Source organism: Ursus americanus, chromosome 31 (assembly GCF_024610735.1).
Source record: "Ursus americanus isolate L20-20 chromosome 31, mUrsAme1.1.p, whole genome shotgun sequence".
Lineage (NCBI taxonomy): Eukaryota > Metazoa > Chordata > Mammalia > Carnivora > Ursidae > Ursus > Ursus americanus.
In genome coordinates, this window is record NC_142157.1 from 12,402,610 (window position 1) to 12,979,325 (window position 576,716).

At 37.9% G+C, this 576,716-nt stretch overlaps 1 protein-coding gene, 1 non-coding gene and 1 pseudogene across 2 annotated transcripts; 2 read left to right on the top strand and 1 right to left on the bottom strand.

The window, feature by feature from the left end:
• The first annotated feature begins 49,887 nt into the window (after positions 1 to 49,887).
• Positions 49,888 to 481,320, top strand: GPR158 (G protein-coupled receptor 158). The gene is made up of 11 exons (XM_087857604.1): positions 49,888 to 50,829; positions 88,356 to 88,461; positions 258,231 to 258,333; positions 287,280 to 287,476; positions 346,463 to 346,531; positions 419,178 to 419,287; positions 452,160 to 452,398; positions 466,225 to 466,363; positions 472,701 to 472,806; positions 475,945 to 476,091; positions 476,900 to 481,320. Exons 1-11 carry the CDS (start codon positions 49,928 to 49,930, stop codon positions 478,373 to 478,375), a joined length of 3,594 nt encoding a protein of 1,197 aa, XP_087713730.1. The 5' UTR covers positions 49,888 to 49,927; the 3' UTR covers positions 478,376 to 481,320.
• On the top strand, positions 427,206 to 427,312 carry LOC123778157 (U6 spliceosomal RNA). Its single transcript, XR_006775807.1, has one exon. It is a non-coding gene; the product is annotated as a U6 spliceosomal RNA (small nuclear RNA).
• A 30,162-nt stretch (positions 481,321 to 511,482) lies between the features above and the next one.
• LOC123778155 (non-histone chromosomal protein HMG-17 pseudogene) lies at positions 511,483 to 511,755 on the bottom strand (annotated as a pseudogene).
• Positions 511,756 to 576,716: the final 64,961 nt, after the last annotated feature.

Here is a 576,716-nt window from a genome sequence, read left to right on the forward strand (position 1 = left end):
AGGGGGAGCGGGGCGGCTGATCGGCATCCTCGGAGTCGGCATCCAAAGGCACGGGGGCCGCTGGCTGGGCATCTCTGCAGACGAGGGTTCTGAGCCCCGATGCTCTGAAAAGACTCATTTCCGCTCCTGGGGGAGACAACGAAGAGGAAAGTGTCTCATTAGTGCCGGGAGGAGGGGCAGAGAGATTGCGCGAATCTCGGGAGGAAGGGCAGGACCGCCTCTTCCTTCACAAACACCTCGGACCTGCCTCATACCGTGACTCTCTCCAGAGCCCGGTTTCCTGAGAGGGTCTTTGATGTGAAATGTGGCACGAATCTCCCTTACACGAATTTCCCATTAAGTAGCGCACTGCTTCCTCCGCACAGGCGCTGGCCAGAGAGTTCCCGGGAACCGAGGTAACTGAACTCCTGCCAAACTGTCCCTCTTGTGCCCGCTTTGCATAAGGTCCTTGGTCTGCCGTTGGGCTTGGGCAGAGCAACTGGTTCTGAAGCACCCCCTCGGCCTCCCCCTGCCGGGAGCTGATTTCTTAAGCTATGATATCTGACCGCAGCATTCTCTTTTTATCCGCGGTTTCGTGTTCTGGAGGTTCAGTTACCCTAGTCAACACAGGGGCTGGAAGCTGATGATCCCCCCTCTGACGAGTCAGCAGTTAGGTTGCCCGACCCCACGTCACGCACCTTACTTCCTCTTCTCCCGTAGGCCTTTTGTCATCTTGCATCATCAGAAGAAGGGTGAGCACAGGACAGTAAGGTATTTTGAGAGAGAGAGAGAGATACCATATTCACATAACTTTTATTACAGTATATCATTATAATTGTCATATTTTATTATTAGTTATTGATGTTAATCTCTTACTGTGCTTCATTTATAAATTAAATTTATCATAGGTACGGATGTACAGGAAAAAACACAGTATCCGTTAGGGTTCAGTACTACCCATGGTTTCACACATCCACTGGGGGTCTTGGAAGGAATCCCCTACAGATAAGGGGTAACTTATCAGACTTGCTTCCACTTCCTCCCCCTCATAAGGCAAAAGGGAGACACCTATTTGAGAAAGGCCACATGGGCCAGTGGGAGGGGATAATGCTACTCGCTAGCCAGATGATGTGGGGAGGGTGACATTTTCTGAGCCTTGGTTTCCTCTTGTCACAGGGATTGGTCTTTTTGATCCCTAAGGTCTCCCTTCCTGCGCTGAGAAGCTGGCCTTAAAGTTCACGTCCACCCTGGGGTAGAGGGCCGAAGGGGCTCGTGGGCAAGAGAGTGGGCCAGCTGAAGTCCAGAGATGTCACCATCTGTATGCGTCCTGACGAGCTGATGAGCACTGAGGGGACTCGGCTGTCATTTGTTTCTGAAGATCTTATTCTCACATTAAGGGGATCACGTGTTAAGGCTTTGGAAAGAGGAGCAATGCATAGTCCTTGCTCTGAAGCAGCGTCTGACTGTGAAAACAAGACATACATATATGATGAACAGAAAACCATTCAAGATGAAGCGGCAGCTCTGAGCCCTCATCAGGAAGCATCATATGAAGGAGTGTTAGCTGAGCTTCCAAAAGAACAGTCTCTTAGACTTCACCGAGGGACTGATGACACTGTGCTGACTCATTGCTCAGGAAGCTCCCACCAGGTAACATTTCCAGAGCCCTTTTTGGCAAAGTCGAAGTGACAGTAGTTGGAAGCTGGAATGAATGAGGCCAAGGTCATAGGAGCCATGTCTTAGAACAAGGATTAAAACACATGTTCCTTGGTCACACACTGTGCCCTCTGTTGGCAGTGGAGAGGGCTTCAGTCCCCAAGCAGGGGTGACAGAATGGCAGGAGAGCCATGTGGCAGACCCTCCAGGACTGTCTGTTTGATGAAGGGAATGGAATGGCACATGGTGGCCTGTCAGCAGCAGTCCTCCCAGCCCACACACCTGCTCACAGAACCAGCCTCCTCTCCGCACTCCCTGCAGTGCTGTCAGCAGCCTTGGCTCCCTCGGTCCAGCCCAAGTCCCAGGAGCCTGTGGTAGGAAGGACAGGGAGGTTCCGCTGGGGCCGAAGCAGGTGCTGGCGAGTCAGAATCTGAAGTTGCTTCCCCATCTCTGAGGGGACACTGAGGTAATCTCTGCTCTCCGCTTCCCTCTGGGTATCTGCTTCTTTCTGCTCGTTTTCCACAACCAGACATTCTCTGCCTGTGTCTCCGGGTGCATGAGGGAGGAAATGGCTGTCCCAGCCGCAGCTTTCTTGAATCACTCGGCTACAAGGCCTGGAAAATCCTTCTGGATTACAATTCTAATTCTCAAGGCAAAGAATCTCTTAGCTCATCTGGGGTCCCATCTCTAGTTCGGATCTCATCACTGTGGCCAGAGAGTGTCCTATCCCTTCACCAGGAACTGTGGGAATGGCTAGTTTTCAGAGAAGGAAGTGTGGACAGAGCCTTTTCTCCAAGATGCTTCTACCATGTTCCTGCACCTAAAAGAGCATGTCTCATCTTATTAATTACTCACGGGTAGAGTAATCTCTCCGCTGACTTGTGATCGATGAATTCCTGGGGCCAACCATGGGGTCTGAGCGTCATATCTGGATCTCCAGGGCCGAGGACCAGGCTTATAACACAAGACATGGAACATTTCAGATATTCAGTAAACTTTTTATAAATAGAGGCAGTGAATGAATGGTTTCTTTAGGCTCATTGGGTCAGTAAAGAGGGCAAGGAAGTCAGCGCAGAGACTGATGGGTGGGATCAGGTTTTATTCCTCAATGCTCCGTCTCCCACCCAGCCCTACAGAAGACCAAAGTCCGCTAGCTCTGAGCATAGTGGCATTTGCTGTGTGATCATTCATTTTCTTCACACACGTTCCCTATTAATTAACACAATTCTTCCTTCGCACATAAGTTGGCAGGGCCCTGCGGAATCAGAGCACTTTGAATAGCGGCCAAACTGTCCATCTTGTACCTACTTGGCATCGTGTTCCGCGTGCGAGCGCTGGCTACCCAGCCGTGCTGCCGAGGGAATGACGCTTGGCTTCTGCCTTGACAGCAATGTCTCCACCTTCGCTTTTCTCTCCACATCACGGAGTTTACTCTCGGCCTTTTCCAAAGCTCAGGACCAGATCGTACTCACGAACCAACTTGTCATATGAGGATTGGGGTCCGGTCACACTCAGCCCGTCACTAGGAGGGGAAGAGTGTTAACCACTATTTAACGGAACTCTCTTCCCCAAGCTCATTGGAGTCTCCACTTGCAGAAAGCTGGTTTGTCCCCATACTAGAGTAGACACTGACGCCTGACCTCAGGTGAGCCCGAGCCCCTTGATTCCTCTCTCCCATCTTTTCTGGAGAGGTGTTCTGAGTGAAAATTCATTGTCTTAAGCATAATCCTGTAGTTGCCATGATTAAAGTTTGGATCACACTTAAGGAGATTTTTTTCTTTAAAAATTTTCTTAAAAAATCAAGGAAGCCTACACTCAAAGACACTGTTCTCATTCCCATTCATTTTGAAATAAAGCATGTTGAGAAGTGTTTACGTGGGATACTCAGTTCATCCTTCTGGAGACCGTCCTCGTTCGGGGCATTCAAGAGAGATGAGGTCATGGTCAGGTGCGGTTCACATGGGGCTGCTAGGGGAGGCGTCCTGGGACTCTCCAGTATTTTTGGCTCAGACGGCAAATGCATTTTTCATGTGTATATGAAAGAATTTTTCATATTTATAATCAATCTCAGAATTATTAAATGAAACATAGTGCTTTTCGGATGTGTTGCGGGTGTTTTAAGTCAGTTTTCATAATTGTTGGCTGTAAAAATCTGCATGGACATGTGTTTTTTATTAAGACGTAAACTCACACATCATCCATTCATAACACAGTACTGACTCCGCTCCCTCTATCAGCAGCTGGAAAAAGGAATGGAAAGTTGAATTGAGAATGAATTTATGTGTTCATTTAGCTTGGTTAATTAGCTGCTGAAATAATGTCCCAATTTTTAATGCGTGCTCTACTTGACGGATAAGGCAGCTTCCCAAGATGAGGTGACAGCTCAAAAAGGCACCTGGTTTATGGTAATGTTTGTCAAAAACATGACAGGAAAAAGCAGGTTGGAACATTCTATCTGCCAACAAACTAGAGGCTGCCAAGCCTGGAGGCAGTTAACTGACAGCCTGCTTAAACTGAGCCTGCTTACATAATAATAGCACCATTTTGTATTCTAGATAATGCTAATGTATGCAAATTCACCAGTAATACATTTCTTAAAGTGCTGTGGACAGTAGGCTGATTGTGTCTACAAGGAAAACTGGAGAAGTGGGGGGATCATTGAATCTGTAGCTCTTTGAGGACCATCCATGAGGCTTCACAAGATTGTGCTTTATTGTACGTTCTCCACGCTGTGCTTTCAGGTCTAGTCATTGGCGTTACCGCTATCAACTTTCTGAGGCCACCTCTCCTTTGCGATGGCATTTTTTTTTTTAATCGAAGATGGCATTTAAATGGAACAGCATACATTTCTGGTCTTTAAAAATCTTCCTGCGGTGGATTCAGAGCGTCTCCATTTTCTTTTCCTCAGATATTCCAAAGTTCCCAGAGTTCTTTAGGTCACAATCATTTACCTTCTCAAGATGCTGGGAAGTACGTTGAAGCATTGCCATTTCCATTTTGTAAAGGGGAATTTGAGGTAAAGAGAAATCGAGACCTCCACCCACTTGGTATTGGAGCAACAGATAGAATTGGCTTCTCTGATTTCTAGTCAATGCACTTTTATATTCCCCTCCCTAGGATGCCTGATGAAGGGCCTCATGAGACCTGTTGAATGTGGGGCATAAAGATGGAGTCACTGGTTGAAGCTGGAGAGGGGATGTAGACATCTATTTCGGAAGTGGCCAGGGAAGGGCCAGGCTCTGCTGGGGTGCTGCACCCTGTGGAACTGTCTGCTACCCTTTCTTCTCGTTCCTTCTTTTTGTCAGGAATGGGACATTCACTAAGTTCCTGATGAGAGTTTTATCCTTTCCAGCCTGGTACTGCTCTTTGCATAAGACAGAAAGTTGGAGATAAATTTACCTCTGAAAACAACCAGCTCAAACTTTTCAATTGGTGGAAATTTTATGAGGAATTAGACCCAGAGGGTTGAAGCAATTTGCCCGGCAAGGCTACAAATCTCGTATCTAGTTAGCATCAGTGTTTGGAATGCTATCCATGTCTTGATTCTTTATCTTCGTTGTCTAGGTGTTACTGTTACAGCTAATTTTGCTTGAGTACTTGCTGTGTATGAAGTGCCACACATGTATTTAGTCCCCATCACAATCCTCAAAATGCGCCATGGTATCCTAATTTTGCAAATGAAGGAGCTACAACTCAATGAGGTTGAGTAACTTGTCTGGGCAATTGGTAAGTGAAAGACTAGGGACTTTAGTTTACAGAGCTGGCTCATGTCTGGGAGGAAAAATTTCCTGCTATCCCCCTACGTTCTTTGGCTGATCTCGTAATTCAATTGGCATAGACATCAATAGGAGAAAAACTAAGTTCATAAGTACAGGAGACCCATAAAAATGTGAGACCCAAGAGCAAGTTGAGCAGTTGAGGCTTATATGCTGCTTGAGCTAAGGGGTGGGATAGGACCTGGGGCTTCAAAGGTGAGGAGGGTGATTCACAGGATGAAAAGAAGAGCAGATAGCTAGATCTTTGCCCTGCCTTAGAGATAGGTCATTCAGATAAAAGTTATCTCTGGTAACAACTCTCTGTTTGGACCAGGCCCCCTCTCTAAATTCTTATAGGTAGTTAAAGGAGAGATAAACACTCTCCTTGAGTCTGCTGAGTCTTGGCAGCCTTCGACTCGAATAAACCAGGTGTCAAAGTGACATATTTTGGGTCACGTATTCTGCTCTAAGAACTTGGAAGTCCGTGGCTTTCCCAATTATTTTTCCCCATCACATTTCACTTCTGTTCTAGCAGGAATGATACTGTCACTCACTATCAGGATGGCCTAGAAATCTTACCACATATGCGATGTCAATTTATAGAGGGATCTTTTGTAACAAGGACTTCTAAAAATACTTCAGAGCCCTCCTGCAGAAATTTTGGTTTAAGTGGTCTGAAATGGTATACAGGGAAAGTTTTTTAAAGCTCTCCAGATAATTCTAAAGTTCAGTGAGTGTACTATAGTGTATTAAAGACAGGGGGAAACTCATTGCCAATGACCACCATGGAATTGCAGCTGATCATGGGCTCCCAGCTGTGATGTTCTGTATTACCATCCCTACTACGGCTGTCAATCATACTCGTAAAATGTATTTGAAACGGGTCAAGAAAAGGGTCAGCTTCTTTCTGGTGCTTCACGCTGCCACCATGATTCCTGTTGCCTTTATTCTTCTCTTACTGTGATCTTCACATGGTGGAGAAATGTAATGATGCCTGATCTGTCATCTTCCCTGGCCATTCGTAGGCTTTGGAAGAGGATGTGGGATGCGGGGCTCAGTCTGGAACACTATATGCCTCCATCACCTGTAACTCCAGTATTCTGCAGGCGACCACTGGGCTCAGCTGAGGAAAGTTCTCACTGGTGCTCAGATCTCTTGAAGGTAACTAAGGGGAAGGCTCTCTTCAATTACGGTGTTGGCGTGCTGAGCCTCAGAGGAGCAATAGACGTTCCAGTCTCTTCTATTTCCAATTTTGAACTTGACTGAGAAGGACAGATTCCTTGACCCTAGAAGTGTCCTCTCCAAGTACACCCGTGAATGGGTTAGGTAGCGATAGTGTTGAACAGAAAACATGACAGAAGCCGGGAGCCATTAGTAACTTAGAACCGTAGTAACCTTAAGGGGAAATTGTGCATCGTGTGGCTTTCATTCAGGCGGGTGGGGGGAGCATAAAAGAGGCTAGTAATTTCATTGTTCCTCTCTATTTTATTTCCATTTTCATCTCCAACCAGTCTAGAATTGGTAAGAACTAACTAGAAAAATGGTCTGTGGTGCAGAGATGCTGAACACCCGTATACTTCTAAATCTCAGGACCAGTTCAGTGCAAAAAGAAATCCAAACTACTTGTCCGTGTCAGGATTTTTGTAAGTTATTATGAAAGAGAGTAGACAGATGGATTTTCTGGTTCTCTCAGTCAGTCCCTTGTTTAAGATCCTCTGATGGTTCCCCATGGCCCACCGGTCCCATGGCCCATCACCATCAGTCCGAGAGCACAGCCTGGCACACAAGGCCCTCCACCATCTGACTCCTGCTTTCTTCTCCAAGCCCCATGTCAGCCTGCTCTCATCCCGACCACTAACCGTGGTTGCAGAACATGCTTTGCTGCCTCACACATCTCTGCTCTTTGATGAAGATGTTCCTTCTGCTTGCACTTCTCTTCCCCTTTCTGTCCATCTTTTGTGACCCAGCTCCAGCCTTTCCTCCTCAGTGAGGTATTTCCTGACACCTCTTCCCTGATTAACCTCCCTTTTTTATCCACCACACAATACCCTACTTAGATATCCACCACACAATACCCTATTTAGAAACTGATATCATTTTCTTTTTTTTTTTTAAACATTTACTTAATTATTTGAGAGAGAGAAAAAGACTGCACGGACGAGTGGGGGGAGGGGCAAGAGAGGACACGGGCAGCCCGAAGTGGGGCTTGAGATCAAGACATGAGCTGACACCAACAGTCGGACGCTTAACCAACGGAGCCACCCAGGAGCCCCACTCCTGGATATCACTTTCTTATACACTCTTTGTTTAGATAATTCATTTTGAATCTCCGAGCTTCTGTGATTACATATCCAAGGGCCCCACTGCTGGCCCCTTCTTTGGCACAGCCACTTACAGTGTAGCATTTTCCTGCCTCAGTTTTTTCGTCTGTGAAATGGAGATAATAATAGGATTGTGGAGGAGATGAAAGAAGGTGATATATGTAATAATGCATAGTAATAATAATAATAATTTATATGCCTAGCATATAACACAACAACAAGAACAGTAATAATAGCTAACACTGACAGCACTTATAATGTGCCAGGTGCTATTCTAAGGGCTTTACATATGTTAACTCATTTAATTCTCTGTAAACCCATTAGGTAGTTCCTGTTATTAATCTGTTTACAGATTAGAAAATGGAAGCACAGAGAAGCTAAGTGATTTTCCCCAAGGTCACAAAGCTGGTAACCAATAAAGATAGGATTTGATTCTGTGCATTCTGGGTCCAGAGTCCAAGTATTTAACCACATGCAAACGCCTTCAAGTGATCAATATATGTTAATTACTCCCATGCATAAATATAAGTGAAACCTATGACTCATTCTCAGCGTGGAAGCCAAGGGCCAAGGGTCAATCCATGGAGAAGCCTGCTTAGGGTCAGCCTTAAAGGTCCGAGCCAGCCCTGAGGCTTTCCCTCCAGTCCCTTTCCTAACAGATGGACCAGGAGAGAGGGGAAGGAAGAAGCCTCGTTCCATCTTCAGAGAGGTTCCAGGCCATTGCCAAAGAGGCAAGAAATCAAAATCTCTGCATCCGTCGAGGCTGTGCCCATTACCCTGACCCAGACTCTGCTTAAGGAGGCCTGACAAGGGGAAAGCAAGCAGAAAATTCAGCATGGTCTCTTTGCCTGGCAAGCACCTCGTCCTTCCTCCATATTGTCCGGCAGAGATGAGACAATGCGTCCTTTGGCGCAGCAGGCGTCGGGCATCCCGTTCTCATCGGGGAGAGGAGAAGGTACCCTTCTGAACGTTCTTCCCATGGTCTCTCAGGCTCTGGCGGGCCCGGGGGTGAGCACTGTCGGCAGTCATGGCACAAACCTTTACCACTGGGGGGGCCTAGGCCTTTCGGAGAGCTTCCAGGCAGGCGACCTTCTCAGGACAGAAGCAGTGTTCTCTGACAGAATGGATTCTTGGTTATAAGCTTGAAGTTATTGTTCCAGCTTTTCTAAGCATAAACATGCGGGGAAATGCTTCTTTAGGATTAAATAAGGTCAGCTTGAACCATTCCCAGAGACTCAGCACCCCGGGTAGCCAGCCGGGTTTTCCTCCCCCGGCTGCCAGCCTAGCAGTCCCTCGAACCCCAACACTTGGCTCGAGATACCGAACAGCTTCAGAGGGCTAAGCACCACACTGCGGGTTTCCAGGGGGCAAAAAGGGGTTGTGATTTGAGATCTTTAATTGGGAACCCCCAAATCCCAAGCTATATCCACTTGGCCGACTGGCCAGGGCCAAGAGCTACTGCCTTTGGCGTGCATTTGAACAGAGTGCTGTCCTTCTCCTGAATAAATGGTTTCACACCCTTCACATCTGTTTACTAAAGATCGGGTTTACTCCTATCTTATTCCGGTTCTGTTCTGGTTCCCACTAGACGGAGGTGGACTCCAGAAGGAAGGAGTCACATCCGATTTATCTTTGTGTTTCCACAGTCTCCAGCCTTTGCACTTAGGACGTGCTCCCGAAATGTTGGCCCATTTGGAATTGAGCTCCTTTACTCTGTATCCACCACCATGGATTATGGGCCATGACAAAGCTGCGGTTCGGGGCAAGTTACCCGGTTCTGCCCGCCATTGACTTTCCTTTCTTCTTTGCTCCTCCCCATCTACTCACAGAGGCAGCACTCCCTCCTTATTCAGATTTAACGTGTGGGGGCTGGTTCTCTCTGATAACTGTGACAGAGGACATATGCATTTCTTACTACATCTTTTGACTGTAGATGAGTAGAAAGGACTAGAAAATCTACCTTTCGTTTCTAATTGCTTGCCTTCACTTTTAAGAGTAAACAAAATACTATTATTCTATCGGTATCTTATCTATCATTTCAGATGCTTTTCTCTGCCCCGTGCTTCCCTTCCCCCCTCCTGTGTCCTTCTACGAATATTGCAGATCATTCTTTTTGTTCTTCAACCTCTGGTCCCTAGCTTTCTGACAAACCTAATTCTCATCCAAATATGAATGGAAAGATGGAGGCTCATTGACCAAATGCTCTAATCCCAGGAATCTCTAGGAAGCAGTTGTCTTTCCTGAACAATTGATCTGTGAGAAACCCTACATTCTGAAATAGGACCGACTGCTGCGGGAAGGAAATTTGGTTTCTACCCAGAACGATCTGGGATCCCTGATCTGACCCAGAGCATTCAAGGTTCTCAAGACCAAGGCTGACTCTAAACAGAACTGCTTCCTTCCAGATGTGGGGGTGAGGTGGACTTGTCTGCTGCTTGAGCATTCCAGCCCTTGCCTGCTACGGACCGCCACACTGTCTTCATCTCTCCCTGCCAGTAAGTTTGCAACACACTCAGAATAAAATTCCTAAAATCGCTTTCTCCGTATGGCCACAATGGATCAACCCCGAGGATCTCTGAGGCTTTCTTTATGCTGCATCCCATCATCATCTAAATCCCAAAATTTAATCATGGACTTTTCCAGACTTCTCCCAAAGAACTGGAATAAATTTGGAATCTTTTCTGGAGTAAATGGCTTGGTGAGGATCTCTCAGAGATGCAGTCGTTCAAGAGAGACAAGTCCTAGGTCAGGTTTCCTACAGCTGTAGACGTTCAATGACGTTTTGATCATCGCTTTCCTATCACCCTGATACCTGGGAATCTGTCGTTTAGTAAAAGCTCCCCAGTCTCTCTGTGTGATGTTTTTCTTTCCAAAGACACAGGCCTAGACTTGCTGGTGCCCTTCTGCATACAGTTGTGCTCGGGTCCGCTGTCTCGGTCAGCAGCCTGCCCAGAGTGAGAGTGTCCCCATAACGGACCCCAGAAATTCATCTACATCTTAAAAGGCTCCATCAGCATCCAGAAACACTCTCCCCCACAGCCTAAAGCACCAGCTCTGCTAGTCAGCGAAAGCATGTTCTCCAGGCCTACTTTGGGGGCACGGGTCCTAAAACGTGTTCCGTGTCATCCTTACGTAAACTCTCTTTGCACCTGCACTGCAGCCTACGCAGACTCGCTCTACCTGCGCTGGGGTTTGAGGACCCAGGAGTTAGACTCCATGTCCTTTTACAAGCTTTCCTCCGCAGGCCCGCGCTGGCAGAGCATACGAGGCTGCTGCTTTCACCCTACCCCCAGCGTGTGTCTTAGAGGCTTTGCTTGTGGTGTTCCGCAAATGCTTCCACGGGCTAAATCGAATCTGGCCAACATGAATACTAGAGGGATGATTAAACAAATGGAAACATTTAATAAATACTGCATTTGAAATGGCTAGTTTTTCTGATCTCCTCATGACAATGATTAACCTCTTTGAATGTTTTTTATGCCCGGGAATGCATTACTAAAATGGATTGAGCATATTTTTATCCAAGTTTTTATTAATATAAGCAATATAGTGTTTTTTTTTTTTAAGATTTTATTTGTTTATTTGACAGAGAAAGAGAAAGGCTCAAGCAGGGGGAGCAGCAGAGGGAGAGGGAGAAGCTGGCTGTCTGCTGAGCAGGGAGCCTGATTCGGGGCTGGATCCCAGGGCCCTGGGATCATGACCTGAGACGAAGGCAGACGCTTCACTGACTGAGCCACCCAGAGGCCCCTATATAGTTATTTTTGGTTTCTTATGGAAATAACCTCAATTGGGGAAGGTAGCTTAAAAAAAACACACAAACCAAAACGTAATCAATCAGAAAAGCATTTTGATTAATTCTTTTATTTTTCTGGTGAGAGGCATGAAAAATAATAGGAAAGGGAAAGGGGGGAGGACCACTCATCAAAAAATGTTTTAAGAAATTTGCCGGTTTCTATTTCAGGAAGGCTTATGTCGACCCTGCTAACATAGACAAATGAAGGAAAGGGAAATGTGGCGCATTAGTTGGTACTTTTCAGAAAGGCTGACTGAAAATATTTTCATGTATCTGAGATAATCAGGGACTGAAAGCACTGTCACAGGATGTGAGTTACTCCGCGTGCCAGCGGGGAATGCAGTTGATAGAAGGATGCCTGTTTTCTGTCTGTTGGGCAGTGTGTTCATGATGTCCCTCCCACACAGAGTCCCTGATCTTTCTTCCTCTGACCCTTTCACATGACTCTGACTCCTTATTCGTGGGGCCTTTTCCTAAGATTCCTTTGCGGAGGATCCAGTCACGCTGTAGTTGCACAAAGGAGACGGGCCAGAAACAGGTCCTTCAGGGCAGGACCCCGCCTTCCTCTTCCTTTGAAGGGGTAATGGCCTTATATAAACAAACGAACAAACAAACAAATAAATAAACACGCACACACACATCTCCTTCCCAGTTTCCTTTGAAAAAGGCCGTTACAATTTAAAATTCGCACCCACAGCATCTGAGAGATCCAGCCCCCCTGGAACTTCATTAGGACCGTGAGTGTGTGTTTGCGTGCGGATAAACATACCTCTGCAAATAGCTAAAATGAGACAGATAAGAAAATATGGTGTCTGACTTATAACAAATTAAAAATGTTTCCCCCAGGCTTAATGAGATATAACTGACATGTAACTGATGGTGTCTATGTTAACTTGCACATTTTATAACTAATGAGGTTGAGGACTTTTACATAGAGATTTGGATAGATCAATGATCAACTATTGACCTGAATAATATTCATTTTCCCAGGGAATTCGTATGGATGTTAAAACAAGATTTGTGTGTGTGTGTGTGTGTGTGTATACACACACACAAATATTTATGTTCCCTCTTATCATAGAGGCTGAGGTAAATCCAGCTTTCAGGTTCTGGTACCTTATACACGTTTGAGATGGAATGTAAATCACAGAATCTTTGTCAGATTTAAGAATGAGTCAGATCATACAAGGAAACACAGAGCAGCAGGAGAAGCATGAGAGGGACGGCCTAAAGCTGGTAAGGAGAGAATGATAGTGTTGCTAAATGACAAGTGAGAAGGAAATGAGTAATATTTCCCCCGATTGCATTTTTGTAATTCTATTCCAATGAATCTAGAGGCCATCCATGAGGTAGGCAGCCTCCGCATACGTAACCCCCCGGGAAGCTTGGAACACAGTAATGAGGAGCACTGTCTTTGCACCCAGGACTGGCTTGGGGCCAGGCATTTTCTGCTTATTCCCAAGTGACCTTGGGCAAAGCTTACCTAACCTGTCTTACCCTCCATTCCATCAGCTGCAGTCTGGGGATAATAATGCCCACCTCGCTGTGTCGTGAGGATGAAAAGGGAGAATTTATATAACCCCCAGCCCTGTATCTGATACATGATAGGAGCCTGACACAAGGTAGCTGTAACTGTGGTCATCCAGGGGCATGTCATCTGCCACCAGTATCTTGTGCTAAAGTCACTGTGCCGTGTCTCTGTGTCACTGTTGGGCAGTAAAATGATGGTGAAGTAAGTCTAATTCCTTCTTCTCATTAATGCAGATCTAGCCACTTGGCCTTGTAGCTGGTTAAATTCACCATCCACCCCCTCTGTGTTGCAAGTGGTGCTGTTTACACAACCAAATATCACCTCGTCCTTATTAAAATGGCTGAAATCTTAGAAGACAGACTATATCAAGTGTTGGTAAGGATATGGAGAAAATGGAATCATCATGTCTGCTCCTGATGAGAATGTGAAATGGTACAGTCACTCAAGAAAACAATTTAGCACTTTCTTAAAAAGTTAAACATACACTGATCCAGCCATTCCACTTCTAGATTTGTACCCGAGAAAAAAAATCAAATATATGTTCATGCGAAGACTTGTTCACAATTGTTCACGGCAGCTTTAGTGGTAAAAGCCCCAAACTAGACACAACCCAAATGTTTGTCAACAGTTAAGTGGATAAACAAATTATAGCACACTCATAATGGAATGCATTCAGCAATAAAAAGGAATGAAGTATTGGTACACAGAGCAACATGGATGAATGTCACGATTATTATACCGAATGAAAGAAACCACACACACACAAACAGTACATACTATCTAATTTCGTTGATATAAATCTTTCGAAAATGTGCATGAACCTGAGCTGACAGAAGGCAGGTCAGCGGATGCTGAGGTGTGGGAGTCAGGGAGCGATGGGAGGAAGAAATTCCAAAGGGGCATGAAGAAACTTGAGGGTGATGGAGATAGTCGCTTGATCTACTGATGGTTTCAAGGGGGCATACCTATATCCGAACTTATCAAATGATACACCTTAAATACATTGTATGCTGTCTATAACATCCGTGTGTATTTGTATGTTGTATATAACATCCACCGTGTATTGTATATAACATCCATATATTGTATGTTAATTATTCCTCACTAAGGCTGCCTAAAAAAAGACCAATCAATTATACGTCAGTGTGTTGTATTCATCCTTCATTCATATTAGTCTATGGATTTGACTGATATGATAATGAACAGAGATGCAGACCCAGAGGTCTCTGAGTCCAAAGGCTGTGCTTTTCATCAAAGTCACATAATTCTTTTTTTTTTATAATGATTTTTTATTATATTATGTTAGTCACCATACAGTACATCCCCGGTTTTCGATGTAAGGCTCGATGATTCATTAGTTGTGTATAAGACCCAGTGCACCATGCAATATGTGCCCTCCTTACTACCCATCACCGGCCTATCCCATTCCCCCACCCCCCTCCCCTCTGTAGCCCTCAGTTTGTTTCTCATAGTCCATAGTCTCTCATGTTTCATTCCCCCTTCTGATTACCCCCCCTTTCTTTATCCCTTTCTTCCCCTACTGATCATTCTAGTTCTTATGTTCCATAGATGAGAGAAATCATATGATAGTTGTCTTTCTCTGCTTGACTTATTTCACTTAGCATTATCTCCTCCAGTGCCGTCCATGTTGTAGCAAATGTTGAGAACTCGTTCTTTCTGATAGCTGAGTAATATTCCATTGTATATATGGACCACAACTTCTTAATCCAGCCATCTGTTGAAGGGCATCTCGGCTCCTTCCACGATTTAGCTATTGTGGACATTGCTGCTATGAACATTGGGGTGCATATAGCCCTTCTCTTCACTACGTCTGTATCTTTGGGGTAAACACCCAGTAGAAAGTCACATAATTCTTGTAATTGAAATGTTGGGACTCTTGAACTCATGTCTTTTGGCTCCTAAAACAGTTCTATTTCTATTCAATTTTTTTCTATTATTTCATGGTTCAGACTAACTTTTAATCATATAAATCACACACACATGTATAACCTGAATATAAAATTTTTCACCTGTTAGAACCTGTTTTCGCTTACAACCACCCCCAGTACTGCTTCCCACTCCTTTTTGCCCCCAGGAGGCAAGACCCACCTATTCAAATATTAGATACTTAATTATTAGTTAAGGGATTTACCCAAGGGAGCTCAACAGCAGAGACAAAAATAAGGGACTTTATGGATGACACATGCACCTCAAGGGCTTCCCAATGACAAGTCACTGTGGAGGTTGACAGCACCCATCCATTTGTTTTCTTTGGCCTTTCCTTTCTGTCCTTGTACTTCATTGGCAATGTCCTTTCATGGAAAAGAGCTGATAACCAGTCAGCCCTTCCAGATAACCACAGGAGAAATCTGGGCTCCCAAGGATGCCTCCAACCTACAAGGGCCCTCCCCCCACAGAACCCAAGTGGGATCCCGGAGCTGCCAGTGGCATGGGGAGGCTCCCCTGCAACCCTTCAGCTCAGGCTGATCTCCTTCCTTCATGGTTTGGTGGGCAAGAAATCCGGTTGCCGTGGCAACTTCCAGCAGCCATTTCAGGCTAGATAGAACATTCCTTAAGGCTCCTCTCCATCTGTGTGTCCTTGGCAATTTCCCTGCCTTGGTGAAGTAGGTGGGGAACCACTTCCTCTAGGGATCTCCCCCAGCTCACGGATAGTATAAATGGGCAGGGGAACTGCGTTGCCATGGTAGCAACTCCTCTAGTTCTTCCACTCGAAGAAAGTCTGGCTCGAGGGATCTTTCTGGTGCTCCCAATGGCAAAGTCAGCAAGGAATTGCATTATCTTAATAGTTTGCACAAGATCTTTCCAAGACAGGGGTTGGCTTTGTAGGGTGGCTGCTGGGGGATGGGCAAGGAGTTTGGCTGAAGAAGCCTGTTCCCAAGGATCTCACTGCCATAGTAACATCCCCAGTGGCAGACACAGGGCAGGTTTCTAACCAGCTAAGCCCTGATGACAACTTTCATGTCTGTTCTTGTTCCTCTCTGTTCTCTTTCTTCTTTTTCACAAACCCCAGGGATTCTGCTGGCTACACCCCTCCTAATTTTTGAGATCACCGTGATTATTATGCCTTTCCCTTGCTCAAGACTAGTTTCAGAATAGGATGCTGTCTTTGCCTATGTTCACCAATTTTGCTGTTCATAATTCCACACACAAAAAAATTCCCCTTCAAAAAAGGTAGGTTTTGTATGTAAGATAATGAGGATAGAAGAGAATAACAAAAACAGTCATCACGGGAAAGTCAAACCAATTCTGTAAGTTATAACTGTGTTCATCCACGTGAGGGCATCCTTTCCCTTCAGCCCTCAGAAGATCTTATTCCTGGACTTGGAGCTTTTGACGGGAACAATGGTGGCTTTGGGATTCAAACACCTGGGTTTGAATCTTGTGCAACCTGTTCCTATTAGCTGAGAAATCACAGGCAAATTACGTACCTTTTCTGGGTGTCTATTTTCTTAGAAAGCAAAAGTAAAATATTTCCACATATTGTGGTAAGAATCAAGAGATATAATATACATGCAAGTACTTTGCCAATATTTAGGCACTTTACAAATCTTGATAATTTTGGTAATTTTCATTCTCGTGGAGCATTCTTAATTGATTGGGTAATTCAATGATTCATTTGAGTGAATGAAGGAGCTCATTCTAATACTTCCTTTAAAGCAGGTTGCATAACCCCCAGGAGGGTCACTTTCCTCAGCTGTGTAGTGGGCTAACCACAATCTCAAAGTATGATTTTGAAGATTAATGAGGTACTGACTTATAAATGTAGATACCAGTGCCAGGCAGAATTCCTGCTCAATTAATGGTAATTATCGTTACTGATTATCTACTGCAAACTCTGTTAGGTTTCTCCTTGAAAGTCTTGAGTCATGGTGTTGTGACTCAGGTCTCCCTCATTATTCTCTTTAGCACTTTTAAAGGCTGAGAATTAGCAAAGAAGGGTGGGGCCAAGTAGTGACTGTGACCAGGATCGGGGGTTAGTTGAAATGACAGAGGGGGCCATAATACTTTTCAACCCCCTTTACACTCAATGTAGGGCCAGCAAATTTGGCCCTGAATCTTGGAGGAGGCACAGATTGTTTTGGGAAAACTTCTCCACAGTTACCTTTTGTTCCCTTCTTTGAATCTTTCTGTCCACATGGACCAAGGGTCAATACCCTCCTGCTGACACCCTTGGGACTCTCACCCAGGCCTGTCTTCCCTCAAGTGGTGCCGTCAACTCTCAGACCTTCTCTGGGTCCTCCCTTCCTCCAAGCTCACCTGACCCACTGTTGGCTATTCCTTTCAAGTACAACTCAGTGTTCAGCAGTCTAATCAATAATTTATAGATAAGACATTAAAAAGTAATGAACACTTAAAACACTGCCCCTCCCAGAAAATAATTTTGCAGTTCAAGTGGGGCTTTCAAAGGCTTCACTCCTAACCCCTTTGTAAAAGCTTTCATACCTACATCAGCCTGCAGTGACTGAGCCCCCCTCCCTGAACTACTACTAAGCTTGGAGCATTTTAGATTTAATTGTGCTTTAATTGTTTCATGTGCTTGTCTTTTCTTGCCAGTGAGATTGTAAGTTTCTCGAGGGTAGGAAAATTTTTTTTTTATTCTTCTTGATATATCCTACTCTGAACAGAAGCATTGGGCATAAAGTAGACTCTCAGCAAAAAATTTACAATTGATTTATAATGGCGAGAATTCATTCAGCCAGGAAAATGGCTTCGAACACATTGAGTTACATTTGGAAAAATTGAGTTCCCCTAAATTCCTGATTGATTCTAAAAACAACTATTTTGGGGGTTCTGTCTCTGTATGCTTCCTAAACAACCACACGAGGATGGTTTTATTTAAATGAGGATGCCATTTCAAGTCATGTAGCTTTAAGAGGTTTCTTGTGATGATTTTGTATAAATATGTATCCAAAGAAGCAATTGTGGACTTGCAATATACTTATTCCACCCTGTCTAATTATTTCTGATAAACTACTGGATATCTTCGTTCCAGGAAGTCCAAGTTTAAAATAGGTCCTCTTATGGGAAGTGATGCATAATGGAATTGCATCTTCCTTATTGATTAGATATTTTTAAGATGTGCCTTTTGCTCAAAACCAAAGGACAGAGATAGAAGAAAAGCATACTCTATAATAGTTAAATTAGAAGAAAAATAGCAGGTAAAGGAACAATAAATGTTAACATTAGCTAAGTTATCTCAGTTTGTAAAGAAAGTTTTTTCTCACTCTTAGCAATGGGAAAGAGAGTTTCTCAGATATAGGGCCCCTCCACAAAGACTGTTGGCCTCCAGTTCCCCCAGGTATAAATTAATGTTAATATCACACAAGATGTTATCACCTGTCATAAGGATATATAAGGGTAGAGCTGTTCCCAAAGTAACAATCAATACATCAAGTTCTTTTTTTCTGGGGAATAAATTAAAATGCCCTTTAAAAGGCAGTGCATTAGTTCACAAGGGTCAAAGTAACGTCCTCTGTAATGACAAAGAGCCTGGCTTTCTTCTGATGGCTGTTTGCATAATTGAGTTATGCTCAGTCACACCACCAGATGAAAGTGAGGTAAGGAGGACCCCAGGATTAGTTTTCCTTCAGGAAATGACTAGAGGAAAAGTTGGGTACCTTGGGTCATCATGTGGGGACAGAGACTAGGAAGGGAAGAGACATAGCCCCTGGTTGCCTTGGTCCCCATATTCAGAGGATATGGGAGTAAGATATGTCATGGATGCTGTGGTCCTTCATTAAGATCCTCAAATTACCCTTCAGGACTGAAGCATTCAGTCCTCTAATTTCCAAGAGTGTTGGCTGTTGGAAGTTCACTATTAAGTTCTTTCCAGGTAATTGTCAACATTTTAATAGAACTGCCTTGCCTGATGTCAGGCACTCTCTCTAGGGGAGCTGCATCCAATGCCCTGTTAATAAAAACCCAGCAGCCCCCTTGCCTCAATTTGGCCTCTGAAGTGTTATCAGCTCTACTGCTCCCTGTGTGATGCTGGTGAAGCCTGCATGGAGACTGCACTGCCATTCAAGCTGTCCCTCCCCCTGCCCTACTTCCTTCTCTCCCATGAGTGTTGACCCCAAGAGCACTCCCTACAAACTTCCTCACACAGCTCCATCTCAGAGTCTGTTTCCTGGGGGCACTTGAACTAAGAGAGAGCATCTTTTAAATTTTGAATGAGGATTGAGACTTTTCTACCAGGGAACTTTACCCTGGATCATAAAAACCTAAGATCTTAAAACTCGACAGGGCAGTATTAGCTAATTTTACAAAGGAAGAATTGAGACCCAGAGAGACTAAAGGAACCAAGTCACACACTAGATACCAAATGAAGGCCAGGGCTGGAACTCAGGGTTCTTATCCACATTGTGTGGCTGCCCTGACATAACCATGAGGGGAGGCAGCAGCTGATAAGCAGGTGGCAATGCCTTGCTCCCTTCGAAGAGTGATGAACCAATGAAGGGCCTACCCCATTGTTGTTTAGATTTGTGTTGAAAAGGGGCTGCGAGGAGGGGCACTGGTTCCATTGCTGATGACCTTCCTCCAGTTTTTTTCTTTGGATGTTGAGGGGCTATGTTATGAAATAGGTAATAAATGTCACAGAGATGAATGAGGAGCTAAAGAACCCTCCAGGCTTCTCTAGCTCAGCTGGTCCCACAATAGCAATCTTGGCAAGGAGGGCTGCTGCCAGAGTAACAGCAGTAAGACGATCCTGAGCCCAGGCGATCTGCAGAGTTAGTATGTGTACAAAGCATTCCGATGATTACACTCTTACTGTTCAGTGGATTATTCTTATAAAACATTTCACCGGCACTGATTCATTTCCCCAGATATCACTTACCATATTATTGCCTTCTTTTAGTGAATGAATCTGAATCTTTCCAGTTTTGGAGGGTCTACCTGTCATGTGCATGTTGCTTTCCTCTTTGTCACCACCTCTCCCCTCCCTCAGGGGCTTCCTAACACAATGTTCATGCGTGGGATTGACTCCTGAGCACCCCAACCCTCAGTCAAAGGTGGAGGAGGTCCTGACTGACCTAAACCAATCAGCAAAATCGTGTCCCTGTTGCCATGGTGACTGACTTAGAGATTACCTTCTTATTTCTAAGCCTAGAGCCCCTGACATTTCCCTAGTTTCAGTGATTAGTTCTGAGGGGTAGGAGAACTAAGTTGGGTTAATTAGCGTGGAAGACTTTTGGTGGTTGGAGAATTAAAAGTTCCATCTCCTCTAAGATGGGGTAATGTGGAAATTGGAGGCCTGGGACTGATGCATCCATCTCTCCATCTTGTCTTAGAGGAGTTAAGTCTGAAGATGAAGCTAACACACAGAGGAAGGTAGAGCAGAGAAAACAACCAAGACTGTGCTGGAGTCCTGAGCAAAGAGCATCTGAATCTGACTCTGTCTTTGGACTTCTCAGTGAGACATGCAATATATTTATTTCCTGTACAGTTTGCATTGGGTTTTCCGTTTCTTGCAACCAAACACATGCTGCTTGATTGCTTCCTGGTGAGGCTGCTTTCAATACACTGGCCTCTCTCCTATGCAGTCCTAATCTAGTCCTTCCTAGGGAAGAACAATTTTAAAAAGGAAAAAGACTCTTGCCAAGAGAAGTCAAAAGACTAATTCAAAGAGCATCTATCGAAGGATTTTATCCAATAGTTTTGTCTCAACCTGGTGCTAAAGGTCTCAAGTTGTAGGCCATGTATATTGGCCTATTTAAATGTTGGGCTTCCCTAAGTAGTTTGTAGTATCTGTGAGAAGCAGCATATCAAAAGACTTGAACATATTCCTACAGTGCTAAGTAAAATGGTTTTGCACCATGTAGGTCCTCAGAAAATGAGAGTTGAACTCAAGTAAATTTAACTCCTGTCACTACCAGTAGCACATCTTCTAGAATTTGGGGAAAAAGGACACTCCCCACAACACTGTCAAGTTTGGGATATAAAGGAAACTGCCTTGGCCAAACTCTTTCCCTGTTAAGTCACAAGCAACTGGCACAGGATCTGGTCCAGAGTAGGTAGTCATTTATTGAATAAATTCACTTTGAATTTGTAACCACAAAACTCAATTGGTCACTTAGCTATTTTGAACAATTCTACTTTTCCATTCTCCTTAACCTTCCTTTCCCATAATACACCTCTCCTCCAAACTGATTCTCAGTCAATAACCCCAGGTCAAAAGTGACCAAGAAAAGAGTGGACCTCCTTTGCATTTTCACCAGTAAATCCTTACATGCCCCTCCACCTGCACACATTTATTCATTCACGTAACAGATACTTGTTGAACATCCACTACAGCCGGGTCCTACAGATACAAAGACAAAAAGATCAAGTCTTTTCCTTGTGTATTAGAGGGGAGAGAGTGGTTACAAATAATCAAATAAGAAAGACAAACAGTATACTTTCAAATAGTGATTATGTACTAAGAGGAAAATATATTGGAATGAAGAGCCAGACAGGGACTTGGGGAAAATGGGGTGGGATGGAATTATCCTAGTGAGTCAAGAAAAGCCTCTTCGAAGAAATAATATTTAAGCAGGGATTTGAACGATAAGGGAAAGTCATATTAAGATTTATAAAAACAACCTGGCAGATGGAATAGCAAATATAAAGACTCTGAGATGGAACAAATGTGGTTTGGTTTAGGAAGAGGAAGGAGACTGGAGCATAGCGTGAGAGGAGCAGTAGAAGATGAGGTCCATGGATTGGAGAAGAGTGGGTCATACAGGGCTAAGGACCATTTCTGCTTTCCCTTCACAGGAAAATGGACAATTCCCTCCCACTTGAAGAATTTTCTTCTTTTGGGTTTGTGATACTGTCCACTTCCCCTCTTGCAAGCCCCCTGACCTCTCAATCTCAGTCTTCTTTGCCTCTTTCACTGAACTTATTTTTTAAAAATTTATTTATTTATTTGAGAGAGAGAGAGTGTGTGCATTTGTGTGCAAGAGTGGGGGGAGGAGCAGAGGGAGAGGGAGATAGAGAATCTTAAGCAGACTCCCTACTGAGCATGGAGCCTGACGTGGGGCTCGATCCCATGACCCTGAGATCCTGACTTGAGCCGAACTGACTGAGACACCCAGGCACCCCTCTTTCACTGAAACTTTGAATGTCCAAGCGGACCAGAACTTATTCCTTGGATCTGTTCTTTCTCTACTTTCTCTTTCTCTCATCTATCTTCTCTCCTGTTCCTTCTTCTCTTTCTCCATGTCTCTCTCAGTCTCTTTCTCTCTGGTTTTATCCAGTACTGTGACTTTAAATATCATCAACATGGTCACTGAGATGAGACAGCGTTGACTTCTCTTAGCCTCAGACTCATTTATTTAACTTTCTACTCAACAGCTCCATGTTGATGACAAAATAAGTGTCTTGAAATTAACATGTGAAGATAACACTCTTGACTTCACCTCATCCCAAACACGTACTTTCTGATGTTTCCAGTATATTATTAATGGTACCACTCAGTTGCTCAAGCCAAGAACCTAGGTGTCATTCTTTTTTTTTTTTTTTTTAATGTTCAGTTAGCCACTGTATAGTAGTACATCATTAGTTTTTGACCTAGGTATCATTCTTGATTTATCCTTTTCCTTACACCCCATATCTAGCTCATCATCTAACTTCATGGTTCTATCTTCAGAATCTAGAATTTGTTCATTTCATTACATTGCCACTGTTACTAACCCTTCATCTCCTGCATCTGTTTCTATCATGTTACTCCACCCTTCAAAATGATGTCATTCATAAAACAGAGAGAATGGTTTCTAAAAATATAGCCAGATCATGAGAATTACTGCTTAATACTCTTCAATACCTTCCAATAGGTTTTTTAAATTTTAGTAAAATATATGTATCAGAAAATTTACCATTTTAACCATTTTAAGTGTACAATCCAGTGTCATTAAGTGCATTCACATTATTGTGTAACCATCATCATATCCATCTCCAGAACTTTTTCATAATCCCAGACTGATTCTCTGTACATATTAAATAATAAATCCAAATTCTCCCTTCCACCCAACCCCTGGTAACCACTGTTCTACTTTCTGTGCCTGTGAATTTGATTATTCTAGGTACATCAAAAAATAAAATCATAGGGTATTTGTGTCTGGTTTATTATGATCAGTATAAGATTTCCAGGTTCATCCATGTTGTAGCATATATCAGAATTTCATTTTTTAAAGCTGAATATTACTCCTTGTATGTTTATAACACATTTTGTTCATCCATTTTTCTGTTGGACATTTGGACTGTTCCCACTGTTTGGCTATTGTGAATGATACTATTAGAATATTGGTGTAGAAATACCTATTCGTGTCCTTGCTTTCAATTCTTTTGGGTATATACCTAGAAGTGGGATGCTGGATCACATGGTAATTCCAGGTCTAATTTTTTTGAGGAACCACCATACAGTTTTCCTATGTGAGGAAAACTTCCTATGGCTGCACCATTTTACATTCTCACCAGCAATGTTCATGGGTTCCAATTTCTTCACATTCTTGCCAAGACCTGTTCTTGCCTTTCTTTTTTTTGGTAAAATAATGGCCATCCTAATAAATGTAAAGTGGTATCTCATTGTACTTTCATTTGAATTTTCATAAAGATTGATGATTTTGAGCATCTTTTCATGTGCTTATTGGCCATTTATATATCTTCATTTTGAGAAAAGTCTATTCAAGTGCTTTGGCCGTTTTTGAATTCGGTTGTCTGTTTTTTGTCATTGAGTTGTAGAAGTTCTTTACATATTCTAGATATTAATCTCTTATCAGGTATATGATTTGCAAATATTTTTTCCCGGTCTATAGAGTACCTTTTTACTCTCGTAATAGTGTCATTTAATGCACAAAATTTCTCAATTTTGCTGAAGTCTAATTTATCTATTCTCGTTGTTGTTGTTGCTTTTGCTTTTGGTGTCATATCCAAGAAATCATTGCCAAATACAATGTCATGGAGCTTTTTACCAATGTTTTTTTTCTAAGAGTTTTATAGTTTTAGTTCCTATGCATAGGTCTTTCATCCATTTTGAATTAGTTTTTGTATCTGGTGTTCCATTAGCTTTTAAAATAAAATCCAAACTGGATCTAGCATACCTTTCCAAATTTATCTCAGCACTACAACCCCCCCCACTCTACTCCACCCATTATGGCTTCCTTTCTCTATATTTTCCCCAGCTTTATTGAGACATAGTTGATAAATAACATGTAAACTTAAGATACAACATGTTGACTTGATACATTTATATATTGCTAAATAATTACCCCCATAGCATTAACTAACATTTCCATCCCTTTACACATTTTTAACACACTAAACTCTTGTCCATATCTGAGAGTTTACACGTGTTTCCTCTGTCTAGATGACTCTTTGCATGGCTGGTTCATGCTCACCTTTCAAGTTTCAGCTCAAACATCATGTTCCTTCAGAGGTTTTGTCGTCTCTGTCTTTTCTACTTCTCCTTTCCATTTGTCTTCCTGTCCTTCCCAGGTTATTATTTTTATTCCATCCCATTTATTTCCTTTATAACACTTAGAAAATCTGTAAATGTTCTGTTTATTTCTTTGTTTCTTGTCTATCTCCTTTTCCATATAGGGATGATGTATCTGCCTGGATTACAACTATATCCCCAGCATCTAAACACAACCTGGCATACAGTAGGTCCTTATATAGTTTTGATAAATGAACAACTGCATACATGAATAAATCATTGAATGAATGGGAATTAACTAGTCCTTAGCTAAGAATTCTCAATTTTTTAAAAATATGCCTTCTGTTTAGCTTTAGAACTATGGAAAAGTATTCCATCTTTTAATGTGGTTAATCAGTTTATTAGTTAGTAATGTTGATCTCAAAGATTGCTTATTTTCCTTTATTTGAGATACTATGGACTAGGTCTATTTAAAGTCTAATTGTGCTATGTTTGGATTTGACTAACTTTGATTTCTGTCCACCAGCTTTGCCATTTTACTTTGAAGACTGAGGCCCAGTGAATTTATGAAGAAGCTGACAAATAGGCCTGTCTAGAATGATAAGTAGGCCTTTCTAGTGTGAGGGGTGGGGTGAGGGGATGGTGGTAGTGGAGAGTATTCAGAGAAGGGTTTAGTGGGACTATCTGTTTTCAAGCAATATTTCATGGAAATGGCCTTTTGTTGATTGTTGATGATTGTTATACTGAAAGAGAAAATATATACAAGGACTTTTACTGGGTGTAGAAGGTGATAGTTCTCTAAGCAGTTCACATAACTCATTCATGATTAATATTGAGTTGGACAAGCTGTTTATTAGGTAATAATTATCTCCTCTTGTGTGACCTTATATTGGCAGAGAACTGCCATCACTAAGCAAGAGGAGGAGTGGTCACTCATTCCTATCAGGCTGAACAGTGAATAACAAGGGTTCAGGGAAGGCTCCTTGTTCAAGACATTTTGCAAAAACAGGAAGAGTATTTTCTGCAGAAGAGTGAACCTTGGTTGGCTAGCTGGAAATGTGTTCTGAATCTGATGTTTATGTTCGTTGGCCAGCTGGTCTTTGGGAGAACTCGCATGGAGATGTCTTTGTGTGAATCCCTTCAAAATGTGCACAAAACTGTGGTTGTCCTTTGCTGTGACTTCATCCCAAATGAGCTAGAGTCACTAACCAGGTTGATGGAGAGTTTGTCTAATTTGGTTAACAACATCTATTTGAGATCATTAAAATGTAAACAAGATAGAGCTTTCCGTTTAAACAGCATCAGAGTTTGTCTTTGATCTGATGTCCTGGATGCACTTTACTCCCTCCTCCAAATTCTCTTAGCACTCTTATTTCATCTGTGTCATTCTTCTGTTAATTCTTTATCTTGTCTCCTTAACTACAAGCTCTTGCAGGACATTACCTTGCCTGATTTATCACTGCATCCTCCATAACCTGTGGTACCAGGGCTTTCAGATATAAAAATTGGCAGTAATAATGAAAATAATTAACATTTATTGATCTTATATGCTGTGCCTATGTAGCAGACTCTGTGGTTTGTTTGTAGTAACTTAATTTTCCCAACAATCTCTTGAGATATGTACTATTAAAATTCCTGTTATCTTATAAATAAATTAAGGCATGGAATTGTTAATTAACTTCCCAATGGTCACATAAGCAAGTATTTGACCAAGCCGTTCACCCTAGGGACTGAGATCTCAACCTCTAAACTATAATAGGTGATGAATAAATGTGTTGAATATAAGGTATGTATGCTCTTGGGTGGTGAAGTTTATTTGACTCCAGACCATAACAGACCTGGAAGATCCATATTGGTTTTTACCAATTTTGAGCATTATTTAATCTGGAAGATTTCTAGAAGATCAGGTTAGGATGAATCTTGATGCTCATTTATTTATACACATTTATATTTATATTTAAATAAAATCATTCATTCAACAACTATTTATTAAATACAAAATATTTATCAGACCCTTACCTATTAGGAAGAAATGATAGAGAACAAAAAGAAATATGGTCTGAGTGCTGGTATAGCTTACCTTCAAGTGGAAATGATGGACATTGACAAATAGTTACACTTAAATGAACATGTGAATTACTACAAATTGGGGTGTTGCTCTGAAGGAAGAGGAAACTAGTCCCAGAGGGCACATAACAGAGGAACCTGACCGGGACCAGGTGTCAGGGAAGGCTTCTATGAAGAAGGCATTTTTTAGTTGGTTTGGCTGGAGTACTGCTGGCTCTTTGTAATAGTTTGTGTATTTTCTACTTCTGACAAGTTTCTGCTCATGTTCAGTTTCCAAATACATGCCCAGAGAGTTCCCAGCTGTAATTTCCCTGAGTTGTTCCTTTCCTTAATTTTCACATTTCTCTTGGTTTCCAGGATCATTCATTACTTATATCCACCCCCTCCCCCATCTCTTTCTCCCTCACTCTGTTGACCAGTGGTGTGAGCAATGGCCCACGTCATCCCTGGTCCCTCATGCCATCCCTGGCCTTTGATGCATCACTTTAATGACACTGCTGACACCTACACAGTTCTCCTAAAATTCCTCCATTAGTCATTCCCTTTGGTCAGAGCTCTTAAGGTCCTTTTAAAATTCATAAATTCTCTCTGGGAAGGTGGCACATCTAGCTACTTTTTAGCTGTTAGTTTTTCTCATCAACTAGGTTCGGAGAACAGGGCCATGAGGTGATTTTTAATAAAGCGTTTGAAGAAGTGTGAAGCAATGCCTTGGAAGAGATGCTTTCACAAAAACTAAGCAGCCCTGAAGGGGTTCTAAAAGGACGCGGGATATGCTGACAGAAGGGAAGAGTGACTCCAAAGTCAGCCACATAATAAGATGGGCAGGAAGAATGGGGGCTGGTCATTCTGTTCCAACCCTTCATCTCTTCAGACTGATTTCTTTTGGCAAGGTGAGTTCTAGGTGACCACATAACTTATTGCCCTAACAAGGGCACTTTTGAGAATGAAATGGGGGAACTTTCAAAAATTATATAGGATCAACAGCTGTAAACAAGGATTGTCCTGGGCAAACGAGGACACACGATCCCTCTAGTTAGAGGGGGTACTGGGGAGGAATCTCCCTGCAAGGTTTAATAAGGAATTTTGCATCTCCCCTCACCAGGAGTCAAATTAAAAAAAAAAACCCTTGTTCTTCCTCTTAGGTCCACACAGGGTCACAAGACAATTATTCATTTGAATTTTTAAAAAATGTTTTGACTCATATTTACATATTCTTGGTTTAGAGTAAAAGGTGAAATCCTTTTACTCCAAATGGAAAGGTAGGTTGGGGCAGGTTGTAAAGGAGCTTGAATGCCACACTGAGGAACTTCAACTTAATCCTATCTGCACAAAGAAACTGTCAGGGGAAGGATGCAAAATAACCCAAGGCTTACAAATACCACCCTGGAGACGGTGGAGAGAACAGGTGGGTGTAGCAAGTACATCGGAAGCGGAGATGCTTTGGACAGAAAGTGCAATATGACTGTGGTCCCAGTCAAGGTGCTGAGGATCTGAGTGAGAGCAGAGGTGGAGGTCACAGAGCAAGAGGGCTGTATCTGAAAGATATTGTGCAGCTAGACTCAATCGTACTTGATGAATCACCAGATGTAGGGAATGAAGAAGAAGAAGGAATAAAAGATGATTCGGGTTCCCAGAAAGACTGACTAAGATGAAGGGCAGTGCTGTTAGCCCAAATTGGGGACACAGGAAGAGGAACAAGACTGGAGACAAGAGAAGTTTTATTTTTTATAAAAATTTAAAGAACATGTATTATGTGCCAGGGTTTTGCTGGCACTTTCCGTACCATCTCAACTGATCCTCTCAGTAGACTTTGAATGGAGGACTTGTTATTACCCCTATTTTACAAAGTAGGAAACTGAAGCATGGAGGGGATGGAATGTGAAAGTAGCGACAGCTTCAGCTCTTATCATTGTGCCCACTTCTTGGAGGTAAAGATTGAATATATCGAGGTGATGTCAGTCCAGTCCAGGGCTCACTAATTGTTGGTGTGAATTTGGTGGATGAAAATCTAGTTCTTTTTCTGATTTGTTTTTATTTTCCTTCTATTTAGATGTGAGTATTTATCAAGGCGTGACATGGAGTCCCATTCTCTTCCCTGTCTTGATTGTATCCACTTTCATGGCTGCAACCATAACATCCATGGGACGTCTCCAAAGCATCGTTCTCAAGGCTTGACAAACAGTTGCAGATTTTCAGCTGCCTTTTAAACATTCCTAATTGCATGACTGCTGCCATGAAATTATTCAAGCCCTGAGGATCTACAGTGCAAGACTTGAAGGCCTAGGAGAGGCACACATATTGAATTATTGATAGGACTGTTTGCTCTGCCAAAGGTTCCTGTAGTTGTAATTGTGCTGTCCAATACAGTTCAAATTTAAATTTAATTAAAAGTATATATAACTAAAAATTCACTTCATCAGTCTCATTAGCCAAATGAAAATGCTCAGTGGCCATTTGTGACTAGTAGCTACCAGGATGGACGATTTAGATATGGGACATTTTCATCAGTACTGAGTGTTCTACTGGATAGTGCTGTAGAGTAACCAACCATCCGTGTCTAAATCCAAAATTATCTTCTCCTTGATTAGCTCAACTTCATACTTCATCATTGTTATGGACTGAATTGTGTCCCCCACCACCCAAATACATGTGTTCAAGCCCTAACCTCTCAGTGTGACTGTATTTGGAGATAGGGAGCTAATTGGGGTTAAATGATGTCATAAGGGTGGGATCCTAATCTGATAGGGCTGTTGTCCCTGTAAGAAGAGGAAGAGACACCAGACATCTCTTTTTTCTTGCACACGATAGGGGAAAGACTGTATGAGAACTCAGTGAGAAGGTAGCCACCACTCCCATCCATGCCTTCATACTCAAAACTAATACATCTTCTTTTCTTGAATTTGATCTTCTCTTTTGCATATATAGGTGTCAAGCAACACAAGTTTGAACTGCACAGGTCCACTTATACCAGGATTTTTTTCCGATAAATATAATACAGTACTGTATATGTATTTTTTCTTTCTTATGGTTTTCTTAATAATATTTTCTTTTCTCTAATTTACTTTAATGCAGGAATGCAGTATAAATACATATAACACACAAAATATTTGTTAATTCACTGTTTATGTTATTAGTGAGCCTTCCAGTCAACAGTACGGTATTAGTTAAGTTTTTGGGGAGTCAAGTTATATGTCGATTTTTGACTGTGTGCAGGGCCAGTACTCCTCACATTGTTCAAGGGTCAACTGTACCTTGAATGTTCTCTTTCCTTTCTATTTTCACTACTAACATAGCATCATCTCATATGTAAGATACTGAACTACCTGGGACACCTGGATATCTCAGTCAGTCAGGCTTGATTTTGGCTTAGGTCATAATCTCAGGGTCACCATCTCAGGCTCATGAGATCGAGACCTGTGTTGGGCTCTGTGCTCAATGAGGAGTCTGTTTGAGATTCTCTCTCTTCCTCTGCCCCTCCCCCTGCTCTCTCTCTTTCTAAAATAAATAAATCTTTAAAAAAAAGATACCAAACTACCTGACATAATTTTTCCTATAACCATTTTAGATTTATAAATTAATCTCACCAAAAGACTATTTTCATTTATGTCTTTTTTTTTTTTGGTCATAAATCCTCAGAAGTTCTAGATTAATTCCAGGGAAAAGCCCAAACTTCTTATTCCAAGATTCCAATTTGACCACTATCATGCCTCTCTCCCCAAGCTGCACATACTCTACACAAATGGATCTTCTGACTCACCCCCATACTTTAGCAACTATTGACCTTCTCCTTACTCAGGCATCTTACCCAGGATATGGGTGAATCCTGCTCTACATCCTGGCCATTCCAGCTCCTCATTGTCCACCATCCCCAATGCACCTTATATCTCCCTCCTGTCTCCTAAACTTCATCATCATCAGCAATAACAGCATCACAACAGGAATTACAATAAAAAATACCAATGTACTTAGTGGTTACTATAGGCCAGCAACTGTACTTAGAACTTTAATTATCTTACTAAATTTTCATATAAACCCTATGCAATCAATATCATTCTCACCATACAATACTAAGGATTGTATTGCTCAAGTTAGGGCAAGTTTTAGCTTATTCCTCTTTTTTACTTTCTATCCTCAACACCAATTTGGTGCTTCATACCAGAATATTTATTTTTTCAAGTGAGGATCCTGTTTCCCCTATTCACCTGGAAGCTTCCTGAAGGCAAGCCCTGTGTCTTGCACACTTCATTCAGACATTGAAGCAGATCTCAAACAATATTGGTTATTTCCACTTAACCTATTTCTCAACAACTTGTAAGTCTTTCCTTCCAAATCCCATCTCTTAAATGTTTGCATGCTTCAAATATCAGCCTTAGTCCTTCTGATCTTCTTACTCTATAAATTTTGCATGGTGATTTCATGAGCTTTTGGCTTCATTACCAGCTTTATGTGTGGTTAAGCATTGTATGTGCAGTTCAGGCCCACCTGACATGCAGGCCAAGGAGGCTTCTCTGGTAGAGAACATACTTATGCAGAGAAAGGCTGGAATCCATCAGGGGTACTGGAACTCTCTGTTGTGACCTTTGGCAGGGCTGAGACGAGGGGAGGCAAGTGAAGTTCCTAGAGTACAAAATTTGAGGTGGCACTCACTCAGGACTGTGAACTTGCTGACCCTGCATTTATATGACCCTGAGTGTGAGTCTTGGCCTTGACCTCTAGGATTAGCCTGGGGAATGTGCTTGGGGTACCAGTAATGTCCAGCCCTAAAAAAAAAAAAAGTTGTGATGTTGAATTGAATTCCCTCTATCCTTGGCCTTTCCCTATAGAGGAAGGCTGTACCGTACAGAGTTCCCATTCCCCTTCCCCACTCTGAGTGTTACCCTAGACCAGTAGAGATGATATTTATAAAAGATTTAGGAACTAAAGGAAATCAACAGGCACAGGAGGCAGCAATTTAGGAACCAGAGTTAGAGCAGTGGTTCCCAAAGTGTGGTGCCAGGTTCCACAGCATCAGCCTCCCCTGAGAACTTGTTAGGAATTCAGGTTCCCAGGCCCCACCCCAGACCTATTGAATCAAAAACTTTGGGAGTGGGAACCACAGACTATGTTTTTATAAGGCCTTGGGTGATCCTGAGCCAGAGAATGATCAGGTAGTGAGTCAACCCAATAACCAGAAAGGATTTCTTGGACCCAGCCAGAGAAAAGAAACTGTAACCTTACGATGTCAGTCTTGTTTACTAGCAGAGCTGAGTGAGACTGACCTTGGGAATGTGGTTTTATTCAACAATAACAACAACAAAATTGAAATCTATGATGCTTTAGATCTTAAAGAGAAGGGCTTAGTTTTTAGAGAGTTTCAGACTGTTGAATAAAAACCCAAGGACTGACAAGGATCCTGAAGGAACTGGAGTGTCAGGGGGCACTCAAGATGAGACAAGTCTGCTCAGAGGACAGCCGGATGTCAGAGCAGACAGAAAAGCACAGCAAGGCGCCAGAATTTGGCACAGATACAAAACTCTTGCAAAGACTGCAGAAAGTCTTCAATTTGGTCTCTGTAAACAGAAGAAATGGTGGAGCTGGAGAGATTGGAAGGAGAGGGTGTGTTCAAGACTGTGAGCTTCAGAAAGAACAGACGAACTTACACAGCAGGCAGGCATCCGTTAGGGCTGGGGATGCAGTGAAGCCAGTAATATTCATGCCAGGCTCACCCAGGTGAGGGAATTGATTTTTCCCAGTATTAGACCTTATATTGGGCTTTTTCAGAACAATAGAACCAAGAGCTAGTGTGTGTGTATACATCAGATATACATACGTTCTATATAAAAACTATATATATTTTATATGTAAATATATATAAAGTTTTATATACAAAGTTTTATGAGAAGAGAAACGGAGAGAGATTTGTTTTATTTCCTTTTTAAATTTTTATTTTTTTAAGGATTTTATTTATTTAATTGAGAGAGACAGGGAGAGAGAGGGAGAGAGAGCATGAGCAGGGGGAGAGCCAGAGGGAGAAGCAGACTCCCTGCTGAGCAGAGAGCCTGATATAGGGCTCAATCCCAGGACCACGGGATCATGACCTGAGGTGAAAGACTGAGCCACCCAGGAGCCTGTGAGATTTGTTATGAAGTATTGGCTCATATAATCATAGAGGTCTGATGAGTCCAAAATCTGATGGACTAGGCCAGTGGACTCAAGGAGGAGTTGTAGATTGACTCTCGTAGATTACGTCTGCTGACAGAATTCCTTCTTCTTTGGAAGAAGTCAATTGTTGTTCTGTTAAGACCTTCAAGTGTTTGGATGTAGCCTACCCATCTTATGAAGGGCAACCAGCTTTACTCAGAGTGGATCAATTTAAATATTAATTTCATCCAAAGAACACCCTCACAGAAATATCCCAAACAACATTTGGCCAAATATCTAGACATCATGGCCCAGCCACGTTGGCATATACGATTAACTGTCATAGGACTGCCCCCAGGAAAGCTGCTTGCTACCACTGCTGGTAGTAGTGCCGGCAGTGTATGGACTATGCTGCTACTACCACAGACAACTGAGAGGAGCAGAGATCTGAAAGGGAGCTTCTGCCCTGTTTGTGTTCTGCTCTTTTCTATTTATAAGCTCCGTGTGTGTGTGTGTGTGTGTGTGTGTGTGTGTGTGTGTAATACTCGAGTTAGAGGAAAGGAATTGTATGAATTTCTACAAATAAATCAAGTACTAATTATTCCTTAACTGTCTGAGACACTGTTTCTAAAATTTTAAATTTATTTCCTCCTACAATTCTTTTACTCAAGACTGTCCCAATTTCTAGATGCTTTGCATCAGCACAATCTCATTGCTTTTCAGCCATTTCCATATTACTCCTCATCTATTTCAACTGTATTTTCACTGCTTTCTTTTTTCTTTGTTGTCTATAAAAATTAACAGGCATTTGAACTATTCTAATTTTTTTGTTATTATAAATAATACTGCTATGGACATTTATGTGCAAGTGTTCAAGTCTTCTTCCCTTTTTCTATTGGGTTGTCTGCATGTTGGTTTTTTGGTCTTTTTTAATGTATTTCTTATACAAACTCTTTGTAGATTATAGGTATTGTGTATATCTTCTACTCTGTGGCTTGCCTTTTTACTCTTAATGGTAACCTTTGATAAACAGAAGGTCTTAATTTAAATGTAGTCCAATTTATCGGTCTTTTTATTTATAGTCAGTGCTTTTGTGGAGGCTTTGTTATGTTAGAAATTCTCTTAGAAATTTTACATTTTACTACTCACATTTAGTTATACTCTCACCTGGAACTGACTGCCTGTCAAGTATGAGGTAAGGTCAAGGTTAATTTTTTCTAGTGTGTTCCAGGTCAGGTTTCCTGGATATCGGATCTGGGGCATTGAGATTTGTGTGCAGGAGTTTTACTGGGATAAAACTCTCAGATATCACCTGAGAGGGAGGAGAGGAAGCAGGGTCGGGTGGAGGGAGATGTTAAGCTGTGGTGATACAGTTGTGTTAGAGACCTAAACTATCCCCAAGGGGAACTCTTGAATTGGAATGATCCTTCAGAGACCAATCTAGGAAAGGGCTGGGACTTTGGACCTTTGCATCCACCAGTCATTGGATGTGGGATACCCTCTGGGAGAGAATATAATGTTGGATAAAGCAGCTTTCTTTGACTAAGGGAAATTCCCAGAGAGACAGATGCAGCTGTGAGCCATCAGCAGCCAACTTTCCCAGCAACCAGGGGATGAGTGCCGCGGTCCTGAAGGTGGATCTGAGTAAACCAGTTGACACAGCACCATTTATTGAAAAGATTGTCTTATTCCCACGAAGGTTGCTGCAGCGCCACCTTTGTCATAGATCAAGTGACCATATGCGTGGGTCTCATTTTGAACCCTATTCTGTTCCAGTGATCTCTTTGTTACTCCATGAGCCAATACCACAGCATATTAATTACTGCAGCTTCATCTTGAGTGTTGATATCAGGGACATTCTGCTTTTCAAGATTATCTTGGCTAATTTAATAAATAGTATTTTACTGTTTTCTGTGTTGAGTCCTTGAAAACCTTTTTCCTCCTTTTTTCTGATGCTGCTGTAAATTAAAAAAAAATTCATTTTCAAACTACTTATATTGGTATAAAATACAATTGATTTTTGCATTTTGCCCTTGTATCTGCCAACCTTGTCAAACTTAGTTTATTAATTCAAATAATTAAACTATAGATTATTTTGAATTTTATCATACATACTTATGTTGTCATTGAAAAATTACAGTTTCATATCTTCTTTTCCATTCCTGATATCTTTTAACTTATTTTCCTTACTTTAGGAATGCTGATATAATGATGGATAAAATATCAGGTTTAATAGCCATTGTAGGTAATTATAGCACAATTTATTTAATCAATATTTGATTGAAGGACACTTAAACTGGTCCTCTTTTTTTCATAAGTAATGTTGCAATAAGCATCTTTTTACAAACATTTTTATGCAGTCATTTCATTCATTCATTCCTTAGTATGTATTCCAGGATTTCTTGAAACAATCCAATCAATAATTAAATGCATATAAAGCAAATTAAAAATATTTTAAAAACAAGTATATGTAGCTGTCAGGCAGCAATGCATTTTCTTAGTAACTTATCTTTTGAGTTACAGTGGGATCATACTTCTACTGAAAAAAGTCTATGGTTTTGTTTTTGTTTTTTTTTTATTTTTTTAAATTTATTTTTATGTAATTTATTTTTTTTAAAAGATCATTTATTTATTTATTTGACAGAGATAGAGATAGCCAGCAAGAGAGGGAACACAAGCAGGGGGAGTGGGAGAGGAAGAAGCAGGCTCATAGCGGAAGAGCCTGATGTGGGGATCGATCCCATAACGCTAGGATCACACCCTGAGCCGAAGGCAGACGCTTAACCGCTGTGCCACCCAGGCGCCCCTTGTTTCTTTTTTTTAAAGATTTTATTTATTTTTATTTTGACAGAGAGAGACAGTGAGAGAGGGAACACAAGCAAGGAGAGTGTGAGAGGAAGAAGCAGACTTCCTGCTGCCGAGCAGGAAGCCTGATGCGGGGCTTGATCCCAGCACCCTGGGTCATGACCTGAGCCGAAGGCAGACGCTTAATGGCTGAGCCACCCACGTGCCCCAAAAGTCTATAATTTTTTTTTTTAAGATTTTATTTATTTATTTGACAGAAAGAGAGACAGTCAGCGAGAGAGGAAACACAAGCACACAAACAGGGGGAGTGGGAGAGGAAGAAGCAGGCTCCCAGCAGAGGAGCCTGATGTGGGGCTCGATCCCAGAACGCCAGGATCATGCCCTGAGCCTAAGGCAGACGCTTAACAACTGCGCCACCCAGGCGCCCCCAAAAGTCTATGATTTTTAAATGTAAATTTAGAAAAAAAATTTTTGGGAGATGTGAGTCTACCTACGCCTTTGTATTTGTGCTTTAAGGTACTCGAACTTCCTGGGATTCTAACAGTCTTATTGTGTTTTAATAAATCTCTTTTACAGTGTAAGAATTGCCCAATCTCTTGACCTAAATAAATGCATTTTTTGACCAGTTTCTTTTGCAAAAAGAAAGCAGAGATAAAGGGAAGAGGGAGGTGTGGAGAGAGAAAAGCAAAGGAAAAAAGATGTGCGGATAAACAATTTGAGAACTTAATCCTCGCTCCCATTTTCATTTCAAGATAGTAGCCTGTAATTCATTGCCGCAGGGAGATATGTGACAGGTAGAAAGCAGAACCATCTGCAGAATGTTCTTGTCTTTGTTTCAGAAAATTTAATCCCAGTGAGAACAATAATTCCCCAGAAGAAAAAAATTCCCCTGATGTAGTATTAGAAGTTCATAATCCAGAGCCAACAGTGACCCAGGTCTTGTTTACTGGAGATGGCCTAAGGAGACAGTGAGTTCTCAGAGAGGAATAGTGGCGGGGGGCGGGGGGGAGATCATAGTAGGGTTGCCAGATAAAATATAGGCCATCCAGTTATATTTGAAATTCACATAGACAATGAATAATATTTTTGGTATAAGTATATCCTAAAATTGCACAGGGCATACATACACTAAAAAAAGTATATGTTGTTTATCTGAAATTCAAATTTAACTGGATGTCCTATTTTTTTGTCTGCATGTTTTTTATTTTGTTTTGTTTTGTTTTGCTAAATCTGGCATTCTAGATCACAGGCACTTCAGAGCTCAGCTCTGCAAGGTGCAGAGATTCCTGTGACCCTTGAATGTTCTAGCACGTGTCAGAGAGCCATTGGATCTGGGACAGTGGGTACCTTGATGGTTGGTGGAGTGAACAGATAACTGAAGACTAAGCCCCCACACCCTGTCACTGTGTAAAGCCTTGGAACCCAGGTCCAGTCTAGTGTGGGAGATCTTTTCAGAATGTCTGAGGCTGAATTTCTGACTTGTTCATTGAGATGAAATATTAGAGTAAAAATTAATTTATTTCCTAGAATATTGAAAAGCCACATTCCATTTACATCTGAGTTCATAAAGACTTTTTCCTGTGATGATACAAAAACAAAAACCAAAAAAGGTTTGGCGTTTCAAAATCTAGGTGATTAGCAGCTAGATGCTTGTTTCCCAATGGTCACATCTCAAGAAAGGTCTCTGTGTAGGACAGGAGCAGAACTAAGGATTCGGGATGGAGGCATGGTGACAGCTGCCTACTCCTGCGTCCTCATAGGGTTCCTGTTTCCCCTGAGGCGTTTCTGAATTGCAGGGGAGATCTGCTCAGCTCAGACCCACAGGGCACATGCCCGGCTTAGTCACAGATGGCCCTCTTGTCTGTCACCTCAGAGCTGTCTGATGGCGGTAGGAGATATTAGTCAGTCTAGGTTACAGAGGATGTGGCCGTGGCCAGGATCTATAAATTCAGCCCAACTGAATGAGGTTCCCCAGGGGACCATGTGTGTAGGAAGGAAAAACCCCCAAGTCATACATACTCTTTGTTACTCCAGAACTTTGACTCTCACACATATGGCTCTTCTGATCTCATGGAAAGGACTTCTTTCATTCTCACGACTTAGAACCTAACCTGAAGGCCGCCAGGTTGTTTTCGTGGCCATTTTCCTCTTGGCTTACACTCTAAGCTTTAATGTCTTACCATTCCTACACTCGGGGGAAAAAAACCCATAGGAGTCACACATAATCAGGAAAAGAGAGCTAATGAGAGATAACTTAGGGATCTTAGAAAGATCTAGAGTGACCAGGCTGATCCCCTAGTCAATGTTACTTCCCTTCCATCTCCCCTCTGAGTTCTTCTTGGCTTTTGAATGGAGACTGTTTTAATTGATTTGTTTTGGCGAGGATGTTGTGGGGCAGGAGGAGGTGCTTCTCTCACTGACGGAGATCCTGGGCTCATATTTTATTTTCAGCTGCTCAAATGACAAGTTTAAATACGGAAAAAGAATCCAAAAAAGAAATTTAGGTGGGTACATTATGCAGAGACAGGATTTTTTTTTAATCCTTTTCACTCTTCATGCTTAAAAAATCTACCCCTTCACACAGCAGCTCAGTTCTCTCCTGGTTCTTGTTCCAAATCTGCCCTCATCCTGAGAGGGAGTGGGTATGAGGATGGGGGAAACCCGGCTTCCGGAATAGATGCTGTAATAACAAAACCAGTAAACTGGAGGCACAAACAGCTTCATCGTAATTTGTAGAAAGCTCTGTCCTGGTTTTTAGGAATTCACCAATTCATAAGTCATTTGGCAATGTACAGCCCTATTCCTGGCCATCTTCCTCTGAGAACTGACCCTTTGCATGACTTCCAGGGCAATTTTAAAGACAAACGTGTGGATGATCAAGGAATTATTGTATGAAGTCTAAAATCCTCTGCCCATATTTAAGTGCTCTTTCTCACTTCTATTCCTAACTTACTTGGGAATGAGTTAAGTGGCAAAAAGCATAGTTTTAAGAAATTATTGGGACTCAATATTATCATTACATTGTACTGAAAATACAGCTATTTTTCTAGCTTGCTTATGGATCTAGCTGTCCTCACCATCTCTCACTCGAGGGCAGCTTGCTTCCCACAGTTTCTTATGTTTAAAAAAAAAGCAGGGGGAGCCTGCTCTTGCTCTCCCACTCCCCCTGCTTGTGTTCCCTCTCTCCCTGGCTGTCTCTATCTCTGTCAAATAAATAAATAAAATCTTAAAAAAAAAAAAAAGCAGGGCTTCTCTCCATTTGTTATCAGAGACAGATCTGACCTGATGCTTTGACTTGTAAATGAACACTGAAATCCAGCCTCTCTGGGGGTATCTAGCTATTTTCTTTTCCAAGAGGACTTAAAAGGTACTCAGAGCCCAGGTACTAGGGAAGGTACTTATTCCCTGGTTCCAAGTACTTATTCCTTGAGTTCACACCTTAAATCGTTTTTAGGGAAGGAGTACTAGAGCACTGCCCTGTGCCCTTCTGGCAGGAGAGGAGCTCATAAACTTTATTTTTTCTCTTTCCCATCTTTTGTCTGAGGGAATCCCAGAAAGAGCTATTATTGTCAAATATGTGAATGCCTTACTATTGCTACCTAGTCTTCAGGTACCATAATTACCACAGTACATACCATTAAATATGGCAGATTGAGTTTGTGGTAAATCTTACCGACTTTCAATATGACTGTTTATTTGTGTTTAAAAATCTGGGATAATTTCATCTGGAACCAGGTTGTTCTGTCATTGATCAAAACTGGCTTTCTGGAGAATTAGGTTGTGTGGCTGTGATCTTGCCGTAGACCCCATGCTGGAAGCTTCACTCCCCTCCCAGTGGGTACACAGCTTCTCATTTCCTCAGCCTTCTGTTCATGATTTATGGATCAGATAGAGGATGATGTTGGCTCCATCTGGAAAGTGGGTCAGACGGTCTTTGAGGAGACACGTTGGAAGCCTAGAAATAATGCTCTGGATACAGACTCCATAAGTTTAGAGACTGATAGGGAAAGTGAAATCAAACTTCAGCCTGAAGTGGACTGCCATCAAAGATGATGGCTCAGCACAGTGTGAATAGCAACCATTACTAATACGAAGGTCTAGTTGAAGGCAGGCACTGAAAAACCCTGCCTGATTTCAAATCAGGAAGCCTGTCTGAGCACTGAAACTTGCCACCAGTGGATTTTTGGCATTGGGAACAAAAGTGGACTGTGTGAGGAGGAGTGAAATATTGGCACCAACTGAAACATTCACACCATTGCTTTGCTGGATTTGTCAACCTGATGAATTGCAAAGGTGAGGAGGGTTATATAGCTCACGAGGGTCATTCATTTGGGGACCAGGGTATAGCAGTAAGGATAGTTAATAGTGATTTCTGTCCTTCCTTTCTGTTCCCTTCTCTTTCCTTTCTTTTGCTCCTTTAATTGACTTTAGGACCTTGGATTTGGCATAATCCTTTGTTCAATACCCTTTCACCATTGGTCAATACATGATCTGATTTTTAAATTTAATTATTTTAGATAAGCCTTTGATTTCTTGCACCTAGCACCCAATCCCCTTCTCATACCTCACCCCACCCAAAGAGCTCAGCCATCTCTCTGAATCCTGTGTTCATAATGTCCTTACTTTCATTTCATATGTGTGAGCATACCACAGTTAATTCACCTGTTCTGTTGATGAGCATTTAGACTTTTCAAGGTTTTTGTTATTTAAACAGTAATGTTATTAACATTCTTGTATGTATCACAGGGCATACATGTGCCAGAATTTCTTTTGTGTCTACATCAAGAGTGGAAGCGCTAGATCATAGTGTAGGTGAATGTTTGACATTACAAGGTGATGCTAAATTATTTTCCAAAAACAATCATATGAATTTACATTTCCAACAGCACAGCATAAGAGATCTTGTGAATTCACATCTCTTCCATCCTCTTCACATCCAGTGCCAATAACTTGGTTTTATTGGACCTTTTAATTTTTGCCAGTCATACAGATTTAACTTGTATCCCATTGTGTTTTGATTTGCATTTCCACATTCACTATGGGATTCATATGTTTATTGGCCATATATGTTTCTTTTGCTTTGAAATTTCTGATCATGTCTTCTGCTCATTTTTCAATTGGGATAAAACTACTTTCCAAGAATAAGTAGGAACAGTGATTTTTCTAAAAAAATTAAAAATACTTTTAAATCTAAATTTAGGGTTCTACTATCAAATGGAGTTGGCACAAATGGTTTTATATGTTAACATTCCTACATTAAGAAAATCTTATTTGAAAAAAAAATCTTATTTGCATCTAACACAGGGTATTAATGGGCAACATTCTGACCTTCAGAAAATTACAATCCTGAATTCAACAATTTTTAACCATTTTGACCATTATCATTCTGCTTTTAAACCAGCAAATGTAAATCATATAATAAATAATAGGTCCATACGAACTGAGATGATACTAGATAGACTCAAAGGATGATTCTAGAAAATCAAGTGAATTATGGAGAATACCTAGAGATGGTAGTTTTTTTTTTTTTAACAAACTTTACTGAAGTACATTTTACATATCACCCACTTAAGTGCACAATTCAATGATTTCAAATAATGTACAGTGTGGTACAGCTATTACCACCAGTTTTAGAGCATTTTCATCCCCCTGGTAAGATCCCTCCCTCATGCTGTTTTACAGTTGGTTCTTGCTCCCATTTCCAGGCCCAGGCAAACAACAATCTACCTTTCGTCTCTATTAATCTGTCTTTTCTGGACATTTCATATAAACACAATATCTGGTCTCTTGTGTCTAGCTGCTTTCTCTTAGTGTGATGTTTTGAGCTTTATGCATGACATAGCACGTGTCAGTGGCTTGCTCATTTTGATGGCTGAATAGTATTCTATCATATGGTTGTACCACACTGGGTCTATTCATTCACCAGTTGATGTACCTTTAGCTCACTCTAGATTTTGGCTATTATGAATAATGCTGCAGTGAACATTCACATGCATGTCTTTGTGTGGTCATAAGCTTTCATGTCTTTTGGGTAAACACCTATGAGTTAAATTTCTAGGTCATATGGTAGTTTATATTGAACTTTTTTGAGACACTGCTAATCTGTGGCTAATGTGACTATGACACTTTTCATTCCTACCAGCAATGTAGGAAGCCTCCTGTTTTTTCACATCCTCACCAACAGTTGTTATTGTGTGTCTTATTTATTATAGTCCTTTAGGGGTATGTAATTGTATCTAGTGGTTTAAATTTTCATCTCTCTAAAGACTAATGGTGTTGAGCATCTTTTCATGAACTCATTAGACCTTCATATATCTTCTAGAAGAAATGTCTCTTCAGAGATTAGTAGTGTTGAAAGATTTTAAAGGAAACACATATTTATAGAAGTTTTCTCAATAAACAGAGTTACTTTCACAAAGGCAGGCATAGAACTGGAGTGTGCAAGTTACTTATAAAGGAAGAGTGTAAACCGCATAGCTTTGTCAGAATGGAGGGACTCCAAAAGGTAGCGGAAGGCTGGTGGGTTGGGGGAGAAAATTTTTGTAAATGGTCTTGAATGTCAGGTTGAGTAATGCAGTACAAGAGGAATGGTAGCAAACAGGGACAGGATTTTGATGCCTAAGAGAAGTATTTGCGTTAAATATGTATGCACTAGTTTTCCCGTTTGTGGCAATCTAACAGTTTCAGTTATTGGAGTCTATCAGTGATCTCAGTCTATCAAAGAACTATAGGAAAGAAATAGATCCCAATGACCATTTGGTTTGTCTGTCTATTCAGGTGGAATATAAATATAACTAATTTTTGCTACATGGATATAGTTTCTACCAAAAATCACAAATTATTCTTCAAGGAAAGAGATTCTTTTCAGTTCTTGGTTAATCCATCTCAATTAAAAATAACCTCGACATTCAGAAAAGCTTTCTTGTTATATTCTTATTTCTTTCTTGAATTTTAATTAAATTATATGCCACAGGATTTAACTCCAGAATATCTGATTTGAGATATAAAAACAAACAGTTGAAACAGCTCCTTTTCATCACATTTGGTACTCATGATACAGCAGATTCTTGAAAATTGTTTCTCTTTTTAGCCTTCTGTTCTCTAGTCTGCTTTTTTCTATGCAATATATAAGAACTCATATCTGCAGAATTCTCATGAAGAACCCATTTCTCCCCAGACACTGTGATACGTGATGGCCATGTATACTTGAAGTCAGCCCCATTACTGAGGAACATTTATTGACACAGCGAACAAAAGAAGCCGAAAGCTTCTTGTGCCAAAATTTCTCTGAAATTCTTCCGTGTCTGAATAGGGTGCTGTTGGTAAAGACCAGGCAAAATTTTCCTTGAAGCTGTTTATTCCAAAGAATACATCAAAATGACAAATAGAAACAATTAATATATGCCACAGGATTCAGACTTCTGCATCACACCACCTACTACATCTGCAAAACTGTTTTGTACCTGGACTCAAGCTTAGGTTTGTCATTTTCTTAGCCTGAAGGTATTTCCACCAGAATATGTGTAGTGATTTTTTTCTTTCACTACATCTTGTTGGGATATCTTTTTATGTTATGTCTCCTTATTTTTTCCATATAATCCAGGTATCTGAAATTACAACAATAACATAACTGGATTAATTTCCCCCAACTTTTTTAAAATAGGAAAACTTAACAAGCGACTTAATATTATCATAAACTTGTTTTTTTCATTAAATTTTTTTATTTGAGTGTGGTTGATGCACAATGTTACATTAGTTTCAGGTGTACAACATAATGATTTGACTTCTTTCGACTTCTTTATACTTTATGCTATATGCTCGCCACAAGTGTAGCCATGCTATTATAATATCATTGACTACATTCCTCATGCTGTGCTTTTATTCCCATGACTTATTCATTCCATAACTGGGAGCCTCTATCTCCCACTCCTCTTCATTCATTTTGCCCACATTCCCAACCCCTTCCCTCTGGCAACCATCAGTTTGTTCTTTGTGTTTACAGGTATGATTCTGCTTTTTGATAAACTTGTTCTTTATAGGTTCATTTGGGTTTACAAGTTTCTGCTCTTCTTCAGTGAGGAATTGCCATTAGTTAGTGTCTCTTATGTGTACACAAGGTGAATTGCAGACATGGTCCTGGGCACTTGAAGTTTCCAACTTTCAAAACCTGTTGGGTTAAGATGGAGATCCAAGTCCGAAACTGGTCATGAAGTAAGCCTTCATTTTGCCCAAGGTAATGTCCTGATGAAGACAACATCATAAACTATAATAACACACACTTACATGTGGCATGAGGAGATTCCCTCCAAGAAGGGAAGCAGAGAAAATTGAGCAAAGACAAAGTAATCTATTTCCTATCTCTTTCTATCCATAAAGTTCTCTTCCCAGTAAATTTTGTTTCAAATTCTTGGGTTGTTCTTATTTCTAAATGAGAAAGGGAGCCAATCCTTGTATTAAATAGAGTTGGACTTTCAGTAGTTTGGTGTTTTTTGTTTTGTTTTGTTTTTTGCTTTTTGTTTTTGTTTTTGTAAATGCCATGTTAATCTTTTCCAGCACTGCTGGATGTTAGGTTGTTAGGTCAGGGACATGGAAAGCCATTTAAAGGAAATACTATGCCTTAGTGCACTTAGGATTTTCCTACATGAATGCCATTTCCTGGTATTCTCTTCCCTTGTGGTCAGAAAGTTCTTCAGGTGTCTTTAGGTTTACAGAACCATTTTGCAAGCGTGGTGGCTTGGAAGATTAGGGGAAACTAGCAGTTTGGGTCAAAGCCTGAGTGACTCTGTAGACGATACTGTTTAGCAGTACTTAAAAAAGATGCACTTTATTGGGAAGGAAAAAACAGCCCAAGTCATGACTTTATAGTGAAAAGCATAGGAGATGACTCTTGAAAGAACAGGAGTGTTTTTAGAAGTGATGCTGACAGGGAGTAAGAGTTTTAAGGGTAAACTGGAGGCAGATGAGAATAAACTGTGAAGTAAAAAACATAAACATCTTGGGTAAACTTTCTAAGCCGGAAATAGAAAACCAGAGAGTTGTTTTTCCCCCTGAGCAGATTTCAGGCATCTTTTCATCCACTGATGTTCACTTTCTTCTTTTTCCATGTGAAATACATGGAAGAGTGTAAGCATGTAGAGGTGATAGATTATACTGATGGAAAGTACAGCACAGAGCAGTGATTCTGAAAGAGTGGCTCCTGGACCAGCAGTATCAGCATCACCTGGGAACTTTTTAGGAATACAACTTCTCAGGCCCTACTCCAGACCCACTGAAGTAGCAATGCTGTGCGGTATGGCCACTGATCTGTGCTTTGACAGAAGCTCTCCAGGTGAATCTAATGCATATCAGTGTTTGAGAACCACTGGTATAATGATTAAAAGTATATGTGGAGCCACATGGCTGCATTTCTTAGGGCACTTCTTTTTGTTGTTGTTGTTTGTTTTTTGTTCTCTTTGTTTCCCATCTGTAAAATGGAAACAGTACCAAGCTCAGTGTGGTAATGCAGACTAAAAGAGCTAACCTGTGTCAAATCCTTAGGACAATGCCTGGCTGCTGTGAGTGCTATATAAATGTTTAGATGATAATGATGATGTTATTAATATTAATAAAAATAATATTCTTTATAGGTGTTATTTTCATTGTTATTCATAGGCTACATTTCACAATTTATAACAAGGCTTTGTGTTTACCAGCTCTTCTTTCCTAATATCTTAGAGTTATTTTCCACGGCTCCAGGCAGTATTTCTCAGCATGTGCTCTGTGGACCATTTGCAACAGAAATCACCTGTGGTGCTTATTAAAATGCAGATTCTCAAGTTCTACCCAGACCCACAGTGATATTCAGAATTCTCTAGTGATACTTCTACACCCAGAAATTTCAAAACTACTGCCCTTGGAGAACAAAGACTATGATTTTCATTTCGCAAACGGGGACATGAGGCACAGGGATTGCATATGCTTAGGGAAATCCGGAATCTCAGTGATTCTTAAGTGAATGTAATTTGTACATATAGATAAATACCCCTGTGTCACCTCAAAATTAAGAATGAAGTTGTCTAGGGGCGCCTGGGTGGCACAGCGGTTAAGCGTCTGCCTTCGGCTCAGGGCGTGATCCCGGTGTTATGGGATCGAGCCCCACAGCAGGCTCCTCTGCTATGAGTCTGCTTCTTCCTCTCCCACTCCCCCTGCTCGTGTTCCCTCTCTTGCTGGCTGTCTCTATCTCTGTCGAATAAATAAAATCTTAAAAAAAAAAAGAATGAGGTTGTCTAAATACATATTGATACCATGTAGGAGCTTGACCATAATAGAACAATGCATACAAGACTGGAATAAGAACTGGATTTCTGAATTTGTGTCATATTGACAGACTGTGCTGTCCCTTTGTAGTTTTATTTGCTTTATCAAGAATCTGGGGTTATGCCACTTTGTTTACTGAGATCCATTATTATTTAATCTAAAAATAACAGTTACCTTGTAAATCTAGAATGATTTAGAACGATGAGTTCTTGGAAGATATACCTGGGCCAATATCTGTTACTCAGCTTCAATTGTTCCAGTTGTGGATATATCTTACACATCACTCTTAGGGTACAGATGAAGCAAAAGGGCTCAGAGAGGTTGAGGAAATTGTCAAAAGTCATGTGACTGGATGATGGCAGAGCCAAGAGTAGATTTTGGTCTCCCAACTGCCAATTCAGTGTCCTTTCACCATATCCCACTGTCCTAATCCTTGCTGACTTAAATGATTTAAAGCAGCACTTAAATTTTTTAAAAAAGATTTTATTTATTTATTTGACACAGAGAGAGACAACCAGCGAGAGAGGGAACACAAGCAGGGGGAGTGGGAGAGGAAGAAGCAGGCTCCTAGCAGAGCAAGGAGCCCAATGCGGAGTAGGGAGCCCAATGCGGGGCTCGATCCCAGGACCCTGGGATCATGCCCTGAGCCAAAGGCAGATGCTTAACAACTGAGCCACCCAGGTGCCCCAGCAGCACTTAAATTTTTAAAATACTCTACCTAAACTGCTCACATAAAATCTGGCTCAGCAGTTTTTGACCTCCTTTAATTTCTTTTTCTTAAAGATATGCAAACATCACACACACTCACATACACACAAAAGATATTCAGACATCACATCTTTTTATAATATTGATAAATCAGTCATATGACAACTAATAACTCATGACTCCATTGCATATTGCTTTTTCATCAGTGCACATTTCACTATTCTCAGGCAATTACATTGACTTCGCAGGCTGTGATGAAAAAGCTTTGGGCCTTTTTGCAGAGGGCTGACGGGTCTTGTATGCATTGTTCTATTATGGTCAAGCTCCTACATGGTTTCAATATGACAACTTCATTCCTAATTTTGAGGTAACACAGGGGGTATTTATCTATATGTACAAATTACATTCACTTAATTGGTGGTGGGGGTGGGTGTTATTCATGCCAGAGTCACTTGATTATTTTATAAAATGATTTTTTTTCTCAATTGTTTGTACTTGTTATATATGAACTTCAGGTTCTTGAAGTTATTTTCTTCCAGCCCTCTTTCCTGTTAGGAATGGAATATTTGTAGTCTTAGTGTACCCATATACTACTCCATCTAACTGAGGTAAGTTTCTTTCCTTCTTACCTTTAGCTAGTTCATTACTATCTACCACCTAGTTAACTGCTCCTCATTCTTGAAGTCTCAGCTCAATTGTTACCTTTTCATAGAAGTTTTTTTTTTCTTAATCTCTTTATATAAGAAGGTCCCTACCCCCAAACCCTGCAGTTCTTATCACTTTATAGTGATTATTTCTTCATGGCAGTTACCACTATATTTAAGTTTTTAGTTTGTTTGCTTTTTTATCATCTCTCTCTCTACACACCTGATTGTAAGATCCATGTGTCTATTGCGCAGAAGATGTGTTTAGTTTGCACCAGTAGCAAGCTTAATGCCTGATACTTAGTAGAGGCTGAATCAACATCTGTTGAATGAATGATATGTCTTTGTGAGTTGGTGTGGAATTTTGTAATTTGTTTAGAGAGGTATGAGTATGTGTTAAATCTTAGTCTCTTATAAAAACCTCTTTTGGATTATTTCCTTTACTGATGGACACTGACATTGACAAAGGGTTGTCTACTACTCAGTTACCTTGACTCCAGACTTATTAAATGGACCAGGCCTCCTAGAGCTTTCGGACCATGGTATCTTATCCTGTGTGTACCTAGGCTTTCTAGAACATTCAAGACCACAATGTACTATCTTCTTGAGCTTGTATTCTATGGAAGCCTCTGGTCACAGGTGGTTATGGAGCACTGGAAATGTGGCCAGTGTGAAATGCCATGTGTTGTGGGTGTAAAATATACATTGATTTTGAATTTTTAGTATAAAAATGTAAAATATCTCACTAACAATTGTTATATTGTTTTTTTCTTTGTTTTTTAAAAGATTTTATTTATTTATTTGACAGAGAGAGACAGCCAGTGAGAGAGGGAACACAAGCCGGGGGAGTGGGAGAGGAAGAAGCAGGCTCATAGCGGAGGAGCCTGATGTGGGGCTCGATCCCACAACGCCAGGATCACGCCCTGAGCCAGAGGCAGATGCTTAATGACTGCGCCACCCAGGCGACCCATATATTGTTTACTTATTGAAATATTATTTTGGATATATTGGACTAAATAAAATATATTACTAAAATTAATTTTACTTTTTTCTTTTTACTTTTTAAATATGCTACTGGAACATTTAAGATTATATATATGAATCACATAAAAACGGAGGTGCCTATGGAAAACGGAGGTGCCATAAAACACTACATATCAAGTAGTAATTAGTATTTTCAGAATAACAGAAGACATCCTTAAAGTTTCAAATAAAACAATTAGACTCTGTTAAAGGATGTCCCAATAATTGGGGTGGGGACTTGGCATATTATGCAGCTTATAATTATTATTTTACATATTATTACTCTGTATATCTTCTTCCTTCTGCTGGGGTATCCCAACCTATAGTTAACTGGATGTCTTAGTTCTCATATCCATTAACTCCAGAAACTCCCAGTCAGAATGACTTCCCTCTTCACTCAACACAAACTCACTCATTCTCATTCTCTCACATCTGAATCCTGCCCCTTGCGCATGTCTCTCCCTTCACCTATTCACTTGCATACACTTTCACAGGTTCCCCTACATCCTGTCCCCCTTTCAGGCAGAGGTTCCTTAAATATAGCATTTTTTCCCCCTTGAAGCTCAGCCGGTAGATGTCTCCATTACTCCCTCATAGCTAAGACCTCGGCAAGTAGGTTTTAATCATTTCTTTAATCGACAATAAAGAGGAGGATTTGATAATTTGTCTAAAATGAGAAGATGCTCGGGAGGACACGTCTCTATCCTACGTCCCTCCCCTTCGATTTAAGTCAGAAATGAAAACTCCTTTCTCCCTCTTTTCCAGGCAAAAGAAAAGGCTGATTTAACTAAGCATGCAAGACGCCAACACCCTCCTCCTCAGTACGTCCAAGTTTCCTTCGCTCTGAGCCACAAACGCTCTGCTTCTCTCTTCACTCCCGCCCACCCCACCCTCACCCCCTCAGGTTTCCGAGTCATCAGGGAACGCGAGTGGGTGAAAGGACTCCGTGCTGCTGCTTCCCGAGCCACCGCCTCCTCCGCCTCCTCCGTGCCGCCCGGGGTTCAGCACTGGACAGCTCCCGCCCCAGCCCAACAAATGGCAGTCGGCTGATTGACAGAGGAGCCGACCAAACAGTGAACAAGACGGCTTGAAGCCGCCCCTCAAGGGTTTGGTTGCGGCCAAGCTGCCTCTTTAAACCGGCTTTCCTCCAGAGCAGGGGGAGAAAGGAGTGTGGTTTGTGGCTAAACCTGAGGGCGCCAATTAACCAGTTGTCTGGTCCTATAAACTCCAGAGAGACAAACGTCTTAAAAGAAATCTTCGCTCTTTGGGACTCAGTCCTGCGCTCGCGGTGCGGGTCTGTGTGCGCGCACTCCGCGCCTCCGGGCGAAGCGAACGAGGAGGAGCCAGAGCCGGGAGGCGGGAACGACCTGCCACGGGTGAGATGATGGAGCAGTGTCTTTGGCGGCCGCGGCGGCAGCAGCAGCAGCAGCTCTTGAACACACCTCAATGAGAGCGACGGTGGAAGCTGCTGAGCAGAAAGACGTAAGCAGGCTAGCTATAGCCGCCGGGAGCGAGAGGGGATGTAACCTGTTCGGCTCAAGGCTGTGAGGTGCGTAATCCCGAGTCGACCCATTATGGAGCGGGTGCAGCCAGCGTTGCCACAGGTGATTTGATTTCCTGTGACGGTAGCTTAACCAGCCGGCCGATTCCGAAACATTCTTATTTTAAAGTCCTTTTCGACTGGGTGCCATCTAGAGAAGGGGGCCGACTCCTAGTAAAAGTCTTACTGTTGATAAATTGACGACCAAATTTTAAAAAGTGTCTCCCATTACCTCCTTTCGTCTCTGCGAAGCAGATGGGAGCCATGGCTTATCCCCTACTCTTCTGCCTCCTGCTCGCTCTTCTGGGATTGGGAACTGTTAGCACCAGCCGCGACCCTCCGGGATGGCTGGATTCCCCTCGAGAGAGAACCCTGAGGCTGAAGCAGCACGCCCAGCAGCCGGCTCGAGCCTCTGCCTCGGACCCCTCGGCTCCCTGGAGCCGCTCCACCGACGGCACCATCTTGGCGCAGAAACTCGCCGAGGAGGTGCCCATGGACGTGGCCTCTTACCTCTACACCGGGGACTCCCACCAGCTGAAGCGAGCCAACTGCTCCGGCCGCTACGAGTTGGCGGGCCTGCCGGCGAAGTCGTCAGCCCTAGCCAGTTCCCATCCCTCCTTGCACGGGGCGCTGGACACGCTGACACACGCCACTAACTTCCTCAACGTGATGCTGCAGAGCAATAAGTCGCGGGAGCAGAACTTGCAGGACGACCTGGAGTGGTACCAGGCACTGGTGCGGAGTCTCCTGGAGGGCGAGCCCAGCATTTCCCGGGCAGCCATCACCTTCAGCACCGAGTCGCTGTCCGCGCCGGCCCCGCAGGTCTTCCTTCAGGCCACCCGTGAAGAGAGTCGCATCCTGCTCCAGGACCTGTCCTCCTCGGCACACCATCTGGCCAACGCCACGCTGGAGACTGAGTGGTTCCACGGCCTGCGGCGCAAGTGGAGAACCCACTTACACCGCCGCGGCTCTAATCAGGGGCCCCGGAGCCTGGGCCACAGCTGGCGGCGCAGGGACGGGCTTGGCGGGGACAAGAGCCACGTCAAGTGGTCTCCGCCTTATCTGGAGTGCGAGAACGGGAGTTATAAGCCTGGGTGGCTGGTCACTCTCTCCGCTGCTTTCTACGGGTTGCAGCCTAACCTGGTCCCGGAATTCAGGTAGGGAGTGGAAAAAAGGCAAAAGCAAAGCCTTCCTTCCGGTTTCGCGTTGGGGAAGGAACACTTGGCTGTGACACTTAACGCCTCCCACCCTCACAGCAGAGACCCAGGCTGAGGGACACCTTTCTCGGGCGCCGGCGCTTAGGGACAAGAAGCGCCCTACCTTTGTCAGCTCAGTGAAAGCTTCTCTCAGATCAGTTTCCCTGCAAGGGGCAGGGGGCTGGGGAGCATTTGGCAGAGTTGAGAGAAATCTCTGATGCCCTAAGCTTCTTTTCACCCCCCAGGAGAGCAGAGAGGGGAGTTCCCTGTCTGGGGGTGAATCGAGGGAAGCTGGAGAGCTTGGGGTGTGCCCGCCAGGCACACAGTGGCCAGCACTGGATGAAAGAAAAGGGAGCAAGAGGAAGACCGAGTTCCTCCTTTCTGCCACTTAGGAGTAGCCTCTGCCTGCTTCCTATGTGTGTAGTTCTGGACACCAGTCGGCTGTTAGTCAGTTACCAGAGGGGGTATGATTAAGACAGTGCATCTCCTCTGCAGTTCTATCCCCTGAGCAGTGAGTCAGTCTCAGCAGCAGAGCTGTTTTCAGGATCCAGACTTTGCAGTTTGGTCAATGTGTTCCTTTACCCATCTCCCTCTTCCCCCCAGTCTCTTCCTTCCCCTCTTCCTCCTTTTCTCTGTGTCAGGCATACCTGAGTGTTCTCCAGTCCTTCACCTACTCACACACTTTATAAATGAACCTGATGGAGTTATCTTAGAGAGGAAGGGATTAGTTCTGACTGAATTCAACTCAGGGAGCTTGTTGGAAATTTAATCACAGTTCTTCTGTATTTCCTATCTAAAGGTAGAGCATTTGTGGGGAGATGAAGAATTTGCAAATTAGCAAAGATAACTCCTGTCCTGGGAAATGCCTGACCTTTTGGAAGTAGATCTAAGAAATAGCACTTAAGACTGGATGTGAGGAAGGAACAGAAAGGGAAGAGTAGAAACTCCAAAGACAGCCTGGGAGAGGGCCACATATTGACTGGGATCCTCCTCAATTTCCATGATGGGAGGCGCTAGCAAAAAAGTCTCGGAGGTTGATTTTGCTTCTGTACTTTTTGGGAACTTAGGCAAAAGTGAGAAACCTGTGTGTGTGTGTGTGTGTGTGTGTGTGTGTGTGTGTGTGTGTGTACCTTAATGCTCTGTTTGCTACAAGATCAGGGTGCCGAGCTGGTGAAAGATACCAGGCTGAGTACTGGGGGGGGGGGCGGTAGAAGGGGAAATCAGAAAGCTTGTCTTGGCACTGTCATTTACAGCTGGATGACACCCAGTAAGTTGCTTAACCTCTCTGGGCCTCAGCTACTTATCTACCAAGTGAGGGAGCTGAACTAGGTGGTCTCCAGGGAGCCATCTAGTTATAAAATTCTGTAGCTTTTAATACCAGCAACACTTGAGAAGGCATATACAAAAAAATAACCCCTTTCTCTGATTCTGTATGACTATATTAAGTGTGTGTGTGTGTGTGTGTGTGTGTGTGTGTGTGTGTGTGTGTATGTGTTTCTATCTTTCAAAGACCTCGTCTTAAACTAGAATAACTCTTTCCTACTTTCCGGATAATCTCATTGCCTCCTGTGATTTCTGCAGGATCCTGTTAGTAAGAGCTGAGCCCAGCTTTGAGTCTTTGCCATATTGTTTGCTCAGAAGAGGAAAGATCAGCAGATGCCATTCACTGCCAGAAAATTGTTTGTAGCCTTCTGATAAGACTTTTTAGGGAGACCCGGTTGCCAGGAACTGTGTGTGTGTGTGTGTGTGTGTGTGTGTGTGTGTCTCTGTCTGTCTGTCTGTCTATCATCTATCTACATATCTATAACATTTACTTCCTGTCAGATTCTGTGGTAACTGCTTTGCATGCATTATCTTGCTTAATGTTCACAACCCTATGAGTTAGGTTTTATTAGTTTCCTATTTTACAGAAAAGGAACCTGAAGCAGGGAGAGGTTAAGCTTTTTTCCTGAGATCCTACAGCAGGTAAGTGGTAGAGCCAGGATTTGAGCCCACTTCCTACTTTTAACCACTATGCTGAACTCAGTTTTATGAAGGTGTTCTAAGAATGCTGCAGACAGTATAGCTGCTGCATAAAAATATATGTATTTTTAAGGGTCAGATGTGGGACCACGGAGGAGAACCATTCATTTTCAGAATAATTTCTCCTAAGTCTAAGAAAGCCTGAGTCACCTAAATAAACTCAGTGCCTTCTGCCAGCCAAGAAGAAAGGCCAAGGACACAAAGGGTCTGAGATTGTGAGGGCTTACACACCCCCTACCTATTTTTTGGACTACATTCAGAAAGTAGTTTGTTTCCTCTGGCTGAGTTTCTTTAAGTGCTTTCACAGTCGTCAATGGTGTTCTTTAGCCAAGGCACGAAGCCAGGCCATTTAGTATTTGGCTCTCTGCGAAGCTGGTTCGTCCTAGCAGTAGGTATGGAGAGAGAATAAGTGCACTCCTGTGAGTGCCTTTGTCCCATGTCCCATGCCCCTCAAATGTGGTACTGAGAATTTGCACAGATTAATTACAGGAACTAGAAGAAATCTTAGAGATTACATGGTTCCTCCTGTTGTTTCATAGGTCAAGAGACAGAACTGAAAAGGTGAAGTGACTTGTCCAAATCACAAATCAATTTCATAGTAATGACAAAAGCAGGATCCAGGCCTTCTATCTCTGGTTCACACTTTGCCTGATACGGATAGACCTAAATCATATTTCTGTGGCTCTCTTAACCTTTGCATACAGTGCACGTTGGGGAACAGAGTTTACTGTTCATCACATTTTAGGACAAAAAAATCAGCTCTTAGAACACAGCTGTTGAATTTTAAAAAACTATATTATTTCACACATTTGAGATAATATTTAAATGGATCTTTCCTGTCTCTTCATACTCATATAAGGCAAAAGTTTTGTTGTTGTTGTTGTTTTATGATCGAAGATATACATTCCAAAATTCTGTAATATAGTTGAATAATACTGTACAGGCATGGTACAGGGCAAACCTCAAATGAATTTTTGGGAAACCCAAAATTAAGAGCTCTAAAACCAAATTAAGAGCTCTACATATGATTTTAAATGTATTTTGAACCTCCACAATGTTATTTGCAAAAAGCCTTATCTGTAATGAAAAAATCCATTGATAATAATTTTCTTATGGAAGAGAAAAGGAGGAAAAACTGTAGTTAAAATTTTCATTTAAGATCAGTTAGTATTTTCTCAGGTCTTGCTTATAAGATTCAAGCATTTAAATTATATTTTATTTTTAGAGAAAGTAAATCCCAAACATGAAATCCCAAAGTAACGTGAGAACACAGTTAACCACCTTCTTATATTAATGTTATCATTGTAAAACACCTCTCAGAGTAAATTTTATTCCCCTTGGTTTCCAAATGACACAAATATCTTAAATTTCAAAGCCTTGTTTAAGACTCACATTGTGGGGTGGTTGGGTGGCTCAGTCCATTGAGCCTCCCCACTCTTGCTTTCACTCAGGTCATGATCTCAGGGTCATGGGTTTGAGCCTTGTGTTGGGTTCTGAGCTCAGAGGGCGTCTGCTTGACTCTCCCTCTGCTCCTTTCCCCCCAAATAATAAACAAGTCTTTTAAAAAAAGACTGGGAAGAGAAATTTATTACTCATCCCCCCCCCCAAAAGGGCATTAGTTGCTCTAACCAAAGGTCTCTTAGGTCTTTTGTTATATAGTATAAACATTTTAGCTCTCATCTTCTAACTCAGCAAAAGAGAGAGTAATAATTTAAGGTGTACCCTCAGTTTATATTTATTGCATTGGGTTTGCAATGTCCCTGTAGAGTTTTCCTTTAAGTTAAGTCCTTGGGTTTTGCATAGTTATTTTTCTTTGTGGAACTTAATGTGATATGGAGTTGGATCCCATTCTGCTGAAATCATACATATCTTCCTGGCTGGTACTGTTCAGTGCTTAGGATGGATATAAGGTACTTAAGTGCTGAATTTAAATTAAGGTAAAGGAACCTTTGGGAACTAATTATTTTTTGATGAGTTAAAAGGGATGTAGGAATTCATTTGGTTTCTTTCATCTTCTCAATTTGCAATGGAGGAAATAAGACCCAAAAGGCTAAAGGAACTTGCTAGAGTGGCACAGCTCTTTTGTGGTAGGTTAGAATTATGGAAACCCACATATATTGAGCACCTACTGTATGTCAGATGCTTTATATACACCACTGCATCTAATTCTTTGTACTCTCAGGTAGTGACACCTTCAGAAAAGTTAAGCAACCTGACCAACACAGCTAGTAACACAGCTAGTAAATCAGGGAGCCCAAATCAAATTTAGATCTATCCTGCTGTGAAGCTTCTATTGTCTTTCTACTACCCTATGCTGCTATCTCTTGATTGCCAACTTTGTTTTCACCTTGTTATTAAAAACATATAGTAATGACTTGAAATAATATATTTGGCCCAAATAAGTCATATACGCTTATTATTTTTAGGCCAATCATACAACCAAGTATGTTGTGTAGTAGGAAGAATATTAGACTTCACAGAACTTTGCCACAAGTCCCAGCTTTGTATCTGACTGGCTGTATTTCCTGTCTGGAAATCAGCTTCTGCATAACTAAAATGTGGGACTGGACTTGATGCTATCCAAATACTTTATAATCATTTGTTCTACACATTCTTAATTGGTCTATCCAAATTGTCAACAAGAAGGTTTTGGAAACAGGGCTGATACACATAAGTGCAGTACCTTGTGGAAATATTGCTGGGGAAGTCACATGCAGAGGAAGAGGAAACCATATGAATGTCAGTTAAAAAAAAAAAGCAATAGGGCAATGAAGGGAAGATCACAATAGTGTGGAAACCCCCTTTTAGAAACTAATGCAACAAACATCGATGTCACTGATTTGCTGACTCCTGAGGGGTCACTTCACTCTCTCTCCTTCACCTCCACCTCCACAGTGATTCTGGAGCAGATCTCTGCTTTGAACAGAAGAGGGCACTTCACAGTATAAGGGAAATAACCATCCTGCTCCAAGCTAAACATATCATATGTCTCTCTTATGGGTAATCATAGTGGTGAAGAGGTTACCTCTAGAAACAGCACAGAGAAGCTTACCCGGGTTATGGATCAAAGAGGTTTTAGATGAACTTCTGCTACTGAGATTTTTGAGTCTCAATTATTTCATCGGTAAGCTGTGAATAGTAAAGTACATCTCCTTTGAGATTCTGTAATGACTAAATGAAGAATTGTGATCACACGGAAAGTTTAGTAAGTATTTTGTACTGTAGTTTCTGGCTTCCCAAATACTTACCTGAGATATAAACTTCTTAGTTTAGCTGAATTAAAGTCATGTGATTAATAGTAGTTTATAATTTTTATGATGGTTTTGTTTCATCCCTAATTATGGTGAAGATTTGTAATGACAGTGGGTCAGGGTGGAAACATGGGTCTTGGAGACAGAAGATATTGGTACCAGCTGGACCGTATCTTTGACTCATGGTGTTACCATGGGCAGTGGTTGCCTTTCTAATCCTCGGTTTCTTTATCTGTAAATTGAGGGGGTTGGTCTAGGTGACCTGTAGGGCTCCTTATAATCCTAAAAGTCTATGATTGTGTACCTAATTAAACATCTTACTTTAACTTTTGAACTTTTATTTGATTATAATGCTGAAAACAGTTAATATATTTTTATTTAAATGCAGATCACTTTCATATATATTCAATGCATATTTTTATCATAGTCATTTATTCATAGAATATTTAGAGAAAACCCTCTTGATGTATACTCAGTTAAGTATATATGCTAGTGGAAATGAAACCGTTTCTTTTTTTCTCTCTTTTTGGTGGGGGGGGGGATGCCATTTCAAAATAAGAATAAGCATGATCTGATGTTCCAGATCTTGAAAGATTCCCTGATTGTACTTACAGGCAATGTGAAGCTATTTTGCAGATTTCTAAATCAGGGGCATCAGTAGACCTGTGTAACTTTCCTCAAGATAACCAATGTTTAAGCATTTTGAAGCTCCTTACCTACTCTTAGCAATAACCCATTTTCAATTTACTTCTGTAGTTGGCTAATTCTAAAATTTCAAAAAGGGCTATTTATTGTGGTGTAGCAGTGGCACAGCATTACTTGCCATCTTGTAGAATATGCATTTGGAAGCAGAAATGGGATTTCTGAGACTGCTAAATAAATAACAAGAGTATATGCCTGCCCTCTGGAGAGGGAACTGATGCCCTCACTAGACTGATTTTATAGCCTGAACTGCTAGATAAGTCAAATTTTACTTTCAATTTCAGAAAGGCAGCAGTTTGTTGTCCACTGTTCAGGGTTTTATGGCTACCCTTTTCCAACACGCACTGTGTTTTATGATTATATTGTAACATATTGTGATGCCAAGAAGTATGTTGTTGACGTTAGTTTGCACTTTGTTGGTACTGAAGCATTAGGGCCTTGTTTGTTTTCTCTCTTCAGTTCTGGATTGGTATTTGCAGGGTTATTTTAGCAGAATTACTAAAATAGTACACTGGGATTTTGATAACTCCAGCAGCTTGATGGCCACTATGCACAACCAGGCAGCACACTGGTACCGAGGCTATGCTTGGAGAGTTTGCAGCCAACAGTGTTATTAAGCTCTTGTCCACAGCTTTGGCATATGCACTGGGGTGGGTGGGGGGGTTGGGGAGCTTGTTCTGCTAGTCTTTTAGCCTTATTTGCTTTTCAGCTTTTAGAAAAAAAAAACACCCAAAACATTCCTATGTGTAATTTCTAGTTTCTCTGGGCATTTACTCATCCAACAAGTCTTTTTTCTTCAGGGAAAAAAACAAAAACAAAAACAAAAAACAACTCTATAAAAATATTTAGGTGGATAGGTTGTTCTATGAAATATTTCTCAGTTAAAGGTCTTTCTCAGGTTCCACGCCACCCTTTTCTACAATGCCAAGCTTAGTATAGGAGCCATGACAGCCCTTCTTTTTTATATCAAAGGATAGTATAGTGTCTCAAAGCAATTCCAGGATATATCTAGTTTCATCACCTTCATTGTAGGTAGAATTTATAGAAAACACAGAATTAGCTTAAGTGGTCTGACCCCAAGATCATTTTTTCCCAAACAAAAATCCTGTTACCTACCTTTCTGTCAAAGAAGGCAGTCTCCTTCTCTCTTTACATGGTTAATTATTACTTCTAATTAACTGAAATCCACTTAATTTTTATTCATTGTAATACCTGTTGCAACTTTTCCCCAGTTAAAAACTATAACTACAACAAGACAACATATAATTTTTAAAAAATTCTGTCTGGTTAGCAAAGTACCCAGTGCACCTATAATTTAAAAGGAAACTTAGAATTACATAAGATATTGGTTTATTTCTTTAACCTATTTTTCTCACCATTTATGTGTTTTGTCCCATGGGTGTGGCTTTTTACATTATTATGGAAGAACTTGCATAGTAAAAGGCTAAAGATTTATGTGATCTGAAAAGAAACCAGAGTATGGAAGAACTTTCATAGAATAATATGACACATGGCTTTTATCTGAGAAAGAGAAAAATGTAATATAGTATAGAATAATGTATATTATCGATTCTAAGATGCAGTTTTCCCCCATTTTGATGTCTCTTAACTTGAGATCTGTCTTATGATTGGAGAGCATGTCATTTTCAATTGGCATGCATTTCCTTTTAATGGTATACAGTATAATATTGTATCTTTTAATGACATCTTATATTTGATGAATTATGATATTAGGAAATGAGAAAATAAATTCTAACATCTCTCCAACTATAAAGTTCCATTATTATCTGTAAATTATCAAGATGCAGCAAAATATGCATATATGGAAACCCCCCTAGACATCACTGCTACATATGAATTAGATTGCTATTTGTGGTCATAATAATTTTGTTTAAAAAGACAAGCTATCCTAAAACATGGAATGACATTTCTTTTTTTTTTCCTTAAGATTTTATTTCTCAGTAATCTCTACACCTAATGTGGGGCTCGAACTCACAAACGTGAGATCAAGAGTCGCATGTTCTACCAGCTGAGCCAGCCAGGAGCCCCCACATTTCTTTTCAATGTATGTGAAATATACAAAATATTGGGCCAGAAGTTGCAGAAACTTTTATTTTCAGATTGGGTGGGGTAAGGATTATCAAAATCTTTCCCACACCATCAGGAAAAGCATTTCATTCACTCTGCAGGAAAATGCCTAGGACAGTGAGAATAAAAGACCACTTATAGACCAAAAATAGGAAGAAATAGATCTTTCTTTTCTAAAGGGCTTAGAGGTTTCAGGGTGGAAATAAAGACTTCGTGGTGTAGTCATGTAACCAGTTTTGGTTAAAGAGATTTAAATGGAATTGTGGAGGCGAGTGTTTTGCTTTTTTTCTAGTCAGCTGCCTGAGTGAAGAGTTTGTTTTTCCCTTATTTGATGCCTCAGACCACTGCGTAGAGCAGGGTTTCTCAACCTAGGCTTCATTGACATTTCAGGCCAGATGATCCTTTGTTGTGGGGGCCATCTTGTTTGTTGTAAGACGTCTAGCAGCACCTCTGGAGTCCTACTAGATGCCAGTAGCAACCTCCTTGCCCACTGTAATAATAAAAAATGTCTACAAACATTACCAAATATCACCTTGAGGGCAAAAATGCCTATGGTTGAAAGCTACTGGTGTAGAGAGAAGACATATAAATATGTTATTCTGGGGCTATTTATTTCAAGGGTTCTGTATGTATGTGTATATGTATGTGTATGTTTGTATGAGTCTGTCAGATCATGTTTCTATTAATTTATTCATTTGCTTGTTTGGAATATTAGATCATTTCATATATAGAACCTAATATGAATGAGAACTGGAAAATTTTGATGGCTCAATAGAATATTAATTTATATTTATATGTCATCAGGGCTCAAAAAAGAAAAACTTGGAAACCTATTTGTAGAATTTGTTACTAGCATGTTTTTACTATTTCTATGGTTAAATGTTTTATACTTAAGGTTTCTCAATAAAGGATGCATTTTGAAAAGAAAATATGTGTGTGTGGGGTGGTGGGGGCATTCTTTAAAGAAGCAAGTTTTAGTCAATGTCCTGGGAAAGCTCCTTTTTGAAGAATTAGAAATTTAGAAGTCAAAAAGATTTTAGAGATCATATAATCCAATTTATTGTTACTTTTACAGGTGAGGAAATTGAGACCCAGGGAAGTGACCATCACTTGCACATATAGCTATGGCTGCAGTGAACTTACAGTTTAATCATAGGCACAAATAAAAACACCCTGAATCATCAAATAAAGGTTAATTTATATTCATTATTCACTGATCTCGAACCTGGCTGAGCATCAGAATCACCTGAAAAGCCTGGTAATATGTTCCTAGGCCCTCCCCAGACCATGTGAATGAGATAATCTGAGGATAGGTTCAGAAGTCTATATTAAATACAAAGTCTTTATAATTCAGAAGCAATTGGTCTTTAAGCACAAACTTGGGAAAAAGCAAACAGTGTTTAATAAGGTTATAACACATATAATCCATTTCCTAAGATTGTAAGAATAAAAATTAAAAATTGTAAATGCTTAGCACCTTCAGTTTTAGACACCAAAAAAATATGGCAATCCAATATTGTGAATGATCCTATTGGTAGGGATAGAATGAATAACAAGTTTTTATAAAGGCAGAGAGATCACAGGTACTGAGCTTTGGAATGGTGGGTCACTGCGCATAATGCTGTAACTCCGTCTTTATTTCAGGTACTTTGTTTTTGCACCTTTAAGATAGGGGCTATCACGAGAGCAGCTGCTGCTTCTTATTATTATCTGTTTGTCTTTTTATGTAAAAGTCCTATTTCCCCAACTAGTTCTACATGACCTTCAAATGCAAGGACCACATTTTATGACTTCCCATATTTGATGCCTCTTGAAATTGTCTTGCATATTTCAGGGAGGCAGTACAGAATAGTGTCTAGGAGGAAGGGTTTTGGGATTAAAAACCTACGCTTGAATTCATGAACTTCCACTTTTGCTTCCTGTGTGACACTGGGAAAGTTACTTGACTCTTTCTATGTCTTTATCTTGAAAGGGTGTAGAGTACCTCTCATTGTTGTAAAGAGTAAACAATCATATAGATAAAGAGTTTAGGATAATGTATGGAATGTACTATTCTTTTAAGAAACATTATAGAGTATATAACATGTGTCTGGCTAGGGCTATAGATGCTGGGGATATAATAGTGAAAACGACAGATAAAAATCCCTATCCTCATGGACATGTTTTTGTGGGGGTGGGGAGAGACAGATGATCAGCAAGCAAAATAAATACAATAAATAATTCTTGATAGAAACAAGTGCTATAAGGATATGAATAGATAAACAAGATAAAGAACAGCTGAGAGGTAGGGTAGGTTGCATTAATTAGGGTGGCCAGGAAAGACCTTTGAGAGTTAAGAAATGAAGGATAAGAAAGAGACAGCCACGGAGCAAGTTGAGGTAATCATGTTCTAAATGGGAAAGAGTAAAAACAAAGGCCTTGAGGCGGGAATGAGCTTCAAGAATAGAGATAGAATAGCTTCAAGAATAGAAAGAAAGTGTTACTGGAATGTACTGAGAGGTGGTAATGACATAGAAGATGAATGTAAGATACACAGAAGGTGTTCAATAAGTGGTTAAAATATTGTAATATAGAAACATATTAAGTACTTTAAAAATTTCTACCCCATAGCAATCTGTAAATTGTGGATACATTTGCACTGTTTTCCCGTGGATGGTTTTACTGTAGTGTTCTTATTTTATTTTGGTGCCTGTTTCTCTTCCCCCTTTTAGTCTTGGCCTTCTTGTCACTATCTCCCTTAGCTCTAGGAGCTTGAGTTTTCCAGTCTCTCTGATAAGATTTCAGTCAAAGAATAAGCTATTTCTAGTTGCTCCATTCTCAAATGTGAATGAATAAATTGGAATTTGAGAGGCAAGGGAGGTAGAAATCAAAAATCCAAAATTTCTTGCAAAAATAAGTTGGGTGCTTTTCTTGCTCTCTGGCTCAAACCTACAGACAGCAGGAGAGTAAAGGGCAGAGGCACAGCAGGTTAACTCATGGGCAAAGCATTTTTTTCCCTCACCAGCATGCCTGGAATGACACCCTGTAGGTCCCTGACTTCTTTCAAGCTGGTAGCTGGCAGGTCTTGTCATCTGCCATTTCTTGACACTCTTTGTTGTCCTTTATGGTGAGGTCTTAGATGCAGAGGTCAGGGGATGCCTGAAAAACTGCCAGTGAGAGGCATAAGGCATAGACATGAGATTGGAAGAGCCAGAAGAGAGACCACAAACATTTGGACATGAATTTGAAAGTAGACTTTGCATGACAGGAAGTATAGGTAGGAATATACTTCTAATGAGGAACATAAAAATGGAAAATAGGGATTATGGGTTTTAGGAAATAAAATAATCATCATTAGCTTCTCTAATGTGACAAATGTGGGATTTAGCTTTTTTATATTTCATTTTTTTCTTTCCCTACTCTCTTCCTTGTTTCATTAATTATATTTTTAATTATTCTACTGGTTACCTTGATATTTGCATCCATAAATTTTAAATAGTGTCTTCTATTTTTTACTTTTCTTTCTTTGTCCTCCTACTTCTCTTGCTATTCCTGTATTTTTAGAAATTGAAGATGGTGGCATTTATAAACTGTCACTGCAGTAAAAAACCAAAAACCAAAAAAAAAAGTCTGTGCTTTGTCTACTCATTGCCTCTAAGAAATGAACTTTGAATAACTGAATCTGTGCATTTTCAGAATGTTCCAAATTTCAAGGACCAATGGATTATCTCTCTCTAGGTCAGTTGCTCAAAACCATGCTACCTTTAGTTTGCATATGTCTGCATGTAGACTTTTCACATATTGCTTCCCTGCCTTTGAAATTGACATCTGCTTTCCTTTTTCATGATAAAGAAATAAAAAGGAACCATATATATATATTTTTAAAGATTTTATTTATTCATTTGACAGAGAGAGAGACAGCCAATGAGAGAGGGAACACAAGCAGGGGGAGTGGGAGAGGAAGAAGCAGGCTCCCAGCAGAGGAGCCCGATGTGGGGCTTGATCCCAGAACGCCAGGATCACGCCCTGAGCCGAAGGCAGATGCTTAACGACTGCGCCACCCAGGTGCCCCAAGGAACTATATATTTTACTTATTTCTAAGATCATCTAACTTTTTAATCCATCATACTATTTGTTAAAGAAAATTTCACATTTTTGTTGAAGGCATTCTTGTTAGAGTCCCATAATTTGTACAAGTTGCTTTGGGTCTTCTGGAGACTAACCATCATGGAAATCTTTTCAAATTATTGGAATTTTGAATCTAATAGTGTGTTGGATATAGGTCCTCTTATTTCTAGAATTCTTATTTTTTCATCCCTGGAGTATAATTTCAAATACTTTCTAAGCATTTCAGGTACTTTCTAAGTAAAATTTCTAAGTCTTCCCATGTCTGAAAACATGTCTTTGTGCATGATTGATTGTCAGAATACAGAGTTATAGGTTCAAAGTAATTTCGCCCTCAGAATTTTAAAGACATTGTTTTCAGCATTCATTGATGCTGGCAAAAAAATTTTGACATTAGCCTGATTTATTACACTTTTGTTGGTACTTGTTTCTTTTCTCTTCATAGAAACTTCTAAGATCTTTTCTTTTTCCTTGGGGTTCTGAATATTCATGATGATGTGCTTAGATGTGATTCTTTTTATTCATCAACCTTACCACTTAGTTGGCCCTTTTAGATTTTCCCACTCAGAAATTTCTTTTATGATTGCTTAAAATTACTTTCTCCTATCCTTTTCTCTTTCTGGAGCTCCTAATAGTGAGATACTTGACTTTCCAGATTGATCTCCATATTACTTAACTTTTCTCTCATTTCTTCATCTTTTTCTCTTTACTTTCCCTTATAGGAAATTTTCTTATTTTTTCCTTTTTAGTAAATTAGTTTTCATCTGGCAATCTCTTTTAATTTCTATGAACTCTTTCTTGCTCCAATTGTTTTTCATAATTGTATGTTTATTTTCTTAAATCTCTTTAAGAAAATTAAAATACTTATTAAATTGTCTTCTGTTGCCTGAATTATTGCTGTTTGTTCCTGGTTTGGTTGTTTTGCTTTTTCCTACCAGTTCTTCTTCTTTATCCTACCAGTTTATCTCAAATGTGATCCTTAGTCATCAATTTTCTGACTGAAGGGCTAGGTTAATTTACATAGCTAGAGGACAGGGAACCTTGTGTCAGATGTGTAGGCCTAGTTCCTCAGTAGACCTCTTCCTTGATTGTTAGGCTTCAATCACTTTAGGATGCCTGAGAAGGAAGTTGGTAGTCTCTGGCCCACCTTAGACCTCTACTCTGGGAGAACTAATAGCCAATTTTAGAAGTTTTAGCTCTTCCCAGGTATTTCTTTTTATCTATTTACAGAATCGTTCTTGGTTTTCAGTTTGGGAAAAAATATCCTTACTGCCCACAAGGAGAGATGCGCCAACTTGTGTAACTGAAGGAAGTCCTTCAATTTATCACCTTGATTTCTGCCTTATTTTCTACTTCTACTCTTGATACCAATTGACTTTGAGCTTAAAATCTTTCTGAAAAGTCTGCTGGAAAAGCAGTTTTCACCACTCTTCTAGCCATTTCTTGCTCATGTCCTGGACTCAGCTATCACAACTCTGGCTTATCAACAGTATAGTCCCAGAGAATCATGTCAAATCTCCGGTCAGTCATTTTGCCTCATTCCCTTTTATACTTATTTACACCATTACAGGTGAATGTGGAGGGATGAGGTAGAGAAATATATGCTCAACTCACCAACTTGAACAAGAACTCAAACTTAGGTCTTTTGACAATCTTCTTACCAAGGATATGCACATCATATTCAGCTCTTTTCCTTATTAGGTGTGTGCCCTTAGGCAACCCATTTCACCTCTATTTTTCCCAAATTTCTTAACTATTATTTAGGGGAAATGATATTGAAAATACATAGTTATAATATAAACTGGGGAAATAATATCAATCATATACAGTTTCAGTGAGGATGTTTTAAGGGTATCTAGCATAATGTCTGACACATATGAGCACCCAATAAATAACTTAAAACACAGGGTTCAAAGCACACATGTAAAACCTATATTTAGTTCACATCTTGGGTACCTAATCAAGGCTACTTATTTTAATTTCAATGGGAACATTTTTTTATTCACTTTATGGCCTTGTTTACTGTTACTACTTCTGGATCAGTCGTGGCCATTGTCACAAGCTGTATCTTTTTCTGTGAAAAATTACTATTGACAAATGACTTGTTTTTATTGTATTAAGTATTAGGGTCTAGAAAAAAGTCATTTAGAGTGAAAAAAACCTGGGCAGATTATCAGGTGGGTAATTTGACTTGAAAATCTATATGAATAGGGGCGCCTGGGTGGCACAGCGGTTAAGCGTCTGCCTTCGGCTCAGGGCGTGATCCTGGCGTTATGGGATCGAGCCCCGCATCAGGCTCCTCCACTATGAGCCTGCTTCTTCCTCTCCCACTCCCCCTGCTTGTGTTCCCTCTCTCGCTGGCTGTCTCTATCTGTGTTAAATAAATAAATAAAATCTTTAAAAAAAAAAAAAAGAAAATCTATATGAATAAGAGCCAACAAGAAAAAAAGTGAGAAATTGAGTAATCTGAGAAATGATTAACAAAAAGATATTTTCATTTAGATATTATAGTCAAACACTAACATAAATGGCTTTTTAATTAAATCAACAGGAAACTGAAGGTATGAGATCATTATTTTATATTTTAAGACAGATTACAGTGTTCACATTAAACATTTATTTTCCTTGACAGATATACTTTGTCATTTTTTCCCTCCCTAGACATTAAAAAAGTATGACTTTGGACATATTATATAACTTATCTGAACCTTCTTTTCCTCAGCTATAAAATGAGAAAGTACTTCTTCTTTTATAGGATTATTATTTGAAAGAAATGAATCAATATAGGTGATCTCTTTGTCTTAGGTTCCCTGACAAGGAATTGTCCTACCCCATTCACAAAAGATACGGGTGGTACAAGGAACACTGTGGATGTGTTTGATAAAATAAATCGTCCTCTTGTTATTTAAAATTGAAATAAAATGAAGCTCAAAACTATCCCAGTGAAGGAAAACCACAAAATGAGACATTAGTCACCTACCTCTATAAAAGTAGCAGACTGAAAATACATTTTTCAGAGGAACAGTCATCTATTATCAAATTTTAAACCCTAGCAATTTTAAGAGATGTGCTGCACTTAATTTTGAAAGAAGTATCACCTTGAGAAGACCCACAATACAAAGATCGTATATGTGGATGGAGAATAGATGTTCCTCCTGATTGACCTTTCTTCCCTCCTGATTGACCTTACTTCATTTTATATTTATTGGTTCTTTCTCTTTTTTAAAAAATCAGACTTGAGTTATTTATTTTTTCCCACACAAAATGTACAGATCTTCCCAAGAAGGTGTGACCTGATTGCCAAAAAACCTTCCAAGAACAAGAAGCCAGACAGATGGAAGACGTTTGTCACTATGTGAAGTTTGGCAAGCTTTCTCTGGACATGTCTGCTGCAAAGTAGTGTGGGGGAGGAGAACATTTACTTGCTTTAAGACAGACTGTTGTCAAATTCTTCTAGATGTTCTAGAGGGCATCAGACTAGGTTTTTGGTTCTTTTTCATTTCTTGTAGTTATATGCTTGAGCTAAATGATACCAGGCTGGGTGCTTTTGCAGGGATGTCTTCTGAGGATGAGATGCCCCAAGTGAAGAAATTATACAAAGATTACTTAAGTCACTGAAACATGAATCTAGACTCTTTTATAGTTAGATGGGAACAGAAAGGAAACAGCTCTTCTTCCCCTTAAAAAAAAATCTTTCCACTTTTCCTCGATCCCATCCCGTTTGCAACTAACCTGTGAAGTGTGTGCTTCTGTTTGTATGCTATTTGTGTGCAAATATTTTAATTAAATACTTGCTATATAGCTGATTATTCTGCTTACTTTTTATTCACACCACTGTTTTAAAGATCACTTCATGTTGCTACATGCACAACCAGTCCATTTCTCTATTGCAATATAGTACTCTGCCACTGCATAGTGTGCAGAAACTGTCCAGTCCCAGGGATGGGCACCCAGAATGTCTTCAGTTCTTTGCCATTACAATAACACTGTGGTACATTTATATGCCCCTTTATAAACCTGAATGAGAATTTCTTTGAAAGAGCAGGATTTCTGGGTCATAGAGAGGGGCAAATGTATTTTATAAAATATTGCAAGATTCTCTCTTGATAGGTTGCGCCAGTCTACATACTTACCAGCAGAGCATAAAGGATCCTGGAGCTTTATATTACTGCCAACACTTGGCATTATATGGCTTTCTAATTTTTTGTCAGTTTAATGAATGGAAAGCAGTATCTCACTATTGTTTCAATTTGCTTAAGCATCTCTTCATGTGCTTGTAAACCTGTTGGGTTTACTTTTCTGTAAACTGCTTGTTTATATCCTTTGTCTTTTTCCTATTATGGTTCCTCTATTTTTATTGAATTGCAAGGAATCCTGGTATATTATAGATACTACTTCTGTATCAATTTTAGACATTGTACTATCACCCAATCTGTTACCTTTCAGTTAACTTTGTTCATAATCTTTTCCCTTGAACAGAATTTTCAAAAATTTCTGATGTTATTAAAAATTTGCCTTACAGTTTATGCTCTATGGTTTAAGAAATCTTTCAGTACCTTGTCAAAAAATATTCTCTTATGTTATCAACTTCCAACTTTAAAGTTTTTCCTTTCACAGTTCAGTTTTTAACATCTGGAGTTACCCTTGTACATGGTATTAGGTAGGGACTGAGGTATTATTTTTGTTCACTTAGTGAGCCAGATTCCCAACACTATCATCTTTAGCATAAGTGTAAGTGCCTTACATACTATATGCATATGTGTTTCAGAATTCTCTGTTTTGTTCCACTGCTTCCCATGTCTGTTTTTCTGTCAATACTATGTTTTATTGCCATAGTTGGGCAGTACGTCTTACTAATTGCTTGGGCAAGGCCTACGTCTTTTCTTTTCACAGCTTACTTTTATTATGCTGCTTAGAGCAAGCTATTGAGTTTCTCAAAAATCTATATGGAATTGTAGTTGGTTCTGCATTAAATTTATAGCTGCATTTAAAGATAATTCACATTTTTAATACAGTAAATTATTCCTTCTTAGAGCATGGAATATCTCTCCATATTATTCAGGTCATCTATTTTGTCCTTCATTAGAGTTTCAAAATTTCTCCGTAGAGGTTTTGTGTATTCTAGATTAACTTAATTACTACAGAATTTATGGGTTTTGATGGTATTTTAAATGGCATCTTTTTAGTTACAGTTTTTTGTTGGAGATTGTCGGCATAGATAAATGCTATTGACTTTTGTACATTGATTTGCTGTCCATCAACCTTGCCGAACTTTCCTATTATTCTCATATTTGTATGTTGATTTTATTGCCAGATAAATGATCATCTACAAATAATGATGGTTTAATCTCTTCTGAACTTTACATATCATTTTTTTCTTCATAGAATTAGTTGTGACTTTCAGTCCACATTAAACAGCATTAGAGATAGTAAGCACTCTTGACTTAAAGGGAACATCTTAAGAAGTTTCTCCTTTACATATATTGTTGATAGAAGGAAGCTTTATCAAGTTAAGAAAGTTTTCTTTATTTCTAGTTTATCGTTATAGCAGAACTTTGTAAAATGCTCTTTTATCTTGATTAATCAGATAATTTTTCTCATTCTATTACTGCTGTGAATTTCATTGATATATTTTCTTTTATTTTTTTATTTTTTTAAGTTTTTATTTTAATTCTAGTTAGTTAACATATAGTGTTCTATTAGTTTCAGGTACACAATATAGCGATTCAACAATTCCATACATCCCTAGTGCTCATGACAGGTGTACTTCTTAGTCCCCATCACCTATTCAACCCATCACCCATACCTCCTCCCCTCTGTTAACCATCAGTTTGTTCTCTATAGTTAAGAGTCTATTTCTAGATTTGTCTCTCTCTCACTCTTTTTTCCCCCTCTGTTCATTTGCTCTGTTTCTTAAATTTCACATATGAGTGAATCATATGGTCTTTGTCTTTCTCTGACTGGCTTATTATTATTTTCTCTCTAATTCCATCCATGTTGTTGCAAATGATAAGCTTTCATTTTTTATGGCTGAGTAATATTCCATTGTGTGATTTTTTTTTAAAAAAAATATATTTCTATAAAAAAAACACTTTTTCTTTATCCACTCATCAATTGATGGGCACTTGAACTTCTTCCATACCTTGTCTATTGTAAATAATACAGCTATAAACATAGGGGTGCATGTATTCTTTGGGTAAATACCCAGTAGTGTGATTCACTTTTTGAGGAACCTCCATACTGTTTTGCACAGTGGCTGCACCAGTTTGCATTCCCACCTACAGTGCACTTTAACCAACACCGGTTGTTTCTTGTGTTGTTGATTTTAGCCATTCTAACAGGTGGGAGGTGACATCTCATTGTAGATTTGATTTGTATTTCCCTGATACTAAGTGATGATGAACATCTTTTCATGCATCTGTTGGCTCTCTGTATGTCTTCTTTGGAGAAACGTGTGTTCATGTCTTCTGCCAATTTTTAATTGGATTATTTGGGGGTTTTTTGGTGTTGAGTTGTGAAAGTTATTATGTATTTTGGATACTAACCCTTTATCAAGTTATGTCATTTTGCAAATATCTTCTCCTATTCAGTAGGTTGCCTTTTAGTTTTGTTGATTTTTTCCTTCATTGTGCAAAAGCTTTCAATTTTGATGTAGTCCCTATAGTTTATTTTCACTTTTGTTTCCCTTGCCTCAGGAGACACATCTAGAAAAAAGTTGCTATGGCTGATGTTAAAGAGATTATTGCCTGTTTTCTCTTCTAGGATTTTCATGGTTTCAGGTCCCACATTTAGGTCTTTATCACATTTTGAAATTATTTTTGTGTATGATGTAAAAAAGTGCTCCAGTTTCATTCTTTTGAGTGTTGCTACCCAGTTTTCCCAAAACTACTTGAAGAGATGTTCCCCATTGGGTATTCTTTCCTGCTTTGTAAAGGTTAATTGACCATATAATTGTGGGGTTATTTCTGGATTTTCTATTCTGTTCTATTGATCTATGTGTCTATTTTTGTGCCAGTACCATACTGTCTTGATCACCACAGCTTTGTAACATAACTTGGAAGTCTGGAATTGTGATGCCTCCAGCTTTGGTTTTCTTTTTCAAGATTGCTTTGGCTATTCGGGGGTCTTTGTGGTTCCATATAAATTTTAGAGTTGTTTGTTCAAGCTCATGCAAAATGCTGTCATTATTTTGTTAGGGATTGAATTAAATGTGTAGATTGCTTTGAGTAGTATAGACATTTTAACAATATTTGTTCTTCTAATCCATAGGTATGGAATGTCTTTCCATATCTTTGTGTTGTCTTCAATTTCTTTCATCAGCGTTTTACAGTTTTTAGAGTATACATCTCTTATCTCTTTGGTTAGGTTTATTCTTAGGTATCTTACTTTTGGTGCAAATATAAGTGGGATTGTTTTATTAATTTTCTCTTTCTGCTGTATCATTATTGGTGTATAGAAGTGCAACAGATTTCTGTACATTGATTTTGTATCCTGAGACTTTATTGAATTATCAGTTCTAGCATGTTTTTAGTAGAGTCCTTTGGGTTTCTATATATAGTATCATGTCATCTGCAAATACTGTTAAGTTTTACTTCTTCTTTACCAATTTGAATGCCTTTTCTTTCTTTTTATTGTCTGATTGCTGAGGCTAGGACTTCTAGTACTATGTTGAATAAATTGATAAGAGTGAACATCTTTGTCTGGTTCCTGACTTTAGGGGAAGAACTTTCAGCTTTCTGTATTGAGGATAATGTTATTGGCTGTGGGTTTTTCATATATGGCCTTCATTATGTTGAGGTTTGTTCCCTCTAAACCTACTTTGTTTAGAGTTTTTATCATTAACGGATGTTGTACTTTGTGAAATGCTTTTCCTGTGTCTATTGAAATAATCATATGGTTCTTATCCTTTCTCCTATTGATATGATATTGATTTATTTGTGAATACTGAACCACCCTTGCTACCCAGGAATAATCCCACTTGAACATGGTGAATGATTTTTTTTTTAATGCATTGTTGAATTCAGTTTGCTAGCATTTGGTTGAGGATTTTTCCATCTATGTTCATTAGCCTATACTTCTCTTTTTTATCAATGTCATTATCTGGTTTTAGTATTAGGATATTGCTCTCCTCATAGAGTGAAACTGGAAGTTTTCCTTCCTTTTCTGTTTTTTGAAATAGTTTAAGAAGAATAGGTATTAACTCTTTTTTAAATGTTTGATAGAATCCACCTGTGAAGCTCTGCTCCTGGACTTCTGTCTGTTGGGAGTTTTTTGATTACTGATTCAATTTCTTTTTTGGTTATTGGTCTGTTCAAATTTTCTATTTCTTCCTGTTTCAGTTTTGGTAGTTTATATGGTCATAGGAATTTATCCATTTCTTCCAGGTTGTCCAATTTGTTGGCATATAGTTTTTCATAATATTCTCTTATAATTATATTTCTGTGATGTTGGTTATTTCTCCTCTCTCATTTGTGATTGTGACTGAGTCCTTTCTCTTTTTTTCTTGATAAGTCTGGCTCAATGAACCAATTTTATTGATTTTTTCAAAGAACCGGCTCCTGGTTTCACTGGTCTGTTCTACCATTTTTTTTTTTTTTTTAGTTTCTGTATCATTTATTTCTGCTCTAATCATTTCCTTCCTTCTGATGGTTTTAGGTTTCGTTTGTTCTTCTTTTTCTAGCTCCGTTAGGTGTAAGGTTAGATTGTTTATTTGAAATTTTTCTTGCTTCTTGAGGTAGACCTCTATTGCTATGAATTTTCCTCTTCGAATTGCTTTTGCTGTATCCCAAAGATTTTGAACCATTGTATTTTCATTTTCATTTTTTTCCAGGTACTTTTTAATTTCTTCTTTTATTTCCTGGTTGACCCATTCATTGTTTAGCAGTATATTATTTAACTTCCATATATTTGTGGTCTTCCCAATTTTTTTCTTGTGGTTGGCTTCTAGTTTCATATCATTGTGGTCAGTTAAGATGCATGGTATGACTTTGATCTTCTTGAATTTGTTGAGGCTTGTTCTGTGGACTAATATGTGGTCTATTCTGGAGAATGTTCCATGTGCATTTGAAAAGAATGTATATTCTGCTTAGGATGGAATGTTTTGGATATATATCTCTTAAATCCACTTGTTCCAGTGTGCCATTCAAAGCCATTGTTTCTTTGTTGATTTTCTGTTAAGATCTGTTCATTGATGTAAGTGGGGTGTTAAAGTTCCCTACTATCATTGTAATATTATTAATTCCTTTACATTTGTTATTAACTGTTTTAAGTATTTTGGTGCTCCTATGTTAGGTGCATAAAAATTTACAATTGTTATATCTTTGCTTGTTTGATTGTCCCCTTTATTACTATATAGTGTCCTCCTTTGTCTCTTATTACAGTCTTCGTTTTGAAGTCTATTTTGTCTGATTTAAGTACTGCTATTCCAGCTTTCTTTTCACATCTATTTGCATGACAGATGTTTCTCCATCCACTCACTCTCAACCTGCAGGTCGCTTTAGGTCTAAAATGAGTCTCATGTAGGCAGTATATAGATAGCTTTTGTTATTTTATCCATTTTCACATATCTTTTGCAGTGTTTAGTCCATTTATATTCAACTTATTACTGATAGATATGTATTTGTTATTTTATTATTTGTTTTGTGGTTGTTTCTGAAGATTTTCTCTGATCCTTTCTTGTCTTTCTCTGTTTCATGGTTTGCTGATTTTCATTAATGATATATTTGGATTTCTTCCACTTTATTTTTTGCATATTTATTAGTGGTATTTGATATATTGGTACCAACAGGTTTGTATATAACCTCTCCTGCATACAGAAATCTATATTAAGTTGATGTTCATTTAATTTTGAGCCCATTCTTTTTTCGTCTCCTCCCCATGATTTAGGTATTTATTTTTATATTTTACGTCCTTTTATCTTGTGAGTTCCTTGACTGATTTTTTACAGAAATATGCATTTTTACTTCTTTTGGGTTTCCTACCTTTATCCTTCAGTCCACTTGTCTGCAGAGGCTCTGTTTGCCTGTTGTGGGCAACATTTGGTCCCAGGCCTGAAGATGGCATGTTTTAACTAGGTATGCTCTGGTATGTTTGTGAAACGAGACCTGTTGCCACCACTGCAGGAACTGAGTCTCCACAAAACTCCTACATTGGGAGATGCGGTATTTGTGGGGGCTTGGTCTGGTCTTCTGGGGGAAAGGCTCGCCTACAATGAGACTGAGGCATGACTGGGAAGGGTAGTTTCACTGGAGCATGGTGCAGTGGGGTTTGGTGTAAGCAATTTAGGTAGTGAGTGTCAGAGCTGCACTAGTTCCCACAGGTGGCCCTGTGCTTATGCAGAGGAGCAGGGGAGAAAAATGGCACTAGCCAATTCCTTTGCTCCTGGAGGGGGTCTCTCCATGAACACTGTCTCTCTAGTACGTGCTCTCAGATGAGCAAATAACCTTCCCACTGTGTGCCCCAGATGCTCTTCAGATTGTTGTTTCTATGCTGTGTGTCCACGGGTTGTTTGCCTGCCTTCTTTCCAAGAGCAGTTCAGTGCCCTTGGGGCTCTATCACAGCCAAGCCCGATGACCTTTATAACTCCAGGCTTTATGCCATACTGGTCATCAGAAGACATGAAATTGGGGCCCTCTCACCTTCCAAGCCAATTGCTATGGGGTTTCACTTTCCCATTCACTCCCCTGTGTGCTAGTTTGTCTCTCATTCTTCTCTAATACCACTGCATCCCCACTACAGCAGCCATAACCTGTTTCTTTCCCAAACTCTGTATCTACACTTCTACCTTCTTCAATGGGACCTCTTCTCAAACTTTAATTGGGAGTTTGCTCTGCCAGTCTTCAGGTCAATCTCTGGGATATTTAGGATGATTTGATAGTTATCTAGTTATATTCATGGGATGAGGCAAGCCTGTGGTCCTCCTACTCTGCCACCACCTTCACTCACTGATATGTTTTCTGATATTAAAACATCCATTCATTCTTGAGATATACTCCAGTGGATCATGATGTATAGTTATTTAAAGACATTTTAACATTTTATTTAGCCAATATTTCCTGTAGGATTTTTGGATCTACATGTAGTTAAAAAGGGGGCTACATTTTTTTTAGGTATTGTTCTCATGTGGTTTCAAATCAAAATCACATAAAATGCATTGTTATTGTTAGATTTTTATTTTACAAACTTGTAAAAATATAAGAACTTTTCCTTAAAGGTTTGGTAGAATTCATAGACAAAACATGTAAGCCTGAAGCTTTTCTGGGAAGTGAATGATTAACTTTTTTTTTTTAATGATTTTTTATTATATTGTGTTAGTCACCATACAGTACATCCCCGGATTCCGATGTAAAGTTTGATGCTTCATTAGTTGCGTCTAACACCCAGTGCACCATGTAATACGTGCCCTCCTTACCAACCATCACCGGTCTATCCCAATTCCCCACCCCCTCCCCTCTGAGGCCCTCAGTCTGTTTCTCATAGTCCATAGACTCTCATGTTTCATTCCCCCTTCTGATTACCCCCCTTTCTTTATCCCTTTCTTCCCCTACCGATCATCCTAGTTCTTATGTTCCATAGATGAGAGAAATCATATGATAATTGTCTTTCTCTGCTTGACTTATTTCACTTAGCATTATCTCCTCCAGTGCCGTCCATGTTGCAGCAAATGTTGAAAATTCGTTCTTTCTGATAGCTGAGTAATATTCCATTGTATATATGGACCACAACTTCTTAATCCAGTCATCTGTTGAAGGGCATCTCGGTTCCTTCCACTATTTAGCTATTGTGGACAATGCTGCTATGAACATTGGGGTGCATATGGTCCTTCTCTTCACTACGTCTGTATCTTTGGGGTAAACACCCAGTAGTGCAATTGTTGGATCATAGAGTAGCTCAATTTTTAACTTTTTAAGGGACCTCCACACTGTCTTCCAGAGTGGCTGTACCAACTTGCATTCCCACCAACAATGTAGGAGGGATCCCCTTTCTCCACATCCTCTCCAGCAATTGTTGTTTCTTGCCTTGTCAATTTTGGCCATTCTAACTGGTGAAAGGTGGTATCTCAGTGTGGTTTTGATTTGAATTTCCCTGATGGCTAATGATTTTGAACATTTTTTCATGTGTCTGTTAGCCATTTGTATGTCTTCATTGGAAAAGTGTCTGTTCATATCTTCTGCCCATTTTTTGATTTGTTTATTTGTTTCTTGTGTATTGAGTTTGAGAAGTTCTTTGTAGATCTTGGATACCAGTCCTTTATCTGTAGTGTCCTTTGCAAATATATTCTCCCTATCCGTGGTCTGCCTCTTAGTTTTTTTGATTGTTTCCTTGGCTGTGCAGAAGCTTTTTATCTTGATGAAGTCCCATAAGTTCATTTTATCTTTTGTTTCTCTTGCCTTTGGAGATGTGTCATGAAAAAGGTTGCTGTGGCCGATGTCGTAGAGGTTGCTGCCTATGTTCTCCTCTAGAATTTTGATGGATTCCTGTCTCACATTGAGGTCTTTCATCCATTTGGAGTTTATTTTTGTGTATGGTGTGAGGGAGTGGTCAAGTTTCATTCTTTTGCATGTAGCTGTCCAAATTTCCCAGCACCATTTATTGAAGAGACTGTCTTTTTTCCACCGGATGTTTTTTCCTGCTTTATCAAAGATTAGTTGCCCAAAGAGCCAAGGGTCCATTTCTGGGTTCTCTATTCTGTTCCATTGGTCTATATGTCTGTTTTTGTGCCAGTATCATGCTGTCTTTGGGATCACAGCTTGTAGTACAGCTCAAAATCCGGCATTGTGATGCCCCCAGCTTTGTTTTTCTTTTTCAATAGTTCCTTGGAGATTCGGGGCCTTTTCTGTTTCCATACAAATTTAAGGACTATTTGTTCCGGCTCTTTGAAAAATGTCATTGGTATTTTGATCGGGATACCATTGAAAGTGTAGATTGCTCTGGGTAGCATGGACACTTTAACTATGTTAATTCTACCGATCCATGAGCATGGAATATTTTTCCATCTTTTTATGTCTTCCTCAATGTCTTTCAAGAGTGATTTGTAGTTTCTAGAATATAGGTCCTTTACACCTCTGGTTAAATTAATTCCAAGGTAACGTATGGTTTTTGGTGCTATTGTAAATGGGATGGATTCCCTAATTTCTCTTTCTTCGTTCTCGTTATTCGTGTACAGAAATGCAACTGATTTCTGAGCATTGATTTTTATCCTGCCACATTATTGAATTGCTCTATAACTTCTAATAGTTTGGGAGTGGATTCTTTTGGGTTTCCATATAGAGTATCATGTCATCTGCGAAGAGAGACATTTTGACTTCTTCTTTGCCAATTTGGATACCTTTGATCCCTTTTTGTCGTGTGATTGCTGTTGCAAGGACTTCTAGTACTATGTTGAATAATAGTGGCGAGAGTGGGCATCCTTGTCGTGTTCCTGATCTTAAGGGAAAGGCTTCCAGCTTTTCCTCATTGAGAATAATATTTGCAGTAGGCTTTTCATAGAAGGCTTTTATGAGATTGAGAAATGTATGCTCTATTCCTACATTCTGAAGGGTTTTAATCAGGAAAGGATGCTGTATTTTGTCAAATGCTTTTTCGGCATAGATTGAGAGGATCATATGGTTCCTGAGTCTTTTCTTGTTGATATGATGTATCACGCTGATTGATTTGTGAATATTGAAGCACGCTTGCATCCCAGGTATGAATCCCACTTGATCATGATGGATAATCCTTTTAATGTACTGTTGGATTCTATTAGCGAGTATCTTGTTGAGGATTTTGGCGTCCATATTCATTAGGGAAATCAGTCTGTAATTCTCCTTTTTGAGGGGGTCTTTGCCTGGTTTGGTGATCAAGGTAATATTGGCATCATAGAATGAGTTTCGTAGCTTTCCTTCTGTTTCTATTTTCTGTTTCTATTTTTTGAAATAGCTTTAGGAGAATAGGTATTATTTCTTCTTTGAATGTTTGGTAGAATTCCCCAGGAAAACCGTCCGGGCCTGGAGTTTTGTTATTTGGAAGGTTGTTTATCACTGACTCAATCTCTTCATAATTAATTGGCCTGTTTAAGGAATCAATTTCTTCCTGTTTCAATCTTGGTAGTTTATAGGTGTCCAGGAAGGATTCCATCTCTTCCAGATTGCTTAGTTTATTGGCATATAGCTGTTGATAAAAATTTCTAATAATCCTTCCAATTTCAATGGTGTTCGTCGTGACCTCTCCTTTTTCATTCATAATTTTAATAATCTGGGTCCTTTCTCTTTTCTTTTGGATAAGTGTTGCCAGTGGTCTGTCAATTTTATTGATTCTCTCAAAGAACCAGCTTCTAGTTCTGTTGATCTGCTCTACTGTACTTCTGGTTTCTGATTCATTGATTTCTGCTCTAATTTTGGTCAACTGCTTCCTCGTGAGTGGATTAGGCCTGTCCCCCTGTTGCTGTTCCAGCTTCTTGAGGTGAGAATATAAAAACTGCATTTTAGATTTTTCTATTCTTTTGAGTGAGGCTTGGATGGCTATGTATTTCCCCCTTAGGACTGCCTTTGCAGTATCCCATAGGTTTTGGACCATTGTGGTTTTATTCTCATTGGTCTCCATAAATTGTTTAAATTGATTTTTGATTTCCTGGTTTATCGAGTCATTCCTGAGCAGGACGGTTCTTAGTCTCCAAGTGTTTGAGTTTCTTCCAAATTTTTCCTTGTGGTTGAGTTCCAATTTCAGAGCGTTGTGGTCTGAGAATATGCAGGGGATAATTTCAATCTTTTGGTATCGGTTGAGACCTATTTTGTGACCCAGAACATGGTCTATTCTTGAGAATGTTCCATGGGCATTAGAGTAGAATGAGTATTCTTTGGTTCTGGGATGTAGTGTTCTATATATATTTATGGGGTCCAACTCGTCGAGTATGGCATTCAAAGCCCTTGTTTCTTTGTTTAGTTTTTGCCAGGGTGTTCTGTCTATTTCTGATAGTGAGGTGTTGAGGTCCCCTACTATCATTGTATTTTTATCTATATGTCTCTTTATTCTGGTTAAGAGTTGGCTTGTGTATCTTGCTGTTCTCCTGTCGGGGGCATATATATTTAGAATTGTCACATCCACTTTTTGGATACAGCCTTTAAGAATAATATAGTGCCCTTCTGCGTCTCTAACTATAGTCTGTAGTTTAAAATCCAATTTATCTGATATGAGAATTGCTACCCCAGCTTTCTTTTGAGGTCCATTTGCGTGAAAGATGGTATTCCATCTCTTTACCTTCAGTCTGAATGTATATTTGGGTTCGAAATGAGTCTCTTGTAGACAGCAAATGGATGGGTCAGGTCTTTTTATCCAATCTGCAACCCTGTGGCATATTATGGGAGCATTTAAGCCATTCACATTGAGACTGAATACTGAGATATATGATTTTAATGATGCCATGTTGCCAGTAAAGTCTTTGTTTGTATCGGTTGTGACTTTCTGTTCTGTATCACTCTTGTGGCCTTTTTACCTTTATAGAACCCCCCTTAATATCTCCTGTAGGGCTGGTTTCGTGGTTACGAAATTGATCAATGACTGGCGATTCTGGAAGGTTTTTATTTCTCCATCAATTCTGAATGACAGCCTTGCTGTATAACGGATCCTTGGCTGCATGTTTTTCTCTGAAAGAGCTTTAAAAATGCCCCCCCCCAACCTTTTCTCTCATTCCAGGTCTGTGTAGACAGGTCTGACGTAAATCTGATGACTTTGCCTTGGTACGTGAGAAATTTCTTTGCCCTGGCCGCTTTCAGTACTGTTTCCTTGGATCTAATATTTGTGAAATGCACTATGACGTGACGTGGCGTAGGTTTGTCATGGTTGAGCTTGGGAGGGGTCCTCTCTGCCTCTTGGACATGAATGCTTGTTTCCCTTGCTAGATTAGGGATGTTTTCAGCTACAATTTGTTCAAATATCTTTTCTAGACCTCTGTTTTTCTCCACCCCCTCGGGGATGCCAATGATTCTGACATTGGATCGTTTCATTGAGTCAGTAATCGCCCGTAACCTACATTCGTGGGCGTGGATTTTTTTAAAGTCCAGCTTCTATTTTCGCTTTTTCTTTTACTAACACATCCTCCAATTCGCTAATACATTCCTCTGCCTCATTCACCCTGGCCGTCATAGCCTCTAGTTTTGACTGCATTTGGCTCATAGAATTTTTAATTTCTGCCAGATTTGCTCTCATTTCTGCCCTTAGAGATTCTATATTCTCATTTACGTTTTTGTTAATACTTTTTTCAAGTCTAGACATCATCTTGACCATTGTTACTCTGAATTCCATTTCTGATAATTTGGTTATATCCATATCCATTAGTTCTGTGGCAGAGGCCCCAGACTCATTGTCTTTTCTTTGTTGGGGGGGGACTTCTCCTTTTCGTCATTCTGATGAGGAGAGGTTGCGGGGTTGTCCAGAGCCCAAATTATTGACCGGGACCCAGGCCGTGTACCCTTGTTTTATAGGGATCTTAGGGATGTGGGCTTCTTGATTTTTCAGCCTGCCTTCTGGGGGAGGGGCCTGCCGCGCCAATACTCAGGCAACCCTGTTTGGGTAGGGTCTCCGTGTCTCCTGAGAGGGGGGGATGGGGATGGGCACCCTGTGAGCCTGTGTTTCCAGGCTTTTGTTCTCTGGCGGCTTTCCCTGGTGGTTTGCTGTGCCTCTTCTGAGAGTCAGAGCAGCAGTGGCTGAATCTCAGCCCATGTCACAGAACAGAGGGGATCGCAGGCCGTTCTCTACTGATGATCTGGCCACTTTAACTCTGTTTCTGTTGGTGCTGCTCAACCCTGCAGCATCCCAGGATGTGCGCCCCACACCCGGTGTCCCAGCCCTCACTTCCAGGGCCGGCGCGTCTCTGTCCTTTGTGTTTCTAACACCGCCAGCTGCCAGCCGCCCCCACGCACTCCCGGAGCTCCCAGTCTCAGTCTGGATCCATGAGCTCACCGGAGCTCTGTGAGAAGTCTGGTGGCGTGCACTCCCTGCTCACAGTCCCAGTCTGTTTTCTTGTGGGTGCCGTCTGCGAGATCGCCCGCTCCCCGTGCAGGTGGCCACCACTTCCTGGCGCCCGAACACGGTGGCTCCCCCCCCTTCTATTTATCTTCCGATATCTGTGCATGGTTTCATGGCTCCCCGCTTCATACCTCAATACTCAGCGCTGGAGATGTTCATTTGTAGAGATTCAGATGTACCTTCCTGTGTCTCAGGCTGATTCCGTGGATGTTCAGGTTGGTCTGGTACCTATCCAACTCGACTCAGGGGACTGGCTGAAAAAGGGGTCCCCTACTCCTCCGCCATCTTAACCCCTCCCCAGTTAGCTATTTCTGCATAACAAATTTACTGTACAATCTAGGGGCATAATACAAACTTTTTATTTTTTTTTTTTACAATTCTGTGGGTCACAAATTTGGGGTGTACTTGGCTGGGTGGTTTGTTTCTGATGTATATGATATCAGTTGGGGTGGCTGTGGCTGGAAGATCCACTTCTAAGATGGCTTCTCACTCATTTATCTGGCAGGTGGGCTGGGATGTTTCAAGTAGCTGGGGCATGTGTGGGAACTTCTTGGTAAACTCTCTTTCCACATTCACTCTTCCTGGTATCTTGCATTTCCTCATAGCAGGATAATCTCAGGGTAGTTGGAATTCTTTTATGCAAAATGCACTTACCCCCTCTCACACTCCTCACCCCCAAAGTCTCCTTTCATTGTGGTATTGTCTTAAAGTCAGGGTTTAGCCATTTGAATGAAGTCTTGATGAGCGTGAGTGTTATGTACATGGCTCCTCTAGTATAAACCTCTCAATCTGAAGACCTGTCAAGAAATATTATCTGTCCCCTTCCTCTGTTATCCGTCCCCCATATATGATTGTGGTAAAGGGATAGCACAACTACGGTAACACTGCAGTTAAAAAAGCAGGGGAACGAGATACACATAGCAGCTACTAGATCACGGCAATTTTGAAATCCACTTCAATGTATATCACCAATTCCTTGATAGTGATCCAATCCTGCTCCCTGGGAATAATTTTCTGAAGGTTCTGGATTTATCCTCTCAGCTCTTGATTCTGTCCTCTGAACCATCTTTCCTTTTCCCTAAGAAATTGAATTATGACTGCAGCTGAGTGGACTTCTTAGCTTGCTTTTTGCTGACAGAAGCGTGGGGAGGAGGAAGTATCTTTTTTCTTTTGTACTGTTTCTTTTCTTTTAATTTAAGATGACAGTGCTCCCACTTATGCTATTCATTCAAAAATGTTCTGGGTTTTCTATGAATCTTACTAGGTTTCATTCTACTAGACAGAAGTCTGATTTTTAAATCTCTTTAAGATAGATAATTTTCTAAATTGGGCCCTGTGGCTACTGTGCAATAAAGTCTTAAGAATCTTAGAATCCCTATTGTTTAACACAGAGGGTCTATGAGGCATACCCATAAGACCATTAGGATTCCTTTAGTCTAGCTAAGAGGGTCTAGAAACACTGTCTTACACCCTTCTGAGGTTTCAATAAATGATTTTGCAGACCCACTCTGAAGTGGTTCTTTGCCCTAAGCCCTTTCATATTCCAAGAATCTTTTGCTAGAAGAGATTGGATATGTGCAATAGTTTTGTTGTTGTTGTTGTTGTTATGTGCAATAGTTTTGTTGTTGTTGTTTGTTTGTTTTCCAAATTCTGGCTCCTTAATATTTTCTCTTAACTTTACTCAAAAACCAAACAGCTCCATAGTGGCATTATTCATAATAACCAAAAGGTGGAAACAATTCAGTGTCTCTCTTCAAAGGAATGATTAAACAAATGTGGTTTATAAATACATTATAATACTATTCCACTAAAAAGGAAGGAAATTCTGACACCTGCTACAACATGGATGAGCCCAGAGTACATTAAACTGAGTGAAATAAGCCAGCCACAAAAAGACACATAACTTTATGATTCTGCTTGTATGAGGTACCTGGTGTAGCCAAATTCTTAGAGATATAAATTAGAATAATGGTTCCACTCCAGGGGCTAGGAAGCATAGGAAAAGAAAATTATCATTTAAGGGGTAGAGATGAAAAGAGTTCTGGAGATTGGTTGCACAACAATATGAATGTACTTCACACTACTGAACTGCACACTTTTAAGATGTTAAGACAGCTAAAATGGTACATTTTGTGTTATGTATACTTTACCACAATTAAAAATTTTTTAAATTCAAAAACAAAACTAAGCAGGTCCTTCTTTAGTCCATGCTTTTCTTTTTTTATTCTTTCATAGCCAGGAAAGACCAGGTAGTACTTTCTGCATTTGGCCTAGAAACTTCCTTCAATAGATCCCCAAGTTCACTTGTTCACAGGTAAGTGTTGCCAAACTTCCCATATATTATGTACCGAAGGTTCCTTTTTTCTGTGCCTCCAATACTATTTTCCTCACTGTCCTTTAAAGCTCACCAACATATTCCCACTTTTATTAACCATCTCTTTGAGGCCTTTCCAGCTTCTGCCTCTGCCTGGTGCCCCATGTTTTAGGTTTTTGTTATGTCAGCAACCCATTTCTAGGCACCAGATTCTGTTCTGGTTAGCTGTTGTTAGGAGTAGGTGACTGGTGGCAGCTGATATACCAGCACCTGTTTTTATCAACTTTTTTGGCAGAACTTCTTCCCTTGTACCCCATCAAAATTGATTATATAATGTCAATTTTTTTTTGTAGTGACAGAGCAGGAAATTACTATGTAAGGTAAAAGAAGAAGAAGCAAAAGCTGAATTTAAAAACTTTCCTTTAGCCTATCCAGTCTTTCTGTCCATCTATTCACCCACAGTTCATTATAGGTTTCAGTTTGCTTGGGTATCTCTCTCTTTTTTTGGAGGGGAGAATGTCATTGTTACTTTAGCTGCTTCTTGCTTCTTTCTAGTATCTGCAGTTTCTTGAAAGTTAATTTTGGAGGTGGACTGATTTAGGAGATAGGGGAACTTTTTTTTTAAAGTTTTAATTTAAATTCCAGTTAGTGGGGTGCCTCAGTGACTCACTTGGTTAAACGTCTGACTCATGTCATGATCTCAGGGTTGTGAGATGGAGCCCCTCAGCAGGCTCTGCACTGAGCAGGAAGCCTGCTTAAGATTCTCTCTCTCACTCTCCCTCTGCTTCTCCCCCACCCTGCTCATGCTGGATCTCTCTTTAAAAAAATAAATTCCAGTTACTTAACATACAGTGTAATATTAGTTTCAGGTGTACAATTTAGTGATTCACTACTTATATACAACACCTGGTGCTCATCACAAGTGCCCTCCTAAATCCTCATCACCTATTTAACCCATCCCCCCCTTACCCTCTGGTAACCACCAGTTTGTTCTCTATAGTTAAAAGTCTGTTTCTTGGTTTTCCTCTCTTCCCCCACCATGTTCATTTACTTTGTTTTTTAAATTACACGTATGAGTGAAATCATATGGTATTAGTTTTTCTATGACCGAATTATTTCACTTAGCACAATACTCTCTAGCTTCATCCACATCATTGCAAATGGTAAGATTTCATTCTTATGTATTTACCCAAATAATACAAAAATACTAATTCAAAGGGATACATGGACCCTGATGTTATAGCAGCATTACCAACAGTAGCCAAATTATGGAAAGAGCTCAAATGTCCACTGACTAATGAGTTGGTAAAGAAGATACGGTGTGTCTATACATACACACACACACACACACACACACACAGGAGCTAGGAGAAATATTACAAAGACATGGGCTATGTAAATTTTAGTCTGGTGGGGAAAACAGATCATTAAAGTATGAGGAAGGTAAGTACAATGTATTATGGTGAGAATAGGGAAGTAGCTTCTAAATCAGAGTTTATGGAAGGCTTCATAAAGTCAGGTAGGAGCTATGACTGTTAAAGCACAGATTGGGCAAAGAGACTTCAGGTATAAAGGCACGTGTAAAAGAATGGTTTTCTGAGATAGTGTAAGTTTCTAAGGACACCACATGTAATTGTGAATTGTTTGGAACAAAGAATGTATGCAGAAGAGTGGTTGGAGATATTAGTAGTAGGAGGGGCCTGAATATAATGTTATACCTAAGAGCTTGAATTTTATTCTTTAGGACAGTGGGAAATACTGACTTTAAGCAGGGAATTGTTAGGATCAAATTGATATATTTCAAAGATTACATAGCAGAGTGTGATGCTTAAGCTCCAGTGCCCTTTGCTTTCATGGAAACCTTCTAGAGTCCTGGAATGAACACTAGCAAGGAGTTTTGTGGTCAATTGTTTTCTGTAAAATTTGAAAAAGGAGGATATTTTAACTGCAATGGTCTCTTTCTACTTTAACATGCTTCTAATACATTTCCCCAAGGCTGTGGGCATTTTGGAAACCAGCTAAGGGAAAGTTCAGGATATTTATTTATTTATTTATTTATTTGAGAGAGAGAGACAGACAGCATGAGTGGGAGGGGCAGAGGGAGAGGGAGAGAGAATCTCAAGCCAACTCCCCACTGAGCCTGGAGACTGAAGTGGGGCTGGATCCCAGGACCCTGAGACCACGACCTGGGCAGAAACCAAGAGTGGAATGCTTAACATACTGTGCCACCCAGGCGCCCCGAGTAATATATATTAGTTTGTAGTTAAATTTATATATAGCTAAGTTATTGCTACCCATCTTGGTATACAAATAGCTTCAGGTAATGATCTTACTACCCACACTGCAGTTAAAAGGCAAAGATATAGGGCCAAAGGTCATATTGTGATATGTATATTCATGATTTTGTGTCTGTTTCTTAAAGAAGGACCCTAAACCATATAAACTTCAGGACCAGGATCTTTACCTGGAGCAATATGAGATAAGCCTAAATCAGTAAGTTATTGTAAAAATTTTTTAGCTCGTGAGAGAGGAAGACCTGAACCAAGGCAGTGATAGTAGAAATGGAGGGGAAAGGTTAAGAAGCGAGAAGCATCCAGGGAGTACAATTTAGGGAACTTGGTAATTGTTTTGATATGGGGGTTGGTTTCACAACAGATTATCGACTTGGATGACTGGAAGGATCCCAGTCATGGACAAAGAGCATCAGTGTAACTGAAAGTTTGGGTGGAGGATGAATCCCATTTTGGGCTTATTGCGTTTCAGGTGTCAGACAAATAGACAAAAATGCACATCTGCAGCTCAGCTAAGCACCCAGGTGTTGGGGGATATAACTTGCTATTACTTGCTTCTCTGGAGGCCACTTACCAGGCTTTTTTGGCCCTCGCTTTCCAGTCAGCCCAGGAAACCGCAGCCACTTACACACCCTCAGAGCTTCCCGGTGGCGCCTGCTCACCGGATGTGCAAGCGGCACTTCCGCCCCCAGAGGCACGCGCTCAGGGGACGCTCTGCGCCAGCGCCGCCAGGCTCTTTGTTCGGCCCAACCTCTGCCGGTTCAGGGCGGCTCGTGAGTGGTTTCTCCTCTGCGTGATTTTCAGCGGGATACCTTTCTCCACGGAGAGACCGTTCTCTTCCCACTTAAACCCCCAAGCCTCCACTTCCCCCTCCGGAAGTCAGCGGCCCCTCCCCGAGGGCTTTGTAGGTCTCCAGGCACCGAGGCAGCGACGCCAATGAAGATGAGTCAGCGCTGATTTCCCAGCTGGTAAACTCACGACTCATTACCTTTGGTGGTTTTGCGCAAATCCCAGAAAGCTTCGTGAGCCGAGTTTAAGGTCTGCAGTGACTTTTGGTTCTTTTATATGAACCTAGAATTAAGAGGGAAAATTCTTAGTGATTAAGATACCGGTTTCTTAAGGTAGTGTCCCCAGGAAAGGGACCAGAGTAATTGCAGCCTCCTGGAATCCCAAAGTGGCTCCTGTACCTGAGCAAGCCGGAAGCTTTGCACTCTCTTGTGACTAAACTCTTTGAGCATAGTGGGATAGTTGAGGGAAACTTGACCTCGTTATTACTGACAGATGTGGAACAAATAAAATCGTATAGTTTTACTAGTTTATTACTTACAAACGCATTCTAAATAAGCCATTCACGGCAGAATACCAAAATGTAGTGGACAGCAGTAGTCCAGTGGGAAATTTTGTGTTAGTGAAGATGACTGATAATTTAGAATGTGATATGAATCTGCTGTAATTATACCTTGAGCCATTGGTTGAGTTAGAAATCAGTCCACTCTTGGGGGGGGGGGAAGCTTAACCATTCCCCTCACTTGCTTGAAGTTTTTTTTCTCCATTGCACTTTTTACTTTGTCATATATAGTATAATTTAATTAATTGTTACAGCCATCATCTATTGTTTGTCCCACACCAGAGTTAAGCTCCATGAAGGCAGGAACTTTTTTTTCTGCTTACTATTGTGTTTCAAAGGCCAAGAACAGTTTTGGCCCAAAGTAAGCACTCAACATACACTTATTGAATGAATGAAAAAAATGAGTATGTTATTTTTCAAAGAGCATGAAGTAGAGCCGAGAGTCGGCTTGCATGATTGGCAGGACCTATGTGGAACATAGTTTTGTCCAAAGCCCTGTTAGTAAAGGTAGTCAAAAAATGAACAAATGTTTATGGAATATCTACTGTACCCCAAATGATAACTTTCCAAATTTCCCAGAATTTACCATCTCTTCTCCATTAAACATTCTGACATTTTTATATTTGGGCCTGTGCGGTTCACCTCCATCGCATCTCTTATGATGGTATGATCATACCAGATAACGAATATTTGTTGAAAGAGCAAGGGAGTGAACTGGATTAAGGCATTAGATTACCTGGGAATTCATTTATTTATCACATGAACAGACACTTGTTTTATAGAATTATGGCCCACAATAGTAGCATTTTGCAAATTGAGGTCTATTTCTCTAAAGGATTTGTAAGTTCTCTATGATAATTTTTAGTTTTCATTTCAGTGGTCCTCTGAAACTTTAACCTACATATGTTCTGAGCTATCTGGATAACCAAATGCTATCAGGAGGTTTCGGTGTCTTTGTTTTGTATCTCTTTTGAGCATGTTAGCACTACTTAGTGTTTTTTGGCAGGTTAGTAAGAAAAAATCAGAGGCATCCTTTAAAAATGTAGAAGACTTATTCACCTTAAATGAAGCCCAAACGACAGTAAGCTACTCTGTCAGAAGATTTCACAGTAGTTAAAAGGAGAAAAGAGAGAAATGAGTCATAGCATGTAGTAAAATAGGCTTGCTAAAGTCTGTACCATATTCCTGTTCTGACAGGTGATTGAGTTTGGCAAAGCAGAATCATTGGTGTTTGTAAATTAATATTTTAAATTTAAATTTTGTTGACTTATAGTTTCGTTTGGACTTATTTTATAATTTTGTGGGTGTTTTTGTAGCTACAAAAACTATAATATGAAGAATTTGAACCCAACTTTATATTTGTACATATTTAATAATACGTAATGAATGTAGTTTAAAAGTCAAGCAGGGGACCTTAAAAACGTGTTTTTATTTTAGTGGATTTTAATGAGGTGTTTATACTTTACTCAAGTTTGTGAAAAATGACATTACAAAGCTTTGGGCTTTAGGGCCCAGGACACAGAGTTTACTTTAATCAAGTACAGGTGTGACAGTCCACTGTAGAAAAGATGTTTCTGCTGCTAGTAGTGCTCATGGTGCTGAAAAATAGAAGCGGCGGATCTTAGGAAAATGTAGGAAGATTGGTTGGAGAAGATGGAGAAATTTGAGATAAAATTGGAGCTTTCTTTGCAGTTTTGCTTTTGGCTCTGAATTTGTGAGTTCTCGTTCTTAGTGATTTTTCTCAAATGGCTAAGTGAAATGCAGTGTTTGTGTTTCCACATTTAAGAGAAGAAAAATGCTAATCAGCACTTCTGTAGATGGTGCAAATCTCTGGTGTGGAACACTGGGAGACCTAAAGCGCTGTTTAAAGTCATTGTGATAGAAGATCAGAGGAAAGAGATGCTATCCCCCCACCCCACTCCATCCCTGGTCCTGCATTGGGAAATAGGAATAGAAAGAAAGGAGGTGGAGGCTTTGCTTTGACTTACTTTAATAAAAGGGGCACTGGGAGCAGGTGTTATTTTAGGGTCAATTTTGCTGCCGTGTCCAGAGCAACACTATCTAGAGTTCAGTCAGTCCACAGACATTTCTTGAGCATCTCTATGTGCCAGGCATTGTGTAGGGAGCTGAAGACAGTGAACAATACAGGGTCCATGCCTTTGGGACTTAGGTAAAGCTAATCCTTGTTGATTCTGTTGTATCATGTCCCTGTATTCACTTGGTACAATTTAGTTGAATATGAGTGGGCAATGTGAACATTTTTAGTGCACTCTTTATGTTGCTTTGTGTAATTTCTGGGATGGAATACAGAATTAGAAACTGTAAAGGCTCAGATTAATTTGTTCTTATCTTTCTCTGTTTTTAAGGGGTGTTATGAAAGTTGACATAAATCTTCAGAAAGTGGACATTGACCAATGTTCAAGTGATGGCTGGTTTTCAGGAACTCACAAATGTCACCTTAACAATTCAGAGGTAAGAATGTGAAGATAAAATCCTCTGAAATCAGAAACGAACAAATGTGTAACTTTAGAATTATATTGTATTTATATGGGGAAGTGAACAAGACGAATCTTACTGGGAAAGAAAAGTGTCGTATACAGTTCTGAATTGTTGCCAAATGAACTGAAAGGGGTAGAAAATTTTGTGCTCATTTGGGGACAAAGAGAAAGCTGAAGCTAAAAATATGTCCGAAGTTTGACATTAGTCAAAGGCTGACCCTATTTAAAATGGGCTAGAAATTCAAATAGCAATGAAGTGAGACACCCAGGAGGGGTCAACCAGATTATGTACATTTTTATGCAGTATGATGCTTGTTGAAACACTGTGCTGTGCATTCAGACACGCTGCCATCTGCTAGAAAAGTGATCAAGTATGGCAGGGCAATTTTGAAAACAAAGAGAAAACCATTCAGGGACCTGGATAAGGAATATGTATATTTGTGTATGTTTTTCTGATTTTTAGCTCCTCTGTGCTTGATTTCATGGGACTTTGGTTGGTAAAAAACAGGCATAGAGATCATACTTCTGGAAATAAGACTGTTACTTGTCTTTCGTAGTTTCAAAGAGGAAATGGAATGACATCCTGATTTCATTTTCAGTAATCCATCTCTCAGGTCCCCAAATGCTGTGAAACAACTGTACAATGAAACTCCTGATCTTAAATAAATACTTGGGCTGTCCTAACTTTGAGTCCATGAATTTGTGGGGAAAGTCAACTTAATTTATTTAAAATACAGGGGAGATTGCCATAAATGTAGTAATTTAAATCTTCTATTTTAATTTTTGTTCTTGCAAAAGATGGTTTTATATAGTGCATCTTTTTTTCTGTCTGATACGATGCTCTTTTTTTAAATTTTAATTTATTTTAATTTCGGTAGAGTTAATATACAGTGTTCTATTAGTTTCAGGTGTACAGTACAATGATTCAATACGTAGTGCTCCACCACAATATTCTTCAACCCTCCTACCCCCTAAAACCCTCAGAACTCCCCACAACCCTCTAAATCCATCATACATCCCTACCATATCCCTGTGACTCCTGCTTCCTTAGTACCTCCTGTACATTCCCACACACCCCCATAACCCCTCCCACATTTCTGTACATATCCACATAGCCAACCCTCAACACAGCCCTCACTTCCTTCACTCCCCCACCCCCACATTGGGACTCAAATTATGTAAGTGAAATGTTTCGGTCTTGTCAATTCATAGAAGTTAAGGTCCCCTTTTTGCTTCCTTTCACTTTTTGTTCTTTTGATTTTGAACTTTTCTGAGTTTCTCCTTCCCTTTGGATGAATCTGGCATTTCTAAAGATAGGAATTTCAATCACTGATCTAGTGAACATCTTTAGTCTGATTATTATCTCTATGCCAATAGCATATAACTATTTAGGCTTGTCTTTTAGCCAGGGTGGAAGTTTTTTGCATGGATGTTGTAGTGTAGATATTGATCTGTATGTGCTCGTTTCTGTACAGCCTTGTGTCAGTGGTGCTCTTGGGTGGTTTGGAAAAGCAGTCTGTCTACAAACGAGGAGGCATTTACTTTTCAGTTTGTTACAGTTGCTGCTTGCCTCTTATAATCTTACTGTAGTTCCCCCCCCCCCCTTATAGCACATCTATTTGACTAGATGGTTATATTGCAAGAATCTCTTTCTCCTTCTGGAAGATTGATTTTTTTTCATTTTACCAGGATTATTAATTTTCTGGGTGGTGTGTCTTTTTAAAGCTTTCAAATATACTAAGTTATTTCAAGATAAAATATTATCCTCTGCTCTGGTTAAGAAGGATTACATTGAAATATGTAACATTTTGAATTGTATATGGGAGCATTATATTTATTAGATTCTTGTAGGAAAAACTGGGAAAACATATCCTACAAGACTACTGACAGTTCAATGAATCTCATTTGAAAATGTTGTCAAAAGAGGCTCAATGATCAAAAATAATATTCATAAACAGTGAATGTACAAAATGCATATTTTGACTTAGGCTCCATCTGTCTCCACCCTCTTCCCTTGCCAGGTGCTAGAATTGGAAGTGGGAGACCTTGGTGTCCTGGGCTGGGCCCTGGAGGCCATTGGTGGGTAGTCTGACTCACACAGGGCTGCCGTGGAGCTCCTCACACTGTTTTGTTGGGCTTCTCTAAGGTCCTGTAGTTGGCGCTGGTCACTCTAAGTATCTAAAACAATTCCATACCACATCTTCAGTCTAGGGACTAGCAGTGGTCTTTCAGTCCTTTCCTGTACTAATGTGAGTTGGAGATGAAGAACTGGCTTCTCTTGACCTTTTTATTGCTTGGGAAAACAAAGAAAAGTCACTTGTTTGGGGTATATTTCATCTACACTGGCTCACCTTTGTTCACCTGTTTTCTCTTACGGACCCCAAGGATCACTGTGTAAAGTGGCTTATTTTGGGAAGTAGTTAACGTGATATCTGTAGGGTGTAGGGGCCTATCTTCATGAATATCCATATCATTAGAAACAGAGATACTCATCATGTGTATTGTGGGTTTTATCTTGCCAGTGTTTACCATTCTTCTCATACAAATACTAGTGGAAGTCACACATTTTAGTTATATTGAGGCAAACTTTTCACTTTTAAAATGTTTCTGGTATGTTGAATTTTTAGCCGTCAGGGTATCTTAAGCCAGAACAGTGAGTCTGATGTTGGAAACAGGTACCTGGCATGTGACCAATGACAAAAGCCGCAGGAGCATTTTAGGAAGGCATGGAATAGTTTGTGAGGAAAATAATTTCTCCATGAGCTTGGGTCCTTCTAGGAACTAGGAGGCCACTAAGTATTTTTCGAAGGGCATAGTAAAACAGGATCTGAACCGACATCCTGAACTGGATTGCAGGATTATTCTGGCTGTTTTTATAAGTGATCCAGATCGTTGCAACAGGGACGTGATCATGTTGTCAGTATTCATTTAAATAATTCTGGGCTGATTTTCCTATCATTGTTTGCGCTGAGTACACAAAATCCTCTCACAGAACAGTTTATTAAAAACATTAAAATAAATCGATGTTCATTTTTGTTTTAAAGGTTTTCTTTTGCTTTGTTTCCATTATAAGGATTTTTAAAAATCACTATTTAGAGTAGGACAGTGGCCTTGAAAGTTTTTGATTGTATCCTATTAGTAAAAATGCTGAATATCCACCCATAGTATATGTGTATTTTTAATCTAGAAAGTATGAGTTTTTTCTTGTATTTATGTATTTTATACATTATAAATTAGAAAACTTAGGTTGAGACAAAGATAAAATAATATTTTAATGTAGCTTATGTATTATAAGTATTATATTTTTAATAAGAACAATAAATTAACTGATTTACAATTATGTTTCATCATTTTTTAAAATCTTAGTTTAATACTTAGTAATGCAATGATTCAGAGGTCTCTAAGTTCAGTTTATTTTTATACTTTGTTTTAATGTCTGTCGTGGTTGAAAATATGCCTCACAAGGATAGGTCATTCCAAATTGAAGAAGTAATTTGTTGACTGTGTTTGCTAAATGACAGTGTTCATTTTTCAGTTCCATGTACCAGTTTTGCACAGGTTTTTGCAAAATGAGCTGGCAGTCTTTCATCTAACCTGATGTCAGTTGGTCCTTACAAACTATTTAGAAAGCTGGGAATTTTAGTATTTTTAGCGAATAGGTTAAAAAGTCCACTTACACTTTTGTGAGAAGTATTTTCAAGCAGATTAGGAAATTTTATTCCAAACTTTAAGCTATATGGTTAATGAGTATTTATAGTTTGTGGCAATGAACACCACATAATACCGAAAACATTTTCAAATATGCGTTTTCAAAATGCTCACTTCAGAAGGCTTTCTCATGGATTATTAAACTGTTGCTTTTACTTTGAAGGAACAGCTTATATGTGTTTTTGAAAATACCTGCTTCACAGGCCGTATCGACAACCACTTGTCATCATAGAGCAGGTCAGCAAATTTGGAGCATTTTCTTTTTCTTTCTTTCTTTCTTTCTTTCTTTCTTTCTTTCTTTCTTTCTTTCTTTCTTTCTTTCTTTTTTTTAAAGACTCTATTTTATTTATTTGTCAGAGAGAGAGAGAGAGAGCGAGAGCGAGAGAACACTAGCAGGGGAGCGGCAGGCAGACAGAGAAGCAGGCTCCCCGCCCAGCAAGGAGCCCGACGAGGCCCTCCATCCCAGGATCCTGGGATCACGACCTGAGCCGAAAGCAGATGCTTAAACGACTGAGTCACCCAGGCGTCCCATCTTTTTTTTTTTTTTTTTTAAAGAGTAATGCATAACTAGTCTTTGAGTTTAGAAACAAGTAGTTCCCTTTGAGATAATCAGAAAATCTTTGTGTGGGGAAAAGGTTTTCCAGGTCACACACCATCTCCTTTTGAGGAATTGGAGGTATTTTACAATTTAAAATAATATACTTTGTAAATCCACTTAGATGGTCAGATGTAAATGGTAGTACATTGAAATTTGAAAGTAGGTGAAGGGACCAGTTAACCACCATCGATATTGGTGCCTGGGAACTCCTAGTTTTCCCTCAGGATGCCTCAAGTGACTTACCAGTATTGTGGTCATTTGACATGTGGACTGAGTAAGAGCATTAATGTCTATCCAAGTCTTAAGTTAGTAAAGCTTGATTTCTTATTTTTTTTAATAAAAAGGTTAAATATAAGTAGAAGTTCTATTTTCTTTTCACATGCCAATTCACCTCTTGTGTCCTCTGCTTTGGAGACTACTTCTTGAGGTTGTCAGATTTACTGTTCTACCTAGAATCACCTGAATGGTCGTGTTGTCAGCTCAGCCAATGGTTTCACATAGTTCTAAGGTAGTATTCTGATCTCTCTTTTTTCCTACTGTTAGATGGGAATCCACTTGTAACTTTTTACTACTCCATTAGATCTAAGTTAATAATCTCTAAAGATATAATTTTAGAAAGTTAAAAATGTAAGAAAAGGTGTCATTTAGTGTGCAAGAAAAGAAATTTAGTGCAAAAATCTAAGGAAAGCAGAAGGAGTTAATCATTATCTTTTGGAAGCTGTTTTATACGCAGAATATAGCTTACTCATTTGTCTGCAATAGGATTTAGAGTACTTTTCCCGAGATCTCTTACTGAATTCAGTGACGGAGTGAAATTGCATAGAAACAGCTGTATGTTAGTTCTCATCTTGTGGCTGTAATCTCACCAATCTCTTCTTTTCTCTTTAATCTCTTCTTTTCTCTAGAAAGGTTCTGCTTTACAAATATTATTGTTGGGGAGGATGTGGAGAAAGGGGAACCCTCTTACACTGTTGGTGGGAAGTAAGTTGGTACAAGCCACTTTGGAAAACAGTATGGAGGTTCCTCAAAAAGTTAAAAATAGATCTACCCTATGACCACTACTGGGTATTTACACCAGAGATACAGACGTAGTGAAGAGAAGGGCCATATGCACCCCAATGTTCATAGCAGCAATGTCCACAGCAGCCAAACTCTGGAAGGAGCTGAGATGCCCTTCAAAAGACTAATGGATAAAGAAGATGTGGTTCATATATACAATGGAATATTACTCAGCCATCAGAAAGGATGAATACCCACCATTTGCATTGACATGGATGGGACTGGAGGGGATTATGCTAAGTGAAATAAGGCAGAGAAAGACAAATATATGGTTTCACTTATATGTGGAACATAAGGAATAGCATGGAGGACATTAGGAGAAGGAAGAGAAAAATGAAGGGGGGGATCAAAGGGGGAGATGAACCATGAGAGACTATGGACTCTGGGAAACAAACTGAGGGTTTTAGAGGGGAGGGGGATGGGGGGATGGGTTAGCCTGGTGATGGGTCTTAAGGAGGGCACGTATTGCAATGGGCACTGGGTGTTGTACACAAACGATGAGTCGTGGAGCACTACATCGGGAACTAATGAAGTAGTGTATGGTGACTAACATAATAAAAAAATATTGTTCTCCTGTCTTTAGAACTCTGCTATTTTCTACGATGGTCACTAGCCACATGATGGCTATTGAAATGCAAAGCAGTTAAAATTAAACAAAATGAAGAATTCAGGTCCTTCCTAGCCTGATTTCAAATGTCTAGTAGCCACGTGTAACTAAGGCTACCATATTGAACAGTGTAGTGGATAGCTGTGCTCTAGAATACGGTCCAGCTTATAGTGTAGTCGAAACACATAGATTATTGAAACCTTTCAACTCTTTGAATTTCCTCTGATAGTAACACTGCCTTCAAATCCACTAAGGGACGTTTAAGGACAAACTTGAAATGAATTTTGGCTTATGCAGGTATTATGATCTACTGTATTATCTCAGTTGAAAATAAATATTGAGAAACTTGCAAACTGTTTTTAATGCCATTATTTTACACTGAAAACTGTAAAAATCTTTCAGTAAATGGAGAAAAGTATAAGCAATCTTTTAGACATTTAAATTTCTTCTGTATTTGTAGTAAAACTTCTCTTTCCCTTCATTACTAATACAAAATTGGTTAAGGTGAAGTCATACCCTCCTACTAGAATACAGGGCAATGATCAGGTGTTCACTGGCGCTTAGCAGTATCTGACACATTTGTTGCATTAATGGAGGCAGCCCACTCTGTTGCTAGATGGCCTTGCTATAACATACAGCCACTGCTTTTGATTTCTACCACTGGAATTGCCCAAAAATAGAGTTAAAATTTTTTTCTTCCTACTAGTCATTCATTCAGATATTTGAAGATAGCTGTCAGTCTGCTTCTAAGTCTTCTTTCTAGGCTAAATATTTCCTGGTTTAGTCAAGTATCCTTGTTACTAGACTTAACAAAAAAAGGCCATACCACTACTATATGGATCCCCATTTGTTTCTGAAGTTCATAGAGCCCTAACTTGTTTTGGTTTTGTTACATAGTCCTTCTTTCTTAAATTATTAGAAACTGATTATATTTGCCAGAGTTTTTCAGTATGCTTCTGAGAGTTATTTGGACTAGATATTCTGGAATTGTTCCCAAAGTAGGGTTACTATTCCCAAATAACAGTACCAGGGTACCTAAAAAGTCAGTTAAGGGAAAGCTGGTTTTCTCAGTTACAGAAAGATGTTTTCAGCAACTGAGCCAGGAGTTCCACAGTGGCTATCGCCATCTTGTGGTTGGGGGAAAGAGAGAGGCAGGGACAGGGACAAGGACAGGGACAGAGACAAGAGGGAGAAGGAGAGGAAGGGAATCACTGATAGAAAAATCTGAAGTCACCATTGGTATACTGTATGTTTTTCCTTATGCCTAGTTGAAAGCTGGTTTGTATGTTAGGTCCCGGTCAAGTCTTGGACAGCTGTTTCAAACATTGCCTCATGCTGTCCAGGTCTGACTCTGAATAGGTATCCTAGGCTTCTCTGTTTGAGGCCTGCTTTAAAAGTTTGCTGAACAATTATTCTTATTGATACTTATTATTGTAATTAACAAGACAGTTTTTTTTTTTAGCATGGGACACGTTTTCTAATACATTACCTCAAATTCATTGTTTTCATTCATTCAATGTGTATTTATTAGCACCTGCTATATACCAGGCACTGTTTCAGTGTCTTGAGATACACGATGGTGAACAAGACAGAGGAAATCCATAATTTAAAAGAAATCATTTCATTCTAGAGGGAAGCAGAGAACTTAAAAATATATCAATTGACTTTAACTTTTTAAAATACTAACTTTGCTAAGGGACTAAAATACTGTCCATTAATTTTTGAGACACAGGAATGAATCATCCCTATCATAAAAGACAAGTCTTTACACATCTTCCAGAAGTGCAAGACTTTACATATTGAATTAGCAAATAGTAAAAAAAATTATAATGCTCAGTGTTGGTGAAGTTTTTGCAAAATGGACATTCTCATGCATTATTGTGCAAATTTTTCTCAAACTTTCTGGAAATATGGTAAAAATGGGTCACCATTAAGAATGTCATTCTTCTTTGTCCCATCTGTCCTTTTTCTTTCACTTCTACTTTGAATAAGCTTTATAAGGAAATATTGAATAACTAGCATAAGTATGTACCTACCGGACTACTTATTACAGTATTATTTATTGTAATAAAAATTTGTAAACACCTTAAATGAGTAACAAGGAAGAATTGGTTAAATAAATTATGATGCAGGCAAAAAACACAATACTATATTGCTATTTAAAATGATATCATTTTTCATTTGTTGACATGGAATGATATCCATGGTATATAGTAAGGAAAAGAATCAGGTCCCCCAGCATGGTTTAAGGATTAATAAGAATTTTGGGATAGAGAGAAGTGAAATTAGGCACGAAAGTCTTTTTGGAATGTATTAGTAAATGAGTAGACAACTAGTAAGAAGCAGCCAATGTCCCCCCTCCCCCCAAAAACGAGCCCTTTTAACTTTAAGAAGGGGAATTTGTAACTATGGGAATTATGAGCAGAGTGATTTGTATAAGGTAGCTCATTATTTGTAGAAGGTGGGTAGACCGAAAGGGGGAAGTCACATATAGTCTCAAAGGAAAAATCTATATTTTCATCGTTCATGGTACCTCTATCTAGAACTTTATCAAGCTGGGAAGAAGAGGATAGAGAGAGTCAATCTGAAGAATCCCAAGAGTATCTATTAGAAGGTGGCAGATTCATTGTTATATTCAGAGTCTCCTTTTTCCTTTTTGTCTCACAGTGAGGATTGTCAATGCAAGCAAACAAACCCCCCAAATCAAAGTTGGAAATGGATAAATCCACAGTAAGGACTTCACTTCTCTGTTGTTTCAATTCAAGAGATTTCATCAAAATCTTAAAAATAAAGCTTCTTATTAATATTAATCCCAGTAATGGATGCAACTACTTAGTAGCTCTTGCTTTGGGTCAAGAATTGTTCTACATGCTTTGTTCCACATGTTTTACATGCATAATTTTATCTTTATAGTCCCCATTTTACTGATGAGACAGGTAGGCTTAGAGGTTAAATAACTTGCCCATAATCACACAGGTAGTAATTGGCAGAATTGGAATTAGAGGTCAGATTTGTTTGATTCCAGAACACGGTTTTTAAATATTCATTTCTTTTAGAGAGAGAGAGCACGTGAGAGTTAGCAGGGGGAGGGGCAGGGGGAGAGGGAGAGAGAGAATCTCAAGCAGACTCCTTGCTGAGCACAGAGGCCAAAGTGGGCTCAGTCCACAGCCCTAAGATCATGACCTGAGCCGAAGTCAGGAATCAGATGCCTAACAGACTGAGCCCCCCAGGCACCCCAGAGCACATTTTTTTTATATGACTATCTTATACTTCTTGTTATTTTCTAGGAAACATAATGGGATAAATCTACTTTGGATTAGGAGTGAGCATGTGTGGGGAGTTTTAGATTACAAAGTATATTTAACTTTGGAAATTGGGTAGCTGAGATTATGGGATATTGTCCTATGCCAGTGTCACTTTAGACATGGTACATAGGCATTGCATTAAGTAACAGCTTTGAAAATCCATTGTCTCTCTCGCTGAAGAGAGGAATTAAGCTTACACTTTGATTTATGTTTAAGTCTAAAGCTGTACTAGGAAGTGATTGAATGGACTGATGTTAACTTGCAGTGAAGGTTGTAGCAGTTTGTTGTAGAGTTTTGTTTGGGGCCTTGTGCTGGTCAGAAAGTTCATCAGTTCTTTGAAAAATGATATAGAGACAAGTAATTAAGAATAACAAATACATCAGAAGTTAAAAATCAGAGACTAAAAAGATTTTGCTGAGTTGGAGAAACGGACATCTCTGTCAATGAGAGTTAATAGGAACAAAGGTAAGATCCTGAATACAAGTAAAAATATCTATCTTTTCAAACATAGGGAGATAAAGTGGTTTATTCTTAAAGTTGTTTAGTTGTAGCTCATGTAAACAATAATATTTGGGAGAACATTTCAAAATTCAGCATGAGTGGATAGTAGGGTGGCTGCCAAACTTCAAGAGGAAAGCCAGCCTTAGTTTTAGGTTGTTCTTGAGATGTTGGGAGGTTGACATCTCCCTGTATTCTAAACTTAACGTAAAATACCTCAAAACAGTGTGGCAAGGAATATAGAAATTAAATATACAGTATTAGTAAGGGCTTTGAAACATTGTTTTTTGAAGACTCAAAGAAATTAAAGATGTTTTTCCAGGGAGGAAAAGACCCAGGGATGATCTGACAGCTGTTTTCAAACAGGAAAGTAGCTATTATGTGACTGTGTTTTTTTCTGAAAGGACCCAGGGGCTAGGCTGTGACTTATCAGGAAGCCAGTAGGAACAACAGAAGGCTCTGTTTAGCTCAGTGTAAGTGGAATGTTGTTAACAATCAGAATTGTTCAGAAATTGAGAATGTGTGTATATATTTAAACATGAAATTGTAAATGTGAATGTTGGAGTTTAATCGCACAGTGCCAGGATGACCACTTGAGGAGGATGCTGTGGTCTTTAGTATTTTCAACAGTGAAAGGTACCACTTGACAAAATTTTGCAGGGCTTATAAAAACTTCATGCAGCATGACTACATAGTTGGACTTGATGCCACTTAAGCTTTTCTGCAACTCTAAGGTTTTATACTCCTGATGTACTGTAAAGGAAAACACTGAAAGGTGCTTCCATCCAAAAACAGCACTCTGATTTTCCTTGCATTGATAATACCTTGAATGCTCACATTGCCTGTGGTTGTGTCTGAGATTTCTCAGACCTGAGATTTTCTGATTTTTCTCGGTGATAATAGTAAAGCAAACTATTATTCATCATTACCACCTTTACTTGAGCCTAGCTTATAGATTCGATTTCCAGTTACTCATTAAGCACTTTGGGCATGGTGATGCAGGACTAATAATTTTGATGGGAGTGAGAAGGAAAAGCCAAAAGATGTTTAGTTGATATTAGATTGTTGATCTGAGAAATCTGAGTCAGAAAGGAGGCAATATAGGGGAGTGTCATTAATTTTTCTTTAAGCTAATTTGGGTCCTTTGCTTATGAAGGAGTCAGATACTTTAGAGTAGAAGATAAAGCTATTTTTTCAGCTATGATAAGGTTGTGATATTTGGTATCTGCCCTGAGTAACACTCCTTTGAATCCACGCCATGTCATTGGATTGTATCACCAACCTTGAAGCTGTTGATCTAATGTTGGGGCCTTTGAAGTATGTGAATTATAATGTACAGAGGGGAGCACTACCTGTCTATTCAAGGTGAAAAGACTCTCTGGATAGATAGACCTATCTATATCTGTCCATCTGTCTGTATCATCTGTCTATTTATCTGAGATATAAAACCACTAAATCTTGATTTATAAGTTCTGTTTTATGAACTTTAGGGACTACATAAAATGTTTTTCAAAAAAATCCAAACTCTTACAAGATCTTATTCATGAGTGCTATAGGGTACAGTCACTTTTGATAATATTTGCTAGTAACTAAGTTTTCTTTAGCCCAAGTCTGAAGAATCTGTGAGATTCCCAAAAAGGAAGTGTCCTGTTGATACAAGTTTGTTTTTCAGTTTCTGTATAAGAAAATAATTGTTTAGTAATAGTAAGACATATATATTTAATAATTATGCTACAAACTAGGTATGCTTGTTCCTATTTTCTAAGTGAGGAAACTAAGACTTAAAATGGTTTTAAGTAATTTGACTAAGGTCATAAAACCAGGAAATGGTAGGTCAGGAATTTAAACTGTAGGAAGGTAATACAGTTGTCCCCCCCCGCCCCTTATCTGTGGTTTCACTTTTCCACAGTTTCAGTTTCCTGTATTCAGCTGTGGTCTAGAAGCAGATAGTCTTCCTTCTGACCTGTTGTCAGAAGGTGAGTGGCAGCCTGACAGTAACCCCCAATGCTTATGTTACTTACCTCACTTCATCCCATGACACAGACATTTTATCATCTCGTTTCATCATAAGAAGAAGGGCAAATGGAATACAATAACATATTTTGAGAGAGAGAGAGACATATTCATATAACTTTCATTATAGTATATTGTTATAATTGTTTTGTTTTATTATCAGTTATTGTTAGTATCTTACTGTGCCTAATTTATAAATTAAACTTAGTATAGGTATGTATGTATAGTAAAAAAACATGGTATATATAGGGCTTGGTACTATCTGCAGTTTCAAGCATCCACTGGGGTCTTGGGATGTATGCCCTACTGATAAGGAGGGACTACTGTATAGGTGATAATTGGTCGTTTGGAAAGAGAATTACTAACTGGTAGTGGCCCATGGGAGTTCAGTTACGAGGCATGCTGGAATCTTATGTGTAGAACTGATCTAATTCTCAGGTGGCCCAAACAAATTTCTGAAAGATGTGGCAAGCTCATATACAAATTTGGATTAGCACCAATATACAGAGGTTTCCATCTTGTAGGTGTGTGAGTGATGCATCAGAAGTTTCTTGCCAGTGGTGGTACTCTTGTTTCAATGTATGGCATGACTTGGGTTGGTAGAAATGTCCAGTTTGAAACAGGACTCAAGGGATATGGCCCATCTCCTTACACAGAAGTTGGTGAGGGGTGTACATATTGTTTAGGCATCAGCTATAAGAGGGCAGGTGTTAAGGGAAGGGACCCGCTTCCAGCAGGGAATTAGAATACACATCAGAACGGAGGAATAAAACAAAGGTGAAAATGGAGGATTGCAGCTCACTGAGTACAAAGATACTAAAGGGGTCCATTATGTTTATGATCATACATAAATACACTTTAGACTCTAAACTATTGCTGAAGACAAATGCCTTAAATGCTTCCAAACTTCTCTGTGATGTAGGGTTAGAGTGGGGCCCAGCTTAAAGGTGGGAAATTGACAACATATTCAGCCGACTAGAGTAGGCTGGGGCAAGAGAATTGACTTGCATATACCAGTGGATCTGAACTCAAAGCAACAGACTTTCTTGATCTTCTCTATTTGGTGAGAGAAGCTAGTGAACGTATTTGGAATATGTAGCTAAATTTATAATGGAGCCAATCAGGAGAAAAAAATCTACCTATTAAACCTTTGCTTTTGTCATATTCAGTAGCAGAAAAATTGCTACTTGTCCAATTCTAGATATGAGAAGCAATCAGAATATACAGTAAGTGCTTGAGGGTGACTTTTGGGGGGTTAAATATAGCTGCGCATCATTAGCTTATGTGGGAAAAAATCCCATTGTGACAGCAAATCAGATCTAATCTGGCACTCCCTCTGCTACAATTATATAAAATATGGTGGAAACTTGTCAAAGCTTTCAGTGAGAAATGAGGCTACTGATGCTTGGCAGCCCCCTTTTCGAGCACGGTGAAGAATCATGTTGCCTAGCTACAGCCTTTGGCTGATTTAGAAAGCTTTAACTGACTGTATTATACAAGAGTTAAACTCTATTCCTTGATATCTTTTTTTCTCTTAAACGAAAAAGCCTTATTTACCATCTTCTTATTTATTTATTTATTTATTTATTTATTTATTTATTTATTTATTGGTGTCTTTACCAAGTCATTTATGTGTATTCATCCAGGGCAAGTTTCAATTTATCATTATTTTTCCCTCCTCAGGGGTTATAGTTTGGGAGAGGACAAGTGGGTGGTTGATGATACAAGCAGAACATAAAGTACTGAAATAACTTAAGTGCCTTTGCCTTCAAGGTAATGTGCAAGTGTCTATTTCAGAACTTTGTCTTTTGAAGTCATGTTTTCCCTCTCTTTCAGCTTATTCATAGTTTGGGTTGCTATTGTCTTTATAATACACAAGAATGTGTGACATGTAATTATATTTTTGTATTTCAAAATGTAAACTCACATACAGGTATGTGGAGAGATGCAGGGAACACTGAATGTAACCTGATGAAACAGGAATCAGTGTAGTGGCTGGAAGTGGCACCCAAACACCGAAAACAGAAGGATTAAAAGGAAGAATGAGGAAAACTGTAAATGGATATTTACAGCAATTATTGTACATCAATTAGAAAAGTGTGTAATGGGGGAAATGTCAGATGTATCAGAGCCCATTTCAATGGGATAAAAATACTCAAGGACTCATAAGTCTCAGGGAGACTTTAAGAGGCTTTTGTTTTGTGTTCTGTCTCCAGGAAGTAGTATCTTTATACTGTTTTAAGTGTGTGGATATCCACGTTATAGCTCTTCAGAAAAGAGAACTGCCCCTAAGCCATGCTTTCTGTTATCTTACCATGATTATTGTATTGAAGTAAAGCCATGACTTAATCTTGATTATATAATTATTTTAGATTTTACTCTTGGCTTGTCAGTACACTCTGTTTTATGCAGGCAAAAGCAGTTTTTCCTGCTGGTGCTTACAATGCCATGATTACCTGGAGGAAATTCTATAGAGTTGATTCTGTATTTACATTTGGAGATAGGATAATGGATAATGGTCTCTAAGGCTTGGCTCCATTGAAATTCTAGTTCTATTGAAGCCCCAAATTCATAGGGGGCATGGGGTAAGATGAGCCACTGTGCTTATGGGCTTTGTTTCTACTCTGGTCTGCAAAACGCTTTTATTTGCCACCTTTTAAAATATGTTTGTCTAAAGCAGTCATTTTCAAAGTATGGTCCAAGGACCCCTGGAATCCTCAAGACCCTATCAAGGGAGTTTGTGATGTTAAAACTATTTTCATAATAATTCAAAGACATTATTTGCCTTTTGAACTATCCATTCTCTTGTGGGGTGTACAGAGTCTTCGTAAGATATGATATAGAAACAGATTGAACGCAGAAAGAAATACGAGAATCTAGTTGGCTTCTAATAAGCCAGACTTTAAAGAGATTTGCAGAAATGTAAAACGATTATTTTTTTGTTTGGGAAAATATAGTTATTTTTCATAAATACATTGTTTATGTTAGCATGTTATGGGCTTATTATTTTTAAATGATTTATTAAATATTTTCAAAATTTATCAGTTTTAATATCCAAGATGGTAAATATCAATGGCTATAAACAACATAAATAAAAGTTCTTCAGGATTCTCAATAATTTTCAAGAGTGTAGAGAGGTTCCAAGACCAAAAAGTTTGAGAGGTCTGATCTAGTGTATTTATAAGCTTATGTATAATTCTAGCATTGACTCTACTTCCTGGTTTCTCTTTCTTTCTCTTCTAACTTTGATGGTTCTGCTGACAGATTTCTAAACGGCATCTCTGCCCTCCATCTTCCCTCTTGATAATTTCAGCTTCAGACCCTACTGAACTTAGCTCAGTGTCCTCAGAATTGGCAGATGACAGAAGGAAAATAGTTAGTTAAAATAGCAATTTGTCTAAAATAAAATATCACATATTAAATTTCATGTGTATTTCTAACTATAGTGACTTCATTCCAGGTAAAAATCACCACATATTATTTCACTTCTTAGATAATTTGAATAAAAAAGAAACTTTTAGATTTTTCATTTTGATTTAATTTTTTAACAAATTTGACCAAAATGTCAAAGGATGGGATATATTATATTTTACCCTTCTAACTTTCATATTGGAATTTTTTTTTAAGATTTATTTATTTATTTGAGAGAGAGAGTATGAGTGTGGGAAGGACAGACGGAGAGCGGGAGACAGAATCTCAAGCAGAATCCCTGCTCAGCAGAGAGCTGGACTCAGGGCTCAACTTCACGACCCTGAGGTTGTGAGGTGAGCCTAAATCAAGACCCGGGTACTTAACTGACTGAGCCACCCAGGCACCCCTCATATTGGAATTTTAAATGTAAATTTAATCATTTACATTCTAAAGCTTGCAGAATTGTATAGAATTCTGTAGCCCTAAGGGCCAATAAAAGACCAATGTGTCTGTCTAGCTAATGCTATTAATTAAAAAATGGCATAATCAAGGAATGCCTGAAAATTTTCTTCTGAGGATTGGTCTGAAATTCTACTTCTGTCATTGGGGAAGCTATTTAACTTTGGTTTTTAATTAACAGATTGTGAATTCAGTAACCATTTTTATGTGTTCAATCAAGATATTCTTAGGACCAAATGAATACCGTGTATATGTGTACAATGAAAAGTCAATTTAGTATTTTATTTCTTTGTTGAAATAGAGCTTCCAGATCATTTTTTGTTTTTTAGTGAAAGATTCCGGTGATTTTTCTTTAAATAAGTTAAATATTTGATTGGTATACAGTGATATTTTGTTACCTCTGCAACAGTGATACATGTGTTGTAGCTAAGGGTGGGGAGGAGTGGGGAGGAGTGGAAATGAAATTCTGTGCCTTTTTTCCTGGGTCAGGTTGATTAAATCTTCAGTTGTAAAAATGCTCGGTAGCCAGGTCTCTCTGGTGGCAGTGTGTTGAGCTTTCCCTTTCCCTCACTCTCCCGTCTAGTCACTTGTGAAGTGTTATCAATTCTCCCTCAGTAGCTCGTCAGTTTGTTTTCTTCTCTCATTACAACTGACTTTGTTCTAGTACTAATCATTTCTCGCTTGGATGCTTCCAGTACTCTCCTGTGTTCAGTTTTATTCCTCTCCAATTCATCATCTGCACTGCTGCCAGTGTGATTAAAAAAAATGATATCATGATTATAACATCATATAAAATGTAGGTACAGTATTGCATAGTACTTTTTTTTGAGATAGTGTTGGATAGTAGTTAAAAGCGCTGGCTTTGGATTCAGACTGCCTGTGTTTCCTAACATATGCTCATGTTTCTTTAATTGGCAGTGATACTATGATATATGTAAAATGCATTGCACAGTACATTCTCTATAAATATTAGCTATTTCCCATAGCACTTTGTATGCTTGAAATTATTTGTTATTTATAATTATGTATTTATATCTGTCTTCTCTGGTAGACTGTAAGTACCGTGAAGGCAAGAAGCCACGTGGCAGAGCAAGTTCTCTCCTATGTGCCACCTTTAATGCTGTATTAAAATGAATTCATTACTATCAATTGGAATAACTACATTTATTGGATGTCCTTTCTCTGTGTCATATGTGTATGTGTGCACATACATATGTATGTACTTAAATATATGTATATAAAGGTATAGTTAATCCTCAAACAGTCCAAGAAGATACTTAATATCATTTCAGTTTTATAGATGAGGAAACTGAGGCTCAGATATTCTTAAAAAGCAATATAGATTACAATCTCTTGCTGATGCAAGAGTACTTTGCGGCAAAGGCTGTGACCTATTCATACATCTTATTGTTAAGGCTGTTCCTTGCAGTTTAAGTACATGTATAATACCATATTCTTGTGATAGACTATCTCTTATGGTCACTGGTGTCGTCACTATACCACACCCATAAGAAAGATTTAGATGAATTCTACTATAGTTCCCCAGGTGCTCCATCTTTCTTCAGGAATGGAAAATTCCAGGCAGAGAGTAGTTAGTTACTCATGATAGTCTTGCTTGTATCTGAAAACCTTCCTGGATACATAGATTATAGGTCTAACTTTAATTTGTTTTATATTTCACCACATTTAAAATTTACTTCATTGATTTAATTTACTCTTTGTAAGCAGTTCTAATTAAAAGTGAATAGAGGTTCAATTAAAATTGATGGTTTTAATTCTTATTAGGAAACTTCTATTATCACAAATACTATAATCAAGTATTATTTTTAGAATCAAATAAAAACTGCGCATGCCATAATGACTTAGTTATGTGCTTTAGTTTCTATTGTTTTCCGTTTGTAATAGATGCATTTTGTAAAATGGGTATAAAGAATTTGGAGTAGGTGGCTCTACAAATTGACTAGTGATTATTCTCAATTTGCCATTGTCAAGTGTTTTTGTCACTGATCTAGATTTGAAAGAATGAACAAACACATGATGCTTTTAAAAACTGCATTACTCTTTCTTTTGACATAAAAGTAGAGAGCTTTTCAAATACTTATCAGCTAAATTCTCCTCCACAACCAAACCACCACATTAAAAATTATTTTCTTGACAGCAAGTTTTGTAGTATATATAAATGTATAATTGGAGAAGCTTATCTTCATCAATTTTTAGCCTTCCCTTTTCCCATACTCTTTCCAGTACTGGACGTTAGTTATTTATTTTTTTTTGTCAATTTGATAAGTAAAAAATTTGTGCTTAATTTTTGCTTCAGTTTGTATTTCTTTGATAACTAATAAGGTTAAGTGTGTGTGCCCATGTGTATGTGTGTGCATATACATCCTTGTAAATAAGCAATTTTATAAATATAATGAGATATATATTATTTTATATTTGTAATATATCTGGGTAGTTCGGATTAAATAATATGTATTTTACTAAGATATCTCAATTATGCTGTCGATAAGCCCACAAATTAAGTCTAAAAACAGAGAGTTATGACATTTTACTAGTAAAATCTCAGGTGAGTTGAATTTCTATTCATTAGTTATATTTTCATTATCCTTTTATCTGAAGCTAAAAGAGAGTTCTCTTTTTTGTTAGTGAACCTTCAAATTGAATCTTCCCTGACAGAGGTGGAGATCTACAGATTTAAATGTTTTATATACTCTTTGTACCAGTTGTCAATTTATCTCTTTGCTCCGTATCCCTCCTTCTTTGCCCTGCTTTGTGATATTGGAGCTGGGTGCTGTGAGCATTTCTCTTTTGCCAGGTAGGACAATGTTAAGCTTTTCAGTAGATGGCATTGGAGAGACACTGAATGAAGAAGAGGCTTTTCTTCCTGCTTCCAGAATGCTTTTTTATTCCTGCTCGCAAGAGTGAACCACAGCCAGTGGCATGCAGGATACCCAGTGTCCCACACATACTCTCCTGAGTTTTGATGGCACTCACAGTCAACTGGGACTGCTAGTGGGACTCATCTTATAGTGTTCCAGAGAGTTGCATTAAGACCCTCTCAACACCCACCCACATGCCCTTTTCAGGAGGCATTCTTGTACTTTTTGCAGCATCTTCTAGTTTCTTGAACATATGAAGTTTTATTTGTAATAGCTGTTTAATCACATTTTCTATGAATTCTGTCAACTGTATAATTCCTTGAAATTCTAGCCACTTTGTCCTTCCTGGACTACCATCGCTGTCTTTTCAATTCGGGGACACTGCTTAGTTTATCTCTTTCTGTGCTGCAGCCTGAAAAGTCTCTACAGGCAGTAAAGTAGGGCAGTCATAAGGATTACCTCATTTTTCTTGTCCTCCAGGGAATATTCTGTTTTGCCTGTTGTGAAATGATGTTTTATTTATTTTTTCCAGTTTTTTATTTGGTTAAGATGGCAAGGTAAATCTGATCTTTGTTGCTCCATTATGTTTGGAGACAAAGTCCACTTCTGTATTTTTTTAATTCTACAAATTAAAAAGTTTTATGATAATTAATATTTTAAAAAGTGCTTCCATGCATTGAAAAATGCAGGTTTATAATTGTCTTTGCTGCACATCAGATTGTCCTTCCAGGATCCTTTTTATTCTTCCTGAAGTACAGTCTTTTGAGGTTCATTTACTGGGGTCTCTTGGTAGTGAACTCTGTTCTTATACTTAAATATTTTTATTTTATCATCATTCTTTTATCGTCATCATTATTTAGCAAAGGGCACTTTTTTTCATTTTTTAAAATAATTTTTATTTTGTTATATTAGTCACCATACAGTGCATCCCCAGTTTTTGATGCAGTGTTCCATGATTCATTATTTGCGTATAACACCCAGTGCACCATGCGATATATGCCCTCCTTAATACCCATCACTGGCCTATTCCAATCCCCCAACCCCCTCCCCTATGAGCCCTCAGTTCGTTTCCCAGAGTCCACAGTCTCTCATGGTTCATTCCCCCTTCTGTTTACCCCCCACTTCATTCTTCCCTTCCTTCTCCTACCGATCTTCCTGTTTCTTATGTTCCATAAATGAGTGAAACCATATGATAATTGTCTTTCTCTGCTTGACTTATTTCACTTAGCATAATCTCCTCCAGTCCTCTCCATGTTGCTGCAAATGTTGTGTATTCGTTCTTTCTGATGGCTGGGTAATATTCCATTGTATATATGGACCACATCTTCTTAATCCAGTCATCCGTTGAAGGGCATCTCGGCTCCTTCCACGATTTAGCTATTGTGGACAATGCTGCTATGAACATTGGGGTGCATATGGCCCTTCTCTTCACTACGTCTGTATCTTTGGGGTAAATACCCAGTAGTGCAATGGCTGGATCATAGGGTAGCTCAATTTTTAACTTTTTAAGGGACCTCCACACTGTGTTCCAGAGTGGCTGTACCAACTTGCATTCCCACCAACAGTGTAGGAGGGATCCCCTTTCTCCACATCCTCTCCAACATTTGTTGTTTCTTGCCTTGTCCATTTTTGCCATTCTAACTGGTGTGAGGTGGTAACTCAGGGTGGTTTTGATTTGAATTTCCCTGATGGCTAATGATTTTGAACATTTTTTTCATGTGTCTGTTAGCTATTTCTGTGTCTTCATTGGAAAAGTGTCTGTTCATATCTTCTGCCCATTGATTTGATTATTTGTTTCAGGTGTATTGAGTTTGAGAAGTTCTTTGTAGATGTTGGATACTAGTCTTTTATCTGTAGTGTCATTTGCAAATATCTTCTCCCATTTCGTGGGCTGCCTCTTAGTGTTTTTGACTGTTTCCTTGGCTGTGCAGAAGCTTTTTATCTTGATGAAGTCCCACAAGTTCATTTTTTCTTTTGTTTCTCTTGCCTTTGGAGATGCGTCATGAAAAAAGTTGCTGTGGCCAATGTCAAAGAGGTTACAGCCTATGTTCTCCTCTATGATTTTGATGGATTCCTGGCTCACATTGAGGTCTTTTCATCCATTTGGAGTTTATCTTTTTGTATGGTGTGAGAGAGTGGTCAAGTTTCATTCTTTTGCATGTAGCTGTCCAATTTTCCCAGCACCATTTATTGAAGACTGTCTTTTTTCCACTGGATGTTTTTTCCTGCTTTATCAAAGATTAGTTGCCCAAAGAGCCGAGGGTCCATTTCTGCGTTCTCTATTCTGTTGCATTGGTCTATGTGTCTGTTTTTGTGCCAGTAGCATGCTGTCTTTGTGATCACAGCTTTGTAGTATAGCTCGAAATCCGGCAAGGTGATGCCCCCAGCTTTGTTTTTCCTTTTCAGCAATTCCTTGGCGATTTGGGGCCTTTTCTGGTTCCATACAAATTTAAGGACTATTTGTTCCAGTTCTTTGAAAAATGTCATTGGTATTTTGATCAGGATGGCATTGAAGGTATAGATTGCCCTGGGTAGCATAGATGTTTTAACTATGTTTATTCTTCCGATCCATGAGCATGGAATATTTTTCCATCTTTTTGTGTCTTCTTCAATGTCTTTCAAGAGTGATCTGTAGTTTCTAGAATATAGATCCTTTATGTCTCTGGTTAAGTTAATTCCGAGATAAAGTATGATTTTTGGTGCTATTGTAAATGGAATGGATTCCCTAATTTCTCTTTCTTCAGTCTTATTGTTCGTGTATAGAAATGCAACTGATTTCTGAGCATTGATTTTGTATCCCGCCACATTACTGAATTGCTCTATAAGTTCTAGTAGTTTGGGGGTGGAATCTTTTGGGGTTTCTATATAGAGTATCATGTCATCTGTGAAGACAGAAAGTTTGACTTCTTCTTTGCCAATTTGGATACCTTTTATCCCTTTTTGTTGTCTAATTGCTGTTGCTGGGACTTCTAGTACTATGTTGAATAATAGTGGTGAGAGTGGGCATCCTTGTCGTGTTCCTGATCTTAAGGGAAAGGCTTTCAGCTTTTCCCCATTGAGAATGATATTTGCCGTAGTCTTTTCATAGATGGTTTTTATGAAATTGAGGAACGTACCCTTTATCCCTACACTCTGAATGGTTTTAATCAGGAAAGGATGCTGTATTTTGTCAAATGCTTTTTCTTTTCTTTTCTTTTTTTTTAAAAAGATTTTATTTATTTATTTGACAGAGATAGAGACAGCCAGCGAGAGAGGGAACACAAGCAGGGGGAGTGGGAGAGGAAGAAGCAGGCTCATAGCAGAAGAGCCTGATGTGGGGCTCGATCCCATCACGCCGGGATCACGCCCTGAGCCAAAGGCAGACGCTTAACCACTGTGCCACCCAGGCGCCCCTGTCAAATGCTTTTTCTGCATCAATTGAGAGGATCATATGGTTCTTGACTCTTTTCTTGTTGATATGATCTATCACACTGATCAATTTGCGAATGTTGAACCACCCTTGCATCCCAGGGATGAATCCCACTTGGTCTTGATGGAGAATCCTTTTAATATACTGTTGGATCCTATTAGCTAGGATCTTGTTGAGAATTTTGGCGTCCATACTCATCAGGGAAATCGGTCTGTAATTCTCCTTTTTGAGGGGGTCTTTGCCTGGTTTGGGGATCAAGGTAATACTGGCCTCATAGAATTAGTTTGGTAGTTTTCCTTCTGTTTCTCTTTTTTGAAACGGCTTCAGGAGGATGGGTATTATTTCTTCTTTGAATGTTTGGTAGAATTCCCCAGGGAATCCGTCAGGCCCTGGACTCTAGTTTTTGGGGAGGTTTTTGATCACTGCTTCAATCTCTTCATAATTAATTGGTCTAATGGTGAACTACCTGAAGAGAAATTAAGAAAGCAACTCATTAACAATAGCATCAAAAACAATAAAATTGTTTTTGGAATAAATTTAACTAAAGAGGTGAAAGACCTGTAAAGTGAAAACTGTAAGACAATGATTAATGAAATTGAAGAAGACACAAATAATTAGAAAAATATCCTTGTTCTTGGTTTGGAAGAATTAGTATTGTGAAAATGTCCACACTATCCTAAGTGATGTACATATTCAGTGCAATCTCTATTAAAATTCCAATAGCACATTTCACAGGAATGGGAAAATACATCTTAAAATTTGTATGGAACCACAGAAGACCCTGTATAGACAAAGCAATTTTGAGAAAGAAAACAAAGCTGGAGGCATCACACTTCCTTGATTTCAAAATGTATTACAATGTTATAGTCATCAAAACATTATGGTACTTGTATAAAAACGGGCATGTAGACCAGTGGAACAGAATAGAGAGCCCAGAAATAAACCCATTCATATATGGCCAAGTAACTTTGACAAAGGTGTCAAGAACACACATGGGGAAAGCTACTCTCTTCAGTAAAAGATATTGGGAAAACTGGATATCCACATGTGAAAGAATGAAACTGGACCCCTATCTTATACCATTTATAAAAATTAACTCAAAGTAGATTAAAGGCTTAGTTGTAAGACCTGAGATCCTAAAACTCCTAGAAGAAAACATAGGGAAAAATCTCCTTGACATTGGTCTTGGCAATGATTTCTTGGGTAAGACACCAAAAGTACAGGCAATGAAAGTTAAACAAGTGGGACTAAATTAAAGAGCTTCTGTGCAGCAAAGGAAACAATAAATTTAAAAGGTAACCTACAGAATGGAAGAAAATATTTGCAAATCCTATATCTGATAATGGGTTAATATCTAAACTATATAAAGAACTCATACAACTTAATAGCAAAAAACAAATCATCCTATTTAAAAATGGACGAAGGACATTAATAGATATTTTTCCGAAGAAGACATTCCAAATGGCCAATAGATTCATGAAAGGGTGCTCAGCATCTCAAATTATCAGGGAAATGAAAATCAAAACCACAATGAGATACTTCCCCACACGTGTAAGGATGGCTATTATAACAAAACAAAACACAAGCAATTACAAGTATTGGCAAGGATGTGTAGAAAAGGGAATTGTTATGCATTGTTGGTGGAAATGTAAATTGTACAGCCATTATGGAAAACAATATCGCAATTCTTCAAAAAAATAAAAATACAACTACCATATGATCCAGCAATCCCACTCTACGGTAAATAACCGTAGGAAATGAAGTCAGTATCTTGAAGTGATATCTGCACTGTTACCTTCATTGCAACATTATTCATAATAGCAAAGATATGGAAACAACCTAAATGTTCTTCAGTGGATGGTTGGATAAAATAAATGTGCTATATACTATGAAATATTATTTAGCCATAATAAAGAAGGAAACCCTCCCATTTGGGACAACATGGATGAATCTGGATGGCATTATGCTAAGTGAAATAATCCAGAGAGAGAAAGACAAATACTGTATGCTATCACTTGTATGTGGAATCTAAAAAACAAAACAAAACCAGTTTCATAGAAACAGACAATAGTGTGGTGGTTGCCAGGGTCTGAGAGGGAAGAAGTAATGGGAATGTGTGGAACAAAGGTTACAAACTTTTATAAGAAAAATAAGTTCTAATTAATACACAGCATGGTGACTATAGTTAATAATAGTCATTGTACACTGGAAGTTGCAGACGGTAGATTTTAAACGTTCTTACCAGGAAATAAGTAAATTAATAAATGATTGACACACAACTGATTTTTTACTAACATTCTCAATTTTTTAAAAAGATTTATTTATTTATTAGAGAGAGAGAACTAGGGGGAGGGGCAAAGGGAGAGGGAAGGAATCTCAAGCAGACTCCAAAACTGAGAACAGAGCCCCAGGGCTTGATCACAGGACCCTGAGATCATGACCTGAGCTAAAAGAAGAGTTGGAAGCTTATCTGCCTGCACCACCCAGGTACCCTCAATTTTTTTTTCCAACCTTTCAGTGGTTGTTAAGAGGTTAAGTAAACTTTTTCCTTTAAATGAATTCCTCAGATTTTCAATAAGGGTAGGAAAAGTGACCAAATTCTGAAAATAATATTTGGGTTTTAGCTACTTTTTGTACTAAGGAAATTTCTGGACTTCTTGTTTTCCCTGTATAACTTTTAACTCAGTTATTATCCAGTGCTGAATTTGCATTTTCGTAAGAATAAGATAACAACTCTTCCCCACTTCCTTATTTTGTTATATGGTTTGTTGCACTTCAGTAGACTTAGAACGTTCAACGAATTTTTGAATTTGGTGCAACTGAATTATTGTATCACTTGGATAGTTGTTGAACAGTTCAAACACATTTTTCTATACCTAGGCCCATTAGGTAAGACATTTCAGTGGAACCATTTTTAAGTGTTTTGGTAAATTGTTGAGAACCAATGTCTGGTATGTCTTTACCAAATATTGGCTAAATGACTAAGTTAATATCTTGAATGAATGGAATATTTATACAAACTAAACATGTCAATTTTCCAAGAAAATGACCAATTCAAAGGACCTTTCAGTTGTCATATAGATTTGTGGAATTTGCAGGGAAACCCGAAATAGGAGGAAGCAGCTGTTGATGGCATAATGCAACCCAGGCCACACCCTTAATATAGACAAATACTTAATATAGACAAATACTTAATATAGACAATAGACCTGGTGAATCTTTATTTCATTAAGCTGTCTTAGAAGCTTCATGGAATGCACTGGGTGTTGAAATAAAATAAAATTTCAAAATCTGTGTAGTAGAAAGGTGGCAGTATGAAGCCATGAATTAAAATCATATACTTTTTTAAAATCTAAAAATATAAACTAAGTTATACAAACAGATAACCTCAATATTGTCTGAGTGATTAAATTCCTTGGAAAAAGCTGAATTTAGATTAAGATTTCTCCATATAATTCTTAATTATATATATATTAATATTATATATATTAATTCTTAATCTTCTTTGTCTTTACTTACATTAAATGAATGAGGTATATGGGAAGAGATAATAGTAGGAAAAAAGCATAACTTATTAGAACTAAATGTTAACAAAGACTTTGAGGTTGACTTTTGGATTAGTTATCACCTGCTTTGTCTCTTCTGATAATCCTTTCCTTTATTTTATTTGAAATGTTTTAGATATAGGTTGGATTTTATTTTAATTAAGATTAATACTATATCAATTTGCAGAAGAAAAATTATTTAACTCAATAACTTTTGTATGTTCTCTCATTCTCTCTCTTTCCTGTACTTTTAATCAATGAAACCTGAATTAGCAGAGAGTTACTGTCACTGGGAATCAGAAATTATGCATCATAAAAGGAGTTTTAAGACTCATCCAAATAGGCTCCTGGTTGGCTCAGTCGGTTAAGCATCCAACTCTTGATTTTGGCTCAGGTCATAATCTCAGGGTCATGGGATTGAGCCCCGCATCTGGCTCTGTGCTGAGTGTGGAGCCTGCCTAAGATTCTCTCTCTCCCTCTCCCTTAGCCCCTCCCTGTGCTCACACACACTCTCTCTCAAATAAATTAATCTTTAAAAAAAAATAAAAGACTCATGGGGCACCTGGGTGGCTCAGTCATTAAGCGTCTGCCTTTGGCTCAGGTCATATATGATCCCAGAGTCCTGGGATCGAGTCCCATGTCAGGCTCCCTGCTCAGCAGGGTAGTCTGCTTTTCCCTCTGCCTCTTCTGCTCCCCCTGCTTGTGCTCTCTCTCTCTCTGTCAAATAAATAAATAAAATCTTTTTTTAAAAAAGGCTCATCCAAATAGAAATAAATGCAGTTGGTTTGCACGTTGTTCCTCATTGTAACTCCCAGAATTTAGCCTCGGTGCTTACCTTGATGCTCCGTGAGATGCCCAATTCCTGGCCATATCCATTCCCATACCAGATCTGGAATTCATAGCTTTTTTAATGTGACAGGTCTTAGACATAGTTCACAAAACTGAAGTTGAGACAGAAGACAGCAACAGACTATGAGTTCTTGCTGCTATTAGGTCGCATGTAATCATGTCATATTGGCCTTCAAAGCCATCTACATTTATTTTATTTGATTTAGCCAGCTAACCTCCCTTCCAGGAACTTCTCAAACCATACAGTCTTTCACGTGTCAGAAAAATTCCTTTTCTAGCTCTGTACTTACTGTGTTTACTGTGCCTTGAATGTTATTTTACCCTTATTAATAAGTTTGCTAATTCTTCAAAGCCCAGTTCAAGTCCTATTACTTCATTGATCATCAGTAGAGGCAAGCTATGTTTTGGTCTAAAATGGAAGGAGTTTTCTATATTATGCCACTCAATTTGGTCTTTAATCATGCATTCTGCTTGTAATTACTATGTATGTTTCAGAGCTCATCTTAAGTGGATCTGTTTTGTAAAGCTTTTCCCAAATTGCATACCCCTCATGTGATGTTCTTTAGCAAAATGAGTCCATTAAACCTAATTGAGTGCATATGATCCTGTGTCTCCTCTGCCTGACATCTACTCATTTTTTAAAACTAGGTTAAATATTGTGTGCTCTGGGAAGACATATTTTTATCCCAAAGGAAGATCTCCTTAGCATAAGTTCTCATAGCACTGCGTGTTTTTCATAGCACATGAACTTTTACTTAATTGTGTCTGTAGTCCCTCTTATATCATGGTCTTCTAACTGGATTACATTATTTATTCATTAATGTGTTTCCAGTGCCAGTCAGGGATATGTTGCGTGACACGAAATGGGTAATCAATAAATTGTTTATTTAATGGATCTTTGAAATTATGAATCCTCCATCTCTGGTAAGATTAAGTGACTTGAGGGTTTCCTTTATGGGTCCTTTATGTTTAGCATAAATATTTATATATAGAAGACAAAATAATCATTTATTCTCTGTTTCTACATGACTCTAGCAAGTGAAGTAAGAAGAAAAGAGACAGGAAATGCTAAATACCATTAGTAGAGAATTGATGGGTAGTAGACGTTTCTAGGCTTTTGGAGGCCTAATTTTTCAGTCCTGAGTCTGAACAATTTTAACCTTGCTCCATATACTTAGAACAGGAGTCATCCTTTCTATCCATATATTCATAGACATTTCATTTTTCAATTCTAGGTTTAAGAAAATAAATAACTACCCTTGCTTAGCTCATAATCAAAAGGCTGTGGTGGTGGATTACTCCACTCTGCTATTATCACTACTCTTTCAGCCTCCATGTATTTGGTAGTCACAGTATCTCTTCATATATTCTTCAGTCATTTCCTAGGACTCTGTGCCCCACTTCTCAAGCAAAACCAGAGATAACCTAGAGCAAAAGGTGATGCTTTTTCTTTGTATGATCTTTTTCTGCCCACCAGCTTTTAAGACAGGAGTATAGTATATATGCAAAAAGCTAAAACTCTATAAGTGATACCTAGGTGGATATAATTCATATCTTAGAATGCAGAAGATGATGTCTAGCAAGATCAGGGAGGGTATGTAGAAATCCAGAGGAATCTGAAAGTATCTGCTGCTGTTTGCTTCTGTGTATTCTGTCAGCTGCTCTGCACAGTGGGCAGATCTGAGTTCTCATTCCACACCTCAAGCTCAGCTGCAGGCATACTAGGGAGCCAAGTCCTCAGCCATTGTATAGTAAGAGGCTTGAAGAATAGGGATGCCCTTGACCCCAGTACTATTCTGGATAAATGTTGGAGAGTTTTGGACAACAGTTATTATGAAGAAGGTTCGATGCTCCTGACAGTGGAGATAGTCATCATCTTGGGAATCCTTACCTCTTTGTACCCTGGATGTTTTTGATTCTTGAAGCCAGTACTTCTGTATTTAACCTTCATTCTCTTGGGTTTTTAGTTTACTTATCCAGAGGTGCATGTTTATTTTGGCACTGCAGATGATTCCGGGCCTGCTGTGGTCACTTTGATTCATTAATTCTATAGTTCTCCACAAACTTTGAGATAACATTTCACATTTACTGGTTCTTGGGCATTACCTCTTAACTAATTGCTTTAGAATTTTTATTTCTAAACTAGACTTCCTCTGAACTAGTAGTTGTGCAATTGCTCTTGGAGAAGGACATAGAAATTTGTTTAAAAGCATCTTTGTTCATCAAGATATCCAAAAGGAATGCTAATTCAATGGAAGAGGAAGTAAAAGAGGAGCCCAAGAGGGTAATTGCTGCAGTTCACCAAACGACCTATTTCAGGGACACACTGAAGAGGCCCATCCTAGGTCAGGTCTTCAGGGGTGACCCCTGGCTCAGGGTGTGGCTCAGGCTATGTCTTCTGTCAGTGAGTCCTCTTGACTGAGTCATAGGACCGTGGTACCTATGATTAGAGTGTTCAGAGAAGAGGCAGAAAGGATTAAAAAAAGAAAACAAAAGAAAACCATTAATAGTAACCTAGAAACTGTTGATCTGTTTCTGGAATATGACTCATTCTTCAACTGAAATTGAATTCTGGTTTCATTGTGTATATGAATGTTTGTGTGGGTTGGATGGGCATAAGACTGTGATTCTCAGTCTTGGTTTGTGACAACATTGACAATTTCCAAGGTTGTGGCAAAATTCTTTAAAAAAAAAAAAACAACCTATATATTTAAAAAATTGCTTACTAAACTCCTGTCATGGAAATTTTTAAGGAGTAGACAAAAGTGCAGTTTAATTTGAAATTTTTTAAAAATATAAGGGTTTTTTTTTTCTTCTTCTTTTTTGCTTTAGTCTTGCCCATTAAAAGCAGGCAGGGCTACCCTTGGTACACAGCCATGTCACTCCTGATGAAAAATCTACTCTAAAGTGATCTATTTTTTGAGGGCCAATTCTTTAATAAAGATGGTGGAATGAGCCCCCTTAACCAAAGCCTTTGGCCTACTTTCCTTGGGAAAAGGTCACATAAAGTAATTTTTTAAATGTCTACAGGGACTTTTTCTAAAAATTTGACTCAAGTTTAATTTCAGAAATGATTTTTCTGAACTTCTGTTTGAGGCTTTCTCGATAAAAATTAAATATTTTTTAATATTAAAACCTTTAATGTTCATTGTTCAACTTAACAGTGAAAGACTGTGAATTGAGCATTATGGGGGCTAGAACAATAAAGACATAGCCCCTGCCTTTAAGGAGCTTGAGGTTTCTCTGTGAGTGGGGATAAGGTGCATATATGGAACAAAAAATGCATAAGTAATTAATGATCAATAAAGAAGCATTTGAGTACTAGGAGACCTGGCATTTAATTACTAGTGACTTCTTTAGAGATTTAAAAATTCTTTTTATAAGTTTAATAGTCACTGTTTTATACAACTGCTTTGTAAATGAGGATTTTTGGATGTGGCGTGTTAGCAAGCATAGGATACTTTCTGTAGTGTCTTCATTATGTGCTAACATGTTCAGAATAGGCATTCTGGTCAATTAATGAGGAAATTCATATGTCCATTAATAGGTATTGAAAAGCGGTCTCTAAATTAACTGATAATTTTGAAATCATTCCTTTGGAAGCCTGAGATGCTTCAGCGAGGGTCAGTGATGCCTTTTAGCCAACTTGGAAATTTTGGGGAATGTATAACAAAAATGGTACCACAAGATCTGATTTTGTTTTTCCACTGTTCTAGCACTGACTGGAGCCATTCTCTTCATCCTGGAAAGGTCATCTGTACTGTGACCTTCCACTGAGATGACAACCTATTATTTAGTGATTTTTTAAATTGTCATATCAACTATATTACCAATTACCTTAAATACCTTTGAACCCTGAACTTAGTCTTGTACAAAGTAATTTCTTCAACAATCTATAAGGACTTTAAAATTTAATTTATTCATTGGACTAATGGGAAAGGGGGGGTTCCTCTTTGAGCAGATTACTTATTGGAGCTAATTCTAAGAGATATTGCATGCATGCTTGAAAGAGGTATGAAAAATCATCCTCACATTCATTGAAAGCTTAATTAAAAGAAATCCTAAATATGCAGTTCTACTGTCAACTTTAAGGAGATCGGAAAGAAGCTAATTGCTTTGAGGAATGTCACTCAGAATCTTCTTTGATATAGGCAGATAGAATTATAGAAAGTAAGTTAATTTTCACAAGCCTACTGTGGAGAAGATATTGGTAAAATGTGATAAATTTTTCCATGATGGAACTCTCTAAGCATATGAGCCATGATGAAGCCATGATGAAACTATATATATATAGTTTCTGGGCTTTGCTGCAATTAATGATGTATAAAGTAGCTCTGATTTGTTGATGGGATAACTATCTGAGAAAGAGGAGTTTTCCTTTTGTTAGAGAATTATAAAATTTGCCTTGGGACAAAATAAGCAAACTGAATATTGCCCACTGCTTTTTTGCCAATTTAGTAATTATGTATAAAACTCACTGGGGAAGGGGTACCTGGGTGGCGCAGTCGTTAAGCGTCTGCCTTCGGCTCAGGGTGTGATCCCGGTGCTCTGGGATCGAGCCCCACATCAGGCTCCTCCACTAGAAGCCTGCTTCTTCCTCTCCCACTCCCCCTGCTTGTGTTCCCTCTCTCGCTGGCTGTCTCTGTCAAAATAAATAAATAAAATATTAAAAAAAAAAAAAAAGAAACTCACTGGGGAAGAACGAGGAAATCCTCTAGGAGGAGGAGCAGGAGAAAAAGCAGCTTTCTCACCTGGCCCACTTTGACCCCTGAAAGTACTGCCTGCAGGAGTGCATCTGTGAGGTGGACCCAGGTCTGGTGCCGGCTCCTGTGCTGTTACCCAAGGAGATCACAGGGAAGTACAAAGTCACACTGAAAGCTAGCACCCAGGACTAAGGCCTCAGGACACACCGAGGGAAGCCATAATCTCTTCTGTAAGAGGGTCCCCTTCACACACCTGCGTGAAAGGACGTGGGTAGGTTGGTGGAGTATCTGCAGTCGAGCTGCTAGATGAATATCCTCTCTCCGTCAGGTCAATAAAATGCTTCCTGATCTCAAAACAACAACAAAACCCCCAGTACATCAGAGTGGTAAAACTATAGAAACCATAAAGTTCTGTTATTGAGATTTCCAAATGATTGTCTCAAGTCTAATTAGCATTTAGGTTACTTTTTCCAACGGAAGGATAATATGTATATGGATCCAAGAGCTTTGACTATTGTATGCCATTCACTTTGGGTTATGAAAGAAACCTTCTGTGGCTAAGGACTAAGGGACATGGTATTTTTTAAAGATTTGTGCTGCCACCTGTACTTTGGGCTTTGGCTCTTTGTTGTATTTATAAAATACTATCTAAGAAAACCAAGGCTGCCTATGCAAGTTAGTTATTTTATTCTGTGGAGACAGCCACAAAGATGACTTGACAAAAGTGTTTTTCTTTTCTTTTTTTTTCTTTTAATTTTTTTATTATATTATGTTAGTCACCATACAGTACATCCCTGGTTTCTGTTGTAAAGTTAAATGATTCATTAGTTGCATATAACACCCAGCGCACCATGCAATATGTGCCCTCCTTACTACCCATCACCAGTCTATCCCATTCCGCCACCCACCCTCCCCTCTGAAGCCCTCAGTTTGTTTCTCAGAGTCCCTAGGCTCTCATGCTTCATTCCCCTTCTGATTACCCCCCCTTTCTTTATCCCTTTCTTCCCCTACCAATCTTCCTAGTTCTTCTGTTCCATACATGAAAGAAATCATATGATAATTGTCTTTCTCTGCTTGACTTATTTCACTTAGCATTATCTCCTCCAGTGCCGTCCATGTTGCAGCAAATGTTGAGAACTCGTTCTTTCTGAGAGCTGAGTAATATTCCATTGTATATATGGACCACAACTTCTTAATCCAGTCATCTGTTGAAGGGCATCTCGGTTCCTTCCACGATTTAGCTATTGTGGACAATGCTGCTATGAACATTGGGGTGCATATGGCCCTTCTCTTCACTACGTCTGTATCTTTGGGGAAAATACCTGGTAGTGCAATGGCTGGGTTATAGGGTAGCTCAATTTTTAATTTTTTAAGGGACCTCCACACTGTTTTCCAGAGTGGCTGTACCAACTTGCATTCCCACCAACAGTGTAGGAGGGATCCCCTTTCTCCACATCCTCTCCAGCAATTGTTGTTTCTTGCCTTGTCAATTTTTGCCATTGTAACTGGCGTAAGGTGGTATCTTAGTGTGGTTTTGATTTGAATTTCCCTGATGGCTAATGATTTTGAACATTTTTTCATGTGTCTGTTAGCCATTTGTATGTCATCATTGGAAAAGTGTCTGTTCATATCTTCTGCCCATTTTATGATTTATTTGTTTCTCGCGTATTGAGTTTGAGAAGTTCTTTGTAGATCTTGGATAGCAGTCTTTGTAGCATCACTTGCAAATATATTCTCCCATTCTGTGGGCTGCCTCTTAGTTTTTCTGACTGTTTCCTTGGCTGTGCAGAAGCCTTTTATCTTGATGAAGTCCCACATGTTCATTTTATCTTTTGTTTCTCTTGCCTTTGGAGCTGTGTCATGAAAAAGGTTGCTTTGGCCAATGTCGTATAGGTTGCTGCCTATGTTCTCCTCTAGGATTTTGATGGATTCCTGTCTCACATCAAGGTCTTTCATCCATTTGGAGTTTATCTTTGTGTATGGTGTGAGAGAGTGGTCAAGTTTCATTCTTTTGCATGTAGCTGTCCAATTTTCCCAGCACCATTTATTGAAGAGACTGTCTTTTTTCCACCGGATGTTTTTTCCTGCTTTATCAAAGATTAGTTGCCCAAAGAGCCGAGGGTCCATTTCTGGGTTCTCTATTCTGTTGCATTGGTCTATGTGTCTGTTTTTGTGCCAGTAGCATGCTGTCTTTGTGATCACAGCTTTGTAGTACAGCTCAAAATCCGGCATTGTGATGTCCCCGGCTTTGTTTTTCCTTTTCAACAGTTCCTTGGCAATTCGGGGCCTTTTCCGGTTCCATACAAATTTAAGGAGTATTTGTTCCAGCTCTTTGAAAAATGTCATCGGTATTTTGATCGGGATAGCATTGAAAGTGTAGATTGCTCTGGGTAGCATGGACATTTTAACTATGTTAATTCTGCTGATCCATGAGCATGGAATATTTTTCCATCTTTTTATGTCTTCCTCAATGTCTTTCAAGAGTGACTTATAGTTTCTAGAATATAGATCCTTTACGTCTCCGGTTAAGTTAATTCCAAGGTAACGTATGGTTTTTGGTGCTATTGTAAATGGAATGGATTCCCTATTTCTCTTTCTTCAGTCTCATTCATGTATAGAAATGCAACTGATTTCTGAGCATTGATTTTGTATCCCGCCACATTACTGAATTGCTCTATAACTTCTAATAGTTTGGGAGTGGATTCTTTTGGGTTTTCCATATAGAGTATCATGTCATCTGCGAAGAGAGACATTTTGACTTCTTCTTAAAAGTGTTTTTCTTTATGGTAAAATACAACAAATTGATTTACAAAACCATATGAGTCGATATTGACTCCAAAAATGGTTTTTTTTTTAAAGATTTTATTTATTTATTTGACAGAGAGAGACAGCCAGCGAGAGAAGGAACACAGGCAGGGGGAGTGGGAGAGGAAGAAGCAGGCTCCTAGCGTAGAAGCCTGATGTGGGGCTCGATCCCAGAACACCGGGATCACGCCCTGAGCCGAAGGCAGACGCTTAACGACTGCGCCACCCAGGTGCCCCCAAAAACGGGTTTTTAAAAATACTGTATAATGTAGCAAATCCTGAAGAGCAAAGCTTCTTATCTCTTGACAAAAACACAACTGTTTCAGTTTAAAATAGTATTGTTACTAAAGAGTTTTGGTTTACTCTTTTAATATAGTTGGTAAGTTTCTTTAGATATTTTGGCAGTCAGTAAATCAAAGTTCTGAAAGCCTCATAAAAGAATAAGTTCATAGGAGTTCAGTAAATTATAAAATAATGAATGAATCCTTTAGAAGTGAAAAAATAAATTCTACTTCTAATACTATTATTGCATTGATATTATTACATTATATACAATAAAACAAGGAATTTCAAGAAGGGCAGTGAGAAAGGCATAACATTTTAAAGATCTAGATTCAGAAATCCTTGCTGTTTTGTTAGAAAGCAGTTGAATATGTGATTGTCTAGAGATTAAAAATGCTTTTGTGTATTAGTGAGTGCTGGGACTAGAGACCTTACGGATCCATAACTACAATAACCCTGTGGCTGCCATCTGCATTTATTATCCAAAGCCCTTACTATACAGTTAGTGAGTGCTTTAGGCTTTTTAAAAAATGTATTTTTAGCAGCAAAATAAACATTAAATAGCTTCTTTAATTACTATTATGGGGGCACCCGGGTGGCACAGTTGGTTGAGTGTCCGACTTTTGGTTTTGGCTCAGGTTGTGATCTCAGGGTTGTGGGATTGAGCCCCACACCCGGCTCGGGGCTCAGTGAATTTTCTTGTTTCCCTCTCCCTCTGTCCCTCCCCCTGCTCTCTATCTCTCTAAAATAAATAAATAAATCTTTAAAAGAAAATTGCTGTTATGACCTGAAGATAATATGAAGATATTAAGAAAAAGATGTAAGTTTATTTAGAGATAATGTCCAAGAATCTGTTTGAATTTAGCATACTTATCATGTATTCTGTATGGAGAATCTGATCTTTAAAAGTAGAGTGCTTTAGTTGTCATCCTTGGTTGTCCTTTTCCATGCCCTAGTTAAACATATACATTTGCTCATCAAATCTACAGATGAAACAAAGCTAATAGCATTGGTAAATGTATTACAGTTACACAATTGAGATCCAAAAAAATATTGTAACAGAATAAAAGCAGTAGGCTAAAGTTAACAAGATAAAGTTTGATAGGTATAAATGCAAAGCTCTACATTGCTGCTTTTCCTCAATAAAAAAACATTGTCTCAGGTACAGATTGGTGAATAGATGGTTTAGCATATGTCTTAAGTATGAAAGAAGACTTAGAAATTGTGGTTAACAGTGAATTCCATGTGAGCCAATTGTAGTATATGGTTGCCAGAAAAAGCTGATGGGGCATTTAAAAGTATGGGAGGTAATAATTCTGCCCTATCTTTTAATCAACAGAGTGAGTTAACTGCGTCCACTCTCTTTTTTTCCTTTTCTGATGTATCCAAAATAATTTCTCAAGGTTTGAAAGCATCTTTTATACCTATTTCTGTATTAACATTTTTCTATTATGCTTATTAAATATAAATCTCTTTGTATTCATGTTATGTCATTAATTTGTATCAGTGTTTATTGTGAAGGCCCTAAATCTTTAGCTGCAGTTTTCAAGTGATGTAGGTCCATTTTCATATGGGTATATCTACTTACACAATTAGTCTTTTTTTTTTTTTTTTTTGCAAGTTTCTTGTCCTTCACCCAAGCCTTGTCTTCTGTCCAACAGGATTAGGGAAAATGAAGAGTATGAAAAATTCTCCCCTCTGTTGCTTATTCTTGCTGTCTTATATGCCTCCTGAATTTTTGGGGTTGTGTAAATGCCTTTTTTCTACAAAACGGGAATAAAATGTGGTATTACCAGTTGATTACAAGGCTATATTCTTAAGAAATAAAAATAAGCTAGTCTCTAGCAAGCTAATTCCATGAGATACTTTCAGCTACCACAGAATTTCCCTTGGTACCCAGAGCCAAATGGAGAGGTCTAAAACATTTAAGACAAAAAACTTTAAGCAGATTCTTTAAGCAGGTGTAAGAAACCACTCTTTCAGGGTACTGATCATCCATGCATAAAGCTTGCAGGCATGCATTGGCCCATTCATTTATTTCTGCATTCAAAGTATACTTAATATAAAACTTAGCTGCATTAGAAGCACTATAATAATTCCTATATCTTAATTTTCTAGCTTAAAAAACAAGAATGCTTCAGTACAAAATGTCTGTTGAACCAGAGGCCTCTTTTAGCCATTAAACACAGCTGCTAGACTGACTGACTTCCTCACCTTTTCCCTCCCTTCTCTCCCTTCCTTCCTTTCTTCTTTTTTTAATTATGAAACTGAGCATGAATATATATGAATGTATATAATGTATCTTAACAGAGTTAGTGATAATATCAACAACAATAATAATATGAAGATCCATGTAAATACCATTCAGCTTCTAAAGTAAATGTTTGAAACCTCCAATGGGTTTCTCCCAAAATGCATCTTCTTGCCACTACCTACTCTCTTTTCTAAGGGAGATTTTTTTTTAAAATATTTTTTTATTATATCATGTTAGTCACCATACAGTACATCCCTGGTTTTTGATGCAAAGTTCGATGATTCATTAGTTGTGTATAACACCCAGTGCACCATGCAATACGTGCCCTCCTTACTATCCATCACCAGCCTATCCCATTCCCCCACCTCCCTCCCCTCCGAAGCCCTCAGTTTGTTTCTCAGAGTCCATAGTCTCTCATGCTTCACTCCCCTCTAAGGGAGATTTTTAAGAAAACTTTCATATGTTTCTTTGCTGTTCTTCATAGGTTATTATATATGTATATGTCTAAACAAAAACATTTTTAGTTTTGATTTTTGCAATTTATACTAATATTTTTTGCAATTTATACTTTGTTTAATATAAAGTTTTTATATTTATCCTTATAGATCAGTCCCACACCCCACTTTTTTTTTTTTCTTTTTTTTTTGGTCTGTCAAGAGCAATGCTTCAGTAAGCATTCTTAGACCTGTATCCTGGTGCATGTGTGCAAGAATTCCTCTAAGTAAGGGAATGGCTGGGTCCTACACTAGACAGATTCTCTCTCCTCTGTCTGTAGTGCAGTGTTTCCTGAAGTGGCTTTACCAATTTGTATTCTCACCAGTGTTGAGGGAGTTCTAGTGCTCTGCCACATCCGCAGCCTTTGGTACTGTCTAATTCTTTAATTTAGATTTACATGGAGGATGTGAAATGGCATCTCATTGTGGTTTCAATTTTCATTTCCCTGCCTACTAATGAGATAAACATTTTATTTTTATGTTAATTGATCATTTATGTTTCTACTACATGTTAAAATGACTATTTTCTTTTTTCTATTTGCCTTTCATGTTGCTCATATTACTGATTTGTAGGATTTAAGTGTATATTGTGTATATAAATCCTCTGGTGGCTTAATGTGATTATCTTATGTCTGATTGTGGGCTGTATTTTAAAAATTCTCTTGATAGTGCCTTTGAGGAACCAAAGTTAATTTTATTAGCTATTTAAAAACTTTAAATTTTTATGATTTGTGCTTTTTGCATCTTTTAAAACAAATCCTTTCTTACCCCAAAATCATAGAAATATTTTTCTGTAATTTCTACTTTGAGTTTTAAAAATTTGCCTTTCCTATTGAAGCTCTTTGTCTACTTGGATATGATTTTTGTTATGGCAGAAGGTAGGAATTCATTCTAATTTTTTTTTTTTTTAATATCTGTCAGGTCAGCAGACTTTCTATAAAGGACAGAATAGTAAATATTTCAGGCTTTTCAGGTCATATGGTACCTGTTGTAATATATAACTCTGCCATTGTAGCTCAAGAGCAACCACAGACAAAACTTGAATGAATGAGCATGGCTGCGTTTTAATGAAAGTTTTTACTGGATTTGGCCTATGGACTGTAGTTTGTCAGCCCCCAATATGGATAACTAATTGTCGCAGATACATTTTTTTGTTTCTTTTCCCATTGATGTCCAGTGTTTGCTCTGTTGTATAATGTTTGCATCTATGTGTGAGTCTGTTTCTGGGCTCTGTATTTTTTTATTCTTTTAGTTGTTCATTCCTGTTCTGTCATCCCACTTCCTAATAATTATAGCTTTATTATAAGGTTTGATATCTGGCAGGGCAAAAACTCCCTCCTGACTCTTCTTTAGATGTGTCTTGGCCTTTTTTGACTATCCCTCTTCTACACGAATCTTAAAATATCAACGTGAGTGCTATAAAAACTCCATTTAGAGTTTGATTGAATCGTGTTACATCCATCTGGGGAGAACTAAGATTAGAATATTGTATTCCTATTCCTATTTATCTCTCCTTTTATTTGGGTCATCTTTAATATCTTACACTAAAGTTTATAATATTCTCTTAGGTCTTGCACATCACTTTTTAGATTTATTCCTAGTTAACCAACTTTGGTGTTACTACGGTTAAATGGCATCTTTCTAAAAATTGCATTCTCTAACAATTGTTGTGTAGAATTTCAACCAGAATTTACATGCTCATTTACCAACTTAACTGTTAATAATTCTAATGCTTTTATTTGGGATTTATCATCTTTGTACAATGACAGTTTTGTTTCTTTCCACTCCTCATATTTTTTTTAAAGATTTTATTTATTTATTAGACAGAGATAGACAGCCAGCGAGAGAGGGAACACAAGCAGGGGGAGTGGGAGAGGAAGAAGCAGGCTTCCCACGGAGGAGCCGGATGTGAGGTTTGATCCCAGAACGCTGGGATCAGCCCTGAGCCAAAGGCAGACACTTAACGACTGTGCCACCCAGGCGCCCCACACTCCTCATACTTTTTATTTGTCTTATTTTATTTCATTGACTGCAGCCTCTAGTACAATAATGAATAGAATTAACGAATCCTTGTATTTTCCTTGCTTTTTAAAGAATGATTCAACTTTTTCACTACTGTGTATGATATTTGTGGTAATTTTTTTGTTTGGAAGATGTACTTTATTAGGTCAAGGAATTTGCTTTATCTGATAATTAGAGTTTTAGGTTTGATTCTTTATCTTTTTTCTTTCTGACTCTCTTTCACAGAAGCTTATTTTTTCTTGTACTGTGGGGCCATATCTCTCAGAATATCATCTGTAGATATCTTTTAGGCCTGGATCAAAGTGTGTTCTTTCAAAAGAAGAATTGAGTTTGCTTTTTCTAATGTGGTCAACTGTCATCTCAGGACCCCTTCAAACTAATTTTTGGCCTGAGACTTCTTCAGCCACTCAGTTAATATGAATTCCTATGCAGGGTGGACTTTTTTCTTTTTTCCCAAAGAATCCAGAGTTAAGGCTAAGAATGACTGGTATTATTCTTTTGGTGGCATAGTTTTTGAGTTTCTCTTCTCCCCCCACGTTCATGTTCTGAGGATGTCATCCTTTGAATGCATCAGGTTTAAGGGAGCTTCTCTGGTTTGACCTTCCACTCTAAAAGGGCCTTTGGCTTTGTCTTCTGTTCTTTATTTGTAGCTGATTAAAACTCGGGGTCTAGGTTAGCAAGAATTGCCATATACATTAAAGCAACTGCCAGTCCCCATGCTACTTATTTCTGGATTTGTGCTTTCTTTTTATTCTGGCCTTTGAGGAGTTCTCTTAATTTCTTGTCAGATGGGCAGTGTATTAGAGAAAATATTTAAAAATGTTTTCTTTGGCATTTTTAGTTGTGCTATACCAGGAAGAGATTCTGTGAACACCAGTTCTGCTATATTACCAAAACCAGTATTTCCCTTCTGATTGATACTATGGTGACAGCCTCCTGTCCTGAGCTATATCCTACCTGACCATGGCTAACCTTTAAACCAGTAGTTCTCAAACTTTGCTGCACATTGAAACCACCCGGGAAGCTTTTAAAAATCCTGATGCTCAGGCCACACTCCAGATAAATTAGATTAGAATATCTGAGACATCAGTAATTTTTAAAGCTCTCTCAGGATTCCTTTGTAAAGTCAAGGTTAAGAACAACTCTTTAAAATCTGGCTGCCCATTTTGATTCATGTCTATTCCTACTCCAAGGCCTTTGGACTTTCCTCAGCCAGACATTTTACTTCTGAGGCCTGGTGACCGTATTCACAGAAAACAATTTGCCAGTGCCCTTGATCCTCTTCAAACCAACATGCTTTTGTGTAACTAAATCTACTCTACCTGTGATCAGCTGAATAAGAAAATGTTCAGCTGGTTTTATTTTTCTTTACAACATTCCATTTTTTTTCTTTTATGTCTTTTGCAGTATGCTGATGTGATTTTGTTTTCCTTTGCTGAGAAATTTTTGGTGCTAAGTCTCTTAATTTGCTAATTAATTCTGATAGACTAGTTTCACAGTCTCAGCAAATCAGTGTGTGATATGCTTAGATTATGAATAGTTTAGCACAGAAAATGATGTAATTTCAATGGAATAAATTAGAGTCAATTAACATGGCAGAGTCAGTTATCTTTTTGAATAATGCAGATTTGTTAAGAAAAGCACTGTTTTATTTGTAAAGTGATCCATGATTTTTAACCACTATGACTCCATCACCTTTTTCCCTTTGAAGGTAATAAAAAAGGAGAAAATAAATAACAAGAGCTACTAGGCCAGATATAGCAAAACAGAGAGGTAACGTTGTCACCAGATTTTGTTCTAGGTCAGAGTATGTTAATTAACCATAACATGTTATTAAAATGCTGTGTTTTATGGCTTTAATGTAATGCTTAGAGCATCTAAAAATGTGACACAATTATAGATTTATAATTATTTCTTCAGGGGAAGTAATCATGACGTTTCCTGCAAGTAAAACAAGTTGTTTCACTTTCTGGAGCTTTCTTATGTATCTTTTAGGGCTTGGAACCAAGTAGAGTAAACAGAGATCTAGCTACAGTATTAGCAAATGATTAGTTTAGCACATTAATTTTAGTGTCTACAAGATAGAAGATATCTCCCCAAGTGAACAGATGGCTTAACTAGGAATGGCAGATATCTCATGATTTAATGGTGAGAGTTGTGGTCTGGAAAGCTTTAGAGAAAAATCACATTCTTTGAGCAAGTTGGTCTTTAGAAGCCTGCCATTTCTTTCCATAATAATGGACAATTATCATTATTCTCCTCAGGGGAACATTGTGTGGAATAACTAATTAATGATTGCAGTGCACTTTGGAAGACATTCTGAGTCACTTTTCAGTATTTTATGTTTGAGTTTCAGGAGAAAAGGAGTATGGATAAAAGAAACCTAGGAGAAAGTTCTTATTTCCAGATCTTGTGAAATGATTTTTCTGACATGTTAATAGATTTAGTTCCTTGTCAAAGATGCTGTTATAATTTTGTTTCATGTTTAAAAATGCCTTTTACTATTTTTCGAAAGTTCTGCTGCTGTTTGATAATCCTGAGTGCCTAGAAATGGCTGTAATAAATGTGATACATTTTATATAAATTTTATCTGTTGGCTCTCTAAAATAAAATAAATAAAATCTTTAAAACAAGAAAGGGGTGCTGGGTGCCTCGGTCCATTAAGCCTCCAACTCCTGATTTCAGCTCAGGTCATGATCTTAGGGTTTTGAGATTGAGCCCCATGTCTGGCTCTGTGCTCAGCACCAAATCTGCTTGGGATTCTCTCTCTCTCTCTCTCCCCCTCTCTCTACCTCTCCCCCTGCACGCGCACACACACACACACCCACACTGTTTCTCTCTAATAAAATAAATAAAATCTTTAAATGTTGTCTGTTGGTTAATGCTGTCTTTTGGTATTTGGAGACCTGAATTTTCACCTTATTGAACCTATTTCTGGTTTATTTTCAGGAATCCCTAATTGTCACACCTCACGTGTTTTTGACTATGGCTCTTATTTCCCAAACCAATTATGTGGTAACTAGTTTCCAAAGGTCCCTCCCTCCCAATGAATCATACCCTGCAGTATTTATGCCCTTGTCTAGTCTTTTACACATTGAATCTGGGCTGGCTCTTTGTAATGTACATATTTTATTGATAATGTACATATTTTAAAGCCAGGTTGTAAGAAGCCCTACAGCTTCTACCCTGATTTCTTGGGATGCTTGCTCTGGGGAAACCAGCTGCCATGTTTAAAGTCCAGCTAATCTTGAGACTTGCATTCTGCAAGGCTGCTCGAGCGAGGCATTTGAAGGAGTCCCTTGAGAAGAAAATATGTATACGTACACGTACATATGTATTTGGCTGGTTCACAGCTGTTACAGCCATCCTCACTGAAGTACCAGACATGTGAGTATGGAAGCATCTTGGGTGTCCAGACCAGTCAAACCTTCACATGACTCCAGGCCTTACTGTTACCTGATTGCAACTGCATAAAAGAGACCTAAACAGGAGCTGCACAAGGGACCCTAAACCACACACAGAACTATGAGGGGGAACAAAATATTCTTGTTTGAAGCCCCTAAGCTTTGGGGTGGTTCCTTACACAGCAAAGGGAACCGGAACAAGGAACAATGAAGAGTTTGGCATGGTTGCTACACTGGTATCACAGTGGTTTTTTTGTTTGTTTGTTTTTTTGTTTTGATTACCTTTGCCAGTAGTATCAGGCAGATTCTTCATAAGCCAAGATAATGTTCTTGAAACTTGTCACAGTGATATCTAAAAGAGTACCTTTTTCTAGTCTCCAGTGCTATATATGGGGTTCATGCTTGCTTGAAACTAGAATCGACTCTGTGATTTATTTTTAATATTTCAAGAAGCCTAACCGAAATGGTACATTTACTCAAGATAAGCCTGCATACATGTGTTAAGACAGTACATTGCTTTGCTTTTGTCTGTATTTATCAATCCTTCAGTGTATCTCATTGAAATGAATTATACTTAAATGCAGTGTTTTTGTTGTTGTTTGTTCTTGTAGATAGAATGTCTTAAAATATGGGATTCTTTTGAGGAGAATAAAAAGGGTTTTCTTAGTATATATTAGGCTTTGTTAATGTTTCCCAATATCTAGTTCTTCTCCTCCTCTAAGGCCACAGAAGACTGTACCTTCCAACCCATTTACATTCAGGTTGAGCTGTGTATTGTTCTGGACAATGGAAAATGGGCTGTGAACAGAAATGATGTGTGTTATTTCTAAGCCCAAGCATTTATGGCTGGCATAAAATATATCACACCCTCTCTTGTCCTGCTAGAGTCAGCAAGAACATGTGTTCTAGATAGTGCAATTTCAAAGTGGAGAAATGTCTAATATCCTGGGTTCCTAAGTGGCCATGTAGAGCAGTCTTCAACAGACTTCAGTTGGGCATGTAATATGAATGAAAAAGAAACTTTTGGTGTGTAAATCCATTTGGATTTCAGGATTAATTTTTTAAACATAAACTAATTTTTTTAATGGGTTAGTATAAGCTAACCTATCTTAATACAATAAGTTAAGGTATTCTTCTCTCTTAAAATAATGACTACAGTGGGGCGCCTGGGTGGCACAGCGGTTGGGCATCTGCCTTCGGCTCAGGGCGTGATCCTGGCATTGTGGGATCGAGTCCCAAATCAGGCTCCTCTGCTGTGAGCCTGCTTCTTCCTCTTCCACTCCTCCTGCTTGTGTTCCCTCTCTTGCTGGCTGTCTCTATCTCTGTCAAATAAATAAATAAAATCTTTAAAAAAAATAATGACTACAGCAAGAAATGGGAGAGATGGCATGCTTCATGGATCTGTAAGCACTTAGCTCTGATTAGGTAATCGTAGGAAGCTCATAGCAAGGCAGTGAGAGAATGAAAGACCTTTCAACTGACTACAAAGGAGAAGAAAACAGGTAGGAAAACTGGGATTCTACAGACAGGCTGATCTTAGATAGAATTTTTTGGCAGAAGAACTAGGATAGTGAGAGCTCTGAAAACAAAATTTCCCTTTTTGGTTTTGTTCAGAACTGTTCCTGATATATTTTTTTTTCACCCAAAATCCAGTCTCTACTTTGATGCCAGAGTGATATTTTCAAAATGACAGTCTGCTTAAAACATTTCAGTGGTTTTATGTTATTATTTGAATAAAGATCAGTATTCTTAGATTGGTATGATTTACCACACTCTTCATTTTCTCTGTTGCAGCCATACTGGATTTTTGAGGGCACGTTCTTTCTTTATCTGAAATCTTTTCTTCACTCCCCATCCTTCCAACCTCCCGCTCTTTTCCTAGTTAATCCTACTCTGCCTTTAGATCTCAGCTCAGTCTTCACATTCAGGAACCTTGCTCTGACCCTTAAGGACTTTTGTTAAAGGCACTCATAAACAGTTTCTTTCTTTAAGGGCAATCACCTCCGTTTGTAATTTACATTTTTAAGTGTAATTATTTGACTAATAGTTGTCTTTCACTGCGTGATGGTGGGACCTTGTTTGTATTTCCTCAGCATTTTATGCCCAGTGTCCAGGAAATAGCCAATGTCTAGAAGATGGAATGAATGCCTTTGTACGCTTTTGCTGTGAAGGGCCAAAAAAGTCCAAATGGATCTGAAGAGCAGGAGAGAAGAATTGATTTGTAGTATATTGTTGGCCATACCATAATTGGATCAGTGGTATTTTTTTGTTAGTTTGTTTAAAGATTTTATTTATTTGAGAAAGCAGGCATGAATTGGGGGGGTTGGGGAGGGAGAGGGACAAGCAGACTCCCTGCTGAGCAGAGAGCCCAATGCAGGGCTCCTTCCAAGGAGCAGATGGGCAGATGCTTAACCAACTGAGCCACCCAGGCTTCCTTGGATCACTGGGTTTTAATGCAGTTAAACAAATTAGGATCCACTATTACACATGAATACAGTGTGGATTCAATTGTCTATTTATATTTTAAGCTTCCTGAGAAACTTGTTTCGTTTTCATGTTATAGAGATAAGAGACAAGCTTATTAGCACATAGGCTGGCAAATAAACTCTATAAATAATAGCTGCTTTCAATAAATATGTGTTGAATGACTGAATGATAATGTTTTATAAAATGCTATAAGCAGTTTATAACCTCATAAATATTTTTTGATGATGAGTGTGAGAATGATCCTGGAAAGAATCACATGGAGAATTCCTTTTTGTCCCTAAAAATGGGAGTAAAGATTTTAATCTGGCATCTACTTTAAAGTGTTTAATTTACATTCAGTAATAGCCTTATCTTAATTGTGACACTAAATTAATTAATTTATTTGGATTAAACTGTAATTGGCAGTACCTTTCATTTGGCCATTTATGAAAATGTACTTAAGAGAGATGGTGTTACTTCGCTTCTGTTTCATCTTTTTACCCTCTAGTTCTCTTTAAATTTCAATCAAATGTGGCTTAAACCTCATTTCTCTAGCTGATTATATGCATTATAGCATGAAAGCAAAAATGATTAAAATGAAATATCAATGAGGGCTTAAAAAGCATCATATATAAAAGAATCTGCAACATTTATGAAGGTTAAATGTTATCATTGTCATGGAATTATTTTGGAGCGGTATGTAAGAAAGAAGTTCATAACCTCACCATAATTTCACTGCTACAAATGTGTCTTTTAATTTGACAAGTTTTTCTTGATAAAACCTATCCTTTGTTTTGGATTTGTGGTTTAAGTCAGTGTTGTTCTAAATAAGAGCAATGTTATTTTTACATATTTAATGATAGATCCCAAATTTGTGGATACAATTTTTTAAAATGGTGAATAGGAAATTATTCCTTTTGTGTGTGTCCTCCCCTAAATCTAACGTACTTTGCACATTGGAAGTGCTAAGTAAATGTTACTTGAGTTAACTGAATTTCAGTATTACCCAAAGAGGTGGATATTTTTAAAAAATTAGATTTTCTTAACTTATTCTCAATTTTATTTATTTACACATGTCTTCCTCTACAAATATTTACTAGAATAATTTAAAATTGGTACACACTAGAATTGTGGGGAGTACTGACAAGTCCTTATGCTACCGAAGCCCTAAATGTGTTTCTTTTTTAAAGCTTTTTTAAAATTATATTATGTTAGTCACCATACAGTACATCCCTGGTTTCTGATGTAAAGTTCGATGATTCATTAGTTGCGTATAACACCCAGTGCACCATGCAATACGTGCCCTCCTTACTATCCATCACCAGCCTATCCCATTCCCCCACCCCCCCTCCCCTCTGAAGCCCTCAGTTTGTTTCTCAGAGTCCCTAGTCTCTCATGCTTCGTTCCCCCTTCTGATTACCCCGCTTTCTTTATCCCTTTCTTCCCCTACCGATCTTCCTAGTTCTTATGTTCCATAGATGAGAGAAATCATATGATAATTGTCTTTCTCTGCTTGACTTATTTCACTTAGCATTATCTCCTCCAGTGCCGTCCATGTTGCAGCAAATGTTGAAAATTCGTTCTTTCTGAGAGCTGAGTAATATTCCATTGTATATATGGACCACAACTTCTTAATCCAGTCATCTGTTGAAGGGCATCTCGGTTCCTTCCACGATTTAGCTATTGTGGACAATGCTGCTATGAACATTGGGGTGCATATGGCCCTTCTCTTCACTACGTCTGTATCTTTGAGGAAAATACCCAGTAGTGCAATGGCTGGGTCATAGGGTAGCTCAATTTTTAATTTTTTAAGGGACCTCCCCACACTGTTTTCCACAGTGGCTGTACCAACTTGCATTCCCACCAACAGTGTAGGAGGGATCCCCTTTCTCCACATCCTCTCCAGCAATTGTTGTTTCTTGCCTTGTCAATTTTTGCCATTGTAACTGGCGTAAGGTGGTATCTTAGTGTGGTTTTGATTTGAATTTCCCTGATGGCTAATGATTTTGAACATTTTTTCATGTGTCTGTTAGCCATTTGTATGTCATCATTGGAAAAGTGTCTGTTCATATCTTCTGCTTCATATTTGTTTCATATTCATTTTTCACATTTGTTCATATTCATATCTGTCATCATTGGAAAAGTATCTGTTCATATCTTCTGCTTCATATTTCATATTCATTTCATATTTGTTCATATTCATATCTGTTCATATTTGTTTATTTGTTTCTCGCGTATTGAGTTTGAGAAGTTCTTTGTAGATCTTGGATAGCAGTCTTTTAAATGTAGCAACACTTGCAAATATATTCTCCCATTCTGTGGGCTGCCTCTTAGTTTTTCTGACTGTTTCCTTGGCTGTGCAGAAGCTTTTTATCTTCATGAAGTCCCACAAGTTCATTTTACCTTTTGTTTCTCTTGCTGTTGGAGATGTGTCATGAAAAAGGTTGCTTTGGCCAATGTCGTAGAGGTTGCTGCCTATGTTCTCCTCTAGAATTTTGATGGATTCCCACATCGAGGTCTTTCGTCCATTTGGAGTTTATCTTTGTGTATGGTGTGAGATAGTTGTCAAGTTTCATTCTTTTGCATGTAGCTGTCCAATTTTCCCAGCACCATTTATTGAAGGGACTATCTTTTTTCCACCGGATGTTTTTTCCTGCCTTATCAAAGATTAGTTGCCCAAAGAGTCGAGGGTCCATTTCTGGGTTCTCTATTCTGTTGCATTGGTCTATGTGTCTGTTTTTGTGCCAGTAGTATGCTGTCTTTGTGATACCAGCTTTGTAGTACAGCTCGAAATCCGGCATTGTGATGTCCCCAGCTTTGTTTTTCCTTTTCAACAGTTCCTTGGATATTCGGGGCCTTTTCTGGTTCCATACAAATTTAAGGAGTATTTGTTCCAGCTCTTTGAAAAATGTCATCGGTATTTTGATCGGGATAGCATTGAAAGTGTAGATTGCTCTGGGTAGCATGGACATTTTAACTATGTTAATTCTGCTGATCCATGAGCATGGAATATTTTTCCATCTTTTTATGTCTTCCTCAATGTCTTTCAAGAGTGATGTATAGTTTCTAGAATATAGATCCTTTATGTCTCTGGTTATGTTAATTCCAAGGTAACGTATGGTTTTTGGTGCTATTGTAAATGGGATGGATTCCCTAATTTCTCTTTCTTCAGTCTCATTATTCATGTATAGAAATGCAACTGATTTCTGAGCATTGATTTTATATCCCGCCACATTACTGAATTGCTGTATAACTTCTAATAGTTTGGAAGTGGATTCTTTCGGGTTTTCCATAGAGAGTATCATGTCATCTGCGAAGAGAGACATTTTGACTTCTTCTTTGCCTATTTGGATACCTTTTATCCCTTTTTGTTGTCTCATTGCTGTTGCAAGGACTTCTAGTACTATGTTGAATAATAGTGGCAAGAGTGGGCATCCTTGTCGTGTTCCTGATCTTAAGGGAAAGGCTTTCAGCTTTTCCCCATTGAGAATGATATTTGCAGTAGGCTTTTCATAGATGGTTTTTATGAGATTGAGGAATGTACCCTCTATCCCTACACTCTGAAGGGTTTTAATCAGGAAAGGATGCTGTATTTTGTCAAATGCTTTTTCTGCATCTATTGAGAGAATCATATGATTTTTGAATTTTTCTTTCTGAATAAAATCTAAGACACCGATCAATTTGTGAATGTTGAACCACCCTTGCATCCCAGGGATGAATCCCACTTGGTCATGATGGATAATCCTTTTAATGTATAGTTGGATTCTATTAGCCAGGATCTTGTTGAGGATTCTGGCATCCATGTTCATTAGAGAAATCGGTCTATAATTCTCCTTTTTGATGGGGTCTTTGCCTGGTTTGGGGATCAAGGTTATATTGTCCTCATAGAATGAGTTTGGTAGCTTTCCTTCTGTTTCTATTTTTTGAAATAGCTTTAGGAGAATAGGTATTATTTCTTCTTTGAATGTTTGTTAGAATTCCCCAGGAAAACCGTCCGGGCCTGGAGTTTTGTTTTTTGGAAGATTGTTTATCACTGACTCAATCTCTTCATAATTAATTGGCCTGTTAAAAAAATCAGTTTCTTCCTGTTTCAATCTTGGTAGTTTATAGGTTTCCAGGAAGGCCTCCGTCTCTTCCAGATTGCTTAATTTATTGGCATAAAGCTGTTGATAAAAGTTTCTAATAATCCTTCCAATATCATTGGTGTTGGTTGTGACCTCTCCTTTTTCATTCATGATTTTATTAGTTTGGGTCCTTTCTCTATTCTTTTGGATAAGTCTTGCCAGTGGTCTGTCAATTTTATTGATTCTCTCAAAGAATCAGCTTCTAGTTCTGTTGATCTGCTCTACTGTACTCCTGGTTTCTAATTCATTGATTTCTGCTCTAATCGTGGTCAACTGCTTCCTCGTGAGTGGATTAGGCCTGTCCCTCTGTTGCTGTTCCAGCTTCTTGAGGTGAGAATATAAAAACTGCATTTTAGATTTTTCTATTCTTTTGCGTGAGGCTTGGATGGCTATGTATTTTCCCCTTAGGACTGCCTTTGCAGTATCCCATAGGTTTTGGACCATTGTGTTTTCATTCTTGTTGTTCTCCATAGATTGTTTAAATTGATTTTTGATTTCCTGGTTTATTGAGTCATTCCTGAGCAGGACGGTTCTTAGTCTCCAAGTGTTTGAGTTTCTTCCAAATTTTTCCTTGTGGTTGAATTCCAATTTCAGAGCTTTGTGGTCTGAGAATATTCAGGGGATAATTTCAGTCTTTTGGTATCAGTTGAGACCTGTTTTGTGACCCAGAACATGGTCTATTCTTGAGAATGTTCCATGGGCATTAGAATAGAATGAGTATTCTTTGGTTCTGGAGTGTAGTGTTCTATATATATCTATGAGGTCCAACTCGTTGAGTATGGCATTCAAAGCTCTTGTTTCTTTGCTGATTTCTTGCTTAGGTGATCTGTCTATTGCTGATAGTGGAATGTTGAGGTCCCCTACTATTAGTGTATTTTTATCTATATGTCTCTTTATTGTGGTTAAGAGTTGGCTTGTGTATCTTGCTGCTCCCCTGTCGCGGGCATATATATTTATAATGGTCATATCCACTTGTTGGATACATCCATTAAGAATAATATAGTGCCCTTCTGTGTCTCTAACTATAGTCTTTAGTTTAAAATCCAATCTGTCTGATATGAGAATTGCTACCCCAGCTTTCTTTTGAGGTCCATTGGCGTGAAAGATGGTATTCCATCCCTTTACTTTCAGTCTGAATGTATCTTTAGGTTCAAAATGAGTCTCTTGTAGACAGCAAAATGTTGGGTCATGTCTTTTTATCTAATCTGCAACCCTGTGGCATATTATGGGAGCATTTAGGCCATTTACATTGAGACTGGATATTGAGAGATATGATTTTAATGAGGTCATGTTTCCTGTGAAGTCTTTGTTTCTGTAGATTGTGACTTTCTGTTCTGTATCACTCTTGGGGCCTTTTTACCTTTATAGAACCCCCCTTAATATCTCCCATAGGGCTGGTTTCGTGGTTACAAAATTGGTCAATGACTGGCGATTCTGGAAGGTCTTTATTTCTCCATCGTTTCTGAATGACAGCCTAGCTGGATAAAGGATCCTTGGCTGCATGTTTTTCTCTGAAAGAGCTTTAAAAATGCCCCCCCCCCCCAACCCTTTTTCTCATTCCAGGTCTGTGTAGACAGGTCTGACTTCATTCTGATGCCTTTGCCTTGGTACGTGAGAAATTTCTTTGCCCTGGCCGCTTTCAGTACTGTATCCTTGGATCTAATATTTGCGAAATGCACTATGACGTGACGTGGCGTAGGTTTGTCATGGTTGAGCTTGGGAGGGGTCCTCTCTGCCTCTTGGACACAGATGTTTGTTTCCCTTGCTAGATTAGGGAAGTTTTCAGCTACAATTTGTTCAAATATCTCTTCTAGACCTCTCTTTTTCTCCACCCCCTCGGGGATACCAATGATTCTGACATTGGAATGTTTCATTGAGTCAGTAATCTCCTGTAACCTACATTCATGAGTGTGGATCTTTTTAAGTCCAGATTCTATTTTAGTTTTCTCTTCTACTAACCCATCCTCCAATTTGCTGATATGTTCCTCTGCCTCATTCACCCTGGCCGTCAGAGCCTCTAGTTTTGACTGCATTTGGCTCATAGAAATTTTAATTTCTGCCAGATTCGCTCTCATTTTTGCCCTTAGAGATTCTATGTTCTCATTAACATTTTCGTTAATACTTACTTCAAGTCTAGACATCATCTTGACCATTGTTACTCTGAATTACATTTCTGATAATTTGGTTATATCCATATCCATTAGTTCTGTGGCAGAGGCCACAGACTCATTGTCTTTTCTTTGTTGAGGGGGATTTCTCCTTCTCGTCATTCTGGTGAGGAGAGGTGGCAGGGTTGTTCAGAGCCCAAATTATTGACTGGGACTCAGGCCGTGCGCCCTTGCTTTATAGGGATCTTAGGGATGTGGGCTTCTTGATTTTTCAGCCTGTCTTCTGGGGGAGGGGCCTGCCGCGCCAATACTCAGGCAACCCTGTGTGGGTAGAGTCTCCGTGTCCCCTGTGGGGGGGGGGATGGGGATGGGCACTCTCTGAGCCGGTATTTCCAGGCTTTTGTTCTCTGGCGGCTTTCCCTGGCAGTTTGCTGTGCCTCTTCTGAGAGTCAGAGAAGCAGCGGCTGAATTTCAGCCTCTGTCACAGAACAGAGGGATTGCGGCCCGTTCTCTACTAATGTTCTGGCCACTTTAACTCTGTTACTGTTGGTGCTGCTCAACCCTGCAGCGTCCCGGGATGTGCGCCCCACACCCGGCGTCCCAGCCCTCACTTCCAGGGCCGGCGCGTCTCTGTCCTTTGTGTTTCTAATGCCGCCAGCCGCCAGCCACCCCGCTCGCACTCCGGAAGCTCCCAGTCTCAGTCTGATTCCAGTGAGCACACTGGAGCTCCCTTTCAGTCTGGTCGCGTGTGTTCCAGGCTCATGGGTGCTCATCCGGGAGTCCGCCTGCTCCCCCATGTAGGTGGCTATCGCTTCCCAGGCCCGAACACGGCGGCTCCCTCCCCTTCCGTTTATCTTCTGATATGTGTGCGCAGTTTCCCGGCTCCCCGCTTTGTACCTCAATACTCAGCACTGGAAATGTTCATTTGTAGAGATCCAGATGTATCTTCCTGCGTCTCATGCTGATTCCGTGGATGTTCAGGCTGGTCTGGTACCTATCCAGCTCGACTCAGTGGACCGGTTGAAAAAGGGGTCCCCTACTCCTCCGCCATCTTTACTCCCCTCTAAATGTGTTTTTGTAAGCAGGATTTTCAAGTGGACCATATGCAAAAATTGTCTTTTATATGTAACCTGAATATATATTTCAGTATTGCACAACAGAACTTTCTGAATATTTTATATAAGAGATCAAGTGAATACTTATTCAAGTGAGATAAAAAAATACTCTTTTTCTAATGAATAAGATAAGAGCACACTGTTCAACCTGACAATAATGTTCACTTGAATGTAATTCTCATAGAGGAATACTTAACCTGGGACCAATTGTTCTTAACCCAGGATCTGTCTGTGAGGGTGCATGGATAAACTTTAGAATATCTGTGAAATCTTTGCACTTTTATATAACATATTGGGTATGTGTGCCTTTTTTAAGGGAGAATCTTCACAGATTAAATCAGATTCATAAATGAGATCTGTGATCCTAAAGCTTACAAATTTATATTTGTTAAGACTCATTGAATTATATACTTAAAGTTGGTGAATTTTTTGTATGTAAATTATACCTTAGTTAAGCTGACCCTCCTCCCAAAAGCTATGAATCAGTATTCCCAATGAATGACATTAAAAATATACTAGTAGCAGACAGCATGACACCTGGCAATATCTTCTAGGTGGAACCTTTTCTTTCAGTTCTTCTAGAAGGCCACCAACAGAGTTTCTGCTTTTGTGTCAGACTTCTATAGTTCACATGGATATGGAGGCAGAAACTAGGGTAGGATGTGGAAGAATGGGTTAGTCACAAGGTAACCATGTTGCCAATCTTTGCCTTGACAATGAGGATCAAATAAGGTCAATAAAATGTCATTGGTACTCAATAAATTGTTTTCAAGTAAACTGAAACTTTAGAAAAATCTGTGAGCTGTGGTAGGAAATTTCTGAGTAATTTAAGGAGATGCATATGTCCTTTTGTAACTTATTTTTTGATAATCTGTAAGGTGGGAACCAAGAAACCTGGGCTTTAGCCTTTTTCCAATAACTTGCTTAGAAAATTACTTGTGACTTTAAGCAAATTAAAATTTTTTCTTGTCTCATTTTCTTCACATATAAAGTGGAGGTTATGTAACTTTCTCTGTATACCTTAACATCTCAAAACTCTGACATGGGACCTGGCACATGGTTGACATTTCATTTTTTTAAACAAATCAATGAATGTTTTGTAATATTTAATATTAGTTAATTACTTGAAAGATTCACTTTATTTTGAATAGAACAGATGGTTCATGTAGGGAAATAGGGGAACTTGAAGTGGATTCTGGACAATTTAGATTTTAAACATATGTTCATCAAGGTATAAAATAAAATAGTTTAGGTCTACTCCATTGTAGCTTCAGAAAGATTAATTTTAACATTGTTACACACATAGGGTAAAAAGGCAAAATTGCTATTTAAAGCCATATGAACAAAGTGAAAAGACAACCTATGGAATGGGAAAAAATATTTGCAAACCATGTATCTGATAAGGGGTTAATATCCAAAATATATAAAGAACTCATACAACTCAATAACAAAAAATAATCCAAACTGAAAATGAGCAAAGGTCTTAAATAGGAATTTTTCTAAAGAAGGCGTATGAATGGCCAACAGGTATATGAGAAGATGCTTAATATTACTAATCATCAGGGAAATGCAATTGAAACCACAATGAGATATCACTTCATACCTACTAGGATGGCCATCATCAAAAGAAAAGAGATAACAAGTGTTAGAAAGGATGTGAAGAAAAAGGGAATCATTGTGCCCTGTTAGTAGGATTGTAAATTGGTACAGTCACTATGAAAAACAGTATGGAGGGTCCTTGGAAAATTAAAATATAAATACCGTATGATCCAGCAGTTCCACTTCTGGTAATATATCTGAGGGAAATGAAACATTATCAAAGAGATATCTGTACCCCCAAGTTCAGAGCAAGATTATTGATAATAGCCAGGAAATGGAAACAACCTAACTCTCCATCAACAGATGAATGGATAAAGAAAATACAGTATAGATACACAATGGAATATTATTCAGTCATAAAAAACGAGGAAATTCTTTACAACGTGTTTGGACCTACAGGACATTGTGCCAAGTGAAATAAGTTAGAGAAAGAGAATTCCATATGATTTTATTTGTATGTGTAATTTAAGCAAACAAAAACCCCCAAAACTCATAGAAAAAGAAATCAGATTTGTGTTACCAGAGAGGGGGAGGAAGTGGGAATTGTAGGCAGATGGTCAAAAGATACTAATTTCCAGTTATAAGATAAATAAGTACTAAGCACGTAATGTACAACGTAATGACTGTAAATAACACAGCTGTGTAATATATAGGGAAGCTGTTAAGAGAATAGACCACAAGAAGATCACAAGGAGATTCTCATCACAAGGAGAAATTATTTTTTCTTTTTGTGTGTGTGTGTGTCTATATGAGATAATAGATGTTAACTAAACTTATTGCAGTCATCATTTCCTGATATATGTAAGTCAGATCATTATGCTGTACACCTGAAATAGGGACGTATGTTAATGATATCTTAATAAAACCGGAAAAAACCCTCAAAACTATATGAGCCTTCCAAAGAAGGTGGTTCTGCTGGAAGAGCTCTATAAGTTTTTTGTGTTTCTGAAGAATAAATGGTCTTCTGTTTTGCCTACACACCTTGATTTTTTTTTTTTCCTATTTGCAGGAGAAGGCTTGGGGCTATGTTTGGAAGTAGAATTGGTACAGTTGAATTTTTCTGTAAAATAGAGAAGCATTTGGAATTCCTGGAAAGCATGCTTAATGTACACGGGGGGAAGAGATGAAAAGGGCTAGGCAACAAGGCCACAAGTTTGTGCAGACAAACCATTTACTTTTGGATGTACCACAGGCACTTCAGACCCAACACACCCCGAACTGATCTCAGAAATGCCCCCTTGTTCTAATCTAGTCCTCTTCCATGCTTTCTGTGCAAGCGAGTGATTCCACCATCTCTCAACTTGGATAAGCCGGAAAGGGAAAGCTACAAATCTTCCTTTATCTCTCCCTCTTCCTCATCACCTTATCCATGTCCTATTTATTTTTATCACATAAATATTTTTGTATACTTTTCTCACTATTCACCCAGTAGCACTTCTGTTGAAATTGCCCCAAACTTAAATTTTTTAATGGATTTCTTTATATGCATTGCTGTCCCATATGCTCTGTTCTTTTCCCTGCAGTTAAGAGAGTGAGGAGGCTGATATGCCATTCCTCTGTTTAGTTTTTGATGCCATCACTGCTTTTAGGATGAAGTTAAAAATCCTCATTATGACTTTTAAAGTTCCTGCATGCTTTGGCCCTGCCCACTGCTTTATGTTAATCTCACTGCTCTTATTCTTGCCCCACTGACAATGACTGGGCTTTCTCTTAGCTCCTCCAGTGTTCCATGCTCTTTCACACCCCAGAACACTTATATGCCCAGTGAAATCTTCTTGGATGTCTCTCTCCTGTTGTTATCTAGTTAGTTCACTTTCTCCTTCAGTTATCTGTTCAAGCCAGCATTTCCTCACGGAAGCTTCTGACTTCAGACTAGGTTTGGTTTTCCTGTTATTTGCTCTCATGGCAAGTGTTTCTTCATTGTGTTATGATAATTTTAAATTATGTATTTATATGATGATTTTACTTGTGTCTTTTTTTTCCATTAAATGCTCAGCCATATGTGTCTGTTTAACCCCTAATTTTATCTTCAGTTCTTAGCACAATGCTTAGCATCATAGTCACTCAAATATTGAATGAAAGAAATACCATAGGAAGATATCTTATTTACATACTGTGCAGTTTTCGGAGAATTGTTTGTTTTAGATGGTGTTCCTTGGAGTGGTGATGAACATACTCTGTTCCATTTACCCTCTTCACGCATTTGTCATATGGCAGGTGAAGTTAAGGGTTTATTATGTGGCTGTAGATACCAAGGCCTTTTGAATGCTGCCTATACAAAGTTCTATTCCAGAATATTTAAGTTAGAGTCAGGATATCACATTATCATGATACATTCTTTTGGGCAAAAATACCCAGTAGTGCCCTCAGTTTGTTCTTTGGTGATAAGAAATGCCTCCTGGATCACCTTAAGCAAACCAGCTTGCATACTTCTTGTCATAAGAAAGCTCGTAGGGTAGCTGTCTGAACCAACAGTGGTAAGTGAGGACACCTAATGATCAGAGGGCAAAGAATGGTTTCAGAACTACAGGATAATATAGCTACTTAGTTCAGTGGTATTTATGTAATTTAGTAATGTTGCCAAACAGTTAAAATCACTTAAGGCTGAGTTTTCTAAATTCTTCTTAAACTTCTGAAGTGTTATGTTTAGTAATATATTGTTTGCTTATTTGCTGTTTTGATTCTCCCGTCACATTTTCTTACCTAGGGAAATTTTTGATTTAGTGCATATTTGGATAATAGAGATGGCATAGTGTCTCACTGCTTTGGCAGATGATTTATTTTGTATTTCCTATATTTTTCATTTCCTCTCCTTTGTTTTTCTCTCCTTCCTTGCCCATTTCTCTCAAGCCTTTTTTCTTCATCTTGTCTCAAGACCCCATCTCCTATTTATATGCTTTATGGTTAAGTCAATCTATAAATATAGACGGAAAGATGTACAAATGTCAGCTTTCTAGTTTGAGTGGAAATTACCTTCCCAGAATGTTTATAAAAATGGATTACTTCTCTCAGGAGATTCATTCATCAAGACAGAAGTTGGCCCTCCTGTACAAAATGGAATGGAAATAGAAACAGTCAAAATATAGTAGGATAAACACAGCAATCAGAGATTGGATGGGGAGGGGAAGCCTAATTTGGAGGAAAAATGTTGGCTGCTTTGTGAGGCAAAGAAATAGAACAGCAAATGTTCTTTCAAATTGCAACATGAGAGGAGGGTTATCCATGGATGTACTAGACTTTTAAAATTTTATCCAGAACTGCTATGAATCAAGGCTGAGCTCCTAGAATTATAGATAAGATCCATGCATATGTCAACATCATAATTTCCTAGGATTGAAGAACATAAGAGCTAGAGGACTCCTTAAGACAAGAAAGGCTATATATTACCTAGGGTCATACAACATATTATAACTGGGAATAGAATTCAGATACCCTGATTCCCAAGTCAGCCTTTTTAATGTCACTGCTTATAGGCACTGTAATTTTCTGGTTTCCTTGGAGATGCACCTCCTATGTCCAAACTAGAAAGCACAGTTCTTACCTGTGCTTTCTAGTTTGCACATGGGATGTGTCATCAGACCATTTTAGTCACACCTCCAACACTGGCAACCTCATTGTCAGTGACAATGTTTCTTAAAGGAGAATGAAAGTAGACCACTCAGTCTAACTACAGTAGCCTCACTCTTACCGAGGGAGAAGTAGTTTACTTGACAAATGGGCTACAGGTGAAAATCTATCCTAAGAACATTCAAGGACTTAAGGGAATTGATATCTTAGCTTTTTTTGCGCATCTAGTGTGAAGTAAAGATTTTTGGCTTTTTTCCCATTACGTGTAGAAAATAACATTTTCCTTACTTTAAACATAATTTGGGGATTAAAAAAATGAAATAATTCATACCTAACTACAACTAAAGTACTTCAAGAATTTTGGGTAGACAGGTCTGCTATGGACTTTAACTTATTAGGGAGAAAGCATTTATTTGTTTCCCAGTTCACTGTACCTCTTCTGTACCTTCTTTGTGCGTTGAAGAAAATGGTTTGTGCTCAGTGTGATTTTTCTCTGTTTTATGTGGTTTAGAAAGAGAGTCAAGTTGGTAGTGCACCATTTCCTTCGTGATTGTTCATTTAAACTTCATTTTTCTCTCCACCTAGACCATTTATCTGCTTTTGAAGTCAACATTTGTATTAAAGTTACTTACACAACACCTAAGATCATTTTGATTTCATCGTTCAACTCTTTCTAAACCTTTTTTTCTTTAGGAGATGCTCATTTCCTCCACATATCTAGAAAACATACACACATTCTACCTTGATGAGCCAAGTCCTTTGTAACATGTGAATAATAAAATAGGCTTGCTTCTAAAATAAATTATTCATTGTGTTTCCAAATAGTAATTATATAGGGGGCATAAAATAACTTTATTGAAAAGATAATTTTATGTAAAGATTAACTTCTGTGCATCCTCCAATCAGTATGCATTAGTTAGCAAATATGTGACTGTGTCTGACTTCTAAAACAACTTGCTTCTCAGTGTTCACTATGTAAAGAATATCATGAGGAAATTGGTGACAGCTGAAAGCAAATGATCAAATATCACAGTAGGTGAATATATGTTTCTGAGGTCAGAATATGACCCACCTTTTTGATACTTCTAAAAACCCATTAATGCACATATTTTAAAAATTAATTTCCTTTGATGTTAGCAAGCCAGAAAAGCCATGTAACTATTTAGATAGGCACTGAAGAGATAGGAAGTATTTCAATTCTACCAGGTGTTACAGGAATGAACTAAACTACCTTTATTGTGTTCTCTGATGTATTATAATCAACTAAGTAAGTCCCCAATTGCAAATATAGATTCTTCACCTTCTGTATCCTAAACCTTGACTTTTGTGTGTGCTGAGAAGTAAAGCTTTATGAAATCTGAGTTCTGGTGACAAAGAAAAAGGAACTTTGTTGTCTGGAAAATAATACTACAAGAATTATAGAAAGTTATCCTTGTTTGAGAAAGTGCTTAGGGCCCTTTGTTTAAGAAAAATTATACTAAATTTAATTTAATAACATTTTTAGTTCTAGGATCTTGCTTATAGCTTCTTGATAATAAAGGGTTGTGTGCTGGGATTTTGTTTAAGTCATCTTAAAAATTTTTCATAACGTCTAATTTTATAGGCACTGTTCCACAGTTTCGCAACAAACTTAATTATTTGAGCTTTGTTGAGCTTTAATAATTTTGAGCTTTATGTTTCTAAAATAAAGTTCTAGACTGCCTTCATCTGAATTATTTGGGGTGCCTATCAAAAACAGATTTCGAGTCCCCTCCCAAACCTACTGAATTCCTCACTTAATAAGAATCCCAGGTAATTGTAATACACAGTAAACATTGAGAACCATTACTTTATTAAATAGTGATCCGTTTCCTTTTATATAACTTCTCCTGCTGAACTCTTGAAACATCTGTCCTCCACTTTAGCCTCTCATTAACAAGTACAACAATAGCAGAGGAGATAAAAGACTTTCATACCAGTAACAGTTTTTTCAATACCCTTCTTTCACACACTCCCAGGTAAAGAGAAATTGGAGAGGTTTTCAGAGGGAGAATTGAGAAGTAGATGCTTGATACTTAAGTGCTGTCAGGCTTTTTTATCCATCTTTCATTGCCCCAGCTCACACATGGCCTCAAAGAATGGCCATGATTAGAGGGCTAATGGTCATATAGCCCTCTGCCATTAAAAAAGCACTTAAACATTTTTTTTTAATTCGTATAACTTGCAGCTAGAAGGAAAACTAGATCATTTTGCTCAGTTCTGTCATTTTATGGGTGAAGAAAAGGATGCCTAGAGAAACTATGTGATTTGTTCAAGATCACATGCCTAATTGTTGGCAGAACTGGAAGAGGGACCCAGATATCCTGACTTCTAGACTATTGATCTATTTCGAACATTTTATTATGAAAATGTATATTGTAGTGATTTGTTTGAAAAGCAAATTGTTTTGTAGCTGGGACATTTGTTGTTCTAAATAGTTGCTCCGCTTTTCCAGGTTGATTTCAATTTATTTTATGTTTTTTGGAAAACAGCTAAAGAAATGCATTTGCTATTGAGTAAGCTTTTGTGTAAATTGTAGCTTTCAGAGGAATTGGATATCTGTTGCTTGAGGTTGAATTTGGTAACACTTTATTTTAGGTGTCAAGGCATGATACATTAAATAGCGTTCACTATAATAACACTGATCAGTGTGAATTCTGTTGATTAAAATGTGGATAGTGGTATTACTGTACTTTGAGCAGAATCTACCCATATGCTATTAATATTCACTGGATTCTTCTCTGTCTTGCTCAGTTTTGGTTTAGCAAAAACATACACACACACATAAAAACAAAACAAAAAAGGTAAAACTGTTCTGTTTCTTCCTTTAGAATGTTTGTTTGATAGTTGTTGAATATATTCAAAGTATCTAGTGAAATGGGTACAGTAATGAGGTCTTTTACCCTTCCTATGTGACAATTCAGTTGAGTAGTTATTTAAATTTGGATGCAGGCTGTTTTGTATAACATACAAAGGTAATAAAATCATACTACTCTAAAAACCTAGACAGAGACTAAGAAACGTAGAGCACTAGTCTAAACAGATCATTAGAAATCCTTGTAATTGGACCTTGTCTGTAAAGAGATAAGGGAGGAGGAATACTTTAACTTGAGTGAGACACGTGTCACATTCTGTGCCTGTAAAATGATAGTCCCAGAGAACAGAATCTGCCAAGCACAGAGACTATTTTGAATCAAGAGAGATGCTTTCTCTATTACAAACCTAAATAAGAAACTCTCCTGAATAAATTCCAGATTTTGAATCAAGAAAAGTGAAGGTAAGTAGAATGATTTCTGAACAGAGTTGTCACAGAATCACTAACAGTGAAGCACATATTCTAGAGAGTTTTTCCCCCCACACCAGAGTATTAACACCATCCACCTATTAATTTATTTTTAATTGAAGCATTTCTAAAAAAAACACAAAAATTAACAGGGAGTTTTTGAGCAGAGTTGTAATGAGTAGGATAGTACTATTAGCTCCTACAGGAAATAATTCAGTAAAAAACTTTTGCCTTTGGAAGAATGGTAAATATGATATTCTGAAAAGTTGGATAAAATGAAATAAACAATTTTAATTGAACAGCTGACTTTGTAACAAAAAGTTAGGGAAATCCCCAAATTTCAAAAACAAACAAAAAATAAAACCAAATCACCTAAACCTCAAGAAATTATGGAGTTGAAACCAGTGAGATAAGCAAATTTGGGAACTTGAGTCACTGTGGGAATGAATGCTGGAATGAGGAAATTTGTCTTGGAGAGTAATAGCTTTCTGATGGAGAATTCTGTGAAAACTAGACCTAAAGCCATCAAAAAGTGGCTAAACTTGGACCTTCAGAGCGATAGCATTCTTAAGAAAAAGTGAAGACTAGGAAAAACTCCATTTGGCTACACATTGTATAAGTAACCTGTCTGACACTTTGGTAACTTTGGTTTCGCATGGGAGATAAGCTTTCCCGAGAATTTGCAACTTCAGACCTTAGGTTTTCCCTCATTTGGATCTGGAGCTTGAATTTAAGTTATCAGCTTAGTAGGAAAAATCCAAGTCAATACGTTGTTTTAAAATAATTTTTGTTTGGAGGCCCCCATATGGTGCCTAGCAGAAGCAAGTATAAATCTTTCCTGAAGAACCACTTGCCACCCAAGACCTCAGAATTCCCAGAGGCTATGTTTAGCCAAATAATATAAAGTAAAAAATGACAACCACAATCGGAACCCATAAGCAAGTTAATTAAAATGACAAATGACAGATTTAGATTTCTAAATAGTTCAGATATTGGCATTACCAATAAAATAATATAATACACTTAACATATAATATATAAAGATAGAAAGTAATACATGAGAGATTGTCAAATATGGCACTCAGATTTAAAGACAGACTTCTAGAAATGAAGTTATAGTTAATAAATCAAAAAGTCATAAATATATTAGACTTAGGTCAAGAGAGAATTGGTGAACTGCAAGATTGATTTGAAGTTATCCAGAATGCAAAACATAGAGAAATAGATGGAAAATATTACAGCTTAAGACATGTAGAGAATTAAATTAGAAGTATTAACATATAGCTACCCAGATTAGTAGATTGAAAAAAATAGGAATAGGAGGTAATATTTGAAGAAATAATCCCTTAGAAATTTCCAGAACTGATGAAAGAGAAATTCTTTGATCAAGGAAAACACAGAGTATCTCACTAAAAATAAATAAAAAGAAACCCTGAGACACATCATGGTAAAACTGTAAGATAATGAAAAAAAGAAAATATTAAAAGTAGCCTTGAATGAAAAATGACAAGTACTAAGGAATAATAACTAAAAAATTAGTATCTTCAAAATGCTGAGAGAAAAAACTATAATTGAGTACCTAGCAAATCTGTATTTCAAGAATGAGACCTAACTAAATAACAAGCTGAGAGCATTTACAATTAGCATACCTTGATTAAAGGAACTTCTAATGGATGTACTTAAGGAAAAAAGATAACAAAAGAAAAAAAGATTATTTGAGATTTAAAAAAAGAATAGTGAGCAAAGAAATAGTATATATGTAGGAGATTATTTATTAAGATTTATTTGTAAAGCATTAATAATACATAATTCATGATGTTAGAAAAATTACAAGATATAATTAAAATACTGGATTAAAATATTTTGCTAGAAAAGAATAGATCAGGTCTGAGCTTGTAGGTTTTGGAGGAGGGTGAATGATAACAATAACACTACTACTATTACTGCTACTACTACCTCCACTATTATTATCTTACATGAATTTAGTACATGTCATATACCAGGCGTGTTCTGAGTGCTATGTGTGTATTAACCTACATTAGGGTCCTTAATAACTCCATGAGGTTAGTGATATTATCTCCGTGTTATAGATGACAAAACTGACAACCTGAAGCCACAGAAGTAAGACAGGATGTGAATCCGGATGATCTAGTCTGGGTCCATGATTTTAACCACTAGACTGTTCAACTGCTGATTCATTTCAGTCTTTTATGCATGGTAAAATGTAAAATCACTAAAAGAAAAGTGGTGTGCAAGTACCAGTATAGTACAGGAGAAAAATGGAATAAGGCAGAAAAATTGTTAGGAATTCCACAGAAGCATAGAAAAACTAGGGCAAAAAAAACAACAAAAAAACAACAAAAAACAAGTAAGATGGTAGAAACAAAAGATTTCAGTCATAAATAAATGTAAATCAGAGTTGCTTGTTAGAAGAGATTGACAGATTGTATTAAAAATAGAAAATCTGGCTATATTCTTTTTTAGATAAAACACAGTCAAAACACAAGGACACAAGTAGTTTGACAGAATAAGGATGAAAAAAGATATTCCAGGTGAATACTAAATAAAAGAAAGCTGATATAACCATCTTAATGTAGGATAAAATAGACTTGAAGGCAAAACAAAACAAAACAAAAACAAAACAAAAAACTATTGGTTACAAAGATAGTCACTATATAAAAAGCAAAGAAGGGTTCACTACATCAAAGAAGAGATAACTTTAAACTTGCATGACCTGATAAAATAGTTTTGAACTGTATAAAGCAAAACTTAATAGAACTGCTTGGAGAAATGGACAAACCCAATGCAAGGGTGGGAGATATCAGAAATTGATGGGTTTCAAGCAGTTAAGGAAATAGAGGATTGACGACATAGCTGAAAACTTGGACTCAATGTACATACATATGCCAAATGCTGTACCTCCAAACTAGCAACTGTGTATTTTTCTCAGTCACAGACAAAACATTTAAAAATTGATGGGGTGCCTGGGTGGCTCAGTCATTAAGCGTTTGCCTTCGGCTCAGGGCGTGATCCCGGAGTCCTGGGATCAAGCCCCACATCAGGCTCATCCGCTGGGAGCCTGCTTCTTCCTCTCCCACTCCCCCGCCTGTGTTCTGTCTCTCGCTGGCTGTCTCTCTCCTGCCAAATAAATCAAATTTTTAAAAAAAAAATTAAAAATTGACCATGAATCCATAAATCACATTTCAACTAATTTTAAAGAGTTCATGTTATACTGACCATACCACATACACTGCTCATGCAGTTAAGTTAGTCATCAGCTAAACAAAACAAAACAAATTTAATCCCCTCTCTTTTAGTAGGTTAAATCACTTCTAAATAACCAATAGTAAAAGAAGAAATCAAAATGAAAATAAAAAATACTTAGAACTAAATAATAGTGAAAATAATATATATCATTTCGAGATACAGTAAAAGTGGCAAGTAGAAATGACTCCATAGCCTTAAATGCTTATAATAGGGGGGAAAAAGGCTAAGAATTAATGGGGTGAATGTCCAACATAAGTTAGGAAAAGAGTAGAATAAACTCAAAGAAAGTGGAAGGCAGAAAATAGTTAAGAGCAAAAATTAATCAAATAGAAAACAATATGGAAAATAAATAAAACCTAAAGTTAGGTTAATAAAATTGAGAAATATCCAGTGACATTTCTTATCTTAGCATAAAATGTGAAGATATTCATCACAGAATACCAGTGTAGATATAGAAATATAACCCAAATAAAGAATAATGAGTTTTGATAAATTCATGGAGTATCCACCATCATAATCAGGTTGTAGAACAGGCCAATCAATCACTCCCCCAAATTTCATTGTGTTGACCCTTTTTAATCAACTAATCCCCACTCCCCGAAACTGCTGGCAACCAGTGATTCTGCTCTCTCCCTAAAATTTTTCCTTCTCCAGAAAGTCATGTAAATGACTTTAGCCCATTGTGCCTAGCCTCTTTTATTTAACATAATGCATTTGATATTTATTCATATCGTATATGTTAATAGTTTGTTTCCTTTTATTGCTAAGTAGCATTTCACTGAATGATTATACCAGCTTGTGTATCCATTCACTTGTTGAAGGATATCTGGGTTGTTTCCAGAATTCTTTTTTTGTTATGTTAATCACCATACAGTCCTTCATTAGTTTTTGATGTAGTGTTCCATAATTCATTATTTGCGTATAATGCCTAGTGCTCATTGCAATACGTGCCCTCCTTGATACCCATCACCACGCTAACTCATCCCCCTACCCCTCCCTATCTGAAACCCTCAGTTTGTTTCCCAGAATCCATACTCTCTCATGGTTCATCTCCCTTGCTGATTCCCCACCCCTTCATTTTTCCCTTCCTTCTCCTAATGTCCTCCATGCTATTCCTTATGTTCAACATATAAATGAAACCATAGGATAATTGTCTTTCTCTGCTTGACTTATTTCACTTAGCATAGTCCCCTCCAGTTCCATCCATGTCAGTGCAAATGGAGGGAATTCATCCTTTCTGATAGCTGGGTAATATTCCATTGTATATATGGACCACACCCTCTTTAACCATTCATCTGTTGAAGGGCATCTCAGCTCCTTCCACAGTTTGGCTATTGTGGACATTGCTGCTATGAACACTGGGGTGCATGTGTCCCTTCTTTTCACTACATCTGTATCGTTGGGGTAAATACCCAGTAGTGCAATTGCTAGGTCATAGGGTAGCTCTATTTTTAAATTTTGAGGAACCTCCATACTGTTTTCCAAAGTGGCTTGTACCAACTTACTTCCCACCAACAGTGTAAGAGGGTTCCCCTTTCTCCACATCCTCTCCCACATTTGTTGTTTCCTGCCTTATTAATTTTTGCCATTCTAACTGGTATAAGGTAGTATCTCAGTTTTGATTTGAATTTCCCTGATGGCTAATGATGTTGAATATTTTTTCATGTGTCTGTTAGCTTCATATGTCTTCTTTGGAGAAGTGTCTGTTCATGTCTTCTGCTCATTTTTTGACTTGATTATTTGTTTTTTGGGTGTTGGGTTTGAGAAGTTCTTTATGGATCTTGGATACCAGCCCTCTATCTGTAATGTCATTTGCAAATATCTTCTCCCGTTGCATGGGTTGCCTCTTTGTTTTGTTGACTGTTTCCTTTGCTGTGCAGAAGCTCTTTATCTTGATGAAGTTCCCAAAGTTCATTTCGTTTTGTTTCCCTTGCCTTTGGGGATGTGTCTTGAAAGAAGTTGCTGCGGCCGATATCGAAGAGGTTACTGCCTATGTTCTCCTCTAGGATTTTGATGGATTCCTGTCTCTTATGGAGTTCTTTCATCCATTTAGAGTTTATCTTTGTGTATGGTGTAAGAGAATGGTCGAGTTTCATTCTTCTGTATATAGCTGTCCAATTTTCCCAGCACCATTTATTGAAGAGACTGTCTTTGTTCCATTGGATATTTTTTCCTGCTTTGTCAAAGATTAGTTGACCATAGAGTTGAGGGTCCATATGTGGGTTCTCTATTCTGTTCCATTGATCTGTGTGTCTGTTTTTGTGCCGGTACCGTGCTGTCTTAGTGTCACCGCTTTGTAATATAGCTTGAAATCAGGCAACGTGATGCCCCCAGCTTTGTTTTTCTTTTTCAACATTTCCTTGGAGATTCGAGGTCTTTCCTGGTTCCATACAAATTTTAGGATTGTTTGTTCCAGCTCCTTGAAAAATGCCATTGGTATTTTGATCAGGATGGCACTGAAAGTATAGATTGCTCTCGGTAGCATAGATATTTTCACAATGTTTATTCTTCCAATCCATGAGCATGGAATGTTTTTCCATCTTTTTGCGCCTTCTTCAATTTCTTTCATAAGTGTTCTGTAGTTTCTAGAGTATAGATCCTTTACCTCTTTGGTTAGGTTTATTCCAAAGTATCTTACAGTTTTGGGTGCTATTGTAAATGGAATCAATTCCCTAATTTCTCTTTCTACATTCTCATTGTTAGTGTATAGAAAAGAAACTGATTTCTGTGCATTGATTTTGTATCCTGACACATTACTGAGTTGCTGTATCAGTTCTAGTAATTTGGGGGTGGAGTCTCTTGGGTTTTCCACGTAAAGTATCATGTCATCTGCAAAGAGAGAGAGTTTGACTTCTTTACCAATTTGAATGCCTTTTATTTCTTTTTGTTGTTTGATTGCTGAGGCTAGGACTTCTAGTACTATTTGAACAACAGTGTTGAGAGTGGGCATCCCTGTTGTGTTCTTTTTTTTTTTTTTAAAGATTTTTTTTTTTAAATTTATTTATTCGACAGAGATAGAGACAGCCAGTGAGAGAGGGAACACAAGCAGGGGGAGTGGGAGAGGAAGAAGCAGGCTCATAGCGGAGGAGCCTGATGTGGGGCTCGATCCCATAACGCCGGGATCACGCCCTGAGCCGAAGGCAGACGCCTAACCGCTGTGCCACCCAGGCGCCCCCCTGTTGTGTTCTTGACCTCAGGAGAAAAGCCCTCAGTTTTTCCTATTGAGAATGATATTCGCTGTGGGCTTTACGTAGATGGTTTTTATGAAATTGAGGAATGTTCCCTCTATCCCTACACTCTGAAGAGTGTTAATCAGGAAAGGATGCTGTATTTTGTCAAATGCTTTTTCAGCATCAATTGAGAGGATCATATGGTTCTTGTCTCTTCAGTTATTATTTATGTATTCTATCACGTTGATTGATTTGTGAATGTTGAGCCACCTTTGCATCCCAGGAATAAATCCCAACTGGTTATGGTGGATAATCCTTTTAATGTACTGTTGGATCCTATTGACTGGGATCTTGTTGAGAATTTCAGCATCCATATTCATCAGGGATATTGGTCTGTAATTCTTCTTTTTGATGGGGTATTTGCCTGGTTTGGGGATCAAGGTAATGCTGGCCTCATAGAATGAGTTTGGAAGTTTTCCTTCTGTTTTTATTTTTTGAAACAGCTTCAGGAGAATAGGTGTTATTTCTTCTTTGATGTTTGGCAGAATTCCCCTGGGAATCCATGAGGCCGTGGACTCTTATTTTTTGAGAGGTTTTTGATCATTGCTTCAATATCATTACTGGTTATTTGTCTATTCACATTGTCAATCTTCCTATTTCAGTCTTGGTAGTTTATAGGTTTCCAGGAAGGCATCCATTTCTTCCAGGTTGCTTAATTTATTAGCATATAGTTGTTGATAATAATTTCTAATAATTGTTTTCATTTCCATGGTGTTAGTCGTGATCTCTCCCCTTTCATTCATAATTTTATAAATTTGGGTCCTTTCTCTTTTGTGTAAGTTCGGCAAGTGTTTATTGATCTTATTAATTCTTTCAAAGAACCAGCTTCTAGTTTTGTTGATCTGCTCTACTGTATTTCTGGTTTCTAATTCATTGATCTCTGCTCTAATCTTTATTATTTCTCTTCTCCTGCTTGGCTTAGGGTTTATTTGTTTTTCTTTCTCCAGTTCCTTAAGGTGTAAGGTTAGCTTGTGTATTTGGGATTTTTTAATTTTTTTGAGTGAAGTTTGGATGGCTATGTATGTCCCCCTTAGGACCGCCTTTTCAGAATCCCATAGGTTTTGGACCGATGTGTTTTCATTCTTATTGGTTTCGATGAATTGTTTAAGTTCTTTAATTTCCTGGTTGACCCAAACATTCTTAAACTGGATGGCTTAGCTTCCAAATGTTTGAATTCCTTCCAAATTTTTTCTTGTGATTGAGTTGCAGTTTCAAAGCATTGTGGTCTGAGAATATGCAGGGAATAATCTCAGTCTTTTTGTATTGGTTGAGACCTGATTTGTGACTCAGTATGTGGTCTATTCTGGAGAAAATTGCACATGCTTTTGAGAAGAATGAGTATTCTTTTGTTTTAGGTGGAATGTTCTGTGTATATCTCTGAAGTCCATCTAGTCCAGTGTGTCATTCAAAGCTCTTGTCTTTGTTGATCTTCTGCTTAGATGATCTGTCTATTTCTGAGAGTGGAGTGTTGAGGTCTACTATTAAAGTATTATTATCAGTATGTTTCTTTATTTTGGTTAATAGTTGGCTTATGTAGTTGGCTGCTCCCATGTTGGGGGCATAGATATTTATAATTGCTAGATCTTCTTGTTGGATAGACCTTTTAAGAATGATATAGTGTCCTTCTGTATCTCTTACTACAGTCTTTAGCTTAAAATCTAATTTGTCTGATACGAGAATTACTACCCCAGCTTTCTTTTGAAAGCTTGTTGGCATGAAAAATGGTTCTCTATCCCCTCACTTTCAGTCTGCATGTATCTTTAGGTTCAAAATGAGTCTCTTGTAGACAGCATATAGATAGGTCATGTATTTTATCCAGTCTGCAACCCTGTACCGTTTCATGGGAGCATTTAGGCTGTTCACGTTGAGACTGATTATTGAAAGATATGAATTCATTGCCATCATGTTGCCTGCGAAGTCCTGCTTTTCTATAGATTGTCTCTGTACATTTCTGGTCTATATTACTCTTGGGGTCTTTCTTCTTTTATAGAGTCCCCCTTAATATTTCTTGCAGGGCCTGTTTGGTGGTCACATATTCTTTCAGTTTCTGCTGGTCTTGGAAGCTCCTTGCCTCTCCATCCATTCTGAATGACAGCCTTGCTGGATAAAGTATCCTTGGCTGCATGTTCTTCTCATTTAGTACCCTGAATATGTCTTGCCAGCCCTTTCTGGCTTCCCAGGTCCTTGTGGACAGGTCTGATGTTATTCTGATGTTCCTTCCTCTGTATGTAAGAAATCTCTAACCCCTTGCCACTTTCAAGATTGTTTCCTTGGATCTAAGATTTGCCAGTTATACTATTATACGTCATGGCATCAGTCTCTTCTCATTGATCTTGGGAGGGATCCTCTCTGCCTCTTGGAGATGAATGCTTGTTTCCTTCCCCAGATTAGGGATGTTCTCAGCTGCGATTTGCTCAAATATATCTTCTAGACCTCTCTCTCTCTCTCAACCCCCTCAGGGATCCCAGTAATTCTGACATTGGAACGTTTCATGGTGTCATTAATTTCTCTCAGTCTAATCTCTTGGGCTTTAATCTGTTTTTCCCATGCCTCCTTGGTTTCCTTCTTTTCTATCATCTTATCTTTTAGCTCACTAATTCATTCTTCTGTTTCTTTTATCCTGTCAGCAGAGTATTCAGTTTAGACTGCATTTCATTCATAGCATTTTTAAGTTTGGCCTGATTAGATCTCATTTCTGCTCTTAGAGATTCTATATTGTCACTAATATTTTTCTCAAACCTAGATATCTACTTCATAATTGTTACTCTGAAGTCTTTTTCTGACACCTTGCTTATATCCATATCCATTAGGTCCGTGGCAGAGGCCACCGTCTCTGATTCTTCTCTTTGTTGAGGGTTCCTGCTCTTAGTCATTCTGTTGGGGGGGTGGTTGAGGGAATGTACAGAGTCCAAAGTATTAACCACGACCCAAGCAAAATGCACCTGTTTTATAGGGACCTTAGTGTTGTTGTCCTCTTGTTCTTCTAGCCTGTCTTCTGGGGGAGGGTCCTGCTGCGCTGTTACTCAGGCAACCCTGTTTGGGCAGAGTTGCCCTGCCCCCTGCAGGAGTGGTGATGGGCTCAGTGAAAACCAGTTTCTTGGGGCTTTTGTTCTCTGGCAGCTTTCCCTGGTGGCTTTCCGCATCTCTTCTGAGAGTCAGAGCAGAAGCGACCACATCCAAACCTCTGTCTCAGAACACAGAGATCACAGTCTGCTCCTTCACTGAGCTCTCCAGGCCACACTGTCTCTTTTTCTGTCTGTGCTGCTAAAAACCATAGTCTCCTGGGTTGTGTGCTCCACAGCAGCACTCCCAGATGTCACTTCCAGGGCCGGGCACATCTCTGCGCTTTGTGCTTCTAAAACCGCAAGCTGCCCCCAGTTCACACGTACGCACCCAGCTCCAGGTTTCTGTCTGATGGGCTGCCCTAAAGTCCTTTCCCCACCAAAACCAGTCTGCAAGTCTGTGCCCAGTCTCCAGCACTGGCGCCTTTTGTGCTCCAGTGTTATATTACCTTCCCGGTGCAGCTTATGACAGCTCCCTCCCCCTTCTGTTTATTTTCCAATATCTGCGCCCAGAATCACGGGTCCCTGCTTCATACCTCGAGACCATTGGAGATATTCTATTTGGAGAGATCCAGATACACATATACATATACATCTCAGGCTGATTTTGTGGGTATTCAGAATGGTTTGGTAGCTATCCAGCTAAATTGAGGGGACCAGTTGAAATAGGGGCCCCTATTCCTCCGCCATCTTTTCCGTCCAGTTTTTAACAATTATATATAAAGCTGCTGTAAATATTCATATACAAGTTTTTGTGTGAACATAGTTTTTATTTCTCTTTCTAAGTACTAGGAGTGGCATTGGCATATGATAAATGAATTTCACCCTTTAAAGAAAAACTGGTACCTGTTTCCCAGTGTAGCTCTACCATTTTGCGTTCCTATTAGCAGTAGCTGAGAATTCCATTTGTTTTGCATCTTCACTAGCAATTGCAATTTGTAGTTTTTAAAAAATGTTTGCTAGTCTGATAAGTGTGTACTTTGGTTTTTATTTGCATTTCCCATATATGACTAATGATGTCGAACATATCTTTATGTGCTTATTTAACCTTCATACATCTTCTTGGTGAAGCTCCTATAAAGTTTTTTTTGGTGCTTGTTTTCTAATTGGGTTGTTATTTTCTTATTTTTAATTTTCAGAGTCCTTTATATATACTAGATGTTCTTGTTTTTGACGGGTTATCCTTATTCTATAACACTCAAATTTATTTTCGGATATTTTATTGAGAATTTTTGTGTTTATGATAATGAGAGAGTGTGTGTGTGTGTGTGTGTGTATCACATCATGTGTGTGTGCGTGTGTGTGTGTATGTCACATCTGATTTATCCATTCGAGCATTGGTGCACACTTAGATTGTTTCCATATCTTGACTAATTGTGAACAATGCTGAACATGGGAGTGCATTTATCTTTTCAGTGTCCTGTTTTCATTTCCTTTGGTTATATACCCAAAAGTAGAATTGTTAGATCATATGGTAGATCTGCTTTTAATTTTTTGAAACTCTGTATTGTTTTTCACAGGGCTTGAACCAATTTAAATTCCTACCAATAGAGTATAAGGATTCCCTTTTTTCCACATTCTCACCAACACTTATCTATTGTGTTCATGAGGATAGCTGTTCTAACGATGTGAGGTGATATGTCATTTATGGTTTTGATTTGCATTTCCTTGGTGATTGGTGATACTGAACATATTTTCATGTACTAACTGAACATTTGGGTGTGTTCTTTGGAAAAATGTCTAGTTTCTTTGACTGTTTTTAAGTCAGATTGTTTTGTTGTTTGTTGTTGTTCTTGTTAGTTGTATGTGTTCTTCATATATCCCCTTTATACAACTTATAGTTTGCAAAAATTTTCTCCCATTCTGTAGGCTGCCTTTTCATTTTATTAAAGGTTCCTTTTGCTCTGCAGAAGCTTTTAAGTTTGGTGTAGTCCCACTTGTTGATTTTGGCTTGTGCTGTCTGTACTTTTGGTGTCATATCCAGGAAATCATTGCTAAGATCAGTATTGAGAAACTTCTGCCTTACATTTTCTTCTAGGAGTTTTATGGTATTGGGTCTTATGTTTAAGTATTTGATCCATTTTGAGCTAATTTTTGTGAGTGGTGTAAGATAGGGGTGTAATTTCATTGTTGTGCATGTGTTTATCCAGTTTCTCCAACATCATTTGTTAAAGAGTGGAATTTTCTTTGTTGGAAGATTTTAAACTAAAATTCAAGTTCTTTAGTAAATGTAGCACTCTTAAGATTATCTGTTTCTTCTTGAATAGTTTGTGTCTTTCAAGGAATTGATAATTTTATCTAAGTTGTCAAATTTAGGGGCATAGAATTGTTGGTAATATTCTTTTACTATCCTTTTAATAACTGTGAGGTTTTCAGTAATGTCCCCTTTTTATTCCTGATGTTGGTAATTCATGTCTTTTTTTTACTTGACCAGAAATTTATCAATTTTATGAATCTTCTTAAAGAACCCACTTTTGATTTCATTGATTTACTATATTACTTTTGTCTTTTCAATATCATTGATTTCTGCTTATATTTTTATTCTTCTTGTTTTGGATTTAATTTGATCTTATTTTTTCATTTCTTATATCAGAACTTAAATTACCAAGTTGAGACTGAATCATTTAATGCTATTAATTTCCCCCCAAGCATTGCTTTAGCTGCATCTAATAAATTTTTATATGTTGTATTTTTATTTTTTGTTCAACATATTTTCCAATTTTCCTTGAAACTTCCTGTTTAGCTGTTTAATGTTAAATATTTGAGGATTTTCCTGATGTTTTTCTGTTACTGATTTTAATTCTTTTATAGTGATCAAATATATTTTTTATGACATACATTCTTTTAAATTTGTTAAGGAAATCTGTGGCCCAGAATATTGTCTGTCCTGGTGAATATTCCATGACCACTTGAAAACAAGATATATTCTTATTTTGTTGGGTAGAGTGTTCTATAAATGTAAGTCAGTCAAGTTGGTTGATAGTGTTTTTTAAGTCTTTGATAGTCCTTGCTGCTTTTCTGTATACATATTCTATCAATTACTGAGTGAGGAGTTTTGAAGTCTTCAGATTGTTTGTTTATTGTTTATCTATTTCTCCTTTTAGTTTTATTAGGTTTTTTAAATGTATTTTGAAACTCTGTTTTTATTGGCATTTATATTTAGAATTTTTATGTCTTCCTGGAGAGTTAATTCTTCTTTACCATTAATTATGTAATGTCTTTCTTTATTTCTGTTATTACTCCTTGTTCTGAAGTCTACCTTTTCTGATATTAACTTAGTTATTCAACTTTCTTCTGATATGTGTTTGAATAATATTTCTTTTCCTGTGTCCTTATTTTTTAACCTATCTTTGTTTTTATATTTAAGATGGGTTTTCTTAAACATAGCATATATTTGTGTCTTGCTGTTTCATTCAATCAATCTCTTAATTTGTTTTTAGATCATTTATACTTAACCTAGCTATTGATATTCTTGGATTAAAAGCATATCATTTTCTAGTTTTATTCCATTCTTTGTTTTTTTCCTCTTTTTCTGACTTCTTTTTTAAAAAACTGGATATTACTTATTATTTAATTTTATCTTCAACATTGACTTATTTATTTATGCCATTTTATTTAAATTATTTTAGTGGTAGCTTAGTGGTTAACAATATACATCTTAATTACCTTCAAATATTATACTGTTTCACATAGAGTGTAAGAGCTATACAATATTTTTCCAATTCCTTCCTCTCATCTTTTGTGCTATTGTGGTGCTATTTTACTTTTCTACATACTATAAATGCAGAATATAAAATACTATTATGTTTGCTTTAGACTGTCAGTGATCTTTTAGAGTATTTAAAAATAAGAAAAATAAATTTCAGATTTTCTTTAACTTATTCCATTTCTAGCTCTCTTCATTTTTTGTGTGTAGATCCAAGTTTCTGATTGTTGTTATATTTTTTATGCTTATATCCTACTTTGGGCTATTTGGGGTTCAAGGTCTTTCATTAAATTTGTTGTTCTCCCACAAATTGTGGATACTCTATTCTGGTTTTTTGTTTGTTTGTTTCCACTCTTTTTTCTCTTGTATTAGTTTGGTACTTTCTATTGACCTATCTTCAGGTTTATTGATTCTTTCTTTGGCAGGCTTTCAAGTCCAGTGATTGGCCTGTGAGAGGTATTCTTTAATTTTATAACTGTTTTTCTCATTATAACATTTCCATTAGATTCTTTCTTACACTTTTCATCCCTGTTGAAATTACCTGTTTTGTCTCACTTTTCCTTTAGAGTCTTTAATCTGTTAATAATAATATTTTAGATTCCTTAATGGTTTCACTGTGTGTCATACTGAATCTGGCTCTTTAGATAATTTTGTTTGTTGACATCATGTTTTTGTTTTTTTGTGATGGCTTATGATTTTTTGTTGAAATGTGAATCCCGGGTGTAAGACAGTAGCAACTGAAGTGAATAGATTTTTTGCCTAGAAATGTATGTTTTCCTTCTGTTTCCTTCACACTTCCTTGAGTGTGCTCTTTCTAGTCAATGTGGACAGAAATTGATCTAGGTTTGGGATTACTCTTCCTATAGTTACCCTCATTGTACCATATACTTCAAATATCTACTAGTTTTTACCTTGTTTTTACAGTGATGTAGTTTACCATGGATTTTTCTTTCTCAATCTTCTACCCTCAGCTTCAGATCTTCCCTTCGTGCTGTGCATTAGAGAAAGTTTCTTTCCTCTTTCTTGCCCAATATCCATGCAGTGTATTATTGTTACTTGATGCTTATCTTTTGGTGAGGGTTGGGGGAGATTTATTACAGGTTTGATTAAGCTTCTGTTTTAGGCATGCACTGTTTTCATGAAACTCAGGGGTATGACTTTTTCAATGCTCCTATTCCATCCCCAGATGTAGGTCTGGGACTAGGTATTCCTGCCTCTCTTCTAGATGTGTAGTTTCCCCCCACCCTTTTTCTTCTTCTAGCTTCAGGTTTTCACTAGTGTCCTTAAGGGTAAATATCTTTGTTGGGTTTCTACTAGTAGTGTTTCTACTAGTAGGGGAAAAAAGGGAAAATGGATCTGGGTGGACTTTCATGTCTTTTTTGAAGTGTCTGCTGTTAATTTCCTCCACGCCTGTACCATGAGGAATGCATTTTCAAGACTCTCACCAGTACTTTCTTTCTTTCTTTCTTTTTTTTAAGAGCAGCGGGTCAGGACTGTGAAGAGCCTTTATGCTATGAATTCTTATGTATGTGGCTCCCCACGATTCTTATACTCTTGCTAGCCCACATTTAACTTTTGCCAGTTTGTTAAAAAATTTAGCTGAATTCTTTCTTACTGGTGTCTAATAGTGTCTGTGCCAGGTAAGCAATGCTCACATTCTGGTTGGTTTTTTTTTTTCCCCTTTCCTTTCTCCTTCTTTCTTTTTCTTTTTCTTCTTTTTGTTTTTGCAGGTGTTTTTTAGATTTTAGGTTAGAGTTTTTTGCCTTACTACCTCATTTTTTTAGTGAGTTCAAGAAAAGTTGGGAGTTTTCAGATTGTCCAGAATTTTCTTGGTTATTTTTTATTGCGTTAAGGGTGGGAGCAATGTACTTTCTAACCTTTTACGTCTTGCATAGAAGCTGACATTACCCATCCATTATGGTTTAATGGGAAAATATGAAAATGTGAAATTTATATTTATGGAATATATTTTATAAATTAACAAGGCCTTTGGTTTGGATTAGCTCAAGCAGAAATCCCATTATAACATATTTTTTTATATTCCTAGATCCACCTTTTCACCATTGGTGAAAGTTGGAGTGTTAAGATAATAATAGCTAACATATTCGTAGTGCATACTCCGTGCCAAACACTGTTTTAAGCATACTCCACATATTAACTCATTGAATCCTCACCACAATTTATATTTTGCAGATAAATAAATTGAGGCACAGTAAAGTTAAGTCACTTGCTCAAGAAAACATGCTTTCTAAGTAGTAGATTTGAGGTTCGAAACTGTGTTTTTCAGTCACTAAGCCGTACTGCTTTTTAAAGAAAAAAGTGTGAAAGGATGACAGACCCAGGTAATTTAGAATTTTAAAGAGCATTTAGTCCTAATATTTCATTTTACATACAAGAAATCTTAACAGATGAATTAAAGGACTTTTCTAGGGCTAGACACATACTTTGTGGCTGATTCAGTATAGAATTGAGATCTTCAATTTCTCATCCTATTTTTACTTTATAGTAACATTTGACTACAAATGTGAGTATGGTTCCAGTGCTCTTGGCACTCATTTAAGTGTATCAATTAATTTTTTTCAATTTATTTTTTGGAAGAAATGTGATTTTCCTTTAATTTGTGTTACCAGGAGGAAATGTACTCAACTATGGAAACTTAACTTTTCTAGATTTTCAAGACCTAGAGATTCATTTTTCTTAAACTGTTCTTCATTTGGACTAGAATTTATTTATAGGCTCAACCCAAATGGAGGTGAGGGTAATTTTCAGATTGCCATTTCATTATATCACATCTTTGTTCAGACAGGGGAAAAAAAATACCCATATAGTAAATTTTCTATCAAAAGGCTCTTTCCCTATTGGTGTTTAACTATTGTATTTGATTATAGAAGCCATTTGTTCCACTTGGGCTTTTTTCATAATAACTGACTGACTCTTGTTAGTCCTCTGAATGAATGAATCTTAAATGTACAGTTCATTCATTAGTGTAGCCCAACTTCTAATTTATCCCTTCTACTTAACACAGTGCTTATTTCCATATACCATTTCATGTATCATTTAAGGGCAGAGTTTCCATCTTATACTCTTCTCTCTCTTCTTTAACTTTGTATGATGGTTATGTATACACAATAGAGTGTAAATGGGACAGGAGTCAGAAACCTACTCATTGTGTTCTGTGACTCACTAGCAGTTCGGCCTCTGGCACATGATTTAACGTTTTTGAGCCTCTGTTTTCTGACCTTCACCTCATGATGTATGATGGTCAGATTGGATCATTTATTCAGCCACAAGCATTTCTTGAACTTCTATTATATGCAAGATACAATGATGAGCACTGGGGACAAGAAGTAGACAGGACATAGTTGCCGCTTCCCAGTGAGTTCATGTCTAATATAGGGATTCATATGTAAATAATTATGACATGCAAATAAATGTATGAGTTTAATGTAGGAGAGGCAGATTTGAGAGTGTCAGAAGAGTCACAGGAAGGGGATTTAAAATACAAATGAGGGTGCACCAAGCAGGTAAGGAGAAAGCGTTTTAAGCAAAGGAAAGAGAATTTAAAATATCTTCTAAGTGTGCATCAAGAACTATTATAGGCCCACAAATGTGAGGGATTGTTGTTATTTTTAAGAATCCATATTTTAAAGGGTTATGAAAAATGTAATTTAAATTTTAAAAACCATCTTGTTATGGTTGTTGATAACAACCTTAGAGGGATGCTGGTTTTAAATCCACAAATAAGATGGAGATAGGATGACAAATCAAGGCTAATTAATTATAAGAAATTAGATTCTCTAAGTCTTCATTATCATGAGCCATGTTAATTAACATTATCATTAATCACCTTGACAGTAAAATAATCACATAATTAGTGACCCTGCAAGGTCATAAAACACAGTAAACACAAAGTAACATTGCTTAGAATGTCAAGGTTAAATAATTAATGTAGGATTGACTGTCATTATAGTCAAAACCTATCTACAACACAGAAAGACCAAGAGATAGGAAAACTTACTCAGATTCAGTGTAGTTCTTTTTATCCAATATGTCAAAGACATTTCATAACACTGACTTTTAGAAAGAATGCCATATACTTTCATCCCAATTTTCAAACATGACAGTTCCTAGTACTACTGTCCTCTTGTATAATTTCATTTGCAATACGCTGAGCGAATTTTGTCTTCAGAAGTTAGAATTTAAGAAGAAAAGTATAATGCAAGATAGTTGATGACATATGTAATCTAATGTTTAAAGATGTACTAACAGTCGACAGAATCTATTGATAAAGCTTAAAAGCAAAAGAGTACAATTCATATGATGGTAAAATCTTAAAATAATTTATCAGTGCAAGAAAAAGAAATTGTGATTTCAAAAGGAAAGGGAAAGACAATAGAAATCATTCCAAGGAAGATATAGAACTCAAATAATAATAATAATAATAAAAAATAATAATAATGAAAAATAATAGCTTTTTGTCATTAGCAATAGAAATATACTAGATAATCAGGTGGTAAATGACGTTGTAGTGGGGAAAAATGTTCATATGTATAAAGAAAGTCATTTCATGCAGTGTTTTCTTTTTGTTTGTCTTACTGTTATTCTCTCACTTTGAATGTAGGTAGGATACTTTTTATTTATTTCAATTCTTCTAGATATCTATATGTTATGTAATGAAAATAAAATTGCCCTTTAAAATGTTTCATTAAAACCCAATCTTAACTAAACTAAATGTAGTACATTTCTTTGGTTGTACGGGGGCATCAAAGTGCTGCACATTAAAAATAAAATTCTGCCATAATAAAAAATTTAACCAAAATATTAAAAAATTAATGAAAAAATATGGCATAATTAGAAAAAAGTAAACAGTTTATAATACTAACACTCTCGTGCAATTATCTTAATACTTGCACACCATCTTCTGCATGCAGTCATACTGTTAACATAATTACAGCCATAGCTGCATTTTTATATTTTAAGTTTTGTATTGTATTTTGTGTTGTGAATCTCTCCATCTTGTTTAAAAAAAAGATATAACTTAGCTTTCCAAGGTATGCACAATAGAGCAGGGTTACATTAAATAAAAACCAATAGGCAAAGAAAGAATTCAAGAGAAAGAGAGGGAAGGGTAGGAAAAGGAATGTGTGAGGTAATATACAAAACATATCCATTAGACTCTAAATGTAGGCCACAGATTTATCTTTGAGCAGCTACACAAAGGAGGAAATGGAATCAATTCCTGATTTATAGTGCTTAGTAGATTAAAAAACCAATTGTTTAGTAGGAGAAGCAAAAAGTATTCTTAATCTGGAGACTGTAGAGAAATTTCTTTTGTTTGTCATCATAAAGAGGATACAGTGGTTTCAACATCACTCTGGTATCAAATATACTCATGAGTTTCATGGAACTGCTTTTTATGATGTACATTTTTATATATTTGGTGTTGGTAAGTACTATAGAACCAAAGTTAACATACCATAATGCATTTAAGGAAACATTTATAATTCTGCATACTTTAACATTTAGAAAGTCTGTTTTGGATGAGCTGATTGTTCATTTGTCTTAAATTTTTTTTTCAAAGTTACTTTGAATGGACACTCCTTTGCCTTTAGTTTGGATGAATTTTCCAATGATGAACAGAGAGTTTAAAGCATTTCATTGACCTTACATCTAGTTATGCTTAGCTCTGTATAACAGAATCATTGAATGAGGGAGTAAAGGATTTGATAACCAGAAATTGAGCTAAGTTTGGTATAATGACTTGTGAAAAGAGCACAGAATTGGAGGCCAATAAATGAATGAATGAATTTTAAAGGCATTAACCTAAATTCTACAAATGTGAGCCAGATTTCATATACAGAGTGGCTTTTATCTCTTTCTACACATACATGCGCACACATACACATGTATGTATGGAAACAGAAAGAAATTTGCTGTACAAAATGCAGTATTTTCTTAGTTAACCTGATTTATTTTCTCCAAGAATTATGTTTTTTGCTGCAAAAGACACGTATTTGTCCAGAATTATGTAGCTCATTAAGAAAATAAACAATGATGGATGATGATAAAAGAAGAAGGAGAAATAAATTACAGTAAGTTGGATATGATTTTTCCCATCAGGAAATGGATGAGAGATCTGATCAATTACAAAGACAGTATGCAAAAGGTACTTTTGCTATTTGTAAAAGATTATCTGTCTTCTCCTGACCAGGGATTTAAGCTCATTGATTTCTAAATGACCCTTTGAAATTTTGTAGTTTTTCCTTTTAGGATTAATTGTAAAAGATGCATCCTTCATACACTACTGCCTCATGAGTATCTCTTTTCTAGTAGAGAACAGGGGAATTTGCACAAAGTAATTTACTTTCTCCTTTTATCTTTTTTGTTTTATGAAGAAAAACCTGCATTATAACATGACTGCTGTGTGGAGTCAGAAGAGCTATCTGACCATGAAGCTGAGTCTGGCTCCAGACTCTCTTACTTATGTAGCAGGTTCAGTCTGTCTAGGCTATGTAGGTTTTATATTTTATTTATTGATTTTTTTGATGACTTTCATAACTCTTTATTTTTATTTTTATTTTTTTAATAATAATATTTTTTATTATATTATGTTAGTCACCATACAGTACATCACTGGTTTTTGATGTAAAGTTCCATGATTCATTAGTTGCATATAACACCCAGTGCACCATGCAATACATGCCCTCCTTACTACCCATCACCAGCCTATCAATAAATGGGGAAAATCTTCACAGTGAGGTTAATCCTTATTTAGAAGATAAAATGATATAATACGTATCTAACACAGTGACAAGTAAATATTAATCTCTCAAGAAATTGTAGCCATATTATTGCTATTGATGTTATTTTTCTGAAGCAAATTGGCAAGAATAGTGACCAGATCTCTTGCAAGGTTCTCATAGATACCATACTTTTCTAGACAAGTGGTTAGGATTTGAGACAGAGAATTTAGACATATTTCTTCATAGCAAGTTATATTTTTCTTTGTTTTTTTTTTCTTCAGCTAAGACAGCAGAAGAGATGATTTATTGTACACATGTTACATTCAGCCACAAATGAAAACAGAATTAGTCCTGAAAGTCACAGGTCCAGACAGAGGACCAAAAGAGATTGTTTTGGTATGAGCAAGGTGGGCCTCCAAGGGTGGTTGTTGGGATCAGGTGGCGATAGATGTTCTAGATCCCTTGAATCAAGCTCTAGAAAGTAGGCTGGCAGTCCAGCAATTGGTACCAGCATCCCTGGCCTCTGGCTTTCCTTATTTATGCTCCTGTGATGCCATGTGTGCATAAGCTAGCGGTTTACTTGGACCTCTGCCTCATCTTTCTTCTTTTACACTTCAGCCTGCACATTTGCTGCTCCCACTACTTGGCTGTCATGGTGTGGAGGTTTCCAAGAAGTTGGAGCTAAGGCCAAGAGCATATTTTTGCTTCTTTGGATCGTCTTGTCTCCCTAACCCTGATTTGGGGATTTTAAATAAAGTTCTTTAAATTGATAACCTCTCATATTTTAGACAATGTAGGTTTACTTACAGATAAATTTTCTTTTGTCCTGTTGTTATTGTACCAAGTACATTATGTTGCTGTTGTGTAATCAATCAACTAATAAAAGATGAATGAGATTCCAGTTATTTGAAACAAGGGAAGGACTGCCAACTAAAAGTAAGCAAACACAGCATCTTTAATGGGAGGACGGTGGAAGAAACTTGGTGAGTCATCATTTAACAAAATTTTTAATCAATATTAAGATCGTCTTCATACTCTCTTGTAATTAAAAAAAGGTGTGGAAATCCTTCTTTAAATCAACTTAGTTTGCTCAGCAAGATAATTTCAGTTCATAAAGGTATCTTCTTGCTGAATTCTCTGAGTCATGCTTATGACTCACTGAGCTGGCTTTGATGATGGTGAGTCATTTCATATTTTCTGGGAATAAGGCTACCTGACTATCACCACTTTATCTTTGGCAATGCGTTGAGAAAGTGTACCGCTTCAGGTGACAGGATAGATAACCAGAGGAATATGGAAAGAAAATCCATTGTGATTTGGGTGTAATCTCATATATCAGGTGAAGGGCCAGTGATCGGAATAGTAAGAGAGATACTAGTCTAGCAGATGTTCTAACATTGCCAAGAACTTCCTTCTTTGCCTCTCAAGAACATGGAAGCAAAATTTTCTATAGGCGATGACATTCTCTTTGCTTTCTTAAAACACAAGTTTAAGGGCAAGATATTGGACCTATCTGTTATTCATATGTAAAAATCTTAAATGTCTAGCTTGTCAGATAAGCATCTGGAGAATCCAAGTTCATCTATTTTAAGGTGAACAACCTTAGCTGAATAACAACCTTAATTCCATCTGCAGCCTACTTCTCCTTGGCAAGGTAAAGTAGCATTCCCAGGTTCTGTGAATTAAGATGTGGGCATTCGGGGGGTGGGGATTATTCTGCCTACCACATATCTTAAGATAAATTTTTCTTTGTTCTGTTTGAGTATAAATAACCTTAAGGAAATTTTTCACTGTAGAGGTTTTTACATAACTTGCTTTACTTCATAGATAGTAATGATTTTATTAGTCTAACAATGTTTATATGCCAATGTACCCTTTGGCATGATTGAGGATAAAAGAAACCAGTATGTTTTCTTAAATTGTTTTAATTCCCAGGTAGCCTCTTCTGATCCAAAGGAAGAGAAACATGGAAATAAAAGAAACCTCAAGGGAGAGAGACACGGTGAGGGAGAGAGAGAGAAAAAAGAGAGAGAGAGAGAGATAAAAGGAAAGAGACAGTATTAGACAAAGATGAATCAAATAACAAAACCAATTTAATTCATTTGATTTTGTCTAAATGAAGCACCATTTGAACAGGGTGAAAACATCACTGCTTCACTGATTGTCATTTTTTCAGATGGAGGCTAAGACTAATGTGTTGGATTAGTGGCTGCTGAGCTTAACTTTTTCAGCTATTCTTTTCTAATTTCAGCTATTTGTATGCTATCAACATATGCTTTCTATGATACCTACTAATGGTTATACTTGCAATTGTTAATCCCCTCAAAATATAATGTGAGAATTTAGAAAAAGGTATATGTATCTATGAATGGGAGAGTTGGCAAGGGGAGATTTTTTCTGAAAACACTATTCCTGAAGAATATTTTTCAACTAATAAAAACTGTTACATACCTTAGTTTCTCTATTTTTAAAATAAGATGGCCTACAGCCATAACAAACAACCCTACCAAGATATAGCATAGAAGTAGCAGTTTGAAAAGAACTTGGGGGTATACAAGAAGGAGATTTATTTACTAATCTCAGAATGTACACTGGAGCTGGAGGGGCAGGATCTTTAGGAGACTTCTTCAAGAACAAAAGAGCTGGTGGATGCCATTTCTCTCCTCCCCAGTGTAAATACCCAGACACCTGCAAGAACTAGCATGAACACTCTCAACATAGCTTGCTAACACTGCATGCCACATCCCATGTTCTCCTGGGGATCCACCCCATCCAACCCACCCCACTTGGCAAAGAGTCTTTCCTGAGTGGCAACTGACTTACCTCATTTTGCAAGCAGCTCCAGCAGTGACCAGCACCACTCCAAAGTGACTCTTGACCCAGGGAGAGGGGAAGATAACTATACACACCAGTTCAACTATAGCCCAAGCAATGGGCTGGGTGTAGACATCTAATCTGACTGCAGGCCCCACTCAGCAATCGAAACCTCCCAGGGGGGCAGCATAAGAAGAGCACTCTGTAGCTTAGGGTGACTGAACCCCATCAGACAGACTGGAAACAGACATCCAGTCTGACTGCCGGCCTTGCCTGCCAACAAAAGCCTCTCAGGGGACAACATAGGGAGACTGTCCTGCAGTTTGGTGTGACCAGAGTGTGAGCAAACGTGTGGAGGGAAGCACCTGGCCTGACCCAACTACAAACCCAAGGCAGCCTCAGACTAGCCTCTTAACAGCACAGGGACCAAACCTTGCCCACAACAGACAAAGAGAGCCAATGCAGCCAACTGGACTGAAGGCAAACATGACTCAACCACAACAGTAGGGTGTATGCAACACACATAAGAGATACACCTAAGTGCCTGGTTTTGGTGAACAAGGAACATTGTACTGCAGGGCACTTATTTATAAATAAGACCATTTTCAAGATCATGAACATAGCTGACTTTCCTAATATATAGAAGTGGACACAGAGAGTTAGACAGAATGAGGAGACAGAGAGATATGTTCCAAATTAAGGAACAGGACAAAATCACAGTAAAAAGAGCTAAATGAAATGGAGATAATCAGTATGCCTGATAGAGAATTCAAGGGTGGTTTAATATTTGCAAATCATTCAACATGATACATCACATTAACAAGGGAAAGGCTAAAAACCACATGGTCATTGCAACAGATGCAGAAAAAGCATTTGACAAAGTACAACATCCATTCATGATAAAAACTCTAAACAAAGTAGGTTTAGAGGGAACATACATCAACATAATAAAGGCCATATGTGCAAAACACAGCTAATATCATACTCAGTGGGGAAAAACTGAGAGCTATTCCTCTAAGATCAGGAACAAGACAAAGATGCCCACTCTCACCACTTTTATTCAACATAGTACTGGAAATTTTAGCTATAGCCATCAGACAATAAAAAGAAATAAAAGGTATCCAAACTGGTAATAAAGAAGTAAAACTGTCACTGTTTGCAGATGACATGATACTATGTATAGAAAACCCTAAAAACTCTGCCGTAAAGCTACTAGAACTGATAAGTGGATTCAGTAAAGTCACAGGACACAAAATCAAGAAAGTCCGCTTCTTCCTCTCCCTCTGCCCCTCCCCCCCGCTGTGCATGTGTTCACTCTCTCAAATAATAATAAAAAAGAAATATTGATTTAATTGGTTAAATTCCTCAGATTTTATCTTGATTCAGTATTCTTCCCAAAATAAAGATCTTCAGCCTAAAAGTAAAAGTGAATATTCGTAAGCAAAATTTATCCAGAATGAGTGAGGAGTTTATAAGTTAACACTTGCTTTGAATTATTTCCTTTCCTGGATACATCATATCTTACCTTGAGATTTTTTTTTTTTGAAGAATTGGAAGATGTTTAAAGACTGGAGGGGACAAATTCCTGATTTTTAGAAAAGGAGACTAATCCAGTATTGTGTATTGCAAATTGAGAATCAGAAATAAATGTTTTAGTAATTTGGGGGTGGAGTCTTTTGGGTTTTGCACATAAATTATCATGTCATCTGCGAAGAGAGAGAGTTTGACTTCTTTTTCAGTTTGAATACCTCTTATTTCCTTTTGTTGTCTGATTGCTGATGCTAGGACTTCTAATACTTTGTTTAACAACAGTGGTGAGAGTGGGTATCCTTGTCATGTTCCTGATCTTAAGGGAAGAGCTCTCAGCTTGTCCCCATTGAGAATGATATTCGCTTGTGGGCTTTACATAGATGGTTTTTGTGAAATTGAAGAATGTGGCTCTATCCCTCTATCCCTACACTCTGAAGAGTGTTAATCAGGAAAGGATGCTGTATTTTGTCAAATGCTTTTTCAGCATCAATTGAGAGGGTCATGTGATTCTTTTCTCTTCAGTTATTATTCATGTGTTCTATCACATTGATTGATTTGTGAATGTTGAGCCACCCTTACATCCCAGGAATAAATCCCACCTGGTTATGGTGGATAATCCTTTTAATGTACTGTTGGATCCTATTGGTTGGGATCTTGTTGAGAATTTTGGCATCCATATTCATCAGGGATATTGGTCTGATGCAGCAATTCAGTAATGTGGCAGGATACAAAATCAATGCACAGAAATCAGTTTCTTTTCTATACACTAACAATGAGAATGTAGAAAGAGAAATTAGGGAATTGATTCCATTTACAATAGCACCCAAAACTGTAAGATACTTTGGAATAAACCTAACCAAAGAGGTAAAGGATCTATACTCTAGAAACTACAGAACACTTATGAAAGAAATTGAAGAAGGTGCAAAAAGATGGAAAAACATTCCATGCTCATGGATTGGAAGAATAAACATTGTGAAAATATCTATGCTACCGAGAGCAATCTATACTTTCAGTGCCATCCTGATCAAAATACCAATGGCATTTTTCAAGGAGCTGGAACAAACAATCCTAAAATTTGTATGGAACCAGGAAAGACCTCGAATCTCCAAGGAAATGTTGAAAAAGAAAAATAAAGCTGGGGGCATCACGTTGCCTGATTTCAAGCTATATTACAAAGCGGTGACACTAAGACAGCACGGTACCGGCACAAAAACAGACACACAGATCAATGGAACAGAATAGAGAGCCCACATATGGACCCTCAACTCTATGGTCAACTAATCTTTGACAAAGCAGGAAAAAATATCCAATGGAACAAAGACAGTCTCTTCAATAAATGGTGCTGGGAAAATTGGACAGCTATATACAGAAGAATGAAACTCGACCATTCTCTTACACCATACACAAAGATAAACTCTAAATGGATGAAAGAACTCCATAAGAGACAGGAATCCATCAAAATCCTAGAGGAGAACATAGGCAGTAACCTCTTCGATATCGGCCGCAGCAACTTCTTTCAAGACACATCCCCAAAGGCAAGGGAAACAAAACGAAATGAACTTTGGGAACTTCATCAAGATAAAGAGCTTCTGCACAGCAAAGGAAACAGTCAACAAAACAAAGAGGCAACCCATGCAACGGGAGAAGATATTTGCAAATGACATTACAGATAGAGGGCTGGTATCCAAGATCCATAAAGAACTTCTCAAACCCAACACCCAAAAAACAAATAATCAAGTCAAAAAATGAGCAGAAGACATGAACAGACACTTCTCCAAAGAAGACATATGAATGGCTGATAGACACATGAAAAAATATTCAACATCATTAGCCATCAGAGAAATTCAAATCAAAATCACATTGAGATACTACCTTATACCAGTTAGAATGGCAAAGATTGATAAGGCAGGAAACAACAAATGTGGGAGAGGATGTGGAGAAAGGGGAACCCTCTTACACTGTTGGTGGGAAGTAAGTTGGTACAAGCCACTTTGGAGAAGATTGAAGAGGGGTGAGGTGTTTCACCCTTTGCCTAACACAGTATTTCATGTTGCTGGCTCCAGAAGAAGAGGGCCAGGTTCATCTACCACTCTTACCATCTGTATGACCTTGAGCATGCTGCTTACCCTCTCTGTGCCCTAGGTTTTTATATTTGTGAGGTATGGAGTTTCCTCAAAAAGTTAAAAATAGAGCTACCCTATGACCCAGCAATTGCACTACTGGGTATTTACTCCAAAGACACAGATGTAGTGAAAAGAAGGGACACATGTACCTCAATGTTCATAGCAGCACGTCCATAATAGCCAAACTGTGGAAGGAGCTGAGATGCCCTTCAACAGACGAATGGATAAAGAAGATATGGTCCATATATACAATGGAATATTACTCAGCCATCAGAAAGGATGAATACCAACGATTTACTTCGACATGAATAGAACTGGAGGGGATTATGCTAAGTGAAATAAGTCAAGCAGAGAAAGACAATTATCCTGTGGTTTCACTTATATGTTGAACATAAGGAATAGCATGGAGGACATTAGGAGAAAGAAGGGAAAAATGAAGGGGTGGGGAATCAGCGAGGGTGACGAACCATGAGAGACTATGGACTCTGGGAAACAAACTGAGGGGTTCAGAGGGGAGGGGGTAGGGGGATGAGTTAGCATGGTGATGGGTGTTAAGGAGGGCATGTATTGCAATGAGCACTGGGTGTTTTAATCAAACAATGAAGTATGGAACACTACATGAAAAACTAATGATGTATGGTAACTAACATAACATAATAAAAAGAAAAAATAAAATAGATTTTTAAAATCAACTTTATTGAGGTATAATTTATATGTATTAAAATGTACTTTAAGGTCATCTACTTTTTTTTTGACCTGTTGACATTAAACAAGATCATCTACTTTTGACAAAGCTATATGCCTGTATAACCACTACGTAAGTTAAAATGTATAGGATTTTCATCTCTAAAGAAAGTTTTCTAGTGTTTGTTTGCTATCAGTCTCTCCCCATCTCCTGTGCCAGGCAACTGCTCCCCTAATTTTATTACTATAGGATTTCATATAAATGGAATCATACAATATGTGTTCTTATGTGTCCAGGCTTTTTGTTACGTGTAGCCTCTTCAAGATTGATCTGTTTTTTACATCTGTCAGTAACTTGTTACTATTTATTCCTGGACAGTATTCCATTGAAAAGTCAAAAATATTTCCTTAGCTACTCTAATTTGGCAGGACCTAACCACCAAACTCTTTCCTGTGGATCTTAGGGGCTTGCTTTTCAGGCTTTGCTAGATGGGGTTAGAACACATCTTACTCTTGGACAGGGGTCAGCAAGGTTTCTCCTGAAATGTCCCAGTAGTAAATATTTTGGAATTTGTTAGCCACGTACAATCTGTGTCAGATATTTTTTAAAACAACCCTTTAAATATGTAAAAGCAAGTCTTAGTTCATTAGCCATGCAGAAACAGGCAGCAGGTAGGATATGGCTTGCGGGCTGTAGTTTGCCAGTTCCTGCTCCAGGTCAGTGCTGATCAATACAACTTTCTGTGATGATATTTATAGCTGAGCTGTGCATTATGGTAGCCACTAGCCACACGTGGAGTACAGAAACTTAGAATAGATTTAAAAAGTATCTGTGAGCAGCTAGAAGAGGAAGCAGCAAACAGATATGAAATTAAGTTCTGAAAACAATATGTAGACTACTATAATTTATTTCTTTGACTCAGTTCCTAGTTTGTAGGTGAATAAGATGTGGTAATCACAATATATGCCATTTGATAGAGCTGCTCATAATAACCTCATGGTGAAATGAGGAAATTAGATGTGGGGACAGTTAAGGATTCTTAATTGGTAATTGGTTGTACCAATCAGATGAAAGCTTTTGTATTGTGAATGCCAGTTCATGGTGTGTTAGTTGCTGTGCTGTCCAATTTGTGAGCACTAGCCACAAATAGCAATATAAATATATATGTAGATTAATTAAAATTAAATTAAAAAAGTATGCTCCTTAGCTGCACTACCTCCATCTTAAATGCTCAATAACTGCATGTAGCTTGTGGCTGCTGTCTTGGACAACAGAGACTTAGAACATTTCTGTTATCACAGAAAGTTTCATTGGACAGCCCTGCCAGGTAGAGGTTTCTAGGGACATGAGAAAGAACGCTTCTTTACTTGTGTTGACCCCCATTTTAAATAAAGAGAATGTGATAATCCAGTTTATAAACTTATAGACAAATAGGGGAAGGAAAATAAATAGCATGTTAAATGACTGAAACAGCTTCCTAAAAGGTTTTCATAGCATCTTTGAAATAATAGTACCCCAAACTGCTAATTAATTAATACATGTCATATGAGAAATCTCTTTCTTGGCTGAAAAAAATTTGGTAACTAATCCTTTGTGAGTCAAAATGAATCTCAGCTTATTAAAGGCTCTGAGAAATCCCAGATTAAGTCAATATGTTTTATTTTGTTTAGTAACCTAGAGGGTTGGATTAGATCAAACAAGATAGGTTTTAACAAAGATAAAAGGGAAATTCTGCCTTTTGGGTCTCCATATTATTTGCACAAATACGGGAATGAGTGAGATCTGGCCTAGAAGCAGCACATGTGTATGGGGCTTGGAGATTTTAGCCAGTTACAGACTCAGTAGAGTCAGTCAAATAATTCCCTCCTCTGCCCTCCCCTGTTAAGAAGTTACTGTGACTTAGGCTGTACCCATGTATGTGTAATGCAATACATAAAGAAGTGATTGTATTTAATTCAGTTGTGAATTCTGTGTTTTTCTAAGCAGTTTCATGTTTATTCCTTATGGTGGACTTTCTCAGGAGTTTTCATTTAAAAAAGGGTATAGCAGACAGAGCTCGGGTTTGGAAATATCTGGTTTAAAAATCTCAAATTCACAGTTTACTAAAGTTATCTACCTTGGCAAGTGTCCTGACTCTGTAAGTCTCAGTTTTTTCAACTATGATAATGTTAGATAATAATATTAGATACTGTCTTACATTGGTATCCTCATGGATACCCACATTCAAGATTGCTGAAGGGGTTCTCTGAGACATAAATATTTTTTCCAATATACAACTGAAGTAGCCAGGTGGCAAGATTGAAGAGGGGTGAGGTGTTTCACCCTTTGCCTAACACAGTATTTCACATTGCTGGCTCCAGAAGAAGAGGGCCAGGTTCATCTACCACTCTTACCATCTGTATGACCTTGAGCATGCTGCTTACCCTCTCTGTGCCCTAGGTTTTTACATTTGTGAGAGAGGGATGATAGTAGAACTTGTCTCACAGAGTTGTTTTGAGGGCTAAGCTAAGACAGCTGGCATGTGACGCTGCGTAGGGTCTGGTGCAGTGCTGGTGCTCAGGGCACTTAGGGCCGTTGTTCCTGCAGTGTAGCTGAGGCATAGCCTTGCTCTCTGGTCACCCTTGTGTTCTCCAATTCTTGGTATTCCATCTATTCCAATTTCTTTCAACCAAAAATACATGCCTTTCCTCTAAGCTAGAAATAGATTTTTTTAACAAAATTTATTGACTTAAAATAAGTTTAACCTGTATATTAACCATGTTGCTGATAATACTATTCTCTTAGTTATTTAGAGAAAAAAATGTCTAGAATTTCATTGGAAAGTTTGTGGTGATATCTAGAATAAATACATAATAAGTGATACAAGGGTGAAACGATACTCCAGGTGTCAGAAAAACATCATTTACCCAAGGCTGGAAATAAGACAAAGTTGATTGAAACCACAGAACCATTTGAAATTTTCCAAATGACTGTAGATTAGGGGGAAATTAGAAGTTTCCAGTGTGATTTTTACTGTATCACGTTATTTTCTGTTTCAGAATAATCATGCATGGTATATAAGGAAGCTATGCTATTTATCGTTTATGCCTGTCAGTTTACTTTTGTCTTAACATTCAATACTTTTGCTTTTATGGAGAAGCTAAGGGCCCATACAAATGAGAGAAAGAATAAATAATAACTTGATAACACTTGCTAGAATTTATTGAATGTCTGCATGTGTGTGTATCTGCATCTTGGTGGTTTTTCCCCATATATTTTTACAAATCTTCAAAACAACTCTGCAGATGAGGATCAAAGAATTTAAGGAGTTTGCCCAGAGTCACACTGGCTAATAGGCAGTAGGTTATAAAGTGGATTTTCAAATTGCTCTTCTTTGACGTTGCCTCTTGGAATATGAGAAAATCAAAGGACTATAAATAGTCTGATAAACTTCAAGCACATAAGGCACACCACTGATAATATAATCCAGATATCCTCTGATTTCTGCATATGCTGTGTAGCAAATTAACAAGTGGTTAGTTAGTCTGTGTCTGAAGAAGTCACCCTTTTGGAATGACACATTCTACCTCTATGTAGTCCCTGACTCTTAAAAAGTTATTCTAAGAACTTCTAAGGTTCTAACTGTTCAGGTCACCTTACATCTTTGGTGGTGGCTTCTAAAAACATTTCATGAAGCACAATTTGAAAATAATTTTCTTATTCTTTGTTGCCTTCTTGATCCTATTTCTGTATAGAATTTGGTTTGGTCAACTAAGATGGAAAGAACTGGTTAATAGAAATCAGTCTATTATACTTTAGAAGTAGTATGATGGCAAATCTTTCCCAGTTTGGTGGGATATGTAATCTCTTCCTCTAAAGAATGCCTTCCCAGATATCTGGCATTGCATTGAGATAAATGAGTCCACAATCTATGGTAACAGAAATGAGGGTTTTATCTCTGTTTGGTTGGATCAGAAAACGTGTCTTAGTGAAGGAGATGCCTGTGCTGTGCTAAGAATAAGTTGGAAGAAATAAGGAAGATGAGAAGGGTACAGTGGACAGTGGGGAAGTATGTGCATGTCTGGAGCCTGTCTTGGCCAGGCTCTTTTACTTTGGTTGATTTTGTACAGAGCAGGATTAAGGAGCAGACAAACCAGCAACAATTTATAAGGTGCCTTGAGATGTCATGGAATTAAATCAGAACTATGATTTTGGGTGGCTCAAGTCTCTTTACATGTAAATGCATCAGAGGGAGAAGTGGAGGGAAGTTAATCAATGAGGTCTCCAAAAAAAAAAGTAATTTTAAAAGTGGCATTAATGTTGAACGTTATTTTCATTTGTTATTAATACATTTTTTGGTTTCTCCTTCCTCTGTATTCCCATTACTATGACACTTAGATTCGTCACTTGACACTGACTATAGTAATTGCCTCCCAACTTATTTTCTTATTCTCTGTTTTTCTTCCCTCTAGTTAATATATCTCTATTGTTTCCCTAAAATGCCATTTTCATGAGACTATTTCCCTCACGTACAGTGAATCCCTATTGTCCATTTCATATATCACTTTAATTCGGTGTCGTAGTTGGCTTTTAAGACCCTCCATAATTTGGCTATACTGGGTTCCTCCAACCTTAGTTTTCACTTAGTACTACATATCTTTCATTGAGTTTCAGCTGTAGTCAAACTGGCCTTCATATTATTGTTTATTATTCCATAAATACTTCTTAAGGCATTGTGGATTCAACTGAGAGCAGAAGAGACATGGCCTCTGTTGTCATGATGCATGCATGAAGACTATAAGTATTAATAGAATAATTAATGGGGCACCTGGGTGGCTCAGTCGTTAAACCTCTGCCTTCAGCTCAGGGCGTGATCCCGGTGTTCTGGGATCCAGCCTGCTTCTTTCTCTCCCACTCCCCTGCTTGTGTTCCTTCTCCCACTGGCTGTCTCTCTCTCTGTCAAATGAATAAATAAATAAAATCTTTAAAAAAAAGAATAATTAAGAAAAAGTACAAGGACATGAATTACTCTCTTTCTACTTTTTCACAGTGTATGCACATGCACACACACGTATTCTTTTGTTTTTATATCTTTGTATCTTTACTATATGCTGTATCTGTTACTTAGAATGATTTCTTTTTTTTTTTTTTTAAAGATTTTATTTATTTATTCGACAGAGAGAGAGACAGCCAGTGAGAGAGGGAACACAAGCAGGGGGAGTGGGAAAGGAAGAAGCAGGCTCATAGCAGAGGAGCCTGATGTGGGGCTCGATCCCATAACGCCAGGATCACGCCCTGAGCCGAAGGCAGACGCTTAACTGCTATGCCACCCAGGCGCCCCACTTAGAATGATTTCTTTCCTACATCTGTAAATATGCTGCAAGTGTTTTGGAACTGTATTTAATTGTGCACCCTTAGTTAAACCCAGGTTGAGCCTCAGTACTGCATTGGTCTGTATGTAAAACAAGATTGTGAAAAACTGTTCAGTAGGGATTTAGATGTACTTTCCAAAAGGCTGAAATTTAAATGTAAATTGAATCACAAACAGCAGTGCTCAACTAATACAACCAGTTTTGATAATGCTGGGCAAGTTAGAAGTATTTTGTACTATCTTTTATTTATGAAAATAAAACATGTAGGCACATGAGATACAATTTTTATCACTGCTTACTTGGGAGAGTTTTCAAATATGTATTTTGGAATGATGCCAGTTGAAGTTAAACAAAAAAGATTTATATTCTTTTTCACAATTTCACTTTGAAACCACAGGAAAGCTTTTTGTAATTTGAAGATGACAATATTTGAAAAAAATATGAAGAATTTATGTATGAGCCAGGGTGGTTGATGTCAGTCAGAGAGGTCATTGTGGAAAGTTAGAACAATGGTTTCTTTAGGGTGACCTTTAGGCTGATACCTAAAGTTATGTGTCATGGAGGCCAACCATTGTTCTTTTTTTAAAGGAAACCAGCAACCACTAGCGTTTAACCCTGTGTCTGAATATACAGTAAAACAAACTCTCAGGTAAACTACTTCTCTCCTTCCGGCTCTCTTTTTCTCTTTCTCCCTCTCTGCCCCCCCCCCACCTCTGTTTCTCCTTGTCCCTCCCTCACCCTTCTCTCCAGTCCCTCCCTCCACCTCCCAATTCACCACTTCTTGTCTTGGCCATCTGCTAGTGTCTAGGCTCTAGTTCCTGTGTCTGTTTTCTGGATCCTTTTATTTTCTCCCACTATTATTAGCCCCTTTATGAAGCTTCTTTCTCCCCTACCCAGACCGATCTACAGTACTGATTGTATGAACTATATTTTCTTCATAGCCTCAGCTTTCTTGCCCTGCTGACCTTTGAACTGACCCTCTGTCCTCTCGCATATCAATCATGTAAGTGGACTTCTCAGCCTACACATTTGGGGGGTTTCATGCTGCTAGAGAAAATAATCTAATCATGGGAATGTAAATTGATGAATTCTAATCTCAGTAGTATTTTCACTACCATGCATTAACTTATTTAACTTATTAACATTCCCGTCAAACTTTTTTCTTTCTTTTCAGACCATTAACCCAATCTAAGCTTTCTTCACTCAGAGGTTTATTTTATCTCTCCTATGTCCTTTCAGATTGAAGCCGTTTTCATAGATATAAATGCTTGTTATCTTTCCTTGGGATTGCAAAGGATCAGATATTTTACCTGCTAAAGGGCAAATCCTCTCATCTCGAGCTGACCCTTGCTCCATCACATGTCATTTCTCTTTTAATTTGTTCTTTTCCACGGCTACTTTTGCTTCATTTAAGAAACCAGTGCCCAATCCTGAAACCAACCAAATATTATTGCCTACCTATAAGTTCTTTTCTGTTTTCCTGTCTCTTTTTTCCCATCCAGATGACTTGTGAAAATGTTTTCAGTCTTTTCCCCTATTGCCCTTTCTTATTTACTCAATGATCACTAAAAAACTGAAAAATCTTTGCCAATTCCAGTGGATGTGGTTCAGGACTTACATGTAAGGCATCTGTTCTCGCTTCTTCTTGAAAGTCTAATATTGTAGCTTCCTCCAGAACAAGATTCCTAGTTCTTCCTCTCCCTCCGTCTGCTCCTTTTAAGTCTGCTTCATGGACTCCTCTTAGATAGCTTTGTGTCTTAAAGGTTGTTATTTTCCAGGGACCCAGCTTCAGCCCACCTTTCCTTTCTCTCTTCATGTTTATCATGGGTAATCTCATCCCCTCATGATTTTTAAACACCCCCTTTGTGTAGAGACTTCTAAAATATTTAACTTAAGCTTTGTTTTTCTCCCTAAAAATAGCCACATTTATTCAACCATGTGCTGACCATCTGAAACTCCCTATGGTGTAAGTTTAACTCTTCCACCTAAAGTGTTAAAACTGGAGCTTCTCCTAAACTCCCTTTATCAACTGGTGATGTGTCACCCATGCCAGAATCCTGAGAGTTATTCTTGACATTGTCTTCTTCGTCCTTTGCATCTAATCAAATGTAAAATCCTCCTCTTCTTTATTCTTAGATCTTCACCCTTTCACCTGGTCTAATGTATCTCTACATTCTAATATGTCTTCTAATATATCTTCCTGCTTCCACTCTTTTCACTTCACAATTAATCCAAAATTATTCCATAAAACAGCAAGATCACATAACATATATGTTAAATTTACCAATCTAAAAACTTTGTTTTTGAGGGAAGGGAGAAAGAGAGTGAGAAAGGGAGAGAAGGAGGGAGAACAATTTAAATATTACTGGTGCTTTTACCCACCATTTATTCAATTGTGTCTGCCCTGAAGTTAATTTAAGATGATGGGTGTTGATCTCATTCTTTCAGATAGTCTCACAACATTAGCATCTAGGCAATATGAGTAATTTTAGTATTTAAATATATGTTTTTTAAATGACAAGATCCTAAAATGTAACTAAGCTACTTCATCTCATGGTTTTTCAAGAAATAGTGATACACACATGTACACATACACGCACATGCGCGCGCACACACACACACACACACACTTTTATTCTCATTATCTGTGGTAATTATCTGAAAAGTCACTGAAAACACTAAATTTAACGACTATGGGACCACTGTTCCTAGAGAAAATACAGGGTTAGCTTCTTACAAGCCTCTGGTCATAGCATTTTATCAACCAATCAATACATAACCCTGTTCTATGTGCTCTTCTGTTTAAAGACACCTTATTTTATTTTTCTGTGTGTATAATTGATTCAGTGATATTGACCTCATGGCCAACAGCTGTATAACTCATGCCTGAATGGTGCTTATGTGACACATATATTTTCTCCATTAGGCACATCACAACCATCTTGTGCTTAGGAATTCTAGACAATGCTTCAGCACTACACTTAGAGACCATTTTAAACAGCAAAATTACCAACAAAAACCTCAAATGTGAAAAATGTGGCACTAAATAGACCACCAAACAGTTTATAATATGACAGCTGAAACGAGAAGATAGAGTGTCACCTTGTTCGACCTCAGCTTGGAATGTGTGTGGTGAGTGACTGAAATTTTTTGCTACTCTGTGCCTTCCCACAAATAACTGTGAAATTGCTGCAGTTGATTTGGGGGTTACAAATAAATTTTAGTGAGTAGGTAAATTCACAAATATGGAATCTGTGAATGGTGAGGAATAAATATATATATTTTTCCTGAAGAGTAAATTGTAGCTATCTTGCACCTTTATCCCTAAATACTACTGTATATATTTCCTAAGAACAAGGACCATCTGTCATATTACAATCATCAAAATCAGGAAATTAAAACTCATACAATACTATTATCTAATCTCAACACTTTCTATTTCACCAATTGTCCCAATAACATCTTGCATAGCTTAAAAAAATTTCTGGGCCAGGAGCCAAACCAAGATCACACCTTACATTTAAGTATCATATCTCTTTTTGTTTCCTCTGAGAAATAGTTTCTCAGTCTGCTTTGTCTTTCATGATTTTGACATTTTTAAAGCATATAGACCTGTTGATTTGTAGCATTGATCCTCAAATTGGGTTTATCTCATGATTAGATTAAGTGATACATTTTTATCAAGAATATCACAGGATCTATGTGTTTGCAGTACATCATAAAGGTATAAAATATGTAAGGGGTGTGTGACTGGCTCAGTCATTGTCACATGTTTGGCCAGTGGGAGTTCCTTTAGTCTGCCTCCTGCGTCCTTTTGACCTGTCCCCTTATTTCATGAGGATTTTCTTACTTTCTGGCTCAAGATGTTCCAGGCTCATCTTGTATTTTCTTCACTGTGGCCCTGGAATCGGGCATTCATCCAAGGAGTCGTAATTCCTTTTAGTGGAGAGTAGTATTTAGAAAACACAATTTGGATGCTGTCGTGCTCCTTGTTACGAGGATAGTGTAGATACTGGGGTCTCTCAGGAATCTGTGTGTGCTTCTCTTCCCACCCCCTTTCTCTGTGTCTTTGTGCATATTATGAGTACATATTTTTACCTTTACTTCCAAATCAACACCACAGTATTCTCACTGTCCACAATTTGTGACTCTCTTCTCTGACAATGATACACCTAGCTCTCCTCATCCTCAAGCCTAGAATATATCAAAAGTCGTTTCATAATCACTAAGCCATCCACTGTGATAAACAAATCTACTAATCGAAGTTCAGTATTTGCTTATAGTTCTTTTTGTCTTTAATCTGAAGATAAATAGTCCAAATATTCTGAGGTTGTATTGTCCATTTGAAAATTTGTTTGATTGTATTCTATTTTCATGGTTTTTAATTCCCATTCTTGTTGATATTTTTGTTTTTAAATGTTAAAATATTAATACGGTTCAAAAGAAAAAATTCAAAAAAATTCTGAGGAAAGTATAATTCCTACTGCATCTCTTACAACCCTTTCCCACCCCGTTTCCACTTAAGCTGTAGGTAATTTCATTAGTTTATTTGGTTTATCTGTCATGTATTTTTTTTTCCACAGATGAGTTAATACACACACACATGCACACACCCTTAATCCTCCTTTTTTCTTACCCAAAAGATACCATACTCTAAATGCTCTTCTGTATTTTGATTTTTCACTTAGCAGTATATTCTGAAAATAATTCCATATTAGTTCTTAGAGTTCTTCATACTTTCCCACAGCTGTATAGTGCTCCATTGCATGGATATTCCATAGTTTACTTAACTAGGCTTCTATGTTTTAGCTTTTAATTATTTCCAGTATTTTGCAATTTCTTGCAGTGCTCTCATAAATAACCTTGTACATATATATTGACTCTTGAACAACACAGGTTTCAACTGCGGAAATATAGTATTGTAAATGCATTTTCTCTTATGATTTTCTTAATAACATTTTCTTTTTTTCAGCTTACTTTATTGTAAGAATACAATATACAATACAATATAAAAATGCATGTTAATCAACTATTTATGTTATTGGTAAGGCTTTCAGTCAATAGTAGGCTATTATTAGTAAAGTTTCTCAGGAGTCAAAAGTTGTATGTGGATTTTAGACTGTGCAGGGCTTTGATGCCCCTAACCTCCCTGCATTGTTCAGGGGTCAACTGTATATATGTGTGTCCATATTCATATTGTTGGAGATGTATCTTTAGGAAACATTCCACAAAATGGAATTACTGAATCAGAAAGTAAACACATATATAATTTTGTTGTTAAATTGTTAAATTCCCTTCCACATGGGTTGTGCCATTGTGCATTCATACTAGTAAGATTTGTTTGCCTGATTTTCTACAACCTCACTAATATCACATGTTGTCAAGCTTCTTAATTTGGGCCAATATGATAGGTGAGGAATATCTCAGCCTAGTATTTATGCATATTTCTTTTATTTTTAGTGAAGGTGAATATCTTTTCATGTGGTTATGGGCTGTATTTGAATTACCTGTTCATGTTTTCCAAGTTTTTGGTGGTGAGTTTTTTGGGTTTTGTTTTGGTTGTTCGTCCTTTTAATTTCTTTCAATTTTTTTTTATTGTAAAGTACACGTAAAATTTATTGTTGTAACCATTTTTTTTATGTTGTAACCATTTTTAAGTATACAGTTCAGTGGTATTAAGCATCTTCATATTGTTATGAATATGAAGTTTTGTGAATATGAATCCCATATCAAATAAATGGTTTGCCCATCTTTTCTCTCGTTCCATCGATTGCCTTTCACGTGGTTGATTGTTTCCTTTGAGCTCCAAATTTTGAATTTTTATGAAGTCTAATTTATTTTTTCTTTTGTTGCCTATGCTTTTGGTGTCATATCCTAGAAATCATTGCCAAATCTAATGTTGTGAAGGTTTTGCTTTATGTTTTCTTCTAAGACATTTATACTTTTGATTCTTAAGTTTAGGTTTTTGACCCATTTTGAGTTAATTTTGTGTATGATGTTGGGTAAAGGTCCAACTTTATTCTTTTTTTTTTTTAAGATTTTCTTTATTTATTCGACAGAGATAGAGACAGCCAGTGAGAGAGGGAACACAAGCAGGGAGGGTGGGAGAGGAAGAAGCAGGCTCATAGCAGAGGAGCCTGATGTGGGGCTCGAACCCAGAATGCCAGGATCACGCCCTGAGCCGAAGGCAGACGCTTAACCGCTGTGCTACCCAGGCGCCCCATCCCACTTTATTCTTTTGCATGTAGATATCCAGTTTTTCTAGCACTATTTGTTGAAAAAGCTGTTCTTTTCTTGTTAAATGGTCTTAACACCCTCGTTAAAATCATTGGAGAGTATATGCAAGAGTTAATTTCTGGGCTCTCTATTCTATTCCATTGACCTACATGTCTGCCTTTATGCCATTGCCACACATTTCTGATTATTGTAGCTTTGCAGTGGGTTTTGAAGTCAGGAGGTGTGAGCCCTCTAGTTTTGTTCTTCTTTTTCAAGATTTTTTTGGCTATTTGAGGTCCCTTGAATTCCATAGGAATTTTAGGATGGGTTTTTCTCTTTTTGCAGAAAGCATTGTTGGGATTTGATAGGGATTACATTGAATTTGTAGATCACTTTGGGTAGTATTGACCTTTTAATGATATTAAGCCTTCCAATCTATGGACATGGAATGTCTTTCCATTTGTTTATGCCTTTTCAAATATTATTAGGCAATATTTTTTAGTTTTTATTGTTCCTTCCTTAAGTTTTTAAGAGTTCTTTATCAGAGATATTAGTACCTCATCTGTGAGAGATGGTAAAAATATCATTTGTTTGTTTGTTTTTTGCCATGTAAAGTTTTGTTTTTTTGTAGTGAAATTTATCTTCTTTTTATTCTTCTAGGTTTTAAGTCATAGTTAGAAATCCTCTGCTATAACCAGTTTATGCTAGAATTTACTAATATATTTTTCTAGAGTTCGTATGGTTTCATTTGTTTGGGATCTCTGACATACATAGATTTTTGTATGTTATGAGGTATGGATTTTATTTGGTGTTTCCCCCCAACATCTATCCAGTTGTCCTGGCACCATTTAATAATACATATCTTCTTTTAGTTCTAGTAATCTGAAATGATACCTTTATTTACTAAAATTCTGTATTGGGTTTACGTCTATTCTAGTCCCCAGTCTGTCTATTCATATATTACTGTTTGAATTATAGAGAATTTAAAGTTTTAATATTTTGTTAGGTTAGGTTCTCACTAGTAGTATTTCTTTTTCAACTTTTCATAATTTTGCTTGCATGCTTATTTTCCACATAAATCTTTGTAGCTTCATTTAAAAAAACTTTTTAGTATCTTTACTGGAAGAAAGATTTAAATATATAAATTAACTGAAGAAACATGGTATCTTTATGATGTCGAGCCATCCTATCCAAGGCAAAGGAACATCTTCTTATTTGTTCAAGACTATTTTTGTGTCTTTTAGAAGTGTTTTCAGGTTTTTCTCATATAGGCTTTGCCTTTTTTGTAAGGTTTATTCAAGGTGTTTTACTTTCTGTTTTGCCACGATGAATGCTTTTACCATTATATCCATTCTGTTGGGTTATTGCTTGTATATTTAAGGGGTATCGACTTTTTAAAAGATTTTATTTATTTATTTATTTTAGAGAGAGAGACTGGGGGGAGGGGCAGAGGGAGAAAGAGAAAGTCTCAAGTGGACGCTGCCCTAAGCGTGGAGCCTGACTTGGGGCTTGATCTCATGACCCCAGTGGAGATCGTGACCTGAGCGGAAAACAAGATTGGGAGCACTCAACTGACTGAACTACCCAGGCACCTCAAAGGGTACTGATTTTTTTATGTTAATTTTGTGTTCTGATAGTTCATTGAATTCTTGTGTTGCTTAAAGTAGTTTTTCCTTGATGCTCTGTGGTTTTTCAAAATCTCTGCAAATAGAGATAGTTTTACTTTTCCATTCTAATGCTGTAAGTCAGCAGTTCTCAAGCTTTTTAGTCTCAAGACCCTTTTACACTCTTAAATATTGTTAAAGTACCCCCAAGACATTGTGGTTATGTGAGTTATCTATTAATATTTACCTCATTAGGTGGTGCTCTTAGAAGGGCACTGGAAGTATTTTGTTCACAGGAAGCCAGCTTAACCTAGGTCTTAAAACTCCTGGTTACCCAGTACTATTTCTTCATTATTTTTTTTTTTTTAATATAGGAAAGAATTTAACATTTTGTGCAATTAGGCCTAGGATTATTGGAATAAACAAACCATATGTCATGCTTTTCTTATAGAAAAATATTTACCTCATTAGAATTAAGACTCAGAAAATTGTAAATATTTGTTAATTCATTAAAAAATAACAATGATAAATCCAGTGTAGGCTAGCAATTTTTTTTTATGAGTTACTTTGTTAAGTGAGTGACAAGATTGATGTTATTGTGTGCTTTTTAAAATCCCTTTGACATCTGGCTTAGAAGAAGATAGGTGAATATTTTTATCTGTTAATTCAATCTTTTGCATTATTTTTTCTGGTTGAACTGTTTGAAGATTATCTGGCTTCATAAAGTTTGTAGCTGAAAAACAAAGGGATATTTTAGTAACATTTTCAGAGAATTGCAGACATTCTGTTTCATACTCCAAAATTTGACTTGTGGTAAGTTCTTAAATGTTATTTGTGATACGGAATCTGAAATTATTTTTTAAAATTGCAGTATAGTTGACACACAATATATTAGTTTCAGGTGTGCAACATAGTGATCCAACAAGTCTGTACACTATGCTGTGCTCACCACAAGTGTAGCTGTCATCATGCAATGCTATTACAGTAGCATTGCCTATATTCCTTATGCTGTACCTGTGCTTCAAGTGACTTACTCATTCCATATCTAGAAGCCTGAAACAACTTTAATGTATTTTTGTATGATGTTACATTAAAACCCATTAGTGTATCTTGCAGTTTGAATGGGTCTTTTACTCATGCATGACTTTGTTACATATGTATTGGAGATAATTGTTTCACTGAGTTATGCAAATATTCCCAATGTTAACACATTTCATTAGAAAATAGAAAAATCCCTCATTTGTTAAAATTGCTGCTGATCTCATCAGAAAAGGCTTTAATTATTTGGAAGCTGTCAAACTTATGGTGGTAGATATAAGATTTCTAAAACTTGAATTTTGTCATTGGCAGCAAGTCTCATCAGTTGTTTTTCTTGAAGCTCACTTTGTGCATTTTCTAGGAAAGGTCTGCCAGATATCCAATCTGAATAACTATAATTTATTTGTCAATTTTTGTCATGGAAAATGGTGTTCCATGAAATAAGTGCTAATTCAGCTCACAACTGAGAGAATTGTACAAGCGATTTTCCTTGAGACAAACAGTATAGTTTGGTATGCAACATAAGTCCTTTATGCATACTTTCCCTTTTATCACACTGAATATTAAAAAGAAGTGTACTCAAGGCTTGAGATTTAATAATATTAATAATTTTTACCAGTAGATTAAGGACATTTAAGTGTTATTTGATTTTTTTTTAAGTTCCTGATAGTAAAGAATATAATAGTTACTAGTAAAGTTTGATGTCATTACCACGATTCATGCTATGATGCCAGCAGTTTTAACCTGCATGCTGTTGTACCATTGGTACAGATATCAATACACTAGAAAAAGCAAGTAATATCTTAGTATTATTTGGGGAAATTTTTGACATTGTGAGCCCCTTAAAAGAGTCGTCAAATTACTTGGGGTTTACAGACCACATTTTAAGAACCACTAATCTAATAGATATTTCTTTTCTAATTGCATTTACTATTTCCACCAATACAATGTTATAGAGTAGTGGAAAAAGTGGGTATCTTTATCTTAATCCTGATCTTAAAACTATTTAATCTCCTGTGATTCTGCATTAAGATACTGGTTTTAAGATTAAGTTGTCTATATTTTATTATGTTTAAAAAGCATAGGGGCCCCTAGGTGGCTCAGTCAGTTAAGTGTCTGCCTTTGGCTGGAGTCATGATCCCAGGGTCCTGGGATTGATGGGCTCCCTGCTCAGCAGGAAGTCGACTTCTCCCTCTGCCCCTCCCCCTGCTCAGGCTCTCTTTTTTTTCTCTCTCTCTCTCAAATAAATAAATCTTTAAAAATAAGTATACATTAATTCATGTTTTCCTGAATGCTTTTAAATCAGACATAGATGTTAAATTTAACCAAAGGGTTAAAGTTTTGATTTTTGATTTTTGCTTTTTTAAATTGGTAGTCATAATCATATCATTTTTCTTCTTAGATGTTTTATTACGTTGTATTATATTAATGGACTCCCTAATCCATTAATACAGTTCCTGGAAAAAGTCTCATTTGGTTGTGATGTATCTATATCTTAATGTAGGATTAGATTTTTAGATTTAGTTTGTTAATATTTTTATTTTTAGAATGATAATGATAAGTGGTATTGATCTGTACTTTTATTTTCTATTTTCTTTACAGATTTAGATTTCAGTGTTAATATAAAGAATTTGGAAAACTTACTCTTTTTTCTGTGTTCTGGAATAATGTACGTAGCATTAGAATAGTCTGATCATTAAAGGTTTGATAGAATTCTCCAGTGAAACCATCGAGCCTGGAGCTTCTTAGTTGAGAATGTTTTCTACATTTTCTCTACTTAGTAGAGAAATAAATTAGTAGAGTAATAAATCTGTCTTTCTAAGTATTCTATCTCAATCAAGTAAATTTTATAAACTGTGTTTTCTTTGGAAATTATTCATTCTATCTAGATTTTCAAATTTATTAACATAAAGATTTGCATCATTTTTTTTAAATTTTCAGTGGTTGGTTTCTCATTATTTTCTATGCTGTATTTTTGCTTTCTTCTCCTCCCCCTTTTTAAAGTATTTTTTTCACTTTTTTGAGAAACCCAAGATTTCGATTTGTTAATTAGGTCAATGTTTTTCTTTTCTCTACTTCATAGATTTTGGTGCCTATCTTTATTATTCCCCTCACTTTATTTCGTCTGGCTTACTTTGTTGTTTTTTCCCTAGTTTATAGCTAGCTTCTCTAGAACATTTATTTTCATACTTTTGTTTTTACTACAAAAGTGTTCAAGACTATAAATTTTTCTCTTATTTTAAATGTGTGCCATAATAATTTGCAGTGTTTTCATTATCATTGTCTTTAGAAATTATCAAATTGCTATTTGTTTTTGCCCTTTCATCCAAGAATTGTTTAGTGGAGAAGGGGCTTCTCCCCTTAATACTTAGTGGGAAGGGCCTTTTTGCATTTTATTTTATTATTAATTTCTAGGCTTACTGAGTTTTTGTCAGAAACCAGGTCTTTAATACTGCTGTTTTTATGAAACTTATGCTTCCAATATGACTAATATATGGTAAACTTTTGTTAATATTTCATAGGTACTTAAGATGAAGGTGTACTCTCTAACTCATGAAGATGAAGTTTGATATATATCTATGAGATGCAGCTTACTGATTATACAATTTTGGTCTGCTATATCTTTACTTGGTTTTTGTCCATTTAATCTATCTTGTACTGAGGGTGGTGTGTTAATGTTTTTTTGAATTATGTTTCTATCTCTTCATGTTTCTTTGTTTCTGCTTTGTAAAGGTGGTTGCTGTACTAAGTGGTGCATGAATATTCATGAATGTGGTATCTTTATTATGAATTGTAGTATCGAGCTCTAAAAATAGTTTTTCCTATGTTTAATTCTTTTTGTCTAAATTGGACTCTGTTTATTATCAAATTCACAACTCCTGTTTCATTATTGGTGTAATTTGCTTCAGATGCCTCATCTTTTCTGAAGCGCTGTGTTTTAGGTGTGTCTTTAATTATGTAGGATGTAGTTGGGTCTTATTTGTGAACCAGATTGAAGCTTTCTTTTGTAATTGGTTTGTTAAGCCAATACACATTTATTGATATGACTGTTGTATTTCAACGTGGTAATATTGCATTGTTTTATTTGCTGGAATTTCCCCCCTCTGCGATTTGTTTGCTTTGTTCTTTAATTTCTAAAATTTTCTTTGACATTTAGGAAGGTTCGTATTTTTTTATAGTGACTTCTTTTGCACTTAAAATACATTTTGTAAATCTTTTAGAGTCTGTGTTTTATTTCACCTTTGTTATCTAATTTGTCAGTTTTTAATTGTACCCTTTGACCTATTGCCCATAAAACTATGAGCTTATTCTACTTTATTTTTCTCTCTCCTCGTCTGTGTAATGTTTTACTTGGACTATTTATACATTTTCAGAACATATATATTTATATATATAAATATATATATATATCTGTGTCTTCATCTGAAGACCATTTTTTTGGTCTTATATCCACAACTGACGTTTCTTCAGGAATAGGTTAGATGATACACATTTGCTTGTAGAATGCATATGAAGGGCTCATGTGTACTGTATTCCCTGAGTTAGTTCATGTTTAAAACTGTTTTTCTGTAGTCTTGATACCTGAAGGACAGCTTGGCTACATATGAAAATCATGTTTCATATTTGCTTTAGTTCTTGAAAATATTGTTCTGTTGTTGTCTTATTGTGTAATTTGCTTTTGAGAAGTCTGACATCCATCTAATTTTCTTGCTCTTATAAGTTATTTGATTTTTCCCCCTTAGACCCTGATTTTTCTTTATTTTTAGAATCTGATAGTTTTAATAGGGTATGTCTCAGAGTTGGTCGTTGAGGATCAATTTTCCAGGATATCTGGTAAGCTCTTTCCATATATGAATTATAGCAGAGGTTTTTAACTTTCTTAGTATATAGTACCCATAGAATCTCAGAAATATTTTCATGGAGCCCCTAGCATCCCCCACCAAATGTATAACAGTTTAAGTACTCTGGTCCAAACAACTTAATAAGTATTTATGTCCTAAGGACCTAGTGGCCATTTGAAAGTGATTGAAAGAAAAAAAACCGGTGGTTTTTTTTGTTGTTGTTGTTCCTGACTCAAATTACCTCCTTTAGGGTGATGAGCCTGTTGAACACTGTACAATTTTTCAAACCTTAGAATCCAGTTGGATACTGCCCCTTCTACATTGGTTCCACATTGGTTCTCATATTGTATTTGCTTTTTATCACAACAACTACTGACAATTCAACTTTGCAAAGATTTCATGCCGTGAAAAGAAATGTAGTACTATCTAATGTTGAGTCTGTGAACTCTTTTGACTCTGTGAACTCTTTTGAACTAGTTGTGTGAATTTCAACAGATGTCAAATATTACTGTATTTTTCTCACAAGTTAAAAATATTCCATGGCATGCCTGTGAGTTCATTCAGCATACTGATATGCTTCAGCACACCACTTGGGAATCATTGGTTAAAAGTCTTCTTTTACTTCTAAAAAGTTCTTTTGGTGTATAATTTTAAAATTAGTTCTTTTCCATTGTATTATTTTCCTACTTCAGAGACTCCAACTTTACATTTGTTATATATTCTTTGACTATCTTAACTACTTTCTTTTTGACTTTTTTCATGTCTTCCCCCCCTAGTTTTATCAAGAAATAATTAACATACATCATTGTATAAATTTAAGGCATGCATCATAACAATTTGATTTACATATATTTTGAAATATTACAATAGGTTTATTTAACATCCATCTTCTCATATAGATACAATAAAAAGAAATGAAAGAAAAAAAAGAAAATTTTTCCTCACGGTGGTGAGAACTCTTAGGATTTATTTTCTTAACAACTTACTTGTATATCATAAGTAACAAAACAGTGTTAGCTATAGTCATCATGTTGAACATCATATCTCTAGTATTTATCTTATAATTAGAAGTTTATACCTCCTGACCACTTGCCTTCAGTTTCCCCTCTGTCTGCGGTCCATCTCTGCTAATCACAGATCCGATCTCTTTTTCTGTGAGGTGTTTTTGTCTTGTTTTTTAAAGATTCCACCTGTGAGAATATACAGTATTTGTTCTTCTTTGTCTGACTTATTTCACTAGCATAATGCCTTCAAGGTCCAGCTATGTTGTTGCCAATGGTAGGACTTTTTTTGTTGTTTTATGGCTGAATAATATTCCATTTATATTCATCCAGTGGTAGACATTTAGTTTTTTCCCCTCCATGTTTTCGCTATTGTAAATAATGCTGCAGACTTGGAGTACAGCATGGGGGTGCAGTTATCTTTTCAAGTAAGTTTTCATTTCCTTTGGATATATTCCTAGACGTAGAATTACTGGGTCATATGGTAAGTCTATTTTTAATTAAAAATATTCTCCATGCTATTTTCCAGAGTGGCTGTATCAATTTATAATTCCACCAACAGTGTACTAGGGTTCCCGTTTTTCCCCATCCACATCAGCGTTTATGATCTCTTATTTTTGATGATGGCCAGTTTAAGAGGCATGAGGTGATATCTCATTGTGGATTTAATTTGTATTTCCCTAATGACTAGTTATATTGATTATCTTTTTCATATACCTTGGCCTTTTCTTTACTGAGCCACCCAGGTGCCCCTCTTTGCCCATTTAATTGGGTTATTTGTTTCTTTACTATTGATTTGTACGAATTCTTTATATATTTTGGGTATTAATCCGGTATCAGATATATGGTTTGCAAATATTTTTTTTTCCTACTAAGTAGGTTTTCTTTTCAGTTTTTGATGGTTTCTTTTGCTGAACAGATTTGTGGTTTGACCTGGGCCCACTTATTTTTTCTTTATTTTGTTGCTCGTGCTTTAGGTATCATATACAAAAAATCATGACCAAGACCCATGTCAAGGAGCTTTATTCCTGTTTTCTTCTGGGAATTTAACAATTTCAAAACTAAAATTTAAGTCTTTAATTCATTTTGAGTTAACTTTTGTGGGTGTTATAAGATATGGGTCCAGTTTCATTGTTTTACATGTAAATATCTAATTATCCCAGCATTACTTAATTCTTGGCTCCCTGTCAAATATTAATTGACTGTATCTGTATTCTGGGCTCTTAAATTGTTCTGTTAGTCTCTTTGTCTATTTTTATGCCAGTACCAAACTGCTTTGATGACTATAGCTTTATAGTAGAGTTTGAAATCAGGCAGTATAGTGCCTCCTATTTTGTTTTTCTTTCTCAGGATTGCTTTGGCTATTTGGGGTCTTTTGTGGTTCCATATAAATTTTAGGAGTGCTTTTTCTACTTCTGTAAAATATACCATTGGACTCTCCTGAATTTTGTATGTTAATTTTCTATCCTGCACCTTTACCGAATTCATTTATTTTTTGGTTGAGTCTTTAGGATTTTCTACATGTAAAATCATGTCATCTACATATAGGGACAACTTTACTTCCTCCTTTCCAATTTTTGGTTCCTTTCCTTTCCTTTCCTTTCCTTTTTCTTTGTCTTTTTCCTTTCTTTTCTGTTTTTCTGTTTTTTTGTCTGATTATTTTAGCTAGGACTTCTAGTGTTATGTTGAATAGGAGTGGTGAGAGTGGGCACCCTTGTCTTGTTCCTGATATCAGAAGAAAAGTTTCAGCTTTTCACCATTGGGTATGATGTTAGCTGTAGGCTTGTCGTATACGGCCTTTATTATGTTGAGATGTGTTTCTTCTATGCCTAATTTGATAAGAGTTTCTTTTTTTACCATAAATGGATGTTGAATTTTGTTAGAAGCTTTTTCTGCATCTGTTGAGATGATAATATGATTCCTTTCTTTCATTCTATTAATGTGATGTGTCACATTGATTGGTTTGCATATGTTGAGCCATCCTTGCATCTCAGGGATAAATCTCACTTGATCATGGTGAGTGATCCTTTTAATGTGCTGCTGAATTTGGTTTGCTAGTATTTTATTGAGAATTTTTGTATCTGTATTCATTAGAGATATTAGCCTATAGTTAGCCTGTAGTTTCCTTTTTTAGTAACATCCTTTTCTGGTGTTGGTGTCAGGATAATGCTTGCCTTGTAAAGTGAGTTTGGAAGTGGTCTCTTCAAGTTTTTGAAAATGTTTATTAAGGATTTTTTAAATTCTTCTGTGAAATTGTTTTGTCCTGGGCTTTTCTAGTTGGAAGATTTTTTAAAAAGATTTATTTATTCATTTGAGAGAGAGAAAGGGCAGAGGGAGAGGGAGTCTTAAGCAGACTCTATACTAAGCACAGAGCCTGACGGAGGGCTCAATCTCACAACCCTGAGATCAGGACCTGAGCTGAAACCAAGAGTCAGACGCTTAACTAACTGTGCCACCCAGCCATCCCTTAGTTGGATTTTTTTTTATATTATTACTGATTCAATCTTCTTGTTAGTAATAAGTCTATTCAGATTTTTTATTTCTTCCTGATTCAATCATGGTAGGTTCTATGTTTCTAAGAATTTTTCCATTTCTTCTAGGTTGTCTAATTTTTTGGTGTGTGGTTCATAGTAGTCTCTTATGATTCTTTCATTTTCTGTGGTGTTCATTGTAATGTCTCCTATTTGATTTATAATTTTATTGATTTGGGTTCTTTCTTTATTTTTCCTGGTTAGTTTAGTTAAGGGTTCTTAATTTCTGTTTATCTTGTCAAAGAATCAACTCTTTAGTTTCATTAATTTTTTTGTATTGTTTTTCTGTTCTCTATTGAATTTATTTCTGCTTTCGTCTATCATTTCCTTTTTTTCTGCTAACTTTGGGCTTAGTTTGTTCTTCTATTTCCAGTCCTTAGGTATAGAGTTAGGTTGTGTGTGGGATCTTTCTTGCTTCTTAATGTATGTGATTGACTTTCCTCTTAGAACTGCTTTTGCTGCATCCTGTAAGTTCTGGTCTGTTGGGTTTGCACTTTTGTTTGTCTCAAGAAATTTTATTTCCCCTTTAATTTCTTCTTTGATCTAGTGGTTGTTTTCATGTCTTTTAAAGCTCACTTTCATTTTCCACTTTTTTCAATACTTTTTTTTATTCGGTTCATTTGGGGAACATTTGTAATTTCATCTTTATTTCTGATTTGTTATCTGTCTTCTTCTATTTTTTTTTTTCTGAATTAAAAAAAACCGAGTTCCATCATTTATTTCTTCTTTTTGGTCATTTGCTTCTAGTTTTTAAACTCCTGACTCAATATTTGTTTTCATATCCCCCAAATATTTATTTGAAGATATTCAATACCATTGAGATTATTGTGCTATAGTCTTCTTTTGCTTTATATTTAGGTTTTCATCAGCTGAATTATTTTGATTCTCAGCTTGTGTTTTCTTCTTCTATTAGCTTTGTTTGTGCCTGTACTTTCTTGAATAGGGCTGGCTATTTTGATGTGAGTTGTGAGATTTCTAGTTCAAGAACCACTCACTTCTGCTACTAATAGTTATACATAGTTTATTTATAGATGGCTTCTTTGGAAAGTAGTGAGGGGTGGGGAGGTGATGCATGCCATTCAGGGTTTTTTTTTTCTTCAACGTGTCTTAAAGTCTCCTGAATTCACCCTTATGGCTTTTCTCTCTCTTTATGGTGCAATTTCCAGTGGGTGCCTCTCTCTCCCTTGATATGTCTTTCTCCATCAGCATTGCCTTTTCAAGGCTGCTTATTTTAATCCCATGCACTTTGATGTCCCTTACCTATAATTAACACTTTGATTTATTTGGACTTCTGTTCCCAGTATTTTCACATCTAGGGTAGACTTTCCCTTTTCAAGGGTAATTGAGTTTAATCATAGACTTTCCATTCCATTTTTCTCTCTTCTTTATAGTAGTTCCATGGACCCTGACTTACTGTCTTAAAGGTTTGGGATAGAATACTAAGAAATAACTCCACTGGAAAATGGTGTTTGATTTTTCTACATAAAGCTAATTTGATTTCTCTAGTGTTCCTTGTATTCTAGTCATAATGCAAGTATATGTTTATTTATTCTTATTGGTTTCATTTGTTTATTTTATTCTTATTGTTGATCTATGTCATTTTTGGAAGATATTCTTATGATCACTATTATCTTTATTTATATTCACTGTATTTTATTAAAAAATGAAAAAATGAAAATCTAGCATGTTTCTTTTGTATTTCAAATGCATTAATTGCCTTTAAGCTCTAGTCAGTTACTATAACCTGTAAAAATGGCTCAAATAAATAATGTTGTTGCTTTGGAACACTGGAAATTGTATTTCATGCCTTGAAGTACTCAAATGTAAAAGTTCTAAGCAGTGTCATATTGATGAAGCAAAACAGTTCTGGGCCTTCAGGTTTCAGGTTTTCTACAGAATTTATAATCCCTACACTAAAGGTTAAACTCTAAATTCTTTAATATGATTTGGAAGATTTTCTTAATTGATCCCTCCAGACTTAGAGCTCCAAGGGAACTGAACTGTACGTAATTCTCTACACATACACGGTATGTCTGTCTACTGGCATACCTCAGAGATTTTGCCAGTTTGGTTCTAGACCACCACAATAAAGCAGATATTGCAATAAAATGAGTCACATGAATTTTTTGGTTTCCTAGTACATATAAAAATTATGTCTACAGTATACTATAGCTTGTTAAGTGTGAAATAGCATCATGTCTAAAAAACAGTGTACCTACCTTAATTAAAAATACTTTATGGCTAAAAAAAATGTTAAGCATCATCTAAGTTTTCAGCAAGTCATAATTACTGATCACAAATCATCATAACAAATATAATAATAATGAAAAAGTTCGAAATATTATGAGAATTACCAAAATGTGACACAGAGTCATGAAGGGAGCAAATGTTATTAGAAAAATGGTGCTGATTGACTTGTTGCCACAAGGTTGCCACAAACCTTCAATTTGTAAAAAATGCAGTATTTGTGAAATGCAAAAAAGGTCACTGGCAATGAAATGAGGAATGCCTACATTTCTTTGCTTGAATGGCTTTTGCCTTCCTTGTATTCTTGGTTAATGTTGACTATCTTTCAAGACTCTTCTTGGGTGCCACATCCATCAGCATTCTTTCCTGATTGACTTCTGGTCTATAGTAGGTAACCTGCAATGTCCATCCTTATGATCCTATCAACACCTCCATCATCACACTTATCACAGTTTACTGAAATTACTGTGTACACAACAGCCTGACCCACTTGATTGAATATTTTGGGGGCAGGAGCCTTGCTTTATTCACTTTTCTTATTCCTAGAATCAAGTACAGCACATGGGACGTAATTGATTTTCAATAAGGATTTGTCAAAGAAATACTAAAAGTAAAGGCTCAGAAGTTCAAAGAGAATCCCATGGACTTGGTACACTGGGGTCTTTAGAATGAAACCTAATGTGAGTAGATAAAATTTGAGAATAAGTAAAAAGCCATATTATACTTTTTTGTTAATAACGAATAAGCTGCCAAATGGATCAATTTTATTCAAAACAAAACAGAACTTTATAATGATGATAAATAGTTGCTGATTGAGATTTTTTTTTTTCCTAGCTGGGTTTATCACAGTGTTGATACCGTCTTTTATGTAAAACATTGAAGGAACCCTTACTTAAGTGTTACATCTTATTCATTACAGAGTCCAGGTACTTACAGACTGTGAACATTATATATTCAGAAAGAGAGGAGCTACTTGGACCATCTGTAAGTCTGGTCCTCACACTACCGTGGTGTTTTAGCCACCTGAGCTGTTCACTTGTTAGAAATAGCATCTGAAGCCACATTGAGATGACCTTTCTAGTGGTAGTAATAGTTTTGACAGTTGCAGTGTCCAGTATAGAGATAGCTCTTTGTTTATAAATTGGCAACCTGCTATGGGATACTTGATGTGTGAATATGGCCTTAACTATTCCAAAAATGTAAATCACAAGATCCTTGCTGCTTGCATATACACACTAATTTTTAATATTGAAATGTCATTTAAGTATCATTGCTAGGATACATAAGCATTTTGGGACTGAACTAAAATGACAGTTCTGGAAAAAAAGTCACACCGGCAGGATTTTTCATTCTGATCAACTAACATGCTGTGTAAGAAATGTAAATAAATACTACTTTCTAGATCTCAGGTTGAAGTAAGTAAATTTTATCCATTCCTTCCTTAATATATCTAATTTGGAAAAATATTCTGAATATACATGAATAATTTAAACACTGGAATCTATCTGCGACTTATACATAGGTAGGTTGCTTAGAAATTTACATAGCATAGAGTAATAGATAGGCTGTTGGACAGTATATGTAGACTTATTTTTAATCCTTGTTTGCCATTGATTAACTGTTTAAACCTGGTCCTAGTTCTGACCTCACCTGTAAAATGATAAAATTACAACAAACAATTTATAGACAGTATTCTTCTGCTTTGTGAGTCAGATACACAATTTAAAGCTAAACATGTGTTTCTATTGGTGTGAAACTGGAGTGTACTGCATTGTTTTTGTTAGGAAACTGAACATTATAATAGGAAAGCATCTCCAGATATATTGGGATTTATATTTATAGGGAATTGTAATCCCTAATAAACATTTATACTTGAGTATTTCAATTAAAAAATAATGTCTTTTTTAATGAACACAAAGACCTGGAATAGTTTTAGATCCAATCTGTCTACAGAGAAGGAATTAAAGAAGGGATGACTTTTAGAATATTAGGGATTTGTCTTGCAGTTATGTTTTCATAGGAAGTACACTGTTTTTACTTACATTCTTTTGTATTATTTTTGGTAATTTGGAGAGGATATGGGGATGATTGGTATCCTCTTGGACTTTACAAAGAACACTTTTAATAGGGAATCTTTATATACCCTTTGGTTGTCATTTGTCCCCCACTGATGCTGCCTAGAATGGAGTTGTAGATTGGTGTCCCAAAAGCAAGGCTGCTTTGTAGACCCTTGAAACGTTGCAATAATGAGAATTTGGCTTATGTATACTGAATTTGTTCTTTATCTTACATATTTTGTAGTTCTTTTTTTAAATATTATTTACTTATTTGAGAGAGAGAGAGCGAGAGGGAGCTTGAGAGGGAGAAGCAGACTCCCTGCTGAATAGGGAGCCCGACATGGGGCTCGATCCCAGGACTCTGGGCTTGGTCCCAGGACCCTGAGATCATGACCTGAGCTGAAGGCAAATGCTTGACCGACTGAGCCACCCAGGCACCCCTATATTTTATAGTTCTAATATTTAATATTTTGATTGTATTCGTAATGAGGGATATTTATAAAAGATAGAAGGTCAGGTTTTAGAGTAAGATAGCCTTTTCAACCTATTTTATATCTTCATGGTTTTCAAGCTTGGCACATCGAGCTCAAAGTTAATTTGTTTGTGTCGCCATCTGGGTGAATACTTAAGAATGGGGATGCATAGACCATTCAGACTGGGCTAACTTTCTGCAGGTCCTATTCCTGGTGGCAAGTTATTGCTAATACATCATGGTCTTTCTTCTTTGTTCCTGCTTTATGTTTGCCATTGTCCTATGTCAGTTGCTAAGACCTTGATCAGAAGGTGAGGAAGTGATAAAGTTTAGATAATATTATTCTTTCTTCTTGAAAATTGAGACAAAAAAATAACTGAAGTGATCTTTTAATGCATTGTTAAAATTCAGCTATACTGACGCACTTAGTAGCTATATACTTATTAGAAATTTCTTAGAAAAACAGAGATGCTTGTGAACGTATCCTTCAGGGGAACTGGTCCACATCCAAAGATCTCTCTTTAGTTAGAAAAGACTTACTATTCTTTTTTATTTGCCTGAAATGTTCTGTTTATATGTTTCGTTATCTAAAAAATTAAGAATGACTATCTATCAGTAATTATACAGAATATCCTAAGAGAACTGGGGGAGAAATGAAAATGGCTTATGAATGGTCTAATTTTCTTTAGTAAAATAATTTGGAGGAGAAGAAATGAGAGGGGTATAAGATTCTTCTACTATGTTTGATAAGAAATTTGCCACTCATCTTTGGGTTTAGAAGCATTGTCGTTGAGCACCAGGTTGTTACTTGAATATTGTTCTGTTAGTGTCACACCAGGCCAGTTTTAATTTTTTTCCCCATGAAAAATGATTCTTATCCTCAGTATTTATGTTAATTATGAGTAGATCTGGCTGAGTAGTATCCCACTGTATGAATGTAGCACAGTTTATTGTCCATTCAGCTATTGATGAACATTTGGGTTGCTTCTTGTTACTATTTTAAATAAAGCTGCTATAAATACTTGTGTAGAGGCGACTGGGTGGCTCAGTCATTAAGTGTCTGCCTTTGGCTCAGGGCGTGATCCCGGCATTCTGGGATCAAGCCCCACATCAGGCTCCTCTGCTATGAGCCTGCTTCTTCCTCTCCCACTCCCCCTGCTTGTGTTTCCTCTCTCTCTGGCTGTCTCTCTGTCAAATAAATAAATAAAATCTTTAAAAAAAAAGACTTGTGTAAAAGTCGTTGTATGGAAATATGCTTTTATTTCTCTAATATAAATACTGAAGAGTGAAACAGCTATCGATGTTTCACTTTTTAAGGAATTGTGAAACTGTTTTCCAAAGCAGTTGTACCACTTAGTATTTCTAATAGTAGTATATGAGAGATACAGTTCCTTTAAGTTCTTAGCAGCACTTGGTATGGTCAGTCTTTTAAATTTCAAGCATTCTAAAAAATGTTTAGTGGTGTCTTATTGTGTTTTTAATTTGCCTTGCCCTGATGGTGATTTGAGAACCTTTCATTGTGTTTATTTTCTATCTGTTTATCTTCTTTGGTGAAATATCTCTTCAGATGTATCTATTTTTGAATCTATTTGTTTATCTTTGTGCCAGTACCATACTGTATTATTGACTGCAGCATTGTAATAAGTTTTTATTGGTCATATGTTTTGAAATTAGGTGGTGTTAGTCATTTTTTTCAAGGTTATTTTGGTTACTCTAGGTCCTTTGGATTTTTATATGAATTAAAGAATAATCTTGTCAATTTCTTTGAAAAAAATTTCTTGGATATTGATCAGGATTGAATCCATAGCTCAATTTAGGGAGAGTTAATGATATTAAGTCACTTGACCCATGCACATAGCACATCTCTTCATTTATTTAGGTATTTTTTAATTTATCTTAGAAAAGTTTTGTGGTTTTCAGTGTATAAGCCTTATATATCTTTCATCAAGCTCATTCCTAAGTATTTCACATTTTGATGTTATTTTAAATGACATTGATTTTTACTTTCAGTTTTTGATCGTTCATTGCAATTTTCTGCATAATGATCTTATATCCTGAAACTTTGCTAAACTTACTCTTAGTACCTTATTTTAGATTCATGGGGTTTTCTAAATAAATGAGCACGTCATTTTGTGAATAAGCATGGTTTTGCTTCTTCCTTTCAATCTGGATGCCTTTTATTTCTTTTACTAGTCTTATTGCAAGAGGAAGCAATCAAAATGGGAAATGCAAATCACAACTACAATGAGATATCACCTCACACCTGGCAGAATGGCTAAAATCAACAACATTAGAAACAACAGGTGTTGGCCAGAATAGGAGTAAAGGGAACACTCATGCACTGTTGGTGGGAATGCAGACTGGTCAGCCACTGTGGAAAACATCATGGAGGTTCCTCAAAAAGTTGAAAATAGAATTACCTCATGATCTAGCCATCGCCTTACTGGGTGTTTACCCAAAGAATACAAAAATTCAAAGGAATACATTCACCCCTGTGTTTTATAGTAGCATTATTTGCAATAACCAAGATATGGAAGCAGCCCAAGTGTCCACCAACTGATGAATGAATAAAGAAGATGTGGTATATATATACACAATGGAATATTATTCGGCCATAAAAAGAATGAAATCTTGCCATTTGCAATGACATGGGTGGGAGCTAGGGAGCATAGTGCTAAGTGAAATAAATCAGAGAAAGACAAAAACCTTATGATTTTACTCTATGTAGAATTTAAGAAACAAAACAAAAGAGCAAAGGGAAAAAAATAAGAGAGAGAGAGGTAAACCAAGAAATGGATTCTTAACTATAGAGAACAAACTGATGGTTACCAGAGAGGAGAGGTGGGCAGGGGATGAGTTAAATAGGTGATGGGATTAAGCCATTTACTTGTGATGAGCACCAGGTGTTGTATGGAAAGTGTTGAATCACTAAATTGTATACTGAAACTAATATTACTCTGGTAACTAACTGGAATTAAAATAAAAACTTAACATACAAGCACAGATCTGTAGAATCTGTATTGACATCCTCTATTTCTGACCTAATACTGGTAATTTGCATCAACAGTGTTTATTTTCTAGTCACTCTGACTGGAGTTTTGTGAATTTTATAGATTTTTCTCAAACAGCTATCTTTTGGTTTTATTGATTTTATTCTATTTTATTTTGTGTTTCACTTTTCCACTCTTGTATTTATTATCTCCTTTTCTTTCTTTGGGTTTCACTTGCTCTTTATTTCCAGTTTCCTTAGGTGGAAGCAGAATTCCCTGGTTTCAGACATCCTTTGTTTTCTGATGTAGGTGTTAGGTGCCATATATTTCTCCAAAGTTTTGCTTCATTGACAGCCCACACATTTTGATACATTGGTTTTCATTTTCTACTTGATCATATGTTCTCTAATTTTTTTTAGTCATCTTTCTTTGACTTAATAGATTGTTATTTAGAATTGTCTTTGTTAAGTTTTTAAGTATTTGGGGATTTTTCAGAGATCTTTCTTTTATTGATTTCTAAATTCCGTTGTCAGAGAATACACTTTATATTACTTTAATCCTTTTTTTTTTTTTAAAGATTTTGTTTATTTATTTGACAGAGACAGAGACAGCCAGCGAGAGAGGGAACACAAGCAGGGGAAGTGGGAGAGGAAGAAGCAGGCTCATAGCAGAGGAGCCTGATGTGGGGCTCGACCCCATAACGCCGGGATCACGCCCTGAGCCAAAGGCAGACGCTTAACCGCTGTGTGCCACCCAGGCGCCCCTACTTTAATCATTTTAAATTTAATTAGGTACTTTATGGCCCACAATATAGTTTATCTTAGAAAATGTTCTGTGTTCCTTTATATAGAATGTGTATTGTTGGTTAGAGTGTTCTTAAGTGTCAGTTGAATCAGTTTAGTTGATAGTATTCAAATCTTTTACATTCTTGATGATTTCCTGTCTACTTGTACTATCAATTGTTGAAAGAGGTACTGAAGTAAGCAACTGTAATTGTAGATTTATCTCTTTCTCTTTGCAGTTCTATCAACTTTTGCTCCATTTATTTTTTCATTGAGATATAATTAACATATATGCTTCATTTATTTTAAAGTTGTATTATTATGTGCAAAATATTTAGGAAATTTATATCCTCCTGATGAATTGACCCCTTTATCATTTTGAAATGATTTTTTTAAACACTGGTAATATTGTTTGTCTTGAAAACTACTTCATCTGATATTAGTATAACTCATATGGGGAGAGGACGACATTTGCATGGGCAAAAGTGGCAGCAGAGACAGGAGATAGTTTATATAGAGGAGGATTGCTCAAATAAATTAAGGATAACAATACCTAGGTTTCTCACTACTTGAGAAAGATACACAAATTGGAAAGAAGGACAACCAGAATAAACCTGTGATATTGAATTAGAATTACAAATATCAGAAATTCATGAGTCTATTAATTCATGCTTTTAATAGATATAGAAATAAATATAAATGTAAATGTCCATATGTCTGTGTTTGTGTGTGTGTGTGTGTTTTTGTGAGTGGTGTATACCAAACTCCCAGTTCTATTCAGCAAGAGGGTCTAGGAATAAAAACATACCAGTAGCAACCTATACCTAACATCCATCATTTTCCACTGAAAGGAACCAGGGCTCCTTGGAGAAATGGCTGATTCTGGGATGGGGGCAGTGAAAGTATAAGATGAGCCTGGAATATCTTTTATCAGAAATTAAGGTAGTTCTCAAAGAGTGATGGAGTGTGTCCGGAGTTTCTAGAATTCAGCTTGCCACTCTCCAAGTCTGGTTCAAATTTCTGCTGGAATATATAATGATAGTTATGGATTTTAACCAATTGAATAATACAGGAAACCAGGAGTTGAACGAGTAATACATACGTACATAAAGGTTTGGTGCGAAATGGTATACTAATATAATTCTACAATAATTTTCCACAGAATGTTTATTAGTTAGAAAGGGGAGAGAGCTATTTTATGTGGGGGAAGTCTGGACAATACCACCTAATTAAATAACTGTAACAACTGAACAGTTTGTACCTGTTTGCCACTGGCTGGGATACAAAAAGAACACAGTATAGCTTCTGTGATATTCCTGTCAAATATGCATAAGCTTATTAATCTATTCATGGGAAAACACCAAGTAAATTCCAAATTGAGTTAACATTCCACAAAATAACCTATCCTCTTGAAAAAAGGATCAAGTCTTATAAGAGTTGAAAGAATACTGAGAAATTTACAGACTGAAGGGGAGTTAAAAGACATGATAACATATGATTCTAACCTGTCTTTTTTTTTCTTTTTGCTATGGTGAATATTATGAGGACAAGTGGTGAAACTAATGGGGTCTCTGCATTAGATGGTAAAAATATTAAGAGTCTGATTTTGATGGTTGTGTTGAAGTTATGTGGGAGTGTGTCCATCTTTGTAGGAGATATAGGCTAAAATATTCAACTGTGTTGGGGGTATCCAATTGGCAATCTTTTCTTAATGGGTTATGATTAAAAAAAATTCTTGTATTGAACTTGCAATTTTTCTTCAAGTTTATGATTAACTCAAAATTTCCAGTGTTCAAATAAAAAACATGTGCAAAGTACATTAAAGTTGTAATCTGAGTTATTAGCTAATTTTAACATTATTCTAGGGAGTCTAATGAATTTTTTTCCTAGAAGCTTTAAGTAGCCTTGAACTATCTGGGCTACTTATGAGAATAACCTCTCTGGTATGAAAGGAGAATGAAACCTTTGTGGTGAAGGAAAATGGAAGGATTAGGTAGTTTAATCGATTTTCTCTGCTTTAAATAATTGTTACAGTCAGAAGTAAAATATTGGCTTCCTCATTTCCAAACCAGTTCCTAAAAGTATTTTATAACTTAAAATTACATCCAAATACCTGAACAGTTTGGGTCCTGTATTCCTTGTTTATAAATGGGAGTATTCCCAGCTCCATAACAGTAGATTGCCCTATCTCTTAAGGGCTAATGGATAGAACTACTGGAGTCTGGTATGATTTTGTCACTATAAAGAAAACTCCCTAACAGCAAAATGTCTCCCCTGTGATCTGAAATTCGTCATAGTATATCCATTACATCAGATTTAGATTTCTTAAAGTGTCCTTTATAAAGCAGTGATTTTTTTTTAAAGGATCTTGTCAAATACATTAGAAAACTCTGGGTGAAACTGATTTCTTTACCCAGACTTTTCAAAACTGGTAAAATGCCAGAATGCTTTGTGACTCTATAAGAGAAATGTATAATTCATTATTTCTTATACTTAGTTGCCCAGGCGACTCTTCTGAGGAGCACCTGGTGGAAGTATTGTTTTATGGAAAACATTTTGGGACAGGCTGGATAAAGACAAAGTGCATCATTAGAGAGGAATATTAATGAATCAATATCGTATGTAAAATACTAGCTCAGAATTACTATTTTGTATCAGAAAGTAGTCCTGGAGTACTACCCTAAAAGTTGACAGTAGTTCTGCTCTCAAAAGCTCAGGCCGTGGTTTATTCCAGTGGGAGGACAGACTACAGTAACACTGGGTCCAGAGTTTGAGCAGCCAACAGGTATCAGTGTCACATGGTGGAAAAAACACAGACTGCAAACCACATTGATTTGGGTTACAATCCAGGTTCTTTCAGTTCCACGCACTGTATTGTTGGTCAGCCCAGTAACCACTCTGAGTCTTGGTTTCTTTATCGCCAAAATGGAGATAAATCAATAATGATAATAGCAGTAGTTATAGTAGCAGATACTTATGTAGCACTTCCAGTGAGGTGCTGCTCTAATCACCTGATATACATTAGCTGATTTGATCCTCACAAAGAAATGACTTGAAATTTTCTTATTTCTTTTTTTTTTTTAAAAGGTTTTATTTATTTATTCGACAGAGATAGACAGCCAGCGAGAGAGGGAACACAAGCAGGGGGAGGGGGAGAGGAAGAAGCAGGCTCATAGCGGAGGAGCCTGATGTGGGGCTGGATCCCATAACGCCGGGATCACACCCTGAGCCGAAGGCAGATGCTTAACCGCTGTGCCACCCAGGCGCCCAGAAATTTTCTTATTTCTATATAAAATTCTGACCAGACAGGATTGTTGTGATGATTAGATAAAATATGTGAAATGTGAAATGTCTGTTGCAGTGCCTAGGACAGACGGAACACTTAATTGAGACTAATCATCACCATTATCATCCTCATCATGAGAGTCCTGGGTGACAGGGATGTGTAAGCAGGGAAGAGGTGGAGCTGAAGAGGGTTTGGTGGGCTATAAAAAGGAGACTGGAAGAGCACTGTAGATAAATTTCAGATAGTTTTCAGTCTTCCCTGTAGCTAATTGTGGCCATAGCTTCCCACTCTTTATTATTTTTACACACTTAAAATCTTAATTTTCCTCCTACACCACAGTGTCACTTTGAGCAAACAAATGTTTGTTTATCCACAGGTCTGTTTTCTATTAAATGCCTACCATGCATGGGTAATAATATAAATAAAATATGTCAGATGATCATAACCACAATAAAGAAAGTAAAGCAGAAGAGGCAGATAAAAAGTAGAGGGGTGGGGGTGAGGTTAATTTTTATATACTTGTCTTCATTCTTCTCTACAATTTCTGGAAGATAAGTCTACACAGCAGAGAAAAAGGGAGAAAGAGAAGAGATGGGGAGAAAGGGAAAGAATTAAGGTGTAAAACCTGTGATTGGCATTTAACTTTTGTTTTATTCATTCAGAAGAGTGGAATGAAGCAAAAAAACAACCTCCGTCAGTACCTACAATGCTCTTCTACCTTATGCATCTGGGCACATTTTTTTTTAAAGATTTTATTTATTTATTTGACAGAGATAGAGACAGCCAGCGAGAGAGGGAACACAAGCAGGGGGAGTGGGAGAGGAAGAAGCAGGCTCATAGCAGAGGAGCCTGATGTGGGGCTTGATCCCATAATGCTGGGATCACGCCCTGAGCTGAAGGCAGACGCTTAACCGCTGTGCCACCCAGGCGCCCCTGGGCACATTTTTTAAAGGAGTACTCTGAACCCTTGATTCAGAGTCACTCAGACAACCTGATTCCATTGACTTCTTCAGTTTTTCCATGGTCTTAGGTGTTTGCTAATCTAATGCCTCAAAAATGGGTAATATATTGCTGTGCTAAGCAGCATTTCTGCTGTCAGCAGTGCACCAGCAAATGAAGTGCCTCACAAGGGAATCGTTGAATTAAATGGCACATACTGGACTGGTTATGTTTTCTTCCACTTTGGAATGACTTCACCTTCTCAGTCCCCAAGTGAAATAAAACTCCTTCCATCTGTGGTAGACTTGCATTCTGAAGGGGTTTTGGGATTTATGATTCTCAGAGATGGAAGGCAGGAGCAATGAAGCAATAGCAAAATGTAAATTGCCACATGGCTTTTGAACGGTTACTAGTGATGGGGGAGTTAATTGCCTGTGTACTTCATTTTTACCTATTGAGCTTAACTGGAAACTGAAAAGTTGACAAAATTACAAAAAGGTTACAGGAGAACAAAAGAAAAGAATGAGGAAAGAGACTGGAATTTAAAATGGTTTGGCAGGACATACCAAATCTTTTTATCATTAACTATATTCAGTAGGATGATCGGAACCTTTTTAAAATTGTTTTTTTTAAAAGTTTGTATATATTATTACAGTAACTATTAGTGGACGTTCATGTTGAATGTACTGCTCTACTGTAATTAATAGTTTGGTTGCTAGATAAGCCATTTTCTGAAACCGAAGACAAAGATAAAAAAATGGCAGTGTCAACAGTGTGTCCTATAGATAATAAAATATGTACAATTTGTCCCTCCAGTTTGGTTAGTCCGTTGGTTTGAGCGTTAATTCACTTGAAATGTTCCAGAATGAGAACATTTCTGTCTTGAAAATGAAGGAAGAGAAATATATGCAGGCAGTACAAGGAATCCTCACAATTTTTGATCCTAGATCCCATATTTGGAACTATGATTGAAGAGGAAGTCTCAGATTCAGAAAGACTGAGGCCTGTTGATAAACTTTATTTATGCTAGTAGGAAGTTGTTTGTAAATGTCAATAATAGTACCTTATTAAATATATATTCCACTATATAAATATTTGGTACCTTATGTGTTTATTTTGTTGGAACATTTCTTTCGTCTCTGGAAATCTTGAATAATATATTGATAACATAATGTAGATTTAGAAACCAATATGTCAGTAAACCAATGCAAGCTATTATATTTTTTTCTTTTTGTCCACAGAAAGAATTAGTGTAGCATATTAAAGAAAAAATGTGAGTGACATTTTCTACATCTTAATTTAATAATAATTCCACGTATGATTACTTTCTCTTTACCATTTCTAGCTCACTGGAAATGTTCTAGGATCATTCTGCCTGGTGGTTTGGTTGAAAAGCTCATAAACACGTTTTGCTTTGTTGTAGAACGTGCGTGCTAAGATGTGTTTTATTGCCATTACCTAGCCTGCTGTCCAAATATTCAGTAGTTTTCAGATTTTATGATTTGGATTTGTTAAGCCAGCTCTTGGATCCCCACTCTGTCTCTCCCAAGGTGCAGCCCCAGAGGATAGTCTGTTACCTTTTACGTATACTACCCAGCCCCCTCTTTTCAAACAGATGTAAGATGGCATAACATCTGTGTTTATTCCCTTTAACTTTTTAAAATATTTCTCTTCTAGCTAAGCTATCCTTTTACTTCTCTTTTCTTTTTTTTTTTTTAAAGATTTTATTTATTTATTTGACAGAGATAGAGACAGCCAGCGAGAGAGGGAACACAAGCAGGGGGAGTGGGAGAGGAAGAAGCAGGCTCATAGCGGAGGAGCCTGATGTGGGGCTTGATCCCAGAACGCCGGGATCATGCCCTGAGCTGAAGGCAGACGCTTAACCGCTGTGCCACCCAGGCGCCCCTTTACTTCTCTTTTCTATTCCACATGCTTCCCCTCCTTTTTGTAATTGTCCCCTACAGTAATGGCTCACATTTATTGAAGCAAATTTTATAGTTGCTGAAAAAGCACAGAAGCAAAGTCACATATACTGAAATTAAGCATAAGGGAACTCAAATTGGGGAGGTATTTCGGAGCTCCTTTCTGATCCTTGGATGGTTTAATAGGTACAATAGAGACATACCAAAATCAAAGAATACCAGGCTATCCATGGATACCATATACAGAATTTTTGGTCTTGTGAGATTGATCCTATTATATCTTTGATATGAATGATATTTAGAAATTAGAACTCGAGAGTATTTCGGAAACTGTTTATGGTCTTTGGTGGGGTTGAATTTTACTTTCTGACATCCTTCATTAAGAAAAACTTTCCTGATGGGGCGCCTGAGTGGCACAGCGGTTAAGCGTCTGCCTTCGGCTCAGGGCGTGATCCTGGCGTTACGGGATCGAGCCCCACGTCAGGCTCCTCCGCTATGAGCCTGCTTCTTCCTCTCCCACTCCCCCTGCTTGTGTTCCCTCTCTTGCTGGCTGTCTCTATCTCTGTCAAATAAATAAATAAAATCTTAAAAAAAAAAAAAAGAAAAAAAAAAAAAGAAAAACTTTCCTGGGGCACCTGGGTGGCTCAGATGGTTGTGTCTACCTTCAGCTCAGGTCATGATCTCTGGGTCCTGGGATCGAGCCCCACGTTATCCGGCTCCCAGCTTAGCAGGGCGTCTTTCCCTCTGCCTCTCTCCCTGCTCATGCTCTCTCTCTCTGTATCTCTCTGTCTCAAATGAATAAATAAAATCTTTAAAAAAAAAAAAGAAAACCTTTCCTTTTATGGATGAAACCAGGTTGACTTAATGATAAGTTGTTGAAGTTTAAGTAATTGATATATGAATGGTTAAGGCCTTAACTTAGCTTTTGGAAAAATACCATTTTTTTAACTACCAAAGAGAATCAAGTAGAGTTGAATGGAATGCAGCAATCTACTCCATATTGGAAGGACACCATGCTATGTCATACCACATTTGGTTCTATCCTGAATGCCCAAATTATAATAAATAGCAATATAACAATAAATGCTTATGTTTATTTTTAAAAGAGTACCTTCTCTCTACTGCCTTAATAGTGTTTTCAGATCTTCAACAGAAAAGGGAAAGAAAGAAAGGGACGACCATCTTTTCTTAGAACATGGTATGACACATTTAGTCATATTCCCAGTAATTCTTTTCTTTGCTGACTTAATTGTAGCACTCAGTTACTTAGACGAATGTCATACTTTTCTACCAATTAGTGTTGTTTTGGTGTGATATACTGGTTCAGATCTATCTAAGCTTTATCATTATTAGAGGTAAAGATGAACAAGAGAATTCTATCTATGAACCCAGAGCAGAAAAACAGACTGACTTGAATGTTATTCCATGAGATGTGGTAGCACGTTAGAATGTGTAGGGAATAAAATGAATGTAAGAAAGGCTGAAAGCAATGACTTTAAGAGAAATTGCCACCGCTGCCTGTGGTTTTCATCAGTATATCTGGCCTGTTTCATCCCAGGCTCTGCACTCCAAGGTAGAGACTTTGGTCATGCAGGTTCTACAGTGAAGATGTGACATTACTTTAAGAACCCAACTTACCATGGTTCAAAAAAGATTCTTTGTTCTCTGTGGGATTTGGTTCAAAATCATATGTGAGAGTGGCAGTATAGATTAAGACTAGCAATGAATCTATAATTGTTGAAAAGTACCTGGTAGTTTACTATTTGCCCTATTTTGTGTATGTTTGAAATATTCTATACTAAAAGGTTAAAACGAAACAATATAAAAAACAAAAATGGAGTGAAAAAATAAAAAAGGAAAAAGTCCTTTGTTAACATAGGACATCCAAGAAGAAAGTATATATACACATAGTTCTGATGTTTTAAACTTAAGAGATTTGTAAAATATGTTTATCAAAATCACGTAGGGAGCCTTTTGGCAAATGTATTTCTGGGGTCCTATCACTGGAGATTCCAATTTAGTAGATCTGGAGAGGGAAACAGATTTCCAGTGATTCTCATGTGCTGACAGGTTTGGGAACCGTTGTCACTGTTAACTAGCTGGATTATGTCATGAAACTCATTTTTGCAAAAACAGACTTCAGTAAAGATAACAAAAGATAGAAAAGATAAAATTGGTGAAATTCACCAAGTTGATGAAACTGACAGTGTTTCTTAGAGTAGAACTATGACACTTTTTCATGGTTTGTACCCTGTGATATTGGTTTCCTTGGAATGAGATCTGGCAAGAATGTTAGAGCTGGAATTTTACTTAGACATCCCTTGTCCCGTGTCTGTGTTATGGACCTAAAACTCAACAGCTAAGTTTAGCAAATATTTATTGAAAACCTGCAAGGAACCAGGCATTGTGTTTGAGTAGGCAGTTGGAACACAGAAATTACAAAAGTTACAGTTTCTGACCTGGAGAAACTTGTCTGTATTTTCTTACTTTCATTCATTATTCTATCATACCATGCTGCCGCTCTTCTCATCTTTCTTCTAACTATATAAGTCTATTGAACTTCAAAGAGAACATTTAAATTTAAAATTAACATTCGGGGCACCTGGGTGGCTCAGTCGTTTAAATGTCCGACTCTTGATTTCAGCTCAGGTCATGATCTCAGGGTCGTGAGATTGAGCCCGATGTCAGGCTCTGTGCTTAGGGCAAAGTCTGCTTTGGTTCTCTCTCTCTCTCTCTCTCTCTCCCCCCTCTCTCTCTTCTTCTCCCCCTCCCCCTGTGCACACCGTACTCTCTCTCTCTAAAATAATAAATAGATAAAAATCTTAAATAAATAAAATTAATTTTCAGTATTTTGTATTTCTCCCTATAACTTAAAAAAAAAAAGTCAGTGCTAATCCTAGAAATAACATCTGTTTACCACAAAGGAAGGGTAGTTACTCTCCATGTTAAGAATGGTTCCAGTACATTTTAGGGTTCCCCCAGCATAAGCTTCTAAAGATGGCTTGGAGCAACAGGGGAAAGATGGGATGCCTGAGTTATTAATCCTTGCCTGACATTAACTGGGCTCTTGAGGAGGAACTGGGCATTTGAGAGGAAGTTTAGAGAAACCTGGCAAAGGGAACTTCACTTTCTTAGGAATTGTAGGGTCACAGGGCCTTCTAGATGAAAGGCACTCAGTGTTGATGTTCAGTTGATTTTATTTTTTAACTTACAGGTAGCATTACAACATAACTCTTTCCCATGTGACTATTCTATTTTCTCTAATTCCCATAACAACAAGAATCACACTTTATATTACTTGAGGTTTTAGAGGCCTAATATCCAAAGAGAATGGAGTAAATACTGTGGGCAATCAGGAACACATTAGAAATTTCTACCCATTGCATATTAGCTAGGGAGTCAGTAGTTGTCTTAAATATGCAGAATGGTTTGAATGGCCACACTTCTGTGGATAGCCCTTCTCTGGGTTCTTTTTTAGGTATCCCAGTGGTTCTCACGTTTAAAATGTAAAAGAATTACCTTACATAGGTGTATATACATATCTATATACTGTATTTTAAGGTAGATTTTCTTAATTTTAATTATATAACATTTGACTGCAGGTCACTTTGGAGCTCATCCCCATGTAGGATGTGAGTGCTGTAGTGAGGTACTTATCCCACTGTAACTAAGTGATTGGGCATGAGACAATAAAGAAGGGAGAATAAGTGGCTGAAAATTGATTTTCACTGAAAAAGAAAAGAACAATTATTTACTGGTTTCTAAATTCCCTCCAAAATGAAAATTGGCCAAAGACATGTTAACTGAGCATATAAGCAGAATTATGTATCAAAACATTTTACTCTCAAAGCACACGATGGCTGTTCATTTTTGCTAAGAGAAGATAGCATCAACTCTCTAATTGTGGGGTTATTTCCTGGAGCTTTGACAGAAAGAAAATCACTGGGAATGCTTCTTATTTTATGTCATTTGGGTTTAGTTTCAAGTGTCCTGGGCCAAGTATAGACAGCCCAGAGACAGCCCGCTCCCTCCGTCTTGGTGGGGTTCCTCAAGTGCTGCTTTTTTTTTTTTTTAAACTTATACATTGTAGTTCAAATATAATATGGTTCCTGTGGAGGAAATGCATTAGATCCATTTATAAAAACATTTTCAGGAGAGTGGTTTCCTACTAGAAATCAAAAGGGAGTAGTTTATCTATAAAAAGCTAAAATGGAATTATTGAAAGGCAAAATAGGCTACTTGTATGAATTGACAACTAGAAATAGATTTATTTCAAGTTTTAGCTAATCATCATCATAATAATGCCCCAAAAGTTTAGGTATTAAGCTAATCATTTTGTGGCTAGCAAAACATTTTTTATGAATTTAAATAGGGAATGTATTATGAGTAGAATTTGGAAGAAATATTAAAATAAGAACCCCAAATGGAACTCACTGTCAGCTGATTCTGTTATTGCCATTTACTCAAAATCTATAATTATCAATTTTTTCTTACTGGAAACATATCCTTCCCTACTTTGCTCAGTCTCCTGTCATTGTGAAGCTTGGATGGTTCTGACAACAGAATTGACATCAGGAGTTCTGAGAAGTCCAGAGCTGTTGTGCCACGTCAGTTTCAGTTTTAAATAAGCAGTTCTGTTTTTTTCATATTATGCAAATAATATGGTATCTGAAGGAAGCGAGGTCTGATAGGAAGAACTAGAACCTTAGGTCAGACCTGGATTTCAGGTGTATTTGTTTCTGAATAGCTGGATCATCTCAGACATTCAACTTCTGTGTGACCCAGTTCTCCTTATAAAGTGGCATAAATATTACCTCCTTTACTACTACTGTGTGAAGTTCTTGGGAGAATAAAATAGATATATAGATGTGAAAAGCACAGTACAAGACAAATCTATCTAAAAGGAGATTTTTGACTCACTGCTATTATAAATTTGATTTTTCCGTACTAAACTTTCTTTTCAAATTTTTAAAAAGCCAAATCAGATGTACCTTCCTTACTGATGTACAAGTCAGGGAATGGGCAGGAATCAATGTGAGGTTTAGGAAAGGTCAGAACAAAAGGATCTATCTGATGGTGAACAGCTGGCTAGATAGAAAAGGTCTATGAAATCCTTTATTTTTTAAATAATTTTTTTCCACATTATTTTTAGAGAGAATATTGCACAAACCTCTAGGATACTGGAAGACCTCAAGTGTTACAAATAATTCAGTTATTCAGGCTATCAGTGCAGTCTGCAGATTTTGGCAGTGCAACACAAACTTTTGAGTTAGTACTGAACAGAGAAAGAGCAAATGAGTAGCTAGCTATACTTGGATTTTATTTTTGGCATAAATACATGATTTACTAATGGCTAAAACTTGGTTTGATGCCAAAAATACAACTACATTCTTGCTATTAATATTTCATTACTCACTAATAGCCTTTTGCATAGGAATAGAAATTTCTGGGGTTATGAGGTAATGTAATAACAGTTCCTTTTGTTGATATTATAAATGATGGAATATTATTTTTATAAATAACTTGTTGACTTTTATGTTACTCATGAATCTGACCTAAAATATCTCAACATGCTAACTGGAATATTTCCTAGATTATCTATTAGAATAAAATCCTCCGCTGTTACAGCTGTATGGTCCTATGGAATTTTTCTAAACACAGGAGTTTAACCTTGTTGTTGGTGTTTTGTCCAGTAACTAAGACCTTCTCTCTAGATAATTTTACTTCCTCTCACTGTCCAGGGAGTTGCAGAGTCTGAAGGAAGGCTATTCCAATAATGTCAAATTTGCTTCTCTGAGACTAAGTCATTATATTGTTTAAAAAAATCTTGATATGTATCAGGAATTAGTTTTTTATAATGGGTGCCCTCTTAATAATCTTTTAAAATTGCCAGTCGTCAATATGGCTAAGTGATTCCATCATTTACTTGTTGTGTCAGGACTAATATTATCAAATGTAAACATGGGTAATTGTCATAGTGCTGTTATTGCAAAAGATATGGGTGGTGTAGCTATATGTATATTTACTCAAATAGTTAAACAGGCAATTTTTGGAAAATGAATCCTTGTATTTAACTTGTTTACCTATCCTATACAAGTAAGACAAAAAAATGTGGATAAGCTAATCTATTTACTTGAACTTTTACATTTGAAGTCTTTATGATTCTTGCAAGATAAAAAATACATAGATAATAAAACCAGAGAGAATACTTAAAAACTAATAGCATAACAGATATTTTGAATGATACCTAAAAACCATGTATGTTGTACTTCCTTTATTGTGATTCAGTCTCCTGTTACAGTAGATAACTTCTGGTTTCCTCAGCAACAACCATCCCCCTACCCCTCTTCTACTTTCTTCTTAACAGAATTCTGATTCTATTCAGGTATCTGCTTACCCCTTAGAGACCAAGGGTTAGATCCTGGTAAATCTTACTCAATTTGGTACGCTCCTCTATTCCCATTGTCAGTAATTGATTTGAGTAAGGGCACATTCTAAAGCAGTAACTAATGAGACATGAGGGAAAGTCTACTGAAGAGATTGGATTCTGAGAAATGTTTTATTTGTTCTAAGATAGAAAAGGTCTTCTTTTTGCTTCTGAACACTGTGTTGCTTGGAACTGCTTTAGCCATCTTATGATCATAAAGTCATAATTTTCAAGACAAAATTGATACGTGAAGATGGAAAAGCAGTAAGATTTAGCAGCAAACTTGGGTCCTTGAAGAGATGTTAGGGCATTGAATTAACCAACATTGGAATTGCCAACCTTTTGGCTTCTTTTGTACAATAATAAATTCCTTAGTTGTGTCATTTAGTTGAGTCAGAATTTTCTGATATAGCTAAAAACATCCTGGATAATAAAAACATCCTAAATATTAGCTAAAAGCATCCTAAATAATATTACTTATTGTATATTTTTCTTATAATAACATGTTAAAGATTATGTACATGGAAAATATAAATAATTTACAACTATAAAGTTTTCATAGATGCATAAATTCTTATACAGAGTATTTTCTGAAAATATAGCATTTGACATCTTTCTCAAATAGAAATAGGACCACTTCCCAAAATGATATCTTAGCAATACTTGACAATATTTGTTAATTTTGAAAATGTGTTAAAATTTTTAACTTTTAAAATTTATTTTTTAACTTTCAAAGTTCTTTTACTATAAAGATACCATATGTACAGTAAACTACACAAACTACATATGACACTAAAAATTTTTTAGCAGTTTTTATAAAATGAATGCACTCGTGTAAATAACCACCTAGATCAAGATATAGAACTTTACCAGCTTCCCAAAAGTCTTCCCTATGTTTCCCAATCAACACCATCCCCTCATCCCAAGGGTAACCACTTTTATAACACCATAGATAAATTTTCCTGTTTTTGAAAGTTATAAATTGCACCCTTTTGTGTCTGACTTCTTTTGCGTAACAGTTTGGAATGTGAGATGCATCCATGTTATGCATAGCAATAGCAGTTTATTTTAATTTTTATGTTGTATTCTATTATATGAATATACCATAATCTATCCATTCTAATATGGACATTGGATTTCTAGCTACTATGATCATGTAGATATGAACATTCTCATATACATCTTTCAGTGTATATATATTCATACATTTCTATTGAGTATAGGATTAGATGTGGAATTGCTGGATCCTAAGGTAATAAGCAAATGTCCCTCTGCAGTTGATATTGTCAAAGAGTTTTCTAAAGTGATTTGATCAATATATACTTTTACCAGCCATGTATGAATATAAAATTTGCCCTACATGCTTACCAACATATGGTGTCAATTTTAATTTTAGCCTACCTGATATTATGTAGTGCTGTCTCATTGTAGTTTTAATTTTCATTTTTTAAATTCTTTATTTTTTTTCATTTTTAATTTATTAATTGTTTTTAGAGGAGGGGGGGTGGGTGGGAGAGAGGAAGAAAGAGAATCTTAAGCAGGCTCCACCCCAGTGCAGAGCCTGACACAGGGATTGATCTCACAACCCTAAGGTCATGACCTGAGCCAAAATCAAGAGTTGGGTGCTTCACTGACTGAGCCACCCAGACACCCCTTATTTTTCATTTTATTTATCAGTTCCCTGATAACTAATGAGGTTGATGCCTTTTTCTGTGTTCACTGGATATCCTCTTTCTTGAAGTTCATATTTTAATCTTTTAATATTTTTTCCAAAATGTGTTTTCTTTTTATTATTGATTTATAGAAATTTGTTTTGTATTCAGGATACATGTCCTTTGTCAAATACTCGTATTAAAATATTTTCTTTGCTTGTATGGTTTGTCTTTTCACTATGTTAATAATATCTCTGTGGAGAAAATAAGGTTTTAGTTTTAATAAAGTCCAGCGTATCACTTTTTCTTTATAGTCGCTGTTTTTGTGCTGTGACTAAGAAATCTTTGCCTAAGATCGAAGGTCATGAAGACATTCTTCTCTGTTATCTTTAGAAGATTTATTATTTGTTTCATCTGTCTGGAATTGGTATTTACGTAGGTGTAAAAGTACCTTAAGGATAAAAGTACCTTATCTCCATATGTATATTCAGTTGATCCCTGTGTTTTGCAAATCAGGTGGATTTATGCAGATCCATCTATGATATGGAGAGACAGAGGATGAACTATGTAGAAAAGAGAATACAATGAGAATATACACCGTAGGTACAACTGAAGCCCTAGAGGAAGAGGAGAGACAGAATGGACCAAAAACAATATTTGAAGAAGTAGTGAATGAGAATACTGATAAGAAACATCAAATCACAGATTTTGGAAGTACCATCAACCTAAGTGAGATAAACAAAAAACTGCAAGTATACATATAATAGTATAATGGGAAAATCCAAATGCAAAGACAAAATCTTAAAAGCAGCCAGGGAAATAAACATTATTATCAAAGGAGCTACAGCAAGACTGACAGTAGACTTTTTATCATATAAGGTAGAAGCCAAAAGACAATGTAATGACATCTTCAAAATGCCTAAAGAAAATAAGTGCTGACTTAGAATGTTACATTTTTCATATATGAAGTGAAATAAACACATTTTCATCCAGCAATGGCAAAATTCATCATCAGAACAACACTAAAGAAAATATTAACAAGTATTCTTCAGGCAGAAGGAAAATGATTCCAAATGGAAGTCTGGAGATAACAGGAAAAATTGAAGCAGAGAAGGCTTGAACATGGTTAGATATAAATGAATATTGACTATACTAACCAACAGTAATAATGTCCTATAAAAATACATTAGAATATTAATTGTAAAGGAATTTACTTGTCTATTTTAATGTTCATGCATTGTTTAGGAGGAAATTTTATATTAGATTTTGATAAATCAAGAATGGATATTGTAATTTCTAGGGAAACATCTAAAGTAATAGTGAAAGGATGAATAACTATGAAGGTAACATATAGGAACACTGAAATAATAAAAAATGAATCCAAAAGAAGGGAATCAAGGAAAGAAGAAAAACACAGATGTATTTTATTGAGGATTCACTTGAGGTGGGAATGCCCATCAGAACATCTGGGCCACCATATTACCAGCAATGGAAATTCCTTTGTTCTTTTTGACGTAAGCAAACTAGTAATTCCCCCCCCTTCATAAACTAGTATTTTTTTTTTTTAAGATTTATTATTTGAGAGAAGGAGAGAGAGGGAGCACAAGCAGACAAGGGGATCAGGGCAGAGGGAGAAGCAGGCTCCCCATTGAGTAGGGAGCCCAATGTGGGGCTCTATCCCAGGACCTTGGGATCGTGACCTGAGCTGAAAGCAGGTGCTTAACTGACTGAGCCATCCAGGCACCCCTCATAAACCAGTATTTGTAGTATTCTTCTACAAAGTAATATTTGCTCTAGATTTTGGCCTGACACTTTCTTACAGATCTGTGCTAATCTTTTGTAGCATTTATCCAAAGTTCAGTCCATCCTTAATATGTTTTCTGAAAAAAAATAATAGACACAAAAAATGAAAATCTAAGCATATGCATGATCTACTTTCTGACCCCCGTTCCCTTAAATGCCTCCACTTTTCTTTTCATAACCAGGTGTGATTTAAGTGACAGAGTCTTGGTACCTAGTGCTCTTGAATTATTTTCTCCTCTAGCATCATCTTTAGTGATATAAACATACTGTACCTCTGTATCTTCTTGAAATATGCAAAAATCTAGCATACACATCTATCTGAACATAATTTATTTATTCTTTGGGTATTATTAATTCTCTATAATAGCATACTAAATTACTCATAGGTTCTTAATTCTTCACTTTCATTATTAAGACCTGAAGTGTATACCTTGATACCAGTTTGCTATTAGCTTCCACTTCCTTGCATCATTCCCTCTCCTGTTCCTTATTTGTTTCTTCACCTGTGTAGTCTTCTGCCTTCTTTGGATCCTGATACTTACCTGATACTCTTTGTCTTTAATAATTCCCAGAGATGTGTTTTTCTAAATTACTGACCATCTTGGCAACTCTCACTTTTTACAATTCTGTTTTTTTATAAGAAAAGTAATTTGGTTTTGTTGTAAAATTTTAGAAGGGAGAGTAAATTATTACAACAACAAAAACGAATAAAAAGCACTCGAGTGTTACCATCCTAAGAGAATGACTATTAAAATTTTAGTGTATGTTCTTGGGGAAAAAGATGTAATTTTTTTCTGTGGTTTCATATAATTCTCACTGTTTTTGGAATCTGTCCTTTTTTTTTTTTTCCTTTTGCTGATGATTGTTTAGGGACAGAGATTAGTTACTTTTTCCCCATAGCTTTGTTGTATATAAATTGTAGTGGAAGAATGAGGACTAAGTTCTTTTATTTTTCCAAGTAACTCATATTATCTGTTGCAGGGCTCATGATTTTGCATACTTCTTGGTTTTAATGCACTCACAGAAGCTCCGTGCCTCTTGTTAAGAGAAGTTCCTGTTGCCAGCCTCAGCCCCGAGGGGAATATGCTAAGGATAAGTGGGTCTTGAGCTTTCTTCACCTACAGAAGGGATTGCATTTTCATGGGTCTTCTGATAGAATACTCATCAAGTCAAGTAAAACATTAGTGAAAGTCTCTGATTTGAGCAAAATGAGACTGTTTAGGTGACTAGCAAACTTCTGTTTTATAGGAGAGTAAGATTTAGATCTTGGTTATATGGGGATGAGTTTAATTTGCCTTGGTAGCCCCTTTTAATCTGCCCAGGTATTAGAAATGAACATTGCTTATCTCTTTAACCAAACTAACTATCCAGAACTTCTAAAATTTGATGTTTAGGCATTTTAAGAGGTGAAGGAAATTATGACTCTGGCTTCTAAATTTGGCTTAATTGGAGGAGGAAGAGAGTAAGCAGATGACTAAAACCTGGTAAGTTTCCCAATTCATTTAATTTTGGTCATTTGAAATTGAATATAAAAGTCCTGTTTTGACTACATCTGTTACTATCTGTATGTTCTTAGGTAGATACTAAATTGCTTAAATCTGTTAGCATAATTCAATTATTCTGATACAGAGATGATAATGCAAATTTTACACAGATGACTTATTTGGTTTATGGTTTGAGTTTGGTCATAGAATCCTGGAGTTGGCGATCTTACAAGTCATCCCTGATTTATCAAAACCTTGTTTAGTCTTTTCTAAAATTTAGAATGCATAAACATCATCTAAGGTGATTTTGAATAGTTCAAATCCCTGGTCTTAATTCCCAAGATATTTTGAATTAAATAGATCTAAACGTGTCCCAGAAAACTTGACAAGCACCCATGACAATTCTTAGGCAGGTGTTTTATGGACTATTTTTTAAAAACCACTGTTTAACTTATATTACTCCTAGCAGGTAATTATTTATCTTGTTAGAAGGTACATAAGCTCCATGGATTTAGGATCATTGAAAATTGTCAGCATGTTCCTAAGAAATAGAAAAAAAATATCATCTCACAGAAGAGGGAGGTGCTATTAAATTAGGTGTTTTAGTTAAGATCATTATGCATATCTTGTTATAGGAGCTGGAATATAACTCAGACCTCCTACACTAATCTGAAGCTATTGGGTCACATTTGCCTTCCTTAGTATCTGAATTTCCATTATTGCTCTGTGCTTGGCATTCTTCTCAAAAGAGACATTCATCAAAACTCATTGCTTTAAAGGTTCAAACAGCTGGAAAATCTCTTCATATTGTGAAGCATTAAATTTAAAATAGATCTCAAAACATGAAGACGTGGAGAATTCACTGACTGTTTTTTTTTGTTGTTGTTGTTATTTTGTTGGGGCTGGAGATGAAATTAAGAACTAATTATCTTGATTTTTAAACAGAGGTTGCAGAATTTCATTCTCCACCTGTTTTATGGTTTTATCCATTCAAGATAAAACATTACAAATGCTTTTTATTAAAAAGTAAATGTCTAAATGCACCTGCATTCTTTGAAATGAATGCCATTTGCTGTACTTAACGCTGTCTTGAGATGGAAGCCAGTGTCCGTATTTGCCAGGTAAATAAGGACAGGCTCCATCTGTCCTGTATTGCCACAGCAGACCATCTAACCTATCCCTCAGTGGTCCTTTCAGGCAACATTATGCAAACAGAGACAAAAAGGACCCTTCTGCTGACTGACCAGTGGGAACTCTACTAAGCTTCTCTCTGATGGAAGCCTTTTTCTTGCCCATCTTACTGCGTGGCAAGTCTCTTGGCAAGATCTCTGACTTCTGTCATAGAACAAAAGTTAAAGACCTCTTTGTAGTACTTTGATCTCTCGTGAAATCAGGCAACAAGAGGACCCTTTGTGAATCCAAAGCCTAAGTTTGGAGAAGATCCATATGTCTCATAATCCTATAATGTAGCTATTTGTATTTTTATGAATCATAAATTTTGAACATAAACCAGACTAAAATATTGCAAAGGAAAGAAATAAAAGATTTGCTATTTAAACATGAAGCAATATTAGCTCCAGTTTCATGTTTGTTATAATTTATGATCATTAATAATCCAAATATACTAATGAGGTTATAAATCTGCTGTTTTTCTTTTGTTTCTTTTTTTGGAAGTCATTAGTATTAGCAGTATTTATCTTGGGAAAATCAAGATTTACTGGCTTCTATTGGTTTTCACCATAGTTTGTACTTCACCTATATCAGGTGTCTTAATAAGGGCTTTCTTTGTTTTACAGATAGGGAAACCAAAGCAGAGATAGCCCAAATAACTGATTCTATTCCAGAAAACCCCCAGAGGATATCACAATCCATTTTAGCATTGGGCAGCAAAGCGTTTGTAGGATAGAATATGTGTGTAGGGTAGGGGGGATGGAAGAGTGTCGGATTAAAATCCTATGAGCAATTTGTGCTGCTTCTAGAGCATACTGAAGAGAGGGCATAATGAGATAATGAGGAAAGTGGAGTTTTAATGTAGCATATCTAAAGTCTCAGTCCTGGAGCTGAGCTGCTGACCCAAATCACTCCTAAATGGATTTAGCAAGGCTGTGCTTATATATGCAATGTCTGATGAGAGTCACATTTTCACCAAATTATCCCAAAGAGTTTCAATAGCCGTATTTTAAGTTCTTACAAAGCTCTCATATTTCTGGGTGCTCTCATAATTACTTTATTTTGAACAAAGAAATATTGTTCTGGGAAGACAAAATAATTGGATATGACTTTATTCAATTTTAGCTTTAATGCTCATAAAGTCACTTGACAGAGTAAAAGTCACCAACCCACATTCCTTCCAAAAGGCAAAACCACCTTAACATAGATTTAGGAATTATTCTTAACACCTCAAAATTATAAGTGTTCATTATAAGAAAACTTTCCTCTTTTGTATGTTTGAAAGAATTAGTAATTTTAAAAATATTTTTTATGAAAAAGATGGAGTCAAGCACACAGATAACATTTCATTTTGTAAGTGTTCTCAGATATACATTTATTTAACTTGTCCAACTTTTTTCAGGTACATGTGTTCCTGATAGATTTCGTAGGCCTTTCGTAAGGTATTCCATTCTTCCAATAGGGCATCTAGGTAAGAAAAGAAATCAAAATGCAGTTTGATAAATATACAGGGTATTGCATTTCTAAAGGCAAGACTGAATTCATCCTTTTGTTTTGTTTTGTTTTGTTGCCCATAGAGACTTCATGTTGGGGAAAATTCCTGAAAAAAAATGAAGAAACTAGATTAGGGTTTTGAGTTACAGACCTTGAACCTCCTTATTTCAACAGATAACGAAAGACCTAGATTCTCTTTTCTGTTATTCTGTTATCCACAGGAGGGAAAAGCCTGGAGCATCAGATTAAGGACACAGATGTGGATTCAGATATACCTAGGTTCAAATCCTGGCTTGATTTTCATAAATTGTGTAAGCTTAGAAAAATTACATAATCTGCATAAGACTCAGTTGTCTCATCTTTAAATTAATAATTATAATTCCTACCTGATAGGGTTGTGTTGAGGATTAACTGAGATACTTGTAAAATATTTAACATATCTAGTTGCCTGCATTAGTTTTCTATTGCTGTTAAAACAAATTACCACACATTTAGTGGCTTAAACCAATACAAATTATAATCTTAGGATTCTTAGGTTGGAAGTCTAATACAGGTCTCACTGGGCTAGGTGCATTCTTTTTTGAAGGCTCTAGGAGAGACTGTTTCCTTGTCTCTCCTAGCTCCTAGAGGCCTTCCACATTTCTTGGTTCATGGCCCCCTCTCTTCATCTTCCAAGCAAGCAGGGTAGCATCTCTCTCACCCTTCGTTCATTGTCACACCTCCCTCTGACCACAGCCAGAAAAGGTTCTCCACTTTTAAGAATTTATATGATTGTATTAGACCCATCCTGATAATCCAGGATAATCTCCCCATCTCAGGGCCCTTAATTTAGTGACATGCGCTGAGTTCCTTTTACCACGTAAGGTAACATTCATAGGTTCCAGGAATTAAGATGTGAATGTGTTTGGGGGGCCTACCACAGTGCCTAATGCATTATTGGTAATAATAAATCCTATCATCATCATTGCGAAAGCCATCATTTCTGTCTTCATCATTTTTCATTTGGCATCTGTTAGGTATTCAAAAATATTTATGTCTTTTTTTTTAAATAAAGGACTGTTTAGAAAATTGGAAGACATTCTTTATGGAGTACAGATAATGGCATAGGCTACATATTTTAATAATTCATTCATGTGTTATATTTTCCCAATATTTCTATGTCTTTTTACATAGTATTTTGACCGTTTTAGAAGAATTAATGGGTTTTGAAATTGAAAATAATGTTGGTGATTACATGGTCCGATTATAGTTTGCAGATGGAAGAGCTGAAGAATAGGCAAGCTTAATCCACCTGACTATAGTCATGCAGTTTGTTAGAGTGCCAGTGTGAGAAGTGTAGTCTTTATTCACTCTGCCATGTTGTCCCTACTGCCATCACTATCAACACTCAACATTTTTTTGGTCTCTTCTGGGCCAAGGCTTTGGTGCAAATGTCTGTTGAAGGACCTTTGTGCCTATTGTGGTATGTACATGCCTTCTTCTTCAATACTTCTTGGCTACCATTTAGAGCTTTGGGCCTATGTTGCCTGAAAGCTGAGGAAGAGTTAATGCAGCTCTCTGAATTATTCTACTCTCTGGATTATTCTATTTTGGAAAATTATTTTCCTGAATTTTTTTATTCTCTTCTTTATTCTTCAAAATTGTGATGTATGAGTAAATTATATCCTTTTCATGTTTTAAGTCAGTGGAAAGAGGTGTATGGGTGACTCCTGAAAGTCTTAGGTAGAAGGCCTATATTTTAGAAAAAAAAAAAAAAAGAGAAATGACATTTTAGGATGGATGGAAGGAAGACCACATTACATACTGGCCATATACTAGAAAAAAACAAGTTTATATTCTCATTAATAAGTGTTACAATTTTGCATAAACAGGTTACAATATTAATGGCTAAGCATCTATAAATAGTACACTAGCAGATAAAGTTAATGGAGGAAATGCTATTGGCCCTATCTAGCATTCCATATTGGCAAGGAAATAGCAACTGAGCGCTTATCTTTTCTGGTGGAGCTAAAAGCGGATTGTTATTGGAGTGCACAAATAATGAGTCTGTAATATCCTTCAAAAGTTCTCTCTTCTTTAATGCAGTATACATGATTTCCTCACCCTCATTGACAGGAGAGCCCCACATTTCAAGTTATAGATCTAGGGGAGTAGGATGTGTTATGTAAAAAGAAGCTTCAATTACAGGGCTCTTCAGGCCACTTGAAACTTGCTTTGAAGATTCACTCTAGTCAGGCAGCTGTTTAATTTATAAAATGTTAAATTCGAGGTAGGAGCCTAAAGAAAACCAATCAACCCAAATCCTGATGTGTCTCATTATTTCACTGTTGACATCCCAATTTTAAATGTCTGTGAACAGATGCATTAATTTCCTATTGTTAAGTAATGTAACACAAATTTATCATTTTACCATTCTTGAGGTCAGAATTCTGAAATCAGCCTCACTGGTCTAAAGTCAAGATGTTAGTAGGACTATTTCCTTCTGGAGATGCTAGGAAAGAATCTTTTCACTTGCATTTTCCAGCTTCTGCAGGCTTCCTACATTCCTTTCTTGTTGACCTGTCCAGCATTACACCAACCCCCACTTCTGTTGTCACATTTCTGTCTCTGACTTTAACCTCCTGCCTCTCCCTTGTAAAGACTATGTGATTAAATTGGGCCCACTTGGATAATCTAGGATAAGTGCCCCGTCTCAATATCCTTAATCACATCTGCAAAATCTCTTTGCCAGATAAAGTAACATAGACACAGGCTTTGGTGGTTAGGATATGGACGTCCTTGGAAAGGAACGTATGATCCCACAGAAGTTACAGCCACCCCAGGGTCCAGTGAGATCAAACTGGTGACGTTTTCTGGCAAGACTAAAGGAAAGCTATGCTTGCCAACTTCATCTGGAAATTTTGCCAGTGGAATAATACCATGGAAATCTGTCTTGCCTGCTTTGTGGAAGTAGTTTGACTTGTTGCAAAGATGATTCTGGTGACAAGGAAAGTTGAATAAATTTGAACTATAAGGTGATAGAGGCTGAATTTTCATGTTTAGCTAATGAACTGCATCCGTGTCTACCTGACAAAAAGATGCATTAGAATAGGATTTATCTTAACTGGGTTGACCCTAACTTGGAAAAATCAGTGCAGCATGGAGGATGAATTCTTTCATTAATAGCTATATATTGTGAATATCCAGAAATTAATGCTTTTTAGTAAAATTCAATATTTTTTTAACCAGATGGAGTAATGGCCATAAAATTTTTTTGGCAGGGTTATAGTCAGTAGAAGACAATTGGAAAAATGGATTAAAAGCACCCCTGGATCGCTTTTCTCTAGCTAACAGTACATTCACAATTTCCTTGTCTGAATCTGTCAAAATTCCTCTGAATTGCTATTTTTTTTTCACTTCTCTTTAACCTGCCCTTTTACATGTGAGCATAGTATTGAAGCTGCTATTTGTAGAGCTGCCACATGGTTTTCTTGACTTAGCCCATTGGCCAGTTTCCTATACTAATTTTAAAAGGATTAGGACCAGGATCAGAAGTGGGGATGATAGTGAAGGTGAGGGAATGGAAGCTTTTTCATGTTCATGCCTCAGGGAGGGGTGTATTGACAGCGGAAGTCAAACTTTCTTATTCCTAAAGGCTTTCTAAGAATTGGTTGCCTTGGAGACAGGACAGAAGTGTCAGGATTAGGTCTGAATCTTGGTGTCTGTTGATGACCTTTCCTCTACCTTTGCTAGGACTGGACCTCCTTTCTTTCCTTGTCTTCCTGTATAAAACAAGACTATATGTTTTTATATACATGGGCTCATCATCGTTGTTTTGATTTCCTGGACTTGAGTGTCTTTCATTCATTAGTTTATTCATTCACTAATTCACTCAACGAATATTTGGTGGCCAGGGACTTAACGAGTATTGCAAGATGTGTAATAGAAATGTGACCAAAGTGCTAAGAGAAAATAGCCAGCTCTCCGCAGGTGAGATGGAGAATCTTTCACGGAAGAGGTGACATCTGTGCAGAGTCTGGACACTGAACAAGTGTTTGCTTGCGGAGAAAGGCTGGCTTTCTAACCCGGCGCTCACAGTAAATCTCCCCTAGGCACAAGGTATGCCTGCGAAGAGAAGGCATTCTCGGGATTCCGTTTAAAACTTTGTTTTCTTTGTTTTAAATAGGGTGCTTAACATTTGAAATAAAAACGTGACCTCTTTAAGAAGTCTGCAACTAAGACAGACTGAAGGAGGGAGGGGTAAGCCAGGCTGTGTGATAGCTTCAGCAGAAGGCAGTGGGTGGCTGCGGTAGCAAGTAAACAACTTTATTTTCATGTTAAATTGTCCTGGGGAGCTGGAATGGAGGGTGGCAGTGCCTGTCCTGGGACAAATAGTAAAACACCAAAATCAGACCATATGGGATATAATGAAGGTCTGAGGGGATTTCAGGTTTCCTGAATTGGACCAAATGGTGTGTCATCATAAAATAAGGCCAAGGGACAAAGGAATAAAGGTAGTGACTGTCTCCTTGTATTTTAATTCCCATTAATTTTTTTTTAATTTTTAGAAAAAAATTATTTATTTTAGAGAGGGAGAAAGTGAGCAGGGAGGTGGGGGTGCAGAGGGAGAGAGAGGCAGAGAAGCCAACTCCCTGCTGAGCATGGAGCCAAATGCAGGGCTTGATCCCAGGACACTGATCAGATCATGACCTGAGCCCAAATCAAAGAGTCAGAGGCTCAAAGGACTGAGCCACCTAGGTACCCCTTAAATTCCCACTTTTTATTTGAATCAGGTGGGGACTTGATTCTGTGAAGGGTGATACCCTGGCCTGGTGCATTAAAGCCACCAATAAATTTCTTTCTATTTTAATATGGGAAAGTAGCCACTGCTCAGAACCACTCAGATACCTAAGTCTCTACACCTCCCCGTACTGGCCCCTTGGTCAGAAACCTCTGGATTGCGTCAACTAAAAGAAGACCTCTGGATCTGCAGGGGACCTCCAGGCCCATGCTGTAGGACCCTGGCGGCCTTTGTTCAGATGATTTCGTATCAATGCCATACCAGGCATTAAATATTTTTAATATCAGCCCAGTGAAACTTAGTTAAGACCTTCCATTTAGTTAGTGAAAAACTAACATTGCCAGCTTCACAGCAAGCTCAACAATGCCCTACAACCGAGTAGGGCAGTCCTTGAATTGTGTGAGAGAAAAAAAGTGAATCTTTGAGGTAGCAATTGAAAATAAAGAAATTTATGCAAAATTCTTGTATATTTCTTGGTATTCACCCTTGCTTTAAAATGGTATCTCAATTTCTAGAAACTTTGTAGAGTATTAGCTTGTTTATATGTTTGTATTAATACAATTTCGTAAGTGTATAGTGTTAAGCATAAAAGACAAATATGGCTTTGCTGTTTGGTTGCTTCTGGCTTTTCAACTATCAGAGCCTAATGCAATATTGAAGACGCAAATTAGCCATTCTGAAAAACCTACCCTGCCATTAGAGATGCTTGTTCCAGATTAAAAGCATAGGTTCTAGAGATCTCTTCTATTTCTAAGAGGATATAAGCTCAAAGAAATAGATAAAAATATAAAATATATGGCATGTAAAGTGCTAGTGATGAAGTACAGGTGAATATAAGTCAGGTTCAGTGGGGTTGAGTCCGGAGCCGACGACCAAGAAAGAATTCTTGAGGCGTCTTTGGTGCAAAATGGTGGTTTATTAAAGCACGGGGACAGGACCCGTGGGCAGAAAGAGCTGCTGCACCAGGGTTGTGAGGAATGCCCATTTTATACCCTCAAGTGGGGAGGGGGCTAGGGATAGCCTAAGTCTCTAAGGAATTTTGGAAGCAAGGTCTCCAGGACCTTGAGGGGGCTAGCTACTGTTGGGAAAGGGTCATTTATTACCGTCTAATAAAACCTCAGTCATGAGACCCTTCAGGTGTATATCAGTGGGCCATATGCTAGGGGGATGATTGCCAATATGTATCTTGGGGGGTTAGAGATAAAGGAAGTTTCCAAAGGAATTTTTATACGTACAGGATCTTGGTGGAGGGGAGGGGGTCAGGCTAGGACTGCCTTTTGCCCTTAGCAAAGTATTAACATTGAGGCAGCTGAGTTCCTAGAGGAATGTCACCATGCCTCTTTCAAGGACTTGTCAATGGGCTGTAGGTAGTAAGGACTGTTTCTTTGTCCTTTAGGGCAGCCAGGAATGCCTGAGGAATGTTGCATACATCCCATGGCGGGGGGGGGGGGGGGGGGGGGGGGGGTTTGCAGGGTGTCAGCTTCTGCTTTGTCTTCAGCGTGCCTTCTGTTCCCTCATCACTAGGAAGGAGATAAGAGGTAATCTGAAACGGTTGTAAACTCATTTTCTGTAGCTTTGCTTGTATTTCTTCAAGTCCTTAGTATTACAGAGTTGCTATGATAATACTTCTTCAGTTAAGCAACCTTGTTAAAAACCCTGCAAGAGCAATGATGACTACAGCTATGCACAATTTAGGGGAAATAGTTTTCTGCTGTTGAGTACTTTGTTCTCCAAGAAAATCCAATTTTTTATTAAATAGCTAATTTTTGTAGTACTTAAGCTTATTATTTAACATTTATGTACACTTGGTATTTAAAAAGTACTTAGTATAATGATTAATTATTTCCTACACCTTACTTTGTAAGATAGATTTAGCCTAATTAGAACTGTTGAATACAGCACAAAACGGAGGCCACATTTTCTGTTTTAAACCACTAGAAGTTTCCACTACTGATTTTTTATAATAAAAATTGTCATCATAGTCTTAAAATGAAATATAAGATTTAGAGTATTGAACAGTTACCTCCTTATTGCGGGATTGGAAGAGGATCTTCCCTTCATTACTAAATAATGGAATTTTCCTCTGACGGAAGGCTCAAAAATGTTAAAGTGGTGATCTACTAATGTCCAGTTAATCTTTTCAAGTATAAAAAGTAACGAATTTTAATTCAATAGTGAAGTGTTCTCATTTGTGAAAATCCCCGAATATCTTGCTTCAATTGCTGCAGTGACTTAGGTTCTATATAGGAAACTAAGTACATGTTTTATGTAAATAACAGTATTTTCTTCATCTGGTTATTCTCATGTTAAAATATATTGTCAGTGTTTAACCATCTTTTTGTTACAAAGTGATCTTCATGATCACATTTGCTTCCTTTTCTTAACTCCAAATACACATTTTCTTATGTAAGAAAAAACTGATGTAATTAACACTTGTGACAGATCATTTGTTCATTTAATATGCTCACATTATTTTTTACACTTACCAAATGCAGATATTACTTATCATTGGAACTTTAATACCAGTTTTGTGTTAACAAATTGTAAGAAGTCATTGTATTTTCTTCATGAAGTTTAGCATTATTTACAACAACTTCAGTAATTGGTGAATCATACTTCATTTCTGTGATAAAAATCAAGAGATCGGGGCACCTGGGTGGCACAGCGGTTAAGCGTCTGCCTTCGGCTCAGGGCGTGATCCTGGTATTCTGGGATCGAGCCCCATGTCAGGCTCCTCTGCTATGAGCCTGCTTCTTCCTCTCCCACTCCCCCTGCTTGTGTTCCCTCTCTCGCTGGCTGTCTCTGTCTCTGTCGAATAAATAAATAAAGAAAATCTTAAAAAAAAAAAATCAAGAGATCATTGTCATTTTTCAGATATCTGATCTTTTTCATTTTCCAGTGGGAAAACAAGTTGCTGTCTGTTGTTAAATCTTAGATATACTAGGGAAATAACTGGTAAAATACTGGTTTTTACCAAGCTGGTAAAATATTTTGGTCATGGATTATTTTCTAGAATTTTAAAATCAGGTTGGGAGCCATACCAACCTTCTTTTAGTCCACCATTTATCTAGGTTTTGTTTCTTTTTCAGAACATCTTTGGTAAGTGCTTAACTAGTAAAGCGTGAATACTTGTAAGGACAGAGAACTCACCACATACTTGTATTTGACCATGTTTTACTAATAGATGTTCTTTTATATTGAGCCAGAATGTAGTTTCATTCAGTGCAAGTAACCCCTTTGTGGTGAGTTGAAGGATTTGGGGACTGTTCAAAGAAAAAACCTAACCATGAGGTGACAAGAACACAGAATGTGCTTTATTTGGGTGTCTCTTGGACAGTCACATGAGAGAAATCGCTCACAGTAGACTTTCCAGAGTCAGCAGGGCAGGGTCACCACTCAAAAGGAGAAGTCAAGAGAACCCCTGGGAGAAAGGGAACTTAAGGTGTGTAGGTGATGTTGCTCAGTTGCAAGATGGGAAGTCTCTGGATGAGAGCGTTCCAAAGGGCAGCAGAGGCTTGGGATCTTTTATGGCATCAGGGTTTGTCTAAATTGTGACTAGCACGTATTAGATGCAGTTTAGCAGGTATGCAAAGCAGGCAGGCCCGAAATGGCTAAAAAGATGCTTATTTGGGCAATATTTAAAGTGATTTTGATGTATAAAAATCTGAGTTTGGCTTTGGTGGGTTTGAACTAATTGTGAGCCTGCTGTAAAGAAGTATAACATAGGCCCAACAGAAAGGAGCCATCTTTAACTCGTTTCTATAACACCCTTAGAGGTGATTAGAGAAATATTTTAATATATCTGCACAATACAGAGATATATATAGCTCTGTATGATTTTCAAGTTTTTAAGACAGTATTCATGTCTTTAATGAGTCTTTCCTTTTCTCTGACTTAAATATTTCTGATTTCTCCAAATCTAACTTGTATAATACTATCCTGAGCTTTCTTTTATTTCCTTTATTTATAGTCTATTTTTTATTTTCTTAAAATGTACAGTCCAACAGTTTTTAGTATCTTCAGAAAGTTGTAAAACCATCACTACTATCTAATTCCAGAATATTTTTGTCACTCTAAAAGGAAAGCCACATCCATTAGTGGCCCTACTTCATTACCTCTCTCTTTAGCCTTTGGAACTACTAATCTACTTTCTGTCTCTATGAATTTGCCTATTTTGGCTATTTCATATAAATGGAATCATACCATATGTGGCCTTTTATGCCTAGTTTCATTCACTTAGAAATCATCCATGTTGTAGTATACGTGTGAATATTTTATTCCTTTTTATGGCTGAATATTCCACTGTATAGATATATTCCATTTTATTTATCCGTTCACCAGATGATGAACATTTGTATTATTTTTACTTTTAGGCTATTATGAACAATTCTGCTATGAGCATTTGAGTACAAGTTTTTGTGTGAAAATGTTTTCAGTTTTCTTGGGTATATACCTAGGAATGGAACTGCAGGATCAGTCTGTAACTCTATTTTTAACTTTTCAAGGAAAACCAAACTGCTCCCCACAATGACTACACCATTTTACATTTCCACCAGCAAGGTATGAGAGTTCCAGTTTCTTTACATCCTTGTCAGTGTTTGTTATTTATTGTCTGTCTTTTTAAATTATAATTATCCTGGTGCATATGAAGTGGTATCTCATTGTGGTTTTGATTTGCATTTCCCCAACAACTAATGATGTTGAGCATCTTTTGATGTGCTTGTTGGCTTTGGTATATCTTTTTTTTTTTTTTTTTAGAAATATCTATTCAAATTCTTTGCTATGTTTTTCATCGGATTTTTTTTTATTGTTGAGTTGTTAGAGTTATTATATATCCTAGATACAATTTTCTTGTCAGTTATATGATTTGTCCCATTTTGTGAGTCGTCTTTTCACTTTATTGATGATATTTTTTGATGTCCAAATTTTTTAATCTTTTGAGATCCAATTTATTTTTTCTTTTGTCTTTCACCTTTGTGGGGTCATATTTAGGATAGATTTCCAAATCCAAGGTCATAAATCTTTACCCCATATTTTCTTTTAATATTTTTATAGTTTTAGGTTTTTGATTCATTTTGAGTTAATTTTTGTATATGGTGTAAGATAGGAATGTAACTTTATTCTTTTGCATGTGAATATCCAGTTATCGTAGCACAATTTATTGAAAAGTCCACTCTTTCTCTTCATTGAATTATATTGATACCCTAATCAAAAAATCAATTGATCATAAATATTCTTTTTTTCTTGACTCTGTAGTCCAATTCCATTGATGTATATGTCTGTTAATATGCCAGTACCACACTCATTTGATTACTGTAGCTCTGTAGTAAGTTTGAAATCAGAAAGTGGTGGGGAATCTTTCAACTTTGTTTTTCTTTTTTCAAGACTGTTTTGGCTATTCTGGGTTCCTTAAATTTCCCTAAGAATTTTAAGATCAATATGTCAGTTCTGGAAAACATGTACCTGGGATTTTGGTAGGGATTGTGTTGACTCTGTAGATCAGTTTGAGTAGTTTTGTCATCTTAACAATAGTAGGTATTCCAAACATGAGTATAGGATGTCTTTCCATATATTTAGGTCTTCTTTAATTTTTTTTCAACAGTGGTTTCTGGTTTCCAGAATACAAGTTTTGTACTTATTTTGTTCAATGTATTCCTAAGTATTTTATTCTTTTTGATACTATTACAGATCCATTTTTTCTTATAATTTTGCATCATTGCTGAATTTATTAGTTTATTAGTTCTAATATTTTTTCGTTGTTGTTTCCTTAGGATTTTCTACATATAAGATGATGTCAGCTGCAAATAGATAGTTTACTTCTTCCATTTCAATCTGGATGTCTTTTTCTTTTTTCCTTTCTTTCTTTTTTGCCAGTCACCCTGGCTAGAACTTCCAATACAATGTTGAGTGGGAGTGGTGTTTTGCTAAGCAGAAAGCTCTCAGTCTTTCACCATTAACCATTACTGGCTTTTTAAATAGATATCTTTTATTAGATTGAGGGAATTTCCTTATATTCTGTTTTTTCTTTTTATCATGACATTTCATTTTGCCCAATGTTTTTCTTGTTTATTCATGAGATCTTTGTTTTTGTGGCTTTTGTCTTTAGTCTATTAATATGATGCATTAAATTGATTTCAGAAGTTGAAAATCATGGTATATGTTTCTTTTTAGTATTCATTGGATTTAATTTGGTAGTATTTTTTTAAGGATTGTTGTGTCTCTGTATTAACAGATACTGATCTGTGTTTTTCTTATGTTATCTTTGATTTTGGGTATCAGGGTAATACTGGACTCCTAAAATGAGTTTGGATATGTTTTGTCCTCTTCTGTGGTTAGAGGAGTTTGGGAAGGATTAGTATTAATTATTCTCTAAAGATTTGGTAAAATTTACCAGTAAAGATGTCTTGGCCTGTGCTTTTTTTTGTGGTTAGTATTTTAGATTATTAATTCAATCCTTGTTACAGGGGTAATTAGATTTTCTATACCTTTTTAAGTCAATTTTGGTAGTTCTTGTTTTTGTAGGAATTATTCTATTCCATCTAGTTTCCTAATTTGCTGGTATACACTTGTTCATAATATACATGTATAATGCTTTTTATTTCTGTAAGGTTGGTAGTAATGTTTCTTCTTTTATTCTTGATTTTACTAGTTTCAGTCTTTTCACTCTCTTTTTTTCTTTTGTTGGTCAATCTAGCTAATGATTTGCTGAGTTTGTTGATCTTTTCAAAGAACCAGCATTTAGTTTTGTTGATTTTTTTCTATTTTAAAAAAAATTTCTGCTTCATTAATTTCCACTCTAATATCTATTCTTTTCTTTCTTCTTCCTATTTTGTGTTTTAATTTCCTCATCTCTTCTAGTTTCTTAAGTTAGACATTTATGTTATTAATTTGAAATCTTTATTTTTTTAAAGATTTTATTTATTTATTTGTCAGAGAGAGAGAGAGAACACACAAGCAGGGAGAGCTGCAGGCAGAGGGAGAAGTAGGCAGAGGGAGAAGCAGGCTTTGCACTGAGCAAGGAGCCGAATGTGGGACTCAATCCCAGGACCCTGGGGTCATGACTGAACTGAAGGCAGACACTTAACCGACTGAGCCACCCAAGTGTCCCATGAAATCTTTATTTTTAATATAAGCATTTACAGTTATAAATTTTCCTTTATATACCATCTTAGGTATATCCTCTATGTTTTGGTATGCTGTGTTTTCATTTTTATTTATCTCAATGTATCTAGTTTTTATTTTTCTTCACTGGTTAATTAAGAGTGTTTTTAAACTCCCACTTACTTGTGCATTTCCAAATTTTCTTGTGTTATTGATTTTTTGTTTCATTTCATTTTGGTCAGAGAACATATTTTGTATAATTTAAGTCCTTTTATGTTTACTGAGATTTGTTTTATGGCCTAATATATGGTTTCTCATGGAGAATGTCTCCTGTGCACTTGAGAGGAATGTATAGTCTATACCTGTTGGATGGACTGGTTTCCAGATATCTATTAGCTCTGGTTGGTTTATAATGTTGTTCAAGTCATTTATTTTCCTGTTGGTCGTCTATATAGTTGTTCTATTTATTATTGAAAGTGAAGCATTGAAGCCTCCTACTATTATTGAATTTTATGTTTCTTCTTTCAGTTTTGTCAGTTTTTGCTTCATATATTTTGGGGCTGTATTTTTAGGTGCATACCTGTTAAAAACTGTTACATTTTCTTAATGTATCAATTTTTTTATCCTTATAACCTATCCTTCTTTGTCTCCAGTACCAGCTTTTATTTTAAATTATATAGTATCTGATATTAGTACAGCAACACCAGTTCTCTTTTGCTTACTGATTTAATAGTATATTTTTTCTGTCCTTTTATTTTCAATCTATTTATGTTTGAATCCAAAGTGTGCCTCTTTTTAAAAATTATTTGAGTGTAGTTGACACACAATGTTACATTAGTTTCAGGTGTGTAACTTAGTGATTTGACAAGTTAATACATTATGCTATGTTCACAAGTGTAGCTACCACCTGTCCAATTATATCACTATTACAGTACCATTCCTTGTACTCCTAATGCTGTACTTTTTATTCCCATGACTTATTCATTCCATAACTGGAAGCCTGAAATCCTCCCTCCCTTACATCCATTTTGCCTAACTCCCCATCACCCTCCCCTCTGGCAATTTTCAGTGTGTTCTCTGTATTTATAGGTCTGATTCTGCTTTTTGTTTATTCATTTTTAAATTCTATTTATGAGTGGAATCATATGATATTTGTCTTTCTCAGTCTGACTTATTTAACTTAGCATAATATCCTCTAGGTCCATCCATTTTGTCTCATATGGCATGACCTCATCCTTTCTATGGCTGCATAATATTCCATTGCATCTATATACCACATTTTCCTTATCCATTCATCTATTGATGGATACTTAGGTTGCCTCCATATCTTGGGTATTGTAAATAATGCTGCAGTAAACATAGGGGTGCCTCTTGTGTGCCTGTTACGTGCAACATGTAGTTGAAGCGTGGGTTTTTTTGTGGAGGAAGGAAGTCATTCCTTTTTGTATCTCTTCAATTTGACTATACAACCTCTCTTTAAACTGAGGTTTTAAATTTTTTATATCAATAATCCATATGTGAATAATTATTGATTCTATGTTACTTTATTACTATTAATGCAGCCAAAGTTTGTTTTAGTATTTTTTGGCAGCCGTATCACAGCTTTGCAACTTATGTGGCTGGTTTTTGTAAATCTAATCAAAGGACCCTATATTTCTTTGTCAAATTTTGTTTTGTTTTACTTAACCTATTGTCCTTCCAATCTCTGCTTTAAGTGAATTTAATCTTACTAGTGAATTCATCTAGTAAATTCAGTCTCACTCCAGTGATGGTGATTGTGAAGAGTTCTAATATTTAATGAGTACGAATGGACATTCTGTGTATCTAATCTAAACTCCACTCTGCCATGTGTTAGATAGGTGACCTGAGGCAAGTTACTTAACCTCTCTATCCCAGTCTCCTCATCTGTAAAATGAGGATGATGGTAATCAATCATATCCAGCTCACTGAGTTGCTTTGAGGATTAAATAAAATAATATTTAAAAGCATTTGGAAATAATGCCTAACATAATAAACACCATATAAATATTTGTAAAATGAAATAATGCATTCTATGAAATAGAGAAAACATTATTATTCCCATTTTATGGGCAAGGAAAATAGAATTTAAAGAGATTAAGTAATTTCCCCAAGTTCCATTGCTATTAATTAGGGACTCTGGGACTTGAACTAAAGCACCTTACTCCAAAGTCCATGTTCTTGACCACTAATTCTCTAATATTATCCGCTTAATGCTTCATCCAAACAATTGTTAAACACATTAAAGAAAATACTGTCAAGAACAGGGGGCTTAGAATGCATTGTCATAAATTTCATTAATCAGAGCCCCTTTTCATGATTATTCAATAACATCTTCAAACTTTTTTACATTTCTCCATGAATTAAAAAAATCAAATAAAAATAGTGGAAAATTCTTTGGTGAAATTGATATGTATGCCTTCTCTGTATTGCCCTGATTCGCCATTGCAGACATTCTCAAAAAGGAAATGAGGGTACTGTAAAGTTTTAAACTCTTATTGCTAATGCTTATTAACCCCTGTGTTCCTCAACAGATTTTTTTTTTTTCTGATTCTGTAGTCAAATTGGTACTTTTTAGAACTTCTTGAGATGCCTGGGTGGCTCAGTCAGTTAAGCGGCTGCCTTCAGCTCAGGTCATAATCCCAGGGTGTTGGGATTGAGTCCCACATCTGGCTCCTTGCTCAGCAGGGAGCCTGCTTCTTCCTCTGCCTGATGCTCCCCCCACTTCTGCACTCTCTCTCTCTTTCTCTGACAAATAAATAAATAAAATCTTTTTAAAAAGTAGAACTTCTCAGTGATCTTGAATATCTTTATTTTCTGAATTTTCTGTATGTTTTATTGAATAACTTTTCCTTCTGCCTTACTTCTTTTTTATTTTTTAAAGTTCTCGTTAAATTCCAATTAGTTGACATACAATGTAATATTAGTTTCAGGTGTACAATATAGTGATTCATCCACTTCCATATGACACCTGGTGCTCATCACAACAAGTGTCCTCTTTAAACTTCATCCCCTATTTCACCCTTCTCCCCACCCACATCCTCTCTGGTAACCATCAGTTTGTTCTCTATAGTTAAGAGTCTGTTTCTTGGTTTCCTTTCTTTTTTTCCCCCATGTTCATCTTTTTTGTTTCTTAATTCCACATATGAGTGAAATTCTGTGGTATTTGTCTTTTTGTGAAAGACTTATTTCACTTAGCGTAATACACTCTAGCTCCATCTATGTCATTGCAAATCACAAGATTTCATTCTTTTTATGGCTGAGTAATATTCCATTGTATATACATACCACATCTTCTTTATCCATTCATTAGTTGTTGGACACTTGGGCCATTTCCATAGTTTGGCTATTGAAAATAATGCTCCTTTAACATCGGAGTGCATGTATCTCTCTGAATTAGTATTTTTGTATCCTTTGGGTAAATACCTAGTAGTGCAATTGCTGGATGTAAGGTAATTCTATTTTTAACTTTTTGAGGAAACTCCATACTGTTTTCCAGAGTGTCTGCATCAGTTTGCATTCCCACCAACAGTGCAAGAGGGTTCTCCTTTCTCTGTATCCTCACCAACACCTGTTGTTTCTTGTTTATTTTATCCATTCTAATAGGTATGAGGTGATATCTCGTAGTTTTTATTTGTATTTACCTGATGATGAGTAATGTTGTGCATCTTTTCATGTGTTTGTTGGCCATCTATCTGTCTTCTTTGGAAAAAATTCCATTCACGTCTTCTGCACATTTTTTAATTGGATTATTCATATTTTGGGTGTTGAGTTTAGAAGTTCTTTATATATTTTGGATAGTAACTCTTTACCAGATTTGTCATTTGTAAAATATCTTCTTCCATTCTGTAGGTTGCCTTTTAGTTTTGTTGATTGTTTCTGTTTCCTTCACTGTGCAGCATTTTATCTTGATGTAGTCCCAATAGTTTAGTTTTGCTTTTGTTTTTCTTGCCTCAGGAGACATATCTAGAAAGAAGTTACTATGGCTGATGTCAGAGAGATTACTGCCTGGATTTTTATGGTTTCATAAAATCTCCTCTAGAATTTTTATGGTTTCATGTCTCACATTTAGGTCTTTAATCCATTTTGAATTTGTTTTTGTCTGTGGGGCAAGAAAGTGGTCCAGTTTTACTCTTTTGCATGTTGCTGTCCAGTTTTCCCAACACCATTTGTTGAAGAGACTTATTCCCATTGGATATTCTTTCCTGTTTTGTGGAAGATTAATTGACTATATAGTGTGGGTTCCATTCTGGGTTTTCTATTCTGTTCTGTTGATCTACATGTCTGTTTTTGTGCCAGTACCATACCGTTTTGATCACACAGCTTTGTAATAAAACTTGAAGTCCAGAGTGTGATGCCTCCAGCTTTGCTTTTCTTTTTCAAGGCCTTTTGTTTTAAAAAGTCGGTCTTCTTAAAGCCTAGGGTACATGTCAATTGTAGTTGACATTTCCACTCACAGATGCTAGGAATGATAAGATGATGTAGCTACTTTATGTTTCCATCCAAATGTGGGTTTTTCTTGTGAGAATTAGGTTCAGAGCCGCAGGTAAGGCAAAAGCATACTAAACTTCTATGATTTTAAAGAATGTATGCAGGACTTTGAATGTTATATCATAGAGATTATGTAGAGGGGATTATTTTAATTTTAAAGTAAAAAAGGCTTATAATTAATATTTTAATTGTCTGGTAAGAATGTGTATTCCTAAAGTACTTGAAACCATTTTTATGTGTTAAATATTTACTTAAAAGTTGTCCTATTTAAGGAAAAAAAAACTTTTATTTTTTTGTGGTTCAATGATAAACTAAGGACATTCATGCATCTTGAAATTTTTTTCTAGAATAAGATAAATTGTTTAAAGAATCTTGCATGTTTCTCAACTGAGAATGATAGCAATTATACCAATTAAAATGATTTTCTTTGTGAATGATAAATAATATTTTATTTTTTCCTCCTCATAAAAGAAAAGCTCACTGCCACTTGAGAATATCACATTTAGTTTTGATTTAGCATTTAATAGGCAGTGCAGTTCCTGGCTTTTGGTTTAGTCCTATGCCCTTTATTCTTTAGCTGATTTGCTAATTACTATTGAAAAAGCCTCTAAAATTCCACTAGGGAAATGCAAATGTACATTCAGATTCTAAATACTTGAGAGGCAGCCAAGTACTGAGTGCGCACAAACACATTCTGAATTTTACATAATTTTTTATATAATTACTTTTAATGTCCAGAGGGTTCCTTCTTCAATATCAGTATATAGATCCCTTCTCTTTTGCAAAAATGGAATGAGCAGAATGTTCTGATTCTTTCAAATAAATCAAAATAATAAAAAAATAGAATTTCTATAATAGGTGAAAGAGAAGGGAACTAGAAGATTTGTGGGGGGAGGCAGAAGTGTGGCATAATATTAATTTTATAATTTTTTTGAAATAAAAAGCATTGCGGGGCACCTGGGTGGCTTAGTTGATTAAGCATCTGCCTTCGGCTCAGGTCATGATCCCAGGACCGAGCCCCACATAATAAACCCCGCATCAGGCTCCCTTGGTGGGGAGTCTGCTTCTCCCTCTCCCTCTGCCTCTGCCTCTTCCTGCATGCTCTCTCTCTCAAATAAATAAAATCTTAAAAAAAAAAGCATTGCATAAAAGTACAGAATCATCAATATACAGTACAATGAATTGTCACAAAGGGAACACACTTTTATAAGTACCACTCATTTCAAGAGAAAAAGCATTACCAGTATCCAGAAGGGCTTCCTGTGCCCCTACCCATCACCTCCTCCTCACTATTCCCCACATTATCAAATGTCCTGCCTTTTAACACTATACATTGCGTTCCCATTTTTAAACATTTTATAAATAAAGTAATGTAGCATATGACTTATTTTATTCAACATTGTTTGAGAGATTGAGAGATTCATCCATGCTGTTACATATAGCATTGATTTATTATCATTATTGAATGGTATTCTGTTATGTAAATAGAGCACAATTTATTCCTCCATTCTACTTTAGGTGAACATTTGGCTTTTTTTAGTTATAGGCTCTTGGAAACAGTGCAGCTTTTTTTGCATGTCTGTTGGAGAGTGTTTGCATACCTTTCAGTTGGGTATATATCTAGGATTGAAATATCTGGATAATATGATATGTTATTTTCAAATTTAGTAGATAATGCCAAATTCAATTTCCAAGAAAAATGTATCAATTTATATGTCTGCCACCACTATATGAGGTTCTACTTATTCCATATCCTCACTAATACTTAGATTGTCAGTTTTTTAAGTTTCAGTCTTTTGGTATGTACTGGTTATTTTATTTTATTTTATTTTATTTATTTTTTTTATTTATTTATTCGACAGAGATAGAGACAGCCAGTGAGAGAGGGAACACAAGCAGGGGAGTGGGAGAGGAAGAAGCAGGCTCATAGCAGAGGAGCCTGATGTGGGGCTCGATCCCAGAACGCCGGGATCACGCCCTGAGCCGAAGGCAGACGCTTAACCGCTGTGCCACCCAGGCGCCCCTGTACTGGTTATTTTAAATTTGCTTTTCTCTAGAGATTAATGAGATTGGAAACTTTTATATGTTTATAACCATTGTGACATGCTATTTAAACTTTTGCTCAATTTTATATTGTAATGTATTGATGTGGAATTTTTTTCATATTCTAGATATGAACTGTTTTTTATTATATGTGTTGAAATACTTTCTCCTCTTTGCAGTTTGACTTTTTACTTTATAAATGTTGTCTATTGATCAAAAGTGTTCTTAAATGTTAATGTATTTCTTTATATTTAATACTACCTCTAAATCATGAAGATGTTCTTCTATGTTATATTCTAGAAACTTGTTTTATGTTCCATATTTAGATCTTATTTTTATATATGTTCAGGAGTAGGAAGACATTTCATGTTTCTCCATACGAACAACCAAGCACCCAACACTATTTATTGAAAAGACTGTTCTTTCCCCCTATTGCTCTGCAGAGCCACCTTTGTTATAAATCACATGTTCCTTGGGTTTGCTTCCAGACTTACTTTTTTTTTTTTTTTTTTAAGTAGGTTCCATGTCCAGTGTAGGACCCGACATTAGGGCTAAAAATCACAACCATGATATTAAGATCTGAGCTGAGATCAAGAGTCAGACACTTAACCGATGAGCCACCCAGGCGCCTCTAGACTTTCTGTTTTGGAGCTTTGTATAATTTTTCTTGACTTGTACCAATACCACATTATTACAATTACTGTTGCCTTACAAAAAGTCTTGATAACTTATGGAGCCATCCTTTGAGGGATTTTTGTTGTTAAGTTCTCATTGGTATTCTTGGCCCTTTACATTTCCTTTTAGTTTCCATATGAAAGTTAGAATCAGATTATTGGAAGTGCATTATATCAACAGAGTATGTGGAGATTGGACATCTTGAAAATAATTAGTCTTTTAATCCATGATCATGGGTATATCCTTTCATTTATTTATATTGCCTTTAATTTCTTGCAGTAAGGTAGGTCTTTTGTATATGAAGAGGCTACTCAGGCATCTTTCATTTATTACTTTATAGATTTTAAAGCAACATTTTTAGATCCAGATAAATTTGGATTGTGATATATTCCTAAGAGTTGGATACCCTGTTTAACTCTGGTAGTACTTCTTGACTTAAAAATCAACTTTGTCTGATATTAGTGTAGCTACACAGCTTTCTTTGGTATATGTTTGCATGGTATATACTTTGCATATGTGCCAATGTTCCGCCAATATTCTTTTAGGTCTCACCACTGATTATAGTGCACAGGCTGGATTTCCAATTGCCTGGAGACTGTCTGTTGGCTGGACTATGAAAAGTTCAAGTGCCAGAGAATTAATGTCCTTGACAGCCTTAGGCCACACACAGGTGGGGTAGCTTTTAGCTCAGTTTAGGTAGTTTAGTTCTTATTCTAAGGTGGTTCTGAGAATTTTCTAGAGGAATTACATCCCAGTTATCAGAATAGGAGTTCTCTGGATGAAGCATCATTTATTTGATTCTGTCTTCCTTTTCCTGTCTCCATTACTTCCTTTCTTTGGTTTCATAGAATTGCCTATGAAATAGAGTGTTTTATTCTCTCTTTGTTTCAGGATTTGTGGATGTTCAAATAAGATAATATATTTTCCATCCTTTTATTTCTGACTTTATTTAAAACGTATCTCTTGTTAGCAGCTTTTTAGTTTGCTTAACTCAATTTGACAATCTTAATGTTTTATTTGAATTATGTATTTCATTTTTTTCCCTTTGCTCATTTGTTTCTTAAATTCTACATATGAGTGAGGTCATATGGTATTTGTCTTTCTCTGACTGACTTATTTCACTTAGCATAATACTCTCTAGCTCCACCCATATTGTTGCAAATGTCAAGATTTCATTGTTTTTCACGTCTGAGTAATATTCCATTGCATACATATATAACCCATCTTCTTTATCCGTTCATCAGTTGATGGACACTTGGGCTGTTTCCATAGTTTGGCTATTGTAAATAATGTTCCTATAAACTTCAGGGTACATGTATCCCTTTGAATTAGTAATTTTGTATCCTTTGGGTAAATACCTAGTAGTGCAATTGCTGGATGGTATTGTAGTTCTATTTTTAACTCTTTGAGGAACCTGCATCCTGTTTTCCAGAATGGCTGCACCAGTTTGCATTCCCACCAGTAATGCAAGAGGGTTCCACTTTCTCCATATCAAAATAAATAAATAAATAAATAAATAAATAAATAAATAAATAAATAAGGGGGAGAGAGTAAGGTAAACCAAGAAACACTGTTAAGTATAGAGAATAAACTGATGGATACCAGAGGAGAGGTTGGGGGGTGGGAGGAACGGGTGAAATAGGTGATGGGGATTAAGGAGGGCACTTGTGATGAGCACTGGGTGTTGTATGGAAGTGTTGAATCACTATATTGTGCACCTGAAGCTAATATTACATTGTATGTTAATTAGCTGGAATTTAAATAAAAACTTTAAAAAATGAAGTCTGTTTTTCAAGTATATGTGATAATTATTGCTGTAGTTAGGATTTAAAGCTACTAACTGTTTTAACAATTCTTTTTTCTTATTTATGTGTCTTTTGCCTTAATCAAAATATTCTTCAGTCTTCCTTTCTGAAGACTTTCTACAATGAACAGGGGTGGGATAGACATTCATTCCTTTCAAAAGGGAGAAATCAGAAGGAGGAAAGGAGTGATAAGTCTCAGGCAAGTTCAAATTTAGCAAGGCAGATTTCGGTAGATCTTAAGGTTCAAGAACAATGGTTTGATGCTGTGCCCTTTAGGCCCACTGTGATGGCAGCATCCTCACCAACAATTGTTATTGTTTGCCTTTTTTATGTTAGCCATCCTAGTGTGTGTGAAGGGGTTCCTCATCATGGTACTTGGTTATTTTTTAAAACTTTTATTGATGTGCAAAATATATACAGAATAGTACACAAAATGACCATACTTGTTTAACAAGCTCTTGGCTATAAAAATAGATTGCTAGCAAAAATTCCACTTTTGTTCTCTTCTCTATTTATGTGACTCCAAATACATGTATGTCAAATCTGTTTACTATGAACTGTATATTCTTTGTGTTGTTTTCTTTTATTTAATTTTTTTTCACACTTCAGACTGGATCCTTTTGCTAATCTATCTTTGAACTGGCTTATGTTTTCTTTTCCAGTGCCCAATCTTGGTTTTATAAGTTCTAGAATAGCTACTTTACTCTTTTTCTAAAAAAAATAGATCCCAGTTCTCTGGAGAAATTTTATTTTATATTTTATTTTATTTTAATTCCAGTGTAGTTAACATACAATGTGATATTAGTTTCAAGTATACAATATAGTGATTCAACAATTCCATATATTACTGAGTGCTCATCAAGATAAGGATACTATTAATCCTCTGGGAAATTTTGTATTATTGTCTTCTACTCTATTGGACATATTGATTATAGTTATTTAAAAATCAGTTTCAATAACTTGAGTACCTAGTCATTTGTGGGTCTGTTTATATTGTCTTTTTTTCTTGGTCTGTTTGGTAATTTAAGAGTTAATGACAGACATTGTGTTGTTAAAGTGGTTCTGTATGCATTGCCTTCTTCCACAGAGGCTCTATCCTGTCTGTGATACTTTACTAGATGCGAACAGATCACCTTAATCCAAGCAGTGCTTGATCAGTACCAAAATGAACAGAAGTCTGTGAAAAGCTCAGATTATTTATTCACTCCTACTTCCAGGTTATAATACTCCAGAGGGCTCACTGAGAACCTTAGATGGTTTATTAGAGATTGTGCTTAGCAGGTCCTAAACTCTTAAGAGTTTAAAATTGTAATGCTGCCAAAATTTCAACCGTTTCCCTTCAGTTTCTGCTTTGCTTCCTTGACTTTCACCTTTGGCAACTTAAAATTCAACAGATTTTTAAGGGTCAGACTTCTTTTCTTGCACTTTCATCCTTTCTGGGATTTTGTCTTTAGGTTTGAGTGTTTTTGCAGCCCCCAGATTGATTATTTTTTCCTCCTCAGGCCTGTGAGATTACCTGATTTTCCTGGCTTTTTACATCTTACCAGCTTCCATCTGTCAGATTCTTAGTCTTCCCCCAGTGCCTCATGTTATCAAATATAACGTTTGATTCAGAAATGTAGAATATATAACAGCTGTGCATTTCCCTTTTTTCTATAATCTCGGCCCCTCAATTTTGGCTCCATTGGCAGTTTTCTGATGCCTCCACATAGGTAAGTTAGTTGGTTTCTTTCTCTCCTCTCTCTCTCCCTCCCTTCTTTTTCTTTCTTTCATTTTATCCGGATGTTTTAATTGTTTTTGGTGGAAACTTCAGCCTGTTACAAGATAATGTATCATAGCTAGAAATTAAAGTCAGTTCCTTCCTTCCCTCATTTTAGTAATATTTATTAGTACCTACTATATGTCAAGCACTATGGTAGGAGCTGGGGCTATTACAGTAAAGATTGCACCCACTATTCAGGTTAAGAAATAATTGTTACCAGTACCTCGGAAAGTCCTTGTATATTCTTCCCTCATCCTAACCCACCATAAGATAAGATAACCCAACATAAGAATTTTATGTTATCACTCTATTCTTTAGTTTCACATGTGCATATATCCTTATCAGTACTTTATAAAAATTTTACGTTTTTGAATTTTACAAAATCAAAATCATATTACATATATTCTTTTATTAATTTTTATTCTTAGTACTGCAATTTCTATTTTAACAAATGATTCTAGAAAAATAGCTAAAGATGGACTACTCAAAAAGAAACAAGCAAACATATATGAAGCCCTTAAGCCGTGAACAGGGCACAGCACCATATAGCAACTCTGATTTTGCTGATTGTGCCCTCTGAGAACCAGACCATGACTTTTTTCTTCTTTGTTACTGAAGCAAACAGCGTACAATGAAGCTCAGTAAACAAGAGCTAAATTAAGTCAAGAATGAAAAGAAAATCTCCAGTGGTTATGAGCTGAGGCCACAGGAAACACAGGGTGTCAAATGTAGAACATAGGTGCTTCATGGTGGGTTTGGGGTTTAGGAGAGGACAGTGTTAAATTTTTTTAAAGTGTTGAACATAATAAGAACTGTGTTGCTCAAGGCTTTGTGGCTGTTTCTGTTAGGAGGGTCTGGAAAACTGGACTTGTTCACTCAATGAGATATAATCCTGTCATTTCCCTGAGTCAGTTTCAACCCCCACAGAGCATCTCGCTGTGTGTCAGTGTGAAGTTTGTAGAGTTGTAATGTGTTTGTGCCAGATGCTGCATTGTCATCCTTTAGCCCTGTTTTGTGAGAGCTGGCTCAACTGAATACAACAAGCATGTCAAAAATTAATAATAGAAAACAGTTTCTTTTTAAATTTTAACTGTATCATAAAGTAAAACATCCCCTCATTCCTCACCCCCTCCTCTGCCCCAGTCCATCATGCTTTTTAAACTAGATTCTGCCAGCTAATGAGTAATAGAGACAAAACATAGTTCTTTTCACCCTGGTGAAATACTGCATTATTTGTTATTCATGAGTTCTTGTTTCCTTGGAAAACTGTTTGATGAAATATGTGGGTGATGTGTACCCTATCATTGCCTGGAGGCCTTTTAAATTTCCTCAGTTAGAGTATTTTCCTTTTGTTTTTAATAAACTTGCAAATAGTTGTGGAGAAGAGCCACTGGATGATAGTGTAACTAACCTGGTTTAGTACCATATCTCCCCAAACCCACTCCCAAATTAACAAATTCAACATTTTACAGTATTGCTTCACAAGTTACATAAAAGGAGTAAAAGAAAAAAAAAGCTGCTGTCTTGTAAAAATAATCTGGAAGACCCAGTTACTACTGCATCTTGCCAGCATCAGGCCTCTTTCTTTGTGCCTTGTGTTGTTGCCATCTGCTTTTTGAATAAGGTTCAGCAAATTCAATGCAACAGGAAATCCTTTCTGGAGTTAGATAAGTCTTCTGTCCAAGCAGAGCAGAGTCATGTTTTTGCCAATAAAGAGAAAAAAGTGACAGTCTAGACTGTCATGAATGTCCTTGGTTCCCATTGCTTGCTGAGTTCAGTTTGGGATTAAGCATCTGTGAACTGGCCTCATGATTTTCCTAAGACCCAGAGGGACTTCTGTTTTAGGAATTCAGGTAGAGAAGAGATACTTCACTTATATGCCCTGAAATGAAGATTCATTTTCTAAGATCTGAGCTAAGGAACTCTGCATTGGGAAGTCAGAGGCTTGTTTTTAAAATTGGAAAAGGTATAAGAATTAACTGCATGTCTTAAAATATATATATATATATATATATATTTTTTTTTTAATTAATAATTTTCACTTATTTGAAGCTAAAAGATCCAGCAAACCGATCCATTTGAATAATGCCCCAAACCAAGAAAATTGTCTTGATTGTCTTAGAACAATCAAGATGATTCCAAAGTGACCAGGTGGAATATATGTTAATATATTCTTGTTTACAGAATGCTACTATGTACCCATATTTTGTGGTGAGTAGTCATTAGTCTGAAGCCACACCTCTGGGATTGAATCCAGGCCGTCAAGTTACTAGCTGTGTGGCTTTGAGTGTGCTACTTTAGTGGTATGTGCCTCAATTTTTTTCATCCTTAAGATAGAGATAATAATAGAATTGATATAAGATTAAATGTGTTAATACTTGTGCAGGCATTAGAACAGTGCCTGGCATATGGTAAATACTCAGAAAATATTAACTATTATCTTATTTACTCTTACCTTGTTATTTATTATTGCATATACTCTTGCTACCATGTATATAGGCAATTACAACTCTAAATTAGAAGGAAAAAAGACAGTTCTAGCAGTATGTCCGTTTTACATTTAAAATATGACAACTGTTAGTTCAAAATAAAGAAGGAAAAAGGAAAAAAACAAAAAAACTAAGCATAAGAATTCAAAAAGTTCTGCAGTCTTGGTATTTAGTATATGAGAAAATAGCTGTAAAGCTTCAATAGCTCCAGAGGGCATTAGTATATTTCAGCATCGTTTCATACCTAGTGTTCAAAGTAACGATTCTGACTCAGTAAGAAAATGTTAAATTCTGTTCGTGGTGTTCAGTTTGGAGAAGCCAGAAAGTGTTTTGCATTTTAGGAAGATTCCAAAACAAAGTTTAAAAAAAAGTATTTAAAGACCCATTTCTAGAGGATTTTGAATTCTGTCAATTTTATTGTATTACATTTTATTTTTGCCTCCTCCTTCAGATCCAAATTAGTTTTTCTTCAGAATTATATGTAAATGTGATCCTTAGGCACAAGCATTCTTTCCATTAAATGCCAAACATACCTAAGTTTAGTCTTTTTTTAGCCATTGGATTGCTCAGTAGTACCTTCAAACAAAATCTTCGTGACTGTCAAGCTGGCCAGGTTTTGTTTTGCAATTATGTTCTCCAGGAGTTGAGATGAATGATATGACTTGCCAGTTATGTGTTGCAGGACTGTCTGTAAAGTCTACATACACATTGTTGAGGAAGAAAGACCATTTTGCTCTAAATTCTTTTTTAAAAATTTTTGATTGTGGTAAAAAGCACGTAACATGAAATTTACCATCTTAACCATTTTTTAAGTGTACAGTTCAGTAGGTTAGCTATATATATATATTGTCATGTAATTGATCTAGAACTCTTTCATCTTGCAAAAGGGAAATGCTATATGCCCACTGAACAAGTCCTCATTTCCCCTTTCTTCAGTCTCTGGCAGCCATCATTCTACTTTCTTTTTCTATGACTTTAATTACTTTAGGTCCACATACAAGTGGCATTATATGGTATTTGTCTTTTTGTGACTGGCTTGTTTTACTTGGCATAATGTTCTCAAGGTCCATTCATGTTTTAGCACGTGACAGGATTTCCTTCTTTTTAAATACTGAATGGTAATTCCACTGTATGTACATAGCACATTTTTTTTATCCATTGATGGACATTTGAGTTGCTTCTACCTCTTGGCTATTGTGAATAATGCTGCAGTGAACTGGGTATCAAATATCTCTTCAAGACCTGCTTTCAGTTATTGTGGATATATACCTACAGGTGGGACTCCTGGATTATATGGCAGTTCTTTCTTAATTTTTTGAGAAACCTCCATATTGTTTCCATAGTGGCTGCACTATTTTATATTCCCACCAACAGTGCATAAAGATTCTAATTTCTCCACATCCTTGCCAATATTTGTTATTTTGTTTTATTGATAGTGCCCATCCTAATGAATATAGGCTAATACCTCATTGTAGTTTTGATTTGCATTTCTCTAATGATTAGTGATGTCAAGCATCTTTTCATATGTGTCTTGGCCATTTGTATATCTTCTTTGGACAAATGTCTATTCAAATCTTTTGCCTATTTTTAAATCAGGTGATTTGTTGTTGTTGTCGTTGTTGTTGTTGTTGAATTGTAGTTTTTATATATTCTGGATATTAACCCCCAATCAGATATGTTGTTTACAAATCTTTTCTCTCATTCTGTAGGTTGGCCTTCACACTGTTGATTGTTTCCTTTGAATGCACAGATGTTTTTAAATTTGATGTAGTCCCATTTGCCTATTTTTTGCTTTTGTTGCTATATCCAAGAAATCATTCCCAAATCCAAAGTCATGAAGGTTTTTCCCGTTTCCTTCTGAAGTTTTATGGTTTTAGGCCCTCCATTTATGTCTTTAATCCATTTTGAGTTAATTCTTGTGTATGTTATAAGGTAAGGGCTCAACTTAATTCTTTTGCATATGGATATTCAGTTTTCCCAGCACCATATTTGTTGAAGAGATTGCCCTTTTTTCCCCCATTGCATAGTACTGGCATCCTTGCATACGTCATTTGATCATTATATATGAGGGTTTATATCTGGGCCCTCTATTCTGTGCCATCATGCCAGTACCACACAGTTTTGATTACTGTAGCTTTGTAAATATTTTCAAAATTAGAAAGTGTGAGACCTCCATATTTGTTCTTCGTTTTCAAGATTGCTTTGTCTATTTGGAGTTCTAGAGATTGCATATGATTTTTAGGATGGTTTTTCTGTTTCTGCAAAAAACGCCTTTGGGATATTAATAGAGATCGCATCGGGTAGCATGGGAATCCTGGCAGTGTTAAGTCTTCCAGTCCATGAACATGACTGTCAGTTCATGTGGTTGTATCTTTAATTTTTTCGGCAATGTTTTGTAGTTTTCAGTTTGGTTAAGTTTATTCCTAAGTATTTTATTCTTTTTGAAGCTATTATAAGTGGGATTGTTTTTTAGATGTCTTTTCTGGATTGTGATTGTGTATAGAAACTCATCAATTTATGCATGTTGATTTTATATCCTAGAACTTAGCTTAATATGGTTATTAATTCTAATAGGTTTTTTTTCTTTTTTCTTTTTTTTTTTTTTGCAAAATCTTTAGGGTTTTCTACATGTAACATTATGTCTTCTGCAAACAGATAATTGTACTTCTTACTTTCTTTTTTGAATGCCTTTTATTTCTTTCCCAATTACTCTGCCTAGGACTTCCAGTAATGCTGAATGGAAGTGACAGTGGCCTTGCCTTGTTTCTGATCTTTTAGGAAAATCTTTCAGCATTTCACCCTTGGCCATAATGTTAGCTATAGGCTTTTCATATGTGGCCTTTATTATGTTGAGATAATTTCCTTCCATTCCTAGTTTGTTGCGTGTTTTTATCATGAAAAGATGTTGACTTTTTTCAAATGTTTTTTCTAAATTACTTCAAATAGTCATGTAGTTTTTGTCCTTCATTTTGTCAGAATGGTGTATTATGGTGAATGACTTGTACATTGAATCATTGTTGTGTTCCAGGAGTAAGTCCCACTTGGTTATGGTGTGTAGTCCTTTCTATGTGCTGAATTTGGTTTGCAATTATTTTGTTAAAGATTTTCACGTCAATATTAATCAGGAATATTGGTCCGTAGTTTCCTTTTCCTATAGTACCTTTGTCTGAGTTTGCTATCAGGGTAATGCTGGCTTCACAAAATGAATTAGGAAGTATTTTCATTTCACTCTTTTAGAAGAGTTTGAGGAGAATTTTGGTGTTAATTTTTCTTTGACTGTTTGGTAGAATTGTCCACTGAGGCTTTCTGGTCCTGGGCTTTTTTCTCCCTTAGGAGGTTTTTGATTCAGTCTCCTTACTAGTTATAAATCTGTCCAGAATTTTTATTTCTTCATGACTCAGACTTGATAATGCTATGTATTTCTAGGAATCTGGTTTTCTCTAAACTCTTGACCACCATCTCCTTCCATCTCTTTCTTTGGATCTGGATTACTCCCAGGAACATGACTTTGACTGTAGGTTGTTAAGACTATCCTTAGTATATCTCTGCTGATGGCTTAGTAAGTAGGACATTGTAGGTTCATCAAAGAGGGCGTCCAGTCTTGTGAGTAGCTACTTCATTCACAGGGGTACTATAAGTCTTAAAATAAGAACTAGTTTGAATACTAAACTAGTTGCCTAATCTTGAAAATGTGTAAGTTCGGTTGGGACGTGGCACAGTTAGAGTAGCTACAGAATGGTGATGGCAGATGGAACAAGAAAGCATGGCAAGTTGATTGCAAATTTATAATCATTAATAGAAAAATAAGCCATGATCACTTTTATACTAAGGCAAACGTATATAAGCAGTAGCACATGGAGTTCCACGCAGGTCCCACAGTTTTGAAGTACAGCAGGATGATATCCTTTCATTGATGTTAACTGACTGAATTTTTTTTGTTTTCTTTGAAAATATAAGTTAATTTAAGAATAAAACAAAAGAATTTGAAGTAGCTAAGAATTCATATTTCTGAGTTTTCCATAGTAAAATTGGGAAGTTTTTCTTTTTATGCTCAAAGGGAATTTATATTTGGTCATATTTATCTGATCAACTAGGTTTTGTTTTTTTTAACCTTCATTTTTATTTCAAGTTTAGAGTTAGCTTGTAAAGAGATTTTCTTATTCCAGTAAACTTTCAGATCTGCCTTCAACATTTAAAATTTTCAACTGAATTACTGTTGCAGTACTGTCATATTATCAGGGAATTTAATGCTGTTTCAAGGAATAGCATTAACTTCCAAATTCCAGTGAGGCAGAATATTTAGAATATACTATTGTATTCTTAATATCTAAGACTTAGTTTACCTGGGTAAATCTATGCTGTATGAATGTTTACTAAATGTAACTCACAAGAAATTTCACATGTTATGTCCATAGTATCCCAATCTAGTTAATGAAATAATGATACCACCCTGAATTACTCTCTAAGTGTCCTTTGTTTCTTCCTTTCTGCCTAGCCTTTTAGTTCTAGAGTGTCTTGAGTCTCACCACTTTGGACTTCTGTCCTTTACAGAAGTAAGATTAGACACTCCCTTAGTGATCTAGTCTTATCTGATTTCATGGCTTTACCTATCATCTTTGTGCAAATCAGTCCTAAATTATACAGCACAGACATCTCTCCTGAACTCCCTACTATTTTATCAGCCTGCCTATTTGATACCACAGTTAAATTTCAAATAGGCACTTCACTTTTAACATTTACAAAACTGAACTTCTGCTCTTTCTTCTAAAACTTCTCCACCAGAGGCCTTTCCTGGGTCAACGATAGCATCTCCAGTCTTAAGGTTTCTCAAGCCAAAAAAACAGAATAAAGTCACCCTTTATACTTCTCTTCCTCTTATACCCCATATTTAACCTATTAGGACATCTTGATGTTTCTGCCTTCTTCAAAACTGTACATGAATTTGACTGAATGATTGTTCTTACAAATTAAAAAACTAAGGCTCAGAGAAGTTAAGAGAACATCCCAAGTTCAAGTTCACATAGCTAGTTAGTGATAAAGTCATAATTCAAATCCTTATTTTCTGACTGACCACAAATAATATGCTCTATTCATAATACTAGTGCTTCTGCAAAGTAAGTGTTACAGTTGTTTTTAATTTATACAGTTCAGAAATATCATCTGACCTATTGTATAACTGGGTTTTTATAAATAATATGTGTTATTTCAGTTAGGTTCTATAGGAATTTTCTAAGCCCACAGCAGTTATTTCATAAATACTTGCCAACTCAGTTGAATTGATCGGTACTTATCTCTTCTTGTATATTGCTCTGGGTCAGGAACTGTGTTTTCAATTGCAAGGTATAATTAGATATAAATTGTGTTGTGGCTTAAAACAAAAAAGGCTGGGGGTGGGAGTAGAATTAATGAAATAAAATATTCAAGGAAGTCTTTTAGAAAGCTCTTTGATAAACATTTTTTTTGTTGTATCTGTATGAATTTAGAGCATGTATTAGCTCTTGGTACCTTATAAGTAAATACCTTTCTATTTCTTGGAGTTTGCATAGTATGTAATATTGATCTTGATACCAATCATTAATCTTAGGTTGTGGAATTATTACTTAAATTATTTGAGTTATTATAGTCAAAGGATTGGCATCTTGGTAGAGAGATAGCAGAAATGAAATTTCAGTGTTGACTGTATTCTTAAGACACTCCTGTTTTATTGATGTACTGTTTGTGTTTTAATAGAAGTTATTCTGTGCTTATGTAATTTAAATGTAGCAGAAGTAAAGTATGTTAAGCCAAATTTTATGAGATTTAAGTGATATATTTGAAAGAAGCCAAGACTAAGCTTTTGGGAGATGTCTATTATATCTTTTGATGTGACATATTTAGAAAGCTGATCATTTTTTTTTTTAGATTTATGTGCATGTAGAACACTTACCTATGAAACAGATTTTAGGTAAAGAGCCCTTGGGATCATTATTTTATCTTTATTTTTCTCTTCCAAATTTGCACTTTAAAGTTTGTGTGTTTTGTTATTTCACCAATTTGTGTTATTTTATTCCAAGGATGAAAATTTGGTGAATATATACTTCACAGAAGCAATTTTCACATCCCGAATTCTGTCCATCTACCTACCTACCTATCTACCTCCCTTTGCTGTTATAGAAATATTTTGCATGGAATCCTTCTTCAGGTATTCCTGTAAGTCTTGGAAATACCTCTTAAAGCAATAAGATGATATTTGAGGGATCAAACGCAAAAGCCATGCCTAGAGATTTACTCCCTATGGCAACTGAATGAGTTAAAGTTGTGTGGTGCCTACAGCCCTAATGGCATGTATTTAGAAAGGAAACTCAGTTTGCAGTGTCTAAAAAAATGTCTGTTGCCAAACAAATCTAAAATAAGAGCTCAAAAGAAGAGATACTTCATTCTGGAAAATGTGATAGTTCTGTTACCGTTTGCAGTGATGGATATCTATGGGTCTTTATACTGTGAAATAAACTGTGATCAACTCTACTGCTGTCTTTTCTTTTTCATAGTGTATGCCAATTAAAGGCCTAGGATTCGTGCTTGGAGCCTATCAGTGCATTTGCAAAGCAGGATTCTATCATCCTCAAGACTTCTCAGTGAACAACTTTCAGAGTAAGTGCCCTTTGCTTCTCTGCATATAGATGAGTACACATAATATACACCATTATTAATTATTCAGACTTTCTTTTAACCTTGTTGGAGTTATTTGGTTCAGTCCCCGCTGGTTTGACATTCTTTCATCCTTAAGGAGTTTTTGCTTTGGCTTGTCATCTATTGTGCCCTGGAGTACTGCAAAATAATGTGTTTATTTTAAGTATGTTTTAGTTTTCAATACATTTCCTGAAAATAATGTTAGCTATGTGGTAAGATCAGTTGGGATTCAGTTATTGAGAACTGTTGCTACAGAAAGTTCCTAAACCTAATTTTGCTAGTTTGTTTACTTTATTAATTTGTTTATGTATTAGTTTTCTATACTGCATAAAGAACTACCACAAAGTTAACAGTTTAAAGAACACAAATTTATTATCACACAGTTTTCATTGGTTACCTTTCCAGTCAGAGGTTAGCTTGGTCCCCTGTCTCACCAGGCTAAAAGTAAGGTGTCATCTGGGATGCAGTCTGATCCGAGGCCCAGGGTCTTCTTCCAAGCTCATTCAGGTCCTATCTTGCAGGCCCCCATTTTTTTTCACTAGATGTTAGTCAGTCTGGGTTTGCTCTCAGCTCCCAGGAGTTCTTTAAGGCCTGTCCATGTGACCCTCTTACAACATTGCAGCTTACCCTCTTTAAGGCTAGCAAAACAATTTCCTCACTCTGCTCAGACTGAATCATATATAACATGAAATAATCATGAGAGTGAATGTCCCATCGTTTTGCCAGATAATGTAACTTAATCAAAGGAGAGACTATCTCATCGTATTTGCAGGTCCACTTACATTCCAGGGGAGGTGATTATATAGTGTGTATACTCTAGAATAAAAACTTGGTCATCTGCTATTTTATTCCTACTTCAGAAAGTATCAGTGTTTCAATTTGAATATTGATTTTTTACTTTAGAGAATGCAATGTTACCACACTGGCTTGTAGCCAGCTATTGGATATAAAGAAGGAGTGTAGTGGTAAAAGGGGTGGTTTCATAGGAAGTTAGAGTTTGGGGTTACTGAAACTGAGGTACAGGAATCTTTTAGATAGCCATTCACAAATCTTTGCAAGCCTTATTATTGGTCTGTATAGGAATTTACATTTCTACTAGGCATAGTTCAGAGGGTACATTGAGATTGAGACCTGAGTTTCTTCCTCTGGGAATTTTGGTAGACATTTCTAGATTTTTGTTTTGTTTTGTTTTCTCCTGGAAAACATTATTCTTGGTATTGAATCTGTTTACATTTAACATATAGGCTCTGGAGATGAGTAACATTTTGCTCTCTCTTCTGCCATATAATTCAGAATTCAGCCCTTGTTCTGATTACAGGTTACAGGTATAATTCTAAGATGGCCTCCAAGCTTCTGTTCCCACAGGCCCTGTCCAATACCTTCTCTTAAGTGTGAGTGGGATCTGTGAATACAGTGAGGTAGTCACTCCCTGCTTAGGCTTTATTATACAGCAAAGGTGATCGTATAGTCACCTATGTGATTACATTGCATTAAATAAGATTCCCTCCCAGCATTGCCGACTGAAGAGAGGGTCTAGTGCTGGCCGTGCATAAATAAACTACCTTGTTGTGAGGGCTACACGGCTAAAACCTGAGTGCGACCTCTGAGAGCTGAGAGCAAATCTCATGGGCAGCAACCAGGAAAACACGGACCTCAGTTCTACAACCTCAAGCAACTAAATTTTTCTCAAACCCTGAATACACACGGAAGAGGATCCTCAGCTCCAGATGAGAATACAGCCAGGCCAAAACCTTGATTTCAGTCTAGTGAGACCCTGAGCAGAGACCCCAGTTTACTGTGCCCACACGTTGGATCACCAAAAACTGGGAAATAATGAATAGGTATTTTAAGCCCCCAAATTTCCAGTAATTTGTTATGTAGTAATAGAAAACTAATGCAATAGCAGTGCTGATAACGTATTTTCAGGGTAGATACGCTTTTCCTTGTATCTGTGCGTACCAAACCATGGCAATACCAGAGCTACTTTGGCATTCTTCGTGTTTACGGTCCAGACATAACAGATGATTCAACACTGAAGAATTAAGGGGATAGGTTTTAGCTTATGTTCTGTGAAGGTATTTTGTATCTGGTTTACCCACATTTGTTCTCAGCTCCCACTATGTGACTGAAATAAAACATCTAAATATTTTAGAACCAGAGAATGACTATGCCATTTGCTTATAACACCACCAGAAGAAACTAGTTAACCTTTAACAACTTATCTTTATTTAATTTGCACACTCCTACTTTCTTCCTTATTTTAAAAGCCAATGTTTTTCACTGGACCTACTTTCTCTAAGAAAAGGCAGCTCCTCTGCGTAAATCTAACTCCTTGTTGTACACACTGCAGCCGTGGAAAAGAGGCCATGGTTTTTAAAAGATGATCTATATTTAGACATTAGCTGTGATGCAACTTTGACCTTAGCACACACGTAACCAGACCTGACCTTCCTCAATGACAGAGCAGAAAGCTAGCTACATGTTATAATTTGAAGTCGGTAAAGTGCGCTTTGACCAAAACTGTCTTTCTTGATGGCCTTGTCAGGTTGCAGGAAAATCCATTATTATTCAGTCCTTGTCCTAAAGAAAGAATACTGCGATCTGACCAAGAATGCAAGTTATAACTTACCAGGGTCATCTACTAAGGATTATCCAAACATTTTTTTGTATTCCTGGTTATTATTAAAACACATACTACTTATCTCTGCGTTTCAATATAGTCAGTCTTTTAATCATAGTATCGAGGCAGTTTGTACTGACAGTTGTTTTCTTATGTTCTTAAGGAGCTACCCATGACTTAAGGAATGACTGTGTGTAGCACTGGAACCAAGGGTAAAGAAAGCATTGAAGACCCCCAAAATGAGATAACATATGTGAACCTGCAAGCACAGTACATGGCATATAATAAGTGTTTGTAGGTGTAGTTAAGTGCTAAGCAAACATCAGTGATGTATATAAAGAGATAATCCTTAAACATCATTGGTCATTAGCACTTTGGCTCACATTTTATCATATTACAATAACCAATTTTTAAAAACTAGAACTTTTGGAGAATGAATTCGACATGGATGGGACAACAAGGGTATAACTACCAGTGTTGCACTGAGACGGGCGGTAGGAAGAATACTTGGAAGCTAGGAGCAACAGGAGGAAATTAGTTGCCTGATCAGGAGAATAGGATACAGAAAACCGAGAAGAACATATCTCAAAGATTAAATTCACTTACTTTACAGGTGTACATCTAAAACGATCTGAAATCCCCACATCTGTTATTGTCATGTTATTGTATTTGGAGAGCAGAGCTGAGATATAGTGCTGACGTCTTAGAGAAAATGTAAATGTGACTTAAAAATCCTGTTAAACTATGAAGTGATTTAAAATCTTTATCAGAATAAGACCCACAGTAAACAAAGGGCTTGTAAAGACCAACAAGGATATGTTTAAATGAAATGATTAAAAATTGTGCTGCAGCCCAGAGACTGTGTTCCTGGCCTCTCTCTTGAAATTGGTGGTCATATGTGAACTAATAGGATCTGACATCTGGATGGTAGCAGGATTTCAGAATAACCGAGTACTGATGCATAACTGTCTCTTCAAATCCAGGCTATTCACTTCCAGGTTGATGAAAAAGCAGCTTATGACATGCTCATCTCTCTCAAATCCATCTATCTTAATATGAATTTGGCCTTCAGTGAAACATCTTTTCTCTTTTCTGTAGAGCTATTCCCAGCCTTTCAATCTTACTTCTCTTGTCTTTTGGATTGACTTCAGCTCATGCACCTTTCCAAAAAAACCTAATTACAGATGACCCAAACAGGGACCAAAACTGTCCCTGTTTTGGCAACTCTGGTGTTAATGATGGGGTTGGGGGGAAGACAAAAGTGCAGGGATTTAAAAAAGATACTATCTTGGGAAAAAAGAACAAGAAGCTCTTTGAAAGCAGGTACAGTATAGGGATGCTGAGCTCTAAGCAAACTGTTAAGCAAGGCTAACCTTTCTGGAATAAGTTTATATCTGCCCTTTTTCATGGCTGGCGAGCTGGAGATACTTGGCTTTCTGCAGACTAGGTGCTGTAACAGTCTCTAACACCAACCCCAAATTTAGAACAGATTAAGAGGGCTTGAACATCACAGTCTCATTATCAGCATTATCACTTTTGCTTTTGGCCTGACTTCAGTTTTGTGGTCGGAGTCACTTTTGCTGTATTACAGTTAGTCCTGATCAGTTTTATTGCAGTTGTAGTAACACAATTATCCATCTAGTTGTGCTTTTGTTTTTGCCTCATTCATTTGCCAAGTCTTCAGTTTTTATGTCTTCCTTCATTTCCTTCATTCACTATTCATGCTCATAGTGAATGGAGTCCAGTCACTCGATGTGTCTGGATGATGGGGTAAGTTGCCGATGGAAGGGTTCCCAGTGCTGTCCACGTTCTTGGACTCTCGACTATGGCATTTAATCTGTTAAGCTTTGACTATGTTCTTTCCAACTGTTGGGATATACTCCATTCCATGTTGGACTTCCCTAGTTGTTAAATTTCTACCGGACCTGAATTTCTTTTCTTTTCTTTTTTTTTCCTCTATTTTTTTTTATTTTAATGTTTTTTTATTATATTATGTTAGTCACCATACAGTACATCCCTGTTTTCTGATGTAAAGTTCGATGATTCATTAGTTGCGTATAACACCCAGTGCACCATGCAATACGTGCCCTCCTTACTACCCATCACCAGCCTATCCCATTCCCCCACTCCCCTCCCTTCTGAAGCCCTCAGTTTGTTTCTCAGAGTCCATAGTCTCTCATGCTTCATTCCCCCTTCTGATTACCCCCCCTTTCTTTATCCCTTTCTTCCCCTACTGATTTTCCTAGTTCTTCTGTTCCATACATGAAAGAAATCATATGATAATTGTCTTTCTCTGCTTGACTTATTTCACTTAGCATTATCTCCTCCAGTGCCGTCCATGTTGCAGCAAATGTTGAGAACTCGTTCTTTCTGATAGCTGAGTAATATTCCATTGTATATATGGACCACAACTTCTTAATCCAGTCATCTGTTGAAGGGCATCTCGGTTCCTTCCACGATTTAGCTATTGTGGACAATGCTGCTATGAACATTGGGGTGCATATGGCCCTTCTCTTCACTATGTCTGTATCTTTGGAGAAAATACCCGGTAGTGCAATGGCTGGGTTATAGGGTAGCTCAATTTTTAACTTTTTAAGGGACCTCCACACTGTGTTCCAGAGTGGCTGTACTAACTTGCATTCCCACCAACAATGTAGGAGGGATCCCCTTTCTCCACATCCTCTCCAGCAATTGCTGTTTCCTGCCTTGTCAATTTTTGCCATTCTAACTGGTGTAAGGTGGTATCTCAGTGTGGTTTTGATTTGAATTTCCCTGATGGCTAATGATTTTGAACATTTTTTCATGTGTCTGTTAGCCATTTGTATGTCCTCATTGGAAAAGTGTCTGTTCATATCTTCTGCCCATTTTATGATTTCTTTATTTGTTTCTCGCGTATTGAGTTCAAGAAGTTCTTTGTAGATCTTGGATAGCAGTCTTTTTTTTTTTTTTTTAGAGATTTTATTTATTTATTCGACAGAGATAGAGACAGCCAGCGAGAGAGGGAACACAAGCACACAAGCAGGGGGAGTGGGAGAGGAAGAAGCAGGCTCATAGCAGAGGAGCCTGATATGGGACTCGATCCCATAATGCTGGGATCATGCCCTGAGCTGAAGGCAGACGCTTAACCACTGTGCCACCCAGGCGCCCCGGATACCAGTCTTTTATCTGTAGCATCGTTTGCAAATATATTCTCCCATTCCATGGGCTACCTCTTAGTTTTTTTGACTGTTTCGTTGGCTGTGCAGAAGATTTTTATCTTGATGAAGTCCCACAAGTTCATTTTATCTTTTGTTTCTCCGGAGCTGAATTTCTATCATAGTTTAGCATAGTAATTAAGAGCATGGTCTTTGGAATAGTCTAACTTGGGTTTGAATCTTGGCTCTACTACTTACTTGCACTGTGCTATATTCTTTAGTTTCCCTAACCTTCATTTTATGACATATGTAAAATTGGGATAATATTACATGTTATATGAAGTTGTTATAAGGATTAAATAATAAATTCGAAGTTCTAAGGACAGTTGGCACATATTAAATGCTCAAAAATATTGTTGTTTTTATGATTATTATTTGGAAGTTTGTATCTATTCCATTTCCCTCTTTTCCCAAGTAGCTCCCCATTTTTATTCCTTTCATCTAGTATTTGCTCCACTTCCTAGAAGAGAATCATATTCCCATGTCCCAGATTTTTTCTTTAAATCTTAAAATGGGCCCCACTCTCGTATATAATATTCAGTCATCCAAAAATCTTCCTTCTTCCTACTACCCAAAAATTTACTTCATTAGATTAAAAAATGTTTTTATTGCCACTTTTATTAGTTATATTATTTATTTTACTTTATTGGACTGCTAATTTGAGATTCGCTTTTGTAAACAATCATCTTCCCCAAAATATTTTAAAAAAACCTCTGGCAGGAAAATTTGACTGTCAGTCATTCACATATAAACTCATTGTATTAGGCAGAATGATGTCCGTTCCCACCCTCCAAAGATGTGCATGTTCCCACTTTTACAGTCTGGGACTGTAATCTCACATGGCAAAAAGGGACTTTGCTGATGTGATTAAATTACAGACTTTGAGATGAGAAGATTATCCTGGATTATTCGGACCATTCTAATCACACCAGTCCCGAATAGCAGAAAACTTTCCTGGCTATAGTCAAGAGACAGAAGTGAGGGCACAAGAAGAGTCAGAAAAATGCTATATTGCGGGCTTTGAAGATGGAAGAATAAACCCAGCCAAGGAATGTAGGTGGTCTCAGGAAGCTACAAAAGGCAAGGAAATGGAGTCTTCTCTAGATCCTCCGGGCGGGGAGGGGGGGGGGGATATATATAAAAATATATATATATATATTTGGCCGTGCTGACACCTTGATTTTAGCCAAGTGAAACCCATGTCAGACTTCTGACCTATAGAAGTGTAAGAATGAATAAAATTATATTATAATTCATTTAAGAAGTAATAAAAATTTGTGTTGTTTTAAGACACTGAGTTTGTGGGAATTTCTTATAGCAGCAATAGAAAACTAGTACACTCAGTTAGCTTGCTTCCCACCCAACATTCATTCCAGTGTTCACAGTAGGCCGTAGTGCTTCCTCTAGAGGAAATTGTTTACAATTCCAAATAATTGACTCAGAACAATTTATAATCTGGTGGGCCTTTGAGTCAAACACACTTGGGTTTAAATCTTGTGTCCACTTACTAGCAGGAGACTTGGGCAAGTTTCTCATACATTCTGAGATTCTCTTTCCATATTCATAAAGCAGGAATAGTGGAATCTATTCCTTGCCTGTTGTGAGGAAGGAGTAAATGAGATGACATATTGTATCCCTAAAATGACGGTGATTGTTATATTAATGTGAATATGGAGAATTTTGTCCCTTTATTTATAGTATTTATGCATTGGATGTCATGGGGATTGAATGAATAAAGTGTCTAAGGCAAAAAATCCATTTGTGTTTAATAATTTTATAAGTCATATCAGAATCTTTCCAAGATCTAAAATGGTATTTTTGTCCAAAGAAAAATACTACTAAAAATGTAGGAGACAATAGAAAAATGAATATAAAATATATAGGTAAACATATAGAAAGGTAGGGAAAAACTTGAACTCTGACTATTTTTCATGGTGAGGAAATACAAATTTTAAAATGCTTGTACTGAGCTTCATTTTGCATTTATTTTCACAACTAACCACTCGTGATGCAAGTATATGATGTTATATTAGCTAATCCTGATTTTAGGATATGCAAATATACATTCATGTCCTAACAGTAGGAATCTTTTTGGATAGCAGTCTAAGTATAAGCATATTCACTTAACTCTTCTCTCCATGTGGATATTATAGATATTGAAGCAGATATACACAGAAATCTCCTGAATGTGTTGGTTACTCATGTACATGTACCTTTTTTCACTTAATTTTTGGATGTGTTTTAACAACCTGAAGACTGGAGGCAGATTACTTCATCTTCCTAAACCATGAAATAACAAATAACAAATATATCTTCCCATGGTTAGCTAATTGCAGCATTTTAACTCCAAACCTTGATGGATGAATATGTTGTTCCCTCTAGTTCTTTCCCCCACTCCCTTAGTTCTAATGAAAAAGCAATGTATGGAAAGAAAGGAGATGTTTAACCTAATGATGATTTCAGATGAGTATATGGGTACCTAGAACTAATGTTGAACTCTCATTGTCTGACTTGATTCTGTTACTTTGAGCTGAATTATGTTCATTGTTTGTGGTTCATCTTTTTCTCACATGCCTGTAGAATGGAAGAAGGAGGGGATTGTGGCATATGGGCATGTGGGCTAGTCTTGTAAAGGTCCAGGCTCTATCTTCCTTTGCCAGAACCAGTTCCTATCACTGAGGGCTACAGTACCTCCAAGAAGGGACCTCTGATTGGTTTGTTGATTGATTTATGTCCGAAAAATCCATCTGCCAAAAAATATTACTGAGCACCGACTGTCCCAGACATTCTTTTAAAGCAGTGCAGAAAAAAAAGTGTCTAAGCTTCCAGGACAGACCCACCTCTTCCCAGAATATATTGCAATACCCACAAACAACAAATGAAGACAGTCTTAAGTAAAATACAGCTCACTGTTCAATATTAGTAAATCAGATCAAATATAAGAGCTTTAAGATTTAACTGGCCTTAAAAGGTAGTAATGTTTTCTCTCCATACTCAAATATTCAAATATTACCTTTTTGCTCTTGTGAAAACAGTTTTATACTTCTGGCACTTAAGAATCTTATTCAGCAAAACACTTAAAATTTCCATCTGATGTTTGTACTATGAAGACCTGAAATATATAACTTCTACTTCAATCGACCCTACCCACTTCAATTCGTTCTTTACAAATCAGACTCAGTACTTTTCTTCCATAAAACAGGAAGAAAACTTTCTGTGGTACACTTTGACAGTAGGCACCACAAGTCATAAAAATGTGGGTACATTTTGATCTATCAGTTTGATACTTCCGTTCCAAGGAAATATCAATCTAAGAGGTTAAGAAAGTTGTATATTTTTATTAAAAAAAAAAAAGCAGAAGAAAAGTGCCCCTTTAATTTGTTCATTAGTTGAATCTTCAGAAAACCAAACCCAAAAACTGATACTTTCAGAAAATTTTTGAAAAGTTCTAGTGTTTCATCAGCAATGACCAAATTTACCACTTGGGTTTTTATGGTAGATGACAAAATTTCTCAATGGACACCCAATGTAATTTTTGTTTTGGTAGAAGGCATTTAAATAGAGCTTTGCCACGTAAATTTTCTAATGTGACCTACTAATTTCATTTGCAATTCTCAGGACAGTATTACCTTTTTGAAGGATAAAGTTTAAGTTACTACATTATTCGTAACATTATTTGTAAGGACAACTTTTAATAATAATGCAGTTTAATCTTTCCTGAACTTTTTTGTGGAAACCAGTATTGCTATAGGAATGATAGCACTATTAACTGAAATTCAGATTTAATAGTGATAGGATGACTAACAAAATTATTGAAAACTGTGTCTCTGCATTTTTTTGTTATTTTGACTTGTCTAACATTAAAATAAATTTTTAAAAAAATCTCCAAATAGAGTGAAATATTTAGAAAAGCATTGTTAATAGTGTTAACTGTTCTAATATTAGACTATCAAAAAGCAGTACAAAGTTTAAAAGAACAGCATAAAAATGAAGGACTCACTATGGAATCATCTCTACTTTCTAGTTTAATGATAGAAACCATCACACTTTATTATTCAATGTAAAATAATGTAGCCAACAGTAACATACAGGTACAGGATTTAATATTTATTATATGCATCTACTATACATTATTTCTCATAGCTTTATGTTTGTTGTGTGATAATATGAATCTTAAAATTTTACTGATTAATACTTTGTAAAACAAAAATGTTATGAAACATCAAAATTTGCAAACTGATCAGCAGAGTTTTTTTGGAAGACAAGAAACTTTTTTTTTTTCATTTCCAGGAGTTCGGATTTAATTTTCTGGGATGAGATTCTCTTATCAGTATTTCTTTCTTTCTTTTTTTTATTATGTTCAGTTAGCCAACATGTAGTAGTACATCTTAGTTTTTGATGTAGTGTTCTTCATTAATAACGTTCCAAATCAGGGGCGCCTGGGTGGCTCAGTCGTTGAGCGTCTGCCTTCGGCTCAGGGCGTGATCCTGGAGTCCTGGGATCGAGCCCCACATCAGGCTCCTCTGTTGGGAGCCTGCTTCTTCCTCTCCCACTCCCCCTGCCTGTGTTCCCTCTCTTGCTGGCTGTCTCTCTCTCTGTCAAATAAATAAATAAAATCTTAAAAAAAAAAAAATAATGTTCCAAATCAGAGACTAGAGACATGGCACCTAAATGCAACACATCATCTAGATTTCATCCTGGTTGGATGAAAATAGCTGCAAAAGACATAACAGAATTAATGGAATTTTAATATGGACTGTTCATAAAATATATTGTATCAGTATTAAATCTCCCAACCTTGATAATCATAGTGTGGTTTTGCATGAGAATGCTCTTTTCTTAGGATGTACAAACTGAAGTATGTATGAGGAAAGGGACACAATATCTCTAATTTACTCTCAAATGGCTCAGAAAAAGTAGTATACATATAATCTGTAAACTTCTATCAATCTGTCCAGGGACTATGAATGATAAGGTAAATGCTATAGAATGTAAATAGTGACTCTGGGTAAAGAATATATGGATTTTTCCCCCATTTTTATCTTTTGTAAGTTTAAGATACATAGCACATTACCCTGATATATTTCTTTATTTTAATATGTTTTCTATTGAGACAATATTTGTTACATTACATCATTACAGTACAAGATTATTGTCTATATTCATTATACTGTGTACTAGATGTCTACAGCTTATATACTACTCATTACAAGTTTGTAACCTTGAACACCATCAGTCTTATCGTCATTACCCCTGTCTGCTGGTAACCACCACTTTGATCTCTGTTTTTTAAGGTTTTGACTTTTTTGGATTCCACATATAAGTGATTTCATACAGTACTTTTCTTTCTCTGTCTGATTTATCTCTTGTAGAATAATCCATATATGGTGTCAGAAATCTCAAGATATTCTCTTTTCTCATGGCTGAATAATATTCAATTGGGTATATGTAGCACATTTTTATGTATATACATGGAATTTATTTGTACCATTCTTGCATCTTTCCTGTACATTTCAAATTATATCAAAATTAAAAGTTAAAAAATCTAATTTTTAGAACATTATGTTTGAATTCAGAGGTCTGAAATTTTTCAACACTTGTAGCACTGATGGGTTAATTAGGTCTTTGCAATTTGGAGCAAAAATTCCCTTTGTTATTCGCTGCTATCTAAAGGGTCAGAGTTTTAAAATATTTGTTTTTATTATAAAAATAATACATGCTCATTAAAGAAATTTTGGAGGGTATAGAAAAGTAGAATTTCAAAAGCCATTTGAAATCTGTTGATAATTTAATTCTTTAAGGTTTTGGTTTTTATAAAATGTGTGTACTTAGGATCTTTCTGCAAACTTGGTATTATATTCATTCTAATATAATTCATAGTCTTCTTGAACATAATTTTAACAGCTCCATAGAATTCCATTAAGTAAATGTATTGTGGTTTACTTAACCATTCTAAAGTTTCTATTTCTGCTACTTTATATAAATATAAAACTATACTTAAATAAAAATACCCCGAGGTTTTGTGTTTTTCTGCGGTCAATGTAGTAAAATTAAAGTAAGAAAACAGGTTAACATATTGCTCACAAATTTCACAATTTATCTCGACAGGTTTATGTTTACAGGTGAGTATTTGATTCCTCAGATATCCTGTGGCGCTACTGAAACCTTCTCCCAACGTCCTTTTTTATATTTTTGCTCAACGCAGCATACTTGATCATCCATATAATGAGCTGAAAAGCTGCTATCGATTGCCAAAGCTCCTAGCTCTTCATATTTGTCATTTGTCTTCAGGAAACATTTGTTTTATGTGAAAGTTCCATGTATTATCTTCATTTTTAAGCTTTAGCAAAGCAGATTGGGATCCTGTGCATGGAGGATGTTTTTAAGTTGCTCAGAACTGAGATTCGCAAATCAAATTATCCTCCAAGATGATTTCTAAACACACTTTCTCATAGGTTCCAAACACATCTGTAATAACTCCTATTCCTAACATATTTTTCCAATTTTTGTCTAGGATCTTGAAAAATACCACTTTGAATAAATTCTGAAGCATAAATGATTTGAGAGCCTGAATATTTATTGGGTTGAATATTTTCAACTATACGTTTGTATTTTACATTTATTCTTTTGGAAGAGGACTTTCATCATTAGCAATTATTTGCTGAGTATTCAATATGTATAAAATACTGTGTTCAGTGCTGAGTGCATAAAGAGATATATAAATCATGGCCCCTGTCCTCTAGGAACTTAAATTTTTAAGCCATCATAAATCAAGGTACCATTTACTAGATTAACAAAAAGCCCATTGTTATTATTTAGTAGTATTATGATTTCTACTAGCTGCATATATTCCCTTGTCCTGGATGGAGAACTTCAGCATAAATTGATAAAATGTTTTTGGAACTAGAAGATTATTTAATCATGCTTTGAGTCCTATAGGAAATACTGAATGTAGAAAGCCCTATCTGTAATTTTAGCTTTTTTGCGCTTTAGAAATCAGGTCTCTGACTTGTGGTTTTTCTTTCTCCCCATTTTACCGCTTTGTATCCCTTACAGAACCTCATGATTTTTCATATTCAAATAAAGTTAAGGCATTTATTAAAGAGGAAATTTCTCATGAGAGCACTTCACTATTCGACATTTGTGGGTTGATCTTCTGATACTTCTAAGAACAAAGAATAAAATGTGCTCATAATTTATTTTCTAACAATTTGCTTTTATTGACAAATACTAGAAACATTCATCTAACCAACATAATTTAGTGTTACCTATATGAAGAAATATAAAATGGTTTGGACTTGTCAGTTTCCAACCTTATATCTAGCTGCTACTATGTTAGTAGACATAATACCTATAACTGTTACTTCTGCCTCACCTGGGGAAGATAATGCAGTGTATGAGCTTTTTCTGTTGTAATGTCCTGCACTCATGATCGTTTTTTATGGCCCAGTACACTGGATCTTTTGTAATATTAATCTAGGTTGGAAAATATAAAACCATTGTCCTACTATTGTGCTCATAGCTTCTTTGGGTACAGCATATACATCTGTAGAACTTTAGCCATAGGCAGAGTAGAAGAACACAGGCAGATAAAGATAGTCACAAGGACTTGGAGCATCAGGAAGAGAAGTGAACAGAGACAGAGAGCATTAGGCATGAAAAGTCTTCTGTGTTGGTGTAGATCTGGATAATAGGTTGGTGAAGAGAATAGTGAGGGTGAGTAGATAAGTTTAAGTCTGGCTTTGTACAGTAGGAATGGGCTGTTCAACAGAACTGTCTGAGATGATTGTGTTCCTCAATGCTACCTTGCATTCAGTAGGTTTCTATAGGTTGAATATAGACAAGTAACTCAATCTCCCCAGTAAACAGAATTGGGGGACATTATGATCACTGTGAAAGACCTTCATTTGTGTGAATAACAAAATATATCAATGGAGAGGGGACCATAACTAGGAAATATAGATGAACAACGAAATTGGACTAGTGAAAGAAATGTATCTCTGTCATAATACAGAAATGATGTCTAAGTCTCATTCAGGAATAAGCTTTTCTGCCAAGAGAAAGAAGGATGGAAGAGAGGCTAATTTTTGTTTACTATATAAATTTAATACACACAATACATTTCAGGAAAAATGTATTCCTTTTTTTTAAGTTCTTTAATTCCAGTTAGTTAACATACAGTGTTATATTAGTTTCAAGTGTACAATATAGTGATTAAACACTTCCATACATCACCCTATGCTCATCACAAGTGCCCCCCTTAATTCCCATCACCTATTTAACCCATTGTCTATGAACCTCCCCTCTAGTAACCATCAGTTTGTTCTCCATAATTAAGAGTCTGTTTCTTGGTTTGTCTTGTTTGTTTCTCTCTCTCTGTGTTTTTCCCTTTGTTCATTTGTTTTGTTTTTAAATTCTATATATGAGTGAAATCAAATGGTATTTGTCTTTCTCTAACTGACTTACTTCACTTAGCATTATATTCTCTAGCTCCATCCATATCATTGCAAATGGCAAGATTTTGTTCTTTTTCTTGGCTGAGTAATAGTCCAGTAATTAGTCCCTTTAGGTATAAGGTTAAGTTATTTACTTGAGATTTTTCTTGCTTCTTGAGGTAGGCCTATACTGCTATAAACTTCCCTCTTAGAACTGCTTTTGCTGTATCCCAAAGGTTTTGGACATTTGTGTTTTCATTTTCATTTTTCCCATGTACTTTTAAATTTCTCCTTTTATTTCCTGGTTGATCTATTCATTGTTTAGTAGCGTGTTATTTAACCTCCAGGTATTTGTGGTCTTTCCAAATTTTTTCTTGTGGTTGACTTCTAGTTTCATAACATTGTGGTCAGAAAAGATGCATGGTATGATTTCAATTATCTTGAATTTGTTGAGGCTTGTTTTGTGGGCTAAAATGTGATCTGTTCTGGAGAACGTTCCATGTTCATTTCATGTTCCATTGAAAAGAATGTGTGTTCTGCTGCTTTAGGATGGAATGTTCTGAATATATCTGTTAAATCCATCTGGTCCAGTGTATCATTCAAAGCCATTGTTTCCTTGTTGATTTTCTGTTTAGATGATCTGTCCATTGATGTAAATGTGGTGTTAAAGTCCCTTACTATCATTGTAATATTATTGATTAGTTTCTTTAGGTTTGTTAGTAACTGTTTTATGTATTTGGGTGCTCCTATGTTGGATGTATAAATATTTACAATTATTATATCTTCTTGTTGGATTGTCCCCTTTATTATTATATAGTGTCCTCCTTTGTCTCTTGTTACAGTCTTTGTTTTAAAGTCTATTTTGTCTGTTATAAGTATTGCTACTCCAGTTTTCTTCTGACATCCATTTACAGAATAGATGTTTCTCCATCTCCCCATTTTCAATCTGCAGTTGCCTTTGTGTCTAAATGAGTCTGTTATGGGCAGCATATGGATAGGTCTTGTTTTTTTTAATCCATTTTGTCACCTTATGTGTTTTAATTGGAGCATTTAGTCCATTTACATTCAGAATAATTATTGATAGATATGTATTTATTACCATTTTACTACTTGTTTTATTTTCTTTCTCTGGAGATTTTCTTTGACCCTTTCTTGTCTTTCTCTGTTTCATGGCTTGCTGATTTTCATTAATGGTATATTTGGATTTCTTTCTCGTTATTCTTTGCATGTTTATTAGTGGTTTTTGATATATGATTACCATTAGTTTTGTATATAACCTCTTCTGTATATAGCAGTCTGTATTAAGTTGATGGTCGCTTAAGTTTGAGCCTGTTCTTTTCTCCTCTCCTCCCCCATGTTTTATGTATGTGTTATTATATTTTATATCCCTTCATTGTCAGTACCTTGACTGATTTTTTTACAGAAATATTTTTATTGCTTTGTGTTTCCTACCCTCATCATCACTTTTGGTCTTTCCTTTCCACTCAGAGTCCCCTTTAATATTTCTTGTAGGACTGGTTTAGTGGTCATGAACTCCTTTAGTTTTTGTTTGTTTGGGGAAACCCTTATCTCTCCTTCTGTTCTGAATGATAGCCTTGCTGGATAGAGTATTCTTGGATGCAGATTTTTCTCAGTCAGCATTTTGAATATATCAGGCCACTCCTTTCTGGCTGCCAAGTTTCTGTTGAGAAATCTCCAGCAAGCCTAATGGGTTTTCTCTTATAAATTATTTCTTTAGTCTTGCTGCTTTAAAATTTTTTTCTTTATTATGTTTTGCAAATTTAAGTATAATATGTCTTGGTGTGGACCTGCTTTTGTTGATTGTGATGGGAGTTCTCTGTGCCTCCTGGATCTGGATGTCTGTTTCCTTCCCAGATTAGGGAAGTTTTCAGCAATTATTTCTTCAAATAAATTTTCTGCTTCCTTTTCTCTCTCTTCTTATTCTGTGACTTCTATATACAAATGTTATTATGTTTGATAGAATCTCTGAGTTCCCTAAGTCTATTCTCATTTTACATAATTCTGTTTTCTGTATTTCAGCTTGATTACTTTCCATCATTCTGTCCTCTAGGTCACTAATTCATTCCCCTGCTTCTACTATGGTGATGTTCATTCCATCAAATGCGTTTCTCCTTTCATTTATTGAGTCCTTTATCTCTACTATGTTATTCCTTATCTCTGTGTTAAGGGTCTCACTATTGTCTTCCACACTTTTCTCAAGTCCATTGAGTATCCTAATCATCATTGCTTTAAATTCTCTATCAGGCATGTTACTTAATATCTGTTTCACTTAGATCTCTGGCCATGACCTTGTCCTGTTCTTTCATTGGGGATAAATTTTTCTGTCTCCTCATTTTGTCTGCCTTTCTGTGTCTGTTTCTGTATATTAAGAAGGTCAGCTATGTCTTCTGCTCTTGAAAGTAGTGACTTTATGAAGAAGAGTCCCTGGAGTGCCCTGCAGTGCAGTATCCACTCTTCCCCACAACCTGGCACTTCAGGCGAGTACCTGTGTATGTTGCTTATGCCCTGTTGTTGTGTCTGAGTCACTTTTTCTTTCAGTGCAGTCATCTGCACTGACTCTCTGCCTTTTGTGGGCTGTGCTTGTGTTCTGGTGTTAGTGGGACCCAGGCAGACCAGCTCTTAGGGGGGCGTGCCTGCCAGGGAACTTGGGAGCAGAGCAGGGGTATTAACAAAATTTGCATTGGGCCACTAGTCCTATGTCAGATTCCCTGAAATGATGCACCAGCTGGGGGCTGGGGGTGTGTCATATTGGCTAGGCTTGGGATGTGGTGGCAGCTGTGTGTCTGGCAGCTGGGCCTATATGCTAACAAAATTTGCTCTGAGCTCAGGGCTGAGGCTAGTGGGCTTGGAGTATGCAAGTCCTCGGGTGTACTGCTAGCAGGTTAGAGAGCAAGTGTCTGGAGCTCCACCTCCTGCAGGTGGCTGTGTGTTTATGCTGGGAGGCAGGGGTGGAAAATGGCAACTGCCAGCTCCCTCATTTTTAGGGAAGTCCCCCAACATGCTCTGAAATCAGCATGAACAGATCTGTCTCCCATTCACCAACACCAAAACCACCACCACCACCACCACCACCCTTGCCCCGCCCTGGCCCTGTTATGTTAACTGCTGTTTCTGTGTTGTCTTTCTGCTCAGGCTGCTTTCTCTTTCAGGGCAGAGACCCAGCTATCACTCACCCTCTTGGTTTGCCCACTGCTGAGTCCACTGACTTTTAAAGCTGTAAGCTACAAGTCCTCTTGGTTTTATAAATTCCCACAATTCAGCCTCTCTGGTTTTCAAAGCTAAATGTTATGGGGTTGTGGGGATTAATCTTCCCCTTGAGCTCCTTGGTGCAAGGGCCCATTTCTCTGCCCTCTTCATGCGGGCAGCTCCCTCCCTCCTGCTGGCAGCCTCCCTCCACCTTTCTGACCTTCTTAACCTTTCAGAGGCAGTTTCTTCTCTATACTTATTTGTGGAGTTTGTTCTGCCAGTCTTTGGATTACTCTCCAGTTTGTTGACTGAGATGTGGATGATATCTAGTTGTAAATGTGGGGTGGGGAGAGTTCGGGGTCCTCCTACTCTGCCATCTTCCCAAGCTCCCAAAACAAATGTACTCTGTTTTTAATTGCAGAAGAGAATTTGTTCTTTTTCCTTTTTTGTTTTTAAATCCTCAGATATGTTTTACAGAGAAGAAAGAACTGATCTTAAACCCAAATGTTTAGAATGTTGCAAAATATCTTATGTGAGCCTGTGACAATACCAACCTGAGTTGTTGAATATGGCAAAATCTGAGAAGAAAAACTGTTTTTCCTTTTTTTTTTTTTTTTTTGCTAATGTGAAAGTAAGGTTGTTCCTTTGGTGATGATTTAAGCTTATTGGGCCTCCAGGTCTTGAAAATCTGATTTGGGTAGTTTGCCCAACCCAGTTTATTAGAGCATCTCACCATACTGCAACTCAGTTACAAACTATGTAACAAAAAACGAACTGGAGATGGTCCTGCTCTCTAAATAAAATATTTTAATTGGGAGTAATTAGTTGTATTCTCTACCACCTTTAAAAAATTGATGGAGACATACTATTACAAAGGAAAGGAAAAGACCACAGGCAACATTAAACTACTTCTGCAAAGTGTTTTGTGAATGTATAGGGAAGTATTAGATGGCATAATTAGAATTATTTGTGTGACCTGCAAGGTCCCAAGCTTCTCCGTCTCTTTGTGTGCAGCTTATGGCTAAGCATGTTGTTCAGATCTAAGTGGCACCATTCAAATTGTATTCTATATGAGTGGCACCAGAAACAGCTGATTTGGGAACCTAGAAGCTCTCATAGTTCTTGGTTTGGGTTTTGGATGTTTTTGGTGCCCTGTATCACACACTCTTGACCCACTTCATACTGTAGCTATTATGATAGTTATGGGACATGCTGCCAGTATCTTACCTCAAATGCCCACAGAATTTCTTCCCTTTTTTGCCTCAGGGCTTTCTTTGAAGCCCTCTCAGCTTGCTCAGCCTTATCTAGGAGTGCAGAGAAATTGAAGGCCCCTGGGAACAGCTGTCAACCAGTGGGATTGGTGGTTGCTGCATGAGTGCACCGGCCTCTCCCATTCTTTGGAGAGACAAATCTGAGGGGTGTTATATGCAGCTTTTAGGTCCTCCCAGGAAAATTTAGCTCACATTCCCCATGGTGTTATCCAACTCAATACTTTTTATTGCCTTTCATTTCTTTCCTGTTTGTAGCTCATTTTTCACTCCTGTTTTTGGGGGATCACCTCCAAATCAGCTACCTACACTCAGGTTCTTTTCTCAGACTCTGCTTTTGGGGAACCCAAACCAAAGCAGCAGCTTTAACTATTTGATAGTGATAAGTCACATTTAAACCCAAAGAGAGCTGATTAGATGGTTTAAAGCTTTTTGAATTTATGGTTATGGGGAAAAAAATAATGCAGTAGCCTTTAAAATTTGAGTCAGAGCCAGGGAAAGTTTTGTGTGACTAAGAATTTTGTTGGACATTAAATTGGAGGACCCTAGGAGTCATCTCCATCTACACTCATTCTTTTGGTGATCTGCCCCAGTCTCAGGGCTATAAATGCTATCTATGTGCCCATGAATTTTGTGCCTTTATCATCAATGCAGACCTTTCTTCCAAACTCCAGAGTTGACATCATCACTTCAGTCTCTTGTAGACATCTTCAAACTGAAAACTCAAGTTTGAATTTATGGCCTTCTCCAAAAACTTCCAAATTCATTCTTCTCCATCATGGTTGTTAGTAACTTCATCCATCCACTTGTCAATGCCAAACATCTAGGAATCATCTTGACTCTTTCTCTCTCATTCCATAACCAACTCATCAGAAGATCTTCTTGACTGCATCTTAAAACTCTACCTGACTCTAGCCAATTTTTACTGTTATACTGTGGTCCCAGCCACCATCAGGTCTCACATGGATTACTAGAAAGCTTCTCACTAATTTCTCTGCTTCTACCTTTACCCACTCCAGTATATTCTCTATATCAAAGTAATCCTGTAGCAACATAAGGTATATCATGTCACTCCCCTACTCAAAATCCTACATGGCTCTCTATCTTACTGAGGGTAGAATCCAAGTCCCTACAAGTGGCCCACAAGTGCCCTTTATGAACCGGCCCTATTACATATCTGCCTTCCTCTTTCACTGTACTGCCCCACACTCAATCTGCTCTGGCCACAGTCACCTCTTTGCTCTTCCTCACATATGCCTGATATGCTCCTGCTTCAGGATCTTTGAACTGGCTGTTTCCTTTGCCTGGAATTCTCTTCAGTCACAAGTCAGAATGGATAGCTCTTCTGTCCTTCAAATCTTTGCTCCGATATTACCTTTAGAATAAGATCTACATTAACCACTTACTTAAAGTTGCAGCTCCCAGTACATCTGATTCCCCTGACCTTGCTCTCCTCATTTTTCCTCTTGGAACTTCTCAGTTTTACATATAGTGTTATTTACCTATTATGTTGATTGGTTGTGTCTGTTTTCCTCAGTAGAACATAAATTCCACAGGTATAGAGATCTTTGTTTTGTTCACTGATTTATTCCAGTAAAATAGTTCCTGACACATAATTTGACACTCAGAAAATAGTTGTTGAATTGAATAATAATTTGTTTCTGTCAAATTCTGTAAAACTTGAAGTATTATTTTATCAGCGCTTTCTTCAAACCTCATTCCAAAACTGATTTGGAGTACTTACAGAAATATATACTATGCAACAGAATAACAATTAACAATTAATGAGGAAATTGGGCAAAGGTAAAATATTGGGCATGAAAAAAATCAGGGAATAAGGTTAGGTGTTGAGCATTTACTAAAAGTGGACTGTAGGTTTGGTTCTAAGCCAAAAGAAACTCTCAAATTAAGATTAGTTAAAAATGATGGAAAATTTAACAAAGCTGGAGGACTTGTCAAGTGTAGTTAAAATGTGGCTGCAACTGCTTGCCATGGTCATGTCACAAAAACTAACAAGCTTGGATGTACAAAGCACTTAGCATTCTGCAATGCGTTTGACCCTTGGAACAACATGGGGGTTTTGAGTGCCAATCCCCTGCACAGTGAAAAATCCATGTATAACTCCTGATTCCCCCAAAACTTCATTACTATTAGCTTACTGCCGAATGTAAGTCCTACCAATACTATAGAGTTGATTAACACATATTTTGTATATGTATTATGTACTGTAAGTTATTATCACATAAAGCAAGCTAGAGAAAAAATGTTACTAAGAAAATCATAAGGAAGAGAAAATACATTTACAGTATTGTGTTAGTTATCTGTAAGTTTATGTCATCTGTTTTCAAGATGAATCATCTGTCATTACCTACATCAGTTTTGTTTGTCTTTTAAGCTATAAGACACTGTAGATGTTATATGTATTACTAACAGTAGACATCAAAAATGAAAAGATAATGTGGAAAAGAAATTCATATTTATTTACAGGTATTACAATTCATGCATTGATAAAGAAGCAGCAATATGATAGCTTTATACAGTTGCTTCATGATAGCCTACCCTGTATGCTAAGGAATGAATCATTATAACATTTGATGGCATACAGGGGCGCGTGGGTGGTGCATTCATTAGGCAACTGACTCTTGGTTTCAGCTCGGGACATGATCTCAGGGTTGTGGGATAAAGCCCAGTGTCGGTTTCCATGCTCAGTGCACATCTGATGGAGATTCTCTCTACCTCTGCCCCTCCTGCTTATGCTCTCTCTCTTTCTTTCTAAAATAAATAAATCTTCAATAAAAAATATTTTAGAGCATACAGTATTACATTCATCTTCTTAATACAGTATTGGAAACATTGTTACATTTCTAGAAAAACACTTACCTGTGATGATAGGCCAAACAGTTTCTCCTATGAAAGAAAGAGGGGCATAGTATATGATAACATAATTCTTTGAAAGCCAAGTTATAAAACAGTAAGAAAACTAACACATTATTAATTTTATATTAAATATCACTTGCTGCATGTCTTTGGAAGGATAGCTTATCCACTTCCATACACATCTTGCACATGATGTTCTGCACAATGAATGCTTAAGCAGGGATGATAATGATGACACAGTAATGTCTCAAAAAGTTTGTGCTTGACAGCTATTAGATTTTCACATGAAGAGGCATACATGCACAACAAATAAGTTTATTTACTCTATGGCATGATTATTTACAATTAAGTGGAAGTAGATCATCATAAAGGTCTTCATCCTCATTGTTTTCATGTTTAATAGGCTGTGGAGGAGGAGGAGGAAGGGTTGTTCTTACTGTCTTAGGGGTGGTAAGGTGGAAGAGGAGGCAGGAGAATCAGGTACACTTGCTGTAACTTTATGGAAATACATTTATTTTTTCATTTCTCTAAAAATATTTCTATATGGTACCAATCCTTCTACCATTGTTCGCATTAGTTTTAGTGCCTGTATCATAGAATGGTCCAATGGAACCAATCCAGAAAGAATTAAAGCAGTCTTGAATAATCAGAACTCTTCTGCCAGATTGTCTAATGTCAGTTCGTTTTCTGATACTGCTGCTGCTTCCTCTTCTTCCTCATCATCTGGCACTGGTTTGGAAGCACTCACCTTCATCAAGTGATCTTCTGTCAATTCCTCTGCTGTGATATCTGTTAACTCTTAAATTTCTCCAAGAGCCATATCACCCTTTAACTCCCCCCTCCTTTTTTGCCATGGCTCTGTTGTAAATCCTGTGAAGTTATGCAGATTTGTTACAGGTTTTTCCAGTAGGAATTTAGTTTTGGCCTTGATGGCTTTCATAGCTTTTTCTGTAATAATGATGGCATCCTCAGTGGTGTAATACTTCTAGACTTTTATAATGTTTTCTCTATTGTGGGTCTCTTTCTTTTTTTAAAATTTATATTCAATTAGCCAACATACAGTAATACATCATTAGTTTCAGATGTAGAGTTCAATAATTCATCAGTTGTGTGTAACACCCAGTGCTCATCACATCTCCTTAACGCCCATCACCCAATTACCCCATCCCCTCACCCACCTCCCCTCCAGCATCCCCCTCAGTTTGTTTCCTATAGTTGAGTCTCTCATGATTTGTCTCCCTCTCTGATTTCTTCCTATTCAGTTTCCCGTCCCTTCCCCTATGATCCTCTGCACTATTTCTTATATTCCGCATATGAGTGAAACCATTTTGCTCAGCATAATACCCTCCTCTTCCATCCATGTCGATGTAAATGGTAAGTATTCATCCTTTCTCATGGCTGAGTAATATTCCATTATGGTTCTCTTTCATAGCCATGACAGTCATTATCATAGAGTACCATGTAATGAAGGTCTTTATGATATCCTGATCTAGGGGCTGAATTAGAGACCCTGTGTTTGGTGGTAAGTATAACTTTTTCATGCCTTCGGTGTTGAATTCATGGGGTTCTGGCTGGCCAGGGGCATTGTGCAATATCAAAAGAACTTTAATAGGGAGTACCTTACTGGAAAAGTACTTTCGGACTTCAGGAACACAGCATCAATGGAACCAATCCAGAAGATGGGTTCTTGTTGTGCAGACCTTCTTGTTGTACAACAAAAGACCTGCAGCTGGTGTTTATCTTTTCCCTACAAGCAGCTGTATAGATAAGGGCAGTCCTGATCATAAACCTGACTGCATTTGCACAAAACAGCTGAGTTACCTATCCTTTTCTGCCTTAATCCTGGTACTCACTTTTCTTCCTTATTCATAAATGTCCTTTGTGGCACCCCCCCCCCCCATCTACATTAAAAACCTGTTCAGGCAGATATCCTTTCTCAGTGATATTCTTAAAGGCATCCAAGAACTCATCTACTGCCTCTCGGTGGGCAAACACTGCTTCTCCTGTTATCTTGACATTTTTTAAGCCAAACCTCTTTCTAAAATTATCAAACCATCCTTTGCTGGCATTAAATTTTAAATTCTCCACCTTTAGATCCTTTACCTTCCTTTCCTCTAAGTTTTCATATAATGACTTCACTTTTTTTCAAATCGTATTAGAGTCCTTGTAGCAATCCTCACCCACATAAAAACTGAATTTTCAATATGAGATAAAAAATTATTTCACAAAAAGTGCAAGGTTTTTGTGCCTGCTGGCATAGCTACAGCAACATCTTCACAAATTTACCTTTTTTTTTTTTTTATTTAAACAATGGTCCTTACACAGGATTCTTCTATCTCGAAATGGCAGGCAACTGCAGCTGCAGACCTTAATCTATGGTACATACCAAGCAATTCACCTTTTTCTTGTAATGTCATGACTTTTCTCTGCTTCTTGGAAGCCCTTCCAGCATCACTAGTGGCACACTGTATGGGTCGCATGGTGTGGTTCAAGGTTTACAGGATTTTATTAACACAATAAAAAAAAATACATGAGAATCTTGAAAGATCACTTTTTATGCAATACAAAATTTACTGAAGTGACAAAATGCTCATGCAGAGATGATTAGCATCATATGGGTTTTCGGCAGGTACTGGCAATGCTCAAGCTCCCCACAATAGCAATAGGAGGTGGTTATAAAATTATTACAGTAGTACAGTATTATGACATTTAACTTTAAGCAGTTATGATTTAGTACTGCATCTTTACACTTGTTTACATTTCTCTCAACTGTGGGATGGTGCCATGTGTGCTCCGTAAGTGTGTACACATTTTGATAAATGTTAAGTTTTTATAATAAATTTGTGTATGTTTTATGATAATAAATATTAAACTAGACTGGTATCTACATATATTTTATGCATGATGACATATGCAACTTTTTCTTTAACTTTTCAGTATTTCTAGTCTACATAGTTAATCTGCTAGTTTTTTCGGATTGTCAAAATTCTCCAAAAATTTCTCAATATATTTATTGAAAAAAATCCACATATAAGCAGACCATGTGTTTCAAACCCATGTTGTTCAATTGTATTTTTCAGGCTTGAGTGATTCAAAGTACTAAATAGCTCATACCATCTAGAAGAATTATATCATTAGATATGAGTGAAGTTTCAAGTTTAATTTGTATTGAAAGTATATGGTATGTACTGCTTGGCTTATAGTCAGCTAGGAGCTTCTTAAACCAATGAGAGAATATCTGCCTATTTAGCTGAAGCAAGAAAGCAAAGATTGGGTTAAGAAGGACTGTTTCACAACATTAAGACTTTCCATACATACTTTTTCTTTATTAATTTAACTCTTGTGATTCTGTTTATAGTAGTTTGGTTTATTGAGGAGTGTTTGCACTTGTTAGGAATTACTGTCCTTTGTTGCCAGATATCCAGTCTGTAAAACCATAATTTTAATATTTTGTCTATACTTTTCATTGTCTCTGATGGGAAGGTAAATTCAATCCATATTCTTCCATCTTGGCCAGAAGGGGAAATCCTGACCTCTGTCTTCCAAATTTGTCCTTAGAGGTCTTGACATTTTTGTCACCATCATCAGACCCTCTGAATCCTTGACCACTTTATCTTATTCAGTACAGTGACCCCTTCTACTTCACTCTCATGACTATCCAGTTTGTACTCAGAGTTAATTAAGTTATTGTTTTCTTGTATCTTAGACTTTCATACTTTGTAGCTTTTGCCTTGTGTGCCAGTTTTTCTCCATATTAGATACTTGTTTTTAATCCCTTCAAATGCCACGTGGCCTTATGTCTTATTCAGTCATTGTTCTATTTCCTGAAAGCTTTGAGTGCTTTGCACAAGTGCAGCTATATTATGCTTTGCCTCAGACTGGAAACTCATAGCACACTTTTAAATTCCTTTTCTGCTGTGGGCACCACTAAAGTCGTGGCACAAGATGCAGGAATCTGCTCCAAGTTTATGAGTGCATAACCAAAAAACGTACAGGAATTAATGACTCTTGATCAATGAATAAGGTTGATGGTGAAGAAATGTTTTCCTCTTTAATCCTTCAGATTGGCTCAGACTCAGAAGGCTTCTGGAGGATTGAGCCCCAGCTACTGAAGGAGTGAAGGCTGCAGCTTCATTACAGCCTTGGATTAGCTTTTCCTCCTTCCTTGTGATGTAATGCCACTGTCACAATCCTTTATTCTCTCTCCTCGACTGCTCCATCGTCCTCATTTGTTTCTATGCTACTAATGATTGTAAAAAATAAGAAAAAAAACTATTTTGGATAGATCTCCTAGTAAATCATAACATCTTACACTAAATGGATTCTTTTTCTGCCAAGCGATCCCAACTAGTCATCTTGCGTAATATGGCTGCTTTAATCTTTCATGTCTTCATCTTCAAAACTGGCCTTCATTCTCAACCTGAGTTGTAGAAAAGTATGAGACTTTACAAGATTGGTTTCCACATTGTCTTTTGTCTGTATTTCAAAACAGTTTTCAACTGATTTCTCCCCTTTATTTTTTAAAATTTTTTTTAAAGATTTTGTTTATTTATTTAACAGAGAGATAGCCAGCGAGAGAGGGAACACAAGCAGGGGAAGTGGGAGAGGAAGAAGCAGGCTCCCGGCGGAGTAGGGAGCCTGATGCGGGTCTTGATCCCAGGACTCTGGGATCACGCCCTGAGCCAAAGGCAGACGCTTAACAGACTGAGCCACCCAGGTGCCCCTGATTTCTTCCCTTTATAAAAAAATTATTTAAAAAATCTTAAAAAAAAAATCAACTTTATTTAAATTCAATTAATTAACATATAGTGTGTTGTTAGTTTCAGAGGTAGAATTTAGTGATTCATCATATGCACACAGCACCCAGCGCTCATTAAATCACATGCCCTCGTTAATGCCCATCACCCATTTACTGTATCCTCCCCACACCTCCCTTCCAGCGACCCTTAGTTTGTTTCCTACAGTTAAGAGTCTCTTATGTTTTGTCCCCCTCTCTGATTTCGTCTTATTTTATTTTTCCCTCCCTTCCTCTATGATCCTCTGTTTTGTTTCTTAAATTCCAAATATGAGTGAAATCATATGATAATTGTCTTTCTCTGATTGACTTATTTTGCATAGCATGATACCCTCTGGTTCCATCCATGTAAAAAAAAAATCTTTAATCCACCTCTGCTTCTTTCCAGTGTGAGCAGAAGCATCAATTATTCTTAGAGTTAATTTTTCCAACTGTGCTTTTGATTATTTTCAATCCTGACTTCTACCATCCATTTCTTACCAGTCTTCCCATATCCTTCCTTAATTTCTAGTGCCTCCTTTTGCTGACTGCAGCTATGCTCAGATCTTACCTATAATAGAAGAAAACAAAACACAAAATCAAAATCCTTTTTTTTTTTACTTCATCATTAGTCCTATTAACCATGAGATTTTCTTGCTTTTTTCATTCAATGGAACATTTATTGAAATAATACTCTATTTTATCTCATATTTATTCCTTAAGCCCTGACAAACGAGTTACAATCTCTATCACTCCTTGGAAACCACTGTCTTAAAGGTCAGTGAAAGATAAAACAATCATTATACCTCATAGCCTTCCCTCAGTCATCATCTTTGATCACATTTCAGCATGTTGCAATAAATCTGTTTTCTGTTATGACATTGTAAAAATTTTTACCTGTCTAGGTTCTTACTCTTTGCATTCCCTAATCATTGCCTTATCCCCTCCCTGAGCTCTCTGTAGGTTCTTTCTCTAACTGTTCCTTCTCCCACACCCCAATCTTGTATTATTGCTCATTTCTTATTGGATATTACTGCTGGACAATGAGTTGGACCTCAAAGTTAGCTTCTCTAAAATGGGGCGTATTATTCCCACTTATTTCCTCCTTACCTCAGCTCTTTCTTCTAACTTTCTTGTTTTGGAACCGTAATACCTTTCTTGAAGGCACCAGTGGATTTCATCTCCCTCTTTGCATCTTCAATATTTGGAGAAGAGAAAACCAGGCACTCTGATTTATACATGTTAACTCAGTTAAGACCCCCAATAATTCACATTTCATACATAAGTAAACTAAGACCCAAAGTAGTCAAATGAGTTGCCTGATATCTCAGAGCTATCCAGGAATGGGAACCATATCTGCTGGATACTAAAATTCATATACTTTTCACTTTGTAACAGAATAGTGACTCTTAAACAGCATAATATCCTGAATCATCAAAGAATTATTCAATTATGTTTTTGCTATTGTATTTATTAAGGAAGGAGAGCAGACAAATACATTTTAGAAAGATTATGAATCTTCAGCAAGAGTTGAAAGTAATAAAGACTTTCTGTTAAACTTTGTATTATTAAAATGCTGTTAACCAGAGCAGCCTCTTTCCCAGATTCCTCAATTGGCCAAGATTGTGTTCCATGTTGGACAGGGTGGTTGTATTATATACTAAATTGGGTATATATTCACTAATGTCTTTCATATTGAGTTCAGAGTTGGAAATAGTTTTTTTTAGTATATGTTATTAATGGGATATTTGCCAGTGTTAAACTCAACTCAACAATTAAAGAAAATATTCACCTATTGAGCTTCAGAGCTAAGTTAAGCTTGACAACTGAGACAGAAGAATCTAAAAGTAAAGGGAGGATCAATAGCAGCAGTTAGTTAATAGTGAGGAAGTGTCCTTTGAGTAGGCAAAGTGGGAAATTACATGATAGCCCGTAAGTATGGATTATACTCTGGGCAAAGGATGCACTATCATTAGGCAATTGCACACTGAACAACTGCCAGTTAAGTACCATTTTATCCAATTTAGACCTAATGAACTTAGTAGATGAGATCCCTGCTGAATTAAGGAGCAATCAAAGCCTCATTTTGGATTCTGTGCCATCTAGGTCAAGACGTTCCAGAAGTGTTGTTGGTTACTTGGTACAGAAAAGAGATAACTTTCTTATCCTTCCTTCTGGTTAATTCTTTAACAAATATTTATGGAATATGATTTGTGCCATAGAAAGTATCATTTGGTGATTGGTAAATAATGATATGACAGAATTGGAAAACTGTTCTTTACCTTTAAGGAGTTTTATTTCCATTTTTGCTAATTTTTTTCAATTACTCTGAATGACATTTTTTTAAATCAAAAAGGATAAAAAGAATTTTGTTTAAGTTTAAAAACAAAGTAACTCTCCCCTAGCATGAAGGTTGATAAAAGGTCTTTAGTAAAAGGGATAAGGATTGAAGAGGTGAGGATGTGTTTTGTGTACTCAATCTCACCTATCTCAGAGGTGCAATGACACTGTGGTTTTATTTGGAACTTTCAGGAAGTGCAAAAGATGTGTCAGAAGAAGCCCATGTCTGCCTACCCTGCAGGGAGGGCTGCCCCTACTGTGCTGATGACAGCCCCTGCTTTGTCCAGGAAGATAAGTATTTACGACTTGCTATCATCTCCTTCCAAGCCCTGTGTATGCTGCTCGACTTCGTTAGCATGCTGGTGGTCTACCACTTTCGCAAAGCAAAGGTAAACCCAGGTACCCTGGTTATGAACTTCCTTTTTAATATGAAGTGACCTCTTCTTTTTTTCAAGCAAATAGAGTTTTTCCAAGTCCCACTTGCCTCTCTATTTAGCAGAAGTCTTCCTATAATATAATGAAACTAGAGTATGAACATTATATTCTTTAGCTTCCCAGGAGAAATAGGGATTAAAAATATGGAATCTTATTATAACATTTTCTTCTACAGAATGTTTCCCCCTATTTAGCATGAAGCTTGAGTACTTTATTGCCTTAAAGTATCTTCTTTTATATCTCTTCTATATCTCTTTGGCTTCTAGAAGAACTTACTCTGCCAATACCCATAGTATTGTTAATTTTTTTCAAATCTAGAAAGCTTTTTGGTATTTATTATATTTCATTTTTATTTCTCTTAGCCATATTTGAAGTTGGCAAATGGACTGTTTTGAGCAAATGTGCTCAAAGTATAATGATACTTTGAAGAATAAATTTATTCATGAACTTATATTTGGTCTTAAATTAGTGTCCCAGGATAATAGTGATCCTACAAAGAGCTTATATGGCTTTTGAGAGAGTCTGTCCTTCGGTCCTGTCCTGAGAAATCAAAGAGTAATATAAACATTTGTATGCTTCTCAGTCTGGGGTGGATGAAATGGTAAAATGTTCAGGGCAAAGCTTTCTGGGGAGTTGTCTTCACTTGGTCACCCAGTTAATTATATGTAGCCAGTGTTGTTGGAATTTGTGGTTCTGTTGCTTTCAGGAACTTATTTGTGCCATTGGGAAAAAAACACAATGCCTAAAGTTTCTACCTTTCCTGAGTTCAAATGACCCTTTCGTGTTAGCAAAGTTGTACAGATTGGTTTAGATAACAGAGCTCATTGGAAGCATAAAGTGTTCCCATTAGAAATTTAAAAAATAAAACAACTCTCTGTGAATGGCATCTATTACAAGGCCTCAAGCTAACATTAAAAAAATCCCCTCTATTGAGATTCTGGGAGAATGTATCCATTATGTTAATGTTACAGACTTTAATAGTTATTTTAAATAGACAGTTTCATTAACAGAAGCATAGAACACAAATTAAAATCAAGCTTTAAGTCAGCAAGAAAGTGCAGGCAGGCAAATTGCTCTTCATTTAACCAATACTTGTCTTTCTTTTGAAACAAAATATGTGTTAAATTGTATATATAATAAAGTAGCAGGCAAGTGGAGTTGAGAAATATCTAACCACTGTTACCTAGATAAAATTGAATCAGTTTTTTAAAAAACCTGTCACTGGCAGAGCAGGTAGAATTGAAAGGTCTACTGAATAAACTGCTCTGAAATCTCTCTATATGATGTCATTCATTCACACAGGGGATAACAGATAGTTTTATGAATTTTACTTGATTATAATCATTAATGATTGCTGTGCTAAATGTAGTTAATGATAAATGATGGGTAGAATATTACACTGGATATTAAGAAAACCGAGATAGTTTTTGCTAGACCAAAGTCTTAAACTATGTTGATATTACTTAACATTTCCAAAATTATTAACTTTTCAAATTTCTCTGGACTGTCATATGAAATGCTACTTTATATGGCTCTCATGAGAATTGTTATCTTTCCATATCATTTGGTGAAATTGTTATAAATACAAACTAGTTGAAATAGATAAATTAGACATCTGGCTTTAAGATGGTCACCTTTTGAAGAATCGGTTTTCACAGAATGTGACATAACAGAGGGGATTATTTTTAGGAAATTATATAGGTTAATTAAGTCAGTGAAGATGGATCTAGTATATTGAAGAAAGGAAACTTTTGGTGAGCTCTTCTCTTCTGATTTCAGTTACCAAAAAGAATGATTAATTGTAAAAGCAGTAAACCATTTCCAGTGTAGAAATTGCATGTTTATAGCATGTAGACATTGGCTGTGCTTTCTAAAGTTTTTGTGTGTCTTTGCAGCATTTCTTTGCATAAAGCAGAAAACTGATGATCCCTTTTGAAGTAATACTGATACCTTTTTTATGAGTTTTCCATTGCATTGCCTACCCACCAATAATTAAAAAAGCAAAAACCTGAATCTATCAGTTTACATCTATTTTGACAAAAGAGAAAAACCTTAGTTGCAATATAGAAGTAGCATAATATTGTGAGTAAGTGTGCTGACTCTAGAGTCAGATTGTTTAGACTTGAATCCTGTCATAGCCCCTTGAATGTATTACACTTTGGAAAAATTGCTTATCTTCATTTTGCCTAGTTTTTCCTCTATAAAATGGGGTTTAACACACCATATACAAAAATTAATTTAAAATGGGTTATACACATAGATATAAGGCCCCAAATTAAGAAACATTTTTTAGAAGAAAACATAGGCATAAATCTTCATGACATTGGGTTAGGCAATGTTTCTTAGATACAGCATGAAAAGCATAAATGACAAAAGAAAAAAAAATAAATTGAACTTCATCAATTTTGAAACTTTTGTGCATCAAAGGACATCATCAAAAAGGTAAAAAGACAACCCATAGAATAGCAGGAAATATTTGTAAATCCTACTAGAACCCAGAACATATAAAGAATAAAAAGATAACCCAATTGAAAAATGGGCAAGGGACCTGAATAGACATTTCTCCAGAGAAGATATACAAATGGTCAATATGCATATGAAAAAATGCTCAATAACATTAGTTATTAGGAAAGTTCAAATCAAGCCCCCAGCACACTCTAGCATAGCTAAAAATAAAAAGACAGTAACAAGCGTTGTTGAGGATGTGGAGAAATTGAAACTCTCATTCAATGCTATTTTGAATGTAAAATGGTGCAGCCACTTTGGAAAATAGTTTAGCAGTCCCTCAAAAAATTAAACATAGGCTTATGAAATGACCCAGTAATTCCACTTCTAGGTATATACCCAGGAGAATTGAAAACATATGTCTGCAACAGCTGAAATAAAACACATAGGAAATAACAAGTGGTGGCAAGGATGTGGAGAAAAAGGAACCCTCATGCACTGTTGGTGGGGATGCAAATTGGTGCAGCCACTGTGGAAGACAGTATGGAGGTTCCTCAGAAAGTTATAAATAGAATTATCAGATGACCTAGTGATTTCACTACTGGGTATTTAACCCCTAAAAATGAAAACACTAATTCAAGAAATATATGCATCCCATATTTATTTCAATATTATTTACAACAGCCAAGATATGGAAACAAGCCAAGTGTCCATCTATAGATGAGTGGAATAAAAATGTGGTGTGTGTGCGTGTGTGTATAACAGAATATTAAAGGATGAGACCTTGCCATTTGCAACAGTGAGGAAGGATCTAGAGGGTATAATGCTAAGTAAAATAAGTCAGAGAAAGACAAGTGCATTCACTCATATGTTGAATTTAAGAAACAAAACAAATGAAAAAAGAAAGAGAAAAAGAGACAAACAGAAAACTGACTCTTAAATACAGAGAACAAGTTTGTGATTGCCAGAGGGGAGGTGTGTAGGTAGAATAAATAAAGTGGATTAAAAGTATACTTACCTTCATGTGCACTGAGAAATGTATAGAACAGTTGAATCATTATATTGTACACCTGAAACTAATAAAAAGAAGAAAACATTTGCCTGCACGAAAATGTTCACACAGATGTTCATAGCAGCGTATTTATAATAGCCAAAAAATGGAAACAACCCAACTGTTCATCAGTTGATGAATGGATAAATAAAATGTGGTATATCCATTAAATGGAATATTTTTTTGTCAATAAAGAGGAATAAGTACTGATACATGCTACAGCATGGATGAATCCTGAAAACATGCTAAATGAAATAAAACAGTCATGAAAGATCATTTATATGAAGTTTACATTTATATGAAATGTCCAGAATAGGCAAATCAGTAGAGCCAAGTAGATTAGTGGTTGTCAAGAGATACAAGGAGGGAAGAATGGGGTGTGACTGCTAAGAGGTTCAGGGTTTCTTTTGGGGGAGATGAAAATTTTCTAAAATTAGGTTATGGTAATCTGTTCCACAAGTCTGTCAGTATGCTAAAAACCACTGGCTTGTACACTTTACAAGGATTTAAGGTATATTAATTATATCTCAATAAATCTATTAAAAAATTTTTAAAGAAGTTTATTACTTACCTCACAGGATCCTTTTGAAGATTTAATGAGATAATTCATATAAAGTACCATACTAGACACTTGTCTTTTATTATTATATTATTTTAGACCACTTTGTGGAATTAATAATCTGTTTGCTTTTCATGTTAGGGGTTAAGTATGACATTTATTTTTACTTTTTTTAAAAGATTTTTTAATTTATTCTTTGAGAGAGAGAAATAGAGAGAGCACACAAGTGGGGGAGAGGCAGAGGGAGATGGATAAGAAGACCCCCTGCTGAGCCAGCTGGGGAGCCCGATGTGAGGCTCCATCCCGGGACCCAGAGATCATGATCTGAGCTGAAGGCAGATGCTCAACCATCTGAGTCACTCAGGTGCCCCAAGTGTGATGTTTAAAATAGCTTAAAAGACAAGATGTTGAAAAAATATAGCCAGTGGGAATCTAGGTAGCATAATTCTAGGCAATGCATTCATTTAAATTGTCTTTATAATTGTAAACAGTCATCCTGTACTAATCCTAATAGATTGTCTAGATAGCTGAAATGAATAAAAATACCTGTGGTACAGATTATTTTATTTTGGCTACATCTCCATCATGAAAGAATGGAAGGAATGCTAAACTGTAAGCAGGATAGAAAAGATCTTTTATTCTTATTCTTTTAATCCAACTACTTATTGAGGATATGCTATGCTAACATTGTGATACCCAGTACAATTTGAAGAATAAGTGAGAGTAATTATTCTTATTTTTATTTAATAAATTTATTTTATTTTTTAAAAATTCTATTAGTCAACATACAGTACACTGTTAGTTTCACATGTAGAGATCAGTAATTCATCAGTTGCATATAACACCCAGTGCTCATCACATCACATCCCATCCTTAATGCCCATCACCCAATTACCCCATCTCCCCACTTCCCCTCCCCTCCAGCAACCCTCAGTTTGTTTCCCATAGTGAGGAGTCTCTCGTGGTTTGTCTCCCTCTCCGATTTCTTCCTGTTCAGTTTCCCTCCTTTTCTTTTTGATCCTCTTTGCTGTTTCTTATCTTCTACATATGAGTGAAACCATGTGATAATTGTCTTTCTCTGATTGACTTATTTCACTCAGCATAATACCCTCCAGTTCTATCCATGTTGATGTAAATGCTAAGTATTCATCCTTTCTGATGGCTGAATAATATTCCATTGTATGTATGGACCACATCTTCTTTATCCATTCATCTGTCAATGGACATCTTGGCCCTTTCCACAGTTTGGCTATTATGGACATTGATGCTGTAAACATCAGGGTGTATGTGCCCCTTCGTATCACCACATTTGTATCTTTGGGGTAAATACCTAGTAGTACAATTGCTGGGTCATAGGGTAGCTCTATTTTTAACTTCTTGAGGAACCTCCATACTGTTTACCAGCGCGGCTGTACTAGCTTGCATTCCCACCAACAGCGTAAGAGGTTTCCCCTTTCTCTACATCCTTGCCAACATAAGTTGTTTCCTGACTTGTTAATTTTAGCCATTCTGTCTGGCGTGGTTTTGATTTATATTTCCCTGATGCCAGGTGATGTTGCGCATTTTTTCATGTGTCTGTTGGCCATTTGTATGTCTTCTTTGAAGAAATGTCTGTTCATGTCTTCTGCCCATTTTTTGACTGGATTCTTTGTTTTTTGGGTGTTGAGTCTGATAAATTCTCTGTAAATCTTGGATACTATCCTTTTATCTGATATGTCATTTGCAAATATCTTCTCCCATTCTGTAGGTTGCTTTTTAGTTTTGTTGACTGTTTCCTTTGCTATGCAGAAGCCTTTTATCTTGATGAAGTCCTGGTAGTTCATTTTTGCTTTTGTTTCCCTTGTCTTTGGAGACATGTCTAGCAAGAAGTTGCTGCGGCTGAAACCGAAGAGGTTGCTGCCTGTGTTCATCTCTAAGATTTTGATGGATTCCTGCCTCACATTTAGGTCTTTCATCCATTTTGAATTTGTTTTTGTGTATAAGAAGATGGTCCAGTTTCATTCTTCAACATGTGGCTGTCCATTTTCCCAACACCATTTGTTGAAGAGACTGTCTTTTTTCCATTGGATCTTCTTTCCAGCTTTGTCATGGATCAATTGACTTAGAGTTGAGGGTCCATTTCTGGGGTCTCTATTCTGTTCCTTTGATCTATATGTCTGTTTTTGTGCCAGTACCATACTGTCTTGATGATTACAGCTTTGTAATATAGCTTGAAGTCTGGTATTCTGATGTCCCCAGCTTTGGTTTTCTTTTTCAACATTCCTCTGGCTATTTGGGGTCTTTTGTGGTTCCATACAAATTTTAGGATTGTTTGTTCCAGCTCTGTGAAAAATGTGAAAAATGGTGGTGGTATTTTGATAGGGATTGCATTGAATGTGTAGATTTCTCTGGGTAGCATAGACATTTTAACAATGTTTATTCTTCTAATCCATGAGTGTGGAATGTTTTTCCATCTCTTTGTGTCTTCCTCAGTTTCTTTCGTGAATGTTCTATAGTTTTCTGAGTACAGATTCTTAACCTCTTTGGTTAGGTTTATTCCTAGGTATCTTATGGCTTTTGGTGCAATTGTAAAACAGCATCGATTACTTAATTTCTCTTTCTTCTGTTTCACTGTTAGTGTACAGAAATGCAACTGATTTCTGTGCATAGATTTTATAACTCTTCACATTGCTGAATTGCTCTATGAGTTCTAGCAATTTTGGGGTGGGGTCTTTTGGGTTTTCCCATAGAGTATCATGTTATCTGTGAAGAGTGAGAGCTTGACTTCTTTGCCAATTTGAATGCCTTTTATTTCTTTTTGTTGTCTGATTGCTGAGGCTAGGACTTCTAGTACTATGTTTGACAACAGTGGTGAGAGTGGACATCTTGTCGTGTCCCGGACCTTAGGGGGAAAGCTCTCAGTTTTTCTCCATTGAGAATGATATTTGCTGTGGGCTCTTCGGAGATGGCTTTTATGATATTGAGATATGTTCCCTCTATCCCTACACTGTGGAGAGTTTTAATCAGGAAAGAATGCTGTATTTTGTCAAATGCTTTTTCTGCATCATTGAGAGGATCATATGGTTCTTATTCTTTCTTTTGTTAAGTGATGTATCACATTGATTGATTTGTGGGTATTGAACCACCTTGCAGCCCAGGAATAAATCCCCCCGATTGTGGTGAATAATCATCTTAGTGAACTGTTGGATCTTATTGGCTGGTATCTTGGTGAGAATTTTGGCATCCATGTTCATCAGGGATATTGGTTTGTAATTCTCCTTTTTGGTGGGGTCTTTGTCTGGTTTTGAGATCAAGGTAATGCTGGCCTCATAGAACAATTTTGGAAGTTTTCCCTCAATTTCTATTTTTTAAAACACCTTCAGAAGAATAGGTATTAATTTTTCTTTAAATGTTTGATAGAATTGCCCTGGGAAGTCATCCGGCCCTGCACTCTTATTTTTTGGGAGATTTTTCATTACTGCTTCAGTTTCCTTGCTGATTATGGTTCTGTTCAGGTTTTCTGTTTCTTCCTGTTTCAATTTTGGTAGTTTATACATCTCTAGGAATGTATCCATTTCTTCCAGATTGCTTAATTTGTTGGCATATGATTGCTCATAATATGTTCTTAAAATTGTATTTCCTTCGTGTTGGTTGTAATCTCTCCACTTTCATTCATGATTTATTAACTTGGGTCCTTTCTCTTTTCTTTTTGACAGGTCTGGCTAGGGGTTTATCGATCTTATTAATTCTTTCAAAGAACCAGCTTCTAGTTTCTCTGATCTGATCTGTTCTTATGGTTTCTATTTCATTGATTTCTGCTCTAATTTTTATTATTTCTCATCTCCTGCTTGGTTTAGGCTTTATTTGCTGTTCTTTCTCCAGCTCCTTTAGGTATAAGGTTAGCTTGTGTATTTGAAACCTTTCTTGTTTCTTGAGAAAGGCTTGTATTGCTCTGTATTTCCCTCTTAGGACCACCTTAGCTGCCTCCCAAAGGTTTTGAACAGTTGTGTTTTCATATTTGTTTGTTTCCATGAATTGTTTTAATTCTTCTTTAATTTCCTGGTTGACCCATTCATTCTTTAGTAGGATGCTCTTTAGTATTTAGTGTTTGAATTCCTTCCAAATTTCTTCTTGTGGTTGAGTTCCAGTTTCAAAGCATTGTGGTCTGAAAATATGCAGAGCATGATCCCAATCTTTTGGTACTGGTTGAGACCTGATTTGTGACCCAGTATGTGATCTGTTCCAGAGAATATTCCATGTGCACTCAAGAAGAATGTGTATTCTCTTGCTTTAGAATGGAATGCTCCGTATATATGTGTGAAGTCCATTTGGTCTAGCGTGTCATTCAAAACCCTTGTTTCCTTCCTGATATTCTGCTTGGATGATCTGTCCATTGCTGTGAGTGGGGTGTTAAAGTCCCCTACTATTATTGTATTATTATCAGTGTGTTTCTTTAATTTTGTTATTAATTGGTTTATATAATTGGCTGCTTACAAGTTAGGGGCATAAATATTTATAATTGTTATATCTTCTTGTTGGATAGACTCTTTAAGAATGATATAGTGTCCCTCTTCATCTCTTATTACAATCTTTGGTTTAAAATCTAATTTGTCTGATATAAGGATTGCCACCCAGCTTTCTTTTGATGTCCATTAGCAATTTACATGGTTTTCCACCCCGTCACTTTAAATCTGGAGGTGTCTTTGGGTCTAAAATGACTCTCTTGTAGACAGCATATGGATGGGTCTTGCTTTTCTATCCAAACTGATACCCTGTGTCTTTTGATTGGGGCATTTAGCCCATTTATATTCAGAATAACTTGAAAGATATGAATTTAGTGCCATTGTATTGCCTGCAAAGTCACTGTTTCTGTATATTGTCTCTGTTCCTTTCTGGTCTGTGTTACTTTTGGAGTCTCTCTTCACTTATAGGATCCCCTTTAATATTTCTTGAAGGGCCAGTTTAGTGATCACAAATTCCTTAAGTTTCTATTTGTCCTGGAAGCTCTTTATCTCTCCCTCCATTTTGAACGACAGCCTTGCTGGAAGAAGTATTCTTGGCTTCATGTTTTTTCTCATTTAGCACTCTGAATTTTATCATGCCATCCCTTCCTGGGCCTGCCAGGTCTCTGTGGACAGTTCTGCTGCCAGTCTAATGTTTCTACCCTCATAGGTTAAGGACCTCTTGTCTTGAGCTGCTTTCAGGATTTTCTCTTTGTCTCTGAAATGTATAAGCTTCACTATTATATGTTGGTCTGTTGATCTATTTTTATTTTTATTGATTTTTATTGATTTTGAGGGGTGTTCTCTGTGCCTCCTGTACTTGAATGCCTGTTTCCTTCCACTGATTAGGGAAGTTCTCAGCTATGATTTGCTCAAATATACTTTCTGTCCCTCCCCCTCTGTTTCCTCTTCCTCTGGGACCCCATTCAATCTAATATTGTTTCACTTTATGACATCGCTGATTTCTCAAAGCCTCCCCTCATGAACCCTTAGTTGTTTTCTCTCTTTTCCTCAGCTTCCTTACTTTCCAACATTTTGTCTTCTATGTCACTGACTCTCTCTTCTGCTTCATTTACCTTAGCCATTAGAGCATCCATTTTAGACTGCATGTCAGTTACAGCATTTTTAATTTCAGCCTGAGTAGATTTTAGTTCTTTTATTTCTGCACTGACGGATTCTCTAGTGTCTTTTATGCTTTTTTCAAACCCAGCTAGTACCTTTATAAACATTATTCTGAATTCCAGGTCTGACATTTTACTTATATCCATATTGATTAAATCTATGGCAGAGTATTACCTCTGGCTCTTTCTTTTGTGGTGAATTCCTCCTAGTCATTTGGTCCAGAGAAGAACAGATAAATGAGAGAACAAAAAAGAAATAAGAAAAAAAAATAAAAATAAAAATATCAACCACAACCACAGTGAAATATACACTAGACAAATCAGAAGAGAAAAGAAACCAAAAAAGAAAAAAAAAAAAAGGAAAAATGAGAGAATATAATCAAAGAGGTAGACAGAACAGGGTGATACACTTGGTCCTGGGTGTATTTTGGTCTGTTTGTTAGAAGAAATTTGATACCACAATTGTAAAGAAAGAAAAACTTATATATGTGCAAAACCAAAATTGAATACAGTGAAAGGAAGCCAAAAATGAAGAATATATCTATAAAACATAAATGTAAAAATGAAAGTTAAAAAAGACTTAAGAACAAAGAGTTGATAAAATAAGAAACCAGTTGAAAAGGAAAAAAAAGAAAAGGAAAATTTTCAACTGAAAGATAAAAGAATCAAAAGAAAAAACCCTCAAATTCTTTATACTATTTTCCCTACTGCTGGAGTTCTGCAGTTCTGTGTGCTCTGTAAACTTGGTATTTGCCTGATGTTCCAGCTGATCTTCTGGGGGAGGGGCCTGCTGGGATGATTCTCAGATGTCTTTGCCTGGGCAGCGTTGCACCACCTCTTGCCAAAGGGTGGGGCTCAGTGTAAGCTGCTTCAGGTTGCTCTGTGTGGCTTTTGTTCCCTAAAGGCTTTCCACACTACTTTAGAGGGTGAAAATAAAATGGCTGGGCCCCAATCTCCAGCCCCAGAGCTGAAAGATTGCAGCCCCCTCTCTTCCATAAACCCTCAGGGATAAGTGGTCTTCACTTTTGCGTGCACCAGACTCTTCAGACTCCTGTGTGCACCCATGCCAGTCCTCCCTGGGGAGGGAGGAGGGTTGCCCTGGGCCTGCTGCTTGCAGGATCCCCGCATGGAGAGTGGTTGCTGGATCGTGTGCACACCCATGCCACCCCTCCAGGGGGAAGGAGGAGGGTTGCTGTGTTTCTGTCCTTTGCAGGGCCTCCACACACAGAATGGTCGCTAATCCCTGCCACGGTTCTTAATTTATGGGAAACTGAGCTGAGCGCCTACTCCTGGGCTCACTGAGCATAGCCAGTTTCCTGCTCTTGCTGGCTTACGCACCCCCATTCTTTCTGTGACACCCGAGGATCCTGAGACCACATGGTCCCACCTAGGATTCTGCCCAGGTTCGCCGCCTGAGCACCTTTCAGCAGGGACATCTCTCACTGGAACAGACATATAACTTCGATTTTGCACTCCAGACCTGTATCACTTTCCACGGCTTACGGAGGCTCCCTCCCACCCACTGTTTATCTTCCAATATATCACCTCAGATTCACTTCTCTACACCTCTTACCTTGCAAAATGTGGTCACTTTTCTATTTGTGGAATTCCAGCAATTCTTTTCTTACATCTCAGGTTGAATTCACAGGTATTCAGAATGATTTGATAGATATCTAGCTAAATTCAAGGGACCAGATGAAATGAGGTCCCCTACTCTAATGCCACCTTGTCTCCCCCCTCAAAAACAATCTTTTAAATATCCAAACTCCACAAGTGCTCATTCACATGCACATATGCAGTTACACAAATATTTCTGTAGTGGTGATCATCTTTAAAAAGCATTTACTATGCATTTATTTATATGTAGCTTTTTTTTCTTTTTACGAGTGATTTAATGTACAACTCTAAGCTATAGTTATTCACTATTTATATTTATCTATATCACTGACCTTTCTAGGAAGGTTCTATCCTCTACCTTAAAATAGGAAAGTTAAAGAAATCTTGGGAGATTATCAGTTATGAAGTCGTGAAACACATGCTTCTTGCGTTACTACAGTGGTAACAGTTTAAAAGTTGATAATGTAAATAAATTTGTTATTAATTTCCTGGGTTGTATTTAGGAAGATTACAGGGACACCTGGGTGGCTCAGTCAGTTAAGCATCTGCCTTCAGCTCAGGTCATGATCCCAGGGTCCTGGGATTGAGTCCCGCGTCGGGCTGCTTGCTCAGCAGGAAGCCTGCTTCTCCCACTGCCTGCCGCTATCCCTGCTTGTGCTCATGCTCTTTCTCTCTCTCCCTCTGACAAATAAATAAATTAAATATTTTTTTCAAAAATGACAAACTATGAGAACTAGAGAATGAAGCAACCGCTCTTTTCATAGAAAAGAAAACCCAGCCTCTGAGAGATTGTCAGTTGCCTGAAGTTACCCATGTAGGTTGGGATATTTATATATTTATGTTTTGTCTTACTCCAGCACACAGAATAAACATTTCTAGAAGATTAAAAGTATTAAGTGAATAGATTGAGGCTCAGTGAAAAAAAGAGTAGAAAAAATTAGTTGAAATCAAGGGTGAGGTTAAGGTATGGAATGGACTCCATGAGAGCAGGGTATACTGTTTTAGTCCATTGCCAGAAAGAACTTTCTGGGGTTTTCTAGTAGCACTGGGAAGAGGAGAAAAAAGTGAGTCAGTGTTCATAAGATAAAAATTGACCAGTCACCTAAGTGAAACTTGACTACACCTATCATTAAGGCTTTTTTTTTTTTTAAGATTTTATTTATTTGAGAGAAAGCGAGAGAGAGCATGAGCAGTGGGGGGCAGGGCTCAAGATGAGAGAGAAGCAGACTACCTGCTGAGCAGGGAGCCCAACACAGGGGCTCCATCACAAGACCCCAGGATCATGAAATGGGCTGAAGGCAGACACTTAACCAATGGAGCCACCCAGACATCCCATCTTATTATTAAATCTTGAGAGAAATTTTACCTGTGGATTCTTACAGAGAATATTGTTAAATATGCTGAATGATAAACATCCTTACAGGAAAAAGAATAATTTTCGTAGCTTTATTTCTGTTAATTTTCTTGAAAGTGTGCTGAAGTTTTAACACTTAAATATAGCATAGGCAAATCAGTTCTGTAGAGGCATCACAAATGTGGCCTGATACACTGTTTTTTGCTATTTAATGTTAATGCAAGGATAGAACTTCTAGGTTTGAGTTGGCCAGTGTGTATCACACATGCCACTACTACAAGACGGTGATAGACACATATGGTCCTCTTTCCTGTTTGATCCAGAATCAGCATCAAAACCCCACTTATGAAGCAGGACTCCCCCGGGTTCCATGCATGAAATCTGGTTACTATCCTGCATCTAGAAAAATGGGAGGACTGCAAATTCATCACATAAACTTTCTTAAATATTATTGTTCTTTCCTAAGTTTTCAAAAGGTATTCACTGAGTGACACCAAATTTGAGGTTCTAATCCCTGTCAAGATTGGATGGCAGCTTCTCCATATTTCTACTGAGTGTGAAGCTGTGTGCTGTAGTATAATAGTGAGTCACGCTGGTGACAGAACTGATATGCACTAAGAATGGCTGAGGCATCTAGTCAGGCATGCACCTGAAAAGAAGTTAGAATCTGAGACTTATGCCCGCTTTCCTTTCTCCAGCATGTGAACCATATTCTTTTATCCAGTTACACCAGAATTCATGGTTTGTAACATCTTAAATGCTTCTAACGTATAGACTCTCTTTTATTTAGCGCCTCTTAGAAATGGATCACTTGAAAACTTAGGCCTCTTTTCTTTATTAGACTTTTTCTGTGAATTCACAGAAATAACCACATTCACAGATCAAAAATACGAAAAGTGATGGCAATGTCAAACCCAACAGTTGATCCTGTACATGTAGACAGCATGCAAATATGCTGTAGTGGTAATAGAGAAAACGTTCTCTGTTCCAAAGTGAAATACTGAGAGACTAAGGATGATACAGAAATTTGTCTTTTAGTTGCATTATTTCTCCAGGGAAGCCTAATTTTAAGTACATTTAGTTAAGTGAGGTTTACCCATGCCAAAAATATCAGTTCTGCAGTTAAATACCAACAATCATTGGTCAAAGGTTAGTTGAACATTTTATCATTTTAAACAACACAAACTAGATTCCATTATATTTTTAGGTGAGGTTTGTAATATAATACCACAAAGAGCAAATTAAATTTTACTCTGCACAAACATTAAGAAACCTAATTATAGACATTTGTCCTTGTGCCCTTGGTTAAAGATTAAATCTGTCAACAAACTCAATGATTGTGACCCCAGTGAGATCTTCTAAAATAGCAATTTTAAAACAGTATTTTAAAGATGCTATTAAGTATTTTGAAATTATTTCTATGTTTTTAAACAAAAATATGACAAGTAACATTTTTCTATTAGCTATTCTAAAGAGAGAGTATGGTTTGTTACAGCTTAATAATGTCAAGTGTTAGTACAATTTATTTCCAAATGAAAAATTTGAAAGAGAAAAGATACATTGGAAGGAACAGCAGCGTATTCCACTTCTGAAAATAATCATTTGGTTGATTTATTCATAGTAAATTTTAGCATGTTTTGTTTGAGCTTTGTAGTTTGGGGGAAAAATGTGATAGTCATTTTTTAAAAGTGAGCATACCGTGGTTTGTGTTTTCCCTTACATTCCTATAGTAGTTCTTTTTTTAAAATTAGAAATCAGTTGACAAAGGATTTTATAGCTGCACATTTTTGGTTTGGAAAATTAGATGCTTTTAATATAGACTGTGACTGATATGTTAATGAAATTCTACTAGGTTAATTATGATGTACTAATGCCTATTTTGGTGAAATAAAGGGAGATAATATCACTTTTTTATTGTGTTGAATATACATAACATATAATTTACCATTTTTAAGCTTACAATTCAGTGACATTAAGTACATTCACACCATTGGAGAGCCAATATCACTCTCAGTTCCAGAACTTTTTCATGATTCCAAACCGAACTCTGTACCTCCTGGTAACCTCTCTTCTACTTTCTGTCTCTACAACTTCGTCTATGGAAAGTGTCTCATATAAATGAAATCATACACAATTTTCCTTTCCTGTCTGGCTTACATCACTAGCATAATGTTTTAAAGGCTCAGCCACGTTGTAGCATTTCTCAGAGCTTTATTCCGTTTAATTGCAAATAATATTCTATTGTATGTATTTATCACATTTTGTTTTATCAGTTTATCTGTTGATGGACGTTTGGATTTTTTTCACCTTTTAGCTGTTGTAAATAATACTACCATTGCTGTACAAGTATCTGTTTGAGTCTCTGTTTTCAGGTCTTTGGATATAATTTAGGAATGGAATTTGATCATTCTGTGTTTACCTTTTAGAGGAGTCACCAGACTTTTCCATAGAGGCCAAACCGTTTGATATTTTTACCAATAATTCATGAGGATTCCAGTTCCTTCACATCTTTACCATAATTTGTTATTTTCTGTTTGTTTGTTTGTTTGTTTTTAATAATGATCATCTAATGAATGAAAGTGGTATCTTATTGTGGTTTTGATTTGCAAGATTAGTGACCGTTGAGCATCTTTTCATGTGCTTACTGACTGTTTGTATATCTTCTTTGCAGAAAAGTTTATTCAAGTCTTTTGCTCACTTTTGAATCAGGTTGTTTGGTTTTTCATTGTTACATTGTAAGAGTTCTTTATATGTTCTGAATATTAATCATTTATCAGATGTATGATTTACAATTTTTTTCTTTTTTTTTTCCATTACAGAAAGACATGTTTTATTAAATCATATGTAATCCTGGCAATTGCTTTCTTTTTTACATTTTTTAAATTATTTTTTGATTATATTATGTTAGTCACCATACAGTATGATTTACAAATTTTTTATCCCATTCTGTGGGTTGTCTTTTCACTCTCTTGAAAGTATTGTTTGATACCCAAAAGTTTTTAATTTTTATAAAACTCAATTTACCTGCACTTTTCTTTTGTTGCCTGTGCTTTCAATCTCACCTCTGAGAAATCATTCCCAAAGCCAAAGTCATGCAGCTTTTCTTCTATGTTTTCTTCTAGGAGTTTTATACTTTAGGCCTTCCATTTAGATCTTCAATCCATTTCGAGTTAATTTTTGTATATACTGTAAAGTAAGCATCCAACTTCACTCTTTTGCATGTGAATATCTAGTTTTTCCCAGCACCATCTGTTGAAGAGACTGTCATTTCCCCATTGCATGGTCTTAGCACCTTTATCAAAGATCATTTGACTACATACATGAGGGTCTATTTCTGGGCTCTCTATTCTGTTCCATTGATCTATGCCTTTATGCCAGTACAACACTCTTTTGATTACTGTGGCTTAGTAGTAACTTTGTAGTAACTTAAAATTACAGAACGTGAGGCCTCCAACTTCTTCTCAAGATTGTTTTGGCTATTTGGAGCCCCTGAAATTTCATATGAATTTCTGCTTTTCCCAGAAAACCATCAGAATTTGAATAGGGACTGCATTGAATCTGGCTGTTATTGCTATCTTAACAGTATTGAGTCTTCTGATCTATGAACACAGGTTACCTTTCTACTTATTTACTTTTTTTCATTTTTTTTCAGCGTTGTTTTGTAGTTTTCAGTATACAAGTCTTTTATCTACTTGGCTAAATTTATCCCTAAGTATTGTGATATATCACTTTTCACAAATTGATTTTGTGATTTGTATTGTCCTTCAATTAAATGGATACTTTCACATATTACCTTCCATAGTGCCAATCAACCATGTCTGTAATTTTCCTTTTATAATTAGTAATTGATATTCCTCTTTCATGCTGTTCATTTTCCTTGCCATTTATGGACGAGAGGTGCAGCATAATACATGAAAAGGGGTAGAATGGTTAGAAGCCAGGAACTGGTACCTTCAATGCAGCTATCGAGGTACTGTAGAAGTTGTATACTGATTTACAAAATGTTTTTCTTTTTGAAGATTTACTTATTTATTTTAGAGAGGTGGTTGCAGAGGGAAAGGCAGAGAGAGTTTTAAGCAGACTCCATGCTGAGCAGGGGGCCCGACTCGGGGCTCTATCTCATGACTCTGAGATCCATGACCCTGAGGTCACGAGCTGAGCCAAAACCAAGAGTCAGACGCCTAATGACTGCACCACCCAGCCGCCCCCAAAATTTTTTTCTTACAACTCTTTCGAGTACTAGCTAATTACTACACTAAACATGATGTTACTTATTTCTGTATATTTATGATATATGAGATTTCCCTTAATTTGTTTCCCTAAGGATGATAGTATTGGTCTTAAATCTTATTAGATATTTTAATTCTATTGAGCTAATAAAATATCACACAATATCGCAACAATAATATCTTCACTCCCTACTATTGAATATATATGAGAAATTTGGCACTTTTATTTTTCCTCAATCTCCTCCTTCCCATTTTATTAACATGTATTGTATGGTTAGTTTCCATCAGTTTTCTTTTCTTTTCTTTTCTTTTTTTTAAGATTTTATTTATTTACTTGACAGAAAGAGACAGTGAGAGAGGGAACACAAGCAAGGGGAGTGTGAGAGGGAGAAGCTGGCTTCCCAACGAGCAGGGAGCCTGATGCAGGGCTCAATCCCAGGACCCTGGGATCATGACCTGAGCTAAAGGCAGACACCTAGACTGAGCCATCCAGACGCCCCTCCATCAGTTTTCAATAAGAGCCATCACATGAGTTTCAAAGGGGAAACAATACCTTTGCCTTTGAGTTCTGAATTTTGGCCAGTCTGTTTTTATTATGAAATATATGTATCTTCAAGTAGTTTGCTTTGAAAAGAGTAATTTTATACCTATGTCATACCTGACCTCCCACCCCCACCAGCTGTGACTTTCACATGACAGCACATTGGCTAGGGTAGAAATGGGAGGTTATTTTCATTTTCTTTCAAGGCTCTATTATTGCTGCTTGATTTATGTTTCAGAAATGAGCATTGTGGGTGGTTCCTAGGATGACCCAGTTTTTGTCCTTTTTGGAACAACATTTCTCATCTGAGTACTAACTAACTTCTTTATTTACTTTTACCGTCACAATGTGGTTCTTGTTTCATTGAGGTTGCAAAAAAATATGATCTATACTCTCAAACCTTCAGACAGCTTTTTTTAATACTGAGAAGTCTCCTGTGTGTTAGTTCTTATATTATCTATTCTCTAGTTATTCTAGGCTTCTCTTTTAAGACCTCCTATTAAGTATAGGTTGGGTCTCAAGGCTTTCTTTTTTTTAATATTGTCACTGTATTATGTTTGAAGGGTTTTTTTCTCTTGTGAGAAGCTATTTGTCTTCTATGTCATTCTTTCCATTTTTATCAGCTTCGAAGCTGCGGTCTCCTGTCTGCAGAATATTTTAAAATTCAGCAGCTGTTTTTAATCTCTGTACTATTGTTCGTTGTGTTTTCTCTCTTTCTTTGCAAAAGTTTTGGGATCAAAGAGCCCCAAAGTTAAAAGTTAAAATCCTAGGTCTTCCATTTTCTACATGTGTGGCCCTACGTTACTTGGCTACGTACTCAATTAGCAGATTACTTAAGCTTTATAAGTTACTTTTATCATATGTAAAATGGGGATAGTTGTGATGTATATCTAAGGGTTTTTCTGAAAAATGAATGAGATAATACATCTGAATCACTTAGTGCCTGATATTACTGCTGCTGCTACTATTACCACCAGTCTTGCTATAGTTTCAAACAGTGCAAAGCTCTCCTGAACACCACCAAAAATTCAAATAAGATGTTTCTGTATTTCTTCTGTTTCTTTTTTGCTACCAGTCTATCTCAGGGGCACTTCCTCAAAAACGATGGATTTATTCTTTTCAGTTGCACTAATTTGGCCTGTTTATTCTTATCTTCTACAGTATTAGCCTAGAGCCAAAAGGAGGAAGAGTAGAGAAATTCAGAGGCCAGATTTAAGTTAAAAGAAAACAGGCAGTTATTAATTAGAGATGCAGCAGTGGGGGGTAAAGGGGTCAGAAGGAGGCTGAAACATCCTGTGAGTGAAATTTGCAGCACTTACTCTTTGGGCTGCTGATAAGGAACAGTCACTTTCGAGGGAAACTCACGTATCTTCTGCAACCCTTTCTACTCCCACCTCACCCCACACTATTTTCAAATTTGTTTTGTTTTCTGTATACTCATTTATACTACAACTAACCCTGAGCCCACTCACTGCTGAGGGAATGGCCAAGAATTTGTTTTCAGAATTGGTCACTTGTCAGATCATAATCATTTTTTTAGTCAGAATTGTATTTACCTATTTCCTGTTTACTTGTACATGAACATCATTCATTACTGGTTCTCATGGGTAGGATAAATTTTTTCGTTTGTGTAATTTTAAAATCATATCAATTTTAGGAATGGAAAGAGAGGAATTTGCGTTATATACCTTGCTTGCCCTGCTATCTTACTAGGCATACCCGTATTCTCTCGTATTTTGTATCAGTTGTAAACTCTTAGAATTGGTATAAATTCTTTTTTGTGAGCTTGGCAAATTTTGTATTCAGCTTGTCTATTTGCTCGACCTCACAACATATTTAGTATTAGTATTTTTCTTAACGTAATACTTCAGCATATGCGTTTCCGTTTAACATAGCTGCCAGTGCAAGACTGATTTAGTAAGCTTGAGTTCATAGTTGTTATGAATTTAATCATGTCTGATTATGTCCTTATGGTAATTACTTCATCTTGCTTTTGGCATATAACATAAGAAAATTAAGATTATTGTTTTATTGGCATATCTCTTACTAAAAGACAAATGGGTTGAAACATATTTCAGTTAGCATAACAAAATCTAGGAGGTTTATTAATTAGTTTCATTAATAAATTATGTTGGATTATTTTATACACTTGTTTCACTGATAGGATGTGTTTAAAGAAGAAATAAATTTATAGGCAATGTAGCAAAACAATGTTAAGGTATTGTAAAGGGAAAGTACGAGTCTCTATAAAATATTTACTTAATTTCCAATTGAAAAGCACTCTAATTATATTCAAAATCAATTTATTTAATGTCTACTTTTTGTGACCTAGGAGGTAAAGAGACTATTCTGCTGCTATTTATCCTTTTATTTATCCTTTCTCTTTAAAATGGTAGATTTGATGAGGTAACTTCCAGACAACTGAGATTCTATGATTCTTTGAAACTGGGAGAGTCACATTCTTTTTTTTTTTTTTTTTTTTTTTTAAGATTTTATTTATTTATTTGACGGAGATAGAGACAGCCAGCGAGAGAGGGAACACAAGCAGGGGGAGTGGGAGAGGAAGAAGCAGGCTCATAACTGAGGACCCTGATGTGGGGCTCGATCCCACAACGCCGGGATCACGCCCTGAGCCGAAGGCAGACGCTTAACCACCGTGCCACCCAGGCGCCCCAGAGAGTCACATTCTTAATTTAATATACTAATTGTGTAGAAAGGCTAACTAGCATTGCTGACGCCATCAGTCCTCTAGCTAACAGGTTGTGGACACAAGTGTCATTGTCACTGGATCCACAGAACTCTTTTAGTGGGTTCAAGAGATTGGAAAACAGTAACAACAACAACAACAACAGTATATGAGCTCTAAAATCAAACCTGATTAATGTAGTAAGCAATTCAGGGGAGTACTGAGTATACAAATAGGAATCATTTCATACCAGCTAATGTGAGATGAATTTTTTAATGACTTATGTGTGTATACAAACTCATTCATTGAAGGAATTTCTGGAACATTCCAAGAGTTACCAAAAGAGAAAGTATCACAACTTTTAATTCTACACTTTTGTCCTTATGGGGGTGAAAAGACCAGAACCAAGCAAAAGTTGTATCATTTAAAATAAAATATTTGATTTTGTAACATGATGCGTGATATCATTTGTGGAAATTTTTCCTTCCATGAAATATATTTAAACATACATATGAAGAAATCTGAAATACTAGGCTTGAAAACTAGAGAAATATAAACGTGTTTTCTGAATTAACCTTCAAATGGTCTTCTTTAAGTAACAAGAAGGCTGAGTAGGGCCAGTCCTAGCATTACAGTTAGGTGCAGGGCAGAATGTGATCTAAGGAAGTGTGGGCTAAGCATCTCTGTTCCAAACATCAGTGCCACTGTCCCCAAGTGCTAGGGCTTCACGTATTTTGGCCTTGAAAGATTCCCAGTCTTTAAGGGCTTCCTATTTAAAATACAGATATACTGTCTAAATCGGATTACTTGTCATGCTAATGAGGAGTGGAACTTGAGATAAAACATGATTGCCACCTCCTTTCTGTTTTTTGGAGCACTGTGTTAAGAAGGATTCAGAGGCTTTGAATTGATCTCTTCTGCAAGGCTTTTGTCACTGGCTAACTTTAGCAGCCATAGGCGTTAGTGGGGAAACTAATGACGTCTGACCAAATGCCGCTCCTTCTCTGGGAGTGTCAGGCTCAGAGGAAATAACATAGGATGTAACAGGGCCTTGTGGTAACAATGGCCCTGAAATGGTTTTGTCTAGGGATAGCCCACTTCTTGAAGAATTCTATCAAAATTCAGGATTTCTACAGATGACGAGCTACTACATCTATCCAAGCTACAATGGATTTACCATCACTTATCCCATTCCATAATTTACTAGCTAGGTATTTTGAACTTGATGCAGTCTGAAATGTATTTTGACAGGTGCTTTTCCCTAAATATTTAAAGGTAAGCGTATTTCAAATAAAATGCAATGCTTTCCAGTTTTACTTATTTTTACTTTTCTTCTGACAAAAATGTATGGTATATTTTAATAAAAATGCCAGAAGAAATTTGATCTTAAAAAATTACAGTCTCCATCCCAGCACACAATATGTATCCCCCAATGTATTTTGTCAACACAAAAATATTTTATGAGCTCTGAGTTAGAGCTTAGTCCCTCAGCTCAAATTTAGAGTTTCATCTCTTTTCTTCCTCTTGTTATGTTACTATGGAAATTATTTAGCCCACTTGTAGGTTACTTTTCCTTAAAGCTACTTTGATTAGTGATCAAGAATATCTGTTCTTTCTGCTTTTCAAATTGTAAAGAGTGAGCTTTAGAACTAAGTATAATATTTAAACAATTAAAATTAAAAGGCAAATTGGGGAAAACATTGTTTTTGATATACTATGATACTAAAGGATTAACATTCTTTTTTTTTAAAGATTTTATTTATTTATCTGACAGAGAGAGAGAGAAAGCGCACAAACAGGGGGAGTGGGAGAGGGAGAAGCAGGCTCCCCACTGAGCAGGGAGCCCAATGCAGGGCTCAGTCCCAGGACCATGGGATCATGACCTGAGCCAAAGGCAGACACTTAACCGACTGAGCCACCCAGGCACCCCAAAGATTAACATTCTTAATATAAAAACAAACAAAACACTCTTAGGAATCAATAAGAAATAGAAGAATATCCAGTAGACAAACAGATAACACAAATCAGCAATTTCTAAAAAACAACAACAATATCAACAATATAAAAATGCATTCTGTATATTCACGAGTAATTACAAAGTGCAAATTAAAACAATCACATGTACTTTTATAACAATAATAATTCTCTGTGTTGGCAAAGATGTTAGGACCTAGGTGCTCCCATCCATTGCTGAGGGTTGTATAAATTGGTAGAGACTTTGAGATAAAATTTGGGGTTATGTATAATAAACTTAAAAATTCATAGTAATTTTACTTCCAGAAGTATTTGCTAAAGAAATCATATGTGTGCACACAAGAATTAACAAATATATTAATATGTGTATGTTTATCATAGCACTATTTATAATATACACAAATGAGGAACAATTAAATGTTCAAAATTAGACTAGGACATCCATGCATTTAAATATATGGCCCATGAAAGTGATCTTTTAGAACACTGAATGATGGGAGAAAATGGTTTTAATGTAGTTATTTATTCATAACCTTTACCACCACATTGCCACCATTTAGTTAAATTTTGTTTTAGCATTTTCCATTTTTAATTTTTCCCTCTCTTCTTATGCCGTCCCTCTATGCCTCCCTCCCTTCATCCCTTTTTTTCCATTCATCATCCATCTGCTGAGCATCTACTGAATGCTTGGAACTATTAACCATTCTGGGAATATAATGATGAACAGGACAGATGAGACCCACCCTCCACCCTGGTGGAGGTAGGCAATACCAAAAATAAAGAAGAATGTATCAAGTGGTAGTAAGTACTGTGATCAAAAGGAAATAGTGTAACATCATAGGGTATGAATTTGAAGTTATAGAATTCTATCAACTTCAGTAAGTTGATATCCTCATTTTATATTTGAGTAAATCAAATCATAAAGAATTTAAGAGACCTGTCTAATGTTACATGGGGAAGCTAGGATTAACATTCAGGTCTGTTTGACTTTATAACTCATTATGTCTCTTAGCTATACTATCTGTCATATGGTTACAATATAATTTTATCTTAAAATCATTAAAGTAGACCCAGCCAGCCCTAGCCCCATTGTAGTAATCCAAATTCTAGGCCTGCACACATTCTTTTTTCCTCATTCCCTTATGCCCCATCAAAGCTTACATGTCCTATGCTTCATTCTTGCCAGGTGCCTACTAGTTAAATGAAAAAAGTTCTTGCATTGTACCATTTTAATGGCTCTATATGTTCCTTGGTTCTGCTCATTTGAGTTCCTACACAGCCTTGCATTCTAATGGCATCATTTAGTGCTTTAACCCAAGGAGTAACTCATACATAATGGTTTAGGGGTGTGTGTGTGTGTGTGTGTGTGTGTGTGTGTGTGTGTGTGTATGTATATAAATATCAGGGTGGCTGGTGGTAAGGATAAATATGGGGAGAAGCAAGAGAGTAGAGAAAAATAGTTTAGCTGAAGGGAATCTCTTTTCTTTCTGTGCTTCTTTTAGTTTCTTAAGAAATATCATTTAAATAACCTCCTACTCCATCTGGTGGCAGCAATACTAATTATGAGTTATGAAGAACAACTAGAGTGATTATAACATATTTGTACATGCCTTAGGAGACATAAAATGCTTAATGATGACCAAAGCTCCATTCCTCTTTTGAGGCATTTATATTTACTTATATATATTTGAATGGTAAAGTCAGTTACATGTTAAATGTATTAAAAATAACTTATTAAAAATTGATGTACTAATAAACTGAATTGCTTGCTATTTGAAAAATATTGTGAGAAACCAATCTGTTTTTTCTGAGTTCCTTGGATCTTCATTTTTAAAGTCATTCAAATATTATGTAAGCAAATGATTTTACAAAATTATAAATTAATGCTTTCCTTAACTATTCATGAACATTTAGCTAGGTTTACAAAGGTGATTTTGATACTGCTTGCCCATGAGAAGCTCAGAGTCTAGTGAGGGAATGAATATAAGGAAATATGGGATAGATGACAACATTTACTATAGCGAGTTGAGTCCTTGGTGAGGCAATAAGGAATAGTCATTAAGATCACAGACTCTAAAATCTGTCTATCTACATCCTTCTCCTGGCCTCTCACATAAGAGCTCTTAAACTTTAGGTAAGTTACCAACCTCTCTTTATTTCAGTTTCCTCCTCTGTAATATGGGGATAATAATAAATCTAATCTCATAGGGTTGTGGTGAAGATTAAAATGTGTGGGATGCTTATAAACTTCTTATTAAATTAATGACCTGTGGGAAGTGCTCAATAATTAGCTATTAATAGGGTATGTATAGAATAGGGTAGTGGTAGGGGCGCCTGGGTGGCACAGCAGTTAAGCATCTGCCTTCGGCTCAGGGCGTGATCCCGGCATTGTGGGATCGAGCCCCATATCAGGCTCCTCTGCTATGAGCCTGCTTCTTCCTCTCTCACTCCCCCTGCTTGTGTTCCCTCTCTCGCTGGCTGTCTCTATCTCTGTCGAATGAGTAAATAAATAAAACCTTAAAAAAAAAAAAAAGAATAGGATAGTGGCATAAAAACAAGAGTTGTTAAGGGATGGTCTGAGAAGACTTCAAAGAAGAAATGACACTTGAAAAGAATCTTGAAAAATGAATTTCACTGCTCAGACTAATAGGAGGTGAAAAGGACAGGCTAGGCAGAGAGACATTTATGCAAAGATATTGGAGAACACATTACACATTCAGGGAAATTCAAATATTTCAGTATGGATCCTGAAAAATCTGGCCAAGCATTTTGGATTTTACTTATAGGCTATTGAGATGAATTGTTGATTTGGCTAAAGATGTTAGACATATGGGTGTGGCACCACAGAAATAGGTTCGTCAGTCATTCACTCGTTCATTCAGTGTTTTTTGAGGGTGCACTAAGTTCCTGGGCATTCTTTATGGTTAATGAGCAAAACAGGCATGGTCTGTGATCTATGATTAGAGTTCATAATCTCGTGGAGGTAAAGGTAAATGAACAAATAAATTTATGAATACCAGTACTGATAAGTGCTATGAAGGAAAGAAACAGAGTAAGGTGAGAGAGTATAATAAGGTTGGAGAGAAGAATGGGGCTGGGGAAAATCTATTTAGATGGCTTGTTTAGGAGGACTTCTCTAAGGCAGTATCATTGAATCTGAGGTCCTAAGGATAAGCAGCAGGGGGAAGGGGAAGAATAGGGACAGAAGAGTATTCCAGAGAGAGAAAGCCACATATACGAAGGTGCTAAGTGTGAAGAAGTTTGCAGTGTTTTAGGAACTGAAGGAAGCCAGCAAGGTTGAAGAAGGGTAGCAGAGCAGGAGAGCAGAGAGCAATGAGGTCAGAGAAATAGTCAGGTGCCAGCCATTTAGAGTTCTGTAGGCCAGAGTAGAGTGTTTTATTTTATTTGGAGTGCAGTCAGAAACCACTGAAGCAAGGGAGTAAATGATTCCATGTAGGTATTAAACTAATTTCTCTAGCTGCTCTGTGGAGAATAGGTTAGTAGGGGACAAGTGTAAAAGTGGGGGGACCTGATATGAAGTCTACTGAATTAGTCTAGGTGAGAGATAATGGTGACAGTGGGAATGGAGAAGAGTGGGTAAATTTGAGACACATTTAAAGATAGAACTGATGAATTTGATGTGAGAAGTGAAGAAAAAAGATAAGTCAAGTTTGATTCCTTCAGTTTTATAGCTTGAGGAAGTACGTTAAGAGTGTACCATCTACTAAAATTAAGAAAATGTGGAACAGTGGGAAAAGAAGGGTTTGAAGGGTGAGGAGAAGGAAAAAATCAAGAGTTCCATTTTGAACATAAGTTTACCTGAGGTTGCTAAATTTAGCATATAAAAAACCAGGATACCCAATTAACTTTGTATTTTAGGTAAGCAATGAATAATGTTTTAGTATAAGTCTGTGACAAATATTGCATACTCATACTAAAACATATGTTGTTTAAAATGCATTATTTTATCTGCACTGTATATTACCTGGCAACCTTAATGGTTAATCCCCCTGTAAGAATCAAAGTGGAGTTTTTGGGTGGGCAGTTAAATATATGAGCTGGAAGCTGAGTGCAGGAGTTTAGGCTACAGCTATGAATTAGGAGTCATGAACATTAAATCATAGGAACTTAAAGCTGTGCAAATGAATAAGATTACCCACATAAGAAATGTACAAAGAAGAAAAAGAAGAGAATGCTTAGCCCTGAGTTCTTCAACAATTTGAAGTAAAGTAAAATGCAAGAACCCTTTTTGGATAATTGAGGAGTGGCCAAAAAGAATAGAGGGAAGCCAGATCCGTGTTCTGTTACAGAATCCAAAAGAAGGTAGCATTTAAAAGAAGGGGAAAATGAATGAATGAATTAACGAATGAATGAGAGAGAGAGGCCAACTATGGGGAATACTACAGAGTGAGAAAATAAAATGAGGGGAGAAAAGAATGTAGTGGATTCGACAACACAGAGGTCACTGGCAATCTTAGCAGTGAACTTTTATGTAATGATTGAGGAATTAGAGAAAGCACATTTACCCAAAACGTCTAAGAATTTTATTTGGGAAGAGAGCAGAAAAATAGAGTTGACTAGATGGTAACAGTTAAAACCATGAAAAATTCTGAGCTTTCCAAGGGGAATGTTCAAAGTAAGAAAAGAAGAAATTTAAAACAGAATCTTAGGAATAGAAAGAAGAAAAAGAAGGAGGAAAGGGGACAGAGGAATGGTAGGTATGAGCCAACAAAGGAATTTTACAGAAACAAAGAGAGAATGGCTCGAAAAGAGGGAGTGATTAGCAGTACAAATAATACAAAGCAATGAAGAAAAATGAGTCTGATACCAGTTTATTGTTGTCCCCATGTCACACTATTTCAATCAGTTTTACTGGGACTCAAGTGTTTGGTAGCTGGTAGTCTTAATCTTTAAAACATTTTGGCTATTGTCAGTCTTTACTCTTCCATATTTAATATTAAGGAAAAGCTTGTCAAACCCAATTGATTAGGACTGCATTTAATAAAACAGTTGTCTAATTATATAGAAAAATATAGTGTTAGATCACTCCCTAACACCATTTGCAATAAATCCCAGATGAAAATGACTCTGGATTTGATGATTATGAAGGTATTGAAAATTTTTGCCTGAGCAGTTTGTGAGCAGTGCTAGGCACAAAGTCAGACTGTAGTGAAACCAAAGGTGGATTGGGGATAGGAAAGTAAAGAATAAATATATATCATTCTTTCAAGGAGCTTGGCTCTAAGGTAAACAGAAACACATATGACCAAATGACCAAAGAGGAGACTCTGGGTTGAGGGAGTTTTATCCTGAAATATCGGAACATATTTATAAACCATTAGAGAAGAGAGAAAACAACAGGTTGAAAATACAGGGAAACATGGAATAATTGTTGGAACAGGGTCCCGTGAGCAACAGAAGAGAATAGGATACTAAGTAAAGGTGGAGATACTCACCTTGGACGGGAGAAGATCTGATTGTATCTGAGATAGAGAAATAGTGATGCTGATGAAGCAGATATCAGTAATTGGGGTTGAGGCCACAATGTTGAAGAAATTCTTGAACATTCTGTCTGAGATTTGGAACAAGGTCATTTATGGAGTGCTCTTGTGGAGTGAGCTGGAGACTTGAGAAGAGTGTCGAGTATCTGGTGTAGCCAAGGGAAGGGGAAGGAAGGCAGGTCCAGGTGCACACAAAAGGATTGCTGAGAGCTCAGATCAAATTGGAAAGCACAGATGTTTCTCTGAAGTTCTCTTGAAAGGAAGAAAAGACAAAGAGTTGAAAAGATGGAAAGTATCAGCATACAAAGTTATGTTAACTGATGGTTATCATTCAAGGCAGCACAGATATTTTCCAAGGAGCATTTTGCTTTGTATCCATTTGCTTTCTTTTAAAGTAGATTGACAAAATGTTCAAGCTCCAAGTTTCTGAGTCCATTTACAGCACTAACATGTGTGACCATTAATTAATTTTAGAGAGATCCCCAGGAGGGAGAGAAATAACAGTAATTAGCATCTTCAGTTACAAATGGAGAAAATGATGCCTAAAGATACTCCTGAGGTCATGATGCAAAACCACTGTTTACTCATAATTAAATGAACAACATCCTCTAAATTCAATGAAAAGAGCAATTTTATAAGACTTTAGTGGGAGCATTATAGTTACACGTCATCTTGAGCCTGTCATAGGAGCTCAGTATATAGTTAGGCCTGTCACTATTATTTCAGTTAAAACGGAAATCAGGGAGATTTTTTTTTAAGATTTTATTTATTTATTTGAGAGAGAGAGAAAAAAAGAGTGCTTGAGCAGGAGTGGTGGAGTGGGGCAGAGGGAGAGGGAGAAGCAGACTTTCCGCTGAGCAAGGAGCCAGAGATCATGACTAAAGGCAACTGAGCCACCCAGGCACCCCTCAGGGAGATTTATTTTGTGAGTTTTACTTGCTGATACAGCAGGGGTCAGCAAACTGGGATCCGTTGCCTGTTTTGAAGAAAAATCAAAAGAAGAACATTTCATGACAGGTGGAAAGTATATGGAATTCAAACTTCAGTGTCATCCTATGGAGTACAGCCACACTCGCATATCTATATGTTGTCGCTGGCTGATTTCACACTACAGTGGCAGAAGTGAGATGGAGCTAGTATGGTCTGGAAAGTCAGAAATATTTACTATGTGGTCCTTTACTGAAAACGTTGGCTGTCGCTTAAAATACAGCACCTGCCTGGTCCAATGTCCGTCCCCATGTCCCATCTCTCATTGTCGTCCTTATTGGTGCTATACACTCCAGAGGTATTTGTCTTTTTATAAGGAACTCTAAAAATCCTAGACCCAAACGAATAGATGCTCAGTGTTGGAGTTTCAGGTTCAAGTCAGGATGCCTGGATACATTTTGGTTAAATGCCGTCTTGGCATCCTGTAGTTCCATTATGCACTCAACTTCTGTCAGCTCCAAAGGTGATTCTAATTTGGAGCTTTTGCTAGTTTCTTAACCTGCTGCTCTCTTTTGACATATCAGGCCCTGAACTTAAAATTTCAAAACAACTTCCATAGGCAAAATAATTGAGCAAGGAGGCAGGAGAGCTAGGCCTCAAACCATATTTCAAACATAGCTACTAGGAGCCAAGTCCACTGCCTGCTTCGAGGTTCTGCTGGCCTCAAGAAGCATAGCTTAGCTGCCTTGGTCATAATTTTAAATTTTATTAACATTTTTACTTTACTAAACAAAATTTGATTTGGGCTGTCGGCTCTTGGACCACTGCTAATTCATATTCAATTTAGCTCGTCAGTGCTTGAAAGGTTAATCTTGCTCAGCTAGAGTGCAGTGTGTGTCTTCTGTACATTTTGAGACTCCTAATTTTTCTGTATCAGTATTTCTCAAACTAGAGGCCAAGAGCTATCCCTTGAGATTTCAGAGCTCATTTATACCCCCTTCCTTCTTTGTATCTGTACCTATAGTTCTTTCCGTCCTTCAGCATTTTCTGTTCACCTATTTAGAATCACAGGGCTCTAAAGCGACAGGAAGGGTAACCATGACAAGGAGTTATACATTTTTTTCTTTCCATTGGAGATTTTTAGAGATGAGCTGTCATGAAACCAAGGTTCTGTCTTATCTCTGTCTTCCACATCTATAAAAATCATATTCTCCTCCACATACCTATAAATATATAATCTGGCTTCCTGAGGGCAAAAGGTGAACCTGTTCTTGGTATGTTTTCTTCTCTGCAATATTTCAAAGTGGTAAGTTTCTCTGGGGTTCCACTTCAGTATTGGATCTTCCTTCAGATTACACATCTTTCTCTCTGTACCACACATCAAAGGAGAGAAATGGACTGAATACTAGCTGAGGACATGAGCCTCGGCCACCCTCTTCAGACGGGTGCTTAACCCTGAGAGGTGGGGTCAGGCTTTTCATAAGAAAAGACACTACTGACTATGCCTACAGCTGGGTTCCTTTACAGTAGCCAGTAAGAGAAAAAAAGGCCTCTCGAAACACCTCCTTTGAAACTGTTCGCTAGTTGGTGTTTGTGGAAATAAAGCATAGATTTCTATTTTCCCTTTTAATTATTTACAGTAGCACCCCACCAATAGGGCTTAAGAAATACATCTGATAGGAAGACATTTATTTCATTTGGAAGAAAGCCCAGTTGAGAAAAAAGGTTAAGTTCAAGAGAAGTAGGATTCTCATTGACCTTTTTTCCTTCCTTCTTTTGCTTTGCAAAGTCTGTGAGATTTAAAGTATCTTTATAATGCTAATTACCAAAGTAATGATGTCTTACTTATCACATATCCTAGAAATGTGCAGAATTTTTGAGAAATTAAAATCTTTAAAGCTTCTTTACCCATTCTTGTGAATTCCCATTTATCATTTATCATTTCCAGTTTATCATATTTTATCATCATAAAATATTACAAAACTTAAGGATAATACTGTTCTATAATACTGCTGAGGGCTCTGAAGGGTATATTATATTTTCTATTTCAGAATATAATATTCGGATAGGATCATTTTTGACATTTCAGTAATACAGTCAATTTTTAGCTCTAGGACCCAAATTTAAAACAGATTAGAGGCAGGATTCATTGTCTCATTTCTAAAACATGTGGCCTCATTTTCACTATGAAAAATAGAAAAGTTAGGGAAGCAAGGTGAATAATAATAGCAGAGAAGCTTAAAACAAATAAAAAAGGCCCTAACCTTTTTTGGCTTATGGCAGTAGACATTTAATACATAATTATTATGGGAGCTACTATCATCCATATTTACTGTTTGCTCAGCCTGTCTCTGAGCTTCAGCACTTTTATCTCTAGAATTTTTTCTTCCTATCCAACTCTACCTCAACTCAGCATACACAAATCCTTCACTAATGCCATGGTTCTGCTGCTGGTGTCTCTACACCTGATTCGGTTACAAGTAGAATAGCATTTGCTGACAATGCCAAAATAACCATTTTACGTATTTCTTGTTTTTGTGATTTGGAGTTTACCCTTTTTGCTTGGGAATTTATTTCACGATTCTAACCCTTCTGACTGTTGGACCCTGGCTGGCCTATTTAGACCCTATTATTAGTCACTCACTGCTGGTGGGTGACTACCGTATCCAGGAAAGTCTTGTGTGCTTGTGTGGGGTCACTGTCACTTAAATATATTAGGCAATCAATTTTAGGTTCTTCTGTGTGGCCTTCAAAATTTGATCTCTTCTCAGATCTTATGAATAAGTTTCTTGGAATGGGGTCTCCAAGCACGTATAATTTTTTAAATTGTCATAGGTGTCTCTAATATACCTCCAGGAACCATTGAGAACCATTGACTTACAACCTTGAAAATTATTCTTTATATCCTCTTCTACGGCTGAAGGTAAAACCTAAAAACAGTACTTCTCATCTGGGAAAGCAGAAATGAGACTTTTCTTTTTAATTTGTGCTTTTCACAATCACACGAACACTAAACCTCTTAGAAATTACAGTTAATCTATCCTTTTAGCTTTCCTTGGTCAGGGAGAAATAAAACCAAAGGAAGGTGTATCCTTTAAGGGCAGTGAATTTTGGAAACGATGGAGCATGCAGGAGAGAAAAGGGGCCATTCCAACTGATCACGATTCACTAGGTGAAATTAATTTCACTAGCTCTTTACTCCAGACCATCAAATAGCTAAAAGGAAAATTTATTTTTAAATGACTGTGAAAAAAAGAAAATTAAAATAAATAAATAAATAATAAAAATGACTGTGAAAGTAGAGAGGGCACAAACATGAAAGCTGATTCTAAAAGAAATCAAATACGGAGGAAACCCCTTGATTAGGCTTACTCCAGGTGTTAGCAGCATGAAATGACTAGGAGAGACAATAAAGGCTACACAAACTCGAGAGGAAGTTTAGGTTTGTTTTATTTTTTGTTTCTGACACAAATAAGCAAACAGAAATCCTTGTGTGAAAGTAAATGAGCAGTTAGGCACAACAACAAATGAACCAGCAATGCAGAAGGCAAACGCCAGTGGCTCACCCGTGAGATAAATATAGGAAATAAGCTAGAAGACTTGACTACATAAGACAGATGTAACACACACAGACAGCAGATGAGAATCACAGATAAATAATAGAGGCAGCTGGAATTCAACTGAACCCTAGACCCTTTCTCCTCCTATTATCTCTGCCTAAATAATCATAGACATTTCCTCTGCTCTCCGAGCCCATGGTCCCAACTGCCTAATTGATATTTCTGCTTGTGTCTCATTACATCAGTATGTTTAAAACCAACTCCTGGATCTTCCTTTGCCAGACCTTATCTTCCACTCTTTCCTGTCTCAGGAAATGCCACCACCATCTTTGGCACTTCTCTTTCCCTCATCCTCCATAGCCAGTCTGTCACAAATCCCTGTCAGGTTGGCACCCTCAAATGGATTCGCTTTTCTCCCATCTTCACTGCCACCACCCTCCATAGCGTCCTCCTACATTCATCTGAGTTCTCCTTCAGCGTGTTCTGTACCCTGCAGCCAGAGAGATCTTCTCTAAACTCAGTTTTATCATTTTAAAATCCATACCTTTCCTCAGAAACCCTTTGATGGCTTTCCAGTGCTATAGGATAGAGACCAAATCCTAACCCATACCTCTAAGTCCGAGCATGACTGGCATGAGCTATCTTGACAACTTCAACACTGACTTTTCTCCCCTTCTTTTTGGTACTTCAGCCATACCCTACTCACTTGGCAAATCATGCACACCAGGGACTTAATAATACCTGTGGCTCCTCTGTTTGGAACACTATCCCCACTCTCCCTATTAAGCTCTTTTTGTCTCCTTCCAGTCTTTCAGATCTCAACTCCTCCATCACTCTCAATAAAGCCTCTCCTAAGCTCTCATTCCTGTTCAGATTTCTTTTCTGTGTCCTATCACAGTTCTCAGTAGTTTTCGTATAGAACAGGGCTCTTTCAACAACAGCACTATTCACATTCTGAATTAGATAATTCTTTGTTGTGGGGAGCTGTCCTGTGCATTGTAGGTAATGTCCTGCACCTCTAGCCACTAGATGTAAGTCAGGAATTTAAAAACGTCTCCAGACATTGTCAAATATCTGCTGCCTCATTGAGAACCATAGGTTTAGAGTAACTACCTCTACCTCAGTCTGTGATGTATGTCTTTCCTAAAAAACTGAATACTCCATGAGAGCAGGAACTGTGTATGTTTTGAATGAAAGAATGGGAAAAAACCCAAAACAGCAGTGGGAAATAATGTCACTAATTCTCAACTCCAAAGTTCATTCTTTCTTTCTTGCCCAGAAGAAAATTTGAGAATTATATCCGTGATATCATTGAATTTAAAATCAGCATAATCTTGAGGTAGCGTCACTAGAGAGCATTAGTCATGGTGTATATGCTTCTGGTCTGTTACTTGAAATCTCCAGATGATGCTCCCTGAGGAGGAGGATCAACTCTCTGTATCTAAATAAGCACCCTAAAAAATCACACATCCCTCATGCAGTTACGTGGCAATTTGGTATTATTAGCTATTTGGGGGAAAACTACTCCTGCAATATAGCTAATGTTCAAACTTGAGATGGAGATGGAGTACAAAGCCTTTCTTATGTGTAACAGGAATGCATTCTGTGTCTTCTTTGAGGTGTTTTCTAGAAGCTCTAAGTAGCTGGAGAAAAAGGTAGACATAAACATATTAATAATAAGTGAAAAGGTAGATGAGAGTGGGTATACAGAGGGAGTAACAGTTGACTCTAAATAGAAACATCAGGACCATCTTTCCAGAAAAGGCAATATTTGAACTGCTTTGAAAGATAAGTAGGAATTTTCTAGGTAAAAGAACAAAATCTGCAAAGTTCTTGGGATTAAAAAGAACACAGTGGAACACAGCATGTGGTCTATGGAGTGTTTGAGATGAAGCTGGAAATGTTGGAAGGGGCTAGAACATGAAGGACTTTAAATGCTGAAATAAGGAATTTGGACTTATATATATAGCAAGCCATCACAAGGATTTAAGAAAGAAATGACATAGTACATTTATATTTTGCAAAAATCTCCCTGGCTGAAAGTAGAAGGTAACCTAGAATGTGAAGACTGGAATGGAGAGACCAATTAGGGATCCAATATAATAGTTTCCAGTGAAATGAAGAAAAACATGATTCAAGGCAGTGACACTAGGGGTGAGAAAAAGGGAGTGATTTTCAAAGATAATTAGAAAGTAGAAATGACATAGTATTATTGGCAGTGATGATGAAAGAGAGAGGAGTCAAGGATGATTCTCAGGTTTCTAATTTGATTTTCGGCATGCACTGTGAAGCCATTAACAAAGAAAGGGGATTTCGAAGGGATAGGTTTGAATGGACAAAGAGGGGTTTGGTTTTGGATATGCTGAGATTGAGTCATGACCATTGACCTCTAGTGGGAGTAGCCAGGACTGGTGCTTAGAAGAGAGATCAGAAGTAGAGATAGATTTGATTTACCATGATGAGGTGTTAACTGATGCTCTGGGAATGAGACGGGTGTCCCAGAGAAAGGGTATGAAGAGAGGCAGACTCTTATTGTGTCTAACCCAGGGAAGGCTTAGAAAAGAAAACCCTTGCTCTAAGTCTGTATCCCAAACTTGAATCACCTGAGGATTTGATTTTAAGATTCAGGAAGAGAAAGTAATCAAATTACTTTTAGGTCCATTTACACTGATTTATTTATTCTGCTGGTATCAGAAGAACTAGTGTTGAAATGCCTTAAAATAAGTTCTATTTACAGCTCTCTGTGAGTCAGGAAGCCACAAAATCTTTGTAAATTTTGCAAGTCTTCAAGAACAGCCTTCCAGATACATGCTTTCAGACCATAGGCATATGGTGAGAGAGTTCTTGCCTTCCCAAAGCAGTGATTAAAAAATAGGAGAATTTGAATATGGTTTAGGCAGTTTTTTAACCAATTTAGCACTAATGGACCCATTCTGTTTTAATGACTACCTTAACTTTATTCACTTGAGAGCACACTTTGCCCATGGATTGCCATATGTATCTGTTTCAGAACTCTTTGTATTTTATCTGGCATGTGGTCCTTCATGTTAATGACCAGACGTGTGATTATGGCCATTTTAATTATGTAAACCAAAACATTCTATTTAATTATTTTATAATTGACATGCCCAAATCAAGTTTAGCCTATTTTTTATTGAAATATATTTGACATATAACATTATGTAAGTGTAAGATGTACAACATATTAATTTGATGCATTTGTAGATTGTAAAATGATTGCCATTGTAGAGATAATTAGCACCTCTATCATATTACATTATCATTTCTTTTTAGTGGTTAGAATAATTAAGTTCTAGTTCGTTAGCAGGTTTGATGATTGTAATACAATATTGTTGTCTGTATTCTAGCCTATTTTCTTGTTACACTGGGTTACCATAAAACTGTGTCTGCCAAAACTAGACCTAAACAACTAACTACTGTGAACAGATTCTGATATGAATTGATCCGAATGTTCACCAGCAAATGGATACGTCTTTTCTGTTAGCCATAAAACAAATCAGCAACTTTTTTATATTTGTAGTGGTATTTTTAATTTGTAGATAAGATAGGGAAGATAATCCAACAAAATCTTCTGTCAGTTTTAATAATAGAAAATGGGAGTTTTGTTGTTTTATTTATTTTTATGATGCCCTTTTGGAAAAAGGCATTATCTGAGGCCAAATCAAAGTGACTAACCAGCTGAAAGGTCATAAAAATGTTATTGCAAATTTAAACACAATTGTAACATATTAACAAAAGTTCACTCATATCAGAATTAAATTTAAGAACTCATTGAAAGGCAAAATCGTTTATATGTAAGGAGAACAGAATCAGAATTTAACAATAGATTTCTAGAGACTATTTTCAAAACAGTTTTTACTGGCACTGAGAAATGAGCAGGGATATATGTTTTATATAGTTAGGGTACATTTTGCTATAAGTAGTTTATTCTCAAAAAATCATATTTAATTTGAATTCTGATGGTTTTTAAAGTAAACTAAAATTAATACTAATATAATAAAGTTTGATCAAAAACCCAGAACCAGTAAGTGGCAGGACCATTATGCAAAACTGAGGTCATAAAAACTGCAGAGCTTATATATTTAATTACCACTCTGTGTGAGTGTTCCTAGTCATAGAGAACCATGAGCTTCTTTCTGTCGATTTCTTGCACACTTTTTTGTAGGACTTTCTCCCATCTTTGCTAGATGATCAGATAGATGTAAATGAGCAAGAAGTTTGGAAATGTTATTAGCTTCAGTGTAAGCTAACAGAACATACAGATTGAAGGTATGAATGGTAGAAATACCAGAAAATTACAGTCTAGTTTCTTTGCTACTTAAACCCTTCTATAGGAAGTCTTGCAGATTGATGGCACCAGCTTCACGAGATTTGAGGAATAATATAAGCTCTATTGATTTTTATCTTTAACCACATTAGTGTGAGTTTCAGATCCTTTGTTATTATTTATTTTTTTGTGAAAGTATAATTCATGTAGAGTGAAATGGATTGATCTCAATTGTACAGTGCAGTGAGTTTGACAAATGCATACACCCACGTAATTCACACCTCTGAAAAAATGTAGAAATTTCCATTTGCTCCAGAAAGTTCTCTCATGCCCTTTCCCAGTCAATCCCCATGCCTTTCTCCCCCCACCAACCAGAGGTGACCGCTGTTCAGATTTCTATCACTATAGATCAGCTGTACCTGTTCTAGAACTTTATATAAATAGAATCATGCAATACGTTCATTATTGGGTCTGGCTTCTTTAGTATATGTAGTTTTTGAGATTTATCTTCGTCATGTGGGTAGACCCATCTCCCCTTCATTTCTGAGTCGTATTTCATGGTATGAGTTTTATATAATTTGTTCATCCATTTTCCTGTTGGATATTTGGGTTGTTCTGCTTTTTGATTATTATAAATAAAGTTGCTGTGAACATTCTTGTTCAAGTCTTTTTGTGATCAAATATTTTTCTTTTTTTTAGGTAAATGTCTATGAGCAGAACTGCTTGGTCACAGAGCAGATATATTTTTAGCTTTATAAGAGGCTGCCAAACCACTTTCCAAAGTGGTTGTACAGTTTTAAATTCCCATTTTATATTCCCATTATCAACATACAGAAATTCCACTTGCTCTAAATCTTCTCTACATTTGCTATTGTCAGTCTCTTTAATTTTAACAGTTCTGAAGGTATGTCTTTATGACTTTTAATCCTTTCAATCCTTTTGTGAAATTAGAATCCTAAACCGTTCCATCTTGTAAAAGCAATACAAGTACATTTTACAGTTTGAAAAATGCTGAAAATTTTAAGTAATAATGTAAAAATCACCTATAAGTCCACAATTTGATATTTTAAAACATTTAATATTTAATTTAAAATATTTCTATATATAAACATTATAATCATATACTCTTTTGTCATTAAATGTACCCCAAAACCTTAAATTTTATGACATCATATTATTATATCATAGAGTACATCATAATTTATTTTAGTATTTGTCTGTCTCTTGGGATATGGATTGTTCCTAATTTTCTCTCAATATGAATGCTGTGCATGAAACATTCTTATAACTACACCTTTTGTATGATTCAGATTATTTCTTTAGGACAACTTCCTACCAGATCATGTTGTCTTATTTTTGGTCTTTATAGTTCTTATTTCTTTTCCTTATCTCATTGTATTTAATAGAAATTCTAGAATTATGTAAAATCCCAATGTTAATATTGGGTGTCCTCACCTTGTGCCTGGTTTTAGGAAGAATGCCTGCCTCACCACTAAGACTTGGCAGTGTATTTATGGTAGATGTTCTTTCTGTTAGGAAGTGACCCTTATAAATGTTGCTTTCAACATTAATTTCAGTTAGGATAAGAGTGCCACTCACGGAAATACTGTGTGTAATGAATATAAAACATGGGAAACCTTACCCAGTCTAAATAGTTCACAAAGTCTCTGAAGCTCCTGTGTTTGCCACCTTGTCTGATACAGAGAAAGCACTAAAAAAAAACTTTCATTGTATGAAAAGTCAGTGAAATTAAGACCTGAGGAATGAGTTGAAGTAAGCCAGATGCAGGTTGGAGAAGGAGGCGGAAATAGGCCAGGGTGAAGGAACAGGATGAGCTCCGACAGCCCTAAGGTGGGGAGCAGCTGTGTTTGTAGCACTGAAAAGTAGCCAGTTTGGCTGAAGCATAGTGAGCAAAGGGGAGTAGAGCGCAGATGGGGCTGAGGAGGTCACCGGAGCTGTGTGGTACAGGGCTGTCAGCGTTTTCAGGTTTTTGACTGTTACAGCTCCCAAAAAATGAATGGGTTCAAAATGATTTAATTTTTATTTACATTTCCCTATTATTTGTGAGGATGAGTACTTTTTCACATTGTTATTTCTACTTGTATTTCTGCTTTGAATTCCTGTTCGCAGCAGGGTTGTGATTTGCTATTTCACATTTGTCTTTATATTTTAGTGGGAGGTTAGGAAAGGTTGCTTCATTGATTGAAGAGACTGTCTTTTTTCCATTGGGTATTCTTTCCTGATTTGTCAAAGATTAGTTTGACAAAGATTAGAACTGAAGGTCCATTTCTGGGGTCTCTCTTCTGTTCCACTGATCTATGTGTCTGTTTTTGTGCCAATACCATGCTATCTTGATGATCACAGCTTTCCTTCAGGAGCCACTGTCCAAATGCTATTTTATTTTATTATTATTTTTAAAGATTTTATTTATTTGACAGAGAGAGAGACAGCCAGCGAGAGAGGGAGCACAAACAGGGGGAGTGGGAGAGGAAGAAGCAGGCTCATAGCGGAGGAGCCTGATGCGGGTCTCGATCGCAGAACGCTGGGGTCACGCCCTGAGCCGAAGGCAGATGCTTAAGGACTGCGCCACCCAGGCGCCCCCCAGATGCTATTTTAAGTGACAGCTTTACAGAGTTGGATTTTTAAGTGGTAGGGGCAAAGTTGAATGCTACTACTATGTAATATCGGGTCTGTCAGTTTCCTTGGGGCAAGTTTTTTAACCTCTCTAAATCTCAGGCTCCTAATTTACAAAATGAGGATCATAACAGTACCTACTATTTGTGGTGAGGGTTAGATGTTTTTGTGTGGGTTAATTAACACAAAGTGCCTAGAGTAATAGCTAGTACAAAAATTCTGCTGTCATTATTGTTATTGTTGTCATTACTACCACTTTTATTATCAACTTTTGATTTTAACAAAACTCAAAAGGTGTCTTCCATTGGGAAAAATGCCACTGAATAAGCAAACTAGCAATGCTAGATACACTTCTAGGTCCCTGTTTTACCAAATACAGTGGTTCTGGATTTATTCCCCTTTCCTCCAAGTTGGCTGTTTTATTCCCAGAATTTATGCATTTATATCTCTTTCATGGGCTTAAAAATGTAGCCAAAAAAGAAGCAAGGAGAAAACTGTAGTAAATGGAATGTACTCATGGGGATGAAAGAGAGCTGCTGTTCTGGACCTTGGAGTCATACTTACACAGCGTGTCCTGAAACCTATCACATAATGAAAGCTGTATTTTAAAGGCACCTCCCATATTATACAAAATTCTGCTTCAAAGAAAGAAATGAATAAAGGGAAGCAAACCTACTCATTTAGCCTGCCCTTAACAGAGGCTTAGGGGGTTAACTCAGGCACAGATGTGTGGTAATCGTGGATAGATAGACTTATTCATGATGGATTTAAATGCAGAACTGGAAATAAAAGACTTTTTTGAAATATGAATTGCTTCTTAAAAAAAATCTTCAACAAAAGATGAGGATGATGGGATCCCTTTCATTCCTAAAAAGAATCTCTACATCCTCTGAATGGATTGCTTACGTAAAGGAATAATCTTAGAGGAAAAAGAGGAATCTTAGTGGAAAGAGTCATAGCGTCTTTGGGGGCACCAGAAAGCCCACTGTGTTAATAACTTTGCTCTCTTCACTTTTAAAGTTCAAGATCTCTGCTTTTAGGTTTTAAGTACAAGGCTATCTGTTTTATCTTCCAAGTCCTACCTGGAGGAGCAAATGTTAAATTATTAGTCACTAAGGCCCTAATTGGCATTTATCATATCCCTTTTGTTTATAGCTAGTAAGATTAAGCATGGAAGAAATTAGAAGTTGGAGATGAAGAGGAATAAGGGAATTACTTTGAAATATGTTCCTTACTTGAAGAGGGTAGGCCTGAATGAGATGATACAAAGGATGTGCTGAAGGTACTGGCTGTCTGAGGTGGGAATGCTGAGGGCAGGAGAGTGCGATAAAGACAGCAGAAGGCATCTGCGAGAAAGCTCAGAGAACAGTGACTTCCTTTTTGCTTGAGTCCAGTTCTGCCTCCACCCACACATCTGCCTCCTGCATAATCCCTGTGAAACCAAGAACCCCAGTGTCCTAAACCAAACATAAACAGATGGTTTCTTCTACTTCCCTCCTCTCTTCCTTCTCTTCCTTTTCCTCCTTTTAAGATTTTGATTGTTTATTCTCTGAATCATAGAGAAAACCCATAAATTGAAAGTGAGGAATTTCCTCTCCACTTGAATATGGATCAGCCTGCAAATGGTGCTTCTCAGTTTACTCATTTATTTGGTTACTTATTCATTTATTTCATGAGATAATCAAAGAAATTTTGGAAGTTCTGAAAAATACTGCAAGTAAATCCATGAATATGTCATTAAAACCCACTTCATTTATTTCTAGCCTACAGATGTGTATTTCAGAAATAGTTTGATTACAAAATAGTAACTATTGGAAAGTTTTAGTTTTTGAAATCTTGAATTTTAGGTGCCTTTAGGTCATTCAGGTAGAACTGTCTTATACGGAAGTGACAATATGGGTCGAGAGCTCCAGAAAGAGGTGTAGGCTAAAGAGAAAGACGTGGAATCATTAGTTTAAAAAACTTCAAAATTTGATTACTTCTATAAAACTGCTTTAGTAACAGTTTGATTTTTGATGAGGTTAAACAATTGTTTTTTAAAAATCTATTACATTGTAAAACTTTTTTCTCCTTTTTTATAACATTAATTTTTCAGTAATTCTCTACTGTTGAATTTCTAAATGTACTTAATTTATTTCTCTTGTGTATCTTTTTGAGTTGATAGCCTAATCTTAATGTATTTTTGCAATATATTTTAGAGCAAAGAGTAAGTAGGATCTAAACAGAGAAGAAAGATTAATTAAAACATCCCTCAGTTATTGTGACCTTTTTGAATTCTGTATGGGAGGGTCAGCATTTATTATCTAATTAAAACTTACAAATTTATTATTTGAAAATCTTTCCATAACCATGTCTCTAATGTAAGGTGTAAAACTCCAAAATACCAAGATAATTACCTAGTGGCAAACATGTTATGATTTGCTAATAAACATTAAGACTAACTGAAACAGCAGAATTTAGTGAAACAAATGATTAGAATTTACAATCAAAATGTAAACAGGATTAGTTGATTAATATATATATATATTTTTCATTTTGTCTTATGGGCAAACAAGTTTAGGAATGATGCACTCTGTGTGGGGAAAAATCAAAATCCAATTTGGTCCATGCAATCTAGAGGTATTTACACTACTTTAGAGGCAGAGTTTTCAATTCCTGTCTCCATCATCCTTGCATCTAAGTAGCAGTTGTTTTCCCACAACACTTTATAATCTGCCTCTGCTTTTTGCCTGTGAGATAAATACTGCTATTTTAAACTTCTAAACTGCTAACTGTAGCAAATTAGGAGCATTTCATACACCTCATTAAATCATCTATTAGTTTATTCACTGAAATGCTCATCATATTTCTTTGTACATTTTTAAGTATCTTGTCAGAAGTGAAACTTTTTTTTAATGTTTTTTTTTATTATATTATGTTAGTCACCATACAGTACATCCCTGGTTTTTGATGTAAAGTTCGATGATTCATTAGTTGTGTATAACACCCAGTGCACCATGCAATACGTGCCCTCCTTACTACCCATCACCAGTCTATCCCAATCCCCTACCCCCTCCCCTCTGAAGCCCTCAGTTTGTTTCTCAGAGTCCCTAGTCTCTCATGCTTCATTCCCCCTTCTGATTAGCCCGCTTTCTTTATCCCTTTCTTCCCCTACTGACCTTCCTAGTTCTTATGTTCCACAGATGAGAGAAATCATATGATAATTGTCTTTCTCTGCTTGACTTATTTCACTTAGCATTATCCCCTCCAGTGCCATCCATGTTGCAGCAAATGTTGAGGACTCGTTCTTTCTGATAGCTGAGTAATATTCCATTGTATATATGGACCACAACTTCTTAATCCAGTCATCCGTTGAAGGGCATCTCGGTTCCTTCCACGATTTAGCTATTGTGGACAATGCTGCTATGAACATTGGGATTCATATGGCCCTTCTCTTCACTACGTCTGTATCTTTGGGGTAAGTACCCGGTAGTGCAATGGCTGGGTCATAGGGTAGCTCAATTTTTAACTTTTTAAGGGATCTCCAAGCTGTTTTCCAGAGTGGCTGTACCAACTTGCATTCCCACCAACAATATAGGAGGGATCCCCTTTCTCCACATCCTCTCCAGGAATTGTTTCTTGCCTTGACAATTTTGGCCATTCTAACTGGCGTAAGGTGGTATCTTAGTGTGGTTTTGATTTGAATTTCCCTGATGGCTAATGATTTTGAACATTTTTTCATGTGTCTGTTAGCCATTTGTATGTCCTCATTGGAACAGTGTCTGTTCATATCTTCTGCTCATTTTAATTTCTTTATTTGTTTCTCACGTATTGAGTTTGAAGTTCTTTGTAGATCTTGGATAGCAGTCTTTTATCTGTAGCATCATTTGCAAATATATTCTCCCATTTCGTGGGCTGCCTCTTAGTTTTTCTGACTGTTTCCTTGGCTGTGCAGAAGCTTTTTATCTTGATGAAGTCCCACAAGTTCATTTTTTCTTTTGTTTCTCTTGCCTTTGGAGATGTGTCATGAAAAAGGTTGCTTTGGCCAATGTCGTAGAGGTTGCTGCCTATGTTCTCCTCTAGGATTTTGATGGACTTCTGTCTCACATTGAGGTCTTTCACCCATTTGGAGTTTATCTTTGTGTATGGTGTGAGAGAGTGGTCAAGTTTCATTCTTTTGCATGTAGCTGTCCAATTTTCCCAACACCATTTATTGAAGAGACTGTCTTTTTTCCACCGGATGTTTTTTCCTGCTTTATCAAAGATTAGTTGCCCAAAGAGCCGAGGGTCCATTTCTGTGTTCTCTATTCTGTTCCATTGGTCTATGTGTCTGTTTTTGTGCCAGTACCATGCTGTCTTTGTGATCACAGCTTTGTAGTACAGCTCGAAATCCAGCATTGTGATGCCCCCACTTCGTTTTTCCTTTTCAACAGTTCCTTGGCGATTCAGGGCATTTTTTGGTTCCACACAAATTTAAGGACTATTTGTTCCAGTTCTTTGAAAAATGTCCTCGGTATTTTGATCGGGATAGCATTGAAAGTATAGATTGCTCTGGGTAGCATGGACATTTTAACTATGTTAATTCTTCCAATCCATGAGCATGAAATATTTTTCCATCTTTTTGTGTCTTCTTCAATGTCCTTCAAGAGTGATTTATAGTTTCTAGAATATAGGTCCTTTACGTCTCTGGTTAAGTTAATTCCAAGGTAACGTATGGTTTTTGGTGCTATTGTAAATGGGATGGATTTCCTAATTTCTCTTTCTTCAGTCTCATTATTCGTGTATAGAAATGCAACTGATTTCTGAGCATTGATTTTGTATCCCGCCACATTACTGAATTGCTCTATAACTTCTAATAGTTTGGGAGTGGATTCTTTTGCGTTTTCCACATAGAGTATCATGTCATCTGCAAAGAGAGACATTTTGACTTCTTCTTTGCCTATATGGATACCTTTTATCCCTTTTTGTTGTTTGATTGCTGTTGCAAGGACTTCTAGTACTATGTTGAATAATAGTGGCGAGAGTGGGCATCCTTGTTGTGTTCCTGATCTTAAGGGAAAGGCTTTCAGCTTTTCCCCATTGAGAATGATATTTGCTGGGGCACCTGGGTAGCGCAGTCGTTAAGCGTCTGCCTTCGGCTCAGGGCGTGATCCCAGCGTTCTGGGATCGAGCCCCACATCAGGCTCCTTGGCTGGGAGACTGCTTCTTCCTCTCCCACTCCCCCTGCTTGTGTTCCCTCTCTCGCTGCTGTCTCTCTGTCAAATAAATAAATTAAAAATCTTAAAAAAAAAAAAAAGAATGATATTTGCTGTAGGCTTTTCATAGATGGTTTTTATGAGATTGAGGAATGTACCCTCTATCCCTACACTCTGAAGGATTTTAATCAGGAAAGGATGCTGTATTTTGTCAAATGCTTTTTCTGCATCTATTGAAAGAATCATGATTTTTGAATTTTTCTTTCTGGATAAAATCTAAGACACTGATAGATTTGTGAATGTTGAATCACCCTTGCATCCCAGGGATGAATCCCACTTGGTCATGATGGATATCCTTTTAATGTACTGTTGGATTCTATTAGCCAGGATCTTGTTGAGGATTTTGGCATCCATATTCATTAGGGAAATCGGTCTGTAATTCTCCTTTTTGTTGGGGTCTTTGCCTGGTTTGGGGATCAAGGTAATATTGGCCTCATAGAATGAGTTTGGTAGCTTTCCTTCTGTTTCTATTTTTTGGAATAGCTTTAGGAGAATAGGTATTATTTCTTCTTTGAATGGTTGGTAGAATTCCCCAGGAAAACCGTCCGGGCCTGGAGTTTTGTGTTTTGGAAGGTTGTTTATCACTGACTCAATCTCTTCATAATTAATTGGCCTGTTTAAAAAATCAATATCTTCCTGTTTCAGTCTTGGTAGTTTATAGGTTTCCAGGAAGGCCTCCATCTCTTCCAGATTGCTTAATTTATTGGCATAAAGCTGTTGATAAAAGTTTCTAATAATCCTTCCAATTTCATTGGTGTTGGTTGTGACCTCTCCTTTTTCATTCATGATTTTATTAATTTGGGTCCTTTCTCTATTCTTTTGGATAAGTCTGGCCAGTGGTCTGTCAATTTTATTGATTCTCTCAAAGAATCAGCTTCTAGTTCTGTTGATCTGCTCTACTGTACTCCTGGTTTCTAATTCATTGATTTCTGCTCTAATCTTGGTCAACTGCTTCCTCGTGCGTGGATTAGGCCTGTCCCTATGTTGCTGTTCCAGCTTTTTGAGGTGAGAACATAAAAACTTCAATTTAGATTTTTCTATTCTTTTGAGTGAGGCTTGGATGGCTATGTATTTCCCACTTACGACTGCCTTTGCAGCATCCCATAGGTTTTGGACCATTGTGTTTTCATTCTCATTGGTCTCCATAAATTGTTTAAATTGATTTTTGATTTCCTGGTTTATCGAATCATTCCTGAGCAGGATGGTTTTTAGTCTCCAAGTATTTGAATTTCTTCCAAATTTTTCCTTGTGGTTGAGTTCCAATTTCAAAGCGTTGTGGTCTGAGAATATGCAGGGGATAATTTCAGTCTTTGGTATTGATTGAGACCTGTTTTGTGACCCAGAACATGGTCTATTCTTGAGAATGTTCCATGGGCATTAGACTAGAATGAGTATTCTTTGGTTCTTGGGTGTAGTGTTCTATATATATCTATGAGGTCCAACTCGTCGAGTATGGCATTCAAAGCTCTTGTTTCTTTGCTGATTTCTTGCTTAGGTGATCTGTCTATTGCTGATAGTGGAGTGTTGAGGTCCCCTACTATTAGTGTATTTTTATCTATATGTCTCTTTATTGTGGTTAAGAGTTGGCTTGTGTATCTTGCTGCTCCCCTGTTGGGGGCATATATATTTATAATTGTCATATCCACTTGTTGGATACATCCTTTAAGAAAAATATAGTGCCCTTCTGTGTCTCTAACTATAGTCTTTAGTTTAAAATCCAATCTGTCTGATATAAGAATTGCTACCCCAGCTTTCTTTTGAGGTCCATTGGCGTGAAAGATGGTATTCCATCCCTTTACTTTCAGTCTGAATGTATCTTTAGGTTCAAAATAAGTCTCTTGTAGACAGCAAATGGATGGAGTATGTCTTTTTATCCATCTGCAACCCTGTGGCGTTTTTATGGGAGCATTTAGGCCATTTACGTTGAGACTGATTATTGAGAGATATGATTTTAATGATGCCATGTTGCCAGTAAAGTCTTTGTTTCTATCAGTTGTGACTTTCTGTTCTGTATCACTCTTGGGGCCTTTTTACCTTTATAGAACCCCCCGTAATATCTCCTGTAGGGCTGGTTTCGTGGTTACGAAATTGATCAATGACTGTCGATTCTGGAGGGTCTTTATTTCTCCATCATTTCTGAATGACAGCCTCGCTGGATAAAATATCCTTGGCTGCATGTTTTTCTCTGAAAGAGCTTTAAAAATGCCCCCCCAGCCCTTTCTCTCATTCCAGGTCTGTGTAGACAGGTCTGACATAATTGTGATACCTTTGCCTTGGTACGTGAGAAATTTCTTTGCCCTGGCTGCTTTCAATACTGTATCCTTGGATCTAATATTTGCGAAATGCGCTATGACGTGACATGGCGTAGGTTTGTCATGGTTGAGCTTGGGAGGGGTCCTCTCTGCCTCTTGGACACGGGTTTTTGTTTCCCTTGCTAAATTAGGGATGTTTTCAGCTACAATTTGTTCAAATATCTCTTCTAGACCTCTGTTTTTTTCCACCCCCTCGGGGATGCTGATGATTCTGACATTGGAACGTTTCATTGAGTCAGTAATCTCACGTAACCTACATTCGTGAGAATGGATTTTTTTGAGTCCAGATTCTATTTTAGCTTTCTCTTCTACTAACCCATCCTCTGATTCGCTGATACGTTCTTCTGCCTTATTCACCCTGGCTGTCAGTGCCTCTAGTTTTGACTGCATTTGGCTCATAGAATTTTTAATTTCTGCAGATTCGCTCTCATTTCCGCCCTTAGAGATTCTATATTCTCATTAACATTTTCATTAATACTTTTTTCAAGTCTACACATCATCTTGACCATTGTTACTCTGAATTCCATTTCTGACAATTTGGTTATATCCATATCCATTAGTTCTGTGGCAGAGGCCACAGACTCATTGTCTTTTCTTTGCTGGGGGGGACTTCTCCTTTTCGTCATTCTGCTGAGGAGAGGTTGCAGGGTTGTCCAGAGCCCAAATTATTGACTGGGACCCAGGCCGTGCGCCCTTTTTTTATAGGGATCCTATGGATGTGGGCTTCTTGATTTTTCAGCCTGTCTTCTGGGGGAGGGGCCTGCCTCGCCGATACTCGGGCAACCCTGTGTGGGTAGAGTCTCCGTGTCCCCTGTGTGTGGGGGGAATGGGCACACTGTGAGCCAGTATTTCCAGGCTTTTGTTCTCTGGCGGCTTTCCCTGGCAGTTTGCTGTGCCTCTTCTGAGAGTCAGAGCAACAGTGGCCGAATCTCAGCCTCTGTCAGAGAACAGAGGGATCGCGGACCTTTCTCCATTGATGTTCTGGCCACTTTAACTATGATTCTGTTGGTGCCGCTCAACCCTGCAACATCCCGGATGTGCGCCCCATCCTCGGCGTCCCAGCCCTCACTTCCAGGGCCGGCCCATCTCTGTCCTTTGTGTTTCTAACACCGCCAGCCGTCAGCTGCCCCCGCATGCTCCTGGAGCTCCCGGTCTCAGTCTGGTTCTGGTGAGCGCACCGGAGCTCCGGTTTTCAGTCTGGTCTCGCGCATTCCCGGCTTACGGTCTCAGTCTGCTCTCTCGCAGGTGGCGGTCTGCAAGTCCGCCCGCTCCCCCGTGCAGGCGGCTACCGCTTCCCAGCGCCCCAGTGCGGTGGCTCCCTTCCGCTTCTGTTTATCTTCTGATATCTGTGCGCGGTTTCACGGCTCCCTGCTTCATACCTCAATACTCAGCGCTGGAGATGTTCATTTGTAGAGATCCAGATGTATCTTCCTGCATCTCAGGCTGATTCTGTGGATGTTCAGGCTCGTCTGGTAACTATCCAACTCGACTCAGGGGACTGGCTGAAAAAGGGGTCTCCTACTCCTCCACCATCTTAACTCCCTCCAATCAGAAGTGAAACTTTTGTGTTAATGTGGAGCATAAGGAACATAAACAAGTCTTAGCATTTTTAGACTATTCCTAATATCAGACAAAGTATGAAATGTCTCCTTGTTTTACACTTGTCTAGTCATTCCATGTACTTCCAAACATGCTATAGAAGACAGACAATGTGTCAAAGACAAGCTTACCAGTTCTGAGCAGTTCTGTTCTTCTCTCACATTGTTTTTTTCTTAAACAAGGAAATGAAGAGATGTTGATGTTGTCTGGCTAATATTTGATGGGTTCTGTTGGCTGTCTGTGAGCAGTAGTTAACTTTATTTGCTTTTTGTTTGTTTGTTTAAAGATTTATTAATTTATTTTAGAAAGAAAGAGCATGAATAGGGGGAGGGACAGAGGAAGAGAGAGAGAGAATACTCAAGCAGACTCCCTGCTGAGCACAGAGCCTGCTGCAGGGCTCCATCCCAGGACCCGAGATCAGACCTGAGCCGACATCAAGAGTCAGGGCCACTCAACCAACTGAACTATCCAAGTGCCCCATTGGTGAACAGTAGTATTTTAAAGTAGGTACCCTGCAGATCACAGTTTTCAACATACCAATTGAAAGAGGAAAAAAAAAAATCTGAGATTAGACAGTGTTCAAATGATGAAGAAAGACTGCTGAGATCTGTTGCTACTTAGCAATTAGGTAAAACTGAGCAATGATTTGTGAAGTTACTTGAATTTCTACAAGTATAAAATACATTTATATTTAAAAAATGATTGATGTCAAACTAAATGATGTTTGAATTCATCTCTATAACAAAGACTGGTTGATTATTCAAAGACGGAAAGTGCTTTACCTTATTATCTTTTAAACTACTTAATATTTTATATTTTGTTATCACCGTTAGGATTCTTCATGAGGAGGAATTTATAGTTCTTTCACTTAACAACTTTTTATTTGAAAATATATCAATCTCAATAGCTTTCAATCAATAATAGAAATCTAAGTAAATGCCATATTTTGTTTCAATAATTTCATGCCACTTTATTTGAGGATGTACAGTAATCCTTCTCAAGGGGAGATTCTTTAGTTTGTGTACTTCACTTGTGTATGCTTTTTTGATACTTAGAGAATTTATCTCCATTATGTGAAATATGAATTGCTCTGCTTATTAGTATCGAAAGAAAAAGAGAATTGAAGTTTGCAAATAGATTACAGAGAAGTAAAAGCAATTTTTTGTAAGGAAACGATGGGAAAAATGAGGACAAATAAGGACATGATCATCTACATTTAAGGAATGCATTCTAGTGGCATCTTAGCAGAGGAGAGGTACTGAGAGGTGGGAAGAAGTCTGATATGAAGAGCTTTGGTATTAAGTTGTTGAGGACATAAGCACAAGGGATGAGCTTAGCTGAGTAAAGTGTATCCAAAATGCTTCCTCTCATGTATCTGTTAGTCTGCGTCTCTGCACTTGCTGTGATAGCAACTTTGAGCCATAATATCAGACAGTGAACTTCTGAAAGATGAGCCATTTCGGGGGTAAGAGGGGGAAATACCTGTATGTGTTTACGTTATCTGAAATAAAGCTAAGCAAATGGGCAAGTATCTTATGTAAATCCTGCAAAAGCAACTATTAGATGTTTCTGTGTCACAGTAATTGGTGAATCATAATTAATAATGAATGACTTATTTCTAATTTCACATCTATAAAATTATCACTGATTTTTTAAATTTAGTGTGCTATACTGTTTTAAAGAACATGAAACTATATATATGTTACTCTGGACCTTATTTTTGTGTAAATTAGTTGTTCCAAAAGTTCTTAAATAGTTCAACTACAAATTATCAAATTATGTGAAAATGGGCTTTCTTGTGAGCTTTTAGAAATTAGACATAATTCCTAGTTAAGGTAATATATCAATTTCTTCTAATGTTTTGCGTAAAACTGTTAAGAATTTTAAATTGAATAGTAACTTTTTAAATAACATTTGAACCAAACTCCTTACTTGCAATTTATTTTAAAATGCTGTAGTAGTGCTACATGTTTTTGTCATTATATCATATGTAATTCTGTTCCTTTGGACAAGAAAATGGCTGAGAGTCAGATTGGATGTACAGAAGAAATCATACTGACTTGGGAATCAGCAGTGGTAGATGATGGGGCCTTGTTCTGTCACTCATCAGCCGAGTGAGCTTAGATAGACTGTGGACTTCACTTTATCTGTCAATGAAAGATTGATGATGAAATACCATTGACTGAGTGCCTGCTCCATGCTGGGCGACATTATTGCCAGTTTTTACAACAGAACTTCAAGGAGAGGCATCACTGCACGCATTTTACATACAAAGAAACTCAGAAGGTTCAGCAGTTTCCCCAAGATGACACAGCTAATAAGCGGCCAATAATGAGATTCCAAACCATCTGGATATAAAGCTCATGTATTTTATTCCATGAATTTAAAATTCTGTGTGGTACTGTTTGAGAAGATGGCAGTGTAAGAGGATCCTAAGCTCACCTCATCCCTTGGTCACACCTAGATAACAGACATAGCAGTTGAACTAACCCAGGAAATGAACTGAACGCTGGCCAAATAGACTGTTCACAGCTAATTGTAGGGAGGAGGCCATATTAAAAATGGTAGGAAGGTCAGAGTTCCAGTCAAAAACCAAATTGACCTGAGAGATTGACCACAATGGGGGATACCACAAGAATGGAGAAGGGAGAGGAATATACCCCACACCAGACACCGCAGACATGGGGGGCCTACACTGGGAAAACAAGTCCCCAAAACTTTTGGCTTTGAAAACCAGACAGGCTTAACTTCACAAGTTTTTACAATCAGTGAGGTTTAACACCAGGAACTTTAAAAATTAGCTAGGAGTGCTGGAGGGCAATAGGAAACTGAGTCCCCATGGTTAAAGAGCCAGGATAACAAACAGCACCTCTAAGATGCAGCATAGAAGGAACAGTTTGAAAGTACCTGGGGTATACAAGATTTATTTACTAGTCTCAAAACATGCACTGGTGGGGTAGGGGTCCTTATGAGACTTCTCCGAGAACAAAAAAGCTGATAGGTGCCATTTCTCTTCCGCCTGCCCAGCCTAGATACTAGGACACCTGCAGGATCCAGCAGAAACACCTACCTACTAGCTTGCTAACACAGCACGCCCTACCCCTGCATTCTTCTGTAGACTTCCCCCATCCAACCCACACCACTGTGTAGGGGTCCCTCCAAGCAGCACCTGACATGTCTCATTCTGCAAGCAGCCCTGACAGTGACCAGCATCACTCCAAAGGGACTTTTGCCCTATGGGAGATAACCACATATACCAGTTCAACTACAACCCCAGCAATGGGCTGGGGGCAGACAACTGATCTGATTGCTGGCTCTGCCTACCAATAAAAGCCTCTCAGGAGACAACACAGGAAGAGCATCCTACAGTTCCCTGTGACCCCAGTACTAGACTGAAGGCAGCATCTGGTCTGACCCAACTATAAGCCCAAGATGGCTGAAAACTGGCCATTTAGCAGCACGGGGACCAAACTGCCCACAGCAGGCAGAAAGTGCCATTGCAGATGACAAGACTGAAAGCAAATATGTCTCAACCACAATGGTAGGGTGCATACAACATACTTAGGAGACACTGCTGAAATGCCAGGTTCTGGTGAACAGGGGATACTGTGCTACAGGGCACCACAGAATCTCTTCTTCATAAGGCCACTACTTTAAAGATCAGGAGATGTAGCTGACTTTCCTAATGCATTGAAACAAACACAGAAAGTTGGACAAAAAGAAGAGTCAGAGGAATATGTCCCAAATGAAAGAACAGGACAAAATCACAGCAAAACAACTAAATGAAATGGAGATAAGCAATATGCTGGATAGAAAATTCAAAGTAACAGCAATAAAGAAAGAATCTTACTGGACTTGAGAAAAGAGTGGAGGATCTCAGTGAGACATTCAACAAAGAGATAGAAAATATAGAAGAGAACCAATCAGAGATGAAGAACTCAATAACTGAAATTAAAAGTGCACCAGAGGGAATAAGTAGTAGACTAGAGGAAGCAGAAAAATAGATCAGCAAACCAGAAGACAGAGTAATGGAAAGCAACCAAGCTAAAAAGTAAAAACAGAAAAGAATAATAAAAAATTAGAAAAGGTAAGAGAACTCAGCTACATCCAGCATAATAATGTTCAGATTATAAGGATCCCAGAAGGAGAAGAGAGAGAAAAGGAAACAAAATTTTATTTGAAGAAATAATGCCTGAAAACTTCTCTAATCTGGGGAAGGAAACAGATATCCAGATTCAGGAGGCACAGGGAGCCCCCAACAATACCAGCCCAAAGGGGTCCACACCAAGACACATAACAATTAAAGTGGCAAAAAGTAGGACAAAGTGGGCAAGTGTATACAATGGGAAAAAAGATAGTCTCTTCAACAAATGATGGAAAACTGAGAATGAAGCTGAACTACTTTCTTACACCATACACAAAAATAAACTCAAAATGGATTATAGACCTAAATCTGAGTCCTGAAAGCATAAAATTCTTAAAAGAAAGCATAGGCAGTAATCTCTTTGACATGAGCCATAAAAAAACACTTTTCTTAGATATGTCTTCTTTGGCAAGGGAAACAAAAGCAAAATTAAACTATTGGAACTACACCAAAATAAAAGGCTTTTGTACAGTGAAGGAAACCATCAACAAAACAAAAAAACAACCTTCTGAATGGGAGAAGATATTTGCAAATGATATATCTCATAATGGGTTAATATCCTAAATATATAAAAAACTTGGACAACTCAACCCCCAAAAAATAAATAATCCAATTAAAAATGGGCAGGGACCTGAGTAGACATTTTTCCAAAGAAGACGTAGCAGGTGGCCAACAAACACATGAAAAGATGCTCAACATCACTCATCATCAGGGAAATGCAAATAAAAACCACAATGAGATATTACGTTACACCTGTCAGAATGGCTAAAATAAAAAACACAAGAAATGACAGGTGTTGGCGAAGATGTGGAGGAAAAGGAACCCTCTTGCACTGTTGGTGGAATGTAAATTGGTACAGTCACTATGGAAAGCAATATGGAAGTTCCTCAAAAAATTAAAAGTAGGATTATCATATGATCCAGTAATTCCATGACTGGGTATTTACCCAGAGGAAATGAAAATATGAATTTGAAAAGTTATATGCACCCCTATGTTTCTTGCAACATTATTTAAAATAGCCAAGATGCTGAAGCAACCCAGATGTCCATCAATAGATGAATGGAACAAGAAAAAGTGGTTATATATATACACAATGGAATATTAATCAGGCATTAAAGAGAATGAAATTTTGCCATTTTCAGCAACATGGATGGATCTAGCGGGAATAATGCTAAGTAAAGAAATCCAGAGAAAGACACATACCATATGATTTCATTCATATATGGAATTTAAGAAACGAAAAAAAAAAAAAAGAGAGAAAGACAAAAAAAAAAAAACAGACTCTTAAACATAGAGAACAAACTGGTGGTTGCCAAAAGGGAGGTGGGGGGGATGGGTGAAATAGGTGAAGGGGATTAAGAGTATATTTCTCATGATGAGCACTTAATAATGTATAGAAGTTGTTGAATCATTATATCATACACCTGAAACTAATATAATACTGTGAATTATACTTGAATAAAAATTTAAAATAAGTAAAATAAATAAAATAGAACTCTCTTAATTGCTTTTATTTCACTTTAGCAATCTCTGTCCTGAATATATTCTGCTTTTTTTGTACCTTTTTCATTGCTACTAATTTTTTTGAAAAACCAATACTGATTTTAACCACATTTTGGGCAATTGTTCCCTGACAAATTTTTCTAAATCTGAATGGTTCTTCAATATTTCATCACAGATCTTCTAAGACAAAATAATTGCATGTAGTCTGTCAAACCAGATGTAGTCTGTTCTCATTTATTTATGTAACTGTAAATAAAATTATTAAAAAATAGCATCCTCATGTCTCTCAATGTTAGGATTCTCTTTAAGGCCACTTTTACATCTTGCTTCCAATTTGTTATTGTGTACTGTTTCGTCAGGTGTTTGTTTATTTGTAATTTCCCTGTCCATGGATTTCTGTAAAGAAATAGAAGTCTGTTCTGCTAGCATGGCTAATTGTTTTTGTAAATGACACAGATTTATAGTGTTGGTTTATGATCCGAACTTAGGCCAGTTCATTCTTTTCAGAATCTAATTCCATTGCTTTATTATATTTTCATCATGCATTCTGAGGTACAGCTGTGTAAAAATACCTTCATGCTCAGAGGTTCCTTTTGTAATAGAAAGAAACTTTAATTGCTCCAGGACTAAAGAAATCAGCTATAATTCAGAATAGCTGCACTGTTCTAGCAAGATATACATTAATTTCCCCAATGGCTAAAAATGTTTTAGAAATATAAATGAAGTAGAATCAAGGAAATAATGACAAACCATTTTAATTGTTTTTTTAAAAATCAGACTTCAGCATTCTCATCACCTTACTACTTCCAGTGACTTAGCTTCCTTTGTTCGTCTACATCACGAACAAATCTTGTGACAGCTGCAGCTGTGCTTCATCTTATGCCTCTGTACTTTGCATCCAAGGATTAGGGAATTTAGAAATGGACTTTGACATAATTTAATAAAATTGGTATAATAAGATTAGCTCTTTTCTTTAGTATACAGGTTTGATATCTGACTGTTACAAACCTTTGTAAGTCAGTTCAGAAAGTTTAAGAAATGGGGCAGGTGGGATGGAGTGGAGTGAGGTGCAATGTACACACCTCTGTTGTAAACTCTGGGATTATATTTATTAGGCTTTTTAGATTCTAAATGAGAGAGTTAGGCCCTGTGATAACTCCCCCAGCTCTGTATTTACCTGTAAGTATCATAAAAATGCTGTTTGTTGATGGGGTGCCTGGGTGGCTCAGTCGTTAAGCATCTGCCTTCAGCTCAGGGCGTGATTCTGGCATTCTGGGAACGAGCCCCACATCAGGCTCCTCCGCTGGGAGCCTGCTTCTTCCTCTCCCACTCCCCCTGCTTGTGTTCCCTCTCTTGCTGGCTGTTTCTATCTCTGTCAAATGAATAAATAAAATCTTTTAAAAAAATGCTGTTAATTTTATGCATCAGGTTGGTACTAAATAAAAACTTATTAAGTAGATATTAGTTGGGAAGGCCTTCGTTTAGACTTCTTGGCATGTGATGGAACTTTCCAATAGTTGAACTATCACATTTTAGATTACCTTTCTTTAATTTTACTTAATTTAATTATTAAAATGCATATTACATAGCAATATATGACTACATCTCCAAAGAAATGAAAATATTTTTGAATAAGTTGATCTGTCCCCAAATCTGTCCATTTCTCCAGAAGAAAAAAAAATTGTTATCAGCTTGGTATGTATCTTCCAGATATGTATTTGGTATATTTATATATACCTAGAAAATATATGGTATTGACATGTATGTATGTGTTTTATATAAATAGCATATTATATATTGTTGATCCTCTTTCAGTAAAGTTTTTTCAGAGTTTCAGTTACCAATTCTGGTTAAAAGGGTTCCATACCACCATTTCTATCTCAGGCACAACTGTGAAGGAGGTGAAATTCTTCCTTGGGCTCTATTATTTTGCTCATTATATCCCTTACCCAACTTAATTTTTTTCTTTTTTTTTTAAGTTTTTATATTAATTCCAGTTAGTTAACATACAGTGTAATATTAGTTGCATGTGTACAGTATAGGCATTTAACACTTCCATACGTCATCCTGCACTCATCACAAGTACACTTCTTAATCCCCATCACCTATTTCACCCATCCCCTACCACCTCCCCTCTGGTAACCATCAGAGTCTGTTTCTTCGTTTGCCTCTTTCTCTTTTTTCCCCTTTGCTTGTTTGCCTTGTTTCTTAAATTCCACCTATGAGTGAAATCATATGGTATTTGTCTTTCTCTGACTGGCTTATTTCACTTAGCGTAATACTCTCTAGCTCCATCCACATCATTACAAATGGCAAGATTTCATTCTTTTTATGGCTGAATAATAGTCCAGTGTGTGTGTGTGTGTGTGTGTGTGTGTGTGTGCGCACATCTTCTTTATCCATTCATCAATTGATGGACAGTTGGGCTGTTTCCATAATTTGGCTCTTGTAGATAATGCTGCTATAAACATAGGGATGCATGTATCCCTTTGAATTTGTATTTTTGTATTCTTTTGGTAAATACCTAGTAGTGTAATTGCTGGATCATAGGGTAGTTCTGGTTTTAACTTTTTGAGGAACCTCCATACTGTTTTCCAGAGTGACTGCACCATCTTCATTTTTCAGTCCCTCCTCTTTCCTTCCTCATCCTATCACTTAGACTTCAAGGAAAAGATTTCTGTTCTTCACTTTAAACTTAAGTCAGCATGTAGCTTGGCACCAAATACAAAATAAAAGGCATCTCTCTAGTTCAAAGAACTTCCAGTACCAACAAGACAATGGGGAGATGTTTTAGGGAGCATGAGGTTTCTTTTTTGTTCCTGAAGTCCCACTTATTAGGTACCTACTCATTCTGTGAGGCCATGAAGCCAACTCAGCCCAAGAATATTTTGAAAAGAAAAGGGCACATTTTGAATAGATCTTCCATTTGATTGTGGAACCACTTGTTGGAATTCCAGTTAATGATTTGAAATTATGGGCTCCTCTGCTCAGCCAGGAGCAAGGTAGTGAAGAGTTAAGAAGATTGCTCAATATTACCAAATGAAAAGGAAGCAGGTTATTTACTCTGAGAATATATGCTCCACTACCACTGTTATGTGGTAATAATGGTTGTAACGCAGCTAAGAAACTACTGCCCCCCCCCAAAAGAACTCTTGGGTTCTCTACCCCCACTTTTGGCTCTTCTGAGGTCATTTGGATCCCAAGCATTTAAAAAAAAAAATTGACTGCTTATTCTGTGGATTTCAGATTCACCATCCTAGTGCTGTTTTTTACTTTGACAAGTGCGTATCTACTTGCTAAGAATTGGGCATAATAGTAGCCATTTTGTATACTCTATATTTTATTAAAACCCTCAGATTTAATAAGGTAAATATTAGGATGCCCATTCTATAGGTGAAGACACTGAAATTCAAGGTGGCCTACTCAGTGATTATTTCATAATTCAAACTGAGCTGAAGAGAACTTCAAAGTCTGTCTTTTCCATTAAACCTCTCAGCTTTTTTTCATATCCCCCCTTTTTGAAAAACAATATTGCATAGAGGGGGTGCCAGGTGGCTCAGTTGGTTAAACGTCAACTCTTAATTTCCCCTCAGGGCATGATCTCGGGGTCATGGGATCAAGCCTGGTGTGCGGCTCTGCAATCATCAGGGAGCCTGCTTGATATTCTGTCTCTCTCCCTCTTCCTCCTCCCCCCCCAACCCCGCCCTCACACGTGCTCGTGCTCTCTCTCTCAAATAAAAGCATAGATTGTTTTACAAGCAGTCTTATATAATATTTTGGACTCTCACTCTTAGTGTCACCTTTTTGTAAAGTTTAAAAAATTGAGTAATCATAATTAGGTATGAGTGTAATTTGCCATCTTAGAAATTCCACCAGCCAAAACCCATCTAAAGGCTTGCTGATAGAAATTTTCTTTTCACTAAAAGCATCTGCTAGCTAAAATAAAGACCAACAGTGAGAAGCCACTTGAATAATCAAGTCTGTTCACTGACTAAACTTATTTCTCCATTGCAAATTCTTAGATTAATGAAAGCCTTGAGTTCTTTTGAGGGATCACATAAAGTATTCCTCTGTGTCTAACAATGTCCTAGCAGCGTTTTGAAGAGATATTATAATTTTCTTTCTCTGGCTATCATTTATCTGACATTATGTGGGGTTTTCTTGTTTTGTTTTTGTTTTTATCTGACATTGTTTTAATGTAATGAACTCTCGTGGCTTGGGTTTTTAGCTTCTTCTTTTTGTTGCAAAGTCCGTTGCTACTACTTCAAATTATTTTCCTGTGAAGGTACTATATTTGCACCAGCTGTAATTTTTTTACATATTTCATGTTGCATTTAGTGAAAACACAGGTACCTGTTTTTGTGTTTGTACTCTTAATTAATGTATTACTCTGTATTGATACTTGAACTCATTGAAGCAAAATTTTTTGTTAGAAGATAAAATTATTTGGTCTTTTATTTCTTGCCACCACTTCAGTTATTTTGCTTTGAAAAGGTAATGCTCTTTGAGTCTAACAAAATATCTTAAGATTATTAAGCATATTTATGCATAGTAAACTTTAAATAATTAGGAAACTATACAAAAATCAACTTATTCTGTTGAATTTTCAGTTAATAATTTAAGCATGTTCACAAGGGGAAATACATTTGTTATTTAATGTAGTTTATATTATTCACATAGTACAGCTCTGTGAGGTGAGCGTGGGTGACTGTATTTTGACGTGGTGGGATATATATTACTGAGATGCCGACCTTGTGTTTATGTCTGTTTTATTCACCGAAACCATCCTGCAAGTATTTGTGAAATGGTTGAGGGTTAGCATTCCATATGTACTTGTGGTTGATGCTTCAGAAATACAAGCAAGATATTTTGTATCTGTGAACTTCTTGGATTGAAAGGATCTTCTAAAAAGTGTTCTCAGCTGTTCAGATTGTTCACGGATTCAAATTTTAGAGAACAAAATTCCATGAAGCCACTGGCAATATCATTAAGTCTACCACCACCTTTATAGTCAGTCTTTTTGCATGTTTCAGTTAAGTTCACTTCTGAAATACTAGCCAATTTTCATTTGCTGGTTGAGGCATTGTCACAATAGCATAAGTTCTTTCAATCTAAGAATGTAAATTAACAATGACCTTTTCTATTTCTTTTTTTTTCTTTTTCTTTTTCTTTTTTTTTAGAGCATCAGGGCATCGGGCCTTATCCTGTTGGAAACAATTCTTTTTGGGTCTCTGCTTCTATACTTTCCAGTAAGTAACATAATTGTATTTTAAAAATAGCCATTTGTTTTGTTTTGCTCAGGCAGTAATTTTTATATGTGTGTGTGTGTATTTATAGATATGTGTACATATATGTTTATATAAATGTATGTGTATACATGTATGTATATTATAGTATATATAACTGTTCATATATATATATTACTTTTTTAATATATCTGTATATGAGTTTATGTACCCATATCTATATATAATAGACATATAAAGTAAAAAAGTAAAGTGCAGGTAATCATACTTTTCTTCCCAAATTTGTCAGGAGGGTTAACTGCTTAAGTGAGCTAACGTAAAAAAGGCATGCTTGATATGTATGCTTGCCATATACATAAACATATAAATATTGGTTTCCTTCTTCCCTCTCTACTTGAATTAAAAGCATGAGACACATCAACAAATTTGTGCTGAAAAATTCCAGATAGTTACATAGAAAAATAAACAAAATAAATGTATGTGTGGTATTAGTGGCATAGATAATCCTAGTAGACTATTCCTATCACACTAGCAACCTGTCTGTAACCACAAGGTAAGTACTAATTTTCCTAATTCAATTCAACCAACTTATATTCAGCAGTTATTGTGTGTTAAGTACTATGCTAAACTGGGAATTTTTTGTGAGTGAGAGAAACTTGATTTCTCTTCTCAGGAAGTTTACAGTTACAGAACAAGGTGAGTCAGTACAGGCAATTATAATATAATTGAAAAAAGCTAAGATGCTATGGAGGCAGGGTGCTGTGGAGACACTTAGGAAAGACGACCAACCAAGTCTAGGGAATAAAGTATCACTCGACTGAGATCTGAAAGATGAGTAGATGTTAGAGAAGAAAAAGGTAGGGCTTGCATGGCACCATGTTCTTTTACCTCTCACCTCACTAGCTGCTCCATTTCAGCCTTCTTTCCTGATTCTTAATCTTCTTTCCCACCTCTTAATACTTAAGTGGCTTAGGCCTCAGTCCTAGTGGAGCTTTTTCATATTCTACATTCTCCCTTGGTGATCTCATCTAGCCTCAAAGCTTTATAAATACTATTGATATACAGTGACTTCCAAATTTATATGTCCAGTTTAAACCTTTCCCCTGAGCTCCAAACTCATATTCAATTGCTTACTTTACAACTGCATTTGAGGGTCTACCAGAATTCCCTATCATGTTCTTAACTGAGATACTTGATCTCCCACACCCTCAAAGTCAGTCTCCCTATCTCCATTGATGACAGCTCTGTCCTGCTAGTTACTCAGGCTAAAACTTGGGAGTCATTCTTGACAACTTTCTTTTTCTCACATCCATCAGAAACCCTTCAAAACATAGCAAAAACCCAACCACTCCCTCTACCTCATTCAGTGTTACCATCCTGGTCTAAACCACAATCAGCCTCTTCTGGATTATTGTCATAGTCTCTCCCCCGGCCTCTATCCCTCCACACTAACCCCTCTGTGATCTATTTTCAAAGTATCAACTAGTTGTAATGCGCAAGTTAGACCATGGCACCCCTCAAAACTCTCAAAAGGTTCACAATTTTGCTTACAGTAAAAGCCAAAATTCTTAGAATGAGCTCCAAGATCCAACGTGATTTGGATCCTGCCCTCTCCATTACCTCATTTTCTAACCCTCTTCCCCCACTCAGTGTTTATAAGGGTTCTTAATTTTCCAAGTTTTCTACTTCTTGAATTATATTTCTCCTTAAGATAGAAATTTATTTGGGTATAATCCTTTTAACTTTTTCCATAAAATCATCCATATTACTGAAGTTGTCTAATTTACTACTATGGAGTTATACACAGTAATTAATAATAGAAGCAGTATAACACAAAGAGTCTTTATCATGCCTGGGACTGTTTCTGTATAAATGGCAAGTTATGTATCATGACATTATATCTTCCCCATAGAACTATCAGAAAGATGTTTAGCCAAAATTATACAATCACCCAATTAGGAAGTAAAAGACCCAAATGATTTCACTTATCTGAATAATAATCATCTGAATATCTGTTGTTGTAGTCACCATCACCTTTTTTCCTGAACCTCTGCTATTTTAAAATACATTTTGTATCCAGTAGCCAGAAGGATATTTTAAAATATAAAATCTAATCTGTCACTACTTCTATAGCTAGCTCCCAGTGTTCTTAGAATAAAGATCAAAACCCTTGATATGGTGTGTGATGTTATATATAGTGTTGCCCTTGCCCACCTCCCCAGCCTCATCCAATACCACTTTTCTTCTCACTTTCTGCACCCAGCTACTCTGACCTTCTTTCAGTTCATAAATGATACATAATCTCTCTCATGGTGGTATTAAAATGGTTCCCCAGAAATGTCCACTGTCCTAATCCCTGGAACCTATAATATGTTACCTTACATGGAAAATGGGACTTTACAGATGTGATGAAATATAGGACTTTGAGATAAAGAGATTATCACAGATTTGTAGATGGGCTCAAGGGTCCTAAGTGAAAATGAGAAGCAGAAGAGAGAGAACCAAAGAGAAAGTATGAAAAAGATTGGACTGGCTCTTGCCGGCTTTGAAGATGGATGAAAGAGGCCGCAAGCCAGGGGATGCAGGCAGTCTCTAGAAGCTGGAAAAGGCAAGGAAACATTCTTCCCAAGAGCCTCCAGAAAGAACACCTTGATTTAGATCCTTAAGATCCATTTTGAACTTCTAAATTCCAGAACTGTAAGTTAATAAATCTGTATTGTTTTAAGCCACTAAGTTTGTGGTAGTATGTTACAGTAGCAATAAGAAACTAATATGCCTCTTGTCATAGGATGTTGTTACATGCTTTTTCTTCAGTTTTGAAGAGTCCTCCTTTCTTCTTCCCACCCCCACCCCTGCTGTCTCACCACTTCTCTTGCCTAATTAACAACTTGCTAGTCATCCTTCACATTTCTACTTAAATATCACTTTTTTAGGAGAGCTTTCTTTCCTTGACTCCCAATTAGAGTCAAATTCCTTTTAATAGTTTCTCATGGAATCCCACTGTCTTTCTTGACAATCCCCATGTCAGTTGGTAAGTGTACATTCACAAGTGCCATTATTTGATTAATGTCATTCTCCTGCACAAACTCTAGTTCTTAGAGAATAAGGAGATGATACAGTTATTTTGCTCACAGCCCAGTACCTGTCACCATAGTTGAAGCACAGTAAATATGCAGTGAGTGGATGAATGAGGTTATACTTGAATGAATTTAGACCTGTACCCCAAACTAGTGGCTGTTGTCCTATTGAAGTAGCTTCCAAAGGACCTGCTTGAATATAGAAGGCTGTGAATGATGATCCTTATTAGTATTACTTTATTTAGTGCTAACAGGCAGTAAAACACTTCTTAATGTTATTTTGAGATGTTAGCAGAATTTCATTTTATTTTTATTTATAAGGTTCATATTTATTCAAATCAAGTGGTTATATTAATGAGCATGGGCCTAAGATCTGTAAAAGAATTTTAAAGCCTCTTAAATGGATGAAGTACTCTAGAAAACAAGAACATTTGAAAGAAGAGCAAATTTTATGCTGCTAAATGTTCAAAGCAGTAATTAAAGACCCTTTCATTGACTGGTATACAATTTTGAAAGATATCTGATGGACCTGTACCTATGATGATGTCAGATACAGAGAAAAAAAGGGGGAAGAAATGGAAATTTAAGAGAAATGTAAAGATAACACTTCTGCTTCATAATTCTGATATGCGTAAGAAGGAAAAAAGTAACAGAAAAGAAGACTTAACAAAAAAAATTCTGTCTAACAAAAACCTCATTATGTTGACTTTGTGCTTAATTAGCTATCTATTTCATCTTTTATAACATCTTTTTCTGTAACTGCTTGAGATATTAATATATACTTCCCAAGTTTATACTGTGTACCTTGGTTTCAAATAAGTTAGTGTTCATGCTCTTTAGACAGAAGGGGTCAGGTTACTTAATGAAGGCTTGGATGGAGCATAAGACACAGGGGAAGAAAAGAGATTAAAATATACTATTGATTAAGTCTGGTAAGGAAAGTAATTTTATTTTAGGTGAGAGAATGGGAGATGATATATCAGAAATTGATAGGAAAGCTTTTTGCTGCATAGGGTGTGTATATGTGCGTGGGTGCACATGCGTAAAGCATTCTTGACAAGAGGAGTAAGTAATTTAGTTAGTGGACCAGGGCTCATTGACTTCCCTGGGTTTTGCAGAAATGAACTTTATAACTTTTGGCTAGACTTTATGCTGCAGGGAGGATTAAGTGATAAGGTTGAAGTAAACCTAAATAGCCAAAAGGTCTAATCATTGGATGATATAAATGTGACCTATACATTTCTTGTTTGTTAGATATCTTACCTACTTTCTCTGTTTCTGGTGTGGTCCATACCAAAATTGTTTATGAAAGTTTTAATGGGGGTTATAATTTTTTTTTTTTTTTTTTTTTTTTTTTTTTTTTTAAAGTGTGCTTGAATAAAGGAGAATTGTTTTCAGTGCTGGGTAACTCCATGGAAGGTGGCTTTGCGTATTCACTGTTCTGCTGAGTTGTTATGCAATGAGCCTTTTCTTCTTTTATGCTGCATATTGTTGTTCAGATTTGCAAGAATTAAGGTTATTTTTGCCTTTTCTAAGCAATCTTAGACTACAGACGATTTCATAACAATGCTTATATTGGAAAGTCCAAATTAGAGATTATCATCATTGTGCAGATGAGGACAAACCAAAATCTGACTAAATTTAGCATTGTTATAATTGGATAGCAGAGAGTGAAAGCATTTAAAACATTTTCTTACAGATTCTCAAAAGAGACTCATGATTTGAAGTCCATACATTTGTGAACAAATGATTAGTCTTCATAATCATCTAAAAACTTTAATATAATTTATAGAAGAAAGAAAAAAGAACTTTAAAATATCAACTGAAGTATATTTTACCTGTTAAATTACATAAAATGACATTTTATGGATTAGTAAAACATTTTAAGTGATATGGAGTCTAGAAGTTCGTTTTTGACTTGACTAAACCACTAGTTTCGGCTAATAAGGTGAATTATTTCCTCTAACCTTGATTAGCTATTTGGATGGCTGATGTGCCTCTCCATACCCTTACATATATAAATAAATACTAATTTTCTTTTTTTTTTTTTAAGATTTTATTTATTTATTTGACAGAGATAGAGACAGCCAGCGAGAGAGGGAACACAAGCAGGGGGAGTGGGAGAGGAAGAAGCAGGCTCATAGCAGAGGAGCCTGATGTGGGGCTCGATCCCATAACGCCGGGATCACGCCCTGAGCCGAAGGCAGACGCTAAACCACTGTGCCACCCAGGCGCCCCAAATACTAATTTTCATGTTGTTTCCCTACTCCACCCCAGGCCCTAAAATAAAGAACTGTAAAATATTAGAACAGGAAGGAACGCCAGACACAACTTAGTCTTTATTCAACGTCTATTTTGCAAATGAAAAGGGAGTCTGAGAGAAACTGTAACTTATCCAACTTTTCTCAGCTAAGTAACGAGAAAGCCAAGATTAGTCTCTTGACTCCTGGTCTAACACTCCTTTCTCTCTATGACAGTACTTGTGATAGAGGAATGAATGTGTGATTGAGATAACATTAAACAGGATAAACAGGGATGCCCATGTTCTACCCCTTTGTTCAGGCACCTTTCCTCATTAGGTCTCCGAGGAAATAAAAGGCAAGAAGATAAAACAGGAAACCAGTTTAAAATAGCTTAAGATTTGACTGTAAGACCCAATGTAAAACTCCTGTGAGCTTGGATGGAGCATGTTGTTGAACCGTAGGAAGTTTCTGATACTGAACCATTTTACTTACAAAAATGGCTATTTTATATTTGAACCTAATATATGACCCTATAGACCATATCAAGTTGGTTTCAGTGGCTCAGAACCTAAGTCAGTTAAAAGACTACTTCTGTTTTGATCACCCCAAAGCCTAAAACTAAAACTCAGATTTTTTTAAATCTCCAGTGTAGAGCACACACAACATTCAGAAGCAGAAGAAAAACAGGAGCAAGCATATTGTTCTGAGCATAGAGTTTATGGGGAGGGAAATAAAGGACAGAGAGTTGAACGCAGGGAGGGGAGCGAGAATGTGACTATGAGAATATAGCTAAAACAGCTGAGCTTTTAATCCATTACTATAATTATTTATTTTAAAGCTCAAATTAACCTAAATTTGCCCAGTGGAGCCCCTTCAAGCTGGCTCTTGCATTCTTTTCATATTACCCCATCATTCCAAGCACTTCCCTACATTCTAGTTCAACAGAAGAAACTTTCCGCAGCCCAGCCCTGGAATCCACCTTTTCTCTAAGGAGCCCTGGTTCTTTTTGGAGAAAAATGGTAGCAGTTCAGTACTGAGACCGATTCACTTCCGTTGTGACAAACATACGGCACAAAGTTCCCAATTTTACAACTAGGCCAACGTTTCTCAGACTTCAGTTATCTAGGGGCTTTTGTAAGGAGATTTCTCCTCAACTCAAAGATTCCATCCTTAAAACACAGTTTTTTAAGCTGATCTAGACTGCATCTTACTTGGTGTCACTTAGATCCGTTTGGATGAATCCAGAGCAAAAGAGAGAAAGTAAATTGAAAGGAAAGTTACTCATGAGCTTAGCAGTACTGTCAAGAAAACAGTAGTACGGGAATAGGTGTTTCATGCCAAGGTAGCTCAAAGAATATGGGAATAGAAGACTTTTTTTTTTTTTAAGATTTTATTTATTTATTTGAGAGAGAGAGAGACAGAGTGTGTGCATGCATGTGCGTGTGCCCTCATGAGCAGGGGGAGGAGCAGAGGGAGAGGGAGAGCATCTCCAGCAGACTCTGTACTGAGCATAGAGCCCAACAGGGAGCTCGATCCCAAGACCCTGAGATCATGACCTGAGCCGAAACCAAGAGTTGGGTGTTCAACCGACTGAGCCATCCATAGACGCCCTGGGGATAGAAGACTCTTAATTCCCAAACTGCTATCGAATTTCAGGAATATTAGTTAAAATATTGAGATTAAAAGACAAAAACCAGACCACCTCCTTCAAGGGAGCTTAAAGAGTGTGACGCTAAGACACTCTGTTCTCTGTTACAGGATAGGTTAGAGGAAGAGAAGAAATGGTTATAAATGTCCTGGAATTCTGTGCAGCTCCATTTATCCACTTGTTCCTATACTCTTTCCTCAACCTACCAGAGAGAAGACTGATTGTTGGTGGGTGTGGTCTTCTACTCATAAAAGCATGGAGGCTATCCAGTATGCATTTTCCAGAGTATCTGGTTAAGAGTCTTGGATCAGTGATATGTCAGGAATTAAGTAATTATTTTCCTTATGCTGAAAGAGTTTTAATAAACTGAGAGAGCCTTAAGTCATTGAGAATCTGACCCCTGGCTTTTGTTTGTCAATGAAAAAGCAACAGTGTTTACATTTTTGCAAAAATAAATACCGGTTAGACTGTGTGCCTCTTAAAAATACTCTGTTTTTTTGAAATATAATAATTACCATTACTTGCAAACTAAGCACAAAGAAAAAGTCACAGCCAAACACAACCAAAGTTATTATCATCTAGAAATAATCACTGTATACATTTGATTGTTTGAGACATCTGTGTATGCACATTTATAAATTGAAATAGAAAATGATGGTGGAAATCAAGATACAGATCTATGACATTTTATAAAAATTAATTATAATCTGTATTGTTTTAACTGAAAAACTGAAGTGAAACTAAAAATATTACTAATATTTAGATAAGTTAATCCTCACAACAAGCATTGTTAGTTCTAATAGATCTTTCTATTAAAAAGACTATAAAATGTTTTAAAAGTTGGGTTAATTCTTTTTCACTTAGCTATATGTTTCACCTTAGACAGTATCACTTGACTTCAGCTGGGACAGTTAAGAAATCGAACATAAATACAGTTTCTTTTGACCCTTCCCTCAACTTTCTGATTTTTGTTAATAATTTTTGAATTGTTAACATTTATAACATGTATATAATGCAATTACAAAACTATTATTCACATAGTTGTTTAACCTTAGGTCTGTATTAAATAGGTTTAATATTTTCCACTAATCTTTATAACCTGGCTTCTTCATTCCTCAGTTCTTTATTTTGATTTGTCCCTTGGTTTTCATTAACAGATTTTTTATGAAGGAGCAATGAGTTCTATAGTTACTGAGTTCTTATATGCTTGAGAATCTTACCCATTGTTCTTATACATGAAGAATAATTTAATTGAGTATAAAAATTTTAGGACACACTTTCTATTGCTCAGAACTTTCTATCCATTATCTGAATATTTTCAGCTCTTAAAATAGCCTGATTGCATTCTTCAGTCTTGAAACAAAATAAACTGGGAATTACCTTGAAATTTATCATTCTTTATAATTTTTTTTCTAAGATCATGGTGTTTCTTTTCAATATATGTATGTAAGACCTCTTCTATTCCTGGAATTTTAAAATATATTTATTTAATTGTTTGTTTCTTCTTCAGGAACAGGAATTATGTATACATTGGATATTCTCTTCTTTCTTTATAATGTTTCTAGTCATTTGTGTATCTTTGTACTTTTCTATTTTCCTTTGTGTGTTTCCATCAAGCCTTTATTCCATGACCTTTACACTATTCTCAGGTGTGTTTATTCTGCTTGAGCTGATTCTAATATTCCTTTAACCTCTCTACTGTTTTTAGTTTATTTCCATTTTCACTTTCTCCCCTCTTCTCCAGCTTTCTTGGAGCAATTTTATCTCTCTGTTTTTTTTATCTCTTCTTTGATTCTAATATCTTTTTCTTTGAGCTTCTGTATCAGAGGGAACATGTTTTTTGTAATTTCTTTGAGGCCGTGAGAATTATTTATTTGAACTTGTGCAAATTTTCTTGGATAATGTCATTTTGTTGTCCATTCTTCATGTGCCCCCTTTCCTCCAGTATTTAAACAAAGAGTCTGTGCTGGTTCCTTTCTGATTTCTTTTTTGTGATAATTCTTTTTTATTGCAGTAAAATATACATAAATATACACCTACCATTTTAATTATTTTTAGTGTACAACTTAGTGGCATTAAGTACATACATAGTGTTGGGCAATCATCACCACTATTTCCAGAACGTTTCCATCATCCCCAATTAAAACTCTGTCCATTGAATAATAACTTCCCATTCCTCCTTTACTCCTAGTTGTTGGCAAACTCCGTTCTACTTTCTCTGTTGAATTTGCCTATTGTCAGGTGCTTCATATGAGTGGAGTTGTATGGTATTTGTCCTTGGTATGTATGGTATTTATGGTATATGTCCCTGGCATATTTCACTTACCATAATGTTTTCAGGGTTCATCCATGTTGTAGCGTATGTCAGAATTTCATTCCTTTTTACAGCTGAGTAATAGTCCCTTGTATGTATAATACCACATTCTGTTTACCATTTAGCTGTGATAGACATTTGGGTGGTTGTCACCTTTTGGCTATTGTAAATAATGCTGCTATGAACATTGGTATATAAGTATCTGAGTCCTATCTTTCAGTTTTTCAGGCATATACCTAGGAGTGAAATTGCTGGGTTATATGGTAATTTAACTCTTAAGAAACTACCAAACAGTTTTCCGAGGTATCTGTAGCAATTTACATCCCCGTCAGCCGTGCATGAGGATTCCAGTTTCTCCACATCCTTACCAACATTTGTTATTTTCTGTATTTAAAAAAAAAAAAGCCATCCTAGTGGGTGTGAAGTGGTATCTCTTTGTGGTTTTGACTTGCTCCTTTTCATTTTTGAAGAAAGCAGTTTTTATAGGTAGCTATGTGTGAAGAATTAAGTGGAGAGCAGTAGGAGGAATAGATTGACACAGGATACTTCTTTATTTTGAGGCCACACGAAGCCACACAAATTTAGGTTACATTATAATCTGAGGCTTCAGCTTTCTCTGTTACCACACTTACACTCTGGCGACATTCGTTGGCTAGTATGCCGCTGACGTACATCAACAAAGATGATGTGTCTCCACATCTCCCTCCAATCTGGGACGACACTGTGTTTCTATAGGAAAATTCCCCAGTTTCCTTTTGGCCCTTCTATGCCAAATATTCACTCTCCAATGAATAGATCTGTTAGAATCATACTTTTTAATCATAAGCTTTTTGAGAGCACGACCATGTCTGTTGCATCTGCTTCCATTATAGCACATTAAAAATTTGTCGAGTTTCAACATAATTCTAAGTAAAGCAATTACACACATGCACATACACCTATATAATTGTATAGCCGTAAATCTCTTCTTTATCTCTGAGTTCCCTATGGAGAGGTAGTAAAGAATTTAGACCAAAAAGAGACTTTAATTCTAGCCTACACAGTCTTAAATGACCTGGCCCCACTTTTACCTCTTTGACCTTGTACTCCCCTGCTCTCTGCCTCTCTCACTCTGCTGCATCAGTACTGGTCTTGATGCTCTTCCTTGAGCAGGCGTGGCATGCATCTTCCCCACAGCCTTGACCTTGACTGTTTCCCGGAGCAGTCTTAACCCACATATTTCCAAGGCCAATTCCCCGCTCAAATGTCAACTCTTCAGTGAAAGGAAGTTAAGGAACTCATTATTTTGTAATAAACAGGGAGAGGTTAATTAAAAAATTAGGACATTAAAGTGAGATTAAACCACCACAATTGCAGAGAATTTCTAATGGGACCAAATGGAGACAGATTCAATGACGATGTGGAGGCAGAAATGTCACAGCTTGGCAGTAGACTAAGAACATAATAAATTATCCTGAGAATGCCTTTATAGCAACAAATAAGGAGATCCTGGCTCTGGCAATGAGAGAGAATTTGACAGTAAGATGGTTTGAGCCAAAAGATAAGAAAGTGTACCTCTACAATGTCCTAGCTGGCATATTATAGCTCTCTAGTAAAAACACGAAACAAAGCAAAACAAAACAAAAAACCAGTTATAAAAAGGAGTAAAATCTCAGTTCATTTCTAACTCCCTTGCTAGAGTTGGTGGGGTAATGTCTTTGCCCATGGGAAAAAACACATCAGGAACTCATTCTGTCTCTTTTTTCAAGTTACTGTTTCTCCTCTGTGTACAAAAATGCATCTTCAGTTTTCCTGTGCAGAACCAGGACAATAAGTAATTAACTATTTCTGAAGTTTGGTAGTTGATTTTCAATTAATAAAAAGACCAACAGATTTATACTTTAGGTTTTAGGTATTATATGTGAACATGTGATTTTAGATAATCTTAATGGTCTCTAAAAACATCCTCAGAATTGTTAGACATTTATATTAACAAACTACCAATACCATGATGTCCAGGTTTATCTCTGTGTTCTTATACATGAACAATTTGACATAAGAAGGTAAAAAAAGACACTTAAAGATGTTTAAGAGATAATTTAGAAAATAGTCACAGACAAAAATAGTTGTTAAAGAATTGAAATTAGGAACGTGTCTTTAAAAATAGTTTCCTCTTCAAAGCTATTAGAGGAAAAAATTGTGAAGACTTAGAAACACTGTGTAAAAGGTAGCAAGTATTCTTTTTAAAATGACAAGAAGATGACGTTTTGACAAGACAGATCATACCTTAAATGTCAGGGATGACACGATGTCACTAAGGAGTTGCAACTCAATAAAGTAGATTTATTACTTAAAGAAAATAGCAAAAGAGGAAAAAAACAAAGATGTAATACTTACATAGAATCATATTAACAAAAACCCAACTTCAGAGTATCCTGAGCCTGATATTAGTGTGACTGAAGAAAGCATTTGGACCTGTAGCTTAAGTTAGAAAGGTCAGTGTGAACTTCTGGGATAAAGAATAGATTGCTTTCCTGGAATGTATCGGAAAAGTGCATTAATTTATATGTTTGTTTCAGTTACACATTTACCTAAAAGCTGTGATTATTGTATACAAATATCTCTTCACATTATAATTTCTATAATATGAAGAAAATAAATTATTGTGAAAATATCATTATTGATAGACCTTTAGGAACACTTAATATAAATTATTTAAAGGAAATATAATTTATGATTAGTTGTATATAAATCTCCATGATTTGTCTGTTCTTAAGTATTGAAAATGAGGTTCATTTTGAATGCCATCTCTAGGCTTCAGCAATAATATAAATATGATTAACTGAAATACAGACATGTTCAGATGACATTCTAATCCAAAACTTACTATCAATTTAACTTTGACTTTCTTTATTCTTCACACTTTCATTTTTGTATGAAAGTGTCTTCTTTTCATCATGCTTACAGAGATGTGGGAAAAAATGCTTGTCCTGCTCTGTGGTCTTGTCCACTTCACACATCAGTCATGCCGTTCTGTGGGTCATTGTGAGGAGGATATGAGAGGCTTTGCTGATCAGATTGGTTTCTCTCAAAACAGTTGCACATTTTGCCTTCTGATGTAAAGCACAGCATTTCATCAGATGCCGTAAAATAAAAGATGCTCTAAAAAAAGAAGAGGTCAAGCGTATTTGGCAAATGCTCCTACTTAGGGAGTCACAGTGAACACTTCTTGTTAAAGGCTTTGAGATCTGCAGTAAAGGAATGTGTTTCTCTATCTTGCTTGATTTCATTATACCCTTTTCCACATAGTACCTATTATATAATGTATAATTATAGTTATATAATTAATAATATAAATCCTATAATGTTTGCCTTAAAGAATACATATGAAAAATCCCATAATGCTATATGATTCCATTTCTATAGAGTGTGAAATTGTGTGTGTCTGTGGGTATACACAATTTCATATGAGGTAAACCTTAAGAAAGCAGGAAAATGGCAAACCAAAATTCAGGATGATAGTTGCCTGAGACAGGGAAAGAGCATGGGATCAAAGAGAAAGTAGGGCATAAAGGAAGCTAGTAGTGAATTGTAATATTCTCTTTCTTAAACAGAATGGTGGATAAATGGGCATGGGTATTTATTGCATCTCTCTATAAAATCATCATGACATACATACAGACAGACAGATAAATAGGAAGATAGACATGTTGTAATGGTTGGAGGTCCAGAAGATGAAGAGGATCCAGCAAAGGAGACTGAGAATGGCCTAGCAGGGAAGTAGGAGTAGGATCAATTGAATTCATTCAAACATATTGTGTTTCAAGAAAGAGAAGAGAGTGGTTAATTCCTTCTGCCAATTTGTCTTCTAAGATGGGGAACAAGAATTGCCTGCTGGACTTGGGAATGTTGAGGTGGTCTTGACAAGACCAGTTTTGGAGCAGTAGTGGGTGATAATGGAGAAGATAAAATACAGACAGCAAGTAAACCCCTTTTTTCTATACGTTTTGCAGTAAAGAGAAGTAGGGAATTGGGGTACTGGAGGAAGCTATAGGTCAAGTGACATTTTTTAAAATGAGATAGATTACATGTTTGCATGGCTATGGAATGATCCCATAAAGATGGAAAATGATGCTGCGGAAGAGATGTGAATATTGTCATAAGGGAAGCCCTTAAATAGATAGGATCCAATAAGTGGAGGGGTTGAACTTAGATCAGAACACATCCAGTTCACTCATTGATTAGGAAAAAAGAAGGTACTGGGACTTCTTTTCCATAAATAGCAAATGAAAACCTATGGTCAGGGCAAAAATTAGAACTGGGGTCATCTCTGAGGTGTAAATTTTGGCTGTTTCTCTCATTTTCCTATTGTTCAGGACTTTGCCCTATATTCAGGCAGTATCTCAGTGCAGGTGGTTGGGAGCCCTTCTCAATAAACTGCAACTTTCTAATAAGTGATGGTGACTTTTTAGACTTTGGGTAACTGTTCCACAGTCTACAGTGATCGGGCTTCATGTATCTCCTCCAAACAACGGCACGTTCTGTGGCAAAATGACTGTCTCTGGTAGAACAATGACAAAGACGGCGGTATGTTCAGTCCAGAATCGGGCACGTCTGTATCCATGCACTCTTCAAAGGCTGTCACTGTACCGGTCATTCAGTCACTTAGGCTATTTCTGCCATCATAAAGCAAATGAAAAATTCGACACTTACCTACTCTGGACAAACAGTACAGATCTTCAGGACTAACACTGAACTGATCTGTGATATAAGCTCAGATAGAATTTTAATTAAAAAATTGAAGCTACAGGCGGCACCTGGGCGGCTCAGTTGGTTAAGCATCTATCTTTAGCTCAGGTCATGATCTCAGGATCCTGGGATCAAGCGCCGTGTCTAACTCCCTGCTCAGCGGGTAGTCTGCTTCTCCCTCTCCCTCTGACGTTTGTTCTCTCTTTCTCTTTCTCTTTCTCTTTCTCTCAAATAAATAAATAAAATCTTTTTAAAAATTTAAGCTACAAAAATGAATTAAACACTTAATAATCCAGACTTTTGTCAGCTGTTGACAGACAACATTGAGTAGTATTGGAATTATTTTTCCTTCACTTGGTCAAACTTTTGCCATTTTATTTCACCTTCTTGTCCCACTCTGTTTAAATAGAATGTTGACAGTAAAAGTTGAATGCTGAATGTTGGCGAATTGTGCAATTTTTAGTTAACGTTTAAGCAGCATTATTTTTGCCTTGGAAATCTTGGCTTTAAGGAGGTCTCACATTTGTCCTTCAGTGTCTTCTCAGTTCTTCCTTTGAAAAATAAATTCTATTTCTGCCCATTTGTATTTGAGAGAAATGAATCCATGGTTCTGGAAAAAAGTCTTAATGCTGCCGTTTTAAAAATGTTGAGAAATAAAGTCCTGTCTTCAGAGTCTTGGACTTCAGGGAGGAGGAGCAAGAAGAGAAAAGGAGGGGAGAAGGAGATTATTTCTCTTACTAACATTGTTAATGAATTTAAGGAAAAGTAATAGTATTACAGAACAACTAAGTATTACAACTGTCATTTATTTACTGCAGTATTACTGTATTTTGTTTTATAGTTGAGTTCCTGTGTTTCTCTCTTCATTATAAACAACAACAGAAGGATCTCCTTAACAATGAGAGCTGACATTTATTGTGTGATTTTCCATTTCATATATCTGAAGTGTTTTATATGTGTTGTCTTATGTCTCGTACATCCTTGCATTCCCCAATGTATAGCATAATGCCTGGCATATAGTAAGAATCAAATAAATATTTTTCCAGTTACCTGTAAACAAGGAATTAGATGTGCCAAAAGCAATGCAGAGCTTTCACATGATGAAGGTTACTACCTGATAATATGATGTAAAAGGCTCTGACAAAACCCTGTTACAGAACACTGTCTTCATGGTTGACATACTAACAAAATTAGAATTAGAATTGTTACTTAACTTTCTAGAGACACATGATTAAATTATGTTAAAGCAGTTGTTTCCTGAAAAACTTAATAGACTAGCTGGTGAACACCTTATCTCTTGTTTACTTATCTCATCAGTCTTAGGCTTTATAGTGTAGTGGTTAAGAGAATGGGCTGTGCAGCTGCTATAACTGACACTTAGTAGCTGTGTGACCTTAGGTTAGTCATTTAATCTCTCTGGATGTCCATTGCTTTATTTGTAAAATCAGGATTATAAATGTAGTATTGGATGATGATTTTATGCATGCAAATGCTGAGACTAGTGCCTGGCACATATTATGAGGTGTGCAAGTGTTAGTTAATAAAGTAGCATATCCTAAAGTAGTGGTTCTCTGACTTTACAAGCATCAGAATCATCTAGGACTTGTTAAACCCCAGGTTGCTGAACCCTACCTCTAGGTTTCTGATTCAGTAAATCTAGGGTAGGGTCAGGGAATTTGCATTTCAAATAAATTCCAAAGGATTGCTGCTGTTCCTGGTCCATGGTCCTGGAACCACACTTTGAAAACCATTGGCCTACAGCAGTGCTTTTCAAACTACGTGTGGTGAAGGAATGAAAGTTTTAACTTGTTTGTTTCGTTATATGTCAATCTGTCATAGACAAAGTCTTTGGTAAAATACAATAAATATGAATCACCTGGAAAGTGAAATGAAAAGCATAATTATTCTTGGATTGGAAGTTGATTTTGTTACCAGATAAGTGGGAATTTGCACCTTCAAAAAGGGAGACAATTCATATAGCAAATAAAGTGACTGTGTACACTGTTTCATGTTAGGCTGGTCCCCTTCTGGTATTTTAGCAATCCTTTTGTTTTGTTTTGTTTTTTACCCTCTTTTAAATGAAGACTAAAACAGAACATATCCGTAGGTTCCTGGGCTTAAGATATGGATATCTTTGGATGCTATTATTCTGCCTACCACACCAGTCATCAAAAGTTCTCATGAAACTTACCAGTCAGGCAATCCTGATCCAACTAGAGCTACTAAAAATCATTGAGGCACTTTAATATCCAAAGCCTGATTTTAAATGTAACCAACCTACAGACCAAAAAAAAAAAAAAGAAAGAAAGAAAGAAAAGAACTGTTCTACAGTACCTATTACAATGAATTTGTCCTTCAGATAATTTTACTCTTACATAAGGATTAATTTATTTTTCCATAATTACTTGCCAACATTATTGAAAAATTAGCAAAGTTCACATTAAAAGGTCATTTTTTTCTCCATGATTATAAATACTGGGCCCTCGGTCCCTCAATGCCAGCCATCTGCAGGACTTGCATAGTCGTGATCCCATTTAGGAATGTGCCTGTGTATTCTTGTTTTTCACAGTCCCACCTGACCTACTTTGTTCATACAGACTAAGTTACTGACTGGCTTTCAGTATAGTATTTGATTTTGCTGCCCCTAAAACTGAAAATTCTGACAAGAAAAGGAAACACATCCTTCTTTTGATGCCTACTTAAAACTCCAATTCAAAAGAATAACACTGTATTTAAATAAGTCTCCCATAAACTCCACAAGTTCCCATGTAAAATAAACAAGTAAACTAACTAACTAAAAATAAGAATTTAAAGAGGTATTGCATAATCGTGACTATTTAAAAATTCAGAAGGTAGGTAACAAGTGGTATTAGGATCAGATAAGGTGTCGGGGTCAGGATTAGCTGCAAATACCAAGGCACATAAGAACAGAAGCTTTAAAATGCTGAACTCTCTTTCTCCCATAAAAAAGAAGTATGGAAGTGAATAGTCCAAAGCTAATTGTATTTCACAGTTACAGGGCTCCTGGGTGACCCATTCCCTCTATCCCTTCTAAGAATTTCATCTTCATCCAAGAAAGTAGGTGGGAAGAAAGTGTGAAGGGGGGGGGGGAATGCTATCCTTCTCTTCCATTTAGCCTCATTTGTCAGAATTTCATTACATGGTCACTCATAGCTTCAAAAGAGGCTGGGGAATTGTTTTGTTTTATTTTGTTTTGTTTTTTATCTAGGGAGCCATGAGCCCATGGGAAAAAAACTGGGAGAAGGGAATTCTGCATATTGTGATCTCATCTCTGCCATGCATGTAATTGTTATTTTCTTCTAGTTGCTGGTTTGCATCTTCTGTATTTCTTCAATGCATGTATATGATCTTTATTCTTTTTTAGGGAGGTTTTTTAAAATTATTTTTTATTATTATGTTCAATTAGACAGCATATTGTACATCATTAGTTTTTGATGTAGTGTTCAACGATTCATTAGTTGGTATAACACCCAGTGCTCATCACCACACGTGCTCTTCTTAATACCCATCACCCGGTTACCCCATCCCCCCACCCTCTCCTTTCTGTAACCCTCAATTTGGTTCCCGGAGTCCAGAGTCTCTCATGGTTTATCTCCCTCTCTGATTTCTTCCCGTTCAGTTTTCCTCCCTTCCCCTGTGGTCCTCTGCGCTATTCCTTATGTTTCACATGAGTGAAACCATCTGATAATTGTCTTTCTCTTTTTGACTTATTTCACTTAGCATAATCCCCTCCAGTTCCATCCATGACGATGCAAATAGTGGGTATTCCTCCTTTCTGATGGATGAGTAATATATTATCTTTATAAAAGAAAAAAAATTTAAACAGAAGTCCCGTCCCTGACTCTGCCTAGCCATGACTTTTGAAGAGAGAAGTAAGGTTACTGAGATACTGATTATGCAACTCACATTGCAGACTTCATTTTGTGGGAAACTGCCGATCATTATTAATTGTAATCTTTATCTAGCTCTCCTGGTTTCTTTCACTTGCTTGGAAAAGAAGTAATTATGTAACAGATGTGATTCAGACAGGAAAGAAAGTCCTTATTTAATCTATGGGGCTATTAGATAACTACTAAAAGAGGGACTCACCTAAGATAGATTTTCTCATATGGGGTTTTCCGGTGACAGCTCAACTCCTTTTAGGGTGTACTAATTTCAATGGCTTAAAGACCTTTGGAATTTATTTTAAGCTACAGTGTAGGCACACTAAGTATAGTATGCTCAAACTGGAGGGGGGGTGGGAACTATGGTTTTTACTCTAAGCTTCATTCCCTTTGCTGTTTTTTTTTTAAGAGACATGATATTGCTACAGATTATGAATTTTGATGTTTAACAAAATGCTCCACATTTCTTTGAAGTCAAAAATGTCTCAAATGGGAATAGTTGCTAAAGAAGTTTGTTTAAGGAAGCTTTATATTTAAAAGGCTGAAAATTTTATCTGGACTAAGGCTAGGACCAATTTTTGGCAAATAATGGTTGTCATCATATGTCTTTAGCCTTTGCCTCTATTTCTGTTTATAGTCTATACTTCTGAATTTTCCTCAATCACTAGGTAGATGGCAGTGATAAGGTCTCGTACGGCTAGGAAGACATATTCTGAGAAGCCATTTACAAGTTGAGCTCCTAGATATTACAGGGTACCGAATAAGGTACAAAGTTTTTTTAATGATCTTTTTATTCTTCTTTTTATTGAAGTATAATTAGCATACAATGTTATGTGAATTTCAGGCGTGCAAAATATCGATTCAGCAATTCTATACATTACTCAGTGCTCATCATGACAAGTGTAGTTGCCATTAGTCACCTTATAATGTTATTACAATATCGTTGTCTATATTCCCTATGCTGTATTTTTCATCTCCATACAAACAGAAGTTTGTACCTCTTAATTCCCTTTATCTATTGTACCCGACGCCCAACCTACCTTTCCTCTGGCAACTACCAGTTTGTTCTCTATATTTGAGTCTGTGTTTTGGTCTGTTTCTTTATTCATTTGTGTTTTAGATTCCGCAGGTAAGTGAAATCATATGATATTTGTCTTTCTCTGTCTGACTTACTCCACTTCATATAAAGCCCTCTAGGTCTATCCATGTTGTCTCAAATGGCAAGATTTTGTTTGTTCGTTTTTTTTTATAGCTGGAGTAATATTACATTGTATACATATACCACATCTTACCCGTTCATCCATCCATGGGCACATAGATTGTTTCCATAGCTTGGCTCTTGTAAGTAATTCCGCAGTAAACATGGCGGGGGGGGGGTGTATCTTTTTTAATCAGTGCTGGCATCTTTTTGATGAATATTCATAAGTAGAATCACTAAATCATATGGTCATTCTATTTTTAACTTTTTGAGGAACCTCAGTACTATTTTCCATAGTGGCTGCACCAATTTTACTTTTACATTTCCACCAACAGTGTATGTTCCCTTGTCTCCACAATCTCTCCAATACATACTATTTCTTGTCTTTTTGATAATAGCCATTTGAACAGGTGTGATTTGATGTCTCATTGTGGTTTTGATTTGCATTTCTCTGATGATTGGTGATGTTGAGCGTCTTTTCATGTGCCTGTTGCCCATCTTCTTTGGAAAAATGTCTATTCAGAACCTCTGCCCATTTTTTAATCAGATTGTTTATATTTTTATTATTGAGTTGTATGAGTTCTTTATATATTTTGGTAATTAGCCAAAATATCGGATATATGATAAGCAAATATCTTTTCCCATTCAGAAGGTTGCCTTTTTATTTTGTTAATGGTTTCCTTCACTGTGAAAAAGCATTTTAGTTTGCTCTGGTCCCATTTAGTTTTGGTTTTGTTGAAATTGCCTTGGGAGTCAGATCCAAAAACATACAGCCAAAAGTGATGTCAAGGAGCTTACTACCTATGTTTTCTTCTAGGAATTTTATGGTCTTATATTCAACTTTTTAATCCATTTTGTTAATTTTTGTATATGGTGTAAGATAGAGGTTCAGTTTCACCATTTTGCATATGGCTGTCCAGTTTTCCCAGCAACATTTATTGAAGAAATTCTCCTTTCCCCATTGTATATTCTTGACCGCTTTGTCATAATTAATTCACCATATATGCATGGATTTATTTGTGGGCTCTTTATTCTTTTCCATTGATCTGTGTGTCTATTTTTATTCCAATATCAGACTGTTTTGATTACTGTAGCCTTGTAGTATTAGTTTGAAATTAGGGAGCGTGATATCTCTAGCCTTGTTCTTTTCTTTTCTTTTTTTTTTTTTTAAAGATTTTATTTATTTATTTGACAGAGATAGAGACAGCCAGTGAGAGAGGGAACACAAGCAGGGGGAGTGGGAGAGGAAGAAGCAGGCTCATAGCAGAGGAGCCTGATGTGGGGCTCGATCCCACAATGCCAGGATCACGCCCTGAGCTGAAGGCAGATGCTTAACCGCTGTGCCACCCAGGCGCCCCTAGCCTTGTTCTTTTCTGTCAAGATTGCTATTCAGGGTCGTTTGTGATTCCAACAAATTTCAGAATTATTTATTCTAGTTGTATGAAAAATGCCATTGGAATTTTTATAGAGATTGCATTGAACCTGTAGATTGCTTTCGGTAGTATGGACATTTTAACATTAGTAAATCTTCTAGTCCACGAGCACAGAATTTATTTGTGTCTTCAGTTTATTTCATCAGTGTCATAGTTTTCTGTGTACGAGTCTTTCACCTTCTTGGTTAAATTTATTTTTAGGTATTTTATTCTTTTCGATGCCTTTGTGAAAGATAAACGTTTTCTCAGTTTCTCTTTATGATAGTTTATTATAGAAACACAACCAATTTCTGTGTATTGATTTTGTATCCTGCAACTTTACTTAACTCATTTATTAATTGTAACAGATTTTTGGTGGTCTTTAGGGTTTTCTATATGTAAATCATGTCATCTGCAAATTATGACAGTTTTACTTTTTCCTTTCCTGTTTGTATGACTTTTATTTCTTTTTCTTACCTAATTGCTCTGTCTAGGATTTCCAATATTATGTTGAATAAAAGTGATGAGAGTGGGAACCTTGTCTTACTTCTAATCTTAGAGGAAAACATTTTAGCTTTTCACCATTGAGTATGATATTAGCCATGGGTTTGTCATATATAGCCTTTATTATGTTGAGGTATGTTTCCTCTATCCTCACTTTGTTGAATTTTTATCAAGATTGGATGTCAAATTTTGTCAGATACTTTTTATGCATCTATTGAGATGATCTTATGATTTTTATTCTTCATTTGTTAATGTAGTATATCACATTGTTAAAAATGCTTATGTCAAACCATCCTTACATCTGTGGAATAAATCCCCCTTGATCATGGTGTGTGACCCTTTTAATGTACTTTTAACTTCCATTTGCTAATATTTTGTTGAGGATTTTGCCTCTGTGTTCATCAAGGTTATTGGCTTGTAATTTTCTTTTTCTTTTTCTTTCTTTTTTTTTTTTTTTTTTTTTGGTGTCCTTGTCTGGTTTTGATATCAGAGTAATTCTGGCCTCATAAAATTAGTTTAAGAGTATTGCCTCCTCTTCAATTTTGTGGAAAGTTTGAGATTAGCTATTAATCTTTGAATGTTTAATAGATCTTACCAGTGATACTCTCTGGGCCTGAACTTTTGTTTTCTGAAAGGTTTTTTATTACCGATTCAATCTCCTTTCTACTAATGAGTCAATTCAGATTTTCTATTTCTTCGTGATTCAGTTTTGGAAAGTTGTATTTTTCTAGGAATTTATTTATTTCTTGTAGGTTTTCCAGCTTTTTGGTGTATAATTGTTCATGGTAGTCTATTTTGATGTTTTGATTTTTGTGATATCATTTCTTTCATTACTAATTTTATTTATTTGAGTCTTCTCTGTCTTTGGTTGATGAGTCTAGTTAAACATCTGTCAATTTTGTTTATCCTTTCAAAGACCGAGCTCTTAGTTTCATTGATCTTTTTTTCTTTTCTTTTTTTGTAAGTTTCTATTTCATTTATTTCCACTTTGATTTTTATTATGTTCTTCTTTATACTAACTTCAGGCTGTGTTTGCTCTTCTTTTTCTAGTTCCTTTATGTGTAAAGTTAAATTATTTATTTGATATTTTTTTGTGTGTGTGTTTCTTGATGTAGACCTGTATTGCTATATATATTCCTTCTAGAACTGCTTTTGCAGCATCACATAGATTTTGGATTGTTGTATTTCCATTTTTATTTGTTTCAAGGTATTTTTTGTTTACCTCTTGATTTCTTCACTGACCTGTTGGTTAGTCTGTAACATGTTATTTAATCTTGTGATTTTTACAGTTTTCTTCTTGTAATTGATTTCTAGTTTGATCAGAAAAAAATGCTTGATATGATTTCAACCTTATTAAATTTATTGAAACTTGTTTTGTGGGCTTAACATATGATCTATCGTGGAGTACATTTCATGTGCACTTGAGAAGAATGTCTTTTCTGATGCTCTGTGGATGGAATGTTCTGTATATCTATTAAGTCCATCTGGTCTAATGTGTCATTTAAGGCTGATGTTTCTTTATTAATTTTCTGTCTGGATGATCTATCTGCCAATGTAAGTGGGATTTTAAAATCTCCTACTGTTATTGTATTACTGTCAATTTCTCCCTTTAGGTCTCTTAATATTTTGCTTTATATATTTAGGTGCTCCTATGTTATGTGCACATATACTTACAAATGTTATATCCTCTTTTTGGATTGACCACCCCCATCATTATGCAGTGCTCTTCTTTGTCTTTTATTACAGTGTCTTTTTTTAAAAAGCCTATTTGTCTGATATAAATATAGCTATACCAGCTTTCTTTTCATTTCCATTTGCTTAGAAAATCTTTTCCCGGGGCGCCTGGGTGGCACAGCAGTTAATCGTCTGCCTTCAGCTCAGGGCGTGATCCCGGCGTTCCGGGATCGAGTCCCACATCAGGCTCTTCCGCTATGAGCCTGCTTCTTCCTCTCCCACTCCCCCTGCTTGTGTTCCCTCTCTTGCTGGCTGTCTCTCTCTGTCGAATAAATAAATAAAATCTTTAAAAAAAAAAAAAAAAAAAGAAAATCTTTTCCCATTTCTCTACTTTCAGTCTATGTGTGTGCTTAAATTTGAAGTGAGTCTCTTGTAAGCAACATATAGATGAGTCTTATTTTTTTAATCCATTCAGCCACTCTATGTCTTTTGATTGAATTTAGTCCATTTAAAGTAATAATTGATATGTATGTACTTATTGCCATTCTATTGTTTTTTTGGCTGTTTTTTGTAGTTTCTTTGTTCCTTTCTTCTCTTGCTCTCTTGTGGTTTGGTAAATTTCTTTAGTATTATGTTTAGATTCCTTTCTCATTATTTTTTGTGTGTCTACTGTAGGTTTTTGCTTTGTGGTTACCATAATGTTTACATATAACTGTTTATATACAGAGCAGTTCAAGTTTGTAGCAACTTAAATTTGAAGAACATTCTAAAATCTCTGCATTTTTAGCCTCCCACACATTTTATGTTTTTGATGTCATATTTTACTTCTTTAAAACTTTGTGTATCCCTTAACCTAATTATTGTGGTTACAGTTTATTTTACTACTTTTATCTTTTAATCTTCACACTAGCTTTAAAAGTGGTTGATCCACTACCCATGTATACATATATTCACCTTTACCAGTGAGATTTTTACTTTCGTATGGTTTCTTTTTATTAGTGCCCTTTCTTTTGAGTTTATAGAAAACCCTTTAACATTTCATGTAAGGCTGACACAGTAGTGATTAACTTTTTTATCTCTTAGTTGCCTAGAAAACTTTTTCTCTCTCCTCCATTTCTGAATCACAGCATTGCCATGTAGAGTATTCTTGGTTGACAGGTCTTTCCTTTCAGCACCTTGAGTATATCCTGATACTCCCTTCTGGCCTTCAGAATTTCTGATGAGAAATCTGCACGTAGCCTTGTGGGGGTTCCCTTGCATATAACATGTTCTTTTTCTCTTGCTGCATTTAAGATTCTCTCTTTAACATGTGACATTTTAATTATAATTTGTGTTGGTGTGGTTCTCTTTGGGTTCATCTTATTTGAGAATCTTTGCTTCCTGGACCTACATGTCTCTTTCCTTTCCAAGGTCAAGGAAGTTTTCAGTCATTCAAGTTAGTTTTCTGCCCCCTTTTCTCTCTCTTCTCATTCTCAAATTCCTATAATGCGAATGTTATTCCGCTTGGTTTTGTACATTAGGTCTCTTAAACTATCTTTACTTTTTTTCATTCTTTTTTCTTTTTCTTGCTGTCTTTGGGTGAATTCCATGCCCTATCTTACAGGCTACTGATTCATTCTACTACTTCAGCCAGTCTGCTGTTGAACCCTTTCAGTGTATTTTCCATTGCAGTAATTGCGTTCTTCAGCTCTGTGACTTGTCTTTGTTACTTCCCTATATTTTCCATTTCATTGTTGAAGTTCTTATTGTGTTTGTCCTGAATTTGGTGAGCATCTTTAGGGCCATTACTTTGAACTCTTTATCAGGCAGATGACTCCATTTCATTATTTTTTTTCCTGAGATTTTTGCCTTGTTTCATTTGTAACATATTCCTCTGGTTGGTTTTTTTTTTCCTTCATTTTGCTTGACTCTCTGTGTTTGTTTCTATGTATTAGGTGAAATAGCAACCTCTCCCATTCTTAAAGGTGTATTCTTGTGTAGAACATGAACCTTATTGTTCCACCCTTAAACCTTTGTGATTATCTAAGTAGACTGATTTACTCTTGATAGGTCCCAATTGTTGGGGGTATGGCAGGATCTGTTCATATTCCAAAGGGAGTGATCTCAGTCAGCAACTAAATTCAGGCGGAGTGGAAGCCAGATCATAGGCAGCAGCTTTTAAAGTATACAAATACATATACATAGTCCCATGGGACCATAGTCATAGACCCTGTTGACTTCCAGACCAGGAGATCTGGAGGTGTGCCCTGGGCAACAGTTGTAAGAACTGGGGCTTCAGACAAATGTATAAACTCCTTTCTGGGAGGTAATAGCAAGCTGTGGCAAGGCCAGGGGAAGGTGTACACATGATGTCTTCCTGCCTGTGTTCCCCGTGAACACTTCTGTAACCTTTGGATATGTACTAAACCTGAAGCCTGTCCTTCTGTTGAAGCTCCAGGGCAATTAAATGGGCTTCTTTCATGTTCAGACTGGGGGCGTATTTCAGTCTGTCATAGCCCTGGGTATGATACTCTGCCCAGAACTATCTTTCTTATTGTTATGGTCCTGTGGGGCCCAGGAGCACAAGACCCTCTCGTCATCAGAACCAGGCAATCAAGAGGCATTTCCTCTGTGGATTGTGCTTTAGCAAGGCTGTGGAAGAGTGTTGGGGACAGGGCACACCTGTAGCCTTAGTGAGCCCTGAGATGAGCTCTGGGGCAGGGCATACCCTAGCAAGATTATATCTGGGAATGCCCACCTTAGCTAGCAAGGTAGAGGTGGAGGGTAAAAAATGACACTTTCTTGTTGCCTCTGTCCCTAAGGAAAATCCCAGCGAATTCCTGCCCCTCTACCAGATGCTTTAAGATTAGTAGCTGAATGACCTTCACGTATAATCTGTTCATCTATCAAACTGCTGCAACTCTTGGTCTTGGGATTGTGAGTTCAAACCCTGTGTTGGGTGTGGATATAACTCAAAAATAAAATCTTAAAACAAAACAAAGATAACTCGCTGATACCCCCAGTTGTTGGATGTTTATGTGGTCAGTGTCGTTTCCTGTATTTGTCATTACAACTAGTGCTATGAAGAATATTCTTGAATCAAAAACACTATTCAAACAGAAAAGAGGATGATGAATTTCCTCTGTAAAACACTGTCTGTTGCTTACAGACTTTCCTCCACCATCTCTAGCTTTTTCGGTGGCACTGTTTTTTTTTAAAATTCTGTCACATGCTGTTTAGAAGATACAGCTGTCAAAGGGCCCTACTCATTGTCTACTATGAGTGTGTTGTAGTGAAAGAGTTAATAATCTTCCTAGTCCACTTCTTTTCATCCTTTAGTCTTAGATAAAACACTACCTTGAAAAGAAAAATATTTTCATATCTGAACTCTAAGCTCTTTTCTTATGCTCTAATCCAAAACATTACAGACTTTTTGACTATGCTTTATCTTCTTCCTATGGCCAAGTCTCTTCGAACAGGCAGTGGAAAGACTGTTGGGAAAGACACACAGGGAGATACTAGAGCAAAAGCCAAGACATTTCATGTGAAAGGGTGAAAATGAAAATATTCATCATAATGAGCTTCTTTTACTGGTCTTGTAACAAATGATAGGCAGTCCATATCCTATCAATGAAAAATGAACTTTTTCTACTCTGATACTAATGATACTTATTATCTAATATAGTAAATTTGTGTTTAAAAGACCTGTTTTCTTAAATTACCCTTTTTGTTTTATTTTTTAATATTTGAGAATTATTTATTGGATTTGAGTAAAAATTGGCATTTACAAAGTAAAATCACAATGACTACAAAAATATTGCAACTTTAAAGAACGCCATATTTCCTAGTAGATTTTAAAAATTTCATTGACATTTAGCCCTTTCACAAAAAGAGAAGTTTGGGACGCGTTTATTGTTGAATCATAGATGCCTTTGTTCAAGGAGCACTGAAGAGCTAGACTTGAGAGGTCCCCTAGTATGGGGCCTACTTAAACACAATTGCAGTGAAAGCCCTGTGCTCTGCTTTTGTCTTCCCTGGTATGACTTCAGCATTACTCACTCAATTCCTCTCCCTTTTATATAACCCAGCACCTTTCTATTCTAGCCAAGTTTATCTCTGCACCACTCAGATAAGCCCCATGCTGCTCTTTGTAAATGTCACTCTTAGAAGAGGATAGTCTTACGGTGTTTTCTGAAAGAATTATTTTCTAAAGGATTCAGTGACTGAATTCACTCTGAAGGATAGTTTGGGTTGGGGGCTTTTTTTTAACCTTCCAGGAGAGTGTCTGGAGACAGAGCAGGCAGCCCATTATTGACTCAGAAAACTCTCTGGACTTGTTAGGTGGATCAACAGAGTAAAAGAATAGGTCTGAGGTAGATGCCCCTGCAGGTCTGATGCCAGCAGCCAGATTTCTTAGTGACCTCATCTGTCACAGACTTTAATATCTGCATAGGAAAACTATTCAGTGTTACCCATTTAGACTAGTGAATTAGACATCTATAATATAACTTATTGGGGTATCAAAGCTGTGAAGATGTATATTTTGTGACAGTTTAATCAGATTTAGACTGTTTAGTCAGAATTGATAATACAGGTGATCTTCGAGGGCTTCTTTATTTACAAAAATGTATATGAGATGATTTTGTACTATAGTGTTGTGCTAAAGGTTTTCCTTGGAAGTTCATAAATGGGTGCCTGTTGTAGTTTAAATCATTCTAAATGACTGCCTCTAAGATTTAAGTCATTTTTAAAATGTTACAAAAAACAAATGTCACTTAACATCTAGAATGTTTTAGAGTTAAAACAAATTTATCCATAATAAAGTCACAAAAATTTTGTACACTAGAGAGGAAGGTTGACTTCTACATTTGGGGTCCTCAATTGCCTAAATACTAATTTGAGGAAAAGGGGAGGGAAGCCAAGAATAAAATCTACCAGGATATTGTAGGGTAGAAAGAGGAATCTTTGGTATGTGTAGTGATATTGCTTAATAATACCTGTTTTGTAGAGCATAAATCAATATAGAAAGATAGCTCACTTATCTCTACTATGAATTAATTTTAATTCAAATGCTTGTTCACTAATATTTCAATAGATTTTAACTTTTTGTATTTTTTTCTAATCATAAATTATTATGCTTCATTTAGAAACTTACTAAATGTAAAGCTGCATGAAAAAAAGTAAAGATCACCCGTATCCCATTACTCAGAGATAACTATTACAGTATAGTTATGCATTATACTTTTATCTAAATGGAAAAATTGAAATTCTACTTTAGATAGTGTTTTTATCTTTTTTAAATTTCACTTACCTGTATCATTAAGTATTCAGCAGTGAGATCACGTATACTAGTTGCATAGTAGTTCACTATGTGGCTGTGCTACAGTACCAAAACTTATTTAGTTCTTCCTGAGCCTTTAGTTTCTTTTCCTTTTTTTCTCTTTTCTGCTCTTTTCCTTTCTTTTCCTTTCTTTTCTTTTCTTTCTTTTTCTAGTGTTTGAGGCTATCTTAAACCATTTCACAGTGAAGTACTTCGCATGTGATTACTTATATATATCTCTAATTGTTTCTGTCAAGTGCATCACTCTGAGTGGGTTAAAGAATAGGAACTCATTTATGTTTAAAAATGTAAATATTTTAAAACTAATGTGGTGTTCATAAATAAATTTTATGTATTTATTTTAAGAATAAACTGATTATTTATCGTAAGAGCCCAAAACTGGAAACGACTGAAATGTTCACCAAGAGCACATTGCCATTCAAAAAAGTATACACTGTATGATTTCATTTATATGAAACCCTAGGAAAGACAATTCTAATTAATAGTAATGGAAAGCAGTGGTTGTCTGGAGCCAGAGGTAAATGGTGGGAATCGATCGACTATAGAAAATTTATAAAGTACATGTAAACAAAGAGAAGGGAATTAGACTTAACGTTTAGAGATTTGTATAGTGCACTTTTTTTTTTGATACATAGGAACAGGAAGGACAAATTCAGTTTAGTGAGGCTTATTTATTGACTTAACAGGTAAGATTTCATGAGTAACTCTGCCACTTTTGCTATTCTCAAGATTATTTTACGCTGTCACTCTTTTACGATCTTTTTAATTTTTTAAAAAATATTGTGCACTGCTCTGTCACTTAACTGTAAGAAGAAACCGCCATATGATAATGAGGTGTATAATCAGTAAGTCTGTTTCCTATTAAGTATTTCTGCAGCTTTGATCTCCATTTATTATAGGAAACAGTGGAGATTCCTAAAGTTGTTATTAGTTTCCCTAAAATTAGCCTACATTATAAAGTTACTAATATGCATTTAAATTAAACAATAGCCTCTCTTCTTCTGTCCTTCAGCTGAAGAATTTTCCATGTTTCATTATGTTCCATTGCTTACCTTACAGCAGGGCCCCTCAACATCCACACCACTGACGTGTTGTTTGGGGGGGGGGGGCACTCCTGTGCCTTGTGGGATGGTTAGCAGCATCCCAGCCTCAACCTCCTAGGTGCCAGTAACATCCCAGCCTGAGTTGTGACAAACAAAAATGTCTCCAGAGATTCCCAAATGTCTTTCAGGAGGCAAATTCACTCCTAGTTGAGAGTCCTGACTTAAAGATAAGGCAGCACTTTATCGTATCATTAATATTCCTTAATTACACATATCTCCCTCTCAATCACCTATTATTTTTCTGATTATTAGGCTCTGGCCTTTGTGTTCTGCTGTGATTTCAGATTAATGAGGTAAAACTTTGAGATGCCTTGGCTGTGTATGTCCATATACACCCCAGTTACTTCTGAACATCAACTAAATAAAGGCACCCTTTGGAATGCCACTGTCTTGAGCCATGAGAAATGGAGAGACACTACAGATCTGACCAGAGTTCTTACAACTTTACAGCTGGTGTTTAACTACACATGACTGTCTGCTAGATTTTATTCAAAACAAATTAAGCAGACTTAATTTTACTTCTACATATAAACAGGTGTTTAACAAGGTTAAAAGTAAGGGCTCTGGGGAATTTTCAAGTTAGTGGAAATCATTGGTGCTTTTCCAATTAGCTGGGAAAGAATGCTTGGAAAAATTAGAGGCATTTGAGAAGAAGGAGAGAATTTTAACAGAGGAAATAGCTATCCTTATTGTCATTTTGGGTTAGATAAAGGTTATCTTCCAAATGGAAGACTGGTTGAGTATACCTTAGAACAATTATTAACTCATGTTCAACAGTTACTGTCCTAAAGAAACAATCTGGGGGAGAAACCATAAGAGAACAGAGTCGTCCTCATGGAGCTTACAGTATTGGGGATAATTATACATAAACATTTTTACACTTGGATAACTTTACTCTCAGTGAGAAACAGTTACTTTATTGATTGGCAGTGTTTCATCAGTTGCCAAATGGGTCGCACAGACGGTAACAGCAGGAGTTTAGACGACAGAATTCTGTAGACTGGAGAGGTCAGAAATGTGGCATTAGAAAAGCTCGTATCTGAGCTTGGAAAGGAAATAGGCAGAGGAGGTAAAGAGGAGAATCTCTGTGGAGGAGGGTGGCATGTGTTAAGAGGCCGGTATCAGAGAGCTCAAGGGATATTTGGTGTGTAGAACTGGAGGGAAAAAAAAGAGAGAGAGAGAAAAGCCAGAAGGAGAGGCTGAAGCCAGATCCTTGAGGGCTTGACTATCAGGCTAAGGAATTTTGATTAGATAATGGAAGCTAATGTTTCCTACACTGGTTCTGTGAAATAGTAATCCGAACAGATGCCTTTTGAATAAAGTGTTCTATGGTTAAATAAACTTGGAAAGTGTTGCATGCTAAGTGTGTATGCCCTCCTAGTGACTTCAAATGCATATTGGTATTTAAAGGCTATGAATAGCTTCCTTTAAGCCAGCATTTACAAATGCATTTGATCACAAGGTACATATGGGGGAGGGTTATGGGGAATAAGAACATAAAGTACCTAGCAACAGTGGAACAACTTAGAATTTGCAATTTGATAATAGGGAGGCTTTAACCATGTTTTAGAAACAGGAGGTGGTATTATCAAAGAGATATTTTAGTCAGTATCAGCTTGAATAAAATATTCAAAAGATGGGACCCTTACAACAGACAAAGCTTCTGTTCCAGGTTTGCATTGATTTCGTTTTTTATTCTTTCATCCCTCCACAAATACTTATTAAGCAAATACGATATGTTGTGTGCTAAGCAAGGTGAATAAAATGGTGAAAAAAGGAAAAATGGTCTTTGCCATCATGGAGTTTAGAATCTAAAGGAAGACAAATGTAGTTTTAAATTTTTACAGATACTGTTAAAAATAAAGAAAAGAAAAGAAAAGAAAAAAAAGAAAAGAAAAGAAAGACTACCCTTCTACTTTTTTGTTGAACAATAATGCAGAAAAAGACCATTTCACTTCCTCCTAAATATGTCACTAAACCTTGTTAAAATAATTTAACATTACTGATCTTAAGGTTTAAGTGTAGCTTTATTTAATCTTGGACCAACCTAGCATTTTGAAAATAGCATTTTAAAATATCAATTTGGAGAGAAGAAAGGAAGTATAAGGAGAAGAGAGAGAGAAGAGTTTTTATTTGTAATGAATGTGTTTGCTTTTGTTTGACATACATGCAAAAGAAAGTGCACATATCACGAATGTACAACTTGATTAATTTTCACAAACTGAACACACCTCTGAAACCAAAACAGAGCAGAATGTTATCAGCCCCCCTCATTCTCCTTCCAGTTATAACCTTCCCTGCCCATAAGAGTAACCACTATCCCTACTACTTTCATCAAAGACTGTATTTGCCTCTATGTGTGTGTGTGTACGTATGTGTTGTGTATAAAAGCACTCATCCATTATATAGAGTTTTAAAAGAAGACAAGAAGGCATATTGGGTTCTAAATACAGATCTTTCTGTAATTCAGTGGTTCTCAAAATTGGTAGCACCTAGGAGCTTTTAAAAGTTGCTCACCTCTAAATCTTACCTAAAAGGTTACTTAACGTAGTTGGTATGAGATGAGGCCTGGACGAAAGTCTTTTCAAAGCTCTCCAGATGATTCCTCTGTGCAGCTAAGGTTGAGACTCCCTACCGTAATGTGTTGAAAGTCAATCCATAGATGTTTACATAATATTGGAGCTAGCTTTATTCCCAACTGTCTGACTAATATTTGTAAACCCGCGCTTTCTGTATCTAGATTTTAGGTTGTAATTTGGCAGAAAAAGTAGATATTATATGTGACTAATAACCCTCCTACGATCTGTCACCTGGGCAGCAAACCATTTTTTAAATTCAGTACTCTGTGGGAGGTAAATACAGTTGCCTGTTTTAGAGCAGCCTCTGCTTACAAGACACAGGAACGTTATCACCTGCCGGATTGCAAAACTGTCGGGTTTGTGTCAAACTGCATTACCTGCTGGACACTGAGACTGAAGAGCAGTGAATCGTTTGCTTGAGAGCTTTAGGAACCCCTTAAGCCTGCAGGGGCTGTGGATGGCCCTGGGGACTGGGTCCGGTTTTCTTCTCGGGGCCTAAGGAAGTCTTCAGGGTAGCTAAGGTATTCCAGACTTGGAAGGATACAGAGTTGAGTTCTCAGGAATCTAGAAAATGGGAAGTGTAGAAGCATCTGAATTCTATGAAATGATTTTCATTGAGCTTGAAGATTGACTTAGTAGCAAGCTGATAAAAGTAGATTTATTTCATTTATTTTTTATCTTAGAAGTTTTCTGATGTTAGTAAAATTTTGAAAGAATTTTATTTTGCGAATGATGAATGGCAATTCCAAGAGTCTTGAAGAGGTTCGTTAGGATTCAGCGGAAGGACAATTTACGTTCCCTGAAATACAATGGAATCTGCGGTTCATTTTGCAAAGTCTCCTAAAGAATGCTTCTCCCCACCAATCAGAAGAGCTGGTGCTGTGCCACTCTGGGATGTCTTTGTACTATGGTGATATGTTGAATCTCAGCCATTCAGAGCCTGAGATGTTCCTTCCGGTTCTCTGAAGATCACGTGTCTGTTCCTTGCCTTTTTGTACTTCCTGTGGTCTGAGTTAGTTATGTTTGCTTGTTGAGGATATAGCAGTTGATAAGAGATAAGACCCGTGCTCTTAGGGAGCTTATAGTCTAATAGAGGAGTCACAAGATAAAGTTAGCCAATAAATAAGGATTTCAGATGACGACTAATGCTGTAGAGAATACAGAACGGAAGAAAGCAACATTAGAAGACCCCTCTGAGGAGGTGGCTTGTGAGGTGAGACCGCAGATGAAGAGAAGGAGCATTTTAGTGAACCCCTGGAGCAACAGCATTCCAGGCAAGAACAGCAAGTAGAAAGGCCTTGAGGCAGGCATAGGCTTTGACAGGTTTGAGGATCAAAAGGAAGCCCAGGGGGTGCCTGGGTGGCGCAGTCGTTAAGCATTTCCCTTCGGCTCAGGGCGTGATCCCGGCCTGCCAGGATTGAGTCCCACGTTGGGCTCCTCCCCTGGGAGCCTGCTTCTTCCTCTCCCACTCCCCCTGCTATGTTCCCTCTCTCGCTGGCTATCTCTCTGTCAAATAAATAAAAAATAAATAAAATCTTAAAAAAAAAACCAAAAACAACAACAACAAAAAAAAAACACAAAAGGAAGCCCAGAGTGCCTGGAGCACAGTGAGCAAGAGGCAAAGCTCAAAGAGGTAGACAAGGGTGTTACAGAGGGCCTGGGTAGTAGGAGGAGTTTGGATTTTATTCTGAGTTCAGTGGGAAGCCCTTTGAGTCTAACAGGTTGATTGCCTTCACTTTATTTTATTTTAGCATACAATTAACCAGACTTTTAAAAAGCAGAATGAATCCATTTTTCTCAGAAGATTAGACATTTATGAATGTTCTTTCAGCTTCATATTAACTTCAGGAGAATTAGTACCATAATCTCAAAGGAAGATACGAGAGAGATGTATGTTATTCTTGCCCTTTATCCTATTAATAATTGAACTTGTGGTCTGTGGTAATCATTAATTGAATTTGATTTGCTGAGAGCTGCAGACTTCTTTAAAAACCTGTATTTTATAAAATTACATTCTCTATGTAGTGCAGGTAAATATGGAAGGAAGCACCGGTGTAAGACCTTCATGGATTTTAGAATGATATTTGCTTTTAATTTGATGGCCTACTTTGACTTTTTCAAAACAGCTGGGAATCACTTCATGCCTTTTGGCAGAAAAAAGGAAGAAATGAAAGCATAGATTGGATTCCTATCACTTTTAAATCCTGAAAGAAAGTCAGACAGGACCCTTATTAAGTTACTCTAGAATGCGACACATAGAACCTTCACACACTGATCTATTTAAGGTGATCAATCTTAACCAAATAATCAAGTTTTTATTTATTTGGAATTAAAGCATAAATGCTGGTGGATTTCCTCTGGATGTTTCCTTTGCTGACACATAGAATTGGTTGGGTTTATACTGGGGCAGATGCATGCATTTAAATCTTGGAGCGGTAATACACAGTGTGAAGTGACTGATAGACGAATAGGGCTTACAATTGCAAAGTTATTGCACATGGCAGCTTATTGGCATATAAATTAAACTGCTGCAAGGTAGAAGAATGGAAGAAAAAATTAGGTTGCTGTGTGAGATCAAATTAATTCAGGAATCATTTGGGCATTTTATTCCTCTGAAAATAGTTTGCTTGGAGGTCTCCAGCTGTGTTTGGCATCAGGCCATATTCACACTGAAGGAAAACGTGCTTTAAGACTTGCAGTTATACAGCACGCTGTGGTTTCAGTCTGTCGTGCACATAAAAAGAAGGATGCTTAATGGAAATAATTCCTGGTAGAGGGTGGAAGCCAGAAGGGCAGAGGATAGAGTGGGACACAGACCTGCTTTGGGCAAACCGGACATGACAAGTCCCACAGTCTGGGGCTCAGCACAGGGACAGTCAGGGCTATGTGGGGAGCAGAGAAGGATGATTAGCACCAGTGCAGGGACTCCTCACAGGGAAGCTGCACTGCATATCCCCACTAGAGGGGCACAGCACCCCTCTTCTCGCTCATCCCCTGGGTCTCACCCTCAGTGCCACTTCTTCAGAAGGGTCTTTCCTAACCATCTTACCAGAACTCCGCCTTCTGTTATTTCCTATCACTGAACCTAGCTTTCTCCCCCTTCAGGATAATTTCAAATTATGTATTTATATCTGTGTTTATGTATTTACCCTCTCTCCTCTGACTAAATTACTCACAATTTGCACTAGGGTAGCATCCTGTGTTCTTTGTCAGTGTGTTCCCAGCAATTAATTCCTCACTTAACTGTCCCTGACAGATAGTAGGCAGGTAGGAAATATTTGTTGAAGGAACATAGAGAACCTGGAGGAAAACAATCTGAAAACTGTTATGGATTGGGTTGTATCCCTTGTACAACAGCCTAGAGAATGCAGCTCTGGCTCAAAGGGACATGAAAATTCCACATTCAGCTAAGCCTGAGATTAGACTTGAACCTGCAAATCAGATTGGTGAGGGTGCCTGATACTCCTTCATAAATACTCCTAATAGCCTGTGAAATAGGCTGGGGGAAAAAAATCACAGTTCCCAATTTATTGTTGAAAACAGGACCAAATGTAAAAAGAGGCTGCCCAACTTGCATACTAATAAGTAGCAGAGCCAGGATTCGAACTCTGAAACCAAGCCGTGTGTTCCCTTCCATTTCATCTTCTGACACTGTCCTCCCTACACTTGGCACTCCCAGCAGCTGCAAACTATTGTGTTTCCCCCAACCAATACCAGGGACTTGTCCCTCAGTTCTGTAAAGCTTCAGCCTCCAAAGCCAGTCTCCTGACTCTCCCCCTCTGAGCGTTGCTGCATCAGGCACCTTTTGCCTGGGAAGATTACCAGCTCTGATGACTGCTTCTTGAAATGAAACAGTTGAGCCCGGGGCTAGTCCCAAAGAAGGAATGCCTGAATCTAAGACTATTTTAAGCGTCCCCTAAGACAGAGATAGGCTTATATAATCTCAGAACAGTCATGATTTTCAAAGCTAACTGCAGAGCAGATTAAAGTAGATATAGCTTGGGTATTTCCACAATAAACTCTGCTCCCCAGAACCCTTGGCAGGGGAGAACGCTACCACGTACCGTGTGTCAGGCACTTGACACACATTATTGTATACAGGTGACCCAGGGTTAAGTGTGGCATCTAACCAAAGCTCTGAGTGATGCTCTAATTTAGAACCACGTTTATAGGATTGCCCTGGCACTGGCACCGTGACTGAGGGTCAAGGTGGAACCACTTTGCCGTCTGGTACTCTTCCAAATACTGAAAATAGCTGGCTTGTTTTCCCTGCGTCTGCTGGGCAATGATGCCCTATTCCAATATTGGGGAACTATCCTGAAAAAAGTGCGATGTACAGATTAGGAGGGCAAAAGGAGGTAACAGCCAAGAACACCGCCTACAGGCTATGCCAGGTCTGTTGCCAAGGAAATGGACTGTTAGTGAATCTCGAACAAGGAAAGACTTGGAGTTACATTTATATCTTTTTGTAGATACTTTTGCCTCCATGTGCCCCTTCACATGGTTAAAGGTGCTGTGGTATTTATAACATTCCTTCCTATAACATTCTTATATTTAAAACATTCCTTCCTATAGACACTGGTATGGCAAAAATAATAAACACAGGTAGTAGGGTCGCTGATACCTTTGTGTTGTTTATTATATAGTTATTATATTATTATTATTTACCTAACCCATAGAATTACCCAAAATTTCTAAAGAAAATTCCCAATCCACCTTTGCTCTTTTTTAGCTGTAGATAGTGCTATCCAAAGGGCAAAGCTTCTCTTCTTTGATAAAAAGTTTCAGGGACAGTAATTTTAAAATACTTGATCTGAAATCGTGAGTGTAACTTCACAGTTTTGGAAAAATCTAAGATTATATACGATATCAAAATGTAACTCAGTCCTATTTTAACATTCATAAAAAAACACAACCTTTACCGTAGTTATCTATGTTATCTGTGGACACGTCGTTCTTTGACCTTGTAACGGATTCTACATTATTGAGAGTGAAGAAAACCGGAAGTGGGGTCAGGGCCTGGCAATTAGCACAGGCAAAGGAATTTAGCTCCTAAAGCAAAATCTCCAAAATATAGTAGTAGGAGGAGACTGTGTGGCTGTTTCCGTTCCTTCCCAGTTCCTCAGAGCCCACCAAACTCTGTACAAATAGACATGGCTTTGATCTCTCCCTGGAAATATTGTCTACTGCTTATCACATGACTGAAGACTGACTTCCTGTCATGCCTTAAATGTCTCCTTTCCAGAGAGCCCTTCTGGCCTCCTTTACCCGTGGTAACCTTCCTCACTGTTGTTTTCTCTCTTTGCATTCTGTTTGTTTCTTCAGTAACATATGTAATAATTTATAATTAATACTGTTTTGTTTACTTATTTATGGATCTCTTCTTCATTTGCTTTCAATTCCATGAGTTCAGGGACTGAATTTTTGGTTTACTAATATATTGTCTTTTGCCCAGCACAATGCCTATCACATAAATTCAAATATTTGGTGAATAAATGAGTGAATGAATGACTAGATAAAGAAACTAGAGTGACAGGTGGCCAACTGATTACTTCTGCCTTTTTCTAGACATGTTGAGTCCCCAGCTTAACTTGTTTTGATTTTCCTTAGCTCTGAGAAGTGTATTGCTTAGTCTTGTGGCCCAGGAACCGACCCCAGGCTCAACCTTGCCTGGTTCCTTACTTCCTGACCCCTGGCCAGCTTCTACATGGTGAACTTCACTGTACAGTCCATTCTATGGAAAATATCTTTAAATCCTTATAACCTTCAGAGTTAAGACCAGTTAGAAGCAGATTTCAACCCCGTGGCAGCCTAGAGCATTCCTATTCCTACTGAGTTTTGATTTCGGTGGGACAGGTCTTCTTTCCAGAGTTTTTGGCATTATTGAGGACCGAGCTGTTTGCATGACATATCAACTCCTACATGCAGGAATGTGGCTTTTCTCTACTGATTCAACATTTTTATCACGGCTGAATATTCTAACTCTAAATTCGTATAATAATGTTTATCTCTTAATAGAAATTTTTATTCCATTGCATGTTGTAATGTGCACTGGATTAGAAACATGAACATTAGTTCTGGATAAACCATTACCTATGTGTATTACAAGCAATTAAATGTAGAGTTGAGAGCATGAGCTCTAAAATAATACTACCTGGAATCAATCCCACCTCTACCATTGACTAGCTGCTGTACAATCTTAGGAAAATGATTTCATCTTTATATGCCTCAGTTTCCTCATCTGTAAAATGTGAATAATAATAGTACCTGCCTTGGGGCGCCTGGGTGGCATAGTCAGTTAAGCTTTGGACTCTTGTTTTCCACTCACGTCACAATCTCAGGGTTGTGAGATCGAGCCCTGCATCAGGCTCTGCACTCAGCGCAGAGTCTGCCTGGGATCCTTTCTCTCCCTCTCCCCTCACCTGCAATCAATCACTCAATCAATCAATCAATAAAATCTTTAAAAAAAATAGTACTGCCTCATAGGATTGTTATGCAGGTTAAATGAGATCATATATGTAAAGCTTAGAACAGGGTCTAATACACGAGACATTATATAAACATTAGCTCTTATTTTGATGATAATGATATCTACTAAAGCCTATCTCTGTATTTTCTGTTCTCTGTTTTTCATTATTAAAGTTGTTCTATGAGATAAGCTCTAAGGTCTTTTCCAGATCCAACCAGATCTAAGAGTTTATGCACTGTTTCTAAGCACTAAATTCTAAATTGTATGATAACTCCTTAATATGAACTGAATGCAAATTCAAGACGGTTTCTTTCTGGAAAAACAAGCTGTTTTTACACTTGCCCCATGCTTTAAATAAAACCGCCCTGAATAGAGGTTCTCTGCTCTCCTACGAAGGTTCTAAGCTTCAGGGTACACCTCAAGGAACTCATCTGACCTTCCAAATCCCTTTGCTTTCTTGTATTTCTGGATTTCTTTTGCAACTCTCACCTCAATTCCATACATCTTCCAAACAGATGCCAGGATGGGTTTTTCAAAAACATAAATTTAACCATGTCATTCTACTGTGTAAAACTCCTCAGTGGCTTCTGATTAACTTTAGGATGAAATTTCAGTTGCTTGGTATGGTATATAAGACCCTCAATGACTTGGCCTTGTCTTCAGATCCAGCCTTTCTCTTACCACTACTCCACACTTTATGCACCAGCAAATAAGACAGTGCTTGTACTTCCCTAAAATCATAATACCATCCCGCACCTTCATGCCTTTGTATGTACCTCATGCAAATACCCCTTTGCTTTTCCTCAACTGGATAATTCTTACTTGTTTTTTAAAACATTTTTTCTCATCAAGGAAGTTTTTTCACTGAGTTTGGCTCTCTTTGTACATGTTCCTCAATCAAAACACCTTTGTTGTATTGAAATGATTTGAGCACAGATTTATTCCCTCTTTTGGACTCTATATTCCTTCATGGCAAATGCAGATCTTAGTTGTCCTTGTGTTCTAAACACAAGTCTAATAAATTTCAAGCAATCAATTAATGTTAAATCAAACTATTTTATATCACTTTGAACCCTTCATGTCATTTTCAATGTGTATCACAAAGTTGTGTGATTTGTCTTGAAAGGCTATAGTTCTACCATAGCCAGCCAGTCACAGGACAATTTTTGTTATGTGGTTTATATGCTTCTAATATAACCATCAAAGAAGAATTGCAGAAAATATTTAAGGTAATGATAGCATTAAGAGAATAGGTTATGTCTTCCCTAAATATTACTTAGAAAAGTATATTCTATTAAGCTTTATTGAGTTATAGTCATACAGAGGTCATTTAAAAACTATCTTTCAGAAAGTAGACCCCAACTCATGCTGAAGGAGTGGATATCCATTGGTATATTCCTAATTTAACCCAACATCAGGATAGCGAAATTAACATTTAAAAATATAAGTAAAGAAGGAGATGACTTCTGAAGCATCCTATTTTGGTGAAGCAGAAGTTATTAGTCTCTCTATATATTGTAGGACCCTTTAAAAATACTGTTTATTGTTGTGCAGTCTTACAATAGAGATGGAATTACCTCATTCAAGTCATATCATTCACATCATCCAGATAAGTGTATCATATAACAAAGAAAGAGCTACACTCCCATCCAAGTACTAACCAGGCCCAACCCTGCTTAGCTTCTGAGATCAGACAAGATTGGGCACATTCAGGGTGGTATGGCCGTAGACCAAAAGAGCTATACTGAAAACTGATTGACTTAATTTTTATTCTGTGATAGATAAAAAACAAAGATTTGGAAAAGCTGACAGAAATTTCTCCAAAAAAGTAACAAAATAATTCAGAAATTATAAAACACATGAACGGTTTTTTAAAACTTTATAGATATATCTACAGAACAACAAAATAATAAAATAGTTCAGAAATGAAACCGTAGCAAAAAAAAAAAAAATTAAAACAGCAGTTTAGTGCAGAAATCAAAAGGAAAAGAAAATTTGGAAGGAAAAATGATTGTGATTTGTTATCCTCTAGACAAGTTCCATATGCTTTGTGGTTTCATAACTTGACTAGAAATGGACCACAGATTTGACATGCAACTTGCTAACAGCTAGCACAAAGGAGGACACATAGTTACATGATTTGAGCTTCTCTGAGATAAAAAAGCAAACCACTTTTAGCTTATTGAGTAACAGAGATTCTCATCAAGAGAGAGCTCTGTTGTGCTTTCATGTTTCTCTGACAGAAGTAATAAAGAATTAGGGGTATTTCCTGAAACAGTCTTCAGTGAGGTTGCTAGCATGACTCTAAAATGCTGTTCAGCAAAGTCTAAGGGACAACCAATGTAGCATCAGAATACAGTACTCAGTATGCTTTAATTCAGATACTTAAGATGTCTGGAAGAGTAATTACTATTATTCTTATTATTCTCCTTTCTTGCAACTTAGTTTTGCCACATATTGGTTACCATAAAATTTAAAAGTTTGTACTCTGACGCTTAAAGTACAATGTTACATTTTATTATTTGAGGATCTAATTATCACAAAGGATGATTGACCAATGTCCATTTTACCAAAGTGTATCACAAAAGATAAACTAGGCTAGGCTGTTGTACTGAACAATCCTAAACTCTCAGTAGTTTAAAACAAAAATATCTATTTTTGGTTCATGCTATATATCTATCATGCATCAGCCACAGGCTTTTTTGCTGTTCTCATTTTGGGACTCGGGCATTGATATATAGCATTGCTGCCACATTACAGCTTCTGACCAAAAGTCATTTGCCATTCCTAATTTTAAGAGAGAGTGGAAGTGTAATCTTACCATCGTGTGGAAGGAGAGAGAGGAAAATTTGTTCAGCACTAATTACTACACAATGCTGAAGAGGCTGGTTAAAAAGTCACCACTCTTCAGAAAGAAGATGGAACCAGAAGGTAACACACCCAGAGCTAACATTCCTCTCTGAAACAGTGTGAGATCTAATACTTTCTATAAAATATGGGTAATTAAGCCAAAAACCTAATAGAACTGAAAAAAGAATTTAGTAAGTTTGCAGGATACAAAATCAGTATACAAAAATCCATTGCATTTCTATATACTAATAATGAAGTAGCAAAAGAGAAATTAAGAAAACAGTCCCATTTACAACAGCACCAAAAATAATAAAATACTTTGAAATAAACTTAACCAAGGAGGTGAAAGACCTGTACTCTTAAAACTACAAAATATTGATGAAAGAACTTGAAGGTGACAAAAACAAATGGAAAGATATCCCATGGATTGAGAGAAACAATATTGTTAAAATGTCCATACTACTTAAAGCAATCTACAGATTCAGTGCAATCCCTATCAAAATACCAACAGCATTTTTGACAGAGCTAGAACAAATAATCCTAAAATTTGTATGGAACCACAAAAGACCCCTAAATAGCCAAAGCAGTCTTGAAAAAGAAGAGCAAAACAATCACAGTCACAATCCCATATTTCAAGATACACTACAAAGCCATACTAATCAAAACAGGATGGTACTGGTGCAAAACCAGACACATAGATCAATGAAACAGAATAGAGAACCCAGAAATAAACCCACAACTATATGGTCAATTAATCTTTGACAAAGGAGGCAAGAATATGCAGTGGGAAAAAGATAGTCTCTTCAACAAATGGTGTTTGGAAAACTGCACAGCTACAAGCAGAAGAGTGAAACTGGACCACTTTCTTACAGCATACACAAAAATAAACTCAAAACAGATTTAAAGACCTAAATGTGAGACGTGAAACCATAAAAATCCTTGAAGAGAACATAGGCAGTAACCTCTTTGACATCAGACATAGCAACATTTCTCTGGATATGTCTCCAGAGGCAAAAGAAAGAAAAGCACAAATAAACTATTGGGACTACATCAAAATAAAAAGCTTCTTAGCAACAAAGGAACAATCAACAAAACAAAAAGACACCTACTGAATGGGAGAAGATATTTGAAAAAGACATATCTGATAAAGGGCTAGTATCCAAAATATATAAAGAACTTACACAACTCAACACCCAAAAAACAAATAATCCAATTAAAAATGGGCAGAAGACATGCAGATGGAAAACAGATACATGAAAAGATGCTCAACATTGCTCATCACCAGAGAAAGGCAAATCAAAACCACAATGAGATACCACCTCCCATTTATCAGAATGGCTAAAATCAAAAACACAAAAACCAAGTGTTGACGAGAATGTGAAGAAAAAGGAATATTTGTGCACTGTTGGTGGAAATGCAAACTAATGTGGATGGAGGATTCTCAAAAAATAAAAAATAGAATTACCATATAATTCCACTACTGGGTATTTACCCAAAGAATATGAAAACACTAATTTGAAAAGATATATGCACCCCAATGTTTATTGCAGCATTATTTACAATAACCAAATTATGGAAGCAACCCAAGTGTCCATTGATAGATGAATGGATAAAGAAGATGCAGTATATATATTATGGAATATTATTTTGCCATAAAAAAGAATGAAATCTTGCCATTTGCAACAGCATGGATGGATCTAGAAGGTATAATGCTAAGTGAAATAAGTCAGTCAGAGAAAGATGAATACCTATGATATGGTTTCACTCATAAGTGGAATTAAGAAGAAAAGCAAAAAAACAAAAAAGAGACAAACAAAGAAAAAGATTCTTAAACTTATGGGTACCAGAGAGGAGGTGGGTTGGTGGATGGTGAAATAGGTGATGGGGATTAAGAGAACATTTACCATGATGAGCACTGAGTAATGTATAGAATTATTGAATCACTATATTGTACACCTGAAACTAATATAACGTATGTTAATTATGCTGGAATTAAAATGAAAAAATTAAAATTTTAAAATTTTAAAAAAGAGTATGGATAATTGAGATCCTAATGTTTATGCTACAAAACAGTAACTTTCATGTTGTATTTTATACAATTCAAGAAATTCATGTCATGCTTTACAGATTCTACCAAGAAAAAAAAGAAACCTCAATCTAGCTATAAAAATATGTTTATAGCATTCTTCAAGGTAGGTTATATATCACAAATGAGGAAAAGATACACTCTATCAGGGAAAATCTTTTAAATTCTAATGACACTGTACCAGTTATCCGACATGACAATAACCACTTCAATGCGTTATTTTAAAACAAAACTCCCAATGGGGCACCTGGGTGGCTCAGTCAGTTGAGCGTCTGCCTTCAGCTCAGGTCAAGATCCCAGAGCCCTGGGATTGAGCCCCGCGGCAGACTCCCTGCTTAGTGGGGAGCCTGCTTCTCCCTCTCCCACTCCCCCTGCTTGTGCACACATGCATTTTCTCTCTGTCAAATGAATAAATAAAATCTTAAAAAAAAAAAAAAAAACTCCCAGAGTTGTCCATTAATTTCTCTTTATGCCAAAGGAGGAAGAGGGAAATTCCAAAGCTTCTTTGACTAACAAAAATATTCAAATATTTATACTTTCAGAAATCTGGGATTCCAATCTGAATATTATTACCCAGCGCAATTGATTTAAATACTCAGAAAAGAAGAACCTCAAATACTAAAGTTACATCCGTAGAATGTGGCCATAATTTCTGATGCATGTGTTTCTTTAAACTAGTATTCTTTATTACAGAAACTTTATAAGGACTTTTTTCTTTTTTTTAGAAAACAGAAACAGAAAGGATGATTACAATTATAAATTTTTACCTGAATTCCCATATCAGACAAAGTATAGTTGATATTTTTGTAAACATTTTTTTCACCAACTTCTTTTTAATGTTTAGAATTAGATACTTGGAATATAATCTTTTGATAAATTGTTTTAGCATAATTTTTTCTTCCCCCTGTCAAGAATTTCTTTCACAAATAGCTACTAATTGCTAAGGTCTATATAAACAAGGGGATTGGTTGGCTTAATTCAGAGATTCTCTACTTTGGCAATATTAACAGTTTGGGTGAGGTAATTATTTTGGGGGGGGTGAGAAGGAGCTGTCCTGTGTATTATGGGATGGTTAACAGTATTTCTGGCCTCTATTCTCTGGATGCCAGAAGCGCCACTTCCTCAGTCATGACAGCCAGTAATGTCTGCAGACATTTCTGAATGTCACATGGCAGATGACTGCCCCTAATTGAGAACCCCTTGTCTAATTAAATTAGAGCCCACCCCTGGGGGTAGATGTAAAGTCAGTGTCCCCTGAATATCATGGACTTTATTGTGCAGTGTTGTTCTAGTTACTATGACAGCATAACAAATTACCTCAAAACTTAGTGGCATAAAACAACCACTTACGCTCATGCAATCTGTGGGTCTAGAATTCTGACAGGGTACAGCCAGAATGGCCTTTATTCCACGATGTCTAAAGCATTAGCTGGAAAACGTAAAGGCTTAGGGTGAAATTTTCTGAAGGCTTCTCCTCATATATCTAACATTGACGCTCACCATCACCTGGAAGACTGTAGCGATAGGAGGTGTGGCTGGAACATTTACATCTGGCCTTTCCATGTGGATGCCTGGTTTCCTTACAAAATGGTGTCAGTGTTCCAAGGGCAAACATCCCAAGAAAAAGAGAGCCAGTTGTAAGCTGTATTGCTTCTTATGACCTAATTCCAAAGTCCCATAGCATCACATCTAGCATACTCTGTTGGACAAAGCAGTTACAGGGCTCACGGAGGCGTATAAACATCACATTGTAAGGAGAGCTTGTGGGTTAGGATAGGGATCAGTATTCTCATCTTTGGAAAAAACAGTATGCCACAGAGATGGATGACCCTTGGGTGACATCTGAGTTCTGTTAGTAATGAGGAAGGGAATTTTGTTTGGATAGACGACCAACAGTGTTTACTAATGTACCATTATTTGATTAAATAGTCCAAAGAAGAATACAAAATATATATCCCATATAGTTAACAAATTCTCAAGATGATATTAGGTAGAAGCTTTACATTTTATCTAAACTAAAATAGCCACATTGTAAATCCCTCCCTTTTACTTATTTTAGCATGATATGTAAATGAATACAAAGGTGATAATAATATAACTTGCTAACTTGGCCCAGTAAAATCTAAGTGTTTGGATGAATTTTTGAGACTCCATCAAATGAATTTAACAAAAATAATGGCAGTTTGCTGATGGTGTGAAGGCAACGGCAGAAAACGTCACACAAATAGTAGTGCAAATGAGGACTGTTGCCACCATGCATTTAAGGAGTCACTGCACCCCTACATGGACAAACAGTAACTTTGAGAAGGTGTTAACAGTCACTGAAAGTTGAAACACCCAGGGTAAAAGGAGATAGAGGCCCAGAGACTACTTGCTTGATCTTCTACCTTGACCCATACAAATAACCCCTGGTATGCTTGACAGAGCACAGTTTAGTAACCAGTAATTAATGTAAAGAGTAATGAACTAAGGGGGCGCCTGGGTGGCACAGCAGTTGGGCGTCTGCCTTCGGCTCAGGGCGTGATCCCGGCGATCTGGGATCGAGCCCCACATCAGGCTCTTCTGCTATGAGCCTGCTTCTTCCTCTCCCACTCCCCCTGCTTGTGTTCCCTCTCTCGCTGCCTGTCTCTATCTCTGTCAGATAAATAAATAAAATCTTTAAAAAAAAAAAAAAGAGTAATGAACTAAGAATCAGGAGACCTGAGTTAAAGTCCTGATTTGGCTAACAGACTGACTTTTCACAAATCAGCTAATCTTTCTGGGTCTCTCTTCCACACACACACACACACACACACACACACACACACACACATTGTAAGTTAAGACAGTTGACATAGGTGATCTCAGAAGCCCTTTTTACTTCTATAATTACTTGCCAGTTTTAGGGAAATGTCCAAAAGTAGTCAAATGTAAGTTAACACAGTTGACATAGGTGATCTCAGAAGCCCTTTTTACTTCTATAATTACTTGCTAGTTTTAGGGAAATGTCCAAAAGTAGTCAAATGAGCATTTTTCAACTAGTCTCTGTTAATTCTGTTACTCTGCAAGTAGGAGGCCGTATCTTGGCATGGTCAGGGAATGTAACAGATCTCCTGCTTCTAGAGGGCTCTGGAAATCTATTTGGGTCCTGTTTTCAAGGAAATGCTATGCTTGCTTTTTCATAAAGAGAGATTTTCCAACAGAGGTATGGCCTCCTTAATCCTTGTAATGTCAACTTTCATCAGATTCTCCTTGGCTTTAATAATGAGATATGGGAATTGGGGGAAAATGAATGATTAAAAAAGAGGTCTGGATTTAACTTTGCCTTGATGGAAATTGGATCCATTTAATTTAATTCACTATAAAGGCAGACCTGTGAATTGCAAAAGGCTAATCCACAATTTACCACTTATATATGAATTTTAAAACTCACAAAATAAGGTTATATATTATTTACAAATATATATAAGTGGAACAAAAGTAGAAAAACATGTTCTGGATGCTTTTACATCTAATTCATTTTAGTGCTTGCCTCTGGAGATGGTAGGAGACAATGAGACTGTGGAAGGGAATTAGGAAGCATCTACTTGGTATTGATAAAGGTTTAAGTTTTATTTAAGAACCCAAAGCAGCTAATAACAAAACTATACACATTTATTCATTTGTGTGCAAATGACAAGGTTATATTATTCTCAGTTTCTGTATTAAAAAAAAAACTTCACAAAATAAAAAGATAAAATTGTATTAAAGAGTCCTGTCAAGAGCTGAGCTGAGCTGGAGGGAGCTGAGCACCAGGTGTCAGAATAAGGCAACAAGCCAAAATAAAAGTAACAGACAAGTCTCTAATCACTTAAGGCAATAGTATAAGCAAGAGGCTAAGCAAGAGAAAGTGCTGGCTTCCCCACTGTTCCTTTTTTTCCCCATGGAATGGCACCAGGTGAGGGTCAGGTGATCACCACGGGCATGGGGAATCTTCCCACTGCTCAGGGAGCCCTGTGTAAAAGGCTCCTGAAGTTTTGTGGACCCAGGGGCTGGCTGGGGGAAGGGCTAAGAATGGAACAGTGCTGAGTACTGAGTTAAAGTGGAGAAAAATGTCTTGAAGGGCCTTCAACTAGGAGACCCCAGGATGAAGGCACTTATACTAAGAATACATACATGAGTAGAACATGGCTGGCCAGAGGGCCAGAGCCCTAGCCTATAAATCCCTACAGAGACTATAGTGCATCAAGACTGTGCATCAGGTCTTGTGTGGGAAGGGTCAGCTTTTCCCCATGAGGCCTGCCAGGTAAAGCCGTTGTAATTGTCCATAGTTGGTCTGAAAAATGATATAGAAGTTTTTTGGCAAGGAGCTGGACTTGAGACTCAAAACAAATGAGTTTTTGAGCTGGACTCAAAACTAATGCGTTTAATAACAGTATTTGGAGACTCCAGTACCCTGCTTTCAATAAACAATAGCACATCCAAACAGAAGATCAACACGGAAACAATACAAACCAGCTGGACCCAGCAGACATCTACAGAATATTCCCCTAAGATCAGGAAGAAGACAATAATGTCTACTGTTACCAATTCTAGTCAATATTGTACCAGAAGCTCTAACCAGAGCAATTAGGCAAGAAAATGAAATAAAAGGCATATAGTTGGAAAGGAAGAAGTAAAACTATCTCTGTTTGCAGATGGCATGATGTTATAGAGAAAATTCTAAGGAATCCCCAAAAAAACTATTAAATTAATAAACAAGTTCAGCAGGGTTACAGGATAGAAGATGAATATATAAAATCAACTTCCATATTTGCAGTGGACAATCCTAAAATGAAATTAATAAGATAATTCCATTTAAAGTATCATCAAAAAGAATAAAATATTTATGAATCAACCTAACAAAGTACAAAGACTTGTACAATGAAAACTACAAAATATCATTTAAAGAGATTTAAAAAGATCTACATACATGGAATTCAAGGATTAGAGAGCTTATTCTTAAGATGTCAGCACTCTCCAAATTGATCTGATTCAATGCAATCCCCATAAAAACCCCAGCTATCTTATCACTGACTTTCCCATACTGATCCTGAAACTTATATGGCAATACAAGAGGCTAGAATATTCAAAACAAATTCAAAAAGAACAACAAACTTTGAGGAATCATACTTTCTAATTTCCACGCTTACTAGAAAGCTGCAGTAGTCAAGAGATACTGCGTAAGTCAGTGGCATAAGGCTAGATCAACGGAATATAAATCAATGGAACAAATTGAAAGTCTAAATATAAATCCTTACGTTTATGTCCAATTGATTCTTTATAAGAGTGTGAAGACAATTCAAGGGGAAAAGAAAGTCTTTCAACAAATGATGCTAGGAGAGGTGGATGTCCACATGCAGAATAATGAAGTTGGATCCCTACCTCACACTGTATACAAAAATTAACTCAAAATGAATCAAAGCCCTAAATGGAATAATTAAAACTATAAAACTCTTGGAAGGAAACACAGATATAAATCTTCATGACTTTAGGTTGGGCAGTAGGTTCTTAGATATGATACCAAAACCACAAGATAAAATAGATAAGTTGGATTTCATCAAAATAAAAAACTTTGTGCTGTAAATGATACATCAAGAAAGTGAAAAGAAGAAGAAAAAATAGAATGGGATAAAATATTTACAACTCATACATCTAATAAGGGACTTATATCCAGAATATATAATGAACTCTTATAACTCAATAATAAAAAGATGACCCGATTTAAAAATGAGCAAAGGATCTGAATAGACTTTTTCCAGAGAATATATACAAATAGCCAATAAGAACATGAAAAGATGCTCAATATAATTAATCATAGGGAAATGTGAATAAAAAATTGTAGGATACCATTTCATACCCACTAGGATAGCTGTAATAAAAAAGACAGGCAATACAAGTGTTGGCAAGGATGTGGAGAAATTGGAAACCTCACATATTGCTGGTGGGAATCTAAAATAATGCAAGCCATGTTCTAAAACAGTTTGGAATTTCCTCAAAATGTTAAACACAGAGTTACCATATGACAACAGTTTCACTCTTATGTATATAACCAAGAGAAATGAAAACATGTTCACACTAAAACTTGTTTGTAAATGTTCACAGCATTTTTCACAATAGCCAAAAAGTGGAAACAACCCAATGTTCATCCTCTGATGAATGGATAAACAAAGTGTAGTATATCCATACAATGGAATATTATTCATGAATAAAAAGGGATGAGGTACTGATATATGCTACAACATGGATCAACCGTGAGAACGTTATGCCAAATCAAATAAGGCAGTTTAAAAAGACCACATATTGCATGATTCCCCTATATGAATTTTTCAGAACGGGCAAATTTATAGAGACAGAAAGTAGGTTGACCAAAACAGAGAACAAATGGACAGTGATTGCTAATTGGTATAGGGTTTCTTTTTGGGGTGGTGAAAATGTTCAAAAATCACTTGTGATAGAGGCACTTGCTGGTGCAGTCAGTTAAGCATCTGACTCTTAGTTTCTGCTCAGGTCATGATCTCAGGGTTGTGTGATTGAGCCCACGTTGGGCTCGGTGCTTGGGGCCATCTGCTTGGGATTATCTGTCCCTCTCCCTCTTCCCTTCCCGCTTGTGCGCTCGCTCTCTCACTCTCTCTCTCTCTCTCTCTCTCCTTAAAAATAAATAAATAAACCTTAAAAAAATTGATTGTGATAATGGTTGTACAACTCTGTGAATAGAGTAAGAAACATTAAATTGGACACTTATTTAAATGAATGTATGTTATGCTATGTGAATTATATTGCAATGAAATTGTTTACAAAACTCACAGCAATTTTTTTAAATTTATTTATTTGTCAGAGAGAGAGAGAGCACAAGGAGGGAGAGCAGCAGGCAGAGGGAGAAGCAGGCTCCCTGCTGAGCAAGGACCTGGATGCGGGACTCAGTCCTAGGACCCTGAGATCATGACCCGAGCTGAAGGCAGATGCTTAACTAACTGAGCCACCCAGGGGTCCCTCAAAGCAATTCTTGTTTGAATAAGAGCAGTGTGGCTTATGTTGAACTCACCTTACCACACATAATAATTAGAAATTCTGGATTATATAGATAAACTATTTGAAGGTATTGGAAAACTACCCAAGGCAGACAGAAACTGGAAGGAATTTAACCCTTGGATAACAGAACTACACTGGATGGGGTCCATATCATTTGACTTTCCCCTGAGGGCACCCCCCAGTTTATGCAGTGTACATAGGCAAGAAGCCAAGCAAAAACCCGAAATCTAATTGTCTCGAAGTGTTGGAGGATAGATTTCAGTTCTGCTAGAGGAGTTAGAAATTGAGGGGATACATTGTGAAAATGAGGGGAGAAGATGTGTCAGTCTGAGTCCAATCTGGAGAGAAACTATACAGTAATTTGAACAGTGGAAATTTAATATAGTTATTAAACGATGACAGGGGAGTTAACTATAAAGATGTAAAGAGAATTCTAAATGGCATCCTAGGGCTGAGGGAAAGTATCTAAGGAAAGACAAACTTGGAAAGGGGCTCCATCCCAAGGTAGGAATTTAGACCTTGTTGTAGAAGCTGTGGCCGCAGCCCACTGGATGACAGAGAAATGTACCTTGTTGCCTAGGAAGTGCTGGTCCACAATTGCCAGGAAAGCAAAAAACTACCTTCTGAGACCCAGGCAAAATAAGATTGATGGGCAAGCATGCAGAGACAGTAAAGGCTTTGGGAGCCAACTCACAGACGGGGCAGCACTTGGGCATAGATTGCCAGACATAGAAAAGCAAAGCCTAACTATATTCTGTCTACCAAGGATGCACTTTAAATAGACAGGATGAAAGTAAAATGATTTTAAAAGATATACTACTCGTAAGAAAATTGGAATTTGTTAATAACAAATTGGCTTTGTTAATAACAGACAAAATATATTTCAAATAAAGGGATATTAACAGAAATAAAGAGGTACATTTTATCATAATGATAAAACTGTCAATACTTCAGGAAGACATGGCAATCCTAAACAGGTGTGCACATAAATAACAAAACTTTAAGATACATAGAAAAAGCTAGAAGATAGCTAAATAAATTCACAATCAAGTTAAATTTTTATACTTCTGTCTTGATGAGATATAATACAGCTACACAAAAATCAGTTAAGATTGTAAGATTTTAAAACACGACATAATTGCTATTTATAGGATGCTACACTAAACAATGGACAAATACAAATCCTTTTAAAGTACATGTGAAACATTCATCAAATAGTCAAATGCTGTGCCAAATAATAAATCTCAATATATTTTTTAAAATGGAGATCATACAATGTATATTTTAGGACTTCAATTGAGTGAAATTAATAATCAATAATATAGTAACTTAGAAGGCCTCAGATAAATGAAAATTAAACAATACCTAAAAAACCAGTTTGTAAAATAAGAAAATCACAATAGAAATGAGAAAATATTTCAAACTGAATGATAAGGAAAATACAAGATACCAAAATTACTTAGATACAGCCAAAGCAGTGCTTATAAGGACATTATGGGATTATATGTCAGTATGAAAAACAAAATATGACTTATGATTTCACTTTACAAATCTAGAGAAAATACAAATTAAACCCAACATAAGTAGAAGAAGGAGAATAATAAAGGTAAGAATCTGTTAAAAAGAAAACAAACAAAAGAGAAAGCTAACAAAACCAAGAGCTGGTATTTTATTTTAAAAAGTAATAAAGTTGACAAACCCCAGCAAGACTGATGGAGAAAAAAAGAAAAGAATGCACAAACTACCAGTATTAGAAATGAAAAAGAAAATATCACTGAAGAATCTACAGACATTAAAAGGGTAACAAGACCATATTACAATAAAACTGTATGCCAACAAATTTCAAAACTTAGATGAAATGGATAAATTCTTTGAAAATACAACTTCCCAAAATTGACAAAAGACGAAATTGAAAATCTGAATAGGCATGTTCATATTAAATAAATTTGTAATCAAAAACTTCTCAATAAGGAAAGATAGGTCAGGTTTTCTTTCTTAGCCATTTCTATCACGAGTTTAAGAAAGACTGTCAGCCTTATGCAACTCTTTCAGAAAACAGAAGAGAGACTATTCCCCCATTCATATTGTGAGGCTATCATACCCTGATACCAAAACCAAACCAAAATATTATAAGAAAAGCAAATAAACAATAGCCTTCATGAATTCTTCTTCAAAGTTCTTTAACAAAATATTAACTAATTAGATCTAGGAATAGATAAAAGTGATAATACTTCATGGCCACATGGTGTTTATCTCAGCAATTCAAGGTTGGATTAATATGCTTTTAAAAAATCAAATATGATAAGTCACCACATCATAGGATAAAAGAGAAAATTTATATGATCATCCCAATTGATGCAGAAAAAAGCATTTGATAAAATTCAACTCCTATCTATAATAAAAACTCTTGGGGGAAAAATAGAACAGTTCTTCCTCAGTTGTGGTAAAGGCCATCTATCTAAAACCATACTTAATAGTGAAATATGCACTTTCCCCTTAAGATCAGGAACCAGGCATGGATATTTGTTCAAACTAATACCATTCAGCATCATCCTGGAAGTGCTGGCTAGTTGAAACAAGGCAAGAAAAAGAAATAAAAGGCTACAAATTAGAAAGGAAGAAGTAATATGGTTTTTATTCATTGACAACATACTTGCATAAGAAATCTGAAGACATCTACAACACTAGAACTACTAAGTGAATTTGGCAAGGCTGTAGGATACAAAGTTAATAGACAAAAATCAGTTGTTTCTCTACATAGTAGCAAACAACTGGAAAATGGAGAATTTTAAATTACATTTACTGTAGCATCTGAAAGCACCCAGTACTTAGAAATGAATGAGTCCAAAATGTGCAAGAAGTCTACACTGGAAACCACAAAATTTTAACAAAAGAAAATAGAGAACACCTAATAAGTAGAGGAGTGTATGATATTGATAACATTAAATAGTGTCAGTTTTCTTCCAGTTGCTCTGTAGAGCCACTGCAATTGTAATCAAAACTCCCAGTAGGCTTTTCTTGTAGAAATTGACAAGTTGATTCTAAAAGTTATACAGAAAAGCAAAGGGTCTAGACTAGTCAAATCAATATGCAGAAAGAATAAAGCTTCTGTCAGATTTCAAGAGTTACTCTAAAGCTACAGGACTCAAGACAGTGTTAATTGGACTAAGAGCAGAAAAACAGATCAGCAGACAAAATAAAGTAGCCAGAAATAGATCCATACATAGAAGGCCCAATTGATTTCTTTGCAAAGGATTCAAGGTAATTCGACGGGAAAGTAAAATCTCTTCAATACATGGTTAACATGGCTGAACTGGATAAATATGTGGGGGGAAATGACGACAATGTTGGGGTAGGTTAATGATTTCTTTGGGAGGACGCACAAATCACTAAACATAAAAAGAAAGGATAATTTGGAACTTAGGAAAGTTTAAAACTTCTGCATAAGGCATCTTTAGGAAGCTTTCAGTTGCTGAGAGGGGATGGTGCCCAGCTGCACTGGAGGTCGCCCTGGCTACTCAGGCATTGCCTTCCCCAGGTAACTTGTTATCATTCTAGCTCACAAAAGTAGAACGTAAAAGCATAATGGAAGGATGACTGAGACAAAAATGCCGAAAAGTTGTAGTGGAACCCAATCACACCATCCTGGCTATGCTGTGGACGTTGTGGTAGATTAAACAGAACACAGCAAGCTTATCAGTTAGCCTAGTGACTGCTCTAATGGGGAAGAGCCATGGTTAAAACATCCTTCATTCCTGGCCACGGGAGGCCGGGCCTCATCTTTTACGTTCATTGGTTTCCCTCTCTGTTTTGTGTTCTACCTCCCAGATCTGCCCTGTTCTCCCCATGTTTGTTTGTTTGTTTGTTTGTTTTTCTGGATCCTCTCTTCTTAATAATTTGCAAGTGCCCAAAAGTTTTCATACCTTTTTATCTTACTTTCCCATCAGTTTCAGTTAAACCAAATAAACAAAAGCAAACAAGAAAAGAAAGAAAGAAAGAAAGAAAGAAAGAAAGAAAGAAAGAAAGAAAGAGAAAGAAAGAGAAAGAAAGAGAGAAAAAGAAAGAAGAAAGAAAGAAAGAAAGAAAGAAAGAAAGAAAGAAAGAAAGAAAGAAAGAAAGAAAGAAAGAAAGAAACCCTCCTGGCCCTTCTTACCTAACTGCTTTAGTATGGTACCTTTTGTCTCCTCAACCCTTGTCCTTTCAGGTTGTGGCGGGAGTCAGGAGATGAGGAGGCAACCAGAGATCTGTGTACACATTCTCTCCTCATATTTCTGCGATGAGCCAGAGGGGAACTGTAGCTTCTAAAATAAGATAATACATATGAAAAATTTCTTAAAAGTCTAAAGGCTTTCCCAATACATGGGAGTATTATAATGCCAATGTGAAGCCAGTTACTGCACCAAAAATGTAATAGTTGTTCAGTCTTACAAAAGAATACACACTTAATGATCCCATTTCTATGAGGTTTAAGAACAGCCCTGGGGCTCCTGGGTGGCTCAGTTGGTTAAGCAGCCACCTCTTGATTTTTGGCTTAGGTCATAATCTCAGGGTCCTAGAATCAGGCCCTTCCCAGGGCTGTGTGCTTAGCAGGGAATCTGCTTGAGGATTCTTTCTCCCTCTTCCTCTCCCTCTGCCCTCTCCCCCCGCCCCCTGCCCATCCTGCCCATCCCTGTTCACTGGCACATGCTCTCTCTCAAATAAATAAATCTTAAGGAAAAAAAAAAACAGCCCAAACTGACCTATAGTCATGAAATGTTATTACAGATGCAGAATCCACAGAACTTAGCATCTGACTAGACACTGGAAAGGTAGGAGGCCCGTCTGACAGCCCTTTGAAGCTTTTGCAGCCAGGTGTCCTTGCCCTCTCACCTTCCCCACCCCCACCCCTGTAGACAGGATGCTGCTGCAAGAGCACCCTATTGCTAGTGAGTCAGCAACAAGCAGGAAAGGTTAAAAATACATAAAATAAATAGTGCTCTTTAGTTATCCAGATAACTAAACACATAGAGAAAAAAAAATGCATACTAAAATTCTGTTTAAGGTCTTGCTTAAATTAAGCAATCTGGATGTGAAGATGCTCCTGGCGAGAGAGGGCATCTTCACATGAAGCAATAGGAAACAGGCCAAAGATCTGCTTCTCTCCTTCTCAGTCTCTCTCTGCCTCTCCTTTCAATGTCTCTTCCTTCATCAGTGCCCAATTTTTCCATCTCCATGCCAGCTCTCTCTGGCATCCTAGGGCCTGTCTCACTGGGCTCTTCCAACCTGAGCAGTAGACCATGTCCTGCATAGTTTCTTCTCTCCTACTTCTCATCAAAACTCCCCATCCTGTGCCTGTTCCTTTAAGAACTGATTCTGTCCAAAGTAGCTTTCATTTTTTTTTAAAGATTTTATTTATTTATTTGACAGAGATAGAGACAGCCAGCGAGAGAGGGAACACAAGCAGGGGGAGTGGGAGAGGAAGAAGCAGGCTCATAGCAGAAGAGCCTGATGTGGGGCTCGATCCCAGAATGCTGAGATCACGCCCTGAGCCGAAGGCAGACGCTTAACCGCTGTGCCACCCAGGCGCCCCCCAAAGTAGCTTTCAGTTAGTTATCATCACTGTAATCCTTTCAGATAAATTTTGATAGGGATCTTTTGAAGATATAAAAAGTGATTCCAACTGTAAGTATTTAAGCATTGTGACAACCTGCAAGAAAAAATATTTTTGAATAATTTATCTTTTTATTGAAAGCTTTAAAATTATGTGATTTGTAACACATCCTTATGAGAACATAGTAGCAGTCTTACGGAAGGTTATTCCAAGAGCCCCACCTTTTCTTTGTGACTGGGACATACTGTCATGCCTCCAAGTATGTCTTAGTGGACTTAGTTTGTTAAACCTAAGAAGACGGCTGAATTTAGAGCTGTTGATTCCTAAATGAAAAACACTCTCATTCATTCACTCAATAAGCAAAACTGAACATACGGCGCAGTAGAGGAGAGAGAGATAAAAGTGGTATTTTTAAGCAATGTAATATGTTCCATAATAAAGATATGAGCAAAAGACTCTGTGAGCACAGAGAAAGGAGCTACCACCAATGAAATTTAGGCAAGGCTACAAAAAGAAGTAAATGTAGAATAAAGAGTAGGAAAGCGGCTGAGCAAAAAAGGGAAAAGAATGTTATAGGTCTGATGGCACAAATATAAAAAACAGAGTTATGAAAGTCTGTGCTCATTTAAGTGTTCAAAGTTGCATGTGGCTAGAGCATAGCTACATGTTAGGTGGTATTGAAAGAGAAAACTATAAAAACTGTGGAGACATATAAGAAGGGGGATTTGCATGCCACCATAAACAGTGTATACTTTAATAAAAAACAGGAAGCCAAAAACAGTTTGTAAGCACGGGTGAGATATTAGCAGTTTTATATTTTGGATAGAAAACCTCTAACAGTATATGGAGTATAACTGCCATTCACTGATAAAAAGACGTTCTCAAGGTAGCAAGCAGGTAGTAGTCTTAGAAACATCTTTATTTCCATGGCCTTGAGCCTGTGGCCTATTGTTCCAAAAACAACTTTTCCAGGTGATACCAGCTTTCCAGGTGATCCATGACGTGGCCATGTATATACTTCATCTAGTCTGAGAAAGACTAGAGGCAAAAGACAATGGAGTAGAGACGTAGAGGAACTGTGAAGTTTAGGTGCGCAGAAGTACAGAGGACAGGACAGGAGTTGTGGGAGAAAGCTCCGTGTGTATGAAGTACCTTAGCGTTCAGTTCTTGTAGAGACAAGAGTGGAGGAGGGAAATTACTGCAAGAATTTCAAAGGGAGAAGATCTATGTCTAAATATAGAACACTCATCTGAAGAACGCTGACTTTGAAATATATAGGTTGTGGGGCAATTAGTCTCTTGACTTTTTACCAACAGGAAATGCAACTCTTGGAGACCAAACAACTTTTCATTAAAAAGGAGAGGGAACATTCCTTGAAAATGTTCACAATTTAGAATAATTCCACCTTTGACATGTTGAAATTACTGTCATCTTGGGCAAGTCACTTAACCTCCTAGGTATCTCAATTCAGGGAAAGAAAGAAATCAAGTACAAAATAAGCAGTAAAAATCCCACGTGCAGACTGGTTTTTATTATTGGTACTGACTATGTGTTAAACAGAGTACTCCAGGACAGGAAAGTGAATCAGAAGAGGACCGAAAATACATTGAGAAAACCCATTTGTTATTGCTTACTGACGAATTCTGAAGAGCTTTTTGGTATCCTACGGTTCAACTTAGATTTTTATTTTCAGCTCCTTTATTTGGAGCTGAGTTATAAGAATGTGTCCTCTCCAAAAGGGGTGAGGCAGTGAATGACTCAGACTGAATCAGGCTGGCTAAGCAGTTCCCTCACCATAGGGATCTCATGTTATTTATGTTACTTCTCCAGTGAGAGAGAATTTGTAAGGATCAGGTAGAATAACCTAATGCTCACTTTAAACAGAAATAAAAGTAATTCTGCATCTATCTTTAAGGAAAATATATAGGAGAAACAATTACACTACTCTAGTTGACAGAGTGCTTTCTTCTACAATTTTCCCATCCTGTTAGAGGGAGGGAGAAAGGGGATTATTAACTCAACTTTCTAGATGAGGAAGGAGCTGATCAGAAGGATGTGCTCAAGGTCATGCAGTTAGTAAGTGGCAGAGCAGTCCCTTGTGTCTTCAAATACTATAATCTTTCCACTACATGCCTCTGCTTCTTGAGAAATAAACGCTTACTTCTGCCCAGGGCATTGAGAGTTGGTACTGGCAAAGGTGACTTCTCCACAAAGACACGCATATGACTGACAGGCCATTTCTGAGCCTGGGTTGTGACTGCAGCTTGAATAATTACTTTTCCAGACCTTTAGCATAAGTCGTGTTCAAAGAACCTAATGTTTTGTATAGTCTGCACTATTTCTTCAACAAATTTGGAAGGATCTTTAGACTATGAACAGAAAGACCATTTTTCCAGTGAATGGTCTATGCAAGGCTGTCAATGAGAAGGGTGACCCACGAAGCTAAGATAAACAGATGGGCCATGACCAAGGGACAGGTGCCACCTAAGGATCAGTAAATGGCACACTGATCCAGTTTTTCTGTGTATTCTTTTCTTGGCTTTAAAAAAGCTTTTGGTCATTAAGCATCTTATTATATATTGTGTCCCCATCATTTTTTTCTTGTTTCTCCTCAAAATGCTGTACTTTAATTCTTTTTGTGTGTATGCGAATTCTTTTGCACCTTGTTTCTTTATTAAGGTCTGGGATTTTTAAGACCCTCCAGTTTTTCTTCATTTTTCTCTATGTTGCCACCTCCATTTAATGTCACTTCATAGGTATTACATATGGTATCTTCTCCTCTTTGCTCTCTCATCCCATACTTAGAAACAGCCTCCCACACCCCAGAGACAAGGCTCATCTGCAGCCTCCCCACAACCTGTTTTGAGTAAGACATCCTCATGGAAGACAAACTCGGGTCTGACAGTGGGGAGAGCAGCCATTCTGCCCTGACTCACTCAGTGAAAGTGCTGTGCAGTGTCCTTCTACGTACCCACGTGTGTGTGTGTAACTCACTAGGTGGCCAAACCTGGCGAGGCTGTCGGGATGAACATGAGATTCTTTCTCTTAAATGTTGAAACAAAGATTTCTAGTGATTACAGCGAATTAGAAATCTTTTCATGTGTTTTTTCATTCCTTTTTAATAAGAGTAATCTATTTTCGTTGTAAAAAAAAAAATCAACTAGCACCAAAGGATGTAAGTTAAATAGTAAAAACCCCCTTCTCCCCCCCTGCCTGCTCCACTCCCAGTCCACCTACCCCAGAGGCACATAGTCTTCATAGTTCATTGTGTGCAGCCATACATTCCTTTTTACATATATACAAACAGAATCACATTTTTATTACTGGTCTGCAACTTTGCTTTCATTTAAACAATTTCTCTTGAAGATGTTTTTACAGCAACAAAATCAGATCCACTTAATTATTTTAAATTTTCTGATTTTCCCTTTTGTATGGATGTAATATGAATTATAGATTTAAGCTGTCCCCTCTGGGTAGATAATGTTTTCAATGTTTTTGCTCTTGCAAATAATGCTTTAGTGAAGACTGGGTATAAATATTTGCATATTTTGTATACATGTATATGTAGGACATTTTTCTGGAAATAGAATTCTTACTGCATTTTATTAATTTTTGGACACTTTCTTCACCCGTGCCTAGTCTTAATCTGAGCTTTGGCTACACCAGTTCCATGTGTGGCTTGCTTTGGGCTGTAAACTAATACCAGCAGCTCTTAACCCTTGTTAAATTAAAACTACCTGTAGAGCATTTTTCAAAAGTTCCATACCAGACTGTGCCCTGGAACTACTGACTCAAAGTTTCTACAAGGGAAACCAGGGCTTTCACATGCTTTAATAGGTGATTCTAAGGTTGAGTCAGAGTTGAAGACCATTGAATTGGTTCCTGGCCTCCAAATTTTCCCACGATTATGGCTGCCTCTTCTCTGTGACTCAGTAATTCAGTCTCTGGGATGTCACTCTTTTCTTTTATAATTTTCTTCCTGAATCATTCCAGTTTTGGTTTTTAGTGTTCATTTCCCCATTTGCTAACTGCATTCTTATCTTTAGTTATATTTTTCATTTCTTTTTACTTGAAAATTATTTTTACCCTATAAACATTATTCAGTTTAATCCCTCCATGTTTACTATGCTGAACAGGCTGGTCAAAGTTCTTGGTGACCAGACATTCTACAACATCCAGTCACCATGAAAAACCCCTATCTTTACCTTACTACTCTATCTTTCCTATATAATGGTCGGCAATGAGGCATCATGATAATGAGCTTGTGCTCTAGACTCAGGCCAGGTTTAAAACCCAGCTCTGCCACCTACTAGCTGTGTGACCTTGCACAAATTCCTCAACTTTTCTGTGGCTTGGGTTCCCCACGTGTAAAATGGGGAATATTAATAATGCCTATCTTAAAGGGTTTTGGTAAGGAATAAGTAATTTGTTTCATGTAGGACGCCAAGTAATTGGAATATAGCAAGTACTCATTAGATGTAATTATTGTTATTACCCCACTCCCGCCCCCCCAAAAAAAGATTGTGAGACAGACCCCTGAGGGGCTTCTCTCTCTTCGGGTACAGGTTTTCACTTTCTTTGATTTCTTCCTCTGGTTATACATTGCCATCTGCTTTCCATCTTCCAGAATTTTGTTGATATCTATCATCTGTTGCATTTCTACTCATACTCTCTTTGGTTTGAGTGTTTTACCATCATTAACTAGGGTTTCCAGAAGTAGCAGACATACACATGTTTAATTTGCCAGGTTTAACTTGAAGTCTTCTTTCTTTCTTAGTCACAATTTAAACATAGACATAAATGCTTGACAAGATCCAAATTATTTCTCCCAACCCACCATGACCATATCATATTTATCTCATTGTTTAAAAACACTAAAACCAAAAACAGTCATTTCTCAGCAGTTCCTTGTCATGAGCTATGTACAACAATCCCAGAATTATGAACTTTGCAATGAATTGGACTCCATGGACAGCAGCCTTGATAGATTTCTTTTCATCTTGTAAAGATTTCTCCTTGGGAGGGTGCCTGGGTGGCTCAGATGGTTCAGTCTCTGCCTCCAGCTCAGGTCATGATCTCCAGGTTCTAGGACCAAGCCCCACGTTGGGCTCCCTGCTTAGCAGGGAGTCTGCTTCTCCCTCTCCCTCTGCCTCTCCCCCTTGCTTGTGCCCTCTCTCTCTCTCTCTGTCTCTCTCTCTCTGTCTCTCTAATGAATAAAAAAAGAAAAAACTAAAGATTCCTCCTTTAGGGGCGCCTGGGTGGCGCAGTCGTTAAGCATCTGCCTTGGCTCAGGGCGTGATCCCAGCGTTCTGGGATCAGAACATCAGGCTCCTCCGCAAGGAGCCTGCTTCTTCCTCTCCCACTCCCCCTACTTGTGTTCCCTCTCTTGCTGGCTGTCTTTATCTGTCAAATAAATAAATAAAATCTTTAAAAAAAAAGATTTCTCCTTTAAAATTATTTTTCACATTATCCTTTCTTTAAATGTATGCCCTATGTATTTAATGGCTTTTTATTCTATACTCTTCTTACATCATTCACTTTGAGCATAACAGCATTTCTGATGATTTAAAAATAGGGTTGCCTTTTGTAGTAGATAGCTTCTAAAATGGCCCCAGTGATTCCTGCTTCCTGATATTCACAGCCTGTGCAATTCTCTCCCCTTGACTAACCTGTTTCTAATCAATAAAACACATCAGTGTGAAATGAAAGAATGTCACTTCCATGTTGAGGTTATAAAAGATATGACTTCCATCTTGCAAGCAGACTCTCTCTTGCTAGTTTCAGGGAAGAGGTGAGGTCCACATGGACCACATGGAGAGGTCCACATGGCAAGGAACAGGGAGAGGCCTCCTACCAACAGCCAGCTCAAGGCCCCACTTCCCTCAGCCCTCAAGGAACCAAATCCTGTCAACAACCACATGAGCTTAGAAGTTTATCCTTTCCCATCTGAACCTTCAGATGAGACCCCAGCCCTGACTAATACTTCCATTGTAGTCTTGTGAAAGACCCTGAGACCAGCAATGCTTAGATTGCTAACCCACAGGTACTGTGAATAATAGATATGTGTTGTTTTAAGCTGTGAAGTTTGTATAATTTGTTATGTATCAATAGATAATGAATACACCTAGCTTTTCCTGCCTTTACTCATCATACTAACAGCTCTCCTATTGCTTTAAAGACATAGTTTGCCTTGTCTGTTTCTTTTGCATTCCCTCTATACTCCATTCTCAACTTCACAGTATTCAGAAGCTTCTTTTCTGTCAGTATTTGAAGATACATGTACAAGAGAACTAAACAGATTTCTGATTCAAATGTGACAAATACCCAAGGTAATTCTCATGTTAATAATAAAACTGTCATTTGCTATTTATCTGTGATTTATTAAATGATTCTATAAATACTATAGGATTTTGCATTATCTTCATTAAACTGTTGAGGAAACTGAATCCCACAGAACGTAAAGGATTTGTAGGTTGTATGTCTAATTAGTGGTAGAGCCCAGGCTGGCATTTATGGCAGCTAACTCCAAATTCCTTTTTTATCCATTGCACTAGGCTGCAGAATCTCTTCCACCTGATTGGCAGGCAACTCATATTTTTGCAATATTTTACAAATGAAAATTTTCATCTTTTAAATTTTTTTTATTGTATCAGATCTCTTCTCCTGCCTCATGTATATTTTCCTTAAGCTAGTTAATTCATTCTGTGTGTGTGTTTATTTTCATTTAGCTCTAAACCAGGTATATCATCTTGCCAGCAATCACAGCAAAAATTTCCAAGATACATGTTACATATATTTTATATTCTGAATTAATAAGTAAAGTCCCCCAGTGACTAATGGCCTTTCATTACCACTCCATTTACCAACTCTTGTACTGTTCTTTGTTGATTATTTTTTTAAAAATTGAATCTGTAAATCATTGATCATATTTAGATCATATTTAGAGCTCATTTGTTCCTGAACCTATTCATTCTCAAGAGATAGATTTTTACCTCTCTAACAATTTATTAGCTCACAGATAAATGATACCTTTCTTATTGTCAAATTTTAAGAGAGAACCCAGAAGGCTTAACTTTATGCTCCCATTGTCTGCATTGATTAAACTAAAAGATTCAGTTATCCTATGTTGTCTTACCATTTATTATGCTCCTAGGAGAGATATTGGAATAGTTTTTTACTTTAATTAACTTTTTTTTCTAATTATAGAAAAATTTTAAAATACTAAGAAGTATGTGCGTACTTAATACTAAAACCAGAGAACCACTGGCAATGCAGTTAAGTTTGTAAGATATATATATTGACATACATACCCACATATATGTATGTATCTTTATATTTACTCAAAACCAACACTTGCTTAATAAAAATTTGCAATAAGATTTTGAACTGAACCCTAAAAAGAGTTTATGGCCATTTCAAAGAATATAAATTTTTTCATAGTAACAAAAAAACCCCAAAAATATCTTGACCATAATACTTTGGTCATAATCTTACCACTCTGCTCACTCTTGTGTTTTTTTCAGAGGAACATGTAGTTCACTCATAAGAGCATCAGGAGAGAAAATAGGAAGCAGAACCATAGCTTTAGATTTTTTGTTTCTATGTTTTTGCTTTTTTGATAATTATAGAAAACATAATTTTGAGATGGACTTCTTAATAGGAATAAACAATACAATACACTTTCCCCATTGGCTTTTATGGGTGGCCCCTTCATGATCTGCTTTCTGGAACAAATTAAAGGTGTCAAATTCAGGGTAATAAGCGGGGAGTAGATATACTATCATTTGTGTGTGTGTGTACATATATATATTCATATATACAAATAAATTTTAAGCATAATCAACATCACACTGTATGCTCTCTCTATATTTTATGTGCTGCTTGTTTTTTCACCTAACATAAATCCCAAGAACTTTACCATATTCATTAATATTTTTGAGAACATGACTGTTACAATGGTATAATCTTCTATCCTAAGTCATGCACCATAATTTACTCTTGAAATTATTATTCAAAAAATTATTCCTTCTGAACACATAAGCTGAGGTTGTAAAAGTTTTAGACAAAAATAGTCATTTGTTTCATATTTATTATGTTTGTTGGGATGGGGTATTTTTACAAAGCGCCTTTTCTTGTGGAGAGATAGGAAAACAGACTAGGGAGGCTCTCTGTACTCTTCTAGCAGCAGAATTGCTCTTCCTTCCACCTTGCTGTGCTTTCCCTTAGGCAGCTAATATCACATTTCCGAATGCTGCATCCTGGGAATTCTAATCCCTGAATGGATGGAGAAGAGGGGAGCTGCTCGGGAAAGGTGGTCATGGACAGGAAGACTCCAGGACTGGCTAAGGCAGAGATAGTCCCTGCATAGTTAGGGCATGACAGAAGATTTTTCAATGTGCTTGTTTCATTTAGTAAAAGCCTGTGGGTCTCAGACTTAGACTCTGACAAGGAGTAGAAATGAAAATCTTCCCTGTTATCTTTGGGCTTTTGGATCTTATTCTGGTTCAGAGAATGAGGCATGTGATGTTTTATTTAAAAGGTCCTTGTTAATTTGATACCATCTACCAGGCAGTGACTAGAATCACCAGTGAGACTTTGAGAACTTCTTATCTTTGCCTTTAGTTTTTAGAGCTGTGACCCTTTCTTTTTATCATTTCAGAGGTATTATAGTGGGGATTTTAGGGAAGCTATGTCAGGCATATCTCATCTGCTGTCACAGTAACCCCAAAATGTTACTTATGTATTAGAAATGTGTAAAAGTTATGTATGTATTTTATCTTTTAGTCTATTAATTTATCCCTTTTTGTTGCTTTGAGTAATAGGAGCCAAGTGCAAAATAATAAGTTCTAGACCATGGTTACGTAAAGACAAAATCACAATAGCCCCTTTCATTTCTGTGGTAATTGCATGGGTGTAAAGTTGTATTAAGTAGTTTTTATTTTTTGTCATTTGGATCCGACTTTAGATAATTAAATATTTACAGGACATACATTTTCACCCTAAATCTTCCCCGTGTCCAGAATCATATTTCTTCCCAAATATAGAAAAAATAAATTTAAAATACACTCAAGGAACTTCGAATTTACTTATTTTATCAAGCAAATCCTGTATAAAAGTCCTTTGCTATACATAGTTCCAACCTTATGATTCATTTCCAGCCTCGTACTTCAAAAGATAGCAGACCTGGTTGGATTAAGTAGTAGGTTTTAATAGTAGATACTTCCAAGCATTACCTTTGTGGACTGTCCTCCAAACAAGATATCAGCTTTATTCTTCACTTGTTCGGTAAGGATTGTTGGGAACAGGGTAAACTGGAGGAGGTTAAGTGGCCCTGGAAAATATTTAACTAGCGAGACTCTTCCTTGTACGAAGCAGAAGGAAATTGTAGATATGGCAGAAAGAGTCCTTGAAGCTTAAGAAGTCCTTCACATCCTTATCAAAAGACAACTTCATCAACAAAGGTCTTGTCACGGGCAGCTGTCACTGTGCTCCCATTACCCAGTAATCTTTTTTTGTAAATAACACTGTTCCTACACGCCCCACTAACACAACAGTAAAGCACATTGCACCTCACTCACCTGTACAAGTGGTTTCATTCAGAACCAAGTTCACTGAACTGAAGCAAATAACACTCGACGAGTCAGTTAAGAAAGTAGAACTGCTGTGTCCCACGCTATTAGGAAACTTGCTCAGATCCTTAAAATGTCAGGCCTAAAGCTTCACACCTTTTACTCTCAGAGCTCTGGGAAGAGCATTGGCCTTTGCTAGCTTCTGACCATTTTACCTTCACAGCATTCCTCTTCTGAAAGCACTGGGCCTCGCATCTACTGAGCCGACACAGCAGAGGTTAATTTTCTATCTCTGGTGTGTCTATATTTGCAAAAGAAAGTTATTCTATTTAAAAATGTTCTTCTATTTTGTACATATTTGGAAAGCCTAATATTCTTTTCTCTTGTGGTTCTCTTTTCTTCCCCATTAGCTGTGTTCAGTATCCAAAGAGTATAGGCAATCAAGCTGACTTCAAAACTAGCTAAAAAAAAAAAAAAATTCATATTTGATGAAATGGGTATATAATCTGTGCAGATTTGTTTGTAATGAAGGGAATGCTTGGAAGGCCATTTCCAAGACAGCAGTGCTTTTTAAAAACGGAATGCCTAGAGTATCCCACCACTGAGATCAGCTGATTGAATTTTGTAAGCATCTGAAAAAACTTCCAGTGTTGAAGAACCAAGTCCTTAAAATATACAGAGGGTCTCTCTTTCTCTCACCCTGCCGTCCTAAAACTGCTTACAGTCTATACCCTATGCTCATGCATCCAGCACTTTCGCATGATCTTGGGTCCTTAAGACCTTGGTGACGGACGTGGTACACCTGTGTCCTGCTTTTTACACACTAAATATCTTTATGCCTGTCATTAGCCTCTAGTACTGGAAAGAGAACAGGGAAAGTTTTCTCTTGAAATATGTACTTTGAAAATGTACCTCAGGCAGTTGTTCTAGTAGAGGAACTTCTCGTGGGCTCTGGTTGAAAAACATAATCTTTTATAACCAGGGGCAAATTAGGTAACCCCATTAAAGTTCAGTCTCTTTATCTTTAAAATGGGAATAATAGGGGCACCTGCGTGACTTAGTCAGTTAAGCATCTGCCTTCGGCTCAGGTCATGACCCCGGGGTCCTGGGATTGAGTCCCACATTGGGCTCCTTGCTGGGGGGGGGGGGCAGGGAGGGGCGGGCAGGGAGGGGGATCTGCTTCTCTCTTTCCCTCTGCCTGCCGCTCCACCTACTTGTGCTCTCTCTTTCTCTCTCTGTCAAATAAATAAAATATTTTTAAAAAATAAAATGGGAATAATAAAGTATACCTGGATCTTCAGTGATGTCTCTCATGGTGATGAGTGTGTGGAGGCACAGGCAGCTATTATGAAAGCTACATAAAATGGCAGCTGTTTGTACTATCATCATCATTCATAAATTCTTCAGCCCCGTGGCTTAGGTTTTCTCCAGTTCTTCCTTTATGAAGGTTTGTTGTAAAACTTGTCATTAATTTGGAATTTGGGAAGGGTACTTACAATAATTTGTTAATCTATACATTTATATACATTATATTTAACAAGAAAAGGTGAAGTATTGGGATTTAAAAAACACTGAAACTTCCTCATCTTTTTTTTCTCCCGTTCTCATTACGGAGTATATTAACTACTAAAAAACTAGATCTGGGTTAGATGTTGTATGGACAACTTACACTCAATATATCAAAAAATAAACTTACCATCTTTTCTCCTTCCTTCCTTTCCCTCCCCTTCCCTCCCTCCCTTCCTTTTTAAAATTTCTTTCCTTGGTTACCTACGATTGGTTACCTACTGTTGCCAGGTACAATACTAGGGAATGGGTATGCAATGAGTAAGATAGTTATAATCCCTGCCCTCGTGCATCTTACAAATTAGCTAGTAGACACATTTAACAAATGAATTACAGAAACAATTATATCAAAATAGAGTTGCTAAGTATAATGAAGGAAAGCTCAAATTCAATACAAGTAAATAGTGTGCAGATGAGATGGAAACCTGACTCAGTCCAGGGAGTGCCCACTCTGAGCTGAGACATGAAGGATGAAGTGGGGTGAGGAGGGTTCTAAGCAGAGCTAGCACAGTTATACCCAGACTGATGCATCTTTTTTTTTAAATCTGTTTCTTTCTAAACACAATCATCCTTCCAGTCACCCAGGCTTAAAATCTTCACATTATTTTTGACACTTTATTCACTTTTGCCTCGACAAATAATCAGCTGCCCAATTTTCTTGATTCAGCATGTTCTTTCCTCTGTTGTCTGAGTGCCTGAATTCCCATTCTCACTGCAGCAGTTATAGACTACTTTACCGTTTTCCTACAGCTGTATTTTTCCTTTCATTCAACACATATTTATGAGCACTTTCTGTGTGCCCGGACTTTAGTTAGTGCCAGTATTACAGAATTGAACACAATAAACGTGGTTGTCATTAAGCCAACAAATCTAATGCAGTGCTGTGGATCCAGGGCTGTGATCGGGTAGGGACGGTGTGCTAAGCCACAGAGAGCGCTTCCTCTTCCTAGAGGAAGAGAGATTCAGAGTGAAGCCTGAAAGGTGAATAGGAGTAAGCCAGGTACAGGTGAGGCATGGACTGGATAAGGAACATCCAGTCAGAAGGGACAGCAGATGCAAGGATTGGAAGGTTTGGGTAGGTGGAAAGTAATGATGTAATAGAAGTAAGCTGGTATCTATCATCCTAAATAATTTAGAGTTTTGGGACACCTGGGTGGCTCAGTTGGTTAAGCATCCGACTCTTGATTTTGGTTCGGGTCATGATCTCTGAGCCATGAGATCGGGCCCCAAGTTGGGCTCTGCACTCAGTGTGGAGTCTGCTTGGGATTCTCTCTCTCTCCCTCTCCCTCCCCCCGCTCCTCCCCCATGCACATGTGCACATGCTCTCTCCCTCTCTCTCTAAATAAATAAATAAAGTCTTATAAAAAAATTATAATAATAAAGTGGAGCACCTGGGTGGCTCAGTCTTTAAGCGTCTGCCTTTAGCTTAGGTCATGATCCCAGGTCCTGGGATACAGCCCTGCATCGTCAGGCTCCCCGCTCAGCAGGGACCCTGCTTCTCCCTCTCCCACTCCCCCAGCTTGTGCTCTCTCTCTCTCTCTCTCTCTCTCTCTCTCTCGCCATGTCTCTCTCTTGCAAATAAATAAAATATTTAAATAATAATAATAATAATAATTTAGACTTTTTCATAAGAACCCTGGGAACCAATGAAAGGTTCTACACAAGACAGTTAAGGAAGCAGAAGCATTTGGGGACTAGAGTAAAGGCAATGCTGAAATAAGAATAAGAAAAGGAAAAGGTTTGGTGAGGAAGATGATGAATTCGTTTGTTTTGTTTTGATGTCTCCCAACTGGCCTTCTCACCTTCAGTATCTTCTCCTTCCGTAGCATCCAGTCATCTCGTGTGGTGCTGCCAGATTAACTCCCTGGAACACACTTCTGATCTCAGTTTAAAGACGTTTCATCATATGTTTGGTCACAGAATAAAATCTGAATTCCTCACCCTTTTATTTAAAGTTTACAGTGAACTGGTCCCATCTCTGTTTTAAAGCTTGATTTTTAGTGCTCCCCTTTATGTCTTCCTGTCCATAACCACATACTCCATACTCTTGAAGCTTTCTCACAACCAGGCCTTTGTCTTGGGCTCCTTCCCGCTTTCCTTTTGCTTACATACTTAAACCCTTCCTCCACCAGGTCCTTACTCAGATGTGAACCCTCCTATGATAACTTGACTTGTTTCCACTGAGAGTAATTCCTCTTTTCTCTGAATCCGCAATATGATTCAATTCACAGCATAATAGCATCGATCACGTCCCCCATGCGGTAGAACTATTTAGAGAGGCAAACTGTGAACTCTGGAACTCAACTGCCTGATTTAGATCCTAGCCCTGACCTTTCCTGGCTGTGCGACGCTGAGCACATCTCCTAAATTCTCTGTGCATTATTCCTCCTTTGTAAAATAAACATTCCTACTGTATAAGGTATTGTGGGGATTAAATAAGTAAATACTGTAAAAATGCTTAAATTTGTGTGTAGTAATAGTGCTGTGTAAATATTTGGTATGATCAAGCCATTATTTTTATCATGTACACGGAGCATCCACTCTTCTAAACTATAACTTGAGGACCTAATCCACATCTGATTTGTTACAATGGCTTCTAAATTGCAGACTAAATAAATAGTGAATGAGCGATTAGAATCACAACGATTAGTGAATCCTAATTGGACTTTTCACATAGTTTATTTTAAAGATAGAATTTTCTTTGTTAAATTAGCTAAAATTGATCACTGACCAAATATTTAATATATTTAAATTTTCTATGTGTGAAGCATACAGAATATATGGAGAAGCATGTGTTCTTTGGTTTTACATCTGATTCAGGGGAATACCCACACAGTTAACTATGGTATATGGTAAAGTAAAAAAAAGTGTATAGTCAAAAAGTGACTATCGGAATTCAAAGGGAGTAACCAGAATAATCAGAAAAGAATTCACTGAGATAAGATATAATTATACTACAGTGAGAATGGTAACTTTTATAACAAAGTATACATAAATCAGCTCTCTTAATATATTAACCACAATTTATTGAATGCCTTATGTACCAGGCGCTATGTTTATCACATTCAGACTTCAAAACAGTCCTATGTGGAAGTGTTAGTGTTGTGTTCATCGTAAAGATGGGGGAACTGAGGCAGAGCAAGGCAATGTTAAATAATTTGTCAAAGTCACACTAGTGAAAAACAGAGCCAGGATTGGAACCCAGGGAGATTGGATACAGAGCCTGGATTCTCCCATCACCACACTCCAAAATTAGGAGTTCTACTTCACTGTTTGCTGAACTGTTTCTAATAATGTATTTTATTAAGTTCACTGGAATTTCATTTTCTATTATTTTTTAAGCTTATACCTCGTCCATGGATGTTGAAAAAAATTGACTATTATTCTTTCATTTATTGCTGACCAACCCAATCTTTCATTTACAGTAACAAGCCCTCAAATTCTTCATCTGTGAAATAAAAGTTTGAAGCTATAACAGTAGCTCCTGAACAATTCAAGAACAACTCTTTCCTCCAAATATGCAGACTTCTGTCTTACATTCTTCACCTTTGCTTATTCATGCTCTTAATCATCGTCCGGTGTGCAATGGAAAGCTTTGTAATAAGTCACAGGATTTTGTAGATTCCAGGAATCCACTGTGCTAGAATAATCTCTAAAGCTATTTCTGGTGGAAATATTTGAGATTTTGTATGTTCTAGACTTTAGGTCCCTCTCTCACTCATTGCTAATCTGTCATTTCTCTCTGTCATAAGAAGGAACACATATCCCCTAATCCCTTACTCTTCTACCAAGTTTTCTCCATTTGTTTCTTTTCCCGTAAATTTTCCCTTCTTCCTTCAGCTCAGATTCCTTACTAAACAATACAGCTTATTTTGCAGAACTTGTAATTGCTGCCAGACCCTTGTGTAAAGGAACTATTTCTAAAATACATGAGTAAACCTAAAACACACATTTGCAGAATTTTAACTTGTTTTGTGAAAATAATAAATAAAGGAAATGTTTTATGTCAGTTTTTGGATGACTCCAAACGCTTTCCTGGTAGACTGAATTTTAAAATCACATCTTTATCTGCATCGTCAACATAGACCTAGTGAATTAGAAAATTAAGGACAAATATCACATATACACAAAGCAACATTATCTCCTAGCCACACCTATTCTTACCTTCCTTTGATTTCTTCTTAATAGCAGCCTTTTTTTCCACTCCTTGAGAATTTAATTATAATGGTATTGGAAGTACCTAGTTTAATATCTTTATACAGTAGAACGATTTGAGAAATACCATCAGGGAGTTGTCGGTAATGTCATTCCTGGCACTGTTGGAGAGTGGGGCTCCGTTTGTAAGATATCAGCAAGAAGATGTCAGCACCCACCCCATGTCACCCAGCTATGTTTTATGGTTCCAATATTTATATCTTTGGGATAAAAAAAACAAAACAAAACCTAAAATAACACACAGGGTTTTAGGAGTGAGCATAGTTTTCTGTTATGATGACCTTGTTCTCAGCAAAATCAGTTCAGGCCTGCCACTCCAGCATAAGAGTTTAAGTCCACATTCTTCAACAGCATTTATTCTTTAGATTTCTTAAGCAAGGCCAAACGAATTCCTGTCCTATGAGGGCTTGTTCAAACCCACCAGTAGCATATGAAAGGTAACACATACAGTGCCTTGCACATGCCTTTTGACTGCCCCCACCCCTGCCTGGAATTGACCACTTGTTCCTTTGTGTCCCAATGAACCTGTCAGATGTTTATCATAGCACCTGTGCCACTTGAATGCAATTCCTCTTTTACAGGTCTCTCTTCTCTTTCTTTTTTTTTTTTTTAAAGATTTTATTTATTTATTCGACAGAGAGAGACAGCCAGCGAGAGAGGGAACACAAGCAGGGGGAGTGGGAGAGGAAGAAGCAGGCTCAAAGCGGAAGAGCCTGATGTGGGACTCGATCCGGTAACGCCGGGATCACGCCCTGAGCTGAAGGCAGACGCTTAACCACTTTGCCACCCAGGCGCCCCTCTCTTCTCTTTCTTATTGGCCTTTGTATCTACAGCATCTAGTATAGTATCTGGCTCATGGTATATGCTTAATTAATATTTGCTCAGTGAGCACTCTGGAGTGAGAAGAGAAGAGTTAGGGAGGCAGTTGAGCCAGGTGCTAAGTGGTAGGTTGGCAGGGGAGTACAGTACAGGATAATCCTCTCAGGGCTGGTGCAGACAGGGGAAGGGTCTAGAAGTGTGTGGGGGGGGGGTGCTGTCAGCAAGGCTCCAGTGGAGTTTGACAATGGAGGACAGCCCGGCTGGCCCATCTGGGGAAGTAAAGGGAGTTAAGTTTGAATGTGCCACAGGCTTAGAGACAATTGATAGAAACTCCTGAAAGTCAGAATTAACAAACTGAGGGCTTTAGAGGGGAGAGGGGTGGGGGATCAGGATAGGCTGGTGGTGGGTATTAAGGAGGGCACGTACTGCATGGAGCACTGGGTGTTATATGCAAACGATGAATCATGGAACACTACATCAAAAACTAATGATGTACTGTATGGTGACTAACATAACATAATAAGAAATTAAAAATAAAAATAAAATAAAAATAAAGAACTTAGGTTTGATTTGAAAGCAATAGGGAGACCGTAGTCTTTTGATTTGGCCCATGAATGATCAAAATAATATTTTAAAGTTTTATTCAAAAGGATGTGTGCTTATGTCAAAATTCATATGTGAAATATTGATTTTAATCTGTGGGTCATCAGTTAATCCTGAAGGTCTCTTTCTTTCTGTTCTCATTCCACAGGTTGTTATTTTGTACTTTGAGCCAAGCACATTTCGCTGTATTCTCCTCAGATGGGTCCGTCTTCTCGGTTTTGCAACTGTTTATGGAACTGTCACTCTCAAGCTTCACAGGTATATTGTATTTCACTAGTTTTCATTCCCGTGGGAGGATCAAAGTGTTTGGCTTAGCATGTTATTGCAAGCTGGGTCAGCCACTTAAATGGTTTAATTTCAAGAATTAGACAGCCAGACAATACATATTTTTTTCATTTTCAAGGCAACATCATTAGGATTCTCTAGGAAAATCTTTAATACAACTGAATTTGAACAACGTATTTCAATAAAATATACCACTGGGTATGGAAAATTTAATTCTGAATAAAAAATAGTTTAGGATGAATGCAAGAGACTGTTTCCTAGCTAACAGCAGGAAAGAATACAAAGGCAATACAGCTAAAAATCCAGGTCCAGAGCTCCCAAAGAATCCTTATATAGTAAAATGCGGCAGTCCTCTGACTTGACAGAGACTACTGTTCTTCATTCATAAATTACATGCCCCAGGGTAATCCTGCTGATATTCAATGGGTGAAGTTCAAAAAAACAGTGTTCTTGACTTTCCTCCTTAACCAGAGTGCTCTAATGATTATCAGCTTTGTAAATTAGACAATGGGGTAAATCCTCTTATACTTTCAAAACCACCTGCTTTTCTTAATGTATATGATAAGTATGCAGAAGAAAGAGACATATAGTACATTACCTATCCCAAAGGGCTTTCCAGTGCCTCTTATTCCCAAGCTCTCTCAATGCAGTGGTGCCAAAGACCACTGGAGAGAGAATGTAATTTCTCCCTCACAATAAAACTGCAACTCTATAGAGGAAACCCTTTATGCTGATTAGCTTTAAAGTTGTTTTTATAACCATAGTAAGCCATTCATACTTCCATGCTAATGTGATCATGTTTCTCAATAAAAGTATTTTAATATGGCTCAGGCAACAGTTTATCTTAGAGCCATAACATGTGTTATATTTGTCTTTAAATATTTCCCTTTCAATCTTTCTTAAAATGTGATCATTTTACTGTCTACTACACAAGGATCTCAATTTCTTTTTCGGGTTCTTGTTTTGTTTTGTTTGCTTTGTTTCATTGGTACTTATTTACTGGGAATGCTCCAGAGTATCTTTTTGAAATAAACATAGATATCCTTAACTCTCAAGGTTCCTTTCTTATGTATGTCCTGTAGTACAAGGAACATTGGACTGGATGTCAGGAGATCCAGCTTAAATCTCATTTCAGCCTCTAACTCTCGGAAATCATAGACTTCTATTTTCTATAAAAGGAAAAGATTAGACCAATCTCTAATGTTCTTTCTGACATTCATTTTATTCTTTCCACATCACGGCACACTTTGCTCTTATGTCCTTGTAGTCTTCAAGTATCTTCCGGTTTCCATTCCTTACACGATAGCTATTTTCAACCATTGTTCACCAAAGGAAGTGAGTAATCATTGGCAGCCTATAACAGACAATAAGGCTTCTAGAAATCCTGAGAGAATGGGTGACCTCTTGAGATTTAAAAATGATCCCTCTCCCTATGAGTCTAGCACTTAGCATCTCTTGGGTCCTCTATTATATAATACAGTTTGTTTATTTAATTATCTTCTTCATTTTTACCTAATTTACTTTCTCTTCAAAGTGAGGGTCTTACTATTGAATCCCCTGCCCTTAGCACAATGACTGATACATGGGAGGTGTTTAGTACGTCTTAGTCATTGGTTGAATGAATAAAAATGTCAGATGCAGACTTAGAAGCTGCTTCCAACAGTTCTCTCCACGCGTAATGCATTCACAGTCCCCTGACTCACTGGAGGTCCCCACATGTCTAGAACATATAACTCCGTGGTCTGCAAGAGGTTGTTTGGTGGGATACAAACACAGTAGTAAATAGCACTGAATCACGTAATAAGAAAATTACTTCCGTTCAGACATTCTGTCCATCCTTCTGATTATTTCCAAGAGAAAAATTAGTGTGGAACTAGTAGATCTCTAACACCTGCCAAGCACTTGCTAATCTCCCTTTGCAACAAAGAGCACGTCAAGCTTCAGGCTCAGAGCTTTCCATTGCAATGCTACCTTGATATAACTTACTGACCGTCTCACTGTATTTCTATAGTTACTTTCTCTTTCTGTATTATCAGTTTTTCATTTAAAGTAGCAATATAAAGTTTCCTTTAAAATATTTTAAATAGAAATTGATTTAAAGAGTATATAGCTAGTGTGCAGACTTAGGCAGAAATCTTGAGTGTGGTATGCAAATGATTGGAATTTGAGAAACTAGTCCGTCATTCTTTCATTTATTTCAAAGACTGGACTTAGAGCTATTTTCTATATGTCTTTAGAAGTCATTGTATCGAAGAGTTACCACTGAAGGTTTAAATCAAGTAGAAACTGTTTCTAATTTAATGAGCTGAATTATTCTTATCCTGTCTGAACCATATGGCTTTATATTATATTCTGGTTTTTTTTTCATATTGCTTAAATTTAACCAATTCCAATATTGTTTCAGTCTATAAAACTGAATAATTAGCATCCCAGAGGAATGTGAATAACTCACTGGAAGTGACTGGCTGAACCAGTTTCATGTTCCCCATTCTTAGTTGTGCATGGTGCCTATATTTATATATTTAGGTATTTGTTAAGTGAGTGGGCGGATGGTTATAGTGAATGCAGCTGCCATGGGTGTCTTTGGTTGATATCTTTTAGATTTAAGCAACATGTGGACTTCTAAGATTTGGTAATAACATGATAAAGAGGAAAGACATAAAGGGGCGCCTGGGTGGCTCAGTTGGGTAAGCATCTGCTTTTGGCTCAGGTCGTGATCTCAGGGTCCTGGGATCAAGCCCTGTGTTGGGCTCCTTGCTCAGTGGGGAGTCAGTCTGCATCTCCCTCTCCCTCTGCTGCCCCCCCACCCAGCTTGTGCACTTTTGCTTACTGTCTCTCTCTCTCTCTCTCAAACAAGTAAAAACTCTTTAAAAAAATAAAAAAAGAGGAAAAGCATAAATCCTAACAAATCCAAATTCAAATTTCAGTTCTGACATTAACTATTTGTACAACCAAGAACAAATTATTTTAACATCTGAAAATCAGTTTTCTCACCTCACCTGTAAAGTTGTTGTAAAGGCTAAACATGACTGGAATATGTGTAAATATATCAAGGGGCTGGGGCTTCTACGGCTGAATTAACCAATAAGGAAATTCATTGGAAAAATATGGAGAAAGGCACAGAACTAGGCTTTAGAGGACCTGACCCAAGATAGATTGAGGTATCAAGATAGCATGGTGAATGCCATATATCATTTTCATAAAAACTTCATTTTTTATTTCAAGATTTTTTCCAAAAAGTAAATCCTACCTTCTAGGCAGAAAATTCTAAGGAAATTATCAGTACAGATACATAAAGTGACTGTTAAAGTCCCTTGGGAATAGGACAGGCAAGAAAGACCTGAGTTTTTGTTTTATTTCAGTCATTTCCCTCAAGGCTTAGAAAATTATGGAACATTTCTTTCTCCATCTCCTGGTTTCTCTCTGATTGATGGTAGTGTTTACAGAATTCCAGTAGCCCTGAAAACTTGACACAAATATGAAAAAGGAACAGGATCTCATGCTGTCACAGAAATGATACTATTAGCCTGGGAGGGAACTTGAAGGTTTCATCCACTTTTACCAAATCTTCCACTTTTTAATTTAGTGGTCTCTCCCTGTATTTGAGAATTATACAGTCAGAGACTACCATGCCTGTCCAAAGGAAAATTGCAGAAGAGCATTTTAATTTATTAACAGTGCAATATAGGGGTGTAACAAGTTGGGGGTAAGGTGAGAGTGGTTTGCCTCTTCATGGAGCCATCTTTTATCACCGACATTTAGAATCACTAGCACATGATGGTGATAAAAAGCAGACCAACTTTTAGTTGTCTTTATTATTGCCCTAAGTTCGCTACAGGCAAATGGGTCCCTTTGTTACTTACACCCTAGGGCAAGCCAGTCCCACTGCCCCACCTCATTGGCGGGCCATTCATGCGGTGCAATTTATTTGAAACTGAGGCTGTTCCTTTTTGGAAAAAGAAGGACGAATGGTACAGGTTTTAGCTCTCCTAATATGGATCAAAGAGAAAATAGAGCTGAAGGAGGAGAAATGAAGAAGGTTCATTTATAAAGAGGAGTTTCCTTAAGTAACCATACAGATGTTTGACTTGGGACATGAGATACAGGACAGATCTACAAGAACATCTAGTTCTTTGTGTGGTTGTGTGGGTTCACAGAATACTTGCTAAGTTGTTTGTTTAAGAAAATTGGTAAGGCAATAATATCTCTAGGTTCAGAAAAGCTGAGTCTATTTTCAAGAGGCAAAATGAGGAAATGTTTTAAATGAAAGGAGGTGGAGAGAGATTAAGAAATTTAATGCTCCAAGAACATTTTCCTATTCCCTGTAATATGGCTTCTGAAAACAAATTGCCTTTTTCCTTTTTCCAAGGCTAATCAAGAAAAAAAAACAAAAGACTTTTTTTTACTATATTTAAAATGAATATTTAAGCAAGCTGTAAAAAAGCCTACTTCTGGCTCTGGACTAGGGATTTTCATTTCATACATTATTCAGTATTCCTTGCTCTAGATACAACACAATACGTAGCAGTTTTCTCTACTGTGCTCATTAGTACCAAATATTTACACTTTGTGGGAAGGTTTTATGTTTTCTTTTTTATTTTATTTTTTTGGTTGTTTCCTCGTAAATTTTAAAAAGTGACTGGAAGGTACCTATACTTATTTATTTTATGTATTCTTTATAAAGATACATAAAATACAGTAAGATACCTTAAATTTTGGGGGAAAAAAAGAAAGAAAAGCAAGTTAGGACTGTCTAGAGATGCTAAGAGCTTGTAACAAAATGAAGGTTGCCTTCTTAGCTTAACTTATGAGAACCACTGGCTGGCAGGCAATTTGAGATAGAGACTCAGCACGTTAGACTGTATATTAGCTGCAGATTTGCCTTAGCAGGGTGTCGGTGAGCCCTCATTTATGAAAGCCAGAACAGTAACAACCTTTGTTCTTGGGTGGCTGAGCAAAATGCCTATGGGCATACACAAGAGTGTTCTAAAAATCTTGCATTTACCCCAGCTCATAGATGAATGATGTTTAAGGTCCCAAATCATGGCCCATAGGGGTTTGGACATGGCACAGTTTCAAAATGGTTTTAGCCAGTTGCCCACCTCAGCCAAAATAACGTATCAAGAACACGTCCTTTGAACGTGTAGCCGTGGACATTAGTTTTGACTAGAAAATGGGAAGAGTTTGCCATATGGATGGTGGTAAAGATGGGGATTTCAGGTCCTCCTTTCTGCTGAGCTCACTGTGATTGATGATCTTTTCTGGCTGCCGATCTGGATGTAGGAATAACTTCAAGTGAAGAATTACTCATAGTGACATTTCTTAAGAACCATATTGTCCCAGAGAAGAGAGACTCATTCATAAGCTTCTGAGGAAGCTCTCTTTCCCTGTCAGAGTACTGTCCTGACATTGTCAATGAAGAAAAATTATTCTGACACTTGTTAAAGAATGGTAAGACAGACTTTATTCATGGGCACGACAACTTGCAGTTTTCACAGCCAGGGAGAGAGATTGGGTTCAACTCAGAATTCATAAAGGAAGCGTGGGGATTTACAGTTAAGGAGCAGGGTGTGGTTCAGTGGATGGAAAACTACTAAGAGAAAGCATCAGAGGCAAAGGAGAATTTCTGGCTAAACCAACTTGACAGGAGTCTCGCAAAAGGCAGGCCAAGATGGTCTCAGATATCAAAGATGGGAGATTCTCACTAAGCTGACTTAGTAAGATTCTTGCTACAATCGGGCAATGGAAAGACAAGGAAAGTCCAAAGGTTGGGCCCAGTCGAGGAGAAGACTCAGAGGAGCCTGGCTGGGAAATTTGATTAAGGAGAGAATCTTTGTCAATAGGTAGCTAAGCAAGTTCCAAAGCCAAAGAAAGTTACTTAGCTTCAGGGGTAAATTACAAAATATCAGAACCTTACCTCATACACCCATACTTTTCATACACTAAAAAAAACCTAGATGCCCTATGGAAGAATGACATGTTTGGGATGACAATTTAGAAAATAAAGGTTTTAAATTTATGTTCTGGAACTATCTCTATTACTGGCATTTTAAGAGATTTGAAGGAAAAAATAGATTAGTAAATAATTTGACCTTCTCTTTTCCAGTTTCTTAGTTCATTAAGTGCCAGCCTAGGCTTTGTGGTATTAAGATTTAAACAATTTCCCTGGAGATATTTTTACAATTTTAAATTATTTTCAATGAAACAGGAAAGATCAAAAGTCATTTGGCTCGTAACAATAGAAATTCACTTCATAATTTCATTAATTCAGGAAACATTGGCCTGAAATGCACCATAACAACTCGTGCTAATGCACAGAACAATTTGTGTGCTATCCTGTGTCTAATTAACTTTCCGAAAGTGTGCAGTTACACACCTTAGTTTTGCAGGCACTACATTTCTGTCATTCGGATCACTCATATGTTAGGAAGGACCTAGAAGAAGAGAGGCCCTTGAAACCTGAGAAATAAGCAAAGTGGGCCCTGTCACATCTCCTTCCTGTACTCATCTCCCCTTTGTTGGCATACTCATCATCTGTCCGGAGCTGCCCGAGTCTGAGTCCTATGGGACTTTGCATACCGCTAGTCCTTATGGATGGCTCCCTAGAAACCAGGAAAACAGAATCTCCTAAGCTCCAGTGAATTACTCTTTGATTATAAAATCTCTAACTCGCAGATAAGACCATTCCCTCTGCTCATTCCTCCCCACCCTGGCCCTTCTAATGACTTCACACTGCCCTATCTAGCTTCCTGTAGGACCCCAGCTGAATGACCCTAAATATTGTTAATTATATTGGTATATTCTTGTCACTCTCAGAAGCTAATTAAGTGTGGCTGGCTTGAATAGCTTCATTTATGAATTAGTATGTTCAATTTAATCTACTTACGGGAAGTGAAAGATTTGGGAAATACAAGCATATTGATAAAAGATGTCTTTTATTAACTGGAGGTCTATATTCATGCAGGACCTTTAAAACATCAATGAGTAACTTTTTAATACAATTAGAAATAAAAGCAAAATTCATTTTTTAATTGTTCTACTTTTCAGAATATATTAAACATGAGACAGGAATAAAATGGGAATATATCTCACTCAGAAAACTGAAGAGACTTAAAGCTTTACTTGTTTTGTCTGACATCAGATGTCCTACTTGTTTTGTGACACATAATTTTGAAATACACTTTATTTTATAACATCTACATTCAAAGCTTTTCAATATTAAACTTCTCTTTTTGTTTTTTCTATATATATACATGCTCCAGTTTCTAGTCACAGCATCAACATTTTATGTCAAGATTTCTGGAAATAGGTTTGACTTGATATATATAGTTTGGGGGCTGTTCAGCACATCAGAAACATGGGATTTTTTTTATTGCCTGGATTATATGGTTTTGACTTGTATATGCGTGCGTGTGTGTGTGTGTGTGAATCAACTTTAAAATTTTGAATATAAACCCATCTGGTAATTCAGAATTAGTATTTCTCAGACTATAGTCGATAAATACTTTATTCTAATGTACTTCATTAGAAAATAACAAATCCTGGGGCGCCTGGGTGGCACAGCGTTTAAGCGTCTGCCTTCGGCTCAGGGCGTGATCCCGGCGTCATGGGATCGAGCCCCACATCAGGCTCCTCTGCTATGAGCCTGCTTCTTCCTGTCCCCTGCTTGTGTTCCCTCTCTCGCTGGCTGTCTCTATCTCTGTCGAATAAATAAATAAAATCTTTAACAAAAAAAAAAAAAAGAAAGAAAGAAAATAACAAATCCTGTATGCCCTCAAGTGGAAATGTTTCTTTTCCTCATGTGAAGTAGATAGAAGAGAATAAGTGCAAATGAGATTAATTCATTCGTGTGGCAAAAAGAAGGGCAGCCAGGCTTTAAAGGCTACAGTGAGCGTTCACTTCAGCAGCACATATAGTAAAATTGGAACAACACAGAAAAGGTTAGCATGGCCCCTGCGCAAGGATGACATGCAGATTCGTGAAGCATTCCATATTTTTGACTAAAAACCTGCTGTAATAAATATATTAACTTAAACAGAAAGGAAGGAAGGGAGGGACGGAGGGAGGAGAGAAAGAAGGAAAGGCCACAATGAGACAATCTGCTTCTGCAAGCCTTTTACTGCCATCCCCGGCTGCTGTTGTCAGGCTCAGAGACAGGGGCATGGCTTGCGTTATTGGATGGACACACCCGTGTCCTTTCTGTCGCACCATCAGTTCCCCTGGCCTCCGTTTACTCTGCTGCCCGTTCCCTAGCATTTACACATGTCCAGTCCAAAATACCTGAGTTGTGTTTACGTTTTCATTCAGTTCAAAATAATTTCTAATTTGAGTTACTCTTTGATTCACAAATTATTTAGAAGTGTTATTTAGTGTGCACATATTTGAGGGATTTTCCATAAATCTTTGTTTTTGACTTCTAATTTAATTCTGTTGTGTTCGAAGCACATACCTCGTATGACTTGAATCCTCTTAAATTTATTGAGACTCGCTTTATGGCCCAGAATATAATCTATCTTGGAAGGTGTTCCATGAGCACTTGTCTTCTGTGGTTTGATGGTTGTTCAATAATTTCGTTCAAGTTTTTTATATCCTTATTAATTTATCTCTACTTGTTGTATTGAGAGTAGTTGGAAATTTCATATTTGCCTGTTTCTCCTCATAGTTCTTTCAGTTTTTGCTTCATATATTTTGAAGATCTGCTCTTAGATACATAAACATTTGGAGTTGTTAGGTCCTATTTATAGGACATAGACTCATGTCCTATTCATAATGATAAAGAACTGACTCCTTGATGAAATGACCTTCATTGTCCCTGATAATATTCTTTGCTCTGAAATTTACTTTGTCTGATATTAATATAACTACTTCTGATTTCTTTTGATTAATGTTAGCATGTGATATCTTTTTTTCCCATTACTCTAACTTTAAACCTTTTGTTTTATATTTAAAATGCATTTCTTGAGGAAGTTTATAGTTGGGCCTTGTCTCTTTTAAGTCTAATCTGACAATCTCTGGTTTTTAATTTGTGTATTTAGACTACTTTCCTTTAAACCTGACTATTGTTAAGCTTGTGATTTTAGATAGTATTACCTGTGTAATACCTTCTAACATGCTATTGGCTCACTTGGCCTCTAGTTACCATCATGCCCACTACACAGAATTCACGTGTGTCCAGGTCCAAAAAACTGGATTTGAACTAAAAAGGAACTTAATACAGGAAGCACAACTATTCTAGAAATTCCTAGATAGAAGCAAAGCACCAAAACTGAGTCAAGAAGAAATAGAAAATCTAAATAGATCTGAAGAAATAAAGACATTGAATTAGTAATCAAAAATCCCCCCCACCACCACCACACACAGCCCAGTCCTGGATGGTTTCACTGATGAATTATACCAATAATTTAAAGAAGAATTAACACTAAGTCTTTGCAAGTCATTCTGAAAAATAGCTAAAACTGCATTTCCTGTTCATTGTAGGAGGTCACTATTAACCTGATAGCAAAAATAGATAAATATATCAGAAGAAAACAAAACTGCAGACCAATATCTCTTATGCATATAGACATAAAAATCTCAATTCAGACAGAATCCAGCAACCAAAAGAATTGTACATCAGGACCAGGTGGGATTTAGCCCATGAATACAAAAATCAATCAATGTACATTAACATAATAAAGGACAAAACCACATGATCATCTCAACAAATGCAGAAAAAGCATTTGACAAAAATTCAGCTCACCCTCATGATAAAAACACTCAGCATACTAGGAATGGAAGGGAACTTCCTAATCCTAATATGAAAAATCCACAGCTGACATCTGCTTAATGATGAAGGACTGAAGTCTTTCCCCCTAAGATTAGGAACAAGATAAGAATGTTCACTCTTGCTACTTCTATTCTACATTGTCCTGGAAGTTCTCACCTGAGCTATTAAGCTCCAAAAAGAAATAAAAGATATCCAGATGGAAAAAAGAAGTAAAATTATTTGCACATGACGTGATCTGTAAAGAAAATCCTAAGGAATCCACCAAAAAACTAGTAGACGTAATAAACAGATTTAGCAGTGGTGCAGTATACAAGATCAATATACAAAAATCAGTTGTATTTTCCACATTAGCAACAAACTAAAACTGAAATTAAGGGGATATTTTCATTTATAATAGCATTAAAATAAAATATGTAGGAATAAGTTTAACAAAAGAACTACTAGAAAGGTGCTCTGAAGACTGCAAAACACTGTGGAATGAAATTAAAGAAGACCAAAATAAATGGAAAGATCCCTTGTTCGTGGTTTGGAAAACTTAGTATTTTCAGATTGCTGTATTTCCTAAATTGAATCAGCCTAATTCCTATTAAAATCCCAGCTGACTTTTTTGTAGAAATTGACAGGCTGTTTCTAAAATTCATATAGAAATGCAAAGGGACCAGAATAGCCAAAACAATCTTAAAAAAGAAGAAGAAAGTTGGAAGACTCACACTTCCTGATTTTAAAACTTACTTCAAAATTACAGCAATCAAGACAGTGTGATACTGGCATAGGAAGAGACACACACATAAATACCAGGTTTCTCTAGGCAAAAGAATGAGGTTGGACCTCTAACTCTACACCATGTACAAAAATTAATTCCAAATGGATCAAAGACATAAATTTAAGAGCTAAAACTATAAAACTCTTAGAAGGAAACATAAATATTCACAGTCTTGGAGAAAAACCCAAAGCACAAACAAAAACAAACAAACAAAAAAGAAACAAATTAGATAAATTGGACTTTATCAAAATGAAAAACTTTTGTGCATCAAAGGATACAATCAAGAAAGTAACAAAATAATGAGGGTGGGAAGATGGGAAGAAAGTGAAGGGTAGTGGGAGATACAGGCTTCTAGTTATGCAATGAGTAAGTTACAGGGATAAAAGGTACAGCATAGGGAATATATCAATGATATTGTAATAGCATTGTATGGTGACATATGGTAGCTATATTTGCAGGAATCATAGCACGATGTATGAAATTCTCAAATTACTATGTCGTACAACTGAAAGTAATATAATGTGTGTCAACTATCCTTCAATAAAAAATAAAGTGACAGAATGAAGGCAAAAGTCATATCATTTCAATTGGTGCAGAAGCAGCATTTGACAAATTTGACATCCATTTATGATAAAAACTCTCAACATTAAGTAGGTATAGAGGGAATGTACCTAAACATAATAAAGGCCATACATAATCTCAAGGCCACAGGTAGCATCGTCCTCAATGGTGAAAAGCTGAAAGCTTTTTCTCTAAGATCGGGAACAAGACAAGGATGCCCACTTTTTTACTTTAAGATTTTATTTATTTATTTGACACAGAGAGAGAGTGCACAAGCAAGGGGAGCAGCAGGCAGAGTGAGAGGAAGAAGCAGGCTCCCTGCTGAGCAGAGAGCCCAACGCGATGCGGGGCTGGATCCTGCGTGATCACCTGAGCCGAAGGCAGATGCTTAACCAACTGAGCCACCCAGGAGCCCCAAGGATGCCCACTTTTACCACTTTTATTCAGCATAGTGTTTCAAGTTCTGACCACAACAATAAGGCAAGAAAAAGAAATAAAAGTTATCCAAATTGGAAAGGAAGAAATAAAACTGTCACAACTTGCAGATGACATAATATATACAGAAAATCCTAAAGACACTACCAAAAATCTGTTAGAACTAATGATAAATTCAGTAAAGTTGCAGAATATAAAATCAATATACAAAAATCTAATGTATTCCTATACACTAGTAACAAACTATCATAAAGAGAAATTAAGAAAATAATTCTATTTAAAATTGCATCAAAAAGAATAAAATACCGGGGCGCCTGGGTGGCACAGCTGTTAAGCATCTGCCTTCGGCTCAGGGCGTGATCCCGGTGTTCTGGGATCGAGCCCCACATCAGGCTCCTCTGCTATGAGCCTGCTTCTTCCTCTCCCACTCCCCCTGCTTGTGTTCCCTCTCTCACTGGCTGACTCTGTCTCTGTCAAATAAATAAATAAAAAATCTTAAAAAAAAAAAAAAGAATAAAATACCTAAGAATAAATGTAACCAAGAGACCTGTGCATTGAAAGCTATTACACATTGATGAAAGAAAATTGAAGAAGACACAAACAAATGGAAAGAACAAAGCTGGAGGCATCATGCTCCCTGATTTCAAGTGATATTACAGAGCTATAGCAATCAAAACAGTATGGCATTGGCATAGAAAACAGACACAGAGGGACACCTGGGTGGCTCAGTAGGTTGAGCATCCAACTCTTTGTCCCAGCTCAGGTCTTGATATCAGGGTTATGAGTTCAGGCCCTGTGTTGGGCTCCCAGCATATAACCCACTTAAAAAAAAAAAAAAAAAACAGAGATCAGTGGAATAGAAGACTATCCATAAATAAACCCATTCATATGTGGTGAATTAATTTACAACAAAGGAAGCAAGAATATACAATGGGGAAAGGATAATCTCTTCAACAAATGGTGCTGGGAAGACTGGACAGCCACATGCATGAGAATGAAACTGGAGCACTATCTTATACTATACACAAAAATTAACTCTAAATGGATTAAAGACTTGAATGTAAGACCTGAAGCCATGAAACTCTTAGAAGAAAACATAGGCAGTAAGCTCCTTGTTATCAGTCTTGGTGATGATTTTGAATCTGATTCCAAAAGCAAAGGCAATAAAAGCAAAGATAAACAAGTGGGACTACATCAAAATGAAAAGCTTATGCTCAGCCAAGGAAACCACCAATGAAATGAAAAGGCAACCTAGTAAATGGGAGAAAATATTTGCAATTCATATATCTGATAAGGAGTTAATATCCAAAATATATAAAGAACTCATAAAACTCAATAACAAAAATCTCTGATTTTAAAATGGGTAGAATAGACATATTTCTAGAGAAAACATACAAATAGTCAATAGGCACATGAAAAGATGTTCAGCATCACTAATCATCAGTGAAATTTGAATCAAAACCACAACAAGATTATCTCACACCTGTTAGAATGGCTGTTAACTAAAGAACAAGAAATAGCAAGTGTTGCCAAGGATATGGAGAAAAGGGAACCCTCTTACACTGTTGGTGGGAATGTAAATTGGTGCATTCTTATGGAAAACAGTGTGGAGGTTCCTCAAAACATTAAAAATAGAACTACCATATGGTCCAGCAATTCCACTTCTGGGTATTTATCTGAAGAAAACAAAACACAAACTTGAAAAGATATATGTACCCCATGCTCATTGCATCATTATTTACAATAGCCAAGATATGGAAACAACCTAAGTGTCCACTGATGGATGAATGGATAAAAATGATTTAAAATTGGATATATACAATGGTATATTGTGGTAGATATATACAATGGAATACTATTCAGCCATAAAAAAAGACATGAATGGACCTGGAGGGTATTATGTTAAGTAAAATAAGTCATAGAGAGAAACACCAATACTGTATGATCTCACTTATATGTGAAATCTAAAAAACAAACAAAACAAAACAAAAAACCACGCTCATAGATAAGGAGAACAAACTGGTGGTTGCCAAAGGGTAGGTGTGGGGGATGGGCAAATGGGTGAAAGGAGTCAAATGGTATAAAATAAGTAGGTCATGGAAATATAATGTACAGCATGGTGACTATGATTAATAATACTGTATTGCATATTTGGAAGTTGCTAAGAAAGTAGACCTTAAAAGTCTTCATAATAAGAAAATATTTTGTAACTATTTATGGCAACAGAGGTTAACTAGACTTACTGTGTTGATCACTTCATGATATACCAATATTGGATCATTATGTTGTATACCTGAAAGTAATATAATGTTACTTGTCAATTATACCTCAGTTTTTTTTTAAAAAGGGTAAAAAGGCTAGTTACAGACTGGGAGAAAATATTCATTATATATATATATCTTTCAAAGGACTTTATCCACAATATATAAAGCTCTACAAATTATGAAAAATCAAACAATACAATAAAAAAGAAAGAATTGAACAGACACTTCATAAAAGAAGACACACAAATGACCATAAAATATGCTAAATATTATTAGTCATTAGAGAACGTAAAATTAAAATCACAGTGAGATACCATTTTATAATTTACTAGAATGACTACAATTAAAAAGATTAACACCGCCAATGTTAGTGAGAATGTGGAACAGATGGGACACTCGTACATTGTTAGTGAAAATGAAAAATGGCTTAGCCACTTGGAAAACTGTTTGGCATTTTCATACAAAGTTAAATATACATTTACTATATGATCAAGCAATTCTATTCCTGGACATTTACCCAAGATAAATAATAAACATACCCACACAGACTTGTGCAAGAATGATCACGATGGCTTTCTTTATAATAACCCCAAACTTGAACCAACCCAATGTCCATCAACAGAAAAATGGATAAACAAGTTACAATAATTCATACAAAGTCAGATTCCTGAGTAATAAAACAAAAACTTAACTACTTATCCACAATAATATTAAAAAAAACTCAAAAACATGTTAAGCAAAACAAGGCAGAGACAGAACAGTTCTTACTGTGTAATTCTATTTATCTGTAAATCAGATGTAAATCAGGTAAAACTAATCTATAGGAGAAAAAATTAGAGTGGTAGCTGTCTCTTGGCAAACGCCGATGAAGACTGGCTGAAACAAGCATACGGGAACTTCCTGAACTGATGGAACTGTGGGTTACATAAGTTGTTGCATTCATCAGAAGTCATTGATTTGTGCACCAATCTGTATATTTTGTTCTGTGTAAATTAACTTTTCAAAAAAGAAATTTTATTTAAATTCAATTTAATTAACATCTACTGTATTATTAGTTTCAGAGTAGAATTTAGTCATCCATCAGTTGCATACAACACCCACTGCTCATTACTTCTAGTGCCCTCCTTAATGCCCATCACCCAGTTACCCCATCCCCCACTCACCTCCCCTCCAGCAACCCTCAGTTTGTTTCCCATAGTTAAGAGCCTCTTATGATTTGCCTCCCTCCCTGTTTTTATCTTATTTTATTTTTCCTTCCCTTCCCCTATGATCATCTGTTTTGTTCCTTAAATTCCACATATGAGTGAAATCATATGGAATTTGTCTTTCTCTATAAATAAATGTAACTTTAATAAAAAGAACTGTATAGCAAAAAAAGGGAAAATCCACAGAATAGGAGAAAATATTTGCAAATTATGTATCTGATAAGGGTCTGGTATGTAGTATATGTAAAGAAGTATTACAACTCAACAACTAAAGGACAAACAGTCCAACTTTAAACATGGCAATTGAATTGAATAGACAGTTTTCTGAAGAAGATACGCAAGTGGCCTGTATGTACGTGAAAAGACGCTGAACTTTTCATTGGTCATTAGAGATATGAAAATCAAACCACAGTGAGGTAGCACTGCAAACCCACAAGGATGGCTGTAGTCAAAAAGTCATAAAATAACAGTGTTGGTGAGGATGTGGGGAAATTGAAAACCTCATACGTTCCTGGTGGGATTGTAAAATGGTACAGCCATTTTCTGAAACAGTTCGGTTCCTCAAGATATTAAACATAAAGTTACCATGTCACCCAGCAGTTCCACTCCTAGGCATATACCCATATGTCAGCTGATGAATGGATGAACAGTCTGTGGTATATCCATAAAATGGAAGATTATTCATCAGGAAGAGTATGAAGTGTATTGATTCATGCCGCATAGTCTATGATTTCATTTTGTGAAGTATTCATAATAGACAAATTTTTGGAGACAGAAAGTATATTAGTGGTTACCAGGCTCTAGGGGAAAAGGAGGAATGGAGAGTAACAGTTAGTGGGTATGAGGTTTCTTTTTGGGGTAATAAAAATGTTCTGGAATTAGAGAAGGGTTATGATGCACAGTTTTGTGAATATACTAAAACCACCGAATTTTGTAAATACACCATAAGATGGAGAATTTTATGGTAGATGAATGCTACCTCTGAAAAAGAATTATTCAAATAATTATAAAAGTTCAATCAAGAAAAGGTAAGGAAGGTGTATAGGTTTGTATGAAAAACAGTACCTTTCTATTTACCTTTAAACTGGAGAACGTAATGATGACAATTTCCTATTCACAATCTTAAGTGTAAACTTGAAATACCTAGGAATAATCCCAAGAGATGATATGCATTACCAAGATGAAAGCACTACAAAACCTTTAGAGAGAAAGTTTTCCAAAACAATAGAATGAGAATGGCCAATTCAACAAACAAGGATTTGAAAATTAGGTCTTTGTCTAGAAAAAATTACCTTATGGTCTCATCTCAACTTAGAAGAATTTCAACAAATTATAAAACTAAATGCAAAAAAATTGAGTAAAACAATGAGAAATTATAGATTAATATTTCATTTATTTCAGGAGAAAGGGTCTTTTTCCATTATAACTATCAATAATATTAAATGTCCAGTGGGTAAGATAGCTTCATACTTTGCAGAACAGAGTATAAATGGTAACAATCCACTAAAAATATTTGGTAATACGTATCAAGAGCTTTTTAAAAAGCGAATTATTTTTTGAAATCTAAAGAAAAAAATTAAGGGTGTGCACAAAAATTTATCTGCAAGAATGTTCATAAATATTCTTAAAATATTGGCGAATAGGGAGAACAAACATTTGCAGAAACATAGATTACACTGCAGGTGTCAGCAAGAAAATGTAATACCCAGTCAGGCAGTCTGGGAAGGTGACGTGAAAGAGAGAGGTTTGTCAGCGGTGTGGAGGATTTGAGAATGTGGTAGAACGTGTATTTACACAATACAGCAGGCCCTAGTCTATAAGCAGAGAATGTTATGAAGGGCACTTAAACAAAATAGATCAAGCTCATGTAAAAGGGGGCCTTGAAGGCTATAATCGCAAACACTTCTTAACTTGCTAAGAAGGGTCCATCTACGGAAGGCTGCTTAATTCTTTTCATATTATAGCCAGGTTTTACGTAGATAAAATTTTTCCTATGTGTTTTAGTCACTAGAAGATTTTTCCTAAGTTGGCATCTGTTGCAGTATTAAAATATGAAACCTTATATCTTTAAAACCTGTTAACCTTGTACTACCACCTGTCTTCTCAATTACTTTTTCAGTCCATTCTAAACCTGACAAAAGAGATGAAACAGTGTTCCCCAATATGGATAGTAGCAGCTGATATGTATGTTAGTACAATAGATTTCTATTTTCCATCTTACAAGGGCTTTGAAGGAGTGAGAAAAAAATGTTCACTGGTGTGTAGGTTATAATAAAAAAAATAATGATTTGCTTAAAAGATTGGGCGCCTGGGTGGCTCAGTTGGTTAAGCAACTGCCTTTGGCTCAGGTCATGATCCTGGAGTCCCAGGATCGAGTCCCCACATCGGGCTCCCTGCTCAGCAGGGAGTCTGCTTCTCCCTCTGATCCGCCCCCCTCTCATGCTCTCTCTCTCTCATTCTCTCTCTTTCAAATAAATAAATAACATCTTAAAAAAAAAAGATTATGTCATGCTATTTACAAATATAGAATGTATATGACAATGCTCAGAATTCCATATTATATTTTAAAAATCATATAAATTATGTATTATAATCCTAATATAAAATATTTTATATGCATCAGAAAAACATACTAGAGAATAAAATTCACCAAAATGCTAACAGTGTTTATGTATAGCTAGTGCTATTTTAGGTAGCATTCATTTCTTTCTTTTTATTTGTTTATAGTTTTCTATTTTTTTTTACTTTGATGATATATTATAGTTTTAATGGAGGAATCAAATTGCATGTAAAAATAGATGAATCTCTGTGATGCTGTATAACACTTACCACCTGTAATAGGCAAGTTGATGTAGTAGGGACTTTGGGACCTGCAAAGTGTAAGTCAAAGAGTTTTAAATCTAGCAGTGAGACAAAGTGTAAATAGTTAAACAGCACAAGAACCAAAGAGCAATCACAATAATACTTTATGATTAATTTCCAAAAGTTTCATTGACATTCACTGAAAGTTCTTCCATTTCAAGAATAATTACTGCCATCTAAAAAGTTAAAAATATTGCCAGTCAGATAAACTGAGCAGTTGTTACATACACAGCAGATCTCCTGAATTTCTTTTGTGGTGTCATCTTCTACTTGCTAGTATATTTTGTGTATTTTACTGTGGGGTAAGGTGAAGGTGAATGGAACAGTAATTTTAGAGTTTTTTATATATTTATTTTTGTATTATTTATATTGTTTAGCATTTCTTTTATATGAGACTAACACCTAAAATAGGGTAAATAAGTTAATCTGCAACTATTCGTTGAGAATTTTGTTTTCTTGTTTTTATAAGTAATCACACATACAAAAGAGGAACTATATATTTGCAGAGATTTTTGTCATCTTATTGTGGGCCCCTATGGTCTGGTACTATTCTTTATCTTTAAGTGTATGCTGAAGAGACTGAAAGACTCTTATAAAATTATTAAAACTGCCCTAAGAAAGAGAAACAAGTTTTCTGTTATTTCTACCACATTCCAATTTGAACAATCATGACTGAAAAGAAAACAGGTTCAAACAACTTTGCCTTAGGATATCCCTGGGGAAATACTTCTCTGTGATTAACCTATTTCAGAGGAAAAGGGTTTTGTTTTGTTTTGTTTTTTCAGACAGCAAAACTAAATCATGAGTTAAAAGTAAGAACAGATCAAAATTGAAATAGTAACATTAAAATGGTGTCATTTAAAACATTTTCTAACTACAAAACCATTAGTGTTATGTTTCCCTTTTGAGACTGTAATATAATTGCTCATTTAAGTAATGATGCTATTAGGCAACCATCTGTAATAAATTTGTTTTTATAGTTTGTCTAAAATCATGTTTTTGAATACCAAAATGTCATATTAAATAGCAAAACATTAAATTTTAGAAACACTGAAACCTGGAATGAAATTTTAACTTAAAATTATTTCTGCTAACATGCCTGGGTGGCTCAGTTGGTTAAGCAGCTGACTATGGATTTCAGCTCAGTTCATGATCTCAGGGTCATGGAGCCCTGCCAGGCTCTGTGCTCAGCAGAAGTCTGCTTAAGGATTCTCTCTCTCCTTCTCCCTCTGCCCCGCCCTCCCCTCATGTGTGAGAGCTCGGTCTCTCTCTCTCTCTAAAATGAATAAATAAATCTTTTAAAAAAATTATTTCTACTCATTAATCAGTGCTAAGTAATTGAAATACAAGGACAGAACCTATTTTTATACTTGTACTTAGAAGACAATGGCCATAGAATTTATTTTTACTCTAGATGTAAGGAAAGGAACAAGCATGTAATTCTTAACTTTTGATAATATGATTTCTTCTCCTTCGTCTTCAGAATGATTCATCATCTGCTTATTGTTTGAAGTATCTTTCTGTAGTAAGCTGGGGGTGGGAGAACAGTGGAGAAGGAGCAATAGTATCTATATTTAGATCTTTCTCTGCAAGATTTTATCCAAAACTTTTCAAAATTAAACATCCTTGGAGCACAAGCACTCAATTGCTATGAAATGTTCTTTATTTGCAATATTGTTACAATTGAAACAATTCCAAAGGAACGTGGTTTAGGAAATAGGTGTTTTTGCCAAATTAAAACAAAGAAGGTCTGATTTTAGGTCAATTAGTGTAACTGACCTCTATTTTAGGGACTCAACCATGCTATATCGATTATCAGATTTCTTCCATCTTTTTTATAGGCCTAAGATTGCAGAATGAACTCTTGTGAGAGAGGAATGATGTACATAAGTCTAAATTAGTCTCACTGCAAATAAACTAGTGCAAAGCCCAAGTTTTACTGCTGGTGCATCTCACCTCAGCACCTGGGGGAGGGAAAAAACAGCCAGAAGGCGAAGGATACCCTGGAACTACAATAGACAGGGGCTGCACTGTTCAGGAAGGTACAGAAGAATTTTCTCCTTTTCTGCAGAAATGAGAACCATTGTATTTTTTTTTTAATGAGGTAAAATTCATACAACATAAAATTCACCCTTTTAACCATTTTAACGTGTACAGTTTCTGGCTTTTAGTACATACACAACGTCGTGCAACCATCACAATTACCTAATTCCAGAATATTTTTCAAAAATAAACTTCAAGCCCATTAAGCAGACCACCCCTTCCCCAAATCCTGACCACCACATATCTGCTTTCTGTCCCTACAGATGATTTACTTATTCCAGACATTTCATAAAAATGGAATCATACAATATGCGGCTCTTTGTGTCTGGCTTCTTTCCCATCACATAATATTTTCAAGGTTTGTCTAAGTCGTAGTATGTATCAGTACTTCATGCGTTTTTATCAATAAGTAATATTCCATTGTATATACATATGCTACACTTGGTTTATCCATTCATCATTTGATGGATGAGTTGTTTCCACTCCTATTATGGATAATGTCACTATGAACACTCATATACAGGCTTTTTGTATGAATCTGCGTTTCAGTTCTCATAAACATATAATAACAAGAATGGAATTGTTTGCTCCCATGGAAAATCTATGTTTAGCATTTTGAGGAACCACCCAAATTGTTCTCCACAGAGGCTGTACCATTTTCTGTTCCCACCAGCCTCTCCATATCTTCACCAACAGTGATTTCCCACCTATCTTTATTACAACTGTCCCAGTCTGTGTGCTTTTGATATATATTTCTCCAGTGAGTAATGATGTTGAGATTATTTTCATGTGTTTATATCTCTGTAGAGAAAGGTCTATTCAAGTCCTCTGCCTATTTTTCTAATTAGGTCATTTGCCTTTTTGTTGTTGCATTTTATGAGTTCTTTATATATTCTGGATATGGACCCTTATTAGATAAAATTATTTGAAAATATTTTCTTCAATTTTGTGAGTTTTCATTTTCACTTTCTTGAGAGTGTACCCTGGTATACAAAAAAAATTTATGTTGATGAAGATCAATTAATTTTTTCTTTTGTTACATGCACTTTTGGTATCACATTTAAGAACCATTGTCTGGTCCCAGGTCAAAATTTTTACTCCTGTTTTCTTCTAAGCATTTCATAATGTTAGCTCTTACATTTGGGTCTTTGATTTCTTTGGAATTAATTTTTATATGTCATATAAAGTAGAGGTCTAAATTTATTCTTTTGCATGTGGGTATCACCTGTCCCAGAACCATCTGTTAAAAAGATTATTCATTTTTTTTTGTTGTTTTGTTTTGAGAGAGAGAGAGAGAGTGTGCACGTGTGAGTGGTGGGGGAGGGGCAGTGGGAGAAAAAAAGAGAGAGAGAGAGAGAGAATCCCAAGCAGGCTCCACACTCAGTGCAGAGCCTGATCCCAAGACCCTGATATCATGACCTGAGCCAAAAACAAGAGTCAAACACTTAAACAACTGAGCCACTCAGGCACTCCAAGACTATCCCTTATTGAATGGTCTTGACACCATTGTTAAAAATCAGTTGACCATGGATATAAATAAATGTTTATTTCTGGATGATCGGTTAGATAGATGATAGATAGATGATAGATAGATAGATAGATAGATAGATAGATAGATAGATAATCTCCTTATGCTAGTACCATACTGTTTTGCTTGGTGTAGCTTTATAGCAACATTTGAAATCAGAAAGTGTGAGTCTTCCCACTTTGTTGTTGTTGTTTTTTTTTTTTTACTAGATTGGCTATTTGAAGTGCTTTGCAATTTCATATGAATTTTAGTATCAGTTTGTCCATTTCTGAAAATAAGTCAGTTGGAATTTTTTTTTTAGATTTTATTTATTTACTTGAAACAGCACAAGCTGGGAGGAGGATCAGAGGGAGAGAGACAAGCAGACTCCCTGCTAAGCTGGGAGGCTGATTCAGGGCTCAATTCCAGGACCCTGAAATCATGACCTGAGCCAAAGGCAGGTGTTTAACTGACTGAGCCACCCAGGAGCCCCTCAGTTAGAATTTTAATAGGGAATACATTGCAATCTCTGGATTGACTTGAATCTATACATCAATTTAGGAAGTATTGCCATCTTAGAAATATTATATCTTCTGATCCATGAACACAGAATGTCTTTCCATTTCTTAAGCTCTCATTTAATTTCTTTCAGTGATGTTCTATAGATTTCAACATACACATCTTTTACCTCCTTGGTTAAATTTACCCCTAGGTATTTTACTCATTTCCATGCTATAGTAATTGGAATTGTTTACTCAATTTCATTTTTGGATCACTAGTATACAGAAATAAGAGTGGTTTTTTTTTATATGTTGAACTTGTATCTTACAACTTTACTAAATTTGTTTTTTAGCTCAAATTATCTGTGTGTGTATTCTTTAGGTTTTTTATATTTAAGATCATGTCATCTAATAGAGATAGCGCTACTTCTTCTGTTCCAGTATGAATGCCTTTTATTTCTTTTTCGTGACTAATTGCCATGGCTAGAATTTTGGTACAGTGATATGTAGAAGTGGTGAGCACAGCATTGTTGTCTTGTTTGTGATATTAGGGGGAAAGATTTCAGTTTTTCACCATTGAGTATGATATTAGCTGTGAGTTTTTCATAAAAGCCTGATAAGGATCAAGTTGAAGAAGTTACCTTCTATAGCTATTGATGTTTTTATCATGAAAGAGTGTTGGATTTTTGTCAGATGCTTTTTTCTGCATAAATTAAGATGGTTGTATTTTCTTCTTCATTCTATTAATAGGGTATGGCTTTTTCTTCATTTTATTAATATGGCATATTATATTGATTGATTTTTGTGTGTCAAACCACCTTGCATTCCCAGGATAAATCCCACTTGGTCATAGTATATAAACCCTTTAATATGCTTTTGAATTTGGTTTGCTAGTAATTTGCTTAGCAATTTTGCATGTCTATTCATAAGAGATATTGATTTGTAATTTTTTTCTTGTGATGTCTTTTTTTTTTTTAGAAGATTTTATTTATTTATAGAGAGAGAGCATGCAGGCATGCAAGCATGGGTGGAGGGCAGAAGGAGAGGGAGAAAACCCCAAGCAGGCTCCACACTCAGTGCAGAGCCTGATCTCCCAACCCTGAGATGATGACCTGAGCCAAAATCCAGTCAGACATTTAACTGACTGAACCACCCAGGCACCCCTATTGTGATGCCTTTGGAGTCCAGGTAATGCTGGCCTCATAAAATAATTTAGAATGCATTTTTTCCTCTTCTATTTTTAAAAGAGTTTGAGGAGAATTGGTGTTAATTCTTCTTTAAATGTTTGGTAGAATTCACTGATGAAGCCATCTGGTCCTGATTTTTTTTTTTTTTTTTTTTTACCGGAAAGCTTTCAATTACTGATTCAATCTCTTTGCTTATTATAGGTCTTTGGAGATATCCTACTTCTTCTTGAGTCAGTGTAGGCAATTTGTATGTTTCTGGGAATTAGTCCCTTCCATTTAGGTTATCTAGTTTTTTTGGTATACAGTTGTTCATAGTATTCTCTTATAAACCTTTTTATTCTGTAAAGTTGCTGGTAGTGTCTTCCCTTCATTCCTGATTCTAGTAATGTGAATTTTTCCCCTCTTTTCCTTGTCAGAGTAACTAAAAGTCTGTCAATTTTGTTTATCCCTTCAAAGAACCAACTGTGGTTTGCTTATTGTCTCTATTATTTTTCTATTATTCATTTCATCTTATTCCACTGTAATTTTTATTATTTCCTTCCTTCAGCTTTCCTTGGATTTAGTTTGCTTTTTATTTTCTAATTTCTTACAGTGGAAGTTTATTGATTTGATATATTTCTTCTCTTTTGAATTCAGGCATTAGCAGTTATAAATTTCCATCTGAACATCACATTTGCTAAAACTCGTAAGCTTTGGTAGGTTGTGTTTTCATTTTGATTTATCTCAGATGATTTTCTAATTTCTTACATGATTTTTTCTTTAATTCATTGGTTGTTTAAGAATGTGCCATTTAATTACCACATATTTGTTAATTTTTTAGATTTCCTTCTGTTACTAATTTCTAATGCCCATCCACTGTGGTCAGAGAAGATACTTTGTTTGATTTTAATCTTTTTCAGTTTATTATGACTTGTTTTGTGGCCTGATTTGTAACTATCCTGGAGAATGTTCTCTGTGCACTTGAGAAAAAATGTGTAATCTGCTTTTGTTTGGTGGTGTTCTATATATGTCTCTTAGATCTAGGTGATTCATGATGTTGAAGCCCTCAATTTTCTTATTGTCTGTCTGGATAGTCTATTCATTATTGAAATCAGGGTATTGAAGTCTCCAACTATTATTGTAGAACTAACTCTGTTTCTGTCTTCAATACTATTAGTATTTGCTTCATACATTTTGAGGCTCTGATGTTTGGTGCATTGTATTTACAGAAATTAATATTTTGATGGATTGACAGTTTTATAATTATGTCTTTCTTTGTCTGTTTAACAAATCTTATCTTAAATTTTTTATCTGATATTAACATAGCCATCCTAGCTCTCTTATGGTCACTGTTTACAGGGAATATCTTTTTCCATTGTTTTAGTGTAACCTATTTGTTTCTTTGTGTCTAAACTAAATCTCTTGTAGACAACATACAGTTGGATCTAGTTAAAAATCTATTCTGCCATCTCTACCTTTTAGTTGGAGAATTTAACCAATTTACAATTAATGTAATTACTCATAAGAAACAACATACTTCTATCATTTTGGTGCTTGTTTTTATGTATCTTTTATCATTTTATTCCTCAACTCTTCCATTACTGCCTGCTCTTACGATAAATCAATGTTTTCTTATCCCCCATTTTTATTCCGTTTTCATTTTTTACTATATATGGTTATTTTCTTAATGGCTGCCCTGGGGATTACCATTAACATTCTAAATACATAATAACCTAGTTTAAATTAATACCAACTTAGTTTCAGTAATACAAAAACCTTTCCATATATCACTCTGCCCCCCCCTTTTACACTGTTAGTGTCGCAAATTATAATGTCAACATTATGTGCCCATCAACATAGGTTTATACTTACTACTTTATACAGTTGTCTTTTAAATTACATAAGAAAAAAAGAACAGTTACAAACCAAAAATACATTAATACTGACTTTTATATTTATTTCTATGGTTACCTTTACCAGTGTTCTTCATTATTTCATGTGCATTTCAGTTACTGTCTAGTGTCTTTCCTTTCAGCCTGAAGGACTTCCTTTAGTATTTCTTATAGAGCAGCTCTATTAGTGATGAACTCTCTCAATTTTATTTATCTGGGAATATCTTAATTTTTCCTTCATTTTTGAAAGACAGTTTTGCCAGTTACAGAATTTTTGTTGACAGGGTTTTTTTTACTTTTAGCACTTTGAATATGTTATCCCAGTGCCTCTGACCTCCATGGTTTCTGATAAGGGAGTAGGTCTTAATCTTACTAAGAATCCATTGTATATAGTGGATACTTTTTTCAGATTGCTTTTAAGATTTTCTCTTTGTCTTAGCTTTCAACAGTTTGATTATAATGTGTCTTAATGTGAATCTCTTTGAGTTTATCTTACTTTGATTACTTGAGCTTCTTGAATATGTAGATCTAAGTCTGCTGTCAAATTTGGGAAGTTTTAGTCATTATTTCTTCAAATGTTCCTTCTGGCTTTTTTCTCTCCTGTCTTTCTAGAACTCCCATTTTGCAAATCTTGATATTCTTAATAGTGTACCACAGGTCTCTTAGACTCTGTTCGTTATTCTGCATTTTATTTTCATTTCTGCTCCTCACACTGTATAATCTCAGTTGACCTATATTCAAATTTACTGACTCTTCTACATGGTCAAATCTGCGGTTAAATCCTTTTAGTGAATTTTTCATTTCAGTTATTGTACTTTTCAACTCCAGAATTTCTGTTTGATTCCTTTGTATAATTTCTGTCTATTTATTAATATTCTGTATTTGGTTAAACATCATTCTTTCTTCACTTTAGTTCTTTGTGCATGGTTCTCTTTAGCTTTTTTAAATATAGTTAAAGTCTTTGTCTAGTAAGTACAATGCCTGGGCTTCCTAGGGACAGTTTCCATTAATTTCTCTTTTTTTTCATACAAGCCACACACTCTTGTTTCTTTGCATGTTTCATTTTTCTTTTTGAAAACGGGACATTATGAATATTATAATGTGATAAGTCTGGAATCAGATTCTTCATCCTCCCCAGCATTTATTGTTGTTCCTTGTTGTAGTTGCTGCTGTTGGTTTGTTTACTGGCTTTTCTGAACTAATTATGTAATATCTGTATCCTTTGTTATATATAGCCACTGAAGTCTCTGTTCTGTTGACTTAGTGATGACCTAGTGATTTAACAGAGATTTCCTTAAAGCCTTGAACAAATAAAAACTTTTTAAAATTTCTTGTTTTTTGTACATGGACTTTGTGTGTATGTATGTATGTTGGGACATGCCTTCAACACTCAGCCAAGCACTTTACAACTTTGCCTTAGACTTTACTTCCTGCTTGTGTAGTGTCTCAGGTCAGCAAGATATGAAAGTTTAAGACCTTCTTAGGTCTTTTATGAGCCTTTTTCAGCTTTCCAGATGCCTGGGAATATATGGAAGCTTTTCAAACCCCTTTTGCCCAGAAGATCTCATTCCCCAGCCTTTCTTCCTTTTTGTTTAGTCTATTGTTTGTCCTAACCATTATCCCTTGTCCCAGGTGGCATCAACCAATCCATTGGCCTTTAAGTGTTTTAGTCAGATGACCCCCAGGTAGCTGCCTCAGCCTTGGGAAGGTTCCCAGTTGGGTGAAATAAACCAGGCCCTTTGAAATGCAAGTCCAAACTACAATGAGATATCACCTCACACCTGTCAGAATGGCTAAAATGAAAAACACAAGAAACAACAAACGTTGGTGAGGATGTGGAGAAAAAGGAACCATTTTGTGCTATTGGTAGGAATGCAAACTGGTACAGCCACTGTGGAAAACAGTATGGAGCTTCCTCAAAAAGTTAAAAATAGAACTACCCTATGATCTAGTAATCACACTACTGGGTACTTACCCAAAGAAATACAAAAACAGTAATTCAGAGAGATACATGCACCCCTGTATTTGCAGCATTTTTTACAATAGCCAAATTATGGAAGCAACCCAAGTGTCCATCAATAGATGAATGGATACAGAGGATGTAATGTATATATACATGTATACATACACACACACACACACACACACACACACACACTGGAATATTATTCAGCCATAAAAAGAATAAAATCTTACCATTTGCAATGACATGGATGGATCTAGACAGTATAGTGCTAAGCAAAATAAGTCAGTCAGAGACACAAATACCATATGATTTCACTCATATGTGCAATTTAAGAAAAAAAATAAATGAGCAAAGGAAAAAAAGAGAGAGAGAAAGAGACAAACCCAGAAACAGACTCTTAACTCAAGAAAACAAACTGATGGTTACCAGAGGGGAGGTGGGTGGGAGGATGGGCAAAAGAGGACACCTGTCATGATGAGCACTGAGTAATGTATAGACTTGTTGAATCACTGTATTGTACACCTGAAACTAATATAACACTGCATGTTAACTATACTGGAATTTAAAAAAAATAAAGGCAAGCCCTTTGAACTAGTCTTCCAGGGAGCCGCCAGAAAGGTCAAAATGAGCAACCACAATTTTTTAAGAATAAGGTCCATTGTGTTTGCCTAGTACTAGTTAGCCGTCCTGAGAATGCAAGATGTTGTCTCTAAGTTCACCACTGAGCTGGGGAATGGGAAATAGAACACTGGATAGAACAGTATGTTAAAATGTCACAAAACTCTTTCACTCAGGGGCGCCTGGGTGGCACAGCGGTTAAGCGTCTGCCTTCGGCTCAGGGCGTGATCCCGGAATTATGGGATCGAGCCCCACATCAGGCTCCTCTGCTGGGAGCCTGCTTCTTCCTCTCCCACTCCCCCTGCTTGTGTTCCCTCTCTCGCTGGCTGTCTCTATCTCTGTCGAATGAATAAATAAAATCTTTAAAAAAAAAAAAACAACTCTTTTACTCAAATTCAGCTGTTTTTCTCTTGGTTAAGCATCCCCCTGGTTGCTATAAGCTTTTGATTCCTTTCCAGGTTTCCAAAAAAGTTGATTCTAATAGTTTTTGCCACTTTATTCATTGCTTTTATGGATGGATGGACTTATGGGGTTCTTTATTCCACTATTTTTGCTGATACCATTTCCCAAAACCATTATATTTTAATTGCCTATTCATTTATGTTTACCAAATTATAATAAGCCTAAGAGCAGGTAGAGCTGCATTTGCATTTCTAATAAGTTTACAGATGATGTTGATGATAATGGTTTGGGAACCACTGGCCTAGAGCAAGCAACATCTAAACTGAGCCATGAAAGAATAGGTAGGAATTAGCTGAATTAGGTGTTGGTATTGTTGAGGGGGGAAGCAGTGAGGAGAGCTGAGGGTAAAGGTTCAGACCGAGGACACCTGCATATGGTCCACAGGTCTGTAGGAAAGGGAGAGTTTATGAGAGACGAGTCTGCCAACGCAAGGGAGAACCAATATTCAAAGGCATTTAAAGGCCTTTTACCATACCAAGGAGCTAGGATTTGGGTGGAGAGCCACTGGAGGACTATAAACAGGGAACAACATGATCAGAAGGGATCATTGTGGCTTCAGTGTAGGGTGTGGATTGAAGGTGGGAAGACCAATAAGTAGACTAACTAGGAAGCTACTGTAGGAGCAGGTTGATGACGAAGAGCTATATAGTGGCAGTGAAGATGGAGAAAAAGAAAGATCTAAAAGATATTTAAGAGGTAGAAATTAAATTCCTGAACATTCATTTCATGTCTGGAATGTAGGTGAGGGAGAAAAATTAAAGGTTATTCCTAGGTTTCTGCTTTGATCAGTTACGTGGTACTGGTCACTGAGATAGGTAACACAGGAGCAAAGAAGCCTAGAGGAGCAAGGAGTGGAGAGCAGGATGATTTAAATTGGGAAATTGGGGACCTGCTGATGTCCAGTGGGCCACTGAGTAGAGAGATTTTGAGCTCAGGAGAGAAAACTAAACTAAGACCCAGATTTGGGACTTGCCAGTCCATAGATAACTGGAACAGGTGAGTAGATGGAATTCCCTGGGTACAATATATAGAGCAAGAAGTAGATCTAGATGGCTACATTTAGGTGATCCCTGAGAAATACTACCACTTCAGGGGAAACCTGGGGGAGAGGTATCTGCATTAGAGAATAAAATGTTGCTGACAGAGGAATAGGAAGAAAATGAAGAGGACATGACAGAATGGAAGCCAAGTGCTTTAGTCATGCTGAAAGGTGGACAGAGATCAAGTAAAATAAGGAATAAAAATATAAATTAGATATTTGAAGAAGGTAGTTGATAACCTAAGTACAAGTCCTGACAGTGGAGTTTCACGAGTTCAAACCAGGAATGCATGGGAAGTGAAAAAGTAGAGGCAGGTAATATAGTGACAGCCAATTCGTGGGTTGCCCTTTTCATTGTTTCAACACAATTTCTATGAATTTATCTACTATTAATAATGAAAACTGAATATATTCTTTAAATATGCCTTTTTATATTAAATTCTGGAAATTTCTTGCAGTCCTCTTGTATATTTTACCGCTTTGATTCAGTATAATGATTGCTTTTTTCAAGAAGTTTAATGACTGTATTTTTTTCTACAGCTGTTATGTCATATAAATGCATATCTAAGGCTTTCCTTTTTAGAAGCTGGTTTCTAGGAAATGAACCCATATAAACTAACAAGAGCTTGTTTTTTAAAGATATGGCAGAATTTTCTCACCTTATTTTAAGGCAACGCTGGAAAAATGCATCTTACTCCATTACGCCCAAACCAATATCCTGAAATGCTTAGATTGAGGTGCAGAGTTGTGTTAGTGTGTTTCCCAGAATTCAGAAACCAGTTAGAATCAGTAACAGGAGACTCATGAGGGCTTTTGCTTTAGTTTTTCCTCTCTGGAAATGAGATTATGGGATCTGTGACAATTTTGAATTCTCAGACTATACAATAAATACCCAGAGGGTCACCTGGAAAACATGAAAATTTCTGATAATTTAGAATTGGGATTTATTGACTAAAAGATTACCAAACTGGGATCATATAGATTTTCTCTGCAAAATGCAACTTATATTTCCTGCTCTGTACTTTGTTATGTGATTTCCTTCAGCTAGAATATCTCCTTATATCTTCTTCACTTCATCCATTTCTATTAGTACCTATCAAAGTCCAGATTAAATACCACCTATCCTATTAGGTTACTAGACTTACTAGGTACATACAGCATAGAATATATGCTGTTTTATATGGCAGTTATTTGCACACTTATTTCTAGTTAAATTGTAAGCTTCTAGAACTATATCTTATTCCCCCATGTTGCCTAGCATGATACCCAGCATATGATTGTCACTATATAAATATTCGTTTATTATACTTACATTTCGGTTATTCAAATTGTGTCTAGAATTAGAAGAATTCTCTTTTTTTCTGCCTAGCCAAAATATAGAAGACCATAAAAATGGGCCAGTTTTCCTCTTTTGAGTTCCTAGTTATTCAAAATTTAGAATTCATCTGGGTATAACCAGAAACAATTATGTGTACATAGTGGCTGCAAGTTTCTCCTACAGAAAATAAGATTGACACAAGCAAAAACATTAATTTGTTTTAAAATTTCTCTAATTTCTAAGGGTTCTCTGAATTTTTTGATCTGGTATTTACAGTAGAAGGCTTCTTATAGGATTAGTCATTGGTCAATAAGTTGATAAACTTGTTTAAAGCAGAAAGGCATTAAAGAAGTGTGTAAGAGGCTATAATTTAAAACACACAAATAATCATTTACCAATATATTTAAAAGGTTTATTTATTTATTTTAGAGAGAGAAGAGAGAGACAGCATGAATGGGGGGAGGGGCAGAAGGCATGGGAGAGAAATCCTCAACAGACTCTGCGATGAGCATGGAGCCCTGTGTGGGGCTCAATCCCAGGACCCCGAGATCATGACATGAGCCAAAATTGGGAGTCAATGCTTAACCAACTGAGCTGCCCAGGTGCCTCTCATTTACCAATATTTTTTGAGAAAAGGCCCCTTCTTTGACTATGGGTCTGGTATTTGGAGTGCATTGTTCTCTTTCTAACATAAATTGCTGTAATGCATTATCTACTGTTCACAATGTTGGTTCTTTAAGTAACAGTGCAAATCTAAAGAGTCTAAGTATCGACTCTTTCTAGATTTTTATGTTTATTGACTACCCCAGTATATTAAAGTTTCCTTACTTTCCCCTAAGTTAACAGCTTATTTAATAACTCACCTACATGGAGTCTTTCCAAAGCATTCAAGATAGATTTTATACAAGTAAGTCTCCTTTTATTTCACAGTCATGTGTAATTATTTTATTTATAATTTACTTAAATTATAAAAGGTGATAACAATGGGCACAATTTGGGGACAAATACAACTGATTCTTAACAAGTAGCAATTTAGCTGGTTGGAGCACAAGTGTTTGAGGCATACTAGACAGAAGTAGCAAGTTAGCTGCCGTTGCTAGCATTTAGCATGACATGGGCAGTACTCTGTTATTCATAGAATGGAGAATAACCTTTAATCTGGTGAACTACTTAAATGGAGAGTAGAGAGATCTTCTACTATACTCTTATTTTATACTAATATCTTTCTGACATTGTTCCACAGAAAAGTTAAGGGTAAGTACTTTATTCAGAATTAAATATCTTCATCCTGTGTGTTAGCTGAAGGACATGGAGTTAAAGGTATAGGGGAAATAAAGATAATAAAAATCTGCTAAAAAAGAAAAAAACTTTCTTTGGTGGATATGTTGTGTTGATTCAGGAAGAGCTACCAAAGGTCTGTATATAGAGAAAAAATAGTATAATATGTCTAGGCTATTTCAAGTGTGTATGTTTCATTTCTGGATTTATAATGATTTTTATGAAGAACTCATAGGAATACTTCATAAAAAAATTTTGAAAGAATGAGATGGAGGAGGGAATAGAAAAGTTGGGGAAATAAATTTATTTTTGCCTTTTGGAAATTGATTATGGATAGTATCATAAACCACTCAATTTTGTGACATAAAATATCAGAATGAGAGTGGGTAGTTAAATCAGCTAAGAATATTCTGGAGATAAAATTATAGAAAAGGGCAGAAGGAAGGACCTCTGTAGTAAGGTTGGATTTTGTCTTCACACAATAAGTAAGGTGGAAAAGTTCTTAGATATCACTTAATCCAGTAGTTCTCAACCCTGGCTATTCATTTCAATTAAATACACAGAAAAAAATTTTTTAAATTGATTTCTTATAGGTCATCCCAGTCCTCTTCCTTAATATGGTGATCTTAATTCAGTTACTCTAGTATTTAAATACCCCTCTCATGGTTTTCATATTTATTTCATTATTATTTTTGGTAATGTGATAAATTAATTACAAAGGGAGGTCATTTAGAATAATTTTCAGAAAATACCTTTCATATCATTCTACTGTAAAAAAAATAACTGGTTCAAGAAAGTTTTTGACTTAGTATAATATTGTGAAATCCAACTACTCATTTTCAGGACTGTTTTTGATCCCTCAGAAACCCTGTTTGAGCCAGCTTGCCTATGAATCTTTTTTTTTTAAGATCTTGAGCATGTTCCTTAAAATATTAAGACACACTCAAAAGAATTCCATCCTATGCAAATCTATTGACTCACTCGCATCTAATGTAGGATATTTGTTTTGCTATTGGAAGATAAAAACTAGAATGAAATTAAGTGAAAATATAAGCAATACTGTTTCTGCGTTTTTTTCATGTTAAAATTCTGCATAAGTAGGTTTTTGGTGGGTTTAAATTTCACCTAGAAAAATAAAATATTATGGAGTTTTTCTGAGAGTTAAGTTTGCCTTCACATCTTAATGTTTTTCTTTTCCAGGGTTTTGAAGGTGTTTCTTTCACGAACAGCCCAGCGGATTCCATATATGACTGGCGGAAGGGTCATGAGGATGCTAGCAGTAATGCTCCTGGTAGTATTTTGGTTTCTTGTTGGCTGGACTTCGTCTGTTTGCCAGAATTTGGAGAGGCAGATTTCCCTTATTGGCCAAGGGCAAACATCTGATCACCTCATCTTCAATATGTGCCTCATTGAGCGCTGGGATTACATGACAGCAGTTGGTATGTCGTCTCTTGTTTTGTGCGGTTGTCTTGTCCCTTTTCCGTGGCATTAAAAATAGACTTCTTTAGAAGCCTTACCACACCCTTTCCCAAAACTGAAAGGGATTTCACCTAATGTAGTTTGGGTAAAACAATATTATGAAAAGGACATTAATGACATGTGGAATGCAAACTTTTTCTGAGTTTCCATTCTTTTTTCAAAGGTATGTAGCTTTGTAGCTTTGTTGAGAAAATGTAATCAAGTAAATCAGGAAGGAGCAATGCAGCAAATAAGAGCAACTTCTTCATACAAAGAGACTTTCTGTTTACCATCTTATCAATGTGTTCCCATTTGAGTAACAATAGCTGTTCTCTTGATTTATTTCTTTAGTTGGGAGAAGAAAGGAAGCATACTGGTATTTTTTATATAGTTTTGGTCCTGTGATATTTCAGACTTGGGATCCAGGGCACTCTTTGTGGAGAGATTTCCCCTGCAAACTTTTTAATTAATCTATTGTTCTTCTAAAGATAATTTATTAGGAATTCTCTGGAGGTCCAGGACTACACAAAAATGAAGCCATGCTCCTTGGGGTTAGTTAGAGAGAGTGCTGTGACTGAGAACCTGGAGAACTTGGGAGAATCACATGATCATTTAGGCCAGAAGCATAGGTTTTTCTGGCACCTTGGTTTTTTGGAAAATGAGGAAGAGAAATCAATAGGAATTTTTCTGTTGTTAACATTAAGCTATTTTAAGCCAGGCCTCTGAAGATACAAAAAAATAATGAAAACAAATTTTTATTATTTTGTTGTCATTCCCCTCAGTAAACCACAGAACAAATCTTATTTTTTATTTGGCAGATGTCAAAAATAAACACATGAGTCTAATTCCTCTTTTCTGTTTCCCCCGTATTTGGCAATTTTTGGTTGAATATTCGCATTTAGTATTTTGCCAGAAGTTAATAAAAGGTGTATTTAGTTTATAATTTAGATGTAATAATATTTTTCTGGGCAAGATATTTTAGGAATTTTATTGGCCTGATACCTGTAATAATAAAGCAATGTGGGTATGTTAAAGGAATGGTTATAATGATTATACGTAAAGCCAACCATCATTATTTTGATCAGTATCAAAGAAGATAGAAATTATCAGTAGATATATATCAGTAGATATCAATGTCAAGAGATAAAACATAGAACTAATCTGATTCTGACTTCAGTGTAGATATGAAAATTAAACAAATTGTATAGATATAAAATTTTTACTCAGTAGAAACCTCTAACATTTTTTACATTGTTAGTCCAAATTAACCAAACTAGGAAAAATCATTTTCCCATATTACTGTGAAGAAAAGCCCACTATATTTCTTTTCTGTTTTATAATACTCAAAATATATGATGGAGCATCATTTGGTAGGGAATAAACAAGCAGAAAGTATGGCCTATTTATCTAGCATTTTTTAAATTTTGTACACCTTGGTTTTGAGATGTATTTAAGGCCTTTTAAAAACTTCTTTTACACTCTGAAAGAAATCACATTTATGATCTCTGATCTCTATGTAGAAATAAATAGGAATATATAGCTGACAGTAACCTTCAATTTATTTTATATAAACTTTCTTTATATATAAGTAAAAGTTTCATACAATAAACAAGACCCACTGGGTATCATTCCTCTAGTACTGTGTTAAACTCTTCACAGGAAACATAAAATGTATAAAATTTTTATTCCTCTCATCAAGTAGCTTACTACTGGTTTATATAAACAAATGGGAATTGTTAAAAATTATTAAAAAACAAAATTATGTGGTAAAGACTCTTAGTGCAGTAGTAGTTCAATAAAGGAAGACAACAGTTTGGACCAGAACCCAGGAATCTTTCAAGAGAAATCTTTTGAGCCATGGGTACACTTAATTTATTGTAAAGTGGTACAGAGAACATTCCCTTTGATAGGAGTAGTGGTAGAAGTGGATGGAAATTATATGAAACGTGAAGGAAATGCCCAACTAAAAAAGAAGATTATGTTGGACTACATGGTGATTAATTCTGGATAATTAAGTTTATTGAGTCTTAAAAATATGTTACAGGAATTTGGAGAACTAGGAATGTGATGTGATGAATGATTGAGGTCAATCTAGATTGCCTAGATTAATTCTGGATAATTAAGTTTATTGAGTCTTGAAAATATGTTACAGGAATTTGGAGAACTAGGAATGTGATGTGAGGAATGATTGAGGTCAATCTAGATTGCCTTTAGATATATACATATATACATATATGTATATATGTATATATGTATGTATGTGTATATATGTATGTATGTGTATATATGTATGTATGTGTATATATGTATGTAGGTATATGTATATCTATATGGTGTATATATATATATATAGATAGATAGATAGATAGATATAGATATAGATATAGATAGATATAGATAGATCTAATACACACACACACCCCAAATTCATGGGTTTGGGAAGAAGAATCATTAGAATGGAGAAAGAACAGTGGTTCTCAAAACTGTGGTCTTAGAACCAGCAGCGGCAGCAGCAACCCCTGGGAACCTGTGAGAAATGCACATTTGGGGCCCATCTACAGACTTACTTCTTAGTCAGACGCCGGAGAGTGGGACCCAACAGTCTGTGTTTAACAAGCCCTCTAGGTAATTCTGATGCTACTCTAAAGTGTAGAACTACTGACGCAGAGGAAGTAATCAGATGAACTTACTAGAACATATATCATTTATCTCAGCTGTGCTCTGGGCACTCCATAATACTCTGTTTCCCTGATCACTCACTAGAACATTCTTCACAATGATTATTTCAAGTCTTGTAGCATATCCCCTCTTCACACCTCCAAACAATCCATGTTCCTCTTTTCTCTTAAAAAAATAAGGCAGCAAAAACTAATGATGTACTATACAGTGGCTAACTGAACATAATTTTTTAAAAAAAAAGGTAAGGTAGCAATCAGGCATTAGTTGTCTTCCAATTTTTGTCTACATGTCTATAAATCTTCCTATATTCCTACCCATGCTTATCCCCCCCATGACCCAAACTAACTCGTGTGCCACACTCATCCAACATTAAACCCCTTATCTCCAGACCTGTTTCACTTGATCTGACTTTCATATCATCTGAAATGCCCCTACCTCCCAAATTTCTCATTAAAGAATTCTATTCTGACCACAACTTTCTCTCTTAGGTTATTTGTTTAACTAATCTGTCTGCAATAGCTCTTTGGGTTCATAGGCTGTTTTTATTGTGCTTTACTGCCACTAAATTCTGCCTTCCACCAGAGAGACAGCTTACCAGGTAGCAAATTTTAACACTAGCAAGGATGAAACTATGAAAAAAGTAGGCATTTTTTTAATACAAGTAATTCTGGATCATACCAGAGAAAGGGGTGCACAGAAAGCAAGGAGGACCCTGACCTCCCCTTCCTGAGAAGCCTGGGGTAGGTAGTACAAGAGAGAATAGCTTGAGGTCCATAGCTTGAGAGGGCTACAGGGAATGCAGTTCTTGGACAACAAGCAGGTCTCAGTTAATGTAAGAAGAGAGAGAGAAAAGAGGAGAGATCGATTATTATGATGGGAAGATCTAGGTCATGGCTTTAGGAGTGAGACGAAAGTAGCAAAACTTGAGAGGCAGGCATTAAACTAAGACTCCCGCAGGTGTTAAATGATAACATTAGGGTCTCAGAAAATAAAAGACTAGTGATAAGGTGCAGAGACCAAGAGGTGAGAGGAAGTTAAATGGTGGTGGTGGTGGTTTTGTTATCTCCAGGCACTGTTTCCATCCTATAAACTCCTGGAACACCTTCATTTCAAATATCCTTTTCCTGCAACGACACATTTCGCTAAAGAAAAGTGGAGACACATGGTTTAACAACAGGAACAAATATTTGAAATTAGGACTTTCTTAAAAACTCAGAGACATGTGGTTGCTGTGATTTTTTTTTCGCACTACCCTACAGCAATTACATTTATTTATCTTTCACATATCTTTCATTTTTCTTTCTAGTGCATGTAGCACCAGATATTCTGTATTTAACCTCTCTTAATTTAATGTTTTCTAATGTGTGGCAGATGCTTCTTTTCAGTTCTCTTCATATATTTCTATAAGTAGCAGGTTTGCCCTTAGATTTTTTTTATACTCAGACTGTTATTCAAGAATCTATTCTTGTGTCTTCAGTCAGCCAAGAAGAAACCTATACCAAAAGCTAAATTATTCCATTTCTGAAATGGAAATGTTTCTATATAGGGGACAGGCTGCAGAGAAGCAATAGAGAGGTTTTACCTTGAGGTTGTGGAAAATCTTTGTCAGGAAGCTCTGTACACTTAGGTTAGTGTCAGGAGTCAATTTAGAAAAAAAGAGAAAGTGATGTTTAATATATTTATAAACATGCATTCTGGAATAGCTTTACCTGTCAGAAAGGATCTATTTTTTTAAAAATACAAATTAAAGAACCATTTGAAAGAGTGCAATACTAGTCTTCCCACTGAAGTGGAACTCTATTTAGAAATATGGGTCATAAATGTAAAGGATGGATCTGTTCTGTTTTGCTTACTGCACAGGGCACCTCCAGAACTGCTCAGACGGGTGATTTGCCTGCCACAGGTGTTTCAGACAGAGGAAACAGGTTTAGAAACTGCTTGGAATAAGTCTCCAGATCCCTATGAGACTCAGTTTCTTCTTTGAGGAAATATGTGAAAACATAGAAAGGGGGGAAAGATGACTTTCAGAATCCCATGGTTATTTATATGTATTTATAATTTTCAATTCTCATGTTTGTCCTATGTAAAAAATTGTAAGGTCAGCTTTAATGGAAAACAGATAAAGGCATAAACAGTGAGACTATAAAAGGCAGGTGGGCATGCGGCAGTGTTTTACAGGCCCAATAGTCTGGGAGTTTTTTAATGATTTTTTTTAATCTGGTGGAAAATGAACTTCAAAACGTGAATGTTCCAGAATATTTCTAGACTAGAGTTCCTATAAAGACTTAAGCTGCCATACCTCGTTGAAAATCATCTATAACTCTAATAACTCTAATACTATAGTACTGTAATGCTGTAGTACTTATACTATTCATCCTCATGTGGCTCGGCACTTTGAATTTTTCTGAGTATGTTGAAGTACATGATCTTCCATTCATATTCTTACATCTGCTCATCCTTCCTTTCTCTCCCAGCCTGGTAGCTCTAACACAGCTCAACAACATTCCCTCGATTGTTCTCAGTCTATCCCTGACAACTAACAAAGTATCTGTCAGCTCTCGATAAATATTTGCTGAAAGAATAAAGGATGAGCTCAGTTCCCTTTATCCTGTAATATTTTCTATCGTCAGAATTAGCCCAGTGTGAGGAAACATGTTAAAGCTAAAATTCCAGGAGTTACACAATTGTCCCCACATGCATTTTAATGGTGAAGTGTATGTTCAGATTTTGGGAGGTATTTTTGAGCAAGTTATAGAAACTAAATTGGCATTCCATTGCCACTTTATGAAATTCTACCTCTGACTTGTCCAACAGTGAAAATGAGAGATTGGTATAAATTTGGCATAGCAAATCAGAATTAAAATTTTCAATATATCACATAATGCATTTACAAATATGGAAGTAGAATGAAACTGATATGCTGTTGATAAAAATTTCTATTGTTTTACCATCCTTTTAGAGCTATGTAAAGGATAAGGGAGTTGGGACTGAGAAACATTCTTCTAAATTAATGGAGAAAGCAAATACGTATCCTAAAAATGTTGGTAGCAGGATTCTCAGATTTTTTTCTTCTAAATCTACTTACCCTACTTAGTAAGTTGGTAGTCAGTTGTGCATGTTCAGGATTTTGCACAATAGCAATAAAATTTTTCATGGCTAAAAAAATTAAAATTCAGTATTACCCTAGGAGTATCCTAATTTGTTGGTAAAAACCTGACAAATGAGTAGAATTAACTTGTCAGGCCTGAATTACCTTCATAATGTCACCCCCAGCGTAAAGAAGACCACCTGGATTTAGCGCTTGCAGGCAGAGCCCTCCAATATGGGGCTTCCAAGTTTGGAATACATAAATTTAATAGAGGGTATGATGCAATGGAGCTCGTTCTTTAATTGGTTGGCAGTCAGTTTCTGATTACACATTCAGAACATAGACTGATGATAGTGAAACAGTACCAGTGACCAAGGTAAGTTAGAATAAGTGAGCAGATTCTTACCTTATCTGCAAGAAACAACAAGGCGGCAAAAGGGTGTCTAACAGATGGCAATGTCAAGGACATGGGGAACTTCCATCCCACGGCTAAGTCTGTGCATCAGACTTTAGTTCAGATCTAGGCAAGCACGGAAATGTTTTCTTGGTTACTTCTAGAAGTTAGGTGATGATAATCTAACGTGATTTAAAAGGGACGTAATTGAGAATAAAGTTATTTTGCTGCCTTCCTTAACCGAGCGCAGAATATGTACAAAAAGTTCTACCCAGGTTTCTATTTGCCTTCTCTTATTCTCTGTATCTTTCTATATCACTGTTATGGCCTAACTCTTCTCAACCACATTTATATGATTTAATAACTATTCCCTGACAAGGACTCTTCTATAAATTAAGATCTTTGTCCATGTCTTCATAGTTGTTTAAAGTCCAGTGCATGAAGTATCTTGTGGTTTGGGGAACTTAGAGCTTGACATTCCCTGCTATATATTTTATTCACCAACTTTGAAAGAAAGACATAGAGAAAAATCTAGTAATAATCAAACAGGTATGATAAGCTTGGGCTCACATTCCATTTGGGAATTTTTAAATATTTGGTTGTTTAGGGTAATCCCAATATTGATTCCCCCACTATTCAGAAGTTCTAATTCACTTCCATGAATTTCACATAGAGTGTGTTCACTGCAGAAAATATAATCTTTGCTTTCCTCTTCACTGACATGCTCTTCTTTGTTCTCTTCCTTCCTGGTATAGTATTTTAAACATAGAGGACAATATGTTCAGTAATTTAATTAGTCATATGCCACTGTTTAGAAGGAACCAGGAAGACTACAGTAACTGTCTTATTGAGTTATATAGGAAAATTCTAAAATAGCAATTGTTTCTAAGGATTTAAATACTTAATTACCCTAGAAGATTAGGCTATCTTATGACAGATGAAATGTGATATAAGCATTTAATGAGTGTGACGGAAAATAGATTAAACTTCCTCTTCATCTGACTTAGATTAATGTTCATGGTGTAGCTTCATTTACATATATCTTCTTTTACTCTGTTGTACTATATGTCTTAATCCAGACTGCATCACTTGTTACCACTTTAAAAAAAGTATTTTTAATTTCAATCAAAGGATGAAAGGCTGACCACATAGACGGTTTATTTGCCTTGACGTGGGCTACATTGCTAGAAACTCACACGTACTTATGAAAAGTCTTGCTTGAATGTTTTTGGAAAGAGTGAAGTGGGGGTTATTTTCTTGCTTATTTATATACCACCTCTTCTGAAAAATATTTTGCATCTTTGAGAAGTATTTATATGAAGCCACAGGGCTGAAAGGACAAATCATTTTGTATCTTAATTTTATCCTTACAGTGCCACTTTTCTTTTTGGAAGTTAAAGAAATTTCATGATAGGGCTGGGGATTATCTTGGGACAGCTCCTGAAGGACGTGGAGCAAGAGTAACTGGGACATCTGTGGCAGTCACAGTTTCTTCTAAGGAGCTTCAGCTCCCCGGTGGAACCCTGGAATTTTAAATGGGAGCAGCAACATTAAGGAGGGGAAAAAAGCCATCTTTTTTGTTGCTTGAAAAGAAATAGCCCATAGATTAACTCAGCTGTCAAGAAGATTTTGGCAGATCTTTTACGTGTATTAAAAGGACTGTCATCGTTGAAACAACAAGCTGTTAGTCCTTATGGACCAAAAGCTTCAGTGTGTTCTTACAGCTCCACCCATCCCGATCCCTGCAGTCATCAGAGGAAGCCTGATGTCACCACTTCCTCTGAGATTAGATTACGTAGGAGTGGAAAAGTGTGTGGGTTTTCCGTTTCTACTCACTGAGACCCATTCCCCAAAGTAGTCAAAATTCTGGGATAAATTAAATAAGAAAGAGACCACTTGGCCAAGAAAAAGGCAGATTTGTAATGACCATGTGAATCCCCCTCTCAGTGGTCAAGCAATGTCCTGAGCCAAGCCTAACTCAGCAAAATTGTCTCAAAGATTTTATAAACTAGAAATTGAACAGGGAAGTTAAATTTTTTTAACTTCCCAAAGAGAAAATGACACTATAAGTATAAAATTAAGGTATAAAATATTTTATTCTCGCTTTGCCCTCTAAGGTCATACAAAGAACTACATCTCAAAGAAGTAGGTTTCATATAATTAACTTCTAACTCAAAAAACTAGGTTTAACTCAAATAACTTTCCCCGAAGAAAGAATATAAACAAACAGAAATATAACCCCCACTATGATCATCCTAAAACCAATCAAGTTAGCCCTTCAAAAAGTATGTGTAAATCCAGTGAGGTAGCCCAAGCAAAGGCAAATAATTGTCAGTCCTGTCAGTCTTCAAAAGAGATTGACGATTTTAAATATATTTTTTAAATGGTAACAAATAATCCCAGTTCCAGCTCCCTCCTCAGACAACACACACGCCAATGACCGGGAGAGGGAAACAGAAGGCTATTACTAGAAGACAGAACTTGACACTGACCCTGTGCCCTGAGAGGTCCCCAATCTGATTCTGTCTTTGTGAGCTCTTCTTACATTCACGATCTTGATTGTGTGTCCATAAACTGTGAGGTATCTGCATTTCACTAAATCTCTGTCACCCCATATCACACTTCAAAAATCTTAAGTGTCCTTGCCAGGGACAGAGGGAAGAAAATATACCTACTCTAACTTTCCCTCTCAGAGATTGTGAAAAACTTGATGCAAGTTCTAGAAATGTGTGAAAGGAAGCAAAGCCAGCATGCAAATGTGTGACCATTCACAGCAGTTCTTGCCTCAGAGAGCTCCCTAGCAGTGAGTGGGGAAGAGAATAGAATCATCAGGTCACTATATGACCTACACAGTTTGCGTGATTAACAACAGTATTCCTTAGTATTACTACACAGAATCTCTGACACAAGCTTGAAATTGGGGCGTTCAGCATTTTGCCCCAGCCTACAAGCAAGCCTTCATGCATGTAGATAATGTACAAAATGCATTTAGCACAGTGCCTGACACGTTCAGCAGACGTTAGCTACAAAGTCAGATTGAGGGGACAAAAAGTCATTCCAAATGGAATTATCGGCTATTTATAATTAGCATATTAATTGTTTAAAATACAAGCAATTACTGCTTGGAAAAATACTTGTTTTCTTCAGTAGGGTTCTGTCTACGCCTGTTAGTAATAGAGCAAAAGAAACCCTCAGGTCAAGGATGTACTTTCAAGAACACAGGTCAGGAACTAAGGAGCTCTGAGCTCCAGGCTCCGCTCTTCTGTGAACACTGTGAGGCCAACAGGGGTACAAGGTTCTCCACAGGCATGTTTGTAGCCCAACACTGCCCATCCGTTGGCTCACTGCTTCCAGAGAGCTGAGGAGGGCACAGACATTCCTGCCTCCACTGTGCTACTTGTGAAACCCACTGCAACATCCACCTTCACCATCACTCTCTCTCCCGACGCTAATAAATTGACTTCAGGCAAGCAGAATAACAGCAATTCACCAACCACCCACCTTGACAGCCAGATACACACTCAAAATTAAGTACCCTCAGACTACATGCTCTAATAAAGTCACTTCTAGCTTTGAAATTCGAGAAGTATCACTCTCATGGTTTTAAGCATTATAACTCTCATGACTATACTAATTTTAACCAAAGAAAAGGCAACTAAGCCTCTAAAATATCAAGGCTCCTGTATGCCAATTGAACCCTAGGACCCTGGAATTTGAGTTACTCTCAAGCATTATTGAAGTTGTTTGATTTAATACTTCATGATCACTTCTGTGCCACCTACCATGTTATTAGCATAAAATCAGTAAACATTGAAGTTGAAGGACTAGAGAAAGATAGAGGAGGACATTAAAAGAAATAGTTGGACATTAAAAGAAATGAAACGTAAATGCTTCATCTGTATATTTGTTTGTGCCACGTAAAAATATTTTTAAAGGGCTAAGAAGTGTAAAATGTTACTAAGAAAAAATGCCTTTGCAACATGGCAAGTCAGGGGACCACAGCTTGAGAGACATTTGTACTTAGAAGTCGTTTCTCTCAGCCCTTGTGGGTGTTCTAAGATCACAGAGCTGAGGCATCTTCAGTGTCCAAGAGCTGATACCAATTCTCACTTCTTTGCTTGACCCAGCCCTTTGGAAAGATAACGTGAAATCACTTTCATTTTGGTCTATTAATTTTTAAAAGGCTATGGTAGTTAACTTTCAAACTGCTATCCCTTATAGATTAAAAGTAAAATACCTCAGTTTTCTGAAAGCCCTGTTTGGATCTTTAAATATAAATGCAATTCCCTTTTTAACTATACTCATGCCTCCCATCAAAATCATTTAACAGCAGAAATTATTTTCTAAAGCAGAAGCACAACACATATTTCAACTCCCACGTAATAACACTGCAAAATTTGGTAACATCTGCATATTTTCTTTCCTAATTGCGATGTTAGTTTGAAGTTAATTATATGAAACCGATTTTTTTCCCAAGCACAACTTTCATATATCACATTTAGTTTAATTGGTACTTTGAATAATAAATTGTTTTTTAACTAGAGCATATTGTTTGATATTGCTAATGAAATGATTTTAATGTTAAGCTTAGCTATTCGGAGGAATCTTATTTTATCTTTTATTTTTAAATATAATTCTACATTGTAGCACCCTAATTAACCTGCGTATTTTCCCTTTTTTCAATCTTCAGGATAACATTATATAAAAACACGACGATAAGTAGCAGGGAATAGTGTGTTTAAGACAGTGTCAGTTACATGTGAATCCTTCAATTTCAGCATATATTTGTGCTGGTGTTGCTTAATATTTTTGCAACACATCACCATACCCTTAGTGGCCCATCAGTAAACAGCAGTTGCCACTATTAATAATAATGCCAGTATAACCTTTAGATCACGTATAGGCCTGCAGTGTTAGATGGAGTAGCAAGGTAACAGAGAGTCTACATCTCTAATAACCGGAAACCGGTATCACTTATATTCTTTCAATTCAACAAATATTTATTGACTCTTATCTACATATGCTGAGTACTGCTGCTATCTAAGTAGGCAAAGGCAGAAAAAATTACTGAAAGACTCAATTTCTTGTTGAATCATTATATGGTACACCTGAAATTAATATAACACTGAATGTTAATTACACTTGAATAAAAAAGTAAATAAATAAATAAATTTAAGACTCGCTTCTTGTCATGAAGGTCATAAGTAGTTGGAGTTGAGGAACGGAGTGATTAACAAGACTCCACAATTTTCTCTCAGTTATATATTGTGTGGCATTATTCTCTGCATTGTGTAATAACAATAGTTAAAAACCATAAGAGATTAGAGGAAGGAAAATTCGGTGCAAGGTGAAATCAATTCAGGTGGCCTTGTGATGGAGGTGGGACCTGAATTAAACATTGAAAAACTGCGTAGGATTTGGAAATGTGGGTGAGAGGACATATCTTGTGTGAGCAATAACATGAACAAAGGCTCAGAAGCAAGAATCTTTGAAGTGTTCAGAGGATGAGTCTTCCTGGGTCAACTTAGAGTTCATGCTGGGGACATATAACATGAAGTCACAGGGGGCAAGGAGTGCCAGAACCAAGCATTTGTAAAATAATAGTCAGCCACTGAAGATTTCTGGGTGAAGGTGCGTGCAGTACCTCACAAAAGCCTGGCCTCAGGGTCAGCAACTAGATAAGTCAGGGGCCAAGAAAAATATACAAGCACAAAAAAATAAGGCCAAGCAAAGTGGGCAGCTAACATGAAACCTGGGGGCCCAGAAAGTCTTAAAGTGAGGACATGTCTGCCCAGGCATGAATCCCTGATAATCTCCCTTCTGGGGGCAAGAATTATTTCCCAGGTCCTAAGTGGGTATGAGTGAATCCTATAGTGAAAATGTGAATCAGCTAACCCAAATGGAGTACCAGGGATTTGGACAAATCCTGATGTGATCAAAGTGGAGTTTCTGTAAATGAAGAATGAGTGAACCCAGGGTAAGCGAGGTTTTGATGGGCCAGTTGAAAAGTAATTGTAACAATTAAGAAGTGACATGATAGGCGCTCAAAGGGTGGTCATTGTGGGCATTGAGAGGAGTGATACGTGTAAAAAACAGCTCAAAGTAGAAAAGTACCAGTGAAAGGCAGCGCTGAGATTTCAAACCCAAGTAAAGAGGCAATAGTAGTAGCATGGGCAGGAATACAAGAGTTAGGAAGGAAAGTTCTACATGAAGACCTCAGCATTTCCTGATTGCTTTTCCTGATCCCATAGAACTCTGCTAGAAAGAACATTTGTAGCACGTGGGCAGTGGCCAACATACTGAATAAATCTCATGGAGGGCTTTGAGTGTGGCTTATTTTTTATTTGGCTTCTGACCACATCAGGGTTTTAGGGTAGCTCTTGAAAGATGTGTTTACTTAAGGGATTTTCAATAATTAGGGCACTACCTAATGTTTAAATACTGCCAGAAATATGCTGAAAGGTTGGCAGGTAAACAACTTAGCATATGGGAATGGAAGGTCAGTGTTTCAACAGATACGTAAGTAGGTTACCTTGAGGTGATGCATTTGATGAAACATTTTCTCCAAATTAAAGCTTTCTTCTTTATTCTTATTAATTAGATATTATCTTCTTTAGATGCTATCTTCCAATGAGGTCATATCGCTAAGACAGATAAAATGGGTTGAACAATTATTGGTCAGAATGAGTTAAAATAGCGATGTTCAGGTTTGGGGAAAAGAAGTCAAAAGAAATGTTCAACAATAAGAACCATTTAACGTGTGTTTTTACTTATTTATTTCTTTATCTAGTATCTACTATGTCAGAAACTATGTTAAGTGCTTTATATTCATTATTTGATTTCATTAGCAAATAATCTCATGAAATATGTACTTTTGTTATTTGCATTTTCCAGATAAGGTAACTGTGGCCAGAAAGGTTAAGTTGCCTCAGATTATGCAAAGTTAATTAGAGATAGAGCCAGAATTTCCAGTCAGGTCTAGTGTAATTCTGAAGCCCTTATCCTTAACTGCTATCCTACGCTCGTCTCTTCTGGCTTGAGCCCGCAAACAAGGTGATTGTGAATTTTATGAAGCCTTTAGCACTCCACCCACAAAAGATATGATTTCTGTCATGTGTGAAGAAATGATGGTTCATTTATAAAACATGCCACTGAATGTTTAACAACCTGTTTTCTCACATTTCTGGCAATGGATATCTTTATGTTGTGGAACCAAATTCAATGCAGTAAGAGCTTAAATTTCTAGAAGCTGCCTATAAACACATTATAAGCCTTTGTTGCCTTGATGACTTCCTTATGACCCAGATGCTCTACGAATATCTTAAACGTAGGTTGGGGATGTGGAAAATTATTTTACCATTGTTTTAGGAAAAAGCCAGGTATTAGCAAAAGAAAAATCTGAGACAAAAACCAAGCTATACCTTTGAAAAATCTTCTGTTACACTGAATAAAATCTTAAAATAAACATATGTCGTATGTATTCATATGTGAATGACATTTTGTATGCATCTATTTCTAACTGAACCTGTGTTTCTATAACAGACACAAAATGCATGCTAAAGAACTTAAATTTTACATTTTTATTCACCTATAAAACTAATGGAAAATTGTTTTTCTTTTTTTTTTTTTTTTCATTCTTCTCACAGCTGAATTTTTATTCCTCTTGTGGGGTGTTTATCTCTGCTATGCAGTGCGGACAGTGCCATCAGCATTTCATGAGCCACGCTATATGGCCGTTGCAGTTCACAATGAGCTCATTATCTCTGCTATATTCCATACAATTAGGCAAGTGCTCTGTCGAGCTAGTAAATAACTGTTCTGTTTCTTTGATGTGTTGCAGTTTAATTTAAATAGCAAAACTGGATAACATACGTAATGGAAAAATTTAGTAAGGATAGTGTTTTTAAGTTGACTAATTTCTTTGTCACAGAAATGGCAAATGAATATAGTTCGTTGCTTTTTTTTTTTTTTTAAGATTTCTGTATTTATTTAGAAAAGGAGAGCACGTGGTGGAGAGGGGCAGAGGGAGAGGGAGAAATCCAAGTAGACTCTGCACTGAGCACAGAGCCTGACGTGGGGCTCGATCTCAGGACCCATGAGATTATGGCCTGAGCCGAAACCAAGAGTGGGACACCTAACCAAGTGTGCCACCCAGGCACCCCTACAGTTTTTCTTTAAACTGCTGTTCTTAGTTCCTTCTGATGTTTTGTTATCACCTTTATTTATCTGAAGGTTTACTCAATATTATTGTATTATATTAAATCACTTATGGGAATGTCATTTGTTGTTATGATATACAGTGCTTTTTGTTCTGGAGATATAAAGCAACACCTGCTTACATTATAATGTAGATATAGATAAATTTTCTATGTTTCCATTCATGTTAATACACTGGTTTACACTTTTAAAATCTTAATACTCAGATAGTCAGCTTATGTGTATCAATTCTGCCAAATTCAAAACTGAAAAACCATTACAATCCAATGACTGGATTTTTGTGTGCAATGAGGTTTTTTTGTTCGTTTGTTTAAATTTATTTGTTTGAGAGAGAGAGCACAGAGAGAGAGAGTGAGGGGGAGAAGCAGACTCCTGGCTAAGCAGAGAGCCCAACATGGGGCTCGATTCCAGGACCGTGCAATCATGACCTGAGCCGAAGCTAGACGATTAACTGCCTAAGCCATCCACGTGCCCCTGTGTGCAATGAGGTTTTATCACTATCGCATTTTAGCAGTGACTCTCTATTGGAAGGAGTATGGCCTGGCCCTCCATTTTTTGATATCCCATTTATTACTATAGTCAGTAAGTACAAAGGAGGAAGAAGGTAGCTTATGATAAGTGAACAAAATGAAATTTTATGATTTATCTTCTGAGAATTTACATCTATTTATATCTGGAAATGAAATGAAAACCTCAGTGAGAACAAAAAAAGGAATCCTATAATTTGAAAAGCAACAAAAAGATGTCATTCATTTGCTCAACAAAGTTAGGACATACATAAGAATTTAATGAGAAATTTTGAATATCTGTCTTTTCCCTCAGTGGAAAAACAGAGATTAATAATAGTGGGAGTCAGAGTGGGAAGGTGTGGATCTGTGGAAGTTTTAGAAGATATTTATCATTTCTCACTTTAGTCAATAGTTATAAAATTGTATCTTGCACTTGTAGGAATAGATGATGCCAGAGAGCAGCCGAACCTTAGGCATACCTACACTGTTTTAACTTTTAAAGTAAGGAAAGAAGTATTTATGATTTGACAACCCTGGAAATTCCATCAAAGGGCCAGGAATCAAAGGAATTTGCCTTCTTGCTTTGTCTTCCCCCCTCTCAAGAAAGAGAGAAAAGAGAAAAAGAGAAGAGGAAGGAAAGATGAGAAGCAAAATATGATGTTATAAATAGGCGAAAAGAAGGCTCTCTCTCTTCTACTGGAACTAGAGCTGAAAAGATGTGAGAGCGGATGCCCTGGGTCTGCAGCATAGTGGGCACCAGAGAACACTCTTGTCACGGGCAGAGCTCCCCAGCCTTCACACTTCTCCCAAACCGTCTCCCAAGAACAGTTGCATTTTTGTTGTTTGTTTCCAGAATATCAAACACCTATGTTTCAAGATATTACAAACATGCTTCTCTAGAACCACTTTTAAGTTAAATGCTGTATTAACAAACCAATTAAAGAGTTATAAGCATGCCAAAAGAAATTTACAGGCAAGTTTAAATGTCTTCTGTTGTCGGAATGTGACTGTCATGCAAAGGGTTTCCTAGTTTTGCCCTACAATCAGCTGCTGTATTTCTTAGAACCAAATTAATTGCCCAAGAAATTAAATCTGTTCAAAGCATTTACCTAAATTGATCTTTATCCTTGTCTGTCTTAAGATTTACATCTGTTCCATTTTCATCATTAAGTATGTTTTTTCAATGGACTTTATTTTTTTTTTTAAGATTTTATTTATTTAACACATAGATAGAGAGAGAGCACAAGCAGAGGGAGCTGCAGGCAGATGGAGAGGGAGAAGCAGGCTCTCTGCTGAGCAAGGAGCCCGATGCAAGGCTCGATCTCAGGACCCTGGGATCATGACCTGAGCTGAAGGCAGACGCTTAACCAACTGAGCCACCCAGGTGCCCCGCAATGGACTTTAAACTCTCAACTTGCCCACGTAGGCAAGATAAATTTATTTTTTAAATGAACTTTTAAAAATTCCTAAAAAGGCAACAGGTGGTTATTGCAGATAAATCATAAAATGATAAAAAATAAACCCCCTAATCCAACTACCCAAAGATGATAAGCACTGTTAACATATTAGGATATCACTTCTAGATGTTTTTATATGCTCGTGCATATTTATGACACATTGTGTTTGATAGCTCACTTTTAGGAATGTCACAGCACAATGTGACATACCGAGAAGTCCTGCTGTAAGGAAACCCAGTTAACTTTGTTTAACTAGCACCTTCCAAACCATTCACCATGATATCCCCCCAGCCCTCAATTGCCATCTGATAATAGCAGCCACCCTTCAGAAAATTCTGTTTTAATACTGGGCTGAGGTGAGGAAACGTATTCTAAATATTCATTCAAAATAGCTTTCTGGGGGCACCCGGCTGGCTCAGTCAGGGAGCGTGCCACTCTTGATCTCAGGGTCATGAGTTCAAACCCCACACTGTGCATAGAGCTTGCTTTTAAAAAAAAATAGCTTTCTGACTTTGCGTAGGTCTTTTCCACAGAGTCGCAGACAACCCACCAGCCTAGCTGGGTTCACATAGACACAAGCTCCGCCTGAATTGTTCATGTTGGACCTAGTAGACTTTGTGTTAGTAAACATGCTCTACTCAAAAAGATCAATTTTCCTTGAGACAACTGTGTAGTCCCCCTTGAGTTTTGAACAGGGAGGACTTCTCGTGGTAGCAGGGTGACCAGCCTTGGTAGGCTTTGGTATTTTCTTAGGCAAGCCTAAGAAAACCCGAATGGGAAGCCCTACTTTTAAGTTCCAAATTCAACTTACCTTTCTGCGTAGACCAAACCCAATTCGATTGCGGCATGTTGGCTTCAAAGAATTATAGTATGTATTAGCTACTGTGTCTCGGAAATTAAATTGTATGGCCATAAAGGATCAAGGATGGAATTATAGTTTAACACAGTAAATCTACGGAACACTGATTTTAGGGAGATGAGCAGGGAGAAAGTAATAGGCAGTAATAATTAAAGGAATCAAGTATATATAATTTTTTATTTACATGTAGACTGAATTCATACATGCCGTGGTTCCAGTGTTGATAAAGTCCAAGAATAGGAAGCAATAACCGAATAATATAAATCAACTGAAACCATCTTTGTAATTTTTTACTAGAATGAAGTGATATTAAATAAGGCCTCCAAAGTCAGCAAAGATATTCTCTATCAATAGGCATACATGTTCATTCTTGTTTGCTTAAAATATAAAATTATATATACATAACTGTGTATACATATATACATACATAAATATATAAACTTAAAGCTATGACTACATATTTATATACAGATTTACTTTTATTCTCAATTTTGAGAATTGCCAGATTGAACAAAAATAAGCTAAAAGGATTAAGTCTAGAAGTCTAATAATGCAGAAGGCATTTTGCCTAATCTATTCTATAATCCTTTACTAAGCATAGAGCAGAGCTTTGGGAAAGTGCAAGACTTTTTAAAAGTTTGTTTTTATTCTTAACCTCAATTTTTAACTATTTCTACGTCCCTGACTGTTAGATCTATTTTTGAGAAGTTGAAATAGTCTTTTAAAGAAAAATCTTTAAAACGACTGCAAAACCCAATTTTTCTTAAGATATTTCGACTCAGAACTGCAACCTAACATACCTAGCATTTAAAATTAAAGCTGATTAATTTAGGGGCAATTGATGTTAGTATATAGCACTTCAAATTAAGTTTTTGGAAGACTCACCATTGTAGTTTAAAATATATGTGACCATTGTTCCTTCCAGATATTGTCAGGCTAGCTTAAAGTTCACTTGTGTTGGCATTTGAGACAGAAATTCCCAGTGCATGAGAAAGAACACTTTTGGAGTGTAAATCCATCTCTTTTGATATAACTGTCTGCTCCAGTACTGGCAATGACCCCAGCAGAGTTGGACTGTATAATTTTCCAGGTCACAGTTTCATATTGCTTCTAGGCCTCAGTACTATGCCTCGGGTACTGTTACTTGTCACTGAGGAGGATCCTATTTCAGTGCTTAAAAAAATCTCACCTGACCCAGCACGGGATCTGTCGAGAAAGTATGTCATCCCCGAGCAAAGTGAATATTCATTTAGTCATATTCAAGGCAGGGTATAAAGCCACTTTTCTCACCAAGAAGTTAGAGAAGGTGTTACTTAATAAAATCCTATTTGGTGATAGGTGAACTGCCATGAGCTTTCTGTACTTCTGTGTATATATTTTAAGTCCATTTTGTGTCTCCAAACACAGGGGACAGTATCCCCGTTTTGAACAACTGTTGAGCTTCCATTTTAGCTTGATTTTGGGAGGTGGGGGGGAGGTGGGAAAACAGGGGCAGAGGGGGGGCAGGATGGAGGTGAAAATGAGGAAGAAATCCCCTTGATGGAAATTTTGTTTCAAGTAATAATACTAATTTACTTAGTAAATTTGTCATGGATATGGTATAATGCAGGTATAAAATTAGTTTCTTCTATTTTTAGATTCATATGTGTTTGTTTTATGTTTATATCATAAGCATTTTCCTAAGATGTTAGCTTTTCAAATATGATGATGTATGTCACTGAACCAAAATGCTGATTCTCTAGGGGCTCCTGGATGCCTCAGTTGATTGAGCATCTGACTCTCAATTCCAGCTCAGGTCATGATCTCAGGGTGGTGAGATGAGTCCCTCATGGGGCTCTGTGATCAGCGGGGAGTCTGCTTCTCTCCCTCTTTCCCTCTCCCTCTGCCCCTCCCACTGCTCACCTTCTTTCTCTCTCTCTCTCTCTCTTTCTCTCAAATAAACAAATCTTTTTTAAAAAATGCTAATTCTCTGGGGTGCCTGGGTGGCTCTGACTTTGGCTCAGGTCATGATCCCAGGGTCCTGGGATCGAGCCCCACGTCCGACTCCCTGCCCAGCGGAGAGTCTGCTTCTCCCTCTCCCTCTGCCTGCTGCTCTGCCTACTTATGCTGTCTCTCTCTAGCTCTCTGTCAAATAAATAAATAAAATCTTTTTAAAAAAATGCTAATTCTCTAATTCCAAACACAATAAAGTCTCATATTGAGCTTTCATGTATAAACAATGGATGAGAAAAAATTAAAAGAAGAATATGATTGCAAAATGACTTTAATAAAATCATCACCTGGTTTCCACAAAAGAATGAGTCCTTAAACCCGAGTTTTAGTTTGTACATATACCTATTGATATACAAAAATATTCCAAAATCACCAGAGTAGATATTGGTACTGAATTTTTCCTATACATGTTTCCTACAGTACTGTCCTAAAACACAGTTTTATAAATTCCTCAGCAAGATAGGATTTTAAATTATTTTAAAACAATTTGATACTTCACAACAACTAAAATTTTTATTTTAAAAGATGTGTTTTACAAACCATTAGTATATGCATTTTATCCATTGCATTATCATTTAAGCCTCTGAGGTCATTCACAAAGGCAGATAATTACCAACTCCTGTTTTTCTTAATTTTTTTCTTAATTAATGTTTTCAAAGGAAAAAGATTAGAATCAAGACTTATGTGTCTGTGTCTTATAACCCAGTGGCCTGAAGCCACTAGTTTGTAAATCTGTTCTTGTTTTGAATTCACGTATGTTCACTGTTTTTACTTTAGACATTCAATTTACACACAAAATAATTATTCCAGGAAATGACTAGCACATTATATATCTATATGCTGTCTTTCTTACTACTGATCATTTAAAATAATAAATAATAAAGCATTCATGTCTTATGTATCCAATCAGGGTTCCTTAGGGCCTTATTCTCCTGTGATGAAATGTATGCCGCAGAAACAGCAGTACAACTTTTCTCATGCTTGCTTTTTTTTTTTTTTTAATACACTGAGGAAAAAAGGTTTCAGGTATCCTAGTGTCTTAAATAGAGATCTTGTTGGATTACTAACTTGGTGAATTCTCATTTCAGATTCGTTCTTGCCTCAAGACTTCAGTCTGACTGGATGCTAATGCTGTATTTTGCGCATACTCATTTGACTGTGACAGTCACCATTGGGTTGCTTTTGATTCCAAAGGTATTCCTTTAGCATTACTTTTGTCTTGCAAGACAGTTATTTTAAATAAGCATGGAGTTGTTTCTCCTTTAAAAAAAAATATCTGGCGATCTAGGGAAAGGGAGGTGTGGAGGTTTACTTGACACTCTAAAATGTTTTTAAAGCCCTTCCTCAGGGAGCGAGATGTCTCTTTTCCTTTAGGATTTATTAGGATTTATTAAACATCCCATATCATTTTTAAATGCTTCACTTTGTACAAAACCCATCATCTGGTTTGGTTCTTTCTCAAGTATTTCGCTCTCCAGATATGATTTAATTATGGGTTCAAGGTAACTTTTATTGTGGCTCTAACATCAAAATCATTTTTAAAGAGAATTATCCTATTTTAAGAATCCTGTTTGGATTTACATTCAGGAAGCACTGTGTTGTAAACATTCAGAAAATTTTTATATAAATAATTATAATACTGTGTATAGAAAAATCTTGCTTTATAATGATAGATTCTGGCAAAGACACACCGAAGTGGGGGAAAATGGGTCAGCACTCAGAATACAAGGATTTTGAATATATGCTCCACCCACACTAGCTATATAGTATGACATTAGCCAAAACTTTTCATCTCTCTGAGGTTCAGTTTCTCCATCTTTGACATGATAGCAATAAAGCTGCTTACAGTGAAATAATATGATATCAGAGTGTGGGGAAAAAACATACAACTTACAGCATTATTATTATTTTCCTCACTTACACATAGACAAACAAAATATTAGAACATTGTATATCTGGATGAGTACCACGTAATATAATATTCGCACAGCTGAGACAAGAATTTGTAATTGCTTGTCATTCACTCCAGGCTTTACCACCTCTCACAAGCAAAACATTGAAGTTCAGCCTGATTGAAAGGGCAAACAAATGTAAACAGAGAAAAATGCCCATTTTCTTCCTTACTTGAATTATACCAGATAGCCACGGTTTTCATGGATTAGTCTGTTACTGCAGTTAATCTTATCCATTTTCATACGTTGCATTATATGATTACATTTTTATTAGATGGATGTACTGTTACTCCAGCTGTTCATTCAGTTGTGAGATTTGAAAACACATATTCATACAAAGATTTGTACATGAATGTTCCTAGCAGCCCTATTCATAATAGCTAAAAAGTGGAAGCAACCCAAATGTCCATCAGCTGTAGAAACACAATGTGACATATCTACACAATGGAACACTATCCGACAAAAAGAAGGAATGAACCACTGATACGTGCCACAACACTAGAAAACACTATGCCAAGTGAAGGAGGCTAGACACAAAAGGCCACATCTTGTGTGATTCCATTTATATGAAATGTCCATAACAGGCAACTCTGTTGAGACAGAAAGTAGGTTAGTGGTTGCCACTAGCTGGGAAAGAAGGGAAATGGAAGTGACTGCTTTCGTGGGCTTAAGGTTCTTTTGGGGGGTGATGAAAATATTCTGGAATTAGATAGTGGTGATGGTTACACAGCACTGTGAATATACCAAAAAGCACTCAATTGTACAATTGAAATTTGAGAACGTTATGGTATGTGAATTATATCTCAACTTCAGATAATTTAACAGAATCATCGAGGGGCTTTGCTAAGCACTGTTCTATATCCTGGAATAAGACTAACAAACAGATAAAAATATGTGCTCTTGTAGTATGTATATTATGGAGAAGGGGGAAACAAGAAATAAATAAGATAAATATTTAAAATACTATTTTGGGTAGATATAAGTACTAAGGACAAATAATAAAGCAGAAAATGGGCAATATCTGACAATAAGTGGTCCTTAAACTCATGATCATCTCTGAGAAGCTCTGAGAAGAACAGGTCCACTCTTATAAAACCTCTGGGTGGTTTCCTAGTAGCATTTGAGATTTTGGAGGAGAGGGACTCTGTTTTATTCATCTTTATAGCCTTAAATTCCTGACACATGTCAGAACCACAGATGTAAGTAGAAGAGTGAAGGAAAGATTCACCCGTTTCTGTGGCTCCTCAGTCAGCTCCAATTACAAAACACTGATGATTCCTTACAGAGAGAATTGCTGTTTCACATGCTATCTTATATTGATGTGCACCTGCCCACCTAAATATTTTAACAATCATCGACGTTAAAATCATTCTGTATCATGAAAGGGTGATATGTTAATTTTTTAAAGGACTATTTGACCTGATGACAAGCTGGGCGAAGAGAGCAATATTCCCTAGACCATTCTCTGAATTTTCATAGGACAGTCAGTTGGTTTATATGTTGTGTGAAGTGGCCGAATTGTTTTGATTCTCCCCGCTTTCCATCATTTGCTCGATTCATTCTTCTCCACATCTCCGTTTGATGAAGAACAGAGATAGCAAGAATCCATGAAACTGAAAAATATCAAAAGGCCACGTGAAAAATAATAAAAATACCTCAAAATGTGATGAAAGAAGAACTTGAGAATACTGAGTTTGAGAAAAAAATTATGTAATTTCAGTGAACCTTTGAATTTTAAATTTAGGTATCATCACATTAGGCTGAGAGCACTGTGCTCCAGAGAGCTTCTGTGATTTGTTTCCAATCTGACTGTCAGCATAGTTGATGCTAACATTCAGATCCCCTCTCCCCCAGGTCTTGGGGGCAACTTTTTTGGAGCTATGTATAGTAGACTCAAAGTCACTGTCTGTGACCAGGGCCAGTTGTACCCCTCGGTGACATACAGCCTCCCCTATGTGATGCGAAACAACAAACACAAGGTGCACCCTACTGCTCAAAAAAAATATTTCCCTCCAGCTGCCAGTGGGTCTAAATTGCTACTCTTGGAGAACATTTGTGTGGGTTTTTCTACTTGTTTTCATTTTCAGAATGCAAATATCATGTATGAGGAGTAATGTAAATGAACACTGGGAGCCTGGAGAAAAGACGAGGATGAAAATAGGAGTCAGAGAAGGAACCGTGTATTAATATGGCCTGTGAGCTCTAGCGTATAACATGAAAAGCAAAACACAAATACAGCAGCAGATCTTTTATAAAGAGTTTGGTGAATGAGTTCAGCTAAGCTGGAGAAATGATCTGGACATTAGAAGCTTTAGAAAATTTTTCTGCCATGTCTGCCAGTGATCTAATGTCTGCAGCTCATATTGCATCTCTATTGCAGTTTTCACATTCAAGCAATAACCCCCGAGATGACATTGCTACAGAAGCCTATGAAGACGAGCTAGACCTGGGCCGGTCTGGGTCCTACCTGAACAGCAGCATCAACTCCGCGTGGAGTGAACACAGCTTAGACCCGGAGGACATTCGGGTAATGCCAGTATTTCAGCCTTGCTATTTCAGGCTTACCCTGTGCACACAGGCCAGCACGTGTGGGCTGATGTATATGTATGCTCACCTGTGTGCACACGTGCCCAGAGAGAAAAAGAGAGGGGGGAACGTGTGCGTGTAAGAACCGAAAACATCAAATGCAGAGTTAACCCTGTTCTAAAACATACATCATGGTAAAAATTACACAGGCCAAACTTGATAGTCTCAGCTGACTTACGAGCAGTCATAATGATGAATGGGTGATATTCCCTACTACGGCTTATGACATTTGGCTAATGGAAAGGTAGGATAGATCTGTGAGCAGAGAGCCCGGGTTACTGAAAGTAATCTGTGACAGTATATCAGCGTTTGGAGTAAGAAGCTGCTTTTAGTAATTGATGGTCTGTTGTCCCCTAAACCGAGTCCAACATTAGGGGTAATTTTATCAATGGCTACATGATGCTTCCAGTATTGTTTAGGGATGTGGTTTGTCAATGGATGATATGCTGTGTTTTGTTATGGTCCCGGTTGAGTCTGCCACACACAGCTTGTCAGTCCAGAGGGCTCACCCCGTGAACGCAGGGCCAGATGCATGTGTGCATGTCTTCAAACTCTAGGTGTAACAGAACACAAATTTCATCAGAAAAGTAAGAATGAGGAGAAGGTCGATGAGCACACATGGTAGGAAAAGCTGTAGGGCAGGTTCCCTAAAGAGCCCAAGCTTACTGACTTCAGGTTACATTTAGTAATAGTATCTGGCTGACCTACTAAGTTCCACATCTCTGTGAATTTTGCTTTTGTTCTGACAGGATGAGCTGAAGAAACTCTATGCCCAGTTGGAAATATATAAAAGGAAGAAGATGATTACAAATAACCCCCACCTCCAGAAAAAGCGGTGCTCCAAGAAGGGCTTAGGCCGTTCAATCATGAGGCGTATAACCGAGATCCCAGAGACGGTCAGCAGGCAGTGTTCCAAAGAGGACAAGGAAGTCACAGACCACAGCACAGCCAAAAGCACTGCCCTGGCCAGGAAAAACCCACAAGAGTCTTCAGGTAACACCGGGAAGCCCAAAGAGGAATCCCTGAAAAACCGAGTCTTCTCACTAAAGAAGTCACACAGCACGTACGACCATGTGAGGGAGCACACGGAAGAGTCCCGCAGTTTACCAGTGGAGAGCCAAGAAGAGGAGGCTACGGAACATTCCACGCTGGAGTCTCTGTCAAGTAAGAAACTAACACAAAAACTGAAAGAAAACAGTGAGGCCGAGTCCACGGAGTCTGTGCCTTTGGTGTGTAAGTCAGCAAGTGCTCACAATCTCAGCTCAGAGAAGAAGCCGGGCCACCCCCGAACATCCGTGTTGCAAAAGTCCCTCAGCGTCATAGCAAGTGCCAAGGAGAAGACTCTGGGATTAGCTGGGAAAACCCAAACATCAGGCATGGAAGACCGTGCTAAATCCCAGAAACCTCTGCCAAAAGATAAAGAAACAAACAGAAAATACTCAAATTCAGATAATGCAGAGACTAAAGATTCTGCCCCCCAAGACGCCAGTCATTTGGAGGAGCCAAGAAAAACTCAGAAATCTGGGATTATGAAGCAACAAAGGGTCAACCCGCCCACTGCCAATTCTGACATGAGCCCAGGCACCACCCAGATGAAGAACAACTTTGACATAGGGGAAGTGTGTCCTTGGGAGATTTACAACCTGGCCCCTGGTCCCGTGCCTTCAGAATCAAAAGTTCAAAAACACGTATCTATTGCAGCTTCTGAAATGGAGAAAAACCCAACTTTTTTCTTAAAGGAGAAATCTCATCAGAAGTCCAAGGCAGCTGAACTGTGTCAGCAAACCAATCAGAAGAGCACAGACAAGGCCAAGGTGTGCCCTTGGGAGAGCCAAGGTCAGCCCAGTTTTGACGATGAGAAGCCTTTGATTTCCAAGACTCAGGTTCCCCCAGGGAGAGCCAAAGATGAGAATGGCCGTCAGCATTATGCAGCCAACGTGTGTGCTGGGCAATATGAAGAACTGCCCCCCAAAGTTGTAGCATCAAAAGTCGAGAATGAAAATCTCAACCCAACAGGAGACCAGGGAAAAAAGACATCTTCCCCTGAGGAAAATACACCCGGCTCCTATAACTCAAGTAATAACTTTCAGCAGCCTTTAACATCACGAGCTGAGGTGTGTCCTTGGGAGTTTGAGACCCCAGATCAACCAAATGCTGAAAGAAGTGTAGCTTTACCTGCCTCTTGCACGTTAAGTGCAAATAAAATGGCAGGGCCCCAGAAATAAGAGGTCTGGGATACTTTTAAAGTGTAGCATCCCCAGAAAGAAAAGGAGAAGGAAGAAACCCCGAATTTGACAGAAGATAGAAGGATCAAAAATCCCCGAGGAGTGTCTGTCAATCGAGGGAAATGTGAAAGGCACGGGTGGAAGAAGACGGGGAGGGCAGAGCAATACCACAATGGAAGAATTAGACTGGCCAAGGGAAGTCTTTCCCCTGGGGACGCGAGGAGAATCCTTACATTTCAGCATGTTTAAGGGGAGTAGCCCTCACTGTCTGCCCCTGATCAGTATTTTCCCATGGCACTTTGAAGATCCTAAGCAAGGCCAACCGGAAGACACAGAAGAGGTATGAGATTTTGCAAAGAAGAAGGTATAGACCCTATATGACCGAAATTCTAAGTAGCTAACTGAACTTACTTTACCTATTTAACCTTGATAGCACTGCTCACTTAATGCATCCCAAAAATACCTTTTATATTAATGATTGCTCTCATTTTCTTATAAATGTATGTTTCAGTACATTGTTGTGTCTCATATTCAAGCATTCCAGATTGTATAATTTTGCAAATAACTTTGATATTACGTGACACAACACATTTATGCAATCCACAGCTACTCAGTTGTTATTGCAAGTTACAGAATACCTGCTATCTATCAACTTTAGTTGATTCTTGAAGTACAGTAAGCTTTCTCTGGCTTGGGAAGCCATAACCGTTATGATAAAATCTTTCAGTTTTGGCTGTGGTTTATACATTGTGAATTTGGATTTGACTCTATTATTTCACATCATGGTTTGTTATACTGTCTTAATCAGGGTTTTTTATATGAGTTGAGTTACTTGTTTTGCACTTCTTGTTAGGACACAGATCAAGTGGTCCTACTTAGTCATATGTCTCAATAAAGGACAACTTACCTATTGTTTGTTCAGAGTCAGAGACAGGTAACACCTTCATTCCAATTTATTGTCCCTTTTAACTCTTTCAGTATTTCATACTTAGCAGCATTTCGCCAGGAAGAAGCTAAGAGTGAGAAAAACATACCGCGCGTTATTATTACCACTGAGAAGGGAAGACTGTAGGAATGACATGAGAATTACAACGGTACTGGAGAGCCAGGGAATTTGCCTTTCAAACACAGACAGGAAGGGAGCTACTGATAGCACTTTCAAGGGAGTATTTTTTTAAAGAGAAAAATTATGATAGCATCGAGATCATTGTATGGATATATTTTTATTATGCATACTGAATATATATTTTAAATTACCTTAAACTACTTATTCTCATAAACTCTTATTCATTGCTTCAGCTAGGGGTAACACTTGCTGAGCTTAAATCCCAAAGAGGTTTATAACCTGATTTATTCAAAGCCTATAAGGTGGTGTGGGCTCTTCCTTCTCCCAAGCACTGGAAAACTCACAAGTCCTGCAAATTGCCATTGTGAGCCACCCAGCTCAAAATAAAAAATGCGAGGTTTATTTGCAAAGCAAAACAGCCCCCAAGGCAAAATTTGTAAAATGTGCTGCCTTCCAGCCTGATCACTTGGCATGAGAATCCTAAGCTGCTGACTTAGCCCTACTGATGTGATCACGCAAAGAGGTTCCATTCCAAAGCTCGGTTTCATTTTATTTAAAGATGAATCACTTATGAGTAGAATGCCGCCGACTTCCCTTTCTGTCGTGCTAGATGCCGAAGGGTCAATGGCTTCTTTGGCCAGGACATTTCCAGCCTCACTAATGGCTTTTCATTTCATGAGCAGCAAGGAGAACATGCTATGAGGGTAAGGGATGAGAAAAGAGAATCAGAAGGTAGATACAGGGCTGTTCTGAGAGAATATCATTCCCAGTGGAGGCTAGAAACTAGGACTTCTCCTTCTCATCCACATTTTTTCAACGGTTTTTATTCAGGAGTAAGCGAGCCCATCGCCATTTTGCAAAGCTGTGCCTCCATCTTCCTCACCCATTCGCTTGCTTTGTGCATTACTCAGGTTGGTGGGGTAGGTGTGAAGAGATAGAGAAATTCTATTTGTCTGTGTTTCCTTCATTTACTTCCTTCTTTTCTTCCTTTTCAGTCAAGGCCTCTCTATTTGGTAACCTTGGAACACAACTTTAAGGTATATTGGTGAACTTGGTTTGGAATTTCCAGGCCCACCTACTCGTTTCATTTATGTTCAAGGTCTGTTAGCACTTTATTCACTTCTTGAGAAATAAGCAGTTCAAGCATCGGTGACTTTTTATTGCACTTCAGGATGATCCTGCTAGAGATGTGGCTTAAAGAAGACTTGCCAAATAATACCTTAGTGACATTCTACAGTCCATAGATTTTTCTCCACCAGCATCAATCAGTGAGAGTGCCTCGGGTCTTTCCTAGAGTTTCATTGCCATTACTTATCACCAAGAGAAGTTTAAATCTACAATTCTTGAGGTTATTTTCCTAGATCGATAACAATAAGAAAGTGAATCGACACTGTTAAAGTCACAAACATTTGCTAGGTTGTCCTTCTCAATGCATGTGCAGGCTGCATCCTGTCCTTGTTTTTAAGCCAGGGTTTATAAATAAGTAGATTTATACCAATCTTAATAGAACTGTATATTTTATGCAAGAATTAAATGCTTTACGACATGAATTATAACTCAGCCCATTGTAAACTTTGGTGGCAATATGGATTTGAAACTCGACAGTTCTCTTGTATTTGCTTCCTAGGTTTCTGCATGCAAGTGGTGACAGGTAGGACTGAGAAACACTGCCTTTTGACTTCTAGCATTTAGCAACCGAGAGTTGTAGAGTCAATAAAGCTGTAAGTCTCTTCACTTAATCTGTGGTTCTTCTGAAACTATTATCTGAAACCTACAGCATCCCACCATGAAAAATATTTGGTAAATTTATGTTGTGATGTGTTACAGCATGTAAATAATTATAACTTCTCTGCAATAAAACATATTTATATGAAAGTGATTTACAGTGAAGTGTGTGTTTATCAAAAATCAAGTTTATTTCGCCTAGCCCACGTTAGAGGGAATCCCATGTACCTTTGGCTTTGGTACACGTAACGCACATACATCCTCTTATGCCCGTCTGCAGAGATATGGGATTAGCCACATGTGGCCTCAAACATACCGGTCATCATTTGGAGCCAATAAAACCAGTCAGGGCTAGTGATTTTAGTTTAAGAAAGTTCTGCCCAAATGGGAAGTAATTCAGTTATCTTTTTTAATTTACTGAACACACATAGGCAATTTGCTCAGCAATGATGAAGATCTTTAGATGAACAAGAGCTCCAATACCCAGAATCCAGTCACCGTTGTAGTAATGCAGAGGAGAGCCTGACTAAGTCACAGAGTCGAGGAGGCTTAGGAGAGAGGGCAAGCTCCCAAGGCTGAAATTCTATGAAGGCATAAGTTATGAATGGGAAATGTGTAAGACCGGAAAGGTAATTGTGCCCAGCCTTGCATGCCATGCCTCAGATTAACACAGCCTTATCATAACCACAGTACCAGGAGCTATCAGAAAGAGGTAAACTGGGTCATAATCAAGTGATGGAGAAGAAGGATCATTTGGGGAGCAGCCCAGGATGGACTGAAGTGGGAAGAGACTGCAAGCAGCTAGATTAGTTAGAAGACCAGCACAGGAGTCAAGGGAGGGGAAGGTGAGGGCCTAAGAAGGAGAGGAAAAGATTCTTGGTTGTTTTACCAAACTAGCATCTTCAGATGGGTTTGGTATTACGTTATATGAGGTCAGAAAATCAGAGTCATAGATAACTATATCAAATATAAATGCTTCTTCTAAGTTAATTGACATTTTGAATAGTTTCAAAAATTTTAAAAGCCCCCTCTGAAAATCTATAGACCTCATATCGCCTGCTCATGAGAAAAGCTGTGGAAAAGAATACCAAATTCATGCTACGAGAAACCTAGATATTAAACCGGGCTGGGAAAGGATTAAAGGGCTTGCTGCAGTATGCTCCTAATTTCCTATGTGGGAGTGGGCAGCTCTCTGAAACAGAGAAGTCGATGAGGCAAGGGGGCAGAAGAGGGAGCTGGATGACCCTTCTCCCTGCATTCAACTTTCCTGTAACCAAGTCACTGAGAATGCCCTTCCCCATCTCTTCATACCACGTGTGTCCTATATTCTACATATTCTTGGTACTTATACATAGAATCTGCGGTTTGAGTTTTTTGACCCTAAAGAGCTAAGGCAAAAGTAGCTGGAGATTAACAAGTCATGAAAGTCAAGTCTACTGTTCTTTCTGGTGTGATAAGTCTTCTCAGTGTTTGTGGGACTCCCTTAGCTGATGGCTGTGTTATTTTCATACATATGCATAGTGTTAGGCATTGTTTCTTTGTTCTAAATTTAGAACTTTCTGGTAAAAAGTAGCTAAGGGAACTATTTCCATCAGAAATGGCCTTTATCGCACAAGTAATAATGTAAATCTGTTGTTCCAAAATAATGCAAGTTGGTTAAGATTTTCTTTATTACTTCAGCATATTCCATTCTTTTTCCCCTGAAAAGCTATAAAGACAGAAATAATATCCTTCTAATTTTGCTTACTTTCTCTTTACATACTTGTTTCTTGGAACGTACACAAAGTCCAAGCACATTGCATATTCTAATTCAATACAAACTGGTTAGAAGGCAGATGGTGAAATGTATGAATTGGTTTTTAACTTCCCTCTCTTCCTCTGTGATGTGAAAATAGTACTTAGAGATAAAACTGATCAAATGAAAATGGGAAATGAAGGATATAGGAAAAGGTCTTTGCATAATAGTCATATTCCTGGAAAGAAAAATGAATATGCAAACAGAAAAGCTCATGACAGATCTTTTAGAACATACTCCCATTTCAATTCAAATAGCAATAGGAAAAGGGGGGAAATGCCCTCTTTTGAGCACATAAGAGAAAGATGCATAGTTTTTCCCCAAACATGCCATGGGATTTTATTCCTCTATGCCTTTTGACTTGCTGTTTGATCCATCTGAAGTTTTTTTCCCTCCTTCTTTTCCCTGTCAACACCATATGTATGATTCAGTGCTAGTGCGATCATATAATTTATTGTCCAAAGAAAACCTCTGAGTGTGAAAGAGCAGTATTATAATTGTACCTGGATAACAACATAAACTGGGACTGACCCAGGAAACCCAGGGTGTGCCATTGTTTGCCCTATTCAAGGAGCAGCACAAAGGCCCCACTCCCTCTATGCGGAGACTTTCCTAATGCCCCAAATCAGAATGAATTCCTCCTTCCTCTGTGCTCACCTTAGGAATTGGCTTAAGTCTGTGATTGCCCTGACTCACAAGTTAGCTAGTTACATACTTCTCTGAATCGTCTGCCAAGTTAAGAGCTCCTTAAGGGCAAGGAATTTTTTATTCATTTATGTATCCCCAATATCAAGCAGTGTGCTTTTCTCTGAGTTTGGTAAATATTTGCAAAATTGAAATTTTGATTACTAATCATTGTCTAAAATACACTTGGACAGAAAGAAAAATTCAGGAGTTGGATGAAAACTTGCTGCAAAATTTCTCAAATGTTGAAAACTAACTGGTCTTCCATCTACACCCTGGCAGCTCCTGGGAAAGCCACAGATTATGACTGAACAACATTAACTCTAACTCTCCGGCATTATAAGGTAGGTATCTCTCTGTTACCATAATGAGGGAGAAACCTAAGGTTTGGGACATGGCCCAGTTTGTTAGAGCTATGAAAGATACTTCCATGTTTCATAAAAAGTAAATATTTGGCTGTTGAAACTTGTTATTAGTTATTTGAACTCTTTCTGAAAAATAAAGTGTGTCAGAATCTGTATAGGACATCCACATAAAAATAGATCCTGGTGTGTAACTTTCAGATGTTTCTGAGAAAGGAAATAGTTTGAACAAACTATTTGGATATTTGCCTGACTACAGGATTTCTTAGCCATATATTTCATGTTACATAGAAGTAGTCCTATACACATGCAATAACTCTAAAGGTGCTGTATGTGAACGAAATACCGTACATACACGTAAGCAAATTTCTGGTGACTTGGAATATTATAAAAGTTATCTAAATTTGCCAAATAGTGAAGATATTAAAGATCATGAAAGATATTTCTCCTTTTACATCTTTTTTTTTAAGATTTTATTTATTTATTCGACAGAGATAGAGACAGCCAGCGAGAGAGGGAACACAAGCAGGAGGAGTGGGAGAGGGAGAAGCAGGCTCATAGCGGAGGAGCCTGATGTGGGGCTCGATCCCGGAACGCCAGGATCATGCCCTGAGCCAAGGAAGGCGCTTAACCGCTGTGCCACCCAGGCGCCCCTCTCCTTTTACATCTTAAAGACTAGTAATTATGAACACAAATGGTGACTAATGTAGCCTAGGAATGTGTCCTGCTGCTGCATACAGTATTCCATACACAGAGTGAATGGGAAACTTGTATTTATTATTGTAATTCTCAGGCCAAATTCAGTGACAGAACCATGCAAATAAATCAGTACTGAACCAGGGGCGCCTGGGTGGCTCAGACGTTAAGCATCTGCCTTGGGCTCAGGTAGTGAACCCAGAGTCCTGGGACCAAGCCACACATCAGAATCCCTGCTCAGCGGGAAGCCTGCTTCTCCCTCTCACACTCCCCCTGCTTGTGTTCCCTCTCTTGCTGTCTCTCTTGTCTGTTAAGTAAATAAATAAAATCTTTAGAAAGAAATCAGTACAGGGGTGGCTTGTAGGCAAATTACTTTCTGGTGCACCAGAAAACCGTAAGGGGAGTTGTTCAAGAATATTCAGGTACAAACCCAGTTTCATAACCACTTGAATAAAAGAGTTGGCAGATTGACTCTCCTGGCACCACTTGCTGGAAAGCTGGAAAGGCCATTATCCTGATATACATAGGCACTGTCCCTTTTTACATCCTCCAGCAAAGATGCAGAAGAATCATCTATTTGCTCAATTCTGACAGTATCTCCCTGTGCAGAGTCACCGCACAGAGCTGTGTACCCTCCTCAGCGGTTAGAGATCAAGAAGCCATGAAAAAATTAAAGCAAAACGCACTTCCCCTCATGCTCAGTGACCTACTTGCTTTAATTAGATTTCTATATTTTCAAATTTAAAAATATATTCAAAACATAATTTAAAAAACATATAAAAACAAACATTTTTAAAAGCCCATTAAAAACTTTTGTGTAAGTTGGGAGATATTTTATAGTTATTTTATAACATGTACAAATAGTGGTAAATATCACTGATATGTAACAATAGAATGAAAAAACTGGGAGTTCAAGACTGTTTCGGAAACCTGGTTCTGCCACAGGTATGTTTGGTTTGGGAAAGTCTCTTCAACTTCCTGTGTTTACATTTCTTAACCTGGCCAATGAGAGGTCTGGGGGAGATAGTATCTCAGGACCCCTCTAGTTCTATGACTAAGTGGTGTGTGTGTGTGTAAAATTACACTCTGGGTTTGAATGTATTAAACTGTTTTACTAGAATGTATACAACTAAGCAAACTCCTTAACATCTAGTCAAACATTTGGCAAATTTAACATCATCTAGGAAAGAAGACGCACAAATGAAAGGGAACAGCAGTGTGATGACTAAGCCGTAGCCCCTTGATTTTTGATGTATTTTGTACTAAGATAAAATTATAGAGTTCTCAAGTTCTGGGGGAAAAAAGCCACAGAAAATGTACTTCAAAATGTAAAATGAAGCTAGAGTCATGCCCTGAATCAGAAGCTGGAAAGCAGTTTGCTTTCTGGACCTTGTTCCTTGCTCAATATCTCATTATTACTCCTTGTTGGGAATGAATAGCTCTGCTTCGTTAAGAAGTAGCTCTTAATGTCCAATAGCATTAGAAGACTCATCAAAATATTTTGGGGAGACCAAGTTTTAAATGAACTTTATCATCCTAAAGATTAATAGGGTCAAACATCATAAGTGTAAAACCCAACTATGTAGTAAGATTTGTGAACGATTAATCCAGAGTCAATTTTGTATGACAAATGCCTACCCTTCCAAAATGATCCCCAGAGTACAACAAACCATATTCTCCCTCGATATTCAACTGAATGTCAGCTTGGAGAGTAGACAATTACCACTATTCAGAAAAGAAATAGAATGAGTAACACAAATTATGTACTATTGCTTTCTCCACATTAATGTTTACAACTTTCTCACTGTATTTAAACATAAAAAGGATAGCATCAATTTAAAATTGATGCAGTTTTCCTGAGATCTGGCACATTTTACAAGCAGACACTACATCCTATTACTTCTCTATACGTTGAAAGAGCAGATCTTCTCCCAAGTCCAAATATTGCACAGATGCATCATGATCTCTTTGCATTTTATTTCTCTTGTAATTATCCCATGTTGTTTCATAAAGCTGTGTTTAACTTAAGAAATTTTTATTGTCTTTGATCCCAAGGGGTAGGTGAAATACTGGGAATGGAGCAAAGATAGCTCCATTGAAAGCCTGTGTTGTGTAAGCAAGGAGTTTGGTTCTCTATAAGGGATAAAAAAAATATTTGTAGCAGGCAGCTGATATAAGAAAGTTAAGTTTAGAATAATTCTTTTTTTCTTGAAATCCCTTCCTAGTTTCCAGCTGAAATTAATGAAACTCAAGTTTCTAGACCATTTCGCCTGGGACCAGAACACACGGAACAGCAGCCATAGCATTGGCCTGAAGGGTACAGATTCTGAGATATCTAAGGTTGGTCCTGATGAAGCTTTCCAGTACGCAGTTTGAACGGGTAGGATTTATGTCCAGGTGGTTCACCATTTTTTTTTAAAGAGGTGAATATCTATGGGGTACCTGAGTGGTTCTGTCAGTTAAGTGTCTAACTTGATTTTGGCTCAGGTCATAATCTCAGGGTCATGAGATTGAGCCTTGTGTCAGGCTCTGTGCTGAGTGTGGGGTCTGCTTAAGAGTCTCTCTCTCCCTTTCCCTCTGCCCCAACCTCACCCCCCTCTCTTTCCCACTCTTTAAGAAAAAAAAGAGAGAGAGAGAGAGAGAGATGAATTTCTAAAGATAGTAGAACATATAGAAGTATAGCTAATAGCAAGAACAAAAGGAGGGCAGGGCTAACACTAGGCAAAACTTCGATGTTGACAAAAATATGAATGGACCCAGCTTAACCCTCTGTGCTATGGTCTAGGAGGCCAGTATTTAGTTTATCTCAGTAGCTTAAATATTACCAAATATAATGTAAGCCATGTTGGCTCTCAATACCTTCTGCATGACTGAAGAGATTTTTCATTTTAGGTTTGATAGTGCACGTAAAAGTCATAAATTTCTGCACTATTTCTTTCAATAAATCAATGGGAAACTATTGTTTCTTGGGTATATGAGATGGGAGATTGGGGGACAGCAACATGTCTTTTTAGTTCCCAGGACTCTAGATTAAGGAAAACTTTATCTGACAGAGGGACAGTCATGAGATGGTGGACACTGAGCTCCATATAGTGGCTAAATAGAAATTTACTGTGTGTTCCTTGGAAAAAGAGGTATGTGAGTATTTGCTTGATGAAGGAAGAGAACAAGAATATGGACTGCTTTCCCTGTGAGAGTAGTCCATATACATTCTTATCCACAGGCACATGACTTGCGAGGCCTTCCTGGGGAGGAGGGTACTCCCTTCCCCCACTGACTTCGGGCTAGGACACATTCAAGCAGAGCTTTCAGAATTTTCATGTGGTTCTGGCTTAGTTGTTTTCTCCCTGCCTCAAGAACAGCATGTCCTAATTTGGCACTTCTCCTCCGGCCTAGATCTCAGAATAAAAAAGGCATATGGATCAGAGCCACACAGAGCCCAGCAAAATCAGAGTAGTTCCATAGCTAACACATAATATGAGCAAAATATGAAACTTTATTCTTGTGAGCTACTGAGAACTTAGGGTTGTTTGTTACCACAGTTTAACCCAGTGAAAGCTGACTGATACTGGAAGTCTGTTCAATTGATTGACCAAACTGTAGCCTAAAGTCCATCATTATAGTTCTTGCTTTGGACCTGTCAACTACGAAGGTATGTATGTGAAGAGGAGGCAATGCCACAAATAGAATAATTATTGAGGAGATAAATGGCCTTTGATAGAGTAGGAAACCATCCTGCTAATGAGGAATTCATTCTATGAAGGATCTATATCATATTTCCATTCTACGTACTACTTGAGGTGACAAATGAGTGGAAGGTCCATTTTAAATACAGATTTTGAGTCTACTCTTGGAATGTACCAGCTTTATCAAGTACTATGGAGTCAATAATACTATAGGTCTGAACCTCTTTTTGTGTAAACCTCTTCATGGTGGGCTTTGGGTGCACAGAAAGTTTTAATCGTATAATGGGACTTCAGGAGAAGAGAAATCACAAGGTGAAGTAATCTTCCTCTCATGATAAAGTGTATGATACTATACTATCCACCTGGGGAGTACACACTGAGGAACAGAGTTGCATCTTCTGACTACTTCAAACCAATTTACGTGGGTGGTCACCCTTCTTAAAATTGACATCGCAGAAGGTGATGCTCTGGGACATAACAGCAAGTAAGTCGTTTTGTAGCCTGGGTTTCTGTTTCTATATGTTTTATCCCCTTGGTCCGAGACGGTTACTGCATTTTTTAGGCTTTCCTATGATATAACATTAATATAATTTACTTATTTGATGTTCAGAATATACACTTGACCCTGAACAGCTTGAGAAAGATGATAAAGCACTATTTCTGCTATCTCAGTGGCATGCACAGTGGGTGGTTCTAAGTGGTAATCTAAGTTTTAACAGAGCAATTTGTGAAAACCCAAAAAGCTTCTCAGGAATATTCCTTTCATATGTTTTGCAGTCAAGAGTCTAAGATAAAATCCAAAGGAAACTGAGCATAATACCATCATGAAGATATAATGCTACTTTTTCCTAGGGAGGATAATTTTTTTTACAATTTTATTTACTTGAGAGAGCATGAGAGAGAGAGAAAGCACAAGTGGGGGAGGGGGAGGGACAGAGGGAAAGGGAGAAGCAGGCTCCCTACTCAGCAGGGAGCCTGACATGAGGCTCAAGGCTCAATCCCAGGACCCCAGGATCATGACCTGAGCCAAAGGCAGACGCTTAACCAACTGAGCCACCCAGGCACCTCTAGAAATGATCATTTAAATGGAACATTTGAATTAGACAATTCCAGTCTGTCTAAGAGAGACCCTTTCCAATATTAGATTCAAGCAAGAAAATCATGAAATGACAGTCTATTTCACTGAGTTGTTCATTTGGTCCAGCTCTCCACAATGGGCTAACATTCCTTTCCAACCAAGTCAATTCAGTGAGTTTTTATTGAGCACCTTATATGAATTGAGAACTGAGATTTGAAGATCACAGTCCCTATCTCTAAGAAACTTGATATTCTTTCTGAATCTGTTCAGTCCCCCAGGTCTACCAAATAAAGAGAAAGCTGATTGTAGATTAGGATTCAAATCCTTTTGAGAAAATTGATAAGTGTAAAACCTAGTTAAGATATTAATATTTTGATAAAAAATATTTAACCTAGTTTATCTACCTTCTCTGTGAGACCCCTGGTGAGCTTCTTCCAAGTGAATGGGTCTAGACCATTAAAAGCTGAAAACATTGTGTTCTCAAGATTCTGTTCTCTTTAGCTAATGCTCAACCTTTTTGGGGCATCTTAAGTAACAAGGATATAAAAATAACCTGGCATTTACATAGAACCTCTTTCCCCAGCTCAAGAAGCTCATTGTTCTAGGAATTCCCACAGACGTTTTATTCATCTGTGTGTCCTCCAAAAGGCACATTCCATTCTATGACCCAATCATATTTATTCCCATCTTTTTAGTTTATCAAGAAAGTACTTATATGCTTCTTTCCACCTTCATTTAAAATAACAATTCCAGGGGCATCTGGGTGGCTCAGTCAGTTAAACGTCTGCCTTCTGTTCAGGTCATGATCCTGGGGTCCTGGGATGGAGCCCCATGTTGGGCTCCCTGCTCAGTGGGGAGTCTGCTTCTTCCTCTCCCTCTGCCCCTCACCCTGCTCATGCTTTCTCTCTCTCTAATAAATAAATAAATTCTTTTAAAAATTAGATAAAATAACACAATTCTAGTAATCTGTTTACTTCATTTGCATCTCAAATTAAATAGAAGGAAATTATTCAGTATCTATTCACCATTTAGCAGCCATACTTTCTTGATTTTTGTAATTCTCCTTTTAAGCTTCATTTGACAGATATTTTGGTTCTATCATCTTGACTTTTTATTTCTGTTTTTGTTTTATTTGCATTATAATGCCTGTGTTTTCCACATGTGGGAAGTCTAACAGCCTCAGGGTTCAGGAGCAGCCCCAAACTTGGATGTGAGCTAATGATTGACAGTGACTGGCAGCCAAAATAGCCAAGAAACGCTCCAAGTACAGAAAACAGGTAAAGCACAAAAGGTCCAGTAGGAAAGAAGAGCCTGATGTAAATAGATGAGGTTGTTAAAGCCTAGTGCCAGGAGCGTCAAACTGACAATTGTCAGAAAAAGGGGGGAAGAGGAGAAATAGGAGGCAGCAAGGAATAATAGCAGAGATGTGTAGTGACGGAGTCAACAAAACACAGACAGACTGACTGTCGCCCTGAGTGCCCTCAACCAGCAGGGCCATCTGGGGTCCTGAAATGTAGAGACAAAAAACAAACAAACAAAACAGAAACTTGAACAAACTCTGAAAATCACTATGCTATTGCACAATAATTATACATATAATCAAATACTCAACACAATTGCTTTTGCTCTCCTCATACTTTTATATAAAACATATACCTCTCGTATCCCCAGGGAATAAAAGGGGTCCCCAGTCACCCAATTCACATTGTGACCAGTGTAAAATGTGTCATGCTCACTGGAAGAAAATTTATTCTCTTCCCTTCAGGAGTTTATAGTCCAGCAAATATGAAAGGAATCTAACAGAAATATATAGTTTGTATATATATAAAGAAATATATTTCTGTATTAAAAATATTTTAATTTTTTGTGACTCAAATTCATGACAAGTCATTCTGAAGAAATAATTAAAGCAGTTTTTTAGAAAATTACCTTTATAAGATGAAAAGTCCAGTTACTGTCCCTAATATTTACCTAATTTTTAAATTTTCATTTAGAATGTTTGGCTTGCTTCAGGGGCTTTCTGACCACCATATTATCAAGAATGAACTACTGTACTGGGGCGCCTGGGTGGCACAGTCGTTAAGCGTCTGCCTTTGGCTCAGGGCGTGATCCCAGCGTTCTGGGATAGAGCCCCACATCAGGCTCCTCCGCTAGGAGCCTGCTTCTTCCTCTCCCACTCCCCCTGCTTGTGTTCCCTCTCTCGCTGGCTGTCTCTCTCTGTCAAATAAATAAATAAAATCTTAAAAAAAAAAAAAAAGAATGAACTACTGTACAGACTGAAACAGAATTACCCTACACCTAGATACATAGAGAAAATGTAGTTTCCTCCCCCCCCGCCCCTCCCCCCAGCAATGCTCTACCCTTCTTCTAAGCTTCACCCCTCTGGGAGACAGGGACACTTTGATTTGCAAATTATTAGTAATTCAGTTCCTTCTAACACAAGCACTTTTCCTTTTTGTTTGTAAACATTCTGTTCTTTTGTTGTGGTGGTGGTAAGAACACTTAACAGAGAGCTACCCTCTTTTTTTAAGATTTTATTTCTTAATTTGAGGGGGGAGCACAAGGGGGGGTGCGGCAGAGGGAGAGGGAGAAGCAGGCTCCCCACTGAGCAGGGAGCCCAATGCAGGACTCTTGATTGCAGGACCCTGAGATCAGGACTCCAGCTGAAGGCATGCTCTTAACCGATTGAGCCACACAGGCACCCTGAGAGCTACCCTCTTAATAGGTTTTTAAGTGTGTATAAGACATTATTGTTACCTGTAGGTACAGTGTTGTACAGCAGATCTCTGAAATTTATTCCTCTTGCATGACTGAAATTTTATACTGTTGATTAGCAACCCCTCATTTCCCCCTCCCCCAGCCCCTGGCACCCACCATTGTATTCTTTGCATCTGTGAGTTTTACCATTTAGATGCCTCATACAGTGGAAGCGTGCACTATCTGTCCTTCTGTGACTGTCTTATTTCACGTAGCACAATGTCCCTCTTTGGTATGATGAACTTCTGTGTAAATAATGGCATATTTTGCCCCCTCCCCTTCTTCTCTCCCATGCGTCTGCATGTGGGAAGGGTCTTGCTGGGTTCTCATAGTGAGAGGGAGACATGGTCCTTGGTTCAGATCAGAACGATCAGTTCGTGTTCACTGGGCAGGCGATGGAGGGGCCACCTCCATCCCGTCTTTTGCAATCTGTACTGCTGCCACCCTGGAGCCTGCCCTCCTGGAGACTTGGCCCAGGTTTAGAAATCCCTCTCTCTTCAGCCTTTGGCAATTTTTTACCCCAGGGCACTGCAATCCACTGGTAGGGACTCTTAGCACTTCCACATCTGATAACTGGGGCACACAGTCATCTAGCTTTCTCACACACCAAGTATAGGCCATGGGGCTCAGAATAGCTGCTGTACTCAACCACCTGTCATCTGCTACCACCTTCCCACCATCAGACCCCCCCTCCCCATGTGTCAGAATCATGCGTGTAGAGTTTCTTCTGAGGCTTCGCAACTTCCCCTTGGCCCCTGCGCCAGGGGAAGTATGCCGTGAACCTAGATATTCTTGGACTCTCCCATGCCTTTCCTGAAGCCACTCCTCCACCCCAAATGCTTCCACCCAGAACTAGGTGGAGGGATGAGAACCCGGTATCTGACCTTCTTGCTCTCCCTCTCTCCCCTTTCTCTGTCCCACAGTCCCACCAGACTAGAAGGGGTAGGCTTCAAGTTTTTCCTTCATCATATTTATTTTCTTCCCACTCCCTCATGAGTAGAAGAGGTATCTTCTCTACCTTTAAGGAGTAAACTCTATGATCTAAGTCATCCAGGCCTAAAGTAGTTTAGAAAATTCTCTCTCCCTACGTCAAGCCAGGCATGCAAGCCTCTCCCTTTGTTGCAAAATCCTATTTAGAATACCAGAAGTTTAATATTAGCTATTTCTTTTTAGATTCCTGCTGTATAAGCCTCATCCAGATCCCCTGGTATCTCTATCAGACTTATAAGGGAGATGTAATTTTCACAGAAATATAACACAGGAAAATACATGAATTTGGGGGGGGAAAAGTTACCTAAATATTGAAAGTATACTGCAGAAATGAAAGTTAAAAAGAACTAAAGAAGTTTTAAGTCCAAGTGGAAGCCACTAGAATCGGGTCTACATAGGAATATGAGTTCAGTTTCAGAGCAAGAAATTAGCGATAGTGTTCGGGTAATACCAGAGGGGAAAGGGTTCTTGAGCAGGAGAGCTTGAAAGTGGTCTGGAGGATTAGTCCAGTAGACCTAATTTCAGCCTCCTCCCATGTCATCTTCTCTGGATACTCTAGCTTCCTCTTCTCTCCCTGATACAGAATCCCTGGACTATTTTTTTGAGGGAATGATTCTTTCTTTCTGACACATTCAAGACTTTTCCAACTTTTCCATAAAATATATATATAATTTCACCATTGGACATTCCTAATCAAATACTTACAAAAACAAGTTTCAGGATGACCATATATTTGTTATGTTAGAATAGTTTCCCAAACTGACAAGTATAATAAGTTTAGCTATTTGTTCCTAACTTCTCTGAACATTATGGGGAAAGAAAAAAATGAGTTTGGAGATTCCAATCCCCACCTCTAGCACCACATAATGATCTGAAAGCTTCTATATATGCCTTGAAAAAAATCCTTCGCCCCTGAAGCCATAGAATGGAGATTTATGGAAACCTAACCCAATCTGATGTAATGAGTGAGTGGCTGAATTACAATGTAAATTGAACTCCCGACTTTTTACAAGGCACTAAAGTAAGGGTGTTGATTAGGAAGGAACGGAGTCCTGAAAATTGAAATGGGACATGTGAGCAGGTCCTGATGAAGCTGGGGACACTGAGTCTTCCTCACTTATAGAAACAGCCCTATCTGAGGAGATGAATCCTGCTTTGACTGATGAACTTGTAAGGGCCTCCTCTGCAGGAATTTCCTTGAAAAAGACATGGGTGATTCAGCTCAAAACATGCCTGTACCACTCACTCCTCTTTGCTTCCAGATCCATAGGAAGACTCAAGTTGCAGCAGGGCCTCCAAAATGGGAGGTACAAAGAGTGACTCAGGAGGAGATACATTACATTCCAAAAGACTACATGATTTTTCTAATTTATATAGACAAGAATCGGGAATATGAACGGTAATTGATATTAAAGTATGAGGTAATGGGGAAAGGAACATAGAGTTGGAGCGGACTGAATTTATTGGGTACTCTAAACAGCAATTCTGGATTCAGTGTTGTAACTTGAGGACTTAAGATGGGCTCTGTCTTTTTGATTGGCTGAAACATGGACCAAAAGCTGACCTACACTAAATGAAGTTGAAATGCTGGAACTTTCTTGAAATACTATAGAAAGATAGATCCAGGGGCACCTGGGTGGCTCAGGTCATGATCTCGGGGTCCTGGGCTCAAGTCCCACCTCAGCTCCATGCTCAGTACAGAGTCTGCTTGGGATTCTCTCTCTCCCTCTCCTTCTGCCCTTACCCCCACTCATGTGCACACGCTCACACACTCTCTCTCTCTCTCATATATAAATAAGTAAAATCTTTATTAAAAAAGGAGAAAACTATATCCAAAGTCTTAGGGAGATTGATTTATCTGCACACCCCCCCTGGCCAAAGGGCCAGAGAACATAACTTTCACCACAACTATGAAAATTATATTTGTGAAGGGAGACTCAGCATTCTAGAAGAACTCTGTGGTCATTCTTTTCTATAGGCCAAAACTCTAAGGTGAACACTGCTGCCACTGACCCAGGACCCTTAAATGTCATGGGGATAATTGGATCCTAAATGGTAAGAGCCACTGGTGGCACTTAATCACCAAAACAACTTGGCAGTGATTATCAGAGTGAACATCAGAGGCAAAGCAGCAATCAGAACAGCCTGACTCACAGAGACCTATGTCATTGGCCACCTGATCATAGTTTCCCTAGGAGAGAAAGAGGTAAGAGGTCTACTAAATTCTTCCTTGATTTGCATATGTGGGAAAGTTTTAGGTCAAGTGATAGAAGTCTAACATGAATCACTAAATCAGACAGTCATAGCCTCTGAGTCAGTTCCCAGACTTGAGGCAGTGTACATACCCAGAAACCCTTGAACGAAGAGGAAACCAGGTCCCTAAAGAGAGACCCCACTCTACTGCCAAAAATGTATACTGTTAGTCTTTCTCCCAGCTTTCCCCAAAGAGCTCTATAGCCTTTCACAAGGGTGACTATATATTGGGGAAAAGGAAATAATCACACTTTTCAGGGATGACTGGACACTAGCTCTGAAATGACGTGAATTCCAAGAAATATAAAATGTCACCGTGGTCTAAAAGAGTAGGGACCTATGGAAGTCAAGTGATCAATGGAGTCTTAGCCCAGGTCTGTCTCATGATGAGTCTCTGAGCTCATCCTCTGGATATTACTGCTGTTCCAAAATGCATAATTAGGATTTAAATATTCAGCAACTTGCTGAATCACCACATTGTTTCTATGACCTGTAAAGCACGGTAGGAGAGGCCAAGTGGAAGCCACTAGAATCAGGTCTACATAAGAATATAGTAAACCAAAATCAATACTGAATTTCTGGAAGTATTGCAGAGATTAGCAGCATCATCAAAGACTTGAAGAATGCAGGAACGATGATTTCCACCACATCCCCATTCAACTCACTTATTCAGCCTGTGAAGAAAACAGATAGTTCTTAGAGAATAACAGTGGATTATCATAAACTTTACCAGGTGGTGACTCTAACTGCAGCTGCTCTTCCAAATGTGGTTTCCTCGCTTGAGCAAATTAACACATCCCCTGGTACCTGGTGTGTAGTCATTGATCTGGAAAAAGCTTTTTTCTCCATACCTATTAGTAAAGACCATTGGAAGCAGTTTGCTTTTTGCTGGCAAAACCGGAAATATACCTTCACTGTCTTACTTCGGGGGTTTATCAATTCTCCAGCCATATGTCATAATTTAGTCTGCAAGGACCTTGACTGCCTCTCTTTTCCACAAGAGATTACAATGGTCCATTACAATGATGATATTATGCTGATTGGAACCAGTGAGCAAGAACTCTAGACTTATTGGTAAGACATTTGCATGTCAGAGGGTGAGAGAGAAATCTGACAAACATTCAGAGGACTTCCACCTCTGAAATTTCTGGGGGTCTGGTGATGAGGGGCATTTCCAGATATCACTCTTAAGTGTAGGATAGATGATTACATCTAATCTCTGCTATAACCAGAAAAGAAGCACAATGCCTCGTGGGTCTCTGTAATTTGGAGGCGACATATTCTTTATTTGGGTGTGCTACTCGGGCCCATCTACCGACTAACTAGAAAAGCTGCCAGTTTTGAGTGGGCCCAGAATGAGAGAAGTTTCTGCAACAAGTCTACACTGTTTGTATGCTGCTCTGCCACTTGGGAATATGGATCCAGCAATCCAGTGGTGCTTGAATTGTCAGTGGCAGATGAAGATACTGCTTGGAGCCTCTGGCAGCCTCAATAGGCCAATCACGGCTCAGACCCTTAGAATTTTAGAGCAAATACCTACCATCCTCTGCAAATAATTACTTTCCATTTTGAGAAAAAGGTTTTGGCTTGCTGTTGGGTCTTCGTAGAGACTGAATGCTTAACCATGGGCCACCAAGTGGCCATGTGACCTGAGTTGCCCATCACGACCAGGGTGTTATCTGAACTGCCAAGCTAGAGTGAGGTGTGATAGCAGCACTCCATCACCAAATGGAATTCTTTATATGACATCAGTCTCAAGCAGGCCCTGAAGGCAAAAGGCAGTTACATGAGGAACTAGCCCAAATGCCCATGGCTCCCCCACTCCTGCTACATTACCTTCATAACAAAGTCTCTGTGTCAGTACCAGGGAGCAAAGATCAATGACAAACCATAACCAGGGCCAAAACAGAGGAGAGAACTAACAGTTGAAGCCAAATGGATCAGAGGCCAGGGATGATCTATTCATGAAAGGGTTCTATAAATCAGGGTCCAGTCAAAAAAGAGGAAACCACACTAGCAATTTTGACTGGGAAAATTTAACACAAAAAGTATTAAATAGTAACAAGGGATCAACTTCTAAGAAGGGTAAAGAGAACTATTAATAATTTCTAAATGGCAGGCACATAGTGCAGCCACTACCTCTAAGGCTGAGAGGAAGCGCCCAGAGAGGTAACAAACTTAGAAAATGTTCCACTCCCTAGCTGAGACTCACCTCTTTGGAGAGGATGTATCTGTACATGTGTAGCCCACTGGATGGGGACATTCGCTGAGATGCCACAGGCCACAAGTGGGGGAAGAAGCTGACCACAGGGGCATGGGAGGACTGTGCTGGTGGAATTTGCTGGGAAATCTGCTGGGGTGGTGATGGAAATCGCTGGAGGGTGTACATCACTGGGTCTTGCATGCCCCACTGGCAGGAGAGCCCCTGCCATGCCCTAAAACAAGAAAAATACACCAGAAAGAGAAAGAAATCTTCCTCCTGCAGTGTCTCCCCCATGCTCTCTAATGTCAAGTCCAAATATTGTACCAGCTGACAAAGGAGAAATGTTCCAGGGTCCATCTCCAGGAGCACCAAGAGAGCAAAGAAGAGTGGATTTGGAACTGAAACATTAATAACTGGCCTAGTTTCAGAGTAGGCAAAATGGAAGAACAGGTTTAGAGAATGTCCTCAGTCCGCCGAAGTGATTTTCAATGTCATGTTCAAGATCACTGACAAGAGGATATTGGGACGAGCTAGTAAAATATGGTAGACATAATGGCTCTTGCAATTAATCTGCTTCTAACTATGGAATCACAAATTCACAAGTCTGCCCTCCCCAACCCGGCTCTTGAAAGAAATATAATACGCCCATTCCCTTCTTCTGTCCTCAGGTTGCTCTAAGACCTAATGAGATGGATGTCTGCAGCATGCTGTGTTAGGGCTGCATGCAACTTCACAGCATAAGCTAGAACTGAACAAAAGGAGATTTGGAGTAAACATTTGCTACGGAAGCATATAAACCCAATTTGAATATCTTAAAATTTAATTGTTACTGTGAATTACTATGAATAAAATGAATTCACCAACTAATTCAGTCAAAAGAGTCAAGCTGGTTGCTACTACAATTCAATTTAACTTCTAACCATGTAATGGATTCATTGAGAGACACTGGAAAGTCTTTTCCAGGGAAACTTGTAAGAATAGAATTTTATCAGCCAGGGTCTTAGAGGACTTAATTTAGGTATAATTGCTCTTTTTTCTCTTTCTACTACTAAAATATGGCGAGTCTATGACTAACTGAGGTTCCACACAGCAATCCACCCACATGACCAGAACGAGCCTTGAAGTAGGATAAGCACTGGAGAGTTCCCATTCGTTACCTCCAGGTCTAGGTTAGTTTTCTTTTCTGGCCCGGAAGCTCATTTTTCCTGAACTGACCTAGTGAACCCACCATGGACTCAGCTCCATGCTCAGCGCTGAGTGAGGTTTCTAGAGAAGAAATAGATAGTCTAGTCAGAACATAGAATTATGAGAAGCCTTCGTTCTTTTGACAAAGGAACTAAGAAAGGACCTCAACTGCGTGGGACCAACATTAACTACAAGAGATACTCAGAGACAGGACAACCGGTGTGTGCAGGAATTCCCTGGGCAGACCTCACGAAGAAGACTTCATCCGACACTTTGCTGTGGTGGAGTGGCACTTGGGATACTAGTTGTGGGAAGATTTAAGTGGTTAATGATATAAATCCTGGGTCCCAGTTCTATCTCATCTACTCACTAGTTCTGTGACTTGAGGCCAAGTACTCACTAAACCTCAATCTACTTGTTCCTGAATTGAGAATGGTAACAGATGATTTGCCCACCCACAATGAGACCATGTAAACAGTAAAGTTCCATCAGCATTTATTATTCTTGAGAAGGGACACTTAACCATGGCTAATCAGAATATCTCCTTTTTTGTCCTTACCTACTTATAGTCACCTTGGGGAAAAAAATTCATTTAAATAAATTTGAAAGGAAAATCACCTTCAGCTCCATAATTCACCCAGAATAGAGACAATAGGAAATGAAACAACATCCCAGATTCACATACTTATATTTGTTTATTCTTTCTTTTAACCTAAAGAATGCAGTGATTTTTTTTAAAACTGCAAAGCAACAGTGCCAAGTGTCCAGGTTTCTACAGCATATGACAGCTGAGAGTCCAGGATGGGTTGAAAGCTCTATTTTTAGTTTTTAGTCAAAGGATAAAAATCAGACCTTCCTGTGGGAATCATCTAGACTGAGTCATGCAACACCATCAGGCCAGAATAAAATAGCTCTATAACCCAAAGCGTTCATTACCTATGAAATAAAGAAACAGAAGCAGTTTTAGAGATCCCTCTCCCTGCAACCTTAGAGCTTTTGTAACACTCTCTGAGATAAACATGTTCCCCTCAGTCAGTGCAAATGGACCAAGCAGCAGACCTGAATGTTCAATGAGAAAGAAAAAATTAAATTAAAACTTCAGTGTGCTAATTAAAAATATAAGGTTATTTAAATCTAAGGCAAGGACAAAAGCAACTGGTCCCTCTCAATATTATTCAATAAATTGATAATGCTTAAGCTTGCTGCCCAACCTGGAGTCTGTTCCCTTTTCCAGGGTCAAACACACAATACTCGGTTCCTTTAAGAATGTGCAGGATGTGAACCCAGAAATGATATTCAATATTGCCTAGGCATTATGGTCTCATACTCAGAAATTTAGATGTCATCTGGTTTAAACACCTTCATTTGTAAAGGGAGGTACCTGACACCTATAGAATTTTACAGCTTGCCCGGGCTATCAACAAGTTAGTGGAAGAGCAGGATCTAGAACACGTGGAGTAGAAATGCTCAATGACTGTAAATGGTTCAACTCCTGGTTTGCAATCAGGCAAAGAGCAGGGTCCAAGAACCACAGACTAATGCAATGGAGGAATCACAAATTCAGAAGCAAAAGGAACCCCAGAAACCGTCTCTTCTGACCCACTCATTTTAGAGATGAAACAGGGCAAGGCAGAATAAGGTTCTGGCCTAGAAGCATTCAACTAGTTAGTGACAGAGCCTGGGCTAGAACCTGGGTCTTATGATCTTTGCCTGGGGATCTTTTACCGCACTAGCATTGAGATTCTTCTCAGGCAAAATTCTAGAACTGATTATTAAACAGATGGCTTGGGAGCGTTTAAAGAAGAAAGCAGTCATTAACAGCCAGCATGGGTTCAGTTAGAACAAGTAAGTCATGCCAGGCTAACCTCATTTCCTTTCTGATGCAGTTACAAACAAATGTATGCATTACTATAGTAAGCTAAAGTGGGGGATACTCCAGCAGATCTGAGGTGAGCTACATTTACCCAGCTTAAGACTATAGCCGACTTACCTTGGTCTATATTTTTCCTCTCCTTGTTACCCTGGCCTAGGCTTTTTTCAGGGCTCAATAATCCTCCATTTCCCCACCTAAGACTGGAGCCAACCAGTGAGAATCTATACACCTTCTTTTATAACCTTTGTAGAGCTGGGATCCGTTACTTTTTCCAAACTGGAGACAGAAGATTCATATAATTGTAGAACTGGGTTTGTTTGCGAATGGTTAATATTGAGGAGAAGACACATAAACATAACCTCCTTAGTGCAGGAAGACATTGGGAGCTTTAGATTCACCTGGTGATTTTTCTAGTATGACTGGGCATGTACTATGTGTCCCCAAATGCCAAGAACCCCAGGAAGGAAGGAAAATACCATTACTAGGAGGTACATGCAGAGATGAACATCTCTCAGTTTGTGATGAAATCAAAATATCAGGCTCTCCCACGGATCATCATGGCAGGTGTTATTATGGAGATAAGAAGTAGAGGAACTTTAAGGGGATTTTGAAAAATTTGCCATGAGAGAAGAGGTATTAATCTATATAAATCTGTATCAAATCCCTCCCTTGGGCTTAACTTACTTAATAACACTGCCCACTACCAGGATGTCAGAGGGCAACATGAGGTGACCAGAGTCTCCTAGACTAGGGAGACTCACCCAGGAATGTTCACAGGATATATAGTGTATCTTGGTTGCCAAAGATTTCCATGGTCTCCTCATCAAACATTGTAACCAGATTTTAGGACACAGCACATGTTGATTGATGGTTCTAGAGTCCTCTAGAAGTTGACCACTGTCTATTCTTGACTCTTCCAGGTTTAATTGATGTCTTGGATGAAAGCATATGTTAATTGTTGATCAAGTTAATAGCCAAAAATTTAGGCTCAACTTAACTTTCCAAAAATTCCATGCAAAGATGGTGCAGCCCCGGGAAGAGGAAGTTCCCACTACTGAGGTGGTAAAATAGAGGCTGGATGAAGCATGGTGGCAACACAGCCAAGGGGATGTAACACACCCATGAGGCTATGGGCCTAAATATCTTTAAGAATTCTTTCCATTTTGTGGTTCAGTTATTCTAAAATAAAGGTCCATGAAAATGTCTGAAATGCAAATGTGTACCACATATTAATGGTTAGGGAAAGTAGTGTTTGCTTCTCTTTTATTACCCTCTTTTGGTTTTGCCTGTCCAAGGTGACACAAGCCATATGTTCTCAATATGCTCAAGACCTGGATGAATAACTCAGAGGAGACCAGCCGACAATGGAGAGTCTCTAGGTTAAAAGAGTGAGAGTGAGTCACAAATGGATGTAAAAATTGTATTTGCAACACAATATTTGAATGAAAAATATATCCCAGAGGAAAAATGATCTGTTTACTCTGCCATACCTTAGTGTAGGGGAAATATTACTTAAGGGCAGAAATGGGCCTAAAATATGTTTCCATTTTAAATCAAAGAACTCATGATGAGATGTTTTATGATCATTTTTTTAAATGACAGTATCCAGGGTGCTTTCAGACAAATATGTAGCAAGAGGAGCTCTCACCCATAAAAGAAAGCTCTCTCCCTTTTGAAAAGGAACCCAAGAGTGCATGGTTCCGTGAAGGCTGGCAAGCATGCATCTTTGTCAGTTCTCAAACAGTCAAAACCCATCCTATCAGAATCAGTCTCAACCATTAGGAAATTACTTAACATCAGCAACATCCTCCCCATTTTCCTAAACATCGTAGTCAAAATAATGCAAACAAACAAAAATAGATGAAATGCCCGTATAATTTAGGATCTCCCTAGTTAGTGACAGTGAAATGTATATTAATCACAGGTTGGTAGAATTTATGGCAGGGGTGGTGGACAAGGAGTGGAAAAACTAGGCCCGTTCCAGGCTCCATGCTTCCATAGCTATGGACCCTCCTCTGGGTCTCACGTTCTCCATAAGTCCTCATTTTAGAGGGAATGATTCTTGGAGGTGAGATAGTCCAGCTAACTCCCAATGGAGGAGAAGAATTCAGCCACATGAAGAGGTTTTCAGGCGGACGCATCAGGTGCAAGGTCCTCAGGAGAGGCAATTTGGGGTTGTACTTGAGGAACTTACAGGGGCTGGTGTGGCTGTGAAGTGGGGGAGCTGTATGGGTTGGAGGTGTTGGGAGGGGCCAATCATGTCAGGCCTTTGTGCATGTAGGTTTTTTTAATAAGCACTACGAAAAACAATCAAGGATTTTAAGCAGGGTAAAGACAGGTCTTGAGTTACGATGTTTAAAGCTTACTCAAGCTCTTCTATGGAGAACAGATTGCAACAGCATCAGGAGTGTAATAAGTAGGAACACCAGTTTGGCACTAAAGTGGTGTGAGCAAGAGTAATGAAAGTTTCAAAGAGAAATGTAGAGGGGAGAAGTGGAAATGGAGATACAGTTAAGTGGTAGAACTGACAAGACTTGCAGCTGATGACTGAGATGTTATTATATGGATAATTTCATGAAGTATACATAGGCTTTTAAAAGTCTGAATGTCTGTACAAATGCAAAGCATTGCTATTAATATGACGATACAGACCAGAATGTGTGGGTCAGGCTATGAAAGGCTACTCTTGGTAAACATGGTTGCTAAATGTATTCCTGAGCATACGAAAGAAAGAGTTGCATGCATACATTTACCCACCAGGCAACTGAAGAGCTGTGATGGGTCCTTTCAGCAGGCAGGGCAAAAAATTATCAACAATAATTACTATTCCAAGTATTTCCCACTATAATTCCCCCACTATGGACAAGTTAGAGCTGCTCCTTTCAAGACAGGTCTGTCCTGGGCAACATCTTGAAGTCACCAGATCCATGCGGATCCCATGACTGGTTCCATGACTGTTTTCCAAGAGGGACTTTCCCACCCCCGACCCATGGAGACATCCTTGACAGCCTACTACTTTCACAGGACATTGGGACTTGCAAAAGATGCACCCACCAAGGCAAAAATAGCCATGCAATTTTGGAAGCCCCAAATAAAACCATATACATAATGTTGTATAAAAAATGGTTTATTATCTGAACTTTTTATCTTTGACTATAAGGATGAGCCGTATTTAGACATAGCCCAAATCACTGCTCCATAAAGAGCTTAGGGCTACCCTGATTCTGGAAGATGCTATATTAAAAAACCCGGTTCTATTTCCAAGGCTGCTATAGAACCAAAATAAATCATCAGCAGTCTGTACATTCATTTATACATACATACTGTACCTTCTCTAACTGAAAATGTTCACACAACAGATTGAATTCAATATGCTTTCCCTGAAGATGTTATTCTGAAAAATAGAAGTGCTATTACCTAAAATAAAAAAGATAAGAACATTAATTGCACAGTGTTTCTATTGCCTCCACACTGTCTCCACTGATGATTCTCTTAACCTCTCCAAACACAAAATGATCCAAATAAGGATCTGAGTTGAATTAGAAAGTATATGGTCCCATCCCAATATTTTGAGCAGCTTGCCTTCACAAGTCAGAAATTAACAACTGTGGTCTAGGGAATATATCTTTAGGAAATGTTTCCAGTCCCCTTGGGACCAGTATTTGTTTTTCTAGGTATTACAAAGCAGAAAAAGGATACCAGTATACAGTGGGCAACGTGGAATCCTTTTGAAATTGCATGGTACTTTTTCTTTGTTAAATAAAGACAGACTGTTTTAAATGGTATCATTCAAAGCTAGTAAGGATAGTATCAGTTGCTAACAGTACTCGGAATTGCTCTCCTTTCTGAAAGTAATTAAACAGTATGAATCAAAAGCAATAAAAAGATGTATACCTTTTACATAGGTTTATCCTCAACTTTTGAAATTGTAGCCTAATAAAATATCCAAAATATGGGGAAAAAGACATGCACAAAGAAGTGTTTCAGATCACCAATAGTAAAAAAAAAAAAAAAATGGGTAAAAACTATGTAATAGTAAAAAAATTAGGAAAAAAACCCCATAAATCTAACGACAGGGAAATGATTAACTCAATTATAGCTCATCCACTTAATCTAATATAAAACCTTTTTAAAAATTAAGGTTAGGGGTGCCTGGGAGGCTCAGTCAGTTAAGCATCTGTCTTGGCTCAGGTCAAAGATCTGATTATAAGATCAAGCCCAGTGTCGGGCTCCCTGCCCAGTGGGGAGTCTGCTTCTACCTCTCCTGCTTCTCCCTCTCCTTCATGCTGGTGCTTTCTCTCTCACCATCTCTTGCTATCTCTGTCTCTCGCTTTCAAATAAATAAATAAAATCTCTTAAAAAATAGGTTATAAAAGCTATATAACAGGATGAATAGTGCTTCTGATAGTAAATAACGAGTTAAGCTTTATAATTACTCGACATCAGTAATATAAAAAGGAAATGCGCATATTGGTAAGGCCAACTATCCAAACTGCAGTAGGACTTTACTTGGGAATCAGCTGAATAGAGTTGTTAAAAGGTAAACTGAGTTACATTAAAATTTTTTTAAGAGTTGATGTGAGCATTTATCAGTTTGAATCCAGCAACGCCAAACAGGAAGTGGGTGGAAGCATTCTGCCTGCAGGAGCCAGACTTGGAGAAAGTGCAGAAGCCAAGAAAGGAACCGATTTGATTGGCTGTGGCTTGGTCCAGTTGGTTGTTGTGCTTGGTTGTCCTGAGGTTGTCTTCATTTTGTAACCCTGAGACATTTGCAGGCTTAGATTTTGGATTTCCTTACAAGGTCACCATGGCACTAGGGCCACATCAGCCCAACGGCCTCCTTGTTCAGTGTAATAGAGGGATGCCCGCTCCAGTCTTCCCCTTCTGTGCATTCTGTGCCGGTTATAAAGAAGCACGGAAACTTGGCCCCAGCTGAAAGGCTGTGCTGCATCTTCCTCCAGACTCCACCTAATTTGCGGGTCCTCCAAAAAAGGCGTTGTACTGAATGGAGTGACACGTTGTGAAGACAGCCAAGGCTATATGCTCTTAGGGCTGGCGCCTACTACAGGGTCCATGCCTCTCCTTTATAACTGTATGAAAATTCCTGGAAGTAGAAACAAAAAACAAAACAACAACAACAGCATCAACAAACCCACTAAGATTGTGTGTCAATAATGCATTAATATCCAGCTGGAAAATGTCAAAATATCAGTCCTTTGTGGTTATTACACATCATTCCTTATGACTGATTTTTTGCTCTTAAGTTCACCACTTAATAGTAATGACCTATTGCTGTACCGTGAGAGGGATGTTGTAATGATCTCCCTCTGAAACGGACTTCCTTCCATTCCACTGTCCTCCCCAATCTTTGTTCTGTGGCAAACATGCCATTGTTGAGACGTTTTGGCCTCAGAACTCTGTCTCTGAATCCCTGGCTTATGTCTGTCCAGTCCTCTGAGAAGTATGATTTGTAAGGAAAAGCCATCCTGGAGCCCACGGATTCACAATTTATCTCAACAGTTTTCATGTTATCTTGTTATCCTGGTGTTGCCTTGAGGCTCTTGAAAATAACACTTAAAAAGATTCATATGTCTCACATCTAAAGGAAGTTTTTGATTCCCTTTTTTTACATCCCACCTTGTTTGAAAAACGAACGATGGAAGCTTGGAATAACACGACAGATTCAAGAAAGAAATGAAGATAAAGAGAAAACAATGGTAGAAAAATAAGCTGCTGCTAGGGTAAGGATTGTACCCATATGCATTTTTAACATCTTTAAAAGACTGAGCCTCCATGGCAAGCATAGAGAAATAATTCTTACCACTAACATGTATTCTTTATAGTTACTTTGGAGAAGTTTCTAAAAAGTGCCCATTAATGGATGAACAGGTAAAGAAAATAAGGTATATATACACATAAGAGAATATGACTCAGTCTTTAAAAAAAAAAAAAAGGAAATCCTGCCATTTACAACAACATGGATGAATCTGGAAGAAATAAGTCAGTCACAGAAGGACAAAATCTGCATGATTCCATTTATATGAGGTCTCTAAAATAGTCAAATTCACAGAAGCAGAACAATAGTGGTTACAGGGACTGGGGGGGGGAGCACACAGTTGTTTCATGGGAATAAGGTTTTAGTTACACAAGATGAATGAGTTTAGTTACACAAGATGAATGAGTTACACAAGATGATGAAATCTGCTGTCAACATAGTACCTACAGTTAACAGGACAGTATTGTGCACTTCAAAATTTCTTAAGACGGTAGATCTCAGGTTGTATTCTTACCACCAAAAAGAGGGAGACACAGGAAACTTTGGGAGATGTTGGCTATGTCTGTTCTCTTGATTGTGGTGAAGGAACCATGGGTGTTTGCATATGTCCAAGCTCATTAAACTATATATATTGGATATATGCAGTTCTTTGGATATGGATTATACCTTAATAAAGCTACTGAAAACAAACATAACCACACTTAATCATTTTTTCTACTATTATCAAACGGTAGGTTTGCTGAGCAGAAATCCATAATCAGAACAAAGCATAATCATGGATTGTTAGTTAATAGGGTAATAAGTCTAACACAGAGAATGTAGATGACTCACATAATCTATGTTCATTTCTGTCAAAATGTTCTACTTTTAAGCATAATACATTGTTAAAAGAAATAAATAAATAAAAGGACTTTGTGGAATAAGGTTATTTTCCCATTGTTCATATTTGATTATTCATAGCTTTTTCTGTTGAAAGGTGGGTAAAAGAAACTTTTCCTTGCAAATAAATGTGGTCAAGAGCATTGATCCATGTGCACACACCAATAAGCCTTCCTTTGGTGACCTCAGGACCTTAGCTCCAGTAGTATGTATGACCACGTGGAACTAGAAATGAAGTTACTTGTGTTCAGGGTGGATATAACATCTCTGCTTCATATATTTCCACAGTGCCCTTCAATACACAGGAACAATGAGTTAAAACAATCTCGTTTGTAGAAGTGACTGGTCAGGAGGTATGATGCAGCTTTTATGCTGGTTCTTGGTCTCATGGTGAGATAAACCTACATGAGAACACCCAAGAAGCACTCAACATTCATTATATTTATCTTCACACCATATTTTTTTAAGGTAAAGTGAGACTTTAATAAGGTTGCAACTGGTTAATAACACAGCTATAATTCCATATACACTTGTCTGCCAGTGATGAAAGCCTGGCTGGTTATTTTTAAGTCGTAGATGTTTTTTGAGTGTTTGCTTGCTCTACGACTGTACTGAGGTATAATTAATGTAAATAAGCTGTCCATATTGAAATTGTACTATCTGAAGAGTTTGGACATAATAAACTCCCACGAAACCATCACTGCAGTCAAGTTAATGAACTTGCCAATTACCCTTGAAAGTTTTGCTCCTGTCTTTCTCACTCTTTTCTTATAATTGTTTTGTGTCTGCTTGTTTCCATTATATGGCAACGAATTTATTTCTTAGCATCCATTTCATTGTGATGCAATGGATATTTATTCTTTGCTCTTTTTAAATACAATTGATGATTGTCACTTTTATAGGTATCAAGAAAAGGATTTCCTCTTACACAGAAAACTTAGGTTCTAGAAGTGAAATAGCTTCTAGGTATTTAAGTAGGGTGAGATACCAGGAAGAACTGGCCAGTCACTGTCTCAGGACAGGAATAGAACACCCAAAATGAAGAGGAGGTGAGGACGGGGGTGGGAGGCCTGGCATCACTTCGTATGAAGAAGTGGCATCAGGAAGAAACAGCCCAATCCGATAGGCTGTGGCAGGGCCAGTCCACCACCATTCCGTAAAAGGAGCATATTGTGTAAAAATATGCCGAGGACGGGCGAAGTCCTCCATAAAAGAAAAGAAAGAACAAGGGCACTAAAAGGAAAAGAGAATTGAAGGGAAGGAGAGCAAGAAGATACTAAGAGCGAGAGGAAAAAAAGACAAACAGCAAACACTGCGGTGGGGCCTTTGGCAAACGAACAACGTAGGGTGACTTTGGTGGTGAAGAAGCCAGAGAAGGTCCTGCAATGTGTCCCCGCCAACGCCGGCCCCACGTGATGCGGTGGGCGGGGCCAGAGCACGAGACCAGGAGGTGACGGAGCTGGAACAGGATTCCTCCACCACCTCTGCCCATCACCGGGACTGGAGACAGAGGAACACTTTCCCTACTCAGGAAAAAAAGAGCTATTTTTGTCAAGTTAAATGAGGCCGAACATGCAGAGCTGAATTGGCAGATGAATATTGTTAATTGGTGCGGTTTCTTCAGTGCAGGAAGGAGTTTCCAATCAGAATGGCAATTCGTCTGCCACACAAACAACAATGCATTAATAAAAAGGAAATGAAGTTTCAGAATCCTTGTCGATAACGAGCCCATAATCCTGTGCCCCTTCACTTGGCTAGAAAAGGAAGCCCTACCGTAAGCAAAGCGGCCACCATGATATCCTCTCTTCGGGCCATTCTTTACATGGCGACAATGCAAATGCGATTTTTTTTCTCTCTCTAAGAATTTCTACATTTAGATGTCAAATCAAGCTGTTCTAATGGCCTAATTGTGATCCTCCCTGCATCAACAGACTTTTCAAGGAGTTTCTGATTGAAAGCAACCAGGCAACAATGCTAGGTGCATCTAGTTCTGAAAAGCAAGGGTTGGAGGGGAGGAGAAACATTTCCCCTTTTAAGAAATACCAACTTTATCTATTTTACAGTTTCATGAACTTGACAAATGTATATTCCCCCATAACCACAACCACATTAAGATATGGAGCACCTACATCACTCCAAAAATTCCTGGTCTGAGACAACCACCGACTTGTCTTCTACCACTGTGGATTAGTGTTGCCTTTTCTAGAATTTCATATAAATGAAGTAATATCATGACTTTTTAAAAATTCAGCTTAATGGGTTTTTTTAAGATTTATTTATTTATTTTAGAGTGCGCACTAGTGTGAGTGCGGGGAGGAAGATGGGGGAGAATCTTCAAGCAAACTGCCCACTGAGCACGGAGCCCCATGTGGGGCTAGATCCCAGGACCCTGAGATCATGACCTGAGCTGAAACCAAGAGTCGGAAGCTTAACCAACTGAGCCACCCAGGTGCCCCTCAGCTAATGATTTTGAAATCAGTCCACCTCACATGGACATCAGCAGTCCATTCCTTTCATTGCTTCCTAGTGTTCTATTATAATCTATTATAATTAATCTATAATCTATTATAATCATATAATAGAATGTGTTTATCCGTGGACATTTGGATTCTTTTCTGTTTTAGGCTATTATAAATAAGGCTACCATGAATATTAGCATCCAAAAATTTTTGTGGACATATGTTCTCATTTTTCTTGGGTAAGTACTTAGGAATGGAGCTGCTGTCTCATATAGTAAGTGTATTTTTAACTTAAAAGAAACTGCCAACTGTTTTCTAAGCTAGCTGTACCACTTCGTATTTCCATCATAATGCCTGAGATTTCCAGTTGCTCCAAACCAGAGCCAATGAAATGAGTGTAAAGTTATATCTCAGTGTGGTTTTAATTACACTTTCCTGATGACTAGTAATGTTGAATATTTTTTCATGTATTTATTGGCTATTCATTAAGTTCTTTTTTGAAGTGTTTAAAATCTTTCACCCATTTTTTAAAAATAAGGTTGTCATATTATTATTGGTTTGTAAAAAGAGTTCTTTAAATATTTTTAACACATGTCTCCTGTTAGATATATGTATTGTGAATATTGTCCCTCAGTCTATGACTTACCTTTTCTTTTTTCTTGAAGGTATCTTTCAAGCAACTGAATTTTAAATTTTGATAAAATTGAGTTTCTCCAGTTTTTATAGTTTATGCTTTGTGCTTTCTCCATAATTGCCAAGATTTTCTCCTGTTTGTCACTAGACATTTTATAGTTTCAGATTTTAAACTTAGATGTATCCGCTATCTTTTCCCCTCCCAAGCCAAACTGCATCCAGCTTTATTAAAGATACTTTTCATAAACAACCATGGTATTTGAGGCAGGACATGGGCAGGCGATCGTCAACAGTAGACAACAACTTTCAAAGTCCCTTGAATGGATTACCAAAATCAGAAAGCCACTATAAAACCCAGTGAACTCTTCATGCGATGCTCTGAACAGGGAAAGGTTAGGGTGAGGGCTGACATTTCACACTTAGCATGTTGTTCAACGGGTTTTCACAACCTGACCCTGACTTCCAGGAAGTGAAATTAAAATGGAAGACATATCCATCTGAAGATCCACAAGCTAAAAAAGGAACTCTTTTGAGGGATGCCATCTCCATGGTGACACTGTAGAGTCCAGATGGCTTGACATACTGGAACCATGTCTTGGGGTCAGGTTCCAACAAGTCTCTGGGCTTAAGTGAGTCAAGTCTATGTTGAAAGCAGAGAGGGAGAAGAAGCATAAAAAATGAACTTTAGTTTTTCCACATCACAAGGCGTTTGTGCCAACGTGGCTAATATGGGTCAACATCAAGGAATCCTGCCTCCTGGGAACCAAAAGGGAGTTACTCAAAACTAGCAGGGAGAGGTGTTTTCCCTCCGTAACAATCTACCTTCAGAGAATTTCTGTTCGTGACTCATGCCCTTCCCCCAATACAACGATGAAGTGTTCTGTGTGCTAACCACATAGCTTTAAAAAAAGTAAAACAAAATTCTGCATTTTTATAAAACTTGTAAAAAATAGGATTTCAAACTGTACAGTCACCAGAAGTACACAGTTACCTAAAATGCACACACTTCACTTGGCCTGTCCAGCACCTTCAGCTTTCTGCACCTGGTCTCCTTGGGCATCTCCATTTTCTGCAGGGTTATTCCCATCCTTGCTAGCATCGGCTTTCCCCTTTTTCCCTTTGGGTACCTTCTCTCCCTTCTTGGCAGGGGCCTTTGTAGGCTTGGGCTCTGGCTTCAGAGGAGCAGGTTTAGCAGATAACTTTGCAAATCTTCTCTGTGGCTCATCCTTCGCCTTGGCTTTGTCTCCTTTAGCGTCCCCTTCAACCTTTCTCTTGGGCATGGGTGGTGGGACACGGGCTCTGGGTTGGGGGCATGCAGCGTGCAGTCTTTGGCCAGTCCAGGGGTCAGTCTCACCTCTTCTGATCTGTCCTCCATCTTGAGTAAACTTTTGCATATGACATGAGAAACAAGTCCTGAGGTTCTTTTTATTTAATCTATGTCTATTCAGATACTCAAGGCCTATTTGTTGGAAAGACTATTCTAATGGATTAACTTGGCATCTTTATAAACAATCATTTGACAATACGTGTGCAGTCTATACCTGGGCTCTAGTCCATTGATCTGTATGTCTATCTGTATGAAAATACTACATTTTCTGGATTACTTACTAGAAAGTCTTGAAATCAGATAGTTATAAGCTCTGCAACTTGGTACTTTCTCCCCCCCTTAAAATTATTTTGACTCTTCTATGACCTAAGCATTGGATTCCATATAAATTTTAGAATCAACTTGCCAATTTCTACCAAAAAATCCTGTTGAGATTTTGATTAGCTTAGCATTCCATTTATAGAACAATTTGGATACAGTTGACATCATTTTATTTTATTTTATTATTTTATTTTATTTTATTTTATTTTATTATTTTACTTTACTTTCTTTTGTTGTGCTAAGAGTTCTTAACATGAGATCTACCCTCTTCACAAAATTTTAAGTGGACAATTCAGTATTGTTAACTCTAGACATAATAATTGATTGATTAATTAGCACAAGAATTGATACCTTCACATTTTGATTTTCCAGTCCTTTAACATGCTACATCTCTGTATTTATTTATATCATCTTTAATTTCTCTCATTTTTTATGTTTTAGAGTACAGCTCTTGCACATATTTTGTTAAATTTATTCCTAAGTAGTTCAGGTTTTTAGATGACATTAAGTGGTGTGATTTTATAATATGTTATTTTCCAATTGTGATTTTAGTAGATAAGTATAACTGATCTTTTTATGTTGACCTTGAACCCTATGACTTTGCCAAAATATCCAAATTTGCATATTTTTGAGCTATAGTTTTTTGTTGTTGTTGTTGTTTTAAAGATTCACTTATTTGTTTGAGAGGGAGGGAGAGAGAGAGAGAATCCTCAAGCAGACTCCCTGCAGAGTGCAGAGCCCGCCAGGGGCTCCATCCCAGGACCCTGAGATCATGACCTGAGCCAAACTGGTTGCTTAACCAGCTGAGCCACGCAGGCACCTCTGAGCTATAGTTTTTAAAAATGTTTTTTCTAGCCTTCATTTTTATGGGAATGAAGTGGCACATGTTTGACTGCTTGATACCATCTCACAGGTCATTCAAAGTCTTAATCTTTTTTTCTTTTCGTTGTCTCCATTTGGATAACATGCACTCAAGTTCAATGCTGTTTTCTTTTGTAGCTCTTAATATCTACTATTTGCTGCATTCAGCAAAAATGTCATTTAAATATTGCATTTTTAACTCTGTAAGTTCCATTAGGTTCCTTTAAGATATATTTTCCACATCTTGCCTCATGGTTATATTTTCTCTTAAATCCTTTAGAACGTGTCTAGTAAATATTTAAGAGTCTTTGCTAATTTGATCATGTCTTTTCTCGATCTTTAATATATTTTTCTCCAAAGTGCGAATGACATTTTATTGTTTTTCTTCATATGCCTAGTAATTTTTTTATTGGAAGCTGTGCTTTGTGCTTAGCATGATAGTGAGTACTAGATTTTGTTGTCTTTAAGGAGGATTGAACTTTGTTCTCAAATGTATTACAACTACTCAAGGATCGGTTTAATTTTTTTAAAGCTTGTTTTAAATACATATTTGGGCAAGGCTAGTGTTGCCTTTACTTTAGGAAACTTACAGTTTCACCCTACTGCTACCCTATGACCTTTCAGGAAACTCCAGGTGTTCACTCCTCTGGGGCTGACAGAAAGCTGAATATCCCACAGCCCCTGTGAACTGTGGAAATGGCTAGCACACAAATCCCATGCCCTTCTTTCTCTTGGCCTCATATAATTTTCCCCTTTGCATGTGCAATTTGGTATCCTATAGCACTAAGGTGACCTCTGTGCATGGATCTGGATCTCTTCGTCCCACTCAAATCTCAGTCACCTCAACCCGTGTAGACTCTGATCTCTGTCTCCTCTGTGTCTTCCCTCAGTGAAACCAGGCATGATCTGTTCAAGTTTCTCCTGCTCAGAAAATGCCTCCAGGCAGAAAGCCAGGCTCACCGTAAGGGTCACTTTCTTTGTTTCTTTTCTCGCAAGGATTTCACTTCTACTTTGCTCTTTGTCTAATGTCTCAAAACAGTTTTCTAGTTTATGGCAGGACAGTGAGTCTGGTGCCCATGACTCCATCATGGCTTGTGCAAAACATTCCTTTTAAAAGGTAAAATGTAAAGAGTTACATAAGGATACAGCCGATAGAGTAAAGTTATAATTGCTTATACTTTTTTCAGTTGTACCAGAGAACTAAAGTTGGTTTTATCCTACAGTTTTATATAATCCCAAATAGAACCACAGCAACCCCCTTCCTTTTCTATGAAAAATTCCTGAAAATGTGAGCAGAGAAACCAGGTCTAGACACTTGGAGAGTCTGCTTTTTACTTTTCATAAATTCTATTCTGTTATAAAGTGACACTCTCACCATGGATAGATTTTATTGTTCCAATTTATAATGGGCAGGGGTGGGTCTAATCACTAGAAGACAATTATAAAGAAGGGTCTTTTCCCTGTGTTTTTGCCTTTTTTTCTTTTCATGTGATTAATCTTTAATAAATATTTTGAGGTCTGACTCAAGTCTATTCCCCCAGGAAATTTCACCTAATGATTTCATCCCTGTTGAAATTATGATAAAGCTAAACAACTCCTGGAAAAGAGACTATAGCACATACAGTGCCTCAGAGTAGATGGAAATTTCTCTCTGCGCTGACAGTTTCAAGGTAAATGGACCAGAGTGAGCAGGGCAGCTCCTTCCTGGCTATCTTTCAGGTCACTGTAGCACCATCCTTTCAGAGCTGGATTTCTCCCACTTTCTGTTCCAGAACAGCCAGGTGTAGGAGAGAGAATATAATGGAGGTGAGCACAAGTTTTGGCTTAAGTCCAAAACTCACACTTTGGTGGTGAGAACTTAATCATATGGCCATACTTAACCACAAGGCAGGTTAGAACATGTAGCATAGCCAGATAGCCATGGTATAGCTGTCTCAACACATAAGAAGGGGAAAATGGGTTTTGGTGAACAGTTAGTAGTATCTTCATTTAATTCTCCCTTCTCAGAACTCAACTTCATGTTCATATCTGGCATAGCAGTCAGCTCTGTTAATCAGATGAGTAAGAAGGGGTGCTCAAAATGGGAGGGTCCATTTCACAAACTTTTTGCCCAGGTAAAGGTTGGTAAATCGGACTTGTGTTTGGTGATTTTCATCATTGCTCCTTTATGTGAAGTCACGTGTTTATTGGGTCTACTAATGAGATTTCTCCAGTCTAATTTCCATGCAGTGATCCTTTAAGATAGACAATAGAGAAATGCAATGTTATTCATTCATCATTCCTGTAGGTCTGTGAGACAGATAGACTTGTTCAAATCTCGGTTTTGTCATCTCCAAGCTTTGTAACTTCGGGTGAGTTACTTAACTTCTCTGAGCCTCAATTTGTTAATAAGTGTAACAATATCCAGCTTTCAGATTTATGATAAAGATTAAATAAGGTAACATTTATAAACATCTAATACAGTGCCTGAGCACATAGTTGGAGCCCAGTAAATTAGGGATATAACGTGTGTGTGTGTGTGTGTGTGTGTGTGTGTGTGTGTGTGTATTCATGTTGTTCTCTCTTGTTCCCTCTGTCACTGTTCTCCTTTCTGTGGAATGTTCAGCAATAACAAATGTATATTTAAGAGATACCGGTCTACATTTTATTCTGTTCCCCCACATGGCAACCCAGTGTGTTTGTCGTCTACTTATGTCACGGAACCAATAAGAAGTACACGTTTCCTTTCTGGAGAAGCAGCTCATTCCTTGAAGTACATGTCCGGTGTTCCCTAAATAGCAGTCATCAACTAAACTCTGAAAGAACATTTCGGGCAGCATTGCAATCAGAAGAAAGATTACTTTTTCTGAGAAATGGAAGATTGTTTGGGGGGATACACAAACGTATATTATGTAATGGTAAGAACAGCTGCCTGGGAATCTCCTTGCTAACCTGAATTCCACAATGAGCTGTGTGGCCTTTAACTAGTCACTTAGGCTGCCTGGGCCTAAAAATAATACCATTCACAACTATCACTTGTGAGAAATTCCTGCACCAAGCACTGTGCGTTCATTTTTATATTTCATTTTACAATCAAGGCTAAAAGAACTTAAGTAAATTGTCCAAAGCTTCTGAGCACTGGAGGAGAGGTTTTAATCCAAATCTGCTTTGCACAAAAATCATTGCTCTTAACCAAATGGGGACATCAGACTAGCTTATCTTTCAGGTTAGATAAAACTCTAAAACTCAATGAATTTATGAATTTGGGTCAAGGAAAGATCAAAACAGAAGACAGTTGCCTGAAAGACACTGCAATGAAGGCTATTTCTTTGACTAAGGCAAAATTCATTTCTTTGAATTTGCACCTCGACTGTGCCGTTTAGCACATGTGAAGATATACAAGGTCTAAAATAACATACGCAGAGAGCTGTTCTCTTTTTCTTATACTCACAAGTCAGGACACTTGAAGCCAAGGAAGAATTCCACGGAGGGTCCATGAATTTGGAATTTCACTTAACAGAACTCATGCGTTACTGACCTCCACAACTTTCCAGCCTGGAACCTCTTACATTAATTCTTTAGTGCAGCCAGTTGTTTACTTGTCCATCATTTATTTCCTTTATTGAACTGCTTTCTCCCTGGAGAAAGGTTCTGTTTTTTATGGTTTTCTCCAAAACCAGGGTTGCCACCTCCCTTGTGTGCTTGTGTTTTTAAGCTTTTTTTTTTTTTTTTAACTGTGGTCCACTTCTGAAATCCTTGCAGTCCACTGACTATCTTGGCATGGTCACTGATTTCCAATGTATGGCCCTTGGTTTGATTTTAATATGCAACTTAGCAAATATTCCACCATAGAAATCTGCAGTAGGACCCAACAGCAGTACCTTTGCTCAAAATCCACTTGTTTCCCAAAAAACAAACTGACTCTCAGTTTGTGCTCGGCTGAGACAGCCTGCCACACCATCATTTATTATATTTTCACATGTACCAGAAAGTGTTTTGTGTGCTTTACATCCTTTAGCCTGTGTAATCCTCATAAGAACTGTAGACATTAATTATCTGGACTTTGTCTCCATTAGAGGATCTGCTTACTATCTTTAAATACATATTTCTGAACTACCGAGGATTTGGTGTTCAATTGGCTTGTAAAACATTTTATTCATTAAATGGTTGTAAACCCAGCTGGTGTAAACCCACCTTGGTTTAACCTCATAGCAGCAGCATTAAAGAAAACAACATAAAAACACGCAACAAACTGGAGTTGTCCATTCAGTCAGAATCCAAAAAAGTAAAGTAAAGACAGGTCTCACATGGGGCTCTAGCTCAAAAGTAATTTACTCGTTCATTTAATCGTTAGTATTTCTGATCCAGCCCCAGAGACATGATGACCGATAAAACGTGTGTTTGGATGAATGCCTGAGTGAATATGTTCTACTTGAGAATTATCATGCAGGAGTCAATCAGTAAGATTTTTAAAATTTCAAAATTAATGTCTATCTCCCTTCACACGTCCCAAACAGCATGTGTGACATTACCAATAAATTAACCCCCAGGGAGAAGGGAGAGCTATCACACAGTTCGTACCAATTAAAGCTGCCATTTGGAGGGGCTGCTGCTCAAAGCCTTCAACTCAAAGTGCAGTCTTTGGAGGATAAACGCCATGGTCATGGGACATCATCAACAAGGGGGCAACTCTGCTATTCCGTTGTGACATTTGAGTTTAGGTACAACTGTTGAACACTACTGCAGGCGTCCATGGTGAAGAAATTCGCACAGTGCTTTCTTGTTTATGAGATGGTTTCACTTCCATAACCTAAGGATGGAAGCTCTTGCTCCTGGCCAGCACTGAACCAAAGATTAAGATAATGGAGCAGTCATTCAAACCCTGAGCGCTAGTAACAATAGTATGCATGTAAATAAAGTCAAGAGACAGAGAAACACTGCAAATAGGAACAGGATAGCACCACAGGCAACTAAAGGTGCACAGCCAGGGGTTTCCTTCACAGGGAAGGTTTCAGGAATGAACCAAATGATAAGGGAAAGAAACCCATTTCCTTAATTTTAAAAAATGATCTGTTATCTATCTATTCCTGTCTATCTATCTGTCATCTCCCTATCTATCTACATACCTACCTACCTAATTCACAACAGATTTGAAGCAACGTGGCGCCTGGGTGGCTCAGTCAGCTAAGCATCTGCCTTCTGCTCGGGTCATGATCTCGGGGTCCTGGGATCGAGTCCTGCATCGGAGTCTGAGTCAGGCTCCCAGCTCAGCGGGGAATCTGCTTCTCCCTCTCCCTCTGCCGCTGCCCTCTCTTTCTCTCAAATGAATAAATAAAATCTTTAAAAAGAGGGAGAGATTTGAAGCAACATAAAATAATATAAATAATAGTTTAAATAGAACAGAAATATTTCTAGAAATTAAATAGAAATAGAATTAAAGTCAATAGAAAACTATAAGCCATTGAGCTGGAGGAACTCTGGATAAAAGAGAAAGAGTCAGATAAAGATTGGAACGGATACCCAGATATTTAGAGCATTTGGAAAAGTTATGCCAGCTTATCAGCAAAAGGAAATCTTGCCCTTACACTTAAGCTTGAAATAAATTTCTTGCATGAAACTGAAAATAGAGAACACTGAGTGAAGAAGTGGATGACATTCTTAATCACTTCCTTCCATAAATGCTGCAGAATTGTGTGTGGGGCTCTTGCTTCTAGTATCCCTGAAAGTCAACTAGGGGGCTCATTGCCAAAATAAAGTTTGCAGGATGTTAAAACAGTGTGGTTTCAGTCTGTACTCTTAATTCCAGCTTTATCTAAGGGGAAATTCCAGTAGTTCTATCCTATTTTTCAATTTTAAATGCATATTGGATCCCTAGATTTTTTTTTTTTTAAGATTTATGTATTTATTCTAGAGAGAGAGAGCAGTGGGGAAGGACAGTAGGAGAAGGAGAGAGATTCTCAAGCAGACTCCACTGAGCATGGAGCCCTACTCGGGACTTGATCTCAAGACCCTGAGATCATGACCTGAGCTGAAACCAAGAGATGGATGCTTAACCAACTGCGCCACCGGGGAGCCCCCCCTCTTTGGAGACTTTTGATGAAGAGCTTAACTGCTGACAGGCCAAGGTTACTTTCCCCTGGAGTGCAGGTGTGTGTGTGAGAATATGGCCTTTAAACGTGATCCCGTCTGATAAGAGGACATTTTGTAAAAAACCAAGGCGCCTAATCAGGATTCTCAACTGAATGGATAGGCAGCCATCCCATCTCTCCACCACGTCTTGTGCTTAGAACGTAAACAAATAGACAACCAGCCTACGGTGAAGCCTAAGATTAATATTATGTTTGTGACACCAATTCCCATGTGTGTGCCCCCCAACCACCACCAAGGAAATTCCTCCAACACCAGCTGCTGTTGAATCCAGTTCAACTCTGACAACATCTTCCTGGAGATAATGTCAAATTCCACAAACTAAGGGCTCAGTCCCCCAAGACTGCCCCTCCCCTTCAGATGTCAATCAAAAGCACAGGTTGTCACCGGTGTTTGTGACCCAGGTGCAATAGATCAGAAGTTCCCACGACACCCCCACCCTTATTGGGTTTGCTTAATTTGCTAGAGCAGCTCACAGAACTTAGGGAAATATTTTACTTCTAGATTACCAGTTTATTATAAAAGGATGTAACTCAGGGACAGCCAGATGGAAGAAATGCATAGAGCAAGGTATGGGGAAAGCAGATGGTCTTTCTGAGGGCACCGATCTCCCCAAATCTCTGTGTGCTCACCAACCTGGAAGCTCTCTGAGCCCAGTACTTTAGCATTTTAAGGGAGGCACCATTACATAGGCGCAATTGATTAAATCATTAACCATTGGTGATTAAACTCAATCTTCAGCCCCACTGTCCTCCCCAGAGGTCAGGGAGGTGGGACTAAAAGTTCCAACCCTCTAATTACCTGGTTGGTTCCCCTGGCAACCAGTCTCCATCCTTCAGTGATTTAGGGACTTTCCAAGAGTCACCTTATCAACATAACAAAAGACACCTTTAAATCACTCTCAACACTTAGCATATTCCAAGGACTTTAAGAGCTCTATGCCAGAAACAGGATGAAGACCAAATATATATTTCTTATTATAAACCACAATATCACACATATTACGTACTGCCTTGACATCAGACTGGAAGAGCCTCAAATGGCCTAATTGCAGGTTCTCCTCCATGCTCTGCTCCTGTGGTTAAGGCTCACTAGCCAGACAACCCTCCTTATCAAGAGGCCCAGGCACTGTCCCTGCTAGTCCCCGCCAGCCCATCATATTATTCAAGCAACCCAATCACATCCTCCTGCAGGAACTGGAGGGCACCCACCTTCTTAGTGCTACAAACCAGTACCCCACTCCCGTTGTTCATTCCAATTCCCAAGAGCAGGCTCTGAGTGGCCCTGCATGGTGATCAAAACATGGCCTCAGAGTTACAGCCTCAAGTATATTGAAACAGCGTGGTCACCTTCTGTGGCCATCAAAGTCATCCAGGCCAGGGTGATAGCCAATGGCTCTTTTGTCCTTATTCTCCTCGGTGATTCTCAGCTGAAGAAAGAGGCAGCAGAGGAACGATCTTTGTAAATTAGCCTCATCCGTCTGCCTGCCCTCCACGCTCATCATTCTCCTCAGCCTTGGCTCCTCTCTCCCTCCAGGGTTTGAGGCCCATCTCTGTGCTGCTCTCTGTAATTGGTATTTCTCATCATTAAAGCTGTTATCTTCTGTTCCCCTTACACCCATCCTAGTGACAAACAGCTCTTTTCTCCAACTTTCTTTCTCAAAGGGTGGTGATCAGAGCACCTGCACTGGAATCTCCTGGAATCCATGAAATGATGAATCCTGGACCCCATTGACCAGAATCTCTGAAATGGGGCTCCAAAAGGTTTGTGTTTTTAACACACTCCCTTAGTGATGCTGCGGCACCTTTGGGCTACCGACCCGGACTTTTTACATCAAAGCAGCGACATCAGTGACTATGGAACACTCATACACCCGCCTCCAGTTGCCTTCAGGTGAGACCCAACCGGAGTGCCTGGCTGCATGGGGAGCCTGAGGACAACGGCCCTGTGCCTTCACTGCTGCCCCTGATTTGATGGGGCACTTTGTCTTTGAGCAGCGCTAGGAGGTTCTATTGTCCTGTAGACTCCCACCTCACAGGTATAGCAGAGAAGACCAGACATAGACCCCACCTGCCCAGAACCTCTCAAGTGGAGCTGCTGCTTTTTCTCTGATGCTGCGATCCAGGAACATTGCTCTAGAAACATGTGTTCTCGATTACTCTTGCTAGGAAGTGACACATGGGAATCTATGCGGCCTCTTTTTTGTTAAGAGACCACATGAGGGAAAAAAACAAAACTGCAATTTTAACCACACGTATTGACATTACATGGGAATTAATCGAGGAAATTACCAAATACTGTGTATATTTTGGCACATTTGGTTTTCTATTTTCCTGGGACATACAGTTTATTAATCTATATTCAGATGTTAATTATTAATAAAAATTAATTTCTTGTTGATCTTACAAATCATCGGACCCAGAAATAGCAAGCCAAGTATGATCTTCATATATATTCAATTTCAAGATGTTCAGAAAATCCTATAAATCAATGATTCTAACCCTAATGTCTATGTAAGAATCATCCAGAGACCTAGTATATCATAGTGTCTGGGAGCATGTTGAATTCCAGTTCTGGTTTTGAATCCTAATTGTACCAGTTATTACCACATAGCCTGGGGCAAGTTATTTAGCCTCTGTGTGTGTGTGTGTGTGTGTGTGTGTGTGTGTATAAATATATATATATATGAAGTTTTAAGAAAGTGTTATTTAGCAAGTTATTTAGCCTGTGTGTGTGTATATATATATACACATATATACATATATGTATACATATATATGAAGTTTTAAGAAAGTGTCTGTCAAACAACACCCACTCAATACGTATTATTATTCAATACAGGTTGCTGGACTTACTTTCAAACACTTGGAAAATTTCATCCAGAGCTTCAGTTGGCTTGGGATGGCCGATCCCCACCCCCACCAGCCACTGGTGCTCCAGGACCAGGGTCCAGAGTAGAGAGCCGCTCCTCCTGGGAAATGGGGCTGGCCCGAAGGGGGACCGCCCACTCACCCCTCACGGAGGTCAAGGAGCATGTGTGGGGAACCTGGTGCTAAAATATTCCTGGAAGAACCTGCTTCTGAAGGTGGTTCCGTGCATAGCACAGCATCTCCCCCACCGAGATCCAATGAAAATCAGCCCCCAACACAAGAGTTTCTTTAAAAAAAATTAATAATTATTATTTTATTTTAAAAAATTATAAATATTTGTTAAAAAGAAAAAAGAAAAATAACATACTAGTTGATATTGAGGACTTCATTGGTCTTATATGGTTTGGGTGCCACATAGGGGGCTCAAGGAATCCCTTATCAAGGGGATTGGGAGTCCACTAGGTAAGAGCTGATGGTGGGCCCTCTCTGATGGCTTGCTTTCCGTGCACTGGAATGCAAGGCCATTAATTTTCACACTGGATGAAATAATTTTGTGGTTTACATTTCTTAGTTTTAAAATAGATGCATCCTTATCCAATGAACAACTGACATAAAAAGATTTGTGCTAAGTAGTTCTGTATCAATGATAATGCCAACAATTTCAGCAAAAGTGAAGAATGAGAAAATGGCAGAGTCACCATTTGCCTTGGTTTTTATACAATTTCTCTGCCCACTACATCTCCAGTAAAAGCAGTCTCCATACAATCTAACAAAAAAGAGGCCCCCAAAAGTGCACTTATCAGAAGCTACTTGAAATATGAATTACTTCTGCTCTCATTACTGATTATTTCACCCCAAGTATGTATTATGCCTTGATATATTAAAGGATGTTGCCGGCTCAGTTTAAAAGTTTGGAGACCATGCAAATAAGTTTTAAGATTTGAGAGTCCTTCTGTCAAACTACTAAATGCACATGCATAGGGCTCAACAATGAAAGTAAGCAATCATCTTTTTAAGTTGGGGGGAAAATGACCACCTTACTGAAAGTAGAGTAGGGCAGCGCAGTATCAATCAAAAAGATCTATTTTTTAGATTCCGTTGCTTCCTTGGAGCATAAAATAAAATGAAAACCAGTTACTCAACCTGGGCCCAATTGCAATCGACTTTCCCTTTTGGTTTGTCCTTAAGATGCTTTTATAATTAAGCTGCTTAATGAGAGATCTGAATATATTTTCTGTGGGCAGAAGTTGGTTTCCTCTTAGCTTTGGGAGATGACTCAACAAAGGAAAATATGTGGGGTACAGAAGAGTTAAACAGACAACAGATAAACATTGGTGTGATTGGTGCCTACTGCAGGCCAAATAGAATTTTTGCAGACCAGGGCTTTTGAAAGGCATTTACTGTGCTGTGTCTAACTCTCTGCAATTATATCAGAGTCACCCTAATGACCTCATCCCTAATAGATGCTCATTGTCAAATAAACGTCAGCCTTCGCTTTCACATTGTGTCGGGGGAGGAGTCAGAGACAATAATTCTTTTAGGGTCTTATGGTAGAGAAAGTATCATGGACCCACAATGCTCGGACCTCTAGAGAGCATCTCAGATCTTTGGCTCTGAGCTCTGGTATTTGTACTTTCTGACATTTACCAAGAAGGCAAAAGCATGTGCTGTACTCCTGACCTTATAAATGGTTATGTAGCTGCTGCTCTATGGTCCTATACCAACTACAGTGACCTGCCTATGAAAATTAAATATTGGTTTGTGGCTATAAGTACAGGCACAATCCTAAGGCAGTAGAGCTTGAAATTGAGTTGAATCCTATGAAATTGCCGGAAACCAGAAATGGTCGAAATTCGGCTCTGGAGCCACGTAATCCTGAATGTAGGTTGGGCCTGCCAGTGCTGGTGAGTGGCCCTACTCCAGTCCAGGGCTGCCTGATCCAAAGCCAGCTCCTAAACTCTTTGGATGTGATGCTTGCATTTACCACCCTCATAAATGTAATATTTCTAAAACCCTGGGCTAAAAAAATCACATGTGCTGAGCTACTTTCTTGAGAAACTTCTGCAAAGAGAAGTTGAATGGGAAATTTAAGGTCTTTCAAATGGAAGATGTTCATTTTCCAGAAGTGATCTATGCCTATCACGGTACAGAAGTGGGTGAATTTAGAAAAATGAAATTGATTTATAGGAATGCACAGACCACACAGCTTAACTGTGCAAATGTATTTTTTCTTCAAAATAGTCTCTGTGGGAGCCTCTACACTTATTCCCAAGATGAAGTTATTTTAAAATATAGTTGGTACCGCTGTTGGCATCACCCTGAGATAGGTTTTATAAATAACATCCTTGCTATCTTCTATTCATGCCTCACAGATCTGTTTACCTTGAGATAGGGGAATGAGAGGCCAGACCTGTATACTTCACATGCTCAATATGTTGTAATAATGGTGAAAACACTGAGAGGTACGACCACTTTGTCATAGTTGAAAGGAAGGCTTTCTGGAGCTGAAGAACCGAAACTGAATCCCAGGAGTGTTTACAGATGTGTTTAGCAGGACTATTATGGTTGCAAATACTCACCAGTAAATGGAAAGCAGAGTGGAATAAACATGAAAAAAATATGAATGGGATTGGATTTGGGTAGTTCGTGTCTAGTCCACACTATTCGCTGAAAAATTCTCAAATTCTGCTAGATGATTTTATGGAAATTCCCTAAAACTTGAACATGGAAGAGTGAAAGCATCTTGGATCTGTCAGGTTGGTCTTATGTGAGCTTCTGTGCCTGCGGGCATTTTTCTCCCCCCCCCCCCGGGGGGGGTGTGCTCACGAGGTGCCCTTCCTTCCACAGAGATCTACTCGGCAGCATCACTGCATGCTCTATCCTGCTTTCTCGCTAATAGGAGATAATGTTGAGAGACAGAAGATGGATCCTTTATTTCCTATCCCTTCAGGAAGTTACAGCACCCAGTTCAGCCCGCGCAGAAAGGCTGCACTTTGAGTGAGTTGCCAAAAGTACAATTCACAGCCTCCCAACAACCGCGCCACCTGTCATGGCGTCTTGCAAGGATGCTTCTCGCAAAGCTAGCATTTGACTCAGGGTTACAGTGTCCTACACAGGAGTTGGCTCTTTTCTGGAGTGTTCCTTATCTACAACCACCTATTTTAGCCAATCTCCATGCGAGACAGTAAATGTCATGATTCCCTCTTTTAGATACTCTCAAATTAACCCTAATTCAATTATACTTTATATGGCAGGTGTTTTGGTATTTTTGTCTTTTGGGGGGTTTTTGGTCTGCAGTCGAGGGGTTGATAAATGTTCCTGATACAATTGTGTTTCTGTAGATTCTCTTGCATTCCTGACCCTATAGACCAGGAGTTCTTAAATGGCCTCTCTGCACATCACGGGTCATCTCATCATTGGGAACATGAGAGGGGGAACAAGGAGAGAGTGGGTCAGGACATATGCCACAACCAGCACTGTGGCCACACTTCTTAATGGGGTGTCTTCCATGGAGATGTTATCTGTTGAGCATGTTAAAAAAGAAGAGCAGTTAAGGATATTTGACACCAAACCCACTGAGTCTAGGGCGGGGGACAGTGATATGAACAGGCTGCGGAGGGGCGACAGACCGGCTCAGAAGCCAAGGGCAGGCAGTGGGCAACAGAGCGGGGCTGCTCCCCAGCACTGGCCCCTCCCATTGTATTCAAGATTGCTGGGCTCTAGGGCTGATGTTCGACCAATTCTGGCCAAGAAAAATGCCCACTTTGCATGGTCCAACTTCAGGCTAAGCTCTGCTGTCTGTGGTTTGCCTTTGGCGCCCCTCAGACCCCAGATAATTCCCCTCTGACCGCCAACCCTCTCCACAGTCCCAGGGGTTGCATGGCCTCTCACTGGCTACTCAATTTTTCATCGTCTGGAGCTCTGTTTCCTTTCCCTGCATCACACCCCAGGGTCTTGCAGTCAGAGATCACACTTAGGTGTGGCTACAGCTGTGGGCATTACACAGCTCCCACCCCCTGAATTTACCCCAATGGGATTCACAACAAAAGAATTTTAAGTAGAGTAGAATTTTAATTAGAGCAAAGAAGATACCTTTGGGTAGATCTGGGGTGATGGGGGCCTCTCTCTTGGACCCCAATTCTAATCATGGCCAGGAGGCCATCGACCTCACCTAGATGTAGGACAGCCTTTTCATAAGGATTTCTTCCGGTGGTGATGAAGCTGGGGAATACATCACCTTGTTTTTCCAGCCCACACTCAAGATGTGTCTATTTTTGTGAGTTTAAATACTGAACCTTAAGGGGCATCTTGACATCAGGGAGTTTACCTTTGAGATAACTTCCCCTCTTTGTCAGCTTTGGGGCCATTCTTTGGCACAAGATCTCTGTTGTTATGATACTGCAATCTACTGGGATAAAAATAACTCATGATGTCAAACCCTGAGCCCAGGAGTGCTGCCCTCACGAGATAGTCTGCCGGGGGGAGAAACAGGGTGGGCCAGGCCCAGAGCCTCCGCGCAGACAAAAATAGAGCGCTAATGGCCTTCAGTGGCATGGAAGAGAGTGGGAAGTGGACAGAGAGATTTATAGAGAAAAACGGCTAAGAGCATCTGCTAAGTCCCCATTCTCTTATTTCTGCAGGTCTATTCCTGGCTTCTAGTTCCACAGCACAGGCAGCTCCTCAAAATAAAGAGCCTTGCTCCTGCCTGCCCTGGCCTCCAACCGAGCTCTGAAGGAGGCAGGCCATGAATGATGATTGTCTGTGTCTGGAGTTTTAATTGAAAAACATCCCGCGATATGGAAAGACACACAGAGGAAGTGATCTCATCGTCGGTGATTTTGGCAACTTTCAGTTTTGGTTCCCCGCGTGGCGGAACTCAATGCAGCAGCGCCCCTCGGTGGCCGCATCCCAGAACTGCAGGGAAGCGCGCGGCCTGCGAACCAGCTCAGCGACCAGGAAGGGTGGCAAAAAGGCTCAGCCTTCCCTCCTTCTGTGCTTCTCTCTAGACCCATATTTAACCGTTTATAATCCAGGGGCCGCGCCCACACCGAGCTCCAGTTTGTAAAAGGTGTATAGGGGAAGGGGTAGGGAATTGAATGCTGCACCCGACTATGGAACTTCTTTCCAGAAACAGAGAAACAAAATGACGATTGTATTACCCTCCACTCAAGTAAGATGCTTATGAAGCGAAGTCGATTTGGGAAAACATATTCATGTGGTTGTTTGTGTTCACAGCGTGCGATTCTACCTACAAACGCTTTTTTTTAAATAAAGATTTTATTTATTTATTCGACAGAGATAGAGACAGCCAGCGAGAGAGGGAACACAAGCAGGGGGAGTGGGAGAGGAAGAAGCAGGCTCATAGCGGAGGAGCCTGATGTGGGGCTCGATCCCATGATGCCGGGATCACGCCCTGAGCCGAAAGCAGACGCTTAACTGCTGTGCCACCCAGGCGCCCCATACAAACACTTTTTAATCTTTGTAATCAATCACTCAAGATCTTAGAGTAAGCTCATTAATCAAAATTCAAGCTTTCTTCTTTTTGGAAAAAAACAAAACAAAACAAAACTCCTTTTTTTCCGAGAGAGAGAGAGAAAGAGAGAGAGAGAGCGCGTGTGAGTGGGGGCTGGAGGGGAGCAGGCTCTATGCTCAACACAGAGCCTGACATGGGGCTCGATCTCACAACCCTGAGACCATGACCTAAGCAGAAGTCAAGAGTCGGAGATTAACTGACTGAGCCACTCAGCACCCCACCCCCCCAAAAATCTCTCCTGTATATAAATCTGAACTCACAGAAGCAAAAGAGGAGGTTGTGATTCTGCCTGTTGTGGTGGAGACAGAGAAAAAAGGCTCGATTTTGTGTTCAGATTTTCACTCCGTATCTTTGATGCATCGACAAGAATACCGTTTTATTTCTCCCCTTAATGTCCACATGATAAACCGCACAGAACGTAAGTGAGGGAGTTTATGAATTGTGCAAGTCATGGGACTTAAGTCCAAATCTGGATCTCTCTCTAAAGAGTCTAACCAAAGAATCTGTCTGCCTCTCAGAGGAATAAAGGGAAGAGGTTCCTTTCCAGGAGGTGAGGGAAACATTTAAAATTTATGTCCCCAACTCTGCCCAGTCAGAAGATCGAAGTGTTGAAGCTTCTGGAAGTTAAAAGGGAGCCTGATAGAGAAGGTGCCAAGATAGGCCAAGTGGCTTCCAAAACAAGGCCTCTCGAGGTGACACTTATGCGGTTGGTTCCAAATGTCCCAGCCTCGCAGGAATTGAAATACCATTTGTCCATTTCCCAGGAGCGGTCTCACTCTTGGGGACAGACTTTCATTAGTGACACTGGGGAGACTGATCTATAATCCCAAACTCCAAACATACAGTGAGAAATAAGATTGTCAAATGAACCTGAAATGTTCTTACAAGTCTTTATAGAAAAGGCACATGGGAAGGCGAGTTATCGTTGGAAGATGTTTTGGTGATGATGGAAGCACAGGGGCAGGAGAGGAAACGGAACCATCTGAATGGCTAATAGCACAGCGCTGTGATAACCGGGCTCACCCACCCTCCCTGGGTCAGCCTGCCGAATGCTCTGTGATGCCTGCCGGCTTGGGCTGGCCTCCGCGGCACCAGGCCGACTCTGAGACCGAAATGTATATGAAAGTGGTTTTTAGAATGTGCTCCCAGGAAGAACTGGTAAGTGAGTGGAGAGGTGGGACAGGAAGGCAAGTGGGGGGCGCCTGGCTGGCTCAGCTGGCAGAGCATGTGACTCGTGATCCCGGGGCTGTGAGTTCGAGCCCCACGTTAGGTGGAGAGATTACCTAAACATAAAATCTTCTTAAAAAAGAAAGAAAGAAAGAATGCAAGTGGCATTAAGCTAGGCAAACGTGAGTTATCAAGCAAAACCCCCAGGCAGGTAAGTTTGGTCCAGTCCCACAGGAGGGTATAGTCCCCACGTCACACTGTCCTATTACTTACACTCCTGCACCCACGGTCATCAGGTCAGGGCTGCCCACACGTCAGGTCCGCACTGGCCCCAAGTCAGCACTGAAGACAAAGAGGCAGACGCGGGCGCCAGCTGTTGAAGCAAAAACACACCAGACAACCAAGAGCACGAAAATGGAGAAGGATCCATGTGGATGTTCCTGGGGCACCCGCATCGACAGCTGGAAGGTCACCGCACCCTCCCCGGGAACGTCCTGGGCTGTGTCCCAGGCTTACCCTCCACCATACTCCGGTTTTGAGCGCCTCCTAGAGGCAGTCCTTTCCCTAGCTATGACCCGGTCTCTGAACTTGGGCTTTCATAACTGAGAGCCACTCTTTTAATCAAGAGAACTTGGAGTGACTTTGTTTACACACGGTTGAACTGGATTTTTGCATGTGCACACACCCTTATTTTGTTCTCCAAGAAAAACCATATTTCCATCCACATGCCTACAACCTACGTGGGGGATAAGAAGGATTAGGAACCATACGCTGTGTAGTTGGGCAAATGCCCTGTGGGACCGGAATTGTGGGAGGAGGGGATGAAAGTCATTTAAACGAAGAAGCTGAAATGTTATGGTAACCAGGTTTTCTCTCCAGACTCTACATAGTTCATCTCTGACTTTGATAGACTGCAGAAGAAATTATCCCCGGGAGAATGGCCATGTGTGAACAGGGTTAAGGAGGTGGAAAACACCCCACAAAGACCCCTTTCCTGCGCGTCCAAGATCTTGGCACCCGACTCAAGTAAACGCAGACTTGCAAAAGTCTTTCTTCCCTCAGCCTTAAGAAGGGGGCCCGACTTTATCCATAATATTTTATTCAACCCTTTTCCTTTCCCCATGCATACATTTTTCCACCCCGTAGCCCCACCCCCAACCCCCCAACTCCATCTTTGCTTCATCCGGTGTAGAACCCTATTATTTTAGTTCCGGGCAAAAGTCTTCCTCACAAAGTTAAAGAAGATGTTCTTTATGATAAAAGGACAAAATTCCTCCTCACACTCGATATTCCTGATATTCTTCTGTGAGGGTCTAACATGGAAGATTATTTAAATCAGCCCCAGGTGAATTTCTATCCAGGACACAAAGGACACCACAGCACCTTGAGCTGGTTCCCGTAAGATCCGGCGTTGCTTTGATTCAAATGCAAGATGAAATGAAGAGAGAAAAGCAGCAGCAAGAAAAGGGTTCTTCATCTTGAAGGTGGATGAAAATAGTGCCAGAGTGGACGGCGTTTGGACAGCAGCCCTGCCGCACGCAGCAAGGCCTGTCCGTCCCCAGCACGCAGAGCACATGCCCGGCCCCCGCTCCCGGGCTGAGCAGAGGGTGGGTGTCCCTACTGTGCCCTTTATTACTGCGGCTTTGGGCCCAAGAGAGGTGCCCGGAGAAGACGTCAGAGCTTTCCCTGATGTTATCCAGAGTGCCTCTGGGAGAGGGCAGTGACCAGCAAGGGCCACTCACGGACCAGACGATGAAAACGCTCCTACATCAAGATTCTTAAGTCCTGATGGGGTTCATCCTGGGACTTGGTTGCCGTAATTGGTTGCATGCTTTAAAAAACTTTTACGAAGATCGTAAGCCCGTGCGTGGTGGTCAGCGCCCTGGCGACCCCGCATTAGAAGCCGCCAGTGGGGCTGCCTGGTGAAGAGATGAATTCAGGGTTCAGGGCGAGGCCTCGAGTCCAGCAAAGTGGGACACCCTAGAAACCCTGAGCCATGATGAAGCATACGTGCCTCCCACACGTGGGCCCAGATGCCATTCCTCGCGTGGCTAAAATGTTGAGGGTTTTTCCGCCAGGAAGGCCTTCGCCCTCCCATCTCCCTTGCTCATTCCTTCCCAGACACCGTCTTGGAGTCTGTGATTCCTTTCAGATATTTAATGTCAACCTCAGATGCTCGTCCCTGTTGCAGTTCCCCTGCTACAAACCTTTACACCCCCGTCCCCATCGTAACCTGAAATTATCTTCTATGGAATTTATGGGGTTTTTTTTCTATTAGGTAAGTGCCTTCTTTAATTGTATTCCCTCAGCATCTATGTAGTAGCTCTCTGTGCTTTGTTTCCTTCATCTATAAACTGGGGACAATAAGGGGCACCTGGGTGGCTCATTCAGTTAAGCGTCTGCCTTCCGCTCAGGTCATGATCCCAGGGTTGGAGGATCGAACCCCATGTGGGGCTCTCTGCTCAGTGAGGAGTCTGCTTTTCTCTCTCCCTCTCCCTTTGCGTGGGCTTTTTCTCTCTAGCTCCTACTCTCTCTCAAATAAATTTTAAAAACTTGTTAAGAATAAATAAACTGGGGATAATAATAACTCTGCCTGCCTCGGCGGGTTGCCGTGTTGATGCCATGAGTTCACATGGATGAGGGTCTAGAACCGAACCAGACACATGGTAAATGCTCACAAAAGTTAGCAGTCATGATGATAATGCTTATTGTTGTAATCATAACCTGATACAGTCTCAGTCAATATTTTGAATGAAGACGGAAGAAATAATTATTCATTACCCACAAATGTGGGGGACTTGAAAACCTGATCAGGCCTACATCCCAGACCCCTCTAAGGAGAGTTCCCTCCCACCAGGCTCCACTCGAGAGTGTGGGCTGTGTTTTGTTAGGCCTGTGCAATGACTTCCAAAGGCTTCCATGTCTGAAAGATAAAATCCCACATCAAGTTAAATAGGAGAGACCTGAAGAGACTGAATTCTTCTCCGAAGGAAAGGAAGTTGCCATTAGTTTTAGTGCTATTGACTCAGAACGAGAGTGGTTTCTGCTGCCATGGATGCGTCTTAAATCATCTACATTTGAGAGTCTGGGAAATGATCGGGGGCCTTATTCCTCAATTATAACACTGGTTGTGTAAGCCCAGGGGACTTGGAACCTCCTGAAATATTTTTAAAGGGCTGACCATAATCATAGTATCAGTAACGAAGGATGCATTCAGTTGGCATGATATTATTTGGTTCTAGTGATTTTTTTTTAACGTTATGTTGTATATTTTCTCTCCCTCAAAAAGAGGCAGTCAACTCGTAAAAGGAGCTCAATCATTTGCGTTGTACCCACTCTCTGTTACATCCATTCTTTCATAGGATGGAGCAAACCAGTGGATTCCAAGCTTTGGTCAGAGTATCATTTGAGGACTTTGCTATAAATGCAGATGTCACAGCCCTGCCCTGGGCTTTCAGACTCAGTGACTCTGCCCGGAAATACACATTCTGAATAGGACCCTTAAGTTATTCTAAAGCAGGCATCCTCTGGTCCCTGTGTTTAGAAACGCTATTTTCTATAGACACTGAAGAATACATTGATCTCTTTAACTGGGTTATTATTAAATTTTATTGTCATTCATAGATACAGGAGTTAAAAAAAAAAAAAAGAAACGGAAGTCCGTGATCTCATGGAGCTTACGTTCTAGTGGATAGAGACAATTAATAAACAAATACATGGATAAACTGATAGATTTACAGTGGGAACCAAGTTCTTTAAAGAAAAGTCAAGTTACAGGAGAGAGCACGTGACAGTTGGGAGGGCCATGCAGACTAATCGGAAGTCTTTCTGAAAATGGGCATTTAGGAGACACGTGAAGTCACGAGGAGCAAGAACATTGCCGTAGTGATGAAACCAGGTGTGGAGGCCTTGAAGTGGGCGTGGTCTTCAAGGGAGGGAGGGGCATGGGGGAGGCGCGGCGGGGGGGGCGGGGGGTTGGAGGAGCGGAGGCAGGGAGGAGGGTAATGGACATAGAATCAAGGAGAGGGTAGGGACCAGCTTCGTAAGGACCGGCTTTGTAAGCAGCAGGACGGACTTTGAGTTTTATTCTGAGCAAAACGGAAAAGCCACAGGAGGCTCTGAGCCACAGAGAGATGTGACAAGAAGTGTTTAAAAGGCTTCCCTGAGGTTTCTCTGGAGAGAATGCAGATGAATGCCAAGAAAGCCGGTGGCGAGATCCCCCTGCTTAGGAGAAGTCACGCAAAAGCCACAAAGCATTTTCCTCCTTATCAGAAACCAAAAGGGACGGGCTTCCAGTTATAAGATACATAACATGCAACACGAAGACTGTAGCTCACACTGCTTGGTGAGATACAGGGAAGTTGTGAGGAGGGTAAATCCGAAGAGTTCTCGTCACAAGGAGAATATTTTTTCTTTTTTCTTGCTTTTATTGTCTATATGAAATGATGGATGTTGGCTGAACCTATTTTAAGTTTTGTTTTGTTTTGTTTTGTTTTGTTTTGTTTTGTTTTGTTGAGAGAGAGAGAGAGCATGTTGGGGGTGGAGAGGGACAGAAAGAGAGGGAGAGAGAGAATCCCAATCAGGCTCCACACCTAGCATGGAGCCAAATCGGGGCTCGACCCCACAACCCTGAGATCATGACCTGACCTGAAATCAAGAGTCAGACACTTCACCAACTGAGCCACCCAGACGCCCCGGCTGAACCTATTGTGGTAGTCATTTCACAATATATGTAAACCAAACCGTCATGCTTTATGTCTTAAACATATGCAGTGACGTATGTCAATTATTTCTCAATAAAACTGGGGGGCGGCACAAAAGAAATAAGTCAGGGAGGGAAATTGTGATATAAGGGACATGAAGAGCTCCAGAAAACACACATCAGAGGTTACTGAGCGAAGCCTCATACCATCACACCAAATTTTTTCAACTCAGTGCAGACATTTTTAAGCCAAAAACACAGAAACTCCCCCATGCCAAGCTTCCCCTTGAGTGGGGCAGAGTCTGAGGGATCGTGTGGCGGCTGCAAACACACGCACATGGATGGACTGTGGAAGAGCCCCCCGCCCACCCGCGTTCAGCCACTCTGAGGCTGGATTTGTTTGGCTGCTCGGTGCCCAGCAGGTTATGAAATCTGAACGGAAACATGTCCCAGAATCTTCTATTTCCCTCTTCTCTTCTTTTGCCTCCCCTTTTTCTTCTTTCTTTCTTCCTCTCCCTGATCATAATCTCCCTCAATGGTTTGAAAAAATTGTGCACACTCCTCTTAAAAATTCTCCGCAGTGCTTCAAAGTACCAAAAAAAAAAGGTTTGAAATAAAAGCCACCCCACAGAAATAATCACTATTAACAATAATAAACTGATAGAAGTTTGCACAAACTTGGTGGCTTTAAAGAACAGAAATGTATTCTCTAACGGTCCTGCAGGCCGTCTGATACCAGGCTCGTTGGGTTAAAATCAACGTGTCAGAGGCTCTATGAATGAATCTGTTTCCTTGTCTTTTCCAGCTTCCAGAGGCTTCCTGCATTCCGTGGACTGTGGCCCCTTCCTCCACCTGGAAAGCCAGAAATGTAGCCTCTCTCTGACCCCATTTTCTGTGACCATGCCTTTTTCTCTGATCACAGCTGGGAAAGGTTCTCCTCTTCTGAGGACTCATTAAGTTACACTGGGCCCATCCAGGTTAATCCAGAATAATCTCCCCATCACAAGGTCCTTAACCTTAATCACATCTGCACAGCCCATTCTGCCATGTGAGGTGACAAATTCACAAGTTCTGGGGATTAGGACATGGACTTTTGTTTTGAGACGGGGGAGATCTTCATTCTGCCTACTAGATACACAAAATGCCTTAATAAGAATATGATCTACGTTATTTTTAAAATGTGTTTCGTTTAACCTGCATTAGCAGATTTCAGAATTAATTATTTTAGTGAAAACCCTCTAGTCACATCGTGATAAGTTAAAATGACAGATGTAATTACAGAAACACAGATTGGAAAGTTGCATCGAGTTCCAAAACTCTGCCCCTCAACAAAACAAGATATTGTGCAAAGTCCTTGCAGTGTTAAAGTAAGCATGAATAAGATTTCCTTAGTTTGAGATATTGACTAATTTCTTTAAAATGGTATTCCCGGGACGCTTGAGCAGCTCAGTTGGTTAAGCGTCTGCCTTCAGTTTACGTCATAATCCCAGGGTCCTGGGATCGAGTCCTGCATCGGGCTCCCTGCTCAGTGGGGAGCTGGCTTCTCCCTCTGCCTATGCTCCCCCTCCTTGTGCTCTCTTCCTCTCTCTCTGTACAAATAAATAAATAAAATCTTTGAAAAGAAATAGTATTCCCTGTAATCTCTGGGTCCTACCATCCCCTTCATCACCAACCCCCCAAAAACGTTATAAGCTCCTCTAGTTACAGCTTTTGAGTTCCCACGCGTGAGGTCTGACGGGAATGAAAGGGAGTCGGACATTTGGGACCTTCCAGTTATCCCAGGCTCCAGCCAACGTCCTGTGAAACAGAAGAGCTACTTAGTCAACCTGAAAAATCGTGAGAAGCTATATATTGTTGTTGATTTATGCCACTAAGTTTGGGTGTGGTCTGTCAGGCAGCAATTAAATCAACCTGCTCACACCACAGTGATTGCTCCTGTCATCCAGGGAGGTCACTATAAAGCCAACGTGAACTCTGTGGGGGACAGAAAACAGTGTCAGGGTGTAATTCACCCCACAAATCTTCAAAGGAAGTTGCAGAATGGGGGCTCCCCAAAACACCTTTGCCCCTCTGGCCAAAGGCAGTTGGCAGCAAGGACAGCGCACTCTCTTGCTGGATCACATTGTAAAGGGACCTCCGGTTGTCATCCATGAGCTGTTTGACAATGCCAGTATGGGTATGCCCTGGACCCCAGATGGACGTGACATTTTGGCCAGCTCACAGTGGCCCTGTGGTCTTTCCTAGATTTCTCCATGGATGAGCCTGGAGATGCCCCTGAGTGAGGAGAAGAGTCCCATCCACAGGTTCACTCGTGAAAATGGTTTAGCCACAGTGTCTGAAGTCCACGTTTCTATGGCCACTTTGGAGAAAAAGAAGATTTCTGAGAATGAGCAGGGGCGACAGGACCCACATCTGAAGAGTATGATGGAGGGAAAAGCCAACACCTCTGTCGCAAGGGCAAGACTGTCCAGAAGGAAAAGTAGGGAGGACAGCACGCAGAATCCTCTGAAATAACGGGCCATCACACAAATGGCAAAGTGGCAGGGAAGAAGGATGCCGTTCCGCATGCCCAGATGGCCCATGAGTTCTCCACAACCTTCTGTAACAGCCCCTCGCACGGTCAGGTCCAACCATCAACCACCAGATGGCGCTCCCCCCCAAGCCCCGAGCCTCTCCCCAGAGGCCCAGCCCTGCTCATCCCCATGAGGTCCCAGCATGTCCTGTCTCACTGCACAATGTGATCTTTCAGCCCCTGAGATCAGCTCTCCTAGAGGCAGTGTCTGAGGAGGCTTTGGATTACTCCTCACTAAGAAATTTGACTCTTTTATGAGTTTAATCTTGGACACAGCCGTTTACCAGGGAGCCATATAACGCAGGGGACCGGATATAGGAGCGCTCACTGGTGGAACCACCTGCAGCCCGAGTATCAGGGAGGACAGCGCCAGCCCCCTTGGCATTGACCTAAAACAGAGCCACGTTCTGCCTCTATTCCCAGCGGCCCACTGCGTATATCAGGGAAGGGAGCTGTCGGATTTGTGACCTCCGATACCAACCGCTGGAACCTGACTTCCCCGGACAACTTCTGCATCCAGTCCGTGTCCTGCTTCCACTATGACCCTAGACTAGATCCCTGGAATGTTGCCAGGATGACGGGGCTCTGTCCTGAATCACGGCAAGCTTCCAGAGAGTTTTCTAGGGCGAGGGGTGGGGAGGGAGTGAGGCCAGAGCCCTGGGCCTGGGGTCTAGCAGCGCAGCAGACTTGGTCGGAGGACACAGCCCTGCCTCCCAACAACGCCGTGCCCATTAGCTGACTGAGCCACACGTGGAAGAAAATATACAAAACTATTCAGGTCTTAATGCATCTAAATGTCTGACTTGTGACCTGTGTAAAAAAACAAAGGCTGTTCTAAAACTGGCTATTTTTCTTTTTCTTTTTTTTTTTTTAAAGATTTTATTTATTTATTTGACAGAGAGAGAGACAGCCAGCAAGAGAGGGAACACAAGCAGGGGGAGTGGGAGAGGAAGAAGCAGGCTCATAGCAGAAGAGCCTGATATGGGGCTCGATTCCATAACGCCGGGATCACGCCCTGAGCCGAAGGCAGGCGCTTAACCACTGTGCCACCCAGGCGCCCCCTAACACTGGCTATTTTTCTATTAGAGTTTGCTACCTTGTTAAAGCGGAATTTTCCCTAGGTTACAGTAGAATTTTAGTCACTTAGAGGAAATTTAAATTCTAATTGTGGTTAATAGGTTGTACAATAATTATAGGAAAATAATGTGTCCTTTATAGTTTTTGCTTTTTTTTTTTTTTTAACGGTAACCAAAAGAGACTTTTTTTTTTCTTGGGAAGAGGAGCAAAAGTGGTGGGCAATTTTTTGTGCAGTTTTGAAAGGCAGGTACACTATACAGACACCAGTGAAAATACAATCGAGCTGAGCAGAGGAGTGGGTGGGAGGGAGTCCCAGGGTCTTAGTGGCCCTCGCGAAGAGCGAACATGGTGCTGGCTGGAGCGGAGCGGAGCAATCCTCTGGCCGACCTGACCTGTGGTCTCGGGAACTCCATCTCCAGGTGCCCAGCAACACCAGGGATCCTTGTGGGAACCTCCAGCCTAGAGCAAAGGCTGGCACCAGGCACGGAGATGGTTAAGAGGGGAGAGAGAAAGAAGGAAAGCCGGCCACGGCCACGATCATGGAATGGGCACCTACCACCAGCTCCTGGTTCTCGGGTGCAAACCTCTCTCAGCCCTGGTGACCTTACCCAGGGCATGGAGACTCCCCTGCTCCCACCTAGCCACTGGCAGCCATGAGCAGAGGCCCCTGAACTCCACATGTCCCTGTGAAGACTTCGGTTCCTGGGCCCACCCCTCGAGCTTCACCTCCGCTGCCTGTCTGCAGACCTCCTAGTGCAGGAGAAGACAGCTGGTTTGAGCTGCTGGTGGGCATTTTGCAGTAGGACATCCCTCTACAGCCAGCCTGGCCGCTTAGAGAAGGTCCCGAGCTTAGGATCCCTGCCGCAAGTTTGCTTCTCCAGGGCCACCTGTTAAAATAGCCACTTAGAGTCGAGCCCTTGAAAAGCCAGCGACCTCCATCCCAGCCCCTTCTAAGTCATGAGTGACAGCCACACCGCCCTCGGTCCCCTGCTCCGCACCTGGGATGGAGGGGACTGCCCTTCAGTGGCCCCGTCCCTGCCAGGATCTCAAGTAACAAATCTTATGACTTTACTTCCTATGTGTGGGTATATTGAAACTGCGCCTTCAGTCAAATGACCCCCAGGACTTTTACTTCCCCAAAGTCGGAGCTTGCATGCTGACGGAGCTACCTGTGGGCTCTGTGTGAGTGGCTTGTCTGTCTTCACTCGGGAAGTCATGATCTGCAATATCCTTAATTTACTACACCAACAACAGGATCCCAACTCTTGGTGGCATCTCATGGTCCTCTTGACCGTGGGGTCGGTCTCCCCCCACCACGGGCCTTTGCAAAGCTGCTCTCCTGACGTCACGTTTCATCAGCTTTAGCTTTTGATCCCCTTTTTGATCAGCTTTAGCTTTGGGATCACGCTCAGTCTGAGGCCCCATCCCTGTATCCTCTGCTGCTTCTCTGAAAGTTCCCTTGACTGTTGGTTCTCGGGGCCACCGCCTCCTGCAGCCCTCTCAGCGGGCAGCTGCTGGCTCCTCCCATCAGCCGTGCAGGTGGGGGGGAAGCAAGCACCCTCTAGGCGCCCAAAGCAACTCCAGCCCCTTTGCCCTTGCCCTTCTGAGATGCGCTTGTCCTCAGACCACCGCTGCCGCCCGTCTTTGGAGCAGCCCTTTACAGAGCCCTGAGCTGCCCTCCCCTCGCTGCTTAACGAGCGCAGCTCTTTCCCTAGCCTCTCTTCGATGCCATACTCATTGGCATTCTTGGTGAGTTAGTGTCCCCAGATGCCCTAGCCTCTCCGTCCCCATCCCTCCCCTCCCCCAGTGACCTGTCGCCCACCTAGCGGCTTCTGTCCATCACACCCCGCAGGGTGTCACCTCAGCCACCATCCCTCCAGTCTCAGCTGCAGACTCTACCCTCCCACCACCTCCTCCTTCCCTCTGACTCACTTCGTTCACTAGCCTGGCTTCAGGAACTCTTTGACCTTTTTTTTTTTTTCTTGATGTTTCGTTTTTCACTTGGCCTTGAGGGCTCTCGCTCTTGGATAGAAATGGGATAGATCTGGACAACCGGGAAAGTTTGGAAATTATAGATGTGGACTTGTTGGTGTGGGGGCGATGAAGCCAAGAGCTGAGGAAAGCGTTGGACGGAGAAAGGTGTGCTTGGGTTGTGATGGGATTAAGACCAGTTTGCTTGAATTACGGGATGAAATGATGGGAGAGAAATCAGTTACAATGTTGAAAATGTCCAAGGTCATGAGGCTGAATGTTGGGCTGAGCTCACGCTCCAATTCACGTATGAAGCATTCTCTGACTTTTCCAGTCCCCAGGGCATTTTTGAGGCACTCAGCGCCATGCATTTATTATCTGACGCGCGACAGGTGCTGTGCAGAGCACTGGCCAGAGCAAAAGGAGACGAGGTTCTTGCGGTCAAGGTAACTAAACATCTATCCGAAATAAGAGCAAACTCATTAGCACTATCATAGAGGAATGTATTGGGGCCATGAAAGAAAAAAGAAGTTCATCTAAATCAGACAGGGAGGTCAGGAAGGCTTCCTGGAGGAAGAGATGCTTTAGCTGAGCTTTGAGGGAAGAAACCTCAGAATGTTTGCAACACTCACCCCGCCCCCTGATGGAAGCGGCCTCCTCACCCATAGCCCTGATGTTGCAAAGATTGGTATCCCAGAGCCAGGCCCCCAGCCCCTCCCCCTTGCCCAGCAGCCACCGGAAGTCAGCACCCTTCCATACAGCCTAGTTCAGGAAGGCCAACCAGATGGTGGTTCTAGAGTGTTGGGCATGATAAATACAGAGAGAGAGAGAGAATCAGCAGAGGGGTCAGAAGCTTTGAAGGTGCCATGAGATGGAGGCCGGGCAGTGATGAGCCATAACTCAGGGAGAGCCACAGGTTCGAGGAAGGAGAAATGCACACACACCGAGGGAGCCCACAGGCAGAGAAGGGGATGGGCAGAGAGGTGTAGTGATGCCACAGGGAGACCCAAGCCCGCGGGGGACACAGGACCGGGGTGGGACATGGTATTGTCACCCCACCACTCTGTTCCAATTTCAGACCCCATGTGTTCTTACAAAAAAATCCACTTTCTTAAGCCTTAAAATGACCCAACGAATATAGTTCCAAGTATACACCCAATGAAAAATGTTGGGTGTGTGCACAAGGAAACAGATAAAACAATGCTCGCTGGAAAACAATGTAAATAATAGTTAACAAAGGAATAAATGATTAATTGTGATATATTTCTGTATTGGATCAGGATTCTGAAGTTAGAAGAGGGAACAAGTTGTCTAGATAGATAGATGATAGACTTACAAATCTGTATATACACACACAGATACATCACTCACATCACACAGGTATATATTGACAGGGTAGATTCTGATTATAATGACAAGTTTAAAAATCTCATTTAAGATATACATAATACCATTTCTATAAATTTAAAACAACACAGTACATGTTGCTTGTTCTGGATACGGTTATGTACATGTAACTGTAATAAGAATCAATTTGAAGGTTATAATCAAATTCAACATAGTAGTTGCTTCAAAAGGTAATGGAATAATTTGGGAAAATGGAATATTTCTTAATGGTACTAGGTTGAATTCATTTAATGACTTACTAAGAATTAAATCAAATGCGACCACTAGTCAAAATGGTTAATTCTTGTATTTTTAATGTTCTTTAAATCTATGAAAAGGAACAGGGTGCAAGTGAACAGAGAGGAAGCAAGCAGAAAGTGCAGTCATCTGGCCAATGAGGTCAGAGGCTAGAGCATAGACGTGGAGAGGAAGAGTGGAATGGATTAATATACACATCAAACAGAAAGAGAACAGTCTGTGGCATGTTCGACGGTGGGACTCAGGGGGAGAAATCTAATCTGGCTCAGAGCTTTCTGGCTGTACTGGTGATAGGAGATACAGCAAGGAGCAGATTTGGGGAGGAAGCTGATTAATTGGCGTTGGACACACTGCGTGTGAAGCCTGTCTCATCCACGTGGAAGCTGTGCAGTAGACACGTCCAGACTAGGGACCTAGACCAGGAATCATTTGCATCAAAGGTGTCATTGAAGCCATGGGACAGGGGAGACCCAGGGAGTGTATATAGAGTTACAAGAACGATGCCGAAGGATGGAACCTTGCACTAAAAATGGACTCGAGGTGGCCAAAGAAGGAGCCGGTGAGGTTTGTGATGAGGAAGAGTGCCCAACCTGCTAGAATGGTTTTCCAGAGGCCCAGGAAAGTGAGCCCCTTCAAGAGGGTGCTCAACCGCGAAGAGAGTCACCAAGAAACAGGAATATGTGTTCATTCCGTTTGGAGGTGCCAGAGGATGAGCCACAGAATCTCTTTCTTTGGCCAATCTTCGCCCATGGGCTTCCGAACTCCCTTCTTTGTGTGGCTACACAGAAATAAGTAGTGTAAGGACCAGGAGCTCAGAATGAGGGAGGTGAGGTGAGGCTGTCCCTTGTGCGTGTCCAGTCCTTCTTTTCTTCAGTTCAGGACATTTTTCATGAGCACTCCTGACTTTCACTGCTGACGCTATTCTAAACCTTTTCCCTGGGTCGGGAGGTGCTATGGGGTGAGCTCTGTTCCTCCCCAGTCTATGTGTTGAAGTCCTAACTCCTAGGACCTCAGGATATAACTGTATTTGGACGTGGGGTCTTTGAAGAGGTAATTATATTAAAATGAGGTCATTAGCATGGGCCTTGATACAGTCTGACTGGTGTCCTTACAAGAAAAGGTGATCAGGACATGCAGAGAAGACACCTAGAAGAGCCAAGGCCACCTGAGGACACCAGGAGAAGATGGCCATCTGCAAGCCAAGAAGGGAGGCATCAGGAGAAACCAAACCTAGTGACACCTTGATCTTGGACTTCCAGCTTCTAGAACTGTGAGAGAATAAATTTCCATTGTGTAAGCCAGCTGATCTGGGGTATTTTGTTATGTCAGGCCTGGCGGACTCACACAAGAAAGATGTACAAGTTCTGCCAACAGCCATGCAGCCTGGCAGTGTCCGTGATCAGTGTGCCTGTGCACCAGAGGGAGGTCTGTTTGCGCACACGAGGCTGCAGCGCCATTGCCCTCTCAGAAACCAAAGGGAGCGGAGGAGGGAATGACGTCAGAAAGACAATGCAGAATTAGATCATGTAGATCACTTTAAAAATGGTCTCTGTTGAAAATTTTTTAAAATTACAATATCTTCAATGGCCAATGGGCACATTAAAAGATGTTCCACATCACTAATGATTAGGAAACGCAAATCAAAACCACAATGGGCTATCACCTCACAAAGGTTAGAATGGCTGCCATCAAAAAGACAGGAAATAACAGCGTCAATGAGCATGTGGCGAAAAGAGAAACGCTCCTGCACTGTTGGTGGGAAAGCAAACTGGTGCAGCCACTGTGGAAAACAGTATGGAGGTTCCTCAAGTTACCCTGTGATCCGGCTATTCCAGTTCTGGGATCCAAAGAATACAAAAACACTAATTCAAAAATATTTATGCACCCCTACATTCATTGCATCAATATTTACATGATATATATGGAAACAAATCTAAGTGTCCATTGATGGATGAATGGATAAAGAGGATATGATATGTTCATGATATATATATATATATATATGTATGTATGTATATGTATATATATATGTATGTATATGTATATATATATGTATGTATGTATATGTATATATATATGTATGTATGTATATGTATATATATGTGTATGTATGTATATGTATATATATATATATATATATATATAATGGAATATTACTCAGCCATAAAGAAGAATGAAATCTTGCCATTGGCAACGACGTGGAGGACCTTGAGGATATTGTGCCATGAGAAACAAGTCAGACTGGAAAAGATAAATACCATATGATTTCATTCACATGTGGAATCTCAAAACCCAAAACAAACTAACAAAAAAACAATGCAAAACAAGCTCATAGATACAAAGAACAGGTCGATGGTTCCCAGAAGGGAAGGAGATGGGTGTGGGCAAAATGGGTGAAGGGGGTCAATTGTATGGACAAATGTTAACTAGATTTTGGGTGGTGATGACTTGTAGTATATAGAGTCAAATTATAATGCTGTATACCTACAACTTATATAATGTTATATACCCATTTTCCCTCAATAAAAATAAAATCTGGAACAAGGAACATTCAAATCTAAAAAAAATAAAAATAGAAAAATGAAATTGCAACACCCTGGCGTGATAAATTCCTGTAAAATAGCAAGCATAAATGCCCAATTAATTGTGCTGATTTTAAATGACATCCACCCTTGGTGCCTCTTCAGGAAAGTGGCCAAGGGACAAATGACACCAATCTAGAGTGCCAGGCAGCAGAGTTTGGATGCTATGGTATTGGGAGACTGTAAAGGTGTTTTGGCATGAATAATTTTTGAATAATGCATGCAATTTGAACAGGGTCGAGGAAAGGAGGGATAGAGAGTAGGTGGGGGGAACAGCAGAGGACATTCCCACCCCCAGGTTCCTAGCCATGCCTTCCTGCCTCTTTACCTCCTGTCACATTGGCAGTGCCGGAAATGTGGGTAAGAGGAACCCTTGCCCCCAGCTCCTACTTGACAACTGCTCTGCCCCCCCCTTAGCCAGGCTTCTCACCCCTGGACAAGGAGGTGTGATCACACAAAAGGCCATGGCTCCCGGAACCTAGGCACCCCCTTCTAGACCACACATTCTGGTACCAGGGACCCTGGAATGACCTATTCCAACAGTCTCCAGTAGGCTGCAGCATCCCTGCCTGCTTCCTCCTGGGGGCCATGCTCTGGAGGGCCAAGTGGGCTTCAGTGTGCACACCCCACAGCCTGAGGCGGGGGCCCTCAGATAGAACTGTGATGTGAGGCTGGGATATGCGCACATTGCAGCCAAGTCCCCACCTGGGAGGGAGCCGGGTGGGAGGAAAGAAGGGGCTGGGTGGAAAGCGGGGGGCATAGAGGCTGGTCCTGCTGGAGGGCTGGCATTCTGCCGCTCAATGTGGAGGACTCTGAGTTCTGAAATCCAACCTGACATGCCATTTCACTTGAAGCTAAATTTCCTGAGGAAGGAGGATAGGATGTTTTATATAACAGCTTGCTGCTTTATTTATCATTTTAAATACTGGACAGAGGGTGTGTGGACCTCTATTTGAACAGGTTGGGGGAGGTCTGCCCTCCCACCGCTCTCCTCCCTAACCCCACACCAAGACTCTGCTCGGATCAGGCCTGACAACTCGCAGGTTTATTCCCTTCATTTTCCATCATTACGTCTACATTTGTCATTGCCTTCTTAAACCATTAAGTGATGATATTGTCAACTAATTTTTTTAATAAATAAGTATTAGGAATTTGTGATATTTGCCCTTTGTTTATGTACGTGAGGAGGCAAAAGGATGGACATCCTTTTGTAATCAGCTCAAAGATTCAGCATCTGGGTCCTCCTTTTCTATTTTTATATTCTCCTATCAAACCACACCGTGCTGACGGTTTCCGATCCTAATACCGCAATAATCACACTGAAATAGAGCCGTCTATCTTAGTCTGAATTAATTCGGGAGCATTCGCCCGCGGTCTCCCCAGCCCGCTGCCCCCCACCCCCTCAGGTTCGCAGTTTTATTTGCAGTGACGGAGTCTGGTCAGCAGATGGCAACGAGCATCTTGTAAGAAAAGAAAAATTATTTAGGCTGCGTTAAAAATAAAGGGAAAGAGAGGGAGAGGGAAAACGGGCCCCGTGGAGAAGCAGAATCCTGGGGCCCCTGCGGAATCCTGTCTTCCCGGTGGGGCAGTGGGCGCCCCTCCTACGGGGCCATGGGCTGCCCGGGCACCCGCGAGCCCTGTTCCGGGCAGTCCAGGCCGCCCATGCAGCCCAGTCTGTTCCTCCTGGTCCGAAGTCCTTTATGTGAGATGCTCAGTTCATGGCACGTGCAGATCGGGGGATGCTGGACCGGGAGACCGAGGTGGGGGTGGCTCTCAGCACCGAAGCTCCCCCCTCCCCGGGTAGGGCGGCTCGGGGCCCTGCGAGCGAGCTGTCTCCAGGCTGGGGCTGCCGCTCTGTATGCACCCAGCATCCCCGTCTGGCTCCCGCCCCGCAGCAGCGGTCCCCCCCCCCCCCCCCCCCGTCCCCGTCCCCGGCAGCCCCGGGTGACAGGAGACAGCTAATTTAACCTGCGCGTCCTCAGCTTCCTTCTTATCTGGCGGTTGCCATGGCAACCCCTAAGGCTCCTCAGGCTTTTCTCAGTGACCGACCAGGCCCCCGCACACCGTTCTGGAATGGACAGTGCTATATTTGGGGAGAACTTAATGAAAGAACAGGTTGACCTAGTTTCAATGGTACACAACGACATGCAGGGACGTGAGGTGTTACCCAATAGAAAGGGATAGCGGCTACCAGAAAAGATGGGATGATGATGGGGCAGTTGTGGGCATGGAGGTGATCTCGTGCTCAGTGACTTCCTCAGGTCCCAGAAGGACAAGCCCCACACTACGGTCGGGGGCCAATTTTCGCATGCAGTGGGCGCATTTCAGGAAGCGCAGAAATGTGGAATTCCTTTTCTGGGTTTTAAGAAATATAGAAATGTCAGATGGTTTTACCTCTTTCAAAGAAGAAGGGAAAAAAAACCCTGCATTATCCATTATCCCTGACCATTTGGATCTGAAGTTGGCCGGTACCGCTCAGAGTGATTTGTCCAGTCTCCAAAGGCTGTGGGGGCCAACAGTCAGCCCTGCCTCCTGGTGCCCCTGCCCCTGTGCTGTCTTTCCCCTTCAATGTGGCCTGCGCCTGTGGATTGCTTCTAAAGCCTGGAATACAAAAGAAATGGTGGCATGTCCGTCCTGAAATGAGGACTAAAAATCGTGTTCTGCTCTTTGTGGCTGGGAGCACTAAGGGCCCCACTGTGAGGACACACGGGGGACCGATGGAGAGGCCACGGGGCAAGGGACTGAGGCCTGTCGGGGCCCAGAGAGGAGCCTGGAAGCGCACACACTCTGGGCCCGGGGGAGCCCCCACTACAACCTCACTGCAACGTCCTGGGAGGCCTGAGCCCAAGGACCCAGCTAAGCCCCAGCTGGAGTCCTGCCCCACAGAAACTGGGGGCTGATGAACGTCTGCTCTTTCCAGCCACTACGTTTTGGAGGATTTTGTTACACAGCAATCAATCACTAATACAGCCATTTGTTGTTCTCTTGCTTCCACGGTTTAGATTGTGGTTCCAAGTACATCCTCTTAGAATCCATCCGGTCATAGTTGATGCTGGCCTTCATCTCTATGGCTGTGCAATCTTGAGCAAGCTACCGGGTTTCTCTGGGCCTCAGTTTCCTTACCTATAAAACGGGTTAATATGTGTAAATGCTTAGAACATACTTAACTCATAGAAAATGCTTAGTAAACTATTATAATTACTGAATACAAATTACTTACATTTCTATATAACTAATTTCCTCTATATCTGTATCTATAATTTGTCTTCTGTAATCACTTCCCATGAAATGTAATAAAACCTCACCCTGTCAGAGCTCTGTAGATCTTCTATGAAAATGTGCAGATGTAACCTAAGTGTGGCAACCAGGCGTGGTGACCCCACGTCTCTGTAGCTCTGTGATCTCTGTCCGAGGAACTCTGCCTATGTCCACAGAAGGGCAGAAGCCATATGCCCTGAAGGACATATAACTATCAGGTAGAGATTTTGTGGACAGTCCATCATTTTAAAGACTAGGCTAGGCAAATATGTCTTGGGTAGATAGGAATAAAAAAGAGTAGGAGCCTAAATCCTGACCAAGCTAGCATTTTTCTTTTTAATTTAATTTATTTATTTGACAGAGAGAGCGCACAAGCGGGGGAGCAGCAGGCAGAGGGAGAAGGAAAGCAGGGAGCCCGACATGGGGCTCAATCCCAGGACCCTGGGATCATGACCTGAACGGAAGGCAGACGCTTAACCGACTGAGCCACCCAGGTGCCCCAGCTAACACTTCTTTGCAATGTGAATTCATGCAGTGGGTACGGCAGCGCCCGGCACTGGGCATTGTGCCAGATCAAAAGGGAGTGGAAAACGCAGCCCCTGGACTCCTGGGCCTCGGGTCAAATTGAGAGACAAATGCGTAATCCCCAGGAGGGATTCGCGTGTATATGTGTGAAGCCAGTTCAGAGAAGGATGGACGCTTGTTTCCAGAAGTTGCGAGAGGCCCCTCCCAGATGCCAGCTCTACACTTTCAGGTTTGGCATTAAAAAATAAGATCAGTGGCTGTGCCTGCTCACCCCTGGTGTCACCTACAATGTGCATCCATGACAGATAAAACCTGCGGACTTAATGAAGTTTGTTCCCCCCAGAAACTAGAAATTCCTAAGCAAGCATGTATAAATTGTGGACCGCAAATTCAGGTGTCTGCTGTTGTTGATGATAACGCTTTTTGCTAATATTTATCGAATGTTTAAAGTGTATTGACTGAACAAACCTCCCAGGTAGGTACTATTAGACCCATTTTCCAGATGGGAAAATTAAGGCACAGGAGGTCAAGCGGCCTGCCCAACCACACGCAGGTAGTAAAGGCAGAGCTGGAATACGAAATTCAACAGCCTGTAGTCTTCCCCAGTAGGGGTTACGGACGCTGGTTACTCTTCTGAGATTCGAGCTCCTGGTGACCTCCAGCCTGTACCCTGCTCTGTTGCAGAGTCTCAGTCAAACCCAGGGTGTGACCCATTCTCCCGATGCGCGTGTCTGAGTGCGTTGGGGAGATTTAAATAGCGCTCTGGGGTCCAGGTGGCTGTGGAAACCTGATCCTTGGCCTTCAAACCACACAAGCTGTGGCTGCTTTGTTCCCTCACAGGCACTACTCGGGTTTATTCCAGATAAGCCACTTGTATTGGAAGTGAACCAAGCGGAAACAAGATGTCCAAGACCGAATCTCACTCTCACTTGAGTGGATTTGACGTGGTTGGCTGGGACCGAGGGGCGCGCACCTTGCAGCCAGGATCACAGGCCCCATATGTCCACGTCCAGCTGCCCACCCACTCCCACGCCAGATGTGCTGAGGACGGGCCCACCCTCTCCTGAATTTTCATTTACATCGACGACCGAGAGGACTCAGCAAGGTTTTGCTTTAGACCATCCAGGCTCTGGACTGGTTCAAAGGCTTTTGCTGAAAGACTTTTCAGTTTAGATTTTCCCCCTGAAGGTAGTGGATGTTCTAGGGGTGCTTCTAGTGGGACAAGCAAGTATCTGGAAGGTGAAGTGAGAGAAGAGGGAGCAGAACAGAACAATCGGGGGGCGAACACTTCACATCACGTCCTTAGTGCCCTCACTATCGCCCTCCTCACCCCCGCCCTCATCGCCAGCATTTACGGACCGTCTCCTCGGTGCCAGGCACCACGGCCGGGGAGTTGCATGTGTCACCTCTAAGTGCCTGCTCAGAGATTACGTACTGGTGGCCGGAGGATAGGATAAACTTCCCTGGGCAGACAGGGACCAGCTCACAGTCGTCCCCCTCCCAGCACAGTACTCGTTTAGGTCCCTGCCAGGCCCCCCCAGGCACTGAAAGGTACAGACTGTCACCACTGTGGACACCATCGGTAGTTGAAGCCACACTTCCTCTCGCCCGCATCACACATACAGGCACACACGTATGTGCACACACACATGCATGCATACACACACACACACACACACACACACACTTGTGCTCCTGTGCTGGGGCAGGCCAGGGTAGAGGTAGCACCTGACATCCCTATGCATGGAGTTCAGAAGCATCTCTGTGTAAGAGTGGACTCCAAACAGAAGCTGAAAACTTCACTGAAGCAGAGGAAATCCAGGATCCCAGGGCTCATCGCCCTGATACCCCTTTCCCCACTAACTGTCTCTTCTGTGGTGGCCTTATGAGTGAGTCAGGGCTGGTCTTCACTTCCCTTCTCCCAACTCCAGCAAAGGCTGATGTGGTGTGTGGATGACTCTCCCCAAATCCTCCCCAGCAAACAAGAACCAGACAACCACACAGTCAGTCCCCTGCTGGTCCTGTGCCTGACCCTTCATCCTAAAGGTTTTAGGGGTATATATATATATATATATATATATATATATATATATATATATATTAAAAAAGAAACTGAAAAAATATTTTCTAGATGAAGCAATTTGTTTAGGCATTGACAAACATTAATGTGTCATTATGAATTCATTTACCAAATTAATCAATCAATTTAGTTGGATAATCAGATCAAGATAATAAGCCAGTGTGATCTGGTCTGATTAAATTAGATAAGTAGAAAAACCAGATGATTAGATCAGATTACTCCAATGCTTTTCAGAAGCATTCACAGACAGAAAGTGCAAGGTTTTCCCAGAGTCTTCTGTTGGAGGGTTGGGCAGGGGGTGAGGGGCTGCCTGGGATCCTAGAGGCTGTCACATCTCAGGTTTTAGAAGTCCTGCAATGTCAGACACACAGCTTAGTAACCAGATCGCTGGACAGCCGTATCAGTTTCCTATATATGCTGGGACCATTTACCACCCCCACAGTAGCTAAAACACAAGTTTATTATCTTACAGTTCTGAAGGTCAGAAGTCCAAAATGGAGATAAAATCAAGATGGCAGCAGGACTGCGTTCCTTCTGGAGGCTGACGGGGAGAATCTGTTCCTTGCCTTTTCTGAGAGGCCCCCTGCACTCCCTGGTTCATGACATCACTTGGACATTTGTTCACATTGCAGCCATCAGTCACATTTCCTTGCACTCTGATGCTCCTGCCTCTTTCTTTCATTAATGAGGACCCTTGTCATTACACCGGGTCCACCCAAATAACCCATGATAACCTTCCCATCCCATCACAAGATCCCTAACTTCATCACCTCTGCAAAGTCTCTTTTGCCTTGTAAGGGAAAATATTCCCAGGTTCCAGGATTAGGATGTGGACATCCTTGGAGGACCATTACTGGGCCACCCACAATAACCGAAGGCCATTGCCAGATTTTCAGAAGTCATGATGGCATGTCTGGGCCCTTGCAGACACCTCCATGCTGAGGGACTCTGAAAGTCTTTACAGGATAAAACCATACACCCCTGATTCGGCCACAGCAACCAAAACTCTTACAGTTAAAGCAATTCCTTCTCATGAAGTCTTGCCTTCTAGAAAACTCCTTTGATCATAGAAATACACAACCCAGGAGGATAAACAGGATGCTTCCGTTGATACCCATCACCTATGACTAGAAGATGATGAGTTGGTTTACAAACTTCTTATGATTAAGAGGTGTTGGGGCGCCTGGGTGGCACAGCGGTTAAGCGTCTGCCTTCGGCTCAGGGCGTGATCCCGGCGTTATGGGATCGAGCCCCACGTCAGGCTCCTCCGCTATGAGCCTGCTTCTTCCTCTCCCACTCCCCCTGCTTGTGTTCCCTCTCTCACTGGCTGTCTCTATCTCTGTCAAATAAATTTAAAAAATCTTAAAAAAAAAAGAGGTGTTATAATTAATTACATGGCAAAATTAATTATTATGTTAGGAGGAGATTGGCTGACAATGCTCAGAATTTGGGACTCCAGGCCCCTGCTCCAGACTCTAAAAAAGACAGAAAACATTGATCTCACAACAATTAACTTCTGCCAAAAAATATGTTAGCTGGAGACAGGGTCCAATAATAAGCTCAGCTATCCCAAAGGACTTATGTATACATTTATATATAATCATATTTTTCTCATGGTTTACTTCTAGCAACAACTGTGCATTTAGTAGGCCCGATGCTTGAATTGAGGATAAAGTCTGTAAGGCTAAAAATAAAACAGTTTTTAAAAATATTTTATTGATTGATTGATTTAGAGAGAGCTTGCATATGCACGAGTGGGGTGGGGAGGGACAGAGAGAGAGAGAGAGAATCTCAAGCAGACTCCACACTGAGTGCAGAGCCCATTTCGGGGCTCAATCTCACAACCCTGAGATATAAACTGAGTCAAAATCAAGAGTCGGATGCTTAATGGACTGAGCCACCCAGACGCCCCAAGAATAAAAACAGTTTAAAATATGCCATGTCCTGGGCAGGGAATGATGTGGCAGTTAAAAGTTGACTCGGTCTTCAAGAAGTTGTCTTCATTCGCCAGGGCTGCCCTAACAGTACCATAGGCTACGTGGCTTACACAACAGAAAGTGATTTTCCCACAGTTCTGGAGGCTAGAAATCTGAGATCAAGGGGTCGGCAGAGAGTTCCCTCTGAGGCCTCTCTCCTTGGCTTCAGATGGCATCTCCTCCCTGTGTCTTCCCACAAGTCTTCCTCCTGTGCCTGTCCATGTCCTCACCTCCTCTTGTTACGACACCAGTCCTATTGGGTCAGGACCCACCTAGGGACCTCATTCAACTGAATTAACTTATTCAAGACCCCAGCTCCAAAGGTCCTGGGGGTTAAGACTTTAGCATTTCAATTTTCAAGGAATACAATTCAGCCCATCACAGACATGTAGCCCCTAGTGGGGCACAGAGAAAGCGGCGACAGAGGGGGAGGAGGGAGAAATGCATATACATTTGTGGAAGGAAGACTCAAGGGATGAGCTGTAACTGGACCAAAAGAAAGTTTAATTTGCCCTTAATTAGAGAAAAAGACACCAGTTATGGGGAGAATAGATAGTAAGGAGCTCCCACCTGCTCCTGGATGATTCACTAGGAAAAGTTTCATTTCAAGATTTTAGGTCTTCCTTCGTCTATATTCTGCTTGGCATGGCAGTCGATAGTACCCCCCCATTTCAAGAGTACCCAGAATATGTCTATTTCCCCTATGACTAGAAAATTCTATCTTCAACCTTCTATTATGAGGCAATCAATCAAAGTGGAAGAGATAGGGAAGTTTCCCACCTTACCTCTGTGGGGACACAGCTCTGCCCCTAAACCTCCCTACCTTGATTCCCTCATGTATAATAAAATAAGATATCCTGGATGATTCCACAATTCTATTATTTAGTGGGTTGGACTCAAATCTACTTATGACTCTAGAGAAGATTATTTCATGGACGTGTCATCATGACCATTTAATGGCTGAATACCAAGTGAGGATGAATATCAACTAAAAGAAAAAATTAGAAAAATTACCAGTAAATACATTTTTATATTATATTATTTTATATTTTATATTTTTTCATTACCATGAGTCACGTCCTTAAGGCAATGACTGCTTGTGTGAGTCCGCCAGGGCTGCCATCGCAGAGCACGGCCAGTCAATGGCTTAAACCACATTAATGTGTTGTTTCCCGGTTCCGGAGGCCAGACGTCTGAGATCAAGGTGCCAGCAGCCTTGCTGCCTTCAGAGGACCCTGGAAAAGAACCTGCTCCAGGCCGCTCTCCCAGCTTGTTTCCTGGGCTTCTGGCATCGTCACTCTGATCTTCATCTGGCGTTCCCCCTGAGTGCGCATGTGTCCAAATTGTCCCCTTCTCTAAGAACACCAGCCGCACTGGAGTTCGGGCGCCCCTACTCTAATCTGACTTCACCTGAACTGATTACACGTGCACCCACTCTGTTTCCAAATCCATCATCTTCTGGGATATTGGGGAGTCAGGACTTGAACCTATGAATTTTGGAAGAACACGTTCGATCCATAATAGTGTCCATCAACGGAGTTAAAAAATAGAATTTAAAAAATAGAGTCCCACCTCTTTCATTTCAAAAGAAAGACACAGTCTTGTCTTGTACCTACATCTACTGTAATGACACTTTGAACCAATAATTAAAGCAAAAGCAATTAAAAAGAAACACCTGTAAGCCAACTAAAATAAGAATCCTGATTATAAAATGGATCCCATTTTATGTGTGCATAAAATCTGTTGGCTTTTGGAAGTATCCTGGTCCTTTGAGCATATCTGTTTTTTTCCTCCTACTCATGTATGTGTTAGGGTTAGAAGTTATTTTCAGAACACCTTCCACTTAAGGAAGCCCTCAGGCAACGACGTATCTAGTTTAGACCACGTGTGGTGAGTCAGGTGTCCGTGAGACACCTGTAAGGAAGAGGAGTGACTCTCACTGGTAGCACAGAGCAGCCATAGTTGCGATGTGCTCGATCGAACTAAGAGAAGCCTCCCTGATTCTGGTGCAGACTTGCTTGACATCCTCCAGAGCACATATTTAGAAATAAAATATATTTGTACTACTCATGTATCTCGCAGTAAACATTGCTAGCACCTACTTTCTTTACTTCTGCTTCACTTTTAATTAGCTTTTACAGAGAATAACGTTGCAGGTAAATGTCATGTCATAGTAGTAACATTTTCTGATAACGTAAGAATTCAAGGTGGCCACAAGTTAAGAATTCCCACAATTTAAGAAAACCGTGGTTTCATATGGATGTTTAAAAGTAAACACGGCCATTTGGGGCAATTCCTTGAACTCGGGTTTGAAGCAGTCTACCATTCTGAACATTTAATACATAACATTTTTAAAGCAGGTTTGGAACAAAAATCTCATTAAACATCACCTGGTTAGAGTCCTCAAAGTAAATCCTTTGAAATGAAAAAAAGCCTGTCTAGGGCCATATAGAAAGCATCTTCTGGAGCTGTGGAGACATCTTGTGGCCAATTTTAGTATGAATTTTTTAAAATGAGATATTTGGACTCAACAAATAAATACAGTGAACCCTTACGATGTGTTAGTAATTGTGCTCTCTGCAGGGAGCATAAAGATGAATGAAACATAAGCTGTGCTTTGAAAAAGCTATCTGAATAGAAAGGGACAGAGCATTTTAATATGGCCAGCCCTCGTTTTATTTATATATACCCAAGAAATGCAGGTATCTTGTAAAAAATTTCAAAGTACAGATGTAATGAACATTGGTGGTTTTCCTCTCCTCCATACACCCACGTTCCTCACCACCTTACTGCAGTTTTATGTTGGAGGCCATTCCCCACTCAGCCATCATCCATATGTTGGGGAGGATTGCTGGTCAACCCCTCTGGTTTCAGGCCTCTCTAGTCTTCATATTCTCTCAGGAGTGTAGGACCCAAACTAGGTAAAGGTCGTTCACTTCCGGGAGTGAACTTTTGCTTAACCTATGGAAGCAAAGATGACCTCTTTCTGCTGGTCGCTTGCCAGCCAGGGGAAAGCAAAGGCAGGAAGTGAAGAGCGTTCGGGGTGTGACCACAAGATTGGGGCACCTGGACCCAGTCACACCACCATGGAAAGTTCAGTAAAAAGGGTTGATCCAGTAAAGAAACCAACTGAATTCATGCAAAAGATAAGCATAAAAAGAAAGAAAGAATGAAAAACAACCAACTAATGGAAATCTATTAACAAACTTCAGGTGAGTAGATAGATCGATAGACAAATACATGAACATAAACACAAATAAATAAAGTAGATTTAAATATTTTTATTTATTTACTATTTGTTATTATTAAATAGTTCTAAAACTTAGCTTTCCTGGCTAAATGCAATGCGAAAAACTTTTCACGTACCTAGACGTCACATGGCTCTAGATGGAAAGGTTGCATGGTTTTCCATGCTATAGAGGCAGTATAATTTATACAACTGATTGTCATTTGCTGGACATTTTGAACATTTAGTCTGTTGACAATCTTTGTAGCTATCAACAATGCTGTAATCTTTCATGCTTTCCTGAAAAATTGTCAGAGTATTTCCTTAGAATTGGAGAGAATTTTTTAAGTTCCATCAGTAATGATCTAATTGTATTTGAGATAAAATAAAGATAAATTGGTTTTATTCAGATGGTTCTATTGCCCTTGGAAAACTTAGATGCCCGCTGAGGTCATCATAATATTTAAGATTCAGACAGTGAGACTACTGGCTTCAGGAATGAAAACAGCCATTCTGAGAGAAAAAAAGATACCTAAATCCATGAATGACGGGCACCCCGGTGCCAGAGATGGGAGATGGAGGACTGGGTGAATGGCACCATTTGTTTATTTTTCTTTTGTCTACATACCCACAAATAAATGCATGAAAAGTGGCTCAATGTCATTATTGATTGGGGGGGATGTAAACCACAATGAGGTATCTCCCATGATCATTTAGCCTATTAGAAGGGCTGAACTTAAAAAGATTTACCACATCACGTGTTCGTGACGACATGGAGCGACTGGAACCCTCCCAGCTGGTCGATGGGAGTGTAACGTGGAGCTACCCCATTGGAGAACTGACAGTCTCTCTGACACTTAAACGTACTCTCATCACAGGACCCAGCCATTCCACGCCTGAGGATGAACCCCAAATCAATAAGAACATATTTTAGAAATCTTTACAAAAAATTATACATGAATGTTCATAGCACATTGTTTTCATTATAGCTCCAACTGGAAACAACTCAGACATCCATATATCTTAACAATTTGTGATGCATCCTCGTAATGGAATATTACTCAGCGATACAAGAAGCTATCAATTCACACACCACAGGGATGAATTTCAAAATCATTATTCTGAGTGAAATCATTCGTCACAGAAGAGTACGTACTACAGGATTTCCTTTATACAAAATTCTATTAAATGCAAGTTAATCTAGAGTGGCCAGAAGCAGATCAGTATTTGCTCGGGACCAGGAGTGGTGAAGAGATAGCCTATAATGTGGCATGAAGAATCTGGGGGCAATGGAAATCTGTATCTTGACTGTGGTCCTATTTTCATGGGTGTATACATGTCAAAACCCATGAACTCTACACTTGAAGTGGAGGCAACTTTTTGTACATATATTATACCCCAATAAAGCTGATGAAACAATTTATAAACAAAAAACATCTGTTGCTTACAAGTGTTTCTTTAAAAGTGTATATAAAGCTTGAAGTGTTAGCATGGAAAAGTAATATTCTATGAAAACACCAAAGGAAAACAAAATCACAAAGTACGGATTCTAAGGCAAGAAGCATTATTAAGAGAAAAAGAAATATTTCATAATGATAGAAGAGTCAGTACTTCAGGAAGACACAATCGTAAATCGATATGTATTCAATATCATATTTTCGAAATATTTAAATGATATAAAATTTCAAGATAAATTACTCAAATTTACAATCATATTTGAAGATGTTTATCACTTCCCCTACTTCCCCAACAAGAAGACCAAATAATAATAATAATAATAATAAAGCTATAAAATATGAGAACAAAATGATTAAACAACTTGAGTGATTCAGCATTTATAAAATACTGCACTAGGAAATTGCATTCTTTTCAAGAGCACCCGGAATAGTTGATTAAATTGGCCTTTTTCTGGCCCATAAGACAAGTCCCAGTATATTTTAATGAATTAAAATCATAGAGAGTGTGTTCTCTGACCACAGTGGAATGAAGCTAGAAATTTATTACAAAAAGATAATTAGAAAATCCCCAAGTGTTTAAAATTAGATGATACATTTCTAAATAACCATAGATGAAAGAAGAATTAATACTGGAATTTAGAAAATAATTGGAATGAAGAATAATAAAAATACAGCATTCCAAAATGTACAATACAGATAAACTCTACATAAAGGGCCTTAAATAGAAATATTACAAAGAAGAAGGGCTGAAAATAAATTAATTTGGGGCCTTGGTCGTAAGATAGAAAAAGAACAAGCAAATTAAGACCAAATAATATGGAAGGTAGAAAAATATGAAGAAGGGAGCAAAACTTAATGATAACAAAGTACAATAGATAGTTAATAAGACACAAGTTCGAGTCTTTGAAAAGACTAAAAAATTTGAAAAGTTTTTGGCAAGTGCAATTTTTTTAAGCAAAAAGTAACATGAAAACGTGGAAAGAGACATGAATCTAAACTTTATCCTAAAAGCTACAGCAACAGATTACAGTCAAAATGTAAAAATTAAGATATTTTGAGACAATTGGAAACTTGAGCACTGAACATTGGATACTCAAGGAATTGTCACCATCTTGTAGGTGTGGTGATGATAATGCAGTTACCTAAAAAGCATACGTATCACGTAGAGATGCCACAATGCCTCTGTCTGGGATGATCCAGTGTCTGGGATTTGCTCCAATATATTCACAGGGGTGGAGTGGCGGTAGGTACGTGGAAGGGGAGCACGGCTCTGCCCTGCTGGTTGGCGGGGGTGGGGGGAGTGATAGGTACATGGGATTCGTTAAACTACACCATTTATATATATAAGAGTCAAAATTTTCCATAATAAGCAAATTCCTAAAAAAAATATTATGAACCAAACTGACACAAGAAACAGAAAAAAATATATTCTTACATGTATTAGAGAAATAAAATCCATAGTATAAAATCTTTTGACCTCTAAAAAAACAAAACTGTTGATGAAGATGACTTTGCTTACAAATCCTTCTAAGTATTTACAATTAACCAAACTTACACAGATTCCTCCAGTGAATAGAAAAAGTGAGAACAGGGGCGCCTGCATGGCTCAATCGGTTAAACACCCAGCTCTTGATTTTGGCTCAGGTCATGATCTCAGGGTCATGAGATGGAGGCCCGCATCGGGCTCTGTGCTCGGCACAGAGTCTGCTTGGGATTCTCTCTCTCCCTCTGCCTTCCCCCAGCTCATGCTCGCTCTCTCACACTCTTTCTCTCAAATAAATAAATATAATCTTTTTTTAAAAAAAGAAAGAGTGAGAACAATTCTCGGTTAATTTTATGAGACTTGCATAATTTTGATAGTAAAACCTGACAAGAACATTATAAGAAAGGTAAATCAAACATAAATCTGTTTCATAAACATGGATGGAAAAATTTTTCAAGAAAGTATTAGAAAACCTAACCCAGCAATAATTTAAAAAAAGAAAAAGGAGAAAGAAAGCAAGTTGAGTTCATTTTAGGAATGCAAGATTATCAGTCAAAAAATCCATTACCAAAAATAAATAATAAAAAATCTGTTACTGCTATAAAAAGAAGAATAAAAACAATTATTACATGATCATCCCAATAGATGTGGAAAAAGTAGATAATAAAAAATTTAACATTTATGATATAATTCTTACTTAACTATTAATAGAAGTAAAAAAATTAAACTAATTGAGGATATATATAAAATATCTACAGATACCGTCATACAGAATGGTAAAATACTGAAAGCTTTCCCTCTGAGACAAGAAATAAGACAAGGATGCCCATTATTACCACTTTTAGTCAAGACAGTACAAGATATCTTAGTTCCACATGGCAGGAAAAAGAAACAAAACATATAAGAATTGAAAGTATAGGAATAAAGTGCCATTATTTTCATTATTAGTACATGAAACAGTCAGAAACTATACACAGGCAATCCATTTGCATTAATAAGTAAACTTAGTAAGGTCACTCCTTAAAAGTCAACCTACAAAATCAATTACATTTTTATATTTGAATAATTCATTTAAAATAATTTTTAAATGATACCATTTATAGTATCTGAAAAATGTAAATACAAAGGAATAAATGCAGCAAAATACTTATAAATCGTATAGACAAAATGTTACCAAACCTTATTATGTACAATTAAAGAAAATAGAGCTAAATGTAGAAATAAAGTTTGTGAATGTACTCATGAACATACTCAATGTTGAAAAGATGTCAGTTCTCTCAAACTGACCAATAGATTTAATAAAGTCTCACTCATAATCCCAGCAGGACTTTTTTCAGGAAGTTGGCAAGATGATCCTAAAATTTATATAGAAATGCAAAGAGCCAGAATATCCAAGAAAACTTGTTAAAAAGAACAAAGTTGGGGGACTTCCACTACAACACAAAACACCTTTAAAGAAAGATATCCTGTAGGGGCGCCTGGGTGGCTCAGCCATTACGGGTCTGCCTCCTGCTCAGGTCATGATCCCAGGGTCCTGGGATCGAGCCCCACATTGGGCTTCCCGGTCAGCGGGGAGCCTGCTTCTCCCTCTATCTGCTGCCACCCCTGCTTGTATTCACCTTCTCTCTCTGACAAATAAATAAATAAAATCTTAAGGAAGGAAGGAAGGAAGGAAGGAAGGAAGGAAGGAAGGAAGGAAAGAAGAATATAAATGTACTACAATCTATAATCTAAAATTCCCATTACACAATTCATAAAATTAATAGACATGCACAAAAGCAGAAAAATATGATCCATAGTAAAGAAAAAAATAACAGAAACTCACTATAAATATAGCCAAGAACTTGACGTTAATGAAGAGATGGGGAATCTCAGCAAAGAAATAGAAACTGTGAAAAGAATCAAATGGAAATACTAGGACTACAACTCGCAACATCTGCAGTAAAAAAACTCACAACATTGGCTCAACAGCAGATCAGTCGTGCATGGCGGAAGAAAAAGTCAGTGTGCTTGAAACTAAATCAATAGAAATGATCCAATCTGAAGAACAGAGAAAAAAAAGGTAAAAAATGAACAGAGCCTCAGTGACCTTTGAGAGAGCATCAAAAATATATAATTGGACTGCCAGAAAGAGAGGGGAGGATGGAACAGAAAAAAGTACTTGAAGAAATACTGGCTGAAATTTTCCAAAAAGTGATGAAAATTCCATTTACAGAACCAAAAATCACAGAAAATCCCAAGCAGGAAAAACACACCCAAAACCACATCTAGTCTGAAAAGCAGCCAGAAAGACATGATTATGGGGGAAAAATACAAATGACTGCCGGTTGACCACCAGGAACGGCGGAGGAGAAAAGGCAATGAAATGACCCAGGAGCATGGGGGTGGCTCAGGCTCAGGGTAGCTGACTCTTGACTTCTGCCCAGGTCATGATCTCAGGGTCATGGGATAGACACCCCCGTCAGGCTCCGTGCTCTGTGGCGCGTCTGCTTGAGATTCTTTCGCTCTCCCCCTGCCTTCCTCCTGCTCACGCTCTGTTTCCCTCTCTCTCCAAAATAAATGAACACATCTTTTTAAAGAATGACCCAAACAAACCTGTCATCTCTGCATCCCAGACCCACAAAGAGGCTTCAAAAATGAGATTGAAATAAAGACATTTCAAATAAATGAAAGTTGAAAGAACATGAGGCCAGGAGATTGGCACCCCAAGAAATGCCAAAATAAGTTATTCAGACTGAAGAGAAAGGTTACCAAGTCAAAAGAGCCCTGGAAATGTTAAGTATGTGGGTAAAAATGTATCGAACTCTCGCCTTCTTTTTCATCTCCTAACTTATGGAAAAGACAAGTAACTATTTAATCATAAAAACATTATAGTGCAGGTTTTATGGAAAATGTAAAAATGAAACATATGATAAATGTAGCACAAAGGATGGGTGGTGACAAATAAAATTATATTGTTGTAAGATTCTTACATTTTATGTAATGCCATATAATTTTAATTACAGATTGAGATAAATTAAGAATGCAAATGTTAATCCCCAGTGTGACCTAATCCCAACTAATTACACCTGTAACAACTCTATTTCTGTGGGGTTAAGATTTAAACGTATGAATGGGAAGGGGACACAATTCAACCCACACCAAATGCTAAATTGTATCTGAATAACCCAAAAGAAACCAGCAAAAAAAAGGAACAGAGAAATGAAAATAAACCCCCCAAAAATCCAAATCAATAGCAAAATGTAGATTAAATGCATCCATAACAATAATTAATAAACATAAATAAAGACTCCAATTAAAAGTAAAGGGCCATTAGACTGAATAAAAAATCAAGACCCAACTCAATGCTGTCTTCAGAGATACATTTTAAATATAAAGATACAGATGTGTTAAATATAAACACTGAGCATAAGAACCCTGGTGTATCTATATTAATGTCAGATAAACTAGACTTCAAGACAAGGACATGATAATAGAAGCGGTGAAGAGGAATAGTTCATACTGATAGACACATGAATTCATCAGGGAGATGTAATCTTAAACAAAAATGCATTTAAAGCCAGGCATCAAAAACCATGAAGCAAAACTTGACAGAATGAAGAGGAAGATACACAATCTACAGTCACAGAGTTGTCACTAATCTTCCGGTAATTGATACAGCAAATTTTGGACAATGAGCAGTAAGGATCAAATATATTTGAAATGACATTATCAGAAATTGATCCACCTGTCGTGCGTAGAGCACTGTGTGTAACGAGTTGTTGGGGCCTGAAAGTTTATGTTCCCCAACATTCACATGTTAAGGCCAAACCCAAACCAGCTCACTCAGTAGGTTTGCATTCCTCTTTTCTTTCCTTAGAATTTTTAGTTTAAATATAGGGAAGGGGGGTGGGGGAAGAAAACAAAAAATGATCATTCAAATACAGTTATGTGCTCACTCTACGCAGGTAAAAGTCAGTGGAAGCAATCCCGAGCCAAACTGAGCTACACAGATCTTTGCCGAAGTCAACAAACGGTCATTTAATAAGATGATCGATTGATTTTTGACAAAGGCATTTACAAATGGTACCTGAACAATTGAGTAAACACGGGGGGAGAATAAATCTCACCCAAAGCTTACAGCACACACAAAATTAATTCAAGAACAATCATAAGACTCAACATAAAAGCTAAAAGAAAACGTTTTAGAAGACAGGATAACATCTCCATGAACTTGGGACAAGCATAGATTTCCCAGACAATTCATGAAATATTACTAAACATAGAGATAACGTTGAGGAATTGGACCATGGTATTGTTAAGAATTGCTTATCAGAAGACATTGTTAAGCAGATGAAAAAGTCAGTCATAAGTTGGGAGAAGAGTATTCTCAATATGTAAATCTGACAAAAGACTCATGACCAGAATATATTAAAGATGACCGTAAATTAGTCATCGAAGGACAATCAGCCCAGTAAAAAATGGTCAAAAGATTTGAAAGATACTTCATAAAAGAAGGTATATAAATAAGCATATTAAAAATGTTTTCATCATTAATCATGAGAAAATAAAGCCACAATGAGATACCCCTTCACATCCACTAAAATTAAAAAGACGGAGAACAGTGATTGTTGCTGAGAATCTGGAGATCCTGAAACTCTACACCTCGTTTGTGGGAACGGGACACCATCCTCCGTTTTAGACAGCCGGTAGTCATAAACCTGCCCTCTGACCCAGCCTTCCACCCCTGGGTATTTATCCAAGAGAAATGGCAACACAGACCACAAAAAAGATTTGCACATGAATGTTTATAGAAGCTCTTTCACACCAGCCGGAAACTGGAGACAGCCCCACGTCCATCAGGTAGTGAACAGATCAACTGTGGTATCTTTACGCGATGGAATGCTACTCAATTAAAGCAAAACAAAAAACCAAAAACTACTGCCATGGACGAAATGCAAAAGCAGTGAGATAAGTGAAAGAAGACAGACGCGGACAATTGTGTACTCTGTGATTCCCTCTCTGTGACTTTCTGGAACAGGTGGAACTCAATCTGATGATGGCTCACAGAACAGCAGGTGCCTCTGGGTGAGGGGAGGGACAGCACCGACTGGGGATTCATGAAGGAAATTTCTGGGCTTATGGAAATATTTCCTATGTTGATAGAGGGAGGCGCTACACGGGTTTATATATTTGTCAAAATTCATCCCACGATACACTTAAGATCTGTGCATTTCACTATGCGTAAAATGTACTTCAATAAAGAGAAAAGAGAACAAAGCACGTGCATTCAAAACAACATAACATATTTTGCAAGAACATATACATAAAAATGAGGGGAGACTTAATATTCAGATGCAAGGGACAGTCTTGGCCACAGGGTTGGATAATTTCCTCAAATGTAACATTAAGTTACTTGTTCATTTTCCAGGGTGGGGGTCTTAAGCCTGTGCGGGGAAGGAGGAGAGAGGCTGGGAGTGGAGATAAAAGGAAACAAAAAGGCAAGAGGCGTAGGTCGGGCTCACAACACACACCCGACTTACTGCTCTCATTTGTCTTCCCACTCCCGACTTATTGCTCTCATTTGTCTTCCCACTCCCGTAGAGCTGCGGACCTCTGGTCTACTGAAGATTCCTCTCTGGGTTTCACCATCAGTGGGGGTCTCTCTATACTTTCTCATTATTTGTTACTTCCTTCACTGTTCTATATGTGATCTGAGACTGTAGATAATGCCCTTAAGTTACCTTCCAGAGTTTCTAAATTTGGCATATTTGAAAACCTTCTTTGCATTCTGCATGATACTGTGTACAACTACAGTTGTAAAAATATGTCCCAGAAAACGGAGCAAGAGGGAACTGAGATGAAAAGCTCCAAAGCCTCTCAGTTCATCGCTGCTTGTCTCACTGGTTTTTACTCTGAATTCCTCCCTGATCGCCTTTAACATGTAAGTATATCCACTCATGGCCACTAGATGGCTCTCCACTCAAAAACACTGGCTTCGTTCACACTTTTTTCCTTCCACAGTACTGAATAATTACATTATTTGGACACGTTCTCTCCCTTCCAAATTATGTGTGTTGAGTTTTCCTCTTTATGGATTTGCTAAGAACAAACGTAACAATCTAAGCACCTAAATACTGGAACAGAATATTTATAATTCAAACAAAGGGAACATTTGTGACCGCAGGAATACTCCACCGGGTCAGGCAGAGGACAGTACTACCAGCCCTGAGTTCCGTGAAAACTGCAATTCCTTCCTCCCATCTATCCTCCCTCCCTCCTTCCTCCTCCCTTCCCTCCCTCTCTCCCTCCTCCATTCCTGCCTCCCCCCCTTCCTTCCTCCCTCCCTCGCTTCCTCCCTCCATCCCTCCTTCCTTTTTTTTTATCTTTTTATCTTCCTGTCTATCTCTCTCTCCCCTTCTTCATATTTTCTTTGTTTCTCTGGTGCTGTGAGATCTGCCTCCCGAGTGCAGACAAGGAAAAGACAGAAACTGGCGCTCTGGAAGCACCTGGGTGGCACAGCGGTTGAGCATCTGCCTTCGGCTCAGGGAGTGATCCTGGCGTTATGGGATCGAGTCCCACATTGGGCTCCTCCCTATGAGCCTGCTTCTTCCTTTCCCACTCACCCTGCTTGTGTTCCCTCTCTCGCTGGCTGTCTCTATCTCTATCGAATGAAAAAATAAATAAAATCTTTTTAAAAATAAAAAAATAAAAAGAAACTGGCGCTCTGGGGCGAAACAACCTGGAGATGCGGTTTCCTGCTCTGGCAACTCCAGCACCTTCTCTGGGCTGCTTTGGACGAGCCTACAGAACTGAAGGCCGCCCCTTTGTTGCTCCCGGACCCCATGCTCCCTGCTGTTGTCCAGCAGGTGAAACAGTTGCTCCCCAGTGACTGACACGCGAGGGAGTCGGTGCCACACATGGTTCCGACAAAGGGAAATCTAGGCTCCCATGGTCAGGTCCCACCTTGGCTGGGATCACCCCTGGCTCTGTGCCCACAGGCCAGTGACCTAACCATGCTGTGTCTCAGCTTCTTTATCCATGAAAAGAAGAAAATAATTGTACCTACTGCATCTGGTTTTTGAGTCATGAATGAGTAAAGCACTTGGAACCACACCTGAGACATAGTATATGATCAATAAATCCTAATAATACTAATGATTACTACTGTTACCAACACAAGCAGACATAAAGTTAAAAGAGAGTCAGGATTAGCAAGTAGCAGATGAGATGACTTATAGCTGTTTTGTTCTGTTTTTTATCTTGAGGCTTTATCTTAAAATCTCTGCACTGAGGACCAAGGTCTTTCCCTAGGTTACAAAGGCTGCTTTCCAGAAGCTACATAGGCATTTCAGGTGACTCACAGCAAGTGTTTCCTTGGGCTGTGGGGAGGGGGTGCTGAGATATCACTAAATAAATCGCAAGGTTCTTGGAGACTGGCACAGAAACTCAGGATTGTCACCTAGGGAGAGATGCATTTGGAGTTGTGGGCCTTGATCTTACAAAAATATAAGGTTTACCAAAATTGAACCACTGCTGCGGAGCAAACGTGCTCACCTTAGACAATGTTCGGAGGAGGAGGAGTGGAGCAGCGCTGACCCTGCTTCCCTTGGTTTTAGGATCTCACAATCTGAAACGGAAAGGACCTTGCTATCCTGCTTCCGGATGGTATGTAATTGTCTTAAGGTTCAAAGAGCTTCTCAACCTAGAATAACATTCTTCACGTGTGGGGAGAACTGACTATTATTTCCCACAGAGGGAGTTTCTGCAAATGAGGACATCGTAGCCTGGTCCTGGAATTGCCCTTACATTTTACAGTTCCAGAATAAGAAAAAAGATGAACTTAAAATAGTTAAGGACGCAACACCATACTTTGTCATATAAACTGGAGTATACAGAAGGCTTCTTAATTAACATTCTCTCTCCTGATGAGAGATTTCTTGTAAGATGTAGCAATGTCTGAAGAGAAAAGGGGGACAAGCGTGGGTTATTTTTATCACTTAAGGGACCATGTTCTTTGGGAATCAAAATGAATATTCTAGGCCGTCACACTGTATTATTTCCGATAATTACTTTCATTGCTCAAGGCTTTCTTGTCAGATTTTCAGCAATCATAGATTTAAATTTGCATAAGACATCCTGCTTTTGTTCCCAAACCCCGAGGACATTGAACTGTTCTCACAAGGCTTATAACAGCTTTCTTATTGTTCCATCTAATGGAGAGAGCTCTTGTCGTGATGGGACACCTCCTTTTGAAACAATTTCTTATTTTGCCTTTTAGTTTTCTTACTTAGCTTTCTGGGTCCTCCTTCAGAAGCCTCTTTCTCAGTCAGGTCACAGAATTTAGGGCAATGAGGGATCTGCCATAGACTTTCTACTTACCCTGCACAGTCTCCCGTCAGTCCCTGCTCTTGCCATCAGAGGCAATCCCAGGGCTGCTCTTTTTCTGCCGTAGGTTAGTTGTGCCTCGTGTAGAACTTCATGAAAATAGAATCAGACAGTATGTACTTTTCACTTGTAGGGTGGCAAGTGACCTGAAGGGAACAAAATGTTCTATTTCTGTCATCTTATTGGAGCAAAATGAAATTCATGACTAAAAAGAATATGGAGCACAATACTGAAGAAGAAGATTAAAAGACTCATGGTTCAGAGCACCTGAGGGGCCTGGTCAGTTAAACATCTGACTCTTGATTTCGGCTCAGGTCATGATGTCATGGGTTGTGAGATGGAGCCCCCCTTCCCCCATGGGGCTCTGGGCTCAGTGGGGAGTCTGCTTGAAGATTCTCTCCCTCTGCCCCTCCCCCGACTGGAGCACAGGCACCTGTTCTCTCTCTCTCTCAAATAAATAGAGAAGTCTTTAAGAAAAATGAACTAAAAATGGGTCACAAAACTTTGTGTAAAATAGAAAACTATAAAACTTCTGGAAGAAAACAGGAGAAAGTCTATGTAACCTTACTTTTGGTGCTGGGTTTAGAGACACAACCAAAAGCACAGTCCATGAAAGAAAAATTGATAAGTTGAACTTTTTTAAATTAAGAAAACAACTCTGTTTACAATAGCATCAAAGAATAAAATATCTAGGACCAAATTTAACCGAGAAAGTGAAAGAGTCATACACTGAAAAGTATAACACTATGAAAATGGATGGGGGCGCCTGGGTGGCACAGTGGTTAAGCGTCTGCCTTCGGCTCAGGGCGTGATCCCGGCGTTGTGGGATCGAGCCCCACATCAGGCTCCTCTGCTGGGAGCCTGCTTCTTCCTCTCCCACTCCCCCTGCTTGTGTTCCCTCTCTCGCTGGCTGTCTATCTCTGTCAAATAAATAAAATCTTTAAAAAAAAAAAAAAAAAAAAGAAAATGGATGAAAAAAACCTTGAAGACCTAAATAAATGGAATGACATCACATATTCAGAGATTGAAAGAATGTTAAGATTGCTATCTTAACAATGTTGATTTTGATACAGTCCCTATCAAAATCCCAACAGCCTTTTTTTTTTTTCCAGAAATGGAAAAGCCAATCCTCAAATTCATACAGAAATATAAGGGGTTCCAAATAGTCACAACAATACTGAAAAAGCACAATAAAGCTGGATGACTCAGACGTCCCAATTTCAAAGCCTACTACAAAAGCTACAGTGGTCAACACAGTTTGATACTGGCCCAAGGATAAACATAGACAACAACGGAACAGAATTGAAACTCTAAAAATAAGCCTAAATATCTACAGCCAACTGTTGCTTAATGTGCCTTCAACAAATGCTAGAACAAGTAGATATTCACATGCAAAAGATGAAGTTGGACAACAAAGGTCACACTCTTGGAAGAAAACATGGGCGTAAATCTTCACGACCTCAGAATTAATAGTAAGTTCTTAGATTTGACACCAAAAGCATGGGTAGCATTATTCACAATAGCCAAATAGCCATAATAGCCAACATGTCCAAAAATTGGTGAATGGATAAAAAAATATGATACATCTATAAAGTAAAATATTGTTTGGCCATAAGAAGGAATGAAGTACGGATATATGCTCCAACATGGATAAAATTGGAAAACGTCATTCTAAGTGACAGAAAACAAACTTGAAAAACACATACTGTCAAATTCCATTTATATGAAATGTTCAGACTAGGCAAACCTTTAGACACAGAAAGTAGATTTGTGGGTGTCAGGGGCTGGGACCAGAGGGGATGGGGAGCGACTGCTAATAACTATGGGGTTACTTTGGGGCACAGTGAGAATGTTTTGGAATTAGAGAATGGTGATGCATAACTCTGTAAACACATTAAGAACTACTGTATGCTTTAAAGCATGAATTTTGTGATATGTGAATGATATATCGATAAAACTTTTATTTTTAAAAATGGCCAAGAGATAGGGGCACCGTGGTGGTTTAGTCAGTTAAGCATTTGCCTTCAGCTCAGGTCATGATCCTGGGGTCCTGGGATCGAACCCTGCATTGGGCTCCCTGCTCAGTGGGGAGTCTGTTTCTCCTTCTGCCCCACCCCCACACTGTGTGTGTGCACATGTGTGTGCTCTCTCTCTCTCTTTCAAATAAATACATGAAAAAAATGGCCAAGAGATATAACAGACACCTCACCAGAAAAAATATCAGATGACAAATAAGCAAGTGAAAAGATGCTTAACATAATTTTGCATAAAGGAAATGCAAATAGAAGAATAATGAGATACCACCATACACTTATCACATTGGTTACTATCCAAAAATGGACAATACCAATTGCTGGGGAGGATACAAAGTAACAGAAACTCTCATTTTTCATTGCTGGGAATGCAAAATAGTACAACTATTTTGTTTTTTTTTTGTTTGTTTGTTTGTTTTGTTTTTTTTTAAAGAATTTATTTATTTATTTGACAGAGAGAGACAGCCAGCGAGAGAGGGAACACAGCAGGGGGAGTGGGAGAGGAAGAAGCAGGCTCCTAGCGGAGGAGCCTGATGTGGGGCTCGAACCCAGAACGCTGGGATCACACCCTGAGCCGAAGGCAGATGCTTAACCACTGCGCTACCCAGGCGCCCCTGTACAACTATTTTGGAATACATCTGGCAGTTTCTTACAATGTTAAACATAACCTTACCATAGGATCCAGCAATCAGACTGTTGGCTTTTCACTCAAGTAAACTTGAGTTACTTGAAAACTTATGACCACACAAAATCCTGTACATGACTGTTTATAGCAGTTTTATTCATAATTTCCCCAAACTAGAAGCAACCAAGATATCATTCAATCAGCAAGTGCATAAGCAAACTGTGGTCCATCTGTACAGGGAAATATTAGTCAGCTGTAAAAAGAAATGAATTAGCAAGCCACACAGGACATGGATAGGTTTTTAAATGTATATTCATAGGTGCAAAAAGCCAGTCTGGGGGCGCCTGGGTGGCACAGCGGTTAAGCGTCTGCCTTCGGCTCAGGGCGTGATCCCGGCATCATGGGATCGAGCCCCACATCAGGCTCCTCCGCTATGAGCCTGCTTCTTCCTCTCCCACTCCCCCTGCTTGTGTTCCCTCTCTCGCTGGCTGTCTCTATCTCTGTCGAATAAATAAATAGAATCTTTAAAAAAAAAAAAAAAGCCAGTCTGAAAAGGCTATATACTATATTATTCCATGTATGACGTTCTGGAAAAGACAAAACTATAGAGACAGTGGCTGCCAGGGGCACGGGGGAGGGAAGGAGAGTTGAATAAGTAAAGCCCAGGGATATTTCTAGGGTGGTGAAATTGTACTGTATGATACTGTAATGTTAAATAAATAACATTACATGTTTGGCAAAGCCTATACAACTTTACAGCACCCAGAATGAACCTTCATGTTTGCAAATTAAATCATTTAGGTCAAGGGGGTCCTAGGAGGGAATGCAGAATATGACAAAAAAATCTCACTCTATTAAAAATATATGAAACAACCATAGGTGGAGGTGGAAGGGGACAAGATACTGACCTAAGTTACTCTGGAAATGAGTGAAGTCTGTAACTCTAAAGGCAAACAAAACAAAATGAGCAGCAGCAAAAACCATTCATAAGCGTTGTGCTCGAGTTAATGAAGAGGGTTCCCATGGGCGTACAAGCTCACAGTTCCGAAACCACCATATCTCCATACTGGAATTGAGCAATTAAGTAAATAAACAGTGGACGGTGGGAAACTAGCTTCTCATCATTGGAGGTTAGGGTTCGTAAGTGCCCAATAATTAGAGTTGGTAAGGTCAGTGTGAGCTCATGTTCTACTTACTATAGCTACAGGTGGTTACGTATAGAAATATTTTACAGACAGGTACACACACGGGTTAGTACATGCACATATATTTTCTTGCATCAGCTGAGAGGTCTAGAAGCCACCTAATAATGACAAGCAAACAAACACGCAGATTTTGGTGTCTCAGACCATTCTCTGATAAAAGGTACAAAGACGCCTGATTCTAGAACTGGGAAATGTACAAGATGAGCGAGGAGCCAAAAGTGAAGAAGTGTGGGAGGGAAAGGGAAAACACGATGATGGGGGTTGTATAAAGGGACACGCTAGTCAACTGAGAGCTTCCAATGGACAAAAACCTAAACAATGTGAACAAAATACATGATGTAGTATCAAGTTATAACCCAAAGTAGAAATAAATATCCCTGAGTCTATACTGACACAAATGATGGAACACATGAATAAATGGAGGAGAATAGGTCAATTTCTCATACAGAAGAAGTCTAAATAATTTATGTAGACACTCTCTCCTCAAGGACGTGGAGGTTAACTCTCTACCCCTTATGTGTGGCTGCACACAGTGACTTTCTTATAAATAGTAAGAGGGGAGGGGCGGCTGGCTGGCTCAGTCAGTTGAGCCCCTGACTGTTGATTTCAGCCCAGGTCCTGATCTCAGGGTCATGAGATCAAGCCCTGCATCGGGCTCCCCACTCGGCAGGACCTCTGCTTGAGATTCTCTCCCTCTGCCTCTCCCCCTGCTCTCTTGCTCTTTCTCAAATAAATAAAGAAAGAAATAATGATAAGAGGGGAAAAGAGCATGTTTGAGGTGAAGAAACCTGACAAATTCTACCTCAAGCAAGTCATCAAGGTCAGCATCAGAGACAGGTCATGTTGATAGAACGGCACTTTATTTCTATAACCTTCCTCCTGAAAACCCAAAGCCCATTTAATCATGAGAATAACATCAGACAAGCTCAAACTGAAGGACCGTCTACAAATATGCAGCCATTAAGTCCTCAAAACTGTCAGAGTCATCAAAAACAGGGAAAGCCTGAAAAACTGTCACAGTCCAGAGGAGTCTAAGGAAATGAGATGACTAAATGTAACATATTCTTCTGGTTGGGATCCTACAAGAGTTTGAAAAGGACCCCAGGTAGACAATATGGAAATCTAAATAAATTATGGAATTAAGATAATTATTGTATTAATGTATTAATATTGATTTATTAATTTTTACATGTTAAAATAGGGGTATGAGTATGAGGTACACGGGAACTCTGTAATATCTTCACGGTTTTCCTGAAAATCTAAAACTATCCTAAAATGAAAATTTTATTGTTAAAAAAAAGCCCATACAGATGGGCCATACCCTCTAGCCATGTTGCCGGATGGGCTGACTTTCCACATAATTGATTTGACTGAAACGTAAGATTGTGGGGAATCTCCATGGAAGATTCCGTGGCTTCGTGGAGTTCATGAAAGGCAGGTTTATAAGACAGAGCTCACTCTTCACCGCAGTTGAGATGCAAATTGTTATCAAGATGGGAAAATGAACATAGCATACAGAATTTGTAGGTTGGAGAGTTATAAAAGGCATCATCTCAAAAGTTTCTGAAAAAATACTCGAACAATGGTGATGGATCACAAGCCTCATTTTAAGGAAAAACAAGGCTGTAAAAATGAGGTCCTTTGTAATGTTCCCTTTATTCTCTGCCACAGTGATTTCCATACATTTATTTCTAGAGTGGGAACTTCATATTCAGTGTAGATGGTTAAGTACGTACGGTAGGAATTTCAACGTTCTGCTAGGAGGACGTCAAAGGCAAGAGACAAATTTTCAAAGGTGAGGTCTTATGAATCAATATGTGTCTACACAAAGCCACCATTTGTTTAGTTTGAGTGTGCTTGTGACTTCCGCTAACTTTTTGAGTTATTTGCTTGTGTTTCATCTTCAAGCTAAATTCCAGATGATACTTTCTTCCCCACATTTCTCCTTAGGAACAACTTAAATTCCCTCTCCTCTCTGTTTAAATTTTAATAACTTTCACACTGCAAAATGGTGTGATAACTGATTTAATTATTTTTCATCATCATGATTAAAAACTATTCAAAATTTGTCCATTATGCAAAGCATCATCTTAGGCATGAATATCTATTTCCTTCCTCCCCTCCCCTCGATGCACAATGAAATGATATTTTATTTAATTTACTCTTTTGAAATGGTATTTTAGTATTTTACAGAATAGCGTTCAGCAGGGTTTTTCTGTTTCTCAGTCAATCCTGACACAGAATTGAGATAATGATGTTAAAGTCGGATTGACAAAGAAGTAATGAAAATTCAAACATTCTTATTTATATGGATGAGCACGATATTGAGTTATGAAAAGTGACTTAATTTCAAATCACTCCTGCTACTTCAGATCATATTGGACTTATATTTTATGAGCATTAGCATTAGGATTTTTCAAAAAGATATTACGGTGCTATAACCCTATTTCAGAACTACATTCTTTCCTTCTAAATTTGATTTGAACTGTCTGAACACATAAGTGTATTTATGTTTCTGTAATAACTCTATCAGAGTTTGATGACTTGCCTTCCTATTAATATTTAAGCAAATACAACTTTTTTTTGAGAGAGAGAGAGAGGGAGTGTGCAAGCAGGAAGGGGGGAGGAGTAGAGGGAGAGAGAGAATCTTAAGCAGGCTCCATGCTCAGTGCAAACCCCAATGTGGGGCTCGACCCAAGCTCAATCTCACAACCCTGAGATCATGACCTGAGCCAGAATCAAGAGTCCAAAACTTAACCAACTCAGCCATTCAGGCACCCAAGGAAATACAACTTCTTTTTAACTGGGTAACCTTATTCACAGCTGAAGAGTTTTAAGGCAGATCTTCAAGATAAATATGTAATTGGGGAAATGCCAACGATCATGGATAAGCATGATGTGTTCTCCTCGTGAACTGCTGGTAGCAAAGTCACCAAAAATCTGTGATTTGAGGAAGGCCACCTGAATTATCATCTTTTGGTTACACATCTATTTCCAGGAAGAGTCTTAAATGTCAAGCCCATCCGTCTATAGTCATACCCAAAGTGATCTGTGTATTTGAGCCCCAAATATATTTATGGAAATTCGCATGTCAAGGTACTGGGGAATTATCCCAAATAAGTTAAAGTGGAATTGTCTGGTTCATTATTATTATCAGTGACTGAGGTCCAGGGAAACTAATTTGCTTCCTGACACAATGTTTGATTTAGCCACTGAATGACTCACAGCAAATTGAAGACCTGAGGCTAACGTTGCCTGCTTTAACTCCAAAGATAAGCCAGGCTCTCAGTTCAAAGACAGCCTATAGAAGTGGCTGACAAATCATGAAGACTATTAGTGAGGCTTAAATTATAAAGTCTGAGTTGAGAGCTGTGATTAAATATGGACCAGTCCCAATTAATCACTAAGTAAGCCAGTTTTCCCCTGCACTCCCTTCACTCATTCTGACAGCAGTTATTCTAATGAAGCTATAGAAAGGATTGGAAGAGAAACCAACACATTTAACATCTCAGGTTGGAAAGTCGCCTCAGTCCATGGAGGCTTTCAGAGCCCGAGAGATTCAGGCAGCATCTAACTTAGAAGACAACTGGTTCCTTCAGAGAAGATGAGACTATGTCCCCCACTCCCACCTTCTATCCCTCCGCCACCACCTAAAACGGCTGCGGCGTTGGGAAGACGACTGAAGACCTCATAGATTTCGGAAGTGAAGGCAAGAACGAAGCTCAAACAGGCAGAGATTGCTGAAGCAAAGTAGACCTACCAAACTTTTTTTCTCATTTTACTTTGAGAAACTCTGATGTTCCACCAAATTAGAAACACATTCACGAAAAAAAAAATGGGACTATTTCTGGGCTGTTGAAGAGCTATTACTGTAAAGTTAATTAGTTGGATCAATTTGCCTGGTTCCTAATGCCCCAATTCCCAGATGTGCTCTGGGAGAGATCATGCTGGTAAGAGGGAGTGTTGGAAATAATTTCGGAGTCTGAGTCCGCATGGAAGAAAGGGTAGGAGATACAAGAATGTGCTCAGGACAGCATGGCGAAGGGCTCAGCAAAGGACCTGGGAAAAACCAATGCCAAATGCCAATTATTATAATTCTTTTAGGCTGGTCTTGGACTCAAAAGTATGTGAGATCCTCCTTCCCACCCCACCCCCTCTCTCTCGTTCTCTCTCTTTTCACTTCAGTCTTTGTTCTTTGACATCAACTCAACCAATGCTGTTACGGATGAAGTAAGCAGTTGTTCCCTCACCTGGGACTATAAATAACAATATATTGTAGAATTAAGTATTAGAGTTCCAATCCATCAATCAATTTATATATGAACCTGGGCACACATTTCACAGCTAGGGTGAGAGTTGGGTCGCCTGAACATCCATCTCACAGGGAACCCCTACACAAGTCATTGTTTCCCCTGCTTCTATGTTCCTTTTCCGCGCAGTGACTAAGGCAGAGCAGGTCAGCTCTTCTGCACTGCTGCCTCTTTCTGAGCTGGTTTGTGACAGGAAAAAACTAAAGGGCTCGAAGATCAGGGCCCATTTCTGTCATTCTTTGAACCTGAATCTGAAGAAGGTTAAAAGAGGACGCCAGGGGAATGAGACACCCTTGGTGGATTTTGGTGAATTCTTCTGTGGTCAACACAAGTCATCTGCCAGCAGAGATTTGTGGGGCCCTCAGGCTGGTGCATGGCTCTGTCAGTAGCAGTAATCAGAACAACGATACACTTCGTGACTGTTTGCACATGCCTGACACTGTCCTAAGCACCTTGCATTTATTACCTCATTGAATCTTCGCAAAATTATTTTCGGTAGATACTATAAATCTCCCCATTTTACAGATGAGAACACGGAAATACATGAAGATCAACAATTTGCCCAAGACCATGCAGCTAGCAAGTGACAAAGCCAGGATTTGGCTGGCTCACATTGGTTCCAGTGGCCGGGCCACATTCTCCACCACTAGGCTCTGAAGCTTCTAGTGGGAAGTTGTTCTCTATTTTTTCCTAAGATTTTATTTATTTATTTGACACAGAGAGAGAGAGAGAGAGAGCACAAGCAGGGGAAGAAGCAGGCAGGCAGAGGGAGAGGGAGAAGTTGTTGCCCCCCCCCCCCCCCCCCACTGATCAGGGAGCCTGGCACTGGGCTCGATCCTAGGACCCTGGGATCATGACCTGAAGGCAGATGCCCAACCGACTGAGCCACCCAGGCACCCCAAGCTATTCTTTCAATACCTATTTTTTGAGAACTGGGTCAGGCACTGGGGTTACAAATGGTAAATCTAAACATATATTGGTAAAATATCAGAGTTTCTCAAAGATAATTAGTATTAATTGAATGCCAATGTGGTAGGTAGTCCTGAACGATGGCCCCGGCAAGCCAGCCCTCCTGGCGTCCGTGACCTTTTGGATTCCCCTCCCACACTGAATGTGGGTTGGCCCCCCCTCGACCAGTCCCAGGCCTAACACATAAAAGGCCTGACAGTTTTTATTTTTGCTTATTGGGTAACCCTTAACCCGCTATGGAAGACTGCCTGCTCTGCTAGAAACAGCATACGGAGAAGAATAGGCCCTGAGACTAGATGGAGACAGAGGGGCCCAGCTGTTCCAGGGTCCCTGCTGAAACAGCTTTCCAGTCATCCCCGAACAGGCATCGGGTCCATGAGTGAATCACCATGGAGGTTTTAGACCCATCTGCCATCTAATTGCAGCAGCATGAAAGACCTCAAGCAAGACCAGCCGAAGAACTGCTTGGCTTTCAGTCAACCATAGAATCAGGAAAGATAAGAAATGTTTGGGTTTTTTTTTAATTGAAGTATGATTAACATACAATATTACATTGGTTTCCGGTATACAACACATTGATTCGACAATTCTGTACATTACTCAGTGCTCACCACATAAGTCTAGGCACCATCTGTCACCACACAATGTCATTACAATATTATTGACTATATTTCCTATGCTGTACTTTTCATCTCTGTGACTGAGTTCCTTTATAACCGGAAGTCTGTACTCCTTAATCCCTTGATCTATTTCACCCATCCCCTCACCCACCTCCTTTCTGGAGACCACCAGTTTGTTCTCTCTATATAAGTGTCTATTTGTTGTTCCTTTGTTCATCGGTTTTGTTTTTTAGATTCCACATATAAATGAAATCATGTGGTATTTGTCTTTCTCTCTTTGACTTATTTCACTTAGCGTAATACCCTCTAGGTCCACCTAGAAATGCCTATTGCTCATTTAGGTACTTGAGCAAGGTATGGGGGGTTGGGGGACGAGAACGATTGGAATGATTGGATTGTATCTGAGAGATCACAGAAAGTGGGGAAGTACGAAGAGCTGGAAAAGACAAATCTTCTAGGGAATTGCTCTTTAACATGAAACAAAGACATGGAGCCGTAGCTTGAAGGCGGGTGGACAGAAGGGAGCCCTTTCAAGATTTGTTTGTAGAAGCATCATCCTCAGGAGGGGAGAGACACTTAGAGATGGGACTCAGCACTCAAGGTGAAGGGCTGCCCAGAGCTATGGGCAGTTTATCCGTAGTCATTGGAGGGAAGGCAAGATTATGGGCAGAGACACAGACAGACTGGAAACGTAAAGAAATTCTTTGATCGCGTCCATCATCTTAGGCAACAGGAAGCAGGAACCAGCAGAGAGTGAGAAAGAAGAGTTGGGGAAGAGTGGAGCCATGAGGAGTCCTCTGGGAGGGTGAGTGACGTGTCCAGCGTCGGCAGACAACGCCGAGTTCCTTGAGAAATTTGGCTTCCTAAATTCACAACCGCACAGTCTGCATGGTTGTGTCTTTCTCCCGCTGTACTCAGCTCCTTGGATACGAGAGTAGAATAAGCAGAGAAGGGGGTTGAATCCACATGGAGGGTTTGCCGGGTGAGTACAATGAAGGGAGAGGGGACACGAGACCGTGGAACCCACGCAGGAGAGCTATAAGGATGGGCCATGCAATCTAATCGAGGAAGAAGAGTGAGCAGCGAGGGACAGAAAACGGGGAAAGTGGGAGAAAAAGGGTAAAATGAACAGATTAGAAATCTCACATTGGAATTTCACAGATTCCACAAGGAATTCTAAATGCAGTAGGGAGTACTAAGATTGCATCCTTCTTTGGGATGAGAGTATAATGTCAGAGAAATTTCCCTTTCTCCTCCCCCTCCCCCTCCCCCTCCTCCCCCTCCCCCTCCTCCTCCTCCTCCTCCTCCTCCTCCTCCTCCTTCTTCTTTTCTTCCTCTTCTTCCTCCTCCTCCT

Coding starts and splice junctions, on each gene's coding strand:
- GPR158 (XM_087857604.1), top strand. CDS start 49,928: ATGGGAGCCATGGCTTATCCCCTACTCTTCTGCCTCCTGCTCGCTCTT. Junction 287,477..346,462: donor ACCACTTTCGCAAAGCAAAG/GTAAACCCAGGT, acceptor CTTTTTTTTTAG/AGCATCAGGGCATCGGGCCT. Junction 419,288..452,159: donor GTCACTCTCAAGCTTCACAG/GTATATTGTATT, acceptor TTTCTTTTCCAG/GGTTTTGAAGGTGTTTCTTT.